At 36.3% G+C, this 576,716-nt stretch overlaps 4 protein-coding genes and 1 non-coding gene across 5 annotated transcripts; 4 read left to right on the top strand and 1 right to left on the bottom strand.

Annotated features, from left to right (window-relative positions):
- Positions 1 to 139,468: 139,468 nt before the first annotated feature.
- OTOGL (otogelin like) lies at positions 139,469 to 287,616 on the top strand. The gene is given in 59 exon segments (XM_032646052.1): positions 139,469 to 139,520; positions 140,811 to 140,850; positions 141,818 to 141,866; positions 148,586 to 148,652; positions 150,521 to 150,619; positions 154,427 to 154,581; positions 160,808 to 160,929; positions 164,012 to 164,217; positions 169,221 to 169,348; positions 169,709 to 169,815; positions 176,573 to 176,679; positions 177,456 to 177,581; positions 178,834 to 178,942; positions 179,994 to 180,040; positions 180,714 to 180,859; positions 182,764 to 182,887; positions 184,777 to 184,954; positions 188,342 to 188,466; positions 190,943 to 191,152; positions 193,253 to 193,418; positions 194,188 to 194,262; positions 195,498 to 195,550; positions 197,153 to 197,315; positions 201,358 to 201,465; positions 202,212 to 202,350; positions 211,500 to 211,634; positions 216,945 to 217,094; positions 219,419 to 219,538; positions 222,156 to 222,272; positions 223,141 to 223,297; positions 223,962 to 223,988; positions 229,079 to 229,246; positions 230,996 to 231,274; positions 233,249 to 233,366; positions 237,562 to 237,641; positions 237,950 to 238,018; positions 238,888 to 238,893; positions 248,178 to 248,245; positions 251,385 to 251,562; positions 251,823 to 251,965; positions 252,199 to 252,222; positions 252,315 to 252,407; positions 254,405 to 254,594; positions 257,334 to 257,548; positions 260,869 to 261,010; positions 266,328 to 266,513; positions 267,926 to 268,138; positions 268,843 to 268,947; positions 269,810 to 269,917; positions 271,464 to 271,565; positions 272,076 to 272,180; positions 272,265 to 272,305; positions 275,542 to 275,605; positions 276,688 to 276,866; positions 277,323 to 277,427; positions 279,963 to 280,082; positions 281,478 to 281,523; positions 286,734 to 286,813; positions 287,368 to 287,616. Coding segments are annotated over 59 exon segments (7,035 nt in total). The 3' UTR covers positions 287,569 to 287,616.
- Positions 287,617 to 310,908: 23,292 nt separating this feature from the next.
- Positions 310,909 to 335,643, top strand: LOC116761150 (tenascin-R-like). The gene is made up of 8 exons (XM_032646929.1): positions 310,909 to 311,078; positions 312,671 to 312,885; positions 316,240 to 316,429; positions 316,534 to 316,839; positions 318,292 to 318,567; positions 322,182 to 322,451; positions 329,016 to 329,276; positions 335,483 to 335,643. Exons 1-8 carry the CDS (start codon positions 310,943 to 310,945, stop codon positions 335,641 to 335,643), a joined length of 1,815 nt encoding a protein of 604 aa, XP_032502820.1. The 5' UTR covers positions 310,909 to 310,942.
- On the bottom strand, positions 333,794 to 333,900 carry LOC116761451. Its single transcript, XR_004352018.1, has one exon. It is a non-coding gene; the product is annotated as a U6 spliceosomal RNA (small nuclear RNA).
- On the top strand, positions 335,534 to 356,683 carry LOC116761149 (tenascin-R-like). Its single transcript, XM_032646928.1, has 7 exons — positions 335,534 to 335,613; positions 335,787 to 335,916; positions 337,148 to 337,298; positions 337,749 to 337,855; positions 340,730 to 340,827; positions 356,536 to 356,623; positions 356,673 to 356,683. The coding sequence occupies exons 1-7, from the start codon at positions 335,611 to 335,613 to the stop codon at positions 356,681 to 356,683; spliced, it is 588 nt and encodes a 195-aa protein (XP_032502819.1). The 5' UTR covers positions 335,534 to 335,610.
- Positions 356,647 to 563,109, top strand: LOC116761103 (phosphatidylinositol phosphatase PTPRQ-like). Its single transcript, XM_032646871.1, is given in 48 exon segments — positions 356,647 to 356,701; positions 357,732 to 357,992; positions 364,801 to 364,961; positions 365,776 to 365,887; positions 366,556 to 366,782; positions 367,117 to 367,186; positions 371,775 to 371,974; positions 373,103 to 373,352; positions 375,144 to 375,272; positions 378,017 to 378,163; positions 384,002 to 384,174; positions 392,804 to 392,984; positions 394,375 to 394,536; positions 394,640 to 394,819; positions 395,422 to 395,529; positions 395,673 to 395,951; positions 403,840 to 404,022; positions 404,379 to 404,480; positions 408,368 to 408,488; positions 426,369 to 426,529; positions 427,221 to 427,366; positions 431,286 to 431,454; positions 432,924 to 433,214; positions 433,484 to 433,759; positions 434,131 to 434,282; positions 438,531 to 438,672; positions 441,750 to 442,019; positions 470,483 to 470,806; positions 488,589 to 488,710; positions 495,550 to 495,736; positions 498,944 to 499,188; positions 501,529 to 501,595; positions 504,558 to 504,716; positions 505,280 to 505,502; positions 507,527 to 507,549; positions 507,552 to 507,599; positions 516,810 to 516,909; positions 519,397 to 519,525; positions 534,677 to 534,703; positions 535,353 to 535,434; positions 538,555 to 538,645; positions 543,954 to 544,030; positions 550,321 to 550,455; positions 550,707 to 550,832; positions 551,645 to 551,793; positions 555,353 to 555,488; positions 561,232 to 561,355; positions 561,606 to 563,109. Coding segments are annotated over 48 exon segments (7,284 nt in total). The 5' UTR covers positions 356,647 to 356,682; the 3' UTR covers positions 561,644 to 563,109.
- The last annotated feature ends 13,607 nt before the right edge of the window (positions 563,110 to 576,716 follow it).

Genomic DNA, 576,716 nt, shown 5'->3' with positions numbered 1-576,716 from the left:
GAAAGAATAAGGAAACAGGCTGAGAGACAAAAGAAAGCTAAGGAGAGTTTATATTATAAAGCACGTGCTAAATTCCATAATGTACAGTGTTCAAAGTAAACGCAGTTTTAAACAAAATAGATATTCCTAAGATATAAAACATTTTATGGTTCTAAGAGTTCTTAGGCAGCCCCAAAGACTTTCATAGGTCAAATAAGGTGATAAAATGTTTCTGTGTATTCTACAAGAGACCAAGAGACCATTAATCTGAAAGATTTGGTTCAGCATCCTAAAACATGTTATCCATCTTAGGAAAAATCTGTTTCTTAAGAGACTATTTTTTAAAAATTTTGTTTTTGTTGTTAGTCTAATTTTATTTTATTTATTTGTTTCTTTGAAATGCTTATTGAAATATATGTACAGAGAAGCACACAAATAGCACATATATAGCTCAAGGTGAACACATTTTTTTCAAAGTGAGTACATCCTGGTAGATGCGCTCAGTCCAGGAAATAGAATATTACTAGAAAACCTCTGCCTTCTCCTAATCACTAAATCCCAAAAGGTAAGCATTATTCCTGACTTTTAACTCCATGTATTAGTTTTTCCTGTTTTTTTTGTTGTTGTTTTTATTTCGTTGAAATAGAATCGTCAGTAGGTATTCCTTTGTATTAGGCTTCCTTTGCTCAACATTCTGTTGTAAAATTCATGTTGTTGCATTAACAATAGTTTATTCTTATTGTATGTTATTCCATCATTTGAATATATCACAATTTATTTACTGTTCTAATGTTGATAGAAATTTGGGTCACTTCCAGTTTCTGACTATTACAAAAATGCTGCTATGAATATATTCACACATGTTTTTGTGTGACCATACATATGTAATTATATTGGAAGTAAAATTACTGGTTCATAGGATATGAAACTATTCACCTTAAATAAATGCCACCAAATAGTTTTTCAAATGGTTGTAAAAATTACTTTATATTCTGCATTTACTATGGCTGATAAGCTCCTACGAGAGCTGACCCTCACAGACATAATAACTATATATTCCTGGCAAAATACAGGTATACAACTACGTGAAGGCATTGAGAAATGAATGAAATTAGGCAGATTCTGGACGGGGAGTAAATTCTTAGGAGGAGGACAGGGAAAAGGGTGAGCTAACATTGTATTTCTTTTAGTCTGAAGACTGGCTGAAAGTGGTTCTGCATGGGATGGCTGTAATTGATAGAAATCCTGCATATTTTCAAATTTGAATAATCAGAGAACACAATTTGGTGCAAGAACTACTGGAAAATTTAAGGGGAATCTCAGAAGGGAGAGCACCTGTCTCTTGCCAACTCCTGGCATGCACAGAGCATACTTTAAAAGGCCCAGTTAGTAATAAAATAAAATAACTAAACTGAGACTTGAGCAACTGCCTAAATTTTTAAAACTATTTTTTAAGTTGAAGTATAGTTAATTTACAATGTTGTGTTAGTCTTAGGTATACAGCAAAGTGATTCAGTTATACATATATATGTATATGTGTATTTTATATATATATTCTTTTTCAGATTTTTTTCCATTATAGAGTATTACAAGATACTGAATATAGGTCCCTGTGCTATATAGTAGGTCCTTGTTTTTTACCTATTTTATATATAGTAGTGTGTGTATATTAATCCCAAACTCCTAATTTATCCCCCCATGCACCTGCCCCGCCCCCACCCCCCCACCCCCGCTATCCCCTTTGGTAGCCATCCTTTTGTTTTCTATGTCTGTGAGTCTATTTCTGTTTTGTAAATAAGTTCATTTGTATCATTTTCTTTAGATTCCATGTATAAGTGATATCATATGATATTTGTCTTTTCTGTCTGACTTATAGTATTACAATCTCTAGGTCCATCCATGCTGCTGGAAATGGCATTATTTCATTCTTTTTATGGCTGAGTAATATTCCATTGTATATATGTACCACATCTTCTTTATCTATTCATCTGTTGATAGATGTTTGGGTTGCTTCCGTGTCTTGGCTATTGTAAATATTGCTGCTATGAACATTGAGGTATATGTATCTTCTTGAATTAGAGTTTTCTCCAGATATATGCCCAGGAGTGGGATTGCAGGATCATATGGTAACTCTATATTTACTTTTCTAGGAACCCCCATATTATTTTCCATAGTGGCTGCACCAGTTTACAGTCCCACTAATAGTGTAGGAGGGTTCCTTTTTATCCACACCCTTTTCAGCCCTTATTATTTGTAGACTTTTTGATGATGACCATTCTGACTGGTGTGAGATAGTACCTCATTGTAGTTTTTTTTGTTCTTTTTTTGCGGTACACGGGCCTCTCACTGTTGTGGCCTCTCCCGTTGCGGAGCACAGACTCCGGACGTGCAGGGTCAGCAGCCATGGCTCACAGGCCCAGCCGCTCCGCGGCATGTGGGATCTTCCCAGACTGGGGCACGAACCCGTGTCCCCTGCATCGGCAGGTGGACTCTCAACCACTGCGCCACCAGGGAAGCCCCTCATTGTAGTTTTGAATGTTAGTCTAATTTTAGATAAGACAAATGTTCTAGGCTGAATTGTGTCCCCCCACCAGCCTGCCCCACAAATTCATATGTGGAAGCCCTAACCCCCAGTACTTCAGAATGTGACTGCATTAGCAGATGGGACCTTTAGAGAAATGACTGAGTTAAAATGAGGCCTTTAGAGTGGGCCCTAATCCAGTCTGATGATTCCTTTTTCAAATCCCGGCTCTGTCAACTTGTTTTATTGTAGGACCATACTATTGCTCCCTAGACTGTGGCATGTGGATTAGAAGTATGGATTTGGTGTGTGGGCTTGATCTTAATTCCAATTTTAGACAATCCACTGACTTTTAGTAGTCCAGACTACTCTCGCAGCTTTGAACAAGGCCATCTTAATCCCCCCAGGCCTGCTCTAGGCAAACCCCATGCTCTGATTCCACCTTATTGGTAGTAAGTCGAGTTAACCTTTTACAGAATGCTGCTTTAATTGTCCTTTCTTTTGTCTGAGCATACCACACATCCACAGAATTCAATCTTATAAAAAGCAAAAATCTGGCTTCCCTGGTGGCGCAGTGGTTGAGAGTCCACCTGCCGATGCAGGGGACACGGGTTCGTGCCCCAGTCCGGGAAGATCCCACATGCCGTGGAGCGGCTGGGCCCGTGAGCCATGGCCGCTGAGCCTGTGCGTCCGGAGCCTGTGCTCCGCAACGGGAGATGCTGCAGCAGTGAGAGGCCCGCGTACCGGAAAAACAAACAAACAAACAAACAAACAAACAAAAAAAGCAAAAATCTTCATCTTGTTGAAAGTTTTGACCTTTGTCACCACAGAAAACTTTCTTAACCTCTGTGTATCTTCCTTCTTATACCTTTAAATGCAAATAATGGCTATAGGTCCAAGATACAGAAAAATGCAAATATTTTTGATGTTTTGCAGTTTAATAAAAGCTCATTCTTTTCTCTCTTTTTCTTTAGAACACATTCTTAATATTAAAGTTGATATAGGATAGGTGGCCTCTTTTGGATACCAGATTATCAGGAACACTCAAAGAATTAAGACTAAAAGTATTAATAGGCTCCTCTTAGAATTGTGGTAAGTCCAGAAGTTGGGTGGAAGGAATAGTGGCCCAAAGAAATCACAGTTCATAAAGGCATGAAATGAAAAGCTGAGTTATAGCAGAGTAGTGGTATCAGCTGACAAACACATGTGTGTAAGGAATATAACTTGTATAATTTTTCTGTGATTGAAATTAATATGCATTTTGAGCACTAGTTACACGGAGTGGCTGAAACATCACCTCAGTCAATTCAGGGTTTCACCACCCCTTTCCCCAAGCTTGTGGCCAGTTTGCAGCACCATATACAGAGTATCAATGCAGTAGTGAGGTGCTTTTACATCTTCCCTGGATTGTTTTAAACAATTCACATGGGAATGTTCTGAGATGGATATTATCTGGTCCTGTTCGTTAGTCCTTGCAGGTTGATGCTGAACTGTCTCTTGCTCATGGTCTAGTGAGAAGGAGAAATCTTTGGCTGCTAGTTGTCCCCTCTATGAGCTATATGATCCCTATGAGCTGACTTAGCCTCTTTCTGCCTGCACTGTCCCTTCAGCCAATACTATTTCACTGGTCCTGCACTTTACTGAACCCTAGAATCTCAGAGTCTCCCTGTTTTCTTGAGTATCTTCTGAGAATGGGAACTCCAAGCCTCTGTCATTCTCCATCTTCCCTGTTCCCCTGCCCCAATCCTGGATTTCATCTGTGGGAAAAGTCAGGACACAGGACTCCTGAAGAGACCCAGAGTCTACATTCTTTTCCTTCCATTCTCTGAATCATTATCTTTCTCAGACCTGATTTCCAAAGAGAGCCATAAACGCTGCCTCTAACTGATAATATGATCTCACAAAGATATTACTTATAGCATATATTTATGCCCTGAGCTCTTTATTTAGCTACTTTTTTTTGTTTTGTTTTGTTTTTTTTTTTTGTATTTTTTTTTTTTTTTTTTTTTTTTTTTTTTTTTTTTTTTTTTTTTTGCGTTACGCGGGCCTCTCAATGTTGTGGCCTCTCCCGTTGCGGAGCACAGGCTCCGGACACGCAGGCCCAGCGGCCATGGCTCACGGGCCTAGCCACTCCGCGGCATGTGGGATCTTCCCAGACCGGGGCACGAACCCGTGTCCCCTGCATCGGCAGGCGGACTCTCAACCACTGCGCCACCAGGGAAGCCCTATTTAGCTACTTTTGAAGGTACTCTTTATATAGCTCAGGTCCTAGAAACTCAAAAGTTAAAAAGTGTTTACAGTTCTTTGTTCTGAACTGCCTCAACTGCTGCCTAATAGGAGAATGGGTCATATGTGAACAGGAAGTATGGAAAAATGAAATCAAACCAACCAAAACATACAAAGTTGGTGATTATAACAAAACTAGAAGAGTGCATAGAATTGAAACTTAACTACTAATTAAAATCCATGAGCCAAAAATTTCAGTTGCCAAAACTAAGAAGATAGTCCAAACACTAGACGGTTGCTATCTATCTATCTATCTATCTATCTATCTATCTATCTGTCTATCTATCATCTATCTACCTATGTATCTTTTAAAATCCATGAGTCTAGAAAGATTTAAACAGGCATGAATTGAAAATGAGGTATAGTGATCAATGGCAATGAGAGAGGACCAGAAGGAGGCCTAGAATAATTTTAAATGTTCTTTAAAGGCAATGACTTCTTGCCTTTGATTTATATTCAGTTCCTGTGGGTCATGGGTGAGGGGCAAGTTCTTTTTTTTTTTTTTTAACATAGACCTTTTTTCCAGTTTTATTGAGGTATAATTTGACATACAGCAGTATATAAGTTTAAGATGTACAGCATGATTTGACTTTATGAAATGATTATCACAATAAGTTTAGTGAATATCCATCATCGCATATAGATACAAAAGAAAAGGAAAAGAAAAAATATATTTTCCGTAATGAGGGGCAAGTTTTGAGTAGTTAAAGGCAAAGAATGGATAGATGCTCTGGCTACCATATCAGTCTACAAATGTCCAGTGGAGCTGACTTGGATCCAGATATGATCTATAGCAGTGCTTGAAAGGGGTTCATTCTTTTTTTTTTTTTTTTTTTTTGCGGTACTCGGGCCTCTCACTGCTGTGGCCTCTCCCGTTGCAGAACACAGGATCCGGACGCACAGGCCCAGCAGCCATGGCTCACAGGCCCAGCCGCTCGGCGGCATGTGGGATCCTCCCGGACTGGGGCACGAACCCGTGTCCCCTGCATTGGCAGGCGGACTCCCAACCATTGCGCCGCCAGGGAAGCCCGGGGTTCATTCTTTTAAACTCAGAACTTTATAATGAGAATACAATGGATTGAGAATGACTGAAACCACACTGAGGAATAGACTACATATGGTTTACATTGACTATAAAGTATAACTCAGTGGTTATGAAAATGGACCCTAATGTTCTATATAGCTTGGGCTAGAATCTTGGTTTTATCACTTACAAACTTTTTCATCTTTTTTTTTTTTTTTACAAACTTTTTCATCTTGAGGAAATTACTTTGCCTCTTTGAATTTCTGTTTCTTTATCTGCAAAAATGGGAATTATAGTAATAGCTACCTAAGAGGGTTGTCAGAATTCAAAGTTTGAATGAATGAGTTCATTAAAATACTTTGTAAGTTCTCAATACAATTTAGCTATATTATTATATTATCATTATTATTATATATGATCCTTATCATTATTGTATGATATACTATATATTCATAGTATTAACTTCCAACTGTTCCCACTAGAATGCTCGTGAAATTCTCATGGAGGTGTCATTAGGAGAAATTTGTTGATTTTTTTTTTTCTGTATTCTTTTTAAGTTAATTCCCCTGATTCTCAGTCATTCACTGATTCTGTTCCAATGCTAGTTCTTCCTCCATTCTTGTTTGTGTCTGAATGGTTACTCTGCATTTTGGGGAACATCCCCCCCTCCCTCCTGCTTACAGAGGATTATCTATCAAGCTTTCCACCAACACTTGCTCAAATTTCATCCTTCAGTTGTCCTCAGCATCAGTTGTACTTCTGCAGCTCTCTTCGTACTTAGGAATGTCCGCATCTGTGCAGTTGCTGAAACTTATAGAGGTCGGAGCTCATTCACTCAACAGGATTTATTGAGCCCCTGTTATGTGCCAGGTACTGTGTCATGTTCTGCAGCACAGCATTCCTGCTGTCTTGAAGCTTTGAGAGTACAACAGGCTCTGTAAAATGCCTGTAACCATTGCTCTTTCTTCTGGGGATGTCTGAGGTGTGTTTCTCCTTGCCCACCCTCCTTGTTCTGCTTGTTCTCTGATATGCTGATAGAGTGGGAGAAATTTTTCTTTTCTGCCTTGACACTGAGGTGGGAGCAAAGAAATGTCCATTTTGTCATTGCTGTGCTTTTCTCTGCACAGAACTCATTCATTCCATAATCTGTGTTGCAGTATTGCTTCCTTGACTCCAGTAGTGCTTAAGACTTCGTGCTTTCATCATTTCTTGTTCATTTTTTGTGAGGACTCTAGTGGGGACTGGGATTCTTTAAGTCTGTGTATTGTATTGAAAAACAAAGTATATGGAGTGTATGGACTTACTGTAGTATAGAGTTTATTGGGAGTTGGATAAACTGGGGTTACAACACTGATTCTTTAGCTTTTTAGCCATGTGTTCTTGGGTAGCACTATTCTATATCGTTCTCAGACTCCTGTTTTCTCATCTGTAAAAGGGACCAATAACTCTCACCTTGAATGGTTGCTTTAAGAAAATAGTTGATGTCTATACAGTACCTGATGCAGTGCCTCAAAGTTACCCCCAAAATGGAAGGTTATTTTGAATTGTGCAATTGATTCTATCATCCTATCATTGTGTTCCTGATGCTATAAAAATCTATCAACTTGGACTTCCCTGGTGGCACAGTGGTTGAGAATACGCCTGCCAATGCAGGGGACGTGGGTTCGATCCCAGGTCCGGAAAGATCCCACGTGCCATGGAGCAGCTAAGCCTGTGTGCCACAACTACTGAGCCCACACTCTGCAACTACTGAAGCTCATGCGCCTAGAGCCTGTGTTTCACAAAAAGAGAAGCCACCACAATGAGAAGCCCACGCACTGCAATGAAGAGTAGCCCCCGCTTGCCGCAACTAGAGAAAGCCTGCACTCAGCAACGAAGACCCAATGCGGCCAAAAAGAAAAAACCTATCAACATTTATTGACTATTTGCCATGCAATTTCTGGGCATGATTCAAAAATTAGGAGAAAATATCCAGATGGCATTATCCTATGGGTCAAAAAAAAACCAAGGAAGAAAAGAAAAAGAGAGAGAGGACATACAAGAGTAAGAGAGATCTTAATCAGGGACTTAAAAATTTTTTTTTGCTATAAGACTTAAAAGCCCAGTCAAGCTAGCTTAAAGCAATATTATTAAAAGAATTCTGGGATGTCTTAAAGGATCCAGGGTCAGAAAATACATCTGTTGCTTCATGAAGAAATGGAAAGATATTAGTAATTAAGAAAGATTTGTTCTCTCTTATATTCTTTGTCCGTTTTTGCTTTCTCTTGTCACATGGCCTCATGCCTCTGCCTGTTTCTGAATCTGTTATTTTGCTTTCTTCTCTCTGAAATTTGGTTCTTTCTGCTTCCTCATCAGCATAATTACACCCGAATGGCCACCCTTGTTCCTGATACTACAGTATCTTTTTAGCTCTAGCTGACTCTCAGTTCGTGGGTTCTTAGTTCAAGTTCTCAAGTGAGAGGGTCTGATGGGACCAGTACAAGGGTCAGATGTCCACCCTTATCCAATCAGCTCTTGGCCACGGAGGAATGAGGTCGTGTGATATAAACAGCTGTAGACGGATGAGGCAGCTCTCAGAAGAGGGCATGAGCTGGGCAAGCACCTTAAAGTGTGTTGATGATAAGCAGTAAGCTGAATACCGAGGACAATTTTAATTCAGAGTGTGGTTGCTGAGAAACCATTTGGAAAAACAGCTTATGGCAGAGGTTCCAAATGGTGTGTGTGTGTGTGTGTGTGTGTGAGAGAGAGAGAGAAAGAGAGGGAGAGAGAGAGAGAATACAGAATTCCCATTATAGAAACCAGGCCTAAACGGGAAGGAAACTAGTCTTGCAGATACCAAAAATGGGTCTAAGAACAGTAGGTTGTCCTAGGGCCGGAGGATGGAAATTGTTTAGATTGTCCAGAAAACTGGAACCTGGAGGAGGACAGTACCTGGAGGAAAAGCCTTCTGAGGCAGTGTGTGTGTGTGTGTGTGTGTGTGTGTGTGTGTGTATGTGTGTGTGTGAGAGAGAGAGAGAGAGAGAGGGAGAGAGAGAGAGGGAGAGAGAGAGGGACAAGAGCTCGTAATAATTTCTTAGTGCAGCTTTGGCTTATACATGTACCTAGAATGGGTTTCCTGTACCTCTAAGGGGCTTAGATCATTCTAGCCCTCCAGCCTTTTATGTGAAGTATAAATGAGAATAACTAATAAAAACAAAAGAAAGTTAATAGAAATAAAGAAATGATGGAGGAGGGGGAGAAGGAGTAAGAAAGGGGGAGGGGAGGAGGAGACCGAAGGGAAGCAGGGAGAAATTGTTTGCTACTTTAAGCTTAGATTACGTTAAGTACTGGGAAACTGCTTTAGGAACATTAACCTTTTAAAAAAGTACACCCAGAAATTCCCATCCAATATGTTTAGTTAGTTGAATCCTTGGACTGAGTGTGCATATTGTTCAGGAATGGAAGAATGAGGTACTATGAGAGAAGAGTCAGAAGAGAAAGGTTTAGGTCCAGGAATATAGTTTTGCTGGAAAAAAATTGCTGTTTTTTAAAAAAAACTCTTAGTTAAGTGGTAACATTGTGTTGAAGCTCTAACAATAGATGATTTGGGTGTCAAAATCTAAAATGCCAGTTTCCAAGCAGAATTTAAAAACATATATTCAGAAGAAAGTGTGAGCAGTGATTTTTCCTGGGGAGTAGAATTGAACTTGCGGAGAGGGTAGGAAGAGGGATTTACTTTTCATTTTGTACTCCTTTGTCGTGTCTGACTTTAAAAAACTAATTTAAAATTTTATTATAGTTAGAAGAAAACAAAAAATACCATCTATGTTAAAAACTCATGGGCTTCCCTGGTGGCGCAGTGGTTGAGAATCTGCCTGCTAATGCAGGGGACATGGATTCGAGACATACTGCAGAGCAACTAGGCCTGTGAGCCACAACTGCTGAGCCTGCGCGTGTGGAGCCTGTGCTCCACAACAAGAGAGGCCGTGATAGTGAGAGGCCCGCGCACCGCGATGAAGAGTGGCCCCCGGACTTCCCTGGTGGCGCAGTGGTTGAGAGTCCGCCTGCCGATGCAGGGGACGCGGGTTCGTGCCCCGGTCTGGGAAGATCCCACATGCCGCGGAGCGGCTGGGCCCGTGAGCCATGGCCGCTGAGCCTGCGCATTCGGAGCCTGTGCTCTGCAACGGGAGAGACCACGACAGCGAGAGGCCCGCGTACCAAAAAAAAAAAAAAAAAAAAGAGTGGACCCTGCTTGCCACAACTAGAGAAAGCCCTCGCACAGAAACGAAGACCCAACACACTAAAACTAAATAAATTAATTAATAAACTCCTACCCCCAACATCTTAAAAAAAAAACAAAAAACTCATGGAGACACATTAATAGGGACAAATATTTATTTCCAGCTCGGTTGGAGTATTAAGTTTTTGTGGAAGTGGGTTTTGTTGTTTGTTTTTAAATGTCTGAAGTTTATCCGTCTTCAGCAGCAACATTTCAACTATTTTGAGTGAAAATCTCTCTAAGGTACATGCTGCTCCCTTGCTTTCTTAAAAAGAGAATATTTGATGATTCAGGGATATGATGATTAGAGTGTGTAGAAACTCAGACAAAAGGTTAAAAAGTTCAGTAACTTAATTTTTATGTGGATTTCTAATTTAAAATAGAAATACAGCCTAACGCACAGTTGGAACATAAGTTATTCTTTTAAGAGTACAGTATGTGGTTCCAGGATTCTAAGAGAAGGATATGGAAAACAATGAAAAAAAATCTGTTAATTAATATAGGCTTCTAAAGCCAACTGTTCTTAAGTATTTTAATATTAAATTGAGAAAAATGTGATGCTGCTTATTTTATTATAATCACGGCACTGTTTTATAAAATGACTGGAAACCAAATCAAACCCAACATGTAGCCTAGCAACCATGAGAAACAAACATTTTACTTTGTTTCTTAAGCTAACTGATGTTAAAACACTACCAAAGATTCCTAAAAATACCTGCCTCTGAGTTCAGTTCTTGGTTAATCTTTTTAGTTCTCAAACACACTTTTTTCCCCCATTAGAACACATGACATTAAAATTCCTAAGATGCAATTTAGTAATTATGTCAGTAATTTATCAACTTTTCTTTTCAAATAATTTTAAATTGCTTTCAATATTAGTACTCTAAAATGACAAATCAAATATCTACAAACATGGATTACTTAGGACAACTTTTCTTTTGGCTTAGAACTTAATTGGAAGGGAGATGGTGTACAGCTGAAAAGTTTTGGTGCCAAAGATGTGTGTTGAAGAAAGAAGTAATAGTTCACAGTTGTCTTTTACAAGTGAATTTCCACTAACTGAATCCACATCCTATAGATACATGGTTCATGCAGGAGGAGAGAGTCTTTATAGCTCTATCACTCATGCTGTGTTATCAGAGCAGGATTATATAAGACGTTATGACTTCTAGATGAGGGCCTTGTCTAAATAGGAGATCTAGAAATAACCTAAACAAAGACATGGCTATGTGACTCCCTAGAGAAGAGTTAGTTTATACTCCTGCTATGAGAGATATCAGCAAGTTATTGTTTTTTGAAAATATATTTTTAAAATATTGAATATCTAACAAGAACAAATTATCTTTTGTCTCATTTGCTTAGAGATAAGTGGAGATAAATCAGGTGGAGAAGATGTAATATGGGTAGAAAGATAACTGCTGTTTATTTAAATTTAGATAAATAAAAATAATGATGCTAGCAAATATTTATTAAGCATTTATTATGTGCTGAACACTGGGTAAACGCCCTACATTTAATCCTTATAACTATACTTGAAGTAGGTAGCTGGAGTTACTCATTTTAAATATGTAGAATGAGTGGATAGAAAGTTTAGGTATCTTGCCGAAGGTCACATACAAAAGGTGGCAGAACCAGTTTCAAGCCTAAGCATGTCTTGGTTCCAAAGGTCTAGTTCATGACCATGAGAGTACATTTAAGTCCTCATTTATTGTTCGGTATTAGCTAATTGGTCTATATTAATAGGTTTGTATTCTATTTTGAAGTTCTATTAAGATTGCCAGATAGTCAAGAGATTAACAAATTACTGGAAACTAGACCATTTGTTTTTGCTGAATTTAATTGAGTTAAGTCTATACTCAGTAAATCTTATAATAAAGCAAAGAGTGTCTTCTTATGCATGTGGGCTATATACCAGCTCATCTTAGCTTCCTACTGTGTTTTATATAATTTTATTTCCCTAGAGCTTAGCTCAGAGCCTTAAATATAAGTGCGCAATGAAAAATTGTTGAACAAATGAATCTAGTTTACATTTAGATCTTAGATTTCTTTTAGCCATTAAATCTTTTATGTGTTGACTATGTCAAACTATGAATCACAGTAAGAGTAACACATCTGTAGTGCTTCGCAGGTGTCAGACACTATGTTAAATGCTATATATATGTTAGCTCATCTAATCCTTGCAATAATCTTATGAGATGTCTACTAGTTACCCCTGTTTTACAGATGAGGAAACTGAGCTAGAGAGAGAGATTAAGAAATTTACTAACATCATATAGCTTGTCAGTAGTGAAGCCAAGATTTGAACTCAGGCTCTCTGGCTCCAGAGACTTATGGTTTAGATAGCATTAAGAGGAGAAGAATTGAGTAGTATCAGGTTGCCTGGGAAACATTAAATTGTCTTTTCCTTCTTTTTCCCTTCATCCAACCTCATACTCTGCTCCACAACTCACCCCACTTCTTTCCCCAAAAGTACACTTAGGATGGCCAAATTATTTATCATTATAGAGAGGGACACTTTTGAGCGTAGAAGGCGGTGCTAATTGGATGGAATGCCAGGACAAAAAGCATAAACACAGACTGCCCTGGAAATCGGGATTTTGGGTCATCATAAATATGCTGTGCTTATGTTTTGCCTTTTTTTGTTGTTGTTTGGAGTTGCATGAAGTAAGCACAATGAAATAGATGTACCAACGTTGATTTTGCCAGACCCTATTTCATGATATTAAGCTGTTTCCAATAGTTTGCTATTTAAAAAAAGCTGCAGTGTATAATCTTATGCCTTCATATTTCACACCTATGTGTGAGTAAATCTGTGGGATAATCTTTGCTGGGCTAAAGAGTATGCATACTTGTAACTTTGATAGACATTGCTGTAATTCCCTCCAAAGAGGATTTACCAATACCTATTCCTATCAACATGCATGAGAGTGCCTGTTCCCAATATACTTGCCAACGGAGTATGCATAAAACTTTAGAGCTTTGCCCATTTGATAGGTGAAAAATGACATTTCAGTGTGAAGTTTATTTGCATTTCTCTCATTTTTATTTCCTTTTTATAAACTGTCTGTACTCTTTTCCTATTTTTCTTTTCCTATGGGATGGATGGCTTTGCTATTTGACTTGTGTGAGCCCTTATTACAGCCCTTTGTGATACTTGTTGAAATGTATTTTCCAAGTCTGTCATTTGTCTTTTCATTGTGCTCATGATGGTTTTCGCTATGCAGAAAATTTTACTTATAGTTGTGTTTATTTGTATTATGTGTTTAGGTTTTTAATCAGACTTAGGAAGTCTCCTAAACTCTAAGTTTATATTTTTAAAAAACCCAAAATGGTTTCTTCTGCGACTTTTACAGTTATTTTTTACAATTTATCCACCTGAAATTTATTTTGTGTAAAGGTGCTACAGATAAACTTGTTTTCCAGATGACTACCTAGTTTTCCAATACCATTTGTTAACCCATCTTTCTCCAAATTTTTGATGTCAGTTTAATTATACACTAAATTCTGGTATGTATTTGACTCTAATTCTTTTTGTAGTGTTCCGTTGATCTGTCTAGTTGTGTGCAGTAAAGATTGTTTTAATTATCATAGCTTTACAGTATGTTTTAAATATCTAATAAGGCTGTTTCCTCCACTTTATATCTTTTTTGCAGAATTATCCTAACTGTACTTTTATGTTTTTTTTATATATACACTTTGGAACTAGGTTATCCAGTTGTGTGGATACATAAAATTTTTCTCCTAAAGAATATTTTATAAATACACACATACATCTCAAACCCAAACCCACACATAAAACAAATAAGTTCCCTCCTTCCAAAATACATAAGGTTATTGTTAAAGTTATTAGAGTATGTATGTTTGTACACAGCATACAGACAACATGTTATTTTATGGACTTGAATATTCAGATAAACAAGAGTATATAAGGATTCAATACCAAAACCATCACACATATATTGCTATTTGTACATTTATTCAAGCTATCACAGGGCTTTCCTTCTGTTACAGTTAGGCTGTGAATTGTCTCCAGTTTGTTAGGAAGAATACTTTTTCAGTCAGCTGGTGAAGTCAAGAGAATGTCAATTCTAATTTATTTCCCTGTTGTTTGTTTCTATCTCCTCTCTCTCAGCGGTGTCAAGATATGTCAGTGACATCAGCTGGTACATTCCAACTTCTTTTAGAAAACAAAAGAAGGGGGGAAAAACAATTACCCAAAAATGCATTGTCCAAACTCCTTGGGTCCTTTTAGTCCCAGAGGAAAATTTAGGGAATTGTTTCTTTCTGTGAAATAATCTTATTGGATTCAGACAGTATTTACTCAATTTATCCTATAGTTAAAAAAAGAGAAAGAAATGTCTTTGCTTTCGGTAACCACTGTACTTTATCTCACATGATTCCGTAGTCATCGTTGTGAAATGCAAGCAGAGTTTTGTGTTAACCACAGTTAACCTGCATACTAACACCATTTGGCCATTCTCTTTAGTCATCCCTGCTGGACTTATGTGGCTCAGTTAAGATTTTTTTTCTTTTGCCTTTCTTGGCGACTGTACTGCCATGGCTTCCAGAAGGAGAGGTGTTGACACATAAGTGATGTGTCTAACAGTTAGGTTTTTTTGTTTTTTTTTTTCCTGAAGCTGGCTTTGTTTGATTTCTGACCCAAATTAGGATTTTAGAATATATGAGGAAAATCTCTTTGGTAGAGAAAACAAAATTTCAAAAAAGAGTTTTTCTCATTACTGTCCAGCATCTTTGTGATGATTTTGTTCCTGAAAATAACTTTAGAAAATTATCTCTGGACCATGAGAACACAAATTTGTCCTAGTTCTTGACAGCCCAAAGTGTTCAAGATGAGGACTTCTCTAAACAAGTAGCTTAACATGAAGGTGATTATGAATGTTTGGAAATTCCATGCTGGATGTGTGGAGGGGAAAGTGTCACAATGTTAGGAGGTGAACATTTCTGCTTGGATTGAATGTACCCTAATGTCTTACAAAGGAAACATTAACTGTGTAATAGCTAGGGATCCAGTTAGGATGTGATTTTTTTTTTTGGCAAATAGTGCCTTAAGATAGGCTTGAAAGTCAGACAGACCTGGATGGGAACTCTGGCTACACAGCATATAAGGGTCATGAGCTTGGGTACACTGCTTAATCTCTCTAGACCTCAGCTTCTTCAATCATCTTAACTGTGTGTGTGTGTAAACACTAACTTTGTTGAATTAGCGAACATGTATAAAAACACCAAACCAAGTGCTTAAAAAATAATAGATACTATATTTTAAGTTTAAAAACTGGCTCTGGTAAGAGTGTAATATAAACATTAAAAAACTTGGAATGTTTTAAGTACTATCCCAGAGTCACTTATATGTGGAATCTAAAAAAACTGAATTTGTAAAGACAGAGAGTAGAATGGAGTTTAGCAGGGGCTAGGGGTTGGGGAAATGGGGAGATGTTCAAGGGTATAAACTTGCAACTAGTGGATAAATAAGTTCTGGAGATCTAGTGTACAACATAGTGATTATAGTCATCAGTACTGTATTATAAACTTCAAAGTTGCTAAGAGACTAGATTTTAACTGTTCTTAATACAAAAAAGAAATGATAATTACGTGACATGATAAAGGCGTTAGCTAACACTACGGTAGTAATCGTATTACAATACATAAATGCACCAAACCAAAAAAAAAAAAAAAAAAAAGAAAAGGGTTAGTTGAAAGAACCAAAATAAGTCTGCAAATTGAAATTTATATAACTGACAACATAGTCTCTGTAGTTTTGTAATTAGCAGAGTTCTCCTGGTTTCACCTCTTACTAGCTTTATTGCTTTGGATAGGTGACAATTTTGCTATACTTCTTTACATAGCTGTAAAATGGGTATAATGATTGTATATGCCTTACCATAGAGAAAGTATAGAATAATGGTTAAGAGCATAGTTTCTGGGAGAAAGCCTTCCTAGGGTCAAATCCTACCTCCACCATTTACTTGTTTGTGGTTTGTCATGACCTTGGGCAAGTTACTTAATCTTTGGATGTCTTGGTTCCTTATTTGTAAAGTGGTAGTAATAGTAGTATCATCTTATAAGGTTGTTATGCATGTTGAGTTAGTTTATGTATTTAAAGCTGTTCACTTAGTGAGCAATATGTAAGTGTTAATATTTATTGTAATGACCTTATTCAATTGTAAAGGGAATTAAATAGGATTCATATTATAATACCTTCTTCATGATTAAGCATTCAGTAAATGTTAGTTACTGTGGCTGTTACTATTTGGGTCTAGTTCCAGCTCTGCATTGGCCATTGGCATACCATAGTCAGATTAATTTTATTAAAGTAACACTTTTGTCATGTTTTACTCATGGTAAACACTCTCAGTTGCTGCCTATACCTGTAAAGTGGTCCTCCTTAGACTATCTCTATCCTAGTCATTTTAATCTATTCCCCAGGCATGCCTCACACCATCACTTCACCTAGTTTAAGATTTTCTCCTCACTCATTGTTCGTCAAGGACTGTGAATAGTCTGAGCTTTTACCTCACTTAGAAGCTAACAAATTAGCCTGCCACAGTTTCGTGGATGCTGGCAGAAGACTTGAAATTCCTGGGTTATTACTCATAGAACAGCAAGCAGTGTGAGCCTCATGTTTGCATCCATTATTCTTACTCCCTCAATCCCCGGAGCGGGGTGGGGGTGGGGAATGCAGAGGAGCCCAGGTGGGTGTTCTTCATGCAGTGGGCTTGTGTCATAGCTGAGGAACTCCAAGCTTAGGATGCCTGATATTCTTTGATAACAACTCAGAACTCAATAAATAGTAGTTTCATAGAGCTTATTTGCAATGTAGAATCTGAAACAGTATTTATTATGTTGCATTACAGTTATCTTGCATCTTGAACGAATCCTTTACCCATGTATGATTTTGTGACATATTGACCTTTTGAAAAATACTGGTTTCCTAGGTTATGTCAACCTCCCAAATATTGACACATTTCCATAAACAATATAAAAGATTACATTTGTTAATATCATTATTGACCACAACAGAAAAATCTTTAAATATTGGGAAACAATGAGGCTCAAAGAATCAGATATAAGTTTTCCAAAATTTGGATCTTCCTAATGTCCTAATTAAGATGAGTTTTATACTTTTCTAATATTCATGAAAAACATGTTTTAAAAATTCAACTTGAAACTCAAACATTCACATAATTGCTTTTCTTTGAGACAAGCATTGTTTCAATGTCAGAAGAGCTTTATGTGTGCTTTTAATTTCATCCCACAGAATATTTAAAAGGTGCGTACCCAAGAGTTAAAATTTTGAAAAATCAATAATTTTTACTGCTTCATCAAAGATATTCTTAAATAATGGTGGTGAAAAGTGCAATAATATTCTAGTGTAGTTTGCTGCCACTGACTTATTCATGCTAAGTTGCCAGCAGTTGTACACCATTGTTTTTTGCAACATTAGTGCAAATGTCAACACAGTGAAAATGGCAAATAACATCTTAGTAGTATTATGAAGATAATTTTGACCTTGTGGATCCCTGGAAAAGGTCTCCAAACCTCTCAAATGATCTTGGATCATCTGTGAGAACTGCTGAGGTAGGGAGACCTGTTAAGAGCTGTTACAAGAGGAAATTGAAGGGGACTTGAACACAGAATGTAGAGCATGAAAGAAAAGCGATTTGAGAAATGGAGCACACTGATTCTAAGTTGTCTGTGGATAGCTCAGGTACAGATTTATGGTAGCCTTTAGAAAATATGAGTCTGAGTATAGAAAGTCAGATTTAATGATCTGTGTAATGGAGGCGTCCACACATAGGTTGAAGTCATCAGACTGTGCATAGCATAGTGGTTTAAGGCAGGGGTCCCCAATCCCTGGGCCGCGGACCGGTACCAGTCCGTGGCCTGTTAGGAACCTGGCCGCACAGCAGGAGGTGAGCGGCGGGCAAGCGAGGGAAGCTTCATCTGCAGCTCGCCATCTCTAGCATTAACACCTGAACGCCTGAATCGTCCTTCCCCCCCACCCCAGGTCCGTGGAAAAATTGTCTTCCATGAAACCGGTCCCTGGTGCCAGAAAGGTTGGGGACCGCTGAATAGGCTTCCTTGTTTTAAATTCTAGTTCTGCGACTTTCTTTTTTTTTAAATTCTTTTTTATTGAAGTATAGTTGAATTACAATGTTGTGTTAATTACTGCTGTACAGCAAAGTGACTCAGTTATACATATACACACACACGCACACACACACACACACATTCTTTTTCATGTTCTTTTCCATTATGGTTTATCACAGGCTATTGAATATAGTTCCCTGTGCTATACAGAAAGACCTTGTTGTTTATCCATTCTATATATACCAGTTTGCATCTGCTAATCCCAAACTCCCACTGCTACCATCTCCCATCCCCCTCCCCCTTGACAACTACCAGTCTATTCTCTATGTCCCTGATTTTGTTTCTGTTTTATAGATAAGTTCATTTGTGCCATATTTTAGATTCCACATATAAGTGATATCATATGGTATTTGTCTTTGTCTTTCTGACTTCACTTAGTATGATAATCTTTAGTTGCATCCATTTTGCTGCAAATGGCATTATTTCATTCTTTTTTATGGCCGAGGTGTAGTCCATTATATATATGTACCATATCTTCCTTATCCATTCATCTGTTGATGGACATGTAGGTTGTTTCCATGTCTTGGCTACTGTGAATAGTGCTGTTATGAACACAGGGGTGCATGTATTTTGTTTTTTATTTTTTATTTTTTTGCAGTACGCGGGCCTCTCACTGTTGTGGCCTCTCCCATTGCGGAGCACAGGCTCTGGACGCACAGGCTCAGCGGCCATGGCTCATGGGCCCAGCTGCTCCGCAGCATGTGGGATCTTCCCAGACCGGGGCACGAACCCGCATCCCCTGCATTGGCAGGCGGACTCCCACTGCGCCACCAGGGAAGCCCGCATGTATCTTTTTGAATTATAGTTTTGTCTGGATATATGCCCAGGAATGTGATTGCTGGATCATATGGTAATTCTATTTTTAGTTTTCTGAGGAACCTCCATACTGTTTTCCATAGTGGCTGCACCAACTTACATTCCCACCAACAGTGTAGGAAGGTTCCCTTTTCTCCACACTCTCTCCGGCATTTGTTATTTGTAGACTTTTTAATGATGGACATCCTGACTGTCTGCCACTTTCTTAATCAGTTTGTGTGTTGGCATCCTCATCTGGAAAATGGATAAAATAATAGTATTTACCTTAAGTGGTTGTTATGAGGAGTACATGTGTTGATATTTACAAAATGCTTAGAACAGTGTTTGACACATAGTAATACACATGTATATTAATTCATATATGAAATCCATATTTATAGTAATCCATATATATATAATTTTTAAGAATAAATGAAATAGAAGAATGGGAGTATGTGAGATTATTCTGGGAGAATATTGGGAAAGAAGAAAGCCCAGGGTTGAGGGGAACTGATATTAAGAGAAAAGCAAAAAAAAAAAAAAAAGGAGCCAGCAAAGGAGACAGGGATGAGGGGATGAGAGAGGCAGGCGAAAACTCTGGAGAGTGGTTTACTGGAAGCCCAGGAGGAGTGTGCAGAAATGTGGACTTAGGCAGGAATGTAAACCTTGAGATGGCAGGTGCTGCATCTACTTCGTTCTTGGCTCAATTCCCTGGACTTAGCATTGTGCCTGATACAGAGTAGGTGCCCAATAACTATGTGGTGAATGAAAATTGTTATAGAGAAGTCAGAAAAGATAAGGGCCTGAATATATTCATTTAGGATTAGCAAAAATAGGTCAGTTGGGGACTTAGACCCTCTATTTAATGCCAAACTAACATCAGAATTAGTTGTTGAAATCTTCTTACTCTGTGGTTTAACCATTAGAGTTATTGTATTTTACCATAGTTTCATTACATTTTTATGAAACCAGACTGAAGTCTCATTTTTTTAAATAAGTAAATTCTGCCCATGATCACAGTAATATTTTTAGTCTTTTTTCCTAAAAGCCAAAATTAGTCATTAGATAGAAGTCCTGATCATTAACCAGGCTACTGGATGACTCAAGATTCCATCATTTGACCTCATATTGAAAATATGAGGGCCAAACAGAGTTTGTCTGACAAGCAGCACTGCAGCAGTCTTTTCTGCTTTTCAATTTTACTGTACAGGAAAAACATAATCAAAGCACTGGTTTTCCTTTTATTTTGGCCAGTGGCAGTATGTTGCTCTTCACTGAGAATGGTCTGACTATAAAAATCTCCACATGAGGAGGTGGTTACAAATGAATACCAGCACCACATTTTCTGGGCTGCTTAGACCAATGGATTCCATTTAACTGGTGTCAGATTAAATATCCCTAATTATTACGTTAATTTTGCCACTTCCTTGCTCAGAAATTTTCTATGGAGTGTATATCGAAGCCTCTTTTAATCTGGCTAAGTTCCCTTTCTGAACTCCCCCTGCAGAAACCCTATACTATAGTCACATGAGGTTACATTCTTTTCTTTTCTCAAACACTTCACTCCTCTACTTGTTTAACTTTTGTTAGATCTATTCTTAGAAATCTTATAGTATTTGTTTTGAATGGAATACTTTTTGTTATATTATCTAATGGATTATTACTGGTGCTTAGGAACATGTCATCAACTTTTGTAGGTTACTCTTTTATTCATAAATCTGCTGGCTTTTAAAAATTGTAATGGCTGAATATAGAGGCTATTGAATTTTCTGTGTAGACAACCATATTTTCCACAAGTAATGACACATCTCTTTCTTTCCAATTATTATGCCAAAAAATTTTATTGACTTGCATTTACTAGAACTTACACTGAAGTGTTCAGTAGAAGCAGTGATAGCTGGCATCCCTATCTTTTTCCTGACATTTAAAAGAATGCTTCTCAAATTTCATCATTAAGCTACTTGATGAATAAATATATGTGTGAGTCAGCATTCCAGGTGGTTACGAGATAGGGCTCTGGACCAGTCTGCCTGGGTTTAAGTTCTAGCTGTGTTACTTACTGCTGTGTTATATTGGAGAAATTAACTCTGGCTTGATTTCCTCATGTGTAATAGAGGGGATGATAGCACCTAATCATAGGGTTATTGTAAAGATTCAATGAGTTAATACTTGTAAAGTGCTTACAACCATCTGGCACATAGCAAGCATGATACTGTGTTCCTTATATAAATATACTGAATTGGTCATTTGAAATTTCTCATTCAATATATTACTTTAATTTATATTATTATATGTAATGGCCTTTAAGTTCCTGAGATAAATCATGTTTGATTGTGAATTTTAAAGGGCATGTAAATTGGTATAGCCACTATGGACAACAGTATGGAGGTTCCTTAAAAAACTAAAAATAGAGCTACCATATGATCCAGCAATACCACTCGTGGCATCTATCTGCAGAAAACCATAATTTGAAAAGATATGTGCACCCCAGTGTTCATTGCAACACTATTTACAATACCAAGACATGGAAGCAACCTAAATGTCCATCGACAGATGAATAGATAAAGAAGATGTGGCAATTTTTTACAATGGAATATTACTCAGCCATAAGAAAGAATGAAATAATGCCATTTGCAGCAACATCCATGGACCTAGAGATTATCATACTAAGTGAAGTAAGCCAAAGACAAATATATGATGTCACTTATATGTGGAATCTAAAAAAAAAATAATACAAATGAACATGAGTTCCTACAAAATAGAAAAAGACCCACAGACATAGAAGACAAACTTATGGTTACCAAAAGGAAAAGTGGGGGAGGGATAAATTAGGAGTTTGGGATTAACATGTACACACTACTATATATAAAATAGATAACCAACAAAGACCTACTATATAGCACAGGGAACTATTCTCAATATTTTGTAATAAACTATAAGGGAAAAGAATCTAAAAAAAATATATATATGTATGTATAACTGAATCACTTTGCTGTACACCTAAAACTAACACAACATTATAAGTCAACTATGCTTCAATAAAATTAATTAGTTAATTAAAAAAATACATGGTTCACTTCTATTCAATACTGTACTGGAGGTTCTAGTCAGGGCAATTAGGCAAAAGAAATAAAAGGCATCCAGATTGGAAAGGAAGAGGTAAAATTATACCTGCAGATGATGATATTATATACAGAAATCCTAAGGAATTAACGCTAAGAAAAAAACCTATTAGAGCTAATAAGTGAGTTCAGCAAGGTTTCAGGGTATAAGATCAATATACAAAAATCAATTGTATTTCTATATACCCAGCAATGAACAATTAAAAAGGGAATTAAAATAATTCCATTTACAATAGCATCAAAAAGAATAAAACAATTAGGAATAAAGTTTACAAAAGAAGTTCAATACTTATACACTGAATACTATAAAGGATTTTTGAAAGAAACTAAGGAATATCTAAGTAAATGAAAAGTTATCTTTTGCTCAAGGATTGGAGGACTTATTAAGATGGGAATACTCCCCAAATCTGATCCACAGATTCAATACAATCCTTATCAAAATTCCAGCTGCTTTTTTAAAAAAAGAAATTGACAAACTAATCCTAAAATTATGCATAAATATAAGGGTCCCAGACTAGCCAAGCCAATCTTGAAAAAGAACAAAGTTGTAGACTCACATTTCGTGATTTCAAAATTTACTACAAAACTGTAGTACTCAAGGCAGTGTGGTACTGGCATAAGGATAGACATATAGATCAATGGAATAGAATTGAGAATATAGATATAAATCCTTCCATTTAGGATCAATTGATTTTTGACAAGGGTGTCAAGGCAACTCAATAAAGAAAGAATGGTGTTTTCAACAGATGCTGCTGTGACAAGTGGATATCCACATGTAAAAGAACGACATTGGAACCCTACCTTACAACATATACAAAAATTAAAAATGAGTCAGTGATCTACATATAAGAGCTAAAATCATAAAACTCATAGAATAAAACATAGAAATAAATATTGTGACCTTGAATTAGGTAATGATTTCTTAGACCTGACACCAAAACATAAGCAATGAAAGAAAAAATGGAACGCATCAACTTAAAAACTTTTGAGCTTTAAAAGACATTTTTGAGAAAGTGATAAGATAACCACAGAATGGAGGAAGATATTTGTAAATTATATTTATAATAAGGGATTAGTATTCAGAATACATAAAGAACGCTTATAGGGAATTCCCTGGTGGCACAGTGGTTAAGACTCCACACTCCCAATGCAGGGAGCCCGGGTTCAATTCCTGGTTAGGGAACTAGATCCCATGTGCATGATGCAACTGAGTTTGCATGCCACAACTAAGGAGCCCACATGCCACAATTAAGGAGTCCACATGCTGCAACTAAGGAGCTGGTGAGCTGCAACTAAGGATACCTTGAGCTGCAACCAAAAGGAGCCCACCTGCTGCAGCTAAGTAGCCCACGAGATGCAACTAAGGAGCCCTCCTGCCACAGTGAAGGCCCAGTGCAACCAAATAAATAAATATTTAAAAAAAAAGAACGCTTACAAAGCGACACTAAAGAGACAGATGACCCAATTAAAAAATGGGCATAAGATTTGAATAGACATTTCTCTAAAGAAGATACAAATGGCCAAAAAGCATATGGAAAGATGATAAAAATCACTAGTCATTAGAGAAATACAAATCAAACCACAATGAAATACCACTTCACGTGCACTAGGATGGCTATAATAGAAAAGATGAGCAATAATAAGTGTTGATGAGAATGCAGAGAAACTTGAACACCTGCACATTTCTAGTGGGAAAGTAAAATGGTGCAGCCTCTTTGCAGAAGAGTTTGGCTGGTCCTCAAAAAGTTAAATATAAGAGTTACTATATGATTCAACAGTTTTACTCCTAGGTATATAGACATTGAAAACATATGTCCACCTAAAAATTCATTCATAAATGTTCATAGTAGTATTACTCATAATAGCCCCAAAGTGGAAACAAACCAAATGTTCATCAGCTGAGGAATGGATAAACAAATGTGGCATAACCATATAACAAATATTATTCAGCAGAGGAAAAGATACTTGTTGCATCAAGTATCAGTAGCAATGGATGAAGCTTGAAAACATTATGTTAAATGAGAGAAGACAATCACATAAGGATAGTAGCGAATGTCCAGAATAGGCAAATTCATAGAGATATAAAGTAGATCAGTGGTTTCCAGGGGCTGGGAGTAGGGGCTGGGAGTGACTGCTTATGATACGGGATTTCTTATTGGGGTGATGAAAATGTTCTAGAAGTTGTAGAGGTTGTACAACTTTGTGAATATATTAAAACCGACTGAATTTTACACTTAAAATTGTGAATTTTATGATATGTGAATTACATCTCCTCAAAAATGTTTAAAGAATACATGGTTGGATTTAACTTTCTAGTATTTAGAATATTTGCATATATGTTTATGAGTGAGATTGTTGTTTTCTGTTCTCATACTATCTTTAGTTTTCGTATCTGAACCCAAATAATCTGAGTCCTCTCATTGTTTTGTATGCAGTCCTTATTTCTCTCCAAGTCTAATTCCACTTTTGCATTAATTCCTATCCCTTCTTGCCTATTTAAGGACATAATTCTAGCAGTCTCCCTCTCTTCCCTACATCAATAATTTATCCTTTTTATTTGATAATACCAAGTGAGTATTCAAAAGTGATACAACAGCTCTTATTGTGAAAGCACCTCCTCTAGACTACACAGTCTTCTCTAGCTACTGCCATGTTTCTTTGCTTCTCATAATAGCAAAACTTATTGAAAAATTTACTTATGGTCACCAGCTCACTTCTTTCCCCCCCGATGCTCTCTTGGAACCATTTCAATCAGGCTTTTGTCCTCACTTATGTGCTAAAGCTACCAGTTAACTCCATGTTGTTAAATTCTAATGATCAGCTCTCTGTTATCATCTTACATGAACTCTCAGAAGCATTTTTTTTTACAATGGATTACTCTCTTGAAATATTTTCTTCAGTTTACTTCTGGGATGCCACTTTCTTGGCTATATGATTGAAGATCATGGCTTTTTGCTGGTTGTCAGCTGAAGAGCATGCTCAGGTGCTGGAAGACCACCCAGAATTCCTTGCCATATGGGCATCTCCAACATGGCTGCTTACTTCATCAAGACCATAAGGAGAATCTCTGACCTCAGGGAGAGCCCAGCCACCTTCACCTTATGTCTTTTCATCTGATTAAGTCAAACCCACCAGATGATCTCCCTTTTGATTAACTCAAAAGAAATTGATTTTGGATCTTAATTACATCTCAGATACCTTGACTGTGGCCATATTCTATTGGCTAGAAATATGTCACAGGTCTTGTCCCACACTCAAGGAGTGGGAATTATGCAGGGCATGAACACCAAGGGGAAGAAATCATAAGGGCTATTTTACAATTATGCCTACCACACTCATCTGTTTGATCTCTCAAATGGGAATTCTTCAGGACTCAGTTCTTGGGTCTCTTCTTTGTCTGTTGTGCTGAATATCTTTCATTTGCCTCTCCACATTTGCCTTCTCCTCTTCTTTGATTTGTGCCCTAAGAGGTGATTTGAGTACACTGTATCAACAGATTCCCTGGCCCTTTTCTTCCTCTTGGAGGTTGGGAAAAGAGTGGAGTTGGGGTATTTATTTCTCTATCCTCCTAACTGCTGTGTTAACCTCCCTTGATTAAAGGTTACAGCTCTTGTCAGGGGGCCCGTTCCCTTCAGCCGCCTCCTCTGTGTTCCCTGTAACTCCTCCCTCCCTTTACCCCTTTAGGCTTCCTGCTATTAGGGTAGTGCAGTATACCTTGTTCTTTACCCTAAAATCTGCCATGCCATTAAAATAGACCCTTTGTTAAACTCTTCTCAGACTGTATGGCTGGAGTGTGGTGCATGAGCTGATGGATAAATCTACATGCTCTCCTTCACGGATCTCATCTAGTCTCATGGATACAAATTTCAGGATTCCTCTGACGACTCCTAGATTTCTGTCTGTAGCCTGCACCTCTCACTTGGGATTCCTACTTGAAATTTCCACTTGGATATCTTCTTTATACCACAGACTTAACATGTCCCAAACCTCCAGCTCTATTCTCACCTAACTGCCAACCTCAGACATAACCTCTCCACATACTTTCCAGTTTCAGTAAATGGCAATATCATTCTTCCAGCTGGCTTCCAGGAGGCCAAAAAATCTGGAGTCATTTTTGACTTTCGTCTTTCTTTTACACTCCCCATTCCATCTAACAGCAATCCTCTTATCTCTATTCAACATATATTCATATTTCAACCACTTATCACCAGCTCCACTGCTTTCACCTTGGTCTGAACCATCATCATCTCTGGCCTGGATTACTTGAATAGGTTTCTAATTTGTTTCCTTGCCTCGTTTCACATTTCACTCCAGTCTTTTCTCAACAAGGCTGTTGTACTGATTTTTCAATATATAAGTCACATTATATCCCCCATCTCCTCAAAATCCTCCAGTGGCCTCTCATCTCACTTGGGAGTAAAAGCCAAAGAACTTAAATGGTATAGAAGGCTCTATGTGATCTAACTGGGCTTCTGCTCCAGTTCCAACCTTTGCTTTTACCTCTCTTCTTTGCTCACTCCACTCTTGTCACACTAGTTTCCTTGCTGTTCTTTGAACATGTGCTCCTGCCTTAAAGCCTTTGAACTTCTTGTGCCATCTGCCTTGGACACTTGTCCCCTGCATATCTATATGGCTGACTCCTTCAAATCTCACCTTCTCACTGGTTCTTCTCTGGCACTCTCTATAGAAGAACTTCTTTCCACTTTGGTGCTCTTCTTCCTCCTTACATTACTTTACTTTTTCTTCATAGTACAATACTTTTACCATCTGACATATTATATATTCTTCTGTGTATTTGCCATCTGTTTCCCACACCGCCCCCTCCCCTGCAGTTAGAATATGCCGGGACTTTGTTTTGTTCATTCCTTTGTCTCCAGCACCGAGAATACTGCCTAGCATGTCATGCTGCTCGATAAATAGTTGTTGAGTAAATAATTGAGTATATTAACGAAAAAGCTTGTGTGATTAGGGCATTATCATATTGGTTTGGTAGTCAAAATGGATAAAGTCTCTAAAGTTGTTTTGTTTTGGGACTCCTGATCCACAGTAGTATTGGGGATAGTACAAATATAGTTATGGAACTAGGGGTCTTTGAATCAGTTTCTGGTCTTAAGACTGTGTCTTTTTTCTCCTCTTTTCTCAGATCCAATACTTCCTAATAAACCACAGCCCCTAGCAGCAAGTGAGTTGTTTTTTAAGCATCCTATACCTGCGTGGTATTTCCCACCCAGCTGCAGCCTCAGGCAGGGTGCGTGGCTCTGGCTGCTCATCTGCCTGAGTCTTGCTTACCGCATGGCCTTCCTGTTCTCTTCCTGGCCTGTGGAGATATTTATCTTGATTTTGCACCCAGCTAATGTCTTAATGCTTTTACCTTTTTATGCATTTCCAATCATGGCTGAGGGTTTGGAACAAAGAGGGCGTGGTAATTTATGAACTCACTAAACCATCTCAGTTAGGAGTCCGCATGCATTTCCAAACAATGTTCGAATTGTTGCCAAATTTAATATCCAGGAGACAGCACATACAAATTCAGATTTACAGTTTATCTTGAAAAGTTGGAACATCTGGCAACACTCAGCCTGCATTTCTGCATGTGACAACTGAGTGGAGGTAAGTAAATACTAAGACCCTTCAATGGGTCATGTACTGTACAAGTTGCCAAGTTCTCACCACTGCATATTTTCTTAAACTTGACAGAAAAATGACCTAACTCCTTTGCTTTATCTGCCTAACCCCTGTAGATATTTTGATTTATGATCCCTATTTTGGGTACATGATGAGCTAAAGCATCAGGTAATTTATTAAGAGGTTAAAAAGCAAAAGCCACCAAACAAAAAGCATAGTGATTATTTTGAATCATATGTAAGAAATGGAGCAAGAGAGAGAGCCAGTAAGTTTTTTCTTCTGTATCTTCGTGTCCCAAACCTACTAAACCTGCAGCTTTTTCATTTTAGGGTAGACTTCTGCCCTTAAATTTTTTTTTTCTTTTGGATTAAACTTTATATCAGTGAATCCCCTGGAAATGAGTGATGCCATTACACAATGACTAACACAGCACTGAGAATGTCATGTGTCTAGTCTTCTGCCAAGGTAAGGTCTCTCTAATTTAACAAAGAACTAAATCACTTGATGATATTGACAAGCTTTTCTTCCTAAGTTGGGCTGAGTAGTTACGACAATCAAATGTTTCATGTATGCAAGAATCTAGGTAATCAGCTCCTTTTTGCCCAGCTACCACAGATATTCTTCCCAGAATCATCTGTGGCCAGTTTCAAGTACTGTAATACTTATTGAGGAATAAATTTCTGGTTTATATTAAATAGTGACTTCTGTCCAAAAATGTACAGGTGTACAAGACTAACCAGGGAATGGGCATTTGTGTAGCTTATGTGATTTGTAGTTTCAGAAAAACCTGTTGCTTCCCATGTTTACCAGTGGGTCATGGTGCCAGAAATGACTATATTTCTCATTTATTCAGGTTGATGCAATTAAGCTAATGTTGAATAGCAAATAACTCCTCTTATGTTTGTGCCATTTGTCATCTCATTAGAGATTTCAGGTTTGCAAGGGCAGTTAACACAGTGCTGCTCGCTACTTCCTAAATACTCTTCCGGAAAACTTATGACATTGCTGCTTCTTATATACACTGTGACTTACCTGTGTCTATGTAAGGGGGCTTGCTTGTGACCTAGAGAGTTTAAGTTTTGAAGTATGGTTTGAAGTTATGGTTGTAGCATGTTTATCTGTTCAATTGTTGTTTCCCTTCCATAAAAGTTAGAACTCTGTCTTCAGAACAAACATTTGCTAGTATCTAATCACCACATTTCCAAGGAAGAGTCATTACACAGAACAAGATTTAAAGAAAATCAGACATTAAGTACACATTTTAACAATAAAATGAAATATTATCAGTATTTGTTTAATCTGACCTCGTTTTTTTCTCCTAAGCTTGAGTTGGATCAATTCACTTTGAATGACAAATATTATTTTCATTTATCATTTTTATTATTTTGTTGTTGTTTGAATACAAGCCCAGGTGGTTGATTCCCCTCAGCATTTGAGGGAATCTTTAGCTGCTTACTCAGGAACTATTTAGAAGGCAAGTTACAGTTTCTCGGGAACAGTTGGCTCATAGGCAGGGATAGAAAAATGGATTTTGTGGACCCATCTATATCACCTGAGCCTAAGGTTAGATAATCTCATTTGAACCCTGTAGATTTAAAAGTCTTCCCTTAAGTCAGAGTAGGATCTTTCTTTCTAGAAGTTCTAACAGTTTCTTTTTCCCTTCCTTAACTGTTCACATATGTTTAACTCCAAAACACTCCAATTTTTTTCTTTTTAATCACCTACCCTATATTTTGGGACTCTAGGAATTTCATCTTAAAATTCTAATTCAAGTAGTTGTTTTTAAAGACCAGTCTTGCCTTTTTGCTTTCCTAGTAATAGTGTGGGTATCCTTCCCACACTGAACTACAACCTAGCTGACCAGGACATCAATGCATCTCCTTTAGTTAGATTTGCTCAGGTGACCAAGACAGAGTCATTTAGGCAACGTCATGTGAATGGGGATATTCTGGAAAGATGTGAGGAGATGAACAGCAATAAAGGGAGCCTCCTTAGCAGCTGTACAGAGTGTCCTTCATGGAATCTCATTCTTCATTGTTCGGTGTTCAGCTACTGTAGCTCTAGTGATCTAATAGCATCTTTGGTAACCTTGTCATTTGCCCACCGACAGAAGTGGGCATCCATTGGTCCTCTCAAATTTTAATGCCTCAGCTTTCCTTGGTTTCTGCTTCTTTCTTTTTCTGATACATTGTCCACTGCTTTTTTCCCATTGCTTCTGCTTTCTTGTGACTCATTCTCTCTTTCTCATATTCTCAAATTCAAAACTACTTTTGATCCTCTTTGAACTTCTAATGCCTTGCTACTCAAAGTCTGGTCCTTAGACTAGCAGCATCACATTAACTTGGAACTCGTTAGAAATGCTGAATCTCAGTTCCCCCCTCCAGACTTGAATCATATTCTGTATATTAACAAGATCCTCAGATCTGAGAAGTATTGCTCTAATGTGGTAGCCCCTTTACTTTCTCCCAGTCCATCAGCTCCCACCTTCTTATCTTTTTTCAGTTTTTCACCATCATTGTTTAATTTAGATCCCACAGTCCTTTATTTGAATGACACTCTCACCAATACTGTTAACTACCTTGTGCCTTCATCTCTTAAACATTGATTTTTAAAATTTATCTGACAAAAGCCCAACTCTGGATGACTGCATCTATGTGCGTTCTCTATACCTACAACAGAACAGCCTGGCACTGCCAAAAAGTCACTTATCAGACAGATTGGTTCCAACACATTGGATTCTTTAAGTCTGCCAATTCTTCCATGTTTCCCTGGTAAATTCTCTCCCTGTATTTTCAAAAATTGTTTTAAACATTCTACATTCTAGTCAAACTTTAAATATTCTTAACTCCTCATTCTCAGCAGATGACTTCACCTCCTACTTCCTGAAGAAAATAGAAGGCATCAGATGGGAACTCCCTCAGCTTCCTGCTACCAAATTCATACAGTTCCATCTCTACCCATGTTCTTCTCTTTCTTTCTTGTGTTAGTATAGGATATAGTCTTCTGATCATTTAGGGCCAATGTCTTCACCTGTGTTTTGAATCTCATCCCTTCATGCCTTATCAGAAGTCTCACATTATCAATTCCTCCTCTCCAGCTCCACTCTGCTATTTATTCAGCATATCCTTCTCAACTGGATTATTTCCATTTCCATTTAAACCTGTTCATGCATTTTCCATCTTAAAAGCAACAACCTTTTCTTGACTCCCATGTTCCCTCTCCAGCTCCTTTCAGTCTTCTCCATTTCTTTAAATCTAAAGAGTTTTCATTATTTGGTGAGTTCATTTTCTCATCTCTAACTCACTCTTTTTTTTTTTTTTCCTCTCTTTTTTTTTAAAAAAATAATTAATTTTTGGCTGCATTGGGTCTTCATTGCTGCATGCAGGTTTTCTCTAGTTGTGATGAGTGGGAGCTACTCTTCATTGTGGTGCATGGGCTTCTCATTGTGGCGGCTTCTCTTGTTGTGGCTCTTGTGCAGCCAGAGAAATATTTTATACAGTTTTGAGTACGTTCCCTCCTCTCTGTGCCCAACTCCCATCCCTTCAGGCACTTACCATTGTTGTTTTAATAGAGACCAAAATAATGAACATAGCCCTCAAGGGCTTCTGTGGTTTGGCTTCTATCTATGTCTCCAGCTTAACCTCACTCTACTCTTTTCCTCAATCCCTGCATTCCAGTGGCATTGATTGATTGATTGATTTTCTAGTGGGCTCACAAGAGTCTCACAATACTATTGTTCTCTCTACTAGTAATATTCTTCTCCCATTCTTCAGCTTGTTACCTCTATTTCACCTTCATTTCTCAGCTCAAGCCACTTTTTTTTCATATAAGTCTTCCTTGAGCCTCTCATGTTGGGTCAGGTTTTCATAGCATTGTTTTACTTCCTCATAGCACATGTGTTAGAATATAAATGTATGCTCATTCATGTGATTATCTGACTAATATTTGACTTCCCCATTAGTAAGTTCCATGAGCATAGAAAACAACTGTCCATTCTTCAATATACGCAGCACTTGGATGCCCTGACTGACCCAGAGTATGTCCTCAATACATACAATTTGAATGAATGTAAATGTCTGAAGCTAGAGCATCTGATAGGATTGTTAGCCACCATCCAATGTAGAGTCCATCATACCAATTTTTTGTTTCAGGCTACCTAAGAGGCTCTTGGTTCAGTCAGTCAGTTGCTTCTGGGGAGGAAGTTGGTTGAAGTCTGTGTAGTCTAATCACAAGCAACCAACCTCAGCCAATCTTGCATTAGGAGTTACATGTGGTTGCTTTTTCAGAAGGTAACTATGGGTATAGCATGTCCTGGAGAATGAGAGTCACTTCTCCAGTTTCAGACTCCTTGTTTATTTACGTTTGAGATTAGATGACATTAGATTAGAGTCTTCGGTGGATATCAGAGAAATAAAACCCATCCATACTTCTCTTCCCTGACTGTTATGTTAGTGCCATTCTAAGTACAATTTTTAGTAAGCAAGACCTATTGAATATGCTGTTAACTCTGAGCAGAGTTGTAGGAAAGTTACCTTAGAAATGTTCACTATAGCTAGTTGACATTGTACAAAATCTAAACACTTTGCTCACATAAGTTCATGAATACTAATGGCTTTCCTTTGATTGGAAAATTCTCAAAGTGATTTGCCAACACACAGAAAGTTCACCAATACCAGCCAGGTCTGAGACTGCAGCTGGGGGCAGGGGCAGCTGGGGGCAGCTGTTTACCATAGCACGATTAGATTAGGCCTTTTCAAAATGCAAATATAAAAGAATACCTTATTCAACTGAAGCTTCAGGGGTAATTTAGAAAGGCAAATGCAATTATGCAAATTGGATAGCTGCCAAAGAAGGAGTTGGCCAACATCTTTAATTTTGTAAAGAGGGCTGTTATCAATTTATATATATAAATCTCCATCTGCCTCTGGAGAGATAATGAGTCCTCTGGGGTACAAAGTGAAGAGATGTTTTTCATGGAGAATTAGTAATATGTAAACAATAATGTTGATGCCAAGATACATATAGCATCTGCTATCAAACAGGCAACTATACCGCATATAATTAGACAATGCTAAGCAGTGGTCAAGGTCTAAAATTTTTATTATGCATGAATTTTTATTTTTGTAACTCCCTGGTGATAGCAGACAGAAGAGAAGCATATCACTTAGCATTTTGTCTCTTGAAAAATGGCTTGGAAAAAATCTAGTTGGAACACCTACAAACAACCAATGTTTAGAAAATAAATGTTAGTAAATATATAGTTATAATTTTTCTTACCCCCAAAGTGAAATCCTGAGCTCAGTTAAAATTCTTTTAGGTTCTCATATAGTCTTCTTTCTTTCTTCAGAAGCCAAGGGATCAACTGAAAGGAGTTGATTATTTTTTTATATCAAGAATTTATAAATAAATTGATTGGTTCATTCCACATGTATTCATTTTATTGAGTACCAAGAATGTGCAAGACATGGATTGGGTATTAGTGATACAAGAGTGAGCAAAACTAGACAGTCTCTACCTTGGCATTTATAATACAGCAAATGTGATAGACTATAATGAAGTGACCATACAAACAATTGTAAAGCTACAACTGTGTCAAAAGATGTCAAGGGAGAGGTACCCAGTACAGTTCCAGGAAAATTGAAAATTAATCTAATGGGTGGATTGATGTGGTCAAGGAGGTCAGGAAAAGTTTCTCCTTCTCTGACGATGAGATCTTTGAGCAGAGCTCTGAAGAATGAAAACAGAAAAACTTGCCAGGCAAAAATGAGAGCCTGTGTGACAACTCTGTGGTGGGAGGTTGCCTAGTATGTAGGAATAACTGAGGGAAGACCAGGGAGGCTGAAGTGGAGCGAGCACGAGGCGGATATAACATGATGTGGGATAGCAGGAGCTGGACTGTGCTGAGCTCCACATGCCATGCTAAGTTGTTTGGTCTTTCCCTTCAGAGCAATAGAAAATATTAAAGTGTTCTAAGCAGAGGGCGGCAAGATGCAATTTGTATTGACTCCTCAGATTAATGTCAATTAAATTTAGACTGCCAATATATATGTACTGAAATATGTGTGGAATAATATATGTGTACAGGACATCAGCACATTTTACTTCATACCATGTTCTTAAATATAGGGAGATATTTTGAAAATGAATTTTGTTACCACCATTTTGAGGAAGATTAAATCAATTAAATTGAAGTCATTGAAATTCATTGAAAAAGTATAAATGGCTTTGCTTTTTAAGTGCTGAAACAATCTTGGTCAGTGAAGTATTTAAGAAAGTGAAGATTAATACGTATTTTGAATGTAGATGAATAAAAGGTGAGAAGCAAGGAACAGTAAGATGGGGGTGTATAGAGGAGAAGGTGAAAAATATGAGACTGAGTTTGGGTATTCAAAAATGTAAAAAGTATAATGTTAGGTCTGGGCATTGAAAAACATGGTTAGTCTGAATGCGAGGGAGACACTGGACAGTAAAATGAATGAGAACAAGTAATGTGCTTCTGAGTTTTTCCATTTTTTTCTGTTTTTCCATCCCTGCATCTCTTCCTTTTGGAGAAGGACTCCCTCCTACACTGATGGTTTATGTAGTTTCAGTAGAACTGACCCCACCCATCAGCTCCAAGGATAGCCAATCAGAGTTCTCCATTTCCTGGGCCACAGGATTGATTTAGGACTGGGCCTGTGATCCAAGAAGATACAAAAGGAGCCATTCCTATAATAATTTCTGAAACTAATGGGAAAGATGTGCTCTCGTTTTTGGGAGGAGGGCTAGTGCAACAATGTATTAAGATTCAAGTATTCTCTTTTGCAATCAATGAAGAGTTTGCCTGAAAACAACAGAGAGTGAAGCAGAGTCAAGAAATGGAGAAAAAGACATTGCAATTGACAGCGGTTAACCCCCTGGAACCACATATACTTTAAAGTTTCCATTTATACAGCCTGATCACTTTTTTTTTTTTAAATAGGTTTAAGTTGAGCTAGCTTGAGTTGAGTTTCTGTCATTTGAAACCATGAGCCTTGCTAGTGGACCAACCCTGCAAAAAACTCATACCTGGATCAGTCCAACCACCTGTCATCTCTGTATACCTGGGATCTTAAAAATAATTGTAGAGTCATTGTAAGAATACCTCAGAAATGTAAAGTACTGCTGGAGATCACATGAGCTTGTAGGCTGGTGCCATGAAACAGTCATGGTTCACAGCCCAGTTGGGACTTCGACACTGCTTGGTAAAACTTTTGTGTGTGTGTGTGTGTGTGTGTGTGTGTGTGTGTGTGTGTGTGTGTGTGTCTGGTTAGGGTCTCTCCCATTCTTCTCAGTAATTTTATTTTTATTTTATTAAAAAATCTCATTATATCCTCTATCCTGTTAATTCCACCTGGTGAGAATGTCTCTCTACCTACCAATGGTTCAGCATCTGCGCTCATCCTTTCTTTTTTTTCTCTTGGGACAGCACAGGAAGAGGTTTTTTCCTCCTCCTCAAGATAACTCTATATTGTGCTTTGGTTTCCATTTTCTTTATCTCCTTGTGGACCTTGCTCTGTTGATCTTCCTGTCTCCTGTGTTATCAGTCTCTTTCTATTGGTTCTTCATATGTAGTCTCTTGCATTATAAATAAGCTTCTCAATTTCATATCCACCTCCTCTGTCTATGGTGCCTTCTCTCTCTATTTTTCCTTCACAGCTAAACTTCTCTAAAGAGTTACTTAGATATCTCCATTTCCTCACCTCTCATCTGTGCTTTAACTCACTACAGTCTAACTTCTGCACCTAACTCGGTTGTCTGCTCAGATAAAGGTCACCAGTGACTTCCATATTGGCAAATCTTTTCTCTCCTTATCTTCCTTGACGTCTCTGCAGTACTTGACATTGTCCATGGCCCTTGCTTTGAAATGGTCTTCTTCCTTATCTGCCATGAGTCTTCTCTCCAGCGATGTAACTTTTAACTCTCAGGTTGTTTTCTTCTGTAGCTCACTACTAAGGGATCAGCCTGCCTCATGACATGCACTAATTTATTAAACACATATTTTGTGCCTGGTCCATTAGCTATGTAATTATAAATATTTTTTGAGGTAGGCACTATTATTATGCATGCTGTACAGATTGGAAAATTGAGGCTAAAAGAGGTTATGTAACTTGCTTAAGAGAATGCATCTTGTCAGACATGGAGTCAGGACTTGAATCCAGAGTCTGCTTTGTACTATTTTAACTAAACTTCTTAATGAAGTCTAATATACAAATAGAAAAATGAATAGCTGATAAACTTTCACAAAGTGAACACACATCTCTGTAACCAGAAAACAGATCAAGAAGCAGAATGTTCCTAGCACCCCCAAATCCCCCTCATATCATCACTACACCCCCCACAGGGGGTAACCAATATCTAGACTTCTAACACCATAGATATTTTACTTGTTTTTCAACTTCATATAAATGGATCATGGAATCATACAGGATATGTGTAAGACTCATTCATTAAGTTGTGTGTGTGAAAAACTCATTCATTGTTATTACATGATTACCTTTTAGTACTTCATTGTGTAGATACACCACTATTTGTCCATCTGCTCTTGAATGGACTTTGGGGTTGCTTCTAATATTTTTTTTCTATAACAAATAGTGATGCTATGAAAGTTCTTGTATACATCTTTCAATGGACAATATGTGCATTTCTGTTGGCTATAAACCAAGGAGTAGAATCACAGGTCATGGGGCATGCTTATGTTGGTTTTCATAGACACTGACAAATGATTTTCCTAACTGATTTTATCTTAACGATTGACTACTTCATATCCTATATGCTCAAAATAAGCCCATTATCTTCCCAGTAGAATAGAAAGGTTTTCTTTGTTTATTGATCATATCCCTTACATGTACTCTTCATGCAGGATTTATATATGTATGAAGGATACTGTTGTCTGTTCCAAGATCCACATTTATTATTATATTGGTACAATTTTTATCTCCTTTATTGACCCCAAAAATGGAATCTTGGTCTGAGTAAACTTCTTTTCAGATGTGCTTTGTTCTCATTTTTCTCTTTATCCAAAAACCATGCGCGCATCAACTAGAAGTCACTACATTGTTATGTTGCTCCAAATGTGGCTGCCTTTCATTTGCCCATGCTTAAACACTGTTCATGGACATGGTAGTCAAAGATATCATAGTCACATCCTTTACTTAAACATTTTCCCTGTTAAAGGGAGGGCGTGGATTTTGCTTCAGTTAGTGCCACAGCAAGTGATTAGTGCCACAGCAAGCAGTTATTATTGCACAGTGCTCTAATTGTTATTCCAGCTTGGACCAGCTGAATCAAACCCTAGAAATTCATGTGTGATGGAAAACATGCTGCTAACCCAATGGTTTTCTGTAAAGGAAGCCCATTGTGAGCACTAATTTTCACTGTACACTTTTGAATAAAGCCTCTTCATTCTTTGAGAGATTCCTCTATCCCACAGATGTGCATAAGTTAAAGCCTGGCGTTACCCAGCTGAAATGTTATGTGAACATATGCAAGCAAAAATGCCCCAAATAATATCCTCATGTGTTTGGCTGACATATTTAGTTTCTCTTGTTTGCCTCACTCATATGCTCTGGCTGTCTCTTCTACCCATTTTATCAAGTGAGGACTGCACTTGTTGAGTTCATCTTCTTTCATGGGATAAATAAGTAGATACATAGATAGGTACATAATATATTTTTTATAGAAGTATATTTGATATATAACATTGTGTAAATTTATGGTGTACATGTTGATTTGATACATTTACACATTGTAATATGATTGCCATTGCAGTGATAGTTAGCACCTCTATCACATTACATAATTATCATTTCTCTCTTTTTGTGGTGGAAATAGTTAAGATCTAGTCCTTTTGTAAGTTTGATGATTATCATTCAATATTATTGTCTATATTTGCTAATCTGTACGTTAGATCTCTAGGACTTATTTTTTATTCAAATCTTTATTGTTTTTAAAAAACACATCATTGTCACAAATACATATATATACTTACATGCACATATATATCTAGGAAGGAACATAAATATGACAAACTTTATCAAACAGATTTGAAAAATTTTCTTAAAATGTAATTGTGTACTGTATAAACCTTAAATAAGAAAAATAGGATGTAAGATAATTATGCCCTTCATTTTCATTCTCGTTACTGGTTACATTTTTCTGTTTATTTGTTTGTAGGACTTACTTAATAGATATGTAATATTAAGTAGTTTCTCAGTACTTTAGAAATGTGTAGTTTGTGATCTTTAAACACGTTGGAAAAAATAATCTTTTCTTAAGAATGAATGCTTTAACTTAGTATAGAGGCATTGTGATTTAATACGGTGCAGCCAACATCCACAGTTCCATGCATTATTTTTCTATATAAATGATGAGGAAAAATATGTCTTTAGAAGTAAAGGCACTTTTCACCTTTTAAAACTAAGCTTAATATTCACATTTACACAAATGCACATTTACACACATTCCACAAACTGGTAGGAAGTAAGAAATCATGAATTGATTTAATGTTTGATTAGTTTTTTAAATGCTAAAATACTGGCTTAAGGCAGCCATACTGGCAAAAAAAGCAAGAGTTATGCATTGACTATGTTTGTTTTAGTCTAGAATGAATTGCTTGTGTCTGATGATCAGTCCCATGAAGTTTGCCCTTTTCCTTTTGCATCATGTGACAAGTGTCTAATATTACCTGTGTTCTGAGGAGTGAGTAAATAGCAAATAAAAGGAATTTTTTTTTGTGCCACTGAATTGTTCAGTTATGGTAAAACTGTAATTTTTATTCCCTCTCCTCTTTTCCATAAGTTATTTGAAAATCTTTAATATCTCTCTCCACTATTGTCCTAGACAAGACTAGACTGTTTAGAAGAGCTTTTTAGTTCTATTCATAGGGCAAGGTTTTCTTCTTTTTATATTTCAGTCTTCCTGACAGGGCAAAATCTGTTTCACATTGGTAGTTGGTACAGTTAAAACGTCACTTGGATATCCATAGAATCAGACCAGTGTTTAAAGATCCTGGCTCAGTCTTTTTATTGTTGTGTCTTTATGTTCAGGTAACTTAAATCTATCAGATTCCTCACTGATAAAATAGTAACTAATAATGGCTCATATTGATTAACCCAGGCACTAGTCTACATACTTTATATACATTAACACTTAATATTTATAATAATTATTTCTGCTAGGTAATATTATATTGTGATTCCTGATTTACAGATAAAGGGAAGATACTATTATTATTCCAGTTTTACCAGAAAGAGAAATTGAGGCCTAGCGAAAATGACATTAAGTTACTTTCCCAAGGAACACAGGTAGTAAATGACAGAGCTAGGAGCTGAACTGGACTGTATACTATATTGTCTCTTACATGCCAGGGCAGATTGTGAGAATTAACTATAATTCTAGTGAAAACACATCACCATGAACTCTACCTAATAATTACTCAATAAATGGTGATTATTGTTATTTTCACTGAGACAGCAGGGAAGAAAGAAGACGTAGCAGTGAGAATGGGAGGTAAGGTGTCTGTCATTTTCCCTTGGATCTCCCCTACCTGGAACAGTGCTTTGCAATGAATGAGTGAATGCATAATGAGTGATCTTAGGGCAGGATTAAACTGGACAGGATTGACAGAAACCTTACATAAGGGTACAAAGTGGTCTAAGTGTATCATGAATGACGTTATTCAACTAATGGTCCTTAAAGTTTGTGTCTGTAGTCATAATGAAGCTGAGAAAGGGATGTAGGAACAGAGAAATGAAAAGAGGCTTTAAGAAAAAGTCCTAAAGATGTTAATGTTATAATAATTTCATCAATTTGTTTTATTAACTGTAATGTGCTTACTAGCAAAAAAAAAAAGAAAGAAAGAAAGAAAAAGAAAAGAAAAAGAAAAAACAACCCTGCAATAAAATGTCAATTTGTTGTAAATTTGTCATAACTGAAAAGAAAGGATGAACATTCTGTGATTTACTGGAATTAAAAATAATGATTATTCAACCTTTAGGAAATTTTGTGAATGCTATTTCAAATTACTTTTTGAACGAATACCAAATATAATATTAATGTAAAATTTTTGTCAATTTATGTCTCTGTGAGGAGAAGGAACAAATTCACTCCTTTGCAGTTATATATTCACCCAAATATTTCTAAGAACAATGGTGATGTTTTGTTATCCTTAGCTTATGATACTCAAATACCTTATTTAATTTAAGAATGTAATTTATTTTTAATAGGTCAGGATAACAGTTCAGCTTTTATAAATGTATATAGTTCAGCAAAAAAGAAATCATTGAATCATTGAAAAAGAGATAATTTATTTGTGCTTTTCTTGTATCATATGTGTTAATCATCTGTAAGTCTGTCTTACTAAGGATAAAAAGGTAAGGTTTCAGCATTAATATAAGCTATCTCCATATTAAATCTCTTATAACCCTGCAGTGGTTAAAGCTTTCAATTCTTGAGGATTAGACACACTGTATTAAGTTTGGGTAATATTACTTTTGGCTGAGAAAACAGGTTATTAGTTTTGCCAAACTGTATCTTTTTGGATTGCCTTTAAAATTTTGTTTTTAAAAATATAAACAGTGCCTAATTCTAAGCAAGAACAAATTAAGAAAAATATGTAACTGTGTGCTCATTATCATTACTAATTTTTACATGATGGGAGAGAACACCATCAAAAGTCAAATTTGCTTAAATAATTATAATTGCAGGAGACAGATTCTGCTTGACAAATTTCTGCTTTCATTACACCTCTAAGGAATGAGGAAAGCAGGCATTCTTCCTGTTTGCTTTATTTGTTTCCACCATGGCTAAAAATACACAAATTTGACTTTGTTATAAAGCAGAAACTAGCACACCATTGTAAAGCAATTATACTCCAATAAAGATGTTAAAAAAATACACAAATTTGTATGCATATGGAAAAATGCATGTTTGACACTCAACGTGATATATATGCTGTGAATACATCATATGTGTATTTTGATGTCAGATTCACTAAAACATCAGGAAGAAAATATTAGAATCAATAAAACTTAAGTTTTTATTTTCTTGGAGACAAATTAACCACTCTTACTTTTAAATATCCTCAAACATAAATTAAATATTCTAATGCAGTAGTTTTCAGTTAAATAATTACCAACATTTGTATGTTTATTATATGCCAGGTACTTTAAAGCACTTTCCATATTTTAATTCATTTAATCCTCATCACAGACCTATGGGGTAGTTATTTATTATCCTCATTTTAAGATGAGAAAATTGATTCACAGAGAAGTTAAGTAGTTTTTCCAAGGCCACACAGCTAGTAAACAATTAGTTAATAAAACATTTGCAAAACCTTTTTTGTGCCAGGCACTATCCTAAGCACTAGGGTACAGAAGTGAATAAAACAGAAGACAATAAAGAGTATTGAGGGTTTGCAATTTTTGATAGGGTAGTTGGGAGAATTTTCACTGGACAGGTGAAAATTTACTTGGGTAAAGATCTGAAGGAATTAAGGGAAAAAAATTTTTTTTGCCATGTGAAATTAAAGAAAATTTCTACGTATGGAGCCCTATATAAAAATACTGTTTGGAGATGAATCAGCTTGCGTTGATGATTAGATATAAAATATTTATATCAACTGCAGTGTTTGTACTGGCTATTTTCTTTTTACCCCTCCAGATCCATTGTCTACTATTCTCCAGTCTCCTCTGTGCCCTAGGAGCTTGAGAGTGTATACTTTAGTGTCCTTGTCCTTTGGCTTCTGGTTTGGTTTGGCCAATGGGAGCCTCAGCAAGAGCAGAAAGGAGGGAGGAGAGAGAGGTCAGGTATTTATTGCCTTGTGGCTTCCCTGAGGGGTCTCCACGGGCTGGGTGCTTCCCTCTACCCCAGGTTGTGACCTCCATCAGGTATCTCCCTCCATAAGACCCTATCCTTTTGCCTCTGATAACTGCTCCTTCCCCATACTTTCTGGCTTAAGATGGTAAACATGTCCTCCTGTTATTAGCTATAGGTACCATGCCATCCCTTGTGCTTTCCCTGGACCCCATCCACTCCTTTGGAAAGGGTCCCTTTATTAAACTCTCTCTAAAGATTGCCTAATTTGAGTGTGCTCTCCTCTCCCTGATGTGGTCCTGACGGACAGTCACCACATTAGCTGCATGTATGGCACTCCAAATCTTCTCTGTAAGGATTCTGAATTTGCTTGTCACCATAAATTCCTCCAACTAATGAACCTGAGTACAAATGTATATTTATTAGATATCTAATGCACTCAATGCTTGCATTTTCCCTCCATTCAGTCCCAGCTTTTACTAAAGTACTTATAATTGACTCTGAAATCCCTTTAACTTTTAATCTTCTTTATCTTCAGAATGTTTTGGGCTCAACATCCCAGGGCACTATAGATGGACATTGTTGAAGTAAGGAAGTGCTCAAATAAGTGGTCATTTAAAAAATAAGTAGTGGGCTTCCCTGGTGGTGCAGTGTTTGAGAGTCTGCCTGCTGATGCAGGGGACACGGGTTCTTGCCCCGGTTCGGGAAGATCCCACATGCCGTGAAGCGGCTGGGCCCGTGAGCCATGGCCGCTGAGCCTGCGCGCCCGGAGCCTGTGCTCCACAACGGGAGAGGCCACAACAGTGAGAGGCCCGCATACTGCAAAAAAAAAAAAAAAAAAAAAAAATCAGTACTTTTATTTTCAGGGAGCAATTTTAGGAAATGCTAGGAAGTTGGAGACAAATTATTCCTGAAAAGTAAGACTAATGGACTTTTTATAGAATAACCAAACGTGTTGTTTTACCTTAAATACCATTAAAAGGTAAAATTGTGGGAGAGTAATTTTTCATATTTGAATAACTTCAGGGGAATCATAGATTATAAATGATATATAAATTACAGAGGCTGTATAATTCAGTAGCTAAGCATATGGGCTCTGTAGAATGCCTGGGATTGAATGCCCCACTCTTCCGCTTACTTGCTGTATGATCTTGAGCAGCTTTCTTATTTTTGCTCTACCTCAGTTTCTTCATCTGTGCAATGGGGTTAACTTACCTCAAAGGATTGTTGTGTTGAACAAACAAGTTAATACATGAAAAGTAATTAGAATGGTGCTTGGCATATAATAAACACTATGAGTGTTAACTATTATTATTATCATAGGGAATGCTGGATATTTTCAGCATTTTATAGAAAAGTCTGAGTGGGAAAAATAGGTTTGAAAAAGACATTTAAAAAAAAATAACTTGCTAGGATTTTTTTTTTTTGGCTGCATTGGGTCTTCACTGTGGGCTCTTCATTGCGGTGTATGGGCTTCTCTAGTTGTGGCGCGTGGGCTCTAGAGCGCGCAGGCTCAGTAATTGTGGCGCACGGGGGTATGTGGGATCTTAGTTCCCTGACCAGGGATCGAACCCCGGGCCCCCTGCATTGGGGGCACGGATCTTAACCACTGGACCACCAGGGAAGTGCCTGAAAAAGACATTTTAAAGTTAATACAAGTGAAATAATAAAAAGATAAATAGATACAGAAATTAGAAAGCTTTATAACAGCATTTCAAAGTATATTCTAAGGACTGCCTGGTATTGACAATTTATTTTTATTATATTAATTAAATATGTCTAAATATTAAGCTTTATTTAATCTCTCAATGCTTATGGTTCTTAAATGACAGTAAAACTAACACACATGCCCAAAACTACAAAACCAATAAAATGTAAATTAGTGACATTAATTTAATGTGTTTTGCTGAAAGGAAATTGTCACTTGTTATGTGAATACTGACTATTAAAGGATAGGATCTTTTGAGCTTGGTATGCCTGTAATATGTTTTATGATGACTCAGTTTTGCCACCATGTTTTACAAGTTGGACTCTAAAGAAATCTTTGTACAGCCTGCCATGATATCACTTGGTCTTCACTTGGCACAGATTGATCATTTAGGTATTAAGTTAATCTCTGTTCTTTTTTCATTAAATAGTAACAATTAAAGCAGTACTCTTTGTTGATAATGTAGTCATAAATATAAGCACAAACACAGGCAGTTAAGTTGAGTGGAAGTATTGAGTTTATAAGATCATTCACATGTTCCACAATCTCTTTTTAATTGTGCTATTTTAACATCAAACTAAAAATGTGGCATTAAAGAAAAAATCCATAGAGCTCTTTCAGACCCTTGAAAAAACTCCCAAGGATCAATTTGAAAAGCAATGATTTATAGGATTTTTCCCTCAGAGACTATAGATGTCCTTTAAACTCTTTTTATAAAAATTTATGAAAACATACCTGACAGCGGTTAAGGTATAAGGGAGCAGGGAAAGAATGCATACTTTGAAGGAAAAAAAAATGTGTGAAACAGATTTCCTGGAAAAAATGTTGCTGGCTAGGGACACATTACAGCTAATGTGATTTTCTAAATGATTACAAATACACTAATGTAATATTATGGTAGTTTCAAAAGGAGGTACTAGATATTTCAAGATAGCACAGGCACCATAATTCTTAAAGATTTTAAAAACTTGTTAAGGTTCTGATCCCTATTACTGCATTTCTAGAGTAAACCAAGAGTAAACAAATACACTAAAATGAATCTTTAGTACTCTCTCTGAAACACTGAGTAAGATATTAAAGTCTTGATTTTCTATTAGGATCATTGTAGACTTTATTTGTCTAAGCGGGAAAAAAGAAAAAGAAAAATTGGGTCAGAAAATTAGACTTCTAACTAATATTTTTAGTTTATTGCTAGATTGATATTACCACTGAGAGAAATATTCCTGATAAGATCCAATTAAAAAAATCAACACACAACAAAAAGCAGCAACAATTTCAATATCATTATCGACAAGGAAGCATTACTAACTAGCAGCAACTAACATTTATTGATTTGTCACCAAATAACAGGCACCAGGCTAAAGGCGTTGTGTTAATCCACACAATAACCCTGTGATTATGTTCTATTATTATCCCATTTTGCAGATAAAGAAGTAGAGTAGCTTGCCTGAGGTCACATGGTCAGTGAATGACTGAGCTGGAATTTGAATCCCTGCAATCTGAGCCTGTACTTCTGACTCCAGGCTGAGAAGCTTTCTAAAATAGTTCACTGGTCAGACCAATATGGGCACGTAAAAATATTTTTCTATCCCCTTAGTGACCCCCTTCTCAATTTGCATTTTTTTCATGGTTAGTAGCTTAAATAAGGTCTCCATATATTACTTCTTAGATTGAAGTACTGAAAACATCATTGCCAGTGAAGTATATAAAATGGTATTCATTCCTCCTATTTACTACATTTGCAGTAATTGAGAATACTAACTCTTAATAAAAGAGAACTACTACATAAATTTGACAAGTCAGAGTTACACAGAGAATTAAATGAAGCAACTATTTTTTAATAAATCTATTCTAACATTTTGCTAAAATTTTACATTTTTTGAACATTAACTTTGGACACAATGAACTATTAGCTATTTGGTGAACTATCCCTTTGCCTGAACATTAACCAGAAGCACTGCAATGTTGGATGCCAAAAGCAAACCTGGAATGCATATATATCACACAGTCTAACAAAGAATTCTCAAGATCAACCAAACAACTAAATAAGGCATTGAAAGCACTGAATATAGTATATCAACAAAGTAACTTTGAATTGTCTCAGAATTCAGGGATGGAAATAAACAAGTAGGACATCATGTCCATTCTTTGCTGGTGAGTGTGTGTTTTTAAACAAACGAAATGGTAAGAAAGAAAAATCAAACCAAAGCACTCTATGTTCTTAGTTAGGGTCTTTTTTTTTTTTTTTTTTTAAACCTATGTGTTAACTTTTGAAGGTGATGGAATAGAAAGGAGGGCAAGACATGACTGTCATATTAAAAGTGTTATATATTTTTTTCTGTTTATAAAAGTAAACTCTGATCCTGTATAAAAGTATAGATTTATGGTCTTTTCCCAGGGCTATATTGACTCTCTCATCCTCTCTCGTAATATAGTCCAAAGGGAACTGGGTCATCCGGACCTTCTACCAGACATCTTCATGGTTCACTACATTGACAACATCAAGCTAATTCAGTTAGATGAGCAAACTGATTAGACTGGGTGAGTCAAAAGTGGCAAGTGGACTGGAGGCCTTAGTAAGACTCATGCATTCAGGAGGGTGGGAGGTAAAAAGATTCAGGGGGCTTCCACATCACTGAAACTGTTAGAGGCCTAATGGTCAGGGTCAGGCTGGGACATCCCCTCCAAAGTAAAGGACAAATGATTATATCTGCACCTCCTACCACTAAGAAGACAATCCAATTCCTGGTTGACTTCTCTGGGTTCTGTAAGCACCATTAGAGTGAGCACACAGGAAAGATCAAATATAATGGAAGGTGCCTATTATTTTTTCCTGTGAGGGAGGTGACACACCATCATATTTTCTTTCTATAAAAATAAATTATATATTATCTACATGTTATTTATTCTTGTGGGAGAGACAACAGACAAGGAAATAAATACATTATTTGTTTCCTTGATTACTATCTGTTCTTCCCATTAGACTATAAGCTCCTTGAAAGTGGGGACTGTATCTCAGCATCTAAAATTATGGCCAGCACATAGCAGTCTCTCAGACAATATATGTGATTCAATGAATGAATATATGTAGAATATAATTATAGTAAATATATACTCATAAGTATATAAATAATATATAATGTATATGTGTGACACATAAACGCATACATAAGTGTGAAAGGCATATATCTCTTTGTTTTCTGTAGATTTATGTCCTTCTTTACTCTCTCATTGGTACCTGAGAGTACCCCTGGTTTAGAAACAAACTCAAAGAAGCTTATAGCCTAAGTATGAGACAGAAAGATTTTGCCAGTCGCGTACAGAACCATTATTTTCACCTCCAAAAATTAGACATGAGGTGGGGGGAAGGGACCAGAGGCCTGTAGATGCAACTGGAGAAAGGAGGGTGTGAAGGGAGCGGAGTTAGAAACATAAGAAGGAGAAGGAGTTCCCGGGGCTGGTGAGGACCAAGGAATAGAGTGCACCTTTTCTGAAGTATGGATCACCTGTGGATATCCTGCTGTCCAACAGTCCTGAAAGCCCCCTGAGAGAGGATGGGGATGTAGACGCATGTGAAGGGAGAACGCTCCTCCCTGTTCAGGTTGAAAGTGGACAGAACCCAGGCAATGGCAGGCACACAGCCACTGTTAATAAACACGACCATCTGCCTAGAGCTCCTGCCATGTTCCAGGACTGTGGAAACATTAGCTTAATAATCATTACAGTAACTCTATTTTGCAGACATTAAAAAAAAGGAGGATCAGGTCAATTATGTAATTAACACAAGGTCACAAAGCCAGCCAGAACTATGTTTTGAATTAAAACTCAGCTGTCTTAATTCCAAAATTAGGTTCTTAACACAGCACAGCATGCTACCTCACTGGGCTTTTGGTTCTGGTTTTTTGGGTGGTGCTTTTTTTCTCTACTTGGACAGGAACAGTTTCTATGGAAATGTGGCTATGACAGTGGATAGCAGTCCAAATCTCAGGGTTCAAAGGATGAACTCTTCTCTGACCTGAGCTGGCCTTGATCTCTAAGTGCCTATTCTAGTGGAAAAGGAGTAGGGGTTTCCTGGAGGTAAGGAACCTGCATTTATTGGTTGCCTATTATTTATTGTGCTATGTTCCTTATCTTCTTACAGGAAGTCTGTGAGCTGGATGCTATTATCATTATTTTGAGGAGAGGGGTGGAAAAATGAGACTCAGGAAGGTGATTTATTTGTCTAACATTTACTAGTAGCTAGTAAATAGAGGAGTTGAAAGTCAAGCATGGGTCTGACTCAAGAATCATGCAGTGGTAATAACTGTGGTCAGCTGTTCTGGTTCTGCAGGTCTGTTCAGTGTGAAGCACATCTCAGCCAGTGGTGGCGGGACCAGGACTGTGTTTGGTCACATGCCCATAGACTAAGCAACATATCTCTCACATTCAGTTACTCCTATTTTTCAAACGTATATGGCTGATTTTATGATTAATGGGAGAGAAACTTCTTTCTTTTATTAATTCAGAGTTCCCTTTTGTTGTTATATAGCAACAGATTGAAAGAGTATACTCATGGGTTGAAGGCAGAATTGTGAAATGGTTAAGAGCCCAGGTTCTGGAGACAGAATCCTTGGCATTTAAATCCTGACTTTGCTACTTACTCTCTGGGTTGGTGACACTGGGCAAGTTATTTCGTTTCTTTAAAGCTCAGTGTCTTTAACTGTAAAAGAAAGATATCATTGATTTTGTAAGATGTTGTGAGCCTTAAATGAGTTGATCTATACTAGTTGCTTAGACAGACAGCACTTTGCTCAGAATAAGCACTTAAGTTTTCTTTATTATTATATCTGATCTTCTACAGGGACTTTAAGAAAGTTATTGATTTTAAGAGGGAAAATACTTGGAATGGGTAAGAACCTCTGCATTAGAATCCAACTACATCCCTTAGGAGCTATGACTTAGAAAGTCACTTAAACTTTCTCTTATCAATTTTCCTATAGGGTGGTTTTAATGAATAAAATGAGATTGTGCACTAAACACAGTGTTTATATAGGACTATATATATATATTTATATATAGCACTAAACACAGTGTTTGAAAAATCGTTAGGGCTCACTATGTGATAAGGATGAGAAACATGATTATTATGATTTAATCATTAGCCATAATAGAAAATTTACTTGGATGAAATCACTTTTCAAAAATATTCATCCAAGGAAATGTGTGACAGAATGAAGAGAGCAAAACCCCAAGTCTTCAGCAAGTTTTATGAGCCTGTCTCTGTGCTAGACAATATTATACAGTAAAAAATGATGAGGTCCCTGACTGAAAGGAGCTTACCATCTAATTTGGGATATGAGTCACCCACAAATGGGATAATGTTTGTAAAGCTCTCAGTACCTTGTCTGTCACAGAGTAGGCACTCAGTCACTGAGAGCGGATACTATTAGGTTATTATTTATCAAAAAGTACATAACAAAGAGCTAACCAATATAATACCAACAATTAGAGTCTAAGGTTTTGTATAGTAAGGGGCTGACTAGGGAAACAGTATGCAGACTCCTTAAAAAAATTAAGAACAGAACTACCATGTGATCCAGCTGTCCCACCTCTGGGTACTTTATCCAAAGAATATGAAAACAGTAATCTGAAAAGGTATACATCTCACTATGTTCATCACAGCATTATTTACAATAGCCAAGATATGGAAACAACCTAAGTGCCCATCAAGGGATGAATGGATAAAGAAGATGTCGTATATGTATATATACAATGGAGATACTACTCAGCCATAAAAAAAGATGAAATCTTGCCATTTGTGACAACATGGATGGAACTTGAGGGTATTATACTAAGTGAAATAAGTCAGAGAAAGACAAATACCATATGATTTCACTCATATGTGGAATATAAAAAACAAAAATAAATGAACAAACCAAACCAAACAAAAATGAACATGTAGATATAGGGAACAGAGTAGTGGCTTCAGAGGGTAAGGAGTGTGCAGGAGTGGGAGGGTGAAATGGGTAAATTGGATCAACTGTATAATTGTTGAACAGAAACTAAATTTTTGGTGATGAGCACACAGTACTGTGTACAGAAGTAGAAATACAATGTTATACACAAGAACCTTATATAACGTTATAAACCAGTGCTACCTCAATAAAAAATAAATTTAAAAAACCCAGACAGGATGAAACAACCAACATCCTCACCAAGTACCAACAAGTAGATATCAGTTCCACGGTAGATAGTATTATGTAATCTGTTAAAAAATTTATATATAAAATATAAAATCAAAAATATAAAATAGGGCTTCCCTGGTGGCACAGTGGTTGGGAGTCCGCCTGCCGATGCGGGGACACGGGTTCGTGCCCCAGTCCGGGGAGATCCCACGTGCCGCGGAGCGGCTGGGCCCGTGAGCCATGCCGCTGGGCCTGCGCGTCCGGAGCCTGTGCTCCGCGGCGGGAGAGGCCACGGCAGTGAGAGGCCCGCGTACCGCTAAAAAAAAAAAAAAAAAAAAAAAAAAAATATATATATATATATATATATATAAAATAAAGTAGAATGTTAAAAAAAAAGACACCTTATTACCAAACCAGGTCCATTTGGCCAACAAGTCTCAGATCCGCCTCCCTGAAGGTGAGAGAGTAGGATTTTTATGGGATAAGCTGGGTGGACCTAGGCGTGGGGAACGGTGATTGAAGGTAGGAAAAAGGTGAGGTAATCGGTCTTCTGCGCAGGCACAACTGGGTTACATGTTTCTGCATATTTTAAATCGGAGGCACTTAGCACAATTGGAGGGTGGAGTTTTCTGGCCCTCTTGTCAGAAGGCCAGTCATTGGACACCCTTGTAGGCCTGTTCGAGGGTCTCCGGTCCCAACCAGCCCCAGCCAGCTGGCACTAGGCAGGAGCTGACTCTAAGTTCCTGCAAAACAACTGGGCTTTGTGAAGCTGTGAAGGTATGCAGTTAAAGAGAGGGAAAAAGGAAAGAAAGGAAAAAAAAAAATAATAAAGTGAGCTTAATCAATGAAGGCAATTTATGAGTAAAGGGGTTTTAACAAGCTGTTTCCTTATCTGGTGTCCTGTAAGACAAGCTCACAAATTTCCATTAGTTATCAGCTTCTGTTAACTCTGTGGGGCACAGTTTCCACCTCATTTAATATATATTGTTGATTCATGAACATTGACCTCACAGCCAATAGCACTATAACTCATATCTGAATGAAGATAATGTAACACGTGTTCTCTCTGTAAGACAACACAGCTTTCTTATGCTTAGGAATACTAGACAGCTTTTCAGCACTGTGCTTAGGGGTCATTTTAAATGGTAAAATCACCAACAGAAACACAAACAGGCAACAAACATGGCATTAAATAGATGACAAAAGGGACTCGTTTACAATAGAACAGCTGAAACAACAGGTAGAGCATTGCCTTGTTTGACTATAGCTGGGAACATGCTACTCTGTATATGTCATAAATGACTGAAAGCACCGCAAGTATTGATTTCAGGGTTACAAGTAAATTTTAGCCAGTACTGTAGGTGAATTTGCAAATACTGAATCTGTGAATAATGTATATTGTGAATTTGGAGAACGGACTTCATAGAAGAGGGGAGTTTTGAGGTAGACTTTGCAGGATGAGCGAATGAAGGTGCGAGAGGTGGGGTGGGGAGAGATGCCAGACTTTATGGGGTCTAGTTTCAGTTTCCCTCTTAACTTCCTGACCACAGATTGGTTGCCTACTCTAGGATACCATGCTGTCTCCCAGGATGAATCTTGGAGCTTTACAATTTCCTGTTTTTTAAAGAAGCAGTTTAATTATCAAACACAGGGAGGCATCTAATTTACAGAATAAAGTACTGTTAGATGGCTGTCTATATCTAACTTTTTTTGTCTGTGAATGAAAATAGTCTGGAGATTTCACACTTGGGGATGGATATCACTTAAAAACCCTGGATCCAGCTGCAACTATATCTGCAAATCAGGACAGATTACTGTTACTATTTTGTTGTCATATATCTACATTAGGCAGAGGAGAGATAGAAAACTGTGGTGACCAAGGAGAGCCTTTCAAATCTTATAATGCTTCCCAATACGCAAATTAGTTTATGTTGTTTTTATTGTCTTTAAGTGGAAAAAAATGATTTCCTCTTAATCCGTAAGTCAAACATTGCTTCTCAAAAGTGATAAAAATAGCATGTAGGTATTAGTCAAAGATTTGCTTTTTCAAGATTTGGCTGAAAACCAAACTAAAGCTTCCATGTGCTCCAATAAACCCAGTGTTTCTCATAGGTTGCTATTTCTAATCCCTGTTTCCATGGAAATGGACTTTACATCAGCAAAAAGGGGATGAGGTACTGAGTGATTTATACCCACTGTTTGATATATTAAGTGATTCGCCACTGTTCTTTTCCTTTTCTGTAGAAATTATATAAGGATATTTTTCTTGTAGGGCTCTTAGACCTTCAGGTTAAAGGATCTCTAGAAATATAACCCTTAAGGGATAAAGCCGCAGCTGGTAACTTCCTGATAAAACATGGGGGCGGGGAGCAGGGGGACGGAGGCTGATGTGGTTATACGAGAGGAAACCTAGAAGTCATGGTAGGTGACTGCTCTACTCAAAATGCTTTAATGGAAATGGGAGATTTTATGAAGCATTTACAATATATCCTACAACAAGCTAGGATAAAATTATTATTAAAATCAGTAGTTTAAGAATGACTTTTATTTTTTCCTCTGTAGGATAATCCTGCCTTTGATAAATCTAAGAACCCCTGGGGCTCACTCAGTTGGAAGTATCAGTGGTTTGGTTCCAGTCACCTTCCAGAAAGGAAACTGGCAATTCTGACAGGTCTACTTGTGGACCTGTGCTCAGTGGCCATTGTTGCTGTTGCTTCTACATGAATGGGAATAATTCATTAATTAAAACTCAGTTCTCAAAGGGTCAGTTACACCTGCCTCCTGCCAATTTCCTTTTTTTCTTGGACTAAATTTCCCTGCTTCCCAAGTCTGGCAAGTAGGGATCCCTTGACAGGTTGACACTCTCAAAGTTTAAGAACTCAGGACTTTTAGCTGCCCTATTGGTAGCACTACAGTTAATTTTATTTTATTTAATTAATTAATTTATTTTAAAAAATTTATTTATATATTTATTTTTGGCTGTGTTGAGTCTTCGTTGCTGCACACGGGCTTTCTCTAGTTGTGGTGAGCGGGGGCTACTCTTTGTTGCAGTGCGCGGGCTTCTCATTGTGGTGGCTTCTCTTGTTGTGGAGCACAGGCTCCAGGCATGCGGGCTTCAGTAGTTGTGGCACGCGGGCTCAGTAGTTGTGGCTCACGGGCTCTAGAGTGCAGGCTCAGTAGTTGTGGCGCTTGGGCTTAGTTGCTCGGGGGCATGTGGGATCTTCCTGGACCAGGGCTCAAACCCATGTCCCCTGCATTGGCAGGCGGATTCTTAACCACTGAGCCACCAGGGAAGCCCTATAGTTAATTTAAAAATATTGTTTATACTAAACTTAGTAGTGAAGTCCCATATAGACTCCTATAGTTGATTTCAACATTAAGAAAAAACGTGGTTTTTCAAACTGCTAGAAAGTGCCTGACTGAATTCACTATGTTAACCTGTGTTCGAGTGTTATGGGAAACTAGTTAACAAGCTCATTATTTTACAGAAGTTAACCTCTTTTTCTTTCTCCTTCAGGCTGGTGTTGGTGAGCCATTCTTACAACTCTAAAATGTTTATGCAAAGGAAGAATGATTCAGTCTGACTGTAGTCATTGTGCTAAGATGAATAAATCCTTTCCTACTTTTGTTTTTCCAGTTCCTCTACTTTCACTTTTTCCCTCTGTGGCTGTTTCCCATTTCAAATGGAGAAAATAATAGTACATAAAAAAAAATTCTTTTCGGTTACCAAGGCAACTTTTTTTAAACTTTTCTCTCCAGTACGGAAGCTCCTTGACATTCAGTAATTATTCCATTTTCTTTACATAGGAATATATTTCTGTAGCACTAGGTTCAGAGTTGGCACCGATAAAGCATTAAACAAGAGCTTGAAGAAAATTTTATAATTCCTGCATACTTATGAATAAACATCCAATGAATGGCAAAATGGAAAGTCTCAATTTAAAAAAGTGTCTCTTGCTGTGATTCAAATGTTTTCTTTAAAAGCACTTAAGAAGTTCCTGCAGAATCTCTTGCTCTCTCATTTTAACAAATCCTACTTGCTCCTCCTACGCGAAAGGTTGATGTTTCCACAGGAGTTCAAATAGAATGGTGTGGAACAGGTCAGTACAGGCTGAATGCCTCTAGTTCTTTTTGTGGTGGTAAGTGGGTGGAATACATATCCGGTTTTCTTAACACAGAGAATTCTAAGTACTTTGAATATTTTAGTGTAAGAATTAAGGTAATCACAATGCCTCCCCATTTTAGAACTCCTTCTCACCACCCCTTCCCAACAATGTTCTCCTTTCTGATGTTCAGGCTCTTGGATGTTCTCCAAAAACAAAAGGCTGAGTAGAGACTGTTTTCACCCCTCTTTTACAGTCTATGCTTTCGTACAGTTGCATTATAATTCTGTTTATATAAAAGAAGAAAAATAATTATTTATGGTCTTGGTATAACATATTCATCAGGAGGCCATGTGGAGAGAGAGTGTAAAAAGGAATGGTTTTAAAAACTAGTGTCTGATTCTGTATATTTGTTACATCATCTAATCATTATAAGTGTGGAAGCAGTTAAAAAAAAATCGACATCTAATAGATGAAAAAACTGAGTCTCACACTGGTAAAGCAGCTTTCCAAGGGCACAGAGCTAGTTATAAGGGAAACTTGAGGTTGGAGTACATGTTTATCTGAGTCCCATACTGTACATGTAAAGGAGGAACTGTTATACGTAAAATGATGTGGTATTGATATCTTCAGTGCAGTTTAACAGAAAGTCATTTGGGAAGGGCTCCAAAATTAATCTGCTCCATTTCAAATTTTTTTGTTCTGGAGAAAGGGTATTTGGTCTCCAGGGACAAACTGAAATCAAGTACAGTTGATGCTTGAACAACGTGGGGGTTAGGGTCACCAACCCCCCATGCATTTGATAAGTCTTGTGTAATTATCATTTACAATATATAATTTGTATACCCCCCTATATAATTTTGGCTCATCCAAAACTTAACTACTAATAGCTTACCGCTGACTGGAAGCCTTACCAATAACATAAACAGTCGATTAATACCTATTATATGTATCATATACTGTATTCTTACAATAATGTAAGCTAGAGAAAAGAAAATGTTATTAAGAAAATCATAAAGAAGAGAAAATACATTTAAAATATTGTACTATATTTATTGATTCCATAAATAAAATTGAATCTTGTCTGTTTGCAAGATAAATTGTGTCAGTACCTACATCAGTATTATCTTGTATGATACAAAATACCATGTTATACATATTAATAACACTGGACATCAAAAATGAAAAGAAATGGAATGAAAAGATAATGTGAAAAGGAAATTCATATTTATTTACAGCTGTAACAAACGAGTCACGCCTTGATAATGAAGAAGCAGCAATATGATTGCTCTGTGGTAGCCTGGTGTAATTGATGGCGCCATGTACAGCCTGTAAGTGTGTGGGTAAGTTTTGGTAAATTTGAACTATTTGTAATAGATTTGTGTATATTTTATGGTAGTAAATGATAAAATAGTATCTATATATATTTTATGCATTCATGACATATCTTTTTATTATTTTGGGGGGGTATTTTTAGGCTATGTGGTTTGTCTGTGAGTTTTTTCAAGTTGCTGCAAATCTCCCCCCAAATTTCCAATATATTTATTGAAAAAAATCTTTATATAAGTGGACCCATGCAGTTCAAACCTGTGTTGTTCAAGGGTCATCTGTAATGTTCTTAACTTTGCAACACAACCTTATGTTCTCTGATGTAACAATGTATCCAAACCAGACTTCTATTAATTCCAGACCTGTGAATCTACTTCAGTTCACAAACTGGCCCACAAACACAGAGGGCAAAGAGAGACCAAAGAAAGAGGCGGGCAACTCCAGATTGGTAGGTGGCAGTTTTAATAAGCAAGGGAATTTACATATGGGGCTTGTCTTTGTTGGCTGCGAGATAAATGTATCTCTGCATCTGCCCACCAGAATCTTAAAAGTTCATATAGTAGAGGCCTTAACTGGGTTTGGTAACATATACAATCCAGATGGTCTCAACACCAGTAGTGTTAGAAGAGGTCATCAAGAAGATGTGACTGCCGATTGACCCATGAGCTGGACTGGGGCAGTTGGAAGCTCCTAATGCCCAACCCTGTCCTTGGAATGTACCTTCCACCCACCATTCCCATAGCCAGAGCTGTGGACAAAATTTCAAGGACACAGCCTTGAGAGAGTAAGTTGTTTGGACCCTCTGAAGCACTTGAATATCCAGATTCAGTAACTTTGTGGTGGGACCAGGATTCTGACTTTTTAAAAAGCTCCCCATGTGACTTGCATAGTTACCCAGATGTTTTCGGGATCAGTGTTTTGTGGCTGACAATAATATTCTAAATCCTACATATGACATCATGTCCTGGCAGGAAGGCACCATAAGACAGGATTATTTTATAAACGAAACAGTTCCTACATTAAGTGTGAATGCAATAAATAAATACTTGCTGAATGTTTATAATGCCATCCCTTTGATATCATGGTAACTGGCCTCCTTTAAATGGGGCACAAGATAGATATACCTTGTGAAAGCTCAAGGCCAATCTCTGCCCACGAAGAACCGTCACAGCTCCACAGCCCTCCCCTGATCTGGACTCTGTAAGGGGGTGCTCAGAAAAGCCACGAGCATGTAGTTCTTCCATTTCTCAACATTTGCTGCTCACTGGAATCTCCTGGGAGTTCCAACAAATTGATACTTGGGCCACAGTCATGACCAGTTAAATTCAGATGCCAAGAGAGGCGTATTCTATGCTAATTATGGCATCGAGCACTTACCTAACTTGGGGAAAGACCTAACTCTGTCAGCTAGTTGGGACCAAGGATACCCTTAATAGTAAAGTGACCACAGTGTCTTAATTCTTCATTGCCTTCCTTATTCCTTCAAGCAGGCAAACCTTGGATCAGGGAGGTGAGAGCAGGGTTGTGGGTGGGGTTGAGGGGAGCTGTCTGGTCAAGCACATCTTAAAGGCAAGGCATTGTTTTAGGTGTCCATGGATTATGTCACACAAAGTCTTTAGTAATAATTGTGTATCAAGAATCTTTTAAGAAATCTGGTGAATTCATAAAATTTAAAATTATGAGCAAAGAATGTTAGAAAATAAAGCTAAAATTAAGAAAATACGCTGAGAAAAAAAGTTGTGACTAAATCAGAAATTTCCTATCTTAGGGTACAATTTATTTATTTAGAACTATTCTAAGAACATATGAAGTAGAGGTAACTGGGTTTAAAACATCTGTGGAGAGGAAGTCACGTCAAAATAAATTTAATTTTCACTCAGTTATAAAATGCTAGAGGTAGAAGACATCCTGGGGTGGTTCATCCTTCATGTTATTGTTTTTTTTTTTTTTTTTTTTTTTTTTTTTTGCGGTACGCAGGCCTTTCACTGCTGTGGCCTCTCCCGTTGCGGAGCACAGGCTCCGGACGCGCAGGCTCAGCGGCCATGGCTCATGGGCCCAGCTGCTCCGCGGCATGTGGGATCTTCCTGGACCGGGGCACGAACCTGTGTCCCCTGCATTGGCAGGTGGACTCGCAACCACTGCACCACTTGGGAAGCCCCATCCTTCATTTTAAAGAGAAGTCAGGTTACTTGTCTAAGGTCACACAGCTAGCTATTTTGGGAAGGTTTCTCAAAGACCAGCTAAATTTTTAAAGGAAATGGAAATGGTGATATCAATTCAGAAGGCGTTATTTCAAGACATCCCACAAATTTTATCTTTGCACTGCATATTTTTATTGTTCTTAGACAGTAATCAGATTTTTCTAATTAAGACTTTTTCAATCTGGAGAGTAAAAGTAGTAAAACTATTAATGTTTTTAGCCCAGCCTATAAAAATGTTTGAATATATATCAGGAATTACAAGTATCGTGAAACTTTATTTTAATACAAAAAGTGAAAATTGATAATAACGTTTTCTTTCCTATTCCCCAAATCTTGTCTCTCCTTACCACCCCTGCCTTTTTTACCCAGACTTTATGATTCTGGATAAGAAGTGGTAAATTGATATCCCTGGCATGACTGCATTTAAATAACTATTTCTGAAAATGACTTATGGAAAAGTTTACAAAGCACTGGAACTTTGCTGTAAATACATGAGGGTATTGACAATGGAAATCATGACTGGCTTGGTTCCAAAAGGTACTGGGAAAAATAACATTAACCATTTGCAGATAAAAATATTTCCATCAGAATATGAGCAGACTGTTTTTTGGATGTGTTCAGAGTTAGTCATAAGACCAAATATCTTATCATATCATTAAAAATAAAAGAATCATTTCAAGACCCATAATGATGGATGGATGCAAATTTTAACTGCTGGGGTATATTAATGAAAACATTTGCTGCCTCTGAGGCTGTGGTGTCCTGTCAGTTGTTAGATTCAGATGTCTTCAGTCACTGTCTGTGTGTGGCAAAATTTACACATGAGCCAATGAAGAAAGATTCTTCAGCTCTTGGCAGCTTCATCTTTTTATGATATCATCATTTCTTCCTGTCTTCTTTTGGGACAGAATGGTCTTTACATTACCAGGAACCACCTCTTGCTGACACCATTGTTTCTTTATGGTCTTCACAGACTATGTCCAGGGTCCCATATCATTACACTAGTAATCTGGTTTAGGTTTCTTACCCAGTGGATTGATGACCACCTTTGTGTTTATTTTATCTCTGCAGAGATTGAATGTCCATCTTCTTTATTTCCCTTTCCTTTATCTTTCCTCTTCTTTTCTCCATATGTTTTTACTAATTCCTTTTCTCTTCTTCTACATATATGTCTTCAGCTGATGCACACTCTCAGATTTTCAAGCAACTGGCACCTATCCTACAGGGTATAAAGATTTTGTAGCAATCTTGTGGAAGACACATATGCACATGCATATTCACATGTACAATTCCCACCCCCACTGCCAAACACACAGAATTCTGTTGTCCATGCCTCACTAGTACTTATTAGGTATGATGCTTAGGATTGAGTCATTCCTTATTTTGTAACTTCTTTGGCTATGTTTGATTTTAATCATTACTGTACAGAAGGCAATACAATAGTGAGCATTAAACTCTTATTTGTAGTTTCTATCATTCTACATAGTGAAAAATAATGTTTTTGAAGCATTTTGTTTTACTTCAGTGAAATTGCTAAAAATTGTGTTGAATTACCAATTTGACAAATTTATCAAGTGCTTCAATTTACAAATAATTATTTATAATTAAAATAATTATTTTAATTTAAAATATTTAATTTTAATTATCTTTTAATTATTTATAAATTTTATAGCAATTTATAATGGGTAGGGTGGTTTAATATCTGGCTGATGTTGGCTGGATTTGCATAAGTGTCTGAGCTCAGAGGACAGCTTGGATGTAGACTATACAATGTAGACTGTAGAATGACTGTATTAGTTTCCTATTGTTGCCTTAAAAAATTACGTCAAATTTAGTGAAATGTTATGCCAGTAGTAAAAGAAACTTATCCTTTGTAAATTGCTAATATTCAGACGCTGGCAAATGGACTTTTAAGATTTAGTCATTTAGCTGATTGACTTTCAGTGAACTGGCTTTAGAAAATTTTATTTTTGGCATATTGATGTGCTTTCCTTTCAGATACATTATATCATTTGAACTTTACAGTAATTCTGATTTATTATTCTGCAATAATTTTGAATACTTTTTCATTTTGTAGTGGCAAGTAGGTGGAGTCATATCCAGTTTTCTTAATACAAATTATTCTAAGCACTGTGAATCATATCAGGATGCACACATATTGCCAGTTTGTCCCGTAATTGGTGGTATGAAATTTGATCTCTTGGCTAAAGTGGCATTTGCTAGGTTTTTCCATTGTTAAGTTACTTTTTCTCCTTGTTGCAAACCATAGCAATCTACGTGAGAAATGCTATGAGAATATGTAAATATCCTTTTCAACAAACTTCCACCCAATGGTTTTGGCATCCACTGATGATTTTGCTTAAATCAATTATTACCTTGGTGGTTGCACAAAGGTGCTTTTCTTTTTTCTTTTCCTTTTCTTTTTCTTTTGGCTGTGCCGCGCAGCTTGCAGGATCTTAGTTCCTCCACCAGGGATTGAACCCGGGCCCCCAGCAGTGGAAACGTGGAGTCCTACCCACTGGACCACCAGGGAATTCCCACAAAGGTGTTTTTCTAATTCTAGCACTCATTCTACATTTATTAGCTGGCATTTTTCTATAAAGAAGTTCTCTTCCACTCCTCTTTTCTTAGTATTACTTTGGATAAATGAGTTTTTAAAAATAATTCAGTATCATCATTTTTCTCTTTATTTAGCTTTAGGATAGCTCTCGTGTCCTCTGACTTGTCTCTATCAGTCTCTGAGGCTTTCTCTGCTTCATACCATGATAAAATACTCCAGGCTCATCTTGTACTCTTTCTGCCCCAGATCTGGAACCATTAATTTCTTTGAGGAGACTGAGTGTGGAAAGGTGTTTAGAAACAAAAATCTAACACTAAGTATTTTCATTGCTACTAGGCTGTTGCTTCTAGGCCCTCGCAGAGGTCAGAACCAGAAATATATTAAAATTAAAAAATGAGTTCGTATTGATACCTATATCTTAAATCAATCAAAATAGGGTTCTTCCTTAACGTCTTCCATTCCACACTTGCATTTCTCTCTCCCTCAGTGAAAACTCTGGTTCCCCAAACATTAATATATTTATTTATTTGCTTTATTGTGCAATTTTAAGTTCATAGTATTTTATGTCTCTGAGTTATGCTGTAAACATGCATTGTGAGAAGTTTTATTTGCTATCCTTATTGATCCATATGATTTTTTTTTTTTTTTTTTTTTTTTGCGGTACGCGGGCCTCTCACTGTTGTGGCCTCTCCCGTTGCAGAGCACAGGCTCCGGACGCGCAGGTTCAGCAGCCACGGCTCACGGGCCTAGCTGCTCCGCAGCATGTGGGATCTTCCCAGACCAGGGCACCAACCCGTGTCCCCTGCATCGGCAGGCGGACTCTCAACCACTATGCCACCAGGGAAACCCTCCATATGATTTTTTTAAAAGATGTTTAGACAAATTTGGATTTAAGACCTCATTATTCTGTGGGGACACAGAAAACTATAAAATGTCTTTTCAAGCTTTTAAAGCCTGAGTTGACCCACATCCTTTCAATCCTCATTTCATTATTGGCCAGAAAAACACCTGATTGGTCACCCCCAATTTCAAGGGATGAGAGAAGTGGAAATCTACTACAGGCCTAGAAGGATAACTGGAATATCACTGATGACAAAAACATCAATCTCAGTGACCAAAAATGCTTATAAAATATACAGCCAATCAAACTTTGTTAAGGCTTTAGCTATTCTCTTAGATTAGTTTTTGCCAAGAAAGCAAAGCCTGAGGCAAAAGCATATGTGAAACTTTTAATTAGGGAATACTGGGAAGCTGGTGTGAGTGAAAAGGAGAATGAGGCAGAGAAGTAGTGAAAGCCAAAGGAGGATATATTCTGAGCTGGCCATAGTATCACCTGGTATCGAGTGCAACTGATTTCTCACTTTTGAAAGGCCTCCTTACAATAGACCATGTTAAATTACATCCCTGGCTGGTCCATCTTGGGAAGAAGAAATTATCCCTCAGTTCTCATCTTCCGTTGCTCAAAGGGTTGCTCCATAAAATGTTAGCTTCTCTGCACTGTGGGTTTGCATGTGTGTGGTTTGGGCAAGTGGGGCAGTATCTTATGCTTCAGTGGCAACAGGGAAGCCCTGGGATAGGAGATGAAAGATTATTCATTGGCACGAATGGTCAGATGCTGTTGCGTAAAACTATTGGAATTCATATAGAGTTGGTCGTCAAAGTGAAGGCTCAGGTGGACCAATTGGACAGGGACCCCAAAGACAAATGGGGCTGTGAATATCTGTGGTGAAACATATGAAGTGTCTGACATAATCACTTTTACCTCTGAATCTTAGTTATCGTCTTAATTACTGTCTGTAAAATAGAGGCAATAATAATTATCTGTAGGTGGCATGCATATATATATATGTACACACACACACACACACACACACACACATATATATATGCAATAGAACTCATCATGTCTTCTCTAAAACAAGTACTTTTTCTGACTCTGATTTTTTCATTAATGGCATTTGAATTTTCTTATTTAGGTTTAAGACCTTGGAGTCATCTGTGACTGCTGCTTCTTCTTACTATGCAATGACAGTTAAAAGCCTAGTCATGTAGAATCTAACTCCACAATGGCTCTTGAATCTGTTATGTAATTTCCATTTCCAATGTCATTTTAACTCAGGCTGAGCACATTTTGCCTGAAATAGCCACCCGATGTTTTCTGTTCTTCCCACCTCTTCTTTCTCTTGTTCACTCTGAAAACAGCTTGCCAGAATAATCTTCCTAAAACATCTGATAATGTTTTTTCTTTATACATCAATTGCTTCCAAAATTCTACCAAATTAAATTTAACCTTCTTTCTGTAGGGTATAGAACAATCCACAAATTAATTAAACCTGCATTATCTACCTGGTTCTGTTTCACTAGTATCCATGTACCCAACTGCAACCAAATTAAATTTCTTGGACATACTGTACTTTCTTGATGTTATTCCTTGCTCATATTTCCCTCAATCTTTTTTTTTTTAAATTGAAGCATAGTTGATTTACAATATTGTGTTAGTTTCAGGTATACAGCAAAATGATTCGGATATATATATTTATATATATAAATAAATATATATATATTCTTTTTCAGATTCTTTTCCATTATAGGTTATTATAAGATACTGAATATAGTTCCCTGTGCTATACAGTAAGTCCTTGTTGTTTATCTATTTTATATATAGTAGTATGTATCTGTTAATCCCTAATTTACATTCCCACCAACAGTGTAGGAGGGTTCCCTTTTCTCCACACCCTCTCCAGCATTTATTTATTTATTTATTTGATTGAGGTGAGGTCTTTATTTATTTGTTTATTTTTGGCTGTGTTGGGTCTTCGTTTCTGTGTGTGGGCTTTCTCTAGTTGCGGCGAGCGGGGGCCACTCTTCATCGCGGTGCGCGGGCCTCTGACTGTCGCGGCCTCTCTTGTTGTGGAGCACAGGCTCCAGACAGAGCGCAGATTCAGTAGTTGTGGCGCACGGGTTAAGTTGCTCTGCGGCATGTGGGATCTTCCCAGACCAGGGCTCGAACCCGTGTCCCCTGCATTAGCAGGCAGATTCTCAACCACTGCGCCACCAGGGAAGCCCCCAGCATTTATTATTTGTAGACATTTTGTAGACATTTTGGCCATTCTGACTGATGCGAGGTGATACCTCTTTGTAGTTCTGGTTTGCATTCCTCTAATAATCAGCGATTTTGAACATCTTTTCATGTGCCTGTTGGCCATCTGTATGTCTTCTTTGGAGAATATTTCCCTCGATCTTAAATGCCTTATGCTCTTTCTACTACTGCTCTTTTTCAAAATATTCACCTTCCTTCAGAGCACATCTTTAAAATTATTTCCTTCAGGAAGATCTGGCAGTATCATCAAGCCTGCTGGTTTTGTTTTTTTTTGCGGTATGTGGGCTTCTCACTGTTGTGGCCTCTCCCGTTGCAGAGCACAGGCTCCCGACGCGCAGGCTCAGTGGCCATGGCTCACGGGCCCAGCCGCTCTGCGGCATGTGGGATCTTCCCGGACCGGGGCACGAACCCGTGTCCCTTGCATCGGCAGGCGGACTCTCAACCACTGCGCCACCAGGGGAGCCCAAGCCTGCTGTTTTTGTCACCACCAGTAACCAGTCTCTTGCCTGGGTGTTCTTCATTTCTTATTTGGGCTATTTTTTACCTTCCTTTAAGGACAAGTGTGTATGTGGTGGGGGCAGCGTGTGTGTGTGTGTGTGTGTGTGTGTGTGTGTGTGTGTGTGTGTGTGTGTATACATGTGCCTATTGTATTATCTGTACCACACCCTGAGTTGCTGTCTAGTTAAGAGCTTAGCCCAAGGGAGGGAAGAGGTGAACTTTGCAGGCTCAGATGAGGAAAATTGGAGGTGATTATGCTGCAAAGATACCATGTTCTGTAATCCTAGATTGAGCTCCTTGATCATGCAAGTCTATAGAGAGGTCTTTCTCAGCTTCCACCAGGCTATGAAGCATGATTGAGTCAGATTGATGCTGACCAATTTTGCAAAGACAGTAAACTATGTATCTGCTGTTTGGGATAATCTGGCAGGACTGGGAAAGGGTCAGAATAAATGTCTTCTTTCTCCTGATGGCTTAGGAAGGTGAAGGGGACATTGAATCTCATGAGCCAAAAATGTTTAATTATAAACAAACCCTAAATTCAGTTACATTTACAAAATGTAGTAAACAATAACTCAGCCAATAAATCTCTACCACAGCCCTTTAGAGTGATGTAAAAGATTGTTTGACACAGTTTCATATACTCATATCATTTGCTTTATTTGGGTGGAGTTATTTTTACTAACAACAAAATTGGGGAGGAATGACTTATTGCATATAAGCTAACATTTTGTACTAGTGAGAGTATATTTTGGTAGGAAAAAGATAATGGCTAAAAGTAGTAACCTGGAAAAGTTATTTTTATCAGGCAGATTCTGACTGAGAGAGATCCTAAAACGCTTGTCTTAAGAAGTGTTTAACTTAGATCTGGTTTTTCAGTCATCTTAAGAAAAGGAACAAGATTGCTTCTTGATATTGATATTGGATGTTAAACAAGGTTTTTGGTTTCAAAGTAAATAGAATTTTATTTATTGAGAAGAGGCCTGCTTATAAGGAGGAAGCTGGCTAATTTTGGCCCATTTCCCTGGAATCACAATTTCGTATCTGATGGGAATGTGAGGAGCATGATTGTTTAGACTCCAGAAAAGCCAGTGGGAAGAAGAGAGGAAACAGCATCGAGGGACTGACCTTTTGACTCAGCTGACAGCCAAAGAGTCCAAGATTTTAGAATTACGACTGCAGTGCATCAGGGGCGCATCTTCCTAAGGCAAATAAAACATGATTCTGAGTTTTGTGAAGAATACAGGACTCTCTCCCGACTATCTCTTAAATCTGTTCTCTCCTCGTCATCATTTCTCCACAGGATACATGCAACAGCTTCTTAGCTGGTCCCATTGCCATCAGATTCACCTGGCTTCAGTTCATCCTACAGTTTGCTGCTAGTGTTATAACTGAAATGATAGAGATTGTCTATTTTGCTCACCAAGACAGTACCTGGCAGTAACATAAATAAAAACGTTAAAAAAAATAATGAATGAATGCATTTTCCAAAATAACAAATTCACAGATTTGTTCTTGGACTCTGCGGTCCTTAGGCAGTGGTGGCAGAACAAAGGATTATTTGAGGCTAAGGAAAGGAGATGGCCTTTAAAACTCCCAAATCTTTGTTATCCACCCCTGTAGTGGATACTTTTTTTTTTTTTGCGGTACGCGGGCCTCTCACTGTTGTGGCCTCTCCCGTTGCGGAGCACAGGCTCCGGATGCGCAGGCTCAGCGGCCATGGCTCACGGGCCCAGCCGCTCCGCGGCATGTGGGATCTTCCTGGACCGGGGCATGAACCCATGTCCCCTGCATCAACAGGCGGACTCTCAACCACTGCGCCACCAGGGAAGCCCTGTAGTGGATACTTTTGTTCATTCTCCAGATCCTGCCCTCACTACCAAGACCCTCATTCCTTTAAGGGCCGGGAGTGTGGGCTGTTGAGGGTCACAACTGATTCCTTCCCTAAAAAAATACTTTGGCTGCCCAAGGTTACATCCCATTCCTGGGGCCTATATATTTCCTATGACTAGTTGGTGGGGATAGACAGGGTGAGTGGGAGTGGGGAGTGGGAAGGGCACAAAGGCCCAGTTCCTTGTTTCAATTCAGGTCGTACCTGAGGGGCCATTCTGACTTCAGAGAAGTCCGTGGGATGGGTTGAGGCCTCTGTTGCAACTGCATTGCAGTTCAACTTCTCCCTCTGCCCTATACTGCTTCCCTTACTCCCTTACAAGTGTTGTTCTTTAGAATACTGCCACGATAAACCACGTGTATGTAAATCTTTGGCTTAGGAACCAACTCATGACAACCTTTAAAGCCACCACCAAGTAGACACTTGATCTAAACAAAGCCAGAATGATTTCTATGTGTATGAAGCTTTATGGTGGAGACTCCTGGGCCTACTTTTAAACCAGACTGTTGCTCCTTAAGCACTTCCATCAGATATTCTAGAAGAGAAACTCTTGACTTGAACATAGTATAGGTGTTAAATATCTGCAGCAGCCTCCTCATCCTTGGAAACCATCTTATAAAAGTCTCTCATCCCTCCCTACAGGGAAGAATCTATACAACACAGAGTGAATTCAACCAGTTTAGGTAAGAAAAAAGAATCATTGCAGCAACTTGAATGATCTTGTTTGGTTTTCTAAACCAAAACCAAGTAAATAGAATAATTGACACGAAAACTCTTTGCATTGTATCTTGTAGATGGTCTAATATTATGATATCTAGACTAAGGGAACTTAGCTGACATTATAAGGATGATAGTGTAATATATATCCATAGTGGGAGGTTCTCTGTGGGTTTATGTGGGACTAGTGGCCAATCCTTTTATCCCTCACTAATCTTAAACAGGAACAATTAGTATTGAGTTCCAGTAATTAGAGGTTTGCCTGAGTTGCTGAGGTGTAAGTCTGCAAGAAATGCACAGAGAATATATGGGGTGACACACACTTACAGTTTGTACTTAGTTTCAGAACATGGTTTTATAAACGTAAAAAAGACATAACTGCAAAATCATCATACAGCTAATATAAATAACTCAGGCCAGAAATTCATCTGAGACTCAAATGAGCTTATTTAAGTCATTTTAGATTGATTCAAACAAACAACCAAACAAACAGTTGTCAAAAACCATTCTTTTGAGTTGTGTAGGTAGCTAAAAAGAAAAAAAAGTACTTGAGATCATGTTTAAGATTGATATACAGACACACTTCTACCTTATGAACTTAGTTCTAAGATAACATTCCCACAACAAAGGAGAAAAAATGCACTGTTACCCAACACTTAAGTGCCTCTGTGTTCCCTCTGCATGGCCATCATGACATACCTTGATAATCAATGGAGGGCAAAAATGATTGTCCTTGTTTATTTCACAGGGCTATGGCAAAGCTAAAATGAGACTAGCAGGCAAAGAGGAGTTTGGAAGTAAGGGACAATACTATGTACATTGCGTTGGTAATTTTTAGCACGATTATTTAATGGAAGAGGGCAAAACTTTCCTAGCTGGTCAAGATGTGGCAGTGGAGAAGAAATCCAGATGTAGATTCAGAAGATAATTTCTTTGCATCATCTTTGCTGACTATGTTTATAGAAGTAAATGTCAAGGTAAGCTTGGCAAGGAACAAAAGGGATGTCACATTTCTCCTGTCTCATTCCAGAGATGTTATCCTTTACCTTTCTGAGTATGTACAAGGCTGACATTGGGTTTCTGCTCCTTTACGGGAAACAGTATGCAAACACTCAAATAAGAGCAGGACAGTCATTTTTCATATATGCTTTGTTTCCATTTCTGTGACTTGGAAAGACCAAGTTTCCAAACGTGGAAATCCATGTAGTTGCCCTGCAACTCAAGTCCCTGCTTGCACTCTGGACTTTAAAAGCAATTAGTTTTAGACATGCTCTTGGAAGAGAGTGTAAGCTTTGAATTAAAAATCCTTTTCTCTGTGTCTTGCTTTCACATCAAACAAAACCAAGTTCGTTTAGAGAGTAGAAGGGTGTGAATAAGACTTGTCAGTACCTCAGTCTTTTTGTGTTTTAAGTATATTTTCCTATGTTTCTGGAACAGCTTCTATATAATCAAGTATTATGTCATAACCTGCCAAGCCAACAGGTGTTAACAGCAAGAAACTGTGCCAGTTGCTTTTAGGATGTATTGACCTTTATGGTTAACAATCTTGACTTATTATACTAGTAGAAAAGACTATTTTACAGTTTCCTTATAGCTTTATAATGAGAGTGGTATGGCCCTTCCTCACCTTTAATATTTTGAATCATTGTCTCATTTTTTGCTTTTCTTTTACTTCCAAACTTCCTTAAAATATTTTATATTTGTCACCTCTATTTCCTTCCTATTTATTCTTTGTTTCCTTGTGGTCTGAATTCAGCCCCACTACTCTCCTAAAATTTTCTTCATAGTCACCAGTAACCTTTTAGAAAACCTACGTAAAGACTTTTTAAAACTGACTCATTTTTTGGACCTTTCTGTAACATTTGCCTTGTTGATTGCCGTCACTGCCTTAAACTCTTCCTTTGTTCTCTTAACTTCTGTAACGTTATATAAAACTGATTCTCAAAACCAGCAGATATTCTCAATTTCTCTAGTTTGGTCATGGCTTAGAACCATAAAGTTATTTTGTACTCATCTCCATCTCTTTTCTACTAAGTCTTATCTGTTTATCTTTTGTAATGTTCTATCTCCTTTTTTCCCCTCCAGATCGCACTGTTATCACCCTTGTCCAAGTTCTGTGTCATGCTTGTTCTTCTTAACTGGCCTCTTTGTATTCAGTTTTTCCTCATTCCAACTGTTACTAAGCTACTGCTAGATTTTTTCCCCCCAAACACTTTTTTTGACAAGTCACTGCATCATGCTCTGTGCTTGGAAGTGGCTGGATTCAAGCCAGTTGGGAATGCATCTGTTCTGATGATGTGTTTCCCTTAAAACTAGACAAATACTAACAGTGAAGATGCAGGGAAAACACGTCAGTGGTTGTCTTGGACGTAGGAACTGAGGTAGGCCAATTTAGTCTGAAGCTTGGAGTTGGATTGCATAGGATAGAGGTTAGGGCTGTGCAATCAAAGCCAATTTAAAGGGTGAAGTGTAGTCTATGCAGAAATGTGTTGAAGAATATTAGGGGCTTTAAACCAGAAAGCACAGGCCAGTCTGAGGACGGATGAGGGTAGATGTTATGGCAGGCGTTCAAAGGAAATAGCCAATCAATGGACTAGGTTGAATAAATTTTGGTTCTTACGCTACTAGAGATGATGTGGAGATGAAGGGGGAGTGGTCAAACTGAGTTCTATAGTTTCTGCTGTGACTTTTGCTTACTGAGTAAAGTTGTTCTGAATGGCCTTAGGAAGAGTCTAAAGAAAGAGACTAAGGATTTCCTAGGCTGATTTGCTGGAGGGTGATTCTTCCATGAATTCCTTTACATGAACCTATTGTTTTAACCAAATGAATGTAATAATTGTTCCCCAGCCCATTCTCACATCTCTGCCATATTCTCTGTCATGCCATGATCTTTCTTCTCTGCTTTCATGAATTCTACCTTTCCTTTAAATTTCACGAGTGTTTTATCTGCTATCAGTTAGTTCTTTCTTCAAAGAAATGAAAGTGAACGATGGCTAACTTAAGCTGTCCCTTCCTCTCCCACCCAAAATGGATGGGGAGTTAGAATTTACTAGAAGAAACCACAGAAGGCTAGGTGATAAAGACTGGGACAGCTGGAACGAAGGAAACTGTGGAAGGTCAAGAGGCAGGAGACATAGCGAGCATCTCACGGCAAGAATAGCCTGGTAAGGACTCTATCACTGCCATTGCTGCTGCCATGACCTTGACCTCCAACTATCCCTTATCATTGCATCCCCCTCAGAATTCCAAGACCTGGTATAGAGCATCCAGTTGACGCAGACTAAGTCACAGGTCCACTTGTTTGGCCCAGTTTGATCTCTGTTTTCATAGTGTACAGAGAATAGTGGCTCCAACCAAGAGCATACACAGTGGGGGCTTTTTCCCTCAAAAGAGTGAATATTGCTAGGAAAAGGAGGGTCAGTTGCTGGAGAGCACCCAAATGATAAATTCCCACTATCAACTTCCTCCACTAATTGTCCCTACGTAACCCAGCTCAAAGTGACCGCTGCTGCTCCTTAAAGCTTTTTTTTCCCCCTCTGCCACTCATTTGGTGTGTAGTCCTCAACAGTTAATTCCGTTTCTATATATCGTTTTTCTTAAGAAGATGTGAAGACCTTGCGGGCAGAAACCTTATCTTTGTATTCTAGCACTCAAAAAAGGACTCTGCACACAGCATGTACTAAATAATTTTTTAAAGGATGATATTGATCAACTGTTTCATTACCAGTGGATGGTGTCCTATGAGAATCAGCTTCATGTTTTATTTAGTCTAATGTGGGACGAACCAGGAGAGAGCAACTGGCATTAACCTCACACTTACTGAGTGTTAGGTACTGTGCAGAATACTTTCTCTTGTAATAAAGATAACAATAACAGCTGTATTTTATTTAGCTTTATTGTGCCATGCATGAAATGAAGTGATTTACATACATTATTTCATTTAATCCTCATAACGACCATGTGAGATAGGTCTCATTGTTTTGGCCATTTTACAGATGATGACGCTGTTGGTTAGAGAAGTTTTAGTTTTCCCAAAGTTTCACAACAGGTAAGTGTAGAGCTGGAACTCGAAAGTCTTTCAATCTGATTCCAAAGTCCTTTTACTATATTGCATTGCTTAAATTGCAAGAATAAAGTTTGAATGAACATACAATTTCAATAAGCATTTCACCTCTTTCTTCATTAACTACTTCGGTTTCTCAGTATCACTTGGGAACTTGTTTGAAATGCAGTTTCTCAGGCCCCATAACAGACCTACATTCAATAGGTCTTGAAGTACATTCAGTACGTCAGAAACTCTAGAAGTGGGACCCCCAAATCTCTTTTAAACAAAAAAGACCTGGATGATTCTGATACATGTTAAGGCTTGAGAACTGCTAACCTGTCTTCTCTCTCACTGTCTATGTCTTTATGTGGCTCTACACCTATATAAGTCATGCTGAACGCCTGTTGTCTATGTATTGTATTCTATTATATGCCATCATTTAAATTGTATTTGAATTTTCTCTTATATTTTCCAATTCCTATTTTTAATTTATCCTGTATATTCTTGGAGGCTGCTCTTGGTGAATGAGGTCTCACATTAAAAATACAAAAATATATGTACAGTGTACTTATGTGAATGCCAGTTACTGTATTTCAGAATAAGCCTCAGGTCTACTTTCCCAGGGTCCTGGACATTTTGTATCTACTGGGAGGGAAACAGAATGAGAAACACAACTTAATCCATGCAGGCAAGGTTTATCTCTGCCACATCATGCCCTTTGCCAGAGGAGCTAAATGTTTTAGTCATTGATTTTGCATTGCCTTCTCTTCTACCTTTTGCTGGAGCGTCAGTAAGGATATCAACATACCAATTATGATTCTACATCTCTCAAGCTTGCCTGGGATTCATTGGAAATCTGCCCAGATGCTCAAGATTTGATGATACCTGAGTTAAATGTTCATCTCTTCTCTAAAACATAATGATTGTCTGCTGGTCATTTTAGCCATCAGAGGACCAGGTATCTATTCCAAATGAATGAAAGTTTCCTGCCCTGTTCATCTCACCTGTATCAAGCAGATTGAACCTTATGGAGGTGGTTTCAAAGATAATGTTAGGATTTATGAATGTTTTCTCCTATTTTCTTTTTTAAAATTTATTTATTTGTTTATTTATTTATTTTTGGCTGTGTTGGGTCTTCGTTGCTCCACATGGGCTTTCTATAGTTGCAGCGAGCAGGGGCTACTCTTCGCTGCGGTGCGTAGGCTTCTCATTGCGGTAGCTTCTCTTGTTGTGAAGCATGGGCTCTAGGCGCGAGGGCTCTAGAGCGCAGGCTCAGTAGTTGTGGCACATGGGCTTAGTTGCTCCAAGGCATGTGGGATCTTCCCAGACCAGGGATCGAACCCGTGTCCCCTACGTTGGCAGGCGGATTCTTAACCACTGTGCCACCAGGGAAGCCCCTCTCCCATTTTCAACAGGGAAATGAGACAGAAATGGCAAAATGAATAATTACTTTCCCTTTTCTTTATGCATCTCTCCTGTTACATTTATAATAAAAGTGCACTTTACTTGAGTCTAATTCAATTCATTTAATCTGATCTTTGAGTTTAAAATACAAGTAAAGTGACTAAACTAGTTTAAATTGCCTAGATTAGGTTTTAGTTATTTCTTTTTCTTGTATCTTTAAGGAAACACCCTAATGTTTATCACTTGGATCTTGCTTCTGTATTTAAAATTTGCTTAATAAAAAGATTTTCTTTCTTTTTCCTCTGTCTCTCCTCTTCCATCCTCCCTGCCTCCTTCCACAGCTTCTGGCTCCACTTTGATTACTAAAAAAGAAAGGAAAAGCCAACAAACATTTGTTGAGCATTTACTCTGTCCCAGGAACTGTACTCACTTCTCAGATTCTTTTTTCAGTCTGTTTTATTCATGGTAATCTTTCCTACTCCCACTGGTTCAACCATCATCTTTCTACTGGACTTTCATTCTCTACACAATGTGTCACCTAGTTCTACTGACTCAGCTTCATAAACCTCCCTTAAATCTATCCTTACCACTCTATCATCACTGACTTACTCATCTTTCAGCCTAAGTATCTAAATGAACTCTTAACTTGTCTCTGTGACCTCATTTTTTCCAGTCTTTAGTGCACGTATATTTTTATCACTATCAAAATAATCTTTCCAACATGCAAACCTAGTTGGTGATTAATTCAGCAAAAATTTATTGCGTGTCTACTGTTTTTCCAGATGCTTTGTGCTGTGAATACTTGTGTGAATATGACCAGGGTTAAAACCTCAAAATGTTTCCTATTTGGCAGAGGAGGCAGATGTATAATTGGACAATTATTACAGAATGTAATAGGTAAAAAGATAAAAGTATATGCACAGTATTAAGGAAATACTAAGGAAAAGTATGAGCCTTGGGCAGTGAGTGGACAGAGAGGTTTAGGAAAGACTTTCTGGGCAAAATAATTCCTGAAAGGCATTTTGAAAGATGAAAGAAGATAATTTAGGAGGAAGATGAAGGTCGGGCTGGGCACGGGTGCTAGAGGAAAAGGACATTCTGAACCCAGGGGTAATCTTAAGCAAAGGCAACAAAAAAGAAAGAAATAGATTGATGTTTTCAGAACTAAAGAAATTCTGTTTATTGTTAGTTTAAGCTCCTAATTTGGGGGATAGTATATTATGTAGCAACAGATAACTAATGCAGCAACTGAAGGGCTGTTTACAAAAATAGTACAAAGAAAATCTAAACTGGACTGGTAGCTATAGAGATGGAGAGAAATATATGGACGTAAGAAACCCAAAGGAATTAAAATCTTTAGGATATGCTATTTAGTAGTGAGGGTGAGTGAGAAAGGAGAATCAAGGATGACTCTCAGATAAGTTTCAACTCGGCCACGACATGGACATTACTCCCCTGTACTTAAAACCTGTTAATGGTTCCTCATTATTTCTAGTAAAAAGATCAAATACCAGCATAGACCTCTCTGACTTCTACAAAATGGCTCTTTTTTTTTTTGCGGTACACGGGCCTCTCACTGTTGTGGTCTCTCCCATGGCGGAGCACAGGCTCTGGGTGCGCAGGCTCAGCAGCCATGGCTCACGGGCCCAGACGCTCCGCGGCATGTGGGACCTTCCCGGACCGGGGCACGAACCCATGTCCCCTGCATCGGCAGGCGGACTCTCAATCACTGCACCACCAGGGAGGCCCAGGCAGCTCTTTCTTACCTTACCAACTTTATAACCAGTTCCCCCCTCTCACCCCCATCCCCGCTCACGCTATTGATTTTGGAACATATGCTCTCTTGCTTTTTTTTTTTTTTTTTAATTTTGCTTGTGGTGATTCCTCTTCTAGGAATGTCTTTTCTCTTCGACCCAACCTAAACTCTTCACACATACTTCAACCACACAAAGCACTCTTTTAAGAATTCCATGTTTCTCTCATCCCTCCACCCAAGTCAAAGTTAAATATTTGATCTTCTGTGTTACTGCAGCATTTTACATTTATCTATATTGTCATATTATATCATAATTATTTATTTACATGTCTACTTTTTCTCCTAGACTATGGACTTTTCAAAAAATGCTCATTATCTTACTTTTTTTGGTGTAACTGCCTATACTAGCACCTGATGTATAGTAAGTGTTTAATCAATGTTTATTCAATATATGAATGAAAGTATATGTTTGAAATCAATGAAGTATCATTATATCTCTCCTGAATTTTTAAATTCTTCACTTTATGATACATATTGGAGATGCTTACACATGGAATTTACCTGAAAATTAATGTAGCTTTTACAGAGTCTGTGATCACCTGTCCTTGGTCTCTCCACAGCCTAATCATTCAATCAATTTTTAATTGGTTTGTAATTTTTTCTTTATTTTTTGTTACCCAGAGTAAAAATATTTTTCATTTCTGTCATTTCTTCATATCCCAGTAGTCCAAGGAAGATGAGAGGCACATGGAGCATGCCTGGACCCAACTTACAGCTTGGACCTAAACCCAGTCAAGCCCAGGCTAGATCAGTCAATCCCTAGACAATGCACAGATGTGTGGTCAAGAAAAAATATTGCTTTTTAGAGCCACTGAATTTCAGTGTTGTTTGTTAAATAGCATTATTACAGCAATAGCTACTGATAAAATCAGTTCCTTTCTTTCCCTTCCATTCTCAATGCCACCATCCTTTTTCTTTTATTATTCACGTGGAGTATTGCTATAGACCACTGAGAAAAGTCTTCCAACCTTTAGTTTCTTTTCCTCTCAACTCATTTTATGTACCACATCAGATTAATCTTCCTGTTTTAAACCATTCTTCAAATAAAGTCCAGATAAGTAGTCTATCTCCATTTATTGAAATTCTGTCTGCCCTTCAATGTCCATCTCAAATGCCACTTTCTTTAGAGACCTGCTGTCTTCCTCCCAGATGATGAGCTCTCATTTTTCCTTTGGACTTTATCATCTCCCCAATTCTCCCACGACTCAATCCCTGGTAACCACCATTCTGCTTTCTGTTTCTACAAGTTCGGCTTTTTTAGATTCCACATATGGGTCATATACAACATTTTTCTTTCTCTGTCTGGCTTATCTCACCAAGCATAATGCCCTCAAGGTCCATCTGTGTTGTCAAAATGGCAGGATTTCCCTTTTTTCTCATGAAGGAAATATGTATATATATGTATGTATGTATATATATAAATGTATATAAATATATATTATATATTATACACACACATCTCCTTTATTCATTCGTCTGTCGATATCTCCAACTTCTAAATATTGAAGTTCTCCAGCGTTTAGTCAGTGAAAATACTCTATTGTTTCTTTATTCTACTTGGAACTTTTGATCTTCCAGAATCTATGGATTGATATATTTCATTAGGTTTGGAAAATTATTGGTTATCATCTCTTCAAATATTGCTTCTGTCCCCTTCTTTTTGTAAATCCAGTTATATATGTTAGACTTCACAGTGCACTCTAGCCCTCTTGTCACATGCCTTGATTTTTCTTCTCTGGATTACTTTTTTCTGACCTTTTCCAGTTCCCTGTTTTTCTTTTTAGCCTGATATAATTTTCTTTTAAATCCTTCCATGATTTCTTAATCTTGGTAATTATATTTTTAGCTCTTTTCAAATTTGCTGTGATTTCTTTTTATAGTTTTCAGTTGTCAGCTTTCCATGAATAAAGTAAACATGGTTGTCTTAAAGTCTAATTATGGAAATTCCAACATCTAGAGCCCCTATGGATCTCTCTGTTGTCTGCTGTTTCTGCCATATCTCCTTGTATACTTTATTATCTTTGATTGTATATCAGATATTATATTTGAGGTCGGTTGTAGAAATACCTTGAGGCCTACATATATATTATATTCCTCAATATAGACTGATAGTTTTTACCAAGTTCTTGAGGGCACTAGCAATCTAGTGTCACCTTAATTCAGTGTCAGCTTTGAGATTTTCTGGATTACTCAAATGATTTGCAGTCTGAATCTTTGATGCTTTTCGGAAGTTATGGATGTTTTTATAATTAGGTAAGCATTTACTTTTTAGCAAAAGAATTATTTTGTCTACTTTGTTGCTATTTTCACTCTCATGCAATCTTATAAAACCTCATGGCTTTAAACATTCTCTGTGTATACGTTGGTGAGGCTTGAATTTGTTTCTTTACCCTGGACTTCTCCCTTGAATTCCAATCTTGTATATGCAGTGTCTTCTCTATGCCTCAATTTGGATATTTACCAACATTTTCAAATCAAACCTGCCTGAAAATAAACTCTTGCTTTTCCCCAGAGCATGCTCTTCTTGAAGTCTTTCCAGTCTCTGTTGATGGCAATTCTATCCTGGATGCTTAGTCTAAAAATCTTAACACCATCCTTCTTTTCTCTTCCTTTCAATTCTATTTCAAATCATTTGGTAAATTCTTTTAGTTTTACAGTTCAAATATATTTAACTGAGTCCAGTCACCTTCATCACCATTACTCTGGCCACAGCCAGTATCCCTCCTACCAGGAGGATACTTAGTATAACTGCCTCCTACCAGGATTAGTATAATTGCCTCCTACCAGGATTCGTATAATTGCCTCCTACCCAGTCTCCCTGCCTCCACATAGAGAGTAATAAGATACCTTTTTGACCTCATGAGGTATACCACATAATATATTTTTCATCTCTTCTGTTACTCGGTTGCTAGTGCTTAGCTGGTTTTCAAACATTCCAGGAATGCTTCAGGCTTTCCGACTTGCTCATCCCTCTACCTGTACCAGATTTTCTCCAGACAGCCACAGGGGAAGCTATGGGTCTTTGTTTAAATGTCCCCTATCAGGGAGGCTTTTTCTGACCGTCCTGTTTACAGTTGCCGTCTTCACCCTACTCTAACCCTTCCCAATATCTCATCATTCCCTGTAATTTTTCTCCTGTTTTGTTTTTTACATAGCATTTATTAGCCTCTGACATACTATGTATTTTATTTATTGATGTTTATTTCTTACTTTTCTGTCTCTCCTCCATTCCATGAGAATGTAAGCTTCACAGGATAAGGATCTTGATGCGTTTTCTTTACTATCCAAATCCCAACAGCAGGAATATCGCGTGGCACATGATAATGTTAAACGGGTATTTGTTAGCTGGGTTAATGTTCCCAACCAGAGGAAAAAAGTGCACATTTTTGGTCAGTTTCAGAACTGAAATCTTATTAATGCAAAAGGCTATTTTCCTTTAGGGCAACAAGACAGGATTGCTTAAAATATAACCAACAAGAAATATTTAATCTCTCAAATTTAATCCTATTAAGTCGATTGTAGATGTCCAATTTATAATGAAATGCCAGTGGTTACTATAATTTCATGTTAGAAAGGAATTTCTAGGCAGCAAATAAAAAAATGTCACTGAATTGATATCTACTGAAAATTCAATTACAATCTGGTTCGCCATGCTTCTGGCACGATCAATTGTGAATACTTATTTTTGTGTTTATCCAATGAAAGACATTGGTGTGGTGTTTCACACGGATCACTTTAACCTGCCTTGACAGTCCTTTGATGAACTGGTGAGAAAAGGCAGTGATCAAAATCTCTTGCCAAATTAGATATTTGACCCAGGACACATCAGGACACTGTTTTGGATGTTTTAACATTATTCTACTCACTGCTTATACCTTAATATGCTTTCAAAACATTAATGCCAACCAAATTCTGAGAATTTATTTTTAATCCTGATTTTACAGATGAGCAAATGGGGAAGAAGTTAAATGACTTATTTAAAGCTGCCTCACAAATTAACAGCCTACTGGGACTTTGTGTCAGGCATTTTTGTCTCATGTTTCTAAGCTTATTAATGTCATGATCTGATGCCAGGATAATCCAGGCCTAAGGAACATAATTTATCTTCTGGGGGTGCTGCCATGATGACTGGAGACTTCCCTGTTAAAATTCAGGGTCTGGAACAAGACTTGGTTCACGTTGATAAAAAATGAAGCTCTAATGTGTATTTCTGTTCTTCGGGAAGAAGTATCATTTTGGTGTTTACCAGCCTTTTAGATAGAGGGGCTCAAATAAAAGGCTTAATGGAAATATAGAGCTCCACGTGTTCTGATGCTAGTACAATGGAGTATTATGGTTTATAAGTAGAGTTAGAATTTCCTTCTCCAAGAGGGTAGAGTTAAGTTAGGTATCACTTCTCTAGGCAACCACATACACAGTTATACATATGTGGAGTAGCTTGTTGTGAATCAAAATGCATGAGTTCCTTCTGGGGTATAGGGGATTCTTACTGCATCTTGTCTTTGGGCAAGGACTCCTTTCTTGTGTTAGAAGGAGGGGCTTAGAAGTGTAATTATACTTGGCTGAAACTGCCAGCTGGTTGATAAGATTATCTTCTTATTCTTTCATATTCTTAGTTTTCTCATCTGTTAAATAGTGATCATTGTAGAATCTCTCTAATAAAGTTGTTATAAGAATTAAATAAAATCGAGTGTTTGGCACAGTGCTTCGCACATGACAAGTACTACGTATTGTTAGTGTTGTCATTCTTCTCATCTTCCTCCTTCTCATTATTACCATTATTAAATGATGATGATTATTAAATGAAGATGGGAACATATGTTTTCCAGATGAGTACGATGGGGATAGTGAGGAATTCTTTTTATCTTCTATATTTCAAAGACTGGCTATGAGAGCTTTTGCTACCAGATGCAAGATAAGAACATCATCAACTACTTTAGTAGTCAAATGACTCCAACATGGAAAGCCAACAGCTACATTAGCATTTTAAAGTGATAAAAACAAATGTCAAGAAAATATTAAGTCATTTTTACTTAGATTAAAAAAATGGCAAGAGTATAATAACAGACTATAGTTGAATAGTTAATTGATGTGTTCTCAGAGAATAGAAGTTAGAGTGAATGTAGGAATGTAAAACTAATATTGATTAGTGTCACATCGTTAACACAGAAATGTTTTTTGGGTGAATGAGTCAATGGGTGGGTGGTTGGTTCCTAGCCTAACCACAAGTCTCTGAAAATGTCAAGTGTGGCAGACATATAGATTGTCTTACCCACATCTTTTCCAACTTTCTTTTAGTGTGTCCTTTTGTATTGCAGAGATCGGAAAGCTAAAAACCTTATCTCCCAGACTTCTTTAATAGTGAGGGTACCAGATATGATTTAGGTCTTGTCAGTCAGGTGAACTCATGTGAGCTTTGAATTTGACCTGAATTATGCCATGAAAAGAAGAGCAAGAAGTATCCATTTTTCTGGTTGAGACTGTTGTAGGGGTGGATGGCACTGGGGCTGGCCTTGAAAGTGGGTGCTCCTTGATTGTGATAGGGGAAGCAGCTGTCTTGGCAGTCCATTCCTGCATTGGGAACTTGGGAGTTGTTCCTGAACACTCTGCCAGAGTTTATTCATTTAGTAGTCCCATTTACTCTGTGAACCTTTCAACACCTGGGATTTATAGCAATCCCTTAAAGAAGTCAATATGGATTCTGTCCTCTGCAACTAAGACTTGACTAGTGGTTCCTTCTACCTCCAGTGCCCCAACTTCATCCTTCTCATCTTTTTTCATCTTGCCTTGGTCAAATGCTACTTCCTTTCGTAAATATTTTCTGATCTCCCCAGCTAATGGACTTTATTTGATCCACTAGAAGGTTTTGTGTTTGTGTTATGGTTTTTGTAATATTCTGTCTTGGTTTTGAGTTAGTCTTCTTACTCTGAATGCAGGTTTTTTGAGGAGGTATAAAATTAAAATATGCTTCAAGGCCTTTTTGAATTTCCACAGTGCTTATCGTAGTTTCTTAGGTATAGTAGGCACTTAATGAATATTTGCATCTGAATGTTCTACTCACAACCTAAGACAAACATTTCCCAAACTGAATTCATCATTTATACCCTTAACCCTGCCTTTCCTTCCCCATCACAGACTGGTCTTCATGGAGCAACTCTATCACATTTTTTGAGTTATTTTTCAGCTTTACCACGATTTTCTTTATTTCAACTTTAGTGTCAATGCAACCTGTGAAGTTCAGAGTTAAATTACTGGCTTATATGGATCATTTTGAGAGACTATACCTAGAGTCCAGTTGTAAGGCTGATTTTGATGTCTGCTTTGTTAACTATTTGTGCCCAGTTTTGCCCGCAAGATGTAAGTTTTCAGACAGTCTTACCATCGTTAACTAAACAAATCACATCAAGTGTCATCTATTATTATCATTGTTATTATTTTGTTAAGAAGCAGAGTACAGTGTTGAAAAGTGAGGACATGGAGTCAGACTAACTGGGTTGGGATCACCCAAGCTCTGCCACTAACAGCCTGGTGACCTTCGGCCAGTTCCTTAATCTCTCTGTGCATCAGTTTCCTCATCTGGAAAATGTGGATAATATCTTCTTCTGAATGTTGTTGTAAGGACTGAATAGTCAGTATACATAAAGTACTTAGAATGGTGCCTCGCTTGTAGTACACATATGGCATCAGCTGTTATCTTTCCTATTTATTAAATGTGAATTTGAGGGCTTCCCTGGCGCGGTGGTTGGGAGTCCGCCTGCCGATGCAGGGGACACGGATTCGTGCCCCGGTCCGGGAAGATCCCACATGCCGCGGAGCGGCTGGGCCCCGTGAGCCATGGCCGCTGAGCCTGTGCGTCTGGAGCCTGTGCTCCGCAACGGGAGAGGCCACAACATGAGCTTTTTTTTTTTTTTTTTCATGAGCTTTTTTAAAAATAAATTTATTATATATTTAAAAATTTTTGGCTGTGTTAGGTCTTCGTTGCTGCCCGCGGGCTTTCTCAAGTTGCGGCGAGCAGGTCTACTCTTCGTTGGGGTGCGCGGGCTTCTCATTGTGGTGGCTTCTCTTGCTGCGGAGCAAGGGCTCTAGGTGTGCAGGCTTCAGTAGTTGTTGCTCGCGGGCTCTAGAGCGCAGGCTCTAGTTGTGGCACACGGGCTCAGTTGCTCTGTGGCATGTGGGATCTTCCCGGGCCAGGGATCGTACCCGTGTCCTGCATTGGCAGGTGGATTCTTAACCACTGCACCACCAGGGAAGTCCCTTGCGCTTTTAAAGTATCTAAATGGTATGAAATTCTGACTAGTTAGGACAGAACAACTAGTATTTCTGGGAATGTATGTGGACTTCAGGGATTTTAGTAATTGAGTAATTTTTCTCCACGTTTGTGAAATAAACATACATAAAATAAAACTTTTTTTGAGTTCACTTAAAAAAGCAGTGTACATAGATTAAATTATCCAGATAATTGTTAATATAAAGTAGTTCGCTCCACAAGAGTCATAAGGAAGCAGTGATATTTCTGTAGCTCTTGCAGATGTTTATTGGAACTTAATGATCTTTTTATTCTCATACCCTTTTTTAAAATGAAGAAGTAGGTAATTAATACTCTGTCACATTTCCTGAGTTTTTAAATTATATAAAGTAGGGTGGTGATTTCAAGGGAAGAAAGGCAAGATATTTTTTATTAGCTATAGAAATAAAATTAGGCTGTGGAATGAGTTTTCTCTTTTTTTGTCCTTTAGTCTAATTTGTGGAACATTAACATCTACAGTATCTTATCTTTATTTTTCTCCTCTGATGGAAAGGTGACTATTAATGATTCATTTTTTGAGCATCAAGGTATATCATCCGAAGGTGACAATGTTCATGTATGGATATATAGGAAATCAGGCATTTCTTTACTGGCATTTGGTGTTCAGGGGAGAAGAATGCTGCCTACAGAGAACTTGGGGGTTCTGAGCACCCTGCTCCACTCTTGCAGGTGCTCAGTACAGATTCACTGAGTGAACAAAGAGGTGAAGTTCTCTAATAACAGGCAGACTTATTATATCAGGCCTTGCCATTCCATGGATGAAATCTTTCTGAAGGATGTCAACTTCCTTTTGCTTTCCTTCTCCAGTCCTGTTCCTAGGATCTCTGAGACTCAAATAAAGGATCAGCCACCATTCAAGATTTTTTATGTCAGTTCAACAAAGGGACGTAAAGGTCAATTTCAGGCTGCTCATATTCTACATAGAATATTCAGAGTTAATGACTGATAAATATATTTTTCTATATGTATATCTGTAGTAGAAAGAATATTTTTATATTTTACGGTCAGCAGCAGAATTTGTTTTTGGGTGAGGATAGACTCTCTTTAAGAATGTACCATAATAGCTACTTTGAGAAGGATAAGCGAAACTGTCCCCGACACTCCCTCCTCACCCTCTCCTCCTTCTTTCTCATGTGGGCTTGGCCAAGGTAGGATTGACTGAGGTCAGGAGGGAACAGTATTGCTTGCTTCGTATAGAATGGGAGAACTTTTGTGTTTCTGAAAGAAAATCAAGAGAGACAAGGAGAGAAACTCTTTAAGAGGGAGGAATATATGAGAAAGATTTAGACCAGCACTGTCCAATAAAACATAATGTGTCATACAGATATATAATTTAAAATTTCCTGTAGCAAGGTTTAGAAAGAAAAAGAAACAGGTGAAATTAATTTTAGTAATATATTTTACATTAACAGCCTGTCCCAATTTGGACTAGCCAAATTTCAAGAGTTCAGTGGCCACATGTGGCTAGTGGTTACTGTATTGGGCATCACAAATACAGTGACAAGAGCCCCAGCATCATTATAGTTCTGAGCGGTGGGAATGGATGAGGGTTCTTTTTTATTTTGCAAATTATTTATTTATTTATAACATCTTTATTAGAGTATATTTGCTTTACAATGGTGTGTTAGTTTCTGCTTTATAACAAAGTGAATCAGTTATACATATACATATGTCCCCATATCTCTTCCCTCTTGCGTCTCCCTCCCTCCCACCCTCCCTATCCCACCCCTCTAGGTGGTCACAAACCACCGAGCTGATATCCCTGTGCTATGTGGCTGCTTCCCACTAGCTATCTATTTTACGTTTGGTAGTGCCTATATGTCCATGTCACTCTCTCACATTGTCCCAGCTTACCCTTCCCCCTCCCCGTGTCCTCAAGTCCATTCTCTACGTCTGTGTCTTTATTCCTGTCCTGCCCCTAGGTTCTTCAGAACCATTTTTTTGTTTTTTAGATTCCACATATATGTGTTAGCATACAGTATTTGTTTTTCTTTTTCTGACTTACTTCACTCTGTATGACAGACTCTAGGTCCATCCACCTCACTACAAATAACTCAATTTCATTTCTTTTTATGGCTGAGTAATATTCAATTGTATATATGTGCCACATCTTCTTTATCCATTCATCTGTTGATGGACATTTAGGTTGCTTCCATGTCCTGGCTATTGTAAATAGTGCTGCAGTGAACATTGTGGTACATGACTCTTTCTTAATTATGATTTTCTCAGTGTATATGCCCATTAGTGGGATTGCTGGGTCGTATGGTAGTTCTATTTTTAGTTTTTTAAGGAACCTCCATACTGTTCTCCATAGTGGCTGTATCAATTTACATTCCAATCAACAGTGCAAGAGGGTTCCCTTTTCTCCACACCCTGTTTGAGGGTTCTTAAAGTAAAAATTTTAATTCATTTTCTGTGTTATGCCAAGATGCAACCCCCTCTCCATCATCCCTGTATCTTCAGTAAAATTCTATTATTGTGTATAGAATTTTTTTTGTGAAATTTATTTTTATCTGTATTGGCAGGAATACTATTAAGTATTCACCCAAGCCAGGGGCATAATGTGTCTCCCTCATTTCCAGAAGCCTAATAAAGCCAAGTCTCATTCATTCTACAGCCTTAACATCTCCTATATTCCTCTCCTCCTTTCTGTCTCCACTTTGCTTTGTTTACACTGTACACTAAAAAGAACAGGGGCTGTGTTCCACATTTGGGTTACACAAAGCAGAGAACATAAAATAGCCGTCAGGAGACAGATGTGAGTGAGATGAGAACCCAACAGAAAAGGCAAATCAGAGAAGGCTTGGAGATATGGCAGGAGGGCAGAACAGGGGGTTGCCAGTCTGCATTGGATGGGAACTTGACTCATTTTTATTCAAGTATTAAAATTGAATTTGGAGAACTTGGGACCATTCAAGAAACTAGTAATTTTTATGGGCAGGCATAGGTGTGAGATCTGGGAAAGGCTACCTAGGATGAATTAACATAGTATAACATAACATAACATAACATAACATAACATAACGTAACGTAACGTAACGTAACGTAACGTAACATAACATAACAACATAACATAACATAACATAACATAACATAACATAACATATTCTATCTTACGAAAATAATTTGTTGACCTGAACTACAGTACAGGTCAACAGTATACTACAGTTTTGGGTTTGGGTACAAACCTAGCATGAATTGACATAACATTATTCATAGTATTTGTTTTCACATTTAGGGTGACTATTCATACATTTTGTAGCAGGAATATTAGTATATATAATAATGGGGTGCTCCCTCAGACCCCACAATGGGGTGTGACATAATATAAGATATATACACTCTATTGAAGTCCCCAAATTTTAGAATTCCAAATTCCAGCTGGCCTCTTGAGTTTCCAGTAAGGGACTGTGGACCTGAATTTGGATTGGAGGTAGGGTGTGGGTGGAGAGAGGAGGAATGGGAAAAGCTTTCCTAAAACACTTTACACCACAGCCCAGAGGTCAGTGCTTGACTTGTCAGCTCTCTGCTGATAGACACACCCCTTCTCCCCTGGTGACAGCAAATGTTCTCTCTCTTTCCCTTACCAGCCTTCATATCTTTCATTCCTTGTTGTTTGTCCTCTACCTCCTGAAGTCCTATAGGGTTGTGTATAGTTCTCCACATAAAATTCTAGGATTGTTAGGTAGTTGGGAGAAACTCTTAAGTCTCAAAGTAAAAGATGCTGTTAATCAGAACTTCACCTCAGAGTTTTATTTGGAGCAAAAGAAGAGATTGTTTGACTCACGTTGGTTATGTTTAACTGAGTGTGTTGCTTGATCTTGAAGCGTGTAGAAGGCAGAACATGGGCAGTAAATATGTGCTTCACGTTACACATCAGTTACTATTTTATATATTAGCATAGTGATTCTGATCCTATTGGAAGAGTAACAGCTCATGGAGTATGCTATTCAGGTATACCATCTAAATCTAGAGATTCTTTCATCTAAGAGAGTTAACGGTACTCTAGAAGGGGCTGATTTATGTGTTTTTAAAAAAACTTTATTGAAGTACAGTTGATTTACAATGTTGTGTTAATTTCTGCTGTACAGCAAAGTGATTCAGTTATATATATATATGTGTGCGTATATATATATATACGCACACACATATATATATACACACGCACATATATATATGCATTCTTTTTCATATTCTTTTCCATTATGTTTTATCACAGGATCTTGAATATAGTTCCCTGTGCTATACAGTAGGACCTTATTGTTTATCCATTCTATATATAATAGCTTGCATCTGTTAATCCCAAACTCTAAATCCATTCCTCCCCCACCCCCTCTGCCCCTTGGCAACCAAACGTCTGTTCTCTATGTCTGTGAGTCTGTTTCTGTTTCGTAGATAAGTTCATTTGTGTCATAGTTTAGATTCCACATATAAGTGATTAGATGGGGCTAATACATACTCAGGGAATAACTTCCATGGCCAGAGAGATGTGTATATCTCTTCTGTGTATTCAGAGGCATCCACAATGTTCTGATATTTTGTATCTTTCTTTATATAATGTCTGATGCAAACTATAGAAAGGAGTTTGCTCTCTCTCAGATAGAGTCCTGCATGGCCAGAAGTCTTTGTTCCCCACAAATCTCTCCAGATTATTTTTTTCTGTTTATCTTACTGAGCCAGACTTTCAAGAATTATATCTCTCCTCTATGTAATACTCATTTTGAAAATGCTTCTCTTTCTATGCAGCTCTGACAGAATAATGTGTTCCTTGCTGAACAGAATGCAGAGTAATTTCTTATCCAATAAAAATGAAAAAATGAAGCTGTTCAAAAGAAACTTCCAAATTGCCCTGCAAAGGGAACTCCAGAGAGACACTCCAGCAAGCTGGGAGATCAAAGGGTAACATTCAGGACTCATCCATTTGCATTTATCTTTCATCTGGGCAGCGAGTGATGTGCCAGTCGTTAGCCTTTTGCTGTTTCTAAGGCAGCAAACAAATATTACAGTTACTGGAGAAAAGACCTGAAGCCTTGTGGTTGATAAAAGAAAACTCAAAAGTAGGCCTTAAGTTCACAGACATCCACTGTGATTGGTTTTCAGTCAGAGACCATACAGAGCAGTAATTATTGGCCTATGTTGAGTCATGATCATCACAGAAGAGTAAGGACCCTTTCCCCAGAAAGATGCATGCACAAACAACTTTATATAATTTAGGTGTAAGCGTATGGATTGGTTCTGTGTCTGTACCCCAAAGTCTAGAAAGGGAAAAGCATAGAAAGCAAGTATAAATATATGTTCTTATTTTTTTTTAAACTTTTAAAATCTATTTCTGGAAAATAATGCTTTGTTTGTATCTGTATCTTGAAATTACTAAGAAAAGGTAACGTTCAGTTATTTAATTCTGGAATTGTATGTGGCTGAAATAATAGATAGTAGGAATCAATAAGATTAATTTCAAAATCCTGACAGGACAAACCATCTTGAGATTTTTCCAAGGTCTAAAATGTCAGTTTATCTGTAGACACTAAATGAAGAATTCTATCCAAAAAGACTCTGTGGGAGTAGAGCCACCTTATTCATACCTGAATTATTATTATTGGACCTTTAAATATTCTGCAGCATGGACTTGGACCTTTACATATTCACTGTCGCCTTTAGATGGGCTTTTTGTGGATTGTAAGTGCTCCAGTGGAGGGAATAATGGGGATGAGAGGTAGGGGAAGCAGTTAACCAGTTGGTAATATCACTGTGAATGGCTCTTCAACTTAAAAGACATTAAAGAATTATTGTTAACTAAAGAGCATCTTGAATTCAGTGCCTTATAGAGTCCAACAATACTATCTAAATGTTAACTTTCTAGGGCCTTGAAATTCATTTTATGGGTACTTTTCATAGCTATTATCATATTTTATTCTCTTTACAACCATGTATTGTAATTATTATTACCATTCTTATATTTTGGATGAGGAAATGAAGGTCAGAGTGGTCAGATAACTTGCCCCCAAATCCTAGTTGTGATAGATCTGGGGCTTCAATCCAAGTTTCTGATTTGCTTCCTTTTGACTCCATCAAGAACAATACATTCCACGTCAGAGTCACCTGGCACTGACAAGTGTTGGTCTGGTTATCACTATCAGTGAGAATTTGTAAAATGAGACTGATTTCTTCTAGGGCAGGAAGAACCAGGGTCACATGAGTGTGCTAGGCTCCTTGTTGTAGAGGAGCATGGAACGGTGGGGCATGGTAGATAGAGAATAATGGCTCTTGGGGTTTGGGAGTTTGGTAGCAAAGAACATAGAAAATAGAATCCTTACTTCTCATTTCTCTCAGCCTACTCCAACATAGCAGAGTTTGGTAATGAAGTGAAAGATGTCTTTAGGAATGAGAAAAATAAAATAAAATAAAAAGCAGAGGTCCAATCAACCTTGTGCTTCATTCTTTGCTAAGGAAGATGCTAAGAAGATTTTCCCTCCCAAATTCCAGTTTGAAGCTGAAAGGTCAGAGGTACTAGAACAGATAATGACCAAGGCACAGTATGTTCTAAACCTAATGACAAAGTAGATGCAAATAAATAGCTGGAACTGGAGGGCACTCATCCAAGGGTCCTGAAGGAACTCAAGAGTAAAATAGTCTGTGGGTCTAAGACAATTTATAGTCATAGATGACCCTTGAGTGTTCCTAGAGTTTGAGGACAGGTAACAAATCTAGTTCCCTGTTACAAAAAATTCAACTTTTGTCACTGATTTGTTTTTATTTCTACTTTAAGAAATCAATTCACAGGGCTTCCCTGGTGGCGCAGTGGTTGAGAGTCCTCCTGCCGATGCAGGGTACACGGGTTCGTGCCCCGGTCCGGGAAGATCCCACATGCCGCGGAGCGGCTGGACCCGTGAGCCATGGCCGCTGAGCCTGCGCGTCTAGAACCTGTGTTCCACAACGGGAGAGGCCACAGCAGTGAGAGGCCTGCGTACCGCAAAAAAAAAAAAAAATCAATTCACAAATGTTCATTGAGTATCTACTGTTAGACATTATGACATGATTATGTTTTTGACTTTTCAAGTTGATTTTACTAGATTTCCAGAAAGCTCAACCAATACCCAGAGGTTCCACAAGAATCCTTATAAACCTAGCAGCCTGCCTATTCAGGACTTTAGTCTATTATAAGTTAAACACCACTAGTTTAAGAAAATAAAATCACAGACCAATACCCAAAACCCATAACATAGTTGACGAACAAAATTAGTTTCTTCTTTCAGGTAATTTAAGAGATGATGTTTTATGTACTTATTCTAAATAGGAATGATAGTTTTTGAATGAGGATTACAGGAAAGTGTATGTTTATTTCTTTTCTGTCCTGCCAAACTAGAAATGGTTCTCTAGAAATTTTATAGAAGCATGGAATGGCTTTGAATTGAAACTTTTAAGTTCTTTTATTTCACTCCTTTCAGTCAACCTGAAAAACTATCAGAATCAGAGAAAGAATTTTGATAGAGTCTTTGGGAGATATTCCCCCAAAGAAAAGCAGTATGTAGGTGAAAAGGTACTTTAGCTGATGGTTGTAAAAATGCAACAATTAAGGCTATATAGTTTTGCAACTATAGAAGTTGCAAACTTTTTTTCTCCTTAAATAGCACTTTTTTTTTTCTCCTTAAATCCTTGTAAGAGACAGTTGGATTTCTGCTCCCTGCTCTATCTTTCCATGGCTCTTTTTTTTTTTTTGCGGTACGCGGGCCTCTCACTGTTGTGGCCTCTCCCGTTGTGGAGCACAGGCTCCGGACGCGCAGGTTCAGCGGCCATGGCTCACGGGCCCAGCCAGTCCGCGGCAGGTGGGATCTTCCCGGACCGGGGCACGAACCCGTGTACCCTGCAACTGCAGGCGGACTCTCAACCACTGCACCACCAGGGAAGCCCTCCATGACTCTTAAATGCCAAGGGAAGACAGAGGACCTATGGGGGCGAAGAGGGAAGAAAAGAAAGAGTCGCACTTGGGTATTCTTAATATTAGTTGAATTACAGCCCCCTGACTGTTGCTGGGACTAGGATAATAATAGTCATAACGAGTCTTCAACATATTTGTATATCTTTTAATTTTGGACCACGTAGTGTGATTGTACTTTCCTAGAAAACTCCATGTAATGGTGGATCATTTAGTAATAAGACTCCATTCTATTTCGTCTTTTTCGTTATATATATGACCTAGCTCAAGAAGTGAGTTTGTCTATTTTTCTCTCAGTTCTTTTTCTCATTGGTATTCTTTCTTCCTCCTTTTATTGTAAAGAGAAGGAAGTTAGACTTTAAGGGATTAGAGGAGGGCTTGTTTGACCTTCCTAAATCGTATTCATTCTCAGAGACTTGTATTTTATAGATGGGAAATAAGGTTTTTCTTATAGCTACCCATAAATTAATGCTGGCCTTTGAGTGAGAAATTAATATGCTCCTCAGAAATTTCTGCTACTTATCTGGCAATTTTTCTCACATGGAATAAGGATTCACCGTTACGTCTAAATGTAACATGAAGATGGAGTTTATGAATGTGCTCTTCATTGGAACTACTGTCAAAATTATGGAGGGTCAACAGTTGTTTTTTTATGCTCTCTGAAATATCGGTTGAGCTGAATAGTGTTCTAAAACAGGCTTTCATTCACATTTGTATCTCCAGACTCTACCTAAAAAGTGCTCAATAAACAAACATCTTGAGCATCTATTAAATTCTGTGACATGGTGATGTTTAGGAAAATAGGCTCTGGATATAGAACTATGTTGCCATTGTGGTTCCACTGTTCTTAACCTCTTTGTATCAGTTTTTTATCTGTGAAAGAAAATAATAGTGCCTTCCTTACAGAGGTGTAAGAGTTAAGGAACACACTGTACAATATCAGGCTAGTTTGGGGATTGTTTGTGTTCAGATCCATTCCTTGCCCTTCCCCAGCAATACTTTGTGTCGAGGGGCTGACTCCTCTGAGCTGCATTTCCTCAGGCTCCCGTGTCAACAGACTTCTGGCTGGTGAAAAATTGAGGGGGCAGAAAAAAGGGAGGCGTCAGGGCATTTCCCCCCTCCCTCTCTACTCCAGGGATATTCTTGGGCAACAACTAGATCTTCTTCACGGTACCAGCTCCTGCTGGACAGACCCACCTGGCTTCCTACTTCCTTCAGGTGTCCCCAGCCTCTGGGCTCCCTCCTCCTTTTGTCTCTCTATCCTGTGGGTTACAGTGGCTTCCCACCGCTGCTGCTCTCTGGCTTACCTCACTCTTCCCTGTTTGGGTCTCAGTTCCTCCAGTCACTTGTACAACCAATTCCCTAAATTAATTTCTCTGTTGTAAATTCTTAACACTGTTTCTGCTTTTCTGGTAGGTTCTTTATTGATGCATGTATATAAAATATTTAGTCTAGTGCCTGGGCAATAGTATGTTCTCCTTATATGGTAGGTATAAACCAGTATAAACCAAGTAGAAATTAGTAGATGTGTAAGCATTTTAAGTATAAGGAAAAAACCCACAGCGTCCTTATCCATAATTCCAAAATCTATAAAATCTCTGAGAACTTGAGTGTTTCAAAAATAAGTTTGTGGCAAATAAGTTTGATTGCAAATTCTGACTTGAACTGACATGAATTATTTATTTATCCTACTTAGGGTGATTTTATTTATGTTTTATTGCATAAAATAGATGTGCTTGATCTCAGAAGACTGATCAGGCTCCACTGGGAATGTTATGTAATAAATGGTATGTGCATATATTCTCTGTATACACTCCCCAAAATTCTGAATTCAGAAATTCATTGGACCCAAGGGTTTGGAACAGGGGATTGTATGGCTGTATTGGATTTCAGAAAAAGAAAAAGTTGAAATGGCTTTGAAGAATGGGAGAGAGAGGAGATGGGGAATTCTGAGTAAAAAGGCAGTTATAAAGAAAAGAGTGGAAAAAAAGGAAAAATGAGGTGAATGTGAAAAATAGTAAGTAGGAGGAGGAAAAAAGAATAAGTAGGATACAAATTATAAAAAGAATCTTCAAATGTTGGATTTTATTGTTAAGAAATAGAGAACCCTTGAAGAGTTTTGAGCAGAAGAGTAACTTAAATAGCATTATGCTTAAAGGAACATTAAAATAGGTAGGTTGGCATAAAGAAAAAACCTTTTGGAAACGGAGATACATTTAACAGGCAACTTTAATAGGATGAGTAAGTGCAATTGAAGTGAGGTAGTGGCGTGCCAAACAAAGTACAAATACAGAATCTACAGGACTTGATAATTAACTGGATATGGAGGAAGAGAAAGTGTGATGGTTATTTTTATGTGTCAATTTGACTGGGCTAAGGGATGCCCAGATAGCTGGTAAAACATTATTTCTGTGAGGATTATTTCCAGAAGAGGTTAGTATTTGAATCAGTAGACTGAGCATAGAAGATTGCCCTCGCCAATCCATTGAAGATCGGCTAGAACAAAAAGACCAAGGAAGGGCAAATCTGCTCTCTGCTTGACCTAGAACATCCATCTTCTCCTGCCCTTGGACATTTGCGCTCCTGATCCTTAGGCCTTCAGACTTGGGCTAGGACTTACCTGCTGTCTTGTTTCTCAGACCTTTGGGTTTGAATTGACTACACCACTGACTTTCCTGGCTCTCCAGTTTACAGACGGCAGATTGTGGACTTTTCAGTCTCTATAATTGATCTCTTTCTTTATACCTTTATATATCCTATTGGTTCTGTTTCTCTGGAGAATCTTGACTACTACAGAAGGGTATCTAGAATAATTAAGTTCTTGCCTGGGCAATTGAAAGAATAGTGCTGCCATTAGCAGATGTACGCCAGGCAGGAGGAGGAGCAAGTTTGTGTGGAAGACAGTATGTTTAAGTCATGACATACTGAGAGACTCAAATATTAAAGCCATCTGGAAATGATAGAATGTTTATGAAGATGGAAAGTAAATATCAATTTTGCTAGATTCATTTATGGATTCGTGAGATTTTGAGAAAAGCAATTTCGAGTATGTTCTTCATTTGAAATTAACATGTAGAAATCTGACTGCAGAACTGATGGATTTGCTTTCGTAAAGCTCTTCAAAACAAAAGCCTTGCCAATGCAAGAATTTAAATAAATATACTTTAAGTAAAACTAGAAATTTCTATTCTTATATTAGCTATTCATTTCCCCAGCAACTATGCCACAGTTCCAGAATTACAAATTCAATGAACACATAATTATGAAAAAATTCCAAAGTGATTTTCATGGTTTTTACTTCTTGTGAATTTGGAATTACCATTTTAAGATGATATGAAAATTCTTATTCTTCAAAAGTAGTTTACAAAGTGGACATTTATCTCCTTTTTTTGTGAAATGTCATTACAAAACCACAATCATATTTCATCATTGCTCAAGTACCACTGAAACTGCAGTGTCATAGAAACAGATGCACTTCTCTAATTATAGAGAAAGTGCCTTGCTTAAAGGCAAGCAGTCTTCAAATTTACAACTAGCTCCTTTTCATTAAGTGGGTCTCCTTGTGGCTGGAGTGGTATTAACTGTGGTAAGTGTACACAAAGACACCTGTATGAGTTTGCTAGAGCTGCCATAGCAAAATACCACAGATGGAGTGGCCTAAACAATAGAAATTTATTGTCTCACAGTTTTGGAGGCTAGAAGTCCAAATCAAGGTGTAAGCAGGGTTGGTTCCACTTGAGGTCTGTGAGGGAAGGATTTGTTCCAGACCTCTCTCCATGGCTTGTAGATGGCCATCTAATGCATGTCTGTCTGTGTCCGAATTTCCCCTTTTATAAGGACATCAGTCATATTGGACTAGAGCATACTCTTTTGATCTCATTTTAATTTGATTACCTCTTAAAAACCCTATCTCCAAATAAGGTCACATTTTGAGGTACTGAGGGTTAAGGGTCCAGCATGTCTTTGTTTGGGGACACAATTCAATCCATAGCAACACCTCCTCATAAGTAAGGTATGTTCCTATGACTCAAGTGCCCCTAGGTCCCACTTTAATATAGAGAAAGACTATGGAGTTTCTTGAGAACTAGGTAGAAAGCTAGCTAGCAGCAAAGCAGATGTAAGGATCTCCTGGTTGGTCAGCTGTCACAGCTCTTTCAAGGAGGAAAATTAATAATAATTGAAAGATTAATATTTGCTCACCGAGTCCTCTTTACTTTTAGAATGAAGATATTATCTCCAAGAACTTAGACCCTGGATACAACATAATTGTCTGCCTATGAGTAAAAGCAATAACTTTGCTATGAAAAAATTTTTGAGAGGTTATTTTATTTTATTTAAGGCATTTGTCTTAATTAACATTTATTTACTTAATTATAAGTTTCTGCTGACAGGACTTTGTCTTGTGTTTGACATGTAGTAAGTTTGTCAAATGAATAAATAAACTAATGAACAAATGACATTATTATATAACATTGGATTATCATTTGGGGAGAAGAATAAGGAAGAGGAAATAAAAAAATGGAATAATAGAATGCCCTGTAAATAGAATTAAAATGAAATCATAGAACATTATAACCTAGAGACTTTGAAGATCCTTGTAAGAGAAAAGTTTAGTTCCTCCTTTTACAATGGAGAATTGAGGGTCAAAGATGTCAATGTTTCTGAGATCATAGGACCAAGTTAGTAATGTGGTGTAGTGGAAGAGCAGGCGTTCTGAAATCAGAGTTTTTGTTGTTGCTGTTTTTTTAAACAGTAATCATTAATTCTGCAGATCTGTAGGTCAACTGAGGATTGGCTGCTCTCAGCTGGACTTGGTTGGTGGCTCTGTTGAGATTGTCTGGCCTCTGCTCACATATCTGGAAATCAGCTGAGCTAGGCTATGCCTGACTTTGATTTGAATTTGCTCACTGTGTCTCTCATTTTTCTCCTGGCAAACTTGGGTATGTTCTCATGGCAATGACAGAGGAGCAGGAGAGCAAGCCCAACTGTGCAAGCTCTTTCAAGCTTTTGGTTATGTCATGTTGCTTATATTCCATTGGTGAAGTCAAAGGACTGAGCCCAAGGTGAAGTGGTGGGGTATATTCCCCCTCTTCAGTGAAAGGAGCTGTGAAGTTACATGGCAAAGGCCGTGGATATGGAGGGGCAGATTATGAAGAATTGGGGCTTTAAACTACTGCAAGTGATGAATGTTGGGGAGTGCGAGATAGAGGGTGGGAGTTTGTGACTTTTTTTTCCCAAGAATAAGGTACATGCGATCTTGACTTTACTGCATTGCTTTGAGAAATCTGGCTGTCCTCAGTTTCTTTATCTGTGAGCAGGGATTAACGATATCTGTATTACTGGATAATTGTGAACAATAAAGAGGGAGCACTTCTAAAACATTTGTTATGCAGTATATTTTGAACTTATGTTAGGTCTCTTCCCTCTTTTTCAGAGCAATTTCAGGGTGTACATCCCTAAAAACCAAGAAGGCCATTATAAAGCAAAAAGCAAATAAACACATAATATACTAATGTATGTTAGTGCATAACGTAGAAGAGGAACAAAATAAGGGAAAATTTTCTTGGCCCGAAGAGGATATTCAATGAGGATTAATGGAGGGGACTGGAGAGGGTATTCCAAGGGTAGGGGGGATGAAACAAAATGTGGGGTGATGTCAAAGTGAACACATTTAGAAGATCGTCTCATTACAGTGTTTTCCCCCATGTGGGAGACTAGAGAAAGAGGCCTGTCCCACGTGGGTCCTTAAAAAATTTTGAAAAATATCTCTTCTCTCACTTCCATCTGGTCCCTCCCTTTTCCTCTCCCAGGACTTTTTAGAAATTTGTAAAAATGGAGAGAGGGCCCAAGGAGGCTGGACTTAGATGTGGTTTGCTTCTCTCCTGTCTTCTGATCTTTTCTCACTGCTTTTTCTAATCCTTGCTAAGAATGGATGTGGCATTTTTTTTTTTTATTCATAAAGCCATTATTGATGGCCAGCTCTGTGCAAGGCACTGTGTCTGACGCCGAGTAGAGTTCGTGGAGTAGTGGTGGTGGGATGTGTTTACAGAGACATATGCAAAGTGTTTCTGCTATCAGGGAGCTGCATATTCTCCATTTGCCTCCACCCCCGATAATCTCCACTCTTTTCTCCCTGCACTGTGTCTCAGGCTGGCCTCTGTTGCCTTCTGGCTTCCATTGGAGTTCAGTCAGTGAACCACCAGCAGGAGGTTACAGACTGGTAGATGAGAGTTTGGTTCCTGCCCTGCAGTCTTGACAATTGGCATTGCCTACACTCCTAAAAGTCATGGCTCCTGTACACTTTCCTAGAGCTACGGATCCAGCTTCCCCTGAGTTCTGGTAACTGCTCCTTCTTACCCCTTTAGCCTAAGCTGGTAATAGCTTTTCAGTGTTACTAGTCCTTAGATGCTTCATCAGTACTTGGTGGTTTCCCTTAATCCACCCACACCTCTGTAGATACCCCTTCACTAAACCTTCTTCAATCACTTCTTCTGATTATGCCATCTGTGTTCCCTCAGGACCCTCACTGATACACCTTCCCACTGTAAGATCAATATGGGAATTGAGAGACAGGTGGTGCTAATGTGCTTTCTTTCCAAAAGGAAGCTTTGCTGGATTAGTGATACCCTATTTTTTAAATATATATTTCATACATTTGCCTTTTTGCTTGGAAAATGCTTTCATCAGGGCTATTTGTCTTCTCTGAGATACTGAGGACAGCATGTACTGTGTGGTATAGTGGCTTTTTCCCTCCCTTCCTTTACCTTTCCTTCCTTCCTTCCACCCTCCCTCTCCCACTTTTTCTTCTTTCTTTCTTTCTTTCTGTTTACTTGCTATGTGTAGGAAGACAAGAGAGACAATATTTGAAATCTAAGCAATGTTTGCACAAAACTATAGAGCTGGTGTTTTAAGGAAAGAGGATAGCACTAAAACCAGACAATTTGGTCCCCATTTTACATTAGGAAAATTTTAAATGCTGGTGTTTCTATTTATGCATTATACTTTCTCATGACATACTTCCAACTAAATACCTCACTCTCAATAACCTCCCTGCCCCCTTGCAGTCTGTTGCCAAATTTTATGTATATTACTTCTACAATATCTCAAGAATTGATTTCTTTGTTTCTATTTCTATTACACATTCTTCTTAAAATCTTATTCTATGGGGCATTTGAAATAGACCTGAGTGTATAATGGCTTGATTTAATTTTTTCTCCATGGCCAAACTCAACTTAGCTCATGAACCCCATGTACAATTTTGGCAGAAACTCATTCTTGTTAATTCAAGGTTAACACAGTTATGCCATATATTCCTGAATGGAGTATCAGACAACAGCCTCCCCCAGGGTCTGGATTCTGCCTACTTTGTTTCCTGTCTCATCCTCTGATGTTCAGTCACTGTTAACATGGGGCCAGGCTGAACCACCTGCAGTTCCTCAGTGTATTTAATGCTTTTTCCTACCTCTGTTTTCAAATGTGTAGTTCTTTTAGCTGGGTAAACCATGTTCTCCTTTCTCTCCTGTCACCTTCTTCACTTCAAGTGAGTGAATAAATGTCTAGTCTCTTTACTTGACCTCTCTTTCAAAAAATTCAATAAGGACCTAGCTTACCAAAGTCCTATGGAAGTAAAGTTTTTCCCATTACAAAGATAGGGAAACTGATGCTCGGAGATATGCCCAGCATCATAAAATTGAAAAATATATGAGTTGTGCAGGTGGAATTGAAAATTCCTGTTTCTGACTCTAAGTTTTGTGTCTCACTTTCTGCTTACCATAACCTATTTATTCGTGTAGCACGTATTTGTGGAACTCCTAATATGTATCAATCACTGGGATACAGAGATTGTTTAAAAATCCTCGCAGATCACTGGAAATGGTGTGTAAGTGGAGAGATAAGCACAACACCAATTGGAGAAGAATTAATGGCAGTAGAGTTAGAGGCACAGAAAAGTAAATGTGCCATCCTCTGGGAAGATGTGAGAATACCCTCAGAGAGCTAACATTTAAGTGAGTCTTTATTTTTTAAAAAAATATTTATTTATTTTTATATATTTGGCTGCGCTGGGTCTTAGTTGTGGCACACAGGACCTTTGTTGCAGCATGTGGGATCTTCACTGCGGCATGCGGGATCTTTATGTGGTATCTTTAGTTGTGGCATGCGGGATCTAGTTCCCTGACCAGGGATTGAATCCAGAACCCCGCATTGGGAGCGCAGAGTCTTAGCCACTGGACCACCAGGGAAGTCCCTAAGTTAGTCTTTAAATATAAGTAAGACTTTCCTAAGCAGAATGAAATTCAGGCAGTGGTAACTTTTTTTAATTCAAAATTATGGTAGTTTGTTTATTATACATTTTTTTACATTGACTTAGATTTTTAAAAGTATTACTTAAAATATTTGTCTTGATTTTTGAGTGTTTTTGGTGCCCCTTTAAACTCTGTGTTTGAAGCAACTGCCTTGCTCTTCTCACCCTGGTCCTTTTCCTGTAACAGTCATGGAGTTGGAAAAGGTATACTTTTCCAGTGAAAGATGACAATTTAGGCTTTGTAGAGTGAAGGGTGTGAGTTGGTGTCAGCGGTGGGGAGGTGGAGACTGTCCAAAGATATGGCTACTGCTGGATTGTGACGTGGCTAACAGGCTAGAAATTTTGGTTTTGATTTTTTAAATGAGTTTTTGGATGTCTTTTTTAAAGATTAAGAGTGGTAAAATCAGATTTAATTTTTGGAAGATCTCTTTATAGAGAATTCAGTGGAGGAGGCAAGACTTGAACGTGGCAAAAAATTAACAGTTGGTTTCATCAAACAAGATAAATATTAAAAGTCTAAATAAAAGCAGTAATGATAGATATGGTATTGGAAGTAATGTGATCTTATATTTTTAATTAAAAGTTTCTCTTACTAGGGCTTCCCTGGTGGCGCAGTGATTAGGAGTCCGCCTGCCGATGCAGGGGACGCAGGTTCGTGCCCCGGTCCGGGAAGATCCCACATGCCGCGGAGCGGCTGGGCCCGTGAGCCATGGCCGCTGAGCCTGCGCGTCCGGAGCCTGTGCTCCGCAACGGGAGAGGCCACAACAGTGAGAGGCCCTCGTACCGAAAAAAAAAAAAAAAAAAAAAAAAAAAAAAGTTTCTCTTACTAATTATATAATTAATTTTTTTCTTCAAGGCATGCTCTTGTCCAAGATTTTTAAAAGAAAAATCATCTTATTTTCCGCCTTTTAATATTTTACTTTAGTTAAAGTATAAAATGATGGGAAGTGCAATGTTACACCTTCACCCCATAATGCCCTATCTGATGAACATTGCTTTATATGGTCTCAAAAAAATCAACAGCAGGAAACCTCAGAGTTGATTTTGTTTAGCACGTCACCACCTAGTGAAAAACACGCACATACACATACATGCACATACACATACAAAATAAGTGCAAAAAGCCTGAGCAATTGAAAGTCATCTCCCAGTCACTCAGGAATTGCCTCTCATAATACTTTACAAGCTCTCTCAGCCCTAATAAGGAGAAGGCTCCTCAACCACATGAGTGGTTAACTTACTCTAGTGTAGTTTTCTCATTTGTTGACTTAGCAACAGCCTTTGACTCTGAGAGTTAAAAAAATAGGCTGTAAGGAGTAAACATTGATTTACCTAATCAAGTAAGCATCCTTGAAGACAACTAGTTCAAATATAGGCCAACCAGGGTATGTCATGTTTTATTAAGTTGTACTAATTTTTTTGAGAGGGGTCTCAGAGTAACTATACTGGGAAATTAAGATATGAAAATGATAAGTGACGGCAATTAATGTTCTTGATCAATTTGCCCCATGACATCAACAAGAATCATAGCTATAAAAGTATGAAGTTAAAAGAATGGAGCAAAGACTAAGGTAAGTTTGTCCTAGAAAAATATGAAATACTCTGGAAGGTAATAGGTAACTTTATTTTGGCAGTGACTTCTGGCCGACTTGGAGGATATAATTTAATAGATTTTTCTGAGTGTTCCTAATAGGGCATCTTCATCATGAACCTCAATGCTGAGTGTGTTATCTTGGAAGTTATCATCTCTTCTTTCAGTGGACAGAGAAAGAGTTGTTGAGAAGCCCGTCTTTAGTTTGGTAAATAGACCATCTTTAAGCAATTAGGAAACTGAATATGTATCTGTAGCAGACGTTGGTTAGGCTCTGTCATCATCTTCCCTTCCCTCCCCTCCTTGTTTTCTTTCACACTTTCACAGTTTTATATTTTACATTTAGGTCGATGATCCATTTTGAGGTGTTTTTTTGTATAAAGTGAGAAGTACAGGTTAAGGTCTTTTTTTTTTTTTCCTCCATTGAATTTCTTTAGCACATTGCCAAATACCAGCTGACTATATTTGTGTTTATTTTCTGTTTCACTGACCTTTGTTCTTTCACTAACATCACCCTGTTTTGATCATTGAAGCTTTATAGTAAGTGTGAAAATTCAGATACTGTGATTCCTCCAACTTTGATCTTCTTTTAATTGAGCTTTTAGTTGTTTTGGTTATTGTAATTCTTTTACTTTGTCAAAAGCTTGTAGAATCAGCTTGTTTATATTTTCTGGGAAGAAGAATCATGCTTCTTCTGGGTTTTTGATTGGGATTTCATTAAATCTACAGATCAATTAAGGGAGAATTGACATCTTAACAATATTCTGTCTTCCAATGCATGAATATATCTCTTTATTTTTTTTCAGATCTTCTTCAGTTTCTTTCATCTGTGTTTTGAAGTTCTCAGCGTATGTATTATGCATGTATCTGTCAGATTTACACCTCAGTATTTAATCCTCTTTGGAGTTGTTGTAAATAGTACTTCTAAATATTTTAGTTTTTATTTGTACATTTATAGTATATAGAAACAGGGATGAATTTTTATATTGATATTTTATCCTGTGCACTGCTAAACTCACTCATTAGTTCCAGGAGCTTTCTTGGAATATACCTTGGAATTTTCTATATAGAAAATCACGTCCACTGCTAATAGAGGTGGTTTTATTTCTTCCTTTACAAACTAAGTGAATACCTTTTGCTTGTTATTCTCCTGCTTTTTTGCTATGGCTGGAATCTCCAGGAATATTGAAAAGGAATGGTGAGAGCAGACATCTTTGCATTGTTCCCTATCTTAAAGGGAACATTCAGATTCAGTTTTTCACCATTAAGTATTATATTACTTGGTATTTTGCAGATTCCCTAATCAAATTAAGGAACTTTCCTTCTATCTCTACTGTTTAAAGTTTTTTAAAATCATTAATAAAGTTTGAAATTTGTTGAAGCCTTTCCTGCATTTATTGATATGATCATGTGGTCGTCCTTCTTTAGTGTGTTAATAAGATGCATTACATTGATTTTTGAATGTTGATCCAGCATTGAATTCCCAGGATAAACCCCACTCAGTAATGATCTTTTTGAAATATTCCTAGATTCAATTTCCTAATGTTTTCTCGAAGATTTTTGTATCTATTGTACATTCATGAGGTTTATAGATCTGTAATTTTATTTTCTTGTACTTCGTTTGGTTTAAGAATAATGCTGGCCCACTAAAATTAGCTTGAAAGTCTTATCTCTACTTTTATTTTCTGGAAAAGATTGTGTAGAATTGGTATTATTTATTCTTCAAAAGTTTGGTAGAATTTGGCAGTGAAACTACTTGGGCCTGGAATTTGCTTTGTTGGAATGTTTTTAAATTTGATTTCTTTAATAGATATATGACTATCCAGGCTAGCTATTTCTTTTTGAGTGAGTTTTAGTAGATTTCTTATTTTAAGAAATTGGCTCATTTTATCTAAGTTGTCCAATTTTAAGGCATAAACTTGTTCACAGTATTCCTTTATTATCCTTTCAAGGTCAGTGAGGGCTGTACTTAACAGCCCCTCTTTCATTATTTATATTAATGGTTTGTGTTTCTCTCTTTTATTCTTTGTCAGTTTATCAATTTTATTGATCTTTTCAAAGAACCATCTTGTTGTTCTATAAATGTCTTGCATTGTTTTTCACTTTTCAATTTCATTGCTTTCTACTCTTTATCATTTCCTTTCTTCTGCTTGCTTTAGGTTTAGTTTGCTCTTCTAGTCTCTTAAGGTGGAGATTAGACCTTTCTTCTTTTCCAAGATAGGCATCTAATGCTGTAAGCTTTTCTCTAAGAAATGCTTTGGTACCATCTCACAAACTTTGATATATTTTATTTATTTTCATTTTTATTTAGTGCAAAATATTTTCTAATCCAACCTTCCTTTGCAGCCTCATCTTCTAAGACTTCCCTCATGTACCTTGTGTTGTAGACATACTTGTTTGATTTTATGCTTTTGTTCCTTCACTTCTGATGTTACTGTTACTGTGACTGTCCTTTTTCTTAGTTCAATCTATCAGTCTTACTTATCCTCTTCAAATGTCATATACTCCATGAAGCTTTCCCTGATCACTTCCCAGGGAAGTGATATCCCTTCTTTGAGCTCCCAAAGTATATTATACTTTGCTAATGTCATTTAATAACTATTTCCTTATAGTTACTGCCTACTATAACCCATTTTCTTTGGCTGCAGAGGAGCATTGGTAACTTTACTCTGGGTAAGGCAAACAATGGTCAGAGGAAACAGTTTTCCAGATTTTTGGATTGCAGTATTTCCCTGAATGGTTTCATTATGTACTTGATTACTCCTACAGGTGCCGATATACCTAAATAGGTGGTGGTGGTAGAGGCAGCAACTAATAATTCTTCTTTGCCAGCTAAACTTACACCCAGAATGCTGAAGAATGGTTGAACAGTTCTTTGCTCAATGCTTCCAGTGATGAAAATCTAGAATGTACACACTGGGCATGTTTGTGAAAAATTATGTGTTGCACCCGTAGTCTAACTCATCCCCGTGTACCAAATAAGAATCCATTTTCTTTCTTCAAGTCTTCTCTTTCTTCCTCTACCACTGCCCTTCCCTTCAGTACACTCTGCTTTTGTCCTTTTTATTCCTTCTTTTCTCTGGCTCCAAGTCTCTATCTTCCCTCCTGTTCCAAATTACAGCCCTTCTCCCAGCAGTTAACAAGGCCCTTGCCTTATCTTATATCTTTCAAATCATACACTACTGTATATAAAATAGATAACCAACAAAGACCTACTGTGCAGCACAGGGAACTATACTCAATATTTTGTAATAACCTGTAAGGGAAAAGAATCTGAAAAAAATAGATATATATGTATGTATAACTGAAACACTTTGCTGTACACCTGAAACTAACACAACATTGTAAATCAACTATACTTTAATAAAAATATAAATAAAGCTGGAAAAAAATCCCAAATCATAGGGATGAAGATTTGGCAGTGTGAGTCATTGTTCTTCTCAGGGTGGTCCCTGGAGAGGTATGATGTTGGCTTAAGAGGTGGGGAAGGGCACTGGATTGCCTCCTACACTGACTTGCGTTTTTCCTTCTGTGTTATTTTTTCTACATTTCCTGAGTATTTTAAAAAGGCATCATTCATGTTGAGTTCTTATCAATAGCTACCTTATAAGATTCATATGCTCTCTTTTATGTATCTCCCAACTCTATTAGTTTAATCTTGGAGGATACCATGTCTAATTACCTTTTCCAAATTTCTATGTTTCTTTTCTCTTCTGCAATGATTACGGTGAGCAGAAGGAAAGGCACTTCATCACATATAATATTGTTTGTATACATATATCTACTAGATTAGAATATTTCTTGAGAGCGTAAATTAATTAATCTTTTTTATTCATGTGTTTCCCACTTAACATTACTTACCATGGTGCTGGATATTTAATTCATCCTCAGTTAATGAATAAAATTGAAAATGAATGAATACAATTAAGACATGGTAACAACAACAACAAAAAAACCAACAGGTAGAATACCTGGAAAAGTTTCATAATGAAGAAATCTAATCAGATTTGCCAACCTGTTGAGGCAAAGAATGCAGAAGGATGTCTTATTAGGAATACAAATTTGGACTCCCTCTTGTGAGAGCACCGGATTCACAACTAACTTCTGAGCAATCATTGACAGGAAGACACTGGAACTCACCAAAAAAGATACCCTGCATCCAAAGACAAAGGAGAAGCCGCAGTGAGATGGTAGGAGGAGCGCAATCACAATAAAATCAAATCCCATAACTGCTGGGTGGATGACTCACAAACTGGAGAACACTTATACCACAGAAGTCCACCCACTGGAGTGAAGGTTCTGAGCCCCACGTCAGGCTTCCCAACCTGGGGGCCTGGCAACGGGAGGAGGAATTCCTAGAGAATCAGACTTTGAAGGCTAGTGAGATTTGATTACAGGACTTTGACAGGACTGGGGGAAACAGAGACTCCATTCTTGGAGAGCACACACAAAGTAGTATGCACATCAGGACCCAGAGGGAAGGAGCAGTGTTCCCATAGGAGACTGAACCACACCCACCAGCTAGTGTTGGAGGGTCTCCTGCAGAGGTGGGGGGTGACTGTGGCTCACTGTGGGGACAAGGACACTGGCAGCAGAAGCTCTGGGAAGTACTCCTTGGCATGAACCCTCCTAGAGTCCTCCATTAGCCCCACCAAAGAACCTGCAGCCTCCAGTGCTGAGTTGCCTCAGGCCAAACAACCAACAGGGAGGGAACTCAGCCTGACCCATCAGCAGACAAGTGGATTAAAGTTTTACTGAGCTCTGCCCACCAGAGCAACACCCAGCACTACCCACCACCAGTCCCTCCCATCAGGAAGCTTGCACAAGCCTCTTAGACAGCCTCATCCACCAGAGGGCAGACAGCAGAAGCAAGAAGAACTACAACCCTGCAGCCTGTGGAAGGAAAACCACATTCACAGAAAGACAGACAAAATGAAAAGGCAGAGGACTATGTACCACATGAAGGATCAAGATAAAAATCCCAGAAAAACAACTAAGTGAAGTGGAGATAGACAACCTTCCAGAAAAAGAATTCAGAATAATGATAGTGAAGGTGACTCAGGACCTTGGAAAAAGAATGGAGGCAAAGATCAAGAAGATACAAGAAATGTTTAACAAAGGCCTAGAAGAACAAACACCTAGAAGAATTAAAGAACAAACAGAGATGAAAAATACAATAATTGAAATGAAAAATACACTAGAAGGGGCTTCCCTGGTGGCGCAGTGGTTGAGAGTCTGCCTGCCGATACAGGGGACACAGGTTCGTGCCCCGGTCCGGGAAGATCCTACATGCCGCAGAGCGGCTGGGCCCATGAGCCATGGCCAATGAGCCTGCACGTCCGGAGCCTGTGCTCCACAACGGGAGAGGCCACAACAGTGAGAGGTCACATACCGCAAAACAAACAAACAAACAAAAAAAAACACTAGAAGGAATCAATAGCAGAATAACTGAGGCAGAAGAACAGATAAGTTACTTGGAAGGCAGAATGGTAGAATTCACTGCCACAGAACAGAATAAAGAAAAAAGAATGAAAAGAAGTGAAGACAGCCAAAGACACCTCAAGACACCTCTGGGACAACATTAAATGCACCAACATTCACATTATAGGGGTCACAGAAGGAGAAGAGAGAGAGAGAGGACCCAATAAAATATTTGAAGAGATTATAGTCTAAAACTTCCCTAACATGGGAAAGGAAGTAGCCACCCAAGTCCAGGAAGAGCAGAGAGTCCCAGGCAGGATAAACCCAAGGAGAAACAGGCCGAGACACAGAGTAATCAAATTGATAAAAATTAAAGACAAAGAAAAATTATTAAAAGCAACAAGGGAAAAATGACAAATAATATACAAGGGGACTCCCATAAGGTTAACAGCTGATTTCGCAGCAGAAACTCTACAAGCCAGAAGGGAGTGGCATGATATATTTAAAGTGATGAAAGGGAAGAACCTACAACCAAGATTACTCTACCCGGCAAGGATCTCATTCAGATTCGACAGAGAAATCAAGAGCTTTACAGAGAAGCAAAAGCTAAGAGAATTCAGCACTACCAAACCAGCTCTATAGCAAATGCTAAAGGAACTTCTCTAAGTGGGAAACACAAAAGAAGAAAAGGACCTACAAAAACAAACCCAAAACAATTAAGAAAATGGTCATAGGAACATACATATCAGTAATCACCTTAAATGTAAATAGATTAAATGCTCCAACCAAAAGACACAGGCTCACTGAATGGATACAAAAACAAGACCCATATATATATACTGTCTACAAGAGACCCACTTCAGACCTAGGGACACATACAGACTGAAAGTGAGGGGATGGAAAAAGATATTCCATGCAAATGGAAATCAAAAGAAAGCTGGAGTAGCAATACTCATATCAGATAAAATAGACTTTAAAATAAAGAATGTTACAAGAGACAAGGAAGGACACTACATAATGATCAAGGGATCAATCCAAGAAGAAGATATAACAATTATAAATATATATGCACCCAACATAGGAGCACCTCAATACATAAGGCAACTGCTAACAGCCATAAAAGAGGAAATCGACAGTAACACAATACTAGTGGGGGACTTTCACAACTCACACCAATGGACAGATCATGCAGACAGAAAATTAACAAAGAAACACAAGCGTTAAATGACACAATAGATCAGATAGATTTAATTCATATTTATAGGACATTCCATCCAAAAACAGCAGATTACACTTCCTTCTCAAGTGCACATGGAACATTCTCCAGGATAGATCACATCTTGGGTCACAAATCAAGCCTCAGTAAATTTAAGAAAATTGAAATCGTATCACACATCTTTTCCAACCAGAATGCTATGAGATTAGAAATCAATTACAGGGAAAACAACGTGAAAAACACAAACACATGAAGGCTAAACAATACTTTACTAAAAAGCCAAGAGATCACTGAAGAAATCAAAGAGGAAATCAAAAAATACCTAGGGACAAATGACAATGAAAACACGACGATCCAAAACCTATGGGATGCAGCAAAAGCAGTTCTAAGAGGGAAGTTTATAGCAATACAATTCTACCTCAAGAAACAAGAAAAATCTCAAATAATCTAACCTTAAACCTAAAGGAACTAGAGAAAGAAGAACAAAAAACCCCCAAAGTTAGTAGAAGGAAAGAAATCATAAAGATCAGAGCAGAAATAAATGAAATAGAAACAAAGAAAACAATGGCAAAGATCAATAAAACTAAAAGCTGGTTCTTTGAGAAGATAAACAAAATTGATAAACCATTATCCACACTCATCAAGAAAAAGAGGGAGAGGACTCAAATCAGTAAAATTAGAAATGAAAACAGAGGAGTTACAATGGACACCACAGAAATACAAAACATCATATGAGACTACTACAAGCAACTCTATGCCAATAAAATGGACAACCTTGAAGAAATGGGCATATTATTAGAAAGATATAACCTTCCAAGACTGAACCAGAAAGAAATAGAAAATATGAACAGACAATCACAAGTATTGAAATTGAAAGATTAAAAATCTTCCAACAAACTAAAGTCCAGGACCAGATGGCTTCACAGGTGAATTCTATCAAATGTTTAGAGAAGAGCTACCACCAATCCTTCTGAAACTCTTCCAAAATATTGCAGAGGAAGGAACACTCCCAAACTCATTCTGTGAGGCCACCATCACCCTGATACCAAAACCAGACAAAGATACTAGAGAAAAAGAAAATTACAGACCAATATGACTGATGAATATAGATGCAAAAATCCTCAACATGATACTAGCAAACAGAATCCAACAACGCATTAAAAGGATCACACACCATGATCAAGTGCGATTTATCCCAGGGATGCAAGAATTCTTCAGTATATGCAAATAAATCAATGTGATATTAACCATATTAACAAATTGAAGAATAAAAACCATATGATCATCTCAATAGATGCAGAAATAGCTTTTGACAAAATTCAACACCCATTTATGATAAAAACTCTCCAGAAAGTGGGCATAGAGGGAACCTACCTCAACATAATAAAGGCCATATAGGAAAACCCCACAGCAAACATCATTCTTAATGGTGAAAAACTGAAACTATTTCCTCTAAGATCAGGAACAAGACAAGGATGTCCACTCTCGCCACTATTATTCAACATACTTCTGGAAGTCCTAGCCACGGCAATCAGAGAAGAAAAAGAAATAAAAGGAATCCAAACTGGAAAAAAAGAAGTAAAACTGGCACTATTTGCAGATGACATGATACTATACACAGATAATCCTAAAGATGCCACCAGAAAACTACTAGAGCTAATCAATGAATTTAGTAAAGTTGCAGAATACAAAATTAATGCACAGAAGTCTCTTGCATTCCTATACACCAACAATGAAAAATCAGAAAGAGAAATTAAGGAAACAATCCCATTCACCACTGCAACAAAAAGAATAAAATACATAGGAATAAACCTACCTAAGGAGGTAAAAGACCTGTACTCAGAAAACTCTGAGACACTGATAAAAGATGTCAAAGATGACACAAACAGATGTAGAGATATACTGTGTTCTGGATTGGAAGAATCAACATTGTGAAAATGACAGTAGTACCTAAAGCAATCTACATATTCAAGGCAATCCCTATCAAATTACCAGTGACATTTTTTTTACAGCACTGGAACAAAAAATCTTAAAATTTGCATGGAGACACAAAAGACCTCGAATAGCCAAAGCAATCTTGAGGGAAAAAAATGGAGCTGGAGGACTCAGACTTCCTGACTTCAGACTATACTGCAAAGCTACACTAATCAAGACAATATGGTACTGGCCCCAAAACAGAAATATAGATCAGTAGAACAGGATAGGAAGCTCAGAGATAAACCCACACTCCTTTGGTCAACTAACCTATGACAAAGGAGGCAAGGATATACAATGGAGAAAAGACAGTCTCTCTAATAAGTGGTGCTGGGAAAACTGGACAGCTACATGTAAAAGAATGAAATTAGTACACTCCCTAACACCATACACAAAAATAAACTCAAAATGCATTGAAGACCTAAATGTAAGAATGGACACTGTAAAACCCTTAGAGGAAAACACAGGAAGAACACTCTTTGACATAAATCACAGCAAGATCTTTTTTGACCCACCTCCTAGAGTAATGAAAATAAAAACAAAAATAAACAAATGGGACCTAATGAAACTTAAAAGCTTTTGCACAGCAAAGGAAACTATAAACAAGATGAAAAGACAACCCTCAGAATGGGAGAAACTATTTGCAAACAAATCAATGGACAAAAGATTAATCTCCAAAATATATGAACTGCTCATGCAGCTCAGTATTAAAAAAACAAACCCAATCAAAAAATGGGCAGAAGACCTAAATAGACATTTCTCCAAAGAAGACATACAGATGGCCAAGAAGCATGTGAAAAGCTGCTCAACATCACTAATTATTAGAGAAATGCAAATCAAAAGTACAATGAGGTATCACCTCACACCGGTTAGAATGGGCATCATCAGAAAATCTACAAACAACAAATGCTGGAGAGTGTGTGGAGAAAAGAGAACCCTCTTGCACTGTTGGTTGGAATGTAAATTGATACAGCCACTATGGAGAACAGTATGGAGGTTCCTTAAAAAACTAAAAGTAGAATTACCATATGATCCAGCAATTCCACTACTGGGCATATACCCAGAGAAAGCCATAATTCAAAAAGGCACATGCACCCCGATGTTCATTGCAGCACTATTTACAATAGCCAGGTCATGGAAGCAACCTAAGTGTCCATCAACAGACGAATGGATAAAGAAGATGTGGTACATATATACAGTGGAATATTATTCAGCCATAAAAATGAACAAAATTGGGTCATTTGTACAGATGTAGATGGACCTAGCTTCTGTCATACAGAGTGAAGTAAGTCAGAAAGAGAAAAACAAATACCGTATATTAACGCATATATGTGGAATCTAGAAAAATGGTACAGATGAACCAGTTTGCAAGGCAGAAATAGATACATAGATATAGAGAAGAAACGTATGGACACCAAGGGGGGAATGTGGAGGGGGGGTGGTGGTGGGATTAGTTGGGAGATTGGGACTGACATATATACACTAATATGTATAAAATAGATAACTAATAAGAACCCGCTGTATAAAAACAATAAAAAAAGAAATGCAAATTTAGCTCCAAATGCATAGAACACATGAAAGAAGAACAATACAGTCTTCTACAAAGTTGGCAAGCCTATTTTCTATTCTCCAAAGACATTCTCAATGGAAATAAAAAACAAGGAAATATCTAAGTCACTCATATAGATCTATATGGTAGAATTAGGTGATATGCAGTGCTTAATATCTATTTATGAAAATTAAGCCTTTCAAAATGCACCTATCATCAAAGTGTTAGATACAAATATCTCATTTTTAGGTATGAATCTCTCAGATGAATACAAGTTGAAAATTGTATTGGCATACTAAAATGACTCAGAAAATTATATTATATAAAAGAAAAGTTTCTTATTCAGGAAAATGTGCTGAACTGTATTTCTAAAAGTGAATCAGTGTTGGTTCAAGAAGACTTAATTCAAGTTACCTTGAGCATTGCCTTACTCTATTAGAAGCCTCCCAGATTAAGATTCTTCAGAGAGATTTATAGAGCTGAAAGGAATAAGCATGATTCACATTTTTAATCAGGGGAACTTGTATTCCTTTATCTAGGAAAGCAAATCCTTCTTTTCATGCACCCTTAGGTTCTGCCTCTAAGTTTTTTTTCACATTGAGCTCTTCTTTCATATCCTGTGTCAGACTGGGTATCTTGGCAACTCTACTTCGGGTGTGGTTCTTGTCTTGGGATAGTGATGGAGCCTACCAGCAAGCCAGGGTGACTATTATCCTGGCTTGCTCAGTTAGCTCTTTTCTATACCAAGATGAAGACTGAAGTTTCATTTCAACAACCCAGACATATGTATCTATTTTAAAAATGGCCAAATGAAGTTCTTTAAAATAAGACTTTGGAATAATTGAGGTTGATTCTGAAGACACAAAGCTATCAGTAATTTAAAGGTAAGTTTTAAAATAGTAAATGTAGGCTTGTAAGTGATCAATTACAATATGTATACTCAGTAATCACTCTTCATTAGAGGAGAGAAAAACATTTTAGCCATGGGTGGCTAGAAAACAAGGAGCAGTCCCAGTTTTTTACTCTGCTGTAATTTCTGCCCAAAATTGAGCAGCTGTTGTTCATCTTCTAATAGAAATATTCAGAGTCTTAGTTTTGGAAATTTTCAGAGTTTGCTGCATTTGCTGAAGCACCATTATATATATATAATACCTTTTGCCAAACTCTGGTATCATTTTTTAAAACAATTTTATTGAGATTTAATTGACATTTATTAAACTAAGTATATTTAAAGTATACAATTTGATAAATTTTAACATATGTATAAACCTATCATGCCACCACCACAAACAAAAATAATGAATATTTCAATCATCTCCGAATGTTTTCTTGTGCCTTTTTATAATCTGTCCCATTCTCTTCAGAACCCTCTTCCCCCTCCCTAGGCAACAACTTATCTGCTTTCTGTCATTATGGATTAGTTTGTATTTTCCAGACTTTTACAAAAATGGAATATCAGAGTATTTTCTTTTTGGTACTTCGAAAGAAGTATGCTTTTTTCATTCAGCATACTTTTTTGAGATCTGTCCATGTACTTGGCAGGTATCAATTCTTTTTCCTTTTGTTGCTGAGTAGTAATCCATTGTATGGATATACTTCAATTTGTTGATCCAGTCACCTACTGGTAGACATTTGGGTTGTTTTTAGTTTCTGGCTATTACAAATAAGTCTAAATTTCATAGACACCCATGTATAAGTTTATGTGTGAATTGATACTTTTATATCTCTTTAGTAAAAGCTGGGAATAGAACTGTTGGGTCATGTAGTAGGTATATATTTACCTTTTTAAGAAATCGTCAAACTGTTTTCCAAAGTGACTGTACCATTTTACATTTCTAGTAGCAGTGTATGAAAATTCTAGTTGTTCTCCATCATTGCCAAGAAATGATACGATCAGTCATTTTAATGTTAATCTCTTTCCCTAGTGACTAATGATGTTGAGCATCTTTTGACGTGCTTATTTGCCATCCATGTCTTCCTATGACTTCCTTTATCTTCCTTGGTGAAGTGTCTGTTTAGTCCATTTTTAAAAATTGGGTTGTTTGTCTTATTGAATTATAAGAAATATGTGTGTGTGTGTGTGTGTGTGTGTGTGTGTGTGTGTGTGTATATTCATTCTGGATCAATGTCCTTTTTCAGAAAAATGTTTTTCAAATATTTTCTCCCAATAGTTTTAGAAGAGTAAACGTTTTTAAATTTAATGAAATAAATGTGATGATTTTATATTTGTGTCTTTTGTATTATATTAAGAAATCTTTGCAAAAACAAGGTAATGAAGATCTTCTAAGTTTTCTGCTGGAAATTTTAGATCTTAATTTAAGGTCCATGACCTATTTCAAGTTAATTTTGTATATGTTCCCTAACCATGTGGTTATCCAGTTGTTCCAGCAACATTTGTTAAGAAGATTCTCATTTCCCCATTGAATTGCCTTAGCACATTTGTAGAAAACGAATTGATCATATGTGTACTGGTCTATTTCTGGATTCTCTATTTCATTTTACTGAGCTCATTGTCTATGTTTTTGATAATACTCCATTGTATTATTTATTGTAACTTTACAATAGACCTTGAAATCAAAAGTATAGATCCCTCAACTACATTCTTTATCAAAGTCATTTCTGTGATTCTCTGTACTTTGAATTTTTACAGAAAAACCTGTTGAGATTTTGTTTGGGATTGCATTTAACCTATAGATCAATTTGGGGAAAAATGACATCTGAACAATATTGAGTCTTCTGATCCATGAATATGGTATATGTCTCCACTTACTTAGGTCTTTTTAAATTTTTGCACAGTGTTTTGAAGTACAGGTCTTACACATATTATATTTGTTCTTTGAGGTTTCTCTTAAGCTTTGTTAGAATAAATCAGAGCAATCTTTAGCCTAGGTTTATTTGCTTCACTACCAAAGTAGTACTCTTCTGAATACTTTACCCAATACCCTGTGGATTACAAGGTTTTCCACTGAGTCTCATGGGAACATGAACTAGTCCTAGCCCTAGGTGGGTTTTATTTGTTGTTGTTTTTGCCAGCAGCAGATAGTTTCTACTTGCATGCGTGTACTAACCAATACTCAACTGCATATTTAAGGGGGGCTTTCTGCAGATCTCAGGAATGTCTCCATTCTTCAGAACTCTGCCTTGCCAACTCTGGCTTTCTTGGCCTGCTGCATCTCTCAGCTTGTCTCCTCAACTCAGAGAGATTACCAGTCTATGCCTGGGATCCCCATTTCTACTCAGACACTAGACTGGGGCAATTGAAGTGCTCACCACACTGTTTCGCTCAGTGATCACTGTCCAGTGTTGCCTGACATCCAGCATCTGAAAACCATTGTTTCATATATTTTGTACAGGTGTTTAGTTGTTTCAGTTGGGAAGTTATACCTGGTCTCTGTTACTCCAATTTTGCCAGAAACAGAAGTAATACTACTTTTAAAATCTTCTTTCTACCCTTATCTTTTTGCATTTGTACACTTTTATTTTGAAAGTTATTTCTCTGTACCTAGTATGTAAATTATGAGTTTTTAGTTTTAACTACTGCTTTTGAGGTGGAAGTTTCAGGTAAGACTTGAATCCCAGTAGAGAACTGAGATATAATATAGAAAATGTTGTGCATTTGAAGGATTATTACTCACACGATGAGGCTTTCTAAGGAAAGCAAAGCAGGCACCCAAGTAGGTCTGAAAATGGCTTGAGAGAGCAGGGAAAAGGAGACTGGCTTGGCTTTTATTGTGACTGGGGGGTGGGGCTGCTCGCTGGAGCAGGCTTATATGGTTTGAACTTGTGCTGGAGCCAGAGGAGAGCTCTCTTATCAGCTTGCCCACATGTGGGACAGAAGAAGAAGTGGGAGTGGTGAGGCTTGAAAGCTGTCAACAGTCAAACATCAAAAATGGAGTCAGACTCATAATTTACAACTCACCCTGATATTTGACTGATGACTGAAATGGGTCATGTTTCATTTAATTGAATTTGACCTTGTTTAAGTAAGTCCTTATGGCTCTATATAGGTCTTGTAGCCTGAGATCAGTAAGGGAGGTGAAAGCTTCATTTTGCAAGCCTTTTGCAAGAGCCCAACATTGTGTATTTTGAGAAGTGAAATGAGCATCTTGATCACTTTCAGTCATGTTTAGAACTCTGAAGGGGATAGGGAGTGAGGCCTTGCATTGTGGCTTTTAGTATGTGCAGAAACGTGTGAGATCTTGGTTTATATTTTGGGTATATATGAGGCAAGAGATTTCCGGATCTCTTTACTCTAAATAAAGAACATAGGGCTTCCTTGGTGGCGCAGTGGTTAAGAGTCCGCCTGCCGATGCAGGGGACACGGGTTCGTGCCCTGGTCTGGGAAGATCCCACATGCCGTGGAGCGGCTGGGCCCGTGAGCCATGGCCACTGAGCCTGTGCGTCCAAAGCCTGTGCTCCGCAATGGGAGAGGCCACAACAGTGAGAGGCCCGCGTACTGCAAAAAAAAAGAGAAAAGAACCTAGAGTAAGAAATTGTTCTTGCTGGACTGATGGACAAATAACAGTGGCTTAACAGTTTTTAAAAATGTGCAAATGGTGCCAAAATTTGGCCAGGGCATCCAGTGCGTGAAGTTTTGGATTGTGTTGGCCCTTGGATCCCATCCATAGTTTGGGATATCCTAGTTAAAGCAGCAGCTCTTGAGTGAGCATCCATCACATGTTGGTGTTCATAAAGTACAGTTCATAATACTTTTCATTAAATACATAAAATACAAAAAAAAAAAAAACCAAAAAACCCTCCCATTGCTATTCACTCAGCTGTTCCCAAGGGGCTTCTCAGATAGCCAAGGGGTCTTTGAGAGGGCTGACTTCCTCCAGAAATAAGACATTTGGCAAGGTACCGAAGGGGAGACCACCCCCTCCTGTAAGTAAGATATGCCAGAAAGGAGAGGTTTGTCTCTTTCCTGTGGGTACCATTTCTATTTTAGCAAAGAGGCCTTGGGGGTCTTGCTGAGCTTGCAGGGTGCTGCTTTCATAACCCAAGGCATGATGGGTATGGAGGATCATGGTCAAGGCCTGTGAGAGCTTTTGGCTTCCAGGATGACCCAGTGTACAGTCAGTGATTGTCCCTTTAATGGGGCAATCTAATGTGGCCGAGGAGGGCAGTTTTTTACCTCAGAAGTCCATGGGCAACTTGTGGCCATCATGGAGGGTCCATAGACTTCAACAGGCATTAGAGGGAGTTGCTAAAGCCTCAACATGGAGGAGACTCTGGGGGAACACTAAGGAGAGTGCTATAGTATTGTAATTCAGACAGATTCTAGAGCCCTTTATTGTGGGGAGTCTCATTCAAGGTGGGTCAACTTGTGATAAACAACATAAATGGGATTAAGAAAAATTTTAATGAATATGTTGCCATCAGAACCTAACTAGGCCTAAAAGATGTTGAGCTTGTTTTAGTGCTGTGGTTGCTTAGAGAGTTGATAGCTGTTTCTTGACAGTGGCGGGATAGAGTTGCTTTTAGGAACGTGACAGCAGCATGTACCACAGTGACTAGTCTTCCTCACATAAGTGACCGACCATAAGTAGTCTGTATACAACATGAGTGGGCCTGTATATTCCACAGTGTATCAGCCTTTCTCCTGAGCTCTATCTAGAATTAGGGCCAATGCCTGGTTGAGTCATACAACCAGTGGTCACAGGGTAAGAGCTTAGAGTTAGTCACAGCTTATGCTGGAATCAAACTCATGATTCAATCTGAGATACACAGATAGGTCTGGTCCTATCCTACGGCACATGACCCAGGGTCACTTTTTAAGTAGGACCCCAATCTTATACTCCTGTCTCTAAATGTTAGTTTTCAAAACTTTCTAATTAGGTCAGTTAAATCTATGACAGAGGCTCAGTAAGACTCAGCAAATGCAGCACAAAGCAGCACAGCTCAAAGTGCAAGCTTGCCAGCAGGCAGCAGCATAGCTCAAAGAATATGCTAGACAACAAGCAGTAGAGCCAGTTAGCCAGTTGTTTGATCCAGTACATTCCCTTTATACCAATTTGCATCACCATTGGAAAAGAAAAGTTAAATAGTACATGGTTATACTAAACCAAGGAGCTCCTGATTTAGTATATCAGTTAAAAAAAAATAATTGTGATTGGTAGACAGAGAGGTAGGATGAAGGCACAAAAGAAAGTGTAATCATCTTTTCTAGGGTAGAGAAGGGTTTAAAGAGAAGGGAACACTTGAGCTGGTCTGGAAGGAAGATTAGAAGTTTCCCAGGTGGAAAACTGCTGGAGTGGGGATGGGTTGGTTTGGTATTGTAAGCTGAAAGAATTACACATGCAAAGATGTGCGATAGTGCATTTAAATAATTGTAAGAAGCTCAGGATGGTTGAAGCAGAACGTTCACATCAGCAGTTAGGCTAAAGCAGATAGTGGAGACCTTTGTGCTCCACTGAAAGAAAATCATGATAAAGTTTGCATTTGGAAAGGTCAGTATTACAGCAGTACATGAATGACTTAGAGGAAATGTCTGGAAGCCGGGAGGCCCAAGGCTACAGTTAGCTCATGTGGAACTTTTATGCAAATTAGATAATGGTATCCTTTCTTAAGGTACTTTATTTATTGGAAAATATTCATATCACTGATTATAATAGATGTTTTAATGTGAAGTGAGAAACTTTTATAAAAAACATATAAATCTGTAATGCCCATAAAGTAAATGGTACCTTCATCAACAATCTTAAGTGTGGTGAGTGAGCAGAGCACAGACTATACGAACGTGCATATCTATCATCTATCAAGGCCAACAGCAGCAATCTAAGTTGATATAATCCAAGGGCTTGGTGATCTGTGGTCACTCAGACTCGCAATTCCAGATGTAAAATTTGAAAAAGTGGTAGGACTCTTAAGAAATCTCCAATCCTGCCCTGTCCCTTGGGAAATGGGAGGATAATTATGTCATCCAAAAAATGGGCACTAAAAGAAGAAACAGGGTGGTGGTTGGAGGGGTATATTGGGAAATGATAGTTTGGTTTAGCTTTAGACATACTAAATTTGTAGTATTTTTGGACTTACCTGTAGGAAATTAGATATACTAATCTGTAGCTCAAGACAAAAAAGTAGATTGAAGTCACAGACTTGATAGTCACCAACATATTGGCAGTCATAAAAGACATGGGAATATGTCATGCTTAATTACAGGAAATTAGATGGCTGAAAGAACCGAAAGTAAGCATGGCTCCTTGTCTCTTCCTCCCATTTTTTCTAATATTGTGACAGGGTTCTTGTATGATTTCATACAGGGAGAAATTGAGTCTCCCAAACAACTGGTATTGGATTGTCATCCTTCTACCCTGATGTGTGGGGACTCAGAGACAGATTTAATTCAGTTTTAGAGAAATGAAGCAATGTGCCTTTTCTTGAATCTGCTAGTTCATATTCTATATATAGAGGCAACAAAGCTTCCTGATTGAATACACTGGCTCTGGAGGCCAGTGTTCCTTCGATGTGAGAAAGTGACATCCCAAAGTGGAACATGGCACGTATAGAGAAGAACCAGCAAAATGGGGATAACACAATAATAAGGGCAATCTGGACAGAGAGGCAGAGAGTGAAGTGATTAGGGACTTTGAGATCAGATTGCCTGGGTTGTAATGCAAGCTCTGCCTCTTACTTGCTATATTAACACGTTAATTCTCCTTATTGGGTCAATTTCCTCATCTGTAAAATGGGATAATAATGGAATGACCTCACAGAGTTGTTTTATTAATCATAGGATTAAATGAAGTGATATGTATAAAACTTTTAATTTAGTACCTACCGCATTTGTTTTTAGCAAATGCTAGTGATGTGCATTTTGCATAAGGAATCTATGTGCTTGCTGTCGATGTGTGTGTCTTTACAGTATGTATAGAAAAATGTTGTAACTATAATTGATTAATTGATGCTTATTCTAATTTATTCACAAAGGGCTTTGATGTGGCACTATCATTAGATACAAATATAAAGAGATTAGAATAAAAGGACAAATAAGTTGAGTCATAGAAAGCCAAGAGGACACAGCAACACATGCCATAAAGTACAACACAATATCTGCAAGTGGTCATATATTCAGCTGAACAAATTTTAAAAGGTGGAGTATACATTTTAGCTAATTCTTCTTTCCAAGATAGTTTCTGGGTTCATGCCATTCATGTATTTCCACCCTGCACTCCTTGCATCTTGGCAAGGGAGTAGTGTTTCACTCTCTCTGAAGAGAAAATGTTTTCAAAAAGTTCTTTTCTCCTGTCTTCCCAATTTTGGTTAAGTGTTCTACCATATGCCCAACTCTCAGAAGTAAAACTTTGGGCATATCTGGGTCCCTTTCTCCCTATATCGACTCCATTAAGGACATGTTTTCCTCCTTTGCAGTGCCTGTCCCATCAGATCTCACCTTTCCATTCTCACCGCCATCCCTTTGGTTTAGATCTTCATCACTTCTTGGGTGTCCTTTATATTATTTTCCTATCTGTTTTTCCCTCTGCCGTTTGATCTCACCCTATTTCAGTCCCTCTAATACATCTTTATCAGATGTATCAGTAGCTGCTCCAAACAGAGGTATAATCCTATTACCCACTCGCTCGAAAACTTTGAGTGGCTCCCTAATGCATTCCAAATAAAGGATAAACACCTGAGGTACAAGGGATCCTCATAATCTAATCCCACTTTTTATTTCCAGATTAATCTTTTACCATGTTCCAACACATAGCTGTGTTCTAACTGCTACCCCAGTGCTTTCTTCTTTCCTTGTTCCTGCATGTTTAGAGCAGTGTATTAATCGTCTCTGTGTTCCATGAAACACAGAGTGGAGTGCCTTGCTTAAGGTAGAGAGTTCAAGTAAAAACTAGTTTTCCTTTTTGTGAATTGAAAACCCATGGAGTGCTGCCCCCTTTTGTTTACAGTAGCCTAGAGTCCAAACCACCAAATAGGGAATGATGCTGAATGACTCATCTTTTCCTTTTGGTTCGAACCCTCGTGGAAACAAATAAGGCAGGATGAAATAATTCCATACTCTTTTTTCATTTTATCTAGCTTCAAAGATTGTTTAGGGAGATAGAAGATAGAATTCTGTATAGAAAACTTGGATCTCTACTGATACAAATCATATATGTAAACTCAGAGCTGGAGTAAAGCCAATAGTACTTTGAACATTTCCAGAACCGTAAGAATATTCAGGCTTTAACATAGACTTTTATGTAAAAGCTAGGGGATGATCCAAGGACATATATTCCCTAAAGACTTTGTAAGGTTAAAGGGCAGCCTCCAGATTAAAGGGATACTGAGGCAAGTAGCAAGGTGGTTTTTCACACTGATGCTTGGCATTTGGTCAAGTAAGAAATAATGTACCTGACCTAGAAGATAAAGAGTACTTCTTCCTTTTTTTTTAAATTTATTTTAATTAATTTTTTTTATTTTAATTAGTTTTTTTTATTGGAGTATAGTTGGTTTACAATGTTGTGTTAGTTTCTGCTGTACAGCAAAGTCAGTTATATATATATCCACTCTTTTTTAGATTCTATTCCCATATAGGTCATTACAGAGTATTTAATAGAATTCCTTGTGCTATACAGTAAGCCCTTATTGATAAAGAGTACTTCTGTAGGACCTTGCTGGGTTCGTAGTTTGTGACTCCACCTGAGCCAGTCTCGAAGACCCAGCAGAAGTAGAGAGGAAGGATGACTCAGTCCAGTAAGGATGATGGCCACATTTTAAAGAAGGGATGACAGGATGATAGATGCACAGGAAAAACATCCCAAGTGCATGAGGTCTCTTGATTATAATATGAACGTCCAAGGCTGTGAATTTTAGAGCTTTATAACCATGTCTTTGTTATGAATCACATTGAACCTCTCTAGGCATAAAGACAATGAATAGTAGATAAGTATGCACTATAAAGAACAGGAAATCTCAATTAAGACAGGCCTTGAGCTTTATCTCAGATGTCAATAAAACCAAACTTCCTTGGATCTGAAAGGGAAAGGCATTCTAAAACTGAAACTCAGCGGTTGACAGGATGCTCCGCACCTCTTGGAGGAGGACGGAAATGTTGTGGGCTGGTGCCTGATGCAATCTTGGCACCATCTTTGATTAGGAGCTAATGTTAGCAGAAAGATCATGTGTCAGTCATGACCAGAGTTGTTCTTTACTATCTTGAGAAGGTCACTGGATTGCTGCCCCTTCTTTTTTGAAACCTGATCTGGGGACCACAAACAGCCACAATGAGCTGGATCACTGCCATGTGTTCTAAATTGGGCTGACAAGGCTGACTCAGTGCCAGGAGTAGACACAGGATGCAGCTTGAAATATTCAGATGGAGAGAGGGTTGCGTTCTTTTTCACTTTCAGTAATGCTATTTGAAGAGATAAGATTGGATGTGAACATCAAAGAGTAAATTAAATGAGATTTGTCTTGCATTTGGATAGAGGAGATCCACAAAGGTCTGCCACTTTTCCATGTTAAATTTTAGGTTGTGGATTACCTTCCTGTCTTGGGAGGCTGCTGTTCCTTTCCAATGTGGTGGGCCTTCTCCTTAACACGGTAAATTTAAAATTAGTTCAAATGTCCCGTGAGAAACAATGGAAGATCCCTCTTGTGAGCAAGGATATGTACATAGCCATAAACACAGTTTCTGTTATTTCTGTGTGAATTTGCCAGCTGCACCTCACTAGAGCTGAACTTTTGCTACATAAATAAAACCATCTGTTGTATCCCAAGAATTTCAGTCTCTAGAGAACAGGATCATAAACAATCGATCCTCCCCAGAATTTGCAGTATGTTAGTTTGAGTAAAGCTTTCCCACAGCACTGCTTTAATTATTTTATCTGTTTTTAATCTAAGGATTTTATAATTTGGTCTGTCTAATCTAATGTTTTTTGTGGGTACGTAAGGAAAAAGTCTACCCCACCACTTCGGGCAATGTGAAGAAAAAATGAATCCTTTAGGGTATTTTGCTGAATGGATCACAAATAGATGCTCAGACATTAAGAGAGAGTTTGGAAGACAGAAGTATATTATTCCATTTTTCTGATGGGAAAATGAGACATAAAGTGATAAGTTCAAGGTCCCACGTACCACAACTATTAACGGCTAAACATGATCCAGATTTTGTGAATCCCAGTTGAATAATCTTTTTACTCAACACTGTCTTCAACTTGATGTTTATTTTCTTTGAAGGATGGATAGCAATCATGTTTCTTAGTAAAACAAAGAGAATCCAATCTTTGACCAATTGACCAAACAAGACCCACTAGCTGGGAAATTAGTTGCCTCATAAAAGTGAAATTAGCTTCTTTTTGCTTTTCTCTTTTCTTTAACCTCTCCTGCCCTCTTTAGCAGAAATTGTTTAGCGTTATTTCATTTCATGGAAGAAATGAATTTCTAGGAGGCTTCTGAAACTAGAATATGTTTGTCTAGAAGACCAAAAGGGATTGATCACAAAAGTCTTATCATTTTTAAAATTAATTAATTTATTTTTGGCTGTGCTGGGTCTTCGTTGCTGCGCACGGGCTTTCTCTAGTTGCGGCGAGCAGGGGCAACTCTTCGTTGCGGCGTGTGGACTTCTCATTGTGGTGGCTTCTCTTGTTGTGGAGTGCAGGGCTTCAGTAGTGGTGGCGTGTGGGCTCAGTAGTTGTGCCTTGCGGGCTCTAGAACACAGGGTCAGTAGTTGTGCCGCAGGGGCTTAGCTGCTCCGCAGCATGTGGTATCTTCCCAGACTGGGCTCGAACCCATGTCCCCTGCATCGGCAGGCAGATTCTTAAGCACTGTGCCACCAGGGAAGTCCCAAAACTGTTACCATTGAATGCTGGCCAGAGAGTGTCTCTATACACAAAGCTGTGTTAGGACCACCTGGGGAGCTTAAAAATGAAATACTAATGCCTGGGTCCCACACCCAGAAAGTAGAATTTCTTTGGTCAGGGCGGGGATCTCTAACATAATTCTAAACATGCAGGCCGGGTTTGAGAACTACTAGTTGATGCACCTTATTCCACAGGGGCAATGAGCCTATGGATTCCAGTCTTTCTGCTAGGGTGGTCTTCTTAGGAATCATTTTAAGTGAAGCTAAGAAATCAGGTAGCAATATGGAAGGAGGCTCAGGAGGGATGGAAAACAGCTGAATGTAGTGGAAAGACTCACTAAAAACTGGTTTCTACTTTTTCCTGAGATTTGACTAATTCTCCAGTAAAGCTTAGGTGGTTGGAAGTATGGAATATAGATTGACAGGGTTTCCTGACCATGGCTTCTGCCGGAGCTGGCCACAGCTCCTCTGGCACCGTTTTTATAGCAGGTTGAAATACTATATAGACTCTGCCTCTTTAATTTGGATGTATAATAATGCTGTTGTTGTTATGATTTATTTTGGCACATAAAGGTATTAATAGCAAGTATCTTCACTGAAATTGTATTTGGATGTGACTTAGTAGGCTGCTCTATGCACACACTGATATTTACTGAGCTATTTGGGAACAGGATGTACCCTGCATCTTAAGTGACCATGAGCCTCCCCAGTCCAGTAAATGCATACTTCAACTAGTACAATTTTTAAATATCTTAATGCTTAGAAGTAATAAAAAGAAATTCAAAGAAGTTTAAAAAATAGTTAAAGCTGATGTCTACTTTTTCTTCGGGGCAACAAGGTATCACGAATATCAAGTCAATGTTCGCAGTTTGGGAAGAATCTATTCATGAGTTTATCTTATGCCAAAACCATGGGCAAAGTGAATCCTTGTAGCTCGTTATGAGAATTAATCCAAGTTCCGTTTAGTGTTAGTATCCTTACTGGTTCCTCTTTAAAAATAGTTCTTCTTTTACTTTGTAGTTCGTGCTTTTCCCAGGCTGGTTCGGAAGAGCCTGGTAAGGCTGCAGCAAACAGGGAAAGGACAGCTCTCCACCTAAGGCACACCAGTTCTCTGGTCAGAAGGCTTTCTGTTAGCATAAGGGAGTGTGCTGGGAGGAGATGAGGGTAGTTTCATGTGTAGGCGTGAGGTCACTATCTCTTTACTTTCTAGGAGAGATCTGTTCTGGCCATAAGACATACTTTAAGTTTATTTTTATATCGTGGCTTTAAAAATATTGGATATTGCCGGATACCTACTATTTTAGAACAAGGCAGGAAGGGCTAAGTGAATTTTTTTAAAAAAACCACTTAATGTGTTTCTTAATACATGTAAATTTTTCTCAAGAGAACCAAATATGGTATCGATTTATAAAGTTTTGTTCTGTTTGTTATTTCTCTTTTAAAATAAGAATGCCACATCCAAACAGTTAACCACTTACTTAGAAGGGACATTAAAAGTTTTTTGACAATTGGTTCTTTAAAGGCTTTGGTGTTAAAATAGTTTATAATGATTCTATTGTAACAAAGTGACGTAAAAGAGTAATGCTCAGGGCCAGCTAGTGTGAGTGAGTTCTGGTGCCGGCTTCACTACTCACTAGCTCTGTGACATTGAGCAAATTACCTTGATCTCTGTTCACAGGGGGAGAGAGGGCAGAGGGACTGCTACACCAGCTTTAAATACTATGGTGCACTTAAACACTATTTACATTTCAATGAAGAAATTCTAAAATGAAATTCTATACAGATTTGCTTTCAAGAAATTCATCTCTGTGTGTAAATTATTACTTTAATCATCCCTTAGAAGAACCAGTTTATACTCAAGAATATATAGCAAATTATTTGTGTAAGGGACATCAAGATGGACCCCCGCCACCCCCTACCCCCCATTTGCTCTTTCCTTCTATGGGAAAAATCTGTTTCCCTGGACTGTGTATCTTGGAAGTTCTGATACATTATTTTGTCTCTCTTAGATACCCTCAGCACATATGGTAGACTTTTTGATGAAACTAGTGTGACAAGTCAGAGCCCAGAGCAAAACTTTCTGCTTGGCGAATGTCTCTGTCCTCACAGAAGTTGCTATGCGGCTGGTTTCGTACCTCCAGCAAAACTAGTGCAGTAATGTGAGGGCCCCAGCCTGCTTGTCCCGTCATGGTTGCTGCATTGCCCTGACTGAGATGGACTCAGTCCAAGATCAGCCAGTCACCTCCCCCCCACCAACCAGAATTCTCTCTCAGATCCTTATTGCTAGTCCCTTCTTTGCTTCACCATAAGACCTTACTTTCTCACAGAATTTTATGGGAAAATAGAGGCTATGTGTTGGTTAAAAGTGAATTTCCATGCAGGAAATGTTGCTTTCTCTAAAATAAGGTCCTGGATTTTACATAAAAAGGAAGTTTCTCCAAGATTCTGTGAAGCATTATCCGACTGAAACTCTTGTCACTAAAAATAAAAATAGCATGTTCTCTTAACAGACAGGTCTTTTTGAAGGAAAATGCTGTGTAATTCTAAGTGAAAAAGGACATGTATATTTTTGTCCAATGTATTATTACATTTTAAATGAGGGGAAATAGGTGTCAAATTAAAAGCTTCTGATAATTGATGAAAATAATTAAAACCTAGTAAGTGGTTGTTAGAAATTATATTTAAAAATTGTTAACCATGAAACTCCTAAAAGTAAGCACAGTGAGTCCATAGTATGTATCCAAATATTTCATGAAGAAAAAGAAAGTTATTACTTAGACAATCAGTTGAAATTGGAGAAAATGTCCTCTTCACTGTTACACAGTATGGGCTTATTCAAAATGTTTTTTAAAACATATCTGTTGAGCTTTAGAAAATTATTGGTAGAGTTATCACAGCAAGGTTGAGAGAATTGGATATCTGTAATGGACCCTCTAACTCCCTTATCTGGAAAATACAAAATGTCCTCTAGATGGAGCACCAGGACTTCTCTTTGTTAAGATAAATAAGTCTTAATTTTGTGAAAGGAACTTCAGAACTTCATTTTAAACAGAAAATAAAGAACCTATTCTTAACTTTGGCATGTATTACCCGGAACATGTACTATTTGATGAAGGAAATGTTATATTTCAGACAGCTTATCCTTGCATGTGCTGGAGCAAAATGTGTTTGATTTTTAATTATCCAAGTGAGATTCACTGGGTCCTGGAGACTTGCTGTGGCATGTGCAAGAGCCAGAAAAGCTGCAGATGTTCTCTAAAGACTTGAGTATAAGTGAGAGGGAGGGATGGTGGAGGCTAAGAGCTACAAGGGTTAGGAAAAGTCCCTTTGCTAGATGGAAGCATTCTCCAAAGGTAGCTTCAGTGTCTACCGAAGAAGTAATCAGGAATGTGAAATACAGAAAGGAAGTTTGAAGTCATCTAATGCATTCTTCTCATTTTGCAAAAGAATAAAAAGAGAATCAGAGAAGTAGATGTCTTTCTTTTATGCTGATGCAGTTAGTGATGTCACAGACAAAATTGACTAAGTAGTATGGTGAAGCTTTGTGGTTTTAGATGTCTAGCATCCAGTCCCTCTTCCTAAAAACACTGATTTTCTTTTGGGAATTATATTCCCCAAAGTGTATGGAATCTTACAGTGGAATCTGACGTGTCCCATGAAATTCCTTCTGTATAGCCAAGGGTTAGGTATGTGACCCAATCAGTTTTCCAGGGACTTTAAATCTTGAGCAGAGTTTTTGTAAGAAGATAGGAAAGAGTTGGAATTCATTTATCTTAGGTAATTTTATAACCTAATATTCATTTGACTAAACATGATTCTTTTTTCCCCCCAGCTTTACTGAGATATAATTGACTTATAGTATTGTGTAAGTTGAAGGTGTACGATGTAATGTTTTGATATATGTATTCATTGCAAATTCCAAGCATGATTCTTCAACCTTCCTATTAGTTCTATGAGATCTCCAATAACCTGATAATTCCCCTTTTGCTTAGGTTGGCCAGAGTTAGTTTCTGATACTTGCAACTAAAGAACCTTGTGATTCCAGCAACTACCATCCACCCAACAATGAAGCAAGACCTTCTTATTACAAATTTAAATCACCCAGCAGAGCTGCCTTAGGTCACCAAGAGTAATTTAAGACTGATTCATACAGGAAAAATAAAAACACTCTTCTAATTGCCCTGACCAGAAATATAATCAGAATACTATGTTCTAGATCTTTTGAACAATTCCAAATTTTGAATTCTAGTCAGATTAATCTGACAATGCTATTGTAATAAACATTTGTTGCCTCAATAAGAAAAGTTTTCCGTTATATAATATTATGCTAGAGAACACTCTAAAATTATATTTAAGGTAGCATTTACAATCTTTTCTGATGATAAAAGTAATACTGATTTATTTTGCTCAGATTTTTTTCCTAAATCTAAAAATTATATAAAATGAATAAACTGTTGCTTCTTTTCCTATTAGAAATGAGGAAAAAATTCTCCAAACTGGTAAAGTAGTACAAACAATAAGCTATAGAATTATGTGAGTCAGACTAAAATAACAATGAAATACTATGACTGTTGAAATTTCTTTCCTCATTCAAATTCTTTCTCAAAAGCATTTAGCTTAACCCTGCTATGTAGAAAATGTGTACAAAAACCTCCTTTTTCTTTTTAATGTAATTTCTTTTAATATACCCAGCAAGTAATCACTCACTCCCACCCACGGTATCTCAAAATATAATTTTTAAAAAGGAGTTTGATGTTTATAAAAGTTTCTTAGGCTATTATAACTAATCTTTGGAATAACGCAGTAGGATATGATTTATAAGCTGACAGGTCTCGTGTTTTAACAATGAAATCTACTGGAAACAGTTAGACCATTCTTATCTTAATGACATTTTAAGGCAAAATTTGCATTTTGGCTCAGCTTGCAAAGCAGGGGAAAAGAATGCTCCAAAGCCTGAGAGCAGGCACGTTGGCTTTCAAAAGCAAGCCAGCAGAGGGCTTTCCTGGGCTTGCTACAAGTGCCTTGTTAATGGCATATTCATAGCACAATTGAGGAAAAATTACCTTATGAAATATAAACTCATATTAAAAGGAAATCAATTTCCTAGATGTGAGCTACCTTATTAAATAAAAAGAAAAGCTGGTTAGTAGATTGAAATTTATATGATTTAATTCAACCTAAAATTTGTCTTTTTAGTGTAACATCCTTTTGAAGGTCACAATGTGTGTTAATCAGGTAGAAGTGCAGGTAAAACCTCACCAGATTGTGGGGTCCACTCATATTAGATTTTGATGTAGGTGGTGCCCTACTGTGGCTTTAACTGGGTTGCCGTGCACTGGGACTGGAGCCAGCTCGTACTGGCTCGTGAAAGCCTGTTATTAAGTTTGCAGAATTTAATGAGTCAGTTGGAATCACATTTGTAGCTCAAAATTGGCCATGGTGGGAATATTTACACCATGGAAATCTGCAAACACTCTAAATCTGGGCACTCCCCTTTCCCCTGAGCTGGTTGTTAAACATTTACCAGCACATCTCTGGATATAACAAAAAGGGGATTTTCTTAAGAATTGTGCCATCTCACACCATTTTCATGCCTGTTCATGCCTGCCTCTGTCCAGGCTGGCTGAGTGCACAAAAAGTCATACTTGAAGGTTTGGTTCCAGTGTCTTAGATATTGGGAGCTCAGTCTGGCTGTTTCTTCACCAACAAGTAGGTGGGATCTGGAGGTGGGCTCTGGAGTCGCCCTTGGGGTTTGGTGTGCAGGGGAACGTGTGTGGATGAGGCAGTGAGCGCAGGCCTTGATGTGTCTGTGAGCACTGGGCTGCAGCCCCTCTCTCTGTACCTATTGTTTATTTTCTCCCCTCTGGTCTTTCACAGGTTATAGTAATTGAGATTGTCTCAGGCAAGGTTAACCTATGTCTCAGCTGTGCCTTCCAAAATGCTATGTCCTTTCAGCTTCACACCTCACATGGCATCTGTCATTGTCGATGTAATAATATTGTTATTTATAAATGTGGTGGGGCCTCAGATTTATGAACACCACATGCAGATGTGCAATGAAAAATTAGGTTCTTTATTTTTTTCTGTAGCTGACCTTATTATGATCACCATCCACAGCTCTATTTGGTTGGCTTCGGTAAATGTCCTTCACAGTTCCAGCCCCTTCCCCGGCTGGCATCTGCGTGTGGAGGTGTCACTGTCCTTGACTGTCTTTGGAACACTGGTTCTGAGTCTGTACAGTGTTCTCTGAACTAGTGCTGGTCTCCGCTGGGAGTGGCTGGTCTGGACTTCTCTGTGGGTTGGTGACCTTTGCTCTACAGTTGTTCGTATCCCTCGTGTTTTGCTGATGTTTGCAACTGCTGATGGAAGCTGCTGTAACTCTTGCTTTGTTCTTCTGGTTATTTTCTGATGATTTGGGGCTCTCCTTCAGCTCTCACTGGCTTTGTGGAACCCTTTGAAGTCTGTGAATCCTTGGCCATGCATCCAACCACCAGACTTCTGTGTCGGAGGTGCTTCTTTCTTCAGATAGCTGCCCTCTGGTGAGCTCTGAAGTCAGACTCTCAACAACCTTCCATAGCATTCCTATGGAAGCATGGTCTCATCTGTCAAGTGGCATCTGAGGGCTGCCAGGAGAGCTGCACTCAGGTCCTCCCTTTGCTTAATCCATCCTTTGCTTCTACCTTCCACATGTCCTTTGTGGAGCCACCTTCTTTCCTACCTTTGATTCTTTCTCCTCCCCACAGTCTTTCTGGCTGTGTGTGATGACCTTTAACTCCTTCTTCCTCCTTACCTCACTGAGAACTCCATAGAAAACTCTAAGACCTAATTCCTAAGTCCTGCCTCTTAATATATGAGGGGGAGAGAAGTAGTATAGAAAATCTCCTTCTTTGGAGATTTTGGAAATACCGTTGGAAAAGCGTGGCTTTTAAATTTATTATCTTTTTGTAGGCAAAATATCCTATTTTGTAGTTTTGAAGCTGAATATTATATTTTCCGTTTTTCCTCTGAATAATATGAAATCCTAAATGCAGATATACGCCTCATTCTAACTTGGAGAAGATCATACACATAAAATTGCAAAAGAGAAAAAACATATTAACTATCCCCATTACATACATGTAACTTTGCTCACCCTCTGGGTTATACTCTCCATGATAGAAGGTTCTCCTACTGTTCAAGACCTGTTCTCTCTCTTTGAATTTGCAAACAAAGCAACTGACATAGGATTAATCTCCAAAATATACAAGCAGCTCATGCAGCTCAATATCAAAGAAACAAACAACCCAATCCAAAAATAGGCAGAAGACCTAAATAGGCATTTCTCCAAAGAAGACATACAGATTGCCAACAAACACATGAAAGGATGCTCAACATCACTAATCATTAGAGAAATGCAAATCAAAACTACAATGAAGTATCACCTCACACCCGGTCAGAATGACCATCATCAAAAAATCTACAAACAATGAATGGTGGAGAGGGTGTGGAGAAAAGGCAACCCTCTTGCACCATTGGTGGGAATGTAAATTGATACAGCCACTATGGAAAACAGTATGGAGGTTCCTTAAAAAACTAAAAATAGAGCTACCGTCTCACCCAGCAATCCCACTACTGAGCATATACCCTGAGAAAACCATAATTCAAAAAGAGTCATGTACCACAATGTTCATTGCAGCACTATTTACAATAGCCAGGACATGGAAGCAACCTAAATGTCCATCAACAGATGAATGGATAAAGAAGATGTGGCACATTTATACAATGGAATATTACTCAGCCATAAAAAGAAATGAAATTGAGTTATTTGTAGTGAGGTGGATGGACCTAGAGTCTGTCATACAGAGTGAAGTAAGTCAGAAAAAGAAAAACAAATACCATGTGCTAACACATATATATGGAATCTAAAAAACAAAAAAATGGTTCTGAAGAACGTAGGGACAGGACAGGAATAAAGATGCAGACGTAGAGAATGGACTTGAGGACACGGGGAGGGGGGAGGGTAAGCAGGGACAAAGTGAGAGAGTGGCATGGACATATATACACTACCAAATGTAAAACAGATAGCTAGTGGGAAGCAGCCACATAGCACAGGGAGATAAGCTCAGTGCTTTGTGACCACCTAGAGGGGTGGGATAGGGAAGGTGGGAGGGAGATGCAAGAGGGAGGGGATATGGGCATATAGGTATACGTATAGATGATTCACTTTGTTATACAGCAGAAACTAATACAACATTGTAAAGCAATTATACTCCAATTAAGATGTTAAAAAAAATTAAACAAAATAAAATAAAATTAGGATAATGATAAAAAATAGATACCTTATATGATAAAAAATATATTGATATATAATTTATCATATGCATGTGTGTATATTTATGTGCATATATTGATATATGTGCCTGTATACATATAATGTATGTATATGTGTGTGTATACATACATGCATATGTGTATGTATACACACACACACACATACACATATAAAATCCTGTTTATGTTACTCCTTTGCTTCAAGCTCTCCACTAGTTTCTATTCTTCTGAGGGTAAAGTCCAAAATTCTTACAATGGCCCAAAGCACTTGAATGACCTTCCTTTGCTGTTCCCACATCCCAGCCTTGGCACTGTTCTCTCCCGGCTCACTCTGCTCCAGCTGCACCAGCTTTTATTTCTTCAAACCTACTTGCTCTCTCCTTCTTAAGGCATCTACAGAAGCTGTTTTCTCTGCCTGGTAAAACCTTGGTTCTCTCTGGTTAATTCCAGTTCTCAGTTTAAAAGTAACCTTCTCTTGGAAGTCCCTTCTGACCTTCCCCTTTCCTGCAAGACTCTCTGAAGGCATCTTGTACTTTCTTTAAGGGCACATATCACAATTGCAATTAAATAATTTACTTCATAATTATTTTAATGTTGTTTACCTCACTGAGGAAAGAGGCTATCATATTCATTTCTCAATTTTTTTTGCCTATAATTATAGTACCCATTCAGTTAGTTTGAGATGATTTGAATGTTTTATCTTTATGTGTTTTATCGTCATACTACTTAACATAGTGTTCACCCATAGTAAATGTCCTAGAACTTATACCAATAAATAGTTATAATTTTTATTTTCTCTATTTTCCCCCCCTGCCTCCTTCTGTTTCCTCATCTGTAGGAAAAGGAGAGTTCTTTCTGAGATATTTCTGTGAAGATCAAAGCAATCAAACTCAAACCAAGAAGTAAGCCAGGTGTTAGATTCTGAAATGTTGAATTCAGCTTCGTGTAGCAGTTTGCTATCAGAGACCTTTTAAAAAAATGCCACTGGAACTTCTAATGGATCACAGTTGCCTCCAGAATGCCTCCAAGTCCATTATATTTAGCATGGAACATAAGGCTTTCCACGGTCTGGACTTCGCCTCCCTCTAGCTTCATTTCCCATCTCACTCCACCCCGCCCTCCATTCCTGCCCACCAAGCCCACGTGTCAGGAAAGGGAGATGATCATCATTATTACCATCACCACTAACAATGTTTATTAAGAATTAGTTTACACCAAACACTGCGTGAGGGCCCGTGGGGACATACAAAGATGTTTAACTCAGGATCACAGCTCTCAATCACCTATTAATCTAGTCGAAGTGACAGATATACTCATAAAAGATAGTTAAATAGCAAGTGCCAAAGAGTGGTTGAGAGCAGAAGAGCAATTTCCTGAGATGCCACTAGTGCTCTGCTTTAGGTTTATGTTTCCACAAGTCAATGTGACTTTTGGGAATCAAGGAAAGGTAGGGAGGAGATATTTAATGTTCTGCCCGTCTCTTTGAAGGTAAGCCCTATGATTTGTCCACTGCTTTGTGTAGTCTTCCTTCTTCCTCATCTTCAAAACTATTGTAATTCAATCTGAATTCAGGATACAAAGGAACAGATGTCTGTCAATGACCGATGGCCCTCATCCAACTCTCCTTGAGCCCTTGGCTTACTAACTTTACAAATTCAAATGTATTAGCCTGTGGAGAGCAGTGCTTGGATTCATTCACATGGAGGAGTTAACCTGGTCCACTGGTTGAGGCCATGCCTTCAAATACCAAATAAGAGGCTTTGAAAACTCTACTTCCCCAAGAGTCTTATAGCAGAGGCATATATTAATTTATTCAATTAACAAATATTTTTGAGACAGTGAGGAAAGGAAGTGATTAAAATGTGTCCCATGCCCTCAAAAACCCACAGTAGGTGAGACAGACCAGTAAATATATAATACATTGTTCTGAGAGCAATGACAGTGGTATGGATGATGCAATCACACGAAGGACTGAGCACCTTGTTATTGGAGAAGGGTTACACAGCAGGGGTGATGTTTAAATTTAATATAGAAGATGAGCAAGAATTAGCTTGGGGAATTCCCTGGCTGTCCAGTGGCTAGGACTCTGCGCTCTCATTGCCAAGGGCCCAGGTTCAATCCCTGGTCAGGGAACTAAGATCGCACAAGCCGTGTGGTGCGGCCAAAACAAAAAAAGTTCAAGAACTAGCTTTGCTTTACCAGAAAAGAGTGGATATTAAGTCCCCTTGTCTAATCCTGTGTATTTTCCTTTCTGTTTTACCAGAAGTGGTAGTTCTTAGGCATAACCTGTGAAAAAAAGTAGAACTAGATGCTTTCTTTCAGACCTAGTGAAGACCACTCTGAAGAGAAAGCCCTCCCAAGTGCCAGCCAGGGAAGGGCCATATCACCACCTCTAACTGCTCTACCGAAGCACTGACCTTACTAATTCTTCTAATAAGGAAAGTTGATGCTACAATATTGTTGCATATAACTAACAACCCCAAATCTTAATGGCATACTACACATTTATTTTTCTGGACCATGTGAATCAACTCTGAGGCTATTTTACACTGCAATCTTTTCCACATGTTTCCTCATTCTCCTTGGACCAGTGGCAACCCCGGACGTATTATTCTTCCGAGGGATAGCAGAAGTGCAAGAGAACAATCCAAAACTCTGAAACACAGGTAAACCCCTGCTGGAGTTGTGTCTGTTAACATTACATTGGCCAGAAGAGTCATGTGACCAATTCAGACATCAATGGGGAAGTGAAGTATACTTCTACTACTCCAATGGGAGGTATTGCAAAAGCACACAGAAAAGGGAAGACGTGGTTCTATAACAAGGAGAATATGAATGAACAACTGGAAGCAATAATCTATCCAAGTGTTTTCCTGCCTGTTGTCTGCATACTACCACATAATTCTTAGATGAAAGCCTTCATCTCCAAGCCACTCAGTGCTGAAAAATGTCTCCCAAACCCCCAGTCTTGTCACAACTTCACTGTGTCACTGAAGTTGCCCCAACTCCGAGCAGTGGGGTACTGTAAGAGAAGTCTAACCTAGAGGTTCTCCTGGATCTGACTCTCGGGTAGCAGAAGAGTAGCTGTATTCAGCACAGTGCTTGGTGATAAAGAGACGATTTCACAGTGCCTCATTTCTTTTTCTCTTGGGGTTCTCATCACAACTTTCATCTCCCCTCTATACCTTTCAAGAAGATTTTTCTGGGAAAATGTAACATCTTTGGGTATATATAAATCCTAGTTTTCCAAGTTTTTCCTGTGTCTAAACAGATGATTTGGGAATCTTGGAATAGTAAACCCCATCTAGTTTATGGTATCTCTTACTAGAAGGTCGTTGTCCCAAAATCAGTAGTTGGCAAGCTAGAGACCCAGGAGAGCCGATGGTATAGTTCTTGTCCAATTCTGAGTCTGAAGGCAGAAGACCAATATCCCAGCTCAAAGACAGTAAGGCAGAGGCAGCGAATCCTTGCTTACTTGCCTTTTTGTTCCATGCAGTCCTCCAGTGGATTGGAGGAGGCCCACCCACACTGCGGAGGGCAATCTGCTTTGTTCAGTCTACCGGTTCACATGTTAATCTCATCCAGAAACACCTTCACAGACACATTCAAAATACCGTTTAACCAAATGTCTGGGCTCCTGTCAAGTTAACATATAAAATCAACCATCACAGTAAGTCATCCTCCTTTTTCTCAGTTCCTCTGTCTCAGTCATGGATCACTGCATGTCAAGGAATAAAATTCTAACCAAGTTAACTCAAGTAAAAAGGAAGTGATTGGATAAATAGAAACCAAAATGTGGTGAAACATCTTCTCTGTCACTTGTTTCTTTGCTTCCTTCTGAACATCTGTTCCATTCTATTTCTTTTTGCAGAATTCTTTCCTATTTAACAACATGTACATGATTGGAAAATAGCTGCCATCTCTAATTCTGTGTGACCACAAAGCCCCAGGGCCCACAGACTTATGACTACATGTGCCTTTCATCTCTATGATTTATGTTTCAATGCCTGAGAAAGAGAATTGGATCCATTGCTAGGACCACCATACATTATTTCGTTTAGTGTCAAGTGCCTATCCCTAGTGGCCAGAGAATGTAAGTGCCTTACTTCCTATTGCTGCTGTAACAAATCACCACAAACTTCATGGCTTAAAACAAAAATTTGTTATTTTATGGTTCCGGAGATCAGAAATCTGAAATCAGTTTCACTGGGCTAGAATCAAGATGTTGGCAGAACTGCATTCCTTCTGGAGGTTTTAGGAGAGAATCCATTCCATTGCCTGCTTCTAGAAGCTCCTTGAAATCCTTGGCTGGTGGCTGCTTCCTCCATCTTTGACTCTCTCTTCCACTCCAGTCCTTCTGACTCCTGCTTTCACTGATAAGGACTCTATGGTTCTATTGGGCCCACCAGGAATTAAGTTAGAGGAGTTGTTAACAATTACATCCATAAATCTCTTCTGCCATGTAAGGCAAAATTCACAAGTTCTGGGAATTAGGATGTGGTTGTCTTTGGGGAGCGATTATTCCACCTATCATAGAGTTGTAAAGATGTAATGCCAATGGAGCAGAAGCTATGTTGCCTCTGGGAGGAGTTTCTCTGCATAAGAAGTGTGGAAATAAAGAAGATGTGGCACATATATACAATGGAATATTACTCAGCCTTAAAAAGAAACGAAATTGAGCTATTTGTAATGAGATGGATAGACCTAGAGTCTGTCATACAGAGTGAAGTAAGTCAGAAAGAAAAAGACAAATACCGTATGCTAACACATATATATGGAATTTAAGGAAAAAAATGTCATGAAGAACCTAGGGGTAAGACAGGAATAAAGACGCAGACCTACTGGAGAATGGACTTGAGGATATGGGGAGGGGGAAGGGTGAGCTTTGACAGGGCGAGAGAGAGTCATGGACATATACACACTAACAAACGTAGTAAGGTAGATAGCTAGTGGGAAGCAGCCACATGGCACAGGGATATTAGCTCGGTGCTTTGTGACAGCCTGGAGGGGTGGGATAGGGAGAGTGGGAGGGAGGGAGACGCAAGAGGGAAGACATATAGGAACATATGTATATGTATAACTGATTCACTTTGTTATAAAGCAGAAACTAACAAACCATTGTAAAGCAATTATACCCCAATAAAGATGTTAAAAAAAAAAAAAAAGAAGTGTGGAAAGAGTAGGCAAATTAAATAACAGATACACTTCATCTTCCCAAACAAGGAACTGTTTACTAGTAGGTAGTGAGACTGGCCCTCAACCTCCACTTAATTTTTCCGACCTCTGCTGCTTTCTCCTCCAATGGGATCTATCAATTCCTCCATATTTGTAATGCACTTGCATTCCTTTTTTTGTACTAGAATAGACTAGTTTGGTATTTAATTTTCCCGAAGCTAGAGTCTCTATTACAACACAGATGCCTAACCCCCTTAGACTCATGGATCAGAAAACACTGGATGTGATGGAGGTGGTGTTGGGGATCTGTGCTTCTAATATACTCCCTAGGTGATTCTTGCATACACCAAAGTTTGAGAACCACCTCTGTATTCTAAGGTAAAGCTGATAAACTTATCTTGTTAGAAGAGAAGACTGAAAAAAACTTTCCAAAGGAACTAGTGTGTTTTCACTGCAGCTTTTGGGAGATAATGATAACAATTTTGCATGTAACTCAGTAACACTCTAATTCAGGCTGGAAGCCAGGGAAGAGGTCATGTCAAGATAAGGGGGAAACACTTTTTAGGGCTGATCCGACCTTCATGTGACTCTCAAATCACAATGAAGGGCTTAGTTTTTTCTGAGTTATGTTTTCATACTGATTTGTGCTCTGCTGAAAACCACAATGGTGCCACATCTCTAAAGGCAGTTTTTCTGTATTAACCTTGCCAACTTAGAAAAGGTAGAAGATGATAAGCTGATGTTTGACACTCTAGGCTGCAGGTTGCAGTGGCTATTGTCATAAATCATTGTCAGGTGTCTGAATTGGAATCTTGGTGTTATATGAAGTCATCTGAACCATCACACTTAGGGATCTGACAGGTTTTCTTTTATATTTTAAATAATTTGATCCAAGTATGAGATGCTTTAATATGCCTTCTTTATAAATGTATAGTTGTTTGTTTTGAATAACTTGGATATAATTATTAGAAGAGTTAAATAAGTACTTACCTGTGAATCATAGATGGCTCCATATCACAAGTTTGTAATTCAGTTGAGAAAGTATGTTGCAAATACATAAAGTAGTAACCTAGAAAATGAGAGCATATAATTTTTGATAGTTGATGGTTCTGTTTTTGGCAGTGCAACAGATGAGATGATCTAAAAATTTGTCAGCTATAAAATAGTTGGGCATGCTGAATAAAATAAAATATTCATCTATTTAAGTGGTTGAATAGAAGTAAGGAATATCACCAAAGGCCAAAGACAAAGCAGAAACTAGATTTGGCATTCCCTCACTTTGAGTTTGGGATTTGAATTTATACTCAGTATGCTGGGAACCCTCAAATTGAGAAATTAACATGAAATTCCTTGGAGCAATTGGCAGAAGTAAATGCAAACTCTTTTTTGGAGAGGCATAACTTCAATGCTGGCAGTAAAGAATTACCACAGAAAATGTTCTACCAGACGGGAAACCAAAATTCAAAATTACAAAACCTATGCGGTAATCCACCCTAAGTGTGAGAAGCTAGCCCAGCAAGTGACAGGGTTAGAACCCTCCTCCTCCTGAGAAATTCAAGTAATATTATCCCTCAGCAACTCTAAAATAAGTAAATCTAAAGTGACTGAAGATATAAAATGGAATTGAAAACATGAGAAACCAACATAATTTATATTGCTATATGTGTAGTACATTGTATATTATACTATATATTATAAATGCACATGTAATGTGCTATAGTATGTAAGTGCTACAGTAGTTTAGAAAATAAAGAGAACTGTAGGAAATATTGGTTTTATATCAAGAACTTGATGCTAAAGTGTTGACAAGACAAAACTTTAGTTGTAGGAACATTACTTCTTTCAAGATGAAAGATATTGCAAATCAGTGACACCATAGCAACTTGAAAAATGAATGTCCCTATAAAACACAACACATTAACTTCTGTGGGTGAGCTTTAAATTGAAATCATGACCAACATAGATACCACTTATGACACACAGTCTGTATTCAGAAAAGCTAAGATAGATGTCATTTACAAATTAAATTATATGAAGCATTCCAGAAAGTGCTAAGCAGCACACCTCCTGAAAGCATAAATAGAATACTGCAAAACTATCTTATAATAAGGCAGTTAAATTCAGAGTGGTTAAAATCACGTCAAAGATATAGGATTCTTTTTGCTGCTCAATGATAACATAAATTCTAGATAAAATCACTGAACCTGAAATATGTTAGGTTTAGTAAGGCAAGTGAGGAATAGTTGCATTTCACTAGTAGAATGTGATATGATGGGAATCAAATGTTATCTATTTTAGATTTGATTTCAATGAATGAAGAATGAGTGTTATATAAATCACCATAGAAATGAATTTTTCTTAAAGATGATGAACTTCATTAAAGATACCCCTTTCTTTATTATTGACGTATAAACTATAAGCCCAGCAATTTCCCATTCCTGACAGTTGTTTTTAATGTGGTGTGTTGAGGCCAATAGGCTGTCAGGTGTCAACTTTCTAAAGATCATATTCCATGTGGGAAAATGTGCCGTGTTCTTGTATCAGAAAGGGAACTGTTTATCTCATGCATTATGTAGTTGCCTCAGACTTCTTATGAACTTAATATCTCTTCACAAGCTGGTGACTGACTCACTTTTTGCCAGAGTTCCTTTGTCAGGGTAGAATGAAATGTAAAAGCTGTCAACTAAATTTTGACAGTAATAACTACATGTAGCAACAGTCATAAATTCCTTTTTTTGTGGTTCTGGGTCTAATCTTTCATCTAAACTCTCTATTCTACTGTAGCTATTCATGGAAGTCTATTTTACCTATTTTCATGCAGGCTACCATTTAATGTAATGAATTCATAATGTAGTTAGTTGAAAAAGAACTTGGAATTTCTGGTATTGTTTTCTCTGCCATTGTTCATTCTCCTTTATTAATCTCGGACCTACTCTAAACCTGGATGGAGGAGGAATAGAAAGCCAGCATATGCTAAACCTCTAGCTATAAAAGAATGGTCACCCTGAGAATTCCCATTATAATTTCTTCTATTTTCTTTACCAGACAAAATAATTTATAGGTTTTAAATACATAGAGTTCAAAATAGAATAACAGTAATAAATATGCCAGGTGACATAACCTTGGAGTTTTCAACTTTAACCAGTGAAAATGGCTGTGATGCTTTTGAATCAGATGTTTAAAGATACTGTATGAAATCTGAGATGAAAAGTTGAGAGTTATTACATTTGAATTAAGAATGTAAAATATCCAAGTTTATATTAGAAAGAAGTACTTTTCACAGGCTTTATATTGCTGTTTACTAGTCCTTTTCCACCAAGATCTGGTAGTATTTAGAAATAGCTATAAGCGTTATCAAAATGTTTCTTTTTTGAACCATGAAATTTAACTTTGGTTTCCATTTGGGATTTTTCCATAGGTATGTCACTTGTGACAAATTTTAAGTCAAGCAGCTACCAGATTGGGGAAAAAAAATCCTAAAATATGATTTATAGAATCTTCATATTTTAGGTCGACTTTTATGGGAAATTATGAAGATAAGAGAAACTTTTGTAAATTAAGGAGGGGACTTAGTAATGGATATTTGTTATGTACATTTCCATGTTTTTCAGAAGGAGTTAATGAGCATTCTATGTAAATCAGTTCGGTGCCTTTAATTTTAAAAATTCTTTGGAGGAAAATTATTGCTCTCTAAACAAATTTCAGGCTTAACTTTTTTTTTTAACATCTTTATTGGGGTATAATTGCTTTACAATGTTGTGTTAGTTTCTGCTGTATAACAAAGTGAATCAGCTATACGTATACATATATCCCTATATCTCCTCCCTCTTGCGTCTCCCTCCCACCCTCCCTATCCCACGCCGCTAGGTGGTTACAAAGCACGGAGCTGATCTCCCTGTGCCATGCGGCTGCTTCCCACTAGCTATCTATTTTACATTTGGTAGTGTATATATGTCCATGCCACTCTCTCACTTCGTCCCAGCTTACCCTTCCCTCTCCCCGTGTCCTCAAGTCCATTCTCTACGTCTGCGTCTTTATTCCTGTCCTGCCCCTGGCAAGCTTAACTTTTAAATTTATTCTGTATTCACATCTTAAGTATCTAGAATATTTTAATTTTGATTGTGGTTGAGTAGATACATAATTTTTAGGCCAATAATTAGAATGTAACTATAAATAGCTAGACCTATCTGTTTAGACTTATATTAATTTATTGTCTGGTTAGTTTGGGTAATGACCAATAACCTTTCAATAAATATTTATTAGACACATATTATACTTAAATTATTTAATCTAATCCATCAAAATTTAAAAATGAGTGTACATGTACACGTGTGTGTGTGTGTGTAGGCATATAGCTACTTATACCTTGGGGGAGTTGGTGTGGTTTTCCTGCTTTAAAAATGAATTTATAGGCAAACATCTTCTCTTGGCTCATAGAATTGGCAATTATGTAGGCAGTGGAAAGGCATTAAAATCATGTAAAGCAAGAGTAAAAGATTATTGAGTTTGAGACACAGAAAATAAACTGTATATATAGTAGATGTTGGGCATGCAATACATCAGGATGTTAAGGATATTTTCACAGAAAAGACCAGGAAGTCACCGTGCAAAAAGTGTCTGAGTACAACAAGGTATTAAGAACTGCTGTGTGTTTTTGTCTCATAAGGTAGTTCCTGTGTAGTTAGATATTCCTTACCACTGTGCCCCCATCTGTTAAGTGAGTCTGATACTTTGCAGGTAACTGATGGGATCTGCTGTAGGAAATGTGCACCCATTATATAATCATGGCCTTCGCTCATTTATGGGGCTTAGATCATCTCTATGGAGTTCATTACGAAATATTAGAGCTGTTCTCTAATGCCAATCCAGGTAGTCAATTGCTACCAGAGAAGAGTGCATTTAGTGTTGGATTAAGAAGTTCTTTTTTGTTGTCTAATTGGGTACTTGTCCCAGAGGATGGAAAAACAGGGTGTGAAGGAGGGTTTTCAGGATTTAGGTGAGTTACTTTATTTTCTTTTTAAAGTCAAATATTAGAATATCATCTTTTTGTGTTATTTTCTGCTTCTATTGCAGAATGTTTAACAGAAAGATCTGTGGGCACATGAATATGTCAACCTAAACTACACTGTAATGGGACTGGAGTTGAAAATATATGCACATAATTTTAGTTTACTTATAATTCTTAAAGAAAAGTTTATGAAAACATCTAGACATTCTAGGAATGCTTGATAGGATTTTATTTCAAAGGACAGTAATTATTTTATGAATAAAACAGTCTTCTTTCAAAGGACAGTAATTATTTTATGAATAAAACATGGAATACATCACTAATTAGGAATAATGCTTATCTCTTATAACATCAGGAGATAACAGGGTTTTTTGTTTGTTTGTTTGATGCTACTGACTTTAGAAGTCATAAAAGGCTAATATAGGCTAACAAGGCGTATGATGTGCAGGAGTCGGGTAGGGTGTAACTAATACCGGCTCAGTAAGAAGCTGCCATGCATTGCTAATGAGAGATTCAGCCAAAGGGTTGCCTGCAAGTTCTAAAGCTTCAGATGCTGTATGTGGTTAGAAATCCTGGAATTCCTTTTTGAATTACTTTATTACAAAGCTATATTTATAAGAATTTGAGCACTCTACAAGTACTCATACTTCTAAGATGCCATCTTAGTAAAGACCAACAATTTGGTTACATTTCAGGGAGAAAGGCTATACTGAAATGAACATTGTGAGAAAACTCAATTTAATGATACCTTGGAGTATATTCTTGCTTCATATACTGCTGTTTTCATTACAAGGTAAGAACTCATGTTAAACTTTTACCTTATTTTATTGTATTTTAGTCTTCCTTGTAAATTGTAGAAACTGTTTCCTCTTATACTGTAAAACATTTCCAAGTCATTAGGATGGGTATATACTAAATGACACCCAGATCATTTTTTGGGAAAATTTTTAATAATATAGATAATTTGGAACTTTTAGTTTTCATTTTCTGAGTCTCTTTTTTAAATGTTAAAATCATGATTTTATCATGATATGCAGCTGTACTGGAAGAAGCTCTGATTCTAACTTTTTCTCTTCTAAATAATGATTTTAAGCAGTTGTGTAATTTAAACATTTGAAATTCTATAAAAGATAAGGAGACATTGAGTACTTAAACTTTCTTGATGCCATCAACCCAAAGAATGGTAAAGGAATGTTTTAAGAAGGACTTTAATGTTTGAGACTAAGCATTGATTTTCAATTATATTATAGCAATATTTATAAATTAATTTTTTTTTTTTTTTTTTTTTTTTTTTTTTTGCTGTACGCGGGCCTCTCACCGTTGTGGCCTCTCCCGTTGCGGAGCACAGGCTCCGGACGCGCAGGCTCCGCGGCCATGGCTCACGGGCCCAGCCGCTCCGCGGCATGTGGGGTCCTCCCGGACCGGGGCACGAACCCGCGTCCCCTGCACCGGCAGGCGGACTCCCAACCACTGCGCCACCAGGGAAGCCCCTATAAATTAATTTTTATAAAATATTTTTATGGCAGAAAGCATTTATTTACATTCAGTTATTAATTTTTAGTCCGTGAAAAGGGCTGTATATTTTGGGGCTTGTAGAGGAAGTGGGAGAAATTACTGAAGTGTAGAAGACCAGCGAGGTCACAGACACTATCTTCCAATCCTAGTAGTGACTGAAACTCCAAGGAGAAAATGTCTTAGAGCAGCGAGAGCTGGAGGGGACTTTGAAGATCAACTTGGCTACCACTGTTATTTTGTGATGGTTTGCTTAAGTTTGGCATTTACTAAGTTGTAGGACTGGGACTAAAACTTGGATCTCTGACTTCAGGACTAGTGCTTATTCCACTGTATCATGTCTCTGTATAAATCAAGGTACACTGCCCATTCTTTCTGAATTACTGGTCACCCTGATGTCTCACAGGGAATTTGCTGGTCAAAATTCTCTAGAAAATGTAAAATAACTAATAGCAAAACTCAGTCTAAGTTTCAGAATTTAGGTTTAAATGATCTGTTTTATAATCAGATCATGTGATCAAGATATTTGGATACTTTTTTTCATATATACATATATATTTATCTCTGGCAGGTTATATTTGTACTTCATCCATCTTGACGAGAACATCAAAGTGAGTATTTCTTGTTCTTTGTGTCCTCTAAAACATAAAGATAATTGGAATGAGCAAAGCTCAGCAGGTCAGTGTATCTGCTTTTGAAAAATAAATTAAATATTTTACAAAATAAGGGCATGAGATTTAGTTCTTTAAAACATTTCCACAAATTAAAAATTACTAGGCATTCAGTTCCTTATTTATGAAACAAAAATATTTCCTTTCATTTTAATTACAAGAGGAGTTTTTGGTGGTGTCCAATGACTGTAGATACTAAGGGGACATTTTTCACTTCAAAGATTTGAAAAGAAGTTATATTCAGTAATTTCCTATTTCATATTATTATTAATGTACATTGTTGATTAGAAATGTGCTGTATTCTTAACATAGAGTAAACGTTTTTAATGATAAAAGAATAAAATGTTTCTAGCAGTAAATAATGAAAATCATTTTTTGGACTAAACTGATCTTAATGAAAAATGGAATTCTACTCAAAAATTCTACTGTTTGATTTTGATAACCCACAGTTTGATGTGCTTATGCTCATGAATGTTAATCGGCCCTTTAAGACATGGAAAGAGAGAGAATCGAGTATTATGTTTGAAAAACGTGAACCTGCACTTGTCGAATACTTATCTCACCAGTTTTATGAAGGCATGTGGGGAAATTATCATGCATGTTAGTGCTACACTGTTACACTATTTTGTTTATTTCTCTATCTCAAAGTTCCTTCCTAAAATGCAGTTTACATCAGAGACTGGAGAGATCTGGGGACACTCCCAAATTTTGTAAAATGAGACAGTGCCACCACCCAAATCTAACCCCTCCAAAGCGGGGAGGGGGACCTTTTCAATGTTAAAGCAAGAAAGACCTCTTTGATAAAGTGATGGAAATCAGGAGGAAAACACCAGCTCTCTCTTGGGAAAGGCTTGTTCAGGTTGCCTAGGGGCCTTTGACTATACAAGTTCTTTTTGTTTTCTTCCAGAAACGGGTTTAATGAAAATCAACAGAAAAGAGCTCTTTTAGCAGCCCAGGTAGGTTATGCCTCAGATGGAGAGAGAGGCAGAGAAACAATCCATCCTGCTTTGGGCCTCTGCTGTCACTTCAACAATGAGACCTTTGTGGAGGCAAATAAAATGCTAAAAACAAGACAGGAAAGAGGAGGAAGAGACAAAGTAACTTCTCTAGTGCTGTTCTGTGACCCTCCAGCTCAGGCTTAGCTCACATTTACTTGTTTGTGGTCAGATGCTTTTTGCTATTCACCTCGGTTCCCTACTGATAGGCTCCCAGAATTTGTGGGAGATTTAATCTCACTACTTGCCAAAACATTTTAATTGGTTTTAAAATTAAGCACAATGTTAATAGGACAAATACAAGCAAACAGGGGCGAGAAAGGTGTACGTGATCTGAGTAAAGTACCACAAAAGGGCATCAGAGGTGTCTTAGTGTCCTGACAAATAGGTTTTATATTATCTAATAAATCTAAATTACAGGCATTGATGAAGAGGTAACATTTCTGTTTTTAGAGGGGTGGGGTAGCACTGAATTTGAGGAGGCCTTTTTGCTTGGGTCCCTCTATATAAAGGATATTGGATAACATAATTGCAATATCTTCAAATTATGGTTGGAATGTTTAAATGGGTGGATTTTAAAAAATATTTCTCCGTTAAAGATGGATGGTAAGATAGAGAATCCTAACTCAATATTAAGACATTTCTTTGGAAAGTAATATGATTTGAGTATTTATGTAGCAAACAGCTTAGATATTCAAGGTCTTTGTCAAATGCTGAATTGCAGTCAATTTCTATTAGCATTTTATGATGGATGCCTGGTTTCTTTTAAATATTTTGTGAACTTAAAGAGAATTAAAAAAAATAGAGGGCAGATTTGATATGCTGTTGTGATGATTCAGAAGGCAGAACTAATTTATTCTTATCAAGAGTGGAACTCTTTCTTTGCACTAGAATGGGCGAAGGATTGTCTATGGAAGGGAAACACTTTTTTTCTTAACCAGAGTATTTTGTGTACTTAAGTACCTATGTATCATGTGAAGTGGTTAAAATGATTTTTCTCTGAGAAGTGTCAAGTTGGCCAGTAGACCATATTAGCCACAAAAAGATATCAACGTGACTCAGCAGAAAATCCAATTTTGAGAAAAACTGCATTCTGGTAGAACCCACTAGATGAAGAACCTGTGAAATATAACCCCACAGGTGTCACGTGAAACAGCCTGTGGATGGGCTTCTACTGTTGACCATTTGGATGTTTTTAGAATTTGTATAATTTACCCCCCTAGAATTATCTTAATACCTCCCTTTTGTTAATAAGTGAGGAACACACTTGCCTTGATTTCCCTTTTAGAGAGAATGAATAGCTGGACACTTGCCCTTCTCTTTCCTGCAGCTAGAGAACATGCACCAACATTACTTAACATCTGAACAAATTTTAAGGGAAGAAATGTTAAAGAAGGGCAGTGAGGTCGCAATCATGAGTTTCACTGTTTAGGACTGAAATTTCATCTGTTATGAGGCCATTCTTGTCCACAGATTCACTCCCCTGCTCTAGGAAGACGGAGCACTGATGGACAGATAAATGTGCACATAAGGACTCAGGAATATGTTGGCAATGAGATAACAATGACCAGAGAAAGGGTAGACACAGACTTCTGTCAATGGTGTAATTGTGCGCTACAGTGATTTCTCATCTAAAGACTGTATTTCTCTGTGCTTCTCACCCTCCTGTGGAGATGTAATCAGCACGGAGGAAGAATGGGTTGTCCTCTTTCATCGGTTATGTGAATATATGCACCCACTGCTTGGAATTGTTTTGCATTTGCATCACATTTCAAAATTCTTCTCCTGAAAGCAGGGGCAGATTATTTATTAGAGGTTGCATACAGTTTGTATGTGCAGGAGTGAGGGAGAGAGGAAAGGGAGACTAGGAAGGGAGAAAATCCAGCACAGCTCTGTTAATGAGGGGCCTTCCTGCTTTAGGCATCTGGGGCTCAGTCTTGCTGGCATCCCTCTGAGGAACTGTGTACAGTGTTTTAGAATTGTTTCTCCAAGGGATGGGGGAGCTGGTATACTTATCCACCAACACCTGCCTCTCATTCCTTGAGGGCAGTTTCTGGGGGAACTTAAATCCCCTGAAAGTCATTTCTCTTGTCTGTCCTGCTTGGACTCTACCCTAAGGCAGAGACAAAAAGAAGCCGGTGCTTGAGGGTCTCTGTGTGCACAGAAACCCAGACACAGGTGAAATCCAAGGTCAGCTGAGAGGATATGTGGGGGGGCATCAACAGAATATTTTATAGTCATGGTTCTAAACAGCTTTGGGAGGCAAATCATTCCTATTTGCATAATATCGATTTCTGGTTCAGTTGGTATTTGTTGACAACACACAAGGGACCATGCTAGAGGTATAACCATGAACAGCGGTGTTTGTTCTCTAGAAATTCAATGTCTAGTGGAGGCAGAGCTGTAAAGAAGTCATTTCTGTGTAACTTGTTCATTGAATCTAAGACACCACCAATTTTTGCCATTATTTGTATGATATAAAAAAATGAAAGAGCTCCCAATTATAAATGTAAGATGTGCCATTCTGAGTTCAGATCTGTTATAAAAATAAAAGCTGTGTGTCATGTCTTAACATGAAATGTTATAGTATGATGAGTGGAATGCTGCAGAGATTAGGATGCTGTGGTAACCAGGAGGCTGGTGTGCTAAGTACTTATTGTGATTTTCATGGAGGAGGTATAGCCTGAGTTGGGTAAGAGGATATGGAGTGAAAAACAAATTATATGTTTTTGCCTTGGTCTAATGTTGTCAAGTGTATTCAGTTTTTGCTTAATAATAAAAGTAGGTAACATGTTTACAACACTTATGTGCCTTGCACTATTTTTGGTGATTTACTTATCCCATTTCATTTAATCCTCACAATTCCGTGAGGCAGTTATTGTTATTCTGTTTTACAGATTGGGAGACTGAACAGGTTAAATAATTTGTTCTACTTTATAAGCCTGTATGAGACAGAGTTGAAGTCACTATACACTTTTAGTGAGCACCAGTGATGATTCATTAGCACCAAAGTAAGAAGAATTTGGTGCCCAGTAATATTGGTTGTTGTGTTAGATTTAGGCAGTTGCAGACAATATAGCTAAAGAGAGGATAAGACTTGTCTTGAGGAAATCCAAGTCATAGACTTTTGTGAGTCTGACTTAGTTTGAAGAGGGAGGAAAGGGAAAAAAGAGGAGATTGAACAGTGAGGACAAAACCATGGAGGAATGAAAGCAGGAGACAATGAACTTGGAGACATGATGTGGGCCAAGGACTTTAGAAAAGAGCCTTGAAGTGGTGAGAGAGTGTGGGAATCCTTTTGTCTGCCATGGGGCAGGTTTGCCCTTTAAAAGAAAAAGTACTGCAGTGCTAATTGCCAAAATAAAACTTTTACCATGTAGGAAGGAGACCGGAATCTGTTGAAAAGAGGATTGTACCTGAAGTCACGTTCTATACCACCCTTTTTTTTAAACATCTTTATTGGAGTATAATTGATTTACAATGCTGTGTTAGTTTCTGCTTTATAACAAAGTGAATCAGCTATACATATACATGTATCCCTGTATCTCCTCCCTCTTGCGTCTCCCTCCCACCCTCCCTATCCCACCCCTCTAGGTGGTCACAAAGCACTGAGCTGATCTCCCTGTGCTATGCGGCTGCTTTCCACTAGCTGTCTATTTTACGTTTGGTAGTGTATATATGTCCATGCCATTCTCTCACTTCGTCCCAGCTTACCCTTCCCCCTCCCTGTGTCCTCAAGTCCATTCTCTATGTCTGCGTCTTTATTCCTGTCCTGCCCCTAGGTTCTTGAGAACCTTTTTTTTTTTTTTTTAATATTCCATATATATGTGTTAGCATACGGTATTTGTTTTTCTCTTTCTGACTTACTTCACTCAGTATGACAGACTCTAGGTCCATCCACCTCACTACAAATAACTCAATTTTGTTTCTTTTTATGGCTGAGTAATGTTCCGTTGTATGTATGTGCCACATCTTCTTTATGCATTCATCTGTCGATGGGCACTTAGTTTGCTTCCATGTCCTGGCTATTGTAAATAGAGCTGCAATGAACATTGTGGTACATGACTCTTTTTGAATTATGGTTTTCTCAGGGTATATGCCCAGTGGTGGGATTGCTGGGTCATATGGTAGTTCTATTTTTAGTTTTTTAAGGAACCTCCGTACTGTTTTCCATAGTGGCTGTATCAATTTACATTCCCACCAACAGTGCAAGAGAGTTCCTTTTCTCCACACCCTCTCCACCATTTATTGTTTGTAGATTTTTTGATGATGGCCATTCTGACTGGTGTGAGGTGGTACCTCATTGTAGTTTTGATTTGCATTTTTCTAGTGATTAGTGATGTTGAGCATCCTTTCATGTGTTTGTTGGCAATCTGTATATCTTCTCTGAAGAAATGTCTATTTAGGTCTTCTGCCCATTTTTGGATTGGGTTGTTTGTTCTTTTGATATTGAGCTGCATGAGCTGCTTCTAAATTTTGGAGATTAATCCTTTGTCAGTTGCTTCATTTGCAAATGTTTTCTCCCATTCTGAGGGTTGTCTTTTCATCTTGGTTATGGTTTCCTTTGCTGTGCAAAAGCTTTTAGGTTTCATTAGGTCCCATTTGTTTATTTTTGTTTTTATTTCCATTTCTCTAGGAGGTGGGTCAAAAAGGATCTTGCTGTGATTTATGTCATAGAGTGTTCTGCCCATGTTTTCCTCTAAGAGTTTGATAGTGTCTGGCCTTACATTTAGGTCTTTAATCCGTTTTGAGTTTATTTTTGTGTATGCTGTTAGGGAGTGTTCTAATTTCATTCTTTTCCATGTAGCTGTCCAGTTTTTCCAGCACCACTTATTGAAGAGGCTGTCTTTTCTCCACTGTATATTCTTGCCTCCTTTATCAAAGATAAGGTGACCATATGTGCATAGGTTTATCTCTGGGCTTTCTATCCTGTTCCATTGATCTATATTTCTGTTTTTGTGCCAGTACCATACTGTCTTGATTACTGTCGCTCTGTGGTATAGTCTGAAGTTGGGGAGCCTGATTCCTCCAGCTCCGTTTTTCTTTCTCAAGATTGCTTTGGCTATTTGGGGTCTTTTGTGTTTCCATACAAATTGTGAAATGTTTTGTTCTAGTTTTGTGAAAAATGCCATTGGTAGTTTGATAGGGATTGCATTGAATCTGTAGATTGCTTTGGGTAGTATAGTCATTTTCACAATATTGATTCTTCCAATCCAAGAACATGGTATATCTCTCCGTCTGTTTGTATCATCTTTAATTTCTTTCATCAGTGTCTTATAGTTTTGTGCATACAGGTCTTTTGTCTCCTTAGGTAGGTTTATTCCTAGGTATTTTATTCTTTTTGTTGCCATGGTAAATGGGAGTGTTTCCTTAATTTCTCTTTCAGATTTTTCATCATTAGTGTATAGGAATGCAAGAGATTTCTGTGCATTAATTTTGTATCCTGCTACTTTACCAAATTAATTGATTAGCTTTAGTAGTTTTCTGGTAGCATCTTTAGGATTCTCTGTATAGTATCATGTCATCTACAAACAGTAACAGCTTTACTTCTTCTTTTCTTCTCTGATTGCTATGGCTAAAACTTCCAAAACTATGTTGAATAATAGTTATCACCCTTTTTTCTTATCCTTCACTCTTTCCAGTTTTTCTAACATCATCTGGTCCTCAATTTGACAATTATGAGGCAAATTTTGGGAATGTGTATTCTGGTGAATGTAAAAATGCTGTTGGAAAGGACATTGCCCAAGATGATACACTAAATTCGCATTAAGTTGGAGTAAAAATCCATAATTGATTAGTTTTAATAATCCACAGCTATTTGCTACTATTCCATATTAACCTCTAAAAATCCTAGGGTTTTATCTGGGTTGCTTAGATTAATGTAAATCTCTTTCTTGCTAATTTTTTATGTGTGAGGCATTATGCTGGAATCTTTATATACATTATTTTATTTATTGTTTGAACTACTCAGTGAAGTATATATGTGTCATTGTTCCCATTTTACAGACAAGTAAAAGGAGGCACTAAGCAGTTAAGAAACTTGCCTTAGTAATGCCAGAATCAGGACTCTAATCCAGATCTGTTTGATTCTATAATTCATGATCTTAATGATTACCCTGAAGTGCCTTGGGCTCTATAAACAGATACATTTAAATTTCTATGAACTTTAAAGTGTCAGCTCTTTGGAGACTGAGGGTGTCACACTCACACTTCGGCAGCAGAGGCTTCTGTGGATGGTGTCTGCACAGATGGGGCTGCAGGAAGTGGGTACATCACTGTCTGTTGGTCCTTTGGTCCCATGCATTTTCTCCAGACCCGTCTGCACTTGAAAGTATTAAAAAACTGCTACTCCTGCAGGGAAAGCAGTCAGTTAATGCAAAGATTAGATTCTGATCAGGCTCTTTTCCAAGGAGGGCAGGGAGGCAGAACTGAGGTCAGAGAGCATAAAGGACTTGTCAAATTCAGGTAAGAAGCAAAATCAACCTTGAAATCAGATCTAACTACAACCTTAGAGGAGCCCTTTCTGCCTCTCCAAGATTTTGCCTCAATAACCCAAGGAAATATGGAGTCAGCTCTCTATAGTTTCTGTGTTTGTAGCTGTTTTCCAGATTTTCCAATTGCATGTTTGTCTTGAATTAAATAATTTAATTCTCTTGAATTCTGATTTCTTTCTTTTAAAGTTTGAAGCAACTTCTCCAAGATATTTCTTCCATGAAGCTATTAATTGGGGTGAGAGTAAAATAAAAGGTTAGTGCTACATCTACGTTTTTGTATTTGTTTTCTCAAAAGACCCTTTTGGGGATATAGTGAATCAACTCTCAATGATTTCCACATAATGCATGAAGGAAACTGAGCCAGGGTGGTAATAGTACTTAGTAATAGTTTGTTTACTTCATATAGAAATTTGAATTATATTTGGAAATACACAAGGTTAAGCAGTTAGACAAAGCTGATAACTGTATGACCAGGAAAGATATCACTGGGTATCAGGAGCTTTTTTCCTGAATCAATTACTGGCTCCTTGATTCTTTGACATTGCTTTTTTTTTTTTTCGGTATGAGGGCCTCTCACTGTTGTGGCCTCTCCCGTTGTGGAGCACAGGCTCCAGACGTGCAGGCTCAGCGGCCATGGCTCACGGGCCCAGCCGCTCCGCACCATGTGGGATCTTCCTGGACCAGGGCACGAACCTGTGTCCCCTGCATTGGCAGGCGGACTCTCAACCACTGTGCCACTGGGGAATCCTGACATTGCTATTTTTGCTTACCAATTTTGCATTTCCATTTAGCAGAATGCTAATGGTAGTTTGAAATTCAATTTGAATTTTTTGTTGCATTTAAAATAGCAGGGATTTATGACTAGTTTTGTTTTGATATCTGTTTTCAGGAGAATACACAGGGTTGTAACTAAATTTTTGAAGGAGATACGTTTGCTTACATAATTACTTTGACACTTATTGATTGGAAAAATACAAGATTGTAGCCTAAGATAAAATTTGAAGATATATATGCCCCCCTAGAAAAAGAAAACTGCATTTAAATTTATGAAAAACATAATTTTAATCTATATTTATGATTAAAGTTAAAGCAGCTCATTTCTCCTCAGTTATGATATACTTAGAGAGTTGTATGTCTTTAAATGTAGAGACATTTTAGATCAATGAATTTTAAGGTGAAAGGATAGTAGAGTTTTAAAATTCTTGCCTTCTGCAGAGCTGTGGTTAAAATACCGCAATTAGATAAGTGCCTTTCATGACCTGACCGTATTCCGCAGAAGGCCAATCTTTAGTAAACACTTTATGGTCACTCAGAGATGTTCTCTAATTCTATTGATGTGTTACTTAAATCCTTTCTGCTTGAGTTTTGCCAGTTGTCTCTTGTGTTCTCCTTATTACAGGAAAAGTTTTCACTGTGTTTCATCTGCAGTTTTAAAACTCACTAAGGAGGTCATAGTTTCTTTCTTCCTCTTTTAAACATAATTCTTCGGGGTGATTTTTCTTTCCATGAAAGAAAGAATATTTTTGGTGACAACCAGCAGTGACGTTGGCTTCTGCCCCGTTAAAATTAACTATGGGTCAGAAAGAATGCATCCATTTGTAATTAGGCCTGAGGATTAATACACAAACTTCAAATGGAATGTTTAATCATTCTCTTAATAAAGTAGTTTCCTTGTGAGTTCTATTATATATTGTGCCTGATCCCTTGAGCTAATGATGGACGTTTTTCTTTAATACAACACTTGCTCCTGGAGAAGTAGCTGATCAGACGTGCCAAATTCCGTCAAGGGAATCATCTGCAGCTTGTTATTTCTGGTTCTCATCATCTGGGACAGGGATTCCTTACATGGGAACTTGACCTTTCAATTGCTTGAAGGAGGCTAACCTTTGCTCTCAGGGTAGTTTGAGATGTGAAAGCCTGTCTTTCTTGTTTCACGGCACACATAATGAAATGAACTAGATAGAGACTTAAGGGGCTTAAGTCTTTAGCTCATCAAGGTAATAGGCCCAGGGTTCTGTTTTAGTTAACAGAGGTTACTGTTAGTCTAAGGTAAATCTTGACAGGTTTATGTTTATAAAAACTGATGCACACCAGAAGATAACTTATTTTTTTGCCCTTCAGGTTCTTGTCCTCATGAATGCCTTAACGGAGCTTTCTGTTCTAAGGCTGGTACATGTGACTGTCAAATATTTCAGGCACTTGGGACACGGTGCCAGATTGGTAAGTTTCAGGGATACTTATGAGATGCCGTGGAGAACATGAAGGCATAATTTGCTGTATTAGTGTTCATTCTTTGGGAGTTGGTACAATAATGTTGTGTATTAACTAGAGTATCCACAATTTATTTTCAGTAATTTTGGAACAATGTGAAAGAAAATGAGTATGCCCACTTTAACTTCTCACTGAACTCTATTTCCTCAAGTGTTTTTTCTTTTCTATTTTTAAATTTTTATTTAATTTTAAAATTAGAGTTGATTTACAATATTATTATTTTTTCATATTCTTTTCCATTATGGCTTATTACAGAATATTGAATATAGTTCCCTGTGCTATACAATAGGACCTTGTTGTTTATCCGTTCTATATACAATGGTTTGCATCTGCTAGTCCCAAACTCCCAATCCTACCCTCCCCTGCCCCCCTCCCCCTTGGCAACCACATCTGTTTTCTATGTCTCTGAGCCTGTTTCTGTTTCATAGATAGGTTCATTTGTGTCATGTTTTAGATTCTACGTATGAGTGATATCATATGGTATTTGTCTTTCTCTTTCTAACTTACTTCACTTAATTTGTTAATTTCTAGGTCCATCCACGTACCTGCAAATGGCATTATTTCATTCTCCTTTTTATGGTTGAGTAATATTTCATTGTGTGTGTGTGTATGTTTGTGTTTGTGTGTGTTCCACATTTTTATCCATTCATCTGTCGATGGATATTTAGGTTGTTTCCACGTCTTGGCTATTGTGAATAGTGCTGCTATGAACATAGGGGTGCATGTATATCTTTTCGAATCATAGTTTTGTCTGGGTATATGCCCAGGAGTGTGACTGCTGGATCCTATGGAAACTCTATTTTTAGTTTTTTGAGGAACCTCCATACTGTTTTCCATAGTGGCCGCACCAATTTACATTCCCACGAACAGTGTAGGAAGGTTCCCTTTTCTCCACACCCTCTCTGGCATTTGTTATTTGTAGATTTTTTTTAATGATGGCCATTCTGACAGGTATGAGGTAGTACCTCATTGAAGTTTTTTTTTTTAAACATTTTTAAAAATTTCCTTATTGTTGTATCTATTTTATTTATTTATTTTTGGCTACATTGGGTCTTCGTTGCTGCGTGCGGACTTTCTCTAGTTGCGGCAAGCGGAGGCTACTCTTCGTTGCAGTGCACAGGCTTCTCAGTGCTGTGGCTTCTCTTGTTGTGGAGCATGGGCTCTAGGCACACGGGCTTTAGTAGTTGTGGCACATGGGCTCAGTAGTTGTGGCTCATGGGCTCTAGAGTGCACGCTCAGTAGTTGTGGCACACAACTACTTAGATGCTTAGATCCCACAGCATGTGGGATCTTCCTGGACCAGGGCTGGAGCCTGTGTCCCCTGCATTGGCAGGCGGACTCTTAACCACTGCACCACCAGGGAAGCCCCCTCATTGAAGTTTTGATTTGTATTTCTCTAATAATTAGCAATGTTGAGCATCTTTTCATGTGCCTGTTGGCCATATGTATGTCTTCTTTGGAGAAATGTCTATTTAGGTCTTCTGCCCATTCTTTGATTTTTTTTTTCTTCTGTTATTGAGTTGTATGAGCTGTTTGTATATTTTGGAAATTAAGGCCTTGTTAGTCGCATCATTTGCAAATATTTCCTCTCAGTCCGTAGGTTGTCTTTTCATTTTGTTTATGATTTCCTTTGCTATGCAAAAGCTTATGTTTTATTAGGTCCCATTTGTTTATTTTTGTGTTATTTCTATTCCCTTGGTAGACTGACCTAAGAAAACATTGGTATGGTTTATGTCAGAGATTGTTTTGCCTTTGTTCTCTTCTAGTAGTTTCATGGTGTCCTATCTTATATTTAAGTCTTTAAGCCATTTTTGTGAGGTTGCGTTCTAACTTCATTGATTTACATGTGGCTGTCCAACTTTCCTGACACCACTTGCTGAAGAGACTATCTTTTTATCCATTGTGTATTCTTGCCTCCTTTGTCAAAGGTTAATTGACCGTAGGTGTGTGGGTTTGTTTCTGTGCTCTCTATTCTGTTCCATTGATCCATATGTCTGGTTTTGTGCCAGTACCATGCTGTTTTGATTACTGTAGCTTTGTAGTATTGACTGAAGTCTGGGAGGGTTATGCCTCCTGCTTTGTTCTCTTTCCTCAGGATTACTTTGGCAATTCTGGGTCTTTTATGGTTCCATAAAAATTTTAGGATTATTTGTTCTAGTTCTGTGGAAAATGTCATGGGTAATTTAATAGGAATCACATTAAATCTGTATATTGCTTTGGGTAGTATGGCCATTTTAACACTATGAATTCTTCCAACCCAAGAGCATGGGATATTTTTCCATTTCTTTAAATCATCTTCAATTTCCTTTATCAATGTTTTATAGTTCTCAGTGTATGAGTCTTTCACCTCCTTGGTCAGGTTTATTCCTAAGTATTTTATTTTGTTTTTGATGCGATTCAAGTGTTTTTTCCATTTTAAATGGAACTGGCCCATTAAAACCAGGTTTCCAATTCATCTCTCTTTTGCTTTATAAATTAGATTTGTTATTTGGAGCCACTCATTCTTTTTGACTTTGAATTAATGGAACATTCTCTACATAAAAGAGAAATAGTGTTGAGAGCTCTTCAAAGGCAGAAGGTTCTTAAAAATATTTTTATCCATGATGTCTAGGTTAGGACCCTACATCAATAATGACTAAAAAGCATTCATTTGTTTAATGAGTATTTATTGAGCATCTACTCGATCCCAGGCCGGGCACTGGGAAGAGTGAGTAATATAGACAAGTTTCTGCCCTCTTGGAGGTTACAGTCTAGAGGAGGGGGACCAACACATAACAGATACACAGTAATTACACTTGTGACGTTCTGTAAAGGGAAGTGCAAGATTTTATGAAAATATGCAACAGAGGTAAGGCATACTATCAGAGAAGACTGCCTGAATAATGAATAACTCTGTTTTTTCTTGAAAAGGCCAAAGTTGGCCAAGCCTAATACATTTAGGTAAATTACAAAAAGAAAAGATAAAATGATTGTGTCTTATCTTTATGCTCTTTATAGAGTATATTAACACATTTTAATGTCTTAACCAATATGTATTACACGTTTTGAGTGCTCCATAAATGTCACTGATTTTCATATTAATCTAGAAGGAAGGGTCCACAAAATCAAAATGGAACGGAAGGTGACCCACAAAGGTGTAAAGGGAGATAGGCATGAAAGCAACAGGAGATAAAGTTGTATGCTTTAAGACAAACACTGCTTACAATGTGACCAGTTTGAAGTCATGAATTCCTAAATTCCAGCATACTTTGGATGACTAATGCTCCCCATCCCCAGGTCCCAGGCTTCTAAACATGACTTTTTGGTCAGTGGTTAATTTTCTCTGTGGATGCTATTATTTTTGAAAGAATTACAGAGACTAGAACACTGTCAGTGTTAATTTTTAGAACACTTAGTGGTGACATTTCTTTCTTTCTGAGCCATTATATTTGCTTTATCACTATCACCTTCTTTTACTTTATCATTATCTCCTCTCTTCCTCTCTTCCAGAGTCTTTGTTTGGAAGCAAAAATTAAGGAAGTTTCTAACATAAATCCTTTCTTCAAAACAACTTGGAGACCATGTTTTTCTTCAGAAGAGTTTGATAGTTTTGAGAGCAGTTGGTAATTTTGTTAGGTATTTTTCCCTGTGATATTGTCCGCCAAAGAAGAAAACATTTATTTTAATGAAAATTAGAATTACCTAGCATGACTGAACCTTGCCAGAAACAGGTATAATTTGTTTTATTCTACTAAATATTATCCTATTTCTTTTCAGTGCCAAACATGGGCAGTGGCAGAGATGGGATTTGCAAAAGCTGGGGACAGTACCACTTTGAAACTTTTGATGGCATCTACTATTATTTCCCAGGAAACTGTTCTTACATTTTTGCGAAGGACTGTGGTAATTTGGAGCCTCGGTACACTGTATGGGTAGGTGATTCTAGGACATAATTAACTTAAAAATTATTTCTGGCCAAGTCTGTATTTTTTTCTTTTTTTTTTTTTTTTTTTAAATTAATTATTTATTTATCTTTGGCTGTGTTGGGTCTTCGTTTCTGCGTGAGGGCTTTCGCTAGTTGTGGCAAGTGGGGGCCACTCTTCATCACGGTGCGCGGGCCTCTCACCCCAAGTCTGTATTTTTAAAGTACTGGACAAATCATGGAAAATATATAGTAATCATAGCATGACTACTTAGGGCCCTGACTAGGGAAGGAGAGGGGCTGGTTCTGAATGGGATGGGCCAAATTTGTAGCTATTGTGAGTATATTTCTATCAAGATGGAGCCTAGGACTGGGAGAAGAAAGGTTTGCATCCATATGGTAGGGACATGTAGGCAACACAGGAATGTCTATATCATGGATGTCCTAATATCAACTCCAGCTGACATTCTTCACGTTTTATTTGATCATGTTGAAGAGAGGGTAGGTTCAGGCATCAATCATATTACTCGTGTATGTTTCCTTCTTGACATGTCCAGTGTGATGGCCATCTGGATGTTTTAAAATCACATACCTCGGTCTAATCTGGGGGCTGGAATTTATTAAATGGAGTGTATGAATTATATAAACACAGGCTAAAGGATGTGGAGACAGGCAGCTAATTTCTAGGTAGACTGATACTATATGATTGAGCTCAGAGAGTTAGTTCTTAATTGCAGAGTTCTTCCTTCAAAAGAATTCATAGGAGACATCTCAAAATGCAGCTGCAGAGTAGCTCTGGTAGAAGTAAGGAAGTAGGGACCTCCTTCCCTGCTGTTGTCTTCCTCTGAATTTTCCGGTATCTCAAAACACAGCTAGAAAACTGCAGTGCTGTCCTGTTCTAAAGCTAAAACCCTCCATAACTATCATTTGTTTGAATCTCTGTTGTTGAATCCCTCCGACTTATGTTGGAGTTGCCTAAATTTTCCTCCTCTCTTAGACGAGGCAAATATTCAAAAGTAGGCCCTAAAGCTTTTCAACAGCAACAAATCCTTGTGCCCTCAAAAGGAAATGAAGTCTATTGAAAGTTAACTTATGGGACATAAGGCTAAAACATTGGAGGTCTCTTTAGGTAAGGAAGTTAGTGGCATGCGTTTTTAGTTCATACAGGGCTCAGTCCCCTATTGTCCTTTACTCATCCACTCTAGGAACGAGTTGCTGGGTTTATCACTCAAACATCTTCTGACTCTCTCATTGAAATGTTCTTGTCCAGTGTCTGATCCTTTTGAGGGCTAAGGTGTCAAGTAGATAATTGTGTGATCCTAACACACAATGTTCAACTGTGCTTCCAGAGTTAATAGACAATTGTTTTTACTTGGCCCTGTTTGGTTGGTGGAATTTGCTTTCACATTAACAAATCCATTTACTTTAAATGTCATCTTTCCCCGATTGTAAAAGTTGTTCACCTCTTTTGTAGAAAATTTGAAAAAATTCAAAGAAGTCTAAAAAGTACTATCAGAATGATCAGTCAAGGCTTATCAGTGCTAATGGCTTCATATATTTCCTTCTAATTTTTTCCTCCGGATTTTATACACATAAATTTGAAATTTTACTATGCATAATTTTATTTCCCGCATTTTCACCTAATATTATATCCAGAACTTTTTTTCCACGTCAAATGTTCTTGACAAACACAGATTTTGTTAGCTGTATTTGTTCCAACTATGGAATACTGAAATTATTTAATTGTACCCTGTTTTAGAAATTTAGATTTAAAAAATATTTTCAGTATTTTAAAAGATGTGTGTTAATAAATATCTTTATGCATATATCTTTTTATGCTCTTGATTCTTTTCTTTTTCTTCTTTAAATTCAATTTTATTTTAATGAAAATAATACATGTACTTAGTTTAAAAGATTTCTTCAAGATATATGAAGCCAAAAAATAGCCCCTCTTTCCTTCGCTCCTTGACCCCAGCTGAAGTCTGATGCCCCAAAGGCAATTACTTCAATTATTTTATCTGTTTCTTCTGGCTTTTACCTAACATGTCAAAATGTGCTATTATTTCTTTATTTATCAAAGTTAGGACTTATTTCTTCACTTCTTACTATGGAAAATGGGAAGTCATCTGTTACGTTATCCTCCGTGCCCCTAACACACACACACACACACACACAAATACACACACTTTCCTTTTCTCCTCCTAATAGTTATATCACCGTTATTGGTTAAATATGTGGTTTTTATACTATTGTCGTTTACATATTGTACATATATGAAAAATATTTATATAAATATTGTTGAGAGCCGAGCCTAATATGTTATTGTGATTTTATTTCTCTGTACAATTTTATAGAATTAACAGTTATCCCACTTTTTATTTGCTGCATTTTCTATACTTCAATCATTTTTTCCTTCAAAGTATCTCTAAACAACTGTTCTCAATATGGTCAGATACATGAGACAATCTCTCAGTTTCTCTTTCATTCCCATGAGATGTCCCTTCCTCAGTTCTTCATTTTCCTGTTCCAACTGAGAGTGGTTGTTTTTGCGCCTACTGTACACCTAGCACTTAGGATTTTATTCACCATCTTCCTGGAGAATTTCATTCTTCTCTCTCCTGTACTGGTTTCCCTGTTTCTTAGGTCCCGTGAAGTGTCCAGCAGTCCTTGAATTTTGTTCATACTTGAGAGATAGGCTCTAAAAAGCTTATTGGATGCTCTGATCATGTGGGCAGTGCTTGTTTATAGTGCTTTCTGGAAAGGGAAGATATTTTCCTGGAAAGAGTGTTACCGAACTAGGTTCATTTTGCCCATCTTGCAGCAAGCCAAAATGCTGAGGTGCCAGGGTTTGCAGCAAAGAGAGGGTTTATTAGGCAGCCAAGCGAGGATACAGGAGAACAAATCTCAGATCCATCTCCCTGAAGGCAAGGGTCTTGGGGTGTTTATTGGATAAAGAATAAAAAAGCAGGGTGGCCTGAGGCGTGGAAGCTTGGGGAAAGGTGACTGGAAAAAGGTGTGGGGAATCGTTCCAAAATGGAGGCACTTAGCATGATCTGAGGGTGTTTTCAGCCCTCTGACGTCAAAAGGTCACCACACTTGCACATTGGAGCAAGTTGGAATGGAAGGGGTCCTCTCCAGTCTCAACCAGCTAACTCAAACTAGACACCCCTGACACCAAGTTCCTGGAAAACAACTCGGGCAAACATCTTAATTGTTTAGGTTACATGTTGCTTGGGGTACATGCAAATCTTTGGTAGCAACAATTAAAACGACCTTGGTTAGTGAAGGCAGGTGAAATGGATTTGACTAATGATTACCCATGTTTCAAGAGTGCACAGGAGGGAGAAATTTGAAGTCTTGATTATAGTTTGGAAATCACTTTCAGAATGTTGAAATTCAATTCATTCTGATTTCTGATCATTTTGCATATGGTCTTTTAAAATTTCCCCTCTCTTTTTTTTTTTAAATTTTTATTTATTTATTTATTTTTGGCTCTGTTGGGTCTTCGTTTCTGTGCGAGGGCTTTCTCTAGTTGCAGCAAGCGGGGGCCACTCTTCATCGCCGTACGTGGGCCTCTCACTGTCGTGGCCTCTCTTGTTGCGGAGCACAGGCTCCAGACGCGCAGGCTCAGTAGTTGTGGCTCACGGGCCTCATTGCTCCATGGCATGTGGGATCTTCCCAGACCAGGGCTTGAATCCGTGTGCCCTACATTGGCAGGCAGATTCTCAACCGCTGCGCCACCAGGGAAGCCCTCCCCTCTCTTTATAGAAATTTTTAGTTCTCTTTATCCCCAATGTTCTGAGATGTCATTATGTGAATTTTTTTTTTTCTTTTTTTCCCATTTATCGTGCTAGGTACTTGATAGGCTCTTTCTAGCAATCCAACTCCTTCACTTTTGGAATAATATTTCTTTCTTAATTTCCTCTCTTTCAGAAATTCTGTAATTCAGATATTGGAGCGCCTGAACTAAGTGACAGATTCCTTAATTTTCTCATTGATTTATTTCTCTTTTCCATCTTTTTGCTTTTTTGTTTTACATTTTGGGAGATTTCTTTCCAACCTTAAATATTTATCTTCCAGGAGTTCTATTTCAGTTATAAGTTTTTCCTATCGTACTGTCAATATCCAATCACCTATTTTTATTCCTTGAATTTCACTTTTAACATCATTTTATTCTTGTTTCATGAATGGCCTTTTCTCACTGTTCTCCCTGAAGATATCAATTATGGATTCTTGGAAGTTTATTTTTCTGACTTGTTTTTGATTCCTTTGATCTCCTTTCTTTTGTTTATTTGGCACCTGCCTTTCACATTGCAGGCTTTTATCAAATGATCCATGAATGTTTATTCACATTTGAGAATTAGGCTCTAAAAGCTGGTTGGAAGATCTGAATACATGGACGGGGGCTTGCTTGTCTAGTGGGAGATTGAACAGGGAGTCTCTGGTTTCATTAAATAAGCCCCCAATATTAGTATCTGTACATCTTTTTCAATTTTGTTTCTTCAAGGGAACCTCCTCCAGTGTCCTGCCTGGGGTCATATGTCTGGATTCCTGGATACTGAGAACATTTTAGTTATATTCCTACTTTAGGCTTTTTGCATTTGCTATTCCCTTTGCCTAGAATGGTCTAAATATCCATATGGCTTGCTCTTATCCCTCCTTCATCTTTACTAGACTTTCCCCTTCTCAGCGAGGCTTTTGTTGGCCATTCAGTCTAAAACAGCCCCCAACCCCTCAACAACCCTCGATACACATGCTGTCTATCTCTTTTCTCCACTTAATATTTCTTCGTGTCATGTAGCATGGTGCATATTTTAGTTACATATAGTTATATTTTTTTTATTAACTGTTTTTCTCTAATGGAATATAAGGTTCGTGAGGGCAGGTATTTTTGTCTATTTTGTTGACTTCTACATCTCCAGAATCTAGAACAGTGCCTGGTACATAATAAGTGATCAATAAAATTTGCTGATTAATCACTAAATTATATATTACATTCTTGCAGTATTAAAAATCTATCTTATCATTGGTGATTTTTCTTATCACTTTTATGCTTTGAAAGTTCTTTTCCATCTATATAGTTATATATATTTTCTTTCAGCTATTTTCTGCTGTCATTATTTGGACCTTTTAAACTTTATTTTGGTGGTAGGGTAAGAGAAACTAACATTCCTCTTCTCCTTTCTTACTTTTCTCTTTTCTTCCTTGCTTTCTTTTTTATTTTTACTAGTAAACTAATTTTCCCACCAGTTTTTTGAGAAATAACCTCTCTTCCCTAAAGTGTTTGGACAATTTTATTTTTAGAGTTATAGTTACTTTTGCAACCTTTAAATATTACTTTGTGTAATATATATATTTTTAGCATCTTTATTGGAGTATAACTGCTTTACAATGGTGTGTTAGTTTCTGCTTAATAACAAAGTGAATCAGCTATACATATATCCTTATATCTCTTCCCTCTTGTGTCTCCCTCTCTCCCACTCTCCCTATCCCACCCCTCTAGGTGTTCACAAAGCACCGAGCTGTTCTCCCTGTGCTATGCGGCTGCTTCCCACTAGCTATCTATTTTACATTTGGTAGTATATATAAGTCCATGCCACTCTCTCACTTCGTCCCAGCTTACCCTTCCCTCTCTCTGTGTCCTCAAGTCCATTCTCTAGTAGGTCTGCGTCTTTAGTCCCATCCTGCCCCTAGATTCTTCATAACGACTTTTTTTTTTTTTTTTAGATTCCATATATATGTGTTAGCATACGGTATTTGTTTTTCTCTTTCTGACTTACTTCACTCTGTATGACAGACTCTAGGTCCATCCACCTCACTACAAATAACTCAATTTCGTTTCTTTTCATGGCTGAGTAATATTCCATTGTATATATGTGCCACATCTTCTTTATCCATTCATCTGTCGATGGACACTTAGTTTGCTTCCGTGTCCTGGCAATCACACCACATAGTTTTAGAATATTAACATCCTGTATGTAAAGATTCAGATCATTTAAATAAATATGCTAAATTAACCTGTACTTTATGAAGTTACTTCTGTTGTCCAATTTCTGAAGCAAATTTCTTTCTTTCTCTTGAAAATCCTAACTGTAGTTATAATTTTGTGAAGTGTCATGGGACTAATGATGCTATAGAGCTGTAGATGTGCATTGTGGATTTAGTTAACTCAGATGAAGGCAAGTTTGTGTATTGTTGTTGGTTTCTATGCTTTCTCTTGTTTTTCTCCCTTTAAGGTTCATAATAGCCCTAAATGCCTTGGTTCAGTGTATTACTGTTATCGGTCGATCAGCTTGTTCTTTTCAGACCAAGAGGAAATTCGAATTTATGGGCATGAAATAAAAAAGAATGGAATCAGGTAAGATATGATAAATGATATAATGAAAGTAATACAACGGATTAACAGAATTTCTAAACATCTCACTCTGGAAGTGAATGTGGAGAGAAGGGAGAGGATTTCTTCAACAGTAACCTTTAAGTTATAGCATACAGACATAAAAATTTCAGTAGGCTCCAAAGCCAGCCAGGTGGCCAGGAATCTAACAGTTTAGTCTCCCTAATGTTTTTGCAGGATACAAATACACTTATATAGGTGGAGGTAAGATTATTACATCTACTTGTAAGAGAGATTCAGGAGAAATCCTTATAGTTCAACTCAAATTATTTTTGCCCCCTTTCTTAAATCTTTTCTTCTTCTTTTTTTTTAAACAGTAAATCAAAATAAAACTTAACCTCTGAAAATCCTTTCCAAATTTGTGTGAATGAGGTTTGGGTGTCAGGATTTTCTGTTAGTGTTCTGATGAAGAGTTGAGAGTCAATAAATAACTGGTCTTCTTGAATAGCTAAGAGAGGGGCCCACTTGTAGAACTGAAACTTTAGGGGAAGCGGATGTTTATTTATTTGGTGGAAGGTTTCATACATTTTAAACTAGAAGTACTGTGGAGTAATCTACCATCCAATCTAAATAAATATAGAAATACTCAATTTTAAGTTGCCCCCCCATCCTTGACACACTCTCTATCCCTTTTCTCTGTTTAATATTTCTCCTTCATGTCATCTAGCATAGTACATATTTTAGTTACATTTCATCATGAATTTTATTAACTGTCTTCCTCTAATGGGATATATTTCATGAGGGCAGGTATTTTTTGTGTTTTGGCTGACTTATGCTGAGAAAAGTAAATTGCGATAGCACAATTCTATCCATCATTCAGAATTCGCCAGCAAGTGTTTGAACCATGGGGATTTTTTCCAGGGCAATGGCTGTACCAACCTATGTACTTTTTTTTCAGTTTAGATTCCTCAAGAGGCAGCAGATGATAGCAGGAAGGGCTTTGGATGAAGCACCAGGGGAGCCAGGCACTGACCCAGATTTTGTCATAGTCAGGCAACCCCAAGCAGCCCCTCTGCCTCTCTTGGGCTTATTTTCTTCATCAATTGGGTTCTGTACTTTTCATTTTCTTATAAAAGAAAGATTATCCATTTGAATGGGAAGGTAATGCACTTACATATGTGTTTCTTGGAGCTGAATTTAAACAGTGGTTTAGGATTTTTATATGGGATTTGGGGTAACATAGTGGGCACTTAAAAATTATTGTTTTGTAAAACAAAAACACCATTTAAGTAGATTTTCGAGAATACTAACCCTTTGTTAAATATAGAACATAATATTTAAATTTTAACTCAGAAAAAATATTTCTTTGAAGATTTCCATTTGTATAATAGAAAGAAGGTGGTTCGTATTACTCAGCTAAATTGCTTATAATAATGCTATACCGGGCCTAGGGCCTATCTCATAGCAGATGCTAGATAAACGTTTACCAAAATGAAGTCAAATGTGTTTGGCTCTGCACATCATACTTTACCTTTCTGGACTTCAGTTCTCTCCCCTGTGAAATGCAGGGTTTTGGTACATATGAACCTGTGAATAATTTTCAGTATTAATCTGTGCATTCAGTTTAGTTTGCATTATTAATGTTTCAAGTTGCGTGGAGGTTTTCTTAAATTTATGGGAGATTATCTAACTTCTAGTATCATCACCCATCTCTACTAGCATCTTTTAATGTATAGACATTTGGATAATCACAGTTATGCACGTTTTGTTTTCAAAAATTGTGTATTTATTCAAATTTACTATGAAAGAGATCAAGTGACAAATGACCAAACCAAGGAATACCTGCAAAAGAAAAACTATACCTTGCCGCAGTGAACATCCCATTGCTATGGAATATCTTTATAAAACATGGCTCACTTTTTTCAAGTATAGCTTTTATAAACTTGCAAACTTAAACAATATTATTTGTACTTTTACTAGGAATTGAAGATGAATTTCTTATGTTTATAATTTTTAATAATAATAGTTTATGACAGTAAAGTCATTTATTCTCTGGTGTAAATTTTAGTTATTTTCCTATTCTTATAAATCTTATGACTAAAAAATTATCTGCACACATACTTGTGGAAATGATTACAGATATTTTGAATTGTTTCTTTAGGGACTATCCCTATGTTAATGAGTATGTTTAATTTTATAGTTTTTATTTCATGTAGCCATGTTCTTACTGGAAAGGAACTCACTAATTTGAAGTTTTTGAGAGAAATGTATGAATGTACCTACTAACCTCTCACCTCACATTATTCACTTAGCCTGGCTAGTTTTCTTCTGTCCTCTTATGTCTCTCACTTCCTCTGTATGTGTACATGCTTGTGAAAAATGGAAAGATTAGACATTGGATCAGGAGTTTAAATATTCAATGTGACCCTTGCTTAAATAGACCAAATTGTATGCAACTTAAAAATTATGAATATAATCCTTACGAATACTGTATGGAAAGTATTTTTTATTCCTAATAATATACTTTGCAGCATTAAAAATATAAATTATAATTAACATGGCTTTTTCTTTTGGAAAACAATGACTTGTACCAAGGTGACATTTTGGGGATAGAAGCTCTTATTTCTTTACAGCCAAGTTTAAAACAAAATTAAACAAAATCATCACTCAAAAATGTGTTTACATACTTTGAGTATTGTTTGTTCTTACTTCAAAATTGTTGAGTAGCATTTTTAGATTATCTTAAACTCTCTAGATAAAAATATAAATACATTCAGCTCTCATTATTCTAAATAGACAAGGTTATTTTCCAGATTTTAAAAATCACTGACATTTAGCAGAAGTGTGCTTTTGGTTGGTCGAAAGAAGCATCCAATTATAAGTATAAAATCTTAATCAGTATGTGAAAATAGGTATCATTTTTACTGTCTTTTTATTTCAATATTAAAATTTCAAAAATGTTGAAAATCTAACCGCATAGTTTATTCAATAATTTTGAATAATAATTATCTTTTATTTAATTCTCATTCACTTCAAGAAAGAAATAGATCATCTGTAATTGATGTTTCATCATAATTCTTAGATTGCCTTTGTTCTATTTTTCAAGTTTAACATTGCCTCAGACAATTGGACAAGTTTTCATTGAGAAACTAGCTGACTATATTCTGGTGAAAACAACCTTTGGTTTTTCATTGGCTTGGGATGGAATATCTGGAATTTACCTGAAGCTGTCTGAGGAGCATAAAGGGAAATCATGTGGCCTATGTGCAAACTACAATGACATTCAATCTGATGATTTCATCATTCAGCAAGGTAAGTGGAGCAGAAGAAATGGGTGGGTACTTCTGAGCTCTTCTTCCTTCACTCATCACTCTGTTTATACCCAGAAGGGTACAACTTGTCCTAGGTTGGGTAAAAATGGTAACTATCGCTTGCCTGCTTATGTGATTTTAAGTGAAGCTTGAACACGAAAATATTTTTGTGTCATTCTTGAAAGCCATGAGCTAGCTTACATTTGCTAAATTAATACAAGTCAGGTCTTACTCATGTAACAAATACTAACTGAGCATTTACTTTGTGTCTGGCACTGTTGTAGGAGCTTGGGATATATCAGTGAAAAAAAAAAAGCTTCTCCCTTCTTGGGGCTTATATCAACATTTTAGTGATTCAGACCCATTTGGGGCAAACTTGTCTACTTTTGGGCAACAGATATTTTGCTTCCAGTCTTGATAGGAATAAATTAAATGACTTCCATGTAATAGTTTTGTAAATACAATAAAATGTGAGCAGAATTGATAAAAGTTGAGTAATAACTTGAAATGGTTTTTATCATGTATAATGATGTACATATCATTCATTCATCTATTCTAAGTCATGAAACTGGTCCCAATGAGCTGTTAAAAATGGGTTTTGTTTCAATATGGGTACTAGTTTGCAGTGGCAACAAAATAAGAGAATTACAGGACACGATCATGATTTAGGTCCACATATAAATGTGCAATAAAAAAGAATACTGTTCTTAGTACCAGAAGACCTACCTGGCTTTGAATCTTGTTCAGCTCTCACAAGTTTTGTAATTTGAGGCATCTCAATTAATCTCTCTGATACTCAGTTTCTTCAGCTGTAAAATAGGGATTAAAATAATTTGGAACACAGAGCATTGTTAATAATAATAGCATAGCTTGATACCATTTAGTAATAGTTAATATGGGTACATAGCTATATTATTCCCAACTCTTACAACATCCTATAAAGTGGGTGTATTTTCTTAATTTTACAATGAGGACACAAGGTGATGTGCCCAATGTAACACAGCTTGTAAATGGTGTTATCAGAGTTGAGTTAACAGATCCAACTGGCTCCCAATTCTATTCTTAGATAAATGTGAGAGAAATTGACTTTTAATCTGTAAAGCGCTATATAATACTGTTTGTTTTATATTATAAAATTAATAGAGAAGAGTTGCCCATATGTTGTGTTTTAAGGGAATGAAAAGCCTACTTAGAGTGTGGGTTCTGGAGTCAGAATGTGGGATTCATATTCTGCTCTGCCACTTGTTAAACTTTCTAAGTTTAATGATATACTAGTAGTGTATACTTCATAGAGTTGCAAGGATTAAATGAGGTAATCCCTGTAAAATACTTAGTACAGTGTCTCGCTTGGCACATAGTTAATACTGAATAGATTTTAGCTAATTTATTAGCATCTCCAAGTGTTCTCAATGAGCCTACAATGGAGGTAACGTGAAAATGTTTGATTAAAGACACTGCTTTAAGAGGCCCTTGTCAAAATGCAAACATTTTCCCAGGATGCATAATGCTTCATCAGTATTAGTTTACTAGTAGCTAAAGAGCAGGGCTTCAAGGAGTCAATTTTCTTACATGCAAAATGGAGATAATAATAATGACCCTTAGAGCTTCCCAGCCTCTGAGGATCTAATGAGAAAATGTAAGTGAAAATGTTTAAAAGTCTGTGAGCACAGTACAAATGTACAGTATTGTACATTTCATCACGAAATGGTGTTTTGCATCCAGTTGGGTATTTAGAATGAGAGAGTTCACAAACTTGGAATCTTGAGACTATATTAGGAAGTAGGGTTTTGGACGTAGGCAGAACCAATCAGATGGCAGCTATTGATTTCTTTTTCTTCTGTATCAAAGCTTTATGAAAAAAATAATACTCAATTCATTTCTCAATGTTAGAGTTAAAGACTGCCATGGGCAACTTCCCTGGGGACATCTAGGGAACATGGTATAGAAGTTGGGATAGAAAATAGCATCCGCTCTTGTTTAGAGGCAGAGACTCAGATTAGGATTTGCGTTAAGAGTCAGACAGACTTTGATAACCTGGAACATAAAATGGTTGCTTACAGTGAGATAATTGGGCAGCACGCAGAGGGATGTTAGCAGATTATTTGTGGGAGAAGACCGGGAGGAGGCAATTTGACTGAATTACGGCTGAACTGGCAGAAGGCAAGAAGGACTCTGGAAAGTATACAGAAGGAGCCTAAAGAGAGATTTCAGCTTTTTCATAATTTTATTTAGTGCACAGAGTAAAGCAGAATGATAAAAAAACTAACTTATGATAATTTATAAAGATGTGACTAGAACCTGCTTTCCGATTTTCTCTCATACCGTAATAATGCAAGAATATGTCTACAGGTGAACTGTATTACCTTTAGCTTAAAGATGCCTAGTATTTTCTTGAAACTCAGCCTGTACTTTGCTGATTAGATAAATCTTTAGAGGCAGAGAGGTAGTTTGATTGAATCCCATTGAATTAATAATTTCTTAACAGTGATTAAAATTGTATTTCTCTCTGCATTCCTATGCATTCTTCAGGCATGACTTCACAAAGAAGTGAGCCTTTTCAGAATTTCTGTAGATATAAAAATATTTAAATTTGTTGTCTAGTTGAGATTCTGGTTCCATTTTTCATGTCTATGGCTAGCTACTCATAGAAGCCCTGATTTACTCTTGTTTTTCCCAGCATAATAATTAATACTGCCTCTCTTTCACTCTTAGAAGTGTTCCAATATGGACAGTAAATTGCTCCGTTTGTAGTACATTTTATATGAAACATTTAAATTTTAGTTTTGTAGGCTCCCAGACCACCAACTGATATGGATTTAAAGTCTCATAGTAACCAACATTTGTGACTTTTTTGTTAATGCAATGTAGTGAAAACAGCTAAATATGTGGTTAAAAGCTGGAATTAAAGTGAACTCTAAGGGATTGCCCAGGTTGTTTAGTTACATTAAAATTTGTGCATAAATATGGAAATAGGTGGGCCTTTAGGAAATATTTTTGATTCTGCAGACCTTAAAAGTATGATGATGCTTTGAAATGAAATGTGACTGTAAATTTACTTAAAAGGAACATCAGTTTTTCCTTTTAAAAATAAGTATATTTGGCTTCCCTGGTGGCACAGTGGTTGAGAGTCCGCCTGCCGATGCAGGGGACACAGGTTTGTGCCCCGGTCCGGGAATATCCCACATGCCGTGGAGCGGCTGGGCCCATGAGCCATGGCCACTGAGCCTGCGCGTCCGGAGCCTGTGCTCTGCAATGGGTGAGGCCGCAACAGTGAGGGGCCCGTGTACCACAAAATAAATAAATAAATAAATAAAATAAAAATAAGTATATTAGACCAGACCCATGCTTGGTTCAGGGTATAGCATTTCCAACAATATCAGAGATAATAAAGTGGACCAAACATCTAGGACTCTAATAATCTATTTAATAAATATGGAAAACTCCCTTGTATTTATTCGTTCACTTATTTAGCCAATATATTTTGAGCACCTACTCTATACCAGATAGTAAACTAGGGATCCAGCAATAGGACAGCTTAGACAAGCTCTCTCCCTTCATGTAGTAGAAGGCAAAATAAATAGACAAATTAAAATATAATTTTTGTGAGCAATAGCAGCCATTAAAAAAGGGGGAAAAGGAGACTAAGTGATAGAACGGTGTATGTTTGGTGGGTCTAGATCATGTGCCGGAGAAGGCTTCTCTGAGGAGGTCATATTAAATAGATGTCCACATGAAGTAAGGGAGACAGCAGAGGGAAGATTGGGGTGGGGGAAGAGTGATTTCGAAGGAGGAGATGCAAGAGCAAAAGCAGGAGCAGGGTGGAAATGAGCTTGAGTGAAGGACATTATAAAGCTTGTATGACTGGAGTAGGCTGAGCAAATATAGGAGTGGAAGATGTAGGAGGGATAGGGTGGGGTAGAGTGGGTGAAACAGGTGGGGAGTTGGGGGAGTGCAGAGGCCAGATCAAAAAAGTCTTCCAGGCCCCTGTAAAACTTGGGATTTTATACTAAGAGCGCAAAGCGTTCTTATAGATGAACTTTTACAATCTTCCCCAAAATTGGTAGTAGTAAGTAGACATCTTCCTATCTTGAAGATGCTGAGATAGAATGGTTCTAGTGGTGCAGTAGCTTGTCATCGCTGGTGGACCTGTGGCTGTGTAAATCTCAGTGGTAGAGATGCTAACACGCAAACATGAAGGCTGTCAGATGGAACTTTGAGATGTCATCTTGTTTGGGTCTGCGGAGTCCTTGAGATTTCAGATTCAGCCCTTGTCCGAACGTGGGGCAGGATTAATTTTCATGTCAGACCCTGAACTTGTCCTCAGGCCAGATAGAAGGCCCAGAGTGCTCACCACCAACTGCCTGTTTGTTGCTGCCGCATAGTAGCTCCTGAATCTTGCCTCTGAATAATGCTGGGATGGTATCAGGATTCCTAATCTGTCCCGAGCATCTTTAGAAACACTATTCATCATATTCCAATGGAATGAATTCACTTCTTAGTACCCTCTTCTCCAGGTGTCTTTTCCATTTTTTCATTGTCTGTATGACCATCCTCTGAAATCTCCACAAGGGCTCTAGGTACCCCAAAAATGGAGCTACAATTTTAGTAAGGTTCTGACTTATGTCAAATAGAATGAGAGGGCTGTCTGAAAATTTTCATACCAAACTTTGACTTATGTTTCTTAATTTTATGCATATTTTTTCTCCTCTCTGCATTATAAACTGCAGGCTTTACTGGTATTCATTTTGTACCACTCACTTTTCAACCCTTCCCCATTTTGCTTCAATGAAGTTTGCTTTCTCTCTCCAATGGTATTAACTTTTATTTGGTACTTAAACTTGGTTCAGTTTATTTTTATTATGCTGAAGTAATGTTATAGTCTAATATCATTGGTAATTATAAAGTTTAACTTTTTGACCAGGAAGTTTATGTTGGTGAACTGTGTCTTTGTGGAAAGTGATCCTATTATACATATTTTTTTTTGTATATGTTTGTGTGAAATAGAGGACTATACAGAAGACATTGCTATGTTTGCAAATAGTTGGTTGGTGCAAACTCCAGATGACACCAAATGTGTACCCACACCCTCAGATTTTCCAAATCCATGCTCCAGTGGAATGCCAGCATTTGAGGTAACTATGACGGTAAAAATTTAGGCAGGTTGGATACACCACACATATACTGTATCTGTATATTTAACACTAAGCATTTTTAGCGTAAATACTACATAAACACTGTTAAAATCAGGAAATGTAATACAACAAGAATAACTTTATGATTATTTCAAAAATGGTGAATACAATGAGTTTCATAAAAGTAGTACTCATTATAAAAATATGTAGTTAGAAAAATGTTGTTTAAAATTTATAAGTCTACATACTTTCTCTTTTCTAGTAAGAACAGAGTGTCTTGCAAACAGATCAGTAGAAAAAAATGAGAGTACAAGCATATCATTCAGTATGTTCTGCTGACCGCCATCTTTTTCTGCATAGGCAATCTTCTTCAAGTGTCAGATACTGTTGCAGTTTCCCTTTTTGAGCTGCCATGAATATATTGATCCATATTTATATATTGCCAGCTGTGTTAATGACCTTTGCAAGTAAGTGAAATGATTTTATTTGCAATAAAATTTTCTTTATCCAAAAAGAAGAGCAAAAACCATTGTGTAACTTCATCATCTCAGCAGTTCACAAAATGTAATGGGAAATGTAAAACATAAACTGTGCTAACAGCTATTAAAATCTTACTGGATAACAGGTACAGTCTGAATGTTTTATATTGACAGCATGAACAGAATACATTAGTTCTTATACACTTTTTGTGCCACTGATCCCTTTTGGGAATCCAGAGAGGCTATAGGCTCTTTTCAAAATAGTGTTTTGAAATGCACAAAATAAAACATATAAGATTACAAAGGAACTAATTATACTGAAATAGAATTACTGAAATAGTAAAAGAAATGAATTTCTGATCCACGTCCTCTTTTATATGCATTTCAGGTCTAATAACTAATGTAGTTTGATATAGTGATGAGTATAAACAATATTTTGAGATATCTGCAACAATTAAATGAGAAATGAAAATATGGAAAAATGAGATGTGAGTTACATTGATGACAAAGTTACAGATTCTGCTAAGAACATTGTGATGTGTTGCCCATGTATGTAATTGAAAGAAGTGCTAAATATCAGCTGGAGATTAGCAAAAATAAACATGTAGTATTTTTTACGTTCAAGGGCACAGACTCTTGCCTTCACTCCCTGCTTAAGAACACGTAGACTAAGGTGGTTGTCTAGGGAACAAATTCAGTGAGACTCATCATAATGTGTTCATCAATGTAGAACTTATAAATTACCCATTTTTGAGGTGAAGTCCTTTTTATTTTAGTTTTTCAAAAGTTTACCAAGTGAAAGATACATGCACCCTGATATTCATAGCAGCACTATTAACAATCGCCAAGACATGGAAGCAACCTAAGTGTCCATCGACAGATGAATGCATAAAGAAGATGTGGTATTTATATACAATGGAATACTAGCCATAAAAAGAATGAAATAATGCCATTTGCAGCAACATGGTTGGATCTAGAGATTATCAGACTAAGTGAAGTAAGTCAGAAAGAGAAAGACAAATACTATATGGTATCACTTATTGTGGAATCTAAAATATGACACAGGTTAACTTATTTACAAAACAGAAGCAAAGACATAGAAAACAAACTTGTGGTTACCAAAGGGGAAAAGGGGTGGGGAGGAATAAATTAGGAGTTTGTGATTAGCAGATACAAAATACTGTATATAAAATAAACAACAAGGTCCTATACAGAGCAGGGAACTATATTTAATATCCTATAATAAACCATAATGGAAAAGAATATGAAAAATAATATGTATATATATGTATAACTGAATCACTTTGCTGTACACCAGAAACTAACACAACATGTAAATCAACTATACTTCAGTTAAAAAAAAATTACCAAGTGTATGTGATTAGCTATCTTGAATGTTCGAGAATATCTCAAGAAATTTTTATGTTTGCATCTTTTAAGTATCCCAAGTTTAAATGGTACATGGGAACATTGCTGTAAAGGGACCAAACTAATTTTTGGTTGAGTAAAACCACTGAAATTATATCTTGGGTAGCTTGTTAAGAGGTCTAAGTTTATCAAAAGTGAAAACAGAGAGGAAAGGTTGAGGTAGTGTGAAGTTATTTATAATCACTCTGCTTTAATTAACTTAAGATTATTATAAAAATAATGAATGTAATAATATTTTCCAGATATTAAAATGAGATTGTTTGGGAAACTTCTTAATTTTGAATAAAGTAAAGTTATACCTTTATTTGTATGTATAGTCTCAGGGATTTCTGAACTAATGCAGGAGCTTTGAAAGAGCATTCCCTCTGCCTAAAATATTGAGTACTGACCTTTATATTTTACAACATTCTGTCCTCTATTTGGTTTTATTTTTCATTTAAGTGCTATATTGTTCTATCTCTGTTCTATCACTTAGTCTCTTTTTTGAGAATCTCTGTAGGTAGTCCATTGTCCTTATTTAGCCATCTATATGAAATTAACAATTGTTCTTATTCCATGATGACTCATTCTGGGACCATTCTCCAACAGTCTTCTCACTTGTCTTATCATCTTTAGCACTCGTTTCTCAAGTAGCCTGAAGTGAAGGATCACTTGGCAGATCCAGAAAAGTCAGTCGCCATTTATTAGTTGGGATATTGTTTGGTTGCTTCAAAAGCATCAGTGGCTTCGATTCAATTGAATGCTTATATTTCTCCATTGACTCAGTGACACTATTGCTATGTCATCCCCCAGGGCCTAGGGTATTATTTTCAATTTCATCGTCAAAACTGGCTCACCACTGCCATGTTCATATTTTAACCCTTAGGAAGGGAGAAAAGGAAATAGAGGGCTGTCAGCATTTTTAAGGATGTGATGTGGAAGTTTCATGCACATTCTCACTTTTAACCCTTTGGCCAGAACTTAGAAACATGGGCCATACCTAGAAGTAAGGACAGCTGAGAAATGTTGTCCTTGGCTGGGCAGCCATATGCCTAGCAAAAACTTGCAGTTCTAATACTAAAAAGAAGAGGGAACTGGGCATGAAAAGTAGCTGGCCAGTAGATGAAGCAGCTACTTCATCTGAAATTTCACCATTAAGAAGTTAACATTTTTGTCTTTTGAAATTTTGTTGTATTTAGGCTTTGGATTTCAAAACCTAATTGCTTTCTTTAGGGCAAATAAAAACAACAGGGTTGTGAAACACCTTTTACTGGTTGAAATCAGCTGACACCTTAAGATACGTATCTGAGGTGAAGAGGCAGGGCAGAGCAGGCAGGTAATACCAAAGAAAGGGCTTTATAATGGAATAAGTGGGCATTGATAAAATGGAAGTGAGAAGGTACCAGGGTTAGCCTTTCACTCGCCTCAATATTTCACCCCGGACTATACCTACCTACATTCTTTTTCCCCTAAAGGAGATTCTCTTCATTTCTTATGTTAAGGGACTGCCTACAGGGATCCTATACCATGATTATATAATTGTGAATCTGCTGAACACAAATTAATTTCCTGCTTGGATTATGATAGTGTATTGAATTCAATTCAACACATTTTCTGAGTGTTTATTCCGAGTTGAGCATTGTGCCACATCTTGGTGAAATAGAAACAATTTATTATGTTGATTAAAAAATTTTTTTTTTTAAACCCACATTTGTTTATTTATTTATTTTTGCTGTGTTGGGTCTTCATTTCTGTGCGAGGGCTTTCTCTAGTTGCGGCAAGTGGGGGCCACTCCTCATCGCAGCACACGGGCCTCTCACTATCGCGGCCTCCCTTGTTGTGGAGCATAGGCTCCAGATGCGCAGGCTCAGTAGTTGTTGCTAACAGGCCCAGTTGCTCTGCGGCATGTGGGATCCTCCCAGAGCAGGGCTCGAACCCGTGTCCCCTGCACTAGCAGGCAGACTCTCAACCACTGTGCCACCAGGGAAGACCTATTATGTTGATTTTTAATTTATTTTATTTTATTTTTAAATTTTTTGTTGAAGTATAGTTGATTTACAATATTATATTAGTTTCAGGTGTACAACATAGTGATTCAATATGTTTATAAATTATACTCCATTTAGCATTATTATAAAATATTGACCATATTCTCTATGCTGTATATTACATCCTTGTATCTTATTTATTTTATACCTAGTAGTTTATACCTCTTAATTCCCTTCTCCTATCTTGCCCTGCCCCTCATCCCTCTCCCCAGTGGTAGCCACTAGTTTGTTCTCTGTGAATCTGTTTCTGTTTTGTTATATTCATTCCTTTTATTTTTATTTATTTATTTATTTATTTTTGCCGTATGCGTGCCTCTCACTGTTGCGGCCTCTCCCGTTGCGGAACACAGGCTCCGGACGAGCAGGCTCAGCGGCCATGGCTCACGGGACCAGCCGCTCCGCGGCATGTGGGATCTTCCCGGACCGGGGCACGAACCCGTGTCCCCTGCATCGGCAGGCGGACTCTCAACCAATGAGCCACCAGGGAAGCCCCATTTCTTTTATTTTTTTAGATTCCACATATAAGTGAAAACACACAGTATTTTATTTTTCTGTCTTATTTCACTCAGCATAATACCCTTCAGGTCCATCCACGTTTTTGCAAATGGCAAAATTTTATTCCTTTTTATGGCTGTGTAATGTTCCATTTATAATATTCCATAATATCTTCTTTATTCATTCATCTTTGCTGGAAGCTTAGGCTGCTTCCGTATCTTGGCTATTGTAAGTAATGCTACTATGGCAAAACAAATTCGGGGTGTTTACAGAACACAAAAAAGTGTTGCTGGAGCATGGTGAATGGGAGAGAGAGAGGAGATGAAGTTAGAGAAGGAGGCAGGGTCTAGATTACCTAGAGTCTTAGGGCTCATAGTAAGGAGTATGAATTTTTGCTTGATCTTATTTCATACAACTTGACTATTCTCAGCAGATCTGAATTTGCCCTTTGCCTTATCTCTTACCCTACTCTGCTTATTCTGGGTAGACTGACTGTGCTTTAGCCTGAATTATGTCAGAATGTCAGTTAGTTCATTTGGGATATAATAAATCTGGGGGGAGGGGGTAGTATAAAATGAAAATGCAAGGCCCCCTGTTAAAAACATTGTTGAGAGAATTTCAAGATAGTGACAGCAGAGCGTGAAACCGAGTACAGGGTCCAGCTAAGTGAAGGGCCTTTTTAAGAGCAGGGCCTTGTGTGACTGACTACACAGGTCACATTCCCATAAAGCTGGCCCTGATCTTGATAAATGTTGCTGAAAAAAAGGAATGCCTTCTACTGATGAAAAAAAACAATGCTGCTGTCAACATTGATGTGCATATATCTTTTTGAATTAGTGCTTTTGTTTTCTTCACATATATACCCAGGAGTGGAATTGCTGGGTCATAGGGCAGTTCTATTTTCAGTTTTTTTAGAGAACTTTCATTCTCTTTTGCATAGTGACTGCCCCAATTTACATTCCCACCAACAGTTTACTAGAGTTCCCTTTTCTCCACATCTTCTCCAACGTTTGTTATTTTTTTTGACAACAGCCATTCTGACAGGTGTGAAGTGATAATCTCATTGTGGTTTTGATTTGCATTTCCCTGATGATTAGTTATGGTGAGCATCTTTTCATGTGTCTGTTGGCCATCAAAACAAAAAACAATTTAGAAATAGTCCCTGTCCTAGGAACTCAGATTCTAATGGGGCAGAGAAACAGACCTTCAGCAATTATACATGCTTTAAATGCAAAGTGCAATGAATGTGGAGCAGAGAACTACTAACTTTATCAGGTAGTGCCTAGAGGAGACGACAGCTGAGTTGGAATTTGAAGGATGATACATTACCAGTTCTTGAACTTGTCGTGTTTCTGCTTCTAAGAATGCTAAACTGAGCAGCAAGGAAATGCTTCTAATTTTGCCACACCCAAATCTATTGATTTATTGATAAAAACAACTATTATTTAATGTTCATTTTCCCTATTAAAGTTCACATCCAAAATGGAAAAATAAGCTTATGTTCCCCTCAGTAAATTGCAATAATAATTTCTTTCTTGCCCGATTGTTGTTTTTATGCAATGCCAAATGTAATATGCCCAGTACAGTTCCTAGCATAACATAGTCACAGTAAATAGTAGCTATTTGAATAATAGTTGCATTGGGTTGAAAGCCAATATTCAGTTACTTTGTTAGTTTTCAGAGCCTCCATTAATTGTAGGAAACAATGCACATATTTAAAGTAAATCATAGATTTTAATGTCTTTCTAGGAATTCAACAGTTTTAACTTACCTTGTTTTTCAGAGACTTTTCTTATTCGGAGGTTTAGAATATTTTCTGAGTTTCTGAAGTTTATATGCTCAGTCCTTTTTTTTCCTTCTAAAGCTCAGTTAATTGGACTAGATAAGCTTCATGACTCAATTACAGTAGCACAGGATAAGTGCAATTTGAGACGGGTGGCTTTGGCTTCTACAACAGAGATACTGAAAATGCTAAGGCTCACAAAATACAACATTCGTAAGGTCATTATCTTGAAAGATATTTAACTATTTAATTTTGAGTTTCAGTTGGGTTGAAAAACAAGCCCACTACCTTATAAACCCTGTTTATTTTATAGATGCCTTGTTAATCTGCTTTGGGAATTGGCAGACCTCTTATATTTGTTTGGAGGAGTTTCTAAGGCGATTATAAGAAAATACTTAGAGATTATTCACTCTTGGCAGCATTATAAAAGTAACTAGATTTAGTAATTTAAACCTGAAAGAATTAAAAATCTTCTTTTAAATCTTAAATTAAATGCTATTTATTTAATCTTTCAGAAGTTCTGCAGGTTATTAGTATTGGTTTTATTCCAGCATGTATACTATCAAGAGCATGGTATCTTAGAAATAATTTTCATATTTGTTGTTTTTGCTGTGATAGAATTTTATCTGTTCTAATAGGATTTGTTAAATTCTGAAAGATCTAGGATGCTTTGTGTGGGAACAAAAAAATACAAGGATTCTGGGAAGAACATCATAATTAAAATAGAAATCTTTTTCAGTACAGGTGCTCCCTTGAATCAAATGAAAAGTGGCCAAATTATTGAAAGACTTAGATGAAACAATTTACCTAGGCCTTTTTAGCTGGGATCCCATGTTTATCTGTTTTCTGCATTATTGTACATAACATATTATAATATATTATATACAAGCTGACATCAGCTAATATTAGAATATTCACCACATACTCAGCATTTCTTGAGATCAGGAGCTCAAAGGTATGGTTTCTGTCAATATTTCCTGTGTGATATTGGATCTGTCTTTTCACTTTTCAGAACTCACGACGATGAGACCTATTGTCGAGCAGCCACCGAGTATGCTAGAGCCTGTTCCCATGCTGGCTACCCTATTCAAGACTGGAGAGATGACTTTCCAGCATGCAGTATGTTTCATTATTTTCCAGCCCTCTGCACTTCTATTAATTTTAGGCTTATCCTAGTACTCAAAACTTACCCTAGTGCTCAAAACTAATGAATTGCAAATACTTGTTATTGATGCAATAATGTTGGTAAACTTTTGCATACTTTTAAAACACTGTAATCTCTGTCTTTCTGTGTCTGCCTTACTTCACTTAGTATGATAATCTCTAGGTCAATCCATATTGCTGCAAATGGCATTATTTCATTCTTTTTTATGACTAATATTCCATTGTGTGTGTGTGTGTGTGTGTATATACCACATCTCCTTAAGACAAATATCATATGATGTTGATTATATGTGGAATCTAAAAGAAAAAAAAAGATACAAATGAACTTATTCCAAAACAGAAAGAGAGTCACAGACACAGAAAACAAACTTATGGTTACCAAAGGGGAAATGGAAGTGGGGGAGGGATAAATTAGGAGGCTGGGATTAACATATATACACTACTATGTATAAAATAGATAACCAACAGGGATCTACTATAACACAGGGAACTATACTCAATATTATGTAATAACCTATAAGGGAAAAGAATCTGAAAAAGAATATGTATATATATATGTATATATATATAATATATATCTCTGAATCACTGTGCTGTACACCTGAAATGTATACAATATTGTAAATCAACTATACTTCAATAAAAAATTTAAAAAACCCCAAAAAACCCACTGTAATCTTTTTGAGTGTTGAATAAAGTTGATTTACAGCTTGCCTGTTTGCCCATTTTAGTTGATAAATGTGATGACAGCTTTGTCCATCGGGATTGTATCAGTTGTTGCCCACCAACCTGCACATTTGAGGAACAATGTCTTGGGAGTAATCTCCATTGTCTTGACGGATGTTACTGCGCGGATGGTAAGTGCTTCATGAAAGAAACCATGTCTGCACTCGTGGAAACTAGTACCCCTGTGATCCAAGAATCATGTCTTAATGTCATCTCTCAGGATGATAGGGCTGTTGTGATTTTCTATCCTTGTAGGATTTGATCCTTGAAGTGACTAGAAGGAATGGCTGCTTTTCTTTAGTAAAAGCCTTATTCCTTTGTAAATTTCCTTGGAAGTTTGGAACTTTGTCTTGAAGTCACCCATGGCAGATCTTTTGTTCTCTTGAGTATTTAAAGATATTTAATAATTTATATACTTTAATTTTTTAAAGATGAAATCAAGTTCAGAAAAAAAAACCTTCACATTTTGGCAGTACAAGATTTTAGTCCTGATGTAGTTTTAATATTTGAAATTAGAAGTAACGTAGTAAGTGATAGAAACGGGATTTAAATCTGCTATACTGATAGACATTTATAAGAACATTGAGGATTTACTCAAACCTTTTTATTTTTACAGATTAAAAAAAAATAGAATCCCAGAGATGTTAAGTGATTTTCCCACTGTCATACACTTAATATGACTGAGGACTACTTGGAATCAGATCTGTTGACCTCAGTCCATTGTTCTGTCAGTGCTACTCTAAGTGCTTTGGACCCGTGCCAGGCCTAAACTGTTACCAGCCAGTGATGAGATAAGGAGTTTGCACCAGAATATAAATCCGTGCACCAAAATATAAGTCAATGCTTCCTTCATCTAGAGAGTCTTACTCTGAAAAACAGATCAGCTGAATCAAACAGTGTGCTTAGTAACACTGGTTCAACCACCTTTCCTCATTAGAGAGAAGTACTAAATGCAGTTCTACTGTACTAGCCCTTTGAGAAGCACTGCTTGGCTCTTTATTATCTGTGTGATGATAGTGTAAATCTCTCACTTTGACATAAACAGAAATAAAACCAAGAATATACTTTCTCCCTCTTCTCCTCCCCTCTTCCCTCAAAAGCAAAGAGACATTAGTTGCCCTAATTCTGTACTGTGAATCTTGAATTTCTGATGGCAAGTCATGGGATAAGAAAGTTGAAAACCACTGAAATAGACCCTTATAAGGTAGCTACTGATTGAGACAGAGCAAGGCTGTTGGTAACCTCCTTGAAAGTAAAGAAACTTGTTATTTCCAGCACATAGTGTAAGCAAGTGTTCAATAAAAGTTGGTTGAATTATTATATTCAAAGAACACAATCTTTATTATTTATTTTGTGAATTTGATATGTGTTTTTCTTAAATAGGCCTCATAATGGAAAATGGGACTTGCATCTCCTTGGAAAATTGCCCATGCAATTTTCATGGATTAACTTATTCAGTTGGTTCAAAAATTGAACAAGAATGTACTGAATGGTATGTGATTAATGTACAGCTAATTATTTCTGGATACTTGACTAGTTGACCATTTTACCATGACATATGTTTAAAGAAATATACTTTTTATTAATTTTTCTTCCAAAAATTCCAAGACACAGTTTTCCTTTTATTTAAAGCCTTACAGGGACAGGGTGATGGGGGAAACATCTATATTTTCTTTTATGATGTAATTCTCCTCACTTCCCTTGGTAGTTCTATAAAATCTTATATCCATGTGATGAACTGTTGAATTGTCTTGTTATTCATAATCACCAATTTGCACAAACTTTTACCCTTAGAACTTGATGGTTCTCTTGGCCTTCTCTATTGAGTACCTTAAAAAGTGACTATCCAGTTTTTGGCCATGATTAGAGACTTTTAGAAATTCTTCTTAAATTAGCTAACTAAAACTATTATAGCCAAAGATTGAATCCCTTCAGGGCAATCTAAAAAGAAACAGAGGTGTAAATGTCATTAGGCAATTTTCCCTTAGGTGTCTGTGTATATAACTGAAATGCAATTGAAAACTAACCCTGTTCTTAGATACTGATTTGAGTTCCGGCCATTCTGAGACTGCTTCTGTCCTCCAAAATTCATACCTGTTTGATGGTAGAAGGCAGAATTTATCTTACAAAGGGAATATCTTTTCTCTCTCCTTAAGGTCTGATGATGCTCAAAGCCAACTGTTAAAATTTTTAGTAGATGAGTTAACTTATTAATCTTAACCTCTCTCTATATATTTCTCTAATGATGTGGGTAAATACTTTATTGTGTGTGACCTTTTTTGGTTTAATCAATGAGGGAAGGACAGAAACAGAAGTTCTCTGCTTAGTGTTTTTGTTCTTGACTAATGCAATAAATAATAATTTAGGTGCTTGCCAGTCCAAATTTATCAGTTAATTGAACTTTTGGAGAGATATTTTTCAAGTCAGATTATTGCGAACCTAAAAAACATGATACATTTTGGTTACATTTACCAATACGTTATTGCAAATATTCATACAGTTTCTCTATACAATTAGATGAATATTTTTATCATTTCATTTAGTGTATGTGTTGGTGGAGTTTGGAACTGCACTGAGCATGACTGCCCAGGTAATCTTTTAAAATGTTTTTAAAGACAATGTCTTGATTTTCTTGAAATTGAGGAGGAAGCTAGCACTGATTTTTGTAAGGTCATCTCATATAAATGCAATGATTTCTAAATCCAGATATTAAGAGGATAGTGGAAAATTGAATAAATGATAGCTCTGAGCAGACAGCTTTGGGAAAAATTTACTAAAATAGTAGAAATATTCTAAAAAATATGTGGGACAGCTATCATTTAATAAATTTTAAGTTAAATTGAATAACATAATTTAGTAAGTTTGTCAAACTAATGAATTTTAAACACTTTAGTTATTCTTTTTGATACCTAAAAATTTATCCTAAGTTGACCTACTTCTTTTTAAGAATAAACATAATTTCTTCCTCCTTCTCCTTTTCTCCTTCTCCTTCGCCTCCCCCTCTCTCCCTCCCCTCCCCCTCCGCCTCCTCCTCCCCCTCCTTCTTTTCTTCCTCTTCCTCTTCCTCTTCTTCCTCCTCTACTTCTTCTTCTTCCTCTTCTTCTACTTCTCCTTCTCCTTCTTCTCCTTCCTCTTCTTCCTCTTCTCCTTGCTCCCCTTTACTCCCCTTTGCTCCCCCTTCTCCCCCTTCTCCTCCTTCTCCGCTTCCACCCCCCCACCTCCTCCTCCTCCTCCTCCTCCTTCTTCTTCTTCTTTTTTGGTAGTTCAATGCTCTGTTGTAGGTGATTCTCATTTTACTACTTTTGATGGTCGACATTATTCTTTCATTGGAATGTGCCAATACATCCTTGTAAAAGGAACTGGAAAAGATAAATTCACAATTACTTTACAGAAAGCTCACTGTGAGCAGGTAAGAACATTTCAAAATGACCAGAGGAATGTTCATTTTTTTGACTCAAACTTCTTATCTCGGTTAAGAATGGTAACATGAATGGGTATAGTTATTTTCTTCAAAAATAAGATGCCACTGATTGTTAAGATGCATCGTTATTCTATATACTACAAAGAAAGAAAGCATGTTGATGATTAATCTGTTATACTATTAATATCATGTATCCTGATTTCAGAGATATTAAATATCTAAAAATCTAAATATCTATTAAAATATAAGATATTAAAATAAATTCAGAGATATTAAAATATATTTTAAAATATCAGATTAAATAGTGCATATTTATTGTACTTTCTTTCTTAAAAATGGTATTTGTTTATGTATAGGTTTTTGGAACATTTCATGACTGCACAATAGACAATAAGCTTTTTGTTACTTCCAAACTGCTCTCTCTTTTTTTTCTAACATCTTTATTGGATGTTAATTGCTTTACAATGGTGTGTTAGTTTCTGCTGTATAACAAAGTAAATCAGCTATACATATACATATATCCCCATATCTCCTCCCTCTTGCATTTCCCTCCCACTTTCCCTATCCCACCCCTCTAGGTGGTCCCAAAGCACTGAGCTGATCTCTCTGTGCTATGTGGCTGCTTCCCACTAGCTATCTATTTTACATTTGGTAGTGTATATATGTCCATGCCACTCTCTCACTTCATCCCAGCTTACCCTTCCCCCTCCCTGTGTCCTCAAGTCCATTCTCTATGTCTTTATTCCTGTCCTGCCCCTAGGTTCTTCAGAACCATTTATTTTGTTTTAAGATTCCATATATATGTGTTAGCATACGGTATTTGTTTTTCTCTTTCTGACTTACTTCACTCTGTATGACAGACTCTAGGTCCATCCACCTCACTACAAATAACTCAATTTCATTTCTTTTTATGGCTGAGTAATATTCCGTTGTATATATGTGCCACATCTTCTTTATGCATTCATCTGTCGATGGGCACTTAGGTTGCTTCCATGTCCTGGCTATTGTAAGTAGAGCTGCAATGAACATTGTGGTACATGACTCTTTTTGAATTATGGTTTTCTCAGGGTATATGCCCAGTAGTGGGATTGCTGGGTCAGATGGTAGTTCTGTTTTTACAAACTGCTATCTTAAAGGTGATTTTTGACAGAATTTAACAAGTTTCACATCATTCTAAATAGATATGATGGATTTTTTAGCATTCTGGAATATTTATTTTAAAGACATTTTCTTGAAATAAGCACATCAATAATTTGTAAACAAAGAAACCCAGATTTTCATTCATCTCTTTCTAAATCAAGTAGTCAAAATTTTGCCAAAATCTTTTTTTCTATTTTCATTCGAACATAAAATGGTTGTTTCCAACAAAATTCCAGTCTACTTTGTTAGGTTTTTTTTAGTTTGATTTTTATTTTTTCTTTTGCAATATGTCAGGTCTCAGTTAACCTTCTGCATGGAACAGTAATTCTCTTTGTTCTTTTCTACATTGAATTTTTAAAATATTTAATATACCACAAATGAATTTGGAAAGATCCTTTAATTATGCACTATGGAAAACATAATTATTGGCACTTTATTGAAAAAATTTCTATTTAATAATCTGTGTAAACTGTATGTATGTATATGGTATATTTAATGTACTACATAAAGATATATTTTATTAGTAATGGGGCTACATTATATTCACAATAAGATGTAATAATAACTATTATATTGCTTATTCTCAAGTTTTCTATATACCATAAGTTTTTATCCATGTGTGCTCTCTCCTTTCTTTTCTCCTTTCTCTCCCTCATCTTCTCCCATTTCCTTCTCCCATTGGTCCTGTCCCTTTCTATGTCTTTCTCTCTCTCTCTCTCACTCTTTTAATTGATAATTTGATTTTTATGCAGAACCTTGGCTTGGTCTGCCTTCAGTCTGTAACTCTAATTCTGGAGGATGATTTCAACAAACAAGTGACCCTTAGTAGGGGAGGACAGATCCTCACCAGTCCTAACCAGGGCTTCAGTCTGAATGGTAAGAAGCAATGCTGATGGTGTAGTTTTCTTACATGAACAACAACAGCAGCACAACTTCAATGGAGTCTTTTCCCATTAGCCGACTAACCTAACATTTATTGAGTGACTATATGTTGCCAGCTCCTCAGCCGGACTTAGTTGAGACTGCCATGTTTATGGGATCTAGTGTTTATCTCAAGTGGACTAGAGTTTGGAAGAGGAGAGATACGAGTAAACAGCCACTTAAAAATATGATAAACCCAAAGATATGTATAGGGACTTTGGGGGTCTAAATGATTAGGTACAACTCACTCAACCCTGCAGGTATGGTCAGGAAATTTTCTTAAGGAAAGGACTATCTCATTGAGCATTTACAGCTGAGGAATTGCCCGGATGAAGGAGATGGGGGAAGTGTTCTAGGCATAACAAAGAGGAGAACTATGCAGTATGTTTAGGGGGAACTGTAACTACTTTGGCATTGCTGCAGCATGAAGAGGGTAAGTGTAGAATGTCCAGAGATGAGAAGAGGGAAAGAGATGGGGGTGAGAATGGGAAAGACCTTATTTTTTAAATTGAAGTACAGTTGACTTACAATATTATATTAGTTTTAGTTATACAACATAGTGATTCAATATTTTTATAGATTGTACTTCATTTAAAGTTATTTCAAAACAATGATTGTTATTTCCTGTGCTGTACAATATATCCTTCTTGCTTATCTGTTTTATACATAGTAGTTTGTATCTCTTAATTCCATGGGGAATGCCTTATATACAGGGCATCATACTTTGTGGTTTTCCTGGGAGGCCCTGTTCATGCCTGTGTTCCAGTATAGTTGCTAATAACAGTCTGTTTTGCTTTCAGAAATGTCTTGAATTGTGTTATAAATTACATGGTCACAGTCAATGTCGTGCCGGGATGTTGATTGAACTTGATATGAAATTGAATATGCAATTGTTATTATTTGACCATTTTTATGTACAAAGATGACAATCTCATATGCTTCAACCAAATAAGCAATGAGTTTTAATGAGGAGACTAACTTTGTCTTTTTTTTCTTGGTAGACTACTATAACAACACTATGGAAATGGCTTTGAGAAATGTTAGACAGGAGGCACAGATAATAGTTAGGATATTATTTGAGGAGGGCGTACAAGGAATGAGGAGGAACTGATCCAAGACAGTGACAGTAGAGATGGAGAGAGGAAAACAGATTGAAATTTTATTTAGAAAAAAAGTGCTGTCAACTCGGTGATGGATTGGATTGGGGTTGGTTGGGGAAGGACAACAAGGGGGATGAAGTGATCAAAGAATGATTCTCAGATTTCTCGGTTTGGTGACCAGACTGATGGCAGAAATTGTGATAGAGATGCAGGAGCAACTCTTCTGGTTGCAAAAGTCAAATTCAGTCTTGAGCACAAGTTTCTCTTCTCTAAAGATGTCTCATAAAATGGTGCTTCTCTAGTGCTGTGCTCCCCTTTTTGCTGACAGTTTCAAAGGAATGGGGAGTTTTTGAAAAAGTGCCCCTTCCGTATTGAATCATGACCAATTCGTGGGAACACACACACACACACACACACACACACACACACACACACACACACACACGTTAAGGAAAAGAGATCAGATTTCAAATGTCTAAGGACTGTCCACCCCCACCATGAGATGCTTGCCAACTGAAATTACATGTGCACCTGACAATCTATTAAAAATATCTGCTGAAGACCCAGAGGGAAATGGAAGAAAAGAAAGCAGGCACAAGGTGGTGAAAATTGGCCCCGGAGCACAGGAGCAGGAACTGGGAAGAAGTCTTTTGGAAGAAGACTCCCGATGTTGTACATTAGCGCTAATTTCAGAACACTGCCTGTGAGTCTCAAAGCTGATTTATGTATGTTCTTTTCCTGCAGGAATTGTTGAAATTCAGACTCTGTCATCCTTATTTATTCTTCTAAAAACCACGTTTGGTTTAAAGATGCTGTTTGCTATAGATGGGGAAAGAGTTTATATTCAGCTCACTAGTGCGTGGAAAAGAAGAACGTTAGGTCTGTGTGGCACGTTTAATGGGAACATAAGGGATGATTTTCTGTAAGTATGATCTCTGTATAGCTAACATAATTTAATGACTAGTAATTTAGAGGATATAAATTCTTACATTAAAAATGTTTACTTAACTAATAATAGCTTAGTACTCACTGTTCCAAGAGCTTTACATGGATTACTGTATTTAAATTTTGTAGCAATCCCCTGATTAGTATCTCTGTTTTATAGATAAGGAAGCTAACTGAGGCACCAAAGTGACAAATAAATAGCTCAGTCACATAGCTCAAATACAGTGGAGCTGGACTTTGGGTTTAGGTAGCGAGACTCAAGAGCCTGAAGGCTACCCACAGAATAACTTCCCGTTATTCTCTCTCTGCCACCTATCCTATCAAGCTTAACGGTATTTTATGTAAAAAAATTTTTGCTGCCTTTAAAAAGTCTTAGAATCATTTGGTATGAATGATAGTAAATTATACTTTAATAATATTGATATCATTTGGTATGAATGATATCTCCAAAGCAACACTGTGGCATCTAAGTTAATTGGATTTTGTGATAGTTGGTGTTTCATTAGGAGAAAAAGCAATAAAATACATTTACACCCCTTGTATTGACAAAGCACTTTCACCTACATGTGATAAGACATGGTGTATAACTTAGTGTAAATGCTTTGAGCACCTGTTATTGTGCTAAGCACTGTGGGACAATAGAGGCAGTAGGACATGGTTCCCATCCTCAAGGAGCTTATCTTGTGGATTGGGAAGGGACAACCGTCTTTCAGAAATAATTTGTTCTAGGTGAGGTATTAATCACAATATGTATAAAAATACTGAGGTGAATTCAAAAAGTTAAGTGTTAACTTGTGTGGTTGTGGCTAGAAGCACAGCAAAATTTTGAGTAGGTCAGGGTGGGCTGGGTAGGCGGGGAGCGTTTCCTGGAGAAGCCATTCTCCAAATGCCATTAAAAAAACACTTCTGCATATTCTTCCTGCTTTGGGTTCTGTCCCCTCCCTAATCTTCCCCATTAACTCTTATTTATTTTTCAAACCAACTCGGTCATTATTTGCTTCAAAAAGTGAGTTTGTATCCCACCAAAGTTAATTTTGACTCTTTTATCTATGAAAATCTGTCGTTTATCTGTCTGGTTTCCACTTAAAACTGCAAAGGCGGGCTTCCCTGGTGGCGCAGTGGTTGGGAGTCCGCCTGCCGATGCAGGGGACGCGGGTTCGTGCCCCGGTCTGGGAAGATCCCACATGCCGCGGAGCGGCTGGGCCCGTGAGCCATGGCCGCTGGGCCTGCGCGTCTGGAGCCTGTGCTCTGCAGCGGGAGAGGCCACAACAGTGAGAGGCCCGCGTACCGCAAAAAAAACAAAACTGCAAAGGCTTTGAGAATAAAGACCGTGTCCTTAATCCTTCTATTCTTAAGAACTAGCAGAGTACCTTATATGCACTAGACAGTTGAACTGAACGGAGGTAGGACTTTTGATGTGGCACCAAGAAGAGAATTTGGATCAGCAAGGAGAAAGGGCATTTAAATTTTTTAATTTTAAAAGAGAGTTTCTTTTCTCCTGTGTAATTAATTTGCTTTTAGGTCATTTACGGGTTTTGTTTGTTCGTTGCATTTATTGGTAGATCAGAATATTGATTTCTTATCAATTTGTGAAACAGAAACTATATTAAGTGACTTGGTTAAGATGTGCAGAGGAGACATTAAGCCTTTTCTCTTCCTGTTTGTCAGAATGGGTTAGTAGTCAATGTTTAACAGATGGCAGATCTGTCTGCCTCTTTCTAAGGCACCAGTCTCCTCCATGTATAAACATTCAGGCCTGATAACAGTGCAGGATACTATTTCAGAGTCAGAGATAATTTTCAAACATTGTTTAGCTTTCCAGCATAAGCAGTTAAAATTCCTTGCATCACAAAGTTAATGTGAATCTGCAAACATAATGAGTGGAAAATATTAATTACTTGAAAATTTATTTTGTACGCCTTGTTTTAGTAAGTTCACTACGGTGAACTGAAAGGCTATTTTATAAAATGAATGCAATAAATAAATGGGTCTACATTTCAGCTTCTTTTTTTGGTATTTATTGTTTTAAGTGAATTAAATGAAATAAGAGAGCCAAACTCTGAGTCAGTTCCTCCTGGAAATCCTGAGTACACCTATCACCTTGACCTATTTTATTGTGCTTTGTAGGGATAAAGAGGGATGGAGAGGGAAAGAATGAGAAGAGCTAGTGCAAGTCATGCAATTTCTGTGAGTCTTCGTGTTCTCATTGGAGCAAAATTATATTTTGGATTGGGTGTTTGTTATAATTCTATACATTTCTAGAATAGTTTCATTTTGAGGAATAGAAAAAAGAAGGAAAGGGTGGCTACAAGGGATGAGCATGGTGGAGTAGCTTGTGTGGCTCCCTCTTTTACTCCTGTCTTTGTGGTGAGAAGCTCCATATAGCTTCATATTGGTGATTGAGATAAATGGTAGGCAAAGTAGTTATGTTTATTTGGACACTAAGAGAGTGAAGATAAATGCTACTCTGTTATTTGGCCGTGTTGTAGCAATTCATGCAGTTATGGCTTGCGTTAGTGAAGTTTTGCTTGGTCAAAGCTTCCTACAGGAAACCTAGTCCAACCTGATTCTCTAAGTAGTTCTGACAGTGTCTGGCACAGCTCCAACAGGGATTGTCACTCACTATTGGCTGATGAGTTACTAAACCTTGATGACTTCTGGAGGGGGCATTTTAGTGTCTGGCTCTTAAACATTGTTGTGGTTTATAAGCCTGAAGGATAGATATTTCTCTTCCACTTTGGTTTGCTGAGGGAACTGAAGAAGTGAGAAAACGTGGGTGAAGAGTGCCTCATACCATTTCTCCTTAATTTTCACTTGGTTTGTTTGCCCAACCTCACAGTGGAACCTCAGTATGTCAGGCCTCATAATGAAAATTGAAATACTGAACCAGCAGTGTAGACTATTTCTTCTTTAGGACATTTGTCTTTACCCTGAAAAGAATCATGTGAGCTCCCTACCTCCACCTCCCTAAACCACACGCATTCATGCTTTGGTTGTGTGATATTTCATCAAAGTGGTGTGCACTACGTTTGAATCTCACCTCTGACACTTAGCAGCTGAGTGAACATTAATATTTCTCTAAGCTTCTGCTTTGCCTTCTCTCTAAAATGGGGATAATGGTGTGTCCTTCACAAGGCTGAAATGATTATTAAATAGAACCACGTATGTCCACAATTTGACACATTGTAAAATCTTAATAATAGAAAGCTAACACCGTGTATATTTAAAAATGTAATAAAACATTTCAAGCTCTAAGATTTCTTTGTAAATTAAAAAAGTAGTATTCTCTTTTTTCAATATTTGAAGACTCTGAAGGAAGGAAATGAATGGGAGAGGCTAAGAGAATATTATATTTGCTTTCTAGTTCTCCATCAGGCATGATAGAAGGTACCCCACAACTTCATGCAAATGCATGGAGAGTTTCCTCCACTTGTTTTGCGCCTGTTCATGTTCCTATGATGGACCCCTGCAACATTAATCAACAAAACAGTAAGTCTTTCTGCATGTAAACCTAAGAAAAAGTTCTCTCTATTACAGTAATTTTGTAAAATTAGATAGTGATTTTAAATTCTGATTTTCTTCATTATGATAAAATCGATGCCATTATTTATGTATTTTTATTTAATACATATGCCTCTTTATGTAATCTAGGTTACTTTAAAAAAGAACTCCAGAAAATGACTCTTTTATTTACTACTCTGCATTCATAAATTTACTCATTTTTAGGTGTTCAGAAATCCCTCAACTGTTCCCAAATGTGAGCTAGCATTTTGGGTATTTCAGATTATTTAAATGCTAAAGAAAAATCTCTGGAAGTATTCTAATAATGCTCGTATGGTCTTGGGATATTCAACTTCCATTCCATAGTGTGACAGTGCGTGTGAATTCTCCTGTTTATTGATGTCACACTACGAGTTCCTACTCACAGAACATATTATGGCTTCACAAGCAGGAAGCCAGTGATCCAGAGAAGCTTTGTGCTGTCAGGTGTGTAACAATTTGAGATTGTCATAGAGTTCCAATTTACAATGACAGTGCAACTCACATGCCAAGAATTTTTGGCTGTATTTTTTTTTTTACTAAAGCCACAGCAGACCGCGTGAAAGGCTATTTTACTGTTCAATAAAAGAAGGCGTATTTTTTTTTTTTTTGCAAAATCACTTTGTGAAAGAAAATTAATGTGCATGCTTACATAGATATTTTTATAATTTAAATTTATTCCTTCATTTTGGTTGGTTTACTGTTTTTGTGTAGTTTTAAAAATTCATTATTAATATTGATTGAGTACCCATGAGAAGTTAGTAGAGTTTCTGGATTTGTAGTGGTTGTTTGGAAGGATTCTGTTTATTGGTCTATGGTCCTTATTATTGACTTATAGTTTTAGTGTCCTGGAAAGAAAACAAGATAATCTTGCTTTTAGTGATTTTTTTTTTTTTTAATCTAGGCCAACTTCTAATTTATCAATTGGACTTTACTCCAATTTTCTCTGGCTGTTTCTTTAATGACCTCCTTTATTCCCTACCATTTTTTATATATATATATTTTTGTCCCCATATCTTATGTCTTCTATGACATATATATTTTAGATATTGTTTTTCTTCACCTTTGCCATGAACTATTATTTTTTAATTTCAAATAGGTAAATTCAAAAAGATCCCTAAAGAAAGGAAAATAAATAGATGAAAGTCAACTCTGATATGGATTCTGAAGGATATTTTTAAACAAGGATTTTCTGAGTCACCCTTTCACTTAATGTCACTAGGAATGTTTTTTGATCTACAAATCTTTAGGGCACGCAATAAAAGCTATTGCTTGGAGATCCTGGGAATTAGGAGTATATATGCTAATAGTATGCTGTTATAGTCTGTCATTTGATTTCATATATTATGTGCATAACAATGCAAAAATATATAATACTCAGGTAATTACTTAGATAATTACCATGTGTTTCCAATAATAAATATATTTAAAATGCTCAGCAAAAAAAGTTCAGTATAATTCCTCAGTAATGAAAACATTCTATCTCTAGCAGCTCATCTTGTCTCTCAAAGACAATGACAACTCAAAGATTGATTAATTTTATCTGTGAAGAAATCAATGCAATCAAGGTCCATTGCACCAAGAAATCACAGGATGAGGCTTTTTCAGAAAGATGAAATCCAGATTGTTTTGTCAAACTTGGTTACTCCCATAAAGAATTATATCTGAGCAGTCATTCTCAAGGAAAAGTCAACACATTTCAAGAACTTATTATACACATCCCCTCAAATGGCTTGGTAGTGATAGCTCATAGCCTTTAGCATATGTTCCATTACCAATTTCTGTTCATTATTCATTTACTCACATATTTGTCATAGATTCATTTATCAAACATTATTGATCTCCTAATATTTACCAGACATTGTGCACTATGCCTTGCACAGATATTGCATTTAATGACTATGTGGCATCTACCTCATTACCATTTACCTCAGAGACTCCATTGGAGTGAGATGATCCCTAGTCCTTCCTGGATAATTGTGTATCCCAGGGAATTGCCATAACATCCACAATTGGCACTGCTTTTATTGTGTGTGGATGTTGGGAGGTAAACCTTCTAATATTCATCAGTTCTTTATAGCAGAATTAGGGTGATTTCCTAAGATGGTCCTCAGGTGATGGGGTAATTGAGGCCACTTCTGTTAGTTAACCGTTCTGTTGCTCAACTTATTCAGGTGTAACACAATACTCTTTTTTTTTTTTTTTTTTTTGCTAGAAGAATATTAAATATGGATTAAGTGCTGTTACCAATATTACCAAAAGAAGTATAAGCTGAAAATATTGGCTCTTATTGAAAATGATATGCAGTATAGTGTATTTCTAGGAAAGCAAGATGCTTGGATAGTGCTGGAATTTGATACTTTAGGGGTATTTGATACTAGCTAGACTAGTAAATGAAGTGCTAACGGGGTTCTTTGTCTGTTAGTTGGATATGCAGCACACTGTGATGTTATCCACCAAGAGCTCTTTGCTCCTTGCCACATCTATATTAGCCCTGGGCTGTACTATCAGCTATGCCGCCATGATGCATGCAAGTGCGGAAGCGCCTGCCTATGCAATGCTCTTGCCCACTATGCCTACCTCTGTGGCCAGCGTGGTGTTCCCATCGATTTCAGAGCTCAGATTTCATTCTGTGGTGAGTATGATGGCATTGTCACTGATAGAGATGATCAAATAACACTTTAGAGATTTTTGTATTTGTAATTACCGCTATTTTTTAAAATAAAAAGTCAATATTTGCTTAAGTTATTTGACTTATTATAATGTGTAAACATGAAAAAAAGTGAAATACTTTATTTCTTAAAATTGGAGCTCTGTTGGATAAGACCAATGGCTTTTGACTATTTTTACCATAAGCAAAATTAGAGTGTAGTTGTATGGTTTGAAATATGCAACAGAAATAATTTGAATAAATTCTTATAGAAATGTTCTAAATATTGGAACGTATGAGAAAGCATTATGTGGTATAGTGACACAGATTTGTAAGTAAATAGGTAAATTACGCAACAGACAATTATTATCTCAAGTTCTTAGGGCTCGAATCTTCCTGGTTATGATGTCTGTTGTTATCATGCATAGTAGATTGTTTCCTTTCCTTACTGTTCTATAATTTCTTTTATGATTTAATCTTTCTTTATCAAGACTGCCCGTTCCCCTTACCCCCGTTAGAATCTTCTGTGACCTCGGTTTCAGGAGCATCATTCTCTCCATCTCTTCGTCCCTCAGTGGTTTCAAAAAACTTCTTCCTATTATTCCAGGAGTAACACTGGCCAGTTTTGATGTTAATTTCTCAGCTTGGGCTTTCTAAGACAAAAATAATGTAAATATAAAAGTAATGTAAATTCATATACCAAACCTGTGCAGGAATTTGATTTCTCAGAGGATACTTTATTTCATCAGAGACCCCACAGAGTTAGAGAAGCTTTCCTGGCATCTCCCTGTACTATGAGCAGATTTCTTCTAGTCCAGAAGTTGGCAAATTACACCCTTGGGCTTCCCATGTTTTTGAAAATAAAGTTTACTGCCCATATGTTTGCATATTGTCTATGACTGCTTTTGAGCTACAAGGGTGGAGTTGAGCAGTTGTGACAGAGACTGTATGGCCAGAAAAGTTGAAACGATTTACCATTTAGCTCTTTACAAAAAAAGTTTGCTGACCTCTGCTGTAGTCCATCTTTTCAACTGACGATGGAGATTGTTTTGGAGGTCCAAGTTAAGCGTCTCCCAATTCCTTGCCCTGAAAAGGACCAACTTTCATTTTCCATTTCCTTAAGAGTTAAATGTCAGGTCCAAGATTACTGGGACCCATCCTCCCTTCCTCTGCTTAAAGTTCTGAATTTTATTTCTCTCTTTACTTCTGGCGTATGGAGAAGTTACCCTCCACCCCCATTTTTTTCTCACAATATCAATTATACATTTAACATTATTTCAGTTGTGTTTTATCCAGCATTTTTGTTTGTATAAGTGTATTTTTAGATTATTTTAGTTTGCCTACTGTAATCAGTTCAGTTTGTTCTAAAAAGAAATCGGAGGGTTTAGCAAACATGATTAAAAAGGCAAAAAACAGGAGTTGTGAGTACAGATTGATAAAGTCAAGTTTTGTGCTATTTGTAGAGGACTAAAAGTTTACTTAGAATTAAATAATGTCAAAGAAGAAGGTGGTGTCAGTATAGCAGTAAATAAATTTAAAATGTGAGGAAGGGAAGTTTATTTAGACGGATAAAATGGCTTAAAAATATTTTTAAAAAATTATAGCACAGGGCTTCCCTGGTGGCGCAGTGGTTGAGAGTCCGCCTGCCGATGCAGGGGACATGGGTTCGTGCCCCAGTCCGAGAAGATCCCACATGCCGCGGAGCGGCTGAGCCCGTGAGCCATGGCCGCGGAGCGTGCACGTCCGGAGCCTGTGCTCCGCAACGGGAGAGGCCACAACAGAGAGGCCCGCATACCGCAAAAAAAAAAAAAAAAAAAAAAAAATTATAGCACAGACTGTTAAAGAATGTTATGGAATGTCACCCTTAAATATATTTCACACAGAAATTTTGTTCTTCTGTTACACTGAGGCAAAGAATTATTTTATTTATTTATTTATGATATAGGATTCTGTAATGTTCTAGGTTTATTGATGTAAGATATCTTCTTTTTTCATGATTTATGTCTATCATAGACTTATAACCCAGCATAAAATGCTTCTCGGCCCTGTGGAGATCTTTCTCAACTGATGCTTCTTCGTCCCCAGGGGTGGTGTGCCAGAAAGGCATGATGTACCATCACTGCTCCTCCTTCTGTCGCCGCTCCTGCATCTCTCTCTCTTCCCCAGAACAGTGTCCTGATGACTGTGCTGAAGGCTGCAACTGTCCCGAAGGCAAATACTATGAAGACACACTTAGCTTTTGTGTGCCCATGTACGTCACAGGAGTGGGTTGACAGCGTCCAGTTTTTATCTCTTTTCTCCCTTACAGGATAAAAGGGCTATCATGCCTCTTTCCTTTCTTTCTGTTTTTTATCTAATTGACTCAGCACCATAAATTTTTTCCACTATTAAACAGTCACTTTTTCCATGAACTAAGTGTGCATATATGCAAAGATCTGCTTGTGAGTTGTTTCTTTAATAGTTCTTAATGTCTTTACCTTTATTTATTTATTTGTTAACCCTGTATGTGTTCACAAAATCTCTATAGAAAGAGCTGAGGAATCTGATGGTTAATCCTGAAGTTTATTCCCACTTGCTTTTGCCATATCAATAATGATAACAAGGTTTATGTTTCACGGTCATGTGGCAGATTTTAGTAGCAGGATTTTAATGTCTCTCAGCGCTCAGAAATTTCTCAAATCTCATATGACATTAAGACTTTTGTTGTCTACATAAGGCTAAATGATATACCAGTTGTGTTTCTCTGAAGTGCCTTCAGGGACTTTTTATTTGGTGACAGAAACTACACAGTCTGTTCTGTCACTAAAACAATACAGAGCTTGAATTTAGAAAACAAAATCTAAAGCTGCACAAGGCTTCACATTTGTATAACAGAATTGCATGGGATCTCATGGAGTAATGTCATTGTTAGACTGTGCATAAAAATTACCAGTACAGAGCATATGGTCTGCTTGAATTTCAGTGTTTTTTTTTAAATTTATATCCTATTTTGTTAATTTAACCCTTTCTTTTCCTTGCAGATTTCACTGTCGGTGTCATTACAGAGGCAGCATTTACCAACCTGGGGAGCTCATCCCAACACTCTCAGGCTTATGGTAGATTTCAGTGATGGTGATTGTTCTTGACAAATAACATGTAATCATATAACTTCTTAACCAAAACCATAAATTGATATATGACACCTATAATTTGAAAAATACAGATAACCTTAATATATACACTTTTAAACCATATATATTACATTTATATATATTAAACCCTAATATATATATATATATATATATATATATATAAAAACCACATGTATATATTACATTTCAACATGGAATGCCTAAGTCTTGTGCTCATAACTGCAGAAAAGAGCTATGAATTGAAGTTTCAAATAGTGAAATGAAAGGCCTTTGATCAGTTTGATTCTCAAATAAAAGTTAAGGATGAGATGAGTGTTCAAATACTGTAAGTTACTGAGGGGTTTTAGTTTTGTGGTTTATCCACTGGCTTATTGAGAACGGGTGTGTTTTTCCTTATCATGATATCTTCTTAAGGGATTTTTCAAGATTCACATTGCCTGAATTTGGTTTTTGCCTTATGCCCTGACTTTCGAACTCAGGTTGCAAGATTGGACTTCACTCTATCTTCCACACTGCTGCCAGAATGACTTTTCTAGACTTCAAACCAACCATATCACATCTGTGTTTAAGGTCTTTAGTGACTCACTTCACGGATAAATTCTTAGTGTCTTAATAGGAGGCTGGCCTTTGACTCTTTGCCATCTGCATCCCCTGTCACTTCCCACATGGCACTCTGTCGCATGGAAAGCTGTCCTACCCCTACATGGCTTTGTACTACATCTCCAGTCAGTGTGACAGCCTTCCTACTTTAATCTATATCGTAACCTTCATCCCTTCTTCAAAATTTTCCCGACTTTATCTTCTTTGACTGCCCTGATGTCAATTGCTAACAGATTTTTAAACATTTTTTGGTGCTTTACTTCTATGTCTTAAACGTTTCTATGTTGCATGTCACACTGGCTAAATTATTTATTTGTATGTCTTTCTCTCCTACTAGAATATAGTAGGCACTTGGCTAAAGACTATGAATTTTGGTCTTTGAATTCCCCATGCCTGTCACAGTGCCCCACACATATATGAGCGTTTGATAAAAATGTGTTGAACTGAAATAGCTCTCTTCGAATTAGACCTACACCAATAACTTATTTGTTAAAAGGAAAAATCGTATTTGTCAATTCTTGCATGTTATATTGTTTTTGAAATACAGAAAAAACTTGAGGTTTGGTTTCGTGAATTAACTATTTGTTTACTTCTACCAGCCAGTGTTCAAATGGGACTGTGAAATGTGATGAATTAGCAACACCCTCTGCTGGTAAGATCTAGATAGATTTTTCCTTAAAGAGAATGTGCCTCTAGTACTGCTCCTGCTTTTAGGGCAGAAGTTATTAATCCGTCACAGCCCTCCTTGCCAATGTGCATGGAGGAATAGCCTTAGAATGTTTCTCAACATGGTACTCTGGCACTTCCTAACTTTTTTCACATTCGGAATTATAATATTTGTAGGACAGTGTGGGGTGGACATATAAGGCTGCTTAGGGGCAGAGCTGATCGACCCAGGGATGCTGCCTTGATGCTGCCTATCCCAGCACCACCCCAGGTGCCCCAAAGGCTTTAGGGATATGTATCCAGACACCTGTCGGAACTCACTTGTGCAACAGCAGTTAGGAAACCCTACTCCAGACCAGCAGATTCTAATGTACACACAGTCACCTGGGGATCTTGCTAAAATGCTGATTCTGATTCAGTAGGTCAGGGGTGATGCCTGCAACATTTCTGTTGATGGCTGAAGTGATGCTAATGCTACTGGGTCCTGGGCTACATTATAAGTAGCAAAGCTTTAGTACTAGCAGCCATCAATTAGAAATGGCATGTAAAATGACATCGACTGCCATCTCTCTTGAGAATATCACCTTATGATTGCATATCATTCCTGAAGATCTTATATATTAGGAGGCCCTTTATATTATTTATTTTCACCACACAAAAAGCCTCAAATTTTTGGTCACTGTGGAGAAATTCTAGGCAAATACTAAACAAAACTACCTTTTGTTGATTTTAATGGGCAGGAAGAGTGTAGGCTGCTAAAACTAATTGTGAGCTATTGCTTTGTTATTTATTTGCACAATTATGTAATATATTTTATAAATTAGCTTTAAATTAAATGCCCTAGATTCAATTTATGAGGATTCAGGCTGTCTAGGGCTTCTTTACAGTGTATGTTCATGGACCACACACATATTCAGTAGCTACTAGGCCCTCCCTCCTTGCCCCATTTGCGTCAGGGTGGCTCAGCATTGAAGAGAAGGATGCCCAGGTGGCCAGACTTCTCACAGAGGAATCCCCAAGATTCCTTCTGGCCCCAGATAAGGGGTGTTATTTAATCCCTCTGAGCTCAAAAGTTTCTGGAGCAATATGTAAGCCCTAGCCTGCCTGTAATTATGTCCATTTTCTGCACTTCTACATTATAGTGAGGACTAATGTAAATAATGACTCAGAGGTGAAGCAAGATCTAAAAGTATCATGTGTTTGTTGTAAACATACAACTTTGTAAAGTTTAAATATACTGTACTGTCCGTCCTCAAAAATTGATAATGTATGTTTGGATTAATCAAAATACCCTGGTTCTTGATCTCAGAAAATTATATACTAGTTGTTTAGTTACTGCTTTATGGAAGGCAGCTAAAGTTTTCAAACTCAAAATAGATTTTGGAAATTTAGGTGATTAAAGGAAATCTGTCTAGGGAATGCTTGTAAGCTCATGAACCAAACATCACAGAGTAAGATCAGTTATTACTGTTAAATATACTGTATTCTATGGTGAATTGTGTTTTGATGACAAATGCATGTCAATAAGATTAAATGTATAGAGCAAATACAAAGTTAAGGGTATTTTACCTGTGCCTTGTCCCTGAAGTTCACATCTGCCCCGAGGGAAAACAGTATTTCGACTGTAGGTTTCCTGACCCTGAATTACCAGCTGGTGGTGTAAATTGTGAAACTACATGTGCAAACCTGGCTATGAACTTCACTTGTGCCCCATCATCACCCTGCATAAGTGGCTGTGTTTGTGCTCCAGGGTAAGCCTCTTTTTCTTGAACGTTTAGAATTTGATAGAAAACACAAGAGCACTTAAAAACATTATTTATAGGAATAGCCAAAATTGTGTTCTGACTAGTGGTTCACTTTGAGTTGGCACCAACTCAAAGTTGATAATTACTGTTGTAATTATTTTTCTGTGCTCATGGAACATATCACATATGTTTTGTGTGAGATGCATATCACATATAACACATGACTAAATAATGTCACAATATGTTATGTATACAATATAATTAAAGTAATGCAGTGAATCGAGGAGAGAACTCATTTCAAGATGGACTTGGCATTTACCTCCTGATTTAACTGCAATTTTGGGAAAATGATAGTGAGCCACTCTGTATTCAAAACACTTGAAGTACATATCTTTTGTATACTCTGTTGTGCTGTTACTGTTGTTGATTTTAAGTTATATTATTAATGCCAACTTATCTACCTAATGGATGTTACAGAAAATGGTGTGTTGAGGCTACTTAGGGCAGTGGCTAACAGTGGGAGCTCTGGCTTCAGATACACCTGTTTCAAATCCCAGCCCTGCCGGTATCAGCTGCATGATTTTTCTGCAAGTTCCTTTAAACTCTCAGTTAGGCATTGTGAAATGTGGTGTGTGTGTGTGTGTGTGTGTGTGTGTATACACTCAATAAGTATGGGCCACTACTTTATGGCAGCATAATTTACTCTTATCTTTGTAAATTTTCTTTAGTAGCAGAAATGCCTAGTATACATGGAAGGTAAATACAGAATCTGGTGGCTATTTGCTTCCTTGCAGGCACACGTGGAATGTGGCCTCACTGGCCTTCCTTCTTCTGGTAGTGAATAGAGGCAGTGCACAGAGGGAGGGCCACCTAAGGCAAAGAGGTCACCCATTCTTTCTCGATGAACGTACTCACACAAAGCGATTCCTGGGCTCTATTCATATAAACCGGGAGCAAAGAAGAGAGAGGTTTTGTGGTCTGTTTCCCAGGAGAGTCACATTTGTCTGAATGGTCCCCATCTGGAATAGGCTGAAGAGCCAAGTAATGGGACTGTATCAATCTCTTTAGAAAGAAAGGACATAGAAGGAGTGTGAAAGAACAAGGCCTTGCCTGGGAAAATAAAGACAGGTAGAAATCAGGTCATACAGCAGCTGAGCAAGGAAGACATTTTAGTAAAAAGGACAAGGGAAATAAAACCTTTATTATAGTAAAATAACTGAACCCTACAACATTGCTTGATTTGTTTGATTTGATTATGACTCAGGGATGCATGGCTGATTAAATAAATCTACATCCTAATTTTGTTTCATGTGCTTGTGGTTGATGCTATTATTTAAAAAAATATCTATTTGCTGTCACCTTTGACTTTTAGCTCAACAGTGATTTATTAATTTACTGGTCAAATTTTATTACAAAAACTTAAAGTAATTTCCTCCCACCTTCTCTTATTTTATTGAAATAAGTATAGTTGGAATTGACTAAGAGGCCTCTCACTGTTTGGAAATAATTTTGTTACATGGAACTTTCTATTATAAAGTTGTTTTTGGTAGTATGATTTGTACTGACTTCCACATGACCTTGGCTGACTTATTTTAGGACAATAAGCCTGGTGTCACTTGTTTTCATGGGGCTCCTTATAGTGCCAGCAGTTCATCGACTACAAATGGACCACATACCTTAGCTCAGAAATCATTGTGGGTTAAGGAAATAGAAAGTCATATAGTGGAAAGAGTCATATAGAAATGGGTTAAAATGTTGGCCCTCTTTCTTATTAGGTAAAGTACCTCGGGACAAATCTTAACCACTTGGAGTCTCAACTTTATCTTTTTAAAACGGGTGTAATAATATCTACTTCATAGATGGTTGAGTATATGCAGCACAATAGTCATATGGTAGGTGCTCAGTAAATGTTTATTTTATTATTAACTCCACTTCCCAAACCTGCTTAAAGCAGACAATTCACAGTGATTTACGGCTCTCTTCTTCCTTCTTCCAGTTTTGATTAGTTATGAAAAACTCATCACTCATCAGTGTAACCATTTAAAACCACTAATTTGGCTGGTTATTTAAGAATTGTGCTTACAACATTTAATGGAGTATAATCTGTAAAAATACTGAATCACTATGCTGTACACCAGAAGCTAATATAATATTATAAATTAACTATACTTCAATTAAAAATTAAACATATGAATAATATTTTAAAAAATAAAAGAAATGAGAATTGAAAAAAAAAGAATTGTGGTTCATTTCCGTGAGGCATCCCTTATCTAAACAATTCAGCAGCCAATGTTAATGAAGCACCTAATATCTGGGACATTGTGTTAAGACACAGGGATGATGGTGCTAAAATAAATATATATAAGATAACAATAGAATCTACCTTATGGAATTGTCACTAGGATTAGATGAGTCAATGATGTATTTAAAGTGGGTGGAACAGTGGCTGGGCCATAGTTAACACTCAAAAATACTAGTTTTTGTTATTGTTCTTATTTTCTCTGTAAGACGTTTCATGAATTACTTGCAGTTCATTGTGGTAAATCCTCCAGTAAAGGTTTGTACAGATTGCTATATATAGGGAGTGTGGTATATAAAAGATTGCACTAAATTGAGTCTTGAGTGATGAGAAAAAAATCTTTTAGTTTTCTAGGCAGAAGAGAGATGCAATGCTCAGGGAAAGTGGCTAGAAGTTTGGAAAGGTTGAGGGGAGAGATTATGGACTCTAGGGCACTGTTGTCTGAAAGAAAGAAATCTGAATGAGTTGATGCATCATTTATATAAATAGTTTCATTTCTTCACCTTTACTCAACAACTGAGTGTGTGCTATGTGCTAGGCATTGAAACACAACCATTAACAAGATATTCATGGTCTTCCGGAGTGAAACTTAAAGTCAAATGGATAACATACACATTAGATAAACTATGAGCTAGGAAGCAGAGCACTAAAGGAACATATGTGATTATTTCTTTTTTAGAGAAGAAGCAAGAAGTCAGGAATCCTGACTTCTATGTTAATTTTGACAACATGGAATTCTCACATTTTAAAGCAAGTTCAGAAAAGAACTATGTATTTTATCTATTTTTACTAGCTAGATTTGAATGTTGCTATTACTATTTTATTATCCATTATTTATTATTTTACTTTTATTATATTATACTATTATATATTTAAATTATTGTATGTATTATTTATTAGCATTTTATTATTATTTATGGAAGCTATTTTTGAGAAAAGATTTTAGGAATATTGAAAAATGTATGTACATATTTATATTAAGGGTATTGAAATATTTATTATATATAATATGTATTTATTTTATCTTCATATCAAAATATTTTGATAATACACCCAAATTGATTTTTCCTTGAGATTATGAATAATGATTTTGTTTTAATTTTTGTATTCAGAGGTATTTTAAGATACTTTCTTATGGGGTAATCTTTCATGAAGGAAATTACACTTTGAAGAAACCAACATTCAAAACCTGATAAGTTAATAATAAAATGTGAAACACTCGATATAATGGTTTCTTATTCAAGACACACCTAAAGTCTCATGGTTTTTAACTTTAAGCACTAACAAAAGAAGCTTTTGATTACTCTCTCTATCCTGTAATAGAAAATGTTATCCAGCTCATACTTCACTATTTTGTAAAAAAATTCTTAGACTCACAGACTCTTCTATCAAGTAGCAAATATTAAAGAAAGGGAGACTTACTTCCTCTTTAATTGTTTTTTCAGAATATCTCACTTTACCCGGAAATTTAGGCTTCTGTCTCCCTTTTATTGTACTAAGTGATAACAGAAAGTTTAAAATTTTGCATCCAGTCATTTGCCTGGCATTTATTTATTTCTGTGATGTGAAAGGTACTGTGTGTAAAATAGGGGAGAAAGACTGGATTCGATCCCTCCACAGGTCAGATAGAACATTCTTACGACAGCTGTAACAAATATAGATGGTTTTGAATATGACAAGATTGCTGATTTTTTAAAAAACTGAAATTAGTAGTTTATATTAAATAACATTTACTTCTTCACTTGAAAGAATGGCAGAGCACAAAGGAAAGTGTTATGTTCCTGAAAGCTGTCCGTGTATCTGGAAAGATTGGGAGTACCTCTCAGGAGAAGTGATTGCTACACCATGTTATACCTGGTAATGAGATCTGTTTATTTCACAATTTTCCTAAGAAATTGTATTAGTTTCAGTCATCTTGTATTTACTTAATGTGACTGATTTCAGCAAAAAAGCAAACCAAGTCTGAGTAAATAAGATTTTAAAGGCTTTCAGGAGTTGGTTGGGAGCTACTACCTTCAGGGAGATCATTATTTTTACTCCTATTTGTTCAACCCAGGAGAAAAAAATGAACTATGACAATTTGAAAATTTAATAGGAAAAACATATCTCAAGTTTATAAGAAAGTGATGAGTGTTCCAAAGAGAAGGTCACATTTGATGGAAAGTTTTCTGTTTGGAAATAAGCCATAAAGTAAAATTGAAATACAGTTTCCTTGAAATGTGGATAAAAATTCTAAGTTCATGAACAAGTCCTGTCTAAGGTATTTAAATGGACTCCAGTAGATGAGATGGCATTGTGGTCTTTTAGCCACCAGCAGGCGTATGTTTAATTTTTCATTCCATCACCTGTTTTCTGTGTGACCCAGGCACAATTTCCAGGATTGGCTGTGATGTCTGATAATTTATTTAGACAAAGTGGTAAATATATGCCTTATCTATCATTGTAAGAAAATGTTATCAGAACGAATTGGCCGTATTTACAAGGGCTATTGGCTCAGTGAATGCTTTTGAATACAAACCTTCCAATATTTATGCTGCTTGAAAAATATTAATTAGAGCCAGGTTTCTTGGAAAGGTAACAGTGTTTGTATTATTTTCTAATAGTGTTTGTCGACGAGGAATGTTCAACTGCACATATTATCCATGCCCAGCAGTGTGCACAATATATGGGGACCGTCATTATCATTCTTTTGATGGACTGGAATATGATTATATCAGTGATTGCCAGGTATTTTTGATAAAGGTATGGCACAATTACTTCCTTTTACTTACAATTATGTAAATACAATGTAAAAAACAAGTATGGTGGACCATGGCATATCAAATCCATGTATCATTAGTAAAACCTATAAAAGTTATAGCAATTTAAAATTAATTTCCTTGACTCACTGTAAAGTTTTATTATGTATAAGTAATGGGCTAATTCATAAACTTTCTGTGCCTCTGTTTTCTCATTTGTAAAATGAGGATAATAATTGTACCTATCTCCTGGGGTAGTTCTTAGGATTGAATGAAATAAATATATGTAAAACTTTCAGAGAATGCTTGCTATTTAGTAACTGCTTAATAAATGTCAGCCGTTTTAATTTTTATTGGTTTAGTTTGGTGAATACAAATATAAGACATTAAATCATGTTTTGGACCATGTATTGTTTATAGTTGTAGCAATCAAAACGACATGGTTCTCAATTCTAGACATGCTATTTTGATGATATGCTTTGGTAAACCCTGGGCTCTGTATATCTGATAAAATCCTTAAAATTTCTCATATCTTTAATGCATTCGGATTTTCTGTAACCCTAAATTTTATTTAGATATCATTGATCCCAGAATTAAATTTCTAAATGAAAAATGTAAGCTTTAGGAAGAAGTTGCACAAAAATAAGCAAAATAACATCTTTTCTCCAGCAAGGTAACATGTGATTATCTTGAATTTGTGATTTTTTTCTGGGTAAGGCTTTTATGTTTTTAGAGCTTCATGTATGATCCTGTTCTTTAAGCATATGTCAAGAAAGTAGACATATTCCCATTTTGTATTAGTTATATTAAATAAAACACAAACAGTAAAATCTATAGCCTCAGTGGAAACCACTGAGTTTCCCTTTCAGCGCTATTTTTAGCCTTCTTTATGAACAATTTTAAGTTTCTTAAAGAATAAATCCCTGGGATTGGATTTGGCAGTGAGATAATTATAGAAGATGACAAGTTGCCTATAGGGGTTGCCTATAGTGTGTGTGTGTGTGTGTGTGTGTGTGTGTGTGTGTGTGTGTGGTTTTGATACTATTTGGAGCATAGGAAAAGCACAGTGATACATATACATTCTATGAGTATTTGTCCTCTTAGAACGAGGCTTATTTAGCAAACAATTTTACATGAGAATTTTCTTGTCCCCTGAAGTTTAGGTTGTAAATTGAGAAGCTTGGAAAAGTAAATAAAAATTTAGAGATTTGAATACATAAACAGATACTTTTTTCTCAAAATGCATCAGACTGATTTTATACCAAATCCTTACTTCTCTTGATATTTAGGTGTCTCTGACATTCCTTAAGATCCCTCTTCCTTTGACTTTCTGGATATTATGCTGTTGGAGCCCTTCAGTGTCTCTTCTGGTTTCTCCATTGTCTCTTTGTTGCCTTTTCTTTTAGCATAAGTCCCAGACCATAGATGACTGAGTTGGCTCCTTCAGGGCAAGGACCAAACCTTAGTCACCATTGTTTTACCAGTGTAGAGCATTGTGCTGGGAACATAGTTGTCCACTGCATGTTGACTGAACTGGATGTCTGTTCTTGGCTCTCTGCCCTTTTCTCCTAATGCTTGGTATGATCATCCCTCTCTACAGTCTCAACCTCATCTACAAGCTGATGAGTTCCAAATTGACATGGACAGCTCTGACCTTCAACTTCTAGGCTCTTCTGACTCAAGTTCATCCCTATAATAATACACTTTTTTCATTCTGTTAATCTTTCTAAGACTCACATTGCTATCATGTCATTGCTTTCTAAGAACTACGGTTGACTGCCAATTACCAGCTTCCATAAAGTCAAACTTCCCTTGAGACCCTTTGATAATCTTTCAAGGGTCTCAGTTAGCTCCACTCCTCCTTTATGTCTTTTCTCAGGGTATTTTCCTGTACCTGATTGCCTCTACTCCCTCAAAATAACTTTTCTAGTTCACATTTATCTGTTCTGTTCTTCCACATCCTATTGTATTTAATAGTCATCATGTCAAAAGTAAGCAGCCCATTATATTCTGATTATTTTATGTGTGCTCAATTAGATTGTGTATCATTTTATATCAGAGCTCTGCGTTATACTGCTTTTGGGTTCCTCATAAGGGCTAACACAATTATGGTTGTACTATAAGAGCTGAAAAATTACTTGCTCAGTTTTTTAACCATTTTTTTAGAGGGTAGAAATCACAAGCTTACACTTAATTAGTAATCTTTGTTATAAACTCATAATATGCCTTTAACATGAAGTATATAGAACAGTGCTTCTTAAACTTTAATATGTATGCACATCACCTGGAAATCTTGTTACAATATAGATTCTGATTTTATGTGTTTGGAGCAGTATCTTGGATTCCGCAATTTTTAATAAACTACCCTGATGTTTCATGTCCATAGTCCACTCTTTGAATAGCAGATGTAAAGCATTCTCTTCTTTAAAAAATGAATTTTAACTATTTTTGAAATTCTCTTCTTCTGAATAGTAAACTTTGTCACATCTAGAAAAAACAAAGTATCATTGACAATATTGTATCAAACATGACATGTTCCCATTGGATATGTCATTGAGGTTAATTAATGATGCTTTTTATGCTTTCATTTTAAGTAGCAAAACAAAAATTCTGCCAAACTTTGTTTTCATTTTGTGTAGGGAAAAAATTATTTACAAGTATTTACTAAAAACATTTTAAACCTTGTTCATGTATCACCGTCTTTGCAAACATTTTCCAATGTGTGACAGTGGTCTTTGCTCATGCATTATCATTTCATTCATTTAATAAACAATTTTTAGGGCCTATTAAATGTAAGCTGTGTTAACAAAAACACACCTTCTCTATTTATTAAGATAGAATTTTGCAAGAAAATTCTGAAGTTTTGAAACAAGGATCAGGACCTACATTTCTTTTTTCCTCCCCCCAGTCATTTTGCAAAATGCTGGGCATTTGGTGGACTCTTAGCAACTACTTATTTGATCTACCTGGCTTTTCCTTAACTCCTCATTTGTCTTTGCAGTAGAGAAATCATAGTATTTACCACTGAATTTTCAAACAATTATTGTTTTTTTTAATTGAAGCATAGTTAATTTACAATGTTGTGTTACCTTCAAGTGTACAGAAAAGTGATTGTGCAGAAAGTAGAATATTTGTCTCAACTCTGATTCCTGACAAAATGAAAGTATCTTCTTCTGTTTGATCCTGAATGATGGTAGCAGTCTTTTTTTATTGGTGCTGCAATATAACAGTGCCATTTTATTTAGCAGGCAAGAGCCATTAAGGTTTGGCTTTTAGATTTTATAAACCTGATTTCCTATCATCACTTTAATTTTCTACTATATCCTTCTGTAAAAATGCATACATAATGTTCAGTCTCAGATTTTAATGAGACATGCAAACCTGTATATGAAAAGACATGTTACAGGAAATGTTATTCCAACATTTGAGTACCTAACTAAATATCTGGGTTAAGATCTGTCATTAGGGTTCATGTGGTAAAAATAAGATATAAAGAATATTAAAAGTCTAAAGCTTCAAGTTTTAGAATTGTATATGCCTTTTTTTTAAACACCTTTATTGGAGTATAATTGCTTTACAATGGTGTGTTAGTTTCTGCTGTATAACAAAGTGAATCAGCTATACATATACATATATCCCCATATCTCCTCCTTCTTTCATCTCCCTCCCACCCTCCCTATCCCACCCCGCTAGGTGGTCACGAAGCACGGAGCTGATCTCCCTGTGCTATGCAGCTGCTTCCCACTAGCTATCGATTTTACTTTTGGTAGTGTATATAAGTCCATGCCACTCTCTCACTTTGTCCCAGCTTACCCTTCCCCCTCCCCATGTCCTCAAGTCCATTCTCTATGTCTGCATCTTTATTCCTGTCCTGCCCCTAGGTTCTTCAGAACCACTTTTTTTTTTTTTAGATTCCATATATATGTGTTAGCATATGGTATTCGTTTTTGTCTTTCTGACTTACTTCACTCTGTATGACAGACTCTAGGTCCATCCACCTCACTACAGATAACTCAATTTCGTTTCTTTTTTATGGCTGAGTAATATTCCATTGTATATATATGTGCCACATCTTCTTTATCCATTCATCTGTTGATGGACACTTAGTTTGCTTCCATGTCCTTGCTATTGTAAATAGAGCTGCAATGAACGTTGTGGTACATGACTCTTTTTGAATTATGGTTTTCTCAGGGTATATGCCCAGTAGTGGGATTGCTGGGTTGTATGGTAGTTCTATTTTTAGTTTTTTAAGGAAACTCCATACTGTTCTCCATAGTGGCTGTATCAATTTACATTCCCACCAACAGTGCAAGAGGGTTCCCTTTTCTCCACACCCTCTCCAGCATGACCAACATATACTTGATAAGCCAAGAAATATTTTATTTGACCATGGAGTAATTATTTCATACCAAAGACAAATTAGTAATTAACCAATGAAACCTAATAGTCATGGTTTTGAAATATTATCATTCCAGATAGTAAATTTCTCAACACTTGGAGATTTTCTGCTGCAATTTTAATTAATTAATTTATTTTTTAAGAATCAGCGTTTCCTTTGAGAAGGATAGAATGGCTGCCAGCACCATTCATTTACTTGCTGCTTTTTCATAGACAAGAATCACTTCTGTGAATATCATATTTAATTCCTTCTTCCTTGTCAAGCAGCTCTCTTTCCTCCCTGTCTTGATTACAAATTCTAGACTTTGTCATTTGTAATGCATTTTTATCTGGTAAAACATCATTTATTTTTTTGGGCCCTGTGAAGGATCTAGTAATCAAATTCATAAAAATTTCCCTTTTATTTGCCAATGGGACTTTAAAAAATTAATACTTACTCAGCTTTATCTTGAAAGTATAATGTTACTTGACTCTGACATATTGAAGGAATTGTAAAGGTTTTTTTTTTCTTTTTAATCTCTGGATTGTGGAGCTTTTTTGTTTTTTAATGTGGACCATTTTTAAAGTCTTCACTGAATTTGTTACAATATCGCTTCTGTTTTATGGTTTTTTTTTGTCCACAAGGCATGTGTGGTCTTAGCTCCCTGACTAGGGATCAAACCTGCACCCTCTGCATTGAAAGGCAAAATCTTAACCACTGGACCACCAGGGAAGTCCCCGGATTGTGGAGTTTTAAATGTAATCTGATTCCAGCGAATACTTACCCTATCTTTGTTGATGTTTATCAAACTTTAAAAATTCGAGCTTCCCTGGTGGCGCATTGGTTGAGAGTCCGCCTGTCGAGGCAGGGGACGCGGGTTCAGGTTCGTGCCCCGGTCCGCGAGAATCCCACATGCCGCGGAGCGGCTGGGCCCGTGGGCCATGGCCGCTGGGCCTGCGCTCCGCGACAGGAGAGGCCCCAGCAGTGAGAGGCACGCGTACCGCAAAAAAAAAAAAAAAAAAAAAGAACTTTAAAAATTCAAGTTCTCTGATATTTTATTCATTTTGGAGGCTGTTTATGCTATACTTTAAATAGCACAAGGAATATAGCACATTATTTTTTAAGTGTGTATTGTATTTCCTGAGGTAAGACTTTTTTAAGAGTAAAAAGAGTTGAGAAACCAAACAGCAACTTGACTTGCTATAAGCTCAAAGAAAGAGAGGACACTGGATGTTTTCAGCAAAAGTGGTAAATTTAATATTCCAACTCCCGGATTTCAGAGCCAAACTCTACTTCCATTATCTATGACAGGCCCCTGTCACTGCTAGGTTTCTTCCTGTAACTTGTTCTAGATTAGGTTTTTCAACATTCTGTTCAGTTGATAGCTCAAATGTTTGGTGCTCTCCTTAAGTCTCTGAAAACCCTTCTAATTTCATCGCTCTCAAATTTTTATACCTTGTATCATATCATCATTTTTCATGTCAATATTTCTTGTGTGATTTCTGTGTGTCAGGCCCTATACTGAGAAGTGGAGGTACAGAATGTGCAAACATAGATATCAGTTTAGGGTCCTTTGAAACTTAGGCTGGTGGTGGAGAGTTATTAATCACCAAATCACAAAATTCATATAAAATTGCCACTGTAAAAGTTAATGATGACCTATGCAAAATCCAATTAAACCTTTTAAATTTTTATCTTCCTTTTTTGAAGTGGTTCTTGCTTTGTCTTCTCTGAGGTAATTCTACTGCTTCTGCTGGTCTTTGACCACTCCTCAGTCTCCTCTGGTGGCTTCTTTCTCCAAGAGTTTCTTACAACACTGGGACTCACAAGTTCCATATTTTCATGCCTATCTCCTCTATAAAACTCTTAGTTGCTTGTAATCTCATAATATCTTGAAGGATAAACCCTGTATGCATTTATGTATGTACGTAGGTATGTATTTATCCATCCATCCATCCATCTGTCCATCCATCCACAGGAAGTGAAAACAGAGAGGAAAAGAAGTCAAAGGAAATCATTACACCCTATTTAGGCAAATGTAAAGATCTAGATAGAGCTAGATAGAGCTTTCTCTGTCAAATAAGAGTAAAATGCAAATTAATGGCATAGTAATTATACAATGGTGTGGCACTTCAGGAAAAAAAGAAAGAGAGATAGAGAAGAAAGAAGGAAAGAAAGAAGTAACATGTAAAAATTAGATGAAGATTTCACTCTGAATAAAATTTACTCCCCATAAAATAAAAATATTTTCTGCCTTCCAGAAGTTATGAAAGAGATGATGGAATTAACTAATAAGAATTTAAATGTATGTTAAGGGAATAAAAGTAAGTGAAAAAGGAAATGGCAAAATTAAGGAAAAAATTAAAGCCCAAGATACATTATAGAGTTGAGATAATAAGCATTTCTTTTAAAAAATGATAAGTATACTATCTTTTGTTTACATTCCATTCCTTTTGGTTCAGATGTGGGAGATAATCTAATTGTCTAGAGTTGTCTTTTTTTTTTTTTTTTTTGCCTGCATTAAAAAATCCCTTGGCCCATCAAAGAATGTGCTGCTTTGGGGCCATTCAGCTGTGGAACATAAACCATGGCTGCCTGAGGCTACTGTATCAGCAGGGACTTTCTGTGGGATAGTTACTGTTAAAAGGGGCTGGGACTATGACAGGTCTTAGACTGACATAGCAAGTAAAATAATATACTACCTTGAGAGGTGCTGACATTTTATGTTTTGGAATCACTTGGGAGAATATTCTCTATCAGTGTTTTCAGTACCTGAGCATAAAGGGTTTGAGGAATCTATGTGGCACATTGCTGTTGACCTTTTTCCTCTAGCTTTGTGTTACTTACTGTGTTGCTTAGCAACTCTGTAGCATTATCTCCAAACCTAATATTAACTTGAAATATATATTAGAAACGGAAATTGGAGAAATGTGACTCTTAGGACTTGATAGTTTCAAGTTACTGTCAGCATAGCATGATATTACCAGGCAGACGATACAATATAGAATATTTCTTGGCATTTCTGAATTAATATAAAGACTAAAGCTAACATTGAGGCACTTTAATTAATAGTAATAGAAATGTAATGGCAATAGGAATCCTTTCAGCCAGCTTTTCACATCCCTTAATCTAAATAACTCTTTCCAAGAGGAAGAGGAAAACAAAACCCTAAATTATATGTATATTTCTTCTTTGAAAATTGTTCATAAAGGCAGAAAAGTGTGGCATTATTTTTTGAGTAATACAATGCCGTAATCATCTTGATGACCCTTATTATTCTCCTTTTCAAAGTTTAGGCAATGCTTTGGAAAACAATTGTTTAAGAAGAAAAAGCTCTGGGTTCCTATGAAGTAAGGAAAATTGGGTCACAGAGGAACAAATTAATTACTCTGTCAACAGCATTCATTGAAAACCTATCCTCTAGGCACTGTGTTATAGTGATTACTAATAAGACAGGAAGAATTTGGCCAAACCAAGAATTATATTGAGCTAGTGTTCATATTGTTGGTGGTATAAAAAACTAAGTATGGAGAATTTACATCAAGACCTATATGATTTCCAAACATTTAAGGACTCTTCTCACTTTGAAAATAAACACTGCCCCTTATATCTAAAAATGAAAAGGATTCAGGAAATGTATGTGAGCCTTTGAAAATTGGAATTTGAGTTCTAAGAGAATTGTCACTTTCCTTCCGATGAAATTCCCACCTTCCACTAGGTAGTGGAAGGACTCAGGGCAGTATGGCTTTAACTTTTGGGGTGAAAAAGACCACTTCAAAAATTTGATGAAAATCATAGACTTTCTTCCTAGAAAAATACAGATACTCAAAAACAACATTTTACAATGAAATTCCAGAGTCAGTAGAACTATTGAAGCCCATCTATTAAACTGGGATAAAAATTAAAAACCCTGTTTCCAGAGAGAGAGTTCTTAGTGGATGGAGAGAGGAGTGGCTGAAGGAAGGTGAGGGTGAGGTAACTGGTGAAAAGGTTAGATTGAGAGTGTGTGGGACTAAATAATAGTCTCTGGAACTAAGGATTTCCTATAACCTACAACTGAATTTTCTCCTCAACTGTTACTAAACTCTTCCTAATTGCTCTGCAAGTGGCATTAAAAAAGAGGGTTTTGAACTCTGTCTCTGCCCTTATTTCCCTAAGTGACTTTGGACATTCATTTAATCCTTCTTAACCTCTGTTTCTTGATCTGTAAAATGGAGATAATACATAATTCAAGAATTATCATAAGAATTAAATGAGACAATGCATGTAAAGTTGGAAGGAAGCCCTCAAATGATATGCATCATTTTATTTACTAATACAGTGTCAAAGTTTTATATTTATTGCAATTTTATCTTGTAGGCAGATAATTATTTAGCCAGAAAACTGGCTTAAAATAAAACAAAAGATGTTGTCTAAAATGAAAATATTTCTTTTAAAATTCCCCTACATGACATGTCTTGTTGGGTATTTGACAAGAAGAAACTGGTTGATAAATTTGAGCTGTAATAATAAAATGGAAAAAAATCCTTGTTGGAACAACATTTTAACAGGAGATATTATAGATAAATGTTTAAAGATTGAGCTATCTTGGTATACTTTTATTAAATTCTTCACATTATTAGATCAAAATGATTTTTATTTTAGAGGTAAGTTGTATTTCAATTTCAATACAATTCATTGTAAATCTTGGACTTCTTTAAGATTTGTTAATGAAAAATAAGTAAAAGTTATATATAATATACATTTGTATTAATATAATATTTTTGACATTTCAGAGTACAGATGATTCAGATATATCTGTCATTGGCCAGAACAAGAAATGCTTTGACAACGATATTGTTTGTTCTAAAAGTGTTTTGATTTCAGTTGGGGACACTGACATTTACCTGAATGATACTCCTTACAAACAGGTTAGTGAATTATTTCTCGTAAATCATTTTAACTTGTCCTGAGGATACTGAAAATAAAATAGAAACATTGTGGGGGTACTTTTCTTTATAAGTGGTTACTAGGTTTGAATTTTTTTCTTTGTCATTTTATGTAGCTTCAGTAAATCATACGTGATTTGTCTCTTTTGTTTATACTCCACTTCTCCATTTGCTGATTCTTTCCTTGTCACCTGTTACCTGGAGTACTTCAACATTCTCCAAGCTAGACACCTGGCCTCCTGTCTTAGTTTTTCCCCTCTGACCCATCCTGCCACGCTGCAGTCAGAGTGGTTTTCCTAAAACGGAAATGTAATCTCCTGACACCTTAGTGCTTCAAAGCTTTCAAGTGACCTCCCATTGCCCTTACACGGCCTCACCAATCTGGCCATTGCTGCCTCTCCTGCTGTACCTCTCATCGCTTTCTGCTTCAAGCCCGTGTTCCAGAAGTTGGAGCTTTTATCAGTTCTTCAAATGCTCTATATTCTTTCTCTCACCTCTGGTTCTTCATGAATGTCATTGCTCCTACCTGGATCAGCCTTTCCATTTAACTTATTCTTATGCGATAAGTCTCATCTTATCTCCTTCAAGGAGTTCCTCCTCTTGCCCTCAAGCTCCCTGTCAGGACATGCATCACACTTTAGTGAAATTACTTGTGTGGTGGCAGTGGTTCCCAACCTTTTTGGCACCAGACACTGGTTTTGGCACCAGGGACTGGACAGTTTTTCCAGGGACTAGGGGGGTGGGGGATGGTTTAGGGATGATTCAAGTGCATCACATTTATTGTGCACTTTATTTCTATTATTATTACATTGTAATATATAATGAAATAATTATACAACTCGCCATAATACAGAATCACTGGGAGTCCTGAGCTTGTTTTCACTTGCCACTCACTGATAGGATTTTGATATGAGTCTGCAAGCAATTGATTTATTATGGTCTCCGCACAGTCAAACCTCTCTGCTAATGATAATCTGTATTTTCAGCCACTCCCCAGCGCTAGCATCACTGCCTCAGCTCCACCTCAGATCATCAGGCATTAGATTCTCCTAAGGAGCGGGCAACCTAGATCTCTCACATGCGCAGTTCATAGTAGGGCTCACGCTCCTATGAGAATCTAATGCTGCCGCTGATCTGACAGGAGGCGGAGCTCAGGTGATAATGCAAGTGATGGAGAGCGACTGTAAATACAGATGAAGCTTCTCTCTCTCGCCCACTGCTCACCTCCTGCTGTGTGGCCTGGTTCCTAAGAGGCCACAGACCGGTACCAGGCCAAAGCCTGGGGGTTGGGGACCCCTGTGTGGTGGTCTGTGTCTTTTCTATTTGTCTGTGAGTTCTGTGAGGATTGAGACCGCTGTCTTATTTGTTTATTCTTGTAAACTTGGAGCCTGTGCAGTTTGAAAGAATGAATAAAATTCATTCATTCAATCATTTATTCATAATATCTACTTTGTACAAAGTTATGTATTAATTATTGGGACTACAACAGTGAAAAGACACTCATTGTGCTTGCTTTTAAGGAACTTATACTGAGGTGAGGGACACGTTTCAAGTAAATGAGGCTGTGCAGTGTGGTGTGCTATGGTAGGAGTGTGTTTAGGAAATCAGGAGAATCCCTAAGAAGAAGACCTAAGCCAACCTGGGATGTTCAGGGTAGTTGTGAAGAGCATAGACTGGCGTCAGTTAGTACTCACTTAGAACCTCTGTTCTGTCACCTGCTAACTGTGTCACTTTGGGCAACTTTATTTAACCCCTCCCAGCTGCAGCTTTCCCATTTGTAAATTTGGGATGATTATGGAATCTACTTCCTAAGTTCACATGAGGATTAAATGAAAGAATGAATTTCGGGAAATGGCTCTCCTCCTCTCCTTCACCCTCCTTATTTTTGAAGGCTCAGAAGACATGCTTTGGGGGAAATGGTTTGAACTGAGTCTTAAGGGGTGAGTAGGTATTAGGCAGGTGAAGAGAGAGAGTAGAAAGGCAATCAGTACAGAGGAACAGTCATGTTGAAAGGAGCAGAGTTCAAATATAAAATGGCACGTTTGGAGAACTGCAAGCAGTTTAGCTTGGTTGATGTGGATGGGGATAGTGGAGAGAGGGTGAGGCAAAGAGATTCAGGGAGGAGCGTCCAGATTGACTTTCATGCAGGAAGCTTGGGGACAAGGGCAGTAGACAAGGAGGCTGTGTAATATAATATTTGAACTTACTCTACAAGGAAGAAATTTTGGAATTAAGTGATATGATGTGACATATGGCCTTTATAAAGTGGCCTATTTTTGAGTTTTTAGACTAGCGTTTCTCAGTTTGGTTTGCAAAACTTCTGCATTAGAATCGTCTAGAATATTTATTATAAGAGCTGGTTCCTGGATTCCACCTCAGGAATTAGAATGGCTGAAGTTGATGACAATCAATATTTCAATGGTTTCCCCAAATTCTGCACACTAAAGTTTGAGAATCGGTGCCCTAGATCTTAGCTCATGTCTCAGTAAGAAATGTTGAGACCAACCAGGCAGCAATCAAGATTTGAGCAAAACAGAGTTTGTACAAGTCGTGCTAACATATTTTTGAAGTAATTACTGCAGTTTGGTGTAGCCATCAGCTGGATATTCATTTATAGGTGAAGGTTCTCTCTAAGAGAAAGGATGTGTTAAAAAAAGAAAAACTGAAAATAGTAAATGCTTTTATAAAGACTGTTTGACACATGTTTGAAGTGGTAATTGCAGTTCTGTGTAATGTTCATCTTCTAATTTTCACCTGAACGCAGGTGCTGATGAATCTCCTTCATATAAGTTGTGAAGTATAAAGTAAGATGAAGAAAAATCATGAAGATAGTTTGACCCTAACAAATCTCTGGCTAATATTTTTTCTTGAGCATCAAAATTGAAAATAAGTACCATTTGTTTTATGGCAGATGGATCGCTCATTCAGGGGAAGGAAAAAAACCTGTTATTTTTTTTCAATAAATGTACCACTCTAATTTTATCAAATATGTAGCATATAAACATTTTATGAGTTGAAGCTGTATTTTAAAAGTTTTAATTCTCTGCTTTTTATAACTTACTTTTCTAACATCACTAGAGTTTATTTAAAGTGCAGTAATTCTCCCCTGAAGTGGAGGTCCAATTCATAATACCTCAACCTTATAAGGAGAAACATCTTTACTTCCTAATCTGAAAAGTAAGGAGTACATCATCTCCTTTTGACCATTGTTCTCTTGTAGCAAACTGCCTTGTCTAATAAAAATGAAGGATTTAGCTCTACAGGCAAATAGAGAGGATGTGCTTTTACATCAGGATAACTAATACAAAGCCAACCTGAAGGAAGTCCAATAATCTTATCCAAAAATTTATTTTATGTTCCAGTGATATGTCAACCAGTCTGAGGGAAGTTTAATAGGAAAATACATGAAGAAGGTATTTCATGGATTGAAAAGGAGCTATAAGCTACAAACATTGCACTTACTTACTTTGATTATTGCTGTTCAGGCTGGAAGCTGAGAACTAAGAACAGGCCAGTGCGGGAAGGCGTTAAAAATATATGTTACCCTTGATCTAGAAGCTGCAGATACTGCCATGAACTTGACAAAGTGCATCCTTCTAGGAGCTAACGTTCATGTAGGGGGGAAGACAGATAATAATGCCAAAGACAAATCAGATAATAGAAAGGTCCTGAAAAGTGTAATCAAAATGATAAAAATAGGTTCTATAGCAGAGGGTGATATGGGGGCCTGGCAGGCTACACATTTTATGGACCTAGTGAAAAATGAAAATGTAGAGCCCTTGATCAAACAGGGAAAATTTTTTTCCTTTGTTTTTTAGTCTTTCTTTACCTGCCATGGTGTTTTTTCTTTATTATTTAATGCCTTGCTCACTTAGGCACAGGGTACTTCCAGGTTGAGTGCAGACCCTCACAGGTACTGAGGGCATTGCCCTGTAACTCCAACTTGGCACTTGGAAGTAGAAGGAAATGAGGTTAGGTAGAGTCCATTAACAATTCATACTGTCCTATACAATATACCGAGCGCTTATAAGTATGACCTTGATCTAGGAGACTGAAAACTTCTTATGGATGTGACTGAGTTTATTTAATTTGCCCTATGAAATATTTATAAAACGGTACACTATAGTACAGTGTTTCCAAACTATGCTTTTGTTCTCACTTGGGGAGAAAAATAACCAAAGGAATTCATATCTCCTTCACAATTTTTATTTTGCTTCTGGTTAAATTTGTTTTATTTACTTTGATTTAACCATGTACTTTTAAAGTTTTTATGTGAGTTAATTTCAATGTCAGATTCAGCATAATCTTTTATAGGGTATAGCCCTTGCCCATAAAGAACATTGCATATTCTCACTTTAGGTTAAAGGTACTCTAAATTTTCCCAGTGGGTTCCGTCTCTAGTTTCTCCCTATTATCCTTTCTAGCACACACATTATTTTCTTTTAATATACAAACATGGTCTGTCATTTTACTATTCAAAAGCCTTTATCGAGGACATTTTGCACATGGAATAACAGCCATTGATTGTGATGGGTAACTTGATGGCAAAGGGTCTCAGACTATGCTTGTCATGGAATCCATGCTGTAGCTCTCTGGTGCTCTCCTTAGTACTGAACAATCTTAAACTTCCTGCCCCTAAGCCTTTGTTCAAACTGATTCCCTTTTCTTGGGATGATTTCTTCCTCATTCTCTTTTCCAGCCCTTTATATCTTCCTATCATGGCTTCTTACATATCAGTATATATGTTCCACCTCTTGCAAAGAGCCTTCCTAAGTTCCTTTTATGGAAATTCATCTCCCTGTCCTCCTTAACACCTCTTTCTCTCTATAGACACACACACACACACACACACACATACACACACACACACACTTTGTGCTTTTGTTTTTCAATTATTCAGGTAAAGTCATACATTTTTAGTACTCAATCATATTTATTCACCATCAATATAGAATTTCTGGGTCAGCAGATATATCCCCCTAATGTACTCTATGTCCACGCCTTGTTTGTGCTCTTCTCTATAACTGAAATACCTTTTTCCCTTTGCTCATTTATCCATGTTGAGCCTATCTAGCAGTGTGTATCTTGTTACCAATTTTATGATTTTCCTATTTTATGCACTTGTTCTGTCTTTCACTACAAAATTCAGGAAAGACAGGGCTAAGCAGAAACACTAGTACGTAGATAATTATTGATGGATATAATTAATGTTTACATTTTGGTGAGAAAACAAGAAATTCATTTTTTTCTTTATTATGCTTTTTCTTTTCTTTTTTTTTTTTTTTTTTAAAGAAACGATCAGGTTTTTTTCTGGAAAATAAACCAACATACCAGCTTTGGAAGGCAGGGTACTACATAGTAGTATACTTTCCAGAGAAAGACATCACTATTCTTTGGGATAAAAAGACAACCATCCATATCAAAGTTGGACCACAGTGGAGGGTAAGTCAGCCTATTTGGTAGGTCAATCCAAATGAGGTGCAAAAAATGAAATTACATTTACCTTTTGATGTTTTGCAGAAATAAAATGATTGATGCTTTCTTTTAAGAAATAAGTTATATTTTCAGAATTACTAACTCAGACCCCAGAGAAGAACAACTTTACCAAGTGCTATATACAGTTCTTTTTTACTTCAACCTTACAGTATCCAGTTTTTCAAAGTTACTTAGGTCAGGTTCTTTTTTTCCCATTCCCTGCAGCATGGTTATTTGATATGTTTGTAGTAGAGTTAGATTCATTTATTACAGTTTGCATTCCATCTTTTCCTCCATATTCTGGATATTTTTTTTAAGTTTACATACAGTAAAATTCTAAAAAACATGTAAAATAATTTACTTTTGTGGTCTGCAGTTCTATGGATTTTAACAAATGCGTGGAGTTGTGTATCCACCACCACAGTTCTAGATAGAACAGATCCATCAATTCCCAAATTTCTCACATGTTGTCTCTTTGTTGTCAACTCCTACTTCCAACCCCTCACCCTTGGCAACCATTGATCTATTTCTGGATACAGTAGAAATGAAATCATGCAATCTATAGCCTTTTGGGTCTGGCTTCTTTGACTTGGTAAAATACATTCAAGATTCATCCATATTGTTGAATGAATTAATTGTTTGTTCCTATACACTGCTAAGTGGTACTCTGTTGTATGGATGTATTAGTTTGTATTATCCATTAATGGTTGAAGATTCAATCTGGGTTGTTTGCAATTTTTGTCAATTTATATTTTACATTGTTTTAACTATTGTTTACTGTTAAATATTGTACTAGATATTATTAAATATTTTTATTTTAGATATTTAAAATTTTATTAAACATTTTAAATTTATATGTTAAGGTTGTTTTTGAAACGTTGATATAGTTTTAAAAATCCACTTTATCTGAAATTGAAATTGAGACTCATGGATATAATCTGTGGCAAGTTAGGGAAAAATGGGGATAGTAATAACAAATTCTTATAAAACTAGAAAATATACATATTTTAAAATATTTTAAAATGTTATAAACTTAAGATATGATTGTACATTGAAGTCATTTTCTTTCAGCCCTAAGCAAAATAAAGCCCCCAAATCTATTCCTAGGTGTTTGCTGGCATCTTGCATTTCTTTGATGAAGATGAAGTAATTTAGTCATTGCCATACTTCTTCAGCTATGTTTTCTGCCATTGTCTACCATGTATCCTCCCTTCCTTACTTTCTTGAAAACAAATTAACCATTTATTCTTCTACATCTTCCCTTACTTTTACTGCTGCCTTAAATTTTGGGGTGAGCAGTAGCAGAAGAGGCCACTGTCTTTGAATAGGTATTGCAGCTTCTGAGAGCAGAGGCACCATGGTAAGCAGTGGCCTTGGCAGTTGCAATCCCAAGGTTATTGTCAGCTTTGCTGGAGGCATGGGCAGCCAACTTTACCATTAACAAAGGGCTGCGTTCCATTCTTCAGTACATGAGGGGAGAGGTCAGTCTGTTTAATTTCAAAGCTTAAGGAGGATTTTCATTGCTTTTGGAATCTCATTCTTCTCTGTACTCTTAATCCACCTCCCTCCCCAAGAGAAAAGTTTTTCACATTATTTGAGAAAATGCAGTGGACATTGTTGATGTGGATAATCCATACGGCACTTGCAGTAACCACTGCATAACCCATAACAAACTTTATAAAAATTAGGTAAGATGTGGATTTCATTTATTGTGTCTCATGGTGGCGTGGTATATGAATATAGAGTTAACGTTTTCTTTAAAAGTTATGCTTTGAATGTTTTGACTTTTCAAAGTACGACCTAAAGAAAGATAAATTATTTCTATGGTTTCAACATTTATAGTCTTAGAAAACCTTAAACATAATAGGAAGTGGGTCTTTCATCATTAAAATGTAAATATGTAAATATACACAGAATATGTATATATATATACACATATTTGTATATACACACTCAGACATATACTGTAATGTTTGTATTGTACAAATACTGTAGTGTTTGTATTATACTTTTCCAAGTTACTTGTATTATTAGTTATACCAATGCTAATACAATGGTAAGTGTGAATAGATAAACTTTGGGGGATGGAAAAACATTTTTGAGAATCTAAAATAACAGTTATATATAATTAAATAGACATGAAATTCCACCTTCTTGAAACATTTTTAAAATGGTAATTGTGGAAATTCTTAAAAAGTCTATTTTAAATCTCTTGAAAATTTCAGTGAATATTAGTCCTTAAATGTTAAAATGAATATAGAATATTTCATGATAATTTTCTTTTACTTTAGGGCAAATTATCAGGATTATGTGGAAACTTTGACAAATGTACTTCAAATGATATGACCACATCCAATAACTTAGAAGTGAGAAATGCCCAGGTATTTGGAGATAGTTGGGCATTAGGACAGGTAAGTGGAATATATGTATTTTAGAACTAAACAAATATTTTTTGTTGTATTTATCCACTAAAACATTTTATCCTTGCAGAAAAATTTATTTGGGTAATACTATTTTATGTAATATTTGTGCAGTAATTCATAGTTGACAAACTCAAACTACTTTCACATTTAATTTCTCACATAATCCTGTGACAGTCTTGTAATGTAAAGGGTGTTGACTCCATATTATAGATGAAGAAATTGAGACTCAGGAAGGTTAAATGACTTGTCTAATATTATATATCCAGAAAGCCACTGGAGTGACTTTCGAATTCACATCTTCTAATCTCATGCTTTTCCTTTCACTGCAAAATTCTCTTTATTTGTATTTCTAATGATGTATCTTTTGTCAACTCAAAGTAATGAATAAATGAAGGCAGTATTTCTTAACATTTGCTCTCCAGACATGGCTGGATGTGGGATGGGGAGGGGTAGGGAGTGGATTTGTGGCCAACTTACCTTTGGGAGCAGTTAGAATAAATTAAGTCAGGCATATTTCTTTTTTGAAGGATTTCTTGAGGCATTATATTCCTCTAAGGGAGGGATATGTTTGAAGGGATTCCCAAACTGACTGACACAGAGCTTACATTTTTGTGTATTAGTTATCAAGGAAATAGTTTTCCATGGGACACAACCTGAGAAATGCTGAACTCAGAAAACAGTCAAACTGGAAATTTGTTCTACTCTTTTCTTCTACTTTTTTTTTAACCTATTTTTTTTCTAACCGAAAGTAGTATCTGCAACTACAATTTCCTGGTTGGTTACTGTTTGGTTAGTTGCCTTACTATTTTGCCTAATTTACTAATATATGTAAATCTTTTTATAAAAATAAAAGGGGATTGGGGTTAAACATTCATCCAATTTAGTAAAATTTAAGCAGTATATTTCATTGTGGTCTATGTTGGAAAGTATAAAGATTTTATTTTTTAAAATATAAAATGAATTAAGGAATACCTAATTTATAATAATACTTAAATATTTGGACTCATCAAAGAATTTTAGACTCATTAATACCTAATGGACAAAGCTGAAAATAAAAAAAAAATTCATTCAGTAAGTTCTATTTAGCACTTAATGTTTTCCAGGATATATGAACACATAATATTATTAAAATATAGCCACTGCCCTTAGGAATTTAGTGTCTAGTTTAGCAGACGAGGTACAAAAACTTTAACAATGGAAATACGAGACAGGTGCTTGGATAGAGGTGTATACAACATGGAGTTCGTGATGGTCAAAGGAAGGTTCCCCAAGAAGGTGCCATTGAGCTGACTCCTACAAGACTCATAAGAGCTATACAAGTGAAGATGATGGGACAGAGTACAGCAGCAAAGGAGGGAGCATTCCTTTAGAACGTGTCAGGAAGACTGGAGTGGGTATGGTGCTTAACAGGAATTTTAAGAAGTTCAATATGACTGTGGTGGAAGGTTTGAAGTAGGGAATGGCTGGAATGCAAAATATGAAGCTGCAAGATATGTGTGCTAGGATCTGGACTCGAAGGCCCTAAATTACTTAGGCTCGTATAATCCAGCTGAGAAATGTTAAATCAGTGAAGATTTAGAAAACTATCTAAGTCTGAGAGACATCTGAAACATCAGCATCTGTTGAAAGGACTGCATAAGGAAAGATGAATTTGGAGAATTCAGCAATGCCTCCCATCTTCCTGGCTTATTGCATAGACACTGGTGCTCTTCCAGGAGACAGGGCACAGAGGAAAGTGGGTGGTAGGGGACAGTGGGGACAGGACAATGGTGTAAGATAAGTACATTTTAGAATGTGTTGAGAGAGAAGTGACAGATATTTATGTGGAAATGTCCCAGTTTTTGAGATCTCAGAAAAGAGATATGGGCTGGAAATATGGATTTGGTAGTTACTATCATATTCAGGTTGCTAAAGGCATGAGAAGTGTATAGAATGAAAAAAATAGAGATTTGAAGATCAAGTCTTGCAGAGAAGGGAGGTGGAAGGAAGATGAAGAGTGGCAGCAAATGAACTAGGAGGAAACCCTAGTGGTGCCACTGGAAACACATGAGAGACATGTAAGAAGGGTAAAGTATGAAACAGAATCAAAGACAGCGAAAGGGCAAGTGAGATGAAGCCGGAAAAGTTGCCTTTATTTTTAGTAACGAGATCAATGATGGCCTTCTCCAGGCCAGTTTCAGGGAGGTGGATTAGAAGAGGCAGAGACCGAATTGTTTAGTATGTGGGAGGTGAGCCTGTAGACCCTTGAGTGTATGCAACTCCTCAGAGGATGGCTTGTGACAGAAATGAAGGACGTGAAAATTAAAGGAAAGAATGATTTGCTTAGGCAATTTTTTTAGTCATGTAATGCTGCACTTGACAGTTTAAAAAAGATTTACCTTCACTCTCTAATATTTTCATGATTTTAATAGTAAATTTAGTTGCTTTCAAAAATAATATATACTATTAACACTGAGTTGGCTGAGCACAGGTGCTTTTGGTAAAGTCTGTCTAAAAGAATGAGAATATATTAGGTATGATTGTGGTAGATGAAGTCAGATTAGGTTACTCTGGTTTCAGCTTCAGAAATCACCCCTTAAAAACATTCTTTTCTCTTTTTCCACAGTGTGAACCCCCAAGTGAATTATTTAAACCCTGTGAGGCACATCAAAACAAATTTCCTTATGCCAAGAAAGAATGCTCCATTTTGTACAGTGATGTTTTTGCTCCTTGTCGCAATGTGGTAAATGAATGCTTTACTAAACTTTCCAATTTAAACAAGTACTGCTGTATTTATAATATTGAGATGAACAGGACAAATAATTTAGCTACCCATTGGCTTTTCAGGTATACTACCTAACCCTTGTTAGGAAGACAAATTTGGGAGTTTGTTTTTCTGTGGCACTGACACATTTAGTTGATTTACATTCTTCCTGACTCCATCTTATTTAACAGCGTATATAATGCTTGTTAATGATCTGTTTCAGTTTATGAAACATTTTTACGTCCATCATCAAAGCCATAAATGACTGATCAAAGCCATAAATGCTTATTTTTCTTCAGAGGACACTACCAAATGGGCATTCTTCTCCTTAACCCAAAGTATAGTTTAAAAGTATTATTAGTGACACATTTAAAATGGTTTTAGAAGCACATCCCAAGATTAAATGTAATTTATTTAGAAATTTAACTTTTTAAATGTCTTTCCAACATAATAATTTTAGGTTCCAATAGAAGTTTTAAAAATAGTTGAAGATATTATTAAAAACTAAGCAAAAGTACATTTGTAAGTAGAACATTCTTTTAATGCCATGCGAATATGTCAATAAAGAAACAATGAGCTTCTACAGATATTAATCTGTTGTATTGCAGATGTTGAAGTTATATTTGTTAGTCCCGTTACCTGTGTTGCTCGTTCTTTGATCTTACACTTGCCTAATAAATTCCTTTGGATGAGTAGAAGTTTGAGATATTGAGAACTCTCTAGGTGGCAGTGTTAAGCTGATAATAGCAAATTTTGAAAATCTACCAGTTAGTTTTCTTTTAGAAGGTTGAATTTTAATCAGTTGTAGTTAGTACTTTTTGAAATTTATCTTTCACTTCATTTTCAGATTGATGTTACTTCTTTTGCCAAAAATTGTCATGAAGACACGTGTAACTGTAACCTTGGTGGGGATTGTGAATGTTTATGCACAAGTGTAGCAGCGTATGCGTACAGGTGTTGTCAGGAAGGGGTTTCTGTTCACTGGAGATCATCTACTATTTGTTGTAAGTATCCTCTCAGGGCATCATCATTAGGTGGGAACCTTATGAAGAGATTCATATTGTCTTATCTTAGAAGCGATACCATGGAAATAGAATTTCTTTAAGATGAATAAATTTTATATTCTTTTGACAATGCAGATAAATTGTAGTATAGCTAAAGGATTTATAAAAGAAACTTTGAAGTAAGTTTTTCTGTTCTGTGTTAGACTGTTATGACTGTAACATTTGAACTACAAATTATTTACATACCATCTTCAGAGATACTGTTTATGACTATTTCTCTTATGGCTATGAAATTCCACTGTTCTAATGATAAGAGACATAGTTTTAAAAACATCATTTTGAATATGCGTTCAGATTTGACTCTAAACTTTTCATTTGCTTGTGTAGATAGTAAGTCATCTGATGAACAGCTTATGATTTTAACACTTTCAGTGGACATCTATAAATTGGCAGATATATTTGCCTACCTATAAAATAATCTTAGGAAATTTAATGAATTATTACAGAGTACTCTTAAAGAATCCTCTTTGCTCAGAGAAAACTCCCAAATAATGATGTCATTCTGAGTGCTTTCACTTTGTCATTGATAAACCATATCTTGCATGTATTCAGATAAGTGGTGAGATCCTTATTTAGTTTAACATTTCTTCTTTTTTCCTTTTAGCACTCGATTGTGACTATTACAATGAAGGTATGTGACATTTAAAGAATATCACTATAGTATTCTGTTAAATATATCTTCAGATTCAAAGTTCTTGAACAAGTTTGCTGGGAACAAGGTATGAAGAGTTCATAATTTGGCATACAGTTAACCCTTGAACAAGGAGGGGGCTAGGGGCGCCAACCCTTTGTGCAATTGAAAATCCATGTATGGCTGTATAGAGAGGAAAAGATGATTTTCAGGAGAAGAGGATACAGTCTGAAGGTAGGAAGTTGGGAACGTATACATTTAGGGAATGGCAAGTGATCCAGGAAGGATTAGAGACGTAAGAAGGAAACTGAGGTAGAGCTGAGTCCCCTGAGCTGAGTCACAGGACAGTTTCCAGGACTTTCTGAATGGAGATTTAGTGGTCTTCTAATAACGCACTACCTTTGCTGGGAACCAAAAGCTATAGTGTGGTTGTCATTAACTGCAGCTGAAGTCAGATCTGGATTAGAGTCCACTCTCTGTCAGGTATAAACATTGTGAACCTGGTTAAGTCATTTAAGTTTAATTATTTTGTTTATTTCTATGTTTGTTGTGAGCTTAGATGAGACACTGTATGTCACCTATACTGCTGGAACAAAATAAAGCCTTATTAAATGGTGCTGTTATGATAACTAAAAAAAAAAAAAATGAAAATCCACGTATGGTTTATAGTCACGCTGTGTATCTGCAATTCTGCATCTTCAGATTCAACCAACCATGGATTGTGTACTACTGTAGTATTTACTCTTGAAACAAATCTGCGTATACGTGGACTTGCACAGTTCAAACCCATGTTGTTCAAGTGCCAACTGTATGACTCAATGAAAGCCATTGCCTTCTAAAATGTATCTAAATTTCTAAGTATTTGTGCTAAAATTTATTCCCTGTAAAATAAAAGTGTTGTAACTAAGTTCTCAGCACCTAGGAGGCTCTCAGTAGTTTTTGAATAACGTGAATGAATGAATGAGTAAAGCTAGCTAATTTTTTAGGTTAAAAGGATGAAAGATATATACCAAATGTATACCTTTTACCATTATGAATAAATATGGACATTATTCATACTTTTATTACGTTGTGGAAATCAAAGAAACAAACTATAATATAGGAATTTATTTAGCCATCATTTTAGGCGAAATAATTATTTATATCTTATCAGAATGAGAACTTACTGATTTAGTAATAATGAAAATCTCCTGTCTCCCAAGCATTCAGATTTGCAATGGGAAGTCTAAGAGGAGGTGCTGCCTAAACTAAGGCATAGATGTAAGAGACAGAGAATTATATCCTCAATGAAAATGCCAGACATTAGCGGAATTGAAGCCTGCTTTTTGTCAAACCTATTTAATGAGGAAGGCATAGCCACTTAAACCTAATTCAGACAAATAAGATGATCCAGGGAAGTGTCCACTTTGACGCTAACTGGACAAAAACCCGTGATGAGTAGGTTAGAGTAATAGTTATAGGAAAGCTGATCCATTAAAGAAAAAAACCAAACAACCAATGCAAAGTAATTTCCATGACTTATTGAGCCAGGAAGAAATCTGGCAGCTGTAAAAGTACAAAGAAAGCCAGAAAATTTTAGTAAAATAGAGATGACGAATTAAAAAGGAAATGGACATTTTAGTCTTTGGTTGTTTCTGTTATATCTTTGGAAGTTTGAAGAGGAAAAAAATCCCACATTAAAAAAATTCTGTGTTTGTTAAAGAAAATCTAAACCAAACGTATTTCCCGCACCACACCCACTCCACATCAATCCTTTGGATTCCATGCTTAAGATGAGACTGATTGCCTAATATTAAGTACCTAATAATAAAAATAGCTTTTGTTGTGTCAACTATACCTATATCATATAATTTAAGCTTCAAAATATGCCTGAAAGACATAACATTATTATTATCATTATTAACACTTACAAAGGAGGAAATTGAGGCATAGGTGAATTAAATAACTTGGTCAAAGTCGTTTAGCTAAAATGTGGTAAATGGATTTATAAACAATCTAAGTTCAGAACCCACGAGCTTGATCTCCATGCTACACTGCCTAGTTATGGTTAGCACATCCTAGTCTAGGAATGATCACCGCACATCGTTATCATATGCTCTACACAACGTACACAGACAGCAAGTTGAGGAAACGCTCCAATAACTTCCTCGCTTAAGAATTCCTTCCTCACACAGTTCTGCTGTGAAAATCTCCATCTGTGCCTTTGTACTTTCTGGCGTTCCTTCTGCAGGCCCTTGGAAACAGAAGCAGAATTTTCTATGAATATTGAATTTCTACCTCTTGCTGCTTGGTACATTTTGCTTTTTGTCAATAAGTCTGCTGCACTTCTACTGATGGTTTGTTTCCCTAATGTGTTACAAGATTCTTCAAACCAGTTCCTCTAGTTTCATGTGTAATACTGTATTGGTAGTATTCAGAGGGTGAACACGGGGCGTTCGGCCTTCATGAGACCCACGAAAGACAGAGATTCTGTTTCCTATGATCAAAGTAATAGGGAACAGAGTCAACCTGCCAAGGAGAGGAAGAGTTGTGAAAGTAACGTGATCAAGGTAGATAATTGAACGGGAATAAAGAATTGTGGAAGTTGTTGATAGTAATAAAAAGAAAAAAAGTTTTAAATGAGCATTCTTAATTTGTTTCATCTCAAATAATTTCACAACTATTGTAAACTTACCTAGTCTTCTTTGGACATTCATAGCTGGCATTTTTCTCTGGACACTATGTTATTAAAATACTTAAATTATTCAAAGCAAATGCAGAGATAAATGATTGTGATTCTGTAGGAGGAAAAAAATTTTTTAAGTAGGAAAATTCAGAGATTACTACTGAGATAAGTTCAATAATCCTTCACACAATGACTGTCTCTAGTATCTTCATTTTTATGGCATTTGCTAAAAATATAAAGGTTCCATTGCTGTAGGGAGTTAAGACTTCAAGATCCTGCTAAAAATTGCTGTTCAAATTTTAAGTTCAGAGTGATTTATTAGATCAGATATTCTTAATACTGTGCTTAAATAATAACTACAGGAAATGATTGCTTTTAGTAGACAGTGAAATTATAATTCTCCCTGCAGAAAATTAATGATAAAGGCAGTGACTTTTGTCCCTCAATTGCTAGTGAAAATGCAGGAAAACAATTCAGACACAAGATATCCATCGACTGGGAATCAATTCAGGAGCTTTCGATTTTTATACAAATGGATTTCTCAGATGAAGCTGTCTCTTCAGGTTGCTGTAGGAAGGTACTTGTGCAGTAGGGGGAGAATATTTTGTTTAGTGGTCTATCTCCTTTCTCCTGTTCTTCTCTTGGACATCTGTGAGGGTGCTTGAAGCCCACAAGCTGTAGTTGTATATGTCGTCTTCATTTTGAATTGAATCTCATGATTTACATGTTTATATACCTATTTGTACATTATTTACATATTCACACAAATCTAAATTGGTGTATATTTTCATCTTGGAAGTTTATGTTGCTCTTGTCTTCCCTAGAAAATGAGCTAGTAGGTGGTGGAGACTAATGATATGGTTTTCTTGGGTGTTGTGGACTTTGGCTCATAGAGAAACTGTGCAGGGTATATATTTGTAACAGTGGTGGGGAGTCCATTGCTGCCAGGCCCATAGTGAAATTCTTCACTGCATCTGCTCAGTTCCATCTTGGTGTGGGGGGCAGAGGTTTTCAAAGCTCCATGTGCACTCAGGGTGTCTGAGTCCCGCCTAAAGCTCCTTCCCCATGGCTTAGAGGTGTCCCTAGCTGCTCAGTGATGAAGTGTCTCAGCTGATGACTCAGTGGATGGGACAGCACTTGAAGATTCATCCTATAATCCCTACCTTCTCCTGTTCCTCATGATGGAAATTTTGGTTCTTGCTCTCCTTCCTGTTTGGGAGACTTTGTAACCCTCTAATCCAATTATCTTCTCCCCTTCTCTTAGGCTTGGTCTTCATCCTGAAAGGGAAAAAACCCAGGTTGTGGGTTTCTTTGAATTTTTTCCCATCCACCTTAAGAGTAGTCTGGGAAAGGAAGACTGTCCTTGAGATAAAAATTGGAGAAAAGAGGAAAAGTGAAATTCACTGAGAGCAACCAGATTGTTCTTTTCTGAAACCACCTATTGCACCTATATTAGCATTTTACATAACCTACAACGTAAATATCTACATATATCTGTAAAAGTACGCAGCTAATAATTATGTAATTTAGATAATTCAGAAGAAACCTCAAAGTTTTATAGTACCTCACTTACTTTAAAACATTAAACGTCGTAGAGATTGGGTTGAAGGTAAACTGACGTTATTATCATAAAACTTAACGCATCAATTTATTTTTAATATTAGTGAATTTTAAAATTAATTTATATAGTTTTCTTTATAAGATGAAGTTTGTAGGAATACTACTTTGACTGAGTTTCAGGTTTGGTTCTACACTAAGTAGTTTTTTTACTATAGTATATATTTTTCACTTTATATGAAACCATTGAAGTGTATGGAAATGATAGCATAAGTAAAGTGACATTTGACTTCTCTGTTCAGCATCATCTTATTTTCTTCTTTATAGACATACCTCACTGATAAAATTCAGTAATCCCCAAAATAGTAAAATATTGTATATCATGTCTGTGAATTCTGTGTTAATGTAATGCAACCTATTAAGGAGAGATGAATTTTAGGAGACTATCAAAATACCTTACCATTGATAGAACTAAGCTTAAGTTTATTGAGAGTAGATTAGAGTCTTGGAATATTAGAGTGAAAGGTTACCTAGACAAACATCTTCAAATAGGTGAGAAAATTTGAGGTCTAGAAAGCTTAAGTCAACCTTTTATCCATCACCACTAGGTATACATGTACATATACATATATACATATGCAGTCATGTATATATATATTCTAAACTGCATATTCTAAATATGTATATATTCCAAATCAATATAATATATTCTTTTTGAAAAGAGTTGTTATTTTGTTACTGATGAATGTTTAAATGCTCAATAATTTTCGGAGTGTTTTTTGGTATTAGAATTTATTCCATTGAAATGACGGCTTGAAATGTAAAAATCCTATGCCAACTTATAATTCTCTCATTTGCATTTAACTAGGGCTTGGAGAAGGACCATATATGCTGGCAAGTTATGGGCAGACTGGCCTTATGCTGGGGGTCAATATGACCAGTAGAAACATTTTCTCTCTGCCAAGAAGTAGTATTCATGGCAATTTATTTTTTACTTTTATGATCACTCCAGGCCTTTTCAAAGATAAGGCATCATGTAAGTATAATTTCCAACTGAAAGTAAGAATTTAGTTTTCCATTGACCTTTTTTCATTTATTCATGCAGTAAATATTAATTGGGGAATCTAATATGTTTATGACATTTTTCTAGGTGCTCTAAAGGATTTGAAATAAAATAAGACACTGGTATATGAACTAGCTCTCTCTTTTGTATATAAAATCATTTCTTTGTTTATCTATTGGCATATATAGATGCAATTAGAATTGCAATTGTTTGTTGAGTTTTTGGTCCCAAATAAAGCACAGCTTCAGTTTTCATAGCATTAATCACAGAACTTAATTTGAAATTTTTGAAAAATAGTCTGCTGATAATTAACATGTGAAAGATTTTAATGCCAGATTAAAGTAAAAGAAAAAAAGTTGTGATTTAATATCAAGCAAGTTAAATTAAGACCATAAATCAAAGTCTAGATAGTCATTGAGACGGTCTGTTTTTCTTACGTGGCCTTGTCTGTCGTGGTACCTGGCACCACACTTACTGGTCTGCCCCTGTAGATCTATACTGGTCGTATCCACTTGGCACCTGTTCTGCCTGGTGGTTAGTGTCCCCTTCTGATCCATGATGTTCAGGCTACATTGTTACTATTCTTACCCTGCTTAGAACCATGCATGGTGTGTTCTATAAACTTAGGAAATATTTATTGAATGAATGAATCCGACTGAAGTTTCACTTAATTCAGAGAAATATCCTGATTTTCCAGTTAAAATAAATTGCTCCATTCTTGTAAAAAAAGGTCCTTTAATTCTTTTTAATCTGTGAAAACACCTATCACAGTCTAAAGTTCTAATTTATATATTAGTTATATATTTTTTCTCTTATAAAAATATCTTTTATTTTTCTTTGCATCTTCCAATGCTCAGCAGAGGGGTTTGTAAGTTTTAGGACACAATAAATGCCTTTGGAATCGTTTATTGGATTTGAGAGAGCTCTTCATTGTATGATTTACAAAAATAATTTTTTTAATAGAAAAATCCTAGTACATTTAAATTAAGGAATTAAGACCTAAAGAAATTAAGGTTTAAGAGATTAAATCTAAAATCTCAATGAAGAAACTTATGCCATGGGTTTTATAAATATAAGGGAAACTTTTAAAGTGCATAACAAAAAAGCATGGCACTTCTCAAATGCTTTGTAGTTGTTCGTTAGCTTTCTCGTCATCTCTTGGGAAATAGACAATAATGTTGAGCAAATAGTCTTTTCTTAATGCAGTAAAATCACTTGCAAGAACATTTGCTCATTAAGAATCCAGTGATATTGAAATGCAGCACCATGTTTAAATTGATCTGTTTCTCTATTCTCGTTTTCTTTTCTACCATCCAATTAACCATTGGTAGATTTTGTACATTTGAAAATGTTAAAGCTTGCAAGTACAAATGTGTGTCCAATTAACTGTTCAACTATTTGTATGGAATTGCACATTCTGGGGTCCTAAGTTGATACTTCTTTCTTTCGCCCAAAGACATGATCAATTATTTAAAAAATGGAACTTATCAAAGACTGATTATTTTTGGAGCTGTCACTTTATGCATTGCATTAAAATACTATTTTTTCCTTTAGAGATCTTATAAATCATTTCTGAAATCTTTGAGATTGGCATTAACTATGTATGACAATTGTGCAGTTCTGTTTTTGTCAGCTTTATAAATGAATTTTATGATGCCAGTGCTGACGATCTGCCTTCTCCAGAGAACCCAGGGGGTTGTCAAACACTGCTCTGTTTTACAGCATTGGCACTTGTTTCCTTGGAATCTGCTGAAAGGCCAAACTACTTTCTCTATGTCCATGATGATGACACTCTTATTCTGAAACTGTGGGAGGTGAATTCAGCCTTTCGTCGGAGAGCCACATTTTTTCACCATCAGGGCCTCTGGATTCCTGGTTACAGTGCTTTTGAGTTATGCAGCAAGAAAGGCTTTTTCATCATATTGACAGATTCTAGTGCCAAAGCATCAAAATATGATGATTCTGAAGAATTTAAACATTTAAGTAGCTTCAGCATAGAAGGTATGTTTCCTGAGATCTTCAAATACAGATTAAGTAGATAACTTAAATAATGACAGAATATTTATTAGGTTTTAATTTAAAAATCATTTTTAATTAGTTGCATGACCTTAGTAAGTTTCTTAACCTCTCTGCCTCTCAGTTTATGCATCTGTAAAATGGGAGAAATAATAATACCTACTTCATAGGGTTATAGTATCACATAAGTTAATGTGGTAAATTGTTTAGAATAGCCTTAAATGATGTTATTTTTATGATTGCCTCAATGATTACTTTCAGTGCTGTCTGGGCTTTGGAAACAGAACTTACCCATGTCTCCTTGTTGTCCAGTTTTGTATCTACCTTTTCCTTCATTAGAAGGCAACTTCTCATATAGTTTGATTCTTAATGATAAAGACAATGTGTTTATCTCTGTTCTTTGAATACTATGGAGTCTGGTTCCACTGACCTCTAGAAGATTTTTCTGGTTCAGCAGAATCCTGGTCTTATTTCTAGAGATCCTTGCTGTTCTATAGCTATTGAATTTTCTAAATTTCAGAGAGGAATCCTCACTGCCTTATCCAGTGTTTAAAAGTCATGCTTTATTTTCAAAACCTAAGAGCTCGATATCTGCCTTGGGTCTCCCAAACAAATTTTTTTCATTCTAACAGACTCTTCTAAGTCAGTCTAAGAGAGCTAATCATTTGCCTTTTTTTGTTGTGGATACATTTCTATAAATCTCTTTGGATTTTAGCAAATTCAAACTAAGCTTCAAATTTTTGCCTATTGAATGGGGCTCCTGGACTCATGAGAAAAAGAGTCACTGACATGGCTATACAACATTCTGTAGAGTGAGCGTGATATTTTTACTTGAATTTACTTAAAAGTTGAATTTTGCAAGCCTTTATTTCCTCTCCAATACACAAATCTGCTGCATTAGAACCAGACCCAGTGGCCTTACCTGAGCTTTGGACAACTGCAGCCAATGGCATCATCAAAATCTCAGAAACTCATCTTTGTGGGCTTCCCAAACCTAGGATACACTAGGGGTTTATTCTAGTCTTGGAACCAACCCTCTCTCATGCCCCATGATCCTAGTAACCCAGGTCTAATGAGTATTTTAATATTTAGATGCATAGATGCCTTCCAGAAAGCCTTATTTTCCTTCTCATACCTTGGAATTGAATTCCATATCTGAAGTCCAAGAAACATAACCTGCTTCCTGAACTTTCTCCCTTATGGAGCTGTCTCCTTCAGAGATAGTTCTGGACTGCTGCAGAAGGACTGGTCTATGATGTGGGAAGGGGAAAATATTAGCAGAGTGTGCAGGAGAAAAATCTTCAGTCAAGGAAGGTTTTTCTAGCTACAAGCATGTATTATTAAAACTTATTCATTCATTTTTGTCATTAGATAATACTTACCGTGTACAAGGCAATGAGCTAAATTCTATGAGAAGAACAAAGATGGAGTGTTTTCCTTACGTCTGATGTCAGGCAATAAATATCTTTGGTCTTGTCATTTTTCCAGTTGTTTGAATTTGGCAAGTCACTTGGCTCCTCTTAGCCTCAATTCCTTCATTTATAAAATGGAGGTGATACCCACTCAACAGGATTGTTGCAAGGATAAAATAAAATTATGGACAAAAAATTATTTTGCAAAAAATAAAATTCCAAACAAGTGTATGCTATTATCATGATACATAGATCAATGAACACCCACTAAACATAAAGAAAGGAAGAAGATTTAGAATTTTCCTTGGCCTCCTGCACCTCTTGCTTTTTTAAATGTTTGGAAGATAAACTAACATTTTGATATTCAACCTGAGTATGAAATGCTTTGATCAGCAAGCAATTACAATGCTTTTTATTCCCCATAGGCCCTGTCTTTTCCACAGCATTAAAATCAAAGAAAGGTCAAACCCTAAAGGTTTACTATCATAAAACATTATTTTTCAAGCTGTCCATTTTCGTACACAATCTAAATTTCATTTTTCCCCAGAAATCCAGGCAGCAGTGCCTTACAGGAGGATGTGTGAATGGAGATATGAACCTTGTGCCACTCCCTGTTTTAAAACGTGTAGTGACCCTGCAGCTCTAGCATGTAAATTTCTTCCACCGTAAGTCATGTTTAACCATTCATGAACAGATTCTAGCATTAGTAGATTCTGCTGTCAGTGATTTTTTTTTCTTAGATTAAAAAAATTCTTAACAATAATTTGTTCTAGATACTCATTCACGAATTTATTTTGTTTTATTCAAGCAGTAGTTATTGAGGGTCTGCTATATGCCAGCAATTCTTCTAGCTGTTAGGGATACAGTATTGAACAAAGTATTTACCTTTCCGCAGCTTAAACATTTTGTTGCATTGAGGCAGAGAATAAAAAATAAAAATGTAAATATATAATGCAATATATTGTTAGATGGACTTATGTATTCTGGAGAAAAATAAAGGAAGGTAAGGGAGCATAAGGCAGGTGTGTGTGTGTTTGCTCATTAATGTAGGGTGGTCAGGGAAGAATAGGCTGACAAGGTGACATCTAGTAAGAGATGTGAAGGAAGTGAGGGAACTAGCCATGTAGATATCTGGGGAAAGAGCCTTTCAATCTGAGAAAAGTGTAAAGGTCCTGAGATGGGAATGTGTTTGGTGTGCTTGAGGATGAGCAAGGAGGCCAGTTAATTGGAGCAAAGTGAACAGAATTGAGAGGTAGGAGAAGACAGCAGAGAATCATAGTGGTGGGTGAATCGTATAGGGCCTTGTAGCCTGTTGTGAGGACTCTTTTTTTTTTTTTTTTTTTTTTTTTGTGGTACGCGGGCCTCTCACTGTTGTGGCCTCTCCCGTCGCGGAGCACAGGCTCCGGATGCACAGGCTCAGCAGCCATGGCTCAAGGGCCCAGCCGCTCAGCGGCATGTGGGATCTTCCCAGACCGGGGCATGAACTCGTGTCCCCTGAATCGGCAGACAGACTCTCACCACTGCACCACCAGGGAAGCCCTGAGGACTCTTTTTGTGAGTAACGTCCTGTTGTATTTTGGGCAGAGGAGTGACAGGATCTTTTAAAATGTTTACACTGGCTATTGCACTGACTTTTGGTGAGGGGAAGAACAAGGGCAGAACTGGGCAGTAATACAGACATGAAGGGGATTTGACTAGGTTGGTAGCCCTGGAGGTTATGTGGGAAATGAACAGATTCTGGATATATTTTGAACTTAGGGCCATAAGGGATGCTGATAGAGTCAAGGTCAGTTATGAGAGAAAGAGGAGTTAAGGACTCCAGTTAAGGTCTCAGCATTTTGTAGGTTTCAGAATCATATGAAATCACCATTTTTGTGGTCAAAACTGGTCAAATATCAACAAACTCGAATGATTTCAATTTAACGGAAGGGCTGAGTTGCCATTTACTAAGATAAGGAAGATGTTAGGAGGAGCAGTTTGGAGGAAAAGCCAGGAATTTGGTTCTGAGGATTTTAAATTTCAAACTGAAAATTGTTCGTTGGATTTGGTGATCTGGAGAATAGGAAGAGGCAAAATGGAGATAAGCAATGTAACAACTTTTTTTTTTTAAGGAGTTTTGTTGTAAAGGAGAACAGAGAAATGCAACAGTAGTAGGAGGGAATATTTTTAAAAGAATCATTTTCTATTAGTCATTTATGAGCTTCTGCTCTACAACAAACACTGGCACTAGAAAAGGTTCTGACATATGAGTAAATGAGATGTAGCCCTTATTTCAAGGAGCTCACAGTCTTTAGGAAGAAGACAGGAACAATAGCAAATAATTGACAATACAGGGGAAAGAGGGCTAGAGGAATAACCACCACAACAACTAGCACATTGAAGTATTTACAGCATGACACATGCTGTGCTAAGTGCTGTACAATTGGTAATCTCATTATTCCCATTTTCAGAAGAGAAAACAAACCGAGGCACAGAGAAGTTAAGCAACTTGCCTCAGACCACACAGTTTGCAGGCAGCAGAGCCAGAGTTTGAACAACTACATCCTGTTGGGTAACAGGTGCTATGGGAACAGAGAGAAGGAAATGATATTTCTGTTTATTTTCTTAAAAATAAAAACAACCAGTTCTTTCTGAAAAGAAGTCTTCACCATTCACTTGGACCTCCCACATTCACAAACCTATTTCCTGTCTCTTCTGGGAGCCATCGGGAGGAGGGGAAATAACAGGGGCCCCATAGGAAGGAGAGCACGTGGGGGAGGAAGGAAGAAAGAGAGAGGGGCAAGGCCAGCCCTGGCACTGGGGAGGAAATGGAGCTATATTTTGAAGGGGCATTTGGCTAGTTGGTGATCCTCAGATCCTCAGTGCTTCCATTGTTTGGTCTGTAGCTCCCCCGAAGTTTCTTTTTTGGTATAGTTAGAACGCAGAGAAGAGACTCGGCATGAAACTTCACCCCTGCCAAACTGTTTCTCATCTCTGTCTTCACCACTACTTCTTTCTACTTCTTCCAGTTCCCTGGGCTGAGGCACCTCATTATGGCTCCCCCTGGTACTTGCCGTCCTGAGGGGAGACTCAAGTACTGAGTTGGCGTGTCAACATAGCCCTGCACGCCTCCTTCAAGTCCCCAGCAGAACCACCCTGCTTGTTCTAGATGATTTCGGTTTCTGGCACATAGCAAGTGTTGAAAATAAAAATATCTAGTGGAAATGAGAACTTTTATGAGAAAAGATGCCAACTAGCATACCGCAGAGCCCATATGTAAGCAGAGCTATCCCTATTACATAATATACCTATTATAAGAACTGTTCTACATCTGAGGCATATTTATCAGTCAGAAGTTGACTAGATTACCAGTTGTATGACAAAATAAAGAGCACCCTGCTGTGTGCAACCATGATGACATTTTAAAGGAACAAGTTACTGGGTTTTGGAAGCTGATTTTAAAACGATAGCTGTGATTTTGACTTGCATAAAGCAACTGCAGAATAATTGAGTTGCATAAAAAATGATGTTTTTTTAATGTGAGGATAATCAACCGGCCCTAGTATTTTCAGTAATCTAGTAACTTTTTCTTTTTTGCTTGACAGAGTTTAGAGTAGGATAGGAATATCATATACTGGTTAAAATTTTATTATTTAAGTTCACTTTATGAAATAAATAATTGGTCTTATAAGCTGAGCTGTTAATGTTTTTTAAAAAAATTTGTGAAGGAAGTATCCAAGAGATGGCCAAAGGGTCTCTGTTAAAAAGAGAAATTAGCTTTTCTTGGTTTTGGATTTCCTTCCATGAAAGAGTGCCCTCTGGTGGCAACACGTGCCCCTAGTGTCAAGTGAATTGGAAAGGGGCTGTATTTTTGGTCCAAATCTTTTACTTTATAGATAAGGCAAATGGAAACATTTTAAAATATTAAAAATAGTATCATAGCCTGCTGGTGTATTTGAGAGGCAGATAAGCAAGCCTTTTTAAAACTATGTGTACAGTAATTCTCTCTAGTAGGTATGAATCTAATAATTGGTTGTACATGAAGGATATATTTCTTTTGCATCAGAATAAATTGGACTCTGAGCCCCAACTGGACGAGAAGGAAGACTTTACCTCAGTCATTATCTTGGCTTCATTCCCTTAGAGGATAAGCACTCAGGATGGTCCTGCCTGTTTTTGGTCCCCGATTCCCAAGCCCATGCTTCTTGAAATGTGGGCCTCCTGATTTCATGTGCCACACACAAGACCAGACGTTTTGGGGCTTCAAATTCAGTCTCCTTAGGCTCATATACAACCACCTCCTCCCAGAGCACGGCCACTATTTTGGGCACAGGCCCTGAGGCTCTTGAGAACTGCAGCCTCTGCCATCCCCCTTCCCTGTTCTCAGAGAAGAGCAACCATGTCCCACCTCCATCTCTGCCACCCAGAGATTTCTAACTACTTTTCAATGACTTCAGGGCTTAATAATAAGCAGGGAGAGCCCCTGAACATTCTGTTTTTGTTCTACCAACATCCTTATGGATATTCAAAGAGTGTGTCTCTCTGCTTATATGTTGGGGAGTATAGGAAAGTAACGATATGATGAACATAGAGTAAAATCACAATTATAGAACATGGCCTTAGTGTGTCCCAAACATAAGTGTATGTTTTGAAAATTCTGTGTTCAGATTCTGCCTCAATCATGAATATTTCTTTATCATCCACTAGCTTGTGATTTCATACAATGAGGTATGATGGAATAACAGCAAGCAGAGCACTGCTTAGTGCTTGACAAGGAGAATAGAAGAATTTTAGGAAAACTGTATCTTAGTTTCCTATATTAAATGTAATATATTTTTATATTAAAATTTTTTTCTTACTTTAATTGTTTTTTATCTAAAGGGTTGAAGGATGCTTGCCCTACTGCCCTAAAACTATGATCCTTGATGAAGTCACTCTCAAATGTGTTTACCCAGAAGACTGTAAGTGTGAACCTTACTTCGCTTATTCTGAAAAGTAAAATACTTGAATATTTTTTATATGATGGCAAGTGACTATAAACAGAAGTTTTAGACAGACAATAAACCTTCATGAGATTCTTATTCATTGTCCTTTTCAAAGTTTTTGGATTCTGAATTACTTTCTAAACCATGTAAGTCTTTGCTCTCACATTCCTTCTGCAACCTCTCTCCCAAAGTATTTTCCTTAAAGCTAAACATCCTTATATGAACTATGTGGGCTTCACTTTAAGCAAAACAGATTAAAGAAGAGTATCTTTGCTTCTTTGTAGGCGTACCTCTGATTCCCACAGAACCAGCATTAATTTCTCCAGGTAAGCCATCTCTACCCATGTTTACAGGTATCGTTACAACTTTAGACACTAAACTTAGCATCATGTAATTTAAATCTTGGCACTCCTAAACAGCTACTGGTGTTGTTAGTACTATCCCATCCATGAGAGAACCCAGCAGTCACTTTGGTCTCACTAAGTAGCTGTTCACTGGATCAACAAGCCACATTTTCAGAATGGCTTCTACATTTGGTCCACCCCTGTCCCATTTCAGTTAGTATAGATAATAAGAACTTCCCTCACGTTTTTGCCTAGAATTTAGCTTTTGCTAAATCCTGATTAAATTTTCACAGTGACTAAGTTGACGCTGAAGAGACTTTAAGGCAAATGAAGTCATCCTTTTAGCACTTTTATTCTCATTCCTGTGTCCTCTCACAGCCTCTGGAGGAGGCATTCTGGCCTCAAACCCTCACTTCGCTCCCTCACTGTGAAACTTGCCTCAGGAAAGGATTGAATAAATCCACTCACAGTGAGGCTTGACAAACCTAATGTATTATATCTCCTGGGGTTATAATTTAGAAAAATTCAGATATTTATTCTTTAAATATGTTTGACAAGCTTTCATTGAGTGTCAACACTGCCAGGTACTGTCCTGACACTGGGGGTGGGGAGGGGGGAGGAAGGGAGAATGGTGAACAAGTCACAGCTCCAACCCTGAAACAGCGAATAGTCCATAGGCTGTTGTGATATTACGGTAGGAGTAAGTCCAAGCGGTAAGCAGGAGGGATCTTATTCTGGACGTGTGGTCTCAGTTGGCTAACAGAAGGTCAGAGGTGGATAGCTAGAAGGAGGAAGTGTGTGCACGTGCAAAGAAAGGCCTGCAGCCGAGAGGGAACCCGTCACACAGGGGCTTCAAGCAGGTCATCGCACCCTGAGAGTGTGGTGTGGGGGAATTGTGCCAAGAGATGGTCTGGAAGAGATGTTTAGAGGCCAGATCACAAACGGCCCATGAGGAAAGTTGTTGGGTTTGTGTTTTTTTCTGAAGGCCATGGCGAATCACTGGAGGATTTTAATAAGTCCTGTGACATCTTCCAAATAATAGTCTCGCTACAATCATCGCTATTACTACTATTCTTTTTTTTCAATTATGATATTTATTATTTTATTTTTATTTTTTTCACACACACACACTGTATTTTATTTTTACAAGAGATAAATAAACTGACACCAAGCATTGTAAATGCATGACCACAACAAAAGCAACAATGATTGCAATTACCAAACACGAAACACGCTCATACTATGTCATAATATTGACATTCAGTCCAGTAATCCTCCACTGTAACAGCTCCTTTACTTTGCAGTGAAAATTGATTTGTATAGTTTTTGTCTCTGAGTCCTTGTGGGATTTTTTTTTTTATTCAAACAGAAAGTCACAAAGATTATAATCATCCTCACCAGTTCACTCAGTCCCATGTAATTAATTTTTTTATCTTGATCTTTTGTTAGCACTTTTATGAATTCATCAGTTTTCCATTAGAGTTCTGAAAATGCTTATTCATTCAGTTCAGCAGTATAGTCAGTTACCAGAAACCTGTACTTGTCAGAGTCTTTTCCATGAATTCCTTGAAGATGAAACCCTTTTATAGGAACATTTTTGCAAAAGCATCAGAGTATACCCAGAACTGTCTGTAAATGACGAAAGACTTAAAAATTACCACGGTTAAAGATTTGATGAAAGTTCATAATAATGCAATTGACAAGGAAATTTAGTTATTTCTGAGATATACATTTTAAAGTAATAACTAGAATTATGACATAACATTATACCAGAACATATAAGATTTTTAGAAATTTCATGTAATGTCTGAATCATTTATATTAACATATTTCCATACAAATAACCCAAAGAAAGTTTAGTATTAGTTGTTTCTCTTTTTGTTTGTTTGTTTTTTTTATACAGCAGGTTCTTATTAGTCATCAATCTTTTTTTTTGTGGCACACGGGCCTCTCACTGTTGTGGCCTCTCCCGTTGTGGAGCACAGGCTCCGGACGCGCAGGCTCAGCGGCCGTGGTTCACGGGCCCAGCCACTCCGTGGCATGTGGGATCTTCCCGGACCAGGGCATGAACCCGTGTCCCCTGCATTGGCGGGTGGACTCTCAACCACTGCGCCACCAGGGAAGCCCTGCATGTGTCTTTTTGAATTATGGTTTTCGCTGGGTATATGCCCAGTAGTGGGATTGCTGGATCATATGGTAATTCTATTTTTAGTTTTTTCAGGAACCTCCGTACTATTCTCCATAGTGGCTGTATCAGTTTACATTCCCACCAACAGTGCAAGAGGGTTCCCTTTTCTCCACACCCTCTCCAGCATTTGTTGTTTGTAGATTTTCTGATGATGCCCATTCTAACCAGTGTGAGGTGATACCTCATTGTAGTTTTGATTTGAATTTCTCTAATAATTAGTGATGTTGAGCAGCTTTTCATGTGCTTCTTGGCCGTCTGTATGTCTTCTTTGGAGAAATGTCTATTTAGATCTTCTGCCCATTTTTTGATTGGGTTGTTTGTTTCTTTAATATTGAGCTGCATGAGCTGTTTATATATTTTGGAGATTACTTCTTTGTCCATTGATTCATTGCAAATATTTTCTCCCATTCTGAGGGTTGTCTTTTCATCTTATTTATGGTTTCCTTTGCTGTGCCAAAGCTTTAAAGTTTCATTAGGTCCCATTTGTTTATTTTTGTTTCTATTTCCATTACTCTAGGAGGTGGGTCAAAAAAGATCTTGCTGTGATTTATTTCAGTGTTCTTCCTTTGTTTTCCTCTAAGTGTTTTATTGTGTCTGGTCTTACATTTAGTTCTCAAATCCATTTTGAGTTTATTTCTGTGTATTGTGTTAGGGAGTGTTCTAATTTCATTCCTTTTTTGTAAAAAAATAATTTATTTATTTTTGGCTGCGTTGGGTCTTCGTTGGTGTGTGCGGGCCTTCTCTAGTTGTGGAGAGTGTGGGCTACTCTTAGTTGCAGTGTGCATGCTTATTGTGGTGGCTTCTCTTGTTGTGGATCACGGGCTCCAGGCTCATGGGCTTCAGTAGTTGTGGCACATGGGCTCAGCAGTCGTGGCACACGGGCCCAGCTGCTCCACGGCATGTGGGATCTTCCCGGACCAGGGCTCAAACCTGTGTCTCCTGCACCAGCAGGCAGATTCTTAACCACTGTGCCACCAGGGAAGCCACTCTAATGTCATTCTTCTACATGTAGCTGTCCAATGTTCCCAACAACACTTACTGAAGAGACTGTCTTTTCTCCATTGTATATCCTTGCCTCCTTTGTCATAGATTAGTTGACCATAGGTGCGTGGGTTTATCTCTGGGATTTCTATCTTGTTCCATTGATCTATGTTTCTGTTTTTGTGACATTACCATATTGTCTTGATTACTGTAGCTTTGTAGTAGAGTTTGAAGTCAGGGAGTCTGATTCCTCCAGCTCTGTTTTTTTTTCCCTCAAGATTGCTTTGGCTATTTTGGGTCTTTTGTGTCTCCATACAAATTTTAAGATTTTTTGTTCTAGTTCTGTAAAAAATGCCATTGGTAATTTGATAGGGATTGCATTGAATCTGTAGATTGCTTTGGGTACTATAGTCATTTTCACAATATTGATTCTTCCAATCCAAGAACATGGTATATCTCTCCATCTGTTGGTATCATCTTTAATATCTTTCATCAGTGTCTTATAGTTTTGTGCATACAGGTCTTTTGTCTCCCTAGGTAGGTTTATTCCTAGGTATTTTATTCTTTTTGTTGCAATGGTAAATGGGAGTGTTTCCATAATTTCTTTTTCAGATTTTTCATCATTAGTGTATAGGAATGCAAGAGATTTCTGTGCATTAATTTTGTATCCTGCAACTTTACCAAATTCATTGATTAGCTCTAGTAGTTTTCTGGTGGCATTTTTAGGATTCTCTATGTATAGTATCATGTCATCTGCAAACAGTGACAGTTTTACGTCTTCTTTTACAATTTGTATTCCTTTTATTTCTTTTTGTCTCTGATTGCCGTGGCTAGGACTTCCAAAACTATGTTGAATAATAGTGGTGAGAATGGACATCCTTGTCTCGTTCCTGATCTTAGAGGAAATGCTTTCAGGTTTTCACCATTGAGAATGTTGTTTGCTGTGGGTTTGTCGTAAATGGCCTTTATTATGTTGAGGTAGGTTCCCTCTATGCCCACTTTCTGGAGAGTTTTTATCTTAAATGGGTATTGAATTTTGTCAAAAGCTTTTTCTGCATCTACTGAGATGATCATATGGTTTTTTTTTTTTGTGGTACGCGGGCTTCTCACTGTTTTGGCCTCTCCCGTTGCGGAGCACAGGCTTCGGACGCACAGGCTCAGCGGCCATGGCTCACGGGCCTAGCAGCTCCGCAGCATGTGGAATCTTCACAGATCGGGGCACGAACCCATGTCCCCTGTAACGGCAGTGGACTCTCAACCACTGCGCCACCAGGGAAAGCCGATCATATGGTTTTTATGCTTCAATTTGTTAAAATAGTGCATTGCATTGATTGATTTGTGTATACTGAAGAATCCTTGCATCCCTGGGATAAATCCCACTTGATCGTGGTATATGATCCTTTTAATGTGTTGTTGGATTCTGTTTGCTAGTATTTTGTTGAGGATTTTTGCATCTATATTCATCAGTGATATTGGTCTGTAATTTTCTTTTTTTGTAGAACTTTGTCTGGTTTTGGTATCAGGGTGATGGTGGCCTCATAGAATGAGTTTGGGGGTGTTCCTTCCTCTGCAATTTTTTGGAAGAGTTTGAGAAGGATGGGTGTTAGCTCTTCTCTAAATGTTTGGTAGAATTCACCTGTGAAGCCATCTGGTCCTGGACTTGTGTTTGTTGGAAGATTTTTAATCACAGTTTCAATTTCATTACTTGTGATTGGGCTGTTTATAGTTTCTATTTCTTCCTGATTCAGTCTGGGAAGGTTATACCTTTCTAAGAATTTGTCCATTTCTTCCAGGTTGTCCATTTTATTGGCATAGAGTTGCTTGTAGTAGTCTCTTAGGATGCTTTGTATTTCTGCGGTGTCCGTTGTAACTTCTCCTTTTTCGTTTCTAATTTTATTGATTTGAGTCCTCTCCCTGTTTTTCTTGATGAGTCTGGCTAATGGTTTATCAATTTTATCTTCTCAAAGAACCAGCTTTTAGTTTTATTGATCTTTGCTCTTGTTTTCTTCGTTTTATTTCATTTATTTCTGCTCTGATCTTTATGATTTCTTTCCTTCTGCTAACTTTGGGTTTTTTTGTTCTTCTTTCTCTAGTTCCTTTAGGTGTAAGGTTGGATTGTTTACTTGAGATTTTTCTTGTTTCTTGAGGTAGGCTTTTATAGCTATAAACTTCCCTCTTAGAACCGCTTTTGCTGCATCCCATAGGTTTTGGATCGTCGTGTTTTCATTGTCATTTGTCTCTAGGTATTTTTTGATTTCCTCTTTGATTTCTTCAGTGATCTCTTGGTTATTTAGTAACGTATTGTTTAGCCTCCATGTGTTTTTGTTTTTTATGGTTTTTTCCCTGTAATTCATTTCTAATCTCATAGCGTTGTGGTCAGAAAAGATGCTTGATATGATTTCAATTTTCTTAAATTTACTGAGGCTTGATTTGTGACCCAAGATGTGATCTATCCTGGAGGATGTTCCATGCACACTTGAGAAGAAAGTGTAATCTGCTGTTTTTGGATGGAATGTCCTATAAACATGAATTAAATCTATCTGACCTATTGTGTCATTTAAAGCTTGTGTTTCCTTATTAATTTTCTGTCTGGATGGTCTGTCCATTGGTGTAAGTGAGGTGTTAAAGTCCCCCACTGTTATTGTGTTACTGTCAATTTCCTCTTTTATAGCTGTTAGCAGTTGCCTTATGTATTGAGGTGCTCCTATGTTGGGTGCATATATATTTATAATTGTTATATCTTCTTCTTGGATTGATCCCTTGATCATTTTGTAGTGTCCTTCCTTGTCTCTTGTCACATTCTTTATTTTAAAGTCTATTTTATTTGATATGAGTATTGCTACTCCAGCTTTCTTTTGATTTCCATTTGCATGGAATATCTTTTTCCATCCCCTCACTTTCAGTCTGTATGCGTCCCTAGGTCTGAAGTGGGTCTCTTGTAGACAGCATATATATATGGGTCTTGTTTTTGTATCCATTCAGCAAGACTGTGTCTTTTAGTTGGAGCATTTAATTCATTCATGTTTAAGGTAATTATCAATATGTATGTTCCTAATACCATTTTCTTAATTTTGGGGGGGTTTGTTTTTGTAGGTCCTTTTCTTCTCTTGTGTTTCCCACTTAGAGAAATTCCTTTAGCATTTGTTTTAGAGCTGGTTTGGTGGTGCTGAATTCTCTTAGCTTTTGCTTGTCTGTAAAACTTTCGATTTCTCCATCGAATCTGAATGAGATCCTTGCCGGGTAGAGTATATCATGCCACTGTATATCATGCCAGGCTGCAGGATTGTAGTTCTTCTTGCTTCTGCTATCTGCCCTCTTGTGGATGAGGCTAGATCTAAGAGGCTTGATGGGAGGGACTGGTGGTGGGTAGAGCTGACTGTTGCTATGGTGGGCAGAGCTCAGTAAAACTTTAATCCGCTTGTCTGCTGTTGGGTGGGGCTGGGTTCCCTCCCTGTTGGCTGTTTGGCCTGAGGCAACCCAACACTGGAACCTACCTGGGCTCTTTGTTGGGGCTAATGGGGGACTCTGGGAGGGCTCACGCCAAGGAGTACTTCCCAGAACTTCTGCTGCCAGTGTCCTTGTCCCCACATTGAACCAGAGCCACCCCCCACCTCTGCAGGAGACCTTCCAACACTAGCAGGTAGGTGTGGTTCAGTCACCCCAGGGTCACAGCTCCTTCCCCTGCGTCCCGATGTGCACACTACTTTGTGTGTGCCCTCCAGGAGTGGAGTCTCTCTTTCTCCCAGTCCTGTCGAAGTCCTGCAATCAATTCCCACTAGGCTTTAAAGTCTGATTCTTTAGGAATTCCTCCTCCCGTTGCCGGACCCCCAGATTGGGAAGCCTGACGTGGGACTCAGAACCTTCACTCCAGTGGGTGGACTTCTGTGGTATAAGTGTTCTCCAGTCTGTGAGTCATCCACCCACCAGTTATGGGATTTGATTTTACTGTGATTGCGCCCCTCCTACTGTCTCATTGTGGCTTCTCCTTTGTCTTTGGATGCGGGGTATCTTTTTTGGTGAGTTCCAGTGTCTTCCTGTCGATGACTGTCCAGCAGCTAGTTGTGATTCTGGTGTTCTCGCAAGAGGGAGTGAGAGCACGTCCTTCTACTCCGCCGTCTTGGTTCCTCCCCAACTCATTACTCCTATTCTTAATAGCAACCATTTACTGAGTACTTACTATGTGTCAGGCATTGGAGTACGGACTTTGCATGTATTTAATCTTTATGAGAAAGCTAAGAGAGAGGTCTTATTATTAGCACTGTAGAGATGAGGAATTACTCTACTGCTGTAAAATTTTAGGCATCAGTGAATTTAGTACAGTTTAAAGCATATTTTGAGAGGGGCTGGTAGTACTTTCCCTGTGTTGTATAATCTACGGAGTGAATAAGTTTAGAATAACACTGCATGTACTAAATCTGGGACATACACTGTTAATTCCTCTAAGTACTGCTGTCTACTTTGCATTCTGTAATATCCCCCCAAATCAATAGTCATTGTATATTTTAAACATCTAAAACAATTTAAAGTACCGTGGTCACTATATTGGGGAGATAGATTTTACTCCATGACCCTCAGAAGTAAGAAAACTACCCTGTAAAATTATTTTTATTTGTAGATGATATGATCCTGTATACAGATTATTCTAAAGTATCCACTAAAACCTGTTAGCACTAATTAATGGGCAAATAGTAATACATCAACAAGCTTACAGAAAAAAAAGACCAGTGACTAAAATCAATTGTATTTCTATGTACTAGCAATGAACAATCTAAAAATGAAATGAAGAAAGCAATTCTATTTACAGTAGCATAAAATATGTAGGAATACATTTGGCAAAAGAAGTATATGACTTGTACAATGAAGACTACAAAATGTTATTGAAGGATTTAGGAAGATCAAAATAAATGGAAAGCCGTCTCATGTTCCTGGGAGACTTAATATTGCTAAAATGACAATGCTCCCAAATTTTATTTACAGATTTAATGCAATACCTATCAAAATCCCAGTTACTTCTTTGCAGAAATTGACAAAGGGACCCTACATTCATATGGAAATGCGGGGAACCTAGAATAGCCAAAATAATCTTGAAAAAGGACAAAGTTGTAGGACTCATACTTTGCAATTTAAAACTTACTACAAAGCTATAGTTATTATGACAAGCTTGATTATTATAATTCTACCCCAAGACAGTGCTTATAACCCATTGATGATTTTAGAAAACAATGGACTACTTTATCGCTGAGACCACTCAGACCCCCAGTTATCAGAATTTTTCATGACTCTGTGCTTGCTCTGGGCTGGAGCTTTGTCTCCTATTACTTTGCTCAAACATTTATGATGATGGAAATGAAGGTATTTAAGTCTGTAAAAATTTCATATTCTCTAGAAGATACAACATCTAATATACCATGAACACTGTTTATAGGACCAAGCAATGGGAATTTTTATTCTACTTCATTTATTTTGTAAGTTAGAAGCCATAAAATAAGTACAAAATTAAGGTTATTTATGGAATTTATTTAACAAAAAAATAAAAGTTTTGTCTAATGTCATTGTGGTAGGCTGAATAATGGCCCTCCAAAGATGTCCATGTCTTAATGCCCAGAATTTATAAATATGGGACCTTACATGCTAAAGGGACTTTGCAGATGTGATAAAGTTAACAATTTTGAGATGGGGAAGTTATCCTGGATTATTCATGTGAGCCCAATGTAATCATAGGGTCCTTATAAAAGAGAAGGAGGAGGATCAGAGTCAGAGAAGGTGTCACATGTCAGATGTCAGAATCAGCAGGGAAGGAGAAAGGGAGGGAGGGAGAGAAAGAGAGAGAGAGAGAAATTGAGATTTGAAGATATTATTCTGTGGCTTTGAAGTTGGAAGAAGGGACCATGAGTCAAAGTATTCAGGCAATCCATAGTTGGAAAAGGCAAGGAAACAGATTCTTCCATAGGGGCTCCAGAAGGAGTACAGCCCTTGCTGATATCTTGATTTTAGGACTTCGGACTTCCAGAACCACAAGATAATAATTTGGTGATGTTTCAAAACACTAAATTTGTAATAATTTGTTTACAGCAGTTATAGGAAACTAATATAGTCATTTTTTTTTTTTTTTTTTTTTTTTGCGATACTCGGGCCTCTCACTGCTGTGGCCTCTCCCGTTGTGGAGCACAGGCTCCGGACGCGCAGGCTCAGCGGCCATGGCTCACGGGCCCAGCTGCTGCCGCGGCATGCGGGATCCTCCCGGACCGGGGCACGACCCATGTCCCCTGCATCGGCAGGCGGACTCTCAACCACTGCGCCACCAGGGAAGCCCTAATATAGTCATTTTTAGATGGTATTAACAATGGACACTGCAGTTACAGCTAGACAAAATTTCAGCCATTCATTTTCACTCTTCTACAGTCCTTCAGATTTTGAATATTTTAGAGATACCTTTAGTACTAACAAAAAGCTTTGGAAGAACTCTTACAAATGTGTTTACCAGTTGTGTTTTCCCTTTCCATGGGTAACTCCTTCGCCACACCCAACTGAGGTCTCCAATGATCCACAGCATCAACTATTCTGCTTGCAAGGAAAACATTTTAGAGATTCACCAGGGAAATGAATCAACCTCACTACTCATTTTAGAAATGCAACAAAATTTGTAACTCCTGAGCAATCTTTAGTGATACTATTGATATTTCTACCTGTTCAAACAATTGTGTTGACACCAACAAGGCACTGAAGATGTTTCTAGGATGGTGCTTAAAAGCCAGTGCTCTGGAATCAAAATTGCCAAGTTCGAATTCTGCCTCTGACACTTACCAGCTTACCTCTCTACAACCTTAGTCTCATTATCTGTAAAATGACAATAATATTATTATCTACTTCACAGGGTTCTTGTTAGAATTAAATGAAATAATCTATCTAAAATTTCTTAGCATGGTCTCTATCACAAATGAATTTTATATATGATCAATACCACTCCGCTAATGCAGGGGACCTCTTCATTTCCTTCAGAAATGATTACTCCATCAGACTTCACTGCGATTGACAAGCTAACACCTACGCCAGGTTTGGAATGTGAGGTATGACTGAGTCATCTCTTCAGCTGTTTGTCATTTCCTTATTGTGTCTATTCATGTTTCTGTATCACTATCCAGATGCTATTAAACTTCTTTTGGTATGCTCTCTAGTCTTTCTTTGCTAAATTAAATAAGCATTACATTTTAGCAATTTTATTTCTTTAACTGTCAGATATTTCTTAGTAATTAGACTCTGGTCACACTAAGAAAAACAAATAAAATGCAAATGAAGTCTTAAGGATGATTCCTTAATAGTAGTAATTGTGTGATAGTTAGGTGTAATAATAATTACGTGTGATAATTTAATACTTTTATTTATTGATTTATTTATTGGATAATTTATTAACTTAATAATAATTATGTTTCTTTAATAATTCTTTAATAATAACAATTCTTTATAATAATAAAGAGCATATTGTGGGCTTCTCTTCGGGCATTCAAAAATATTTATTAAGCAGCTGCTATATGCCGGGCACTGTGCAAGATGACAAATATATACTAGTAAGCAAAAAAAGATAAGGTCATTGAATCCCAGAGCTAGTAATTGTCTTGGCTGAAACTTGAGAAATTATCTCCTTACTCCAAATATGCTACTTGTTCTGATAAACCAATGATTTATTCAACCAATTTTTATTTAGCACTATTTCTGGCTAGGAACTATTCAGGTACCATAAATAAAGCAATATAAAAGCAGGCAAAAATTCCTGCTTTTATGGAGTTTACATTTTATTGGATTCTGAAGCAGCCAATAAGCAAAATAAATTACCAAGTTATGTAAAACGCTAGAGATTGCTGCTCAGGAGAAAAATAAAACTATTTTCAATGAAATGATCCTCACTGAACCTCACTGAGAAAGTGACTGTTACTTTAGAGCAGAAAATCTGAAGAAGTGAAAGAGTGAACCACGCAAAGAACCAGGGCAACAGCATTCCAGGCAGAGGGGCCAACCAAGTGCAAAGGCCCTGAGCTGAGAATGTACCTAACATCTTAAAACAATAAAAGAATAGCAAGGAGTAAAATAGTATGGAGTAAAATAGTAGGAAGTAAATTAGATTATGTAATAATAGTAGGAAATAAACTAGATTATGTAAGGCCTTGTGGATGATTGTGAAGACTGTGGCTTTCATTCTAAATGACACAGGAAGAGAAAAGGGAGATTTCTGAGCAGAGGAATTATATCATCTGATCTGTTTCAGGATCATTTTAGCTGCTGTGTTGAGAGTACGGTGTAAAGAGACAATAGAACCAGTTAGGAGGCTATTGCAGGAGTTTAGGCAAGAGACTGATGGTGATCTGGACCAGGTGATAGCATTGGAGATGGTGAGAAATGTCTGGGTTCTGGATCTGTTCTGAAGGTAGAGGCTACAGAAATTACTGAAGAATTAGATGTGAGGTGTGAATGAAAAAGAGGCATTAAGGATTCTAAGAGTTTTGCCTTGAACAACTGAAGTTTAAAGTGGGCATTGATCAGGATGGGGAAACTGTGGGAAGTGAAGGTCTGGGGTGGGTAGAGTCAGGAGTTCAGTTTTGCCACGTAAAGATTAAGATTCCTCTTAGACATCAAAAAGCTATGGGTACACAGATCTGGTGAACACAAGTGGAGTTTAGGGTAGAGATCAAGTTAAGATGAAATTTTTGTAATTCTCAGTGGATGAAGGGTATTTAAAATTGTGGGATTAGATGAGATCACAAAGGGATTGAGTGAAGACAGGGAAGAGAGAAGGGCCACTACAACTTCAACAGATTGAGAAACAATGACAAACATGCAAAGGATATTAACCACTGAGCTAGGAGAAAATGGAGGAGATTGTAGGTGATCTGGAAGCCAAGAAAAGAAAATATTAAGGAAGATGGAGTAATAAGCTATACTAAATATGTTAACAGGTCAACCAGATGAGGTCTGAGAATTGATCATTGAATTTAGCAATGTGGAGTTCATTGGTGACCTTGTTAAAGATTCTTTCAGTAGAGTGGAAGGTATAGATTCTTTAGGTGGTTTAGGTGTTGTTTAGGCGTTTCAGTTTTCCTCTATCTCCTTTCATTTTCTGGGAGTTGATACAACTTATACACAGAAAATTTTGCGAGACTGAACTTGACTATTTGCCTACTTTTGGCTTTTAAATTGAGAAGTCCTCTCTTAATAGTCTCACTATTTAGAAAACTATTTACCCTCTCTTATTCTTGTTTTTTATCATGTATAACACTGGAATGATATAAACTGACCCACAAAATTCAGGGAGAATTAAATGAAAAAAGCTACTTTATTAGTGCATGATATATAATAGGTGCTAAATAGATGTTAATTTTTCTTCCTCCATCCCCTGAGATGCAGTATAGAGTAGTAGTTAAGAGCCCTGGTCTTCAGAGCAACAATGCCTGAATTTAAGTTCTGACTCTACTAGCTGTGAAACTCAGGGCAAGTTAATTTGACCTTAAACCTGATTTTCTATCTGAGAAATAGGGAAAAATATTAGCTCCTACCTCAGAGGGTGTTTTTGCGGGAATAAAATAGACTAATTAGAACAACGTCTGGAGCGTAATAAGTGTTATATTATTTATCATTGCTATAGTTATTACTATAATTTATATAGAATGTAATTTATAAAAAAATCTACCACTTATTTATTTTTTTATTTATTTATCTAGAAGTCTGTGAGCTATATATAAAAAGTAATTTATGATTCTACCCAGGTGCTGTCAAACTGATATCACATTTGAGTTTTAATGGAATATATGGATAATATTAAGTTGTAATTTTTTTAAAACTGACCTCAACAGAAGTCTTAATCATATACTAGCTTTATACAACATAATACGAAAGGTTGACTGCCACTGTATAAGTCTGCTTGCAAAGCACTAATCTAGGCAATTTAGGACAAGACTTCAGTTTGCTCAGAAGTTGGGTATCTGGACAATTCTGATAGTCAAATCAATATTAAGGTAAAGTTTAAATGAAGTTCATACTGAATATTTCAGAGAGGATACCTCAACAAAAAGCTGTAGTGAAATTTTAGTTGTTCATCTTTCAAAAGCTTTTGTATTTAGGAAATGTACACTATAAGCAATGTGAATGGGAAACTTAAAAATTAAAACATTAGTTGAAAATGGAAAAATATGCATTAATTTTCTTTTTTATTAACAGCCTCAAGAATTTGATCCTGTTTATAATTGTACCCAATATATATGCCTTGATATGGAATGGAAATTGTACAACTGGTCTCTTAATTGCCCAAAGGACATAGAAATGCCTGACTGTGGTTTCCGGGGAAGAGCTGTTCAAGTGAACAGAGATATTTGCTGCCCTGAGTGGGAATGTCCGTGTAAGTCTGCATTCCTTACATGGCAATGAATTTTTAATCGGGGGAGATTATTATTTTTTTTTGAAGCAATCACCTCATCAAGACAAAGTTATTGTTGAACTTTCTTCATTTGATTTATGATTTTGATTCCCAGTAACTTTTAGAGTTGCTTTTTGTCAAACATAAGGAGACTAATTTAAAAGATGTTTTTAAAGGAGCAGTTATTACTGTAATACAAATAATTAGTTAATAGACTAAATCTACTCTCTACCACTTTTTAGGTCGGTGTTCCATGTTGTCAGAGCTCAGCATTATTACATTTGATGGAAATAATGCAGCATTGTATAGTATGGCTTCTTATATCTTAGTAAGAATTCCTGGAGAAGTTATAGTTGCTCATATTGAAAAATGTTCCATGAATCAGGTAAGTCATAATCTGTTCTTTTGTCATTTCTTCATAAATCTAGTAGCAGAAGTATGTTGCAACATTAGGTGTTCCCAGAGTAAGAAAGGACTCAACAACTCACTGAGGTTTATCTTCTGGTACTTAAAACAAAACGTGTTTCATGTGAATATATTTAGAGGCATATAGTATTAATCCAAATAGTGTTTTTAAAAGTCAAGTAATGTATTTTTTTTTAATGTTTTTTCTTTCAGAATGGAAACTCATTTAAAAAGCTAGTGAGTATCTGCAAAATGTCTAGTGAATTACTTATGTTTATTGCTAAAATTATGTTTAACTACATAAAGTTGCAATTTTCTTTCAAATTAAGGCTTCCTCTGGAAGAATCTCTGCACTTTGTTTTAAGAAGTTAAATTTGACCACACCTCTACATAACGTACTTGTCAATCGGGCAGCAAGAAAGGTAGGAACACAAAGTAAAGCATATCCTCATAATGGATGAAATTGAGAAATTCCATAAGCACAGTTATTTCCAAAAAGAGGGGAAATTAAACACATCAGTGGAATTTCATTGCTATGATGTCTAATCATTCTTTTCATGGACAGTTGAAAATGTGTTTCATACTGTTATATGTCTCCTACCATAACATGCCAACTGTTGCAAATGTTTCTCCCCTTTTGAGGTTAACTGAAACAGCCATGTTAAACATGCTACGGCTCTCTTGGATCATATGAGTGGCCAAGCTTCTTAGTGTCAGAGTTAATGTTTAGTGTTTCAGATTAGACAAAGTGGAAATGATGTGAAAGAGAGGATCCTAAGGTTGCAAAGGGTAGCAGCCAAGAACACCCGAAGGAAGACTACTGAGAGAAAAACAGAGGGAAAGAGTAGTTTTGAAATGTTGACACCATTAACTGATAGCTTAAAAAAATGAAGGAATATTTAAATTTGTTGAAATGAACTGAAGAAGAGCAATGCACCATTAAAAAGTTGGAAAGGAGCCATTTGATTTTACAGGAAAAACCTTTATCCAAAGGAATTATATTTACCAAATAGGAGTGAGTTATAAGCTGGATGCTTCACTCAGGTCTACATGGTCTCTCAAAAACATAAAAAAAAAAATTTATAAAGATTTTGCTCAAAATGGCTGAGATGTTATATGCTTTCTGGAAATAATTCTGTTAGCACAGGCCATACATTCTAGACTGGAAACAGTGTTAAAGCAAGCCTAAAATGCAGTAAGATATCAGAAAGTTTAACTTTAAGTCAAACTTAAAATATATGAATGTGTTACTTTTTTGGACACGAGAATTTCTATATATACCTTTGATTTTAATGAGGTTGGTATATTAACAGGAAGTGGGTGGGAAATTAAACTCAAACCTGGTCCGTGCTGTTGTTGTGAACATTTGGTTGGAAGGGCTTATTTTTGGCCTCAGCTGAACTGATGGCTGGTCATGTATTCAGTTGAAAACTTGTTAACTTAAAAAATCATTTAGTGAGTTTATGTGATAAAATGACACAGGTCCTGATCTCAAGTAACTTGCAGTTGTGTGTGGGGTGCATAAATGTCATTATCTGCCAATTAAAAGGCAGTAGGAGCTATAGTGATAGAGTGATGACCAAGATATCATGGAAACAGAGATACAGGTCATTGAAAAATGCAGTTTATAGGAGGGTCAAGTGGATATTTTTGGAGGAGGTGACACCTAAGATAAATGTTAAAGAATGAGTAGAAATTAACCAGGCAAAGAAGGCTGTTTCAGCTTGAGGGTAGCAAGAGGAGGAAGATATAAAGATGAGAAATTGGATGGTTAGTCAGATAGAACTCTGAGAAATTTACTGCTAGTTACAGCTCATGGTTCCATGTCATCATTGTTATTTAAAGCACTGTTTTCAAAGTAAAAATCCTTGGATTCCTTATATTAGTATTACCAAGAAAACGTGTTAAAAATATAAGATCTAGGATCCAATCCAAACCTTGGAAGTAGAATTTCTGGTAATCTTAATCTTTACCAAGCTTCACAGATGGTTATTATGAACATTATAATTAAACAAACACTGATTTAGAAGATCAAATAGAGGACCCAGATTAAAGAAAACATCCTGAAAAAAACTTTATTATCTTTAATTTATATTAGGAGGTAATGGTATAATCAACATATATTGGGGGAAACATAAAAAAGCATATATAACTTAGAAGAAAGTTAGGTTTTGAAGAAAATAAAGGGCAATGAGGTTAGAACAAATATTGACTATAGCAAGACAGCAAAAGAACAATAAAAGAACTTAGGAGTTGTGAGAAACTGTGGCAGCAGCAGAGAAGTAGATTTTTAAGCATTTAAAAATAGTTTACGTTAAATCAGAAGAAATGGAATAATCTGAATTTTCCTAATTTTTATGAGTGTATATTAAAACATAAACATTGTTCTAATAGGTGTAAATGCATTATGTAATTTTAGGTAGAAGTGGATTCTATTGCTGTACCTTTGCCTTTTTCAAATCAAGATCTGTCCATAGAGGATTCTGGTTCAGTGTATGTGATTACTACTCCAGCTGGACTAATCATAAAATGGGCTCATCTTACAGGGATCATAGACATTCATTTTGGCTCTCAATTTAACTTGTCATCCTACACAGAAGGACTTTGTGGTGAGCACTGCTTTTCAAATCTCTATTTCTTCTTTTTTTTTTCTGTTCACATTACACCGTCTTGACCCCTCTTGCCCCATTTTTTGGGTTGGAGAAGTGATGTTAACTTTCAGTTCCCCATGTGAATAGTGAAGGAAGCAATGTCTTTCCGTAAATGGACTTAGAAGCAAGAAATAACAGTTCAACTTGGGTATTTTATGGAAATATATGCTTACCACTGTTTCTACAATACTGTTTGTATTCCTACTAGCTCATCTTTATTACGCATTAATGAAGTGTCAGGCATTATTTTACATACTTTAACTCATTTAATTCTAACAGTAGCCTCAATAAGTAGGCACTAGTGTTAATTTATAAGTGATAAAAATGAGGCATAGAATGATTAAAGACTTAAATAACTTTGTTTCTTATTTTTTTAAGTTTGAAATCAAAGAAAATTTAGTTAAGTCATCTTGAAAGTTATATACAGGGAACACAGTGTTCTGAATATTAGTCCCAGTTTTCTTATGAAGTGTAAAGCCTAGACGTACCTTTACACTTAGGTTCCATAAGTGTAACCTAAGTGTAAAGGTACATCTTACACTTCCTTATCACAATATGTTACATAGATACATAGTGATAAGCCAAAGGAAACAAATTAGAAATATCTCTAGGTACATAACAAAATAAAAAGAACAATTCTGGCTCTGGTGTCTGCCAGAGCTATCCCGTTTACAGATGGTTAAGTGAACATCAGTTTCCTTATCTTTAAAATGGGAATAGTAAAATCTACCTTCAAAATTGTTGTTAGAATTGAATGTGAAAGTTAACGTAAAACACTTAACACATTGCTTAATACAGTCAATAAATATTAGCTTAGTACAAATACATCTATTTTAAACTCACTAAATATTAATTGAGTAAAAGTTAATGGATCAGCTTCTGAGTGTCTGGCATTATGCTTGGTGCTGACAACTCAAAACAAATAGACCAAGTCCTTGCTCTCAACAAATTATATGAGATACCCAAATTTCTTCTTCAAAAATGTAAAGCATTTAGTGGAAAGTTTGGCTAAAATGGTTTACAATTTCCTTGCCTGTTTAGAGCATGCTAAACACAGCACAGACTTCTGTGGTGACTTAGGTTATCATTGTGGAAATAGTTATTGTATATACATGGTATTGGGTATACATAATAACCCAATAGATATTATTGAGTAATAACTCAGGGATTTGGGGAATGCATATTTTCTCTTCTGATTTATCACTTCTGTGTGCTATAACTTCTGCTTGATTTTCATGTTTGTTTGGTTCTTTTCCTCTACTGTCAGCTCATGCTTTTATGGAGACAGTCTGCTAACTGGATTCTTAACTAGTCACTATAGAGAAGGGGCTAGGGTCACCTTTTTGCTAACAAGGGTCACCCCCTAAACTTCCTGACCTCCACAATGGGAGAGCGGTGGTTTGTTAAAAGGAAATCAGGGTGCTGGCTGATTGAGTTGTAGTGGACAAGAGTGTGACCCAAACTGAGTATGGACACCAGAATGGGAGGTCTATATTGACAACTTGTTCTCCATAGCACTGTGAAGTCACAGGAGTGGTGGCTAGAGTTGCAATGAAAACATATTTTTACTACCAATACCTCTTCCCAGAAGAGTTTAGACTTTAAACATAGCTGCTTTACAGTATAGCTCACTTAGCTTGAGCTTTATTTATTTATTTGTACTGTACTCAGTCTCCTGTATATTTACAAGTGTGGGGCAACTATGGCAGCAGAAACCTTTATTGATCTTGTTATAACTGCTTGAGGATTAAGATTTGATACCTGAAAAAAATGTTTAACTCGTATCTTTTATAGCTAGGAGCCTTGGGAATTAAGAAAAAATTATGTCTTAAAGTAGGGTGGGATTCAGGTAAGGTATGATCAGGGTCCTAGGCCCATTTCTCTGTACTTCCCTTGGCTTTTCACTTCACTAGATAAAAAGTAAGCTCTGTCCTCAGTTTGGCTTCCCTGAAGGAAGCTAGAGGCTATAGCAGGTCACAGCATCACAGCCATCAATCGGCCATGTCATTGCAAGGAAGAGAGATTGTCTATGTCCTAGAATTCCCCAGGTCAAATCCTGAGCTTAACAATGGTTGTTCTAATGTTGAACAAATCTGTGTGTCTAAGTGACTGCCACAAGCTGACTGGTTTATGCCTGGATTACCTGTAACAGTTGTTAATGAAAGGGAGTAAGGCTTACCTTTATGCTTACCAGGGCCCTCTGCTGGAGTGGCGTCATGTGCTAGGTAATGGGGCAGAGATAGTTCCTGAAGAGAAAAATTTAATGTTTTCAGGCAGGGTTTTCCTGGGGGAATAGATGCTTAGGAGGCAATCACAAAATGTCTACTATTCTGGGGAATACCCCGTCAGATTTAAGAACTAGTTCTTAAATTATGAGATAGTGGTAATAGTGGAAGAGTGTAGGGACAGAATCAATCTCCTCTTTCTTCTTCTATGATCTTTCAACATATCTTGACTTCTAGGATTATAATTTCTTTCTTATCTGGTTAAGACAGTTCTATACTATTTTATCAAAGAATCAGACACATAATTAAAAAAAATTCAATCAATGTTAAAGTCAAAGGACATAAATTTGGTGCCTGATTCAGTAAATAATTTATTCATTTTAAATCAGTTATTGAGATGATTTACTTCTGCTGCCTATATTTGGTTTAAGGGAAAAAAATTTTTCCTTCTAAATGTCACACATCTTTTTAGGAACTTGCAATGAAGATCCAGATGATGATCTAAGGATGCAAAATGGCACAATCATTACGAATATGGAAGACATAGAATTATTTATTGAGAGCTGGGAAATTGAGAAATCATTTGAAGTAACAACGAGGAGGCCTTTTAGAAATTGTACTGAGCACGACTGCAGTCACTGCATTGAGTTATTAAATAGAAGAGTTTTCATCCCATGCCATAATGAAGTAAGTTGAAAGCAACCATAAATCAGAACTGTCATGTTAGACATGTTGAGAGGAAAAGCCAATAACTTCTTGTTCTTGCCGTGATGTTCTTCTACTGAGAATAGTATATCCCCAAACGTCCTCTCAGTACGCTTTGGAATTCAAAATCATTTACTGTTTATTGACTTATAGAACAGGAAGGATAATTATCTTTTTCCCCCCATGTTTTTTTTTCTGAACTATATCTACAGCTTTCAAGAAAAGTGAAATTTTGTCCTATGAATAAATGCCTCTAGGAGAAAGAGATGAATGCCATTTGATAACCCAGTATAGAAACCAAGACAGTGAGGCTTTAATCAATTCCTGGCCTCTTAGGAGAACAATTTAATTGTTCTTTATTAGTCTCTAACTTAGGAGAACAATTTAATTGTTCTTTATTAGTCTCTAACTTTCTGACTTTAGGTGACTAGTAGATATTTTAAATAATCTGCATCGTTAAAAAAAGATCTGTTGTTAGAGACAAAAGACAGACAAATACAGCATTTCGTGTATCATTAAATGAAAAGTTAGTGAGATCAAGTACCTACTAGGCACTGTGTTAAACTCCTATGATACAAAGATGAGTAAGACCCTCTCCTTGCTCTCGAAGAGTCTAGAAGGAAGGCAAGTCTGTGAACAGATTAATCAACATATACAATATGGAGATGCATAGGCACCCAAGTCGGGAGAAGACTTCCCAGGGTTTCAGACATCTTAATTATTTAGAAGGATGAGTTTGCCAGGAGAGAAGAGGGAGGAAGGGAGACCTAGGCCAAGAAAACAGTATGACAAGAGCAGGGTTGCTGGAAAAGGCCATGTTAGGAAAACACTGAAATAGCTTAGTGCAAGACTTACGGAGGGGCGAAGTCTGGGAAGGAGAGTGAGTGAATTGTCAAAGCAGAAGGAGTTCACTCTAGGACTTTCTGTGTTCGGCCATCAAGCGTAGACGCCATAGTTCTCAGCCTGCCCTCTATGAGTTCTCTGAGGGAAAAGACAAAGGATATGAAGTCATGGGATAAAAATGGTGTATCTTTCTGGAGCTTCAGTTTTGCTCAGAGATTTGCAACAAAGTAAGTTTTAAATGTTTACATTTTAAAATGCATGCATATAAAAATGAAAAAAAAATCAAATACTTTTTAACTCATTTCAGTGTCATTGTAATCTCTTTTTAAAGCATAAGGACCTTCAAAAATTGCATTTTTAACTGGTAACTTAGAAGGTTGATTACATCAGGAAACTTTTCAGCTTGACTATTCAAGGCATAGTGAGGCAACATAGGGTACCATTTAGTCTATGATAGCTCCAGCTTTCCCTTAGGTTCCTCCCAGTGAATCTGATGGCAAAAGGAAGGAATGCTTGACATTTCGTTTTTCCGCTTCTAATCTTCATCCTCATTTGCAAATCTCCACATAGCAGGCAGATGATCTTTTGAAAATGGAAACACAATTGGATTATTTCTCTACCTAAAATCCTTCGGTGTCTTTCACTTACCCTTAGAATACGCTCTAAATTTATCAGGGCTTATAATTTCCTCTGTGCTTTGGCCTGCCTACTTTTCCAGCTTCCTCTTGTGCTACACTTTTCTTACTGGCTAAGCTCCAGGCATTCCAGTCTCCTTTCAACTGTTGCACTATTGCAAATGGGCTTTTATGCTTGGAGTGTCCTAAGCTAGAATACTTCCCTCCTCTGATCTATTTTAGCATGGTGACTCCTCTTGATTCAACACATAGGCTTTAACTATGAGATCCACAAGGCAGAGAACAGGTCTGTTTTAGTCACCTTTATATTCCTCATGAATAGTACGGTGCCTGATAAGTAGTTAGGTGCTCAATAAACCGTGAAAGGATGCATAAGTGAATGGAGGATACAGGAGAATCAGCTTTTGTGGGTTCAGTAGAGAAGGGTTACAATTATTTTTATATTGGAAAAATTAAGTCATGTGGGACTTCAAGGCAAAAATACCCAGAAAAAATTTGAAGCTATTCTAGATCTCAGAGGAGACCAGTTGAAGCCAGAGGTCAAGTTTGGGGAGTTATTAGTATATGGAGTTTTAAAAAATAACAGTAACTCATGTATGATGTGCCAGAGTCTGCTCTCTATACTTTCCATATATTAGCTCACAGCAATCTAAAGTAGTAGTAGGTTTATTATTAACTCTATTTAACTTATGAAGAAACCAAGGTGAAGATGTAAATGCCCAAGATGGCGGTAGAAACTGTGGGAATGGGTGAGCCCAGGAAGAGCGTTTGTAGTGAGTAGACAGGGCGATCAAGGAAGGGGTCTAGACAAATACTCAGAATGAATCAGGAAGAGGAGACAGCAATGAACAGATGGAAAGGCACCAGTGTGGTGCTCTCAAAGTCAAGGGAGAGGCTTTTAAGACACAGAGGCCGTGCATGGCATCATACGCCTCTGAGAGGTTGGCGAGGGTTTAGAATATCAGGGTGTTCCCTGGATTTGACAAGTAGGGGGCTCTTGTTGATCATAGCAAGTATTCCATGAAAAGTAAAATGGTTGGAAACTGAGGAGATTCAACAGAGGAGACTAAAAAGGAAGTAATATCTTAGTTTTTATAGATATGGACCTTGAAGAAAAAATGATAGGATATGAAAAATATTAAGTATTTTTATCTGACACTTTGACCTGTGTCCAAATTTAACATCTGAATGTAGTTGCTTAGTATGTTTGCTGAATAAATGAGCAGAGAAAAATTGGAGTGAATGTTGTTTCAAGTTAAATTATTTAGATTTCAGGTATCTCTAGATCAAAATGAAACATAATCTGTAGAAAAAATGAGTTTCTAATTAAGTTGAGGCATGACAAATTATATAAATTATTTGACTAATGTTCAATATTAGTACACAATTTTTTGAGAAGCATTTATAACCTCATTTAATGGGCAGTGCCATGTATCATTACAGAAAGCTTTAGGAGTTTCCAGTTTTATCTGTAATAGATCAAAGTCTTATTCAGTATATAGAAAACATGATTGTAACCCAAAATGTAATATCAGAAATAGGTTTTTGCTAGATCCACGTACTCTGTTTCTTTTCCATCTTTATAAGATAGATTTATGTACATTAGTACAGACAATATTTATCTTATCTAAAACTGTGTGTTTAAAAAATTATAAATTCAGAAGTGACATCTAATATTACGAAGCTTTGAAAATCTAAGGTCAAAGAGGAACTATAATGAATATTAACTTGCTACCTTTTGATTCTCCAGATAGTTTAGTCTAGCTTAGGGCCTTCAGAGAAATAAAACAACATAACTTATCCCAAGGCACAATGTATCTCTAGGTTTCACCACAAGACTTTTGTGAAAAGATGTGGATCAATTACACCTATTTTTGGAACTATGAATGTGATGCCCTTTCTGCATATGTGGCTCTATGTAACAAGTTTGACATTTGCATTCCATGGAGAACACCTGATTACTGCTGTAAGTAGTACACTTCAAACAATATTTTCCAACACTCAAATAACAGTCCAGTTTTTTGCATTTACTTCTTTCTTTTCCTTTTCAGCACAAAATAATTTTTTAAAATTCATTTATTTATTTATTTTTGGCTGTGTTGGGACTTCATTGCTGCACGCGTGCTTTTCTCTAGTTGCGGCGAGCGGGGGCTACTCTTCGTGGCGGTGCGTGGGCTTCTCATTGCAGTGGCTTCTCTTGTTGCGGAGCATGGGTTCTAGGCATGTGGGCTTCAGTAGTTGTGTGGCTCGTGGGCTCTAGAGCACAGGCTCAGTAGTTGTGGCACACGGGCTTAGTTGCTCCACGGCATGTGGGATCTTCCCGGACCAGGGATTGAACCTGTGTCCCCTGCATTGGCAGGCGGATTCTTAACCACTGCGCCACCAGGGAAGTCCACAAAATAATTTTGTAAGAATAAAACGAATGTAAGTGTAACCTATAGTTAGGTCTCCCACTTAAGCAGCTTCTGTTTTTATCCTGGTCTAAATTTAAAGCAAGGGTGGGGGTCGTGGAGTAGGAAGACCTTGAACTCACCTCCTCCAACAGACGTACCAAAATTACAGTTACTTACAGGGAAACCATCTATGAGAATGACCTGAACACTAGCAGAAAAGATATTCCACAGCAAAAGTCATAAAGAAGGAACAACACCAAGATGGGTAGGAAGGGCAGAGATGCGGTATAGTCAGGACCCACACCCTTTGGTCAGTGACCTATAAACAGGAGGTATATCACAATTGTAGAAGTCCTTCCTAAGAAGTGAGGGGTCCAAGCCCCACATTGTCCTCCCCAGCCTAAAAGTCCTGCACCAGGAAGATGAGTCCTCAGAACTTCTGGCTTTGAAAACCAGTAGGGCTTATGTTTGGGAGAACTGGAGGGCTATAGGAAACAGACTCTGCTCTTAAAGGGCGTGCACAAATTCTCCCATGCTCCAAGTCCCAGGGCAGAGGAAGTAGTTTGAAAGGTCACTGGGTCAGAACCACTTGCTGATCTTGGAGAGCCCACTGGAGAGGCAGGAGGCAACTGAGACTCGCCCTGGGGATGGAGATGCTGGAGGCATCCATTTTTGGGAGCTTATTCTATTGCAATAACACTGGCGCTGGCAAAAGACTGTTTTGGGATCCTCCCACTAGCCTATTAGTTCCAAGGGATTCTCTGCCCTCCAGTGGGTCAGCACCAGCTGCAAGCCCTCCAGGCTGTGCAGACAGCCATGCAGAAAGCCTGCTCCACCCTCCAGGGGCCCCTAGTCACTGCGGCATTGCAGCCAACCAGGCCAGGGGCCAGCCCTGCCTACCAGCGCACCCACATTAGTTGGCACTGCCACAACAGAAGCGTGCACACAGCCTACATAGGGGGCACTCCTAGAGCATGCAGCTCTGGTGACTAGAGAGGAGTGTGCCCTCATAACAAAAACCAGAGCAAGACACCAAAGAAAAGAAAATTACAGGCCAGTACCACTGAGGAACATAGATAACAAAAGTCCTCAACAAAACATTAGTAAACTGAATTCAGCAACACATTAAAAGGATCATATGTCATGATGAAGTGCGATTTATCCCAGGGATGCCAATGATGGTTCAGTATCTGCCAGTCAGTCAGTGTGATAAACCACATTACCAAATTGAAGAATATAAATCATCTCAATAGGTGCAAAAACAGTTTCTGACAAAATTCAGCATCCACTTATGATAAAAATCTCTCAATAAAGTGGGTACAGAGGGAGCATACCTCAATATAATAAAGACCACATATAAGAAAACTACAGCCAACATCATACTCAGTAGTGAAAAGCTAAAGGATTTCCTCTAAGATCAGGAAAAAAACAAGGACACCCACTCTCACCACTTTTATTCAGCATAGTATCAGAAGTCCTAGGCACAGCAGTCAGACAAGAAAAAGAGATAAAGGTGTCCAAATTGGAAAGGAACAGATGACATAATACTATACATAGAGATCCTAAAGACACCACCAAAATCTATTAGAACTAATAAATGAATTCAGTAAAGTTGCAGGGTACAAAATTAATATACATAAATCTGTTGTGTTTCTGTACACTAATAACAAACTACTAGAAAGAGAAATTAAGAAAACAATCCCACTTACAGCTGTATCAAAAATAACAAAATACCTAGGAATAAATCTAACCAAAGAAGTAAAAGACTTGTACTTGGAAAACTATAAGACATTGATAAGAGAAATTGAAGATGACAAAAACAAATGGAAACATGCTATGCTCATGGATTGGAAGAATTAATATTGTTAAAATTATCATTTACCCAAAATCTAGAGATTCAATGCTAACCCTATCAAAGTACCTAAGAAATTTTTTACAGGACTAGAACAAATAATTCTAAAATTGTATGGAAACACAAAAGACCTCAAATAGCCAAAGTAATCTTGAGAAAGAAAAAGCTGGACATATCACCTTCCCTGATTTCAAACTATACTACAAGCTATAGTAATCAGAATAGTATGCTACTGGCACAAAAACAGACACATAGATCAACAGAACAGAATAAAGAGCCCAGAAATAAAACCACACTTACATGGTCAATTAACCTATGACAGGAAGCAAGATGTATTTGGGGAAAGAAAGCCTCTTCAATAAATGGTGTTGGTGAAACTGGACAGCAGCATGCAAAAGAATCAAACTGGACTACTTTCTCAAACCATATACAAAAATAAACTCAAAACAACTAAAGACTTAAATGTAGGCTGTGAAACCATAAAATTAGACAAAAATATAGGCAGTATGCTTTTTTGACATCATCAGTCTTAGCAATATTTTTTTGAATATGTCTCCTCAGGCAAGGGAAATAAAAACAAAAATAAACAATGGGACTAAATGAAACTAAAAAGCTTTTGCACAGCAAAGGAAACTATCAACAAAATGGAAATGCATCTTAGTGAATGGGAGAAGATGTTTGCAAAATATATGTCTGCTAAGGGGTTAATAACCAAAATATCCAAAATACTCATATAATTCAACATTAAAAAACAAACAACCCAATTAAAAAACGTGTAGCATATCTAAATAGACATTTTTTCCAAAGAAGGCATACAGGTGACCAACAGACACATGAAAAGGTGCTCAATATCACTAACCATCAGAGGAATATAAATCAAAACCACAATGACATACCACCTCACACCTGTCAGAAAGGCTGTCATCAAAAAGACAAAAATAACAAGTGTTGGTGAGGGTGTGGAGAAAAGGCAACCCTCCTGCACTGTTTGTGGGTTTGTAAACTGGTACAGCCACTATTGAAAATAGTATGGAGTTTCCTCAAAAAACTAGAAATAGCATATGGTCCAGAAATTTCACTTTTGAGTATTTACCTGAAGTAAACAGAAATACTAACTCAAAAAGAAATATGCACCCCTATGTTCATTGCAGCATTATTTACAATAGCCATGAAATGGAAACAACCTAAGTGCCCATCTATAGATGAATGGATAAAGAAGATGTGGTATATACACAGTGAAATACTACACAGCCATAAAAAATGAAATATGGCCATTTGCGACAACATGGGTGGCTCTAGAAGGAATTACGCTAAGTGAAATATGTCAGACAAAGAAAGACAAATACTGTATGATCTCAATATGGAATCTAAAAAACAAAACCAAAAAACAAAACAAAAATAGATTCTTAGATAATAGAGAACAAATGGGTGGTTGCCAGTGGGGAGGGGTGAAATAGGTGATAGGGATTAAGAGATACAAACCTCCAGTTATAAAGTAAATAAGCCTAGGCGATTTAATATACAGCATAAGGAATATGGTCAATAACATTGTAATAACTTTGTATGTGGACAGATGGTTGCTAGACTTATTGTGGTGATTATTTCGTAATGTATGCAAGTGTCAAATCACTATGCAGTATACCTGAAACTAATGTAATATTGTACGTCAACCATATTTCAATTCGAATAAATGAATGAATGGATTTAAAGTAGGCCTCAATTCTCCCAAAAGGAAACCTAGTCCACAAATGTTAGTTAGCAAAATAGATTGAAATGTTTAAGAAATCACAGAGGTTTGAAGGGGATTTTAATCTTATATCCTACAGCACACTTTGCTGGTCCTCATTCAACCTGCCTCTCTTTCCCATGCTTGTCCTTACATGTTGTATGTGGAGAGGTTGGAGATTTTTCTTCCCCCTTTTCCTTCTTCCTAACATAATATCTACTTCCTAGAAACCAGTCTTTCTGGCTTTCTTTGATTAATATCTAGGTTCAATATTTTTCCAGATACATGTTTGTATTTCCTTTTTCTTTTATATTTATCCTTTGCCCATTTTTATACATAGGGCTCAAGCTTTCTCATCAAGTTATAACTTCATACAAATTTTTTATTAAACTTTTCAACAATCTTGGGCACATTTTACAGAAAATATTGTTAATTTAATTATAGCCATTCAATGGTAAAAGGTTTTCAAAATGAATGTTACTAAAATGCTCAAAATAAAAGGTTTTCATCCCCCCCCCAAAAGAATAAAATGCACAGATAAAGAATAATATATCACAGACACCAGCTACATGACTCCGCTTCAGAAATAAAGCAGCTCATGGTGTACCCTCTCTTGTCCCTTTCCTCTCTCTACTCCCCCAGAGGTACTCACTATTCAAGAGTGGGGTTACTTGATTCACTGGGAACATATGACATCTTCAGTTTTACTATTACAATCGTTCTCTGCTGAGATGTTACCAATTTACACCTCCACCAGCTGCATGTTCATTTTTTAACAGTATGACTTTTTAAGATCACTGAAAATCAACAAGAATTTTCTGAAACATAATTTAGAAACTGCTCAGCAATGGTAGTTTCTTTTGACAGTGAAGGATTAAGCCTAAATACGCGGGATTTTTTGTTTCTATGACTTGGTTGAGTTGCATATTTAAAACATGTTTCTGTGCTTATTCTGTGTGGACTGTTGTATCTCCTCCTACTGCACAGAGCAGTAACTTCATAATAGTCGACTCTATATTTATGCCAACCAAATTTGGGCTGCGTTTTGGTCATATTTATTTGATATAAATCAGATGAATTTTTCCTGCTATAACATAATACTAGCTGGACACCTGGAAGATGCTCAAAAATATTCATTGATTGTTTTGTTTCTAATTTATAGTTAAGTAATACATGAAAAGTGGACTTTGAGGAGACTGAAAATGTGCAAAATTTATTTTCAGAAAGAAAACTAACATTTCTTCCTTTTACTAGAATTCAAGTAGGTCACTTTTATCATTAGCAAATTCCACAAATCCTCTATTATTTATAGCTTTGAGTTGCCCAGAGGGGAAGGAATATCAACCCTGCGTGCGACCTTGTGAAGCAAGAACATGTCTGAACAGATGGTTCTATGGACACTCTTCATGTCTGGATTTAAGAGAAGACTGTGTGTGCAAAAACGGAACCATTCTTCACAGGCCAGAGTCAACTCAGTGCATTCCAGAGAAAGAATGTGGTAAGCAGAGAAGTACAAAATGACATCTTAGGGACCCAGCAAATAAATAATACTTTTTTAGAACTTGGAGAGATGTGCTGAGAAAGACTGATTAAAGGTCACCTTAAGTGTTGGAAAGGAAGAGAGTAGGTAATTTGATTTTAATATGATTTCAGTTGAAGTTACCAGAATTAGGGACTTCGGTGGTGATATGTTTTAATCTCTACTTATGCTTATAATAACTGGAAAAGAATATGGCAAATTAAGAATGAAGAGAATAGTGTGTGGACTGAATTGAAAGTTCAATTATTTCACGTATTAATGATTCAGCTTTACCTCTATGAGCCTGAGGTTATGCATCTGCAAAATGGGGAAAATAATAGGACTTATCCCACAAGGTTAGTGTGGGGATACATAAAATAATAGAAAGAGTTTTGTAACAATGCCTAGAGAAAAATAAACACTCAAGAAATTTCAGAAAGTGTTGTTATCTGGGAGAAAACATTGAGTATTTCCACTTTCATTTTCAAACCATTTTATCCTGACACATTGTCTCCGTGGTGGTTGTGGATGAAAAAGGGCCCAACTGAGAAAACTGCAGTGCAGTACTTTATCTATCATAGGGCTCATTGTTATGGTCAGAAGTAACGCTAGTAATTCAAGGGAAAGGCAAGTAGAAGTGAAATGCATATATTGTTTCAGAAAAAAGTTTGTGTTTGCCACTGAAGAAAGTATTTGTGGAAGAATTTGAGAATATACATGGTTATATTTGTTTTTAGGGACCTGTGAGATTGGTTTGGTAGTAAATAAAGTAAGAGAAATTCACTGGAGGCTGGGAATATGGTGGTCACTTCGTTTATCTTTATTATTCCTTAAAAGAACTACTAGAGGGCCATATTTATCATTATGTAAAACATTCATAATAAAAGTAATAGAGTCACTAAATAATATTTTGCTTGACTGCCTACTCTCTACATTTAGATTTTAAAGCTGAAATGTTTTGAATTTTGATATGACAAACATGTTAATGTGAGGTAGAGACTACCTTGTTTTCTAATACCAGTTTTAACAGTTGATATTTTAAAACCAATTAAAATTTATGTTACCAAGTTTGTTCAAGCTAAATAAATTGTATTAACAAGACTTAAAATGAATTAAAAAAATTAACAAATCATCTTATTTATAGAAGAGGACATGCAAATTTACAGATAGTTGTAGAAGGGAAAAATATTTTCTGTGGAATATAAAAATTTCATTAAAGAAAAATGTAAGCTAGTAGCTGATGAACAAAAAGAAGAAGCTGAGAAAGGGTAGATAATGTGACATGTTACCTGTGTCACTGGGCCAAGTCACAGTCTGAAATCAAAACATCACAGCTTGGTTTATTTTCGTGCCCAGGTTCTAAGTGATATAACATTGACCATCTTTTTAAGCGTGCACTGATAGTGAAGACCAGCCTCGAACTGCTGGGGAAGTTTGGAATGGGGGCATTGACGAATGTGCCCTGTACAAATGTTTGGAGAATGGAAGCATTATTCCCATAGAACCTGATTGTGATGAAGAGCCCTCGCCAATTTGTGAACGAGAAGCTGAAGTCGTCCTGGGTTTCATTGATAAGTGGACCTGCTGTTCAAAGGAAGTTTGCGGTATGTATGCAGGCTGAAGCCTTAACAGTCTGTTAATGCCACAAAATATGTTGATACTCTTTGTGAAAAAGCAGGGCAGGCATGATGCTTGGTGTTAAAAAAAATGTATGGGGTTTGGGGCTTTCCTGGTGGCACAGTGGTTGAGAGTCCGCCTGCCGATGCAGGGGACACGGGTTCGTACCCCGGTCCGGGAAGATCCCACATGCCGCGGAGCAGCTGGGCCCGTGAGCCATGGCCGCTGAGCCTGCGCGTCCAGAGCCTGTGCTCTGCAACGGGAGAGGCCACAACAGTGAGAGGCCCCCATACTGCAAAAAAAAAAAAAAAAAAAAAGTATGGGGTTAAAGTAACAATGAAAGTATTGCCATAAATGTCACCTACACTTTCTCAAAGCAAGTTTTACCTCATTATAGTTTTGTTGATTTTGCAAATAGACATGCAAAACTCTGGCTATTATCAAATAATAATATTCAGAAATACGTGAAGATAAAAGATCTGGGAATCTTTGACTTATGACAATCAGGGGTCAAAGACAACAATAGGTGACCTTAACTCTGCTGCCTTTTCACATATGACCATTCTATGAGCTGAATGGTTTAATTGTAGTGTAAAAACATGCATAGTGAGAATCATTTCCCTGCTTTGAGTTAGAAACACAGGATTTTAATTGTGTTCACAAATTTTTTAATACTTCTGTTTATTTCCAGGCTGTGACATGACTTTGTGTGAAACTGCCATTCCAACATGTACAAATAGTCAAAAATTGATCGTTGGCTATAGCCCTCTTTCTTGCTGTCCACAGTACCAATGTGGTGAGTAATTAATTAGGAAAAGTAAGAATGAGGTTCACTGTTCAGAGTAGTGGATTAAATTCTCATTTTTGTGTCTACAAGGAAATTTATTATAAAAGATTGTTTGCAGAGCTGTCTTGCTAAAGGTAGCTTTTTAAAAACCTGCAATTTCTTTATAAATATGTATATATATGAACTTTAAACCTATTTATTATATATATATAATTAACTCATTCTAAAAACCTTAATTTCAGTGGAAATATGTATTTTGAATGTATATATTTGTTTATTTTAAATGTAAATAATTTGCCATTTCCTATATATTTCTGCTAAGATTTTATGACAGGAGATATATATATATATATATATATATATATATATATATATATATATCTCCTGTCATAAAATCTTAGCATATAGCATATAACCTATATATATATAGCATATAGCATATATAGATATAGCATATATCCTATATATATATATATATCTCCTGCCATAAAATCTTAGCATATATATATATATATATACACACATATATATGTATATATATACACATATATATATACATATATGTGTGTGTATATATATATATATGTATATATATATACACACACATACATACATACAGATGATTAATCATATATATGATTAATAGAATGTTATATATATTTTTTAAATGTCTATTTACATATATTTTATATGTAAAAGTATTTATTTTATATATAAATAACCTGCTATTTCCTATATATTTCCGCTAAGATTAAGATTGTTTTAATGAGCTAATTATCACTAAATTCAAAGAGAACTGAGCCACACTATTTCATTTATTTATTGTCTCACTCTATACACATTTCCAAATATCTCTGGAATGTTTCTGCAGAATGTGACCCACTCAAATGCCCCGAAATTGCAGTGCCAGAATGCAGAGAAGACCAGTTCATGCTTCAGGTTCAAGAGGAAGAGACTTGCTGCTTTCCTCCTGCCTGTGGTAAGCATTCTGTGAGGTCATTTCCTGGAAGAAGAGGGAGGATCTAGGGAAAATCTCTCATTTCATGTGAATTTCATGGGACTCAATGGTAACCAATATTCTGCTGATATACTCTTAAAATTCAACTGAACAAGAATAGCAGAAAAGAAAGTACAGCATTTTAAATGATTCTTGACAATTATTTCAATTAGTACTACTTTTCCCTATCGACAAAGACTATGTATATCATTGAAAACATGATCAAGGTAATATAATCAAAAAAAAAAAAAAATAAGGCTAGCACCTAGTTCTTTTTAGAGAAAAATTTAGCCCTGGCTTTCCTGAATAACCAACGAAATAAACGACTCTGCTAAGCAGCTCACCTCTTTAAAACTTCATCTCCTGTATATCCTGTGTAAGCAGATGATCTTGAAAAGAGAATGGTAGAAATAAATGAAAGGTGTCTGGGAAATGACTGAATTTGAGCTAAATATTCTGACGAACTAGACTTTGAAAAATAAAGAAGTCTCTTTACCATTTCACTGAGGAATTATCATATCAAAGGCTGTTGATTAATGTAGGTTTCAGATAAACCTATGTAGATCAAAACACTTCTTTTTGTATCATTTAAGGTTCTTTGACTGCAGTGGCAACAACTGAGTGATTCTGGCTAGCTTAAGCACAACCAATTATTGGGAGAATTGGGGAATCAAGATTTTGTAGAATCAAGATGAAGCATTCAGCCAAGCCCTGGGAATAAGGGAAACCAGCTTCTCTAGGTGTCAGTCACTAATGATTGAGTCAGCAACATCCGTTTCTTGTCTCGATGTGCCTCTATTTATGACTCAAATGCTATAGAAAGACATTCTCATTCGTCTAAAGTGGGTTTTTCCTACACATGGGCCTGGTAAGAGTGAGGCACCTTTATTAAGAGTCACTCCAAGGCTGCGTAGGTGAGGCATTTCCTCAAGTGCATTAAGAGAGTTGTTATCAAAGTTGGAAGAGGGATGCTAAGAGCTCAGAAGAACAGGTGCCTACTACATTGTTCATTCATGGGAGTGATCCAGAGTAGTGAATTAAGAAAAATAAGTATATCAATGGTATTTTGATTCTAGTAAGAACAAATTACTCCTGAATTTGTTCAGGAGTACACTCCTTATATTTAAAAATAAAAATAATATTATTTTAAAAATAATTTTAAAAAAATAATTTATTATTATAAATAATAATAATTAATATATAATTTATATTAATATATAATTAATATAAATAATAATAATTTTAATAATTTAAAAATAATATTTTAAAATATACTCCTTATATTTCTGGTAAGATGGCTCTTCTGTGTCACTGTGCTTTGGAAAGTATAAAGCAATACACTCAGATAGTATTATTGTTTTTATGACTAAATAAGGAGATCCGTTTATTAAATCCTTATTTTCCTTGCTTCCTATTTTGTTTTACATAATGTATTTTGATTTTGATTTTATATGTGTACAGTAATCTGAACTGATAACTAGTTTGTTTTTAGCTCAGCTGTGACTTTGCCTTTTTGTTTCACCTTTAGTTTGCAAATCCTGCACTGAACCTATTCCACTATGTACTGACGGAGAATTTCTCACTGTGGATCTTAATACTACACAGTTCTGTTGTCCTCAGTATTACTGTGGTAAGTATATTTTAACTAATTAAATTATCTAGATATGTTCAATATTTAAGAAGGCCAGTGCATGTTAATTGTACTGTTATATGAGACCTTAGTTGAGTTCTAGCATATTAAATACATGTAATGTTTTCATACATCTAAGAGTGCTTCTTGGACAGTATTGTTACCTCCCCAAAATAGATTAGCTATGACTTTTCTCATCATCCTAGACTTTCTAGATATACACGTGATTCCATACCCTCTTCACCTCCTTTCTCTTCTTGCCCCCCTGCCATTTCTCAGGGCTCTTAACCTGATAAGTGTGTCCTAGTTCTTCTACTACTGTTGTTGTATGTGCTTGTGAGTCATTTGTTCGGTCCTTACCAACACACTGCAATTGGGTGGTGGAAGAGGCAGCTCTGGGGAGATCCAAGTCCATGTATCACATCAGTAATGGCGGTGAACTAAATGGTAGCTAGTGAAAACTAGCAACTACGTGAAGTTAATCTTTACTCATGTTATTTTTCTATTTAGTGTGTGAGCCAAATCTCTGTCCTGCGCCACTACTCGACTGTGCACAAGATATGAAACTTGTGAAAGAAAATGTATCTGGTCAATGTTGTCCAACATGGCACTGTGGTAACTAATTTTCATATTTTAAAGTTTTACTAGAATGTATTAATATATACGATCAATATAAATACATTGGTTTTTGCCTTTTAGAATGTAGCTGTGAAAGTCTTGTTGTGCCAACTTGTGAAGTGGTAAGAACACATATTTTTATTGAATTTTAATATAATTTAAATCAGTTTATTCTTCCTTTATTGCTTTCATTTCTGATTTCTTTTCAGAGTTAATGGAATTATTCTCTTTAAGTTGTACTGAAGTAGATTAAATCTTCTCTGATATTTAGGGAGCAGTCAACATTTTAAATTATACTTGAGACAGGAAAGTACAATCAATATGTTTTTTTTTTTCCACTGGTGACTGAATCTACCAGTCTTATATCTACGTAAGTTCACTAGTCTTAAAATAAGCACAGTATTGAAAATATATTACCTCAATAATGAAAGGTTTTCCAATGATTCTTTAAGAAAGTGCACTAACAATGCATCTGTTTCAGAGGAGGAGGGGGTATAAACATGTAACTGTCTGTACCTTGTTAGGGGTTATGTATGAACATGCAAACCTTACAGAAATTCCAAAAATTTAATTTTTAGAAATAATAATTATGACTCTGGTATCACTTATTTAACCATTAGATGGAGGTTATGGTGCTTTACAAGTCTTTTTTTTTTTTCTTTAAATATTTACCTCCATGGTATGCCTCTAAGACTTGAGAAAGATAATATATTCCTGGCCTTATTTATCAAAGAAGACATGTTTTCTTTCACAAAGATTTTCTTTTTCTTTTCCTTCTCAAACAATGTGTATCATTAGAAACTCATTCAGACTTTTCAGGCAAAGGCTATATTCAGGGGAATAAATGAGGCAGTTTTTAAAGTAACAGAACCCTTCTTAGGATACCACTGTTTCATTTAAAAAGCAGGGTGCAAAGTTTCAGTTATGCGGGATGAATACGTGCTGGGAGAACTGTTGTACAGCATAGTGACTATAGTTAACAGCACTGTATTGTAGACTTCAAAATTTGCTAAGTGTTCTTACCACAATATAATAATAATAATAAATAAGAGAGTGGGAGGAAACTTTTGGAATTAATGGATAGGTCTATGGCACGGTGATATTTCATGATGTATACTTATCTCCAAATATGTCAAGTTGTATACATCAATTATGTACAGCTTTTTGTATGTCAAATAAATTAATTAAATTGTATTTTAAAAAAGCATTGGGCTTCCCTGGTGGCGCAGTGGTTGAGAGTCCGCCTGTCAATGCAGGGGACATGGGTTTGTGCCCCAATCTGGGAGGATCCCACATGCCGCAGAGCGGTTGGGCCAGTGAGCCATGGCCGCTGTGCCTGCGCGTCCGGAGCCTGTGCTCCGCAATGGGAGAGGCCACAACAGTGAGAGGCCCGTGTACCGCAAAAAAAAAGCATTAATCTAACATTTACTCTAATGATGAGTTACCATCTGTGATTTGCATACAATGTTTAAGCTTTACAAGTAACTTTCATAAAAATTCTCTTGGATTATTTTGTGTATACACTATATACATAACCTACAGAAAAGAGTGGAATTCTGATATTGTATTTTTCTCAAGTTCTTCACAGTTTACATAACAAGTTTTGTATATTATTTCATTGAATCTTTACAAAGTAGATATATTTAGCTCATTTTATAAGTAAGAAAACTGAGGTCTAGAGAGAGTAAATGATAGACTGAGATCTTCAGGAATTAGACCAAGGGTTGTGTCTAAACGCCCATGTAAGGCAATTTATTTTTAACATTCCTTGTTCTACAAAGGTATTGACCTGATCCATTGTTCCTGAAATTGCTAAATATTTGTTTCAGTGTCTAAGATGATATATATATTTTTAAAATTTATTATTTATTTATTTATTTTTGGCTGCATTGGGTCTTCATTGCTGTGTGGGCCCTCTCTAGTTGCAGAGAGTGGGGGCCACTCCTCGCCGCAGTATGCAGGCTTCTCATTGCGGTGGCCTCTCGCTGCGGAGCACAGGTTCCAGGCGCGCGGGCCCCAGCAGTTGTGGCTCGCGGGCTCTAGAGCACAGGCTCAGTAGTTGTGGCGCACGGGCTTAGCTGCTCCGCGGCATGTGGGATCCTCCCGGGCCAGGGATCGAAACCGTGTCCCCTGCATTGGCAGGTGGATTCCCAACAACTGCACCACCAGGGAAGTCCCTAAGATGATATATTTTTAAAAAGTACTATCTAATCTTTTGGAGTAATTTATGCAGTGGGGGAGTTTGATTTATTACTATTTTTAACTCTGTATTCCAATATTTTATTTCCAATCCCATTAGAATTGTATAATGACTAAAAGTCATAAAACAACAAAGGCGTTAATGTCTATGAAACTACTTTACATCTCATAAAGCACTATAAAAAGTGAGATATTATTAGCTTATGGAGAAAAATGCCTTTTATATATTACTATGAATTTGAGGTTTTTTTTGTGTCAAGAATCAAATTAGTTTTTATTACTGATGTCATATGAAAATTAAACACACCCAGGAAAAGTTGATGTTTAAAATACAATCCTTGAAACTTTAAGCCTGAGTCCTACACTTGAGAAGAACCTATACCATTTCCCTAGTAGGGAAAAGTTTAAGCATTGGTCATAACAGCAATTTACTAACAGCTAAAGGTTACAGCACTTTCTGTACATCAGCTTGTTTTAAGCTCTTTACATATGTTGATCCATTTATTTCTTTCAACAATTCTGAGGCAGACGGTATTATTATCCCCATTTTACAGATGAGGAAGGTGAGGAGCAGACTGGCTAAGTAATCTGCCCTAGATGACAGAGCTATTAAGTAGCAGAGCATGATTGGCACAAGGGCAGTCTTGTTCCTGTGCCTGTGCTACTAATCATTGTACTACACTCTTCTGCTCTTGTTTTATATGCTAAAGAAGCCTTGCTCTGATGCAGACCTCAGGGTTCTGGACCAGCTCTACAGAGCAGATCAAGAACATTTTCATCAAGAGAATTTTCTAGGGTTAGCAAGCATCCTTTTATCTCTAATTGCCCACTAGAAGCTCAGAATCTAACAATATAATTTTAAAGTTAGAACAAATCATAAAGATCATCTTATCCACCTTCACTCATTTAATAGATAAGGAAATTTAAGTTTAGAGAGATTGAGTGGTCTATGATCACATTTTTATTGTGAGTATTTTCTATAGGCTACTAATTAAATGACCACTGGGTTAATCAAAGCTTGTTCACTGTCAAATATTTTTATGAACTTGCTATGTGGCTGTGGGGTAGGAAACTTATTAGATGTTATATTGTGCATTTTTTTACAATGGTAATATAATAAGCCATATTGATAAGTCATATAATAATATCTTTCTAATAGGGAGAATTTCATGCAATAGACCTCAACTTTCAGAGTGACTGTGGATGTGTACAGTATCTCTGTGGTAACTATGTTTTTTGAAACTTTTAAATGATAATGAATATTATTGATATCTGTTGTTTACTATGAATAAATTAAAAATAAGTTTTGAGATGTACTACACATTTTAAGCCATTGGCCAGTTTTTAAGTATAAAAAGTGTACTTTTTATTTTTCAATTTCCTCTTTTGTAATATTCCTAAATGTTCTGAGAAACTTGGTAACAGGACATAAAAATGATTCATTTTCAGAGGCTTCACAGAATTTAAAGTTGATGCCAGGGTTCTTTTTAGTGTATATAATTTAATTTAAAATTAGACAACATCTAAAAGAGATTTTTGCTCACTGTTTTATTATTATTGATGTTAACACTGCAAAGCATAAGGTTGATTTTTCTATGAAATAACAAATCTTCATATTAAGTATTAGTAGGTTAATAGAAAATAAACTTTTGTTTAATAGCTTAAAACTTTTGTATTTTTATATGAGAGAAGAGTTAAATCCTACGTTCGCAAGGCACAAAGAGCTTCTGAGCTGCATTCTTCATCACTATTCTAGCCTACTATAAGCCACTTTTAATGATGTGATAGCACATTATATCACCTACCTTCATCATAAAGTATCATTTATATGACTTTATTTTGCAACACAAAAAATTGAAAAATTTCTCTCAAAATAGCAAAAAACATGAAATGTTACACAATCCCTTCATGAAGAGACCAACTGTTATTGATTTAGATTTTGCCTCCATTTATATCCACTCCCCAAAATTGTCATGTTATGTTTCCAGAAGAGGGAACAGCAAGTAGCTTGATGATCACTTTGGGCTAAAATTCTGGAATCTGCTATAAAGTATAGTTTTTAGAGGCAGTTCAAACAGTGTATAGCAGTTGAGTTTAGGAATCAATTTCTTACTCTGTGTTAAGGAATAAATGCTACATTCATTATTAAGTGAACTCGAGCTGTTAACAATATATAAAGGTAAAGATCTTTACTGGTTTTGAAAAAATTGCATATCACAATAAAAACATAAACTTAAAAGTTCAAATGATCAGTTAATAAAAAACTTAATATAGTACTTTTTGTTGACTTTTTTTGTTTTCTTAGAAAAGGATGATGTGTGTGTGTTTCAAGAAGTATCAGTATTGAATCCTGGCCAATCTATGATAAAGTATTTGGAAGGGGACTTTTGTTACATGGTAGAGTGTCTAGAAGAGAAAGATAACCTTACAGGCTTCCACACTTTGAATTTTACAATGTTGAATTGTTCAAAAGAATGTGATGTTGTAAGTATTCTTTGTAAGTCATTCTGGTGAGAGTTAATTAATCTTTAAATGGCAGCTGTAGAATTCGAATGAGTGAATACTCCATAAGTTAAAAATATACACTTGAATAGTTCTTTAATAATCTGTTAATTTGTAACTTATCTACATAATGCAGTTTCCTTTTCCTGTGTATAACCTTGAGCTTCAGGAATCTTATTACCTATACAGCTTGTTTGACCTGAGCTTGTTAAATCTACTTGATGAATCTTGGCTGCTAGATGTAAAGGTTAACATCTACTTCACTTCTAATACAGCTATATAAAGTCAGTTATTTTTTGAAGTGCTTCAAATTCAACCTCAGAAATGCTTTACAGGTGCTCTGAGACAGCATAGGCTGTATTGGGAAGCACTTTCAGAATGAATTCATTAAAAATATCAGTATTGTTATTGGCTAATTCAAATTATTATTATGCACAGCACCAGGTATACACTCCATCGCCAAGTGATTATGATTGTTGTGGTACCTGCAAAAATGTATCCTGCAAATTTCAAATGGAAAATGGAACATCAGTTATATATGAGGTATGAATTTCTTCGTTCCTAAAATGTGCTCCACGGGTAGCTGTCTGTGCTATTTTCTAAAGAAGCTGTTCCATAAATTTGAAAAATATCACTCACACACACACGTAGTGTTCTACATACAATAAGCACACCCATATACAGCATGCTTACAACACACAAGACATAGTTACATTTTAAAGTATCTGATTTCTATTGTAAAGGAGCATGTTAAAATGGTTTCTCAAACTTATTTTATCATAGATCCTTACTTTTTTCCCCAGATGTTAGGAATGGACTTTGAGAAATGTTGATTTCTAATAATTAGAACAAAGGAAAAGAACAATGTTATTTTATTCACTCATTTGAAATGAAACATTTTGATGGAAATCTGAAACTTAAGTTGTTAGCACTTTATTATTTCAGGTATCAAAGATTTCAGTGGGTAAATATGACAAAAGATTAAGAATATTTGAAAAAACTTTTAAAAAGAAGATCCCAAGAGTAATGAATGCTATACCACATCTTTCTGCCCAAAACAATAAAATTATTATTCAGAATTCTTCCGTTATCTCATAATAACTCTATGGAGGTTTGAAGACTGACCTACTCCTTTCCTTTTTTAGAATAGAAGAATGGAACCATGTATTAGTACAGTTGTTAGTGATGTCATCAGATTTAGGAGGCTCACAAATTCTGTTTATAATTTACATTACCTGAAGGTAGTTCCAATTTATTATTGCTATCCTTAAATTTTTTCCATTAGTAGTTTAATTATATGGAGGTCTTATTTATGTTGTTCTTAAGTACAAGGGATTACTCATAGACCCAAAAGAAAAAGAGATTTCTCCAATCCTGTGCATTTTATTAAATAAGAAAAGTGAACAATTATCTTATTGTTTCATAGTCTATTGTTTTATAATTATGTGAAAAATAGTGTTATTGATTTAAATAATGTTGTTGATATTGTTTATTTGTTTAATCATAGCAATATTTGTTTCATATTATATCATTTTAAAGAGGGAGACTTGAAAAAGGAAGCTTATAAAATGAGGAGACATAGGTGTGAAAGAAAATGAATCAGAGACTACTTGAAAATATACAGTCATGTGGGGATTTAGTAAAAGAGCAACATAAACTCTATAGATGTCAGTAATCCTGTGATAGCCCTGAAATTTAAATGAAAGATTAAATTATGTTTAGAATATTTTTTGAGAACACAACAAGTAATGTAATATAGGTAAACATATATGAAGATTGTTAACTCTTGGCTCTTTCAAAGATAAGCTTTAGTTATCTAGAAATCTAATTCTTATGGAACAAGTAATTTTTGATTTCAGATAAATTAGTACTATTTGAATTGAATATTAGAATTAATATTCAAATTTGAATGTTTTATCTTCTTTTATACCTGGACTTGTAGATCTTTTCCAGTTGAGATTCATAGAAGACCTGATGATATTTATACATTAAAATAGAATCTACAGAAAATAAAGTTTGTCAGAATTCTTTGCTGGTTCACAAGGCATCTTCAAGTCAGAGTCTGACTAGCATTTTAAAATGCAGGTTATAAAATAAAAAAATATATCAACAATTACAGCATAATAATTATATAATAGTTATTTTCAGCTGATTTTGTTTCTAAATAGGAATTCTGAAATCAAGAATGAAATAAACACTTAGGGACTTCCCTGGTGGCACAGTGGTTAGGAATCTGCCTGCCAATGCAGGGGACTTGGGTTCGAGCCCTGGTCCAGGAAGACCCCACATACCACGGAACAACTAAGCCCTTGTGCCACAACTACTGAGCCTGAGTGGCACAACTACTGAAGCCCAGGCACCTAGAGCCTGTGCTCCGCAACAAGACAAGCCACCACAATGAGAAGCCCGCGCACCACAACAAAGAGTAGCCCTGCTCGCCACAACTAGAGAAAGCCCATGCACAGCAAAAAAGACCCAATGCAGCCAAAAATAAATAAATAAAATAAATAAAATTTTAAAAAAAGAATGAAGTAAACACTTAGTATGTTGAAAAAGTTGTTAAAAGAATAGGGATATGTTTAAAAATAACCAGAAGGTATAGAAAACTAGAACCACAGGTGAATAATCACTATCATCCAAAGATTTTTAAATTTTTTGGTGATAAGGGAGTAGAAGGAAAAATAAACAAACCTCAAGAGAGGAGGTGTACTAAGTATTATGACTTGTTGTTTTATAATTAGTAAGGGAATATTAGAGCAAGACCTTTGACACTTGGCCACGTTAGATAATTAATTTTGTAGTAGAAAAAGATACCTATTTGCTTCTTTCCTCTCTGTTGCTTTGTTTCACATTTACATCTTGGTTCTAGTATGAAACCAAAACACCCCCCCACACACATACCACATATATGTATTTTTAATTATTTTAGATAAGTTTGGGGACATTGCCAGATGGACATTTTATGTTACAAGAAGCTCTCTGAATCTAGACTTTTGATTCAGTAGGATAGGAAACATTCTACTTAAGAAATATAGCAGATTTTAATAAGCAAACAGTAACTTTCTCTTTTATTTTTAGGAGGGCAGTACTTGGAACTATAATTGTACCACATTTGAATGTGTTAAAACTGATGAAGGGACGACAATTCTGAAGTACAGTATGGTCTGTCCCCCTTTTAATGAGACTGAATGCAAAATGGTTTGTACTTTGTTATAGCTAAGAAAATTTGGCATTAAATATAATTTAGAAAATCACATTAATATGTTTTCGAAGGTCATACATACATACATTATGGCTTATTTATTTTGCTAAATGTTTTATTTTCATGTATATATAAAAGCTCTATTATATTTTCTCAGTTTGACACTGAGTTATATATGGCATTCCAAATAATTTTGAGTCTCCCTGAACGGACATGATGCTATGTCTGGGTTTTTAATATGTAGACCAAAGGATTATTGAAAAATCCTTTGATCAGCCAACTTAGCCTCTTCTTTCCATATGGATTAATAAACTAATCAATCAGAACTTGGTCAAATTTCTCTTTCTTAAACACACAGCAGATTTATGCTGTCATTCTCTGTTTAAAGCATACTAGCCTAAGTGAAATTTGCCATAGTTTCTCTGAGCATGGGCCACTGTGAAACTCAGCACATGCCAGAGCATTGCTGATTCTTTAGTTTTGCTCTTCCAATTCCCTTTTCTCTCGTAGAAGAGCCTATTGGGAGAGTAGATTTTCGAAAGTCAAACAGTTTTTAAAAAAAGATTCTTTGTAGCCTTAATTATTTAGGAGATAATAATCCCTAATGAAAAGTAAGCTTTATTCTGTTGTGCAAGGCAATATTTTTCTTTAAGTGTGGAGAAATAGCACAGTTTCACTTTTTTTTCATGATGTGCCATTTTAGTGATGATGGTTAGCTAGTTGGCTGGCTAGTGAGATACAATATGTACTAAAGTAATAGAATTTCAGCTCTTGAAGGAATCTTAGGCATCATCTTATTTCACAGATTCATTTTTATAGAATAAATTCTTTTATTTGAATTACAATTAGCAAGTTACTAAAAGCAATTAGCAACTTACTGTAAGAATTCCAAAATAGATGAAATTTTCTTAATTTAGCCTTTGTCAAGAGACATCCTGAAGTGGGGAATTTTTTTGAATAATAAAACATTAAAGAAAAAGAGACATCATTTTAACATTCAGTTATATTCAGGAACTCAGTCTAGTCTCAAAAAAGTAGTTCAGTTTGTTTCAAGGAGTTTAAAAGATATAATGGCCTCTATTTAGAGTCCCTATTAGTACTTTGATTTGGTAAGAAAATCTTTTGTGGTATTTAAAATGGGTTCTTTTAAGTAAGTTAATCCTTTTGCACTTTTTCATATTACTAATGAAGAAATAACAAATTTTAAACAAAATATCTGCTCCTAATTTTACAAACAAAAATTCTTATTAGAAATTGTTAAATTTCAGTCATCTTTCTATAAAGTCTTTGTGATGTTTAGTAAAAATATTGAGAAAGTTGGTTTTTTATTTCTAGTTTAGGATGAAATGACAAAACACTGAATTTTAACATTATTCCTTTTTTCTTCCTAGAATGAAGGGATTGTAAAGCTTTATAATGAAGGCTGTTGCAAGATCTGTAAGTGAAGACAAATTACATACATTAATTTGATTAGTTTTAATTGCTCATGATTATTATTTTTTCACATAAAATTCAGTTCCTATGTTGCAATGAGGGAAACAAATTTTATAATGTTTATTATTTAAATGTTTTTGTTATGCGGTTGATTATTTTGTAATTTTATCTTCTGGAGCATAAGTTTTTAATTGAGATGAATTTTAATTTAAATATTAGAAATTTATTGTTGCATTTTTCAAAAGGTATTGCACAGGATTTCAGTAGGTTTTAAGTTTGAAAGTGCCCTATGGTGAAATGTGCTTTGAAGAGGCTGAACTACACAAAGTAGGTTATGATGAGACGTCAATAAGGATATAGAAAGTGTGATATTTTCCAAACCTATGGTTCTGTATAATACATTTGAGAAATACCAATTTAGTCAATTATATTTAAATCATATATATAAAACTTCCCATATTTATTCTGACAAAATTATGTGCATGCAATATATTTATTTGAATTATAAGGTTTATTTTATAGTGTGTTTTAATGATTTTAAGGACTGAAATAGAATAGAGGGGTATTCATGCAACCATTTTTATTTATGTGTTTATGATTTTATTTTTTGTGTTCATGAATTTATGTCAAGAAAACGTTTAGAGGGGAGCGGAGGAGTGCTGCTTCATGGGTATGGGGTTTCTTTCTGGGGTGATGAAAATGTTCTGATATTGGATAAGGTGGTAGATGTACAACATTCTGCATGTATTAAATGCTACTAAATTGTGTATTTAAAAATGGTTAGTTTTATTTTAATGCAAATTTCATTTAATAATAGAAAAAAATGTTCAATCTCACATATAATAAAGTTATTAAAATCCAATGAAAATACTAAAACAAAAAAAAAGAAAAATGTTTTAGGAAACTTGGCATAAATAGTAATTTTAACATTGTTTAGAGAAGCTTTTGGGAAAAAAGTCTACAACACAATTCAGGTTAATAATGCCACTGTGTAGGGTTGGATTTTTCGACACAAATTATCATGCCTCTCAAGGGAGATTTCTGAACTTCTTTCATGAAGGGCTAAATCCCATAAATATGTAAGAATAGTCTTGTCTATTTAGAGGTGTTAGTCATATTGAAAACAATATTAAAAGGTATTAGGGACTTACCTGGTGGCACAGTGGTTAAGAATCTGCCTGCCAATGCAGGGGACACGGGTTTGATCCCTCGTCCGGGAAGATCCCACATGCCGCGGAGCAACTAAGCCTGTTTGCCATAACTACAGAGCCTGCGCTCTAGAATCCGCGAGGCACAACTACTGAAGCCCGCGTGCCTACAGCCTGTGCTCCACAACAAGAGAAGCCACCGCCATGAGAAGCCCGTGCACCTCAACAAAGAGTAGCCCCCGCTCACTGCAACTAGAGAAAGCCAGTGCACAGCAACGAAGACCCAACGCAGTGAAAAATAAATTAATTAATTAAAAATAAAATAAAATAATTATCTTTAAAAAAATAAAATAAATTAATATTTTGATGAAACATAAGTAAAATATATATTATTGAACATAATAACAGCTTATAAATCAGAAACTCACCTGTTTTCTACTGACAATTTATTTCTCACAAAATTCCAATGATGGGTTCTGCATTTATCCTGATTTTCAGTTTAGAGAGTTTAAGTAACTCATCTAAGTCATACCTCTTGTGGGATTTCCCTCCAGGCCTGATCTCACAGCCTGCTTCTTAACCGCTAGTAATATTCTGGAACATCATCAGTATAAGTTTTAGGAGAGGGCAGAGGCCGACTGATGATGTCTGCTCATCAGTGCAGGGCTGGAACGACAGAGTCTATTTACATGAGGTGTGAAAAGTAAAATCCAACACATTCATACCCACCCACAACAAACATTCTGATGTCCAATTTGTTCTTGTATTCATTTGCTGGGGCTGCTGTTAACAAAATACCAGAAACTGGGTGACTTAGCAGAAATTGATTGTCTCAAAGTTCTGGAGGTTAGAAGTCTAAAACAAAGGTGTCAGCAGGGTTGATACCCTCTGAGGGCTGTGAGGGAAGGGTCTCCTCCAGGCCTCTCTTCTTGGCTTGTTAGACGGCCATCTTCACGTTCACATGGTGTTCTCCTTGTAAGTGGATCTGTTTCCAAATTTCCAGTCATAAGGACACCAGTCATATGAATTAGGGCCCACCCTAATGACCTCTTTTTCACTTGATTACCTCCGAAAAAAACCCTATCTCCAAATAAGGTAACATTCTGAGGCACATAGGAGTATTTGGAAGACAGAAGTCAACCCATAACAGCTATATTGCCAGCATTTTAGTGGGTAATAGAGTACCACTTAATGCTTTTTAATTACTGGGGCTCTTAGACACATACTAATGAAAATTTTTGCTCATTAGAAATGAGCAGTTTTTCATTGTTTTCTCTGAATCAAATGTAAACTAATGTGTATCAAATAGTCATTGTATCAAGAACTCAATGAGTGAAATTTAGGCTCCAGAATCTAAGGAAGTTTATATTTTTATGCTCTCATGTCTTTTTCCTTCTGCTTCTTTAGATTCTAGACTCTTCCATAGGTATGAGATATAGGAATAGAATCACATTGCAATGTAAACACCTTGAATTCTGTAACCCCATTTTAATTATTAGAGAAGTGAGTGTATTTATGTTATCTGAGGGCAGACAGGGGAAGATCTGTCTGACTTGACCGTATTGCTACTATTGATTGTCCATCACGTGTCAACACTCTATTAAACCCATAGCAGACAGTACTGCAATGAATCTTCACTACAGTTCTGGAAGGTAGGTGGGGAGGTAGGTATGGTTTCCCTACAGGTGAGGAAATGAAGGTTCAGAAAAGTGTATCACACTAGTCAATAACACTCAATAGATTTAGGCCTCTCCATTGCCTGGCCTCAGGATATTTCAATTTTGCCAAGCTCTTTGAAGTACAGAATAATACCAAGCCTCCTCATTTTCTCTCATCTGATGTATAAGCCCTTGTGAAGTAGTTTCTGCTTTGGCATTAGAGAACCCCTGTCTGTAGTCTTTGCTTTTGGGTGACCAGGCTTTATCAGAGAGACTGTGGATATTGTGTATTGTTGCAGGTGCTACGCTAAACAAAATGTGTTACAATAAAGTCTCTGAGGAATAAATAGGAAATGGCTCTTGGCACGAACAAATCCAGCCAACTAACAATACATTTATGCTGTCCCAGTTTCATTCATTGAATGAGTTAACACAAACAGATTTTTACTGAGTGCCTCTCATGTTACCAGACACCCTTTTAGGCACTGGGACCATGATAGAGGATGAAACAATATCTGCATGCATAGTGTATGTTATCAAGAAGGGGAAGAAACAATAAGAGGTAAATATACATTATTATGTCAGGTAGTGATGAATGGTATAAAGAACAATAGCACAGAATAAAAGTGATGGAGAGGGAGGGAAATTGGGTTGTTCATTTAAGTGGGTGATTAGAGAGTGCCTCTGTGATGAGGTGTCATTTGAATAGGGACTGAATGTCCTTGGGAGCCAGCCAGGTAGAGTGAAGAGTGTTCAAGGTGGAGGAAATGGCAAAGTACAGTCACAGCACAGGGATGAAAGTGATAGAAGGAGATAAGGACCTTATAGGTCATGTCAAAGATGGTTTCCTTCTTGACTATTCTTTGTTTTAAAACTTATGAGAATAGAAGGGCTAATGCAGTAACCACTGGGTGAAAGCATCATAAGGAACAAAATAGCCTGCCCTCTGCCACCAACACTGAGCCTCAGTCCACACCGTATTTGGGAGGTCGGGGAAAGGAGAAAAAACAAGCATAGGAGATTGAGGAGGAGCCACAAAGAGATGGGAGGCAGAGCAAAGAGTACGCTCTGGAAGCCAAGTGCAGAAAGTGTATCCAGGAGGAGAGAGTGATGGACTGAGTCAAACACTGCTGAGAAGTCAAGTAGGATGAGAACTGAGATGTGATCTTTGAAAATAGTAATTGAAAGTCATGGATGACCTTGACAAGAACAGTTTAATTTCAGGCAGTCTTTGCTACCCATCTCTGCTTCAACCAGAGTGGCTTAACTTTTATATACTTCACATGTTGGGATTTCATACAAGCATTTATTTTATTTTATTTTATTTATTTTGCGGTACGCGGGCCTCTCACTGTTGTGGCCTCTCCCGTCGCAGAGCACAGGCTCTGGACGCGCAGGCTCAGCGGCCATGGCTCACGGGCCTAGCCGCTACGCAACATGCGGGATCTTCCCGGACTGGGGCACGAATCCTTGTCCCCTGCATCGGCAGACAGACTCTCAACCACTGCGCCACCAGGGAAGCCCTCAAGCATTTATTTTAAATAAAGATTTTGCGACTAAACTCATTTGAAGATTGGAGCTCTAATTCCAGTTTTTTGCAAACAAGGAAACTCAGAATGATTGAGTCTCTTTCCTAAAATGACAGAACAAATTAGTAACAGAGTGAGATGAGAACCTTGGTTGTTTTGTATCCTGATTCAGGGATTACATTCTCTATCATACAGCATTAACTATATATTATTGGGTGTATTATCAAGTGATAATACATCATGCACACAGAAGCATATTAATAGATTAATTAATAAAAGTGTTTTCATTAGAAATTGTGACATCATTTCAGAGCCATAAAATCAAGTATGAGTCATCCATACATTTCAACATGGTTGATAATAATTCAGTTACATTCTTGAATTTTACATTAATATCCATTAAGATAATGTGATTTTAAATCTATCAGTTTATATTTTAAAATTGATTTATATATATGTATGTATGCCTTAATTATGTACATGTATATTTACCTGTACATGTACAGGTAAATATGTATTACATTAAAATATAATGTATAAATATTACATTAAATATAATAATAAATATACACCTGACACAGGTTGATGTTAGCATTACTCCATGTGTGGAATATGTTTGATTTATGATTATGATAATTATTCTAAGACAATAAGATAAAGAGATAAATATAAAGCTAGAAAATATATGAGAAAAGAAGTTGAAAATAAATATTAACATACACTATGTAAGAGTAAAATTCTCACTATCTCTTATTATAGAAATATGTTTTATATAAATATATCAGTTTTCAATTATAAATATATTCATATGTTTAATTGAATTAAGAAACAATTTGATATGGACTTTTGATGAATAAATATATTCTGTATTTTATCAGGCAAACGAGACGAAAGAATATGCCAGAAAGTGATTATTAGATCAATCATAAGGAAACAGGACTGTATAAGTCAAACCTCTGTAAGTGGAAAAATATCATTTGTTACATAAAGCGTATGTGTCTTTCCAGAAGTATATGTGTCACAGCACTGGTAAGTTTGTAAGCCAACAAAATGCCAACACTTAAAATATTTAACTTCTGGAGATTATTCCTACATTCTAATATTAAAATATTCTGTTTGTGAAGAAGTATGAATTATTCTTGGCATAAATAATCAACAGTTCTGAATGTTAATTGCAATACAGAGAGATGGAAATTTAAACCTAAATATATTTGACCACATATTGTCTTAAGTGTGTAATTTTAATCAGCAAAAATAGTCTTAGTTCTAACTTTTCCCACTTTAATAAGACCTGTCTGATTCTATAGTCTACTTAGTTGTGATACAATACAGGTTACAATAGAATCATTAGATTGTGATTACTATATTCCATAGATCTGTCTAGTTTTGTGTGCACATTTCATACTTTGAGTTATGTCAGATTGCCATCTTGGACAAACAATATGCTACCTTAGTGGAATCAATATCACTGTCTTAAAATTTTTTAAACAATTTTCTCATCTCTTCTTACAGATAAATGTTGCATCTTGCGATGGAAGATGCCCATCAGCTACCATATTTAACATCAATATTGAGAGCCAACTAAGATTCTGTAAGTGTTGTCGTGAAAATGGGGTGCGCAACTTGACTGTGCCGCTGTATTGCTCAGGCAATGGCACTGAAGTCCTGCACACTCTCCAGGAACCTATAGACTGCACATGCCAGTGGAATTAAATTCTTGGATTCCAAGAACTCTATGCAACATCATAAGGTCAAATGGAGTTAATTTTTATCACTCTTTTTAAGGCACTGGGCAGATTTATACTGTTTAATAATGTATTTTTCAGACTACTGGGATATGGCAATTTAACACTTGCTACAAAATAAATAAAATTTCCAGGAAAAACTAGATTTATTGACTTAGTCTATTTTAGAGAATCAAATGATTTTAAGGTGTTCAGCTGAAATGCTGTTATGTATATAATTGCAGCATGCAATTATATTCTCATCTATTAGAAGGTTGTTTTGTAGGATTCTTTCAGTTTCACTCAATAGTCTTTTCTTTTTAATTTGAAAAGTCTGCCATAGCTATTCGAATTAAGATACTCTTCATTGCTACTGTTTATTCTGGTAAATGTAATCGGTTAATAGTGGCATCTGGATAGTCATAAAGAGTGGTACACTTAGAGACTGATCATAGAACAATAGGATTTTAGATTATTTGAAATCTGAGTGGATATTAGGAATGTTATTGCAAATTTCCCTTATTTTGCAAATTTATCAGATAACCAGAGAAGCTATGTGACTTGTACAAATTCGTCCGGTGTAATGATATAGTGAATTCATGTTAACAGCTGGATTAAGTCTACATCTTTGACATTCCAGCAATATGTTCTTTCCTTTTGAACAGTATGGTAAGGTGTGTATCACAGAACCTTTTATTCTTAAAGAGTTTGCTTTGCCTAGAATTAAGAATTTTAAACTCAATTCCTTTAAAAACAAGGAAAAAATGCCACACATACATATGTATATATGTAATAGTTACCTGAATAATAAGGAACGGGGAAATGTAGCATCATTTGCTAAATAGAGGAGGGAGATCTCGGGCTTTTATTTTTTGTACCATTAAAACTGTTTTCAAATATGTTGTTATTATTTAACATTTAGTTAGCTATTTACTGTCTCACAGACGTCTGATTTTTGAGATGTATTTGCCTAACTATTGAAGTTGCATGCTATTTTTCTGTTCATGCTGCTGTTTTGCCAATGAAGGATGAAATAAAATGATTTGAATGTATTAGTAATTCTACAGTGGAATGCCGCACTTTTTAAAGACAGTAGATTATTGACATTTGCAAGGAATATATTCTAAGATCTTTGCAAACCCCCCAATTGTTTGCCACTTATAGTATATAATTATCTGATTCTCCTCATCTGTAAAAAGGAGAGAATGCCCCACTTGGTATGATTGTGAGGATCAAATGAAGTTGAACATCAATGAGAGAAGAGTAAAACTGCATTGAAAAGTGGTTGTGGGAGCCTGATGACTAGGCTGAGCTAGGTGATTTGTTTCTATTTCAAAATCATGCTACCCAGAAAAATTACAACAGATTAGATATTTTGGGACCCCCAGGGTTACTTAGAAATGGATGAAAGAATCAAATGAACGTTGCATCTGCAAAGCCCCAGTATCTACTGTATATAAAAATTGATTTTATCTTATTTGCACTTAATAACACTTATAAGTGTTCTGTCTAGACATTAACATTTCAATATTCTTTGATTCCTGTTAACATATAGATTGAATCAAATCTATTTGGTTAAAATATACTAACATTTTGCTTAAGAGGAACTGTATTTACCTCAAATGAGGTACAGAATATTGTATATTGTCTACCACTCATTTATTTTCATGCTCTGTTAAATATTTATTATATTAAAAATATTGAATTGTCTTTAAACCTATTTGTGGGGAAAAAGGGAAACATTTTCCTAGAACTTCATAAACATTCTCAAATACAATAAATCTATATTGAGCACTTGCTATGTGTCAGGCACTGTTCTAAGCTCTTGAGAACATGGGCAATACAAAATAGACACAGGGCTCACCCTCATGCAACTTAGAGTCTAGTGAGAAAGTAGGTATTGCATAAATAAACACACCTGCGGGGAAAGTCCAGAAGGAAAACCCAAAATTCTTTGGAATGTAGTTCAAGGTGGCCATCAAATCAGCAGAGGGGTACATATGGACTTTCCATAAATGGTGTTGGGACAACTGGATAGTAAACTGAATAAAGAGATGTTAGATCAGGGTATATGGAGTCTGGGATATGAACTTCTCAATGTAGAACAATATATTTTTTGATTTCTGAATTATGTTTGTATCACATATTCCTCACACTTAAATTAGTTATAAAATAAGTATAAGGGATCTTAGAAAAGAACAGTCAGGAAAGGAGGCTGAGAAAGAATAGTTATAGAGTTTGGAGTAAAGCCTGGAGCCTTAATGGAGGTCATAGAAGCCAGGAATTGGAGTTATTCTGTCAAAGGGTGATGAAAAGTCATTTGATTTATAGAAATAAGAGTTCATTGGTGTTTCTTATTATGAACAAAAGCCATAATGAAGTGGTGTATTAGTCAGTTTGGGCTGCTATAACAAAACAGCACAAACTGGGCAACTTAAAAACATCAGACATTTATTTCTTACAGTTCTAGAGACTGGGAAGTTCAAGATCAAGGTGCCAGCAGATTTGGTGTCTGGTGAGGGTCTGCTTCCTGGCTCAAAGACAGCAGTCTTCTTGCTGTATCCTTTCCATGACAGAAGGGGTAAAGGAACTTTCTGGAGTCTCTTCTAAAAGGGCACTAATCCCATTCGTGGGGGCTCCACCCTCATGTTCTACTCACTGCCCAAAGGGCCCACCTCCTAATACCATCATATGGAAGGACTTCAACATATGAATTTTGAGGGGACATGGCCATTCAGCCCATTGCAAATGAGTTGAAAGGTGATAAGTAGATGATAAATTGGACTCAATATGTGCACTGCTCCTGATGTACTCATGCCCAGATTCACTCAAACACATGCTTATGTTTCTGCAGCTGGTGCCGCCTGCCCCCATCTTCATGACAGTTTCCCCTCCCAGGCAGCCTGAGGCAGCTAGGCAGGAACAGCACAGCACATGTGCAGCAGGCCCAGACTAAGCCATTGACCTGCTTGCCTTACTCTGACCACTGTCTCAGTCTTCTGGGGAGGAAGGACTGCATCCCTCCCCCATGTCTGCCTTAGGGGCTCTGGTTTCTCCTGCCACTTCTGAGCCTGGAAGAAGTATCATGCCCCCTGATTACCATGAAGAACTGAGTAATGCAGCCTGGAAAAAAGGAGGAATTAATACCCTGTGAAGTAAACTCTGAACAATGGACAGGTCCAGGAGCCAGCAGGTAAATTGCTCACTGTCACCCCTCATCCTCAATGACTATTCCAAGATGCAGTGGTTCCATTTGGCCTTTCCAGATATATCTGTTTTGTGTAAGCAGTGGCCTGCTCTCTAACAATCTGACTTGTATTAGCTTTTGTCCCTCTCCTGCCTCACTTTCCTTAAATCAGTTCCTTGTAGAGTCTTCTTCACCTCAGTAAATGACAACTGTCAAATTTAGTGTGTGTGTGTGTGTTGCATTAAAACTACAAGATGTGATTTTTAGCTTAGATTTTTTAAACAGCTAACACTCTTTATTGAGTCATTTTGGAAGGGAGAAGAGTAAAAACAAACTCTCTTGTATTGTTTGTAGGAGAAAAATAATACAAAACATACACATAAATAATTTCTATTGTCATTTTGTTTATTTTTGTTTTTCTCCCTGCCCCTCCTGATCTGGGATTAAATTGAATATAATTTTTAATTTCTTTAAGAATTTTTAGTGAAAGCAGTCTTGAGAAAAAAGAACAAAGCTGGAGTTATCATGCTGCCTTACTTCAGACTATATTACAAAGTTACAGTAATCAAAATAGCATGGTATTGGCACAAAAGCAGACACATAAATCAATGTATCAGAATAGAGAGCCCAGAAATAAACCCACACACCTATGGTCAATTAATCTATGACAAAGGAGCCAATAACATATAATGTAGAAAAGACAGTCTCTTCAGTAAGTGGTACTGGGAAAACTGGACAGCTATATGTAAAAGAATAAAACTAGAACATTTTCTCACAGCATATACAAAAGTAAACAAAATGGATTAAAGACCTAAATGTAAGATCAGAAACCATAAAAGTCCTAGAAGAAAACATAGGCAGAACACTCTTTGATATAAATCATAGCAATATTTTTGAATCTGTCTCCTAAGGCAAAGGAAACAAAAGCAAAAATAAACAAACAGGATTTAATTAAACTTAAAGGCTTTTGCACAGCAAAGGAAACCATCAACAAATAAAAAGACAACCTATTGAAGGGGAGAAAATATTTGCAAATGATATGACCTATAAGGGGTTGATATCCAAAATATATAGACAGCTCATACTATTCAATATCAAAAAAATGAACAACCCAATTTAAAAATGGGCAGAAGACCCAAATAGACACTTTTTTCTAAAGAAGACATACAGATGGCTAACAAGCACATGAAAAAATGTTCAACATCACTGATCATCAGGGAAATGCAAATCAAAACCACAATGAGATATTACCTCACACATGTCAGAATGGCTATCATCGAAAAGTCTATAAATGAGAAATGTTGGCAAAGATGTGGAGAAAAGGAACCCTAGTACACTGTTGGTGGGAATGTAAATTGGTGCAATCACTATGGAAAACAATATGGAGATTCCTCAAAAAACTAAAAACAGAACTACCATATGACTCAGCAATTCCACTATTGGCTATATAGCTAAAGAAAATGAAAACATGAATTTGAAAAGATACATGCATCCTAACGTTCACAGCAGTATTATTTACAATAGCTAAGATATGGGAACAACCTAAGTTTCCATCAACAGATGAATAGATAAAGAAAATGTGGGGCTTCTCAGGTGGCGCAGTGGTTGAGAGTCCGCCTGCCAATGCAGGGGACACGGGTTCGTGCCCCGGTCGGGGAAGATCCCACATGCCGCAGAGCAGCTGGGCCTGTGAGCCATGGCCACTGAGCCTGTGCGTCCGGAGCCGCCTGTGCTCCACAACAGTGAGAGGCCCGTGTACCGCCAGAAAAAAAAAAAAAAAAAAAAAAAGAAAGAAAATGTGGTATATACATACAATGGAATATAACTCAGCCATAAAAAAGAATGAAATTCTGCTATTTGCAACAACATAGATGGACCTGGATGGTATTTTGCTTATTGAAATAAGTCAGACAGAGAAAGACAAGTACTGTATGTTATCACTTATAGGTGGAATCTAAAAAAATAAATGAACAAAATAGAGACTCATGGATATAGAGATCAAACTAGGGGTTACCAATGGGGGAAGGGGGAGGGGCAAGATAGTGGTAGGGGATTAAGAGGTACAAACTAGTCTGTATAAGATAAATAAGCTACAAGGATATATTGTACAGTACAGGAAATATAGCTTTCTGAGCTTTTTATATGAAATTAATTACCATGCAATGTTTCAAGATTAATGTTCACATTACACGGAAAATAACACTATTGAAATCCAGATATCTCAATAATTTCTTAAAATTAATCTATTGAGAACATGTGTGGCTACAATATATAGATTCAGAAGATTTCAAGATACAGAATAAGTATGACTCTGATCAGAGGGCCTGTATGTAGCCCAAGTGGATTAGGATTCATGTTTGTGCTAATATTCCCAGACAGGGTCGCTGTGAATGATTGTACATTTTGGTCCCAGTATTAAAGTGCTCATCTGAGAGGCGAAGCTGTGCTGAAATCTGACTCAGGTTCCTCAAGCCAGGTCATGAACCAAGACAAGAGACTGTTTCTACTCAGAGGATGAAATTCCCTTTTCTTTGTACAAAGGCACTGGCCTCTTGCCAAGCCAAACACCCGTCTTTGGGACTGTATCTTCCCAGAGGGAGGAGCCTGTTTCTAATAACTCCTGAGGTAAGAAAGGGGAGGCATTTTCTAATTCATCCATCAGACATTGTGCCTTTTCCTAATACACCTGTCATGAGTAGGCACCTTTTCCTAATTTGCACAAAGGTCAGCAACTGTCTGTTCCCAGCCTTCATTTCTTTCTAATAAAGTCTTAAAAATGACTATAGTGCTTGAAATCTTGCCTCTAGACTGCATCTCTGGGGAAAAAACCCTTAACTTTCAGAGTTTTTCTTCAACAACTGCTAACTAGAAAGCTTTAAGTTCTAGCTAACATAAAAGTCCTATTATTAGATTATCTATTATCAGAAAATACAGAGATTAGCAAATCTTGAGATTGATAAAAAAATAAATTATACTTACTAAAGAGTATGGAATTTAAGTTTTCTGCTTTCTCAATCATATTTGTGTCAAAATTATCTTAAATTATATGTCTATATTTTCTATTAAAAGCTATATATGACACATATAAATAACTTGTAGTTTTGTGACCCAAGTTAATAGTTCTATATGTGAGTAAACTATAATCCTTACCATCAGTGTCAATGGCTCCAGTATTTGCTTATGTTTATTTCCTTGTTGCTTGATTTAAATCTCCAAGTAATTTTTCTCTAGAAAAGTACATGGAGTGTATATTTTCTAAATTTTTAATCACAGTGTATCATGACAGCTAAGATTTCAGGCTCTCAGACCAAGTACGTACAAATTCAACTCCTGATACCTTCTTTTGCTGTGTGACTCTAAGTAAATTTAACGATTTTGCACTTCATATTTTTCAAATTTCTCATTGGATTAGTGTAAGGCTAATGGACTTAATGCTTGTAAAGCACTTACTATAGTGTTTAACATGTAAAAAGGACTTGATATATATTAGGTGAGTATAAAAACCTGAGGTGATAGTTTGCTCCTCCTTACATCCTTTCATGCTCCTCTGATCACCCAAATTGTCAAAATTCATGAAAAACTACAATTTCCTTCTTTCACAGCTACTGTTTTTGTTGTTAGCCATCTTTCTTCATCTCTAATGTTTGTGTTGTGATGGCCACTCATAAAATACAGTGGGATGCTGTTAAAACCTGTTGTTTCCTGGCAGCTACTATGTCTGAATAGATATAGAAAGACCAGGGAGACAGTTGGAATGAAAGAAACTTCAGGTACTTTTGAAAGATGCACTTTTGTAATAATACAGTTTCTGACCAGTTTCTGGTATTTACAGATCTCAAAACTCCAAGTTAAGGAATTGGAAATGGGAGAGCTGTAAATTATTTCCTTTCCCTTTTCCTGGTAGACTTTGATCTATTATAAATAACAGAATTTCTTCCAAAATCAGTTTTGTTCTGTTAAGCAATTTTAGTTTATGAATTTTTTTGTTTTTATATTTTTCTGTTTCTTCACTGTTTAGAGATACATTAGCCAGGGTTACACTGAAGTGCTGGTGATACACCATTTTAAACTTGAAGATCCATTTAGACATTTTTTTTATGGTGCCCAAAATTTGGAAACAAATAATCTACAGTTCTACAGTTCAGTTATTGTTATATAAATTATATGATATTCATAACTTGGATTATTATGCACAATTCAAAATTATATTTTCAAAGATTCTTTACTGAAGCAACATGTTTTGTGAAAAAAAGCAAAATATAAAAGTAAATAATTTCAATCTTGCCAAAATATATATATATGCATTGTATAAACAATATCGGGAAGAAACAGATGAATATGTTCAACACTTGCTATCTTGGGCTGGTGGGATTATGGGTAAATTTATGGTAAATTATGGTACATTTTCCATGTATACAAAGATGTATACATCTTTTGTATACACCTGTGTACCAAAAATGTATACAAAATGTATACATCTCTTTAAAAAGCAAGTGTTTCTTTGGGGATTTGAAAAAACAGATTTTTTTTCTTTTTTCTTTTTAAGGAGAAAGTGAAGTCCTTAGAGAAACAATTGTGGTAGATGGGACTAAAATCAAAATTACCCCGAAGTATAAATTTTATTACTTAAGTAATACATAAACAATTCTACTCATTTTTGCATTTTTTCTTTAGAATTAGCCATTTTGAATAGTATCAACCTCAAACAAACATTGTAACACTTAATAGAAGAGAAAAATAGAAAACTGGTTAGCTTAAGTAAAGGAGTCTATATTGTGATTCATGTGGAATTTGTGGCCCATATTTTTTTTTTTTTTTTTTTTTTTTTTTTTTTTTTTTTTGCGGTACGCGGGCCTCTCACTGTTGCGGAGCACAGGCTCCGGACGCGCAGGCTCAGCCGCTCCGCGGCATGTGGGATCTTCCCAGACCGGGGCACGAACCCGTGTCCCCAGCATCGGCAGGCAGACTCTCAACCACTGTGCCACCAGGGAAGCCCTGGCCCATATTTTAAGAATGATGTTTGTTTGTATTAAAAGAGAAATGCTCACCAGCCTTTTAAAATTTACTACAGTGGTAATTGTTTCTCTTCACTTAAGAATTAGAGATATTGGGCTTCCCTGGTGGCGCAGTGGTTGAGAGTCTGCCTGCCGATGCAGGGGACACGGGTTCGTGCCCTGGTCCGCGAAGATCCCACATGCCACGGAGCGGCTGGGCCCGTGAGCCATGGCCGCTGAGCCTGCGCGTCCAGAGCCTGTACTCCGCAACAGGAGAGGCCACAACAGTGAGAGGCCCGCGTACCGCAACAAACAAACAAAAAACACAAGAATTAGAAGATATTGAAAAGGAACACTGCTTATATCTATCATTGTCAAAAAATGACCATCTTCAAGAGCTTGATTTTGGCTAAAATAACATGCATATACTACGTGTTTATGTGGCACACATAGTTGAAATAAAGCACTACATTTTCTTGTCATCTGTGGAACACTTATTTTTTGTGCCCTTTTCTTTCCTGGATAAGAATTATATATTTTGTAATACATATAGTATACTTTTAGCACCCAAATCTTATCACTGATTTTATTTTAGAATAGTACAAACTCCGAGATCAAATATCAACTTTAAATAAAATGTCTATAAAATTTTGCAAAGAAGTCTTAAGGAAATAAACTGACCATAATATTAGGATAATAAATACCAAATATATGAGAATTATTCAATGATGAGAACAGTACAATAAAATCAACATTTAGAAAATGATTTAACTTAAGAAATAAAGTACATAGGTTATAAATATATTAGACCTTTTGCTAAAAGTAGTACCTAAATACCTGTACTTTTTAAGTTATATTCATTTCCTTGATCTAGCCTCAGCTCTAAATTATATCAAATAAGACAAAATTATTTAGTCAATGAGCAAGGAGATTCTATAGCTCTTTATGTAATTAATGGTTAGGAGAACAGACTCTGGCACTAGAGTGTCTGGGTTCAAATCCCAGTGATGTTACTTACTACTCTGGGAGAGGAGCTGTAGCATGAGTGCCAGTCCGATGGATTCCTTCAAAGAATTTGAGAATTTGAGATAACCGGACTTTGAGATGGGCAAGAGAGAATGAAATGCTGGGACTTGTATGCATTGACCTCTGCTTCCCTTACTCTGCTAGCTTCATCTTTCCCACTGCATCCCAAGTTGTCACATGTGCAGCTTTGATAACTGCAACCTTGCATACAGCCACAGCTACGCAGCTTTGGTGAAATCATCTTTATTATGTTTGTCAACAGAGAGGAAGGGGCATCTGTCTCTGAGCTCTTGTTGGGAAATCCTGTGCAATGATTGGTCAGGCTTGCTTATCACCTGATCAATCACATCGACTGTTGGGTGTGTATTAGCTTTCTATTGCCATGAAACAAATTACCACAAATTTTGTGGCTTGAAGATAAATGTTCATTAACTGACAGTTTCTGTGGGTCAGGAGTCTGGACAGAGTTTAGCTGGGCTCTCAGGATCTCACCAGGCTGAAATTAAGTTGTTAGGTGGGACTGTGATCCATCATCTGAGGTTCTGGGTCCTCTTCTTCCAGGCTCATTTAGGTTGTTGGCAGAAATTAAGTTCCTTGTGATTGCAGAAAACTGAGGCCTGTTTTCGTGCTGGCTGTGGGCTGGGGCACACCCTTAGCTACTGGAGGTTACGCTTGTATTCTAACCACTTGGCCTTCTCACATCATGGCTGCTTACTTCTTAAAGGCCGGCAGGAGGATCCCTCTTTTGTTCTGCTACAGTGAAGTCTTATATAATGTAACACAGCCATGGAAGTGACTGTTATTTTTACAGGTCCCACCAACCCTCAGAGGAGGGGGATGGTACAGGGTGTGACTACCTAGGGTTAGAATATTGGGTGTCATCCTAGAATTCTGCCTACAGTAAGGGTTAGAGTATTATGCTTGGCCCAGCCAGTATCACTGGCCATCCGTATAAGCTCACAGAGCTCCGTCATCCTCTACTCTCCTATGAAGGGAGACAAAAACAGTACCACTAATTTATCCAGCTTAGCAGATTTAAGGAAAGATGTTTTTATGTTGGTCTTTAATCTTTTTCTCTAATTTTTCAAGGTGTAAGGATAATGGACTTTCCCTCTGGATATAAAGCCCTTGCAGTAAGTCAGGATTTCACTTCTGCCTCTCCTTTTCTTTCCCTCTACCTAAGATACTTTCTGCATCAAAGTTTCCCAGTAAAAGTTTACTGAACTGAATTCATTACATGTTAAGTGTGTTGATAATCTCATTTAGAAAAAAATTCCCACCCATCCTGGCATACTTGTTAACAAATCTAGCAGGAAAGCCATAAACTTAATGGACCAGACCTCTGAATTACTTCACAACCACCCCTATTCTGGAGATGAAGATCCTCTTTGTATAGTCCTGATTCTCAACATGACATCTGCATTTTAGTCCACACCAATAGATATAGATAAAACCAATTTCTAATCTTGGATTCTGACACACAGCCAATAACACTTGATTAAACACAACATTTTCACTCAAAGTAAATTAATTTGGATTATTTTGGATAATTAAATATTTTCATAAAAGATCAAAATAACTACTTTTCATATTGTATAAATGAATATGCTAAAAGAGACTACCACCCATTTTAAGGAAGTTTTACATTGTAGAAAAGGCCAATCCTACTTACAGAACCAAAAAGCCAATCTTTTTGGCACCACATTTAAGAAATCAAATACAGATGAAAAAATGCTGCTAATCCATCTTTTATTTTCTTTCTCTTTTAACTTACGCCAGCAAAATAAAGCTTAGGAATTCTATAGCAACAATAGCTTCCCATTAAATAGTGATAGAAATATGGCTCACTTTGATTACATATCAGCTTGTAAAAGTGTTATTTTTGTGAGAAAAGTTTGAGTAAAATATCTTCTTTGAAAGAGGAAATTTAAAAAGATCTGTAAGAACAGGAAACATGAGACAAGGAAAGACAAAAAATAGTGCCACTAGTTTTCCAATTCAGAAGATTTAAGGAAGAATGTTTTTATGTTGGTCTTTAATTTTTAAGTATAGTTCCATTTAAATCTTAAAACAGTACACTTTTCTACACTCTGGAATGTGACAGATCTTGGCCACTCTAAAGGTTAACACATAGTTTAAAAAACAAAATACAACTGAGCAAATTTTACAGATCTTATTGGCTTATTCAAGGATGCATGAAAGGGGCAGCATCCAATCTAGCAGACAGAAAAGAGCTCCAAGGAGCTGTATAAAATGAAAGATTTTTACAGGCAGAAGGGATCAGGAACAAGGAAGTTATGCTAGATGAAAAAGAGCAGTTGGTTATGACAAGGTCACTTTCCTTTAGGGAATGGCAGGAGTCTATCAGGCAGATTACCTAACTAGTACTAATCAGGAGATTCCTGATTGACTGGTGTAAGATTCTGGTCAATCTGGGAGAGCTGAAACTGTAATTAAGTCTTCGTTTGGTGATGTAAAGCTTAGCATAAGTGACTCCACTTGGGGCCTGTTGTCTTGTTTTTAACAACATTAAGAAAGTTTCTCATGAATACTGCAAAGGACTCTGAAAAAGACTCTTAAGAGTTCATGGCAAAGGCAGAAGTTTACAGTAATATTATAAATCACGCATGGGTTTTTCCAGAGTGGCATGATTCATGTTAAAATTTCTATTCAATATTTCCAAAAACATTTTTTTTTGTTTGTTTGCGGTACGCGGGCCTCTCACTGTTGCAGCCTCTCCCGTTGCGGAGCACAGGCTCCGGACGCGCAGGCTCAGCGGCCATGGCTCACGGGCCCTGCTGTTCCGCGGCATGTGGGATCCTCCCGGACCGGGGCACGAACCCGTGTCCCCTGCATCGGCAGGCGAACTCTCAACCGCTGCGCCACCAGGGAAGCCCTCCAAAAACATTTTTATCCTTTACATTTTGGTAAGTCCCAAGTGCCACCTAGAAAAGGGAGTTTTATAATATTCCATCAACAAGTATTTATTCAAAAAATATTTGTAGAGTGCCTACTATATAAGGTACCATGATTGGCTCCACAGGTAGTATGATCAATGGGACATAAATTTTACCTTCAGGCAGATTATAGTCTGGTAGAGAAGATGTCCACAGATATCTATATAAAAAATATAATTCAGTGAAGCATCCATTAGAGGCATTAAGTACCACAGAAGCACAGAGGAGGGGGATATGACTCTTGTGAGGAGGACCCAGGCAAAGCTTCATGAAAAAGGTAAGATAGAAGGGAACTTTTAAGGACAAAACCAAAAATGTATGAAGTGAACTGAAAATATTTCTGGAAGACTTCAATGGGCAGAGTAAGGAATTAGGAAGGCTGAGGAGCCATTGAAGACACTGTGAGTAGGAGATTAACATTATCAGAACTGACTACTTTAGGAAGATTAATCTGAGGACAGTTGAAAATGGATTGAAGTAGGGGAAAAACTAGAGCTAGAGAGGCCTGTTTTAGATCAATCTAATAAAAAGAGATGAAGGGAGGTCAAATATCTAGATGTGATATTGTGATTTATATTTGGAAATATATATTTGGCCTTAGTCCTCATTTCTGGCACAGAGCTCCTAAAACCTTTGGAATTTCCTAAGTGGTGAGAGCCATAAAAGTGTCTCTTGTTGTGTTAAGGTAATTTTGGGGCCTAAGGATGGGAACTGGTTGCCAGGAGAACCAATCATGTGATTAGATGGTTTGATCTTTCAAGCTGGCCCCCAGCCTCTGGAGGGGGGTGGAGGCTGGAGGTTGAATCAACCACCAGTGGCCAATGATTTAATCAGTCATGCCCATGTAATGAAGCCTCCATAAAACCCAAAAAAGACAGGGTTTGAAGAGCTTCTGGGTTGGTGAACACTTGGAGATTTGGGGAGAATGGCTTGCTCCAGGAGTGTATGGAAACTCCACACCCATTCCCACATACCTTACCTTATTCATCCTTCAGTCCAGCTGTTCCTAAATTATATCCTCTTATAATAAACTGGTAATCTAGTAAACAGGTTTCCTGAGTTCTGTGAGTCATTCTAGCAAATAAATCGAACCCAAGGAAGGTTTGTGGCAACCTCCGATCTGTAGCTGGTTGGTGAGAAGCACGGTTAACAACCTGGGCTTGCGACTGGCATCTGGGGGCAGGGGTCAGTCTTGTAGGACTGAACCCTTAACCTGTGGAATCTGATGCTATCTCTGAGTAGATAGTGTCAGATTGAACTGAACTGTAGGACACCTAGGTGGTGTCCCAAGCTTTGCCTGGTGTTACAGAGGTGTGCCCCCCTTAACACACACACACACCTCACATGTTGGAATTAGATTCAGGAATCCGAAAGATTAGATGACAGGGAAAGAGGGCCCAGATTGAGATAGTAACAGCAGGAGCCAAGAGGAGTAAGTTTACGCACAGAGTCAGAGTATACAACACTCAGCAGCTCCTTCACTAGAAGTGAAGCTCCATGAAGGGGAGGACTAATTGCACCTGTTGCTAGCCCTCAGTGCTTAGCACCGTGCTTGCACATAATATGCACTCAATATTTCTGACTGAATAAATGACTGGAATTTAAATGTGAGGAAGGGGTGGGTATTGTGTTTACTTGTATATTTGCCATGTTTCCATCAGGGATGTGGTTAATGCAGCTATGTCCACCCAACTTCTGGTGAAGACAACGGTTACCTTTCATAACAGATACATAAATAAGACCCCAAACAACACATTTCCTAATAGGGAATTCACCTTGTAAGACGTTAGTGATCTCCATTATTGCTTAAATGACTTTCGTTTGTGTTTCTCCATCTGAAAAATACATTATTTTCCTTGAGAATAAATGCCCTGAAATTGTACTAAATCTACACTTTCCGTTTTCTCAAAAGAAAAGATCCATGATTTTCTTGAATCTTTCACTTCATTTCTCTATAACTAAGTTCCTAGGTCAAAAAAAGGGTAAGGCAGGAACAAGGCCATACTTGTTATTTGATGGGGTAACCCTTCAGGAAGGAGAGCTTTTTAGGAAACCTCCTTGATTAACTTGCTACCAAGTTTATCGACCTAGTGGAGAGACTGATGTAAACTACAGAAGTTTTTGACAGCTGCTTATTTAAAATGCAATTGTTTGCACAGCAAATGTATGACAAAAAAGCCATGTTGAAATATATACACTTTATTTTTTTATTTAATTCACTTGATGGATTTTAATTTTATTTATTTTTCAGACCAGTTTCCTGATTTTTCTATCCCCCCAAGTTTTATAACACTGTATAAGTTTAAGGTGTACAGCAAAATGATTTGGTAGATGTATCTATTGTGAGGTGATTACCACAATAAGTTTAGTTAACATCCTTGATAGATTTTTTTTTTTTTTTTTTTTTTTTTTTTTGGGGTATATGGGCCTCTCACTGTTGTGGCCTCTCCCGTTGCGGAGCACAGGCTCCGGACGCGCAGGCTCAGTGGCCATGGCTCACGGGCCCAGCCGCTCCGCGGCATGTGGGATCTTCCCGGATCGGGATACGAACCCGTGTCCCCTGCATCGGCAGGCGGACTCCCAACCACTGCGCCACCAGGGAAGCCCTAGATTTTTAATTTGATCATATTTCTCACAGACTAAAAGCTAATTCATTGGCAATGAAATCCTTTGTGATATAATGCCTTGACACTTTCCACTTTTAAAGACTAAAGATATGTAGGGCTCTCAGGAATTAAAACAACATATAGTTCACATGTTTAACTGCTTGAATTAAGACATGGTCTGTGACATCATGAAGTTCCTAATCTGGCTGAGAATATATATAAATACATAAAAAGTAAATTTTTGTGTTACAATGTAAACAGAGTTCTATAGGAAAACAGAAGTGCAAAGGTTTATGGCCTGTTGCTTCACTGAGGATATAAATTAGCGTGCCAAGTAAGAGGAGAGAGGTGAAGTTGGAAAAGTGAATTTGGCCAGAGGTACATCGTAAGCAACCAAGAGTCAGAAGAGACTTTTAAGTACGCACCTAAAAAGTAAGCTTTGTTTTGTTTTGTTTTTCAAACCATTCTTATTTACTTACTTAGGCTGCGCTGGGTCTTAGTTGTGGCATGCCGGACTCTTAGTTGCAGTATGCAGCCTCTTAGTTGCAGCTTGCATCTAGTACCAGGGATCAAACCCAGGCCCCCTGCGCTGGGAGCGCGGAGTCTTACCCACTGGGCCGCCAGGGAAGTCCCAAAGTAAGTTTTTAAGTATGCTCATGTGTGTATTTCAGAAAGATCACATTAGCTAACAGTGTATAGGAGAGACTGGGGATATCAGATAAAGAGACAGTCCAAGTATGAGTTTATTTGCATTAATCCAGTGAACCAATATTAGTTGTCACTCTATTAAGTGTTTACACTTTACTAAGCACTGTTTAAGCTTACTTTTGGCCACAGTCAACTTTTCAGAGAGATGATCAGCTAGTAAAGGGAGCCATAGGATCTGAACTGAGTTTCCAACTCTTAAACATGGCACATACTTTCCAGAGAGAAAGGTAATTGGGTTTTCAGTTAAGCCCATGACTGTGGGAATAGAGAGGAAGTAATCAACCTAAGAAATATTTTAGAAGGGGAACCAAAGGGATTTTTGAGGACAACTTGGCTTTGAGTAGCGAGGGAAAAGATCTGAGGATGTAGAGTTGGTGATTTTTTTGTTTGGTTGGCTGACCCTCCGCTGCTCAGGAAAGCCTGGGAGAGGGAAGATCGTGAATTTAGTTTTGGAAGGATGCTTTTGAGTTGACTGTGGGGGACATCCATGTGGATATGGCCAATGCAGACCTGTAAATACTGCTCTGAAGCCCTGGAAAGAAATGGGATCCAAGATGGCATGACTGGGAGTCTGAATATGACTGAAAAACATAAAAGTGAATGAAATAACCCCGACTCATGAAGGGTTGGATGGGACCTGGGAGTGCTTGCACATGCACCTAGGCCAATGTCTTCAAGAGCAACAAAATACATGGAAACTGTAAGGGACTAAAAATAATTGCTTGAATGCACAGATGGGGCTAATATTAACAATAAGATACAAAAAGGCCACAAATCAACTGCCATTTCTGAGGTGCCAAGAGCAAAAGCAGGGGACTGTGCATGAGCCCTGCACACCGAACCACCCAGAGGCTGGGCAGACCACCTAAGCTACCCCTGTGCCAGGCCCACCAACCCTCCCTCACCCCCGTTTAAGGAAACAGCCCACCCCCCTCCCCCTGCAGGAATGGGCAAGGACACCTGTTTCTTGTCCTCACTCCCTCCAGCTGTAGCAGGAGTCCCAATAAAGCCCAATAAAGCCTTACCTGAATTCTTCGTCCGGCCTCTTACCAATTTCTGTTGATCATGAGACAGCCTGGGGCCTGAAACCTGGGATCTGGGACCCTTTGCTGTAGTGCTTGCACCTGGACAAAGGTCTCCTTCCGCAACAAAATACAAAGAAACTATAAGGGACTAAAAATAACTTTCCGCATGCGCAGTTGGGGAAAGTTAAGAACAACAACATACCCAAAGACCAAAAACTCAACTGCCCCTTCTGAGGAGTCAGGAGCAAAAGCGGGGTACTGGGCATGCAGCCTGCACACAGCACCAAGGGGGTGGGCAGACCACCCAAGTCATCCCTGCATCCTGACCCCTAGACCGCCACCCTATATGAGGAATCAGCCCATGCACCCCACCCCCCAAGGGAGCGAGCAAGGACACCTGTTACTTGATTTCGCTCCTTCCTGCTGAAACAATAAAGCCTTGCCTGAATTTCTTATCTGGCCTCTCATCAAATTCTATTGATGAAGGAGTCCAAGAACCCTGGCCTGTAACAAACATAGAGTCCAAAGACCCTAGTGGTAAAAAAGGCACCATGGGTCAAGTCAGTTTTTAAGTTGCAAATGTCAAGGATGATGTGGACTTAAGAAGACAGAAGAACCATGTGAGGGTGATGTCAGGGAAGCTAACAGCTCTCAGGATGGAAGTAAGGTTCAGTCAATTCTGTTAAAAACTACAAAAAACAAGTAAGCAGACCACACAACTGTTACCAATGAAAGAAAGCGGCTTCATACACAGCCACATTGGATGAACTTAAAAGTGAGCTCAGCCAGGATTCTTCGCAGCCACGGCGGTCGACTTCTGTTTTTCCTGAGGCCAATTTGAGTCCTCCTTCACCGCCCTACCCTTTCCTCCCTTCTTGCATGTACTGTAATTCTCCTCCACATCAGTGTTTGGGGACTTGCCTCCCACGCCTCTCCCTTCCCGCAGCTTGCCGTTTCCATGGAGACCTTCACTTAATTAACCCCGCTGAGAGAGAGGGCGTTGCTGGCGGGAGCGAAATCCACCAGAACAGCGGCGAGAAGAGCTGGAGCGGAGCGGAGGCTTGCTGAGCGAGGCCGGGAGGAGAAGCGCGGAGCGGCCGCGAGGTGGGGGCGATGGCGAGCTCCTTCCCCCCGCAACCCCCGACCCCGTCACCCTGGCGCAACACGCGGCGCACGAAACTTGCAAAGTGCTGGCTGCGCGGCTGGGGTCAAGGTCTGGCAGTGTCAGGGCAGGCTGCGCGGGGCACGCGGCACCCAACAGGCTTCCTCCACTGAGCACCAGTCGGCTTCCAGGTCCCTGGTCTTTTTCCTTTCCCCACCAGTCTAACCATTCTTAAAACCGCCGCCCTTTTCTTTAAACTCTGTTCTTTTCTCCATTGGTCAAAAGTTTGGGACTATTTCTGAAACCGCGCGGCCGGGGCCAGTTGCTCTCTTTTTACACTTTGGGAGCAAACCCTGACTGAGAGCTATATTTGAACGGGGATTTGGACTTCAACAAGCAGCAGGGAGCGGCGTTCTTATTATGCAGCACCCAAACCTTCGAAATTCTACCTGACAGCTTAGATTTGGGGGAAAAAATTAATACCCCAACCCCGCGAATGGAACGCTTATAACAGGTTGCTGAGAATAAAGAACAGGGTTAAAGCTTTGCAGTTTTGTGGAGGAGTCTGTGGATTGAATGATTAGGTGTTTCTTTTTAGCTGGGTCGCATTTTATCCGAGGTGAACACCTGCTTAAGGAGACCCACAGAGGATTTTGTAGGAAGAAACCTGCTTTAGATTGGGCTTTAGCGAGCTTTAAAATTGATCCTGGGGACCTGTTTACTATTAAAATGATATTTTTTCAGGTTCAGAAATATGTATTTTTTTTAAAATAGGTGTTTATTTTTTCCTTTATGCCTTAAGTTGAACGTGACAGTTCCTAAGTCCCCAGGGACTCAAGGTTCCTGGGAAAAGTTATACAAGCTTTTTGGATCAATGCATTTTAAACATAAATTCAGTTGGAACGAATGTTGAATGTTTTTTCCATTTAAGTTTCAATTGCATCCACTGTATTTGAAATATTTTTCATAATGATGGTATAATTTAAAAATGTGAGGAATTACTGCCAACAAAGTAGCAGTGTGTAGGTGTTCTAGATTTTCATCCATTAAGCTTAAATAGTTTCACACAATGCAATGTAATTTTGTGTAATTGCCTGATAATTCATTTTATTGCTAACATCTTTATATTTAATTATAGCAGCTTCTAGAAGCAAATTGTTTTGCTATTTGTTATTAGTTGAAAAGTACTGATGTTTCCAGTTTTGTTGGGTGGACAATATTTTGAAGCACCTACTTATTAATGCCTTAACTTGCGGTTGGATGGGCAGTCTAAATTGAAAAGACCTGACATTAAAGTGATATATACACACCCACAACCTAAAGAATTTCCAATAGTTTAGTTTTGAAATTAAAAATATACATGTTTAATTGAGCTGAATATACTTTATTTTCCAGATGGAGAAATCAATTATCCTACTGCTCTGGATACAATATGTTTTTAAGGTAAGACATTTTTTTTTTTTTTTTGCGGTACACAGGCCTCTCACCGCTGTGGCTTCGCCCGTTGCGGAGCACAGGCTCCGGACGCGCAGGCTCAGCGGCCATGGCTCACGGGCCCAGCCACTCCGCGGCACGTGGGATCTTCCCGTACCGGGGCACGAACCCCTGTCCCCTGCATCGGCAGGCGGACTCTCAACCACTGCGCCACCAGGGAAGCCCGGTAAGACATTTTTGAATGTACTCTTTTTGGAATTGGCAAGATGCTATTGCATTGAGTCTATCCATTTTGGGATATAAAGCGTATGTTGAAGACAAGTAACACTAAATATGAGATTTAGTGCCTAAGAAAAGTTTTCTCTGGTAGGTGCTGCACAAATACATGCATATTGGTGGCAGCTGTTTTTACTGCTTGTAAATTGTTTTGGGGGATGATCAGTGCAGAGGGAGAGAGATCAGAATTTGGTACAAGTCAAGGTATAGTGAGGCATTTTCAAGTTGTTTTTGGTAGGAATTTTGATGAATGTATCATTCTCTAGGGAGTTGAATTATTTTTTTGTCATCTAGGGAACGTAAAGGGTCTCTGATAATGTGGTCTGGCTATTTTGCCTCAGTTGCTAACATTTTCTTTACCTACAAACGAACCAAGGTTTTAAAATAATTCAGAGTCGAACATTTTGCACTCAAACTTATTTTCATTCTAAGTGCTTTGCCAAGAATCCATTATCGTATGGTAATTCTATTTTTAGTTTTTTCAGGAACCTCCATACTGTTCTCCATAGTGGCTGTATCAATTTACATTCCCACCAACAGTGCAGGAGGGTTCCCTTTTCTCCACACCCTCTCCAGCATTTATTGTTTCTAGATTTTTTGAGGATGGCCATTCTGACTGGTGTGAGATGATATCTCATTGTAGTTTTGATTTCCATTTCTCTAATGATTAATGATGTTGAGCATTCTTTCATGTGTTTGTTGACAGTCTGTATATCTTCTTTGGAGAAATGTCTATTTAGGTCTTCTGCCCATTTTTGAATTGGGTTGTTTGTTTTTTTTGTTATTGAGCTGCTTGTAAATTTTGGAGATTAATTCTTTGTTAGTTGCTTCATTTGCAAATATTTTCTCCCATTCTGAGGGTTGTCTTCTGGTCTTGTTCATGGTTTCCTTTGCTGTGCAAAAGCTTTGAAGTTTCATTAGGTCCCATTTATTATTTTTTTTTTTTCCATTTCTCTAGGAGGTGGGTCAGAAAGGATCCTGCTGTGATTTATGTCATAGAGTGTTCTGCCTATGTTTTCCTCTAAGAGTGTGATAGTGTTTGGCCTTACATTTAGGTCTTTAATCCATTTTGAGCATATTTTTGTGTGTGGTGTTAGGGAGTGTTCTAATTTCATACTTTTACATGTACCTGTCCAGTTTTCCCAGCACCACTTATTGAAGAGGTGGTCTTTTCTCCACTGTATATTCTTGCCTCCTTTATCAAAGATAAGGTGACCATATGTGCGTGGGTTTATCTCTGGGCTTTCTATCCTGCATATACCCTGAGAAAACCATAATTCAAAAACAGTCATGTACCAAAATGTTCATTGCAGCTCTATTTACAATAGCCAGGACATGGAAGCAACCTAAGTGTCCATCAACAGATGAATGGATAAAGAAGATGTGGCACATATATACAATAGAATATTACTCAGCCATAAAAAGAAACGAAATAGAGTTATAGTGAGGTGGATGGACCTTGAGTCTGTCATACAGAGGAAGTAAGTCAGAAAGAGAAAAACAAATACCGTATGCTAACATATATATGGAATCTAAGGAAAAGAAAAGAAGTCATGAAGAACCTAGGGGTAAGACGGGAATAAAGACACAGACCTACTAGAGACTGGACTTGAGGATATGGGGCGGGGAAGGGTAAGCTGTGACAAAGTGAGAGAGTGGCATGGACATATATATACTACCAAACGTAAAATAGGTAGTGGAAAGCAGCCACATAGCACAGGGAGATCAGCTTGGTGCTTTGTGATTACCTAGAGAGGTGGGATAGGGAGGGTGGGAGGGAGGGAGACGCAAGAGGGAAGAGATGTGGGAACATAGGTATATGCATAACTGGTTCACTTTGTTATAAAGCAGAAACTAACACACCATTGTAAAGCAATTATACTCCAATAAAGAGGTTAAAAAAATAAATAAATAGAGCTGCAAGAAAAAAAAAAGAAGAAGAATCCATTATCATCAGGGTACACAGTTTGACATGCTAAGAGGGTATGCTGTGACTTTGTTTCTTCCTTCTCCCTGACCCCAGGATCCTGGTGATTCCTCATTTGAGAGATATGCATCTAAAATTTGCCTGCTCTTAGTTTACTTGCCTTTCTTTTTTTAAAAATTTATATTGGAGTATAGTTGATTTACAGTGTTGTGTTAGTTTCTGCTGTACAGCAAAGTAAATTGGTTGTACACATACATGTATCCACTCTTCTTTAGATTCTTTTCCCATATAGGTCATTACAGAGCCTTGAGTAGAGTTCCCTGTGCTATACAGTAGGTCCTTATTAGTTATCTGTTTTATATGTGGGAGTGTGTACAAGTCAGTTCCAATCTCCCAATTTATCCCTTCCCCACCTTTCCTCCCTAGTAACCACAAATTTGTTTTCTACATCTGTGACTCTATTTCTGTTTTTTAAATAAAAACATTCAATAAATCAATAAACATAAATCATGTATCTTTTTTTGGATTCCACATATAAGCGGTATCATGATACTTGATACTTCACTTAGTATGATAATATCTAGGTCCATCCATGTTGCTGCAAATGGCATTATTTCATTCTTTTTGATGTTTACTTGCCTTTCTTATTTCCTGAACTATGCTTATAAATACAGTATCCAATGGATGTTATTTAATTTATGTGTAGAAATTGATGTTAATGAAATATTTTTCAGTCATAATTTGGTATATTTTAGGTTTCATTTTTTGTAAATTTGCTTATAAAAAATAACAAAGAAGGCATTTTTATTTACTGTTACTTTTCTTTCCCATTTCAGATCTCAAAAAGTTTCCATTTTATACCAAAGAATAAACAAACAACAACAATTTTTATTGAATGGGATGAATTTCCTAAGGGAGGAAATCCTGAATTTTATTTTTTAAAATACCAGCTTGTTAATAATTTTGCTCAAAAAGTAAGGCATGTTTTATTTTTTGGCTCTGATAAAAGTGAGCATAGTGTGAATTTGTTGTAACTGAATGCCACATCATAAACAGGAATTTAATAGTCATTGCAATATCTTACTTTAATTTTACTAATATATAAATGCTAGCATTTTATGAAATATCTTTAATAACTAGATCAAAATAATATTTGACTGTTTTATCATCAGAATGGTTATGTATTTTCCTTTTTAGAATTTATGTACCACACAGAGAGCAACTATTTAAAACTTAATATTTTATGTAAAAATAAATAGTTTGTTTGCATTTCATATTGGAAAAACTGCTTCTTATGAAGAGTAGAGAAGTCAAACCTCTAATTATAATGCATCTTACATAGAGTTAATAAACATTTCTTAAGCAGATGAATCTCATTATTTACAGAATGTGAAAAGGATTCCCGTAGACCCACAAAGGCTTCCAAAATCAATAATAACACTAGAAGAAAGTGAAGACTGTCACATCATTATCCAGTCCATAAAATATGGACAAATTTTAAGTGAAAAGTCATTTCAAACCCGTAAGTAATATGTATGTGTTGTTCAGCTATCTTACCTAATTATAAAAGGGAAAATTTTTAATTACCAGATCATTTGAATTTTACAGTGATTAATAGATATGCAATGGTAATTAAAAATCACATCCCAATAGTATTTTGTTTTTTGATTATAATTTAAATTTCAAAATTTAAAGGAAATTGTAAACTAAGGTAAGAATATGATTTTCAGTTTTGACATTTAATGTGTGCTAATATGAATAGATAGGTATAGTGGAGGTATTACATGTAATCCAGATTATTCTTAAAAATTCTATGATGTGGATTGTAATCTAATTCATCCATTCTAAGCAGAGTGCAAGAAACTCCCATATAGTCTAGAAAAGGTTTTATAGTTAGATAATATTTTCCCATCATGGTGAATCTTTTGTAATTCAATATCCTTTGTGTTTCATTCAGTTTTATTTGAAACCATACTAATTATTCTCCCTGATCTTTTAGGTGGAATATCAACTAGAAATATTAAAACAATAGCAACAAGTACGAGTGTTTCTTTTAACTGGAGTGTTCTATCTTCCAATGACACTTTAGTGTCAATATCACTTAATAATTCTTCACAAATTATGCAAAATAATGTCATGTTTTATGAGTGGGATGATTTGAAACCTGCCACCTTATATGTTTTTACATTTGAATTTAAACAATTGCATTTGGATTTTATAAATATATTTCAGAGACTGGATGTTCAAATTGAAACAGGTATGTAGATATTTCTTATTAACTTATATATTTTGTAGATAACTTGGCAACTTTTAAAATACGATTCAGCCAAGTATTAACCACTGTAAACTGCTTGTAAATGAATTAATATAGTCCTCTTTTTCTAACTATATTATTCTGATATTTGAATGATTTACTGAACAAGCTTGATTTAGCAGGGTAAAGGTAAGAACCAACTTTTTCTTCCACTTCTTCTTTTAAACTGAACCAAGTGGGTTCTCTTTTCTTTAACTCTGGCAATGGTTCATATAGATTCCATGGCTTTTTAGGTGACTTCAGTATATCAATGAACATTCTCCTTTTCAGATATTAAAAGATCATTAAAATCTAGTATAAAAATATAAATCTTTCATCAGCGTACCCAGAATGCAATGGACCCTCATACATAATAAGAGGTGAAAAGTGTAGCTCAGCAGACTTAGAGAGCTAACTCCTTTGGTCTCAAGATATTTTTTAGAAACATAGCATCAAATTGTATGCTATGGAATTTAGAGATATTCTAGTCCAGAGTCGTTGGTTTATGGTATGTCAATGGACTGTATCTCCAAAAAGAAAGTTGTTTTAAGAAACTGAGTCAAATAAATCTCTCTTTACTGAAGGAAAAAATATATATATATAAATCCTTCATCCTATTTAAAGTTTCTCCATTACTCATCCCTGATCAGACCTGACCCAAATTTGGAATACTGCAAGGGGGAGGTGAATGTGTTCAATATTCTGGTGTTTACCTATTTCCTATTCCTTCCCTCATATGGTAGGAAAAGATATGAGAAGAAGACAGAGTCATAGATGGCTAGTGGGGGCAGTGCATTTTCTGTGATGGGCTAAGAATCCCATTTTAATACCTTCTATAGGAATAATCAATGAACTGCAATATTTTTTATAATATTTTGGTACTAAAAAGACAATAAGGTGTTTAAGCATTCCCTCTCCCCATTCTTCTTTTTCCCCTATGAAAAAAAAGACAGCAGTTCAAAAGATCCTTCTTACATCTTCCTAATATGTTGGGTTGGGCACTGATGAAGCATAAGCATGAGCTGAAGTACAGTTTCTACTCTGAACAGGCTGATATTTTCCTGTCTTTCTGTGATGTGTAATCTTGGAGAAAAAGGCTAAGTGGCTGGCCATTCAGTTTTTTTCTGGAAGGTGAACCCATTTGAAGTCAAGTGACAGAGAGCAGAATTCTAAGCAAGCGTGATGTCTAGTTCTCTAAATTAAAAAGAAGGCTGAAATATACTTTAAAAGTTCTCTACCAGTACAAGAGTAAGGGAAGGGAAAGGTAACTTAAAAGTAATTTAGAAAGAAAAACATCTGTTGTTTCGTGTTAAGTTATAATTGGATAATTCTGCATAATTAATTCTTACAGCTACTTAAAACTGTTTTAGTTGGTGCTAATTCATTTACTACTTGAATGACAGCTTTAGCACTTTTATTGGTTTGGGAGAAACATAGGGAAAGTGCAGTTAATACTATGAGGTTTTCACAGTTAACTTATGTAGATGTTAAGAAATGTAATTATGAAATGCTGTATTGCTGAATCCATCTTTAACAAAGCATTTTTCTTTTGGTAGGTTCATGTTCGCAAGGATGGGTAGCATTAAAAAATAACTGTTATAGAATTAGCAAAGAGAATAAGCCATGGAATATAGCCCAGCAACATTGTAAGTTATCTTTAATTTCTGCACACCTTGTGGATATAAAAAATGAAGAGGAAAAAAATTTTATGTTTTCACATCTCAGGTCAAAGAATCAAATAATAATATGGACTGGTCTTAACGATTTGAAGGTCAGTAGATATAAAGAAATACGTATATTGTGATAAAACTGTTTTATCTATATTCATTGATTCCTTCTTTCATTCATTCAATAAGTATTTATTGAGTACTTTTTTTTTAAAGATTTTTTTTGATGTGGGCCATTTTTTAAAGTCTTTATTGAATTTGTCGCAACATTGCTTCTGTTTTGTGTTTTGGTTTTTTGGCCACGAGGTATGTGGAGTCTTAGCTCCCCGACCAGGGATCAAACCCACACCCCCTGGACCACCAGGGAAGTCCCATTTTTGAGTACTTCTTATAAGCCAGACACTTTTTCTCTTTATTTTTCTAATCTCTCTCTTTTTTAGCGTAGTCATCGGTTCACAGAAAAATTGAGGGGAAGGTACAGAGGTTTCCCATGTACCTCCTGCCCCCAGGCATGCACAGCCCCCCATTAGTGACCTCCCCCACCAGAGTAGTAACTTGTTAGAACCCCGGGACCTACACTGGTACGTCATTATAGCCCAAAGTCTAAGGTTTACATGATGCTGCACTCTTGGTGGTGTTCATTCTGTGGGTTTGGACAAATATGAAATAATACGTATCCATCATTTTGGTATGGTACAGAATATTTTCACTGCCCTAAGAATCCTCTGTACCGTGTCTGTTCACTCCTTCCCCACCTCCTTCAGTCTCTTTTGTAGGCATTTATTTCTTTACCTAATTTCTCTCTTCGTATTGGTCTTTCCCAGACCCCTCTTAAATTCATTTGATTGATCTTATCTATTTCTTCACTTAGTTTACCACCTAAACCAGTTAGTCTCAAATGTTTACCTAGTCCACTTCCCTCTTATGACTACCAGACACCTATCTAATTTTCCTCTACTTATCCCTTTTGGAATTTTCCAGACACTTCAACATTGCTAAAACTGACGTGTTACCTCCTTCCCATCAAACCTGCTCCACTTCATCTATTTCTCACCTCTGTGAACAATACCATAATATGAACCCCAAAACATGGCGGTCTTCATTTTATTTCTTTCACTGTAGACATCCAGGTTTATGAAGTTCAGTTTCACTAAGCGAGAGACAGAAAGATCTGATGATTTTAGTCAATCCCAGTGAAATAAGGAATGTGTGACATTTTTCTCCAAAAATTCCTAATACCATGGAAGAGCTAATGAAATCTCATTTTGGTTCATGTTTTGTAGGAAAACTTGAGACCTAACACAATTGTCTGTCTAGTCTGTGTTTTCTTCTTGATGATCCGTTTACTGTTATTTCCTGCCATTCAAAAATAAATCCTGTTCTCCGTGAGATATGCTGATCTCTAGTGACCCAAGGCAAATTCACTCAGTTTGATACCAGTTTTTCTTTGGAACTTGGGAGAAACTATTGGCAATCTTTGATTGCATTTTCATCATTCTCTTAATGAGCTTCCTTTATCTTTTAATAGGAAGTGAATGAAATTCTAATAAAGATTCCTCAAACCACAGTTCATCTCAGAAGTCCCCCTCCCAGAGTGCCAGTGTCTTTCCAAGTAGGCCAGTTAGTGTATATATAGTTGTTTCTTGCTGTTATTGTGGTTATAAACTGTTTAAATTACAATGTTCTCTTCCAATAGTTACGGTTCCTGGTTTCTGTTATAGTTAGGTCACATGGTCATGATAGCTAAAGTGAGGCTCTCAAGGCATCCTCGTGGTTGCTATGAATTTTTCTAAGGTGTCTAAGATATGGACTCTGCTTCGATATACTTAAAAATAATTTGGGAAGCAAATGAACCATCAAAGTAACTATTAAAAAAGAAAACTTCCTTTGTAGTAATAACTGAGTCCTATAGTGTCTCCTAAGTGCTAAGTGCAATTCTATGTGATTTACTTGTATGACGTAAGAGGAAATTGGGGCACATGTGGATAGGCATCAGAGTCTGATCTTAACCACTGTACTCTACGACCTCTGCATGAAGCTGGTCTCTTGAGGTTGACATCAGAGTTAGCTGCTAGGTCTTAATCCTTGTGGTAGATTAAGAAAGTACTCACCCCTTTAAGTAAACCCATGCTGAGTAAGTGTGAATTTGTTATTGGATGTCAAGGATAAAGACTGTCTTATTCATCATTGCATTCCCAGCTTCCAGTTGGGACCTTGCCACTCAGTAGGAACTTAACGAATGAAAGATTAATAGTTTCTTTATTCTACTTTGGGAGGGTTACACGGGTAAACTCACTGAGTTCTCACAACAACCTAATGAGATAGGCAGTATCATTATTCTCATTTTATAGATAAGGAAAATGAACTCAGAAAGATCCTGGGTCACATAGCTAATAAATGGCCATGCCAGGCCTTGAACCTGTATCTGTTTGACCAACCCTCATGCCCTAATCACTTGACCATACTGCCTCTGAGCCTCTGTTTGTTTTCAAAATGGCAGTACGATATATGCAATAAAGCAGACTCTTTAGGAAACGATACTCCTCCATTCTATTTGGTGGAATTGGAATGTACTGTTTTAAAATCTCTTCAGGAGGGAGCAGGTCTCTTTAGTCCTCACCCAAGCAACTAGCTTGGCACCATGCTTGATGTTGGGGATAGTGTCATAATCACAATACGGACATAGTCTCTGTTTTACCGAGCTCATTATAAGAATTATATTTGTTTGTGAGGTGCTGTTATGTGCCTGGCATTTTACATACATATTTTCTAAACCTGTTGAGAGAGGTCTTCTCTAAACCATGCAGAGTAGTCATGATTAGTCCCATTGCATAGGTGAAAACATTTCATTTCTAAGAGGTATCTGGGAGCAGATAGTAAGTGACAGAAACACTGATTAGAATCCACATGTATCTTTGTTGAAGCTTCTGTTTTTCCTACTCAAGGAGAGTAGCCACGTGACTATCTAAAGATAGATTCATTACCTGTGAGAGTTGAGGTTGATGATATTCACCAGTGGCATCCTTAGCAGAAAGGTAACAACAGCCTCTTCTGATGCTTAAGACTTATTTGTTGACTTGAAACAAAATCACTAACATCTAAGGAATAATGGGTCTGTGCCTGGCATTGCGTTGAGCCCTTCGCATGCTGCACTGCCTGTGATCCTCGCAACAACTTAGATGTAGTATACCCATTTTACAGCTGAGAAAATAGAGGTTTAATGTGAAATTTAGCAATTCTCCTGAAGACATGGTTAATGAGTGAGTGAAAATGAACTCTGTTTCCAGCTCAGAATCTTTGTCGTGAAGGAAATCCACATAAAAATGTGAAACTGGTTGATGATTTAACAGTCTTAGAAAATTTTGTAGTATAGATGTGTCTAATAAAAATCTTATACACATATTTGAAGACATGATGCATTTCCTTTAAATTGGCTTAATTTGTACATCTTATTACAGAAAGAAGGTCATCTCACATGGACAGATGGATCATCTTTTGGTCTTAAGAAAAATGAAATTTTTTCTTTTCCACTACTACCCAAGAATGAAACAGATTGCTACATTTTACAGCAAAATGCAACTGGATCAAACTACTTCTTTACAGGATTTTTCTGTTATGTTCCCTTGCCGTATGTTTGTGAATATGAATGTAATTATTTTATTAGTATTCTTATATTCATGCATCTTACTCTTATTACTTTAAAGGCAGAATTATAATTTCTAATAAAAATAATTTTCCTTTATATTTTTTAGCACCTTCTCCACAGGAAAACCTTTTATTTTATGTAAAGGATGTTGGAACAACTGAGGTTGTATTTAGTTGGAATGATTTGAGTGGTTGGAATAATTTGAATAAGTGGCTGAAACTGGGGTATAAAATTATCATTAAATATTATTTAGACTATACAGAAGAACAGCATTTTGAAAGCGTGCCCCCAAATACTACAGAAAAAGCAATTACCCAACTGTCTCCTGGCCGTGTTTACAGATTTTTATTCTCTGCAATAAGTGAATGGGAGGCAAAGACTACTTTAAGTCCAGTATTCATTGTTGAAACATGTAAGTTACAAGACATCTGAAAGTATAATTTTTCAAATATTTAATATCATCATTAGCACATAATTCCTGAGGGTCTGCTGTTTTCTCATAACATTCTGGGAAATCTCTCCCTTTAACCATTGTAGGTTAAAATGAATCTGTTTACGTGTTTGGCTTTCCTATTAAATTAAACACCCAGGAGGACAGGAACTGTATCTTATTTGTTTTATATACCAGCTAGACTGGTATCCAGTTCATAGTAGATAATCAGTAAATTTGGGGGAAGCTGAATTTTCGATATGTGCCAATAGCAGGAGATAAACAGACATGCATCCCAGACTTAAAGGGACTTACAATGGAGAGAATTAGTAAGGAATAAAATTAAATGCAAATAAAACTGTATAGAAAAATATAATTACCTAAATTCCCATCCAGTGGTACATTTGATAAATGCTTTCTAGAATTCAGAAGGTGGGTGACGGGAAGACTCGTGGAAAGGAGAGGCTTAGATGCACACTTGAAGGAAGAAAAGCACGTTTTAAGCAAAAGCATGGAGGTAGGAATTTGTAGGAAAAGAACAGTGTGGATTGACTGGAGATCCTCAGGGTGAAATCAGCTTGACTGGTAGGTGGTGTCAGATTTGGGCACGCCAGGGGTCTCTGTCTCAGATGGTTGGGCTTGACCTTAGAAACAAAGGAAATCCATGAAGACTATAGTTTCTAAGACTTGTTTTACCTTTTACAAACACTTTTAATGCATTCTTTCCCCTTTTGCCTTTTACAAACAGTTTTAATGCATTATTTCACAGTCTTTATCTCAACCTTTGGAGTAGCTATATAGAAATGAAAAAACTGAGCTTCAGAAAGGTTAAGTAAACTGACTAGACTAACATGCTTTGTTAAGCCACATGGGAGTCCAGGAACCCAGATGGTCTTGTTTTAACTCTCCAGTTATTGCTTCTAAAGAAAGAATCAAAAAGAATGTGCGTGCATATCTGTGAGTTGGGAGGGTAGGGAACAGATACAGGTTTGAGACTGATACGTGCAAGGTGCTGTTTTAAGAAAATTAATCTGGAGGGATTAACTAGGAAAATCACTGGCACTGGATGAAACAATTTGGAGTTGGGAAACATTTCAGTAAGAGGATGAATGCCTGAGTTCTGGTGATGTTGGGAATGAAGAATAAATAATATGAAGTCCCTGCCCTCTGGTCTGACAAGACAGAAGTAAAAAACATATATAATGTATGATCACTGAATGCCAGAAGTACCATTGTGGTGGTGCTTGTAATAAAATTGAACAGTAGTGTGTGTAAAACACTTGGCTAAGTGGTTTACCCTCCTTATCTCATTTAATCTTCATAATTACTCCTATAATTCCCATTTTATAGTAAAAAAAAAAAAAAAACACAACTCCGAGGCTCAAGATCACTAGTATAATGTATTTTTCTGGTTTCTTTTCATCCATCTACTAGGTCCGTTATCAGCCCAAAATGTCACAGTTACTCATGTGACCCCAACGGAAATATTTTTACACTGGGATGGTCCAGATCCTGTATCTTTTCACCATTATTTTGTGGCTATTTTGGATGTTGTAAACAATAAATCGGAAGAGGTGTTTGTTGAAAAATCCAACACATCAACAACAATTGGAAATCTAAGATCTTTCCATCATTATCTGATCTATCTATTCAGTGTAGCAGAAAGAGGAACTTTAAGCTGCTTTGAGAAACCTGTTTCAGCCATTACAGGTAAGTGTGGGCACGTTTTGCCTTTTGATCAAAAATACAAACTGCATATTTAAAAATACTATTTTGCCAAAATTTAATAATGTCGATCCTTTCATAGGTACAAATAATCGGGTTGAACATTTGTTTGGATGTTGAATCACAATGCTAAGCATGGATTCGAAAGACTAAATTCATTTAGATTTATATGAACCCCGTAAACATCTGTGTTGTTCCTCCCAGAGTTCCTAGAAGACATGTTTCGTATCATAGCCTTTGCTGGAAAATAAATTATCCTAAGAGATGAAGATTAGTTCACCCAGTTCTCTTTAACAGCACTAGATCCAACAAGTAGATCTGCACATTTAATCAGTTTTACTTGGTCCTTCTTTCTTTCCTCACGCAGTGTTGTGAGTTGACCTCTAGGGGGCAGTGTTATCCCAGGACTTTTGGCAAATGCATTTCTAATCTCCACTCACCTCCACACGGCAGTTTTTGAATCATTGTCTAGAATATAATCTATCTTTTAATTAAGCATTCTATTTACCCCATTAAGTATAAGTCAATCTTTTTTGAAAAGCGAAAACACTATTTATGAAAGTACATAACTAAGCACGTTTTGGCATATCCCTGTGTGTGTAACACGTGTATTGTCTGTACATGTGTATTTTACATGTCTGTATGCAAAGTTCTTTGAAATTGCACGAGCTAAAATTTAAATGCACTAGAACTGAGGGAGGAGGAAAGGAAAACCTGCACGTGCACAGACGTAGATTAATTAACCTCTTTGCTGGGAATACTTGGGATTCTTTGAATAACAATAATAAATTGTAAAGTAAGTAATAAAATATATTTCCTGCTTACTGAATGCAAATGCTTAAGATACATGTGTTCGCTGTTGCAAATCCTAATCAAAAGTATTTTTCCAATTGGATACTAGAGAGCAGATGTTTTCTCTTTCCTGAGCCCAAAGCATCTGTCAATTGGTAAATGCTTGATTGACTCCCTTGCACTTTAGGGAGATGCTTTCATTTTTAACTGACAGGCAGACTAGGAGGATTTCTCACAGATTCATTAGTTTTGAAGTCACATTAAAATCTTCCATGGTAGATGCAGAGAAATTGACATCTTCCTGTACTAATGGTGGGAATGTACAACGGTACAGTTATTTTGTAAAGCAGTTTGGCAGTTTCTCAAAAATTTAAACATAGTGTTATTATATGACTCAGATATTCCTCTCCTAGTTATATATCCAAGACAATTGGAAACAGTTGTTCACAAAGGAAACTTTATATGGATGTTCATAGCCTATAGGCAAAACACGGAAACAACCCTAATGTCTATCAGTTGATGAATAGATAAACGCAGCATGGTGTATCTCTACAGTGGAGCATTATTCAGCAATTAAAAAGTGAAGTACTGATACATGCTACAACATAGATGAACCTTGAAACCATATTAAGGAAATTAGTTACATAAGACCACATGTAGTATGATTCAATTTATATGAAATCCATAGACACGTCCATAGCGACAGTAATTAGATTGGTGGTTGCCAAGAATGGGAAAAGAGAGAAAGAAGGGAGTGGTGGGTGACAGCTCATGGGTATAGGGTTTATTTTGGGGGTGATGAAAATGTTCTGGAATTAGATAATAGTGATGCTTTCAAAACCTTGTCAGTATATTAAAAATGACTGAATTATATACTTTGAAATGGTGTTTTGGGTACCTGAATTAAGTCACAATAAAGCTTAAAAAAAAAATCCATGGTATGTCCCTATTTGTTTAATAGGGACAGGAGAACGGTACATGTGAGTCTGCACATTTAATTATGTCATTTGCTATGTATGTTGACTCTAAACTGACACAACTGTGCATGTCTAGGATTTAGTAATCCAGTGCTCTTTTACTTTCCTGAGGTTGAAGCAATATGCATTTTTTTCATTCGTTATTCACTCAATAGACTATGTTTCAGTGTGGGGAATTGCAATGGGTACTAGAAATGCAAAGGTGAATAAGACTTCTACCTTCAGAGAGCTTACATATTAATGGAGTGAGACAAATTTTTAAAAAAGGATGATGCTGTATTATAATTGCTATTATATGGCTTATGCTCTTGGTACTGTGGGAGCATAGAGAGGCGTCAGTTAACCCAGACTTGGGGTACAGGGATGGCCATGAAAATCTTCCTGGAGGAGTGATGCACTGAGTCATGAAGGAAGAGTAGGAGTGAACCAGGTGGCAATGGGGAGGCAGAGGGATGTTGTGAGTAGGGCAAACAGCATGTGCACAGATGGTGAAGACCGAAGAAGAGGCATCTATCTAACCATAACTGGGAAAGTCAGAGAAGGCTTTTTTTTTTTTTTTTTTTTTTTTTGCGGTACGAGGGACTCTTACTGTTGTGGCCTCTCCCCTTGTGGAGCACAGGCTCTGGACGCGCAGGCTCAGCGGCCATGGCTCATGGGGCCAGCCGCTCCGCGGCACATGGGATCCTCCCGGATCGGGGCACGAACCCGTTTCCCCTGCCTCGGCAGGCGGACTCTCAACCACTGTGCCACCAGGGAAGCCCCAGAGAAGGCTTTTTGATGAGACTGACAACTTAACAGTAGGAAATGGGGAGTAGATTGGCATGGCTAGAGGACCGGGGAAATGTAGTGAGAGTTTAGACAATGTAAGCTAGGCACACAACATGAAGGGCCTTGATATAGAGAATATATTTTTATTCAATAAAATCTAACTCTTCTGGGTTAACGGAGCCTTTGAGAATGTGGAAAAAATAATGGACTTTTCTCCCATAAAAATGCACAGGCATGGATAGAAAATTCTTTGAGTAATTACAGGACTATAACAGACTCATAAGTTTTGTAGGTATGTAAGAAAAAAATATCTGAAGCTGTTTCACCATGGAATCTTGTGAATAGTTTTCTAATTGAACTATTCTGGCATTTTCTGATAATTTTACATAAATAATCAATTTCAACACCTAAAGTCAGGCTGGTTCCAATTTTGTGAATTGAAGGTATGGAATGAATAGACTATGGGTCTGACCCAGGATATTTTCCTAAGAAATTAAAATGTGGTGTTTAATTGTGTTTCTAAGGAGGTGAACTTCAAAACAGATTAAAAATCACTTTATAGTTTCTGAAGACAAAGTAATTTTGAATATCATAGAGAATTCTTTAAAGATTATTTAAAGTGAACTGTTGAACAGTTTAAATTGCATAATTATCCTTATAGACATGAACTAATGATTGATCATTGTACCTGAGAACTATCAAAAGTTTAGGGGAGGCATGTAACACAAGACAATGAGACTAAAAGGAAGACATTACAATTTCCAGAGAATTGTATAGTATTGAAAATCCCCAAGCCTGATATTCAAATAAATTGCGTAAGGAGATAAACCAAAGTATTTTCTTTGGTTATTACAAAAGAGTATCAAGAAGATTCTCCAATGCTTGCATAGTAATCACAAAGACATATTTTTCTCTAAAATTTAGTCCTTTTCAAGACATGGTGACGTGAGGATTTGTTACATTTTAAACATGAATTAATATTGAACTGAGATATTTTTACTCAGCATGAATAACGCTGACAATAAACTAAAATGTGTGTATCCATTTATCTATTTCTCGAAGGTATTAATCCACCTCAGGAAGTTTATGCTAAACTTGAAGATGTGGGAGAAGACAGTATAATTCTTCATTGGGGATCCCCACCAGACGGCCACGAGGTCTACATTCAAATCACATCCATATCAGATAGAAGAGAAGTCAGGAATCTTTTTGTAAAGGATGCTAATAGAGTCAAGGTTGATCACTTAATCCCTGGAATGACATATGACATTGGAATGGCAACAGTAATGAATGGGAACTTGAGCGAGCTGGTCACTATTCAACAAACTCTAAGTGAGAATCAAGTACTTTTCATTCTTAACAGATACTTGCTGGTTTGGGGGTATTGTAAAGTAGTTGCTGAAAGAGCCCTCTGGTAGCAGGTTTTATGTTTTTACGATAACTAGATTGTTACTGTGCTTCAGGATCTGGAGCAGTTCGCATCTCTTGTATCCTGAAAATGTCCTGTGCTTGTATAAAGGCAGCATTGTTTATGATTAAGAACCTGATCCTAAAGCCACACTACCTAGGTTTGAATCTGGGTTCAGCTGTTTGAGTAACCCTGGGCAATGTATTCAACCTGTTTATGACTCAGTTTCCACATTTGTAAAGCGGGAGAAAATAATAGTGTGTGTTTCATAGGTTGTCCTGACAATAACTGGTTTAATAAATGTAAGGACTTAGAACAGTGCCTGACATACAGCTGGACATCTTTATAATTTTTATTGCATCCACAAAGGCATGCTGTAGCACATTGGATGGAAATATTGACAGTGTATAAAAGGTTTAGGACTGACAAAAATTTTCCGTTTTTTTCTCAAATAAAATTAATATACTCAATAAGTAATTATTGAAAGTTTAATAAGGAGGAAGAAAGAAAAGGAAAAAATGAAAAGTAAATACATGAAAGAATGTTTATAGATATTTATAAATTATGGTAAATATTAAGAAGGAAAAAAGAAAAGTGATGTCAGAGAGTGTCCACTGAAATAAAAACATAAAGCATAAGAACAGCGAGTTTCAGTTTCATTTGGGGATCTTACTGAGGACTGTAGCCTGGGAGACAGCCTCTCAGAGAGCTTTGAGGAACTGCTCCAAAGAGGTAGGGGGAGAGGCCAGTATAGCATATGTGATTTTTGGCTAAGAGGTACGTGCAATCAAGCATACGTCTTGGTAGAAGGTTACTGCTAGTCATGAGGAACAGATATCTCAGTTAATGATTTTACTGTTTTTCTGAGCGTGGGAAGATGTAAGAATATGGGTTCATAAAAATTTTTCCTGAAATATATCTAACTGCTTAAGGGCCTGTTTTCCCAAAGCACAGAGTGCTTCATCCTATTCTTTATCCTGAATTCCTTTCAGGGTGTATCGTAGGTCAGCGACTGCAGTGGCTAATGACTTAATCCTGGTGTAACAGTACGGCAAGTGACATTCCTTGTGTTACAAGAGTAATTGAAGTGGGATGGAGGGTTCTACTGGAGATGGGCTGTAACAGAAGGAGTTTCATTTGAATGGAGGCTTAAATCGTGAGAAGGCGCCAGAGCAGAACAAGGTGGAGGAAGGGTACTTTAGGCGTGAACAGCTGGCATGAAGGCTGTAAAACAGGAGAAAGCTTGGTGTGTCTGAGAAGAAAAAGGCCAGGATAAGTGTTGTCTAAGGAAGAGGGAGAAGGGTAGTAGGAAATGATATTGGAGAGGTAGTCAGGGGGCAGAGCACATAGAGCTTGTAGGCCATGCTTTTGAGTTTGTTCTGAGGGCAATGGGAAGCCGTTGAGGGGTTTATGCAGGAGAGTGATAAGGCAACCTGTGTTACAAAAATGTCTCTGCTGATATGTGCAAAGAATGATTTGTATAGGGGTGAGAGTGGAAGTAGGGAAACTGGGTAAGAGGGTGTTGTAGAATATAGGCAAAAGATTATGGTGGACACGATGGGGAAGTGCAGGTGGAAAATAGGAGACACATTTTATATTATGGAAGTAAGAAGTCTGAGCTTTCACACTGGAGTGCTTGTGATAAGTAAGGGAGAAACTGGGGTTTTGAGTTGACTAACTTGGGTGGATAGTGGTGACTGTGAGGAAGGAAAGCTCATTGGACCTCACAGGCCTTTTGGCTAACAAAAAGGGCAGCCTGATGGAAAAAGTGAATTGGTTCAAAAAATTGTGTCTTAGCAGGGTCCGCATCAGATCTTCGTGTTTTAACTTCCAAAGACTAAACCTAATTTAGTTCCATAACTTTCCAGCTTAAGTTTTTGAGAAAACCTACCTAAAGATAAATATCATAGGAAACCGTTGTGAAAAAGGAGACAATTAAGAAAGAGATATTGCTAAAAAAAAAAAAAAAAAGTATTTCATGTCTATTAAACGACCCAATGCAAATTTATAGTCAGAACAAGTACTAAAATTAAAATGCATAAATGGAAAATGAACTGTAGTCTTAGAGCCACCAATCATTACCAGTTATTACCAGTATGAGGTTAGATTTTCCCCATATTGTCTCAGGGTCTAGGTTTTTGCTCCACAAGATTTAAATCACTGAGTGTGTGTATGTGTGTATGTGTGTGTGTGTGTGTGTGTGTGTGTGTATATACACACTTTTTTTTTTAATATTTTTAAATTTTATTTTATTTTTAAAATTTTTGACTGTGTTGGGTCTTCGTTGCTGTATGTGGTCTTTCTCTAGTTGCGGCAGGTGGGGGCTACTCTTTGTTGTGGTGCCCGGGCTTCTCATTGCGGTGGCTTCTTTTGTTGTGGAGCATGGGCTGTAGGCACATGGGCTTCAGTAGTTTCAGCACGTGGGCTCAGTAGTTGTGGCACACGGGCTTCAATAGTTGCGGCGCGTGGGCTTCAGTAGTTGCAGCGTGCGGGCTCAGTAGTTGTGGCTCGCCGGCTCTGGAGCACAGGCTCAGTTGTTGCACAGGCTTAGCGCACAGGCTTAGCTGCTCCGTGGCATGTGGGATCTTCCCAGACCAGGGATTGAACCCATGTCCCCTGCATTGGCAGGCAGATTCTTAACCACTGTGCCACCAGGGGAGTCCCCACTGAGTATATTTTTAAATTGGTTTTCATCTCTAAAGTCCTATTCTTCTTTGACTGTAGGGAACTTAGCATATTTCAGCCCATCTACCATCTGAAACCAAATTTTGCCATCCTTTCTATATAGTGAGCTCTTTTGAAATCTTATTAGGCTCTCTATCTTCAGGTGTATGCATAGTTCTCGACTCTGGTTAATTCAAATACTTATTTATAAAGTCACCATCCAAATGGATGCTGAAACATGGATTAATATTTATAAATCCTAGGAAGAATAATAGAATTTTAGGGTTTGAAGTTAGAACAGAGATTTTCTCATAAGATATGTAATTCCTCTGATCATTTTGTAATGCATCCCTGTAATTTTCCTCTAGTTTGGAGCCATGTCTGTTCTCCAGAGTATCACAAAGCAAATCTGCTCCCTGATTCACGTAAAAGTCCATCATATGTTTGGAAACACCCATTAGGTGCTTGTAGTGTCTATATTTTCTTTCCTTCTGGTGAATTTTCTCTAGTTCCTTCAAGTGTTCCACTATTTCTTATAAGCCTATTTATTCAGTTCTTAAACTTTATAATCACTTTTGGCATCACTTGATTATTTATCATTCATCATTTTTACTTGTGTCAAGATGATTAAGCAAATATTGACCTATCCCAAGGTGCAAAGGTGGAAATTAACTCTTTCTTTGTTTTCATTCAGAAATAGTTGTTGATAACTATTATTTACTATGTCCTGTTTCTCTTTCTTCCATACACTTTGAGGCTGTCAAACATAGAGGGACATTTACCTTTTAATGAGCGTCTACATGTTACAGACATATAGAAAAAAATAAAATTTACACATTTCTTTATTTTCCTTTCTCCTTTGAACCTTCTCTCTTTGTCTCTTTCTCAGTTATCCTGAAAGCAACTAAACAAAACTTGATCTCCAGTTATTACTGTGCACCTGAACTGTAAAGTGTGCGCTTTGAGAGAAGTTGGTGCTTATGACAACAGACCTTGGAACCAGATTACCTGGGTTACAGCTCCAGCTCCACGATGATCAGTTTATGTCTTTTGGAAAGTCATTCAACCTTTTTGGTCCTCAGTTTTCTTCTCCCTAAAATGAGAATTATAATAATCTTATCTACTTTATGAAGTTAATATAATTTAAGGGCTCAGATACCAAGCAAGCACTCTGAGAGTCTTTGAGGTTGTTATAATTTTTATTTCTTAGTAAAGCTGTTTTAGCTATTTATGTGGTCTTTCTTTGTCTAAGGAGTTAGCTACATCCACGTTTTCTTGAGGGAAGGAAATTTATAGGAGAGCTGGTGTTTGAGTTTTCTTCCTCTCGTTTTAGAAGAATAAATTTTAAGATAGACTGGGCATCTCTGAGGCCTCATTCTAACTTACCTATAATAAAAACCTTTGAATTTGGCCTAGTTCAGTTTATCTCATATTGAAAAAAACTCATACAGCCCTCTGGGCTGCCACTTCTTCTGAAAAAGCTTTTGCAGGAAAATAGGTAAGGATGGAGGTCATGGTCACAGAGGTGGAGACCCACTGGAATCCACCAGAAATGGCAAAATCTTCTCCCAGTTGAGTTTTCAGAAGTTCAGGGTATAGTTTTGAAGAGAAGGAATAACTTTATCCTATTCTACACCTGTCCAGCCTTGGTGTCCCTCTGCTTTAACATGTCATGTGTTAATACTGTTGACTGTATCTCCTTGGACAAGTGGAGTTGGTGTAAAACCTTATATTTACCCACTGGAGGGAATGTTGCTGACTCTGTATACTTTTAGGACCTAGAGTAAACTATGCCTATTTAAAGGCTTGTCTCTCCCTAGAAAATGTTTTCAGCACCCAAGAGCATGCAGGTGAATTTTCTCCGTGAGGGCACCGGTTACTCATTTCCAATCTGCAGGTCTTTCATTGTTGCTCAAAGTACATTTAGAAGCTTTCATAGATCATTGCCCACAGATTCAGATGGATTGGATACTTGTGGAATGTCATGCTAGTCTTGCAAAACCATGCTTACTGTGAGAGCTTTGTAGCCGAAGAAAGCTGTAAGGAATTTAAAGAGGAAACCCACCAAAAATGTTAGTGATGACAGCAGAAGAAAAGTAAACATAACTGGAAAAAGAAAAACATGGTAAAAGTGCCTTGAAACCCAGTAATATACCATATAGAATGTGCTATGGTTAGTATATTGAACGTTTCCTCATAACCACCAAGAACATAAAAGGAAAGTTATATATTACAGCTGAATGAATTGGGGGAGAGATTGCACAGATTTTGTGTTCTATATTTCTAATTATAGATGTGTGTTTAAATCTTTTTAGACAGTACTGGCTCTGGGTAAAGTGACAGAATCACATTGTCAGATCACATTGTCACTGTTCTAACAGTGACTTAGAACAAGTTCCATTGCATCAAACCAGATGTCACCAAAAAAAAAAAAAGAAAAAAAAAAAGGAAAGGCCGTGTCATTTTCTGGAAGGAAAAAAAACTTTTTCAGAATGTATATTTTAGAAGAAGATAGAAGATATCTATTTGGAAGAAGACAGACTTAAGGATATACTAGATGGTGTCCCAATAATCTAAAAATAGAATTGAAATTAAAATTGACCTGAGGAAAAATAATGTGAATAGAAGTCACCTAAAATTTCAAATCTGCTCTAAATAGCAGAATAGAGGGTTGTGGTACAATAAAGCTCTCTAATAGAGGTCAGGGAGAGTATAAAATGTAAATGAATCCTTCCACCAAACTGTTGCCAGAACCATGTTCCTAAAAATGAAATGAAACGTTAGCTCACAATCGCTGTGCAGACAGGATAAAGTCTGATCTCGAGAGCATGGTATGCAAAGCCTCTCACAGACAGCGGCCAGCCTCAGAGGTGGCCCGTTCATGCCTGGTCCCTGTTCCTCACACACACCCTGTGCTTGAACCACCCTGAGTGCCTGCCCTGTGCCTGGAACTGCTCTGAGCACTTTATGCATAAATGCAGTCTCTCACTTAATTGTCACAGGAACACTGCAAAGTAGATGTCCTTCCCATTTTAGGGATGAAAAAGCCAAGGCACAGAGTGACTAAGTAACTTACCAAAGACTAGAAGTTGGAAACTAGTTGCCAAGGACTAGTGACTAGTAACTTGCCCTGCTAGTAAAGAGTGAGAAGAACTTGGTATTCCCTGAATACATGATGATGCCCATTTTGGTTTCCAGGCCTTGCTAATGCTTTTCTCTTGGTCTGGGATTCCCTCCTGACTACCTCTCCCCACCACGCACACTCTTTCCGGTAGACTTGTACTATCCTATAAGACTCAGATAAAACATCATCATCGACTCTGGAAAGCCTTTCCCGATTATCTCTGCTAGAATTGTTGATTTCTTCCTCTATTCTCAACAGCCTTTTGTTCATGTCACTCTAACCATTTGGGACTCTATAGTTAGCGATCTGTGCATGTCTTTTCTGAGATTGGAAACTCTTTGAAAGCAGGAATCTGGCCTTCTTTACTTTATTTGAGCACTCCTCCTAGTATATAGGTTTTCAAAAGTATTAATAAATAGATAAAAAGGAAAAAAATGGGAAAATCTCAGATTTTTATGTTTTTTTCAGACTTAATGAGAATCAATAAATGAAAGTTAATTAGGTCCTTTCAATATATATGTACATACAATCTTTCAGAATGTACACCTTATTCCTCTGTCTAGTGGTGACCTAGTAAACACAAGTTTCATATATAGGCATTTAATTTTTTCACAAATTCTACAACATGCTAGACATAATATAGAGAAATATGAAAGTTTTAAGAAAATACTAATTATAAATATCTCTCTTTATCTTTCAGAGCCGAAACCAGTTCAAATTGTTATCCCTCATGAAAGTCACAGTACCTCTGTAATCTTATATGTTCAGATGCCTGATATTGGAGTGTTTGATGGCATACATATTGCAAGCGACAGAGGGCCAAATGTAACCAGGTTTTTGAAACAGGACAATAAAATAACTATTGACAATTTAACCCCAGGCACAGAATATAATTTCTTTGTTTCTACCATCAGTGGGACTAAATTAAGTAATATGTATTATGTGCCAGCAGTAAAAACATGTAAGTATTTTAGGACTTGTCTAAGATGCTTCTTTTTTTCAAAATTTTTAAAATTTTAATTTATTTTTTAACATCTTTATTGGAGTATGATTGCTTTACAATGGTGCGTTAGTTTCTGCTTTATAACAAAATGAATCAGCTATACATATACATATATCCCCATATCTCTTCCCTCTTGCATCTCCCTCCCTACCACCGTCCCTATCCCACCCCTCTAGGTGGTCACAAAGCATTGAGCTGATCTCCCTGTGCTACGCTGCTGCTTCCCACTAGCTATCGGTTTTACATTTGGTAGTGTATATATGTCCAGGCCACACTCTCACTTTGTCCTAGCTTACCCTTCCCCCTTCCCATGTCCTCAGGTCCGTTCTCTAGTAGGTCTGCATCTTTATTCCCGTCCTGCCCCTAGGTTCTTCATGACAATATATATATATATTTAGATTCTATATATATGTGTTAGCATATGGTATTTGTTTTTCTCTTTCTGACTCATTTCATTCTGTAGGACAGACTCTAGGTCCATCAGCCTCACTACAAATAACTCAATTTCATTTCTTTTTTTTTTTTTTTTTTTTTTTTTTTTTTTTTATGCGTTACGCGGGCCTCTCACTGTTGTGGCCTCTCCCGTTGCGGAGGACAGGCTCCGGACGCGCAGGCTCAGCGGCCATGGCTCACGGGCCCAGCCGCTCCGCGGCATGTGGGATCCTCCCAGACCGGGGCACGAACCCGTGTCCCCTGCATCGGCAGGCGGACTCTCAACCACTGCGCCACCAGGGAAGCCCCTTCATTTCTTTTTATGGCTAATATTCCATTGTAAATATGTGCCACATCTTCTTTATCCATTCATCTGTCGATGGACACTTAGGTTGCTTCCATGTCCTGGCTATTGTAAATAGAGCTGCAATGAATATTGTGGTACATGACTGTTTCTGAATTATGGTTTTCTCAGGGTATATGCCCAGTAGTGGGATTGCTGGGTCATATGGTAGTTCTATTTTTAGTTTTTTAAGGAACCTCCATACTGTTCTCCATAGTGGCTGTATCAATTTACATTCCCACCAACAGTGGAGGAGGGTTCCCTTTTCTCTACATCATCTTCAGCATCTATTATTTGTAGACTTTTTGATGATGGCCATTCTGACGGGTGTGAGATGATATCTCATTGTAGTTTTGATTTGCATTTCTCTAATGATTAATGATGTTGAGCATTCTTTAATGTGTTTGTTGGCAGTCTGTATATCTTCTTTGGAGAAATATCTAGTCTTCTGCCCATTTTTGGATTGGGTTGTTTGTTTTTTTTTGATATTGAGCTGCATGAGCTGCTTGTAAATTTTGGAGATTAATCCTTTGCTTCAGTTGCTTCATTTGTAAATATTTTCTCCCATTCTGAGGGTTGTCTTTTCGTCTTGTTTATGGTTTCCTTTGCTGTGGAAAAGCTTTTAAGTTTCATTAGGTCCCATTTGTTTATTTTTGTTTTTACTTCCATTTCTCTAGGAGGTGGGTCAAAAAGGATCTTGCTGTAATGTATGTCATAGAGTGTTCTGCCTATGTTTTCCTCTAAGAGTTTGATAGTGTCTGGCCTTACATTTAGGTCCTTAATCCATTTTGAGTTTATTTTTGTGTATAGTGTTAGAGTTTTAATTGCATTCTTTTACATGTAGCTGTCCAGTTTTCCCAGCACCACTTATTGAAGAGACTGTCCTTTCTCCATTGTATATTCTTGCCTCCTTTATCAAAAAAAAGTTGACCATATGTGTGTGAGTTTATTTCTGGGCTTTCTATCCTGTTCCATTGATCTGTATTTCTGTTTTTTGTGCCAGTACCATACTGTCTTGATTACTGTAGCTTTGTAGTATAGTCTGAAGTCAGGGAGCCTGATTCCTCCAGCTCCGTTTTTCTTTCTCAAGATTGCTTTGGCTATTCGGGGTCTTTTGTGTTTCTATACAAATTGTGAAATGTTTTGTTCTAGTTCTGTGAAAACTGCCAGTGGTAGTTTGATAGGGATTGTATTGAATCTGTAGATTGCTTTGGGTAATATAGTCATTTTCACAATGTTTATTCTTCCAATCCAAGAATATGGTATATCTCTCCATCTGTTTGTATCATCTTTAATTTCTTTCATCTTTCCCTCTGTTTGTATCATCTTTAATTTCTTTCATCAGTGTGTTATAGTTTTCTGCAGGTCTTTTGTCTCCTTAGGTAGGTTTATTCCTAGGTACTTTATTCTTTTTTTTTTGCCATGGTAAAAGGGAGTGTTTCCTTAATTTCTCTTTCTCATTTTTCATGATTAGTGTTTAGGAATGCAAGAGATTTCTGTGCATTAATTTTGTATCCTGCTACTTTACCAAATTAATTGATTAGCTCTAGTAGTTTTCTGGTAGCATCTCTAGGATTCTCTATGTATAGTATCATGTCACCTGCAAACAGTGACAGTTTTACTTCTTCTTTTCTAATTTGGATTTCTTTTATATCTTTTTCGTCTCTGATTGCTGTGGCTAAAACTTCCAAAACTATGTTGAATAAGAGTGGTGAGAGTGGGCAACCTTGTCTTGTTCCTGATCTTAGTGGATATGGTTTCAGTTTTTCACCATTGAGGACAATGTTGGATGTGGGTTTGTCACATATGACCTTTATTATGTTGCGGTAAGTTCCCTCTATGCCTACTTTTTGGAGGGTTTTTGTCATAAATGGGTATTGAATTTTTTCAAAAGCTTTTTCTGCATCTATTGAGATGATCATATGGTTTTTATTCTTCAGTTTGTTAATTTGGTGTATCACATTGATTGATTTGCATATATTGAAGAATCCTTGCATTACTGGGATAAACCCCACTTGATCATGGTGTATGATCATTTTAATGTGCTGTTGGATTCTGTTTGCTAGTATTTTGTTGAGGATTTTTGCATCTGTGTTCATCAGAGATATTGGCCCGTAGTTTTCTTTTTTCATGACACCTTTGTCTGGTTTTGGTATCAGGGTGATGGTGGCCTCATAGAATGAGTTTGGGAGTGTTCCTCCCTCTGCTATGTTTTGGAAGAGTTTGAAAAGGATAGGTGTTAGCTCTTCTCTAAATGTTTGATAGAGTTCACCTGTGAATCCATCTGGTCCTGGGCTTTTGTTTGTTGGAAGATTTTTAATCAGTTTCAATTTCAGTGCTTGTGATTGGTCTCTTTATGTTTTCCATTTCTTCCTGGTTCAGTCTCGGGAGGTTATGCTTTTCGAAGAATTTGTCCATTTCTTCCAGGTTGTCCATTTTATTGGCATAGAGTTGCTTGTAGTAATCTCTCATGATCCTTTGTATTTCTGCAGTGTCAGTTGTTACTTCTCCTTTTTCATTTCTAATTCTATTGATCTTAGTGTTCTTTTTTTCTTGATAAGTTTGACTAATGGTTTATCAATTTTGTTTATCTTCTCAAATAACCAGCTTTTAGTTTTATTGATCTTTGCTGTTATTTCCTTCATTTCTTTTTCATTTATTTCTGATCTGATCTTTATGATTTCTTTCCTTCTGCTAACTTTGGGGTTTTTTTGTTCTTCTTTCTCTGACTGCTTTAGGTTTAAGGTTACGTTTTTTATTTGAGATGTTTCTTGCTCCCAAGGTAGGATTGTATTGCTATAAACTTCCCTCTTCAAACTGCTTTGGCTGCATCTCATAGGTTTTGCATCATCGTGTTTTCATTGTCATTTGTTTCTAGGTACTTTCTGATTACCTCTTTGATTTCTTCAGTGATCTCTTGGTTATTAAGTAGTGTATTGTTTAGCCTCCATGTGTTTATATTTTTTACAGATTTTTTTTCCTGTAATTGGTATCTAGTCTCATAGCATTGTGGTGGGAAAAGATACTTGATATGATTTCAGTTTTTTTTTAATTTACTAAGGCTTGATTTGTTATCCAATGTATGATCTATCCTGGAGAATGTTCCATAAGCACTTGAGAAGAAAGTGTATTCTGTTGTTTTTGGATGGAATGTTCTATAAATATCAATTAAGTCCATCTTGTTTAATGTCTCATTTAAAGCTTGTGTTTCGTTATTTATTTTCATTTTGTAATGATCTGTCCATTGGTGAAAGTGGGGTGTTAAAGTCCCCTACTATGATTGTGTTACTGTCGATTTCCCCTTTTATGGCTGTTAGTATTTGTCTTATGTATTAAAGTGCTCCTATGTTGGGTGCAGAAATATTTACAATTGTTACATCTTCTTGGATTGATCCCTTGATCATTACATAGTGTCCTTCTTTGTCTCTTGTAGTAGTCTTTGTTTTAAAGTCTATTTGTCTGATATGAGAATGTCTACTCTAGCTTTCTTTTGATTTCCATTTGCATGGAATATCTTTTTCCATCCCCTCACTTTCAGTCTGTGTGTGTCCCTAGGTCTGAAGTGGGTCCCTTATAGACAGCATATATATGGGTCTTGTGTTTGTATCCATTCAGCCAGTCTGTGTCTTTTGGTTGGAGCATTTAATCCATTTACATTTAAGGTAATTATCGACATGTATGTTCCTAGTACCATTTTCTTAAAAATATGGAACGCTTCACGAATTTGCGTGTTATCCTTGTGCAGGGGCCATGGTAATCTTCTCTGTGTCATTCCAATATTAGTATATGTGCTGCCAAAGAGAACACCTAAGTTGCTTCTTGATTTTGATTTTGTGTGTCATTTCAAATTAGTAGTCTACATTCACTTTAACACAGTTGTTTTCAAAGATCCTTTAAAACATTTGCAAAAACCTCATTACTGAGCCTGATCTTTAATTGCGCAAGTATGCAGATAGAGCTAACCTTGTGAAAATTAGTAAGTCATGAATTTTTTCTTACGTATTTACAGAAAAAAAATACTTGCATATTAATCAGAATTTTCAATGACTTAATCCGAGTGAGGAATGTGAGTAATATTTAGGCAGATTATGAAATCTAGATCATATTTTTTGAGTGTAGGGGCCCTGATAGTGTCTCTCAAAGCATATAATCTAAGCGTGTGTTTGCTCATCCCATGCTGCTATTTGTCTGGAAAGAACTAGCTTGTATTTTCTTTACCTCTTTGAATATTTTAAATTAATATGTTTAATATTTGTTCATACCAATACCTACATTTTCAGATTCATGTTGATTTTGATTTGTCTTTAAGTCACTCAAAAATTCTACAGATATTAATTTCGAAATTTTGGGATACTTGAAATTTTCTAAGATATCCATCTACTTGATGTAGAAATAAATGGCAAAGAATAATAAATGCCATATAAAAATCACGTGGTATCCTAAAAACATATTTCTGAATATAAATATAAATAAATGTCCAGGTTCTTAATGATTTGCTCTTCCTGACTATAAATCTTCACATATGTAATTATACCACTACAAGTCTTCTTCCCCCAAATTGTAATCCTTCCCTTACTGTTTAAACTCAATTTTTTCCACAAAATAATCTCAAATTGATGTCACAAATCACGTTATTCCAATAGCATTTTAACATGTTCATAATCAGCTCAGTATATGTTTATTTTACTTCTGCTTGTAATTTTTGTAACTTTTTGTATCTGTATTCTCTGTCTCTCTTATATTATGAATCATTGTGGGAAGCATTCTATTTGACAGTTCTTTTCTTTAAAAATAATTTATACTTGATCATCTATATCAATGTCATTATATCAATCAGCAGAAATACTAATATATGAGATGATTGTCTAAAGCTGACATTTTTCAGGTTTTCTAAAATAATTGTTTTCCTTTATGCTAGATGAGATCTTTAAACTGGGAAAACTAAAACTCATCAGATAAAATTTGTTTTTAACTTCATCCAGTATTTAATACAAAGGGATTCTTCTTTGTGTATACTTCATATTTCTCTCTCTGTTGTCTTTTCAGCTTATGCTAATAGTTTCAGAAAGCTTTAATTCTTTTTTCCTCCTTTGAATATTGTACATTTACTCCTGTGAATTTGCTGTTATGTAGTTTTTACTGCAACATCAAAGTTAGCTGCATGTAATGGTATTTACAGTGATTCTGAGTATTGCAATAGATTATCATATTTTATAAGCTGTCATGTGTAAACAGCTATTTTTAATTAGGATAGATAATTCATTATTAAACTATTGTCCTTTTTTACACTGTGCTTTTTATTCCCTTTAAAGGGGTAAATAATAATAATAAAAAAAACCCAGTTAGAAAACATGCAGGGGTATTCAAGTGTTTCGTGTATTTTGGGTAGGTCTGGAAGCACCATCAAATATCCATGAGGGCAAAGTTACAAACTCTTCCATTGAAATTCTCTGGAATCGAGCTGATGGGAATTTTCAGCATTATGAAATCACATGCATAAACTGTGCTGCTGCTTTCATGGTACGTTATAAGGGGTTCTCAGAGGAATAACTTTTATTCTGAAGCCAGTATTGCTGCATTCTTATATTAGGTAGTAGTGAAACTAAATAACCCCCAACATTTTTTTTGCTTGTGTTTGATGGTGGAGCATTTCTTAAATGAACACTTGGTAAGTTATTCTTTTGGATCAATAGGTCCAGAAAGTATTTCAAGAAGCAGCAACATTCTCTAACCTGGATCCTGCCACAGTGTACACCTTTTCAATTCGCACTGAAAAAGAAGGTTTTAAAGACAGTCCTCCCTACATAAAAGAAATACAGACAGGTACAGCCTATGTAAGCACTTTGGGTATTATTCAGTGTTCAAATATTTTTTTTAATTTCCAATTTTCTAAAATATTTTATTGTTAGTATAATCAGAAGGATTCCATAAAAATGCTTTGGTTTTATGTATTATTTTCTTTCTTTTTAAAAAAATTCATTTATTTATTGATTGAGGTACCATTGACATAAGTTTCAATGTTCAAATATTCATTTGGTTCTTATAGGGAAGATTTAATAAATAGTTCATTCTTCTCAAATTTTCTTAATGGGCAGGCAGTATTTCCTCTTATCTTTTTCTATTTCCCCTTGTATGAATTAGCACAGTCTCTTTTGTGTGTCTGTTTCCAGACAATAGAGTTGCTAACTGTCTGGGTTCTGGCCAGAGTCTCCATTTGTGATATAATTTTTCCATTGTTCAGTTAAACAGACAGTGAAGTGCCATTTCCCCAGCATTAGCAACTTACTCCCAGTGGCAGATGGTGATTTATTCCATGGTAGTCGTATGAAATAAAGGATGATTGGGAAGGGTGTATGCAAAATGTGTACGTTTTCAAATATAGGTGAAGTAAAATTGTCAACTATTCGACTAATATAACTATTTTAGATATTCTTGACATGGATGGTATGGGAACATTGATTTATGTATTTAGAAACTGGTCATGTCTGGTATTCTTTTACTGTAATAACATAGAATGGAATTGAGAGAGAATATCGTGGCAATTTTGTTCGTTTCTTATACATGGGAGAATTTTAAAGGGGCAACAAAATATATATTATACACTATTTTAACTTTTTTTTTTTTTTCAGAAAATAAGGGAAGCATTTCATATTTAGATTGCAGTTAACTTTCCCTGCTGATTAACCTTGTCACTGTTTGGTATTTAATTAGAATGAGTCCTAAAAATCATTAACTATTTCTGAGGTTGGTGATTACACAAGACCAAGATATCTCCTCTTCCTACATTATAGAAGCAGGGGAAATATTGAGTACAACACTGCTGGGGTACATATCGGCTCTGTTTCAAAGTTTACAATGATTCTTGTTTGTTTGTTCCCCCCCCCCCACTCTTTTAACTTCTCATATCTACCAGGAAGAATAAAAGGAATGTGTTGGTTACCCTCAGAGTTTGCAAAGAGTCAAACAAATCCTGAGAGTATTTCAGGGTGGTTATAAAATAGGTGCTTTGTACGGTAGAAAACGTTATTTTACGTGTATGTTTTAAATGATATAGCCCCAAGTGCGGTTGAATTTCTGAATCACAGTAGGAATTCAAATGCAGTAACCGTTAGCTGGCCTTCAGCTAGAAGTCTTCTGGACGGATACATTATTTCAATATCCAGTGAAATCTTAATGAAAGAAGAAATCCTGCCTTCCACAAAAAGGTATGAAAATATTGAAAAGAAATTATATCAAGTCACATGGAACACAAGATGAACATTTTATATGTGTTGTTAGAAAGCTATGTTAGTGGTTTAGTATAAATAGAAATTAGAAAACTTTTCAAGAGAACTTTTTGGACTATAGTGTGATAGGAATAACTAAATCTGATATACAGTACCAAATTATTTATGCTAATAGATAGTAATGAATTAATTCATGATTTCATCATGCTTGTATGTATGACATACACACTTTTTGACTTAAATTTCTCCACGTAAGAAGCTATGCTTTCTCAGTAACTGTGTGTAAGCGTAGCAAATTGTTTCCATAATAGACAATAAAAAACCAAAACTTATATATAAAATTCTTTCTGCAAATAGTGTGAGAAGATGGAGTTTTCCAAATGTTTCTGAGCTAAATATCTTAATGTTTGATTTTTCTTTAATGTGTAGGACATTCTCATTTAACAGCCTTTCTCCAGGGACTGACTTTTTAATTAGCATTATAGCTACCAAGGGACTAAAGAGAAGCCATCCTACTGTCCTCATGGTTAGCACTTGTAAGTTCATTTTATATTTAATTAACTTTTCATGGGTTAAGGGAAAATAGTCGTGTTTAAAGCCAATATCTAGTTAACAATCAATATAGAAGTGATTTATGACATTATGGCTTGAAGAGAAGGAGTACTTCATTTACATGGAGAATGCCTGCATTATATTCCTTTCTCTATCATTTATTGTGACCTTGGGCAACACTATGTGACCTTGGGCAAAACCATGAGGTTCTTACTTAAACCATGAGAATAATTATTCCTGCCTAGGTATAAAATCTTGTTACTAAAATCAAATGCAAAGCTCTTTGTGAAAAGAGCAAAGTACTCTGAAACCCTAAGGTATTGTCATCTTGAAATACTCAATATTTTTCTAATATTTTGACTATATCTGTTAACATGTGGGTTTTCTCTAGTTACTGAGAGCGGGGGCTACTCTTTGTTGCGGTGCGCAGGCTTCTCATTGCAGTGGCTTCTCTTGTTGTGGAGCACAGGGGTTTCAGTAGTTGTGGCCTGAAGGCTCTAGAGCGCAGGCTCAGTAGTTGTGGCGCACGGGTTTAGCTGCTCCGCGGCATATGGGATCTTCGCGGACCAAGGCTCGAACCCGTGTTCCCTGCATTGGCAGGTGGATTCTTAACCACTGCACCACCATGGAAGTCCGGCACTGTCTTTTCAGTTGCATTTCTTGGGTTCAGTTTGCCTCTTCTGACCTTATTAGCATCACTTACACGTATGCCTGCCCTGAACATACACAGATGTTCCAAAGAGCCCTGTCACTTGTGGGTCACAGTCGAATGTGTGCTCAAGTACCCATGCCCTATCAGTGTGAGAGGAGGCTTCCTCTCAGGATTTGCAGTGTGGAGGATGGGAAAGCACTGGAAAATGCAGCAACAGTCAAATCAATTCCTGGAAAATAAACTAAAAAATTTGAGCACTTACTATACAGCAGCAATGGTACTATGTGCTTAAGTTACTGTGTTGAATCTCCTGGAGTTATCTAAAATGTAAGTTAAGGCTCATAGGCGTTCATAACTCATTACGGAAGGTGAGATTTAATCCAGGTATCTAACTCTCAAACTGACACGACACTGCTGCCTCTCACAAAGGCCATCCTAAGAACCATCAGCAAGAGATGAGAAAAGGCTTTTGTAAAAAAATGGTAGTTCATGTTTTATGTCAGTGAAAGCGTCTTAGATTGCTGCTTGGATTTGGTTGTGTTATTATCATTGTCAGCACCATCATCATCACCGTTGTCATCACCATCACATTGGGTGCTTGTTCTTTGTCAGGCACTTTGCTAGCGTTTTCTGTGCTTTATGTCACTGAATTCTCAATCATGATATTCATTCTACTAATAATGATGAGATGCATGGTTTTTTACGAATGAGGAAACTGAGGCTTAGAGAATTTCAGCAGCTTATACAGGATGACAGATTTCAACCCGTATTTCCCTGACATCAAATTCTGTCCTTGTAACCACTCTGCTTTAGTGGAAAGGCCACTATGCTATAGGAAGGACTGACACTACCCATTCTTAGCTCTATGGCTTTGTGCAAATCATTATTCTATTTGGACCTCAAGCTCCTCATTTCTACCCTAGGTTTAATAGTACATTCTGTATTTAAAAAAAAATTTTTATTTATTTATTTTTGGTTGCATTGGGTCTTCGTTGCTGTGCACAGGCTTTCTCTAGTTGTGGTGATTGGGGGCTACTCTTCGTTGCAGCGCGTGGGCTTCATTGTGGTGGCTTCTCTTGTTGTGGAGCACGGGCTCTAGGTGTGCAGGCTTCAGTAGTGGTGGCATGCGGGCTTAGTTGCTCTGTGGCACGTGAGATCTTCCCAGACCAGGGCTCGAACCCGTGTCCCCTGCATTGGCAGGCAGATTCTTAACCACTGCGCCACCAGAGAAGTCCATACATTCTGTGTTTTAAGAGGTTGTTGCTTTGGCTGTGTTTTCCCAAACAAACCTGGCAACTTCCCCCCCACCACCCTTCGCACTTTACAATTTGACTTTTGTCTTCTATTGTATATTAATAATTTTTGGTCTTTTTTGTACCTCTCTTTCTTTGCAAGCTACCTCAAATCCATTTGGAAGTAGATGGAATATTAATAAATGTAAAAAAAAGCTAAAATATTATGGGACTCTGGGGAAATAGTAAGTTAATTCCAGTTGAAAGGGAATATACATCAAAGAAAAGTAGAATAAAAAGGATTGTGAATCAGTGACACAGGTTTAAATCTACCACTGGATTGAATTCTAATAGACTTAAATCAATAAGTAAGTAAGTACAAAAAAAATCTCACACAGAATTTGAATATTAGATGTGAGATTATTCCAATAAAATTTTAGTGTGGCTTTTCTTCCAGTTAAGGAAAGAAATGCTACATTTCATTTGAAATTTCTATAAATTAGAAATAGAGACATGCTACTGAATTGAAAAAATAAGTTTCTAGAACCTTCTCAGATAAAATGTTTAAAGGGAAAAGGAGTTTGGAAACTTAAGGAAGGGGGCTAGATATATCTCTTAACTTATGCAGTGCATAAAATTCTAAGTTAAAAATCTCACTTGTAATAACTTCATACTGAATTCTGCTTTGACAAAAATAAATATGAAAATCCATACTTTATATAATTTTATTGTGGAAAAAGGCTTTCTAGAAAATTTGTTTTCCTGTTGCTTTGTGGAGATGAGGAGACTTGAGACTCAAGGTAAACAGCCTGTGCAAGATCACTTAGTGCTAAACTGACTAGAAAAGCCTGCGTATCGTGTCTGTCTTCCATCGTGTGACACTCAAGTTTATCAGTCCAGTACAGATAATATGATGATAGAAAATGTTTTTTTTTTCAAAGCTTTCATTTCCGTGTCTTATTTCCTTGCCCTAGATCCAGACCCACCATCAGATTTGCTGATTTTGGGGCAGGAAGAACACACAATATATTTGTCTTGGAAACTCCCACAAGGAGGCTTTGAAAGGTTTCAGGTAAAGTTGGTATCATGCAACCTTGATGTTTATTGAGGCCTTTATTTCGCTCCTTTTTGTCCTTCATTGTACATTTCTTAACAATTTAAGAAATTATGGTACCACTCCTTTCCTGTAAGGTTTTCCTCCAAAGTAAATTTTCTGTTTGTTGCTTTAAAAGTACAGAGTTGTCATGGGAGGTTTTCAAATTTGAGTAAAAGCTGGTACTTGACTTTAAATGAGTTCAGGTTTTCAATGGAGATAGACACGTGCTTTTGTAGTACAAAAACGTGAATAAAGAAATGCTGGTGCTGGAAGATAGTGCTTCTGTGACAGCACTGGCCACAACGAAGATTCCAGAAGTTAAAGACAGGTGATGTGCCACAGGCTCCCTTTCAACTCCATTCTACAGGTTTTAGTTGAGAGTGGAGACTTGCAGCCCAGAGGGTAGGAGAGAAAGATGTACAGAGAGACCGCTTTTCAACTGTGTCCGTGAAGTAAATGTGTACGTTTTTGTTGCTTTTGCTGTTAATAATGTGACCTGGCATCACGTGAGGACATATTATACACACCCTACGTCCTGCATTGTGTGGCTTGCAGAGAGAGTAAGCTTCTGGAGATAGCACTATTGCTTTATATTCTACGTGGGCAAACGAGTTTTCTATATTTTCATAGTGGTAGGAGATGGTAATTTTAGTTGTAGATAACAGAAAACAACCTGAAATAGTTTAAGAAATAAAAATTTATTGTATTAATGAAAGAGTGCGTCATGGACACCAAGGCAAAGAATATAACAAGGTGTTTGGGAGAACTGGAATCAGATGTTTAAGGCTACTGAGGCCCCATGCATTATTTTCTTACTGTCTACTTCTTTCTGCTCATCAGCCGTAGTTTATTTTTATTTACTTATTTTTCCTGATGACCAGCTTTCTCTGTTAAGCAATCCATGTGGTGAGTGGAAAAATGCCATGTACAACTTCTAAGCACAAATGGTGCATTATGAACCACAGAGAAAGACAGATATGCTCCCTAAATTCCCAAGGAAGGGACTGTGATTATTCCATATTGTAGACACCCAGTCCAGTTTCAGTCAACTGTGCTTGTGGTGTAAAAGTGGTGGCGGTGGGTCTGTGGGTGATGGGGGTTATAGAGTCATTAGAATTTGAGCAGATACAACAAAAGGTGTTTCCTGTAAATGAAAAACAATATAAAGTTTAATAATTTATAGAATCAATACAGCCTAAAAGGAACCAGAGCAGTAAAATTACCAGACATTTGAAATGAACTAATTAGTACATCTGGGTTTTATATTTGAGTATGAACTTCTTAACAATGACAGTTCATAAGAGAAACAAGATATTAGTCACTATATGATAGATATAAAAAGAATCCACACTTATTTAAGGTATCTGGTACTAAAGACAAAGAGGGATGTAGTGGGCAGAATAATGGCCTTCCAGAGATCCACAGCCTAATTCACAGAACTTGAAATACGTTATATTACGTGGCAAAGGGGAAGCAGATGGAATTAAGTTTGCTAATTAGCAGGTTTTAAAATAGGGAGATTATAGAGAGTCTAGATCCAGATGGTGGAGTAGGAAGATCCTGAGCTCACCTCCTCCCATAGACACACAAAAGCTACAACTACGTATAGAATAACTGTCTCGGAGAATGGCCTACAGACTAGCAGAACACATTTTCTACAACCAAGGATATAAAGAATAGGGCACAGTGAGACAGGTAGGAGGGGCAGAGGTGCAGTCTAGTCAGAACCCACACCCCCAGTGCGGTGACCCACAAGTGGGAGGGCTATCACAACCACAGAGGTCCACCCTGAGGAGTGAGAGGTCCGCGCCCCATGTTGGGCTCCCCCGCCTGAGGGACCTGCACTGAGAAGAGCCCCATAAAGTGTGGCTTTGAAAACCAGCAGGGCTTATGTATGGGAGAGCCAGAGGGCCATGGGATATGGAGACTCTGCTCTAGAAGGGCTCACACACAAACTCGCTGACTCTTGAGTCCCAGTGCAGAGGAAGCAGCTTGAAAAGCAGCTAAGTCATAAGACAAGAAGATTCATTGACTAGTGTTAGGGTGTGTGCTGGAGGGGCAGGGATCTGGTGGAGCTTTCTTTGGGAATGGAAGGGCTGGTGGGTGCAATTTGTTTTTTAACTCTCCTTCCACCTACCTGGCAGGTACCATTTCTATCACTCTCAATCAGCCTAATCAACACCATGTGCCTGCCCCAGTATCCCCCGAACGCCAGTCCTGCCCAGTCACCCACCCTGGCTAGATTATCCGAAGTAGCTCCTAACCCACCCCACCCAGCAGGTGGCCTTGGCTGGCCCCATGCCCCTCCAAAGCAGCTCCCACTCTGGGGGGGCCAGTTCTGCATACCAGTATACCTGCAGCAGTCACAGCTGGGCCTCACAGCTGGTCATGCTGGGGCCAGTCCCAACCGTCAGTGGGCCTGCTGCAAGCACGGCCCAACCACCAAAGGAGGGCACACAGAGCTCACATGGGAGATAATCCTGGGGCACCTGGCTCTGGTGACCAAGGAGGACGGCATCACTGGGCATCACAGGACACCTTCTAAATAAAGCCACTCTTTCAAGACTGGGAGATTAGATGATATAACTTATACATAGACACAAACACAGAGAGTTAGGAAAAATTAGGAGACAATGAAAAACCTTCCAAACAAAAGAACAAGACACAACCTCAGAAAAAGAATAAAATGAAATGGAGATGAACAATTTACCAAGGAAAGAGTTGAACGTAATAGTCATAAAGATGCTTACTGAGCTAAGGAGAAGAATGGGTGAATACAGTGATTACTTGAACAAAAAAGTAGAAAATATAAAAAAGAACCAGGCAGAACTGAAGAATGCAATAACTGAAATTTAAAATACCCTAGAGGGGAATGCTCAACATCACTAATCATTAGAGAGATGCAAATCAAAACTGCCATGAGGTATCACCTCATACCAGTCAGAATGGCCATCATCAAAAAATCTACAAACAGTGAATGCTGGAGAGGGTGTGGAGAAGAGGAGACCCTCTTGCACTGTTGGTGGGAATGTAAATTGACACAGCCACTATGGAGAACAGTATGGAGGTTCCTGAAAAAACTAAAAATAGAACTACCGTACGACCCAGCAATCCCACTACTGAACATATACCCTGAGAAAACCATAATTCAAAAAGAGTCATATACCACAATGTTCATTGCAACTCTATTTATAATAGCCCGGAGTTGGAAGCAACCTAAGTGTCCAGCAACAGATGAATGGGTAAAAAAGATGTGGCACGTATATACAATAGAATATTACTCAGCCATAAAAAGAAACAAAATTGAGTTATTTGTAGTGAGGTGGATGGATCTAGAGTCTGTCCTACAGAGTGAAGTGAGTCAGAAAGAGAAAAACAACTACCATATGCTAAAATATATATGGAATCTAAAAAAAAAGAATGGTCATGAAGAACCTAGGGGCAAGATGGGAATAGAGATGCAGACCTACTAGAGATTGGACATGAGGACATGGGAAGGGGGAAGGGTAAGATGGGACAAAGTGAGAGAGTGGCAAAGGGGGAAGGGTAAGATGGGACAAAGTGAGAGAGTGGCATGGACTTATATATACTACCAAATGCAAAATAGATAGCTAGTGGGAAGCAGCCGCATAGCACAGGGAGATCAAAATCAGCTCGCTGCTTTGTGACTACCTAGAGGCGGGGGATAGGGAGGGTGGGAGGGAGATGCAAGAGGAAGGAGATATGGGGATATATGTATATGTATAGCTGATTCACTTTGTTATAAAGCAGAAACTAACACACCATTGTAAAGCAATTATACTCCAATAAAGATGTTAGAGGGAATCAACAGCACATTAGAGGATACAGAAGAATGGATCAGCACCTGGAAGACAGGGTAGTGGAAATCACCCAATCAGAACATAAAAAGAATTTTAAAAAATGAGGATAGTTTAAGGAACCTCTGGGATAACACTAAGCATACCAATATTTACATTTTAAGGGTTCCCAGTAGGAGAAAGAGAGAAAGTTCTAGTAGACCTATTTGAAGAAATAATGGCTGAAAAAAATTTTAACATGGTAAAGGAAACAGACATCCAAGTCCAGGAAGCACAGACTGAAACAAGATGAACCCAAAGAGGTCCACACTAAGACACATTATAATTAAAATGTCAAAAGTTAAAGAGAGAAATTTAAAAGCAGCAAGAGAAAAACAAGTAGTTACATACAAGGGAGCCCTCTTTTGAGATGAATTTTTTTAGCAGAAACTTTACAGGCCAAAAGGGACTGGCATGATACATTCAGTGTGCTGAAAGGAAAAAACTTACAACCATGAATGCTTTACTCAGCAAGGTTATAAATCAGAATTTAAGGAGAGATAAAAACTATCCCAGACAAGCAAAAGCTAAAGAAATTCATCACTACTAAAGCAGCCTTACAAGAACTGTTAAATGGAGTTCTTTAAACATAAAAGAAAAGGCCATACCTAGACACAAGTATATTATGAAAAAAAATTCCACTGGTAAAGGCAAACGTGAAGTAAAGGTAGTGTATCAACCACCTGTAAAAGCTACTATGAAGGTTTAATGACAAAAGAAGTAAAATCTATCTAAATACTTAAGCAATAAACAAAATAAAAAGATGTAAAAAATTATGTTAAAAGCGTAAAGTGCTTGTTGGGGGAAGTAATAAAATGTGCTTTTAGGGTGCTCTAAACTTAAGTAACCATAAAATTAAAATAGACTTTTTTTTTTAAGACTTTTTTTTTTTTTTTAAAAGACCTTCTTATGTAGGTCTTCCACCCATTTTTGGATTAGGTTATTTGTTTTCTTGATACTGAGCTGCATGAGCAGCTTGTAAATTTTGGAGATTAATCCTTTGTCAGTTGCTTCATTTACAAATATTTTCTCCCATTCTGAGGGAGAAAGGTTTATGGTTTCCTTTGCTGTGCAAAAGCTTTTAAGTTTCATTAGGTCCCGTTTGTTTATTTTTATTTCCATTTCTCTAGAGGTGGGTCAAAAAGGATCTTGCTGTAGTGTATGTCATAGAGTGTTCTGCCTATGTTTTCCTCCAAGAGTTTTATAGTGTCTGGCCTTACATTTAGGTCTTTAATCCATTTTGAGTTTATTTTTGTTTATGGTGTTAGAGTTCTAATTGCATTCTTTTACATGTAGCTGTCCAGTTTTCCCAGCACCATTTACTGAAGAGGCTGTCTTTTCTCCATTGTTTTTTCTTGTCTCCTTTATCAAAGATAAGGTGACTATATGTGCATAGGTTTATCTCTGGGCTTTCTATCCTGTTCCATTGAGCTGTATTTCTGGTTTTGTGCCAGTACCATACTGTCTTGATTACTGTCGCTTTGTAGTATAGTCTGAAGTCAGGGAGCCTGATTCCTCCAGCTCCATTTTTCTTTCTCAAGATTGCTTTGGCTATTCGGGGTCTTTGTGTTTCCATACAAATTGTGAAATTTTTTGTTCTAGTTCTGTGAAAAATGCCATTGGTAGTTTGATAGGGATTGCGTTGTATCTGTCGATTGCTTTGAGTAGTAGAGTCATTTTCACAATGTTGATTCTTCCAATCCAAGAACATGGTATATCTCTCCATCTGTTTGTATCATCTTTAATTTCTTTCATCAGTATGTTATAGTTTTCTGCATTCAGGTCTTTTGTCTCCTTAGGTAGGTTTATTCCTAGGTATTTTATTCTTTTTGTTGCCATGGTAAATGGGAGTATTTCCTTAATTTCTCTTTCAGATTTTTTGTCATTAGTGCATAGGAATTCAAGCCATTTCTGTGCATTAAATTTTGTATCCTGGTACTTTACCTAATTCATTGATTAGCCCTAGTAGTTTTCTGGTAGCATCTTTAGGATTCTCTACGTATAGTGTCATGTCATCTGCAAACAGTGACAGTTTTACTTTTTTTTTTTTTTCTGATTTGGACTTCTTTTATTTCTTTTTTGTCTCTGGTTGCTGTGGCTAAAAGTTCCAAAACTGTGGTGATTAATAGTGGTGAGAGGGAGCAACCTTGTCTCATTCCTGATCTTAGTGGAAATGGTTTCAGTTTTTCACCATTAAGAACCACGTTGGCTGTGGGTTTGTCATGTATGACCTTTATTCTGTTGTGGTAATTTCCCTCTATGCCTACTTTCTGGAGGGTTTTTGTCATAAATGGGTGTTGAATTTTGTCAAAAGCTTTTTCTGCATCTATTGAGATGATCATATGGTTTTTCTTCTTCAATTTGTTAGTATGGTTTTTCACATTGATTTATTTGCATATATTGAAGAATCCTTGCATTCCTGGGATAAACCCCACTTGATCATGGTATATGATCATTTTAATGTGCTGTTGGATTCTGTTTGCTAGTATTTTGCTGAGGATTTTTGCATCTCTGTTCATCAGTGGTATTGACCTGTAGTTTTCTGTTTTTATGACAGCTTTGTCTGGTTTTGATATCAGGGTGATGGTGGCCTCATAGAAATAGCTTGGAAATGTTCTTCCCTCTGCTATATTTTGGAAGAATTTGAGAAGGATGGGTGTTAGCTCTTCTCTAAATGTTTGATAGAATTCACCTGTGAAGCCATCTGTTCCTGGGCTTTTGTTTGTTGGAAGATTTTTAATTACAGTTTCAGTTTCAGTGCTTGTGATTGGTCTGTTGATACACTTTCTATTTCTTCCTGGTTCAGTCTCAGAAGGTTGTGCTTTTCGAAGAATTTGTCCATTTCTTCCAGGTTGTACATTTTATTGGCATAGAGTTGCTTGTAGTAATGTCTCATGATCCTTTGTATTTCTGCAGTGTCACTTGTTACTTCTCCATTTTCATCTCTAATTCTCTTGATTTGAGTCTTCTCCCTTTTTTTCTTGATGAGTCTGGCTAATGGTTTACCAATTTTGTTTATCTTCTCAAAGTACCAGCTTTTAGTTTTATTGATCTCTGCTATCGTTTCCTTCATTTTTTTTTTCATTTATTTCTGATCTGATCTTTATGATTTCTTTCCTTCTGCTAACTTTGGGGTTTTTTTGTTCTACTTTCTCTGATTGCATTAGGTGTAAGGTTAGGTTGTGTATTTGAGATGTTGCTTATTTCTTAAGGTAGGATTGTATTGCTATAAACTTCCCTCTTAGAACTGCTTTTGCTGCATCCCATAGGTTTTGGTTTGTCATGTTTTCATTGTCATTTGTTTCTAGGCATTTTTTGATTTCCTCTTTGATTTTGTCAGTGATCTCTTGGTTATTTAGTGGTGTATTATTTAGCCTCCATGTGTTTGTATTTTTTACAGATTTTTTTTCCTGTAATTGATATCTAGTCTCATAGCATTGTGGTGGGAAAAGATACTTGATACAATTTCAGTTTTCTTAAATTAACCAAGGATTGATTTGTGACCCAAGGTATGATCTATCCTGGAGAATGTTCCATGAGCACTTGAGAAGGAAGTGTATTCTGTTGTTTTTGGTTGGAATGTCCTATGTATATCAATTAAGTCCATCTTGTTTAATGTGTCATTTAAAGCTTGTGTTTCCTTATTTATTTTAATTTTGGATATCTGTCCATTGGTAAAAGTGGGGTGTTAAAAAGTCCCCTACTATTGTGTGTTACTGTCGATTTCCCCTTCAATGGCTGTTAGCATTTGCCTTATGTATTGAGGTGCTCCTATGTTGGGTGCATAAATATTTACAAATGTTATATCTTCTTCTTGGTTTGATCCCTTGATCATTTTATAGTGTCTTTCTTTGTCTCTTGTAATAGTCTTTATTTTAAAGTTTATTTTGTCTGATATGAGAATTGCTACTGTAGCTTTCTTTTGATTTCCATTTGCATGGAATATCTTTTTCCATCCCTCACTTTCAGTCTGTATGCGTCCCTAGGTCTGAAGTGGGTCTCTTGTAGAAGGCATATATACGGGTCTTGTTTTTATATCCATTCAGTCTGTTAAAATAGACTGTTATATGCATAAGTTGTTATGTATGAACATTGTGCTAACCACAAACTGAAAATCTGTAACAGATACACATAAAATGAAAAGAAAGCAATACAGCATAACACTAAATAAATTCATCAAATCACAAGGGAAGAGAACAAGACAAGAAGAAAGAAACGAAAAATAATTTACAAAAACAACCATAAAACTATTTAGAAAATGGTAGTAAGTATATTTCTATCAATAATTAATTTAAATGTAAATGTGCTAAATGCTCCAATCAAAAGACAAAGTGTGGCTGAATAGTTAAAAAAACCCCACAAGATCCAAGTATATACTGCCCACAAGAGACTCACTTCAGATCTAAAGACACACACAGACTGAAAGTAAGGAGATGGAAAAAGATATTCCATGCAAATAAAATGAAAAGAAATCTGGGAGCAATGCTTATATCAGACAGAATAGACTTTAAAACAAAGACTATAATGGAGCAATTAAGAACATTACATATTGATCAAGGGATCAATCCAAGAAGACGATAAAACATTTGTAAATACCTATGCAGCCAATATAGGAGCACCTAAATACATAAATATTAACAGACATAAAGGGAGATATTGATAGTCATACAATAATAGTAGGGGACTTTAACACCCCACTTAGGTCAATGAACAGATCATCCAGATGAAAAATCAGTAAGGGAACATTGACCTTTAAGTACACATTAGACCAGATGGACTTAATAGATAAGTCTATATAGAACATTTTACTCCAGAAGAACAGAATACACATTCTTTTCACACAGGAACATTCGCCAGGATAGATCACATGTTAGGCCACAAGCCAAGTGTCAATAAATTTAAGAAGATACAGATCACATCAAGCATCTTTTCTGACCATAGTAGTACACAACTAGAAGCCAGTTACAAGATGAAAACTGGAAAAAACACAAACACCTGGAGGTTAAGTAACATGCTACTAAACAACCAGTGGGTCAATGAAAAAATCAAAGAGGAAAGTTAAAAATACCTGGAGACAAATGGTAATGGAAATACAACATTGCAAAATCTATGGGACTCAGTAAAGGCAGTTTTAAGAGGAATGTTTATAGCAATACAGGCCTACATCAGGAAACAAGAAAAATCTCAAACAATCTAACTTTATACCTAAAGGAGCTAGAAAAAGAAGAACAAAACCCAGAATTAGTAGAAGGAAGGAAGTAATAAAGATCAGAGCAGAAATAAGTGAAATAGAGACCAAAAAAACAATAGAAAAGGTCAGTGATACTAAGAACTGGTTCACTGAAAAGATAAAGGAACTTGATAAACCTTTAGTTACATTCATCAAGAAAAAAGAGAGGGCCAAATAAATAAAATCAGAAGTCAAAGAAAGAGGAGAGTTACAATCAACCACACAGAAATAGAGGATCATAAGAGATTAATATGAACAACTGTATATATCAACAAATTGAATAACCTAGAAGAAATGGATAAATTCCCAGAAACACACAATCTTCCAAGACCAAATCAGGAAGAAATAGAAAATATGAACAGACTGATTATGAGTAATGAAATTGAGTCAGTAATAAGAAAACTCCCAACAAACAAAAGTCCTGAACCAGACTGCTTCACGGTGAATTCTACCAAACACTTAAAGAAAAGTTAACACCTACTTTATTCAAACTATTCCAAAAAAACTGGAGACGAAGGAATACTTCCAAACTCATTCTAGGAGGCCAGCATTACCCAGATACCAAAATCAGATAAAGACACTACAAGAAAAGAAAATTACAGGCCATTGTCACTGATGAACAGAGATGCAAAAATCCTCAACAGAATATTAGCGAACTGAATTGAACAATACGCTAAAAGGATCATACACCATAATCAAGTGGGTCTATATCCCACTGATGCAAGGTGGTTCAACATCCACAAATCAATCAGTGTGATACTTCACAATAACAAAATGAAGGATAAAAATTGTATGATCATCTCAGTAGATGCAGAAAAACCATTTGACAAAATTCAACATCCATTTATGATAAAAACTCTCAACAAAGTGCATATAGAGAGAACTTAACTTCACATAATAAAGGTCATATTTGACAGTCCCACAGCTAACATTATACTCAACAGTGAAAAGCTGAAAGCATTTCCTCTAAGATCAGGAACAAGTCAAGGATGCCCACTCTCACTACTTTTATTCAACGTAATATTGAAAGTCATAGCCACAGAAATTGGACACATAAACAAAATTAAAGGCATCCAGACTGGAAAAGAAGTAAAACTGTCACTCCTTGCTGATGACATGATATTATATATAGAAAACCCTAATGATTCCACCAAAAAACTATTAGAATTAATAAATGAATTCAGTAAAGTTGCAGGATACAAAATTAATATACATAAATCTGTGATATTTTTATACACTAATACTGATCTCTCAGAAAGAGAATTTAAGAAAATTTTATTTATAGTTGTATCAAAAAGATTAAAATACATACTGAGGAATAAATTTAACCAAGGAGGCAAAAGACTTGTGTGCTGAAAACTATAAGACACTGATGAAAGAAAATGAAAATGACACAAATAAATGGAAGGGTATACATTTTGATGGATAAGAATTTATATTGTTAAAATGTTCATACTACCCAAAGCAATCTATAGATTCAGTGCAATGCCTATCAAAATACCAGTGGCATTTTTCACATAAATGGAACCACAAAAGACCATGAATAGCCAAAGCAGTATTAAGAAAGAAAGAAAAAGTTAGAAGTTGTATGCTCTCTGATTTCAAACTATACTACAAAGCTAAAGTAGTCAAAATTGTATGGTACTGGCACAAAAACTAACACAGATCACTGGAAAGAAATAAAGGATCCAACCCTCATTTACATGGTCAATTAATTTACAGCAGAGGAGCCAAGAATACACAATGGGGAACAGACAGTCTATTCAATAAATGGTGTTGGGAAAATTGGACAGCTACATGCTAAAGAGTGAAACTGGCCCACTCTTTTACACTATATTCAAAGAAAAACTCACAATGGATTAAAAACTTAAATGTAAGACCTGAAACTATAAAAATTCCAGAAAAAAAACATAGTGTGCCCTTTGACACTGGTCTTAGCAATATTTTTTTGGATCTGTCTCCTCACGCAGGGAAAACAAAAGCAAAAATAAACAAATGGGACCACATCAAACTAAAAAATGTTTGCACAGCAAAGGAAACCATCAACAAAATGGAAAGGTAGCCTATGGAATGGAAGAAGATATTTGAAATGATATATCTGCTAAGGGGTTAATATCCAAAATATGTTAATAACTCACACAACTCAATATCTAAAAAACAATCCATTTAGAACATGGACAGAGGACCTGTTTAGGCATTTTTCCAAGGAAGACATACAGATGGCCAAAAGGCACATGAAAAGATGCTTAGCATCACTAATCATCAGGGAAATGCAGATCAAAACCACAGTTAGATACCACCTCATACTTGTCAGAATGGCTATCAAAAAGAGAACAAATAACAGGTGTTGATGAGGACGTGGAGAAAAGGGAAACCTTGTGCACTGTTGGTGGGGATGTAAATTGGTATAGCCCCTATGGAAAATGGTATGGAAATTCCTCAAAAAATGAAAAATAGAACTGCCATATGATCTACCATTTCTCTCCCGGATATTTATCCAAAGAAAATGAAAACACTAATTTGATGCAACTTTGATATACATGCCTGTGTTCAGTTTCCTGTGATTTTATAAGGTGTGGTAGGCAGTATGGTGCAATGGAAGGATTAAGGCCCTGGAATTCCTTGCTTTGAATCCTAACTTCACCTCTGTTGTGAGACCTTGGGCAAATTTTGATCCTCTTTGTTCCTGTTTCCTCATCTGTCAATGAAGATTATTGTTATTCTATAGAATTGTTTAGGGTATTCAGTTAGATCATGTGTTTGGCAAGTGTTCTGGCATGCAAATTCTGTGAGGACTGGGCTTTTTCTTATCTGCTTTGGTCACCATTTTTTACATTATTGAGACCAGTATCTGATATACAGCAGAGGTCAGTAAATATTTTGATGACTGAATGATTATTAGTTTTCACAGTTCATATTTCATAATCAAGGAAGCTTAGTGTTTTAAAATTTTTTTTAATTTGTTTATTTTTTTATTGAAGTATGGTTGATTTACAGTGTTGCAGTAGTTTGTTTAGCAAAGTGATTCAGTTATACATGCATATATGTATTCCTTTTCAGATTCTTCTTCCTTACAAGTTATTAAAAAATACTGAGTAGAGTTCCCTGTGCTATACTGTAGGTCCTTGTTGGTTATCTATTTTATATATAGTAGTGTGCATGTGTTAATCCCAAACTCCTAATTTATTCCTCCCCACCCTTTCCCCTTTGGTAACCATAAATTTGTTTTCTATGTCTGTGGGCATATTTCTGTTTTGTATATGAGTTCCTTTGTATCATTTTTTTTAGATTCTACCTATAAGCAATATCATATGAAATTTGTCTTTCTCTGACTTCACTTAATATAATAGGTCCATCCATGTTGCTGCAAATGGCATTATTTCATTCTTTTTTATGGCTGAGTAATGTTTCATTGTGTACATGTATCATATCTTCTTTATTCATCTGTCGATGGACATTTAGGTTGAAGGAAGGTTAATTTTGATGTGAATCCCTCCTTACCCTCTTCCTTGCCACACAGCCATCAGAGTGCTCTTTCTTAAAAGTAAATAAAATGTCATTCTTGTGCTTGAAAGATTCCTTACCATGGCTCAAGGCTCTCCCTGTCCTTTGTGACTCCACCACAGCTCCTACCAATGTCTTCCATCTCAGGAAAGGATGCTGTCCTGAAATCACTTGCTCAATTATCTTTGATTCTTCCCATTCCTTCATTCCTCAATCCATCACCTGGTTCTGTCATTTCTACCTCTGAAATGGATTATTAATGTGTCCAGTTCTCTTCATCTCTACTACACCACCCTTGTCCTAGTTACTCTTATTTCTTATGGAGACCAGCAGCCTAGGTGGCAGACGGTAGCCTCTCACCTCCTAACTGGTTTCTCTGTTTCCATTCTTGATTTCCATATAATCTACTTTGCACACACAACAGCCAGAAAGAGGGAGAAAGAAACAGAGAGCGAGAGAGCACTGTTGAAAACATAGTATCTCTCATTGGTTTAACAACCTCCATTAGATTTCCATTGCCCTCAAATGAAGTCTAAACTCCTTGCCATGGTCTCCAAGAGCTCACCTGATTGGATCTTCATCTAATTATGCTGCCTGCTTGGTTACCATGTTGCTACCATATTGGGCTCTCTTTCTGTTCCTTTAGCATGGCAAGCACTTCCCCGTTGCAGGGTTTTTGTGCTTGACATTCATTTTGCATGGATATCTTGCTGCCAGTTTGGGTCGACTTTTTCCAATCATTGGGTTCTCAGCTCAAGAATCATCTAGTCAACTAAAAGAAAAATGCACATTGTAAGAGCTGTGACTTTCAATTTTACTCAGGGAATTTAATGAGGACTGTAGCCTAGGAAACAGCCTCTCAAGTAGGTCGAGGGAAGTGCTCTGCAGAGGTAGGGGAGAAGCCAGTACATATATGGTTTGGGGCTAAGAAATACGTGTAGTGAAGCATACATCTCCGTAAAAGGTTAGTTAGTCACAAGACACAGATAATGATTTTAGTGCTTTTCTGTGTATGGGAAAATGTAAGAATCTGGGTTCATTAAAATTCTTCCTGAGATATACGTCTAACTTTCTGAGGGGCCTGTGTTTCCAAAGCACAGAGTGCCTCATTCTGTTTTACATCCCAGATTCCTTTCAGGGTGTATTGTACGTCAGCAACTGCAGTGGCTAATGACTTAATCCTTGTAGAATTAAATGGTGAGCAACATTCTGTTTTATATTCTCATCTCCTTCCTTGATTACCTAATCTAAATAAAATCACTCTTTCTATTCACTCTGTGATGTAGTTGAGTTATCTCATTCATTTGTTAATATTGAGTAGCTTGTTGTTTGGCGTCACCACTAGAATGTAAGTTCCCTATAATCAGAAGCCTTACCTGTCTTGTTTACCATAAAATACCTAGTACCAATAGTAATGCTTTCCTTGTAATAGATGCTCAATAAATATTGGGTTGGCCAAAAAGTTCTTTCTGGTTTTTTCCATAAGATATTATGGAACGAACTTTTTGGCCAGCCCAGTATTTGGTAAATAAATAAAACTTTGCATAACAGTGTTCCCATATATGATTGGGGTGATTATGGAGGGAGGATATCAATACTGAATATAGTTACCAGCAAAGGGTAGAACTTGAGGTGAACTTTTAGGAACGGGTAGTGTTCAGACTCACGGAAAAGAGGAGAGGATATTCTACACGAGGAAGTTCACAGATAGGAGAGAGCGTTCTATTTGTCATTCGTAAATGTCATTCAATGATAGGGGCATCTTGAATAATAAATGATTCATGAAAAATTCTAGCCTTTCTAGAATGATTTAATTCATTCCTGTTTTAGTGTAGGTATTCTCTAGAGAAAATTCTAGGCACTTACAATGTTAATTGTAAAAGATCCACATTTTTTACCCTTATCTGTTTGTCCTAATTCTTATATTTCAAGACAAGTGCCTAAAAAGATGATCTTTCCTTGGGGTTAACCGAAGCCATAAATTTATTTGTTGTCAGATAAAATATATATCCCTAGAATTATGTTTTTACTATTTTTATATGAACACATTTTTTCTCAGAGACTGTAATTTATGTATTTCTTAAGTAAAACTTATTTTAAGAAATCACATTAATCTTTCAGGCTCAGATTGTTTATTAACTATATTATATCACTAACGATTATTCTAGTCTTTCTCAACCAATGAAATTATTTGTTAAATTTTAATGAATTAAGCAACAGTATCCTGGTTGCTTAGCAAAGTGTACTTGCATAATTGGGATCATTTTCCTAATCATTTAAAATTAATCATCCCAGGTTTCAAACTATGCTTTAAAAGTAGAAATAAAGCACAAATTATGTTTTGTTCAATTGATTTCTATTAGATGTATGAAGTCCACATAGTTGGGGAAACAAATTTCTATTTTACAAATTTATTTTTAAAAATTTACATCATTTTATCATGAGATCACTGCAGTCAATTTCTTTTTCTTTTAACCCTTCATGAATGCCTTACTATGATTCTTTGTATGTCTGAATTTAGCACTTCATTAAGATTATATTCTTCCTCTGCTACATGGTACTTTTCCCTACCATTTCATACCAGAAGTTCTCAGCATTCTATTCACTATTCCTATCTTCCCATATGCCAGACAAGCAAGGTAATCGCCAGTGACACCTTATAAATCAATAAGCAATGATATGCTTCTAGACCTCATGATTATCTTCCTTCAGTAACAAAACACTCTTCCCACAAGACAGTGATAAACATGTTTGCCTAGGAAATTTGTTTCTCTGACTCTTACCACATGACAAGTGTTTTTTAAAGCATAGTGTAATTTAAATTATAAAATTAATGCGATTACTTTCATTTAGATGTATCTTTTCTTTTACAACATGAAATATAGAGTAAAGAGTAAAGATTGTTATAAGTAGCTTTTAATGACTTAAAAAATCCCCAAGGTATCGGAACTACCAGGTTACTTCTTGGTGAAGATAGGACAGATCACAAAATCTGCTCTGCAGTATTAATCTATGTGATGTGACTGGTATCGAGTTCGTGACAAATCATTTTTAAATCATGAAAAACATGTATTTCTCTCTCTCTTTCTCTAGATATCCTATTATGTGACATCTAGAAAGGAAAAACTATTTAAAGTAATTGTTTATAGCAACAAAGCCAAAGTCAAGAATTTGACTCCGGGTATGGAATATCTGTTCCATGTGAAGACAGTTAGAGGCAAAGATTACAGCATATCTGTAATGAAAAAAGTGGCTACAAGTAAGGAAATGTCATAAATAAAATTTTTGCTTTATAGTTTTATAAGAACTGAAAGTATTTTGGCCCAGCATAATTAAAGCTATTTTTAAACATAAAGCTTGATAATTAAGGAATAATGATCATAATATGATTAAGAGAGCTCTCAAGATATATGTGAACTTAAAAAAGTCTTTGTCTAAATGTATTGGGAACTACATAGAGTTTTTTTTCTAATCTGAAGCAAACATGTATATATATGTATGTACATACATATCATGTATGTCACATATGGAATATATGTATACATATACACACATTATATATACCATGTCATAATGATATAAATGCAATTCATTTTCTATTGAGGTGGGGGTTTGATAAGCAGAGAACTTCTAGTTTTTCTTCCCTGATGGTTGTAAATTCGTTGTAAATCAGTTTCATAATGTTTTGGAGTGGGGTGGAGTAATAGTGTTTGTCACCAAGTCATGTGAAAGTTTATGATGTTTACAGGATCCCCTCTCGGTGGAAACTAAATGATAACGCAAGAAACAATATTATTTCACCTGATGAATGGATTAAAAATGCAGGGATATAGGCATGCTGAAAACTTTGATGTAGCTGAAAGAACCACATTTGAAAATGCCCTTACTTCTGGCCCTCACACCCTCTCTTAACTTATTCTGTTTCATCTTCAACCACCATCTAGCTATCTGCTAGGTGGTAGCTAATGAACCTGTAACTGTATCATATAAGGATATTTCTGGTTACAAGCACTCAGGAGGCACAATTCTAAAGGAATGACTATTGGAAGTGACTCATGATTGATTAAGGAAAGATACTTGGGAACTAGGGAGGATGTTAATGTGTCACTTAAAATGTATATATAATAGCCTATTTCTCTATTTGCAGAGCTGAACATGTAAGGCATTATATTGTACATGAATAAATTCAAGGATTATTATGTAGCTGTTTAAATTATACTATTTATGTTTGCTTTATTTTTACATATATGTGTGCCGTTTTTATTTACATATATTTACCTTTTCAATAGAACCATCCAGGATATGTGGCTTAACGTTGAAAGCTGTGAATACTTCTTCTGCAAATTTAATGTGGAATCCAACAGAGACCAACTTCACTCATTACAAGATTTATATATCAAACGGAACATTTGCTAAAGAATATCTTATTTGGGAAATGATGACTGAGCACACAGTTACAGATCTGACTCCTGGTAGAATATATAACATCACAGTACATAGAATGAGCGGCAATGTTGAAGGATCCGGCACCTTTATCAGAGTTGTTGCAGGTATACAAATTCTTTTTGATATTTAAAAAATTTACATTTGTATTGCATGTTATACTGTTCAATATAAAACTTCAATGCATTTTTTGAAATTTGAAATTTTACAGTCTATAGGATAGTTCAGAGGGTAAAAATACTCATTTTACTGGGATATTCTGAGGATTTTTGAGATATGTAAGATGTAAATTGGATAACATAGTATCTGGCACATAGTCAGTGCTCAATAAATGTAGCTAATACTATACATAGTTTCAGATCAGATGAGAGGTCCAGCTAATGAAATTAGGTGGTTGATTTGGGGATCATCCGTTCTCCTAAAACCTTGTTCTTTGATATTCCACTATGTGCTATGCACATGAAAAAGCATAGTCTTAGGGTGTGTGGAGAGTAATAAAGGATACAAGCATGGAAATACATATAGTATAAGTCAAATTAATAGGGAATGATTACCTTCATAGAATGGATGGAAAAGCCTCTCTGGGGCTGCAAAAGGATAAGGAGTTTCTAATCAGATTAGAGGGCATGTGGGGTGTGTGGAAAGGAGGACTCACAGAGAGAGGGAACAGTCTGTGCAAAATTATGGAGGTGTAAATGATACGGTGTATTTGTGGAACTTTAAGCAATTCAACATTGCAAGATTTTATTGTTTTTATATGAGAAGAGAACAAAATCCTATTCTGAATAACTTAAAGCATCACTTTTATATCTGAATGAAGTTGTGAAACCTATTAATATTTAAAATTTTTCAAAAGAGAACAAGATTGCAGTAATAACTAATGCGATTACTCTTAAATGATCTTTAAGGCTATGGATCTGACAGATAACCCAAAGCAGACATATGATGATAACTCAGTCTATAGATATTTGTTATGTGGGTGTCACACTGTATTAGTTTCTTATTGGTATTGTAACAAAGTGCCACAAGCTTTGTGGCTTAAAATAACACAAATTGGTTGTGTCAGAGTTCTGTAGGCCATAAGTCTGATATGACATGGTTCCCATCAGGCTAAAATCAAGATATTGTGAGGGCTGTGTTCCTTTCTGTAGGCTCTTTGATCATTCAGGTCGTTGCAGAATACTGTTCCTTGTGGCTGTAGGACTGAGGTCACAATTTCCTTGCTGGCTGTCAGCTGAGATCTGATCCCCTTCTAGAGAACGTCTCACTCCTTGGCTTGTGATCTTCTTCCTCTATCTTCAAAGACAACAAAGGGAGGTTGTCTTGCAGTCATGATTCAATTCTCTTTTTCCTTTTTTCCCCATTACTTCAGACTCTTCTTTCTCTTCTAAGGGCCTTGTAATTAGATTGGATCCACCTGGATAATCTAGGTTGCTCTCCCTGTTTTAAGGTTCACAATCTTAATTCCATCTGCAAAGTCCCTTTTGCCATGTAATGTAACATTGTCACAGGTTCCAAGGTTTAGAATGTGGGCATCTTGGGAGCCCATTATTCTATGTGTCTTACATACTATTGTTCTTCTAAATGTATATATTGTTCTCCTAATGTATCACATATATATATATGATAATGCAAAGCAAGCAGAGTTCAGAAATCATACACCAACTTTACTCCTGGATTTGACGCTTGCTAGCTGAGTACTATTGGGCAAGTTACCTAGTAAAAGAGTTGATGATCTCTGAGATTCCTTATGGCCCTTAAACACTCTATTACACTTAATTTTTATATTCTATACCAATATATAAGGCACATCTTTATTTCTTAAAAAGCATGTGCATTAAATGATGAATGTCTTTTTCTTCAGGATTTTGCAGTAGGTAAAGTACACAATCAAACACATTAAAACTGGACTCACTGTAGAAGTTTTAGTCTATGGCAAGGTTTCTTAACCTCAGTACTATTGACATTTTGGGCTGGGTGATTCCGTCTTGTGGGGATCCATACTTTTTAGGATGTTTAGCGTCATCCCTGACCTCTACCTACTAGATACCAGTAGGATCCTCTTAATTGTGACAATCAAATTTTTTTCTAGAAATCCCCAGAAGTCCAGAAATTGCCATAAGTTGGCAAAAATCACAACAGATGTATGGTAAGCACTGATCTGTATGGTTAGATAGAAAAATCAAATAGTCCACTGAGCAAAGGTTGAAAAAAGATACGATAAATAAAATGTTTTGCTTACGCACAAGTCAAGGAGACAGTGTGGTTAGTGTGAGTGACAGGAGTCGCTCACTTAGATTTTGATCAGAAGAAAAAGTGAGCAAGGTAATGCCAATATCAGGAAAGTTTCATGGAAGATATCGAATAACAATGGTCATTTTAATTAAAGAGAGCACTTTATGAAATAGCAGGAACTTGATGTTCTGGTTGGATTGTGTGGTTTAGGTGATGGTTTTGAGAGATTAGATGTAGGTAATGGAGAGCTGTGATTTGGGAGGTGAGCTGATAAGAGGAAATGGGAAAGGGTGGTTATCTAGGTTTTCTGATGTACCTCTGGAGCAGAAAGAGGTTTTACTGCCCTACTTTTTATAAAGGAGAGAGTGGTGATCATGGAGCGATGCTGGGCAGAGAGCACTGAGTGGATACGAGGAGGGAGCTAAAGCTAAGAAATGAAATGGCAGTAATGCATGGTTTTACTAAGAGATGACCAGGGTTTATAGGGAAAGATAGCAGAATGAACAATAGCTTTAATTATAGCTTGCATTTACTAAGATTTTGCTATGTTCAAACCACTCTTATAAGCACTTTACATGTGTTAACTTATTTTATTCCCACAACAGTGTGTGGGATAGGAGGATTATTACCTTGAGGTTGATGAAGCCAGAGAGAAATAGAGAGGTTAAGAGTTTTGCCTAAATTCTTAATTTATGTGGCAAAGCTAGGATTTGAACCTAGTTATCCAGTTATAGGACCTGTGACCAGTGCCTTACTAAAAATTGATTTTTTTAGACAATTGTAGCACCTAATATGATGCTGACTTATTAGAGGATGTTTATTTTACTATACCTAGCCCCTTTCCAAAGAGGGAAGAAGCTACAGGAACTTGATAAATAAATGTTGCCTTGACATAAGGACATATTTGGATGGAGTCTCCTAAAGTTAAATTGGAGGTCACTTCAACTAATAATCTTAGACTTTAAAGGAAAATTATAGATCATCCTATTAATGCTTGAATCCTTTCTAAAATGTTAATACATTTAGGATTTTTCAATGTGCTATTATTCATAAGCCACTTTGTGAAGGTTAGAGGGACGCAAAGTTATCAAGGTGATTAAACCTTGAGCTCTGAAGCTATTGCTCCTGGGTCCAAATCCTGGCTCTACTATTTACCTATTTGCTTTGAGACCTTGGTGAAGTTACTTAAATGCTTTGTTCCTCAGTTTTCTCATTTTTAAATGACAATAATCATAGTATCTCCTTATGATTTGTTACAGCTGTTACATAAAACAATGAGTGAAAAAGCTTAGTGCAGTGTATAGTGTATCATAAACTTGATATGAGTTACTTCTTAATATTCTACATGTCTGATATCTCCTCAGTCAGAACATATATTATACCCAACCTGTGATAAATCATGAAAAGGCTTAAATGTGATATTGAAAGCATATCATATACAGTGTTGGTACATATGAATTATAAATAAAAGTTAATAATAATGGTGATGGGACTTTTAAGCCTTCACATTTTATTTTAAAGTGTCTGTCCATTGTAGGCTTTGTTTCCTTGGTACTGTTCTGATAGGTTTGTTTGACTCTTTTGCGGGTATACTGAAGTATGTAACATTTTGATCTCATTTTGTATACACTCTTTTAAGAATCAGAATCTACTGAGGAACTCCCTAAGAAGCTTGCTTTTCCATTTTGAATCTCTTCTTACTCTCTGTCTCAAAGGTTAATCCACCATAGTTTGTATCAGAACTTTGTATGTGAGGTCCTTTTAACTCTTTTGAGCTCTTTTCCTGTATAGACATCATAGGATCATACTTCTGTTTTTTTCTCAGTTTCTTGAAATGCAGTTGAAGTAAATTCACTGAAATGCCAAGGAGAAAAGTTGAGAGATGCTTTAGAGCTGCACTGTCCAGTAGACAGTGATTAGCAACACGTGACTGTTGAGCCTTGAAATAGGACTAGTCCAAATTCAGATGTGCTCTAAGTGCCAAAGACACATGGCATTTCAAAGACTTAGTATGAAAAAAAAGTGATATTATTATCTCATTAATAATTTCATATTGATTATGTGTGAAATGATGTTTTTGATATGTTGTGTTAGATAAAATATATTATTAAAATTAATTTTACATGTTTCTTTTTACTTGTTTAATGTGGCTTACATTGTATTTTTATCAAACAACGTTGCTTAAGTATGAATCACAAGACACATACTTAAGCCTATTTAGGGCTCTGAGCTACCCTGCAATAAAAGAAGATGTTTAACTTAGAAAAGGAATTATTTAACAAAATGGTTTGATCATAAGACATGTATTCAATTCTAGGGATTTAGGGTATTAAGGATTAATTTTTGGAAAATTCTGGTCTAAAAAAACTGACTAGGCCTAGAATTCCTCTTGCTAGCCGTAATTAAATTGAACATTATGTGATTTTTTTCTTTTAGAACTCAAAATCCACCTCATGATCTGACTTTTGTTGGTTAATAACAATTAGATTGAGAGTGATATTTTTGCTTCATATTTTCCTACCTTTTCAGAGATTAAATTCCGTGGAGTGCAAATAATGTACTTATTATGGAATCTGTTTCAGTTAATTGAATCTTCCAGTTCATATTCAGGAAGCTACACTCTTTCACAATGACTTAAGCATTACTTCATCTCTACTACCTTTTCCTGAGGGCAAGCCTCCCTCCTCTCTGCTCAGACTACCACAAAATCCTACTAATTGGCCTCGTGCTGCCGCTTTTGCTTCTGTCCAATTCGTAGCCCATATTCTAGAGTAATCTTTTTAAAACTAAAAAAAAAGTCAGATTGTTTTTCTGCTTAAAATTTTTCAATGTTTTCCATTGCATTTAGGGGAAAAAAATCTAAAATGTTTATTGTGGCCTACATGATCATCAGACTGTTCTTCTTTCTTAAATGATCCCACAAGGCAGGCTGGTTTTCTCAGTCATTTTAAATTCTGTCCATTTCCAGGGCTTCTATTCACTTTGCTTTGAAAGGTCTTTACCAAACTGTCCTGAAGCTTCCAGGCCTTCCCTTTTTATCAGATTGGCAAATTTCCAGACAAATATATTCTTCCTCCTCTTGGTGAGACACACTTCATCCTTGGCCAAGGGTTCTTCAGTGTGTAATCTTAAGCCACAGTCTAGGAAACTGCATCCTATCTCCCCACCATCTCAGTAAACAGCCCTTCACTTCTGTCTTCATTTTTCTTCCAAAGTCTCATCCCAGCTCTTTTTCTAGTTTCTTGCCTAAGAGGTCGTAAATGTTAGTTACTTTTTAGGACTCTTGAAGAGGTAGTATCAACCCTTACATAAACCAGCAAGTGTGAGTAGTGGTCGGACTTCTGTCATGTTAGACTTTTGTCCATTTTAAAGTGGGCTGGCCAGGAGAATCAAGCTCTTTTCTCTCAAGCCTGAAAATACAGAAGACATAGGTCTGTGTGCAGAATCATCCAGGAAAAATGCCAGCAGCTATGTACAACAAAGAAATTCTACCCATCACACACTGGGTATTTATCTGATCTTTCACCTTAGGTTTGCAGCATTTCTAAAGAGGTATTATAAAACTGTAGTGCTCACTGAATGGACAACTTGGAGATGATACCAAGAGAATGTTTGTTTCTTTGAGGATGTCATGTGAAAATTAATTGATCAATATTAGCTTTGGCCCCTAGGGAGACAGTTGTATTATAAGGATTAAAGGAACTTTTCAATGAACATTTTGGTACGTGACTCTTTTTGAAAGGAGATAAGGAAAACCATTCTAAAAGTGTATCCCCCCCCAAAAGTACTAGGAAACTGACCTGTTACCTATTTTATGCAATGTGCCCTATCAGATTTGTTAGGAAATGTACACTTTATTTTTTTTAATATATCGATTTTCAAATCATCTCTGGTGGCGGGGTTGGGGGGGCGGGGGGGGGGCAGGAGTGCTTAAAATGATAAATGGAGTTCAGTGACTAATTCCAGACTACTTTATTTTGGAAATAGTGTTAGATTGGATCTGTATCAGGATGTTTTTCACATGCTTGGCTTCATAATCTCTGTCCCTCCCTGTATATTGTTTGGAATCTGCACTAAAGATAAGAAGAGTACAAATCTGACTCATTGGCAATCAATCCAAAGAACTTTACATAGAAAACTCCCTTCAAGTAGGTACAGGCAGCATAAACAAAACTTTGGAAACAGTGGGAGCAAAGGTAGAAAAAATATGGTTGAAATGGCTAGGACACTTACTACTTACTGTTTAAAAACTATCTTCTTTTCATTTCCAATATGAAATTTTGGCAGATTTTGATATTTTTTGGGTATTTATTTCAGTTTGATAAATATCCAGGTAATTGGATAGTAGTTTGTACTTTTCTTTAAAATGATTCAGTTTTTCAATTAGAGCATAAGCTTTAAAAATACTATCTGGTCAACCAAAAGATTTCAGTAGGTAAGGAATATCCCAGAAATAGATATATGAATTGATGTATCATTTTTGATAATTAAGCTTAGAAACTAGCTAATTTTAAAGATACACATGCCTAACACCTACATAGAGCTAGAGATAATTTAAAGGATCTGATGCTTTCTGACAATTTGGTTATTTTGAAACCTGGCCCTTAGACTATTGATTTTCCTTTTTTCTTTGAAGGTTTAGGAGAATAACTGTTTTAAACCTCTGTTTTTCAATATCAGAACCGGAAAAACCTGAGAAACTTAAAGCCTTCAATATTTCTGCACATTCCTTTTCTCTGCACTGGAGCCTACCCTCTGGCCATGTGGATGGGTTTCACGTGGATCTTGTTCCTGACAGTGGCTTTGTTACTATCAAAGATCTTGGAGGTGGAGAATATCAGGTATCGTTTTCATTATCGTACTTGCCAAACTAACTTGTATTTATATTTGGTCCAAATAGGAAAGTTCTTTATGAAACTCATCCACCATGAAAACTTACTCCTTTGAGACTTTTTAAAAGCATAAGATGAAGACAAAAACACAGATGCCGGATTGATGAGTTTAAGTTTCAGCACTGGTGGACTGTTACCTTAGTAACGTCTGTGTCTCTTTTTTTAAGTCTACCCTGAACCTACAGCCAACGATCCAAGGGTTCATGAATAGTTTAACAATGAAAGGGCAGAGCTATTGAGTAATCCACGCTCATTAATTGTGCACTTGCCAGGAGGATCTGTCTTTAAATCATTAATGCAGGCAACATTTCTCTCTAGAGCCATCAATGTGATTCCACTGCCTGAAAAATGTAATAATGATGGATTTTCTTATGATTTTTCTTTTACTTTTTATTGGAACTTCAAAGACACAGGTATTTTGTACACACTCTTAAATACCAGGGCTAAGCAATGGACTGTAATTTTCTTAAGACTCTTAAATAGTTGTTTCTTGTGACAATGAACTAGGATAGATAGAAATACTGATTTAGTCTTTGATAATGCAGTATGTTTTGTTAAGTTTTTGTTATCTGTTATTTGGTAAATAGTTATGTGATATAACAAATTTATATTTTACAGTGATAGGAAATATATTGTGATATCTTAAATAGCTCAGAGTTATGTAGTGAAGTGTTACTTTGTTTTATTGATTGTGATAGATTTATGGTTTTAACTTTCTTGCTTTTCAGAATTTTAACACAATCACTTGCTTTTGGTGTTCCAGGTTGATGTTTCTAATGCTGTTCCTGGTACGCGGTATGATGTAACCATCTCTTCCATTTCTGCTACAACATACAGCTTACCTGTTAGTAGAACAGTGACAACGAATGTGACAAGTAAGTATATGTTTTCCTTTTTTTTTTTTACAAAGTATTTGGAACCATTATAAATCTGTTGGATGGAAATATTTACATTGGCAATATGTGCATTGTATGCATGAGAACAGTTTAGTAATTAAAGCAAAATGGAAACAAGAAAGTGATCTGTTTAGAACCTGAGTTCTACTAGTTATCTTCCATTACTTTCAAAGAGCAAAGATAATTTTTCTCTACTTGTTTGTGAAATGGATCAGAAACACTGTTAATGGTAATATTTAAATAATACAAAGCCGTGAAAATAAACTCACTATAGTTGCTCTGAAAGAGTTATTCAGTTTGTAATACTGGTTCTTGTTTTCTTAGTGTTTGTGTATAAGCCTTGCATCAAGTAAGTTTTTTTAGAAAATGATTTGGCATTAAAAGTATATTTGGCATGTAGTATTTAGTAGCATTCCATTTTTTACATTCTTATAAAAGACTATTTTTGGTATTCCCCAAAGCATTTAATCTTTTTTTTTTCTTGTGGTAGCAAAGCTCTAGGGAGGGTAAACTTACACTTATGAGACTATTAGTCTTTGGGAACTTCAGAAGTCTACAATTTGTAGATATTTTTCTTACATATTATTGTGAAAATACAATAATAGTTGTTTGACCTTATAACAACATGAATTTTTTCAAAAAAATAGAACCAGGGCCTCCAGTCTTCCTAGCAGGGGAAAGAGTCGGATCTGCTGGGATTCTTCTGTCTTGGAATACACCACCTAATCCGAATGGAAGGATTATATCTTACGTTGTAAAATATAAGGAAGTTTGTCCATGGATGCAAGCAACGTATACACAAGTTAGAGCAAAGCCAGACAGTCTGGAAGTTCTTCTTACTAATCTTAAACCTGGAACAACATATGAAATCAAGGTAATTATTTTGTAAATAGTTAGTATTAGAATATTCATTCATTTTAAAAGTGAAGGAGCTTTATCCCACCAGGTCAAGCCTTTGCAGCAAGTGACTGAAGAAGGATCATCTGAGTCTTGGCCTCACTGCCCATCTGGGCTTTTAAAACTTGAACAAATTTTATAATCTCTTTTCATTTTTATGTGTATTTATATAATTTATTTTTCTTATTGATATTGAACCTACTGACAGCTTTTTATCATTTATCTTCTGGACAAGTCAAAGTTTTATTATTTCAGATTCTGTTTAATTACAGAGTGTAAAGCTTGAATGTAATTCTTTTGGTCTGTTCTAGGTTGCTGCTGAAAACAGTGCTGGCATTGGAGTGTTTAGTGACCCATTTCTCTTCCAAACTGCAGAAAGTGGTAATTTTCCTAAATCATTTATTCTGAATTAGCTTCGTTATGAGTTTTTGTCATTGAAAATAAATAGGGATATAAACAAAATCCGGCACTAAAATGCATAAAATTTTCAACAATATGGCCCTTCAGTTACTTTTAGAGTCTTCTTGGATAGTAAATTTACTCATTAAAATGTATATTGTTCTTTCTGATTATAAAAACACTAAGTGTTGTCTTAGAAAACTTTGAAAAAAACAGAAATTAAAAAAACCCTAAATGAAAGTTATCCATGGCCCTGTTATATAAAATTGCTGTTACCCTTTTGGTCCATTTCTGGCTGATCTTTTTTTTTTCCAATGAATATATGTCTTTGTGACTATATATTAGTAAGAGTAGGCTTGTGCCATTTATGCAAGTTTATAGCCTGCCTTTTCCTCTTAACATCAAATCATAAGTATTATTATGACATTAGACTTTTGGAAATACAGATTATAATGGTTATCATATTATTCCATAACATGCAATCATTACCAAACCAATTTAAGCTACCTCCATTCTCCCAATGGCTGAGAGGAAAAATGTGATATCATCCTGATTCCTCTCTCTCATAGTATACTGTAATCTATCAACAAACCTTGCCAACATTATATCAAAATATATCCTGAATCTCACCCCTATTGTTAATCACCCTATGTAATCCATTATCATTTCTCGCCTGAACAATTGAAAGTCTCCTCACTGGTTTTCCTGTTTCCAGCTTACCTACCTATAGTTTACTCTACCGACAAGAGCCACATAATCTTTTGAAACAGAAGCTAGACTATGTTACTTCTCTTCCTTGTAAGATGGCTCCTGTCTTATTCAGAGCAAGAACCTAAGTCCTTCCCATGAGCTACAGTGCTCTGTATGCCCTTTCCCCTCTCTGACTTCATCTCTTACCTTTCTCCTCTCCCTCTGTCTACTCCAGCCATACTGATCTTCCATCTTAGGGTCTTTTCTCTTGCTATTCCCTCTGCCTGGACTACTCTTTCACTAAATATCTGTAGAACTCTCTCCCCGGTTGATCCAGATCTCACTTTACCTTTCCTGACTACACCTTCTAAAATAGCCCCTGTTTCCTTCTGTCCATCTTTATTTCCAACAGATTTATTTTTCTCCATTGGACAAGCCTGACATGTAACACATTTACTTGCTTACTTTTTATTGTATGTGTTAGCCTAGTAGAACATAAGCTTTGTGATAAAAATAAGTTGTTATGGAATGGAGGTAATTTTATTTATTTAGTAATTCAGCTGTTTATTTATAATAGCAAACAGTCAGAACCAATAAATAGAAAAATGGCACCAAAAATGGCATCTCCAATCAATAGCAAATATTCTCTGTGGAGCTTATATTCTAGTGGGCTAAGATAAGTAAATGAGTTACTAAGTAATATACTAGATTGGTGAGAAGTGCTAGAAAAACAATTTCTGTAATTTTGTGCAACTATAAATGTTCTGCGTAAAGATACAGATCAAGATAAAAATATCCAGTGGTTCACTGCCGAAGGGTTACATTGAAATGGGCCCTGTATATCTAGAGGGGATCATGCAATTATAATGTTAAAAGAAGCATGTACCAAGCTTTATGGCCCAGTTTTTATTTGAGACCCCATCAAGAGAAGCATGTGAATACATGCTCTATGCCATAGAAAGAATTAAGAGAAAATTCTAGAGTTAGTTTAAGATTAGAAATTAATGATTCATGAAGTCTTTTTCCTATTGATTTTGAACCTACTGACATTCAGATTATTAGCACAACTAAAAATTGAGAAAATTATTATTTTAAATTAAATGTTCACTACGATATAAAAGAAAAATTATGTTTTTAGCTTCAGGGAAAATAATTGGAATAATTTTTGAATGACTTAGCAAATAGTTTATTCTTTTTTTAAAACTGTCATCTTGATACAGCTTCTGATAAAGCCTGGTACATGCAGATTATGATTTCAACTTGACAGTATTTTGAACTTTATATATTTTATACTCTACTAACTGACATAATTTCTGGAGTTATTTGCTCTCTTGGCAAATTGTGATTGGGACAGACTAACACTCTAGGATGGCATGAAAATAATACCGGAACAGAAGTTTCACTCTGTTTCTGACTTGCTGTGTTTTCTTGGGGAAATTACATAATCACATAATCAGTCTTGCCTTATCTTTTGTTTTTTTAAAAAAAAAAAAGTTAAGTGGTAAAAATATAAACCTGAATTTAGTTAGATCAGTTATGTCCAAGTTTTCCCCCAAGGACTCCTTTTTATTATTTATGGTACACAGAACTAAATTTAAGGAGAATTTCTGTGGAATAATAAATTGCATTTATTATTATTAAACCAAATTTCTTTCTCCATGAATAAAAATACTCCTAAAGTATAAAGTTAACCCATTATACCATACTGAACTGATATTACATCCACAAGCACAAAAATCTCTACTTTCTTACTTCTCACACAGCATTGTTTCAGACAAATGTAGAATTTTAGCTTTAAAATATTAGAAATATCTCTTGTACCTTCATTTCTAACTTGATGGGTCCTTAGAAATGTAGAAGATTCTTTTAGAAGTCTCTATATTTGATTTAGAAAGTTTTTTTTTTCTGGCTCAAGAAAATATATGTTTTGTATAGTATACACTTTGAAAAGTTTTAGTTTCACATACTTATATATTTACACAAGTCACTTGTTTAGCTATGCCCTCAAAGTGTGTGGAAGACTTATCTGAAAGGTGAAGTGATTTATAAACAGAATTTTTTGGTGCTTTAGTGTCAGATCTTTACTTGGACCAAGATGGATAAATTCACTATAAAAATCAAAAGATGATGGGATTTCGGTACCTAAAAATCCAGAAGTAGAAACTAGAATATTTAAAGTAGGGGAACACCTGTCAGCTACAGAAAAGAGCCAAGATTAGTCTTCAGACACCACGAAGTCACAAAAGGAAAACACACAGATTTTACTGAGGCAAAAATAATGTAATTTTAAGTGAATAAAAATAACCTCTTTTTCACTAACTGTTGTTTAGCAGATTTAATTAATTTTTATCTAATATATTTTGTGTACTTTAAAAGATATTTTGAAATCATGTTTTGGAATGTAGTAAAAGTTTGGTTACCTTGTAAATTCAAATTTCTCTACACTTGGGCAGTTCCTCATGATGTTGTTAAGGCCGATTTGGAAATGTGCCAGCTTGTATACAGTCTGTTATTGATATATATTTCAGGCATTCTTATAAAATTTGCATACTTTAGACAAATGAGAAATTTAAAACAATGATTAAGATTAATGATAAAAGCTTTGATTCTTATAATTCCATAGCATCATGTATTTAATAAACTTTGCTTTATTATATTTTATCCACTCAAAAGAAGTTTAAGTGCTAAATCTTTAGTATCAGAGAGTTTTCATATTGTCACTGTCCTTCTTAAGCTTTAATTCCATTGATCAGTTTCTCTTGAAGAAAAAAATTTCTATCCATTATGACATCCATTATTAATGATTAATCATCTTCCCAAATTGTTGTATTTTACTTTTTTCTATTAAAATGCAGCTGTCGTTAAGTTTCTTAATTTCTGTTTAACTCATATCATTCACACATAGCTCTCTTGCCCATTCACATACAGCTCTCCTGCCCAGGGCCTAACTTTCTTATATATTTTATATGGCTTTCATTTACAAATCACATTTTGGTATTCTTCTCTACAGTGTATACCTAAACTCTGGTTATTTGGTTTCTCAATACTAGGCACTTCTACTACCATTTATATTGTTTTACCCCAAACATCTTGTTTTGTTTTTATTTCTTTCAATAGTGACTTGTCATGGTTGTTCTATATTCTAAAGGACCTTGATTATTTACTCTACTTGGTCAATTTTGCATAATTAACCTTGAATTAATAAGTATCATTTTTCTTCACTCTGGCCTCATGTTTATCTCATTTCAACTAAGATAGTATATAGCTTATTATGCAGATTATTAATAATTAATAACAAAATATCATGAATTCTGATGAAAGTTGATTTTGAGGGTGTATGAAAGTCAAAGTATAATAACCACAATCAATTAGGTGGTATCCATTATATATTAGACACTAAATATTTACATACATTCTAGAAATGTGCTTTTTGGTGCACATGGTTATATAATTGTTTGAATTTGCCACTTCTTCATTATCTAAGGAATTCACATAATTCCAAAGTATTTCAGAAAGTAAGATATTCATTATTCAAATTTCTATAACCACAAACAACTATTGACTGAATATTTTTTCAGACTTATTTGAAATAGTCTATTGATGGGTGTATTGGCCAAATAATCCTGAAGTAAAGCTTATGTGCCTCTTAAATACAACTCTATGGGCCCAATTTCCAGTTCTTTATTTTAGGCAAAAGTCAATTCAAAAAGTATACTCAAGTATATATTTCAAAAAGTACTACCCAAGTAGATTTTATACAATGTGTTATACATTTAATTTCATATAACATGGGAAACGTAACATCCCAAAGTTATATAAATGCCATTCTAAGTTTTATAACAATGTTTTTCCTCTCCTTCAATCCCTCTCACTTCCCCAGCTCCAGGAAAAGTGGTGAATCTCACAGTCGAAGCCTTTAACTATTCAGCAGTAAGCCTGATTTGGTATTTACCTCGGCAACCAAATGGCAAAATAACCAGCTTCAAGATTAGCGTCAAACATGCCAGAAGTGGGATAGTAGTGAAAGATGTTTCAATCAGAGTAGAGGACATTTTGCCCGGGAAATTGCCAGAATGTATTGTAAGTATCATGGAACATTTTCTATGTCTCAAAAATTTTAGGTAAATTACATCTTGAAGTTTTGGTAAAATTTCCATTTTACCAAAATGATTCTTAGCTATTTGATTACTTATAGTATCATATGATATACAATTGGCTATAGTCAAGGCAGAATAAGAGAAAGGTTTGAGATTTCAGCAGTGAGATGTCAGATCACTTAGGGAGCTCTGGAAAGACTACATGATAGGCATGGCATTTGTGATAGGCCTTGGAGTAAGGATAGGTGGAGATTATGTGGAGGTAGAGGATACTTTATAAGCCCTGAAGTAGGAAATCGTAGGATATCACTGGAAAAAAAGATAATACTTCTGTGTGACAGGAGAGGAGGGGAGGGGAATAGTCAAGGTTAAGTTTGTGAAAGTAGATTGTTTTTGTTGTGTATATCTTTAGTGAAGAATTTGTTACTACTCTAGTCATAGATGGGAAATCCCTGGAAGTACTGTAATAATGCTTTTTTAAAGTTAATTTTGGTTATCTTTGTGATATTATTGATGAGACAACAGCCAAAATTACTTTTCTTTTAAATGCTTTAAGTTGTAGAAGTCACAAAATTTTTTTTAATTTGGATATCTAATACACATAAACCCATATACACACAAACACATGTTCTATTAGCTTTGTCTTGAATACTGTTGCAGAAAAAATGATCATAACGGTAAGAAAGTGACGTTGTGTTTGAAATTTCACAATAGGGAAAACATTTCATCTCTTTGGCTCTTGCATTTTTAATATGAATTTTAAAACTTAATAATGATTTTGCTATAGTTATACCTTTACTCAAAGCCACATGAAATCCTACTTATAAGAAAGATTAAGGTGTAAAGAATGCAGTAAATACATTCTGTTCTAAAACTGTGGATAATGATATTGATGGTATAACTGTAGACGGTAAGTGGGTATAATTAAAATCTAGCAGATTTGTCTGTAGCTATAATGGGTAAGTGAATCTGTTAAACTCTTACCCAATCATACACATACACACACAAATTAGGAATAATATTTGTAGTATAAAGAAAAAACGAATACCCTTATCATCGCCATCAAGTGATACCACATTATTTTCCCATTGATGTTTATTTTATTCACTAGGAGAATAATGAATCCTTTTTATGGAGTACAACCAGCCCTTCTCCAACCCTCGGGAGGGTGACGCCTCCATCACGTACCACCTACCCATCGAGCATGTTGCCCGGGAGGAAGATTAGCTCTGTGTGGAAAGAGCCTATCAGTTTTGTAGTGACACATTTGAGACCTTACACAACGTATCTTTTTGAAGTTTCTGCTGTTACAACTGAAGCAGGTTACATTGATAGTACGATTGTCAGAACACCAGAATCAGGTATGGTTTCTTTCTTTTTATTTTTGGTAGGAAAAGAAGTTAAATTATTCATAGAATAACCTTTCATTTTTTTCATGAAGATATTTTTGTTAAAACCTTCCTTCCCTTTCAATAACTCTTTTTTGCCCTAATAACAGATAATAGGTATCCCTTCTGGAGCATCTTCACTTTCAATACTCTTTTATGATACTAACATAAGCATCTAAAATGAGAAAGGAGATTTGAGAGAAGAGACTGCTGGACTAATAGCCTTGATCCTAAGATCAGCTTTTATCATTCTGTGACCCCAGCAATTTTTCATAATCATCCTGTCCTTCATCTAATATAGTCATGTGTAGATGACTTCTCTCACTGATATTGCTATTGCCAGGTGTGGAGATAACACCTGCAGTAACAGAAATACCATGCGATTAACATTCAGCATCAGATAAAAACAGTAGTTAAAAAATACCTACCTGTATCCTCTTTGTATTTCAGTTTCCTTTTGTGTAAAATGGAGACAGTAATAGTATCTTCCTTATGGAGATGGTGTTAGTACTAAATGAGTATGATTAGATATTATTATTACTACTAAATTCTAAGAGTACGTATTTCTAGGTATGGTATTTATATATTTAATTATGATAATATGTCAGCGTCCATATATAGACACACACATCTAAACACACTACATAATGCCATACTAAATATATAGTATCAGAAATTCAGTTGGATTGAGGATTTTTAAGGCTACTGGAAATTATTACTTGTAGGGTAGTTTCACTAAAGCATAGTATTTTTTTCTGATTACATGGGTGTTGTTTAAGTACATGTAAATTTGAAGATTTTTCTTGAATTAAACATCTTTGAATCAGACCATTTCCTCTTCTGTACTCCTTCTTTTCATACAAAAAAAGAAAGAAAGAATTTCATGAAGGTCACACAAAGTGAAATTTGGTAGACAAGAACTTTGTTTTAAAAAATATTTGGAATGTTTCATTTCAATTAAAAGAAAGTTGTTTTTTTAAAATATAGAAACATCTATGAAAAAGACTATTTTAAAATATCATTATTATTTTTATATGTTACCAATGTTACATTCGAATATAGGTTATAAATTTCCTCTCAGAACCAAATACAGATATTGATATAAAAAAATAAAATCACTGCCAACAGATTCTGAAGGTTGAGTTATTTCTTTGCCCCTTCTACCTGTGTACACCAGAGGGAGAGCTTTTATCAAGCCAGATGCCCAGGCCTTGTTGAATGCAATACATACAAATGCTTCTAGACAATGTAACTGTACAATGAACTATATAGGAATAAAACACCCTGTGCAATCATATACAGCATTAAATAAAAATAGTAATTGTTACAAATAAGGAGTTTATCTAATGGTCCACCACTTATTCAAATTCTTCAATTATAGCCTATTTTTTCTTTTTGTAGTTTGAAAAAACAAACACTTTACTATGTGACCTTTTTTTTTTTTTTTTTTGTGGTACGCGGGCCTCTCACTGTCGTGGTCTCTCCTGCTGCGGAGCACAGGCTCTGGACGCGCAGGCTCAGCGGCCACGGCTCATGGGCCCAGCTGCTCTGCAGCATGTGTGACCTTCCCGGACCGGGTCACAAACCTGCGTCCCCTGCATTGGCAGGCGGACTCTCAACCACTGAGCCACCAGGGAAGCCCCTACTGTGTGACCTTTTATTTTTTCTCTGATTTTGTGTTTTATTTTGTGTATTTAATAAGGTGCTTTTAAATTTTATATATATATCTATTATTTATTCATTATTTTTCTGTAATCATTTTAGTGCCTGAAGGACCACCACAAAACTGTGTAACAGGTAACATTACAGGGAAGTCCTTTTCAGTTTCATGGGACCCACCAACTACAGTTACAGGAAAATTTAGTTACAGAGTTGAATTATATGGACCATCAGGTAAGTCTTAATCAGTTTTGTGTTTACCTTTTGGAGTAAGAATTATATAAAATATGTTACTAGGATCAAACTTTTAAAAAGTAACTGTTTTTAAAAGACCCTGTAGTTGAAGCAAACAGTAAAAAAGTAATAAGGAAGTGAGGCTCTTTGAACTTTTTGTTTAAAATCATAAATAAGTATAAGGAGGGTAAAACATTGTCCATGTTCCATATTTCATGATAAGGAGCTGAAAGAACAAAGGATAACCCCTCAAGAAGAGAAGTATTAGAGGAGATACATGTCTTCACATATTTGAACAGGAGGACCTTGACTTACTCTGATTGCAAATATATGAAGAACAATGGGCTTCGGTTATATTAAATCAGATTTCTGCTTAGAAGAAAGAAACTATTTCTAATAATTGGCTCTCTAAAAGTAATATGGGCAACTTCATAATGTAGCGAGTTCACCATCTTTCTGAGCAAGGAGGAGCTGGACATCCACTTGTCAACTATTTTAAGGGGTTCAAAAACTATATTAGTAGAAGTTGATTAAACTCTACAATTCTTTCATAATCTGCATTCTATGGTTCTATGAAATAAGTTTATTTCAGATAGTAATGAAATAACATAAACTCACATATCATCATTTATTTGGAAGAGTGGAAAAATCAACAAATGTCCAAATTATTCATTTGGGAACTTCTAGGAATCTATCATGAAACACATGAGTAAACTTTATTTCTCATCCCTGAGTACCTTATGCTCCTAAAATTCTGAAATATTTGCAGGCCTAAAGATATGGTAGTCTGTTTTTCCCCCTCCCTCCTCAGTACATAGACACACATGGATACCCAGACATAGCTTTTCTATCAGTACTATTTTACAAAATTTTGACAAAGTACTCTTATATCTGTGAGGCTGGTAAGTCAAGAGAATGTATTTAGTAACTATTGAATTTAGCAAACTGGAAGTCATTAGCGATCTTATCAAGAGCAGTTATGATGGAGTATGTGGGGTAAATGCCTGCTTGGAGTAGACTGAAGAGAGAATGGGAGAAGAGAATTGGAACAGTGGGTAATGGACAGCTCTTGAGTTCTGCTGCAAAGTGAAGCAGTGAATGGAAGTGGGTAGTGGGGGTGAGGGGTAAGCAGCATCGACAGGTTTTCTTTTCAGAGGGAACAAGCAAAGCATGTTTGTTTGCTGATGGGAATAAATTAAAAAAGGGATATGTTGATGATATAAGAAAGGCAGGAATTATTGGAAAGATATCTTTGTGTAGGCAGAAAATGGGATCTTTTGCTCAAATGTAGGGATTAGTTTGAAGAAGAATCCAGACGGTTTATCCATTGTAACAGGTTATAAGGCAGAGTCTGTGGGTGCAGATGCTGTACATAGGTAGTTGCATTGGTGGGAGTATGTGGGACATGTCTTCTGAATGATTAATTTTTCCAACTAATCAACTGGGAAGAAAAAGTGTAAATATTCACCTAGAAGAGTAGAGAGTGACTGTACTACTGAAGTTAGGTAAGGGGCTGAGTACCATTTAGGGCTCATTTGAAGTGTGGTAATGAATAAAGTGATATCAGTCCGAGTGGATTTGTGTTTTTCTCCAGTTCCCTTCAACGAGAGGGCTTATGTAAGGCAGTGATTATTACTGACAATGGATAAAGAGTAGACATCAAGTGGTGAGGAACCAAACAAAATAAAGTAGGTGGTAAGATCAATGGATTGGAGGTCCCAAAGAATTGTTGGTTCTGGCTTCTAGAGTAGTGATCAGGAGACAGGAAGTGTGGTCAGAGACAGCTGCGTGAAATTGAGATAATTTAGGATTTGCAGTTATTGGTAATAGCCATGTCTATTGTGACTGTGAGGGAGTGACTGAGATCAGGTGGAGGACTAGATTATTTAAGGAGAGCTTGAAGTAGTTTAAGGATGATCTCTAAGGATATTGAAATCACCACAAATTAAGATGGTAGCATTGAAGAAAATGCCATTGAAGCAGGAGCTAAACCATCCAGAATGAGAGTGAGTGACCCTGGGGTCCACAGATCACTACAACAATGAGAGTCAGTGGATGTCACCGATGGCATGAGAGCTGAAGCTGTGGGCTTTTCTAAGGAGGAGCTAGAATTGTCTAAGAGCAAAGAGGAGCAAGGAGAACACATACCACACCTGACCGCCTAGTCGCTTGAGGGCTGCGGGGAAAAATCAGTCACCACCATTCAGGGTGGCTGTAGGGAACAGAAGCAGTGGTCTCAGGGGAGAGCTAGGTTTCAGTTAGAGCAAGAAGGGGAAAAAACGATTCAGAGATAAAGTTGAGGATTTAAGGAATTTTGATGATGGCCCAGTTAAGAAATTTTGCTCAGAAGCTAAGCTACAGAAATTTTCTATATATATCTTTTTATAGAAGATAGTGAGAATATTTAGCATTTTAATTGAATGAATTTAAGTATCAAGCACTGTCACTGTTTTTATATTGGTAAAACCTAATGTGTTCATTTTAACTATGTCAAAAAATAACACTATGGTTCAATAGGGCTTTATATAAAATTAATTTTAAATACTGCAAGATTTGTTTTTCCATTTTAAATAAATTGACACCAGTGTGACACTAAGCTAAATGTTTAAGATATACTCACTTTTAAAATTGTAATAGTGAATGTTAGTGCATAGGTTAGCACTTTAATTGCTCTATACTTAAATGTAAGAATGATTACATGCTTGAAGAGTAAATAATCCACAATTATCTTTTGCTTTTTGCAGGTCAGATTTTGGATAATAGCACAAAAGACCTTAAGTTTGTATTCACTAATCTAACACCATTTACAAAGTATGACGTGTATGTTGCGGCTGAAACCAGTGCAGGGATTGGACCCAAGTCAAGTATTTTGGTATTCACTCCTCCAGAAGGTGAGAATTTTATTGCATCGGTTAAACATTGTATTAGAAGCTATTTGATTGATATTTACCTAATTCATGTTATTTCCTTATCAGATTACTACCTAGTGCATTCTGAACATGTGTTCCTTAGAACACTAAACCCATAGCATGCTTCATAGTAAGAGGGACCAAAGATCAACATTACATGCAGTATCAGCCTGCATAATTCACAATGAATAGTACTGGCAAAATCTCAAGAATACTTAAACAAATGAACACATTTAACATGGTTTAAACCCCATTATTTAATGTTGACTCTATCTTCCCACAAAATAACGTTCAGAGAAATCCATGTATCCCACAATGCCTATAACAAAGTATATTTATAATCAAAAGGATATTCTAAGGAAGTGAGGATTTCTGGAAGGTGCATAATATAAATTTACCAGAATATACTGAAATTATTTTTAAAAGTTTCTCCTGAAGAAATTTTTAATTTGTATATATTAAACGTCACAGTCTAAGGCGAACTGTAGTGTTTAAAAAAACGTTACCATGCCATTTCACAACCTGTTTTCTGGGCCCACACCAAACTTGCTCAATGCCTTCATTTCTATTTAGAGATTGTAATTATTTAGGAGAATACAATAATTTTTTTACAGTCACACTAACACTTGAAAAAGTTTTCAGTTTTTGTGTGATAGTTAACATACAGTAACTTGTGAATTAAGTACACAGTGCACACATGCACGTGCATACACACACACACACACACACACACACACACACACACGAGGCTGGGCATACCTTCATCAAATAAATCATTCAAGTGTTTCACCATGAGAGGGCAGCAACTGTTAGGGAATTTTGTACTTCTCCCCCATTTCAGAGAACAACCCTTGATAATGTTTTGCTATTGAAAGAACGTAAAAATTATGTTACATCGATTTCAAATGAAAATTCTAATGTGTATACGGTTTCAATACACAGGTTAAAAAAGAGACGCACACTCATTAACAAAATGTTCTCATTTTTTCATATCAAAACTCTTTTCATTGTATTTCTATCAGAAGAGTCTTAGCATTGTATGTCTTCTCCATCAGACCTGAAATTTCTCCCACCTCCACCTAAACCTGCTCTTAAGCATTTTCAAGAAATCTAGACAGATTTATGGATGGCTGTCAAACACCACAGAGCAATCTGGCCTTCGTCATACTTAGAGCCCTTGAATTTGGTCTTTTCTCAACCAACCCAACTGACCAATTTCTATTCTCATGTTATGCAATTAAATAAATTCAGTCTTCTTTCAAGCCAAGCTGATTTTGGTGCTCCTAAACTGAATCCACAATTTAAGATTTTTGTTTTATTGTCATCATCCTTGGCCTACAGCATCTGACCAAAATAGGGAAATAGATAATACATTGCCACATACAGTGCCATTTTGTTTGTTTGGGATATCGTTTAAGCATTTATTTCCCTTTCTTTATATCTGTACTTTTTATTGACAAAATAATTAGAATTTTAAGGACATTGTTCAACATATTTCACATGGGTTATTTTTCACACCAAGTTATTTTGAATATCTGACTCTACTTGCCCTGTGTAATGAGCAGTGTATCCTAAGTTTTATCCTACTGCCTCCTGAACTGCTCACCATGTAGACCACATCCAGGTGGCTTCCAGGAGAACCCACTGGCAACAGGTGGGTTTCTCTAAGGGCAGGTGTGGCACAGTTCTTACCTCTGCATGCCTGCTTCTCCATGGAGTTCTCAGGGAGTTTCAGTGGAATGCTGGGGCAAATGCAGTGAATGTAGACTCTGACGTCAAACACTAATTAATCCTGGTCCTACTAATTAAAACTTTGCCATAAAGGAATCTTTAGACTATATGAGAACAATCTAATAATTCATTAGAACTATATACTTTCAAGTAAAATTTATACCTTAGTTTTAGGTTATTCTTTTTATTCATTAATACAACAGGGTTCTTTGTATTCTAATTAAAGTTACTGAATGTATTTTTTTCTCCATATTTAAAAGTAGTCTATAGTCTATTTAAAAATTAAGTAGGACCAGCTTTTAAATTAATATATTTTAAAATAACTAGGGTTCTAACAAATCTCCAGATATTCATAGAAAAATATTGAATTGATTTCTTATAGAAAATATATGCTATCACATTTTAATGGGGCTAATTTCTCTAATACTGAGAATCATATGGTCCATGGTCTACTTTGACTATCAAAGAAAATCAACATGATGTTGTTAAAGCAGTTATCCTAGGTATTTCATAATGTTTCTACATAGCCGTTAATATTTTACTGAGCAGATTTCTACATAGGCATGAAGAAGAGATGGTTTTGGAAAAAAATGATGATTTAATAATCTCTAATGTTATAAAACATCATAGTTGCCTATTCCAAAATGAGGTAATCTGCTGAATATAACGTAGGCAACAGAATTTTCTTATTATTTGTATTGGGATTAAAGAAACTTAAGTAAATTTTGTTGCTTCAATATCCCCTAAAACTTCTCTGCCACTAGTGTCAAATATCTTTTAAGGAGGTTAACATCATTCCTTAAAAGCAAACAAAGTATTGAAATCCATATTTACTCCCCCATACATAGATATTGGAAGTGAAGACATTTGTCCTTAGTAGTTTCAATTTGCTACTTTCTGCCAATAGTAGCAACATCTTTGTAGGGAGATCACTGAGAAACTCTGAACTTTGTGTTTTTCAGGATTCTCCGTGACTTTTATTTTTCAGTAGATTTTTGCAAAATTCACTTCTAATGGAAGTTTAATTTGCTAGATAATGGCAGACTTATTTTAATGTATTATCTCTACCCCAATGCCGGTCATCTCCATTTCATTTTTTTCTAAGAATTTTTCATTTGCAAACTCCAAATCATTTGGAATATATTTTTACCAATCATATGTGTACTCTGTTTCCCATTTCTTAGTAAAATTTATAGGTGTATTGACTTGAGAATGATTCTTAGGTCATCCCCATGGACAACACTTTTATAATTGATGCTGAACCATGAATAATTGCTTTGTGTGTTTGATTTTCTTTAGTTAATTTGGTATCAATATTAAAGAAGTTTGATCTAATCCACACTTCTCTGGTTTCCCCATAAGAATTTGTGGTGTAACGTGTCAAGTGTCTTTCTAAAGACAAGATACAATGCTGTCTACTCCATTTCCTTTATCCCCTAAGCTTTTTCTTCTTTCATGAAAAAAAGAGACAGCCTTAGAATCATTCTTACTCAAGTTTGGGGTACATTTTTAGGGTAACATAGAACCACTTAAAGTTGGGTTGTAACTTTAGGCATTAGTGTCATGGGGCAATACTTACTAAGTTATATTGAAAAGTATAAATCAAAAGATAGAGAAACAGTATCTGCTACTATTTTTAGGTTTGGCTAACAGAATAAGAGACAGTACATTTTAAATATACTGCCGTACTGGGTAATGTTTGGGATCCTACTACATTATTATGTTATATCACATGGGACTGACCATTTCACTTATTTTATAGTAGGCAGGGTTTAGTTATCTGATTAATCTGATCAATGTACTTATTAAACTGGCTTTTTCAGCTAAGATTCTACATGTGTTCAAATTAGATGGAGAAGTGCCAGGTCTCTTCTTTGATTTAGGTTATGCAATACTGAGAGTTTGTCTACATAGTGACCCCAAAATAAAATGTCAAAGCAAGGTGGAATTGGAGTTTTGCTATTTAAATAGCTGTGTTGTTCTCACACTACATGGTTAATTAGAAAGGTCCTCTACTCTTGAAAAATGTATATTGGCATATATGATGATAGAAACATAAGCTTTAGGAACAGTGTATGTTAATGAAATAAAACGTGTAAGAGGTGACCTATGCAAAGGATTTTATCTGTGTCATTCCTTCCTCTATCCTCAAGCACCTAGAACAGTGACTGTATGATGAGTCCTCAGTCTGTTGAATGATGAATGAATCAATCAGTGATTGTAGGGTTCTAGCCTAGAACTCTTCCTCAGTCTTTCAAAGGTCAAACTATTTTTCCTTCAGATTTGAACACCTTTGGGGAAATCAGTCTAAAGAGTTATCCTTCTATATAGAGATATACCAAAATGTTTTTAGAAAAGGAGATGCAAATAATTGGCAAATTATAGGTGTACCCATGTTATGTTTATTTCAGTTTTGAGCACAGGTTTTACCCATACTGGACACTGGAATTTTTTTTTTTTTTTCTGGTACGCGGGCCTCTCACTGTTGTGGCCTCTCCCGTTGCGGAGAGCACAGGCTCCGGACGCGCAGGCTCAGCGGCCAGGGCTCACGGGCCCAGCCGCTCCGCGGCATGTGGGATCTTCGCGGACCGGGGCACGAACCCGTGTCCCTTGCATCGGCAGGCGGACTCTTAACCACTGCGCCACCAGGGAAGCCCATGGACACTGGAAATTTGACTGCAGTAATCAGATATGCTCTTAGTCCAGAATTCATCCATCTAGCCATTAACTAGTCAACAAACATTTAGAAATATTTACATTGTTATAATCTCCAGGGAGATTTTTTTACTGATTACTTCATAGAGACAAAGAAAAAAAAACACAACTCTTAATCTACTGGATAAAATACTACGTGGTTACGGGAGCTTACTACATGGTTAACTTAAGCATAATTAGGTTCATTAATTATAATAATATTTATGGGAGTTGTGACATTAATTTTCAATTCCTTTTTGTTATCTTAAAGGAGAACAGAGTCATTCTTCATTTGTATTATACCCCCAATATGTCTTTCTTCTAACTGGAATTTGGTAAACCTGTACTACTGTGAAATAGCTTAGGGAAATAGGGAAATGAGGGAAATGAATTTAATGTGTGACCACGTCCTAATCATAAAGGACAATATTTTTACATCTCATTTTCTCTTTCTTGAACCAACGTATTATAAAGTCTTTTGAATTTGTTCCTAACTTTGTATAGTGATAGGAAAGTTTTAATCACACGGATTTTATAGATAGGGAAACTAAAGGTGGAGGGGTGAATTGGTTATTTATAATCACACAACTATAGACAGAAAGTGGACAAGTGCCCAGAGCAGGTTTACTCGTGGTTCATTGCTCCTGTGGCCCTGGGAGGTTTCCTAGAGGTTGCTCTTGGTGACATACATAGATACATACATACATACATTCATTCATTCATTCATTTATTTAGTGATTTTATACTTTTATACATTACAAAATTATTGTCACTTGATGACTTTCTTACTAGAATTTAAGTACTTCTTGCTTTATCTTAAACCAATTGTCAGTTTTTCTCTCTTTTTCTTTACTGTTGCAAAGAGTGAGGGCATCTGAAATTTGAGATTCACATAATTAATTTGTAAAATCAGCAGGAAAATATCAATCAACTCTTCAAACAATTTAATGAATTAAAATTTGCCTAATTGATTTTTACCAACTACATGTAATTTCATTCACGGTATTCTGGATATTATTTTTTGGTATGTTGTAATTTTTGTAAAGTCTTCAGGATTTCTACTGGGCATTCATCAGTCATAAACAACTTTCCCTGGGAAGTTGTTTTTATTAATTTGTTTTGAACAAATGTTGTGACATTTTGATTTGGGAAAATTATTCCATGTTATTCTGTTTCTTGTGTACACTTTTTGAGAAAAACGTGTAGAAATTTAAATATCTGTATATTTTAAACGATCAGATACAAATGTAATTATTAATAAATTAGTAAATTGTTTTAGTCTGTTTTCTAATAGAATTGCCTATATATCTTCAATCGTGAGCTAAGAATCAAGGGAATTTTTAAAAATTTGAGAATGTATTTTTAAATTTCCCTTTTCTTATTCTCTTTTTTTAGTTCCGGGTACAGTATTTGATTTGCAAGTTGCAGAAGTAGAAGCCACAGAAATAAGCATTACTTGGAAGAAACCACGACAACCAAATGGAATCATTAACCAATATCGAGTGAAAGTATTAGTTTCTGAGACAGGAGTAATATTGGAGAATACTTTGCTCACAGGAAAAGATGAGGTATTGCACTTTAATTTCTTATCTTGGGGAGCCCTTTCTACTTGGTTTTGGCCCTGATAACTTGGAAGATTTGCCAACATGCAAACATAAAATATTTGACGAGCTTCAAAGTACAAAATGAAGTAAATTTAGGCTATGTCGATAATCTAGCTTATCATATTTCATTTTAGGACATATATTATTAGTTAAGTGCTATTATGTTTTTTCAGCAATGAAAAATGTTAATTGAGGAATTAAGCAGGACTAAAGGTACTTCCATAAGTGAATATTATTATGGTGATTAAGTTAATGAATTGTTTGGAAACTCCTGTTATGATTTAAGTACTCCTTCTAAGGCTGTGCTTGTAATTTGGAATAGTTGCCAAAGAAAGGCACAGTAATTTTAGTAGCCGTTGTTGACAAATGATTTGACCTACTTAGGAAGCCAGATTTCTCAAAGCTGCCTCATTTAAAAACAAACGAACAATATACATTTGATTAAAGAAATCAAATAAATAAAAGAGATGAAATCGTTTCATAGATATAAAGTAAGAGGACAATGTTTGCTTCTGTTCACACTGGGAGTCTTTTTCCCCCTTTGTTTCTGTTAGGAAGCAGTTGATTTTCCTTCACTGTCTTCATTCACTTCATCCAGCCAGCTGTTCACCTGTGGGTTCCCTCTAAAACTGCAGACTAGTTGTATCCAGATATTGGTGGCTCCTGGGGCTCACAAAAATTAAATATACTTGGGACCAGTGAGTGTAGCAATCTCTGTACCTTAGAGGTACTACCTGATCGTTATTCAGTAATTAGGTTCCACTCCTTTGGTCCAGAATCACTGTTTTTTCCTATCTCCACATATATTATCTATTCTATTTCTAGTCCCAGCTCTCCTCCATTTCTGACACCTACCTGAAAGTTGACCTCACTATGTGCTTAATGCATTCTGGCCACCCAGGACTTATTACTCCAAGTCGTTTGACATCTCTGGCCCAGGGTTAAATTTTAATCCAATGTTGACTCCATTCCTCTGTGCAAAAATGTTGAGTTATGATTTCTCTGATACTTTAGTTGACAGTTCAGGCAAAGGGCAAAAGCTTAATCCTCTGCTCCTGCTGAGAAGGCCTTAAATTAGATACTTCACTATTTTAGGACTGGGTGACAGGTCTCTCACTTGTAATGACATCTACTGAATGGCAAGCCACACCTCTTTTTCTCTTGAAAGTAAGAGATTCTGGAACGACTTCTTTGTTATTCTGCCTATATCTATATGATCTGCGGTCTGTGTGACATAGTAGAGAGAACATGAGCTTTGGTACTGTACAGATCTGGGCTTATATCCTAATTTGGTCACTTACTGGGCTGTACAGCAGAAAGGTTAAGTGCATGGACCTAGGAGGAAATATGCTTAGGTTTAAACCTTGGTTTTGCCCGTAGTGATGGTTTAACCTTGAGAAAGTAGGCTTGACCTCTCTGAACTTCAGTTTCCTCTTCTCTAAGATAGGGACTCTAAGAGTCCCTATAACACAGGATTGTTAATGAAGGTTTAGTGGATTAATGTGTGTAAAGAGCTTAGAACTATACCTGGCATATGGTAAGTTTGGTGCTAAGTAATTGTGACCTGTTCTGATTATTAATCATGGCACTGGACCTTTCACCCTCATTGGGACTCAATATTAGTTTCCTTAGGTCTCAGTAAAAGGAGACATTATACTTCTCTTTATTTCTGTGATTGTATCTTTCTTCATTAGATCAGGCGCTTTATTGATATTTCTGCTTCCCCATGTGATTGGTGTTTGGGTTCACCTTTCAAGAGGTTGATGTGGGGAGGCATATGGCAGAGGCTCTAAATCCAAATGAACCAGGGTCCTAGACCGGGCTGTGCCCTTTTCTAGATCTATGACCTTGGTCAAGTCAACTTTTGAAGACTTGCTGCCCTTACTTTTAAAGCAGAGCTTATATACCCACCTTATATGATGAGGAATAAAGGAGATAACAGATAAAACCTCTGGCTTAGTGTATTCATTTATTATCCTCTTCCTTGACCTTGATGTAGGATAAGGACTCTTCTATTCAGTCTTCAGCTTCTCAGAGTATAGCCTCCACACCCTGTCTCAAGAATTGTTTAAATCCTTGAAATCTTGTTAGAAGTCACCAGTGGCCTCCTAAGTGTCAGATAAGGTGGTAATACAGTTTTAGCCGTCCTCATCTTCCCTGTCTCCTCCAAAATCCATTTGTTTGCCTCCTACTCTCCAGCTTTTGATACAACCATTTTCTCCCTAATACTTGCTCCACTTTCATACACTGTGACTATGCGAAAATTTTGGCCTTGTGCAATGAAAAATGAATAAAATAAAAAAGCTAGCTCTTTTACAATTTTCTAACTTCTTCATTATAAGGATATTGCAGAGAGTTCTGTTTTCAGCCATGTCATTACACTTTTTTTTTGATAACCGCACAGTTTCAATCACTGCTTCCTATTTTCATGACTCTTTTGCCTTGTTTTCCATGATGATTTTTCTCTCTGACACTCTGCATCCCTAATTCAAATCATTTGTGGTGAAGTTCTGCCAGGGCTCATCACATTTGAACTCATAAAACAGAACAAAACAAAACAAGCATCCTTTGGGGGATAACAGGACTTGGTTTTTGATTGAAAGGAGGAGATGAAGTTGGAATGAAGAAGAGGTACTAGACAGAGGTTCTGGGACAGTGATGGGGGCATATAAAGTTTCCCACAGGACACAAGAAGAAAGTCTGTAAAGGCAATTAATAGTTTTAGTGGTCAAGAACAAGGCCTGGAGAGAGGCTGACTTGAAACCCAGGTACTAAATAACAGGCTTAGAATTCCTAACCCCTTGGACTGGGCACACCACAGATCTCTGATCTGAAGGTCATTGTCTAAGCATTTGGAAGGCTTTCATGGCAGTTTTACATGCCTGATGTCTCTCTTTTTGGCACCATTATCCTCTCTTCATGAGGGCGTGAAACCTTGGAATTACCTCTGACTTTGGTTATACTTAGCATTTAATAGCCACTCAGTGTTAAGGCCAGTTATTTCTGCCTCCACAGTGTGACCTTCATACCTCTATATTCCATTCCTGTGTCCCCACCCCAGCTCAGGATTGAATAGTCTCTTGCCTGGACTATTTTTGTTAGCTTACTACGTTAGTTTTCCATTGTTGTATAACAATTTGCCACAAGCTTAAAACAACTCACATTTATCATCTCACAGTTTCTGTGGGTCAGGAATCCAGACAGCTTAGATGGGTTCCCTACTTAGGGTCTCATACAGCTGCAGTTAAGTGGCTTACTGTCCTGTGTTCTCATCTGGAGCCTTGACTAGGGAAGAATCTACTTCTAGGCTCATGTAGAATTTTGGCATATTTCGTTTCCTTTTGATTGTAGAACTGAGGGCCTTGGATTCTTTCTGGCCCTTTGACTAGAGACTACCCTTAGCTCTAGCTCATAGGGATCCCCCACATTTTCTTGCTACAAAACTTTCCCAGCGTGGCCATTTACCTCATCAAGCCAGCGGGGAGAGTCTGTATAATATAACTGTGAGAGTGACATCACATCACCATTGGTTAGATGCAAACCACAGTTCCCACCCAAGAGGAAGGGATTATACAAAAGCATGAACAACAGGAGGTAGGGATAGTGGAGGGATCACGAGAGAGGCCATCCACTGTAGTCTCTCCACTGTTTTGTGTTTCACGCGTCTATGAGAATAACCCTTCCAGATATAAGTATATTACTTAAACTAAAAAAGTAACTAAATAAAAAATGAGAATGGCCTGGGAATGGGAATATGCATCTAGTTAAGTAATCTAGCTTTCCTGTCGTAGCAGAAAGTCAGTTGATGCTGTCTAAAGTAAGTGAGCCTTAACAGAACAGTATAAGCATGCTATCTAGTAATTTTAGAAATAACGCCATAAGAACTGAAAACAGAAATGATTAAAGGTGTTGCTTCCAACAAATATACAAATATTGAATCATTATGTTGTACACTTGAAAGTCATATGATATATGTCAGTATATCTCAATTAAAATAAGCAAACGATTTCAAAATCTCAAAAAAATGTTGCTTCTGGAGTATAAGACTTGCAACTGGAAAAGTAGGGACAAGGAAGTATTTCCATTGTAAATCCTTCATCACCTCTTGCATTTTTAGCCATGTGCATATATCATGATGATGACACTTTTTAAAATATAATCACCCTATGCTAGGCTTGACCTGATCTCATCATCCTTATTGAAATTTTTTCCAGTGACCTCTCATGAGTTGTTTGTTTCTTAATAAACAGAGGTTATTTAAGCATTCTGAAATACATATAAGATTTTACTCTCGATATTTAAAAACATATTTGAAGAAATACATTAGAAAATTTAATCTCAGCGTTTGAGGACTGTTATTTCAACTTCCAAGCTTATATATGAATGTCATCTATAACATGCCTAATAAATGATTGGGAATCCAGCCTCTGCTAAAATATTTGATCAACTCTGACAATAGGGAATCAACTACTACAAAAGCAGCTCCTGTTCTTTAAGCCTTAAACCATGCTTCCTTATGGTCTCACAGACATGCGTTTATTAGGTAACTATAAAGTTCTAGGCACTGTAATAGGTTCAGAATATACATAGATAAATAAGAAACTACCCTGTTCTTTAACTGTTTTGGACTGAAGTATTCGTCCTCTAATGTTTACTAGTTTGTCCCATCTCTCCTCTATAGACCCACACAGTAGCTTATAATGACTTTGAGTTTGGGATTTGCAACCAGGAAAATGTGTTCCAACCCCACCTCTGCTATGACTAGCTTTGTGAACTTGAACGGATGACTGTAAAATGGAGATAATAATATCTTTCCCTTTCGGTTATAATGAAGTGATATCACATGGGAAAAAGTATTTAGCACCGTACTTGATACACAGTAGCTTTAAATGTTAGTCTCTGCAGTAGTAATAACAGTGCACAGTGATTTAACTTTTTATCATTTGAAGATAATGGTCATGGCTTCCCTAAGGCTTAACATCCTCAGGTTCTCATCAGTCATGGTTTCCAGGTCCTTCATATTATTGATAACTCTTCTGTGAATATTTTCCAATTTGTCAATGAGCCTCTTTCTCAGCTGAACACAATATTCTATATGTAGTTTGACTAGAGCCAAATTGAGCAGAATTATTTTCTCCTTTTGTGTAAACTTTCTTACTTCTGTCAATGCAAAGAATAAAACTAATTTCTTTGGGAGACTCATTCTGCTGAGACAGAAGTTAGAAAACCCCTAAACTCATCTCTCCATGGATTGCTCTCTAGCTGAGTTTCACACTAAAATCTCATCCTGTACTTGTTATTCTAATCGAACCCTGGGACATTTTATCCCCAAAGACACTGCTTTGCTATGTAGTGTTACAGATTTCTGAGATTTGTATAGATACATCCTTTCATCCAACCTATTTCTCAGGTATATCAGTGCTTGTCAGTGATGAGCATGAGAAGAAAGCCAGCTAAATGCTTGGACAGTTGCTTCAGATTGAGGCTGAGGACAGGACTTGAAGGTAGTTAAGGAATGCTTGAGACAAGTTTACTTCATTGATTATTAGGAACATAAATAGAATCAAGTCTTAAGGATTTATCACCCAAATAATGTGCAGAATGACATAGTATCCATTAGAGGTTTCCAAACATATGCTAATTGTAAACTTCTTTTTACCACTGGTTGATAATAGCACAAGTCATGTTATAGTTTATAATAAAATAGAGAAGCATTTCTTAAGAATAAGTCAACATTTTCATTAATTCAATTGAGCAGACTTCTAGTGAGTGGAAGTTGATAGATGTACTAGAGTTTTTTTCTTTTCTTTTTTAAAATCACATTAGTTATAATGAAGACTGTTACATGTAGAATCAGGTTGGTTTATTCAGGTGAATTAGGAACTTAACTCTGAAGACTTCTAATTCTTTCACGTAAATTCTGAAGATTCCTAAGTAGCATCTGAGAAGCTTTTCATGTTGATGAATTGTGACATTGCCTAACCCAGTTGTCCTCAACCAGGGGCATGTTTGCTCTCCAGGAGACATTTGGCAATCTCTGAAGACAGCTTTCACTGTCACTACTGGGAAGATGCTTCTAGTGGGTAGGGACCAGGGATGCTGCTATACTTCCTACAATGCCCTGGACAGCTCCCTATAACAAAAAATTATTTAACACAGAATGTTATTACTGCTGAGGTTGAGAATGCTGGACTAACTCAATGAGTCCAAGCTTTCGGGAGTTGTGATGGGCCTTTATTCCCTTCTATATCCCTCATTTCCACTCCTACTTCTCAGCCCCTTCTCATTACCCTCTTAAGTTCTGGTTCTTTCCCATCATTTTTGCTCTTAAAATTCTTTCTTTTTCATCCTTTGAAAAACCTAATACTTAATGCCTTTTTAGAGAGGCAAAGTGTGGGAAATATTCACAACACGGCACACTTGGTGATAATTAGTAACATTCTGGGTTTTTACAAAACCAATGTTCAAATCATTTGTAGTTAGGGAGGGTCTTTCCAATGAATTTGGGAAAATTCAGATAGAATTAACTCAGGTCAGCTCTTAGGCTGGAACAGCAGTTTGTCAACAGAGATGCTTAACTTAGTTAATTGATAGGATACGATGGTTTAACTCTCAAAAGCTTATCTGACATTGGTATAAAATATGAGAGATTTAATGCAAAATCATAGTTCAGGGGAAATTCTTTGTATTACCCCATCGTACCCTTTATAAAGTGCTTTGTACCCTGGATTCTCAAAGGGTGGCTGATTGATAGTGGAAACAGCTGTGTGGTTCAGGCATAAACTATTGACTGGACTACCAGAGCATCTCTGAATTATGTGTTTGTGATTCATGCCTTCTCTGATTTCCCAGTGGAGACAGAGCTGAAGTGTGCCTTGAAAGATGGAAGAACTTTAGTTTGTTCCATATAGGGTTCCTTATCCAGAGTGCTTTATCACAATATTCTTAGAGTAAATCTTATTGGTATCTCCCTATTTTTTATCACAATACTTTTCTGGCTAAAGATGTAACAAGATTTAGATAATTTTATTTTATAAATATCATTTGGAGAACTAGAGATATCCTTGCATCTTTTCTCCATTTTTTTATTTTTCAGAAAAGTTAATATTTAAATGAGCTGTCTTTGTAGCTAGTTAAATAAGGAAACTGCCTTAAAATTTCTTGCCTTCCCGATATTTTTCCTGAGTATCTACTACTTTTTTAACGATACTAAGTGCTTTATGTTAATAAGGAATTAAAAGCCTGTTTTTGGCTCTCGGAGTAAACACAATCCCAAAACATGTAAGATAATTAAAACACAGGTGTACCAAAATTTTATAAATAAATAAAACCTATACTATGAATTAATTACAAATTCTGAGGGTATAAGAGCAGGGAATTGAGAAGGAATAGAATAATTTTCTTTTTTAAAAAAAGGGTTTGGAGTGAGTTTTGAAACTGAACTTGAAAAGGAATTGACAAAAAGAGAGTAGTTCTTGCAACAGTTTCTTTTTTTCCCAAAACGATTTCATTTTGGAAAATTTTGAACTGGTATAAATGGAGAAAAAAAGAGTATTATAAAATGTGTCCCCATTAACCCATCACCTGGACTCAGTAATGATCAGCATGCTGCCATTCTTGCCCCAGCTGTCTCTCGTTGTTGTTGCTGTTGATGCCGGCTATTTCGAAATAAATTCCAGACTTCATATCTTTTTGCTCTTACGTGCCTAAGTATGGATTCCTACAAGACATGGACATTTTAATTTATTCGATAATTCCATTACCACAATTGACACAATTACGGATATTGTCTTGGTACCATCTGAAACGTAGACCACATTCAGATTTTCTCATTCTCTTTCCATCCGTTATGCGGGAAAGAAAGGAGAGAGTCCTCTTGTTGTCCCAACATAAAACTCTACTGTGTATATCTGTAATCTGCTCCTGATACTTTGTTTTCATTATTTGCCCCTTCGGTCAACTCGACACTTGTGAGATACGTTATGGCATCTAGGAACAATCACAGTTACCCAAAATATTCCTTAAATCCAGAGCCTTGGAGAGGTCTGCCTTGAACTCTGAAAATTATTGCTATGTAATTTTGTTCATGTCTGTAACTTCTCTCGATGATAGATTAAACTATTATTAGTGATATGTATCTACCAGGCATGCAGGCTGCTCACACCTCGTATACAAATGAGGACATATAGATGGCAAAGCAAAACACATATTAATGAAGCAGTAAGCCTAGAACACTTATTTTTGGCGGGTGAGCAGTTAAAATATTTTAGTCCTGAAAGCTTTGCATGAGGATGTCTAATTTTACCATAAGGAAGCTAACTTAAGTCAGAAAGGAATTATCTCCTTTTCCCCACAATACAGTATTGGTCTCTTAAGATATGGAATTGATCACAGTCGGTACAGAGATGCAGGATTTTAGTAGCTTCAGAGTGAAATCTTGGAATGTGAAAGAGACAGCAGTCATGGAAATAATATTAGTTTTAAAAAAACCGTGATTCCAGAATTACTAGTTTTTGAAACTAGTCCTTGAATGAAGCCGTTATTAACATAACTGTCACGAGCAGTCTTTGTAAATATCTGTTTTCAATTGCAGTATATAAAAGGCCCCATGGCTCCAGAAACTGTGAACATAGTAGAGTCAATGGCAGGATTATTTGAGGGTTCAGCAGAGATGTCTTCTGACCTGTACTCGATTGCTTCAGTTATGTATAGCAGTCATCCACATCATAACTTTCCTGTGAGGAGTAGAGCTGAAGACCAGCCTTCAGCAGTTGGTAGGTACATTTCTTTTGTTGTTGTTCTGTGAAATGTATTTAAACCACCAGTACTAGCTAGCACAGATATGAACCTTAGCTGGGAGTTCAACCCAATTATTAATGGTCCATGGGCTGGAGTCAGATTTTTTCTTCTTTAACTGTCGGATAACCTCATACAGCAAATGGAAATGCCACACAGGCAGGAGCTGGCCCCTCCTAACCCATCTGACCTTCCTTGGAGAGAAAGTAGCACCCTAGAGTCTCTAGCCAAGCTGCATAGACAATCAGTTATTACAGTTGCCAAAGCAGGTGTGATGGGAAGGGATTAACATATCTTCAAATCATTTACAGGCCTCACACTCTCTGCAGTTTTTGACTAATAGGTTTTCAAATGTCACTGAAGGTAAATAGGTCAGAAAGTTACAACTCTAGTGCATGGGGTGATAAACAGGTGTAGGTGACCCCAATGATGTGGTGATGTCATTAGTGTATACACTTGCTCTTCAGGGTCAGTGGATCTTACTGTCTCTAAAAAGAGAATGTCATATATAGCGAATTAAAAATACTTGGTTAGAAGACACAAATCTAAATTATCTCTCTGGTTTTTCTAAAATGAGAAAAAATCTCTCTCTAAGTGAGAAAAAAATTTTTTTCTTACTGCTTTTTCTCTGATTTGTTCCATTCCAAATTAAAAGTGTTATATTATTTTATTGATGATGGAATTAGGCAGAAGTATCACATTGCATTTAATATATGTTTATTTCATTATTTGATCTGTTTTTCCTGAGCAAAGAAGACTTAATTTTTAGGAGACACTAAAAATTAGAGGCCCATGATTTCTGATGTAGATGTTTCCTCAAATACTTTGTTTGGCCTAAATGCTAATTAACATTGTAAGCGCAAGTTCTAAAAAACTAACATTTTCTGAAATCCTTGTCCAGACATATTTATGTGGCAGTTTTATAAGCATGCTTGCTTTAAATCACTAATGGATTTAGCAAATGTGTGGCGAATTTTGAGTCCAAATAAAACCTTATTTCTATGATTTTCAAATTGTAACGCAGCATTGACTTATAATATTTAAATTTGATATTATTGCCTAATGGTCTTTTCAGAAAAAACTCCTAGCCTGTCTTTTTTAGAAAGTTATATTTTCTCAAAACACTCATCTCTTGTTCCAGGATAGTGTATAACAACTAGCAAAACTATATTATGATCACAAACTATTTATATATATTGTTGGGGTATATTTGGCATATTTATTATTAATTATATATCTACCTTTCATATAAAGGATTACATGGAGAGATTAATGAATAATGTGAAATTGGGTTTAAAATTTCACTGTGTGAGCAAGAATGATCTTGATCACAAAGCCAAACATTTTTTAAAAACTGATTTCAAATAGGAGCTTCAAGGAATCAGTATATCGCTGACATTGCTGCGGAACAGCTGTCTTACGTTATCAGGAGACTTGTACCTTTCACTGAGCACAGGATTAGTGTATCTGCTTTCACCATCATGGGAGAAGGACCACCAACGGTTCTCAATGTTAGGACACGTGAGCAAGGTAAGAATGTGTTTCCTTTGAAATAATTACCTGCAAATATTGCTCTTGTACACTGTAATACTTTTCTTTTCATTCATATTAATTGTTCACTCTTCTTCTCAAGTGCCAAGCTCCATTCAAGTTATAAAGTATAAAAATATTAGTTCTTCATCTATTTTGTTATATTGGGATCCTCCAGAATATCCTAATGGAAAAATAACTCATTATACAATTTATGCAATGGAACTGGATACGAACAGAGCATTCCAGATGACTACTATAGATAACAGCTTTCTCATAACAGGTAGAACAAAGTTTTGTTTCGACATTCTTTTCCTGATGGAAAATACACATCTCTCTATGCCGTTAAACACGGCAGGGCACGTGTTGCATCATTCCAGATTTTGTTGTGCTATGCTCCCATGGATATCTTGAAAAATACTTGCAGAAATTACTTGATTAGATGTGTTTTTCTTTAACTATAGTTGTCTGCAAATAAAGTCATCAGATAACAGGTATCCTAAGAATATACTCTTAACCAGGGATTTTATGCCTGGTACATCAATATAACTCAGTATTGATGGCTTGATTGATTGTATGTGCCAATCAGCTGAAGTAATTGAGCTGACATGGTGTTTGTGCCAAATCAACTGTACTCCTTGCAGGGTGCCAAAAATGATTTCTTCAGCCTCAGATGATCGCCTTAATATTTTAGGAAAAAACTAAAACGTCATCAAGATGGAAAGGCTCTCATCCCAAGGAAGTTTGGGACATTGGGATTATAAGGAGGCTGATTTAGAGAACCAGTCTCCCAAAGAAGTTATTTTCACTAGTCCTGTGTTAAATGGCACTAATACAAGAATATTATTTTAAGGACTTTAAACAACTTGCCTGTTGTCCTTATAGGGTTAAAGAAATATACAAAATATAAAATGAGAGTGGCTGCCTCAACCAGTGTTGGAGAAAGTTCTTTGTCCGAAGCAAATGACATCTTTGTGAGAACTCCAGAAGATGGTAAGAGTATCGGGTGCAGTTTTAATAAAAAGAAGCAAATGGTGTTGCATGCTTATTGCCATCTACCTCATGCTGCTTTTAGTGTCTGAAGTAATAAGCATGAAAAAATACATGTATTTAAAGTTTTGTTTTTTTCCCCCCAGAACCAGAATCATCACCTCAAGATGTTGAAGTTATTGATGTTACTGCTAGTGAAATAAGTTTGAAGTGGTCACCACCTGAGAAACCCAATGGGATTATTGTTGCTTATGAAGTGCTTTATAAAAATATAGATACCTTATTCATGAAGAACACCTCAGCAACAAGCATAATTTTAAGAGACTTAAAACCTTACACCCTCTATAACATTTCTGTAAGGTCATATACCAGATTTGGTCATGGCAATCAGTTATCTTTACTCTCTGTAAGGACTTCTGAGACTGGTAAGTTTTTGTTTGTTTAATACATAGTAAGGAAGTAAACGTGGCTGATTATTGTTTATATTTTACATAACCTAAACTCTGTCATTCTGTTTTGTATAATCCAGGAATTTATATGCTCTTTCTGGTAAAGTGTGGGAAAAGACTTGCTGTGCAAATTTTTAAAGTCTGATTTACATATAAGGGAACTCCAGAATAAAAATCAGTGATTTTTTTTTCAAATGAAATACCTTTAGAAATCAAAGGTCTTTTCAGTGTACCTATAAATTTGGTTGCTTTCAAATTAGGTAATAGCAGAGACACGTTCATAAGAGTAGACTCCTATACTATATATAAACTGTATACATTCTCTATACATCCATATACATCTACCTATAGATATAGATGTATCTGTATTTATACATATATATGTATAGATGTACATATACGTAAAGCTGAATGTAAGTGTATATCTATAGATAGATGTATATAGATGTATAGAGACTATATATATAAATTCTATACATATATATGTACGTGTGTGTATAGACGCATACATATATCTACATACATTCTTTTTTAAAAAATATATTTATTTTTGGCTGCGTTGGGTCTTTGTTGCTGCGTTCAGGCTTTCTCTAGTTGTGGCTAGCGGGGGCTACTCTTTGTTGTGGTGCGTGGGCTTCTCATTGCAGTGGCTTCTCTTGTTGTGGAGCACAGGCTTTGGGCGCGCGGCCTTTAGTAGTTGTAGCGCATGGGCTCAGTAGTTGTGGCTCATGGGCTCTAGAGCGCAGGCTCAATAGTTGTGGTGCACAGGCTTAGTTTCTCCACGGCATGTGGGATCTTCCCGGACCAGGGCTCAAACGCGTGTCCCCTGCATTGGCAGGCAGATTTTTCTTTTCTTTCTTTTTTTTTTTTTGAGGTACGTGGGCCTCTCACTGTTGGGGCCTCTCCCGTTGTGGAGCACAGGCTCCAGACGTGCAGGCCTAACGGCCATGGCTCACGGGCCCAGCCGCTCCACGGCATGTGGGATATTCCCGGATCGGGGCACGAACCCGTGTCCCCTGCATCGGCAGGCGGACTCTCAACCACTGTGCCACCAGGGAAGCCCAGCAGGCAGATTCTTAACCACTGCCCCACGAGGGAAGTCCCTACATTCTTTTTTTGTGGTAATTAAACTTGTTTTTATTTAGAAATTGTAATATCAGTTATGTTAACACAGTACATAAGCTATCTCAAAGTTGGATAACATAAACTCTTTTTAAAAATAGAGAAAAATAAGTTTACTTTAAATATATTTTAAATAAAAATAATTTGATTATTTTGGGAATATATTCTTTGATGAAGCTGTTATAGTCTATATACATTCTTGAGGTATGTGTATAGACAGAGGTGCAGAGTCTGAGCACAGAAAGGACATGCCTGGAGAAGGCTTACAGAGGAGGTAGCATTTGACCTGAGTCTTAAGGAGTCGGTGGAATGGACATTATAGAGGTTGTTGGGTGGCCAGGGGATGTGTCCTATATAAAGGAAATAACGCAAGCAAAGAATTAATTGTGTTTCAGTGATGCAAGAGCAAATAGCACAAAGCAAGACATTTGCCTGATGATCTTAGTGCACTGTTTGTATTATGTTTATAGTCATATATTTTGCAGCATCACTCTTAGGCCAAACAGTAAAGTTACTGTTTGATCCCTGCATTGTAAAAAATAAATATTTATTGCCTAGATACTGGCTGAACCATATGGAGTTGCTATTCCTATATGTCATAATTGGCCAAATATCAACAATTTCTTCTGATTCAGACAGATGCTATAGGTGAGGCCTTGTCCCTGACCTTGAGGAACTAGGAATCTAGTAAAGTGGCTTACCTTTGAGCAAAAGTATCCTCTTCAGACTGGTCACAGAAATTAATAAGATTGACCATAGAGGACGACAGTAGTTGTAATGGCAGGAATAAGAGTGTAATGAAAAGAACATTTTTTATTATTATAAGTTATCCATTATAGTGCAATTTAATTGATATATGTATTGGCATGCTTCATTACTTTTATAAGTATTGTACTTAAAATAAGTATTTTTGAGAAAAATATCTTACTCTACCTGGTTTCATTTTACACCATGTCAAGGAATGAAGCATATTTTAAGTACCTGCAACATACCATTGTGGGCTCTTCTATCGGCTTTCACAAAAATTGCCTTTTTAATTCCAGAATAAAGCAATAAGGTATTATTATCTTCATTCCTAATGAAAAACTGAGGTCTGAGAAGTTCATCCTTGCAACAAATATTCAACAAATAATTTACAGTATACCAACCCTTACTGGGCTATATTAGCACTGTAAAAGAAAATGAATTTCCACCCTCCTAAAGTTAATATAAATTACTGGGTGCTTCATAGGCAATGGAATCTACATTAATGACTTTTCCTAGATCATGTTTGCTAAGTTGGACCACTGAGTTCAGTTCTTTCTGAAAAAGAGGAAGCTGTAATTTTAAGCAGTCTCAAGGTGTCATTTGAAGCAGGATGTGCTCAGGAGCAACTATCTGTTTGTTCCCAGGGCTCAATGTTCTTATTAAATACAATAAATACACCCTCTACTCTTACTATAAAAAACAAGATCCCACTTTTCAATATTGTTTCATGAGAAATTGAGAGCTGTGCTAACTCAGTAATGTGTTAATGCTGCTAATTACAAATAGGAGTACATTATTTGTTCAGATGTTTTATCTTGATTATTTTACTAATGCTTGGAAGTGCAATAGCTGATGTGTGTTTACATGTATACAATGATAGAAAGAATTCAGTGAAGAGAGAAAAACTAAAAATACAACAGAGAGGAAAGAATGTCAAGTCTAAGGTCTGACTAGGTAGACGGAGTGGAATCTAGTGCTGAAGTGGACTGGGTTTTAGAAAGGAGTAAGGAGAGAAGACAGTTAAAGGAAGAGGGGTGGCAGGAACGTATGTAGTCCTCTTCTGAAGGTTTTTATTTTCTCAATGAAATTAGAGGCAAGTTTATCAGCTTCGAATAAGGAGGGAGAGGAGATATTGGATGTTTGTGGAGAGAGAATATGGTGAAAACATACATAACAGAGGAGACTAAATTAACTAAAAAATAGATAGGCTGCCAAGCAGTGAAAAAGATTGATTTGAGATTTGAGGTTATAAATTAAAGTAAGGCTAGTGAGCATGGAGTGGTATTTTATTCAGACATTTTTAGCTGTTATATTGCAGATGTAGAACTAGCCCTGAGTTCAGTTTAACCTAAGTTGGAATCTTGCAGGAAAAGTAAGATAGAAAAAGGAGTTTCTGGAGATTGCTAGGGAGTGATTTTAGTGATAGACTGTGGACTCTGACCTGAGTAAGTAGGGAGATGAGGACATAAGGGAGGTGATGGACAGTGAAGATTTGATGAGAGTCAAAGACTTGTTGGATCGGCAATACGAGGGTCAGTCAGCTGGAAAGATAGGTGGTTGCCAAAGAGAGGAATACTGACAGTTATAGGTAATGACAAGCCCTCAGGTGTTGCCATGAAAACTAGTGGTTAAAGTGAGGTGGAGGAAAAGATTATTGAAATTATGGACCTCGACGAATACAGAGTCCACGGAATAGCACAGATCATTTCCATCAATGTTGACATCTCTGAGAGTGGTAGAGAGGAAGTCAGTCATACAGGTGATAAACTTTTTAAGACGTGTGGAGAAGTGGAAGAGTACCACTAGGTGATTGTCTTAAAGGAGGGGTAACACCTCAAGTTTTTCAGGAAGAAGAATAGATCTGGATATGGCAAAGAAAAGCATAAAAACTTGACTTCCAGGCCCTCTGGTTATAGAATGATGAGAGAAAAACAAATAGCTATCTGTTACCCAGGAGTGCTGAGTTGTAGTGTTCTCAAGCAGTTCCAAGATTTCACTTAGAGCCAGAAGGCTAAGAGAGCATTCAGAGTAGTTGTTGAGGATTTTTCTCAATTTAATGGTTTGGCTTGGAAAGATAGTAGAGAAGATTTTGACTCTTTGGGAAGGGATAGTAGGATTATATTGCTATATATTGCTATATCAAGTTATGTATTGAATTACGGTTCTTCCCAAAATTTTAGAAATATCAACATTCTTATCTCAGTTTTTCCCCTTAAGTCTGCTTTAGATGCAATGCACTTCATAACAGGTAACAGTGGGGGTGAGGGGGTACTGTTTCTACATTTTTAAGGCTTTTGAATTTTCTCTACTAAATTTATTAGTAGCATTTTTTATATCCATTGTATTTAGACTACCAATAAAAAAGGTTCTATTCTTTCTTTTGAAAGGAAAGGACTTATATCGGGACTCTATAATGGCAATAATATGCACATATTTAGTTTATGTTGTTTAACCATCAAGTTAGTCATTATTGTTACTGTTCTATGAAGGCAATTTTAAACCAATACCTTTCCAACTGTGGTCTGTCATCTCCAGCAAATATTTTTCTGCTTAAAGTGCATTGTTTACACTTTCATCTGTTGAGGTTGCATTGATGGCTTTCTCTCTGTTTTTGATTGTCTGAATAGGCTTTTATTTTGTTCTTGTTAATTTTTCTGGGTTTAGAATTCCATTCTTTTTTCAACTGAGGTCACTTTTCTGTCTAATCGTCGTTCCTATGTAGATGATCTGTTTTCTTCCTGGTGCTGTTAAGATCTTCTCTTCTTTGGTATTATGTACTTTCACAATGATGTGTCTAAATATGAGTTTTTAAAATTTAATTTATTTTTGGCCGCATTGGATCTTCGTTGCTTCGTGCGAGCTTTCTCTAGTTGTGGGGAGCTGGGGCTACTCTTTGTTGCAGTGCGTGGGCTTCTCATTGCAGTGGCTTCTCTTGCTGCGGAGCACAGGCTCTAGGCACGTGGGCTTCAATAGTTGTAGCACGTGGGCCCAGTAGTTGTGACTCACAAGCTCTAGAGCGCAGGCTTAGTAGTTGTGGTGCATGGGCTTAGTTGCTTCGCGGCACATGGAATCTTCCTGGACCAGGACTCGAACCCGTGTCCCTTGCATTGGCAGGAGGATTCTTAACCACTGCACCACCAGGGAAGCCCCTAAATATGATTTATTTTGTGTGTGGTACGTGGGCCTCTTACTGTTGTGGCCTCTCCCGTTGCAGAGCACAGGCTCCGCACGCGCAGGCTCAGCGGCCACGGCTCATGGGCCCAGCCGCTCTGCGGCATGTGGGATCCTCCTGGACCGGGGCACGAACCCGTGTCCCCTGCATCGGCAGGCAGACTCTCAACCACTGCGCCACCAGGGAAGCCCCAATATGATTTTTTAAAGAAAATTTTGCTTGAGATTTATTGGGATTCCTTGTTCTGAAGCTTGATATCTTTCAACAATTTTGATCAATCCCAGCCATTATCTCTTCAAATATTTCTTCTTCATTTTCTCTACTTTCTTAGACCCCCCTTAGTATATCCTTTATGTCTCTTAACTGCCATTTTATATTCTCTACATTTTCTTTCTCTGAGTTACTTTTTGATAATTTATTCAATACTGTAAATTTTTTTTGCTAAAATTTTCACCATATCTAATCTGCTTTTTTGTGCATCAAGAGAATTTTAATTATATTTTTTTTCTATTCTACAAGTCCTATTTGGTTCTCTTTCAAGTCTGCTTGGTTATTTACACTATTTATTATTATCTAAAGAATTCGTTGCTCATACTTTTAAATGTTTGATTTCTTGAAATATATTAAACGTTTGTATTTTTATTCTTTGATAACTTCAGTATCTAAAGTCTTTTGAAGTCTGACTGCTGTGTGTGTGTGTGTGTGTGTTTTCCTTTTTCTTTGCTGGCTTTAAGTATTGGTGGCTGATTTGCCTGTGTGTTTTGTGACTGTTATCAGTGAATTCATATTCCTTGAAACCTCATCAGTGGGAAATTTATGTAGACTGAGTTGAAGTTGAGTTTCTTCCAAGAAAATGTGTGTTTGCTTCTGCTAGTTGCTTTTGAGTAATGGCAACTCAAATTCATTTTAATTTATATTCTGAAGTAGAGGTCTTTTCAGGCTATATGGGTAGCATGGATTTAGGCTACATATGCTCATAGGGATAGGCTTACAGTTCCAAAAATGTGTAATTTTTCTTTCTATTCCACCTCTTCATCCAGAGGAGTGGCAAGAGGAAAAAAGTTACTTTTCTGGCCTCTTTTGCATGGTGGGCTTACTTCTCACCCCCTAGTCCTTGAGAATGAATACACCACATTGCACAAGCCTAGGAGTTACCACTCACATTGAGGTCTGTGGTACTCTGCAGAAGAATTCAAGGTGCCCCTAGAGTTGGCCAATATCATGGCCCTAGTTGAAATTGCATTCTTTTGGGGTTCTAATTCTTGATGCAGGGGTATCCTTTATCCTTCTTCTGGCCCAAGGTTTTATATTCTTTTTCTGGCACTCTACATAGCTGTTAATACAGAAACTCCAAGTCACCAGGATTGACCAGTACCTTCCAAGGCAGAGCAGGCTTTAGTACCAGCTTCCATCTCAGGATTCTTGTTTTTACTTTGTTTTTTGTTTGTTTGATTTTATTTTGTTTGTTTTTTTGCATTTGTTTTTGGACCACCAGAAATTTCTAACTCCCTTGTCAGCTCTGCAATTCCTTACGTGACAAGAAAAATGTTAATTTTATACAGAGTTTTACTTCTTTTAATTATAATAGTCATTCAATTTAATGTTTATCTATTCCAGTATTTTGGCAGAATTGGAATCCCACATGTAGTATTGGTATTTGAATATATGTAGAAAACCATTTTGTGACCATTACATTCAATATAATAAGAACATTAATAGATACAGAAAACCAGTGTTTTATTTATTGATATCCTGTATCCTTAGTAGACTGTTTTGTTACCAGGTTATTATATGCAGCCTTATATCTAGAAGAGGATCCTTGTCTTGTCATAGATCTTGTTATATATCAAAACTAATCTATTAATCATTTATGTATTATCATTATTAATGAAAGGCAGAATCAATTTTTAAGTGTTTTTCAGTCCTCCTTCTTGTACAGTTAGCCCTTTGTATCTGTGGGCCCTGTATCCACAGATTCAACCAACTGTGGATTGAAAATATTTGAAAAAAAATTGCAGTGAGTTCCAAAAGCAAAACTTAAATTTGCTGCATGCTGGCAGGCAACTATTTGCATAACATTTCCATTGTGTTTACAATTATTTACATAGCATTTATATTGTATTAGGTATTATAAGTAAACTAGAGATGATTTAAAGTATACAGGAGAATGTCCATGGGTTATATGCAAATACCATGCCATTTTATATAAGACTTGAGCATCCTTGAATTTTGGTATCCACGAAGGGCGTGGGGGTGAGGGTCCAATTCACTGCAGATACCAAGGGACCACTTTACCTGCATGTACTGCAATGTAAGACAGCTTAATATAGTCTCAGGTATTTTAATAAAAACATCATCCTGTAGGGCTTCCCTGGTGGCGCAGTGGATGAGAGTCCGCCTGCCGATGCAGGGGACACATGTTCGTGACCCGGTCCGGGAAGATCTCACATGCCGCGGAGCGGCTGGGCCCATGAGCCATGGCCGCTGAGCCTGTGCATCCGGAGCCTGTGCTCCGCAAAGGGAGAGGCCACAGCAGTGAGAGGCCCGCGTACCAAACAAACAAAAAAAAAAAAAAAAAAAAAATCATCCTATAAACATTATTCTGTAGAGTTGTAGTATGAATTTTCTTTGAAATGAAATTTGTCTTAAACAGTTGTAAGTGCTATAATTTACCCATATTTTACTGCATTTAAGATGTTTCTTATAATCGCACTCTAATGAATGTTCATGTATACATATCCTTATCCACTGGAGCGAAAACTTCAGCAGAATGCACTATTAGGGTGGAATTGTTTTATGCATGTATCTTTTTGTTTTTTTCAGTGCCTGATAGTGCACCAGAAAATATTACTTACAAAAATATTTCCTCTGGAGAGATTGAGCTATCATTTCTTCCCCCAAATAGTCCCAATGGAATTATACAAAAATATACAATTTATCTCAAGAAAAGTAATGGAAACGAGGAAAGAACTATAAATACAACCTCTTTGACCCAGAACATTAAAGGTAAAAATATATATAATATTGGATATTTACATTTATATTGACAGAGTGGCCACAAAATATTAGCTTGTTGTTATATTAGAAATGGTGAGTGTGATTAGCTTTATACAGGGTGTGACAATTCTGGCCTTCTGGTAAATAAACTAGAAGCTTATGGCAGGTCATGTGAAAGACTACTCTAAGTCAGTTTTTTCTACATTTTTTAATATTTTGTCTGCATAATAGGAGTTACTATTCCAAGAACTACATTTTCATTTAGTTTTTACTTTTGAAAGAGTGTTAAGAGACATTTCATAGCTTGCTTCTTGCATATAATTAAGGGCCATTTTGTAAGTCTTATCTATTTTATTTCTATTTAGGACTGAAGAAGTATACACAATATATAATTGAGGTGTCAGCTAGTACACTCAAAGGTGAAGGAGTTCGGAGTGCACCCATAAGTGTGCTGACTGAAGAAGATGGTAAATATAGCAGTGAATAGTGATATATTTTGAATCCATCACACTTCAAAAAACATGTATACAGAATGAAGATATAACATAAGAATTCTCCAGCCTTGGGTAGCACTTGTGTGCTGCACCAGCTTTATACAGAGATTTCATTGTCATGGTTTAAAAGAAGCTTGCAGAGTCAGATTTATGTTCAGTAAAATCAGATATATAAAATGCATTTTTTTAAAATTCTGAAGTCATCCATGCTCTGTAAAAAAAAAAAAAAAAATCAGTAATATTTTTTCCATGGGAATTTTTAAGGCTAACATCTTGGTGCGAATAGTTTGAACATCAATCAGGATATGTTATGACTGTGTTTTTCAACTTTAACATTCGTAAGAGTAGACATTTACGTAAGTTTTGTAGTAGATTCTGTTATGTCAACCTGCAGCATTTTTTATTGTTGTTAGGATTAGCTTGCTAATGACTTCAGACAATTTTCCAGATTTCTCTACATAATTTGCCAAGATGCTATTCCTGAATGTTAATAGCCTTCATATTGAATATCTAAACGTACATTTTCCTAACCTGAATAAAATCAACTTTACTACTGAGACCACTTTACAATACTACTTCACCAAGTTACAGGCATATATCATGCTAAGAAAATTACTTTTGAGAGATATATTTGGAATTTGGATTTACGTTTTGTGTTTTTTACATTGGGTATTTTGAGAATGTTACTTTTCTTCTGTAAAAGAAGGTCCCATTGCGAAGAGGGCCAGGTCTGGATGTAACATGTGCTTGTAGAATATCTTTTTTCACCCTCTCAGGTTTCCCCAGCTTCACAGTAAGCTGCACTCTGTGGTTCAGATTCTAGTCATTTACCAGGACAAAATGTATGTTACTTACTTCTAGAAGAAGAAAGGCTTTTCTCTGCATTTTTCTTACTTTACTCCAAGTAATAAAGTCTTCAGAAGCCCTCTTCCCCCGTTTCAGGTCCCTCTATGTTTTCCCCTCCACCAAAATACTTCACCAAAGCATCCTGTTAAGGTGATCTACCAGGGTCAGAAACTGGTAGATCTTAGCTTCTACCCCCATTTCTAGAAACATAGAACTGGTTGCCCCAGTTTCTAAGTCTTCTCATGGGTTAGTCTTCCTTAGTTATTGCCTCTACTTTCCACTTTCTACGTTCCTTAGTTATTTCCTCTACTTCAGAAAAACTCACCTGTCCAAATTTTCATTTTTATTTTTTTCATAGATTCTTCTTGCTCTCAAAGTGAAAATTAACCAAATAAAAAAGTTCTTCCAAAGAGACCATGGCTAAAGGCTAGGGAAGAAGGTTAGCTCTCCTTCTTTCTTAGTAATGTCTAAGAAAGATGTATTAAATCATTTTAGCAATGCCCTAATAGACATAGTACCCTCTTTATTTCCAATCTAATGAAATAGTCCCGATAGTAAGAATCTGAGGTCTTATATGAAGGACCCTAGACCAGTAGTGAACATATATTTTGAACAGGCAGAGTTTATTACCACTCAAGTCAATAGTTGCAAATTATACTATGCATCCAAATTACCTGGGCTGTTAAAAATGCAGTCATGGTAAACTTCCATCTAAGTCCTTGGCCCAGTTATTGATATAATTGCTATGGAATAGGGTGAAGAACAAGACCTCTTTTAGAAAAATTATAGCAAATCTAGAATGGATAAAGGCTGAAAAGCTTTGCTTTATTGGGTAGTAGGAGCTCCTTGCTTTCATGGAGCTTGAAGTTCAGAAGAGATCTAAATTTGACAAATGTGTAGACAAGTAATTTTTATTATTCTAATTACTGGTTTAAGTGTTCACCAGGACCAAAACCAAGGAACTTTAGCTACTCTGAAGCATCCAGGAAAATGTAGCTGATTAAGTTATGTTTAAACTGTGACCTGAAGACAGACGAGTAGAGGAAGGGTGAGGGATAGGAAAGATCATACCAAGCAGAGTGAGTAAGAGCCTTAGGAAGACCCTTATCTGTCCTCATATGCTCTGTGTTGATGACTTGGATAGATTGCAAAAGATATTGCATTTATTTAATCTAATTTTTCCAATTTCATTTTTTAAAACTGCAATTCTGAATACAAAGGTTATTTTAACAAATGCTAAAATGATTGAAACTTAGTCTGCTGTAGTAGATATTCAGTATTTATTTAAAAAGGCACGTTAGGGCTTCCCTGGTGGCGCAGTGGTTGAGAATCCACCTGCCATTGCAGGGGACATGGGTTCGCTCCCCAGTCTGGGAAGATCCCACATGCCACGGAGCGGCTGGGCCCGTGAGCCATGGCCGCTGAGCCTGCACGTCCGGAGCCTGTGCTCGGCAACGGGAGAGGCCACAACAGTAAGAGGCCCGCGTACTGCAAAAAAAAAAAGGCGTGTTAATTACATTTATTTAGCAATAAAATGTTTTACATAAAAAAAACCCAAGACTATATTGAAGATTAAATATAAAACACCAAAAACTGATATTCCACATAAACATCTTAAAGCATATTATAGAAGAAAAATGCTCATATAATATTCTGTATCACTACTAGTTTTGATTAAAATTATTTTTTTCCAATAATAAACAAAAGTTAAGTTTTGCAATGATATTCAGAAAAAAGTATTCTAGGTTTTTGTTTTGACAGATGAAAGAGAGTTCTTGGTTAGAGGTAATTCATATTTTGGGAAACATCTCCAAATGATATATGGATTCTTGTGATAATCAGTATTTGTTAGCATTTTTATTATAGTGCCGGTGAGAATACCAACTGAAAATATAAATTAGCTGTCACTTATTCTATAGAACTCATAAAGCTTTTCTCTGTTCAATAAATTTTTTAAAAAAAACTGTTGTTACCAAAATAATGAAAACACACACACGTATGTGTACACTATAGTGGGGATTACTCAGAAAATCAGAAAGAAAATATAATAATTCAGGCAGCATTTTCTCCAAGTTATTGGAAAAAGTGATTTGCACAAATACTAATCTATAACATTGTTCAAAGATCTGAATAAATTCTTGGAATTTCAATTAGCTATGAGTCCACTTTCCATGCATAACTAAAACAATGATCAAAATTGTAGTAATTTATACTCTTTTACATGCAAAAAAATTGTGTTAATATTCTAAGACATTACTATGCTGTTATAAAGAATCTGAGAAGTGCCATTCTAAATGTTTTATCTAAGTGGAAATATAAACTTGCTAATTAGTTTACAGTAATTTTTTTAGTGTTTATTCAATTCAGAATGGCTAAAATATTTAAATTCTTACACTATTATAGCACAGTTAGAAGTAGACCCTAAAATGTCTATATTCTTGTTTATGTGCTACATTGGCATTTCCTTTGTAACCCATTCAATTTTGAAGACTCAACAGATTTTGATATTATTTTGCAATTTAATGACACTACTGAAATTGAGGAATGTAGTTTTCATTTGTGAGGTCCGTCATTTTAATTGCTCTCACAGTGTTATACTTATCACTTTCCCACTTCTTGGATGCATGTTTTTCCCCCATCTCTTTTTATTGTTTGTGGAGCTCTTTTATTGTATATTTATTCACCCCAACCAATAGTTTTATGTTTATTAGAGGATGATAATTTACCAAGATGTACTTGAACAGTAGGTAAATCACAGTGACATAGCCCTTGTTCTTTTTTCTCATGAATATTTTTTCCATTGAATCACAGAAACAGATGTTCTAACACCACCATGCAAAATCTTCTTTTATCATCTCATTTTGAAAGTAAACAGTCTCTCAAGCCCATGGAGAAAGGCACTGTACCTGATTCATTTACCAGAAAGTTCATAATAAAAATTTTGTGCATTTCTATTTTAACTTTTTCTTATATATGTTTAATAAAATGCATTATCATATTTTCTAACTTTTCAGCTCCTGATTCTCCCCCACAAGACTTCTCTCTAAAACAGTTGTCTGGTGTCACGGTAAAGTTGTCATGGCAACCACCCCTGGAGCCAAATGGAATTATCCTGTATTACACAGTTTATGTCTGGTAAGAATTTTTTTCTTTTTTGGAGATAGTTCTGAGAACAAGTATTAATCTGTAACATAATAGGAATGCAGTTTTTAAATTTCAGATTGTGACGGTACATTAGGAATCTGATTGTTAATAGACTAGTTAATATGCCTTTATTAAGAAACAACTTTTTTCCTATATTACATAGAGGTCCAAGCATAGTCAGATAATGATTTTTGTAACCAAAACAAAAAAAATGTGTTATTATGTGCAATTATACTAAAATTCTGCTCTTCAGAGTCATGGACTGGTCAGCTTATGTGACTACAAGTGAATACAGAGGCTTTTTCAGTTTTACTCCAATATTCTCTATGCCACTGTCTCTTTAAGTTTCCTTGAGCAGAATAATTAAACTAAAATTTAACTAAAAGATATTTCTCCAGAAATCTATTATTTAAGGTCAATTTTCTATTGAGATGTAAGCAGTATATTTATTTTTTACTGATCACCTTTACCCTAATTGCCTATTTATGAGTCAATCATGAAAAAGATGTAATCCTATAGTGCTTCTCATCAATTAACAACATGGCTATATTGCTTCATGAAAGCTCAACAGATAAAAATGCTTACTTTGATCTAATATAAATCCTTGTAAAAGGATTCACCATTCAATAACGTATTTCCTAGTGTATTTTAAATATTTCAACTCAGGAAATACAATTTACATAATGCTTTATAGAACATAGGCATTTCTTACTTTTGTATTCCTCACTTGGAAGGTTCATCATTGAGTAAGAGGCTATGGTGTTTTTAAAAAGTCTATTCTTCTCTTTCCTAAATTAAGATTTCTTGCCCCCCCCAATGCCTGTTTATACCCTTTGCATACTGCTCCTTAGGACATGTCCTGTATTATTCATTGCCTGATAAGTAGTCATTTTGCTTACTCTTTGGTAAAATTGGGAGTGACATGAGGGATGTTAGTGGGAAGAGAAGCAGTGAGAAGAAGGTAACCATTCCCCTCTGTTACCCTACTCATTCATTTATCGATTCAGTTTTTCATTCCTTCATTCAGTAATATTGATAGAGTATCTATTTACCTGTGAACAAGGCCCCTGCCCTTAAGGAGCTCATATTCTAAAGAGATAAGTGGATTATATACCCAGAAATTTAAAAATGAGGGGAAATTGGGGGAAAGAAGGCTACTGTTCATAGGGTGCTTTGGAAGTCCTCTTTGAAGAAGTGGCATTGGGTTGTGGTCTGAATGCCAAGAAGGAGCTTCTCGTCAAGAGAAGATCTGCAGGAGGAGGGAACATCAACCGCATAGGCTCGGTGGGGGACACACTTGTCGTTTTGAAGACCATAGAGGAGGTCAGTGTTGCTGGAGAGAGAGACAGAGGAGAGTTATCCTGGAGGGTAGGAGGCCAAAAAAGGTCAGGAGCTAAGCCACTGTAAGGATTTTGTTTTCATTTCAGTTGTAATGGGACTTACTAGAGAATATCAAGCACCTTGGATACTTTATGGAGAATGAATTGCAGGAGGCAAAAGTGTTAACAGTGTTACTAGGTAGGAGATAAGGAGTCTGGGCCATGGATGATGCTGGGATGAAGGAAAGAAGTGGGCAGCTTTTTATAACATTGAGGAAGAAGAGTTGATAGGATTTGGTGAATGGATTGGCTGTGAGAACGAAAAAGAAAAGAAATCAATGGAATCAATGATGACTTCTAGATTTTTTTTCTTTCTTTTTTTTAATGTTTATTTTCTTATTAGTCATCCATTTTATACACATGAGTGTATACATGTCAATCCCAATCTCCCAATTCATCACACCCCCACCCCCACCCATCAGCTGCTTGCCCCTTTTGCTGTCCATACGTTTGTTCTATACATCTGTGTCTCAATTTCTGCTCTGCAAACCGGATCATCTGTAACATTTTCTGGGTTCCACATATATGCGTTAATATTCAATATTTGTTTCTCTATTTCTGACTTACCTCACTCTGTATGACAGTCTCTAGATTCATCCCCGTCCCTACAAATGACCCAATTTTGTTCCTTTTTATGGCTGAGGAATATTCCATTGTATATATGTACCACACCTTCTTTATGCATTCGTCTGTCGATGGGCATTATGGTTGCTTCCATGACCTGGCTATTGTAAATAGTGCTGCAATGAACATTGTGGTACACGACTCTTTTTGAATTATGGTTTTCTCAGGGTATATGTTCAGTAGTGGGATTGCTGGGTCATATGGTAATTCTATTTTTAGTTTTTTAAGGAACCTCCATACTGTTCTCCATAGTGGCTGTATCAATTTACATGCCAACCAACAGTGCAAGAGGGTTCCCTTTTCTCCACACCCTTTCCAGCATTTGTTGTTTGTAGATTTTCTGATAATGCCCATTCTAACTGGTGTGAGGTGATACCTCATTGTAGTTTTGATTTGCATTTCTCTAATAATTAGTGATGCTGAGCAGCTTTTCATGTGTTTCTTGGCCATCTGTATATCTTCTTTGGATAACTGTCTATTTAGGTCTTCTGCCCATTTTTGGATTGGGTTGTTTGTTTTTTGGTTATTGAGCTGCATGATCTATTTATATATTTTGGAGATTAATCCTTTGTCCGATGATTCATTTGCCAATAATTTCTCCCATCTGAGGATTGTCTTTTTGTCTTGTTTATGGTTTCCTTTGCTGTGCAGAAGCTTTTAAGTTTCATTAGGTCCCATGTGTTTATTTTTGGTTTTATTTCCATTACTCTAGGAGGTGGATCAAAAAATATCTTGTTGTGATTTATGTCAAAGAGTTTTTCCTATGTTTTCCTCTAAGAGTTTTATAGTGACCAGTCTTACCTTTAGGTCTCGAATCCATTTTGAGTGTATTTTTGTGTATGGTGTTAGGGAGTGTTCTAATTTTATTCTTTTACATGTAGCTGTCCAGTTTTCCCAGCACCACTTATTGAAGAGACTGTCTTTTCTCCATTGTATATCCTTGTCTCCTTTGTCATAGGTTAGTTGACCATATGTGCGTGGGTTTATCTCTGGGCTTTCTATCCTGTTCCACTGATCTATATTTCTGTTTTTGTGACAGTACCATATTATCTTGACTACTGTAGCTTTGTGTATAGTCTGAAGTCAGGGAGTCTGATTCCTCCAGCTCCGTTTTTTTCCCTCAAGACTCCTTTGGCTATTCGGGGTCTTTTGTGTCTCCATACAAATTTTAAGATGATTTGTTCTAGTTCTGTAAAAAATGCTATTGGTAATTTGATAGGGATTGCATTGAATCTGTAGATTGCTTTGGGTCATATAGTCATTTTCACAATATTGGTTCTTCCAATTCAAGAACATGGTATATCTCTCCATCTGTTGGCATCATCATTAATTTCTTTCATCAGTGTCTTATAGTTTTATGCATACAGGTCTTTTGTCTCCCTAGGTAGGTTTATTCCTAAGTATTTTATTCTTTTTGTTGCAGTGGTAAATGGGAGTGTTTCCTTAATTTCTCTTTCAGATTTTTCATCATTAGCCTATAGGAATGCAAGAGATTTCTATGCATTAATTTTGTATCCTGCAACTTTACCGAATTCATTGATTAGCTCTAGTAGTTTTCTGGTGGCATCTTTAGGATTCTGTTTGTATAGTATCATGTCATCTGCAAACAGTGACAGTTTTACTTCTCCAATTTGTATTATTTCTTTTTCTTCTCTGATTGCTGTGGCTAGGACTTCCAAAACTGTGTTGAATAATAGTGGTGAGAGTGGACATCTTTGTCTTGTTCCTAATCTTAGAGGAAATGCTTTCAGTTTTTCACCACTGAGAATGTTTGCTGTGGGTTTGTCGTATATGGCCTTTATTATGTTGAAGTAGGTTCCCTCTATGCCCACTTTCTGGAGAGCTTTTATCATAAATGGGTGTTGAATTTTGTCAAAAGCTTTTTCTGCATCTATTGAGATGATCATATGGTTTTTATTCTTCAATTTGTTAATATGGTGTGTCACATTGATTGATTTGCGTATATTGAAGAATCCTTGCATCTCTGGGATAAATCCCACTTGATCATGGTGTATGATCCTTTTAATGTGCTGTTGGATTCTGTTTGCTAGTATTTTGTTGAGGATTTTTGCATCTATATTCATCAGTGATAGTGGTCTGTAATTTTCTTTTTTTGTAGTATCTTTGTCTGGTTTTGGTATCAGGGTGATGGTGGCCTCGTAGAATGAGTTTGGGAGTGTTCCTTCTTCTGCTGTTTTTTGGAAGAGTTTGAGAAGGGTGGGTGTTAGCTCTTCTCTAAATGTTTGATAGTATTTACCTGTGAATCCATCTGGTCCTGGGCTTTTGTTTGTTGGAAGATTTTTAATCACAGTTCAATTTCACTACTTGTGATTGGTTTGTTCATATTTTCTATTTCATCCTGGTTTAGCCTTGGAAGGTTATACCTTTCTAAGAATTTGTCCATTTCTTCCAGGTTGTCCATTTTATTGGCATAGAGTTGCTTGTAGTAGTCTCTTAGGATGCTTTGTATTTCTGCGGTGTCCGTTGTAACTTCTCCTTTTTCGTTTCTAATTTTATTGATTTGAGTCCTCTCCCTCTTTTTCTTGATGAGTCTGGCTAATGGTTTATCAATTTTGTTTACCTTCTCAAAGAACCAGCTTTTAGTGATCTTTGCTATTGTTTTCTTTGTTTCTGTTCCATTTATTTCTGCTCTGATCTTTATGATTTCTTTTGTTCTGCTAACTTTGGGATTTGTTTGTTCTTCTTTCTCTAGTTCCTTTACGTGTAAGGTTAGATTGTGTGAGATTTTTCTTGTTTCTTTAGGTAGGCTTTCATAGCTATAAACTTGCCTCTTAGAACTGCTTTTGCTGCATCCCATAGGTTTTGGATCGTCGTGTTTTCATTGTCACTTGTCTGTAGGTATTTTTTGATTTCCTCTTTGATTTCTTCAGTGATCTTTTGGTTATTTAGTAACATATTGTTTAGCCTCCATATGTTTGTGTTTTTTACGTTTTTTTCCCTGTAATTCATTTTTAATCTCATAGCGTTGTGGTCAGAAAAGATGCTTGATATGATTTCAATTTTCTTAAATTTACTGAGGCTTGATTTGTGACCCAAGATGTGATCTATCCTGGAGAGTGTTCCATGCGCACTTGAGAAATAAGTGTAATCTGCTGTTTTTGGATGGAATGTCCTATAAATATCAATTAAATCTATCTGGTCTATTGTGTCATTTAAAGCTTGTGTTTTCTTATTAATTTTCTGTCTGGATTGTCTGTCCATTGGTGTAAGTGAGGTGTTAAAGTCCCCCACTAGTATTGTGTTACTGTCGATTTCCTCTTTTATAGCTGTTAGCAGTTGCCTTATATATTGAGGTGCTCCTATGTTGGGTGCTTAAATATTTATAATTGTTATATCTTCTTCTTGGATTGGTCCCTTGATCATTACGTAGTGTCCTTCCTTGTCTCTTGTAACATTCTTTATTTTAAAGTCTTTTATCTGATGTGAGTATAGCTACTCCAGCTTTCTTTTGATTTCCATTTGCATGGAATATCTTTTTCCATCCCTTCACTTTCAGTCTGTATGTGTCCATAGGTGTGAAGTGTGTCTCTTGTAGACAGCACATATATGGGTCTTTTATATACATTCAGCCAGTCTGTGTCTTTTGGTTGGAGCATTTAATCCATTCACGTTTAAGGTAATTATCGATATGTATGTTCCTAATACCATTTTCTTAATTTTGGGGGGGTTTGTTTTTGAAGGTCCTTTTCTTCTCTTGTGTTTCCCACTTAGAGAAGTACCTTTAGCATTTATTGTAGAGCTGGTTTGGTTGTGCTGAATTCTCTTAGCTTTTGCTTGTCTGTAAAGCTTTTGATTTCTCCATTGAATCTGAATGAGATCCTTGCGAATTAGAGTAATCTTGGTTGTAGTTTCTTCCATTTCATCACTTTAAGTATATCATGCCACTCCCTTCTGGCTTGTAGAGTTTCTGCTGAGAAATCAGCTGTCAACCTTATGGGAGTTCCCTTGTATGTTATTTCTCGTTTTTCCCTTGCTGCTTTCAATAATTTTTCTTTGTCTTTAATTTTTGCCAATTTGATTAGTATGTGTCTTGGTGTGTTTCTCCTTGGGTTTATCCTATATGGGACTCTCTGCACTTCCTGGACTTGGGTGGCTGTTTCCTTTCTCATGATAGGGAAGTTTTCAACTATATTCTCTTCAGATATTTTTTTGGGTCCTTTCTCTCTCTCTTCTTCTTCTGGGACCCCTATAATGTGAATGTTGTTGCATTTAATGTTGTCCCAGAGGTCTCTTAGGCTGTCTTCATTTCTTTTCATTCTTTTTCCTTTATTCTGTTCTGCAGCAGTGAATTCCACCGTTCTGTCTTCCAGGTCACTTATCCGTTCTTCTGCCTCAGTTATTCTGCTATTGATTCCTTCTAGTGTAGTTTTCATTTCAGTTATTGTATTGTTCATCTGTGTTTGTTCTTTAATTCTTCTAGTTCTTTGTTAAACATTTTTTGCATCTTCTTGATCTTTGCCTCCATTGTTTTTCTGAGATCCTGGATCATCTTCACTATCAGTATGCTGAATTATTTTTCTGGAAGGTTGCCTATCTCTACTTCATTTAGTTGTTTTTCTGGGGTTTTATCTTGTTCCTTCATCTGGTACATAGCCCTCTGCCTTTTCATCTTGTCTATCTGTGAATGTGGTTTTTGTTACACAGGCTGCAGGATTGTGGTTCTGCTTGCTTCTGCTATCTGCCCTCTGGTGGATGAGGCTATCCAAGAGGCTTGTGGAAGTTTCCTGATGGGAGGGACTGGTGATGGGTGGAGCTGACTGTTGCTCTGGTGGGCAGAGCTCAGTAAAACTTTAATCTGCTTGTCTGCTGATGGGTGGGGCTGGGTTCCCTCCCTGTTGGTTGTTTGACCTGAGGCGACCCAACACTGGAGCCTACCCGGGCTCTTTGATGGGGCTAATGGGGGACTCTGGGAGGGCTCACGCCAAGGAGTACTTCCCAGAACTTCTGCTGCCAGTGTCCTTGTCCCTTGTTGAGCCAGAGTTGACCCATGCCTCTGCAGGAGACCCTCCAACACTAGCAGGTAGGTCTCGTTCAATCTCCTTTGGGGTCACTGCTCCTTCCCCTCGGTCCCGATGCTCACACTACTTGGTGTGTGCCCTCCAAGAGTGGAGTCTCTGTTTCCCGCAATCCTGCCGAAGTCCTGCAATCAAATCCCGCTAGCCTTCAAAGTCTGATTCTCTAGGAATTCCTCCTCCCGTTGCCACGTCCCCAGGTTGGGAAGCCTGACGTGTGGCTCAGAACCTTCACTGCAGTGGGTGGACTTCTGTGGCATAAGTGTTCTCCAGTTTGTGAGTCACCCACCCAGCAGTTATGGGATTTGATTTTATTGTGATAGCGCCCCTCCTACCATCTCACTGAGCTTCTCCTTTGTCTTTGCATTCTGGTGTTCTCCAAAGAGGGAATGAGAGCATGTCCTTTTACTCTGCCATTTTGAACCAATCTCGACTTCTAGATTTTTGAATCAAAGGGTGATAACTCTGAGATTTTTGACACCATTTTGCTAAGTTAGAAATAAAATTGAAAGTGAAAAAAAATAATGAAAATGAGAATCAAGACTTTTCTGGCTGGGGTTCCAGCCCTCCACTTGTGAGAACAATGTCATTACTCTGTATGGAGTTGTCGCACAGCGATCATGCTGTGTGGGTTCAACTCCCCAGTAGTGCTTTTTGTCTCCTTTGATTTCCGTTTTTTGTCTCTCTTCCTAAGATGGATTATAGATACAGGGGAAGCTCACTGAAAGTAGGATGAGGGGATCTCAAGTCTGGGATATAGTAGCTCTTCTCACCTGGCTTTTGGGAATCATCCTGGGACCCATCTCCCATCATAGCTTCTAGTTTCAAGGTTTTTATTTTCTGTTTTAGCCTTGATCCAGCCTCAGGCTTATTCTAGTGCCCTGGCTCTCTCAGCATGTCTGTCTCAACCCTCAGGTAGCTAGATGTTCTTGGTCATTTTCTCTGAACCAGTCTGTAGTGTGCTGGACTGGGAAGATGACTTCCACACTGTTCCCTAGCTCTGGATGATCTGCTAGAAGAGCCCTTAGATCTTACGGGGACATAAGTAATTACTGGACATAATTACTTACTAGACATAAGGAATGCCATATGAAAGACATATTTTCTAAGAGGTTTGCCATTTTCCTTTCCATCCTGAGAAGAAGGAGCTCTACACTGGTATTTCCTTCACAAACCTATTTGTTTTCACCACACTACCCTCAACTTAAGTTCCCGGGACACTCCTGTCTGAAGGCTTTGTCCTGTTCTTTCTCTCACCTTTTCTTAGTGGAGCAAAACTTTTTCTTGTTCTTGACTGTTGAAAGCTTTCTTTTTGCATATACTTCTTCCTTTCTATACCATGACTTACTATAAAACTTTACGGTCTAAAATCATGCAGGATTGACTCTCGATGTGGAAAGAGAATGTAAAAAACACTTTTTCCTCAGTAGAACTTCGCTTTATCTTACACGCACACGCACACGCGCACACACACACACACACACACACACACACACACACACACACTGGGAGGGAGAGGGCGAGAGAAGAGAGAGACAGAAAGAGATTGAGATCCTATCTGCTTCAAGATCTGGTTTGTTAGTTGCTGTATCTGGAACAGAAAACTTACTGGCTCATAATTGAAGCTAGATATTTGTTGAATGGATGAATGAATGAAGAATATATTTTAAGAGTTAAAAACTTAATATAGACTTACTAGCTTTTCATTTCTGACATAAGCGTAGTGATGCTTTTCCAGACAATGAATACCTTCAGTTGAATAGAGTTAGGTCTTACAAAGAAAAAACAAAGAAGGAAAAACACCTTAACATTTTAAAGAATATTATCTATAATAGACTGAAATATATAAATGGTAATGGAGTATATACAGAGATAGTTTAAAGTTTCTAGCATCTTCTTCCCTAAGATACCTGTTGGAACCACTGTAGTTAAAGGGATAGTCATAATCCTGGGTTCTTTCGTATCACTGTCACTAATCACTAATGCTTTTTTTGAATTCTTGCTGTATGAGTTTTACTGGAGAGAAAAGGAGGCATGTATCACCATATAATGGACATGCATTCTGAGTCAGAGAGACATAGGTTTGAGTCATGGCACAGCCACTAAATTATCTGTGTTGTTCTCTTAAAATACTGTATAAGTGGTGGCTATCTTTACTGGCAGAGTTCCTGTTTCGGGGTCCATATTTCTCTCACAGTTCTCAATTTCCATTATTTTAGTTCTTTCAATAACTACTAACTTCTTTGAAAAACAACATCTTTGGATATTTGCTGTTTTCAGTACGTCTGCAAATTGCAGGTTACCTGTTTATATTTGTTATACTCGGTGACTCCTCCCTTTGTCATGAGTATTTCTTTACAAAATAGCTCACGAGGGTTACTGTGCAATCATTTTATAACCACTGCTGTGTGAATCACATTTGATTTGTAGATGGCATGTTCAGAAATCTTCTTTAACCCATTACATTTTTTATAAGTTTATTTATTTATTTATTTTTGGCTGTGTTGGGTTTTCATTGCTGCTTGCAAGCTTTCTCTAGTTGCTGTGAGTGGGGCTACTCTTTATTGCAGTGTGCAGGCTTCTCATTGCAGTGGCTTCTCTTATTGCGGAGCACGGGCTCTAGGCGCACAGGCTTCAGTAGTTGCGGTGTGTGGGCTCAGTAGTTGTGGCTCGCGGACTCCAGAGCGCAGGCTCAGTAGTTGTGGTGCATGGATTTAGTTGCTCTGCAGCATGTGGGATCTTCCCGGACCAGGGCTCAAACCTGTGTCCGCTGCATTGAGGCGGATGCTTAACCACTGTGCCACCAGGGAAGTCCTGACCCATTGCATTTTAAAATAATGTTTTCTTTTAAAGTTTGCTTTGTGAAATAACTTTTGTCATCTAAGTAGCACTTTTTCTTCAGTAATACTGGTAAATTATGTTTATATGGTTTCAAATGAGAAGCAATCCTTTCATTCCTAGGGCGGCCACCATTAAATAAATGAATTTCTACTAGAGCTCTCTAAGCTTATTCTTTTAATACACTTCGGATTGAGGTGTGGTATTCTAGTAGACTGATTATACAACTTATTTATTTATTTTATAGTTGAATTCAACTTGGATTTGTTTACCAATTCATAATGTCAGTAAAATTTAACAGTAGTTTTCTTCCTTGTTTATAAAACTTTTAAGTGAGTGGCCCATAAGGTGTAGCTAAAAGACTGTGGAATGAAAGTGATGCTGAAAATTCTAGCTTATATACAAACCTTGGCCTTTAAATGTTTCTTGGTCTTCTTAGTAGTTGTTATGAGAAGTAACTTTGAATCAGTCAGTCTGACAAATGTTTATTAAACTCTGTGGGGAGATAAAAAATATATAGAACCTTAAAATAATTTAGACTAATTAGAGATAAAATATGCCCATGTGAGATAACTTAAAAATACGTGCTGAGCAATATATTAGGAAGTCAAAGCAGTTTTACTGCAGCATTTTATTAAATGTCACTGGTCAAATGATTCCCCCTGTAGCATAAAAGCTTACCTTTGGAAATGGCTTTCATTATGCTAAAAAGATACGCTTAGTCCTATTTCTTCCACTTTTCTAAACGATTTTCACTCTATTAAAACTACCTAATAGTTTGAACATATGATATAGATCAATAATCAGAATGGGGAGGGGGCTGTTTCAAATTTCCTGAGTTCACCTCCCGTTTGGAATGAAGTTGGTAAAGGCAGATTGATAAGTCAGGAGAACATCTCAGTGGGAACAGTATATGAAGGCTTGGAGGCAGCATGAATGAACTATATCAAGAAGTTGATAAGTAGCATTGTAGACATGAAATAGTGGGGCAGGATTAGGATGGTGGGAGATACAAACACAGGTAGATGGAATGGTTGAGTGTAAGGGTGCTTTTGATCATTTAACCTGAGGTTTCTAGTGGGATATTAAGAACTCTGTCTCAGCTCTTTTTTTGCTAATCATTTTCCTGAATGACTTGGATGAAGCTTGGGTACCGAGGCGACAAGCAGGCTATTGGTAGGCCACCCACGCTTTGCTGGACCAGCAAACTGTTAATAAATTCTGAATAGAATTCTGTCAGTATAGTGAGTAGATATCTAGTGAAACTTCAACTTCCTTTGTTTCTTACAAAAATCAGAATTCTTTTGCCATATTCCCCATGAAAATAAATCAGCGGGAATTAAATAGAGGTGGTCTTTAGGTGGAGCATTTGCTTTGCAGTTTACCTCAGTTCCCACCACACTCTGTTTTAAACTCAATCATTTTAGTCATTTACTTTGCCTTTGTGGATCTTGAGTTTTTATACCTTCAGTTTCAGGGGTCTTCTCATCCCATTTGTGAAATGTACAAAGCTAGGAAAGATTGTGATTGGGGAACAAAATATCTTGGAGAGCTAAAGAAAAGGACTCAAGAGGGATCGTGGAATAGTTAACATTTTGGGACAAATGCTGTGTTTGGTTTCTTACCTGTCACTTGTTTTTCATGACAAAACCTTGAAGTGAAGAGTATTATCACCATTTTACAGTTGTGGAAATTAAGTCTTGATGAGGTTAAGGTGTTGATTAAGGTTACAGAACTAGAAGATGACAGAACTAGGATCATAACCAGATCTGTATTACTCTCAGATCATGCTTTCCCCAAATCACTAGGAATAAGTGTTATAATTGCCCTTTGTTCTAAAAACTCAACAGTATGCTTATAGGATTGGGAAAGTCTTAGTTTGATAACAGCATTTGTGATTAAAGACTAATGGAGTTATAATAAATTAAGCTTAGTGCGTCAACTCATATGGCATGTTTCTACCAAAAAAAAATCACTGGCTTGATATTGGTCTGCATAGTTTCATGGACTTTATCCATTAATGAGAGCATGATCATGCTGTTTTATGTGTAAACCAGTTGAATAACTGGTCCTCACAGTTACAATGGTAAATGGACAAAGCAGGCTTGTTCAGCAGGGAGTGATGATGATGGTGGAAATACTTAGGATCGAGGCATATGATAAACTATTAAATAATGGAAATAGGTGTTAGTCAAGATTCTTTTAGTTTTGAATGATTGTACCCAACCTAAATTGGCTTAAGCAAAATAATGACATATTTAGCTGAAAAGTCCAGGGGTATACTAACTGGATGTAGAAACTCAAATAATTTCATCAAGTGTGGTTAACAGCAAGAAGCTTGGTGTGGGCAACAGCAAGATGGCCCTGTGTCTTGAGTGTAGTGGCACAGGAGGAAAGTGGAAAGAGATGAAACTGGAGGGGTGGGCAGGCCAGGTACATGGAGACTTGAGGCTTGAATAAGGAGCTCTCTCTCTCTCTCTCCCTTCTCCTCCCTCCCTCCCCTCCCTCCTTCCCTCCCTCCCTCCCTCCCTCCCTCCCTCCCTCCCTCCCTCCCTCCCTCCCTCCTTCCCTCCTTCCCTCCCCCTCCCTCCCTCCCTCCCCCCTCCCCTCCCTCCCTCCCTCCCTCCCTCCTTTCCTCCTTCCCTCCTTCCCTCCTTCCCTCCTTCCCTCCTTCCCTCCCTCCCTGTGTGTGTCTATCTAGAGAGAGAGAAGAATGAATCTCAGTATTGAATGGGATTTTTAAATTTTATTTTCATCACTCACCCAAAGATTACACCCAGGAGAAAACATTCAAAAGACTTTCCATTACTCTTGGAATAAAATCCAAATGCTTTATTTTGGCCCGAGGGATTGTGTCTGTCCTCAGGGGATGAAATCTTTCTCATCCAGCTTAAGTACAGTCCCTCCTCCTGTCTTGTGGACCCTAATTCCTATGTTGGCTTCAAGAGGATGGTTTATAAGTGTATAAGTGAGCTTCAACCTCATTCTCCTCTAATCTTATAAATGTGTCTTTTCTGCTAAATGCAAACAAGCAAAACAAAGTCAAACCAAATCAAGTGAAATCAACCAGCCAAGCAAATGATGACAACAGGAATAAGAGTAACAATAAATGAATACCCTACTTCCACTCAGACTTTCTCTGAGATTCTAGTAAAGCTTTAGGATCATAGAATATGCAGTTATTTATGCTAGTTTGGGGTTCTTTGATATGTAATTATTAACCTACTGATTCAATCCATCTATGAAGAGTAAATATTCTAGAGTAATTGCAACATAGAAGACCAGTGTCATTGGAGTAGGAAAATTTGTGAAGTTGCTGGGTCATGTGAGAGAGAAAGTGATTTGATAGTCAAGTAAATGCATGTTGAAATTCTTTATTTGGGGGAGTGGTATTTAGTGAGTGAAAGGATTAGTGTAGAATATTTAGATAATAGCAGATTAAAGTTTTAAAAATAAATTCATAGGAATGTACAGGAATGGGTGTATCATCAGGCTAGATTGCCCACATGGAACAAAATACCAAATGATGAAGATTAGAATTGAGACCATGACCTTTCAAAGAGTCTCATACCTTGTCTAGGAAACCATTCATGTTCACAGTTAGGGAAATGGGGACTTTTGTTTAAGTCTTTCCATATGGTTTTGATATTCATGGTTCCTCTTAGGCAGTTGTTGCTTACCATAGTCTTGATATGATAAGAAATGAGCAAAGGAATTGGTAAAGCAGAGCAAAGAAACTGCTCTTAAGCTCTAGAATTTCCTTTATGCCCTAGATGTCAAAATGTGGTCTGTCTTTTGAAAAGAAGTGTAAATTAACTAGGAAATAACTTCATCTTAAAGACTCCATTAATTTCATCCCAATATGTTTTCTTGATGTTACCAATGAGTGTAGACAAACAGAAAAACTCCATCTTATATTTATTCAGAATAATTTCAAAGTCATTCAAATTCTTTTGATTTCTCAAATTCAAAAAGGCTTTAGGGCTTCCCTGGTGGCGCGGTGGTTGGGGGTCCGTCTGCCGATGCAGGGGACACGGGTTCGTGCCCCGGTCCGGGAAGATCCCACATGCCGCGGAGCGGCTGGGCCCGTGAGCCATGGCCGCTGAGCCTGCATGTCTGGGGCCTGTGCTCCGCAACGGAAGAGGCCACAACAGTGAGAGGCCAGTAAAATGATAGCACTGAAGACTCCCCAAGTTTTTTTTTTCCCTCAGTTTGAAAATCTGCACTGCGTGGGCGGTTTGGCTGATTTTCTAAGTTATCTACTTTATAGGTTAAGTATTGTGTGACATTTATGGTCCTCCCATTTCCACACAGTTTATGACTTTGGATATGTAAGAGTTAGACCTGCTCTGTCAGGTGGGCCTTCTCTCTTCCTCTTCCCTCCTCAACTCCCTATTCTACTCTCAAACCTCACAAACTTGCTTTCTAGTGAACAGTTTCCTGCATCTCTGGGGGCTGTGCTTTATTCTCCTTTTCTACTTTTGGGTCACAATTAATTTCCTCACTCATTCTTTCTCTTTTTCTTTGCTTTTAGCCACTGGGGGAAAAACTACTGCCCTTAAGGGGATCACACTGTTATTAATGAATTGTTTTATAATTACTTACTGCTTTGTCTCTCTGTTTTGAGGGTAAGGCCTGTCTCTTACTCACTTAATAGTTCCTGACATACAATAGGTGCTCAAAGAATTTTGCTGAATTTTGTTGAATATTGATTGTATACATATCATCACTAAATACAGAAGGAGTGGGGAAGGTATCTATCTTTCTCAATTTGGAGCACTATAAAAGAACAGTGCCTCCTTAACTCCCTGACATATACTGTATTCCATTTAAAAGACTAAAATAAAGTATATAAAAGAAAATGTATGAATAAGTTATTCCAAAAATTGGACTGCAAATGACCAATAAGAAGATAATCTATTTTACTCATCGTCAGAGATGTGCAAATTAAATAAATGTTTCTGGTCAGTTAAATTTGCAGAAATTAAGAAAATTAATATCCAGACAGGTGGTGAAAGTTTGCACACTTGCTGTGACTCCAGATAATAATGATTTATTAATTATCATTAAAATAAAAATTTTATAAAACCATTTGACTCAGTCACACTATTGGGAATTTAACCTGCAGAAATAAAAGTATTGTTATGGAAAGATATTTGAGTAAGAATGATTACTGCATCACTGATAGTAATATGAAAAAAAAGAGAAACAACCTAAATGTTAATTTATAGAGGGAAGGCTGAAGAAATATGCTATATCCAAATTAGGCAACTAAAAAGAAAATAATGGTACAGATTATTGTTATTAACATGAGAAAAATCAAGATACAGAACATACACTTTTATAAATGGAAATAAAACGCTGTAGTGGAACACATCATAATCCTATTATAATATTTTTAAACTAATAAGAACAAAACAGACATTTTAAAACTAAACCAGCTAAAACCAGGAGTAACAACTGATTCCAGCAGCGTCAAAGCTGGGTTTCTTATGCATGGGAGAAACTGTAGGACTGCCCATGAGATAGCTCTTCAGAGAGCAGAGAGCTCAGGCCTCAGCCCAGAGGTTTCTGTGTGTTTCCGCCAATCTGGCAGCAGCATAAGAGCAAGGAGGGTGGAGTCGGATCCTTGGGAACAGCATCACTTCTCTTTCCTTTTCCTACTTCTGGGTTCTCAGTTTTATGGCAGACCATCTCTTATGTACCCAAGATACATTCTGAACTTGTACCAGAAGTTGAAGCTTCAGTTGAAGGTTATCTGTGCTCAGATATTTTTCTACCATAGCTATTAAAATATCAGCCACAACTCTAAACTACAAACGCCAAACAGACAAGACATATCAGTATTTGAAAAATTTTTGTTAGCGCTGTTTTGTCCCTGGAGATAAACTGGAGTAGATGTGGAAACTATACCTATGTATGCTGAGGTGGACTATTGAATTTGTTATTCAGATAATTTCTAAAGACTATCTTCTTTTTACTGAAATATCCAGATATTTAAGACAAAATTTATGTTTGACCTGCATTTTCCAGGTAATTGCCTTGATTCTATGTTACTTATGGAACATAATTGGGGTTTTTCTTATTGTAGGCAGATCCTTATCTGCACTATTTTGCTGTGAAGATCAGGGTAAGAAAGTAGTCATACAAGGCAGCAGATATTATTAAAAATATGCTTGAAAAGAAAGTTTTGAAACAGATATAATGCAATTAGGTTGCTTTAGCTAATTTCATAGCTTTAGAGATCTGAATTGGACTAGCTATACTGTAGTGTTCTAATGACCTGTGACCAGTGACAGGAGTATGCAGTTGGGTAAAGTTTCTATGACAAGGCATCTTTCTCAGACTAATAGCCTAATAACCACAGCATTAAGAGTTTTAAAAGGTTCTCTCCTATAGTCTCAGCGAAGTCAAAGAGAGAACTCAGCTCTCCCTATGGCTTCTGAAAAAGGATGTCTGATGAAACTCTTTCAAATTACTGAATAGCCTGGCTAATCCTGCCTGTCTCTAATCTCATACTCTGAATCCATATTTCTCACCATCGTAAGCTTTCCAGCTATTTTTCAGATAACCATACTTATATTTGGAGTGAATTGATGCTTTTGTAATGGTAAAACCGTGGCTGAAATGTATCTCTCTGTGGATATCCTTAATTCACTTAGAATATGTTATTCCCCTTAATGATTCAAGGATTCAAATATTTCAGTGGTAAAGAAAGTGCATTTTATGTTCAGAGGGAATATCCATTTACCTCTCGGATGCCTTGTGCTTCGAAAGAAGAAAAAACTGAGATTACATGAGATTTGTATCTTTTCTGTGATACTACTCATATTTTCTTATCTAAATTCTTTAATAATTAGTTTTTTTACATCTTTATTGGAGTATAATTGCTTTACAATGGTGTGTTAGTTTCTGCTTTATAACAAAGTGAATCAGTTATACATATACATACGTTCCCATATCTCTTCCCTCTTGAGTCTCCCTCCCTCTCACCCTCCCTATCCTACCCCTCCAGGCGGTCACAAAACACCGAGCTGATCTCCCTGTGCTATGCAGCTGCTTCCCACTAGCTATCTACCTTACGTTTGGTAGTGTATATATGTCCATGCCTCTCTCTCGCTTTATTGCTCTTAAAAATCAAAATTTCTTTTTAAAATGCATAGTTTTCAGTACCATTATATACATATTCATTCTTTAAATTCTAATCTATACCCAATTCTATGGAAACTGAATTAACATGACTGAAATTAATTGTAGTGCTGTATTACTTAGCAACAGTATGCTCTTTAGACATTTCCCCCCTCTCCTGGCATTTTGGTACTTACTTGGAGAGTTTAAGTCAATATTTACTTTCTTTTCTGAAGTGATATTTCAGATACATTTAAGATTTTAATTGAGTGAGAGATGTGAGCTCTACTTTTTGCTTTCCTGTTACGTTATACATACATTATTTTAAATCTTGTTTCTAATTACATAAATAAAGGATAACCCATACTCATTATTTTAGATACTACAATTCAGGTATTTATCATTTGAAATTGATTTGAATTGGTCTGAAGTAAATGTTACTTTTGTACAATATATGTAAAATGTGTTTGATAAATATATGGTATAAATTAGATTTTGCCAACACTTCAGTAGAACACATATTTGAACAACTAAAACATTCGTATGAAAAAGAATGCTGTAATTACTTTGAACACACAGAATTCCTAGAGAGCCATTAAAATCAGTCCAAGCAAACTCTTAATATGAACATCCTATTAACACTTGATTGAATTACTGGATATACTTGAAAACAAAAGAATTTACTCACTGAATTATTCTGAAATTCGTCCTTTTCAGCATTTCTGGATAAGTAGCATCTTTATCCCATTAATCCGGATTAATATCTGTGCATAAATGTTGCTTATTTTTAATGTACTTGTACTCAAAATGTATCTGTAACGTTTAATTTAAAGGTCAGTTGTGCAGATAATCCTTTATTTTCCTCTTAGGGACAGATCATCATTAAAGAACATTAATGTAACTGAAACATCATTGGAGTTTTCAGATTTGGACTATAATGTTGAATATAGTGCTTATGTAACAGCTAGCACCCGATTTGGTGAAGGGAAAACGAGAAGCAATATCATTAACTTTCGAACACCCGAAGGAGGTGAGTTCTTATGGATGTAGGCCAAGTAAAAGAATATCATACTCAGAAAAAAAATGTGTCAAATATAAATATGTCTCATTAAACCTAATATCTGTCACGGTTACATGCAAAATTGCTTTTCGCTCACGCTCTACCTATGTGATGTTAATCTCTCTGTGTCTCAATTTCCCATCTGTATTATGGAAACGATATGTTACCTACCTCACAGGGTCCTTATGAGGATTAAATGAATTTATATTTGTAAATGCACTCAGCACAGAACTCAACATTTAGTAAGCATTTAGTGTTTTTAAATGAAACAAAGTAAAACGCATGAAGTCGGCTCTCTGCCTTTGTCCTCTATTATTCAATTTCAAAATTGCAAGTTAAATTAGAATTTCATATTATGCATTCTATATCGGAAACTTGTCATAATGTTGTTTTCAAATCTAGGGCAGTAGGCATGTTTTAGAACTGGGATAGTGTTTTATGAGTAAGAAATCCGTCTGTCTCTGCTTAGATATTGCTATGGTAGAGTGTTACGGGGATGGCCCAATGAGCCTTGTGGATTTCATTTCTGATTTCTAATTAGATATTATTCTTAGTTTTTAAACAATTATCATAACTAATCAAAGGCAGGTAACATTTGGAACATTTCACACATATTTTAGAGACACAAGTACAGTTTTTTGTTCGATCATTTGTTTTCTAGCACCAAGTGATCCTCCCAAAGATGTTCATTATGCAAACCTCAGTTCTTCATCAGTACTTCTTTTTTGGACGCCTCCTTCAAAACCTAATGGGATTATACAATATTATTCTGTTTATTACAGGAATACTTCAGGTACTTTTGTGCAGGTAAGACCTGAGTTTTCTCCTGCTTCTTTACTTACATCCTTCAGCTCTGTTGATAAAGACTTGGCATGGTAGAAAAAGTTGCTTATTAGAATTTTGTGTAGACATTTTGTAGAACTGCCATTGACATAGAAAAATGTGGTGGAGAAATAAATACATTTTAAACTGTCCAAGCATGCACACATATACTCAAACACACACATGTTTCTCTATCAGCTTCAAATGTGTTACCAACAATGAAGCTGCCACCTTTTAAAAATTCTGTATGTAAATATGGCCCTGAGTGCCTCTTCTCCAAGAAGTGTTCACTAGAGAGTTAATGGTTTCATTTACCCTCAATTATTTCTCAGCTAAAAAAAATTTCTTTCTGTTTGTATATAATATAAATAGTTTTCATGTTTGGATGTGTTTGTGTGTTTTTCTTCAATTCTAAAAATATTTTCAGTTGTTAGCAGGAGGGCTTATCATCATCATCATCATCGTCATTGCTTCGTATCAGATGTAATGAAACTATTAAAATGTGCTTATTTAACTTGAGGTATGCAAGGTTATAGGGTCGCACACTTTGCAGATGGACACTTTCTGAGATATGAACAATAACAGTTATAAAAATAGCTAAAGTGCATTTTGTTTAAAGAAATAGTTTTAATTTTTCAGCCAAATTCTTTTATTTCTCCAAACTGTTTCACAGAACTCTAGTAGATGAAAAGATTAAAACTGGACTGGTTGTGATTGAATCAGGAATGGGGAGAGTTGGAATATAACTTGGAAAACACTAATTTAGAAGAAATACTGCAATTCACAGAATATGTACCTTACTGATACGGACTGTTGACTGCATGTTGATTATGACTCTGACCATTATTAAGTGTTTGCATCCTTTTAAGCAGAAGGAGGATAGAGATGAGTCTTATTAATTCTAAGTTGCCTAATTCCATTTGTGATTAACAACCCATGTGTAGCCGCTAGAGTTCTTGTGAGCAGAAATCTCTGGGACTAAAGTATGACTTGATTTAGTACAGTTTAGGCTAATGAATAAGGTCAGAGCAGAACTTTGCAAGCTATCTTAAGCCTTACTCAGCAGTGAGTAAAAGACAGTCCAGAGTTTGGTTCTATTTTTATATTCTGCTCAAGGCCCTCTCAGAGTGGGACTGCATAAGAAAAGAGGATCTGTTTGTTTAACTCTGTACATCAAGCAATTTTTGCTCTTCCTTTTTGTTCTGTATTTGGGGAAGAATGGGGATCAGTGTGCAATTTTTTTTTTTTTTTTACCACAATGTGTTCACAAATTTAATAATGTGTCATTATGTCATAGAGGCCATTCAAATTGCAGATTTTTTTCATGCATTTAACCAATATTCAGTATTCGAAATTCAGTAGTTCTGAATCTTAGCAAAGGTTTTGCCTCTGTACAGTTTACTTTATGGCTTGTCTCTGATTCAATTTTGGTTCTCTTTGTCCACATCTAGGTAATCGAGTATAAATGTTTAACTATGATTTCAACATGATTTTATGAACCTTCTTATTCAAACCTGAGTATATAATATGATACCATTTGCAATTCATCTATCTTAGAAAATGTAATCTTTTATTAAATTATCTTAAGAGTGCTTTTAGGTGTGACAGCTGCAAGAGGGCACACAGGCTAATGATGTTAAAACATTTCTTATATTTCTTGAAGTTCATCCGTGCTTTAGTTTATTTCTGAAGTTAACGTTAAATATAGCATAAAAATCTTCACTACCTAATTTTCTATTTTGGATTGGTAGAATAGAAGAAATCCTCAAAATGAAAATTATATAGCAGAATAGATGTAGAGCTGTTTTCTTCCTTCTCTTTCTTCTTCCCATAGAACTTTGTGGCATATCTCATGCATGGCACATCATATTCTGCTTTCTATTCCTGGTATCTGCTACTTATCTTAGCTCCCTCATCCCATAGCAAATAACATGAAGAAAAGAGTTGTGTGTGACGCTTGTCTTTCCATCCCCTGAAGTCCTCTGGTACAGTATGATAATGCCCAATAAATGTTTTAATCATAGAACATAAAATTCTTATAACAGATCAACATTATTTTCAGTACTTAGTTATAATTTTGGAGCACTTGAGTTTGTTGTGAAGTGATCTTTCCTTCTTCTGACTTTGTGGAATTTAATCTCTTTGCTACTACTTGGCAATACATCTTGTCCCTCCTCCAATTGTGGTATATTGTGTTTTGTATAGTATATTAACTCTTCTACATTTTAACATTTACTCACTTATGTCTCCTCAGTTTGCCTGACATAGTGTCTTTTATTAAAAAGTGTTAAATGAGTACTGGCTGATTAATCAAATTTGAGAAGTTTTTACTAAATACCTTCTGACTGCATTCATATACACAAAGAATAAACCTTAATTAGATAGTTTGAGCCACAAGACATTTTTTCCAAAAATAAATAGATGAATGGAATAATCATCTGGATAACTGGTATAATTCTAAATTTGTTACATGTCTGTGCATGTTTACTCACACTCAGCATGAATAACTTCTGGGTGATTAAAAATAATTTGTTACTTAATACTGTCATCAAGGTAGGTCATAGGTAGTCGGAATAAATTTTATAGCAAAGAAAAGTCAAAAAGCTCTATTAATATTTTAAGAGAGAATTTATGTAAGCCAGTTATGCCATGTGTAAAGTAGATGTGTTGGAAGATATTAAGTTCACAGATCATATTTTATGTGAGATTAAATATGTTTTAACTTGTCTGTTCCTAAATAAGTCACCACAAAAGTAAAATAGATCTTTTCTGACACTTACTCTCCCCCACTCCCTATACTGGGAAAGAACCACAAAAATTTGCTGAATTTAGTCTGTTGATACATTGCAGAACCACGATAACTATAAATTTTAGTCAAATTGATTATCCTGTGTTACTAATTTTCATGAACTTTTTACTAATTATCAGTTTTTTATCGTGTGCCAGAGATGGTATTGTTTTATATGCTTTATATTATCTAATCCTCAAAAGCCCTCTGTGAAGTGGAAATGATTATTCCCATTTTACAGTTGGAGAAGCTTTGTGATCAGATGATTTATCCAGAGCTGTTGCCAGAATTGAATGCAGGTCTTTGGATTCTAAGGGCTTTGTGCAGATTGGAATGATTCAGATTTCTCAGTATAAGTAGACATTATTATAAAATTATTCATACTTAATTCATATTTAATTACCTACGTGACTTTTTTAAAAGTCTGTTTTCCTTTATTTTAGAATTGATTTTGACTATGTGTTTTGTGTTTAAAATTTGGTCAAGGAAGGGATGATTGTAATTCCTTAATTATCAAAAAATGCCTTGGGACAAATATAACTAGGGTCATGCAAGAGAATTTTAAAATTTCTCTTACTCAGCACATATGAGAGTGTATCCAGCTGCCTTCCCATTTCTCTACATGATTGTAGAAAAAAAGAGGGTCTATGAAAGATAATAACCATTTGAGTTCATAGAAAGAGGTGAACACTTTCGTAATTCCTACACTGTTAACAGGAAGAAAACACTTAAAATTTTTATAATACTCCCAAACTTGTTTAAAAATATATAGTCAATGTTTTGAAAAATACTTGAATGTTTCATAAGGGAAACTGACACTGGTCAGCACATTGTAGCATTTCCAGTTCACCACTAGACCTTCCTCACTGCAGCTAAGCTTGGAGTTTCTGCTACTCTGTATGTTGATTTAATAAAACTGCTACCATCTATTCCTCTTTTAGTACAAACATATTTCCAGTTTAATTATTGCAATAAAAAAGTTCTTTGTTTATTTTCCTCAAAAATTAACATATTAAAATACTGAGGCAACCAATCCATGAATAATAATTACTTTGAAATGCTCATGTATACTAAAAATATACTCTGAACAATTAAAACAATATGTTTATTTTTCAGAATTTTACACTCCATGAAGTAACCAATGACTTTGACAATATGACCGTATCTGCAATAATAGATAAACTGGCAATATTCAGCTACTATACATTTTGGGTAACAGCAAGTACTTCAGTTGGAAATGGGAATAAAAGCAGTGACATAGTTCAAGTATACACAGATCAAGACAGTATGTAAATGAAAAGCATTCATTAATGTTTAATAGGATTAATTTAAAACTTTATTTCAGAATCTTTTTCTATTTGTATGTATTGGTAATAAAATATGTGTTTTATTTAGGCACATTTAACCAGTCATAGAAGTTTGAAAATGCATTTAATATAGCTATAAACCTATTACAATAGTAACAGCCTTTTCTATTCCTGAAAACTGCTACCATCCATTTATAAAAATTCTGTCACTTTCATTGCTTCGAAAGATGTCACAGCCATCGGTTATGGGCATGGAAAAAACCGTTGCGTATGTGGATGGATTTTCCAATACTTAATATCCATTTGCTCTAGAAATGACATTTTTTTCTCTCTAGCAACTTGTTTCCTTTTCAGTCTTTGAACCCACAAAGGATTTTATGCAGCATCTTTGTTCTTACTGTGTTTGTGACTAATATGTCCAAAATATCTTTTTTTTTAACTCTGGAAGTTTCTCATTTGTGGCTTCTGCAGAATCCTGTTTGTGTTGAATATTCAGAAAACTATAATGACTGAAGCTCTTCCTGTTTTTTAGGTTTCAGTTTCAAGAATACGATGATACATGGATCATTGTCTATTTCTTCTTGTGGTTGTTTCTATGGTCCATTATTTTTTAAAGATTAGTCCTCTTACTGAGAAATGATACTGACCTAAATTTCTGCTGAGAGTAGAATTCTATGTGTATTATTTGAAGATTATAAATTTGACAGATACTTTAAGTATGAAGAATGAGTGTTCTCCCTGTTGTTGGAACAGTCTTTTAAATTGTTTACTCATTGATCAGCAGAGTAGATATGATATGTGGAAATACAAGTTTGGGGAGTCTTTAGCAAAAATGTTAAGTGCAATTTGTGGTCAATATCATTTCAGGAATTCTTTAAATGCAGATCTCTCCCAAGATTTTCACCAACCTATAACGTTTTATCAGTTATTATTATAGCACCATGAATAATAAACACTTACTGTGCACTGTTCCCAGTGAGAGGCCCTGGATGACTTCATATGTACAATAAGGATAATCTTTAGAAGAAAGAAACTAAAAGTATTGTTTAGATAATATACATTATCAAAATATTTAAATATCTGAGTATACATGCACACATACATGTGTGCGTACTCCTAATCTCATACACATAATTTCCATCACATACTCATAATCTCATATACAGACTCATAATCACCATCTTGTAGGAAGGAAAAGCCAAGAAAATATTGCATAAAACTGTTCTCACACGTATTAAAGGTGACAGGGTTTATTTTGAATGATTTTAATATAATTACTTAGAAGATATTTTGTAGTAGATGATGTTACCACATGTGGATTTAAATAATGTAAGAGCAGGTGATGTAGTAGTTGCCATTTCAACAGTTATCCTCCGGTTTGTGAATTTACTTATATTTTATTTAGGGTGACTGATGATTTTTATATTTTGCACATTACCTGTCATAGTACCTGAAGGAGTTGTTGGAAACCTGACTTACAAGTCCATTTCGTCAACTGCAATAAATGTAAGCTGGGGCCCTCCGTCTCAACCAAACGGTCTAGTCTTCTACTATGTTTCTCTGAGCTCACAGCAAACTCCTCGCCACGTGAGACCACCTCTAGTTACATATGAGAGAAGCATGTATTTTGATAATCTGGAAAAATATACTGATTATATATTAAAAATCACTCCATCAACAGAAAAGGGATTCTCTGATACCTATACTGCCCAACTACACATCAAAACTGAAGAAGATGGTAGGCTGGACCCTTTTATTGCCTATTAAGCAGATTGTTGATGTTTTCTTATTTATATTGCTTTCTGATAGAAAACATTATTCTTGTCACTACATAGATTCTGTTTGTTCTTAAGTAATTAGCCTTTCAATAAACACAGTAAGCTCTAAGTTTCTTAAAATTAAAATAATTACCTGTTGATAAAAATTAAGTCCCATTATTATTAAAGCCTCTTCTTCTTGATGCTAACTCACTTTTGTTTCACTTAATATTCTTTTTTTCTTTTATAGTCCCAGAAACTTCACCAATAATCAACACTTTTAAAAACCTTTCCTCTACCTCAGTTCTCTTATCATGGGATCCCCCAGTAAAACCAAATGGTGCAATAATAAGTTATGATTTAATTTTACAAGGACCAAGTGAGAATTATTCTTTTGTTACTTCTGATAACTATGTAATACTGGACGAGCTTTCACCATTTACATTATATAGTTTTTTTGCTGCTGCAAGAACTATAAAAGGACTGGGTCCTTCCAGTGTTCTTTTCTTTTACACAGATGAGTCAGGTAAGCCAGAATCCATATTTCTTCCAATGATTTCACTGTTGCAGCACTTGCTCTCTCTTTTTAAGGAACAGCATGGAAAATGAAAGGATATTTGATTGTCTATTTGTAACAGCCTGACAACTATTCATCTGCTTTGCTGAACATTTTTTTTTTAATGTGATCTTCAGAACAGGGTGTTCTGTTTAAAGCTACTTTGGAACTACTGAGTTCCAAGTACAAAAGCATGATTACTTCTGCTCTTTATTTCTGAAATTAAAATGATCAGTTTATAAATCTTTCTTAACTAGTGTCTTCAAGAAGCTAGAGTCACGATGATATTTTTCTGCTAAAAAATGTTATGAATATAAGTTTTATAATGTGTTTTCCTGCAGTGCCTTTAGCACCTCCTCAAAATTTGACTTTAGTCAACTACACTTCAGACCTTGTATGGCTGAAATGGAGCCCGAGTCCTGTTCCAGGCGGTATTGTTAAAGTATATAGTTTAAAAATTCATGAGCATGAAACTGATACTATATTTTATAAGGTAGGTTGATGATAACACTATATATTTATTTCAAAAATTTAGAAAGTCAATTAAAGTATTGACATGCAGGGGGAAAATGGACTGCTTTAATTAACACAAGGACCATCTTTTAAAAAAATCTTTTTGGTTTCCTACAACTTAAGGATGCTTGCAGAAAACACAGCAAACGTTTGTCAAATATGGAAGTGAAGTACTTCATATAGCGTTTTATTTAGAATTTATAACTTCTAGATAGCTATAAGTTAGGAAGTAATTGCACCATTTTGTTAATGCTGGAAAGTATACAGTAAATTTTTTCAGACTATTTAAAATCTGTTATTGTCTTAAGGGTAATATATTTCTACATTCATCCCCCTTACCCACAGGGGATACATTCCAAGACCCCCAGTGGATGCCTGAAACCATGAATAGTACTGAACCGATATGTACTGTGTTTTTTCTTATACATCAAGTTTAATTTCTAAAGTTTAATTTATAAATAAGGCACAGTAAGAGATTAACAACCGTAACTAATAACAAAATAGAAAAATTATAACAAACAGTAATAAGAGTTACGTGAATGTGGTCCCTCTCTCTCTCAAAACATCTTCTTGTACAAATTTAATGCCTTTTCTATCTTAACTAAGCACTTATCACATACTATGGCAATAACTTTTACAGTTTGAGGTACAACAGCAAAACTTGTACATTTTTCCCCCTTCTTCCCAATTTCATAGAATGTCACAGAAGCTTCATTTTCACCGAAGATCTTAGCGGCCTCAGCATATGATTACTTTTTCTTTCCTTATTGAGAACATTTTTCATCTTTTCACTTAAAAGAAACACTTTATGGCTTCTCTTTGGCATCTCTGAATTGCCAGCATCACTACTCTTGTACTTTGGGGCCATTACTAAGTAAAATAAGGGTGACTTGAACAAAAGCACTGCGCTATCTGACAGTTGATCTGATAACCAAAAAGGCTACTGACTAATGGGTGGGAAATGCTGGACAAAGGGTTGATTGATACCCTGGGCAAGATGGAGCAGGACAACTCGAGATTTCATCATGCAGCTCAGACCAGCTCACAATTTAAAACTTATGAATTGTTTATTTCTGGAATTTTCCATCTAATATCTTGGGACCATGGTTGACTGTGGGTAACTGAAACCGTGGAAAATGAAACTGTGAATAAGGGGGGACTATTGTATTTGTTGTTAAAAGAAGTACCAAATGAATGTTTTTAACCTGTTCAGAAAAGTGTTTATACTGGACTTCTGTTAACCTTTCCAGATAGCATGTAATCCCACACTAATCGGTCTTTTAAAATATATCATTATTCTTTTTCTTTCAATGCTAATTAGTTTCAATGCTAAATGCCCTTTCACTCCTCCATTTGTAGGTTTCAGAATCAATGAAAAATACCCAAAGAACTGATGTAACAAAGGGTCTCAAATATAGCTATATGATTTCTAGCATTTAATTGCCAAAATATGTTGTAATTAACTAGCATTTATTTGCGAAAGTGTTCTTATTTTTTTTCCAAAGGCAAATGAAGTACTGGAATGCTCTTTAGTTGCAGCAAGGAGAGTGCAAAAACTTTGCATAAACATTGTCCCCAATATTATATGCATTATAATTTATTACTGATGGTAAATCATTTTTATAGCATGTGTAGCTTAAAAAGTGAATAGTAAAAATCAGAAGCAGTGTGTAAGTTTATGTCATAAGGAATAATGCTTTTCTTTTTGGAAGTCAAGATATTACTCTAAAATCTGATAGGCTGAGTAGAATTCAAATTGTATTTCTTCATAAATGTGGAATCTGTTTCCCAGCAGTGTGAAATTTCATTAATGGTGCTGAGTCTCTAGCCCTCTAGTATCTATTTCTAGTCTAATCTTAACATTTTCCATTTTTTTTAACGTGCTTTGTCTGTATGGATCACTGGTAAATAGGTATCAAATGGGGAGGAAGGAATCATTTTCTATATTTCTATATTTTAAAGATAATAATCTTTATTATCCCAGGAATGTGATCATTCCTAGGATGAACATGTATGTATATTGAAGTGTGGATGTGTATGTGTGATCTTTTCCTCAGAACAGAGATCTCTACCATCAACACCGTTAGCACAGTCATGAATTAAGGACTCTGGCATCAAATTTTCTGGTTAGAAGCCTGACTTTGAGACTTATTGTTCTGCTTTAGGGCAGTTGCTTAAATTCTTATGACTCAGTTTCCTCAAGTGCAAAATGGGAGCTGTAAAGATACATCCACTAAAAAGTGAAGATTGTAAGGGAAAATCTATATAAAGCATTTAGAACAATCCTCAGCATATGATAAACGTGGTAGCTATTGTTTCTATATATGGTTTAAAAAAAAAGAACAAATTCCATTCAGCATTGTAATAGCACTAAGCCTGAAATGACAGTACTCCTCTACCTGAATATGAGGGTAGGTTATATTCTAAGAGTTTTAGACATCTGTTTTCTCAATAGAAATGCTACCATTGAAATTTCACTAGTAGCGAAGATATAATCTTTATACCATAAAGTATTAAATATATCCTTTTTGGGGTGGGAGGAGTAGTTTTCTTTTAAAATCTACTACTTTTAGTTATTCCTTTTTACATCTATTGTGTCTTCCCTGAATTTTCATAGCCTTATTTTCTTTCAAATTCCTTTAAATGTATCCTCGTGCCATCTTTTTTCCTTTCTCAACATCTAGTTTTCTTTATCTGCTTTCCTCCCTCTGTGTGGCTTTCTCTTTGAGTGTGTCGTCCTGTTTTCCTTTCTATGTTTTCAGCTACCTCTATGTCCCAACTGTTAGTTTCTTTTCTTTTCTTTTCTATTCTTTCAGATTGTATGTGAGTTCCTGGAGGCATAATAATTCCAGAACCACTTCAAATGTTCCTGCCATCTCAGTCAATCCAGTTTAATCCATTTGGAGATAAATAAGACCCAGGTCTGCTGGTAACTCGGGTCACTCACACATACCGAAAAAAAATTTTTATTCAGTAAAAAATTTCTGTTATGTTTGGCAATATTCCTTACTCATGTCTCCATCTTACAACTTACTTTGTCAGTCTGTCCACTATCCAATAAGCTACTCACACTTTTTATTATAATCTCCTGAGTTCAGTCATTTCTCTGGGTAGTTACTCACCCTTCCTAACCCAAGTCAAAATTTACCTGCTTGTGTTTAATTTCTTCTTAGAATGCAGTTGTTGGTAGAGTTCTCTAATTAATATAACAATTCCTTGATGACAGGGACCATGTCCTATATATCTTTTACTATCTATATAGTAATTGTGGAAGAATGAAAGAAAACAGCGTAATACAGTGAGTTCATAAAGTATGTCAGTGACTTGCAAGAGATTAATTTAAAATATGATTCTAACTGTGAGTGCCCTGAGCATTAGTAGTCTTGCTAAATTTCTGCCACTGAAATGTTTAATATATAAGTGAAAGTAGTTTATATTTCGGATTAGATATAATGCAGTATTCTTAAAATGCTACCACATAGGAGATTGTCTTCTTTTTCCATAGGGTAACTATCAATCTTAAGTGCTCTTTCTATTAGGACAATTCTCTTTGAATGAAGGCTTTATATTTGATGGTAAAATTTTCTATGAGAAATAATATCCTCTTTTGAACAACTGTGATAACTGTTCTTTTTTTTCATTTTCCTAAGAGATTGCATAAAATTAGAAATTTAGGAGTTGTCTGGGAAAACTCATAGTTTAAGCTTCATAGGAGCAGAGGTTCTGTTTCATTCACTGCTGTATTTCCAGTGCCTACCATACAATAGCTGATGAATAAATTAATTTACACAAAATGCTACTGAGAATTAAAAAATGAATTTAGATGAATTCAAGAAAAATCAAGTACCACTGACTGCTCTTAAGTTGGATTTCAATTGAGGACTTCAATTTTAGCCAATTTTAAGGAAGTAATCAGTATGTAATTCCAAGTAAAAATCAGGGAGACAAAATGAAAACAAAACACTTCAGCTTTAAAAACAAATGGCAGTTATGAGATTCTTCAGTGCTGAGAGGGTATCCAGTTCATCCTTGCTTTATCAGCTGAGCACACCCTGGGGCACACACACAAAATGTTTAATTTTTAAATTTTTAATAAAAAATACCTGTGCTTACTAAATCATAGGCTAAACACAGAAGACATAATTTTGATGTATTAAATATTTCTTCCAGTTATAAATAAGTTTTTTGATGATGCATTGTGACAAAGAATTTTATTTCTGCTTTTCAGAATATTTCAGGTTTGCAAACTGAAGCCAAACTTGTTGGACTGGAACCCATCAGCACCTATTCTATCAGCATATCTGCCTTTACTAAAGTTGGAAATGGCAATCAATTTAGTAACGTAGTAAAATTCACAACCCAAGAATCAGGTTAGATATGGATTTTGGATCCTAAAATGTTTGATTTTGTATTTTAACACTTTTCCCTTTCCTTTCTCAGTTTATTTGACTATCAATATTTAATTGTTCATTCAAAGGGAAGTTGAATTTCAGTGCTTTAAGGATAGGCTGGGTTGTCTTGTTTGCAATCAAATAGATACATATTTACACATGGTTTTTCACTTTGAACTGAGGAAGCTGAAATAAAAGACTACTTTAGGAACAAAGTAGGCTTCTAGATATATGTAAAAATTACCTACTTCTTAGTACCATCTGAGACAGCTGGGAAAAAAAAGAAATGAACCATTAATCACTTTTAACAGGTTGATTTATATTTTCATGAAAAAAAATCTGTAATTTTTTAAAGAAGATGTGTTGTGACATTTGAAGAGCACTAGTCAGTATGTAAGCTTTTACTTTCCCGTAGTCCATTTGTGACATGTGGAGGGGACTGTGAAGACTGAAATACCATCGCTCTAATTAAACAACTTACCTGTGTATCACCTACATGTCATAACTCAACTGTGTACTGAATAGTTTTAATTTATAACTGATTTAATGATTTAATACTTTTCCTTCTCTCAACTGGACCGTATTTTTTTTTTTTTTTTTTTTGCGGTACGCGGACCTCTCACTGCTGTGGCTTCTCCCGTTGCGGAGCACAGGCTCCGAACGCGCAGGCTCAGTGGCCATGGCTCACGGGCCCAGCCGCTCTGCGGCATTGTGGGATCTTCCCGGACCGGGGCACGAACTATTGTCCCCTGCATCGGCAGGCGGACTCTCAACCACTGCGCCACCAGGGAAGCCCTGGACCATATTTTTTTTTTTTTTTTTTTTTTTTTTTTTTTGCAGTACGCGGGCCCCTCACTGCTGTGGCCTCTCCCGTTGTGGAGCACAGGCTCCGGACGCGCAGGCCCAGCAGCCATGGCTCACGGGCCCAGCCGCTCCACGGCACGTGGGATCCTCCCAGACCGGGGCACGAACCCGCGCCCCCTGCATCGGCAGGCGGACTCTCAACCACTGCGCCCTGCGCCACCAGGGAAGCCCCTGGACCATATTTTTAAAGGCAACTCTTCCTCGCTCTTTTTTTTTTTTTGGTCAATGATTATTGAATAAGCTCAAGATCCTGCTCTAGTCATTTCTTCCCTATACCTCTGGGTGCATTTCTTTTTGTTTTAGTGAATCTCTAAATTGAAATTGGAGACCACTCACTGATAAATTAACCATTTTACATTAATTTATGAATACCTGATACTATTTTCATGGCATGCCTATAAGACAGGCTAAGTAAGTAGTATTTATAGTGGATAAGAGTTCATGCTCTGCAGTCAGTGCCTGGATTGGAATCCAAGCTCTGTGACTTGCTAGTTGTATAACCCTGGCAAAGGCACGTGCCTCCTCTGAGCCTCTGTATCTTTAACTGAAAAGAAACACACATTAGCAGTAGCCACCCAGAAGGTTGTTGGGAAAAATATTTGAAAAGACCCATATGAAGCACTTATTAGAGTGTTGGACACACAGATACTAAAAAAAAAACATTACGGGGCTTCCCTGGTGGCGCAGTGGTTGAGAGTCCGCCTGCCGATGCAGGGGACGCGGGTTCGTTCCCCGGTCCGGGAGGATCCCACGTGCCGCGGAGCGGCTGGGCCCGTGAGCCATGGCCGCTGAGCCTGCGCGTCCGGAGCCTGTGCTCTGCAGCGGGAGAGGCCACAACAGTGAGAGGCCCGCGTAAAGAAAAAAAAAAAAAAAAAAAACATTACGGTTGCCCCTGTGCCCATACTTCAGATGAAGAAGCCATGATTCAGGCAGATTAGATGAAAAGGGCTGAGAAAATTAGTGAAGAAACTGAACTAGAACATCCGTGTCTGACCTCTAGTGCAAACTGGACGTGACTGTAGGAAATGCATACCATAACTGAGTGATACTATAGAAAAAGGCTAAACCCGTAAAGAAAAAAACATTTTAACTATTTACACACAGATAGATAAAAATCAAGGCTAATCTTGTAGACAGTATTATGTAAACCAATAAAAAATTTTTTTACCAGCAAAATAAAATAATTCCACAAAGTCCTGTGCCCTGATTGGTTAAATAAAATTCTCAACTTGAAGTGTTATCAGCTGGCTAATTAATTGTTTTTAAGTTTGGAGAGTCAGTGAAATAGTTGTTCACAAAATCCAGGTTTATAATCTAAACTTAAGTAAATTAGCAACTGTCTCTTTTTCATTTATTGGTATTAGTATATGTTTTTGAAAATAAGAAAGCAAATAATTAACCATATTTAACTGCCAGAGCCCTGGATCAGCCTAGGAATTGGCTTTTCTTTCATTTTAAATGCCACCCCCCCCCCCAAGTTATTCTCTTTTAGTTTTGATGCCTTTATCTTACAGAGGAAGAAGCGTTTGTAAAGATAGAAATTTACACCACAGGAGAGAACTGTAGGCAAGTCAAAGATTACTTGGATATTCTTTAAATAACTATGTTTTGCACAATGACAAGTTGTTTCTTTTCACCGCTTGCTGTTTGTAATCCACAAATTGACTCTATGCAAATTTTCTTTATAGCTTCCTCTTTTTAGTGTGACAAAAAGAGCTATGCTTACATTAGGGGACATTATATAATCAGACATTTCCCTGAGAAGTACCCATTTCAGTGAGGCACCTACATCTACGTTTTGCATTAAAAAGTTCCATCATAAAGTATGGCTAAGACTGCTCCTTCCCATTAAGAGGTAAAGAGGGCAGGCTTCAACCACTGCCTGAGCTTGAGGCTGGCTACATAGTTGCTACTGAGGATTTGAGGATGTGATTGCTGCTTGGGCCTAGGAGAATATTCAGTGATGGATTCAGTATTGTAAGGATAAATATGGTAACATAGAAAATGGGCCAACTGCCATCTGATTCAGCCCATGTTAAGAATTTTTTGAGCGCACATTGAAAGGTTGATACGTTAAATTTTTATTCTGTCTCTACTCCTAAACATGACTTTTTCTAGCAATTGCATAATGAAATCATTTCTCTACTACATGTGTATAAATTTTAACTTTGGGCATTTGCTTATCTCTTAAGTTCCAGATGTTGTACAGAACATACAGTGTATGGCAACTAGCTGGCAGTCAGCTTTAGTGAAGTGGGATCCACCCAAAAAGGCAAATGGAATAATTACACATTATATGATAACAGTTGAAAGGAATGCTACAAAAATCTCTCCCCAAGATCACATGTATACTTTCATGAAACTTCTCGCCAATACCTCGTATGTCTTTAAAATAAGAGCTTCAACCTCAGCTGGTGAAGGTGATGAAAGTGCATGCAACATCAGCACGCTACCTGAAACAGGTAACAAATGTGAAACAGGTAACTGATCTGAAGCATGTAATTTACCTGAAAGAACTAACCTGAAACACAAAACTGTTCCTGGACTGTGTCCTACGTTTGTCAATAACCTTTGTAATCTTTATAGCACATTTGTCTAAAACTTTAAAAGAAATATTAAAAAATATAACACATACTTTTTCATCCCACATGTTACCTGAGGGCCAGCTGTGTGGTCCATTGAACCACCTCCATAGCAATGGGAGGCTGAAAGGAGGAAAAAAGAGAAAATCTGCTTCATTGTGTTTTTACAAGTATCTATTTCTTATTATACAAACACCAAACTTACTGAACTATGTTTTATTGTAATTTAAAATAGGGAATGAATATGTAACATATACACACACACACACACACACACACACACACATATATATATCTTCTTTTTAATTGATTTATGGCATTCTTGATGCTTCCCTGAATTCCAAAGTTGCAGTGTCAGACTCAGTTTCATCTACTTCCTTCTCTTTATACCAGCCTTCATCTTTTGTATTATTGGAATAAAAATATCTAGGTCACTAAGCTCTAGTCTTTAAAGAGGAAAACTCTTACTCTCTCTAACAGTGATCCACCCTAAGTCATAATCTCTTTCATCTTCTACCTTCTCTAATATTGTACCTCTTCATATAAATGAAAACCTGACTCCTTCCCAATAACACCACTTCCCTGGAGGTCCTCCCTACTGGGGACTGTAGGTATTGACATAATTGTTTACCTCTGGCACCTCTGGATCCTTATCATTGAAATATCTTTTTACTCTTTCCTCCTTTTGAAATCAGCATCACCCAGTTTTACTCTACTTTTCTATCTTTGAGGCTATAAACCACAGAACTTCAAGACATGGTGTACCTTCTCTGATTTCAGTATCTTTTTCTTCTCATCCTTTCAAGGCAACATTTCTTGAAACTTTAGTGTCTTACCTACTCATCTGGAATGGACGCGTTGCAACAACAACTATCGCTTGCTCCTTACATCGCAAGGCGTGTCACTGTAACTCATCTTCCAGGAGATTCCCAACTCTGAAAGGACCCCACTGTTTGTTTTCACTAGATGCTGGCTGATGAATAGTGCTGGAGAAAATGTAAATGGTTCTATCTTGTTCACCTATTCTTTAACTCTCCCAATTGCTCCACAATCTACTCTACATCCCTGTTTACACTTAATCAATTTTCCATAGGAAAATTCTACTCTTCCTCTGAACATGGTCTACCCCCACTATCATCCATCTTTGATGTTATTATTCATTTTACTAATAGCATCAAAGAGAATTGATTTGCCTTCCTTCAAAATTTACCGATATCTCTATTTATGCTCTCAAGGTAGCCTCCCTTGGGAACTTCATTGCCTTCCTCTTTTCAGGAATCTAACTGCTCATTTTTGTTTCAAACTCGTGTTTCCTCTAGAACATAACTCCATCAATTTAATCTACTTTCTCTTGCATTTTATCTTCTGTCTCTGTCTCTTGCACACACACACACACACACACACACACACAAACACACACCAACAGCCACACAAATTGTTAGAAAGTTTCAGCTGAGGACCTGGTTGGTATATCAACCCTAAACATATTCAAAATGGAATTTATGTAACATGAATTCTCCTTCTCTTCCTCACTTTTCTGTACCTGTTCTTTATAATCAGTTGAGGATCAAGCCTCATATTCTTATGTGATTTTTCCTCCCATCTCTCCTACATATAATCAGAGCTTATCAATTCAGTCTCTGCCATGGCTCTGCAATTTGCCCCTTCTTCAACTTGACTGCCCTCATTTTATATCAGACTTGTTGCTTCCTGTAGTAATACCCAAAGGGGCCTTATCACTCATACTCATTCAGCCTGCCTGTCAGTACCATCTTTCCACCCACTTATTTTGATTGAATTGGCCCTAACATACAATTTAGAGCATTTATGTGTTAGCTGTTGAATTTTATTACCTGAGGGGTAAGAAGTAGACATGGAGATTTAAGTATCTGAAGCATAGAGGTGATAATGAAAGGTACTATGTATAAGAGATGGCCCAGAATACTCCAAATGTTTTACCTATTCTCGTCGTGTACAAAATATAGCCCAGAATTCATCACCAGTTAGATTTGACTTCTGTTTAGCTTTTCATTCTTTTGTTCCTCCACTGCATCTCTTCATATAACTGATACCTGTAGCCAAACTTTATTTATTCAGCACGTTAGATTTCATGTATTCATTTCAAAAGACATTTATTAAGTACCTGCTATGGGCTAATAATTGATTAGATTCTCTTCTTTAAACTTGCTCAATACTTTTCACCATCAGATTGTCCTACTCCCTTTCTACGTCACACAAAATTGTATTAGTTCTTAAAAGCCCAGCTTAAGTGTGTGTGTGTATGTGTGTGAGTGTGTTTAAGTCTTCAATGACATGCTAAGCATTAAAACTACAGATTCCTAGACTTCACCCTAGACTTGGCTGAATCATAGCCTCAAGAGATGAAGCCCAAGAATCTGTAGTTTTAAGCATCTCTCTGATGATTCTCTGTAAATTTTCTGAATTACTGGACTAGATTACCCAGGAATTTTGATGGCAGGTGATGTGTAGCAGTGAGGACAGGCAAACAGTGTCAGAGAGGCCCAGAAAGGGGTAGCAGGTGTTTCCTCAGTGGGTGGGCAGCAGATCATTGCTATACAGAGTCTGAGAGAAGGAAATATGTTCAAATGCAGGCAGGTGGTCTGCATCAGGGTGGTCTAGTACCAGGTGAAATGGTCTTGATCATTGGATGGGAGCTGAGTCCTAGAGAACTGGCAACGAAAGACAGGACAGTAATTCTGAGATAAATGAGAGGTTCAGAACTCAGAGAACAGGGCAGAGGACTCATTATTATTGATTCCACTGGTACTCAAGGTGACTGCTCAGTCACAGAAATGAAGCAGAAGTTTAATTAGTAGAACAGAGATGCATAATCAAAGTATATACACTTGATGTAGAGCCACCTGAACTTAAGGACAGATCTTTGTTAAAAAAAAAAAATCCTTTAAGGATTTGAATTAGATTTTAAGTCAGGATTAAAAGATCGCATGAATGGAGACTGAAGGAATTCTAAACCAATGAATTAGGAAGGTATTAGGCATATTGTACCATGTATTATGTGCTCCCTTACTACTGAAGACAAATGTTGCTCAAAGTTTGGACTGCTGACTCTCCCTGCATCAGAAGGTACATCCCCGAGGCCCTACTCTAGACCTGTGGAATCAGAGTTTGGAAAATAAAACTCACAAATCTTCCTTTAAACAAGGTATGTGAGGTGAGAGACAGTGCTGAAATTTGAGAACCATTCTATTCCACTGTATACTCTTTGCTTGTGGGGCTATGTCTTATTTGTCTTTATTTTACTCACAGTTCATAGCAAAGAGCCTTGGGCATTCTAGGCACTCAAATTTTTGTAAAAGAAAGAAATGAATTGTTTTCTCATGAAATTCATAATTTTTCATAAGGGTGTTACTCCACTGCAATGTATTATTTCCACACTTTCATCAGGCAAAATTATAGCTATTTTCTCCCAGGCAGATGTAAGTTTTTTCAATTCAGGAGAGTCATTCATATGAAACATGAGTATTAACTGCTGCTTTAAAAATATTTAAATAATTTGTTTATCTTTAAAATTAATTTTCAGATCTAGCATGTAATTGTATTTATGATTACAATTTTTACTAGGTAAATAATTTGCTTTTATCTGGGTTCACATGAATTGTTTGTTGGTAAGACATTAGTAAGAACTGGAGATTCATTGCTCAGAATGGAAGCAGTTTTATAGCTGTTGCAAACTTCTAATTTATGGTGGTCTAAGATTAGTCACAGTGTAGAGTCAGCTGTGAGTCACTGACTCTGTACTTCTCACTCCCTTGCTGCCTAGTGTCTGACCTTAACATTCCTTCCAGGGATTATTGGGTGTTTTTCTCAGTGTAAACTTGGTCATATCGGGCACAGTTAAACATGCATCATAGATTATTGAATTTATGAGGAGATTAGTGTTCAGTGTCTAAACTGGTTCCATTGTCGCAGTCAAACACGTCAGAATAAGGCAAATACAGATGAAGGCCCCCAAACCTAGTAATTTTAATAGCATTTTCTGTCCAAGTATATTATATGTACCAATAGAAATATTATAGCAAGTTCAAGTGCATACAGGACTTAACTTTTAAAATCTCAAATTAGTTCAAAATGCGTGCACTTCTCCATATTATTTTCAAATCTTAGTAAATATGGTGATTTAATATTGAGTTTGAAAATTTGTTCTTTTTTTCTGGAAGATAATTTTACAGTTTGGATTTATTCAACGCTCTTCCAAGTTCAGTAATTTAGAATCAAAAGAGGAAAATAAGCTATATCCCTTGGATGCCCAAAACTTAATTGAGGGAAAGTGAAATACTCAGTTGTGGTTTTTAGGGGTGTTCTTTTCAGCAGTGATTTCTTTATTAGCTTTTTGTTCAGTAGGAGGTATTAGGCACCTAGATGGACCCACTGGAAGTCCACTGAGCTTGCAGATATATTAATGGATCAGCACCGAATGGGAGTGTGTTTAATATCCCTGTTTTTTTCCCCTTCTACTCTTGGTTCTTTCAAATAACTGTGTAGTGTTTAATAGCATATATGTAAACTCTCAGGCCTCTTCTACAAAGCCATGACCGCCGTTCCCCTAAGAATTATTTAAGAAATGTATTTGTTATGTACTTTATTTGGAGCCCTATTTTGTGGGCCTCTGTGAGCAGTGTAGAGATTACTGGGCGAACTGTGATTAGGACAAAATCTAACTTCCATTTACCAGCTTTTTAAAAAAAATAAGATATACCATTTATGAGAATTTAGACCATTCTTAAGTACCATTTAATAGAGTGGATGTGGATGGTAAAAGTTTTCTCAAGGTTGCAAATTAATGTGCTAATTCAAAAGAAGTTTACTTTTTCCTTTGTCTGCATCCCAGCGACATTGCTCTTGTCAGTCGAGATGAGAAGTCAAACATGCAGGAAAATTGTGTGGTCCTGTTTGTTCTTAAGCAAGTGAATTGACACATTCTACTTACCAGTCAGTAATTGTAGAAAGCACAAAAGCCATTATAGTTGCCTGTCATGGATCAGAGAGAAATAGCTATTAGCATTGCTACTTTAATTGAAGTTCAAATGCTTTACAAAATATATTTCATACAGACTTACTTATTAAATATAATACTTTCCTTTAGAGTGAACATCAGGTGAAAAGTATCCTTTATACTTGTGGTATGGTGGACATTTGACCAGCATATACTCATGTAATGCTTACTGAGTCCAGGCTTTGTGTTTGGGGTTCAAGACTCAAGTTTGAATCCCAAATGGCATTGGTGATCTCGGCTCTGCAGGTCCAAATAACTCCACCATTATTGTAAAGACATATCTAATAAATATAAAGCAATTAAACACAAACCTACATAAATATGTCAGTTGTGTGGATTGAAGATTGAATCAAATAGGAATTCAGGAGAAATACCTTTTATGGAAGGCCGTATTGAAGAAGTGGAATAGCAACTGGATGTTGCTTATTGATAGCTTTGGAATTGCTTTATAGAAGTTTAGACTCAGTAACCTAATTAGAAGATGATGATATGGTTTTGCAACTTGAATTTCATAGTCAGGTATACTAATGTTTACTTAGATTTACCTGGTATAGATCAATAAAATAGCTAAGTTTACTACATATTCTTTTTGTTGTTCCTCAATATGCTATGAGAAAATGTCAGTTGTACATATCAAAGAACATTCTTCTTTTTATTTGAGCAATCTTAGATGGTGGAGGTTAGGTAGACCTGAAGATTATGGGTATGCTAAAGCACTTATGGTAAGCCACTCTGTGGCCCCATCGCTATTCATGAAAATGGTGAGATAGATAGAGGGGAGTAAATAGAAATTCCAAGACACAGCAAGGGAAAACACATAGTAGTACAAAGGAATGTAATAAGGGGTCAAGGCTGAGATGGAAGCCTGACTAGAGGGTGCTGTACTGAAAAGAGTATAGGACGTGAGATCGAATAACTCAGGTGGACCTTACTCTGCTTTGTATAGTTGTAGCAGAAATTTGAATACAATATTATGGAAATTGGGTATTCTGCTAAATTTAGAGTAGGAAGCAACATAAATTGACTCTGAAAACAGTGATTTTTTTTTTGGCCCTTTTCCTAAAACCCTGCAGTAATCTCTTCAGATGGAGAAGGATTTGTTCATTACAAATTCACTGAATCTCTCAAATCATAAAGAATAAAATCCACAGTCATTTTAATGGTCCGTAAGGTCCTTTTTCAACCTAGCATTCTCTTCCCTAGTAATGTATGTGTCTCTTCCTTCATCTTTTGAAATTTAGCCTCAAATACCACCTCTTCAAAGAGGATCTAACGTATTTATGATTAAAACTCCTCCCAGCTAGAATTTTCTATGCCTCTTTCTTGCTTTACTTTTCTCTGTTATAGGTATCATTATCTGTGGATCTGTCCTCATTACAATGCATGCTCCATGAGAATAGGGATTTTCCTTTGTGCACTTCACCCTTGTTTTCAGTGCCCAGGAATGCATCTGGTGTACTCAATAAATATAAATACTCAATAAATATATTATTAAAGAATGAATGAATCAGCCAATCAATATACAGGCCTAGAAGAGTGATAGAGACACAGTGAATACTCAGTATGCATACTTTGGGTGCCTGAAGTAGAAACTTTCAGCCACAAAATTATGTTTAGACAATTATGTGGTAAAATGTCTAAGAAAGGCATGTCTTCTGTGGTAAATCTTTTTAATTAAACTTTTTATTTTGAGATAGTTATAGAGTCACGTGCATATATAAGAAATAATATAGGGAACTCCTGTGCTCCCTTTATCTAGTTCCCTCCAATGGGAACATCTCTTAAGACTGCAGTGCAGTATCACAACCACCATATTTATATCAATGCAATCAATATAGAGAATATTTCAGTGAGAATAATTTCTCATGTTGCCTTTTTATGGCCACACCCAACTCCTGCCCACTCTCCTTGTACTTCTGCTCATCTTAACCCTCTGATAGCCACTAATTTGCTCTCCATTTTCTGTAATATTGTCAAGTTAATGTTATATAAATTTTTTTGTACTGATTGATATGTTCATGTAATTTTCTTGTTAATATGGCTTGTCAATATGGTGGATTAAATGGATTGATTTTCTAATACTGAACAAATCTTTGGTCTCTGGAATCAACCCCAGTTGATCATGGTGTACTTCTTTTTACTTATTACTGATTTCTATTTGCTAATAGTTTGTTAAAGATTATCGCATCTATATTCGTGAGGGATATTGGTCTGTAGTTTTGCGGGTTTTTTTTTTTTCACTGTCTTTGTCTAGTTTTGGTATCAGGGTGATGGTGGCGTTAGAGAATGAGTTTGTGAGTGTTCCTTCCTCTGCAATTTTCTGGAATAGTTTCAGAAGGATAGGTGTTAACTAAGAGAAGTCTCTAAAGTGTTAACTTTAGAGAAGTCTAAATGTTTGATAGAATTCACCTGTGAAGCCATCTGGTCCTGGACTTTTGTTTGTTGGGAGGTTTTTTAATCACAGTTTCAATTTCAGTACTTGTGATTGGTCTGTTCATATTTTCTATTTCTTCCTGATTCAGTCTTGGGAAATTGTACCTTTCTAAGAATTTGTCCATTTCTTCTAGGTTGTCCATTTTATTGGCATATAGTTGCTTGTAGTAATCTCTCATGATCCTTTTATTTCTATGTCCGTTGTAACTTGTCCTTTTTCATTTCTAATTTTATTGATTTGAGCCCTCTTTCTTTTTTCTTGATGAGTCTCACCGTCTTTGTCTAGTATCAGTATCAGAGAATACTAGCTTTATAATACAAATCTCTTCTAATTTCTGGAAGAGATTGTGTAGAATTTGTGTTAATTCTTCTTTAAACATTTGGTTGAGTTCTCCAGTGAAACTATCGAGGCATGGAGATCTCTTTTTGGGGAGTTTTAAAATTATGTTTAAGTGTTCTCAGGATGCAAAGTTGGAGCTGAAATGTATATCGAATCAGTTGCAGAAAGTGATACTTGTAAATAATACATTTGTCAAAAAGGAAGTCTCAAGAGATAATGGTAAACTAAAATGTGTTGAATTGATATGAGATGAAAATATGATATATCGAAACGTGTGAAACAGTTAAAGCAGTGAAGAGAGGGAAATTTATAGCATTAAATACATACACTGGAAAAGTCTCAGATCGATAATCTAAGGTTCTCCCCTCCACTAGAGGCTAGAAAAAGAAAAGGAAGATATAGTGAAGGAAGTGAATAATAAAAATAAGAACAGAAATCAGTGAAACTGAAAACAGAAAAACAGTAGGAAAAATCAGTTAAACAAAACTGGTTCTTCAAAAAGATGAAATTGACGAATGTCTAGCGAGCCCGACAAAGAAAAAAAGAAGTCACAAATTACCAATATTTAGAAATGAAATCACTGCAGACATCAAAAGGATAATAAGGGAATAATATCAAGAATTTTATACCTTAGATGAAATGAACTTTTTTTTTACTGGAGTATAGTTGCTTTACAATGTTGTATTAGTTTCTGCTGTACAATGAAGTGAATCAGCTTTATGTATACATATATCCCCTCCCTCTTGGATCTCCCTCCCACCCCCCTCCCATCCCACCCCTCTAGGTCATCACAGATCACCAAGCTGAGCTCTCTGTGCTATACAGCAGGTTCCCACTAGCTATCTGTTTTACACATGGTAGTGTATATATGTCAGCCCTAATCTCCTGATTCGTCCCACCCTCCCCTTGCCCCCCGTGTCCACATGTCCGTTCTCTTCGTCTGCGTCTCTATGCCTGCCCTGCAAATAGGTTCATCTGTACCATTTTTCTAGATTCCACATATATGCATTGATATATGAACTTACTCTTTAAAATCACAATGACCACAGCTCAGTTAATATGAAATACATGATTTGACTAGTCCTACAACTATTAAGGATACTAAATTTGTGATGGTTTCCTTTGATAGCACTCTGGTAGAGAAAAGGAGGGCACCTTTCCATTACCGCCAGATGTATGTAGAAATCCAAATTCCCCACTTGGCCTCTGCTGACACCCAAGGGGAGGATGTTGGGTGAGCATGAGAAACAGGGCTGCCCACCAGGCTTCCACTAAGAAGGATAGGAGTGCCTCATATTCTCCACTGACACGGTGGAGGGGACTTACTACCTCCGGAAGGGGTGAAAGTTCTGGCTCCCTATTTTACCTCACTCTATGAAGGATGGTTTAGGTACCTCACTACCGCCTAGTAAAGGCAGACTAGCTTCTTCATTTGACCTTTGTCGTCATGGGAGGGAGTGGGACCACAGCTTTTTTCTGTAGTTTTTGGGTAGAGTTGTTATTGTCTAAAAGTTTTCTGTCTTGCTAGGCTGCACTGTTTTTTTTCTGTTAGAGGGAGGAGGCTTTTTCTGAGGCTTTTTTAGTCTGAGCTGGTTGGCATTTGGAGATTGCTGGCCTTGGGGCTATACAAGGCAAAAAGACAAGCCAGAGAGCTCACCACTGTGTTGTTCCCTGGGTCGTGAGTTCCCTAGTTGCTTTGCCTTCTCACCACCTTTCAGAGTCTTCTTATGTTTGTTTCATATTTAATGTCCAAGGTTTTAGTTGTACTCAGTGGAGGGAACTGGGAAAATATATCTACTCCATCTTCAAAGCCTGAAGTTCATTTGTGGGGATATGCTTAATATCACGTGTGGTACCCTTTTAAATCCGTATATTCAAGATTAAGTTATTTAATACATATGAAGTACTCTGCCAGAGACTACTGGTAGGACTATGATGAAATAAAATTATATTCTTGTGCTTTTAAACTTTAGAATTACATAATTTTAGATCTTTATTGGATTTCAAAGATAACCCCATTCAGCCATTTCATTTTGCAAGCGTGGAAAATGAAGCACAGAGGTTTAGTGTCTGCTGAGAGTGTGCTTTAACTAATTATTAGTAGAACTCTTACTAATCCAGAACTCTTTCTACCATATTATGGTACTTCCCTTACATTAGAAATTCAACCGATCATTTGTGTTTACTGGAATTAAAATGTTTTTCTCATTATTTCACAATATCTAAATAGAGTCATTATGGAGTGGGGAAATTCAGGTTCATCATACGAATTTCATTAATTTGTACAGGGATATATATGTTCTGAGTATATACATACTTTTGTCCAAATATGGTTTTAAAATTTAGGAAAACTAAATTTCTATTATCAAATACGTGCTTAACCTATAATACTAAAAATACTATGAGTTAATATAGTAAGATCTGTAAAATACTGAAGCCATTCTGGGAAATTTTATACTTTCTAAACACATATCACATTTTTTATCCTGGATCAGTTCCAAAAGTGTAATCTTTGCTATTATGAATTTCTGTCTTAGGTATCAAATTCTAAATTATAAATTTAAAAGTCCTTTTAAATGCAATTCCTTTTGTAAAATAATGAACCTGAGTTACTCTGCATAATTCTCCTTGACCCCACTGATGCTCTAATACCTTTCATTAAGTGGAGTCCAGGCAACCACTCTTTTCTTCATCCCAGCTCCAGCTAAGGCCAGCTGTTCTTCAAGCAACATTTTTATTAACTTATTTAGGAACTGGGGCATATCTTATTACCCTATTTTCCATTCCTGTCTTATGCAGCTGTAGTTGATACTTTTCATAACAGCCTTTACATATCAACCTCCTCCTCCATTTCACCTCATTTTTTTCTTATTCTCTTTTACTTCCCTTTTTAAGTAAATTATGCACGTGTGTGTGCATGCAAAAGCTCCTCTTCTTTCTTTCTTTCTGGTAGCCATACGACTTGAAAGCTTCAGGAATGTGCTCCTTGTTTCTATGAGATTATAAGCTTCAGGGAAAAACATTTACTAATGGTGGAAAAACTCTGAAATGTAGAATAAATGAGTTTTAATGATAGCAAAATTTCATTAACAATATTACATTAATTTAGACAATTTAAAAATGCAATATGAATACAAAGAAAAGGCTTTAAACAAATAGTAGGTTGTGCAAATTATCATTAATCTCAAAATATTACAAGTTTCATGGTATATAAGAAAACAACTTTTGGAGGAAGCTATTTTATAAATATAAGACATGCATAAATAGCAGCCACTTTTAGAATTCAAATAAAGTAACATTTCTTAGTATATTAATGTTATGGTAATTTGAATACTCACCACCTCCTATTCACTGCATCCTTGAATCACCCATTAGTTCGGTGCCTGGATACCTTATTATGAAGAATTACTACTTTAAAGGCAATTTGCAGTGTTAGAAAGATAATAAATGTAATTCCATATGGATCACAATAATGAAATCTATACCAGTTAAAGGATATGTTAAAAAACAGTAGCTCAATTTTCTGACATTTATTACTAATTAAATTAGCCTACTTTAGATAGGATTTTTTAAAAGCGAAGGTTGTTAGTAATTTTAAAAATGTAACTACATTAATATTTTCTATGTATGACAGTCTGACATTTTTAAAGTTTAGCCTGAAATTTAAAACTAATTTTGTATTTAGGATGTTATTACAGAGAAATTATTAACTGTGTGAGACATACTCCCTAGAAGCTGGATAGAATGCTGTTCTTACAAGTACTATTAGAAAATTTGTCTGAAGATTGAACAGTTACCAAAAGAGAATTGAAAGTAGTTGTAGACGTACTTGGACTAATCTGTAAGGCTTCTTTTCTAGTATGGATACATGAGAAATACAATAAAGCTCATGATTTTTTCCATAATGTCTAGATTTATAAAATATTAGCTAGAAAGTAGTAGTATCTAGGATTTTAATTTTCTATATAAATGTATAACATTTTGAATATTGTTGGTACGATTTAATGGGAAAGCCTTTTTCTTTTCATTTTTTTAACATTTTCTAATTATGGGAAATTATTTTATATACAGTGAGATGCACAGAACTTAATTATACAGTTAAATGAGTTTCCACACATGTATACAGCCATGTAACCACCACTCAGCAACATATAGAATATTTCCATCTTCCACAGAAAGTTCCCTTGGACACCCACTCCCCAAGGCAACCACTATCCTGATTTCAATCAACATAGATTAGTTTCAGTTGTTCTTGAGCTATATTTACTCTTTTATATCTGGTCTATTTCTTTCAACATAATTGTGAAGCTCATGTTGAGGGTTTCAGTAATTTGTTCTTTTTATTATTGAGTCATTTTCCACCATTTTAATATCCCTTTTTTTTTTAAAGATGTTGGGGGTAGGAGTTTATTAATTAATTAATTAATTTTTGCTGTGTTGGGTCTTTGTTTCTGTGCGAGGGCTTTCTCTAGTTGTGGCAAGCAAGCGGGGGACACTCTTCATCGCAGTGCGCGGGCCTCTCACTATCGCGGCCTCTCTCGTTGCAGAGCACAGGCTCCAGACGCGCAGGCTCAGTAGTTGTGGCTCACGGGCCTAGTTGCTCCGCGGCATGTGGGATCCTCCCAGACCAGGGCACAAACCCATGTCCCCTGCGTGGGCAGGCGGACTCTCAACCACTGCACCACCAGGGAAGCCCTGTTTTCTTTTGATGGACATATGGATTGTTCCAAACTAAGTGTTATGAATAAAACTGTTAAAGATATTTTTGTATAAAACTTTTTTGTGGACTTGCTGGGTCATAGTCCAGATGGATGTTTAACTATTCAAGAAACTGATGATTTTCAAGTGGTTGTTCTATTTTAAATACTCACCCAACAGCATATGTGAGAGTTCTAATTACTTCTCGGTATCAGCAGAATTTGGTGTTATCAGTCTTTTTTAATTTTAGACAGTCTAGCTGGTATAAAAGAACTTCTGTCTTATTGTAAGTTTAATTTTCATTTCAGTGATGACTAATGATGTTAAATCCTTTAACATGGTTATTGATAATTCATATAAAGACAGTCTTTGCTTTACCTGATAGTGTGGGACCATAAAAATGACTGTAAAGCTGTCTGTAAAATGTGTGCAAAGCAACCTTAATAATCAATAGGGAAAATGATGATTGTTCCATAACCTTCAAAGTGTTTTGTCACTACATTAAAAACTCTCTTACTGTCAGTTATAAATACATAGAAATGAAAAAACAACAAAAACAATATTTAGTACACTGTAATTTAAAACATTAGAAATAACTGAGAATGAAAGCTTTCACTTTATTAAAAACATCAAGAGTGGTTACTTGCTTTTTCTCACTGTTTAGCTTATGATATAGAGAGAGCATCTTTTCTATGACTTGGCAAAGTTTGGATTAGCTTTGAACGTGCATATGGGCATGTGACATATGCACATGGGAGATAAGGAGGCCACATAACTACACACTTTGCTGCCTGTGCATGAACTAAATAACAGATGCACAGTGACCAATCAATGATAGGTTTCAAAAGAAATGATATTATTGGTCTCTGATTATGATGTACATCTGTTTGTGTGTGAAACCAAATCATTTTTTATTTATTTGTTTTAAACTTTTTATTTTATATTGGCGTACAATTAACAATGTTGTGTTAGTTTCAGGTGTACGACAAAGTGATTCAGTTATACATATACATGTATCTATTCTTTTTAAAATTCTTTTCCCAATTAGGTTGTGCAGAATATTGAGTAGAGTTTCCTGTGCTATACAGTAGGTCTTTGTTGGTAGCAATTTTGTGGACAGGAGAGCTAGCAGTGAAGTACTTTATACAAGAACTCATAGTTAATATATAAAGGTAACAAAGTTTAACCCCTGTTTTGGGCAGACAGGTGTTATTTAATTAAACCATAAAAACAGAAATTCAAGCATATTAGAACATGCAACGTGAGGATTGTTCTGTCATTTTTGACAGGTTTTCGTTCAAGTCTTTAGCCCATTTTGTATTAAGTTGCTTTTCTTTTTGGTGTTGAGTTACAGGAACTCTTTATATATTTTGAATACAAGTCCTTTATTAGATGTATATATAACAAATATTGTCTCTTATTAGTCAATGGCTTGATTTTCTATTTCCTTAATGGTACCTTTGGACGAGCAGATTATTTTAATTTTGATGAAATCCAAATTAGCAATTTTTAATTTCACATTAGTACATTTTGTGTCCTAAGAAATATTGTCTACTTCAAGATCATGAAGATATTATCCTGTCTTTTATACTAGAAATTTTGCAGTTTTAGCTTTTATATTTATATCCATAATTCATCTCAAATTTTGTGTATGTGTATAGTATGAGATATGATTTAAAGCTCCTTTTCAATATATTCATTCAATTTTTCCAAAACTTTTTAAAAGACTTTCCTTTTCCCTACTGAATTACCTTGGTAGCTTTGTCAAAAATCAGTTGACCCTATGCACTTGTATCTCTTTCTGGAATATATTCTCTTCCATTGATTTGTATACCTTTATGAATACCACACTGTGTTGATTACTACAGTTTTATAACAAATCTTGAAATCAGGTAGTGTAGATTCTACAAATGTGTTCTTTTTCAAGGTTGTTTTAGCTATTTTAGTTCTTTGTATTTCCATATAAATTTTATTATTAGAATCACCTTGTTGATTTTTACCAAAAAAACCCTGTGGCATTTTCATTGGGATTGCATTTAATCTATTCATGCATGTAGGGAGAAATGCCATCTTAATATTGAGTTATCTGGTCCATGAACATGGTATATGTCTCTATTTTTAGACTCTAATTCCTTTCAGCAGTGCTTTGTAGTTTTCAGCAAATGAATTTTACATGTCTTTTGTTAAAATTATTCCTATTTAACGTTTTAATTTTAGTCGCCAGTTGTTTGATGTAGAATCTAGAAATGCAGTTGATTTTGTTTATTGGTATTGTATCCTACAACTGCTGAATTTGCTTATTAGTCCGAGAAGGGTTTTGTTATATATTGCTTTAGAATTTTCTACATTTATAAATGTCACTTCATCTACAATTAGGGTAATTTTTATCTCTTTCTTTCTAAAGCCTGTGACTTTTTCCCCTTACCATATTGCACTGGCTAGACTCTCTGGTACTATATTAAATAGAAGTAGTAAAAGCAGACATCCTTGTATTGTTCCCAATCAAAAGGGGAAGCATCCATCCTTCACTATTTTGTATGATGTGTGCTGTAGGATATCTGTAGATGCCCATGATTGAATGCTTTTTCTCTTTTATTCTGTTACTGTGGTAAATTATATGATTCGCTTTTTTAATATTAAGTGAAATTTACCTTCCTGGGATAGACCACACTTGATCAGATGCACTATACTTTTATATATGGCTTGACAAGTGTTTACAAATTTTATTAATTTTTCTGAAAAACTAATTTTTGAATTTGTTAATATTCTCTTTTATTTATCTATTTTCTATTTCACTGAGTCCTGATCTTTATTATTTTCTTCCTTCTAAATATTCTGCTTTTAATATGCTCTTTTTTTCTGTATTTTTATCCTAATTTTCTTTCTGTCTTTTTTCCCCAGCTTTATTGAGGTATGATTCACGAATAAACATTGCATATATTTAAGGTATACAGTGCAGTGCTTTGATACATGTATACATTGTGAAATGATTCCCCCAATCAAGCTAATTAACCTGTCCATCACCTCACATATTTACCTTTTGTTTGTGTGTGGTGAGAACACTTAAGATCTACTCTCTTAACACATTTCAAGTATGTAATATTGATACATCATTATTAACTATAGTCACCATGCCGTACATTAGCTTTTTCATATAACTTATTCATATAACTGAAAGTTGTACCCTTTGACAAACATCCCACTATCTCCCCTCCACTCCCCCGGCCCCTGGCAATCACTGTTCTATTCTGTTTCCATGAGTTTGACTTTTTTAGAGTCCATACATAAGTGAGATCTTGCAGTATTTATTTCTTGTAGCTAGTTTATTTTACTTTACATAATGATTTTAAGCCTTTCTTCTTTTCAAATATAATCATTTACAGCTATAAATCTCCTAATTATATATCACAAATTTTGACTTCTTACTTTTGATAAAAATATTCTCTAATTTCCTTTGAAATTTCTCCTTTGAGCCATGGTTATTTAAAAATATATTTAATTTCTAATATTTGGGACTTATCTAGATATCCACATGTCATCAATTTTTCATTTATTGCCATTATTGTTAGAGAATATGTCTGTAACACTTAATTTTTAAAAATTAGTTGGGACAGTTTCTGTGGCTCAGCATATAATTTATCTTGTTGAATATTCTTCCATGCACACTTGAAATAATGTCTATTCTTCAGTTGTTGTCCATAATGTTCTATGTATTAATTCAGTGTGATAATGTTTTGCAAATCTGTATTCTTACCACTTTTCAACAAAAATTATTCGATATATTATTGATAAGGAAATATTAAAATATCCACATATATTGTGGATTTGTCTATTTCTTCAAGTCTGTCAGTATTTGGTTCATGTACTTCAAAGTTTTTTATTAAACACACATATTATAATTGTTATAACTTCCTAACTGATCCATTAATCATTATAAACTGTCTCTTTTATCTTTAGATCATTCCTTGTCTTAAAGATTCTTTAGTCTGGTATTAATATAGGCACATGCTCTTTAGTTTATGGTTTGCTTTGTATGCTTTTTTCTATCTTTACTTTTGAATTATTTGTATCATATTTAATTTGTGTGTCTGGTGGACAAATTATGTCTCTTGTGGGCAGCATATAATTGAGTCTTTTATTTTTATCTTACTTGACAATCTCTGTCTTCTAAATGGAGCATTTAATCTATTTATGTTTAAAGTCATTATTAAGTTAGTTGAGTTTAGTTCTATTTGCTATTTGTTTTCTAGCTCTTTTTTAGTTCCTCTGTTCTTTCTTTATTGCCTTCCTTTGGGTTAATTGGATGGTTTTAGCTTTCTGTTTTAATTTCTTTATAGGATTTTTATCTATGCTTCCTTGTCATTATTTTTTGTGGTCGATCAAGGGATTACAATATAATTCCTTAGTTTATTGTATTTAAATTAATATTCTACAACTTCACATAAAATATATGAACTTTGCAAAAGTACAATTCCTATATTTTGTCATACATTTGACATCTATATATTTTAAATGATTTACATATATTTACATTGTAAATCCCACAATTTGTGGTATTATTTTTACTTACAGAGCCAGTAGACATTTACATAAATTAAGAAAAGACCATGTATTTCCCATATAATTACCATTATTGGTGTTCTTCTATTCCAGTAGTTATGAGTTACAGCTAATTACAGCTAATATTTCCCTTTCAACTAAAGAACTCACTTTAGAATTTCTCCTAGTGCAGGTATGCTAGCATCAAATTCTCTCAGATTTTATTTATTTGGAAATAGATTTATTTTGTTTTCACTTTTGAGGGTCTTTTTCTGTGGATATAAGATTCTGGGTTGATAGTTCTCCCACCCAATATTTGTCTCTTTAAAGATGTAATTCCTTTGTCTTCTAGTACTCATTATTTCTGATGAGATGTCAACCACCATTTTTATCATTAGCTCTTGTGTATGAAATGTTATTTGGGGGATACTTTTCAAGTTTTTTTTTATCTTACTTTTAAGCAGTTTTACAATAATATGGCTAGTGTGGGTTTTGTTTCATTTATTTTGCTGTGGGTTCATTTAGTTTTTTGTATTGGTAAATTAATATTTTTCTAAAATTTGAGAAATTTTGGGCCATTATTTTTTAAATTATTTTTCTGCCATCTTCTTTTCTTCTGGGACTCTAATTCCATACCTCTTAAGTGACTGAGGCTTTATTAAATTTTTTCACGTTTCTTCCTTTATTCTGTAGATTGGAGTTCTATTGATGTGACATGATGTTCATTGACTGTATTCTGCCATCTTTAATCTGGTGTTAAACAAATCCAATATCATGTCAGGTATTATACTTTTAAATTCTAGAATTTCCCTTTAGTTCTGTTTCCTTACTTCCATTTCTCTGCTGAAATTCCCCATTTGCTTTGTTTTCCATTAAGTCAAATAAAATATTTATAATGGCTTCTTTAAATTAATTTTCTACTACTTCATAACACCTGCATTATCCTGTGATCTCTTTCTGTTGAACACTTTTTCCTCCTGACTACAAGTCAAGTAATTTTCCTGCCTGACTAGAAATTTTTTTTTTTTTTTTTAGATGTTGGGGGTGGAGTTTATTAATTATTTATTTTTGCTGTGTTGCGTCTTCGTTTCTGTGTGAGGGTTTTCTCTAGTTGTGGCAAGCAGAGGCCACTCTTCATCGCGGTGCACGGGCCTCTCACTATGGCGGCCTCTCTTGTTGCGGAGCACAGGCTCCAGACGCGCAGGCTCAGTAGTTGTGGCTCACTGGCCTAGTTGCTCCGCGGCATGTGGGATCCTCCCAGACCAGGGCTCAAACCCGTGTTCCCTGCATTAGCAGGCAGATTCTCAACCACTGTGCCACCAGGGAAGCCCTGCCTAGAAATTTTTAAACTTATATTGGATATTGTTTGTGACATTGTGCAGAAACTCTGGATTTTGGTATCTTCTTTTGAAGGGTGTTGGCTTTTTATTCAAATAGGCCATTAAATTACTGAATTATAGTTTTGTGAATGTTTGATTTTGGTTTCAACCTTATTTGTAGAGAGAATTCCTTAATCCTGGGACATAGAGCAAAGTAAATGTATGGCCCTTTTGGGATTTTAAAATGAAGCCTGCTGTTTACCAATTCCTTACTTTGGTGGGATTCAAATTCTGAATTTTATCTCCTCTGCATTGGGAAGCAACTAAAATTTCTAGTAAGTTTTTCATCTGTTGCCTTCCACTTTGCTTCTTGGCATGTCCTTCATACTTCCATAATTATGAGATTGGCCAAGGATTTTCAGGAAATTTAGAACTGTAATTTTGGGTCTAACGCCTTTGTGGTTTCTTCCTTTTTGAACTACTCTGGCAATCCTGCATCCCATTCCCTGACACCACAAGCCAGAAGCTGTCCCTCCCTCCGCCACAGAGTTTATAGCTGTTATCTGCAGAAGGATTAGTGTGACACAAGCTATTCTGGCATCATCAGAACATCCCTCAAACTTATCAGGTTTGGATAATGGAATATTTTTACATAAATTTTTGACTACTGCAGCAAAATTTTTTTGCACGATTTTGACAGTTCTAATCACACTGTGCACTTTTATGTATAATAGCCTTACCAAACATTTTGTGAGTACATAGAGGAAGGGTTTACACTGCAATAATATACATGACTTTAAATTAAACAGTATTTTTGTTCTTAAAAATATTTTGGCAATCTGGAATGTTTCTACTGGCTACATTATTTCACAGTGCCTCCAGTCTCTATCCTTTGATCCTTTCTCCTCTATTGATTGTTTCTGCTTACATCTTTCCTTCTTTCCTTGTATTCTCCCTCCCTCCCTCCCTCCCTTCCTCCCTCCCCCCCCCCTCCTCTGTCTCTCTGTCTCTCTGTCTCTCTCTTTCTCTTATGGAATCCTTGAAAAATCCAAATTCTCCTGTCCTGTAGAGCTTTCCCCAAACTTACATCCAGGACTCCTTTTGTATACTTTACTCTATCAAGGTTTTCTGTACAGCCAATTTTTAGAAAAGAATGGTTTTAAGCAGCATTTGATTATAATCAGCATTGGTGACACTTGTTCATCAGTCAACATTGGTGATATTTTCTTCTTGAAATCCATGCATTCATCCATGCATCCATGTATCCATCCATTAGTTTGTTCATTTATTCATTCATTTGTTAAACAAATATTTCTTAAGTACCAATGTGTGCCAAACATTATTGGCTTATGTGAGTTTCTTATGATCTCTTTTTCCTATTTTATTGATAATTTACCCTGGATTGACTATTGACTTGACAGAGACCCAGTTTGTTTTTTTTATCGCCTGCTTTTCTGATACTATAAATACCACCCCCTTATATGTTCATTCACTCTCATGGTTTCAAAGCTTATGTATACATATTTATCCCAAATTGTTTTCCCCTACCTTTTACTCTAACCTAAGCTTCTCCCAAAACAGCTCTATTTATTCATGCTAACAAGATATGAAACTAGCATTTTATTTACTCATATCCATCCTCAAGCACATTATCACTAACCCGTATATCTTTCTCATTGTTTCATCAATGTCAATGGTTCAATTTAGTCTCCAGGTGTTATAGGAGTGGTCTTAATAGATGATTAATTCTGCTATATAATTATTCCCCTAAGAACTGCTTGTGATGAACTATTTCAAAACAAAGTTGTCATTTTTGATAGGTATTCTCAGGAGATGACTTGCTATATAGAGCTGTCAAATTAATGACTCTATAAAACAAATCAACTCACTTTGTCTCCAAATAGAATATGTTTCATCATTTTCCTTGTTGAGTTCTCCAAGAAAAAGTGACATTTTCCCCAGAAGTTTTACTGAGATATTTTTATAAATAAGTTATGTTTCAATAATTTTTGGATTAATAACTAATATTGTTATAGCTGTGGTCCATAGAATTTTGGGTCCCCAATTGTCCATCTATACATGCACTGTGACAGATACTTAAAAATTATTTTAGAAAACTTTAGTTCTGTTTATAGATATTTTCTCAAGCATGAAAGACATGCAGATGGGATATTTTAAAATGACTTAATTTGGCATACTAATAAGTGTGTCATTCCATATTCTCAGCTTTGTAGTATCACCTAAAATCATGTTTATGTAGCCTATTTTGGTAAGTTTTGCTTCAGCTACTCCAAAATCTATCTCTGAATTAAGCCAGACCGACAGAGAGAAGTATACCTGAACTGAATAATTAGAACTTATAAAGAAACAGTTTTACAAAAATGCGTTTGATAATTATTCCGCCCACCCATATTGAGAGACATTATAAGAAAGAGCCAAGTTAAACATACTTAGAATTTACTATGTAAGGATGTTGTTGAGGACGCTGTTTATTAAATTACATGGTATTGTTTATGTGCTTTTCTGGGGGAGAAATCTACGTTTGATCTCAATACCAGAGTTTATTTCATGTTTCTTGCTTATTTAATTTGTCTTTATTTATGGTCACAGAGATTTACAGTCTTAATTTTTTCCTTTGTATTATCTTCTGTAACGTCAGAGCCAAATCATAGCCTACTTCTAGGACGTGTACAATGTACATTTGATCTATTAACCTAATTGCTGGGTTGATTCCATTTCTTTACTCCTATTTTTTTCTCTGCCCAATAAATCATCACATTTTTGCCAGTATTCTTTGGCCTTTTAGCTCTATTCCTAATTATTCTTTATTACTGTAGTCTACATCGTACTGCATATATACAGTATCTAACCAGTTTCTATCACGTTTACTGTTTGCTAATGACTAGCCATATGGAGGCTCAGGATTTTCTTTAAGTTTATACTTTACCGGTGAATCTGTCGGTTGTTCTCTGTGTTCTGCAGTAGTCATCTAAATTCATCTCTCAAACGTTCAGTGCCCTTCAGTAGCACCACACTTGATATTACACCGCCCACAACTTTTTTCTTATGACTTCCTTAGACTTTCTTTTCTCCAGTCTGGTATACTTTCCAGACCATGACAAACATCTTGTTGCCATTTATGTATCTCTCCCTATATTAATGTACTTAAAACATTATTTCTTCCTCACCTGTACTAATCATCAGTTGTTCCTTTAAGTTGTAGCTCACAGATCTTCTCCTTCCATGGAGCCTTCCTCCTGGCATCACCTATTTGTGATAGTTTCTATTAGCTAAATTACTTTTATATATGTATGAAGAAGGGCTTATACCCTAAGACTTACAACTTGCCAATACCACTCAATCTGAATGTCTAGTAAATGATATTGATTAAATTCAGGTTAGTGCAAAATGTATATCTGGTTTGGGAAATATTCTTTGCATCCGACTTTTCAGGCATTTCTATGTTTATATTGATCCATATTATGTTAGTGTTAGTAAACTGTACTTTTGTTTGTGTATGTTCAGATCATATATTTGTACCTTGTGTTTTGTAGTTTGTTAAAAATTAGTAGAGACAAAAATATTCTTAATAAACTAGGAAAGATTGTGTTGATACTTTTGTAACTTTTATAAGTATTTATATATTTTTCGGACACCTGTTTTGCTTAAAAGAGAGTATATCTTTGCCTGAAGATACATGTATATAGTCATGACTAAAGATTTAAGGAAACTTGGTCTTCCATGTTAGTATACTTAACCAGGTCAGTGAGAAGTCAGTACAAACTACCATCCTATCATAAGAGGTTGGCAACTTCTTATAATTGATATTCAGAAGTTTAGAGAATAATTACATTTTATACACATTTTCATCTTCTAAGTGAAATATACTAAATAATCACTAAAAACTGACATGCCTTTAAAGTGTAACAAATTTTTACTTGTATAGGTAGATCTACAGACTTTCAATTCAACCATGATGAAAGTATATCGCCGGTAAGAATAATTTATGAATAAAAATGTAATTTACGGAATACCTTGGCAGAGAATGTTGATCGCTTCATCACAGTTCAGTCATGTTTAGAAAATCTAAACAAGCTGCATGATTATTCCAGGAAGCATGGAATGATGTGTTCAAATGAGTACCATCTGTGGATAGAAAAAGTTTGAGGTTTTTAGTCATTCTTAAAGAATGGAAATCTGATTCTCCATGCTAAAATGAGTGTAATCCTTTTTGTATCTGTAATTCAATAGGGCGGTTGCCTTGAAATAGTCTAGTTCAACACACGGTTCATCAAAAGAGAAGATGCTGGATATAAATGAGGCCTACATACTGCTGGTCATTTTTGTGTGCGTCTGAGGTAGCCTTGTTGAAAAATATTGTCTACAAGTTATACATATTTGGCCTCATTAGATTTATTTCTTGTTCATCTTTATAAATACACTTGAGTGAAAAATGTGGACAAAATTTTGTATTGCATGAAACCAAAGGACTGTTTCATGAGCCATGATTTATTCATATAATCAACACTCACTGAGTGCCCATACGTGCCAGACTCTGGGTGTCCCGTGCAAGGCCCATCCCTGTGCTTGTCACATGGAAAGCAATTGCAATTATTGTTACCCTTCCTTTAGCCAGGTTAAAAATAACTCTTGTATGGATCTTGTTTCTTTGTCAAGTTAAAGTACTGTCCTATTTAGACCTCTTCTTCTCTGTAACACTTATTTGGAGAATAGTGGAGTCTGTGGACAAATATTAATCTGCTGAAAATTTTTTACTGTGCAACAAACTTTGCCATTAGTTTTCTTTCCTGAAATCTAAACACTGGAGGGTATTAAAAAAGTTGGTTAGAGAGCCATGGGCATCTAGTCATCCCCCCTGATGAAATATGGGGAAAGGGTAGCCTCCTCTACCTTCTCCAGTTCATTGAATAGCTAATGCATCCTTTTTTCCTTCCACCTTTAGTTGCTTAGTAAACCCTAGGTAAAGGAAATTGAAACATGAAAGGGGTAGTTAGTGATGGACTGGAAAGAAAGGGAAACGTCTGGACCACAGTCCCTTGCTCTCATGGGGAAGAGCAGAGTCTATGGTTTTATTTATTTTATTTATTTTTGGCTGCGTTGGGTCTTCATTGCTGCATGCGCGGGCTTTCTCTAGTGGCGAGTGGGGGTTACTCTTCGTTGTGGTGCGCGGGCTTCTCACTGTGATGGCTTCTTGTCGCAGAACACAGGCTCTAGGTGCGTGGGCTTCAGTCATTGTGGCATGTGGGCTCAGTAGTTGTGGCTCGTGGGCTCTAGAGCGCAGGCTTGGTAGTTGTGCACACGGGCTTAGTTGCTCTGCGGCATGTGGGATCTTCCCGGACCAGGGATCGAACCTGTGTTCCCTGCGTTGGCAAGTGGATTCTTAACCACTGTGCCACCAGGGAAGCCCTTGTCTATGGTTTTAATGCAAATGAAAAGTCAATATAAAACTTATCAAGTATTCCCACTGCACTTAGGATAAAACTAAAAATCTTGAATCCAGACTGCAAGGCTCAACATTATCTGATTCTGGCCTACATCTCCAACCTTCTGTCTTCCTCTTCATCTCCTTGTGGATGTAGCAGCCTTCTTTACGTGTTTCCAATGTGCCATATTCTCTTCCTCAGAGTCTTACACCCTGATGCTTTTCCCCTGGGAAGTTACATCTTATCTGTCAGATCTCTGATTAAATTATAATTCATCAGGAAAACCTTTCCTGACCATCTATCTAAATCAAGTCTCCTGTTATACCCTCTTATTCATTTGTTCCTACTTTCAAAAATATTTATTAAATGCCTCTTGTGTTCCAAGAATTAATCTAGACCTTCAGAGACATAATCTAATTATGGTTGGCATTCATATATGTATATAATATGTAAATAAACATATATTTTGGAGTAATTGCTCAATCTTTTTTATTAATATGAATGCAGAATAAAAACCTTTCTAGTTCTTCGGTATAAATGTTGGAGTAAAGTGGAGAGGAAAATAGGATTAGGACTATTCGAGGTGGGTGTTCAGTGTAGAATTAGGATTTATAGGAAGGTAGATATCTGTTCAAAATAATGAAGGCTGTACAAACTAATAGAGTGATCTGGAAATCAATTTTAAAATAAAGCCCCTCAAGATTTTGCTCTGTATATTTAAGAACAAGCTAGATAAGTAGAGATTGGTCATTTGGCAGAGTGAAGTTGTATTATATTAGTTTTCTATTGCTGTGTCATGAATTATCACAAACTTAGTGACTTAAAACAACACCCATTGGGCTTCCCTGGTGGCGCAGTGGTTGAGAGTCCGCCTGCCGATGCAGGGGACACGGGTTTGTGCCCCGGTCTGGGAAGATACCACATGCCGCGGAGCGGCTGGGCCCATGAGCCATGGCCGCTGGGCCTGCGCGTCCGGAGCCTGTGCTCCGCCACGGGAGAGGCCACAACAGTGAGAGGCCCGTGTACCACAAAAAAAAAAAGCACCCATTTATTAGAGCACAGCTCTGTAGGTCAGAGTCTGGGTATGCTGTGCCTGGATTCTCTACTCAGAGTCTCACAAGGTCAAATCAAGTTATCCATGGGCTGTGTTCTCATGTGGAGTACAGGTCCTCGTCCAAGCTCACATGGTTGCAGCAGAATTCAGTTTCTTACAGTTCTAGGACTGAGATCCCCAATTCCTGGTTGGCTTTTAGCCAAGGGCTGTCCTCAGCTCCTAAATATGTCCTGGTGGCCCCTTCCTTCTTCAAAGCCAGCAGTGGAGAAATGTTTGTACATTGAATCTAATCTCTTGCTTAGAATACTTAACTTCCTCTTTTGTAACTACCCAAAGAAAACTCTCTACTTTTAAAGGACTCATTATAAATCAGGCCCACTGGATTATCTCTCCTTATTTTAAAGTAAACTGATTTGAATTCTTAATTACAGCTGCAAAATTTTTTTTTGCATCAGTACCTATCAGCGTTTGGTTGAAAAACTGGAAGGGGTGTAGGTACCAAAATTCTTGGGGGACATCTGCCTCCATAAAGGTCAGACGTAACAAGACAGGTTGACCAAGATGATCTCTAAGTTTCCTTCAGATTCTGATTCTGTGATCTTCTGATTCATTTGCCTGTTCTATGGATTCTACCACCAAAACAGATCTAAAAATTCACCTCTTTCCTATTGCTATCATTTTATTTCTTCTTTGCTGAACAAATCAAATGTTCTATGAATTTGTCCCTTTTCCTGTTTGCAGTTATCAGACTGGACTTGATAAAATGCACTGCTGAACATCTGATTCTGTCACCTTGACAGCTTTCCATTGCCTGAGAAGCTATCTATGATCTTGTGCCATAGTATGTCCTCAGACTATTTCTCTTTGTCATTGCCAGTGTCAATTATAAGCTGTAAACTTGACTTAGATCACACTACCCACCTCTTCTTGAATCTCTACCTTTACTATTAGTGAAATCTCCTCTCACATGCAGCCTTTTCTCTTAACACTTTTCCTGAACCCCCAAATCAGTCATATTTCTCTGCTTTGTGTTAGAATATTTTGAAAATGTGCCTTATCTCCCAGAGGTCTGAATTCAAACTAGTAGCTGAAGGATTTCAATAAATTACGGAAACTCTACTTTTTAGTCAATTCTAAAACTTCTTCCTCTATAAAGGTAATTGTTCCTTAAAATAACTTTTTCTCTCATTGCTCTTATGCATAACTAAAGATAGTGTGTTGTAAGTCATATTATAAGTGTTCTGTTTGTAGAGCTACCTTTTTAAAGGTTACTGTTCAATTAAATACAGTAAGATTTGATGATAAATATTAGTATTTGAAAACAGAGTAATTGAATCTGATCCCATGGCTTTAAGTAATTTACTACTTGTTTTCCATTGCATTAGACTTTCTCTTCTTTTCCAGGTTTAGGCAAATTTACAAGCAATAGGTCTGTAGATAGTTCAGTAAAAAATTAAGAGGAAATCCAAATTTTTAACTCAAGTCCAGATCTCCCTACAGAACTCCAGACTCATGCATCCATCTATTATTTGACATCTCCTTCTGGGTATCTGATAGGCATTTCCAAGTTAACATGCTCAAAATAAATTCTTAATCTTACTTGCCAAAGCTTACTTCTTTCAGTCATCCCCTTCTTGGTTAAGTGACTTCGTCTTTCTGTTTGCTCAACCCGAAGACCTTAAAGCTTTCTTCTACTCCTTTCTCTCTGTTATACTTGACATGTCACACAGCAGCAAATCCTGTCGGCTCTCCTGCAAATTACATTCAGAATCTGAATACTTGCTTTCATTTCTGCTGCTGCAGTCCTGCCTCATGCCATCCTGATCTCTTGTGTTGACACTGCAGTAGCCTACTAATTACTCTCCCTGTTTTCATCCTTCTCTCCCTTGTCTAGTCTCAACACAGTAGCTAGAGTGAAAACATACTTCAGAGCCTGTAACTCCTCTGCTCATGTGAAAGTCTTAAAGTTCTACAATGTCGTATATAATCAAGCCTTCGGTGTTTCTTCTCAGACCTCACGTCCTACTAGCCACGCTAGCCTCTTTTTTATTCTTCAGATATACCAGGCATGATTCCAACATAGGGCCTGTAATCACACATTTCCCCCTGCTGGGAATGTTCTTCCTCCAGTCACATGGTTAGTTTCCCCACCTTCATCAGGAACTTCATGTCTCCTAATCAGTCACGCTTTCTTTTTTTTTTTAGCCAAGGGCTGTCCTCATTTCATTATCCTTGAACTCTTTCTCCTTTTTCCCTTTCTTATTTTTTTCATAACACTAATCATCATCCAAAATACTGTATATAATACTTATTTATACTTGTGTTGTATATAAACCTCTGGAATGTAAATTACACCAGGGTAGGGACTTTTGTCTATTTTGTTCATTGTATTCCCAGCACCTACAGTAGTACTTGGCATAAATTAGATGCTCATTAGGTATTTATTGAAATCTGAATCAATATGATATGTTTAGGAATAAATGACCTTTTTACGAATGAATTTTCTAACTCATTAATTTTCTTATCTTTACTGCACATATTAACATATAGTTTTTATGAATTGTGTAATTTTCATACAAGTCATTGTTATCAGTCTCCCTATCTCAGCCTTCTGAGAAAAGGTCCTTGCACATATACAAGGACAGGCATGAAAAAAGTGCCCATGTCACTTAATTCATTGTTCTTTTATATTTCTAAGCATAACACACTTATATTATTATTCTTGTCTAATAAGTGACTGTTTCTTGAAAACAAGACATAAGCCTATGTATCTTGATTTCCTAACACCAGCCTCAGAGCCTGACACATGGTATGAATATAGCAAACCAGTGGTTAATACGAAATCTAATAAATGACTCCAAGTAGGACCATGTGATTGTAGGTGATATACAGATACCTTATTCTGTGTATTAATGTCAGTGTGCTTGATGATGTTCTAGAAAGGGTTATACTAATTTTAAATATGTGCAAGATAAAATTGTATAGATTATTAATTCATTTAATAATCTTGTTTATTTAAGTTATTTTATAATCAACATCTACTATATGTAAGACGTGTTTGTGTCTATCTAGTCATTTAAATATAAGAACGTCTTTCTTGGGAACTGAATATTAAAAACTCAGACCCTTCCTCGGAAAGTACATAGGATTATATGAGCATGCAATTTTTCTTTGTACCAGTGCTTATATAAGGAACCAAAGTAAGTTTTTATAAGTAAATTGTGAGTGAATTTGGGAGCAAAATTAGGAAGAAAAACATCACAACTGTTTTGTCCCCTAATCCTTTGGACCATTGCTCTGTGAAGCATCACCTTAAGTTTCTGCTTATTAAATGTGGGGATATTAATCTAAGGGCAGTTGTAATAAGAGATCACCACTACGTGCATAGTAAAGAAATATTTGTAAATCCCATTTCTCCCTCCTGTTCACACAATGTTTGGTAATTCCAATTGTTTTCCATTTTTTTCCCTTCAACTTTTAGTTCCCAGCACTCCCACAAATATTGCTTTTTCTGATGTTCAGTCAACTAGTGCAACATTGACATGGATGAGACCTGACACTATCTTTGGCTACTTCCAAAATTATAAGATTACCACTCAACTTCGGGCTCAAAAATGCAGAGAATGGGAATCTGAAGAATGTGTTGAATATCAAAAAATTCAATACCTCTACGAAGCTGACCTAACTGAAGAGACAGTATATGATTTAAAGAAATTTAGATGGTATAGATTCCAAGTGGCTGCCAGCACCAATGCCGGCTATGGCGATGCTTCAAATTGGATATCTACACAAACCCTGCCTGGTCGTAAGTATTGTTCTGTATGTGTATATATACTTCTGCATTCAAGAAATAGCTCTTTAAATATTTTTCCATAGAAATCATTCAAAATATAGGTAAAGATTGCTCTTGTAACTTTAAAATATAGGTAAAAATTGCTCTTGTAACTTTAGTTTTATATTTTAAAATTAACTGGTCGCCCTAATTGCTTAAACATCATTAACCATAATAGCATTTATTTTTTCTTAATTGAATCCCTGAAATTCAATTTCAGTCATTATTAGGGCTTTTCGCAAACTCCCAGAGTGGTACCAAGGTCCTAGAGTCTTATATTGTAACAAAAAGCATTATGATCCTCTAAGTGGTCTGTCATTAGGCTATACTGATAGCCATCAAGTACCCTTCATCTATGCCTACATCTCCCCCTCATATCTGGAAGCTCTGCTGCTTTTATGCCAGGCTTTACCATGTTTTCAGTGACTTTAGGCTTACACACACACATAGAGTTTCAGTGATAAATAGATGCTGTTGTAGACCTTTATAAACAGTGAAATAAACTTTGATCTAGAGGTTTTATTTTTTAGGTTGCCAAATGTGTATCTTCTTACTATTCCCCAGAGTACCTGGCATAATGTTTATATAGTAAATGTTCAATGAATGTTTGTTACTGCAATTCAACATTTGAGACAGAATCCAGACAACTCAGCCTTCAACACAGTCGTCCAACCTCTCTTCTTTGTGGCTCTTGGACTCTTGATTTCTGTGAGATCTGCTCTTCTGGTTTTTCTCTCACCTCCCTGATAGCTCTTTCTCAGTCTCTTTTGCTTATTCTCTCTCTCTCTCTCTCTCTCATTTTTAAAATCTAAGTGTTGGAGTGTTCAGAGATAATATACTTGGCCCTTTTCTTTTTTTTTTTTTTTTCTTTTTCATTGGCCCTTTTCTTTATCAACACACAACCCCTATGAGATCTTACCTTAAGTGACCTTATCCTGTCCTATGGCTTTAAAGTCTACTTATATAGTGATTATTCTCAAGTATCTATTTCCAGTTCTGATTGCTCCCTGGAACCCAATCAGTATATTTAACTGACATCATTGGGAAGGTGTGTCTAATATCCTCTCAAAATTAACGTAGTCTGAACACTAAGTCTCATCGTCCGAATGCAGAAAATGAAAATTTAGGCACTGTTCTTTTCCTCTTCTACTCCGCCAATGATTTATTTCAACCATGCTATCTAAACACATCCCTCCATTTGCATTACCAGCATATTAGTCCTATCCTTCATTACTGCTACCACTGCGTTAACCTGACCTCCTTAGCTTTCACGCTGACCTTTTAAAATGTAAATCAGATGATGTCACTTCCTTGTTTAAAGCCTTTCAGTGAATTTCTATTGCTCTTGGAGTAAGATTTAAATTTCTTAACATGATTAACAAAGCCCTATGTGACTTGGCTCTTACCTAACACTCTAACCTCATCCATAATCATTTTCCCACTTACCATTATCCTCCACTCATACTGGATATTTTTTGTGTTGTTTGAACACACGAAAGTACTAGAACTTGGCCCTGTTCGTTTGGATTGGAATGTTTTTCCACGTCTGTCTTTGCATGAGCAGCTTTTTATAATGTATACTTCTACTTGAATGATTCCTGCTAAGAATGAATTTCCTTGACCACCCAATCTAAAAGAGCCATACAGTTTTTTCTAGAATATCATCTTATCTTAATGAAAATTTATAATTACCTGATCATTTTTTAGTTATATGTATTTGCTTATTTTTAGAAGGTGTCTTGACCATTGCTGTTTCTTTATTGGCTAGAATGGTGCCTGGCAACAGTAGGCACTCCATAAATATTTCCTGAACGCGTTAAACTTGATTAAATAAGCTAAAATGGGGGAGGCAGAATGAACTGTTTTCCAGTGCAGGGGATAGAGAGGATGATAGTGCCATAAAAAAGAAAAGGAAGATATGGAAAAATCAAATCCAGGTTGCGTTTAGTCAGTAATTATGGTTATTTTGAGCCTGTTAACTTTGAGAAGAAATAACTATGATAATCTAATTGACTAGAAAACAGAAAGAAACAGATGCTTAGAGATTAGAACATAGGTAAAGTTTGGAATTTTAGTTGCTTCAGCCAGTAAGAATAACCAAAATTACAAGTGACCAGGGACAACTTGAAGTTACCTGAAGACATCAGTCAGGTACCATAATGAATGAAGCAGGCTGATGTAAGGCGATTGAGAGTGGTGGAAACCTTGGCAGATTAACAGAACGTGCCATCTACAGGGGCAACCACTACTCGCCTCTGTCCGATTACTGTCTTATAGAGAAGTCATGCTATTAGGACTTAGGATGTTTTCAAAGAAATAGGAAAGTTAGATTTTTTAATGTGAAAATACTTAATTTCTTGCTGTAACAAGTTTTTAAAATTTAAAAACATTTAGTTTTTCAAACCAAACGTCCGTAGCCCACATCTGGCCTGTGGGCAGCTAATTTGTTACCTTTGATTAAAATAGACCATATGCCTGTGCACCTGCTGCCACTCAGGGTTCCCGTCCCACTCCTTAGGAGCGTCTCACTTGGACAGAAGCCTGCTACAGTGAGCCAGGAATTCGAATTTCTAAATGTATCATTTCCTCAAGTACTCTAGACAGGATGGTGGAAGATGTTCAATTAGCGTAAAACAACATATAATCTGACCAATTCAAAAGCTGGTAAATGAAACTGGGAAGTTGGATTTTTTTTTTTTTTTTTTTGCAGTACGCGGGCCTCTCACTGTTGTGGCCTCCGCCGTTGCGGAGCACAGGCTCCGGACGTGCAAGCTCAGCGGCCATGGCTCACAGGCCCTGCCGCTCTGCGGCATGTGGGATCCTCCCAGACCGGGGCACGAACCTGTGTCCCCTGCATCGGCAGGCGGACTGTCAACTACTGCGCCACCAGGGAAGCCCGGGAAGTTGGATTTTTAAAGAATCCCCCATTCTTATTCTGAAAATTTGAGAGTCTTTCTGCTTGAATGTCATTTCTTCCCCCCCCCCGCCCCCCCCGCTGGAGTCCCTCCACTTCCAACCCCACTTTAAGGTCTATGACCCACTCACTAGAATTTGGTCATTTTCAATTCCCTACTACTCCACTTTGCCTATTCTAGTTTAAAAGAATAATGGTAGAATATTTCAAATATTTCACAATCGGTGTGAGCTTTTTAAAAAATAAATAGCATTATTTTTCTAGTTTTATTAGGATGTGTTCCTTTGCCATCGGTGGTTAGTTGGTTGATTTGTTAGTTCTTGATGGAATGGAGAGGATAATCTTGGCTTCTTTTTCACCCCAGCTCCCAGATCTTTACTTGATGACTAATCGAAAGAGTGCCTTCGTATGGAGTACCAGTTTGACTTTTATCTGGTACTTTTCTTCTCTCTCGGTCTGGTATCTCACTGCCACAATTTGACTTCTCCATCAGAGAGTACTTGGGTGTGAAAAAAATTTATCAGTAGTTAAGTAGATTTTCTATGCTACTCCTATTCCCTTTTATTGTTCTTTATCCTTAAGGACTAATTTTCTACTCTGTTCTTTATCAATAAGATTTAAGGGGATACATGGAAAGTTGCCTCTTTCTACCACTGTGATTAAGAGAGAAAAGTGAAAAGATTTATATATTTCAGAATTTGTTACAACAGACTTACTATTTTTCTTGGCATTCTCAAACATTAGCTTTTCAGCTGAGTAGTCATATGGGGGTGGTAATAATAAATTAATTTTGAAAGTTATGAGAATGAGTTGGTCACTCTTCATTTAGTCTCAGAAATGAAAGGGACATTTTTCTAATGATAAATGTATTTGAATTTCATAAGTGTATGGTAAAAAAGTTTTATTTATTAAGCCAAGGAGAGATACTCTGAGGTGGCATTTGATATGAAAGACAGAAAGACACTACATATATTATTGCAAGACAATATATATAGTGAACTACTAACATATTGTATAAAAATATGAGAAATAAGAACAGTCAAGCAACAAAAATCTTGAAGAGTAGTAATGTTGTTAAGATTGAAAGCAAGTAATGCTTAGATGTTGATTCTACATACCAAAGATGAAAAGCATGACAGACATTTTGCAAACATAAAAAGTAATCTGGATGAAGAAATTTAATACGTTTTTTTATGTCATTGATTCCAAAAAAGTGTTATGTTGTTTTATAAGAAAATAAAACAATGAAAATGAATGATTCCTCTGAATTATGGAAAACACTAAACAACAGTATAACTTAGTATAAAATCACTATTTCAGATTTGTGCATGTTACTCTAATAGCATCAAGTTGTGCCCAAGCACTTATTCCCAGAACTTCTTATCAAAACCTGGAGCTTCTTTGATAAGGAGCCTAGCAATTGATAGCTAGTTTGAGGTCAGATTATTCAACATTTGAATAGCTCAAAGAAGAAGACCACCCAGTTGGAATAATAAATATTATATGATGTTCTCAAATGACTTGTAGAATAAGAAAATACGTTGTATTAACTCTCTCTGAGCTCATAAAGAAGAGCACTCAAATTGAAGATGCAGGGAGCAAAGCTGGAATGCAAGCTGAGAATTACATTGGGTTACTTTCTGAATCTAGATCTGCCACTGTACACTGGAGTGAATAAAAGAAACAACATTCGGTCAGCTCAAGCTAGCATTTCTTTCTCCCACATACTCTGATCTAGATAATTGAAACCAAATTGTTTTTCTGCTTAAATCATCTGTATAATAGCCATTACTCTGTACTTCATGCTAAGTGTGCAGAGATACAAACATAAGCACAGAAATTACAAATGGCAGAAATATTTAACTTGAAACATTAAAGTCTTATAGCTTATTTTACTCATCTCTTATTTTTCTGATTATCCTTATACTCAAAAGCAATTTGAGTTGTGTGTGGGGGAGGAATGCACAATGGAAGCTGTTAAATATCTCTGTGGTGCACAATAGGTACTTATAATGCGGAGGGAATGTACAACTTTAAAAGAGTGTGGGTGTGAAATTTAGTATGGAGTGAAATGGGACTCTCATAATGTGCATCTCCTATAGACCACCAGGACTGGAAGACAGCAAGAAAGGAAAATTCCTGGGGCAACACTTAGGTTGTGAAAACCACGGGATACCATACTCATGAGGAATTTTAACTACCCAAACATCTGTTAGGTTAAAAAAAATTCAGCAAAACATGCCTCATCAAAGAAGCTTCCAAGGAATGCAACTTTATGATTTAAAAAGAAGAAAAACCAAATAGAGGGCAAAGCACTCCTTAACATTTTTAAAAATGAGACATTGTTGATGAGTTACTGTATATTCAATTATTTTTCTTCATATATTCTAAATGGTATAATGCACTTATAGAGTGGTGAAAGCTATCATAACAGAGGTAGGTATTCTCCTTTCTATAAAGAAGCAATTATATAATGATAAGAAGAGATGTTAGCCATAAATAAATGGGAAAATATAATTCATGACATGAAGAAGCCCATTTTGTGGCAGTGGGTTTTTAGAATAGGCTCTATCCTGGTGCCAGTAAAGGAATTGAATATAATTTATTCTAGACATGATGGTTGTACTTCTGCAAAATTAATTATATGCTGTTGAAAGTCTTCTAAGTTAGTTGCCTAAGACTCCCAAATGTGTAATTCAAGATGACATCTCTCTCTCTTCTAGACCTGTAGATTGAAGTTACTGGTATGACCACTTAGGTTTCCACAGACATCTCAAACCCCATATTACCACTGTTCCTGCCCCACTGCAAGCCTCCTCCTACCTGTGTGTTCCCTGTTTCAGTGTATTGTACCATTGTTCGTCTGATTGTTCAAGCCAGCAATCTAGGAATCATTCTTAATTCTTTTTAGCCTTTCCCACCCCCAAGTACATACCTAACTCCTACTGACTTTCCCTTCTAAATATTTCTTGAATTTGTTTATGTTTCTCTGTTAAGGCTCCCTAAATTCAGCTGTCTCCTAGATTATTACAAAAGATATCTAAATGGTCTTTCTGTTCCCATTTCCTCTACCCTCCACCTGAACCTAGTTTTTGAATACACCTATCTATTATTCCTCTGCTTAAAATCTGATAGTTTTCTATTTTCCTGTTGTGTAAAAATTATATTTTTAGTATGCTCTATATGGTTATTTATGATTTTTGTTCATATTCCCCACACGTACTTTGCTCTTTCTCCTTTGTGCTCCAGAGAAAGAGCAAAGTATGTGTGTTCTTTCTTACTATCCTTTCCGTCCTCTTTTGGAGACCAACTGCCTCTTCTTTGCAAAGGAGACCAAATATCTCCTTTGCAAAGCCTTCTATAAATTCCTCTTTCCACTCCCACCTTCCAAAAATTGTTTCTAAATACTGAACGTATTACATCATAATTGTTTATCTCTCTCTCTTGTCGAACTCTGAGCTCCTTACAGGCAGAGATGACAGGTGATCATGTCTTATGTATGTTTCTAATCTTCATGCCTATTCAATATCTAAGACTAAATGAATATGGCATTTGGACTCAAGGAAGACATTTGACTTTAATTGGAAAGTATTTCAATGTCAAAATTCTCCATATTGCAAAAATGTACAAATTTTCTTCAGATTTTCTTTCTGACTATAGCTTGTCTTTCAAATATTTACATGGTTATTGTCAAAATTAAAATTCTCCTGGTCAGTTTCCATTCATGTTTGACATGTTCAGCTTCTTTTATTTCCCAAAACCAGTTTATTTTATTTTACTTTATTTTATTTTATGTATTTATTTATTTATTGGTTGGTTGGTTGTAAAGGAGAGATTGCTTTATTCAGGAGGCCAGCAACCTGGGGAGAAGGCAGACTCATATCCAAGAACCACTCCCAAGATTCTGCTTGACCATGAAAGTTTTTAAAGGGAGAAGGGGAAGTTAATCGCAGTTAATCATTTGGGGAAGGGGTGTCAAGAGTCTTATCTTCCACTGTGTGCAGATTTTCTTCTGATTGGTTGGTGGTGAGGTAACAGGGTGTTGCTTCAGGAATTATACTCTGCCTGAAGTTACCACCTTCCACCTGGGTGGGGGCCTTAGTTTGATTTTAGATGCTATCACTTTCAAAGTAGTCTCCCAACCAGTTGTTAGTGCCCCAAAAGTTGTCGCAAAGAAACGGCACAGAAGATGTCCCCAACGGTGTTGACAATGAGCAGGAGTTGGTCTAGCTGGTCTCAGGACTTAATGAAGCTCAGGTTCTTGATGTCGCATTGCAGAAAGAATTCAGTGAGAGACAAAGTGATGGGGAAGAAGTGGATTTATTTAGAGAGAAACACACTCCACAGACGGAGTGTGGGCCATCTCAGAAAGTGAGAAAGACCCAGTCTATTTTATATTGTTAATTTTTTTTCTTTTTCATTAATTAACATAAGTTTGAATTACTGCATGTAGAAAAGAAATCTGCTCATAATAAATTGAGGAGGATTTCAGACAATGAAAGAAAATAATAAATGCCTATTTCAGAGTGGATTGAAGCTTTAATAGTATCAAAATGATTAACTGAGATAATAAACTGTGATTGATAGTCCATGAAGAAAACAAAGGAGACCAATGTATAAATTTGGGTTGCTAAGTATAATTACAAAGAGAGGATATTTACATGAAATCATAATTTAAAGAACATAATAGTAAGCATGTAAAATTGTCTATTAAAGCATTCAACTGTATACTTAAAAGAGCTTTTGCCAGGTTATTAAACAGCTTTCCATAATATAAATAAAAATATTTTGAAATCCTATTACATAAGCATGTATTTTTCAGCAAAATCACTAAAAATCAAAGGATAAGAATGATCACTATATTATTTTTTAAATCATCAATATTATAGAAAGCCTGGGGTTTTTTTTTTCTTTAATCTTATATGCTTTTATTGCCCATATCGGGGTTTCTTTCAGTTTATTTGGATTTTTGTGAGATGAACCATTCAAGGTACATGAAAAGACATAAGTATGCCTCTAGAAAGCCTGGTTATTAAAAGAATAAAAGAAGAAACAATCTTTCTCCCAATAATAGCTACCTGTATTTTATCTTTTAAAAATTCAATGAATTCTCCCACTTTCTCATCTCAAACTTCAAATTTCATGTTGAATTGAATTGATTTTGACTTTTCTGAGAATCTTCTTTCTCTTGGTTTAGAAAGAAGTGTGAAGTACATTTCATTCTTTGTGATTTCTGGTCATTAACCTCAGTTCAGGCCTGCCTCAGTATTAGGCCCTAGGCCAACAAATTTTCAGCTCTGTTTTCTTCTGCATTATTAAGGAAGAAGGGAGAACTCTGATTTGACTATGGAAAACTCCCATTTCTGAAGAACCATAGGATTGCTATGTCTGGTAGTTGAGGGCACCTTTTGGTTGGGCACAGTACCTGAGCTGAGACTCCTTGGCTGGATAGTTAAGAATAATGACAGAAATAGCTAAGCTTATCAGGTGTTTATTATGTGCTGGTACTGTTCTAAGAACTATACACACATTGATTTATTCATGAACCTCATTTTCTAGGTTAGAGCCTGTGCTCTTAGATCTTGACAAAGACTTGGGTAAAGCCTCATGGTGGTATGAAAGTACTAAGAGATGGAAGGGTGCTAAGTAGTATACAAAGAGAAGATAGGTGAAACCCTAATTTAAAGGAACTAACAGAATGCATGTAAAATTAAACTATTTAATAAAGCATTCAACTCTTTTTAAAAAAATTTTTTATTGAAGTATAGTTGGTTTACAACATTGTGTTAATTTCTGCTGTACAGCAGAATGATTCAGTTGTATATACATTCTTCTTTATATTCTTTTCCATTATGATTTATCATAGGATATTGAATATAGTTCTCTGTGCTATACAGTAGGACCTTGTTGTTTATCCATTCCATATATAATAGCTATAACCCCAACCTCCCACTCAGTCCCTCCCCCAACCCCCTCCCCCTTGGCTTGTGGTTACAAGTCTATTCTCTATGTCCATGAGTCTCCTTCTGTTTCACAGATAGGTTCATTTGTGTCATATTTTAGATTGCATATATAAGTGATATCATATGGTATCTTTATGATTTAGTTAACTTAGTATGATAATCTAAGTATGATAATCTCTACTTGCATCCATGTTGCTGCAAATGGCATTATTTCATTCTTTTTTATGGCTGAGTAGTATTCCATTGTATATATGTACTACATCTTCTTTATCTATTCATCTGTCAGTGGACATTTAGGTTGTTCCCATGTCTTGACTGTTGTGAACAGTGCTGCTGTGAACATAAAGGTGCAGGTATCTTTTTGAATTAGAGTTTTGTCTGGATATATGCCAGGAGTGGGAGTGCTGGGTCATATGGTAATTCTGTTTTTTGTTTCCTGAGGAAACTCCATACTGTTTTCCACAGTTGCTGTAACAACTTACATTCCCACCAACAGTGTAGGAAGTTTCCCTTTTCTCCACACCCTCTCCAGCATTTATTTTTTGTAGATTTTTGATGATGGCCATTCTGACCGGTGTGAGGTGATACCTCATTGTAGTTTCTATTTGCATTTCTCTAATAATTAGTGATGTTGAGCATCTTTTCATGTGCCTATTGGCCATTTGTATTTCTTCTTTGGAGAAATGTCTATGTAGATCTTCTGCCCATTTTTCAATTGGGTTGTTTTTTTGTTGTTGAGTTGTATAAGCTGTTTGTATGCTTTGGAAATTAAGCCCTTGTCAGTCGCATCATTTGCAAATATTTTCTCCCATTCTGTAGGTTATCTTTTTGTTTTGTTTACAGTTTCCTTTGCTGTGCAAAAGCTTGTAAGTTTGATTAGGTGAACTCTATATTTATTTTCAAAAAAAAACAAAAACAAAAAACTTTTGCCAGGTTGTTAAGCAAGTTTTCCAGAATATAAATAAAAATAATTAGAAATCCCCATTTGCATGAACAAGTGGAATGTCTTTTTCAGCAAAGCACTAAAAACCAAACAGTTAAAGGAAACTTAAAGGATAATCAGTATGTGGCATTATTAGCTTTGAAAACTGAGACTAAGAAAGACCTGGAGATGTTGTACAAGCTTCTGATACATGATCCAACCATCTCCATTCCCAAACAAATTAAATGGGACTTGCCCTAACACACATAACCTCTAACTACACTTTTAGTTTCTCTTCTCTTTAATTATACCCTTGATAGTTATTTTACCCTGATTATACCTGCATACAATGCATGGGAGAATGAAGTAGCAATGTTTATCCCAGCCCTAACACTCTGTGATGGTGATGGCCTTATCTGAATTATTCCAGGTTGCTCCTGCACATAGCTTCAAGGTACCATAGAAATGATGATGTTTTCTTATGTTCTTACGGAACATGATGACCTGTTATTACTCTAGAAACTTTGGGAATGAGAGGGAGTGATGGTAGGGAGAAAACCTCTTCATCGTTTATTCAGAATTAAAATACATGAAAGGCACAAGGAGACCAGTGTGTGGAGTGTCTGTTAGCTGGATGCAAGTTTCCATGTTTATCACCAGCTCCCAAGCCCTCCACCACTAACTACATTCCCAGTCTTCACAGAAACAGTAATCCCCCTTTCTAACCTTGTTACCAAGAGTTCTAATCATTGGTACCTGATCTGAAGAGCAGTGCCACTGCTTTTTCCAATAGTACGTTGATGTTACAGAGCAGTGGCTCTTAAACTTGTACCACGAGCATTAGAATCATCAGGAGGGCTTGTTAAAACACGGAGTGCTAGGCCCTACCCAGGTCTTCTGATTCAGTAAGTCAGGGGTGTGATCTCAGAATTTGCTTTTCTAACAACTTCCCAGGTAATATTGATGCTGCTGGTTTGAAGACCACATTTTTGAGAACCACTGTTGTAGAAAGTTGTTTTATGAACATAATGCTACTCTAGAAAAAGTTGTATTATCTGATCCTAAAAGCAGTGGAACTAATATGAGAATATTTCCATTCTTACCTGGCATGGCTAATATTGGAAGTGAGAGTTTTTTTGTATTTTGTATTTTTTTCCACCTAAGCTAACCTGAAATGACTCAGAAAATTACTCATTCAGCATCAAAGAAAATGGTCATACAATGAAGTCTAATACTGTGGGCATCCATCAATCATTCTCAGTACTCATCAAACAGTCTAATAGGTCAGATTCTTATGATTGTAATAGTTGCCCATTGTGCTACTGTCTTGCTGTTGGGAAATCTAACTGTAAAACAAAATTAAAATCTTGTAAAAGGGTAGGAAATATTTCATACACCAACAGTAGTATCTCATACTGGGCAGTGAAATCACTGGGCTCTAGGGAAACATTCAACACCAGTGAAGGATAGCCAATTAGTGCAGTATTGTAACCAGTCGGATGTGACCTGAGATGCTCTTGGCCTCCATCAATATGGTCAATCTAATCGCTGAACTTCTTCAGGGCTCTTGATACCCTGAATTATTTAAGATGTAAGGAAGCCACCCGAACCACCCAGCCAATTAGATTTTGTTTAGTCCTGAGAGACATCTAAAACTTAAAGCAAATTCCTTCAGGTATGGTGAATCTAAGGCAACTCACAGTCCTAGAGGCTGTTAATACTTGTATAAGCTGAGAAAGAATGGGAGTCCTTCATTTAGTGATGACAGTAGATAGGAATCTGATGGTCCAGTGTACCACATCCTGAAACTAAAGTACCCTGAAGGGAAGGACCTTTAAATAAACTTGAAATGAACTTAAATTCAAATAGATGTGCAGACAATCTAAATCATACATGTGTACAGAGCTCAATATTTTTTGTCTTGTGAGTTGCTGTCAGGTCATTTATTTATTTATGCTTATTCTTTAGGAAGGTCACTACAGCATGCATTAAAAACCAGAGTATTTTCTACAACATTTTTCATCATTAAATAAAATTTACAGGGATCTGCAGAAGGCAAAGTTTCTAATAACTCTTTGAATGTGCTTATTCTGAAAGTGTAGTATTAGACACACCAAAATTTGATGGTTCTTAATCAAAGTGTCATAGACTTGGGGGCATTCAAACTTTTATATGTACTAGGCATAATGATGGTCTATCCAGACTCACCTTTCAGCTAACACACTTAGCATGGGGACACAGATGGATGGGAAAGATGACCCTGACCCACATAAGACCTACATTCCTGTGCAAGGATAGAAGCATGATAATCAGGAAATGATGGTTGTTAGTTACAGAAAATGCATTATTGCGAAAACCAGGGGAAAAGTGCTTATGAGAGGAAGTGATTGGATTATGGGGAATGAGAGAATAAGGATAGATCATTCCTACTGAGTAAATTGCTGTGATTTATAAGAGAAAGGGTATAGTGATATCTTGGCCTACTACTGACTAGATTCATTTCACAAACAATCCTAAATCAGAATGTGACAGTTTATGGAGAGACAAAGTCTCCCAAAGATGCTTATATATTACTAAGCTTTTAAACTGGCATATTTTCAGTTCCCCATACCTTTACTGCTTTAAGCTTCCTTTATTTTGATTGTTGACATTCATAATTGTAATTTTGTATTCCCCCTTATGTAACTCTAATAATAGTTTACTACACACTGGAATAAAAGAAAAAAATAATACTGAATTATTTTATTATGCATTTTTGGAATTTTGATAAATTCCAAGAGAAAATTGCATAAAAGAAACTTGAAAATGTTATTTGCTTAAAAGTACATTATAATATTTGGACAATATTAAAATAATTAGATACTATTTTATAGTATACTTTGAGCATTTGGTGTTCTAAATATTTCTCTTAAAATATCCGTGAATTAATCAAATGTTTATCTTTCATTGCTTTACACAGATGAAATATATATTCAGTTATATATTATGTGCATATAATATATTCATATCAGTTTAGTTAGGTATGTGTTTACTTTTTTTAATTTCAGATTTAGGAGTTCTTATTCCATCATATTATAATTCTTCAAGAATATAGATTAATATAATATGTTCTAAGAGAAATATTTCATAAAGGTTTTAACACAGGGAACACTTGTGTAACAAAACAGGCAATTTTATCAAGTATACTGAAAATGCAAATGTTATTAAGAGAATCTGATTGTTTCTTAAAAAAGAAAGAAAAAAAACACTTTAGGAAAGTTCAAGAATTAAAGCACAGCTCAGTGAGGGGCTAAATACTTTGCCTTTTTATAATGATTGATTAGTGCATAGAACCTAAAATATTTAGTAGTTCAAGTGGTTAGTATGTATCATGAATGATCTTTGAATGTCGTTTTTCTGTCAGCTCTGCTTGGGGTACCAGACACTCCCTGATGAGGGCTTTGATTGCTGGTATTAAAGGAATGATTGCAGGGTTGACATTTTACTATGAAAGACGAGAAGTTGAAGCAAGGCATCATACTGCTTTCTGAGCTGGTCTACAGACATGTTTGCAAGACTAGCCGAGGTTTTCCTTGGCGAATGGTTTTGGATCTGTCCTCATTTGAGACCCCAAAGATCCAGACTACAGAGCAGAAAAGACACAGACATAGAAGAATATTTCCAGAAAATATTTGTAAAAACAAGCTACCATCAACCTAGTCACAGAAAAATCTCATCGGCTTTCTTATCACAGAAAATTCTCAGTAAGCTGTCCATGTTATCTGGGCAACAATAATGCACCACCTTGCCTGCCTGCTAGAATGAGTTAGGTTTAAAAGTGTAATCCCGACAGCCATCGAGTTTATATATGTTATAGAGGTATAAGAATAACATTCTGGAGATAATCTGTCCTCTTTTGATATAATGAATTTTGCCCCATCTTCTTGGTATGAGTTAGATACCAAGCACCAAAATCTATAGAGGCTCCTTCTAGTTCATGATATTAGTTTATTAAACTATGGCGTTTATCTTTTTTGTCTGTGACAGCAGTTCTTAAAAGACCTTAGCCATGGCATTAAAGGCCCTACACAATCTGGCCTCATTTCCTGTCTGACTTAACATTCTGACTTACTTGGCTTCAGCCCCACTGGAGTCCCTGTTATTCCTAGAATACACCAGGCACAGTCCTGTCTCAGGGTCTTTGCACTGGCCATTCTCCTCCCTGTGACACTCCTTCTTCAAACATTCCCATGCTCCCTCACCTCCTTCAAATCTTTGTTTAAATGTTACCTGTTTGGAGAGGCATAGCCTGACCACCATATTTTTTAAAATAGTAACTCCTATCTACATTCCCATCCCAATTACCCTGCTTCATTTTTTGTCATGGTACATATCACTTCCTAACATAGTATATCATTTATTTGTATGTTATATATTAATTTATATAATTTTTTAATAATATACTTATATATTATTTGTCTCCCTCCACTGAAATAGTGGTTCCATGATCTTTGTATCTTTGGTTTTCTTCTCTATTCCCAGCACCTCAAAAATCCCTGCCTTGAGTAGGTGTTCAATAAACAGTTGCTGAGTGAAGAAGAGTGGGTACATACTAGAAGCTCTGTATGGATAGGTCCACAGCTACCTTGATCACTTCTGTAAGTTTGGTGTCTTCCCAGTCCCTGGCACATAGAAGATGCTCAATAAATATTGATTGGATAAATGCATAAATTTCACCTAAAAGCCAACAGAACATTTTGGTAGAAATAAAGGAAAAGGTAGGCTAAAATATTTTCCTGTCTCATACCACTTGAAACGTGCAGCCTGTCAGAAAATTCTTCCTCTGCACAATGGTCCACACAGAGCTAGAAGGCAGGTTTTGCAAAAACATTAATAAAGGATAAATAATTAATCAATAGCCACCTTAATAAAGCTTTACTTAGCTTCTAGCCCATCCCCTTTTACAGAGTCAAAGGCAGGAGACAGGCCATTGAAACCCACAAAACATCTTACATTTTTCAGAGCCATTTCTCCATGAGGAAAGTATATAATGATGATCAGTAATGGTGTACCTAATCCTGAAGCCTATCCACTCCTTATTTCTAAGGAATATCCAGCTTGGGAAGGAAAGAGAGTTGCCACTTTTGAATATGGAGTGCATTATTCTGTGAGGGCATCCAAAAACAATTATGCTGGTGGCAGGAGACCTCCTGTAGCTCTCATTTGTTATGTGTATAGTTATCTAAATGAATTATGCTACAATTTGAGGCAGTTTTCCTAAATCTAGGACCCTAAAGTTAGAATAAGACTGAAGATCTCAGGACATGCAGGGTGTGTTTAAGTGCTGAGATTCCATGATCTCTCTACATTTAGTCACCAGAGAAATCATGTGCCTAATTCTGTCATTATTTTTAACACCTCTCAGCTTATCGTACCTCTGAATCCAGGAGCATCCCCTCCTCACTCTCTCCCCTGGAGACCATATAGACTGGATCTCTGAGTCAATGTTCAGAGTATTGCACAAAGTTCAGAAAAGGTACAAGTAGGAAGCATATGTTTGTCACCCCAAAAGCATTTTCCCACAGAAACTTTCTTATACATTTCCTAGAGTCCTCTATAGTAACATTTGATCATCTCTCTTGGAAACGTTCTAAGTACCAATAACTCATTCATAGTACAAAGATTGTCACTACTATTAGCATCTTAAACAGCTACCTGGTGTTGAAATAAAACTTCTGTCTTTCTTCAGAGCCTGTGACTCACTTGAACCAGATATACTTGCCATATTTATACTATCCCAATTTGTAAAGAATTATCTGAAAAATTTTAAAACCCTTTTCCATCTTGGTCCTGTCTCCCTGGTTCTAGGCTCATCTTTCCAGTTGCCAGGCAGGCATCTGAATCCTTGTGAGTATCTCAGACTTAATGAGTACAGACCAAATTTGTCATCTCCTGCCATAGTCTTATCCCTACCAAAACTAGTGTCTGTTCCTGAACGTGCTGTTGTTGTGAATTCTAGCAATACTCTCCCAGGATTAATACATGAGTCAGCTTTTACTGCATTCCTCTATTTCACATCTCATCTGCCCTTCAGTTCTTTTTATTAGATTTTCTAAGGGCTCTGGGATTCATCTCCTCCTATCTCTACCTACTGTCACTCTTCTACTTTTGGGTCTCATCAGATCTCACCTGGCTTTTTGGAAATAGCCTATCTGGACTCATTGCTTCAGAGCACATATCTTTTTTCATAGCTGCATCAGATTTCTTCCTAAATCATTAGAAAAATACTTCCCTTCTCAGAACTTTCAGTGACATCCCATTGTTTAAAGAATGAACTTCAAACACTTTAAGATAATCGAGTGCTCCCTAACTTAGTTCCCAAATGACTGCTTGAGGCTTGTTCCCTACCCTGTCCCTCCATTAATGCTGGTCTTTCTGTGATATCTCTATTCCTTAAATTTAGAGGTTCCGATTTCTTTTTTTTTTTGTACCATGCATTCCTTGGACAGTCTGGTGAAGTGTGTGGACCCCTTCCTAGAGTTATATTTTTCAATTATAAAATAATAAGCATAAGATTAATGAGCGTAAGAAAGCCGTTCTGCAGAAATAGTATTCTGCCTGTGGATCCCATTGTTTATATCTTTGTGGCTTTGCTTAGGACCTTCTTAGCAAAGAAGTGCCCCCAAACCTGCCCCTCTGATTATTGAAATCCTTCTCATGTTTCAAAGTCTATTCAATCCCCAGCTCCTCTCTGCAACTTTACCTTGACTCCCCACCCAACTGTACTCACCACTGTCTTTGCCGTCTCATAGTAGATTATTTGTATTTCTAATTAGTTCTTATCTTTACTTTGCCCTTTGTTATAATATTTTGTATTAATTTACAAAAAGGGCCAAACACTAAACTAATGGGCTACTTTCACACATTTTGTGTTCGCAGTTCTTTTTAAAACACTGTGAAGTATGCATATGAAGAGGAAACTGAGGTCCAGAAATGTTATTGTCTGGCCAAGATCATACAATTTGTTGCTGTTATAAATTTGAGGAAGTGAATATTTTCTCTTCTTCTTTACCCCTTCTCAGGATCTAAGGAATGATATTGTTCAGTAATGTTTGTTCATGTGGATTTAAAAATCAGAAATGCTGGGAAATACTCATCTCCCAATATTTAATATCCCTGGAATTGACGAGGGGCCGTGATAGGACAGGGATGTGTAAACAGTGTTTCTAGGTCAATGTCTATGTCAAAGTAACTGTGACTAAATCCTTCTTAACATACTGAAAACTCTTCTAATTCCTAGTAGTTTCACAAATTGAAATTTCAACACAGGTTTTCATCAGTCAGTTCCTTAAAATATTATTTCTTGTTTTGCACTCTTGAGGAAAGACAACAATAATAAAAGCAAGACAAATTAAAGAATTTGTTTGGAATCATAATGAACTCAGGAAATGTTTATATTTGTAATAATAAGATCAGTTGTATAACCTATTTCCTATGCTACCCCCTCAGTGAAAACAATAAACCAACCCAATTTATTGATACATTTGTAAGACAATACATTTTAAATATAATTCACTTGAACCAGTTCCACTTTTCTGTAGTCAAATATGTTTAGTTTCTGCAGGTTTTCCTAAAACAACATTGTTAAGCTAATTATTTTAAAATAAAATATTGATTTGTTCAAAAAGATTTATTTTAGCAATAGTAATGCTTTCTTTTCAAACTGTTATTTCAAGTTTAAAAATCATGTATTTATGACCATTAATTTCTCATATGGAAGTTCTTTATGCGTAGTAATTATTTTGAAAGTAATTACATCATTTGATTTGCCAATGCCTTTTAGCACGCTGTGAACTATAAATTTGTGTATAATTAATTCAGCATGATTATCCTTTTTTATGGTCTTTTCTATTATCGTATTGTGGCAAATACTAGCTTCAGTGTAGCAAGGTAATCGATTTTTTTCTATTTTCATAGCTCCAGATGGTCCTCCTGAAAATGTGTATGTAGTAGCAACATCACCTTTTAGCATCAACATCAGCTGGAGTGAACCTGCTGTCATTACTGGACCAACATTCTATTTGATAGATGTCAAATCGGTAAGGCGTGTCTTACCTTCTACAAAAAACAGTATAGAGCATGGTTAAGAATATAGGTTTTGGAACCAGACTTTGAATTTTAATCTCAGCTCTGTTAGGCAGCTTACTTAACTTGTTTGTCTTTCAGTGTCCACATCTGTAAAATAAAGATTGATAATACTACCCAGTGTAGAGAGATTTTGTGAGGACTGAGTTAGAAAATTTACCTAAAGAACTTAAAACATTGCCTGACGCATAGTAAGTGTTCAATAAATGTAAATAAAGTATTGTCACCATGGTTATTATTGTATTTATCGTCAGGGTATAGATGATGTATATAAACGAGGTTAAGTTGATAATAATATATTGGTTTAAAATACAGTGAAAATGAACTCAAAACATAAAAGGAGAACGGACAAGGCATTAGGAGAAATATCTCCCAAATAAGATAGCATCAGAGCTTAATTTTGAAAATAACTGAGGCAGAACATGAAAAGGAAATGGTAATAGAAGTTAGAATAATAGAAAAGTTAGCTTCCTTCAGGAAAAAGCAAGTAGTTCTGGAATCCTTGGTCAAAACTTTCAAGAAGAAAAGGCTGAGTGATGAGGCCAGATCAGGAGGCAGGCTTATAACATGTTATGGAGTGTGGGTTTCATGGTAAGGGCAGTGGGGTGCCAATTGTGGAATTAAAGCAGTGTTGGGACACAGATTTCTGTTTTACAGGATCAGTATGGGTGCATTGTAGAGAATAGTTTTAGAGAAGTCCTGGGGGTGCAAAATTAAATAAGGAGACAGGAAACTATAAGAGTAAAACTGGGGCTTCCCTGGTGGCTCAGTGGTTGAGAGTCCGCCTGCCAATGCAGGGGACACGGGTTCGTGCCCCGGTCCGGGAAGATCCCACATGCCGCAGAGCGGCTGGGCCCGTGAGCCATGGCCGCTGAGCCTGTGCGTCTGGAGCCTGTGCTCCGCAACGGGAGAGGCCACAACAGTGAGAGGCCCGCATAACACACACACACACACACACACACACACACACACACACACAAAAGAGTAAAACTGAACAAGAAAAGAAGGACAGAGGAAATGGAGTGAGGAAAACAGAATGAAAAATAATTTAAAACTACAGGATTTGGTGAAAAAAATCTGTGGATGGTGAGTGAAGAGAATAATCAAGGATGACTTTAAGATATATGATTTGGAAAATTGTGAGGAGGAACAAATTTGTAGAGGAAAGGCATGAATTCAGTACTAGATGCACCAACTTTAAGATGCCTGGGAATCCTCCAGATGAAGATAGCCCATTAGCAGTTTTATTTGTGGATCTGTAGCTCCAGAGAGGAAGTTTGTATTCCCAGATTTGGGAACTGTTGGTGTTTCGATGATAGATGAAATAATATGAGTAGATGAGATTAACTACACAACATGTAAAGCCTCTTCTGTAAGAACTAAGCTGAGGATAGTATCCTGGGGAATACAAACATTTAAATAAGATGTCCCTGAAGACACCAAATTGGAGTAGCCTTCCGGACAGAAGGAGACCCAAGCATGAGAGTCAAGCCTTTCACCTAAGACAGGGTGCTGCACAATGTGAATAATGCAGAGTTGTTATCTAGGGTTAGAATTGGAAAGATCTCCTTGCCAGCCTGCTTGAGCTTTACTGGACCTGATGAGCAGTCTCTTACGGTTGCGTCTAACACGTTAAATTAGGTAATTCATGGTGAATTCTCCTCTCCTTCTTGCTGTTTCTATCCATCTCTTGTTTAACTTTTATGATTCTTTTATGTCTTTATATTATTTCTTAAAGGAAATACTTCTTTCTCAAAAGACGTGTCATGATTAAAAGAAAGTTTCAGGGTTTATTGGTACATTTGTTCTCCCATTCAGTCTTCAGTTTATGTTCCTTTTTTAGAGCATATCTGTGAAGATTTTTAGCTAATAATTAGCCAAAAATAATCAACACGAATGACAAATGCTCTGGGAATAGCATTAAAAGCAAATTATAAAATGTTGATGCTGGGGCTTCCCTGGTGGCGCAGTGGTTGAGAGTCCGCCTGCCGATGCAGGGGACACGGGGTCGTGCCCTGGTCCAGGAGGATCCCACATGCCGCGGAGCAGCTGGGCCTGTGAGCCATGGCTGCTGAGCCTACAGGTCCGGAGCCTGTGCTCCGCAACGGGAGAGGCCACAACAGTGAGAGGCCCGCGTACCGCAAAAAAAGAAAAGTTAATGCTGTGCTCTATCAAGTAAAAGACACTTTATTAAGGAAAATAGCTCTCTCTTGGAATTTGGTTGTGTTTAAAGGAGGGAAAAATAAAACAGTAAAAATAGTGATTTATAACCTCATTCTCTTAGCATTCTTACTGAGATTAAAAATGAGCAAGGGAAAGAGAGAAGGATGGAAAGATAACTAATATTGTAATTGCTTATTTCAGTTACATATTAGCTCTTCATATGCATTGTATTATCATATCTAATAACATTTTGATGTAAATGTTATCATCTTCATTTTGCATAAAGGGGAACTGAGGCACAGAGATGAAAAATAACTTCTCAAATATTAAGACATGGCTAAAACCAGTAGACAATGGTGTGATGGAAAATAGGAAAACCCATCAAAAAGCAAATAAAAATTGCCAAACTGAAATATCTGCTCACCAAAACACCTTTGGATCAAAGATAGCAAAAATTCAAACAGATTCTAACACTTCAGAGTTTCCCTAGGATTCTTGGAACTAAGTTGTCATTTGTTCCTTCTTCCCTTCATTCTTTCAACACACTTTATGTTTTTAATTTTTATATTGGAGCATAGTTGATTAACAATGTTGTGTTAGTTTCAGGTGTACAGCAAAGTGATTCAGTTATACATATATACATGCATCTATTCTTTTTCAAATTCTTATCCCATTTAGGTTATTACAGAATATTGAGCAGAGCTCCCTGTGCTATGCAGTAGTTCCTTGTTGGTTATCTATTTTAAAAATAGCAATGTGTACATGTCAATCCCAAACTCCCAACACACTTTTAAATACATTCAAATGCCAGCATTGTGGTACGTGCTGGGTATGTAGAAGTGAACAAGTCTGACGTGGTCATTATCCTTATAGAGTTTATCTGCAGCTCATTTCATGAATATATAACTATCTACCTTCAAAAGTCATTGGCTCGCAGGCCAAAGAAGAACGTATATCACTGAATTTAGGACTTATGCTGCAGCCTGGCCTCTGCCAAATACTAACCGCAAGGGCATAAAACTCTTCCCTTAAAAGACTCAAATTAAGCAAAAATTGACAATCTTGAATAAAGATATATGGGCTCAGATATCATCCTGGATGATTCTACTGGAAATTAATGCATTTTGTGGCCCTTTGTTTGTCGGCCCCTTTATTTTTTAACTTAGCAAATACTTAGTAGCTTCTTTCACCAAGACAAAGATGGAAAACAAAGTTCTGCTTCCAAGTAGCTCACACTCTAGAGAATGACACCAGAATATAAAGAGCTAGTTGTAGAGTATGAGGTATGCAGTCTTTTTTGGAATATAAACTAACCAAGTAATTAATTATGGGGGACATAATATATAGAGGAGACTGCACAGAGAAGACGAAATTTGTTCTGTTCTGGGATGTAAGAATTAAATGGGGGTGTACCAGGTGGGGAAGAGTGCAGGTGGGGCAGGCAAAGGAGAGGAAAATAGAACCAGAATCTAATTACTGACAGTGTATATGAAACAACCACACTTCAAAAAATATGGCAGACATTTCATCATCATAATCAATGAGCAAATGTGAGCAAACAAATCTGGAACTGATTGAAGGGAGATGATGGGTCAAAAAGGTCTGGGGTTTCAGTCCTGGGTAAGTGGACGAATATTAGTTAATGATAGTAGGTTTAGTGAAGAAAGAAAATGAATTTTTCCACATGCAGTATTTGAGGGCCCAGCATTCTTTTTGAACTTTACTGTATATTTTTTAAGATATAGTAGACCACATGCATGTTATTTCATGTTTTACTACTTGCTATTTGTTATCCATTTTTTAATGGAAGGCATTGGAATAATTTCGTTTTACTTTATAAGACCACGCCCCATGACTTGGTGTAGAGAGGTCTGGACTCTTCAAAGACCTGGAAGTAAATCCTGTCTCAGCTACCAAGTTGCTATGGAATCTTGAGGAATTCAGCTCAACTCAATAAAATCAGAGTTGAAATAGCTATAGTAGTCCGGCAAGGAACATCAAGGAACAGTCACAATGAAGCTTCAGTGATGAATTGGAGACCCCTGCCCCATTAGAGGAGTCACCTGTCACTCATCTCTAGATAATTGTTACCCAGCATGAATATAAGCCTAGTCATAGGGGAAATTTTAAAAGCCCGATTTGTATGAGATATTTAGATGTTGACAACTAATTAAATACTAAATACACACTTTCTACCAGTGGGTGCATGCACCCGATCAATTGGATTCCTACACTGATTGATTTGTTTTTCTGACATTTTAGAAGTGGAACACCTCCCTCCACTGCTCTGGTTCGATCTGTTTTGACTTTTTGCAGATCTGATCTTTTTCAGCCTTGTGCTGTGTTTCTCATAGCAACATCGTTTTTAGTTTAAAAAGTTCTTAGAAAAGAGCATTTGAAGAACATATTAAACAAAAAAACATCTTTCAAAGTTATGAGAGAGGGTCAGGTTGAAAATGAACTTGATAGTGAGGACAGTGTATCCAACTTGTTTTTAAGTCTTTCAAGTACTTGAGAGAAGCAGGCATAATAGAATTTCAAACTTGCTGTTGTTCATCTCAGGCAAAGCCCTTCTATTTAGTGCTAGAAACTTTAGCTGTGTTTAATCCCTACAGTGAATAGGCCAGACTCTCCATCAAAGACAGACTATGTTTTAATAAATTATACAACTATATTTAATATACCTAAGCATACTCATTTGTACACATTTAATAATTATGACATCATGTTAATTGATTCCTTACTTAGTGCCTTGCATGGTGCTAGATCAGTTTTTCAAACTTCAATTATGACCAGCATTTTTTAAATGAATTGGAATAAAATTAAAAAGAGCAGAAAATATCAAAGTGCATTTCAGAAGTTGTATTTCTGAAAAGCAATTTTCAGTCATAAAGAATACACACACACACATCCTGAATTATGTTGCAAAATGTTTCATTTTTGTTGATCATGGTAAAAAAAAAAAATTGCAAATTTCTGTGCCGGCTACTTCAGATCTGTTTTTTCTGAATCATCAAAATATTTTAAGTAGATATTATCACCCCAATCTTACATATACAGAAAGTAAGACAGCATAAATGACTTATCAAATGCTACAGGAGTTATTAAGTGACCAGGTTGGGATTTGAACCCCTGATGGCTGGGAACCAACCTATATTCTTTCTTCTGTAAAACATTGGAGTATAAAAATAAACAAATGGGACCTAATGAAACTTAAAGGATTTTGCACAGCAAAGGAAACCATAAACAAGACCAAAAGACAACCCTCAGAATGGGAGAAAATATTTGCAAATGAAGCAACTGACAAAGGATTAATCTCCAAAATTTACAAGCAGCTCATGCAGCTCAATATCAAAAAAACAACCCAATCCAAAAATGGGCAGAAGACCTAAATAGACATTTCTCCAAAGAAGATATACAGATTGCCAACAAACACATGAAAGAATGCTCAACATCACTAATCATTAGAGAAATGCAAATCAGAACAACCATGAGGTATCACCTCACACCAGTCAGAATGGCCATCATCAAAAAATCTACAAACAATAAATGCTAGAGAGAGTGTGGAGAAAAGGGAACCCTCTTGCACCGTTGGTGGAACTGTAAATTGTTACAGCCACTATGGAGAACAGTATGGAGGTTCCTTAAAAGACTAAAAAAAGAACTACCATATGACCCAGCAATCCCACTACTGGGCATATACCCTGAGAAAACCACAATTCAAAAAGAGTCGTGTACCCCAATGTTCATTGCAGCACTATTTACAATAGCCAGGACATGGAAGCAACCTAAGTGTCCATCGACAGATGAATGGATAAATAAGATGTGGCACATATATACAACGGAATATTACTCAACCATAAAAAGAAACAAAATTGAGTTATTTGTAGTGAGGTGGATGTACCTAGAGTCTGTCATACAGAGTGAAGTAAGTCAGAAAGAGAAAAACAAATACTGTATGCTAACACATATATATGGAATCTAATAAAAAATAAAAGGTTCTGAGGAACATAGGGGCAGGACAGGAATAAAGACGCAGACCTACTAGAGAATGGACTTGAGGACACGGGGAGGGGGAAGGGTAAGCTGGGACGGAGTGAGAGAGTGGCATGGACTTATATACACTACCAAATCTAAAACAGATAGCTAGTAGGATGCAGCCGCATAGCACAGGGAGATCAGTTCAATGCTTTGTGACCACCTAGAGGCGTGGGATTGGGAGGGTGGGAGGGAGATGCAAGAGGGAGGAGATATGGTGATATATGTGTATATATAGCTGATTCACTTTGTTATAAAGCAGAAACTAACACACCATTGTAAAGCAACTATACTCCAATAAAGATGTTAAAAAAAAAAAGGAGTATAAATTTCATTGACTGCGAAGATGATTTCTGCTTGTTCTGATTAATTGTGATTGATTTTTTTCTTTTACTTTCAATTGTTGAAATAATTGTAATTAGTAAACTGTTAAAGTAGCACTTCGGATTTCCCAGGTCTGTCTGACTGTAAATAAAAGAATTTTTAAATCTTGGCTAGAAAAATATACCACTCATAGCTTTCTATTTTTATGTTTTATTGATTTGTATCTCAAGTGCTGCTTCCTTTAATTGTTAGCTATTTTTTCCTGTAGGTAGATAGTGATGAATTTAATATTTCCTTAATCAAGTCAAATGGAGAAAATAAAACCATAGAAATTAAAGATTTGAAAATATTCACAAGGTATTCCGTGGTGATCACTGCATTCACTGGAAATATTAGTGCTGCATATGTGGAAGGAAAGTCGAGTGCTGAAGTGATTGTTACTACTTTAGAATCAGGTAAGGTTTATTTTTCATGCTAAAAATTGACTGAGTTAGGTGTCTTTCTTACAGTTTCTCACACCTGACCCTACAAAGCATATGTGTTAAAAGAAATTTTTTAAGCATATAAGTTTAAACTTCAGTGACTCACTGTGACTGACAAGAGTAAAGCTTTGTATTTACATTTTTGAAGCAAAGTGGAATTATGTAGAATAATCAATACTTGTAAATACAAAAATTAGTTCATAGTAAGGTAATCAATTGTACTTTTTTGTATTTATTTAAACACTATTTCAGAAGTTGAGTTACCTTGCCTAAGAGATGATTTTGTCCAACTGTCTATAGCCAATAAAGCTTCACCTTAAATTCCATTTTAATTATTTCTCTCCCATGGTTTAAATGCACATTAAAGTAATAATACTCCATTATTAAATAATCTAGAATTCAAAAGTAGAACCCAGGTTATGTTTCACCGTATCTGTTTTCTTCACTTAGTTAAGTGACATGTTTTATTACATAATCTATTTGATAAATGTCAGAATCTGTACAGATTTCCTCCAGTTCCTATGAACAGGGTCTGAATGAATAATAAGATTGTAACCAGTAAGAATTTAATGTGGAAAGTCAACTTCCCAGAACTCGCTTGCCCCATCCTCCTTCAGACTCCTGATGTTCTTTGCCACCAGATATATCTTTGGAAAGAGCACATGAAGGGATGTGTTGCTATAGTTTATTTGTTGCTATCTGTAAGGTAAGTATAGGAGGTAAAATATTTTTTAGCTAGTCTTTTCATTATGCTACATACTCTGTTGTCTATAAACTTATGGTTCTAAATTGAAAAGTACATCCTATCCTTAGCACCCTAAAATTCTGCTTGTTTCCATTTTGTGGCCATGTATATTCCAGGTACTTATTTTCTTATTATGCTTTTTGCACTTCTCCCCCATCCTGCCTATCTGTGAGGAAAGTTGCTGCCAAACTTATTCACATTCACACCACAAAGCACTGATTGCAAATCCTAATGTGCTAACTCTTCCAAGGATATCATAGTTTGATAAATTTCTACTAAACCTCTAAGAGTAGAATTTGAGATGTCAAACGAAAGATACTTGGCAGATAAAAGGTTCTTTCTAGCATTCAGATAATTCTTTCATGTATTCAACTTTTTAAAGCTGATCCTAATTTTAGAGAAACAATTCTTATAAAAAGAAAAAATATATATGTTTCTTATGTATCAATAATGTATAACAGCAAATGTTGTGAAAATGTGTGTTGAACCAATTTAACCTTTATTTCAGCTATGCATTTTTTCATCCTGTGATATTTGGCACAATGACATGTTTATTTGCTTTTCTCTCTCTTTTTTTTTCTCACTGTTATTTACTTATTTTTTGCTTGCCATAGGGCACTAATCTCTAGGGATGTTTGCAACAATATCTGAATATCTGAATCATTGACAGCCAAATATCAACAGCCTTTTCATGGAAATTCTTTACTTAGAATTTTAGAATTTAGAATGGAATATCCATTTCAATGTGATCAAAATAAGATATGTTCATTCAATGAGTCATTTATTTAAAGAACACTGATTATGTAGTACAACAAAAACTAGTCTTTCATAAAATTATTCATAAATAATTTTATCCTCATGTGTATCATTTTAAAATTATTGATATTTAGCTAGTTATATGTTAGGATAACTTTTATTTATCAAAAATAAACTGGAATATCTAGAACATAAAGAAATCTTAAAATTCAACACTTAAAAAGAATCCAATTAGAAAATTGACAACGTGAACAGACATTTTACCAGAGAGGAAATATGACTGGCAAATAAACTCATGATAAGATAGGTTTTCAACACCATTAGCTATTGGGGAAATGCAAGTTGAAACCACAGTGATATATCACTATACATCTACTAGAACAGATGAAATAATAATTTTTAAAATAGTGATAATACCAAATGTTGGAAAAGATGCAGAAATACTAGATCTCTCATACATTGCTAGTGGCAATGTAAAAGGGTATAGCTACAATGGAAAAATAGTTTGGTGATCTTTTATATACTACCAAATGTAAAATAGATAGCTAGTGGGAAGCAGCCGCATAGCACAGGGAGATCAACTGGGAGCTTTGTGACCACCTAGAGGGGCGGTATAGGGAGGGTGGGAGGGAGACATAAGAGGGAGGATATATGGGGATATATGTATATGTATAGTTGATTTACTTTGTTATAAAGCAGAAACTAACACACCATTGTAAAGCAATTATACTCCAGTAAAGATGTTAAAAAAAAAATTTTTTTTAAATGCACTTACCACATGATCCACCAAATACACTCTTGGGCAATTATCATAGAGAATTGAAAACTTAATGTCCATGCAAATATCTGTATATGAATGTTAATAGAAGATTTATTAGTAATGACAACAACAAAATAACTGGAAACAACCCAAATGTTTTTATAAATTAAACTCGTACATCTATAAAATGGAACACTACTCGGCAATAAAAATAGAATGAACTATTGATATACAACAACCCTGATGGACCTCCAGGTCACTGTGCTATTGTCTTTTGCAAATGACAAAACTATGGAAATGGAGATTGATGAGTGTTGTGAGGAGGCATGGAGTGTAAGTCTAAGGGGACATTTCTTTATGGTGATGGAATAGTTTTGTATCTCATTTCTGGTGATGGTTACAGGAATCTACACGTGGGATTAAATTGCATAGAACTACATGCAGATACAGGAAAGCATGAAAAATGGTGAAAACTGAATAACGTCTATAGTCAACATTATTGTACCAGTGTCTGTTTCCAGGTTTGATACTAAACAATAGTTACATAAGATATCACCACTGTGGAAAGCTGGGGGAAGGTTACAGGGGACTGTATGTATGATTTTTGCAACTTCCTGTGAGTCTACATTATTTTTAAGTTCAGAGTATCATAGAAATGCATTCTGTATAAAAATACATATATTATAAAAGGCTAAATAAATAAGCAAATAAATTGGATCACTGTTATGGTTTCTGTGATTTATAGATGTCAATGATTCTATAATGCATGAGCCATTTTGCTTGTTTTCAAAATTAAATGGCTTAAATGATCTGTGTAATACTCTTTATAAACAGAAACTTGAAGCAAATCAGTTTTATATGGACATCAAAATGAACACAAATTTTTTAAAAATTGTAATTGCTAATTATTTCATTTCAGTGCCTAAGGACCCACCGAACAACATGACATTTCAGAAGATACCCGATGAAGTTACAAAATTTCAGTTAACATTTCTTCCCCCTTCTCAACCTAATGGAAATATCCAAGTGTATCAAGCTTTGGTTTACCAAGAAGATGATCCCACTGCTGTCCAGATTCGCAACCTCAGTATTATCCAGAAAACGGACACATCTGTCATTGCGATGTTAGAAGGACTAAAAGGCGGACATACATACAACATCAGTGTAAGAATACATAGCTTTTAATTATTCACCTGTCTTACAAAGTTGGTTTACAAACTCAGCATTCAAAAATACTGCAGCTTATGTACATAATACATTTTTCCTATCTTTTCGTGGGATCGCTTAAGACATGCCAACTGAAAATAAATTTGGAGAAACAAAATTGCTGCTTTCCTATTTTAATACAGCAAGTCCTGTGAAAATATGTAAACAACAAAAATGTTTGCACAATTATAGTGGAAATCCAGAAATAAAGCAGGAAGAAAATCCACGTTAAAAGTTAAAAGAGCAGTGACCCCTGCTCGCCGAAACTAGAGAAAGCCTGCGAGCAGCAATGAAGACCCAACGCATCCAAAAATAAATAAATAAAATCGATAAATAAAAGTTAAAGAGCAGATATATATAATGAGATGATTCTGCCTAAAGAAAAACTGTTTCTGTGTGATTATAGGTGGAAAATGGAAAAACAAATTTCAAAGGCAGAAGTCAGAAATAACTATGTGATTGAAATTCACGTGTATTTCACACAACTATTACTAAAAGCTAATATTATTTTACATCTTAATTCTAAATTATCCATTTGGTAAAGTAAATATGTGTGTGAGTTCATATACATACACCCAAACACATACACAATTTGTTTCATCCTTTCACTATTTTTGCATGTCTTGGAATTTTCAAACAATCATAAAGTTCAGAAAATCATCTTTTAAGCAACATAGAATTCACCCTATACATTCAAGTAGCTCCATAACTAATCTTCCTATCAACTCTTTATATCAGAAAACTGTCATTAATAATCTGTGTTCCCTCGCAAACTTTATATCTCATTATGTAATCTGACTTGCTAGGATTCTTGCTGCACGTACCATTAAATGAACCCCCGTTGTAGAAGATCTATTAGAGAGAAGGTGGTGGTTAAGGGAATGAACTGACCTAGGTTCAAATTCTGGCTCTGCTAGTTTCTTTCTGGGCAATTTCCTCAAATCTGTGCCTCAGTTTCCTTATCTGAAAAATTAGTAATAAGAATAGTAATTTCTATGTAGGATATTAATAGTTATGGTAGGTAGCAAGTGTAACAGTTTTGGCTCTTGCAAATAAAAAAATACAGGAAATAAAGTACAACCAATTCATAATTTAAAGAAAAACAAATCTGATTCTTTGCAAAGTGCAACATAGTGTCCTCAACACCTGAGAGTTTATTAGAAATGTGTAACTTTCGCACCTGTCCCAACCTACTGAATCAAAACCTACAGATCCTTATTTAACAGGGTTTGCAAGTGACTTCTTTGCTCACTGCAGGTTGAGAAGCACTGCCTAACTTTATTATCTCACTTAAAGGTTAGATTGTAAAGAAATAAAAATAATTAAGCACTTCATAACATCACTTTTATTTTGAATACTTCCTTTTTAAAATTACATGCACCAATAAATATTTCCTTTAGATATTTTGAAGCTACATTTTATGGGCTTGGTTTATTTAGTATACCTACCACATCACGTATATTACTATTTTAATTCAATCAAAATACTTCTAAAACTATCCAGGGGGTGGAGGGTGGGTCACTAACGTATGAAACAAATTTATTAATTCCAAAAATGATATATTCTGAATTGCGTTTATTGAATACAATGAAATTGGCCAAGAACACAGTCTTTATTTTACATAGCAAGATAAAGTGGATAAAAGAAGAGCCTGTGTCTGCAGCTTCCTAAGCACAAAGTTAATGGAAAGGATTCACATTTGTGTAAATCACCCGCTGTAGATACAAACAGAAATGCTTTATGTGTATATGCTGCATTATGCAGGGTGTAGCGTCAGATACTTTGGGGCAGGGGTGAAGCAGGGTATAAAGGCCAACTTTCAGAGGGATGATTTAATACAGGAAAACTGGGAGGCTGAGGAATAGGGTTTCATCTCAGAGAAGGAAAAAAAAGAGCGTCTTGAATATGGATTTAAAGAAAGCCGGAGTTAACCTAGCTACAGAGAGAAGGAACAGATGTTAGAGTAGATGGAGAGAGTGTAGACATAGTGACTTTTCTGCTCTTTCCTCCTAAAGGTTCAAACTGAAGCCACATCATTCTTGGTCTGTATGATAGGGCTGTTTAGGTCACTCAGCCTTTGTTCTCAGGGCTTAGTACCATAATATCAGTTGTGAGAACTATTTTATTGCTAACGTTCTTCCTCCATATGTTAATTTGAGTGCAAGAAAATATAATTAACAGACTATATGAATTGTTTTCAAAAGTGCAATCATTTTAAAATGACATATAACCATAATCAGTTATACATACACATATGCAATAATTTGAAAATAATAACAAGGTGTTTCTTTGTTTTAGGTTTATGCGATCAATAGTGCTGGTGCAGGGCCAAACGTTCAAATGAGAATAACCATGGATATTAAAGGTACATGAGCTGCCTTCCCATGAAATACTATTAATCAAAGAGTAATTATAATTTGTATTCTGTATTAGAGTTAAGGATGTAGTTAAGCTTTTAAACCATGCATATGCATATAATAAGCATATATTAAGTAATAAGTAATGTATGCTTATTCAGGCTCTAATTAAAATGTCTTAATCATAATGCAAATTACCATGTTAATTACAGAGAATGCCCACTGCTATTTATATTTCTTTTCTGCTAAATTTAAACTTTTCTGAGACAAGGTTTATAATTGTATTTTATGTTTTTAAATTTTTATTGAAAAGAAAGCTCCTTTAAATTACCCATGACTAGACTTTGACTAGTTCTAATTAGATTCCTTGACTGATCTTTATTTATTTTGAAAGTCAGATTCTTTTCAGTTAATCAAATAGTGCTTACTGAACTACCATATAATCAACTTTATGATTCTGACTATAAAAGTAGAACAATTCATTATTGACAGGGATGTTTTTTCATAGAAAATATACAAAAATTTGGAGACTGCCTCCCCCACCAAATTCCACAAAAGCCATAAAAGATTACTAAGAGGACCTCAGGGGCATTCAGTCATTCAAGGTGCCTTCTCAAGACTGAAAATATGCACACAGTTTTGCCACTTCTCTAAAATCCTGTGTAAAACCTGCAGAGAGATTAAAAAAAAAAAGTGTATTGACCTTTAGTAGAATTCCACCTGCTGCTCCTCTCTCTGAAACAAAAAGTAACTTTTCTCAGTCTTTGGTAAGCATAGCACAGCACAGTGATTAACAGTGCCAGCTTTTAGGCTGAGTGTAGAGTCAAGTTGCTGAGGTTGAATTCTGGATTGGCCACTTGATACCTGTTTGACTTTGGACAAGTTTCTTAACACCTCTAAGCCTGTAATGGAGACAATACTAGTTCCTACCTCATAAGTTGCTGTGAGGATTAAAAGAGATAATCTTTGAAAAACCCATGGGACAGTGCCTGGAAACAAGCATTGTTAAGAATAAGAAATGATCACTGTAAGATGAAGCTGATAAATTTGACTTTTTTATCAATGGGTCGTTTATATAACTATAATACTATTTGTGTTATTTGCTTTTAGTTGATAAATATGTACTTGGAATGTACAAACTCCTGAAGTCTAAAAAATATCAGCTACTTTAGAAAATGACTTCATAAAGAAGAGCTTACCTCATACCGTCCTAATTTCTCTTTGTTATTTAGTGGCAGACATATGCATATATTCAGTATACAGGTAACAATAGATGCATTATATTTATTTAGTAAAACTTCCCATTTCAGATACTTGCTCATCCTCAGGTAGACATGACTAGTTCTGACTTTCCATGCCTTACATAGGGTGGATAGACTCATGACCAGTTATCTAGGGAAGATATATGAGTACTAAGGGGCAGTGGTTCGGCCCTAGAGAAATGAATTTTTCTCCAGTAATATGCATGATTTTATTGACATGGAGTGACACTGGATTAATAGTTGTCTCATTAGATTTGCATTTGACAGATAATACCGAGTTGGATAGTACTGTCGCATGCCAGATTCCTCTAACAGGAAACCTTGTCTTGGGGACTCCCCAGTGGCCTTTCTCAAAGTTTCTCAGAACTCCCTGAAACCTGAGGCCCTTCCTGCTGGATCCTTTCTTCCTTCCTTCTCCCCATTCACAAGTGTCAGGCCTGTGATCCTGCCACCTGCTATTGCTCCCTGCCCCTTGATTCTCATAGACATTTTCCCCAGTAGACTTTTATACATCTAATGTCGTCGTAACTTTTACGTCTCAGAGGAGTGAGCTAAGGGATCAAGTCAGAAAGATTTGGTTCCAGTCTTGATAGTTCCCTCTTACCGCTACGTAGCATAAGACCATTTTCCTCATGTATAAAATGGAAATGATATTGGCAATTTTACGGCATTGTCAGAGAGGCTTTTTAAAAAGATTTTATAAATATGAGAATTGAAGTTTAGGCAACTTACTGATGCTCAGCTAGTGTATGTAGCTATAAGATGAAATGAAACAAGAGGAGCTTCTACAAATGTTGATTTTGGAGATACTTGCATGCATTGACGGTAAAATGTGAATTATCATGGCACTTTTAGAAGATTATTCTGGCAATATCTGTTAAAGTTAAAAGTACATGTTTCTTTTGTTCCAGAAATTCTGCCCTTGGGAATATATTCCATAGAAATAAAAGGATCAGTAAATAAGGCTAAATGTATAAGGCTGAGTAGTGAAGCAAATGTTCAAAACCTGAAGGAAAAGTGAATTCCCATCACTAGATGAATGACTGAATAAATATGCAGTTGCACCATGATGTACAACATAGTCATTAAGAAGAATGAGTTAGCCAGAACTTGGTGGCTTGAAAAGATTTACACAAGTCTTATTTAAGTGAGAAAAACAATATGTGGGGTAATTATACTACTTAATATAGCACCATTAAAACATATCAGTGAGAAGAATCCATTATGTATGAGTTTATGTATTTTTATATGATTATGTGAACATAGAGAAAAATATGTGAGGATACCGTCCAGATGTTTGGTATGGATAACTGCAGGGTTAGAGGGCAGGGCTCCTGGTATGACTAGAATAGAAACTGGTAAATCAGCTAAAGGAAGTAAAAGAAAAAAAAAACATGAAAATACTAGTATGATTTAATGCATTTGTGAAAATTATAGTTTGAATTTCTTTAATATATAAAGAGGAGTCAGATGTCTGAAAATCACACCTGGGTCCCATTATCTTAGGCAAGTCTCAAATATATAATTATACCATTAGGAGGTAATAATTGCTAAATATCTGCTGTATCCAAACAGAAATCTGTTTCACTTGTTATTTATATTTGTCATCACCTTATCTGTAAATTACTGCATGAAAGGAGAATTCAAAATGATTTTCTCTGCAGAAACAAAAAATGAATTGGTAGTGATATTTCTTCTTTGTTTATAGCTCCAGCGCGACCAAAAACCAAACCAACCCCTATTTATGATGCCACGGGAAAACTTCTTGTGACTTCAACAACAATTACAATCAGAATGCCAATATGTTACTATAATGATGACCATGGACCAATCAAAAATGTACAGGTGCTTGTAGCACAAGCAGGAGGTATCATCACATGCCAGCTTATCTTGTCAAATTGCAGTGTGTGAACTGCTGAATGCTAAAGACATTTCAACTCAAAATTAGTAATATAAGGTTGACTCCTGATTATTACACATCTCTTGAGTTTAACAGATTGTCAATATTATTAATTTATTATCAATTTTACTGATCATTAATATATGCCTAAAATATTTTACCAAAATTTAAAAAGGCATGGTTAAAATATGTGATTTATTTATTCCATATGCTGGTAGGATTGTTTTGAGTTTGGCAGGATGGAGTCTTGATAGCTTCTTTGGAGGTGTGAAAGAGAGTTAGTTACCCTTGATTGAGGAATGTTTTTTCTCCGAGAAGTCATTCTCCACAATGCCTATGGATTCATGTGTGATGGGAATGGATAGGGTTCCCTAATTATCCAGGTAGATCAGCTGAATCATCCCTGGTGGTTCATAGAGTGACAGATGTTGCATCCAGATTTTCCTCATGCAATTATAGAAACACCCTTTATAAATGTGAAAATACATTTGGATATTACTTGTAATCATTATTCTTTTTTCTGAAAATAGCTCAGCACGACGGAAATGTAACAAAGTGGTATGATGCATATTTTAATAAGCCAAGGCCATATTTTACAAATGAAGGCTTTCCTAATCCCCCATGTACAGAGGAAAAGACAAAGTTTAGCGGCAATGAAGAAATTTACATCATAGGTGCTGATAACGCATGTATGATTCCTGGCAATGAAGACAAAATCTGCAATGGACCTCTGAAACCAAAAAAGCAATACTTGTAAGTATAGTTTATGCTTACTATGCATCATGTTAGCAAGCTAGCTGACAACTTTCATCATCCATCTACCCCTCCTGTCATCTTTCCTGTAAGTGCTGGGCATCCATAATGTATTGTGACCTAATGCATGATAAAGATCAACAAGGCATTGTCCTTATATCCCGTAAACATACAGTTGTAGGGAAAGTAGGCAAGCTTAAAAGTAATTATGGTTTGACGTGTTAAGTGACTAAGGGCAATATGAAAAATGTGCAAATTGGAGAACACAGGTAGAATTTAATTCTTTCTGTAAAGGGCAGTGTGACTAATGTGTACTATTTTGTGTTTTTCACTCATTTCTCTGCTTTGCATGCTAATGTCAGGTTTTTAGAAACATGATCCTCGTCTTTCAGTTAATTATGGCTTCAGTTTACCTCAGTCATAGCAATCATTTTCAGCTTTTCATACTATCAAACAACTGAATGAGGAATTGAAATCTTTACAATTCACTTTAATATTTGGTATTGTATAGATTATAATAATCTAATATAAAAACCAGTGCTGATATGTTAGCTTTATTAAATACTTTGCTAAATTGGTTATTTTTCTCCTACTAAATTGACTGTTATTTTGTGTCTTGACTATAATTTTTAAAATTATTTAATTTTCAAAATATAATTTTTACTACTAAATTTGAAAAATACAGCTAGTTTCATTTTTGCGTGCTAAAAGCACTGTTAAGTTCTTCATAAACATCCTAGGACAAGTTAACATTAGAAAAGTTAGAGAAGTTAGGCATTTGAAAAAAGAATGCTCTATTATCTGTTATTAGGTACAATTACTTGGGTTACTAAGTTATGGCCTGAAATTAATCATCATACAATATCAGTTACAGAAATGATATACCACAAAGTTAAATATTTATCCAAGAATTGTTGATTTTACATTTTTTCCAAAACATTTCATATAGTCCATAAAATCATAAGAATTTGAGAAGAGTAGGGATTAAATTATGAAGTACAATTTATTAATATAGATTGGTTTTATATTTTAAAATTCTTGTAGGTTCATAGTTTTGTTTTTTTAAAGATTTCCTTTTTTAAATAAATTTATTTATTTTTGGCTGCGTTGGGTCTTCGTTGCTGCCCGCGGGCTTTCTCTAGTTGTGGCGAGCGGGGGCTACTCTTCGTTGTGGTGCGCGGGCTTCTCACCATGGTGGCTTCTCTTGTTGCGGAGCATGGACTCTAGGAGCACGGACTTCAGTAGTTGTGGCATGCAGCCTCAGTAGTTGTGGCTCATGAGCTCTAGAGCACAGGCTCAGTAGTTGTGGTGCACGGGCTTAGTTCGTCCAAGGCCTGTGGGATCTTCCTGGACTGGGGCTTGAACCCACGTCCCCTACATTGGCAGGTGGATTCTTAACCACTGTGCCACCAGGGAAGTCCCATAGTTTTAAAATAAGGTAAATTTCGGTTGTCTCTGTGGTGACAGAATCAACCAGTGATTTTTAAGATTGACTTTCTTCTGCATCCACTTTGTATTTCATATGCCATGAAAGCACAGAAAGTGAAAATACAGCTGTGCACACTCGGAATTAAGCAGCATTGTTCTTCATTTGTTTATATTTGAACAGGATGAGTTTTATATGACTATTCTAAATCTGGCTTATTGGCATTTTCAAAGGTGGCTGAGGTATAACAGTTATTATGCTTTATATTTATAAAGTGTGCTTGTGCAGACATTCAGTGGTTTCATCCAAATAAATCTATGAAGGAGGTGATCTACTTCATTTGATTAACCTGCTGACTCTTCATGAGTCTGGTCAAATTTTTGGTCACTCTCTCATGAAGTTCAAGAGGTCCATGTACAAGATAATTTCACGTAAAGATATTATTCATTTGTCCTGATGGTGACTGATTTCCAGGTTTACGCTTTGTAAGTTAACTTTCTCTTTAACAAAAATGTCATCTTCACAGCCATTTGTTAAATTATTCATAGAAAAAAAAGTCATATGGTATGTAAATTTGTTGTTGTTTTTTATTTCATAGGTTTAAATTTAGAGCCACAAATGTCATGGACAATTTACTGACTCTGATTACTCTGATCCTGTTAAGACTTTAGGTAAGACATATTTTGTAGTTAATTTCATTTATAATCTCAACAACGCTAATCTCAGCTGTAACATTCATTAGTAAATGTATTAAGCCATGACAAATGTTCTCAGGATAAAATCATTTCAAGGTTAACTATCCTAAGGACAAAAATAGTATTTATAATACTCTTTTAAGTGACGGACGTTCCATCTATTCAAATCTGGACATAGACTTCAATATGGTATTTGGTCTAGGCTGATGTGTGGAATATTACACTAAGCAAATATTTATTTGGCTGTTTAATATGTAATCTTATATGTAAAACATTTTTACTTCATAAAAAAAGAAAAAGGATTATGGAAACTTTCCTGAAATAATCCTAAAAGATAGAAGCCTACCTGTCTTTTTAAATTTTATTTTCTTTCTGATCAACTCTGAGTTTTTCAATTATATCCACCCAGTCAGGCCTGAATAAAACATCAATACAATTTAGTCAGATGCAAGTATATTTCTTCTTCTTCCTTTTCTCCCCCTTCCTCTCCCCCTCCTGCTCTCCCTACTATGGCTACTACTTCTTCTCTTCCCCCTCCTCCCCTCGTCCTTCTTCACCACCAACCTATCTAAACATTAATATTCTGGGCCAGACATACTCTGAGGCTCTTCACAGCTGTCCTTTAAATTTAGGTCAGTGGTTCTCAACCAGTGATTTTACTCTCCAGGGGACATTAGGCAATGTCTGGAGCCATTTTTGATTGGGTTGTCCACAATTGTGCAGGCCTGAGCTAGTGGCATCTAGTGAGCGGAGAGGCCAGGGATGCTTGCTACCTATCCTACAGTGCATAGGACAGCCCCTCCAGCAAAGCGTTATCTAACCCACCGTCAATAGTGCTGAGGTTCAGAAACCCTGTTAGGTGTCAGTGTTGGTTCCACGTTACAGACGAGGAAACCGCGGCCCAGATTAAGTAATTACGTGGCTCTGCCGGCACAAATTTTACAACCATTACAATACAAATGCAGGATTTAGACCTGGATTCAAATCTTGGCTCTACCACTTGAGAAAACAACTTCTATAAACCTCAGTTTCCTTGTTTGGAAAATGGTGATATTTCCTGCCTTGAAAGATTTGTGTAAAATAATATAGGTAAAGATATTAATATTTTATAGTTGTAAAGTGTTCAGTGCTTAATAGCTTCTTTTTGGATGAGTTATAATGGAAGATTTTAAAAATATATTTCCTTAGGAGAAATTGTTTCCCTGGGACTTCTCTGAGTAAATCACAGCTTTCTATTTCCTCTGTGTCAGGCTCTGAGAGTGTGGAACTTTGTGTGTTGTTCTGATCCACAGTATATCCACAGTATATCATGAATGCAATAGATTTCAGTGATAATTATGGCTGGAAGAAGACGAAAAATGTTCCACCCTTTTCAATTAGAAATTCTCATCTGGTTGTGGAACATTAATTGTATAAACCAGTTTCTGCAACCTCCACTTAGTTAAGGAAACTTTGGACCTTGAAGAAATGAAGGGGCACACGGTTTGCTACATTAATGCTTATAGGGGAATAACTTATAGATTTCATTGGCTGTGCTGTCTGCTTAAATTCCATAAAATCACTGGTTTAATTTTACGTAATCAATCATTTTTAAATCAGCTGACTAGACTTGTGGTTTTGAAGTTGTGTCAAGCGTTTCTGCATTTGATAGGTGAGTTTATCACACCCTGACACCACCACAGTAAATGTTTTGATGGCATCAACTTAACTTCCTTTAGGTTACAGCATTCAGAAACTACGTATTATCACAGCTAAATGGTGACCCGGTATATTTACCGATGGAAGATAAAAAACATAGTACAAGTGGATTAGCTCATATGTCTTAGAGAGATGATATTTTGAGGATACGGTGCTAAAAAGAGATCACTTTGTTGTGTTGTTTGCTGTTCATCTCATAGCTTGCTGGTTTTATGTAGATTATGGATATGAGGACAACATATTCAGCCAATTATCTGAAAGGTAAAGTTGAGACATCTAGGTTAATAGGAAGGAAAGAAGAGGGAAACCAAGCATCAGGAACCACGGTGTACAGGGACGTGATTCCCAGATTCTGCTAAATGGCTTCCCTTTGGCCAAGGATGGGCCTCATCCATCACTTTGGCCACAGGTAGTCTCAAGATGTCCCTCAGCGACGGTCTTCTCTTCTTTCTTTGTCTCTCAGCCAAGGCAGTGGAATACAATAAGTAATTCTAGAAGATAGAAGAAATACACCGTCAGTTCTCTGATTCCCCTTTTGGAATCATCACCACCACCCAAGTCATCCAGGTGCTAATGTTTGTGTGCCCTGGTAACAGCAGGAGTATAAGGGGATGTAAGATGTATAATGAACGGCAGAGCACCAGATCCTGTCAAGGTCAGAATAGGAGGGACTAGGGAAACACAGGCTGGGCACAGTCAGTGAAATGCCATTGGGTTGGTAAGGGGTTGTGACAAGGAAGAGTCCCACGTATCTACGATCAATTTTTCAGGGTTCATATGCTATTTGGAGACCAGTGACACCACGATAGCCTTTCAGGCTCCTCCTTAGGGTGGCCTCCCATGGGCTCTCTCCTGATAGATAGCAGCTTTATAATAGGAGTTTGCTCTCTAATGCTTATTCCAATTGACCACATAAAAATTCTCTGCTATCTAGATAGTTTATTTGTAGCTAGGAAAACAGTGCCGGGCAGGAGTGGAGGAAATTAAAAGGAGTGCAACCCTCAGTTGTGGTGAAATGAAATGTTCAGATTTGGAATATGGTGTGTACCACAGGAGCAGAATTCCTTGATGTCCATCAAAGTAGCCCAGTCATTTTGCTGGTTAATGGATGTAACACCATCAATTTCTGGCCTCATATTAATTTTCTACCTGGCTATTGGATATTGTGGTTCTGTGTATATCAGATTCACTCTTGAGTCAGGAACCAAAGAACACCCTCCAGAAAAGGTGCTGGTCTATAATTGGCATTAATAAAAGGCCATGGAGTCATAGGGTTTTTGGGAAAAGAATATTGCCGAGGAGGATATCGTAGAAGGACCCAAAAAGGAAATAAAGTTGACTGTTTCTACAGTGGGCAGTGGTCAATGGCAAGAATGGTTTCATGGCTAAAAGAATGGAGGCAAGCAAATAGTAAAATGCATTGGTGTCATCGTAAGCATACAAAGGATGATTGAGTCCTTTTTTTCTCTCAAACATGTCATGTATTGGGATATAGGATAGCATTTGCAACAGGCTAGTGGCTCCCAGCATTTCTAACAGGTCTTCCGAACACTCAGGTGTGCATCTCACACTTCAGTGAAAGAAGTCTAGGTCCCATCTAGGTCATCAAACCACCAATGGATGTACTGGTATTTTGCACACCACAGGCAATGAGCTTCAAGTTGATTCGCCTATCAATACAATCTTCAGGATTTAAGTGCCTTTGCAAAGCTGTGTTTCTAAGTTAGTATAGGACATACACTTACAAGACAGACCATTTTGATAGTGGTTGTGCCTGTCAGAGAGATTATTTGGATGTTAAAATTAGGGGCAAAGAATCACTGATGAACTAAAAGGCTTAAGTTCTGGGAAAAAGGCTAACAGCAGTACAAGTAAGAAGGGGCCAGACAGGGCTTTGCTGGATAAGGATTGATAACCTGGAAGAGGTTTGCACGTTGGGAAATCTTTATAGCCTGTAGGAATAATGGGAAATGACATGTGCCATCATTTTGACCCTAAAGAAATACTTACAACTTACTTGATTTTGTTTTCACTCAGGATTGAGCATTAGGATTTTTATTAAGAAAATTCCCAAGAATCCTTCTTAAATTTTTTTTTAAGAAACCTCCTTAGGCACCTCAGTTTATGGAAACTGCTTGTAGGCAATGTTTTGATTGCAAGGTTTAATTATAGAGGATTCCTGTGATTTGAAAACCAGACACTGCTTTCTGCACCTCACAGGGCTTCATTAAAACTGAACAAGTTGAAACCTTAAACCTCATGGCAAAGGCGCTCTGTGATTGTTTTCTTTTGTCATAATACTTCTCATTTAATTACTGTGCTAACAATGAAAAGTTTCAATATGCTCACTTGGGAACAGAGATAGGGAGTCACTATATATTTTTTGCAGCAAAAGGATCACTTGCCCCCCGCCCCCCCCACACACCAGAGGAGCAGGGGAAGGCTTTATGATGTTAATGAGGCAGTGGCAATGTGATGGTGAACCTCGCAAACTCTGTAGTCAGACGAGCATATTTCAGGCAGTTTTGGCATATATGGAATTTATGTGACCTTGGGTTAGTTACTTAAAAAATTAACTTCTGCAATCTTATTTCCAAAATGAGAATAATAATACCTACTTCATAAACTAACTGGGAGATTAACTCAGATGAATGGACAGATTAATGACTATGAAATGTTATTAATAAAGATAGGAAACATTATTTATGTGACAAGCCCTTTATGAGTTTTTTTGTATATAACCTCATGTATTTTTCACTACAACCCTATAGCACGATTTCCTGTTTATAGGTATCCCCAATTTCCTGGTAAGAAATCTGAAGCTGGGTCTTTAAGCATCTTGCCAAGGTTACAGAGCTAGGAAGTGGCAGCACCAGCTTTTAGACCCAGGTAACCTGACTTCAGGCAGTGCTGTGCTTATAACCACTGTACTGCGTTGCCTGGAAATCACTAAGTGTCCAAGTAGCTTTTGATTTCATTACTATTTCTGATTTTTCTGTTCCCACAGACTTCCTATCTTTGCTGTACCATTTTCTCTTCTCAACATTTTAAATTATTTCTAGCTGTTCTCTTTGCACCTGCTCATCTTAGCTTTCTGAGGCTAACATTCATACATAAGTATACTGTTTTTACACATAAAGATGCAATAATTCCTTTTTGTTTGTTTTAACAATGACTAAGTATGACTTTGCAACCTGGCCACTGTTTATTATCTACTTCTAATATTTTGCCAATATGATGTATTAAAAAACATTTAGGGTATTTTAATTTATATTTCTTGAATTATGAAATTGAGAACCTTAGTAAGTTCTTTGTGCAGTATTTGAATATTCTGGATGGCTAATACTGGGCTAAAAGAGAAGAACTTTTCATACTTAAGTTCTAAGAAGTTGTTTTCTTTTAAGATTAATAATAATATTAAGAAGATGATCTTTCATGCAGTAAGTACCTATATCAAGAGCCGGGCATTGTCCTAGGAGCTTTATAACTCATTTAGTTCAAGCTTCTTAGAGATATAAAGCTGCATTAAAAAGTCAGATCCATAGAGGAGTTTAAATAATGATAATCAAAAGATAATACTATGAAAAATTAGGTAGTACTTTATGATTTGCTTAATTACTACAGTAGTACATTCTGTTATGCAAATAAAACAATTTAATTTGACCTTTCAATGGATTTTAAGTCTAATCAGGAAATGTACACGTTACAAAAAGAATCATGTTTATATTTTTAAGTGAAAGAGTTTTGTTTTCTGTGAAAGGATTTAGAGAAATGACCTCATTCTGTACTGGTAATGCTCTGTGGGTACATGCATAGCAGTGAATCAAAATTTGTGCGGGACAGTCATAGTACATTTTGTCCTTTCCTAGTAGTACATTTGTAATACATGTGCCCAAAGGATTACCTATTGTTTATTAATACATCATATGTCATTTCCTCACTTCACTTGGCTAGTGCTTTGAAATGGTAATCTAATCTGAAAATTTTTTGTGGTCTATGAAATCATTTTTTCCCTACTAGGTTCCAAGGTCCAGTGACTCAATACTACCTGATAAAGATGATTCTATTCATCTTCATGTTTCCTTTCCCAAGCATATCCAGTTAGGAGTCAGCATGTGAAAATTCATGAAACAAACCATTTATATTTTAATGTATGAAAAAGGTGTATCTAAAATACTTTATGAGCTACATGCTCCTTTAGCGTCTTCTAAATTTAGCTGGAGATTCTAAATGACCGTGAAACTCTGATAACTGTTCAAGATTCAGTGTTCATTCAAATCCACCATGCAGAATAGCCACAGAAACTCTTTCATAGTGTTAACATTTCATAAGCACCAATCCAGGGAAGAAAAGATGAAACATTAACCCCTGCGTATTTTACAGATAGTTAACCTATTTTGTCACTTGACTAATACTTTCTACAGTAAAATTATACATTATATAACTTAAATTGGTTATAATTACTAGTTGTATCAAAATAATTAATAATTTATATATTCTTATTTGGTTTAATGCCTAATCTTCAACCTGAAAACTTTTAATTTCTAGTATACTTCAAAATCGATATTTTTATATATCAGTAAATTTAGAAAGTATTTATTGAGCATTTGCTATGTGCCTGATACTGTTCTCAGGACTTGGAATACAGTTTTGAATACAACAAAGACTCCTGTCCTCAGGGATCTTACAATTCTGGACAGGTAATAACAATAAGATATAAAATAAATGAATTATAAGATGTTACCAAGGGCTATGGAGAAAAGAAAAAGTAGAACAGAGTGTAGAGGAGGTAGAAGGGGGAAGGCAGGAAGTGAAGGAGTTGCAGCTTTCAATCTTAAATATGGTAATGTTCTTAGTCCTGCCTTGGGCTGCCATAAACAAATACTATAGACTGAGTGGCTTAAACAACAGAAGTTTATTTTCTCACAGTTCTGGAGGCAAGAAATCAAAGATAAGGTTCCAGACACTTCAGTATGTGGTAAGGGCTTTCTTCCTGGCTTGCAGAACGCCTCCTTCTCGCTATGTCCTTATATGGCCTTTCCTCAGCATGTGCACACGGAGGGAGAGAACTAGCTTTCTGGTGTCTCTTCTTAAAAGGACACTAATTCTATCAGATTAGAGCCCAACCCTTGTGACCTCACATAGCATTAATTACTTCCTTACTCAAATACTGTCACATTGTATTTGTGTTAGGGCTTCAACATAGAATTTTGGAGGGACACATACGTTCAGGTCCGTAAGAGGTGGTCAGTGTAGGCTTCACTGACTAGGTGATATTTGGGCAAATTCCTCATGGTAATGAAATGGCTACCCAGGCAGATCTATAAGAGAAATACATTTCTATGCACAGGAAGAAGCTGGCCAAAAGCCCTATATCAAGAGTTACCTGGTGTGTCCCAAGAACAATAGGGAGGCCAGTCTGCCTCCAGAGTTGTAGGCAAGGTGGAGATTGGAAGGGAAGTCAAACAGATAACAGGGAACCAGAGGCCATTAACCTATGGCCATAGGCCACTGGAAGGACTTTGGATTTTGTCTGTGAGAGATAAGGAGGATTTTAAGTAGACAGGTAATGTTTTAAAATCATTACTCTTGCTACTATGTTGAGAATAGATGGAAAAGAGGACAGGGGTGGATATAGGAAGACTTGTTAGGTGTCCATACAACAATTCATGCAAAACAGGATGGTGGCCTCGATCAGGATGCTTGCAGCAGAGGTAGTGAGAAGTGAGTAGAGCGTACATGAAAGTTTTGAATAGTATAATGAACCCCCAAATACCTATTAATTAAATTTAATAATTTTTAATGGTTTGCCACATCTGTTTTAATTACACACTTTTCATTTTGCTTCTGAAGTATGTTAAAGTAAATCACAGAAAGCATTATATATTCCACTCCAAAACAGTTTAGCATATTTCTCTAATAAGTATGTTGTTATATTGTTGCAGTTCAACAAAATTAATGATAAATCCTTGATATTATGTAAAACTATATAGTTTCAAATCATCCTCTGATTTTTTTCTTTGTAGTTTGTTTAAAACAGGATCAAGAGGTTCCATATTTTGAATTTGTCTGATTGCTTTTTATTGGTGTCATTAACTCCTTTTCCTACTTTCTTATAAATTAGAGATAAGATCTAAAGGTTTGAATATTCACAATGAACATTTTTGGCAGGGCTCCTTTACAGGTGTTGCTGCGTAGATCAAAATACCTCACATCAGGAGGTGTATAATACCTGATTGTCACATTTTCAGTGATGTTAAAATTGATCAGTAAGTTTAGTGGGAATGACAGCAGGACCTTTCACTGGAAAGTTGTTTTTTCCCTTGTTATAACCAGCAGATAATCTGTGAGATGATAGTTTGACATTCCCTAAATATCCAAATGCCTTTCAACCTTCCTCCTAGTCATTTAGAGATACACTTATGATTGTTACCTGAGTCAATTATTTCATTAGGAATGCAAAATTAATTTCTAATTTTATTATTTCTTCCACATTTATTAAAACAGAATTTCTCCTCTAATAAGGAGCTTTATCTCCTTAACTGGGGCTATTTTTTAATTTATAAAAAACAGTTCATATGAGAAAGCCACGGGAAAAAATGCTTAATTTTCTCTTTAATTACAAATTTTTAGAGTGAAAAAAAGAGTTGTTTAGCTAAAACCAGAGGTTACAAATTAGTACCTTTTTGGTTTTAATTTTCATTTCTCTTTCATTGAATAATATTAGAACTCATGGATTTTTATATTGAATCTATTTCAATCAATTTCAGTTTTTATTCATTATAAAGTTTAAATTATTCCATCTTTGGCCACCTCTTCAAGATGATCTTTTGTTCTTTCCATACCATTAGGCTTTGATCATTTCTTAGCTTTCTTGCCCCATTAGATATCCCAAATTCCTTTTGTTCCCTAATCACACTTTGGAATTACTATCTCTCCAAGTTTCCCTGGTTTCTATTAGTGAAAAACATAGAGCCAACAGGATTTCCTCAGAGATTTTGGATGTGTTCTATGAAAGAGAAAGTCAAGTATGACTCCAAGATTTTTGGCTTGAGCAACTAGAACAATGAAGTTGCCATCGACTAAGATGTAGAAAGATGCAGTTGAAAGGAGGGAAGAATAGGAGTTCAGCTTTGGAAATTTTGATTTTTAAAATTTAATTACACTTCTAAATAAAGATATATAGTAGGCAATTGGATATACAAGTCGGGAGTTCCTTAGATTACAGTTAAGTAGTCATCATCATATAGATGAAAATTAAAACCATGAGGCTGCGCAGGTTCACCAAAGGTGTGAGTTTAAATAGAAAAAAAGAGGAGCACCAAGGTTTGAGCTCCAAAGTTAGAAGATCTAGGAGAAGAAGAGAAACACATTTGTACACTTCATTAGCATTATTGAGAAATATGCCAAATTTTTTTCTGTATTTTGAGACCCAATGTAGTATTACATATAATAATGATTAATGATTTTATACGTCTTCCTCTTCAGGTGAAGGGCTTTCAGAAAGATCTGTAGAGATTATACTTTCAGTCACTTTGTGTATCCTTTCAATTATTCTTCTTGGAACAGCTATTTTTGCATTTGCAAGGTAAGACTTATTTGTGCTTATTCCTAAGATGCTTTATGGACATCATTCAGTCATGGCCCAATCAGGAGACAGAAGCCACAATGGTTACTTTAATGGGAAACATTTAATAATATGTTAACTAGTAAAAATAGTTAACAACTGAAGGGGGTAAGAGAAAACACTAAGGGATCCAGAAGTAGCAAGTGCAACAAAGCTACTCTCTCTAGGCTAAGGAAGAGTGGACAATAGAGGAACAAAGAACTAGAAGAAATCTCACTCCCAAGTTTGACATGGAATGGCTACCACAGGCACACACAGCCCTATCACCTACCTTTGTGCAAAGAAATATGACAGAGGAAGGGCTGGAGCTGATCTGTAGAAGCTACCCATCGTTACTGGAGAGTTGGCAGGCTGGAATCAGACAGTGGAAGCAGCCCACTCTTGCCTGATCACGTGGGTGGGCTGGAGCTACCTGGAATCCTTCACTGATGGAGAGAGCATGAACTTAAGAGGCAGCTAGTGCTCACGCAGGTGGGCTGCTGGGCTTCCACAATGAATAAGAATATTGCAGCGCTAGAACACTCAAGGGAAGTATCTCCCTGTCCCTGTTGCCTTGCAGGATGACTGCAGTGTCCTCTATTGACAAAGTTTAACGTCCAGCCAGCTGGCAAAGGAGAAATGTTAGAGTCTAATTTCAGTATCACAAAGCAGGGCAAAGAAGTGTGGATGTAGAGCTGAGAGACAAAGTGGTAACCCAAAAGCGGAAGCTGCCAGGCTTTCTCCATCTTTTTGAATATTTTATAACTCTGATAGGTTTAATTGAAAAATATTTTAATCAGGTCTAAATTTCAGATTTTATACAGAAGAGGTCACTTTTCCAGTAAGAACACTTCAAAAATGTCCAACTTCCTTATACGGTGGGCCCCTTTCTCACGTTTACTTTATCAAAATGTCTGTACTGTGTTTTCCAAGTGTCTTTTCAAATTCTCGGTATCAGTCTCTTAAAATTCCCGTTGTTTACAGGACCTCAGGAGAAACCTTAGTTGTGATCCTAAAATTAGTTTCATAAGGTAGATTGCCGAGTTAAAGGGACCTTACATTTGTAAAAATAACCATTATACTAATTTCCTAAGTAGCTCAATAGGCTCTATTTTATCCGAAGAATGGTGTCCTGTATTCTGTTTGCCAAGCATCCTGTTTCATCTTGAATCTTTTAAATTATCATTTTGATGGATAATTTGAAGGGCTCTTGAAAGATATTTTTCGTATACCAGAGAGTGTTCTCAGATTCAGCCAGAAGATGGTGAGAGGCACTTTTAGAGGTTATTTTAGGCACTTTTAAAGTTATGTTGTGTAATATATGGTCCTTGTCCCTGAGGGATGTGCATCCACCATATTGATATCGTTTTCCTGCTCTAAAATCATTTCTTTATAGGATGAACTCCTTTTGTGGGCAGGAAATGGGCCCCTCTTATTCCCTACAACTTTCCTACATATGGCTCTTCAGCCAACAGAGTCTGTTCTCACCTAAACATTCCGTCAGTTTTCATACAACTCTGCTTTTGTTCAGTCAGCTGGAAGTGTGCTTCCTCCTCCTTCTGATTCTGGAACACTCAAGTCAAATCCTACTTTTTACTTCCTCTAAATACTAATAGTTGTAATCACGTATGTAACATTTTATAACTAATCAATTACTGTTTTAGGAGTTGTAATTTGACTTTTTTTCTCTTTTGTTATGCTTTTTCTACATTTAGATCCTACTTCTCAACTAAATTATGTCCTTGAGGATAAGGACCATATTTTATACTTCCTATATCATCCTCAACACATAAATCATAATAAATGTTAAATGTTTGAAGTGCAAAAGATACATAGAATAGCTAAATATTACTTTATAATATACCGTACTATGTCATATAAAAATAAACGTGTAAAAGGGCTCAGAATGAAGCGACTTTGATTTGATTCGCAGATGCATGTGATTTTATTTTTGAACCTGAGTTTTCTGGTTATATATTATATTCTTAGATTACATAATCTGTATAGTTATATTATACTTAGGTATTACATTTTATTTATAAAAGCCAATGAGACAATTCAAAACACATTTTTATGTATTTTCACGTTATGTAAAATCAATGGAGCATTGTCTTTTAGCACTGGTGCTGATAGCAGTGAGCTATGTCCACATTGGCATATTTCCTTTTTATGACAAACATATGAGACAGCTTGAGGGAGGAGAAACAAGCTCACAGCCTCAGTCTCAGTTGCTCTGTATTTTAAATGTGCCAATGGCTCAGGCCTTGATGAACTAATTCTCATTAAAAGCAGCATGTTAAAAAGTTATAGAATACATTCTGTGGAATTAAAACAGGAAAAAGAGTTGAGTAGCTGCAAATTTGCAGCATACTCAGGGAAGTGATCCCAACAAAGAAATTATCTGACTAATGTCTTAAGAAAAGTAATTTCATATGCTTTCTATGATATTCCCTTCTTGGACTTTATTAGAATTCGACAGAAGCAGAAAGAAGGTGGGACATATTCTCCTCGGGATGCAGAAATTATTGACACTAAATTCAACCTAGATCAGCTCATCACAGTGGCAGACCTGGAACTGAAGGACGAGAGATTAACGCGGTGAGCACTCCTCTGGGCGAACAGTGGTCCAGAGGGCCCGGAGCCATGACCCTATTCTGACCTATGCTTGTTGGAAGTGTTTGTGGGGCTCCTATTTACACAGGTCGCAGAGATCTTCTTTCAAAGGGTGACCTCCATCTTCTACACACTTCTCACTGGTGTTCGGAGAATCAATCTTCCTAATACTTTCGAGTTCAATAGGAACCTTGGACTATAATGTTCAACCAAGCTTTTTTTTCCTGAGACAAATATTTGTACACATTAAATCTTTAAAATTATATTTAATAATTCACTTCAGATGACAGTTTTTTTTTTTACATTGGATTTCCTGGAGGTGTCCACATTTTTTATCACAAATTTAAATTTGTAACTACTTGATATTGTTTATATCATTTTTATAAAAGCCTGTCTTATGCCTCCTTATTTTAGTATAAAATGACATTAGAAGTCTAAATTGTGTATTAACACTTCATTTTTTTAAATTGCTTAGTATTTAAGAATTAAATACAAAGTTAAAATTACCTTTGAAAGGAAAAGTAAAAATATGTATACTAAATATGTCATCAATATGTATTGGAAATAGAATGCTTAATTGTAAAGATAAATTATTCAAAATGTTAGCACATTTGAAAAACTTATATTAAGATAATTCACCAAATTCTTTTATATTTTTTATTTTTTTGCTTGTTCAGTGATTGATAGTTTTTTCTTTTTCCAAATTCTTAATAAAAACTATCATCAGATTGTCTTAACAAGTTTCAATTCTTACGAGATCCAATATTTTGTGATGCTTACAAGCACATGACAGTTGTTACAAAGTACCTGCACAGCTGTGCTGAATTTTAGGAATTGTTACCAACTCTGAAAATATGGCATCAAAGGTCTTAAACTTAAAAAGGAATTAATCATTTATAGTTGTCATTTACCAAAGTTGGTCTTTACCTAATAGACTGACTTTACAAAAATATTTCCAGTATGTCTAAAAATATCTACGTGCTATACGTAGATATACGTATAAGTATATATACGTGCTATAGAGGGAAGTGTCATCTGATAAGCAGGGTCCTTCCAAATGTGACAAAATGAAAGTTATTCAGTTTTATCAGTAAATTACAAAGAAATTTGGTTTGTTGGATATGAAAACTTCTTTATATTTATCTACGCTTGTTTATGTTCTAATACAGGTTGTTCCTATCTAAAATGGATAGTGCTCCAAAGACTATGTGTAAGATGGTTATATCTTAAGCAGGACATAGTTTTCCACATGAAAGATCAACCGATTTTCAGGGTAACCTGTCAAAGTTAAATCATATCATAGCAACAATAGAGCATTACTAGTATTAGGCTCTGTGTCTCAGTTCTATAAGGGTCATACTGCATAGTAAAAGGAAGTTTCTTCTCCTTTACCCCTGTGGGCCCAACTCCCTTTCCACACTCCTTTCTGAGTTCAGGCCTGGGATCTCCATCTCTTTCTTCTACAAGTGAAAGTATACAAGGGATAGAACTTCAAATCTCTGAGTGCAATTAATTTTAGTTTCTTGAACAATTTAGATGAATCTGTTCATACTCAAACGTGAATTTCTAAGTGCCCAAACAATTTTACAGCATTTTAAAAAGATTCTTTATTAATCCCCCAAAGTCTCTAGTAAGTAGATCTTTAGGAGTTATAACACAGTGAAAAAAAAAAGCCAGTCAGTATTGGAGAAAGTATTCTTTTTCGAGGAGGTTACCATTCTATAGAGGCTACGTGAGGTCAGATCCCCTAAGCTCTATGTGTTTTCACAGCTTGCCCCCTACTCCACTGCTGAACACAGCCATTATCAAAAAGGGATAAGATATATATTTTTTAAACAATGACTGTCATGACAGCTAATGGAAAAGGTGGGCAAAGACTGTATAGATTGTTTATCATCAGGTACTTATAATTCAGGGACAGCCTTATACTTGACTCATTTATTTTCCTGTTCCATGTTTATTTACATATATGTCACTTTATTTGTACATGGATGTACAATTGCCTTTAAAGTATATTTCAAACAATTTTATCTGTTTTTGCATATAGAAAACGGGTATTAACCACTAGTCATAGCACACTTAGAAATTTGTTTTCATGCTTTTTGCTTTCTCATTTACTTGTTATGATTCTAGTACTCGTGACTGTAAAAACTTTCTCATTGGTAATTCCAATGGCACATACTAATATGATTTGCTTGATTTATTACAGAACTTTATTAAAATAACTATCAAGTGGTTCGGTAGTAATTCTTTTCATTATAGAGATCTCCAGCTTTATTATTTACTGAAGGTTTTTCATGTTAATAAAGTCACTAATACATTAGACAATAAGACTAGAGAAAACAGTAATTAACAGATTCATAATTAGCCATGTGCACATATGCATGTGGTCATTCTTCACTGAAGCTCTAAAGCTCTTCACCTGTATTTCAGGTGCTGGAAAATCTAAATCTATTCAAAGCCATACATGTCTGATGAGGGTAGAGCCACAAAGACTAATGGTAGATTCTGAGGCAGAAGAACCAAAGAGCTGGAGTCAGCTTCCAAACTGTTGAGTAACTTATGCCATATGTCTTTGTTATTTACAAGAAGGAACTTAGATAATTTCCTTCAAATCTACCCAATTAACATATGCTCTTTATACGTGAGGCATAGGCTTATTCTTTTCCTTCCAACCTGCCTACTCTCTTGATGCTAATTGGACTTGCAGTTTTCCTCAGTGTTATACGTCTTCACATGTCCATAACAGCAATGATAAAATATCTAATCAGTAGTTAAAATATTAACTTCAGGGAGTCACCTAGTTGACCAAAAATGGTCATTACAATACTTGGTTACTAAATCCCCTTCAGGATTTAGGGTTTTGTGGTTAAGAAATTATTTATTTTATATCTGCCTATATATTTATATACATTTTAAGATTTGTCCTATAATTTTTATATGTATAAGCTCTCATCATTTGATTATATCTTATTTCACAAAGGACCTGAAAAAGAATTCTCTCATTCTTCTTCTCTTGAAAGAGAACAAAATTCAAAGATTTAATACTCTATAAATCCATGAGAACATTCAGAGATATGCCAAGAAAATGTTTTTTAAGTTCTTATTTGGAATGATAATGACATCATTTCATTATGCACATTTTCTATATAAGTTTAGTGAACGCAAGCTTTATTTCTTGGGAAGAATTCTTGATATTTGTGCTCATCTATTCCACATTTACCAGATTAGAAAATAACCCTTGGGTTTTGCTATTTGATGAACAAAACAACATTTTGTGATGGCTCCTTCAAAACACAGCCATTAACACAATGAAGTGAGAAACATTTCTAGGAGGAAATATTAGCAAGATGAGCATACACACACTGGTAACGCAGACCTATCTCTTTAAAATTGCTGAGCCTGGATCACTGAAGAAATCAAGGAGGAAGTCAGAAAATACCTTGAGACAAATGAAAACAAAAACACGACGATCCAAAACCTATTGAACGCAACAAAAGCGGTTCTAAGAGGGAAGTTTATAGCGATACAGGCTTACCTTGCAAAACAAGAAAAATCTCAAACCACCTAGCCTTATATCTAAAGCAAATAGAGGAAAGAAGAACAAACAAAACCCAAAATTAATAGAAGGAAAGAAATCATAAAGATCAGAGCAGAAATAGAGACAAAGGAAACAACAGAGACGATCAATGAAACTAAAAGCTGGTTCTTTGAAACGATAAACAAAATTGATTAAATTTTCACCAGACTCATCAGAAAAAAAAGGAAGAGGGCCCAAATTAATAAAATTAGAAACAAAAAAGGAAAAGTTACAACAGACACCACAAAAATATGAAGGACCACAGGAAACTACTACAAGCAACTATATGCCAATAAAATGGACAACCTAGAAGAAATGGACAAACTCTTAGAAAGGTACAACCTTCCAAGACTGAACCAGGAAGGAACAGAAAATACAAACAGACCAATTACAAGAACTGAAATTGAATCTGTGATTTGAAAACTCCCAACAAACAAAAGTCCAGGATCAGATGGCTTCACAGACGAATTCTACAACACATTTAGAGAAGCATTAACACCTATCCTTCTGAAACTCATCCAGAAAATTGCAGAGGAAGGAATACTTCTGAACTCATTCTATGAGACCACCATCACCCTGATGCCAAAACCAGACAAAGATACCACACAAAAAAATTATAGACCAATATCACTGACAAACATAGATGCAAAAATCCTCAACAAAATACTAGCAAACTGAATCCAACAATACATTAGAAGGATCATATACTATGATCAAGTGGGATCTATCTCAGGGATGCAAGGATTTTTCAGTATCTGCTTATCAGTGTGATACACATTAACAAACTGAAGAATAAAAACTATATGACCATCTCAGTAGATGCAGAAAAAGATTTTGACAAAATTCAACACTGATTTATGATAAAAACTCTCCAGAAAGTGGGCATAGTAGGATCATACCTCAACATAATAAAGGTCATATATGGCAAACCCACAGCTAACATCATACTCAACAGTGAAAAGCTGACAGCATTTCCTCTAAGATCAGGAAGAAGACAAGGATACCCACTCTCACCACTATTATTCAACATAGTTTTGGAAGTCCTAGCCATGGCAATCAGAGAAGAAAAAGACGTAAATGGAATCCAAATTGGAATAGAAGAAGTGAAACTGTCACTGTTTGCAGATGACATACTATACATAGAAAATCCTAAAGATACTACCAGAAAACTACTAGAGATCATCAAAGAATTCAGCAAGGTTGAAGGATACAAAATTAATACACAGAAATGTGTTGCATTTCTATACACTAACAATGGAAGATCAGAAATAGAAATTAAGGAAACAATCCCACTTACCATTGCATCAAAAAGAATAAAATACCTAGGAATAAACCTACCTAAGGAGACAAAAGACCTGTACTCCGAAAACTATAAGACACTGATGAAAGAAACTGAAGATGACACAAACAGATGGAAAGATATACCATATTCTTAGATTGGAAGAATCAATATTGTCAAAATGACTATACTACCCAAGGCAATCTACAGATTCAATGCAATCCCTATCAAATCATGAATGGCATTTTTCACAAACTAGAGCAAACAAATTTACAATTCATATGGAAACACAAAAGGCCCCGAATAGCCAAAGCAATCTTGAGAAAGAAAAATGGAGCTGGAGGAATCAGACTCCCTGACTTCATACTATACTACAAAGGTACAGTCATCAAAACAGTATGGTACTGGCACAAAAACCGAAATATAGATCAGTGGAACAGGATAGAAAGTCCAAAGATAAGCCCACTCATCTTTGGTCAACTAATCTATGATGAAGGAGGCAAGAATATACAATGAAGAAAAGATAGTCTCTTCAATAAGTGGTGCTGGGAAAACTGGACAGCTACATGTAACAGAATGAAATTAGAACACTCTCTAACAGCATACACACACACACACACACACACACACACACAAACCCTCAGAATGGACTGAAAGCCTAAATGTAAGGCCGGATGCTATAAAACTCTTAGAGCAGAGTTGTAAAACATAGCAGAACACTCTCTGACACAAATCACAGCAGTATCTTTTTTGATCCACCTTCTACAGTAATGGAAATAGAAACAAAAATAAACAAATGGGACCTAATTAAACTCAAAAGCTTTTGCACATCAAAGGAAACCATAAACAAAACAAAAAGACAACCCACAGAATGGGAGAAAATATTTGCAAACAAAGTGACCCACAAGGGATTAATCTCCAAAATATACAAACAGCTCATGCAGCTCAATATCAAAAAACCAATCAAAAAAATGGGCAGATGGTCTAAATAGACATTTCTCCAAAGAAGACATACAGATGGCCAAGAGGCACATGAAAAGATGCTCAGCATCAATAATTATTAGAGAAATGCAAATCAAAACTACAATGAGATATCACCTCACAGCAGTCAGAATGGGCATCATCAGAAAATCTACAAACAACAAATGCTGGAGAGGGTGTGGAGAAAAGGGAACCCTCTTGCACTGTTGGTGGGAATGTAAATTGGTGCAGCCACTATGGAGAACAGTATGGAGGGTTCCTTAAAAAAATAAAGCTAGAGTAACCATATGACCCAGCAATCCCACTCCTGGGCATATATCCAGAGAAAACTCTAATTTGAAAAGATAACATGCACCCCAGTGTTCATAGCAGCACTATTTACAATAGTTGAGACACGGAAGCAACCTAAATTTCCATCAATAGATGAATGGATAAAGAAGATGTGCCATATATATATATATACACACACACACACACACACACACACACACACACATACACACATACATACATACAATGGAATATTACTCAGCCATAAAAAAAACCACATAATGCCATCTGGTGCAATATGGATGGAGCTAGAGATTTTCACACTAAGTGAAGTAAGTCAAAGACAAATATCATATGGTATCGCTTACATGTGGAATCTAAAAAAAAAGATTCAAATGAACTTATTTACAAAACAGAAATAGACTCACAGATATAGAAACAAACTTAGGGTTACCAAAGGGGAAAGGAAGGGGTGAAGGATAAATGAGGAGTTTGGGATTAACATATACACACTATGATATATAAAATAGATAACCAACAAGGACCTACAGTATAGCACAGGGAAATATACTCAATATTTTGTAATAATCTCTAAGGGAAAGGAATCTGAAAAAATATATATACATATACACACACATATAAAATGGAATCACTGTGCTGTACGCCTGAAACTAACATAACATTGTAATTCAATCATACTTCAATTTAAAAAGATCCAATGAAGTTGAAAAGATCTAGTATTTTAATTGTATAGATTATCTGTACTTCTACAAAATAATTCCTATATTAAATCTAGGATTAAACTCTTGGGAAAGTTTAAAAGAATAAAGATATAATTTAAAAAGCAAAAACATTGCCGAGCCTAGCCGGCCCTGTGGTTTGTTTTTAACTAATTTAACTGTAACACAGATTACCTTCCCAAGAGAGTTATAACACTTAAAATTAAATAACCCAACAAAATTTTCAGAAGATAAAGATACTACTGGCTAAAAATTTTTTATTTTTCACTGTCTCCTTTCTACACTTCAGTTAGAAGTTTTGTTTCTTTCAGTGACTAAATCAGAAAAAAAATAAAATAATATTGATCAATGTCACTACTATTCTTACTTGACAGATACTCCTTTTCTTCCAGTCCTCAATTTTTTCCCCCAAATTTTAGGCATCATTCCATACTAATTATCTTGCCTATTTTAGTTGAGTGAATGTAATGGTGCATTATGTTAAGACTCAAGGCCCAATCCAGTAATCATGAATGGAATTAAAATTCTCAACAAAATAAAGCAAACAATTGAATGGCTATTTTAAGAGTATCTTTCTTTCTTCAATAACTTTAGAAGTTTGCATGTCAAATTTTTATTAAATATATATGCCTTCAGGAAGCTTACCATTCAAAAGAATCCTATGAATGTGTTTTGTAAACTGTAAATCAGAATACATTTGGTATTATTATTGTTATTTATAATATCTGTAAAATTAAGAATGACCCCAGTCTACTTTCACATCCAGGGTTTGCTAACACAGTAATTGCTACTGTTTATGAGCAATCACTATTTGTTAAATTTTGTATGTAATGATCTCACCCAACGCATTCAATCATTTGTGGTAGGTACTCTTATCCCCACCTTACAGATGAAAAATAAAAGATGCCTAGAGAATTTAGGTAACTGTCCAAGGTCATGCACCTAGTAAATAGGACAGCCAAGATGATCCCAGGTCAGTTTGATTCTGAAGTATCAACATACACCTATAATTTGTGTGTGTGTGTGTGTATTTAACTCTGAAGCATACTAGATTAAATCAATATAAACCCACTTAAAAAGACAAGGGCCCATGACATCCTTCTTCAAGTAGCATTTTCTATACAGAGAATGATTCTAAGGGAAGAACTGCTTCTTTTGAATTACTTATTCTCTAGTGATATGGGGCAAAGGAATGATGGCATTTTAGTGTAGGTTCAATCTTGCAGAAACTGGAAAATAGTAGTACAATTCTTGTGACTTCAGTAAGAATACATAAAATTTGACTGATATATGAAGTTCTTTGTAAAATTGTTAGCATGTTAATTGCCATCAGTTCTTTGACAGATTCTGGTCATTAATTTTACTTCTGTCTTAACTATTTTGCAAGCAATGGCAAAAATATGTGAATCCAAATAAGAAATGTCTGGACAAAATGTGAATTTGGGACAAGAAATGTCCTACAGTAGAACGAAATTTAAGATATTTACTGCTCATGTTCTTATAGCAGCAAAGCAAAAATACTGCAGTGTGTTTTTATACTAAATAAATAATGAATCTTTACTTCCAGATACTCTTCATTTTTCTTTAGACGAAAGGAGATTTTTGTCATCCAGTAAGTTACTGTGGTGATGCAGAGCTCTGCTGTGATTATTTTAATCTTTTCAGGTGGTGTGCTCTATATTTTAAAATACAAGATATGAAGTGCTGTTGGTTAATGTGCTATTTTTTCCAAAGCCCAAAAAACTGTAAAACAAAATACTCTAAACTTTCTACTTACTAAGTGTCCTCTATGATATTGCATGCTATTGATATGGTAAAGTTAACCTTATCAAAATGCACATTGACTTGCAATGTGCATGTCATAAGAATTTGCTGTGTTATCACGTTGTGTTAACTTTGATAGTAAAGTAAGTTTTTACCTAGATTTCTTCACATGCTTCTTGTCCTATTACGATGACACAAGAGTTGAGTTCTCTGTCTGATGGGTGGAGTCTGGGTTCACACTTCACACAAGCTCATTTCAACTACTGCAGGTGCTAATCTGTAAGGACCTAAGACAATGACATTCCCTGTTCTCTGACTCTGGGGCATATACTGAGCAACACATTTCATAGAAATTTGACTTCTATCCTGACCAATGGATGGCCAATGTGCATGCTTTCAGGCATCGCCCTAATGCCCAGAAATGCCTTTTGTATCCTAGGATAAAAATTGCTGTATACATTCTGAAGGTAGCATAGCAAAATGTCAGCATTAGCAGGGACCCAACAATTGATTGAGTGCCCCAGAGATACTCAATTTCTTCATGTAAAGGATATGAATGGAGGCAGAGAGTGAAAATGCATTTGATTTCAAAATCCCAGATCTACTACAGCAGAGTTAGTCCCGTGAGCCGCAAGGCTGGATGGGATGGGGCCAAGACTCCTGACATTCCCATTGACCGTGAATAGTACTCAGCGTGATTAAAACAGAGGAAGCCAGGCCCTTTTCTACTCTAATCACCTTTAGCATTTTGGAATCATAGCTAACCTCAGAGAAAAATGCTTCCATTTTTATCGAACCCTCTCTGTATCTCTTCTATCGCCATATTTTCTTCCCCTGGAATCAGTGAACAGTGTCCTGCTCAGTCAGAGCTTCTACTTCGATAGAACTAAACTTAATAGTTCAGGTTAATCAGAACCTTTAAACACCTCTATATAAATCACATTTGTCAAAATAGATGTAGTTTTCTTTCAAATCTAGTTTTTTGAGGTCACCTTCTAACCCCTGACAGAGGAATTTCTGTGCTTACCTGCCTGGCAAGACTTCTTTTTAAATGGTGTTATGTCATCTGTCTCCTCTTCATTAGGTCCCCTCACTAAGAACCTCTGCCCATCTCTTCACACAGCTGTTGGCAGTGTCCTCATCCTCTCTACTGTTTCTGCCTTATTGCCCCGGAGGTAGCTAGGTTTATGACCACAGTTTTAATTTAGAATACATGGTTTACAAAATAAGAATCTGTCAAGAATTTGGTTTCACATGTGCTAATGTGGAGAGGCTTCAGTAATAAGGAAAATTCAACTCTTGCCACCCTGGGAATCTTACCTCACCTCTTTGACGTCAGCAAGAATGTTGCTCTTCTGTATGTATTTAGAAGACCATTTCACCTTGTTTGAATAAAAGAACTATCAGTTGGGCACCTACAAGTGCCGGGCACTGGTAATACTGTGATGAAAAAGGAAGGGGCACTGCCTCTAACGAGCTGCCCTTCAAAGAGCTAAGCTCCCTTATAACCTATTTGTCCTTACAGATATAAAGAGACATGCTGAGGAACTACTTAGATAGCCTTTACTAATTGATTATTTTTCTAGATAGTAAGAAAAATACTGCATTACTACTTATTCAGGTGGCATGTCTACCTTATAAGGTGAAGTTTTAGAGTCAGCTGTATAGTACTAGCCACTGGTTGGGATAATATTTTTAATTTGTATTGAGGACCAGAGAAAAGTCATTGGTGATTTGATAAAAGAAAGGAGGAGGGTCTGAAAGGATACTATTTGAAAGACTATAACAAATAAAAACAATAGAAAAAAACAAAAATTAAGATCCCTTTGAAAGCATTACAGTAAATGCTTTGGATAAGTAACAGAATATCATTGTAGAAATAAATGTAAACGTTGGAATAGTGAATTGAAATATATAAACTAAAAACCTCACACTCAATATTTTACAAAACTTGGAAAGATCAGTTAACATGTTTTACCAGAAAGATTCTTCAAACATTTTTAGTTGAATATGAAGTATGTTAGTGTGACAAATACATATTTTTACATTAAGGCAATAAAATTTGAGGTTCTTTTCTTTTTAACCTAACTTAACCAGTTAAGTAGAAAACACTTTCTCAATTTGTCTTATTCCACTGGTAATGCTGATTTAAGCTGCTCATCTATAGGCTATCATCTATGGCTCTCTATTTGCACTATATTTTAATTCCCTATAGATTTCAACTAATTGACCTTGAGGTAAAGCTCAGTCTCTGTGACAATATGGTCTTCAATCACCACTGCCAACATAAATAAATGGTTCCTCTCTGGATCTATCAAGAGTAATCTGAGCGGAATTTAAGTTTTTGATAGACTTTGAAAAAAAAAAATGAGCCCAGACATGAAATAATACCCTTTTCAACAAAAGGGCACAGGATTTAAGCTAAGATTCATGTAATAATAAGTGTTTAGCCCTTTATATTGGAAAGTGGTCAGTTATCTTACTGAAATCTGAACAATTCCCAAATTGATTTATACACTAATGAACTGAATATGATTTGACAGTATCCTTCACTGTTGTATTGTAAGTGAATTAAATAAGAGGACTATACCAGTCTAACATGCTCTCCATGTAACAATTTTTTAAGTTTTTAAAAATATTAATAGAAAGTTTTTTGTGTCTTCATAGTGTCTCCATAGATCACTTTATTTGAAAATAGCACTCCTGAAATAACATTGTTGGTTTTCATACACATCAATTTCTATGAGTTTTTTTTATGCTTATCTAACCAAATAATTTTTCTTAAAGGAATTTAATTTTTTCATCAGTAACAAGTCAATGCATTTTCTTCATATTATATGCCACCTTCTTTTCTAATTCCCTGCATAAATTGTCCACATTACTATTTTCTCCTGTTTACAAACAAAACTTTAAAACTTCAAAGAAAAATAAAATTTAGAATGCAGCCACTAGTTAAGAGAAAAATATACAATATGAGGCTAAGAATCAAGACAATGACATGGAGACTACAGACAAAAACAAGAAAAAAACTAACTTTTATTTGAAACAGGTCATTTATGCCAAAATGTCTTCTCTATTTAAGCTTTCCAGATAGGTATTTTGATTTCAGTTCACACATACTTGTGAGATAAGCATAGACTGGAAAATTACATAAAAACAGACTGTTAGAATCCTCATTTCTCACATTATGTAAATACAAGTGTGAAGAACAGCTTATGTAAAGTGATTGGGTTTAGATAAACAGTGATACTGAAAAATACATAAAGCCAAACAGATCTTATTTTTTAAAACCTGTTTTTTTAATTACTTGTCTAGACAAGAGTGACTCTATTGTTCATGTAATTTCCTAAGTATCTAGCACCTGTTAACTTCTAATGTGAGAGGATCTGATATGGCTTTGTTTAGACCTGTATACTGTTTATTGATGCATCTATTGATCATACTTATTTAAACCTTTGAGTAGGATCTGCTGAGAATTCTCAATCGCTTAATACTTTTGTGGAAAATTCATTTAATTCAGATATCCTCTCATAATAATCAGAGCAGTTGTATTTAGCTTACTATGTATCTTAAGTCTGAATTCATCCACAATTTTATATTTAACAATGATTTATTCACTGTCTACTACGAATAAGTTTATGAGGGACTTGTAGTAAGCCAAGTGTTAATCCTGCCCCTGCCTTCAAGCACACATGAATCTCAATACATGTGTCCTTAATACATGTACTTTTATATAGCCGTAACAGAAGGTGGAAGATGATTTGTCCATAGAAATTTAGTTTCATAGAAGGAAGAAATGATTTTCTCTGTAACAGAACAGGGTAAGGTCCATGGGGGAGTTAACATATGAATCAGCCATTAAGCAATCAGGAAAATCTGGTTGTGGGGAAACACCTGGAACGATAGAAGAAACTGATAGTGAAAATATCTGGAGTACAAACAGGGTAATGTGAAGGGTAGTTATAAGGAATAATGTAAGAAATGCAGGCATGATTAGAAATGCTTTCACATGATAATATGAAAACAATTATTACAGCCTTTATATTATTAGGGATTTATTTAGAATTTGAATTGAGAGCTAGAAAACCAAACGTGGCTTTGAAATATTTGTGATCACTGTTTATTCTGGGACTCTGATTAGGAAGAATACCATAGGAAATCTTGCTGCTTAATTTAGTGCAATCTAGTCTCCCCTGTTTTGAGTAAAATTTATTCTTTTGGAAACAAAAAAAAAATCATTATATCAGTATCAATTGTAGAACAGAGCAGTAGGAGGAACTTGAGTTCAATAAAACTAGAAATAGCAATTTTAATACTAATGATAGTAACTAACATTTACGTGCTGCTTCCAAAGCCAGGGGTGGGCGTTTCCTAGCATTTTACATACATGAGCTTGATTTACATATATTTGCCCTATTTTCTAAATTAGGAACTAAGAAGGATTAAGTAACTTGCTCAAGATAATATAGCTGGTAATTGTTGGATCAGGTATTTGAAAGCATTTTTCAAAGGGCATTGTATTTTTTAAGAAAAGAATTCACAAATATCCACCCAAATCCAATAGCTAGCCAGTTATGGTTTAAAATCAGTATCTCTAGAGAGATCTTTCAAATGCAAAATAAAATAATAATAGTAAAATAAAAGCAACCTTCTGTGGAGTTCTTCACTGAAATGAAATTGACTAAAAGGTATTAATCATAATTTCTAAATGAGAGAATAGAACATTAATGAAAATAGAACAAGGATATGAATAATCATCTGGTGCTTTAGCTATTTCTTGCTCTACAAACTAGCTCTATTTCAGGTTCTAGATAGCACAGTAAAAATATTTTTGCCAGTACTACCTCAAATAATCCTGGATCCTCTGGGAAAAGAGAATCTCCCCACTATAGGATGGCTGTCATTAAAGCAGATGTAGTGTTTGGATTTCACCAATCACAAACTCAATAATGTTCCCTATTATAAAAGTGATCTCCACTTAACTCAAGCATTCCCATTTCTGCGTGTTAGCAGGGAAAATGATCTTGCTAATTCAAGTATCTCATTCATTTCTATCTTAAGCTCAATTCATTAGTATTTGCCCAACCTGACCTTCGTTCCTTTCCTATTTCTGAGGAATATCATGGCATAGGAACACTGGGGCATCAGGCATCTTCAGGGTCTTGGGTAGTGTGTGTCTGGCTCATGGTTGTCTTTTTTTCTTGCTGGTCTTTGCTGAGGCGTAATTATTTTCAACGGGGATTGCTTGCTGCCTTAGTCCCCACTGCACGTGTCAGAAGTCTTTCCAGGCCCTCCAATTCATACACTCTGTTTTCCTGTCCCCAAATTAAGGATTCTTCTGATTCAATATCCCATTCAGGCATCTCCATATCAATCTAGTTAGAGTCAGAATATCTCTGGTGCCTCCTTAGAATCACTCTAGGGTATTGTGAGAAGCCCACAAGCTCATCCACCAAGACTTTGCTCTAACCTATGATTCTACGCTATGCTATGTTGCTGTACTAGGTTATACCCTGAGGAGCTGAGAGATACTTCCTTCTGCCTGGGGACACCTATAGCATTAACCAAGAATTCTACCACTTTTCTTCATAATACTTGCTCCAGCACCTCCATATTATTTTTCACCAATTCCTGTGCTGTAATGAAATACACTCTTTTGACTCACATTTTCTTCATTGAACACACACATCTGTGACCATTTTCAAAGTATTTAAGCCACATTTTTCAATCTAATTTTTTTCATTTGTCCTTTACTTCAAAAACCATATCCTCTTGTAAATATCTGTCACTTAAGAAATACAGTGAAATCATCTCTAATAATATTTCAAATTAAAAACTTTGATGATAAAGGTACATGTTCATTTTATTTCATCGTACTTTGTGCCTTTTGTGTTTTTTTGCAGTGCTAACTTGTTGTGCATGACAAATGTTATTAAAGATGTACCCATCTCTGAATTTGTGTGTTGCATAGTCTAGCTGTTAAAAATTATTTCAGTTTTTTTCAGAGTATAAATAACTTGACCAATGAACTGCCACAAAAGATACGTCTATCCAAAGTAATTGAAATGATTGTCATTTTTTATGGTTATATATTCATGAAAACTCACTCATGAAACGAGACTTAGGCAATCTGATGTCATTTTTCAAAGATTCACCCTCCCTGATTTAGCACTTTTTATGAACAAAGAAAAAAATTTAATTCACATTAACTTTTTTAGACCAATAAATACTATGCAATGTATTTAAAAGTGACCTGTTCTTGATGTAATGCCCCAAATGCCTAACAATATAAAATAGTACCTCCTTAGCTTGAGAAAGAAGCCAAATTATTATCTGGCCATATTTGGGTCCAAATAATATAATTTCAAAAATGATATAGAATTTAAAATAATGATCAAATATCAATTAAAGGCATAGCATATTATATTTTGCTGATTTACCCTGTTTTTCTGATTTTAATCTAAAACTCAGAAAGAGCTGTACCCTCAACTCATAATCCATTTAACACAATCTCTGTTGCAGGTTACTTAGTTATAGAAAATCCATCAAGTAAGTTTGTTAAATATCTTTTCTTCTTTTTGAGTATCAACTCTAGATTCCCTAATTCGATGAATCTCAATGTGTGGTTCCTTTTTTGTATGTTTGTTAGAAAAACCTCCAAGCTGGATATAAATCATAAAAGCATGACTAATTGCATGGTAACTGGAGAAATGCTTTCTCTCTCTCTGGGGTGAAGCCTGCATGTCTGTATTTTAGCTTGGGAAGTAATACAGGGATATTTAAACTCCTTAGGGTTTAAAAACCATGTCGTTACGAGAATGAGGTCACTGCAATATTTTATATCTTCTAAAACCTTGTAACATATAAAATGTTTTCTGTATGACAAAGAGGTTTTATGTGTTTTAGGATTCAATGATGACTTTATGCCCTTACATTTGCTTGAAAAACTTTCTTCATTAAAATGTTAAATCATTTAAAGTCACTTAAAATTTGAAGGATTTTTATACCATGAAATACAAAGAAAGTGAACTTAAAGGGGGAAGCTAATTTTGTAAATATGATAGAGTGACTTTAAAGGGCTGTGTGCTTTTGAAATGCCCCTTGTCCTCTAACTTGTCAACTGTAAAGAGAGTGCCCAGGCTAAAGGAAAAGAACTCAACCTAACATGACTCCATTTTATACCTTTCTTTGCTTGGAGGCCGATAAGCAAGAAATCCTTTCTGCAACATGTTGAAGAGCTTTGCACAAACAACAACCTAAAGTTTCAAGAAGAATTTTCGGTATGTTACTAGCAGTTGTCACAACATTGCCAGACCTCCAGTCGTTTCATGTGTCACATTTCATGTCCAGTTTAAGCTTGCAAGGCCATGAAGGACTCTGGCCTTGATAATCAATACCCAATTACCAGGTTGATTGTTTGGACAGTAACGTTACACTGGGCAGCCTCCGGTGCAACCTGAACAGAATTATTCACCTACTGTGTCAGGAAAAGGTGCTCCGGATCAGAGACCTCCCCAGCAAGGGCAGCCTGGCCCTGTTTCTTCTTTGCTCTCTCACCCAGATGTACATGCAACTCTAGAATGCTGTATGCATCAGGTTTTGTGTGTGTACGAGGTTTGGGTGGTACCGTAAATGTGGCTTTATATTTAAATAACTATTTTAGATTTAGAAACTAAATAATTCCATTTCATATTTGCCTGCTTAGTTTATGTTAGTGGTATAGATGAACCTGAGAACAGAACTTGATGTTTCCAGAAATTATTTTAAAAATGTTATTTTTAGAACTTTTAAAAATAAAAAACAGAGAAGAAGCCTATAAAACACAGGTATTACTTAAGTGATCATGGAATAAATGAAGTATCACGTTATGGAGAATATATGAAGTTAAGAACTTGTTACTTTTACACTTTTTGAAAGTTAAGATTAATTTTATTGCTTTTAGCATCTTATATATCCATAAAGTTGAAATTACATTAAAACATAAGGCATGTTAGTCTACAAGCTATTTTAAAACTTGTGAGGCTCTTTCCTAACTTATTTTGTATCGTAAAAATAAAACAGATTTCTAAATGTTACCAAAAACTTTATTTCTAGTTTTTCATGAACTTTTTAGTGTGTGAACAAAAACAATTGGCTTGAATAATTCAGGATTGTAATATTTCAGTCTCTCAGGAAATAATCACAAAAAATGTGAGAAGATTAATGGTATTTCCTACAGCTTTTGGTTATGCTTCTTAAGTAATATTGGTCTGGATTTAACAAAATCAGTGGTACCATAAAACTCTTCTTAGCATTTATGCAGCAAGAACTGTCAATTTTTCAGGAACAAGAGGGTAGTTTCATTAGAATAGGAGTGAATATAGTTAACATTATACATGACTGAGTAGATGAAAAGTTTTATTAGCAATAACATTTTCTCATATATTATAATGAGAAAGCTTCTAGTTTAACTTTTTTGGAGATCATGGTTTTAAGTACTTGGGTGTTTTTATATAAATATATAGGTTGTGTGTATATATTAGGTAAATGTATATTCACATGTAAGGAACACGGTTTTTTTAATTGCTTTTAGTTATAGTGCTGTATTTTTTAACTGTTTTAATAAACAAATGCATATTGGATGCATATGTTTGATAAAACTTGTAACTCAGGTCATATTCACTTATACCTTAAATATTAATAAGCTCCACTACATGACAGGTATCGATATATATGAATTCAACACTTAAACAGCTAAGTGACCTTGGGTAAATCACTTAAACTGTCTGTTGTTCAATGTCCTCATTTGTAAAATGCTGTATATATCTTGTTGAATTGTAAATACTAAACTGATTGAATGTGTGTAATACTAAGAATAGTGGCTGGCACAACTATTTGCCATCATAGTGATGATTTCATAAAGAAGTTCAAATGATGAAGAAGAACTGCAGACATGTATTTAAAAAAACCCAAATGACACCATATCATGATGGAGGTATGCAGAAAGAAGTGAGGCTCAACTCTGTTTGGATAGCTGTCAGAAAAGACTTTACAAAAAGGTGACCTGCCAGATGAACTTTAGGATGGAGCAGAAGTCCAATATGTAGATAAAGGGGGAAAGGTATTCTAGAGAGAGAGAATGAATGCAAAAACATAAGGATGCAAAGCAGTTCCACTCATCTGTGATCCCACTAAAAAGTGGGAACTGTAGGAGAAAGAGCTAAATAGGAAAGGTTGGTTGAGGCCCTGTGTGCTCTGATAAGACTAAGACCACTGAGTGTAACATTACTATCCAAACAGTCAACCTAGTAATTGGGTGTTAATTATCAAGGCCATAATCATTTAAATCTATAAATGGAAACTTCTGTAACTACAGAAAAATAGGTACCACTTTTCAGGTGATTCCAATTCATCTTCTTTTCCCCCTCTATTTCTTTGTCTCTTATAAATATGCTGACATATACTCCCAAAACCTAACACAAGGAAGCTGTTCTAGGATTCCTCACTTGGTTAAAAATTTTTTTTCTAAGCCTCTAGTGCCAAAACGCCAGAATTCAGATGCTTAACACTGTCCCTCTTCTCTAACACATACACACTCATGTAAAATGCTGTCCAGAATTCTCTTTGAGGAAAAATAAGGGAGAAGGGAAAATTATCCAATTAAAAGAAATCATTTATAATAAGGTGGGAAAAAATCGCAAAACCCCACGTTTTTAACACTTTTTAAGGAATTTGGTAAATTGAGGCATTTCTAATATGGAAAACTATAAATTTCATAAATGTAAATCATCAGTTCAACAAAATAGTGAACACATTTTCTTGCACCAGCTTTCTTTATGATGAATGGATAATATCGTGGTTTTTCACCAAAATGTCAATAACAGATCTTGACCCTTCCTCTGATAATTCTTTATCACACCTTTGCATTCCGCTATCGATTTAACAATGCCCACTAAGAACAGGAATTGACCTTTGGCATTTTCTCACAAACTGACCAATGTTGTACCAATTAATAGGCGTGAAATCACACTGACGAGAAAAAACAAAAAATAAATCACTGACTCCCTTACCCTACTAAGTAGACATTAAAATATTAAATAATACACAGTATGTATTTGACAAAACCATTAGTAAATTATGAAAGGAGTTACTAACATGGTTGCTGCACCCCAGAGCTTCCCAAAGGGCAAAGAAATTATGCCAGAGAAAGCAGTAGCTCAACTAATCAATTCTATTCAGGAATTTTCAGTGAAAGTTCATGTAAGTTCATTACTGTTAATTTGACCTTGCTTCTGCAGTTATGAGAAGTGTTTTCATTTTAAAAGTAAAAGGATTTAGAATAAAGAATAGTCTTTTACTAAGTGGAACTTCTTGTTTACCTCTGAAATAAATCTAAACTTTGCAATGACTTCAATCCACAGGAATTACCAAAATTTCTTCAGGATCTTTCTTCCACTGATGCTGATCTGCCTTGGAACAGAGCAAAAAACCGCTTTCCAAACATAAAACCATGTATGTGTACATACTATTTCTGGTTTTAGATAATGAAACATTTTCAAATGAGAGCAAAATGCATTTTAGCATTTTTTCTTAAATATATATTACGTATTAATTGGATTATAATAATGCATTTTATTAGCAGCTGTTAAATTGTATCTCTTTTGCTTTGTTAATATTTATTAAAGTGAATGTACATGGTTTTCAGCTTATTCACACAAGGTTTACTCATGCAGGTGTAAGAAACTGTAGACCTAGTAGTTTCTTAGCTTTGTAATTTAACCCAAGTAACGAACCTCTCTAATATCTTCCTACAGACCTAGTTCTCAAATGAAAAGAGAAAGTTCACACATAACTTTGTGCATTAGTTTTCTTAAAAGCATGGCAGTGCTTTGTTAAGGAATATAAAAAATGCATTACAAAATATTCATTGAAGATCAGAGTAAAGGTATGCTTACCAGGATTGGTTTTACAAAGGAGGCGGGCTTGTGCCTTACCACAGTGAACATGGCTTCATTTTTCAGTCAATAAGAAAAGAAACCAGACGCAAGAGGGAAGACACATGGGAGCATATGTATATGTATAGCTGATTCCCTTTGTTATAAAGCAGAAACGAACACACCATTGTAAAGCAATTATACCCCAATAAAGATGTTTAAAAAAAAAAAAAATTAAAAAAAAAAAAAAAAACACGAAAGCTATATGGTTACATAAAAAAAAAAAAAAAAGAAACCATCTTACATGGTACACTGTTATTATTCCTTATATATCATTAAAAAGAATGTGTCTACTGATGTGAAATAAAAAAACCATATTATTGCTTTAAGACTTAGCAGTGATGTAAAAAAAATATAACATTCCTCTGCTAATAATAGCTATATGTTTGATATCATATTTTTTTCAACAGATGTTCCTACTAACTATATTCTGATTCAATACATTTTTATATATGAAATTAAAAAGTGGTATTTGTTAAGCTCTGAAATAGTACTGTTTCAAAATCTAGAGTTTTAAAATATTCCTAATTTTAGAGTTAGTGTATATATATTTTTCTATGTTCTATGCCTTTTCAAAACTGTATTGGGGAAACTTCCACATATATATAAATTGAACTCTTCTGTCTAGAAAGACACAGACTTAAAGAAGGGTGTAATCACAGAATGTAAAATCATAAGGATATGGATAGGAAGAAATGGACCATATTCTGTTATTCTAGAACTAGAGGCATGAAGTAAACAAATTTAGGGAAACATGATATAGCAGGTAGTAATCTAACGGAATCTCTTAATTCCCAAGAATTAGAAAAGGATGAAAATACAAATAGCTTTAATCACCTAAAATCCTTCCCGGAACAAAACAAATCAAAGGTAAATGACTTTAAGAGTAAGTTGACAAATAAGACATTATTGTAGGAAATAAGGAATGTTAGTATTACATCTCTCAATTCCTGTGGCATGACCTTTCTTAATAAGTCCTTTTGTTTTCCCTTTCAGAGTTAACTTGAGTTGGATGCATCATAAATTTAAGAGATACGGAAATTCTCATGTTTTTATTTTCACCTATACCTAAATTTCCTTCAGACTCTCTGCTTCATGATTACTTAGTGATATTCTGTGAAAACAAGTACTATAGTGTGATTGAAGGACAGTTACTGTGGAATATTTAATATTTATTTACAATTGTGTATTTGGCTGAAGTAATGTGTATCACTATATATAAGTAAATCAAATATATCTAACTTATTTCCAAAGACTAAAGAGTATCTGACTTAAAAATATATATAAAAATTTGATATGTTAGACATTTTTTAAAATGTGTCATTTCAGTCTTTTATTATTAAGATCTCAGTGCATTATTTTCTGGGTTCACATAATGGCCATAGGAAAAGTCACATAATGCTAGCTTGCTAGCTCTTACAGCATAAGAAGTGAATACGAGTGGTCAATATAACTAAACAGACATCCTTAAAACAACAAGGAGAACTGAGGGGTAAGATTATCCAGATACCTAAAGCTAAGACAAAAAATAACTAGTGATGGAATTATATTGTAAACCAAGGACGTTTTGGAATATTAAAAGCTTTGCATGCATGTTTTTCGCCTTTTCTAGAGTCAAATGGATAATGTCCAATTGTATTCTGCTTTCTTCTTGATTTCAGTACAGAAAACTTATGGTAATTTTTCTAATAATGTACTACATCCACATCCAATATCCTTTAATGGATTTTTAGGGGAAGGCTTGTTCTTAAGTGTCCTCTTAAAGAGTTGGAGGTCCTATAAGAAATAATTTTGTTAGGAAGAATGTTATATTTTTCAAAAATATTATTAGAATAATTTATTAATTCAACTAATACATACTGCTTGCTGTATAGTAAAATGACTAAAAACATGTGGGCTCTAATCAAACTTCCTGAGCTGCAGTTCTGTTTACCTACTAACTACTTTAGTGACTGGACATATTATTTAGTGGTGTTGACCTCCTAACTTTCAGGAGTAGATGAAATAACCATGTAAATCACTTTGCCCAATACCAGAACACAGGAAGCTCTCCTAAATATTAGTTCTTATGATTGTTAGTGATCAATAGACTGCTCATTTTTAAAAGCCTCTAACTTTCTGGGTGAAAAAATTTTAGTAACAGGCCCTTAGAGTCTACGGTCTGGAGATGATAAACCTACTTCCCTAACCTCGGTAGGAAGACAAGCTATAAACTCACTTCTGCCTATATGGACAAACAGACCCTCGCCCCTGCCCACATATACGTGGAACAAGAAAATGAAATGTTTAAACTAAATACATTCTCCCGTTGTGCTTGCAGAGAAGCCATAAAGCTGAAATGTTTTATTTCTCCCGTAGAGAGTGAATTCATTTAATAGAGTCTGAATTTTAGCTTGAGCCAGCTAAGTGAGATTCATTGTTTCCCCTGAGTAATGTAGGAAGTAGGCTTTCAGATATCACAGTGCATTTTAGAAGATATTAGCTTACAGGGCTTTAAGATACTAGAATTAGCAGCAAATGTGTGCAGAAGAGATTTCCAAGTCTCTCTTTGACAGGACACTATGACCTTCAGAAGTGTTCCAACACCATGAAGAAAAGTTTAGCTTGCTGTTGACTCAGTTATAAGCAGGCATATCGAGTGAATAGAAACCTGATGGCTTCCCTTCCTTAGTTACATGACTGGCCACAACGTCATTAAAATAGGCAGATCATACCAAATTCAAAATCTTTGGGATATAAATCATTCACATAAATTTTCTTGAACAATCCCCCTTCTTTAGATTCAAACACATTGGTCAGGTCATTATGATTACTAATGGTACAGCAAAGTCGTTTAACATACAACGTGCTTAATTTTAAGACCATAAGAACGTGTTTTCTGTTCTATACAGCTTTATGAGTTCTATAAGCTTTCGTATAAGTTTTCCTCAGAGGATTCTACAAAATAAATATTATAACTATATTATATTATAGCTGAGGTAACAAAGGAACAGAGAAGTTAAGCAATTCGCCCAATGCCATAAATGGTAGATAGATCATCTGTAATTCAAACACAAACCCACATTTACCTATTTTTCCTTCAGTACTGAGTGCCTTCCCATTAAGATTAAAAACAAAACAAAACAAACAAAAAACCTTCAAAATAATTAAGTAGTAATAGATACTTTATATCATTCTCTTGTCTAGTTAAAATTAGCACTGGACATTTCAATTATAATACCAACTTGGTAAAAATTCTCAGGAAAAAATAATTTTTGATACCTTTCTTTGAAGAAAAGTAATGCGTAAAGGTTCTCTAATTTTGCCATACCTTAAAAGTCTAAAAAATAATAATTAAAAGTTGGTATTAAAGAAAGAATAGGCAGATAAATTAAGGGAAGAATATAAATGGTCCAGAAATAGACCTAAACACATAGAGAAAACTAGTGTGTGATAAAAGTGGTGTTTTGAACAAGGGAGTAAGGATGGACTATTTGTTGTTCCAAATGTTAACAAACAATAAAGGTAGATTTTACCTCATTCTGTTTCAAAAGAAAACAAAGCCCAATGGATCAAAAATCAAAATATTTAAAACAAAAGAAGAAAACCCTATTAACGTTCCAGAAGGAACTATGAATGAATTTGTGAAAATAAGAATATTGGTGTGACAAAGACCTTTGTATATATCACACAAGAAGCTATAGTGAAGCCATAATGAAAAATAATGAGAAATTTGATTACAAAATATATAAATTTTATCTATGGGAAGGTAGCTAGCAGATAAACTGATTAATAGATAGAGGCAAAGACAAACTAAAAGAAAAATTCAATACATGTAAAACATTCTTAGTATATTTTTAAAAATAGAAAAATAGTATCATATGAAAATGTAATTAATAGAAAATATATTTAAAATGGCCAAGGCATAAGCAAAGAAGCTCTTCACTCATATTTAAGAAAATCAATATAAATATTACGAGACATCAATTTCTATCTATCAAAAGGTCATAAATTAAAATGTTTAATAATATGACAGTGAAAGTAAGAGGAAACAGTTCAAGCACTTTTGTTCAGAGTGATATAACTTGAGAACAATTTGTCAGTATCTTTCAAATTTTGAGATGCACAATATGATTTGGGAATTTTACTGCTGGTAATGTACTCTACAAATAGAGTCCAACATATGTGCAAAAAGCCCAGTTATATTTATTCAGCTTTTTTTTTTTTTTTTCGCGGTACGCGGGCCTCTCACAGCTGTGGCCTCTCCCGTTGCGGAGCACAGGCTCCGGACGCGCAGGCCCAGCAGCCATGGCCCACGGGCCCAGCCGCTCCGCGGCACGTGGGATCCTCCCGGACCGGGGCACGAACCCGCGTCCCCTGCATCGGCAGGCGGACTCTCAACCACTGCGCCACCAGGGAAGCCCCTATTCAGCTTTTTATAATAACAAAATGAGATGAGTTTAAATCACCCTAAAGAGCTAAATAAGTATGTTATATTCAAACACTGAAATACTATATGGCTTTTTAAAGTAATGAGCTAGATATTGTTGTTTATGCTAATATGGAAAGATACAGGTAAATAAGAAATTTTTGCAGAATAGTGTGTATATTGCCCACTTGTGGTCAATTTTATATGAATATATATAGAAAATCCTGGAAATAAATACAAGAACATATTAATAGTCATTGTCTCTGGGTAGTGGAAATATGGAATACGAGGGAATTTCTATTTAAAATTTTAGAGCCGTCTATAATTTTTGATGTTATATCATGAACTTCTTTCTATTACTGCTATAGTAAGAAAGTAGCAAAGTGAATTAGCATTAATTTCTTATATTTTCTTCTAGATAACAATAACAGAGTGAAACTGATAGCTGATGCCAGTATTCCAGGATCGGATTATATTAATGCCAGCTATGTTTCTGTAAGTTGCTATTTTTATATATATTTTTGTAAAATATAAATACTGCAGTATTACTCTTCAAACTATTTAAAACAAGAAATTCATTACAACCTCTATGAATTTAATGTCCAGTTCCTTACAACAACATTATGTACCCCCATTTTATACATGGGGAAATGGAGGCTCCAAACAGAGATTGCAATTTACCCAATGATCATTTCACTAATAAGTGGCAGATGTACAACTTCTAGCTACACATCCCCTGGTCTTTCCACTATTTCCTACTTTGTCAGAATATTCTCTGTACACAATGAGGTCGGCCAACCTCTCTTTCAAAGAAAAATTAGTCATATGTACAGTCATGTCCATATAATATAAAAACCTATTATGCTCTTCCTCCCTTCTAGATTTTCAGTCCTTCTAGGGGACTATGATGCCTTGTTCTTTTCATCCTCAGCTACTTACAGAACGTGCACTCCATTGTAGCTACTCAACAAGCATATCTTAAGTGAACCAACATGGGGTGAACTGTGACATGCCTAGTATACTATGTTGCACATCATAGATAATAAATGCTTGCTGCATTGGACTGAAAGTTGAATAAACCAAAGTGTTTTAAGGATCTCTCCCTCTCCTTCTCCATGGCTCTTTTGTTCTCTCAATGCTCACCACTATCATAGGTACACAGAAACCTTAGATGCACCCAAGATCTCCACTTGGGTTGACACAATCACAAAATCCGAGAGTAGGAACTGCTTTTGTGGTTATTTAATCCAACCATTCACCCAGGAAATCTTTCTGAAAAATTACTTGTAATTAGATATTAGCCTTTCTTGGCACTGATTCACCTATTTCCTCCTTAAGGCAGATGATTCTATCACTGAACTACTCAAATACACAGTTGTTTTATAAAAACAAGATATGTTCCCTTACATTTTCACCACTGACTTCAATTCTAATACATACCAAGGTTAACTATGCTTCTTATGAATCTACAGAAACCTGAAGGTTCCCTCTACTGCCCACACTCCCACTGGTGTTTTATTTTTTCCTTATTCAGTCTTCTAACCCAGGCCCGCCATTTCATTTGGTCCCACTGGGGCTCTGCTTATGTGATGCTCCATCCTTTCCCCAACATCAAACATAACCTGTCCTATGTCCCATTCTCCCCAAGACTCTGTTAAGGGGGAAAAGAAGAATTCATCCTAAATTTTATATTGGTTGATAATTACTCCAAAATTACAATTATATATTGAATCCTATTGTGAAAGAAGTGAACAATGGGAGCATTTAAGATTTCTTAATAGGAGAAGTGACAGGGGAGTTGCAGAGGTTAATAAGGCATCCTTTGAATTTCATCCTATTTTTGTGCTAGAACTTTAAATCTATTTTGAAGAAAACCCAAAGTTACTATTGTGATGACATTTCATTCATTTATCAAATCATTGACTTCCCTGAAAATGTAATTCTTTTCTAAAGATTTTGGTGAAATCTTGTGCTTACCAATTTTAATTGTATCCTAAACAATATAGCATGTAGAAGTTTTACTTTGATTTGTAGAATGAGGCATATATACATTTAGATATTTAGAGTTAATCAATGATCATATATTTTGTGATACCATAGAACAGAGCAAGAACAAATTGTTGTATCAGTGATCTATTAATTCGTATCATTTTTATTCACCAATAAGTAGATACAAATGAATAGCTTATATCCTATAATGTTCATCCAGTTATGGGATGACAGTATAGGTTATGAATATGATTGGGAAGGCAACCAGACAGTTTTAGGAGGTATAACTGAACCACACATAAACAAAGGAATATTCATGAACCCCCAGGGTTCCCTCTAAATATTATAAGTTGTCAGGAGACAACCATAAGAAGATCAAAATACAGGATGAGCAATAAACTAAATCTGAGTACACATATATATATATATATATATATATATATATTCTGCTGTGGTCAAGTGATGTTGTAATATAATAAATTTTACAACAAAGTCACTATGACCCATATGTAATGATATGCGTAATCATTACTGAGCTACATGGTAAGCCGGCCTAGATGGAAAGCACTTTATATTAAGGCAGGTTTCAGTACTGGAGTGGGCAGTATGCTGTATTGCTTTTACTTCTAGGGATATCTCCTTCGCCTGGGATGTCAGGAACAGATGGAAATAGACAAAGTCATAATACCATAGTGGCCTCTCACTTCTCTATCCCCAAATTCAGGCAGTCTTCACCTCAGAAATAGTGAAGATTTCTCAGAATGAATGTTTGACACCCCAGTTTCCCCCAACTCCCCACTTTTGTTCCATGGCACCTCCATCTGAAAGTTCATGAACACTTGTTCCAGGAGAAAAAGAGAAAGGCCATCTACAAATGGACTCTGAATTCCTATTTCTTTGGAAGCTGGAGGAAAAGGGAGAAGAACTATAGAGCAAGGTAGAGAAAAAGCAAAATAACTAGTGTTTAGATGGAAAAGAAAAAGTGAAGTCTGGAGAATGGAAAAGGAAGACCAGTAGGTGGTCTGAAGGATGTACTTTAAGACTAGGAAACTCCAGGCCTGGGTCTGTAATTAGATTACTATATGTTTATCTCTCTGCCCTTGGCTCTTCTTGGGAATTGTGCTCCTGAAGCTAGGACTCAAAGAGAGCCTGGAAAATGCTGATTAAGGATGGACTGTGGAAGAGAGGTAGGGAGGAAAATAGATACTGCATCCTTGTAAACAACCACTAATTGCACACGTGACTTTAGGAATGTTTTCAAGAAAGCTAACAATAAGAACATTATGTAATGGGACAAGACCCCGACTCTGCCACCCCAGATTATCTCTCCTGTCAACCTGAGATGCCTGAAATTACTTCAATTTGAGGATGGCTTTTACCATAGCTGGAGATTGAAGATTAAAGGCTATGATGCAAAGGAGCTGTAATCGTATCACAAACATCAGATTTCGTCTACTCTGGTAGAAGATTATAGTACCAAAGGACACTGAATCCCTGAAAAAGGGAAATGCAAATAACTAGGAGAAACATTTAATAAATTGATCAATTACAGTTAATTGTCCTCACCCTTAAAACGCTTCCAGGACACCATTCTCTCGATTTTCCATCTACAGCTTTGACACTTTCATCTCAGTCTCGTTGGTTCTCTCTTATCTCCTTGGCCACCAAACACTGAAATTATCTGCAGCCCAATCCTTGAATTTACTTTTTCTTTCCAAACTCATTTCTTTGACGATCTCAACCATTCTTGTGATTTTAAGTAAGATCTATTTGGTAACTACTTTGAAATTATGTCTCTAGTTTGGACTTCTTTCTGAATTCCAAGCTCATATACCCAATTGCCTTCATGACATTCCTACTTGAATATCCAAAAGGAATTTCAAGTGTAATATTTCCATTATGAATTCTTGATTTTCCTTTTAACCTGCTTATCCTGGGTGTGGAGAAAAGGGAACCCACCTACATTGTTGGTGGGAATGTAAATTGGTGCAGCCACTGTGGAATACAGTATGGAGCTTCCTTAAAAAGCTAAAAATAGAATTACCATATGACCCAGCAATCCCACTCCTGAGCATATATCTGGAGAAAACTCTAATTCAAAAAGGTACTTGCACCCCAATGTTCACAGCAGCACTATTTACAGTAACCAAGACATGGAAGCAACCTACATGTCCATCGACAGGTGAACGGATAAAGATATGATGTATATATACATAGGAATATTACTTGACCATTAAAAAAGAATGAAATAATGCTATTTGCAGCAACATAGATGGACCCAGAGATTGTCATACTAAGTGAAGTAAGTCAGAAAGAGAAAGTGAAGTAAGTCAGAAAGAGAAAGAAAAAGACAGAAATACCATATGATATCACATATATGTGGAATGTAAAATATGATACAAATGATCTTATATACAAAACAGAAACAGACTCACAGACATAGAAAGCAAATTTATGGTTACCCAAGGGGAAACGGGGTAGGGGACAGATAAATTAGGCGTTCAAGATTAGCAGATACAAAGTACTATCTATAAAATAAACAACAACAAGGTCTTACTGTATAGCACAGGGAATGATATTCAATATCCTGCAATAAACCATAATGGAAAAGAATATGAAAAATATATGTATAACTGAATCACTTTGCTTTACACCAGAAACTAACACAACATTGCAAATCAACTATACTTAGGTTAAAAAAAGATTTTTTAAGTCTGCTCTTCCTGAAGTTTTCCCCATCTTCATTTGGAATCATTATTGACTTCTCTATTTTTCTTATACCCAGTATCCAATCCATAAGCAAATTCTCTTGGCTCTGTCTTCAGAATTTATCCAGATTTTATCACTTCTCACAATCCCCATTGCTATCGCCCAAACTAACCCTTGGTTGGATTGTTGCAATAACCTTCTAACTACTCTCCCTCCTTTCTCCTTTAAACCATATCAGCTTGTCTTACAGAAACCAGGATGAAACTCTTAAACCATATACTCTGTATGTTCAAAATCTTTCAAAGGCTTTCCATATCATTCAGAGTAAAATCCAAGATCTTATAATTACCTACTCTAGGACCTAAAGCACCATTGTCCTCCCTGCCTTGTTCTTTCCGACATCACCTTCTATTACTGTCCCCCTCATTCTAGCCACTTGCTGTTCTTAGAACATTCCAGACACATCTCTCCTTTAATGCTGTTATACTTGACTTTCTACCTGGAACACTTTTCCTTCAGATCTTGAAGGGATTACCCCCTTTCTGCTTCAGTTCTTTCCTCAGATTTCACCCATGAGTCTTTTCTGAACACCCTATTTTCTGAAAACTCTCTCTCACAACACATCACTTTTAAAAACTCTATGTAAATTGTTTATTTAATAGACTTATTAATAGGCTTGATGTCTATTTCCCCTAACTAGAATATAAGATAAATGAGAGTAGGAATTTTAGTCAGTGATGAATCCTCAGCTCCTAGAATAGTGCCTGACACACAGTAGACCTTCATAAATATTATTTGAATGGAGGAATGTGCATATTTTAAAAGTCTGCAGAGAAAGTGACTAAAATATTAATGGTGCTTCATTATGGATAGTGAGATTACAGATTAATTCCACATTCTATTATGTATTTTTCTGAATTTTCCAAACATTCTACACTGACTATATATTACTTTTTTAACCTAAAAAAAAAAAAACCTTTACAATGTAAAATAATTATATATTTCAACTGAGACTGGAAACATAGAAATGCTTTAGCATATAGTTTATTTAAGAGACTCAAGGTTTTATACCAGAAACTGTCACTGGGTGATTTTGGGAAAATCACCTCAAGTAGCTCATTATTCTTTAAAGTAAAATACACTAGTTGGATTAGATTTTAGGGCCCCTTGAACTTTAAAATGTATATTTATTCAGTGTAATACTATATTCTCTGGCTACTGAGACAATTCCAATTTAAAAATAAAATTCACCTTTAATCCTCATTCCTCAAAATATTTTGATGTTTGGAATACATGTAATTTCATTACTATATTTTATTTATACAGTACCTTTCTTTAAGAAAAATCCACAGATATTACTCAAGTGGCATACTTACATTCCAGGTGAATGGACTGAGTTTTAGAATAACTTGATAAAATCTACAAGAGCTATCATAATAGGGTTGAGACAAATCTCAGGTCCTATAGTAGTTAAATGAACCTTCTTATTATTCACATTACTCTTGGTTTGGAGCTCTGGAGAATAATTACTAATGCCATAGTTTACATAGATAAGTAATTTCTTGGAGAAAGAGTATGAAAATATCTGCACAATCTTTAAATATATGACAGTAACTTAGTGGAATGGGTAAGAGCGCTGGCTCTGGACTCAGACTACCTTACCAACTGTGAAATCTTCCACAAATTACTTCACATTCCTTAGCTTCAGTATCTTCCTCTCTAAAATGAGGATAATAATAGTTCTAATTCTCAAGGTTTTTATAAGAAACAAATTAATTGAAATACTAACTATAAGATGCTTAGCATATTGTCTGCTGTAAAGTGGTATTATTTTTTAGTCTTTACTGCTTTATTCAGAGTTAGAAATACATTTTAAGAACAGTTAGCTGTAATAGTATATTACATTGTGAGGTTAAAATTAATATTGGAAATTTTGAGTATCTATTATTATTTAGCATTCAAAAATGTACAATATTTTAAAATATTAGGTCATCTTAAACTAGTATGTTTTTCTTACGTTGCTCAAAAACTAAAAAATACTATATATATGTAAATATTGATGCAGTGTTATAATTATATCATTCTAGGGCTACTTATGTCCAAATGAATTCATTGCTACTCAAGGTCCGTTACCAGGAACAGTTGGGGATTTTTGGAGAATGGTGTGGGAAACCAGAGCGAAAACATTAGTAATGCTAACACAGTGTTTTGAAAAAGGGCGGGTAAGTTATTTGAAAATCTTTTCACAAAACTTTTACAATTCTGTTAATATATGTGTGACAATTTTAGCTAATACTTTGAGTCATCAATGACTTGGACATCTATAAAGCAGTTTTATCTTAGCAGCGATAACTGTGATATTTTATACACACACACACACACACACACACACACACACACACACACACACACAGACAAATGTATCTATATAAAACAACGGTTCTTATGACTGGTGATTCTTTTCTGAATACAGATCAGATGCCATCAGTATTGGCCAGAGGACAACAAACCAGTTACTGTCTTCGGAGATATAGTGATTACAAAGCTAATGGAGGATGTTCAAATAGATTGGACCATCAGAGATCTGAAAATTGAAAGGGTAAAAAAAACGAGAGGAAGTCAAACATGATATAAAATATGAATGGTCTAAATGTCTAAAGTAAAATTAATTTCTAGACATATTGCTTGATACCTGTATATTCAATAATGCTTTTCTATTATTTTCAAAATAGAAGTTTTGAATTGGCACCTGCCTTCAATATCTACGTCACTGTGTTTAATTCCAAATTATATAAAGTTCATATTAACCAGTTAATATCAAATTCTTAGGTAGACAGGGGAAGAAAAAGGAGGAAACAACTAGATCACTAAGTTTATCTTATTTTATAAAGAAACTGTAATATCTGATTTAAAACAGGAATTTCCCAAATCACTTATCTCTGTCTACACCCTAATAACTGGATTTTCTGTTTAATCCAGAACCAATACAGAAGCGATAGCATAGGATCCCACTTATATAATGTAAAGGCCTATAAACACAGAAAATGATATAAGGATCTTTATACTTTCTGACATTATCAGATACTCTATACTTGTGTTGTGAATAATTTGTGAGTGTGTTTAAGTTGTTAGGTCACAATTGTTCAAAATCTACTACTCTGGTGTTACAAAACGTTACATTATATTTGAATTTAAATACCCTACATTATCATCTGCTTGCAAGCCTTCTCATTGTTTGCATTCATACAGAAAGGCAATTTTCTTTATTGTAGCAATAGTAGAAGGCTTCTCTTATAGGAAATTATGAAAACACAGTTTCTTCTGTTTGGTAAATTGTCATTTTAAAAGATCACCTTGAAAACCTGGCAAGTCAGCTGTCTTACCATGTTTCTTTAATGTCATTTTGTCTAGCATGGGGATTGCATGACCATTAGACAGTGTAACTTTACTGCTTGGCCTGAGCATGGGGTTCCTGAAAACAGTACCCCTCTAGTTCACTTTGTGAAGTTGGTTCGAGCAAGCAGAGCACATGACACCACACCTATGGTTGTTCACTGCAGGTAAGAAAGAGAGATTTTTAGAACCTCTGAACGCTAGAAACACTAGAAATGGTACTGAAACTCAGCGTGACCTTTTTATTATCACGACACCATTGATTTTCTGGCAGAATGTTAATGTAGATTCAATCCAGCTTTTACTTTTCAGATATTTTACTGGTTATAACAAATCGAGATGTAGTTTTATAACAGGTTAGATGGTAGAGATAAAATGAGTAATGACTATGTCTAAAAGCAAGGGAAAATATATATCCTGGTACAGGAATTTTCCTGAAATCTTGACTGGATTATACCTCTCGAAGGCCTTCAAATTAAAAACGAAAGAATCGTAGCCCATTTTTGATGTGGCTACACATCAAATGGATGCGTCTGGGTATGTAGGATTTTTTTATTTTTACAAATAAACATCTGATCCTTCATTATTTCAACTGATATTAGTCTAATATACTAATTTAAACTTTTTTGCAAAAGCAAGTTTCTAGATTTGACTTACAAAGAATAAAGAAAATGAACTTTAAAATAAAGATCAAATTAAGTGACCAACCCAAGCATGATTCAAAGTTTTTACAAACTATTCAAATATCTTTCTTTGACCTAGCTTTTTGAATATGATAAATAGAATGTGACCATAAATGAAGATTTTTCCCCTCTTTATTTTCACTGGTATTTTATACCACTGAAATACCAATACTCCCCCGCAAAAAGAAATAAAACTCACAGTTGTTTAGAATTCAGAGTTCTGGACATATTGATATGATTTATGATTTATAACATGATATATCTAAGTCAATCTCAACATGAGTTTCGTCAACAGTTGTAGTTTGTAAATTAAAGAAAAAGTGGGTGATAATATACTGTTTTATGATTCCACTTATATGAGATACCTACAAGAGGTAAATTCATAGAGACAATAAACTGGAATTGTGGTTACTAGGGACTTGGGAGAGAGAGAAATGGAGAGTTACTGTTTAACGGATACATAGCTTCTGTCTGGGATGATGAAAATATTCTGGAAACAGATAGTGGTGTTGGCTGCACAAGACTGAATGTGCCTAATGCCACTGAATTGTGCACTTAAATATGGTTAAAATGGTAAATTTTATGTTAGGTATCTTTTGCTACAATAAAAAAATTTAAGTAACAATATCTTTTAACCCATTATTATTAATTATAATAATTCCAGAAATTAATTGATGGATAATTATTCTAATGGGAATATACTATAATTAATGTGGTTAAATATGTAAGAAAATATTAATCCATCCAACTTTTAAACTTTTTTTTTAGAGGAAAAAACTCAACATGTAATTTAAATGAGTCTACATCTTCCAGGAATATTTTAGATTTTTTAAATTGTAAGAGTAATACACAAATGCTTGCTCATTATGAGATATCTTTTTTACATTTAAAAAGCATATAGAATTAAAAGTAAAAGCCTCATTCTTACCCTCCCAATTCCATATCCCCTCCACATATATAAAATTTTTAACAGATCAGTATATAGTATAAATAGAATAACAGTTTGCTTATAAAGTCAGTGATTGATTTTAAACTGGCATCATTGATGATTAAAACGGATAGTAACCTTCCTTCAGCTTCTCCATATTTTACATATACACTGCCACTGGATTAAAACAGTGGATTTGGGCTTCCCTGGTGGCGCAGTGGTTGAGAGTCCGCCTGCCGATGCAGGGGACACGAGTTCGTGCCCCGGTCCGGGAAGATCCCACATGCCGCAGAGCGGCTGGGCCCATGAGCCATGGCCGCTGAGCCTGCGCGTCCAGAGCCTGTGCTCCGCAACGGGAGAGGCCACAACAGTGAGAGGCCCGCGTACCGCAAAAAAAAAAAAAAAAAAAAAAAACAGTGGATTTAAAAATCCATTAAAAAAGAAAAGTACCATCTCTCTTGTAGCCTCAAAAAGAGTAGTCTCCTCCTTTGTGATTTAAATACATAAAAGAGACCAGAGAAAAAGTATGCTTATATTAATGATCATTTTAAAATATCATTTTAAAACTGTCTACTAAATGATTACCTCCAACCCCAGCTTCTCACCTCAACTTTAGACTTATACATTTAACTTCCAGTTTAACCACAACATTCTGAAAATTTGATGTGTCCAAAACAGAACACTTAGATCAGTCTCCAAACTCCCTCCTTCTCATCCCCATCTTGGTAAACAGCAGTCCACTCTGCTTTGTACAGAAACCCTAGACTCATCTTCAACTCTCTGCTTCCTCTTACATTCCACATCCAACCCAACAGCAAATACTCTGATCCCTGCCCCCCATCACCTCTTCACACACTCTCCCCACCCTGGTCTCCTTGCTTTTCTTTGAACACACAGAACACTCTCCCACTCAGATCTGTTCTCTTCCTGCACCCTCAGGCTGTAATGCTTCTCTCCCAGGTACCCAGGTGGTGCACTCCCTAACCCTACTCAAGTTTCTTTTCAAATATCACATTGTCAGAGAACCTTTCTCTAATGACCCTGTCCTACCCTATCACCTTTCATCTCCTTAACCTAATTTATCTTTCTCCATAGCACTTATTGCGGCCGGGTGTATCCTATGCATGTTTCTTTGTTGTGTGGACTACCATTCTCCATCCTCTAGAATATAAGCTCCATAAGTTCAGGGACTTGGTACTGTTCACTGCTGTACCCCAGATGCCTAGGACAGTGTCTGACACTCAAAATATATTGAATGATGTAATGACTGATTACTCTGTTCGGGCATATATGTGTATGTGTTATAGTGATCAGATTTATGTTGTAATGCTATTTCTTAGGTTGAATCATAGGTATTGTCGACATTAGAGAATATTTTTCACCTACAAAGATGGCAGTTTCGTGATGTTCAAAATGACATTTAAGATTAGGTGACCTTTCAAATTTTTTTTTTTTTTTCAGATTTACTTCTTATATTAACCATTTAAGTACCTAGGAGTCTTGTCTTTCTAATTAGAATTTCTGAAAAAATCCTGTCAGGTTTATCAATTAACAGTTTATATGGAGCACATACCTGTCCTTCAGTATTAAACTAATTTCTTAAAAGGAAATAGCTTTCCAATTTTATTATCTATAGGAAGGAAAAGAAAATTCTAGGGAAGGTGAAAAGAACACATGAGAATCTATCAATGTGATGCAGAGGAAGTACTATATGGGCTAAATATTACAGTTGCCATTTTTCATGTTTAGTATTCCTATTGGTAACCAAAAATATATTCAATAAAAAGTTTCTGGGGTTAAGAATTTTCAATGACTTTTAAAAACTCTTCCCCATACTTCTCCAACTACAACCCTTAAAATATTATGAAAGAAGTGGGAAGGTTCAACTGGTTAAAAAAAAACTCAAATATTTGACAGAGTATTTAACGATAATCATCTTGCTCTGTCGAAACAGTCTTGGGAACAATATAAATCCAAAGAAGCTCCAAAGAAAATCCACCTTCAATAAGAAAAGAAACTATAATTTATTGCTATCATAGTTTACTTCCTTCATCACAATCAACATAAACAGGCTTTTTGCTGAATAATTTGCATGTAATTTCACTCTTCCTGCAGTGCTGGAGTTGGAAGAACTGGAGTTTTTATTGCTCTGGACCACTTAACACAACATATAAACGATCATGATTTTGTGGATATATATGGATTAGTAGCTGAACTGAGAAGTGAAAGAATGTGCATGGTACAAAACCTGGTAAGATATCTAAAACTTCAAGCAGTTATCAGCTCTAGAATTTCTGCCTGGAAGGATCTTAGTGGCAGCGATCTGGTAGACATGGACTTGAACTATTAGCAAAGCAGACATTCTCTTTTCCTACATTATAAACCTCTGGGTGGGGGCAGGGTCTTGGGGACGGCAGCTGATGGGGATTATAGGAGAACTGAAACCCACATGCCCCAGTTATCCTTCAGCACTGTTACTGACTACTCATCCTACCCTGTTTATACTGATAGGCATATAGAAAATAATTCATTAAATGGATTTGTCTTTAGCCTTTGGGAAGCTTAGAAAATGAACCAAATTAATTTCTTTTGTAAACATGCTAGAAGTTGTATTTGGGAAAAGTTTATTAACTATTACAGGTTTCTATGTATTTCACTTGTCCATATTTACCCCTTTTTATTAGTAGTACTAATAATGTTTGTTATAGCATGTCATCAACCAACTAACTGGGAGTTGTTTGTTTTGTTGTTCTGGTTTGGACGTAAAAATATTTTTAAAATATAGATTTTTGTCATTAAAAAAATCATACGATAGGGTGCTTCCCTGGTGGCGCAGTGGTTGAGTCTGCCTGCCAATGCAGGGGACACGGGTTCGTGCCCCGGTCTGGGAGGATCCCACATGCCGCGGAGCAGCTGGGCCCGTGAGCCATAGCCGCTGAGCCTGCAGGTCCAGAGCCTGTGCTCCGCAACGAGAGAGGCCACAACAGTGGGAGGCCCACGTACCGCAAAAAATAAAAATTAAAAAATTATACAGTATAATGGTAATGAAACTAAAAACCTTGTTGAGTGTCTAGTAGGTTCCAAGTATTATACTAGATCCTTTACATGTATTATCTTATTTAATTCTTTATTTGTAAGGCAGGGCCAATGAAACTAATCAACAGACTAGGTATTATGGTCTCTGCTTTACAAATAGGGAAGCAGATGTTCAAGAATTCAGTGATATTTAAAGGTCAGAGCTAAAATTCAAACCCAAGTCTGTCTAACTATAATACATAGGATGTTCCTGTCATATCTTTGGATTGATATTTTTATGCTACAGAGAGATTTTTCTCATAGTAAATATACAGTTCTTCTGTAACAGTATTTTCCAGGGTACCTACTAGAAAACACAAGTGGCTTTACAGTCATTAAAGGTATGAGAAAACAGGCTCTTTGCTAAAATAAGTTTGAGAAAGACTTTCTTAGAATTACAGCCTCTATGCTAATGTGCATTGACAATTATAAATACAGAGCCCTTGTGGACATTTCCCAGACTTATATGACTATGAAATCCTTGAACACTTTTTGACCCCAAAACTTATGATGCCATGATGTCATGGAACATTAATGTCCTTAGGAAGATACTGCTCTAGACCAGAGACATCCAAACTTTTAGGAACACACATCCCTTTCAGGAGAAATGTTTGAGCATTCAACTCCAATACATATATATTTATTCTTAAAATGTAGATTGTGCAATTATGTAAATTATAAAGCGTACACAAGAAATTGAAAAACATGAGATAAAGGTCAAATAAGCAATTCTGACAACCTTGCTAATACTGGTGGCTTCATATTATCATAAGGTATTTTCAAAAGATAAATACTTAGCAGAAAATAATTGTTTCAATAGTGGTTTTAAATGCATGTTTTAAATTCTTTGTCATTTTTTAAAAAAGTGATCTAGCTTTTTGTCAGATCTGATTACGCTGTTGTTGCTTTCACCTCACAGCATGGCTCTAAGACGGTTATTCTAGGAGCATGAAAAGTGTCAGCACTGCCATTTTATTGTCATTCATTGGTGCTTGCCTGACGGATCTTATCTTTAATCCACAGTCTCTTTGTAGGAATCTTTTTAAGCCACTTCAGTTATGTGATGGCTAGGTAAAACTAGGTACTGTAATCCATGTGCATTCCCTTATATGCTGAAAGGGAGCACATGAGTGAAGTATCACTCTTCCCTTAGGAAACTTCAGAAATGGACTTCAACTTGTGGCCAGGCTTGGCTTCATGGGTATGTAGCCTATGCAGTCTCACGGGTCCCCACGCTCAAAAGGGCCTTGCACTTGATTTAATGTTTGCTGACACTGTTTTGAAAATCTTTAATAATTTTTGAGGAAGGAAACTTGTATTTTCATTTTGTAGTGGGCCCCACCAATTATGCAGCTGGTTGTTATCCAAAGATCTTTTAAGGGCTTCAAGATCAATACTACCATTAATGATTATTAAAACCAAATTCTTTCTTATTTTTAGTTGAGAACAAGAATAAATAGCTAGCATTTTCCTCCCATGTCCCTGGGTGTACACATGTGCACTGGTGATCAATGTTCTTGGCATTGATCGAGATTGGTTGGCTCTCTAGGATAGGTTAGAGGGTGCAAATGATTGGGATATTTCCTTGTAGAGACTAGATTCGGTCTTCAAATTACAGAAGTCGAATTTTGTCATGCTCTACAATTTTGTGGAACCAAACTTTGTAAAGAGTGTGTTCAAGCATGCCTGTGAATAACTGCACACAATTTAGTATTCAGTATATGCTATAAACTTCATACATTATGCTGGAATAACCAGCCAGAGGAAAATGTTGCAGGTTGGGTAGGGGGATGAAAAGAGCCTGAATTTTGGTGTCAGAGAATTGAGTTCAGATTCCAGTCCTGCTAATTGCTGGCTTTGTGACTTTGTTTAATTAACCTCTCTGAGTTATTTCTCTTTTGTAAAATAGCTGTGTTACACTTTTCACAAGTCTATTGTAAGTATTAAATAAGAGAAGGTATCTAAAGCACCAAGCATGCAGTAAACGCCCAACGTGCAGTAAAGGTCTGACAATGTAGTTGTGCCGATCGTTTTTTAAGATAAAAAGGTGGCAGTTCGTTAAAATCCTGATAAACACTTACTGAATCAACAGGTAGAAGTCATGAATATTAGTTGGCATGTTTGAAATAAGTACATCTTCATCGATATTCAAGAAAAGTATAGGGCTTTCCTGGTGGCTCAGTGGTTAAGAATCCGCCTGCCAATGCAGGGGACACGGGTTCGAGCCTTGGTCTGGGAAGATCCCACATGCCGCGGAGCAGCTAAGCCCGTGTGCCACAACTACTGAGCCTGTGCTCTAGAGCCCGCGAGCCACAACTACTGAAGCCTGTGTGCCACAACTACTGAAGCCCGCGCGCCTAGAGCCTGTGCTCTGCAACAAGAGAAGCCACCACAATGAGAAGCCTGCGCCCTGCAACAGAGTAGCCCCCACTCACTGCAACTAGAGAAAGCCCGTGTGCAGCAGCAAAGACCCAATGTAGCAAAAAATTAAATAAGTAAATTTATAAAAAAAAAGTATAGGTAGCCCTTCCATAAGGGGTTATAAAATTAAGATACATCCATGTTTACTAAATAATTAGCCTCCATTTTGTAAACAATATAAATCACAATTCTCAGATCCTCGCTTAAAATGTGGTACTCCAAAGCTCTCTTTCACCGGACTTTGTTCCCAGAAGCTATGCTCTTTACTGTCTTTTCTCTGTGATGAAAGAAAGGAAAATGACCACACCTTGGCTCCAGTCCTTATAAACCAGCATTGCCTTGCACAAGAGTGGTTTCTTAGTTTCTTCTCTTGCACTTAGGAATGATTCCAATTTCTGTGAAGAATGCTGTCTCAGCACATACTACAGTGGCCATGGCCAGGGGTGGGGAGGTGGGAACCTCAGCAATATATCACCACTAAAAGACACCAGAGGGCCCAGACCCTGGAGAGAACCTAAAGTTCTTTCACTGTCTACCAAAACACAGTTCATAGCAGCCCCAGGAGATGTAAAAGAGCTTTCTGAGAGAATACTCTGCAGTGAGGTAATATCCTGAGATACTATTCCTGCCTGAAAAAAAGGATTAGTCTGGATGAATCCCTTTCCTGCTCTGGTTCTCTTGAAAATTGACTGATGTGAACTCCTGAGGTAGAAGAAAAAAGAATAACATATTTTTGGTGCCTAATTTTTTGCCACCAACATATATACATGGCTGGCCTTAAATCTCACAACATAGCTTTCCTGATCCCCCAGATGAGGAAACTGAACATCAGAAAAGTTTAATTCTTAAGGTAACAGGACTATCTAGGGTAGAAACTGGAACTGAACTCTTCACTGCCTCTTTGGCAATAACACACCACGGCAAAGGGATCTTGGAAAATGTAGTACTGCCCTGTGGAGCTCATCCTGCCCTGCTGGCAGAGTTTATACCCATCATTCTTTCCAGTGGAGAAAGATGAGATTGGGACAGTTAGAAGTTTCACATATCAAATGTGACTTCAAATTCAAATGTGTTTTTTTTTTTAAATACCAGAACTCATAAACTTAAATGACTGTTGTTTTCAAAGAAATTATACCATGTCAATATATTTCTGTCAATAATGTTATTCATTGTGCAGTGCATATCTTAAAATACTCATTTGGAATTACCCTAAGAAATTTAACAGCAATTTCAATAGAATTTTTATTCCCTTATAACAATCCTTCATTTCTTACCAAAACTGAATTATGTAACTTGATCATCCACCTCACAAACTTGATCCCTAATGACTTCTGAATGTTCTCCAAATCAAGTCTGTCCTGAAATGGTAAAGATCTGCTAACTGTGAGAATTAAATGAGGCTAAGTCAACATTCATTACGCAACTACCACATTCCAGGCACTATTACACACAATGGGAATAGAGCAGTGAATATGACAGAGTTCTGTCCTCATAGAGCTGACAGTGATGAGATGTGTGTGGAAACATTTTGTAATCCACGAAGAAATAGGTATTCCTAATGATGACCAACAATCTCTAGAGACAGTTTCAATAGTGAAGTTCCCAAAAGGGTTTGAGGTGTAGTAGCAATAGATATGAATATAATTTCTTAAGATGGTCACTTTAGAGGACATTCTATTTAAATCAGTTGTCAGTATGTGTGTTTGTGTGTGTGTGTGTGTGTGTGTGTGTGTGTGTGTGTGTGTGTGTGAATCTTAAACATTTGGTTATATTCCTTTAACCTCAGGTCCCTTCCCTATGTAAAAATGAGGGTGCTTTTCTATGACTAACCTTAACTACCTTTGGGAAAGTCCAAACCCAGAAATGCTAACAGTTTATTGAATTATATTGAATAAACTTAAAGAACCCAGATAGTATTGAATTTCATCCTAACTTTAGATGAAATGTTCGGAGTCCTGCCTTATATTTACAAATAGAGACCAGATCCTTGACATTAAGTAGGCCAAATATTGGGTGATTAACAGAATTGTTAAATATTTTAAATATGCTGATCGTGTGTAGATATGCTCAGTCACAGCTTTTGAAAGTAAATTTAGTATCTGCATTCCAACAGCCATTCTAACAAGAAAAATATTTATAAGAAAAATTACTCAATTATGCCTAACAGGAAAAAGGAAACTTATAAACAAATTTAAATAATATAATTTGCTACTTTTTAAAATTACAGAAAGAAAGAACATATGAACACTTAGTATTTAATGACAAGTAATTTTAAAAACTGGAAACTACAAAAAGCCACAGGAATTTAGTAAATCTTATGTTTGAAATGATAAAAAATCATTTATATTCATGGTAAATTCTGTGCCTCTAATTTAGCTATTTAACATTTGTTGAGTTCAATATTACTTTTCACTGTAAAAGTATAGCCCCCCCCAGCCCCCGTATAAGAAAATCCCTACCCCGTCCATTTATTTAACCATCCTTTCTTTGGTGTCTAGGCACAGTATATCTTTTTACATCAGTGTGTTCTGGATCTCTTATCAAGTAAAGGAAGTAATCAGCCCATCTGTTTTGTTAACTATTCAGCACTTCAAAAGATGGACTCTTTGGACACCATGGAAGGTAAACAGAGGCAATGTATATCAATTTACTACTAGTTTACCACCTATAGCAGGAGCATTAATTTAATAGTAACCGTATGTTGAAAATGTTTTAGAAGCTTGGCTGGCACACATATCAATTCTTTAATTTCTCTCTAATCCAAGTTAGGATAATAGCCTTTCCGGTACACTATATTTTTGTCATGAAACATTTAAATCTTTTGAACTGTTAACTTCAATTCTCTCTTGTGACATGTTACTTTATATTATAGGTGATGTTGAGCTTGAATGGGAAGAAACCACCATGTAAATATTCAGACCAAAGATTACAACTGGAAGATATTTTCAAATCCCAGGGGCCAAAATACCCCCTTACTCTTCTGAATTAAAATGTGCAACCTTAAATAAAACTCTACGCTTCCCTTACTGTGCCTTACTAAATGGATTGACATTTTATGAATAGTTCTAGGAAATAGCTAATTCCGGATAGTTATCTGTTTTGTACAGAATAAATATTATACATGTAAAATGTTTAAGAAGAGATATCCCAGAGATTTTTGAAGCCTTCTATGTTTTGGGAATGAGCCAAATATAAAATTATTATTATATTTACATTAATGTTTCAATGTGAATTTTCCCTACATATTGGATTTGATCTTGAACAAAAGTTGTAAATGTTGATTCAGTAGTGTTATTTTGGCCTCCAGGGTGTTGACTTTTCTCGTGGATAACTTCCAGGACTGTCATAATGATCTGTACTTCCATGTATGCCCCTGTGTTTTGAAACCCCTGTTTTATGATTGCTGAGATATCATCTCATGATCTCGAACAGCTGAACAGTAACCCCCTGACACTGCTGGGATTACTTAGCCTTTATACAACACACAGTAGCTCTTCGGGTACACTTAGGGCTATTTCAATTGCATTGTAATCTTTAGTTTGAAAAACAAAAGGAAAAATTAAACAGTGCAGTTGCTCATGTGAAGTTGTCGAGTACTTTTGTAGCCTGTCTGCATTTGTACATTTTCAGGAACAAGCTGTACCACTGTATTGTATATTTGAATACATAGTTAAATGTATCAGTATTTGTCCATTAGATATGTATGCAACCTAATAACAATTTTGAAGGGTTTCTTCAGCAGAAATGCACGAAAACAGTAATAAAAATGTGATGTGTTACAAGGTCATAAACCAATGATGTGCTGCTGTGGTGCCAACCAGAGACTTCTGAATAGATTACATAAAACGGTCTTTATTTCATTTCCCAAGGTTGATTATTGAGGAGTGTATTAGGTGGAACTGAACACAAAGAAATTAACCAGACTGTAGCAAATTAGAGATTTTTTTTTTTAAAAGCAAATAATTCACCCTCCTTTTTGTTAGACAGTAACAATGTACAAAGTAAGTTTTGAACTATATGAAATTATTTTGTCATAGATTTCAATTAAGGGTCATAAAATAGTATTAATTATTTTATTTCTTTTATGGTAAGAATCATATCTTACTTATTTCTGCTGGAATATACATATAGAAAAAGTGATGGCCAATAAAATTGAATTTTAAGGAACTGAGTCACTCTGCAACATGATTTCAGAGGTCCTTATAAACATAAATTTGACTTTGTATCACATATTAAGATATAATTAATAATTATCTTAACATAATGAAGTATAAGTACAATACAGTAATATAATGTGGTATAAATAATTAAGATATAATAATTTCCCAAGGTATCCAAAGATAGTAATTTTAAAATCGAATTTATTATGCAAGAAATTAAATCCTTTAGTCTTACAAGCAATCCTGCTTTCTGTCTTTTATGGCAAGGGTGTGTAAATAAATACAATCCATTAATGTTCCAACCAAAAAGTTTACTCTATAGAAAGTTACAGAAAACAATAAGAAATGATGAAAACTCTAAAAAAGATTCAAGTTTGAGTGACAAGGTCTTCAGTTTGCTTCACGTGTCAGTCATTGAAAATGAGTGGTAAGCCAGTACTTATTAATGTGGGTTTTTGTATTCATGGAAGACAGATAACAGCCTGTGGAAAGTACTGGTGAGTCTACTTTTAAATGTATTAAATGGTAAGAAAATAAATCCTTCAATCCACAAGCCAGTCCATTTTCTATAATATCTATATAAAACAGAGAGAACAGAATAGAGTTGACCCGTGTATATATGCATGTGTGTGCATATAAAAAAAGTTTTAATATAAGGCCTCCTCTAAAAGAGTGCTTATCAATCTTTAATGTGTATACAAATCACCTGCAGATTGTGGTAAAATGCAGATTCTGCTTCAGTAGGTCCAGGAGAGCACCTAAGATTCTTCATTTCTAGAAAGTACTCAAGTAATAGTATTGCTGCCTGAGCTCGGGCCATACACTGAATAGCAAATCTCTAAAAGACAGGATCAGAATAATTTTATTTCCATCTGAAATTATTTGAAACATGTTAAAAAAGATTTGTCTTCATTATCAAAAACATAACAAAGCACCTGTTAAATGTGTATAGCTCACTAGCTATACCACAAAACTAACTGAAATTGAACTGAAACACATTAATGTTAACTAAATTTTCTCTTAATTATATTGTGAAAATGCTAGTTCACAGCCAAATTTTTATAGGTGGCTACTAAGTGCAAATTAAAATAATGAGGAACATCTGTAACATTTTTAGATCAGATTTGTCAAAATACTTTGAAGCATATGTACAATAAATGAGCAACATGTGTTTTATCTGAACCAAATGAAACTGGAGCCTCTCAGAATGGTTTGCCAGAAACGAGAGCAGCTGTGGGTATCACCTCTACTTTCATCCTGCTTTAAAACACAGAATTTTCTTCTTTCACTTTATAGGTGAAATGTGTGATACGACTTTTGAAAAAGCTAATTAAACCTTTCCCTCTCCATAAAGGAGATGGTGATTCACTCTTCACATCTGGTACCAAACACTAGATTTTAAAAATGAAATTTAAGTTCAGCAAGCTACTCTACACGTCCATGACATTACTGTGATAGGTCCACTTTTGTAGTTCAACTTTTAGAAAACTCACAGTAAAGTTTTTGATGATGCCAGTAACACAAAATGATCTGAAATTCTCAACTGAATGGTATTAAAAAGTGAAAATGTGGGATAAAAAAGTTCATAAAGCATAATCTTGACAAAACAGCTTGCCTTCTTAGCACAAGTAATATTTCATGGTAAATAACATCATGAATATGCATAGAGCTTCCATTTGGAATCAAAACTCATATACCCATCAGTTCATGAAGATGTTCTGAGGAATAGATTAGATCACACATATGAAGGTGTTTCAAAAAGTACAAAGAACTCTACAAAGTTAAGATAATTTTTTACCCGGGTTGGACAGTATGTAATGTTTATCAGTAAGATAATGCACCCCATTATAAGATTGTATTGTATTTGTGATATTAATTCTATGTTTGTATGTCTGTTTCACATGCAAACGTTAAAGAGAAAATTATGGCAGATATACTGATTTCTGCTAAATAAAACCACTGATACTTTGTTTTTCATGAATGATTAAGAGCATTCTCAAGGAATGTTTGGACTAAAGTGAATAAACAAATAAAAAATCGTGATTTAGAAAACAAATCAAGAAAATTTCCATTTCAGGTGTTTCAAATGGACATACTAAATCACTGTCTACAATACAGTCATTTGAAAATAAAACTGTAACTTAATAGAAGGTGATGAAAAGCATTATTCTCCCTTGTTAATGAGATTATGTTTCTTTAGAATCACAAGCTTAAATTATTTTAATTTTTTACTGAAAGTATTAGATTGAGAAGTCATTTTAGTAAATTATAAACTTTTCAGAATACTTTTACCCCCATCATCCTGATTAATCCTCACAAAATCCTCTAAGATCTGCAGTGTCCCATATTACAGATAAATATAATGAAAGCTTAACAGATGTGCCAGAGACCACATTTAGTAAAGATGGAAGCTGCATATCATAATCAAGTTACTGAAAGCCAATTATAAAGATAAAAATTTTAAAGGCAACAAAGAAAATAGAGACCTACTGAGGTGTTCAAATATAAGAAAATATGCTGGCTTCTATTCAGAAACAATGCAAGCCAACTGACAATGGAATGACATATTCAAAGTGCTCAAATTACCTCCTAAACCTGATTAAGGGCAAATACAAAAGAACTAGAGCTAATGTCATGGTGAAATATTAAAGGCCTTCATCCTAAGAGCAAGAAAAACGCCCACTTTCACAACTTATATTCAACACTGTACTGGTGTTTCTAGCCATTACAATAAGGAAAAAAAAAAAAGAAAGAAAAGGAAGGTTTGTAAATGAAGACAAAAACTGTCTATATGAGTAGAGAGTATAATTATGTATGAGGAAATTCCTGAAAAAGCTACAAAAGAGAAAAAGCCACTAGGTATAATAAATAGCTTTAAAAAGGTTACAGGATATAAGATCAAGATACAATCAATTTTATCTCTACATATTAATCAATGAACTGGAAACTGCAATTAAAAATACCATTAACAACAGCATCCATAAACATGAAATGCTTAGAGTAAATTTAACAAAGTATATGCAAGACTCACACACTAAAAACAATATTGATGAGAAGAATTAAAGAAGACTTAAATAAATTTTTTAAATGCATATCCATGAACTCAAAACTCAATGTTGCTGAGAAGTCAATTCCCATACTGATGTACGGATTAAATGGAATATCAATCTTAATCCCATAAGGCTTTTTTTCTAGAAATCAATAAACTTGTTTTTACAATTTATATAGAAATGATGCAAAGGATCTAGAATAGCCAAAACAACATTCAAATAGAACACAGTTGAATGACTTATACTACACATCTATAGCATTTCCATTAAAATAAAAAATAGAAAGTAAAAAAATAAATTCTCACACAGTTGGTCAATTAGTTTTCGACAAAGGTGACAATGTAATTCAATGGGGAAAAGATAGTCTTTCCAATAAACAGTGTTGGAACAACTGGATGCCCATTTGGAAAAACATGAACCTTCATTTCTAGCCCATATAACAAATACAAAAATTAACTTGAAATGCAACACAGATCTAAATGTAAAAGCTAAAACTATAAAGCTTATAGAAAAAAAGTATGAAAATCCTCATGACTTTGGGACAGGCTAAGATTCCTCAGAATATAAAGAAATAAAATATAAAAGAAAAAACTGACATATTGTACTTTGCCAAAATTATAACATTCTTCTCTTTAAAAGACACTATTAAGAAAATGAAAAGTCAAGCCACAGGCTGAAGAGAATGGGAGAAAATATTCACAATAAATGTGACAAGATGCAAGTCCTGGGAATGGTATCCAGAATACATATATATTTACAGAATAATACACACACACACACACACACACACACACATATAAATGGCCAATACATGAAAAGGTACTCAACATCATTAGTCATCAAGAAAATGCAAATAAAAATCAGAATGAAGTAACCATACTAATAGAATGATTAAAGTTAAAATGACTGGTAATATCAAGTCATCCCACCATGGAATTTGAGCAGCTGGAACTGCATGGTATATGGTACAATCACTTTGGAAAACAGTTTGGTAGTTTCTTATAGAGATAATACCCGGGCTTCCCTGGTGGTGCAGTGGTTGAGAGTCCACCTGCCGATGCAGGGGACACAGGTTCGTGCCCCGGTCCAGGAAGATCCGACATGCCGCAGAGCGGCTGGGCCCGTGAGCCATGGCCGCTGAGCCTGCGGGTCCGGAGCCTGTGCTCCGCAACAGGAGTTTTTATTGCTCTGGACCACTTAACACAACATATAAATGATCATGATTTTGTGGATATATATGCATAAAGCATATATATGGATATGTGGATATATATGGATATGTGGATATACATGGATTAGTAGCTGAACTGAGAAGTGAAAGAATGTGCATGGTACAAAACCTGGTAAGATATCTAAAACTTCAAGCAGTTATCAGCTCTAGAATTTCTGCCTGGAAGGATCTTAGTGGCAGCGATCTGGTAGACATGGACTTGAACTATATTAGCAAAGCAGACATTCTCTTTTCCTACATTATAAACCTCTGGGTGGGGACAGGGTCTTGGGGATGGCAGCTGATGGGGATTATAGGAGAACTGAAACCCACATGCCCCAGTTATCCTTCAGCACTGTTACTGACTACTCATCCTACCCTGTTTATACTGATAGGCATATAGAAAATAATTCATTAAATGGATTTGTCTTTAGCCTTTGGGAAGCTTGGAAAATGAACCAAATTAATTTCTTTTATAAACATGCTAGAAGTTGTATTTGGGAAAAGTTTATTAACTGTTACAGGTTTCTATGTATTTCACTTGTCCATATTTATCCCTTTTTATTAGTAGTACTAATTATCTTTGTTATAGCATGTCATCAACTAACTAACTGGGAGTTGTTTTGTTGTTCTGGTTTGGACATAAAAATATTTTTAAAATATAGATTTTTGTCATTAAAAAAATCATACGGTAGGGGGCTTCCCTGGTGGTGCAGTGGTTGAGTCTGCCTGCCGATGCAGGGGACACGGGTTCGTGCCCCGGTCCGGGAGGATCCCACATGCCGCGGAGCAGCTGGGCCCATGAGCCATGGCCGCTGAGCCTACAGGTCCGGAGCCTGTGCTCCGCAACGGGAGAGGCCACAATAGTGAGAGGCCCGCGTACCGCAAAAAAAAAGAAAAAGATAATACCCTATTGCCATATTACCCAGCATTACCACTCCTAGTCATTTATCCAAGAGAAATTAAAATATATTTCCAGAAATGGACTTGTATTAATAGTGCTCTTAGTAGTTTTATTCATAATGGCCAAAAATGGAAAGAGTCCAAATACCCATCAGCAGGAATGAACAAATAAGTTGTGGTATTTTTTGACAATAAAATAGAAATGAACTATTGATACACATGAGAACATACTGAGTGAAAGAAGACAGATACAAGGGAATGCATACTGTAAGAATCAATTCAGATGTAGTTCTGGAGCGGGTCAAACTAATCTAGAGTGATGAAGATCAAATCAGTGTTTACCTGAAGTGCGGTATATATGTGGGGAATCAACTGCAATGGACAAAAGGCAACTTTAGGGGGGTGAGGAAAGTGTTCTGTATCTTGAATGGAGTGTTATTTATACAGGTATATTCATTTGTCAAAATGCTTTAAGTTGTGTACATGCAGTGAATGCATTTTTTCCATGTAAATTATAATTCAATAAAGTTGATTAAAAATAGAATAACGAAAAAATAGTTAAGTATTTACAGAATGCTATTTATGCTTTTAAAATACAAGTAGTACATATTTTTATGGATTCATTCATTATAATACATACATAAAATCATAAATGGTAATGTAGGTACTGGCATCAGAATCATGGCTTCCTCTGATGTGGGAGGAATGCAGGGAGAAGACGGATTGCCAGGAAATCACGAGGATCCACAAGAGTTTCAAACGCATTCGTAAATTTTGTTTTAAAGTTTAAAGCATATGTGGCAACACAGATTTGTTAAAATTAAATAATGAGTAAAAACTATATTATTCTCTAAAGTTTTGTGTTTGAAATATTTCATAATTTTAAAAGTACAATTTAAACTTTAATAATTTATAACAATGACTTAAATGTTTATGGACTATTTTCACGAATCTATCAAAGTATTTTGCTCTCCTGCTTGAATGAGGGCAATATGGAGAGAAATATTTACTTACTTTGTTATTTATTTACTCCATTCCCAAAGCTCTAAAATCGGTGTCTTAAACATTAAAAATAAAACTTGACATGCTGCAAGTGCTTTCCACAGAATTCACTAAGTCCTTATTCACTTAGTATTTATAACCAGGTGAACTGCCATGGAAGATATGATGAATTCACTTGCTGTACTCTCATACTAGAAAACAGAGCTTCATCAATTTGAGGGCACCACATTCATAAAGCTGGTGCATGCTAACAGGATCAACATCTACTCCCTGGGGTGTTACACCAGAGTTTTTATTTATTTATGTTTTAAAGAATACACTTACAGCTGCTTCATTTGCAAATATTTTCTCCCATTCTGAAGGTTGTCTTTTTGTCTTGTTTATGGTTTCCTTTGCTGTGCAAAAGCTTTTAAGTTTCATTAGGTCCCATTGGTTTATTTTTGTTTTTATTTCCATTTTTCTAGGAAGTGGGTCAAAAAGGATCTTGCTGTGATTTATGTCATAGAGTGTTCTGCCTATGTTTTCCTCTAAGAATTTTATAGTGTCTGGACAAAGGATTAATCTCCAAAATTTACAAGCAGCTCATGCAGCTCCATATCAAAAAAACAAACAACCCAATCCAAAAATGGGCAGAAGACCTAAATAGACATTTCCCCAAAGAAGATATACAGATTGCCAACAAACACATGAAAGAATGCTCAACATCAGTAACCATTAGAGAAATGCAAATCAAAACTACCATGAGGTATCACCTCACACCAGTCAGAATGGCCATCATCAAAAGATCTACAAACAATAAATCTGGAGAGGGTGTGGAGAAAAGGGAACCCTCTTGCACTGTTGGTGGGAATGTAAATTGATACAGCCACTATGGAGACCAGTATGGAGGTTCCTTAAAAAACTAAAAATAGAACTACCGTATGACCCAGGAATCCCACTACTGGGTATATACCCTGATAAAACCGTAATTCAAAAAGAGTCACGTACCCCAATGTTCATTGCAGCTCTATTTACAATAGCCAGGACATGGAAGCAACCTAAGTGTCCATCGACAGACGAATGGATAAAGAAGATGTGGCACATATATACAATGGAATATTACTCAGCCATAAAGAGAAACAAATTTGAGTTATTTGTAGTGAGGTGGATGGACCCAGAGTCCATACAGAGTGAAGTAAGTCAGAAAGAGAAAAACAAATACCGTATGCTAACACATATATATGGAATCTTAAAAAAAAATGGTTATGAAGAACCTAGGGACAAGACAGGAATAAAGATGCAGATGTAGAGAATGGACTTGAGGACACGGGGAGGGGGAAGGGTAAGCTGGAATGAAGTGAGAGAGTGGCATGGACATATATGCACTACCCAATGTAAAACAGATAGCTAGTGGGAAGCAGCTGCACAGCACAGGGAGATCACCTCAGTGCTTTGTGACCACCTAGAGAGGTGGGATAGGGAGGGCGGGAGGAAGACGCAAGAGGGAGGGGATATGGGGATATATATATACGTATAGCTGATTCACTTTGTTATAAAGCAGAAACTAACACACCATTGTAAAGCAATTATACTCCAATAAAGATGTTAAAAAAATACACTTACAACTGTGATATGAAAAATTTACATGAAATAGACATAATTTTATTTATTGTGATTACTAATAGCTTTCTTTATTGAATCATTACTATGTCCCAGGCACTCTTTTAAGGATTTTACAAATATTAATTAATCTCCTAACAATTCTTGGAAGTAGGTGCCGTGATTTGCCTTTTACAGATGAGAAAACAAAAACAAAAAACGGGTTAAATAACCTGCCCAAGGTTACACATCAAGTAGGTGAAAGAGCTAGAGCTGAAATCAGAAATCTGATTTCAGAGTCTCCAGCATCAGCCACCATATGCCATTGTATTACCCAGAGACCATCAGATATATATTATCTTTGATCTCACCTACTTGGAAGTAGAACATACATGTGAACTCTAATTACTCCCATCCTCAAGAACGGAAGTTTCCTGATAGCATCTAAAATAGGCCTTTTTATGCAAATTATTCATGTCACATAGTCAGCCAGTGGTAGTGCTAGCCTTTGAATTCAGGTATCTAGTTTGATAGTCTTTCTGTAATTTGCTGCCTCCTCCAATATATATTTGATCCAAACCAAAATGTATTGTTTGTTTTTCTGATTCTCTGGAACTCATGCCAGATTCATCTCCTTAGCTCACAGCTCTGATCATTTTACTGATCCGTTCGGTAGCCCTTCATTGCCTATCGAGTTAAACTCGTAAAATGCTTTTCCCACAGTCTTACTCCAATTTTCCAGCCAAACTAGAATACCTGCTGCCTACTAAAACACACTGTACACATTCCCAGTACCACACTTTAGCTCCTACATTCTCCTCAATAGTTCTTATCCTCCTCTGGCATTCCCCGCTTACTAGATTGTCAGCTGCTTGTGAACAAGGACTAAGTTTTTCTCATGATTTTAACCTCGTTGCATTTAGCATAACATCTTCTATATGAGGTAAACTTAAACTAATATGTGCAATTGGAAAGTTTCCCTTAGAAGAGGTAAACTAACGTTGTCTAAGCAACAGTGTATTTTCCTACCAATCCACACTTGCTAAAGTATCTTTTCAATCAAGGAGCAAACAAACAATACTGGATCAAAGATAAATGAAAGTGGGGGAGCAGGGAAAATGGGCAGACAGTAATCTGTCATTTGTTCAGGATCATCAGTTGTCCAGAATGAAACTGAGATCTTAACAGTACGCGAAAAACCTCTGAACAACTGAAGGTGACAAAAACGAATACTGTATGTTTGGGCAACATATTAAAAAGGAGTTCATCGACAGTATTTTTTGTCTTACATTATAGACACTTCAACAAACATGATTTCCCAGTTCACAGCAGTTTGTAAACAGCAAAGCTAATGGTTTATATCCTTATATTATGTGCACACACACACACACACACACACACACACACACACACACACACACCTTCCTCTTAAAAGCACATAGGCCTTCAAAACATAAAATTTGGGGACCATTTATAGAAATCCAATATATTTCAATACCCACTGGAATATTATAACCAAAGTCCTCTTTAAGAAAACATTTTTCTTTTTAAATTACATTATATTTACTCCTTAAGGAGACAGGTATGGATTTAATATATTCTTTTAAAGACCTCATCAAAACTAATTAGACTAGAAAGGTAGGGAGAGGCAGTTCCAGAAGAAACTTGGGACAAAATATTCCACGAGGTGAGACAGTTTCTGGCCATGCAGAGGCAGGTCTGTATTCAGCTGCCAATGTGTACAGGCATGGAGGCGGACACCAGGGCCAGAGAAGACAGTAACGAGCAACAGGTGGCAAACCAGGCTAGCAGGACACACGAGGGTGGACTGGTAGGAGGTAGCATATCATAACAGGCAGGTGGAGCAAGGCTAAGGAGAATCCAGGAACTGGCACTACTCAGATCCAAGAAAAGCCAGAGGTAGGGAAGTGGGTCATCAGACAGCAGGGTCCTACTGTCCAGCTAGGTTCAGAGGCATCTCCCTTCCTCAGGGACAGACACAAAGTAGAGAGACTCAGGCAGGGTTCAATAACCCCTCATTTCCTGAAGATAGATATAGATAAACAAACAGAGATACACATACACATATGTACCTATCTCTATATCACTCCTTCACTGCGGCTTAACAGTAGTAAATAAATGGTAACGGCATGAAAAATACATATGTGCTTTAAATAACTAAGGTACTAGAGAGATTTTAGAGACAAAGATTTTTATCAAAATCAGGTACCAAATATGTATACTGCTAATCTAACCAAAGTAATAAGGAAAACAAAAATAACAGACGTCAAAACTGTCATGATTCAACACAAAAATACTGCATACCTAGAAGATACAAATAAGCAGAAATACTTTATAATAACAAGTTCTCTAATACAAGTGACCACAAAATAAATATTCCAAACTTATAAGCAACCAATTAATGAGTGAGAAGATATAACGGGAAAAGTCAGTTCACTGATAGTGTCCAAAATATAAAATACCAAGAAGCTAAACTTAGAGGTCACTTCTGAAGAAAACGAAAACAGGGAAATCTAAGATATGATTACAGTTTTTGGTAAGGGAAGCCTATTATAAAAAACGTGGTTCTTCTCAAATTACTTCATAAGTTTAAAATGCCAATTTAAAAATCTTAAATAGTATTAGATTATTTCCTATTTATAAAAACATCATAAGTTCATCTGGAAGAATAAATAACTGAGAAATAAGATAAACTTTGAGTAATAAGAGTGATGAGGTGAGAACTTCCATCTGTTAAAATATTTTATTATCAAAATAAAGTGTACGACTGACATGAGAAGAAGCAATACCTACTGAAAGAGACAAGTTTTCAAACAGAGGCCATGTTATAAGATTTTAATATGTCAGTAAGGAAATATCATCCACCAAGGAAGAAAAGATACATCATTATTCAGTAAATGATGTAGGGAAATTGGCTGCTAGGGAAAAAAAATGAAATCATGTTCAATTTAACCCCCTCACTCTAAACCAAAATGAATTTTGGAGCAAAAAATCTCAGTATGTTCCATGGTCTTATTTCCTTTGGTCTTCATTTCCTTTAAAGATCATAAATAATTTCACCTTTTCAGGATGAACACTCACCCAACTTCTAATGCCCAATGGATCATACCACCCCAGTGTGAAACATTTACATTTTCTCCAAAATTTATAAGAATTCAAAGATATATGTCCCAGAAACAAAACCTGAAGTTTAAAGAAATAAAAGGTATCCAAACTGGAAGGGAAAAGGTAAACTTGTCATTATATGCAGATGATATGATACTTTATATAGAAAACTCCTAAGGACTCCACACAAAAACTATTAGAACTGATAAACAAATTCAGCAAGGTATCAGGATATAAAATTATCATACATAAATCTGTTGCATTTCTTTACACTAACAATGAAATACCAGAAAGGGAAAGTAAAAAATATTCCTTTTAAAATTGCATCAAAAAATAAAATACTTAGGAGTAAACCTGACCAAGGAGATGAAAGACTTATATGCTGAGAACGGTAAAATATTGATAAAGGAAATTGAAGATTATTCAAAGAAATGGAAAGATATCCCAAGCTCTTGGACTGGAAGAATTAATATTGTTAAAATGGCCATAGTACCCAAAACAATCTACAGATTTAATGATACCTATCAAATTAACCATGACATTTTTCACAGAACTACAACAAATAATTAAAATTTATATGGAACCACAAAAGACCCAGAATTGCTAAAGCCATCCTGAGGAAAAAGAACAAAGCTGGAAGCATAACCCTCCTAAACTTCAGACAATTATTACAAAGCTCCAGTAATCAAAACATTGTGGTATTGGCACAAAAACAGATATATGGATCAATGGAACAAAATAGAGAGCTCAGGAAAAAACCCACTCACCAATGGTAATCAATCCTCAACTAAAGAGTCAAGAATATACAATGGAAAAAAGACAGTCTCTTCAGCAGGTGGCACTGGGAGAGCTAAAAAAAGTTACCATATGATCCAGCAATCCCACTCCTGAGCATGTATCTGGACAAAAGTCTAATTAGAAAAGATACATGCACCCGAATGTTCAATGCAGCACTATTTACAATAGCCAAGACATGGATGCAACCTAAATGTCCACTGACAGAGGAATGGATAAAGAAAATGTGTGTGGAGATATAAATATATATATATATATATATATATATATATATGAATATACACAATGGAATATTACTCAGCCATAAAAAAGAATGAAATAATGCCATTTGCAGCAATATGGATGGACCTAGAGATTATCATACTAAGTGAAGTAAGTCAGAGAAAGACAAATATCATATGATATCAGTTATATATGGAATCCAAAAAAATGATATAAATGAACTTATTTACAAAACAGAAACAAGACTCACAGGCACAGAAAACAAACTTATGTTTACCAAAGGGGAAAGCACGGAAAGGAGGTATATATTAGGAGTTTGGAATTAGTAGATAAAAAGCACTATATATAAAGTACATAAAGAACAAGGTCCTACTGTATAGTACATATATATGGTCCTGTAATAAACCATAAAGGAAAAGAATCTGATAAAGAATGTATATTATACATGTATAACTGAATCATTTTGCTGTACACCAGAAACTAACACAACATTGTAAATCAACGATACTTCAACACAAAATAAATACATTTTCAAAGAACCTAAATAAGGGGACTTTATATAAAAAGAAATATGGTTAATCATCTAATATAATGAATGTCAAAATCTACTTATGTGTTCCTGCCAAAATACAGAAACTTCTTTTTAAAAATTCAACTATTAATTTGAAAAAGAATAATAACTCCAATTGATTAGAATATACTGAATATGTTTAGTCCATGAGATCATTTTTAAAACCCATGAATAGTCAGTCATTATTAGAGGATGATAACCAATTTTTTCTGAAAACGAGCAAATAAGGGGAAAGATTCAAGCATTTTATCCTTCCTTTTATATACAAACTGAATGATGCAGTAACAGCATATCTGAGGACAGATTTTTTTCTTTATACCATATTCTAGCTATAAATAAAGAAGAAATGACAGACTATCACTACTTCTCATTCCATAATGGATCACAGCAAAGATCAACAATAGCTGCTAATATCAAAAAAAAAAAGACAACCAGACATAATGTTTGTAGAATAACAGACTATACTGTAATCTTGCCAGCCCTCCCTCCCCCATCAAGTCTGAATCCAATCAAGCCTCTACAGCGAGCTACCAATGAATGAAACTATAGACGTCAGAAGAATGTTAAATTATGCCAAAAGAATGCAATCAGCAAAACCCAGATTTTGGAAAACTGCACAGGACTAATGATTCAATTTCTTCAACAAATTTGCAAAAGATATAAAGTTGTAGAGGAGGAACCATAGAGACTTAAAAGATTTATCAACTAATCACATTGTGTGGGCTTTATTTTGGTGCCAGTTCAAAAATACAAACTAAAATGGCTCCACACAGACACTTGTACGTAAATTTTTATAGCAACATTATTCATAATAGCCAAAAAATGGATAAATGTGGTATAACCATACAATGGAACAGTATTCAGCCACAAAAAGGAGTGAAGTACTTACTCATGATACAACATATATCGACCTTGAAAACTTTACGCTAAGTGAAGGTGGTACTAACCGGGTTTGTTTTGCCCAACGTGCAGCAAGCTAAAACGGTGAGATGCCGAGGTTTGCAGCAAAGCGAGGAGACGGGAGACCAGGTCTCAAATCCGCTCCAAGAAGGCAAGAGGCTTGGGTATTTATGGGATTAAAAAAAAAAAGAAGCAGGGCTGTCGCAGGCGAGGGGGAACGGGGAATGGTGATTAGAAAAAGGTGTGATAATTGTTGCTCTGCGCAGGCTTAACTACGCTACAGGCCTCTTCACATTCTAAAGTTCACGAGTGCGCATGCCTGCGCATGCCCAGTTCAAGGGTCAGTGGTCCTTCCCGGTCTTAAGCAGCTCAGCTCAAACTAGACACAGCTGACCCTTGGCTCAGCTTGAAATAGATGCAGCTGACTCCAAGTTCCTGGAAAACAACTCAGTCAGACACCTTATTG

This window comes from Phocoena sinus, chromosome 10, assembly GCF_008692025.1.
Source record: "Phocoena sinus isolate mPhoSin1 chromosome 10, mPhoSin1.pri, whole genome shotgun sequence".
In the NCBI taxonomy this organism is placed as follows: domain Eukaryota; kingdom Metazoa; phylum Chordata; class Mammalia; order Artiodactyla; family Phocoenidae; genus Phocoena; species Phocoena sinus.
This window is presented reverse-complemented; position numbering and strand designations above follow the sequence as displayed.

Coding starts and splice junctions, on each gene's coding strand:
- LOC116761150 (XM_032646929.1), top strand. CDS start 310,943: ATGCAAAATAATGTCATGTTTTATGAGTGGGATGATTTGAAACCTGCC. Junction 311,079..312,670: donor GGATGTTCAAATTGAAACAG/GTATGTAGATAT, acceptor TTCTTTTGGTAG/GTTCATGTTCGCAAGGATGG. Junction 329,277..335,482: donor TGTGCCAGCAGTAAAAACAT/GTAAGTATTTTA, acceptor TATTTTGGGTAG/GTCTGGAAGCACCATCAAAT.
- LOC116761149 (XM_032646928.1), top strand. Junction 335,917..337,147: donor CATAAAAGAAATACAGACAG/GTACAGCCTATG, acceptor TAAATGATATAG/CCCCAAGTGCGGTTGAATTT. Junction 337,299..337,748: donor ATCCTGCCTTCCACAAAAAG/GTATGAAAATAT, acceptor TTTAATGTGTAG/GACATTCTCATTTAACAGCC.